At 40.9% G+C, this 447,927-nt stretch overlaps 20 protein-coding genes across 44 annotated transcripts; 7 read left to right on the top strand and 13 right to left on the bottom strand.

Moving 5' to 3' along the window:
* Positions 1-3,990: 3,990 nt before the first annotated feature.
* On the top strand, positions 3,991-61,025 carry unc5b (unc-5 netrin receptor B). 2 transcript variants are annotated; one of them, XM_086044805.1, is made up of 17 exons: positions 3,991-4,678; positions 41,760-41,990; positions 42,208-42,351; positions 42,619-42,722; positions 44,080-44,260; positions 45,431-45,598; positions 46,568-46,732; positions 48,955-48,987; positions 52,123-52,317; positions 52,699-53,067; positions 54,541-54,628; positions 54,819-54,993; positions 55,085-55,324; positions 56,095-56,244; positions 56,386-56,550; positions 56,654-56,832; positions 57,103-61,025. In XM_086044805.1, the coding sequence occupies exons 1-17, from the start codon at positions 4,588-4,590 to the stop codon at positions 57,266-57,268; spliced, it is 2,844 nt and encodes a 947-aa protein (XP_085900931.1). In that variant the 5' UTR covers positions 3,991-4,587; the 3' UTR covers positions 57,269-61,025. The 2 variants fall into 2 exon arrangements, with proteins under 2 accessions (XP_085900931.1, XP_085900932.1); XM_086044806.1 differs by lacking the exon at positions 48,955-48,987.
* A 1,203-nt stretch (positions 61,026-62,228) lies between these two features.
* slc29a3 (solute carrier family 29 member 3) lies at positions 62,229-72,056 on the bottom strand. 2 transcript variants are annotated; one of them, XM_086044807.1, is made up of 8 exons: positions 71,910-72,056; positions 70,800-70,876; positions 70,167-70,274; positions 69,566-69,884; positions 68,485-68,567; positions 68,128-68,354; positions 66,403-66,565; positions 62,229-65,156 (listed from the first exon to the last, which is right to left on the bottom strand). In XM_086044807.1, the coding sequence occupies exons 4-8, from the start codon at positions 69,848-69,850 to the stop codon at positions 64,538-64,540; spliced, it is 1,377 nt and encodes a 458-aa protein (XP_085900933.1). In that variant the 5' UTR covers positions 69,851-69,884; positions 70,167-70,274; positions 70,800-70,876; positions 71,910-72,056; the 3' UTR covers positions 62,229-64,537. The 2 variants fall into 2 exon arrangements, with proteins under 2 accessions (XP_085900933.1, XP_085900934.1); XM_086044808.1 differs by lacking the exon at positions 70,167-70,274.
* A 1,739-nt stretch (positions 72,057-73,795) lies between these two features.
* On the bottom strand, positions 73,796-81,885 carry psap (prosaposin). Its single transcript, XM_086045531.1, has 14 exons — positions 81,717-81,885; positions 79,940-80,073; positions 79,708-79,782; positions 79,493-79,618; positions 79,026-79,220; positions 78,808-78,951; positions 77,673-77,729; positions 76,772-76,933; positions 76,547-76,639; positions 76,273-76,456; positions 75,411-75,574; positions 75,251-75,331; positions 75,069-75,176; positions 73,796-74,455 (listed from the first exon to the last, which is right to left on the bottom strand). Exons 1-14 carry the CDS (start codon positions 81,748-81,750, stop codon positions 74,420-74,422), a joined length of 1,593 nt encoding a protein of 530 aa, XP_085901657.1. The 5' UTR covers positions 81,751-81,885; the 3' UTR covers positions 73,796-74,419.
* Positions 81,886-84,178: 2,293 nt separating this feature from the next.
* Positions 84,179-86,682, bottom strand: mrps6 (mitochondrial ribosomal protein S6). Of its 3 annotated transcripts, XM_086044695.1 has the most exons (3): positions 86,211-86,682; positions 85,862-85,892; positions 84,179-84,618 (listed from the first exon to the last, which is right to left on the bottom strand). In XM_086044695.1, the coding sequence occupies exon 1, from the start codon at positions 86,547-86,549 to the stop codon at positions 86,217-86,219; it is 333 nt and encodes a 110-aa protein (XP_085900821.1). In that variant the 5' UTR covers positions 86,550-86,682; the 3' UTR covers positions 84,179-84,618; positions 85,862-85,892; positions 86,211-86,216. The 3 variants fall into 3 exon arrangements, with proteins under 3 accessions (XP_085900821.1, XP_085900822.1, XP_085900820.1); XM_086044696.1 differs by lacking the exon at positions 85,862-85,892; XM_086044694.1 differs by lacking the exon at positions 84,179-84,618 and having other exon boundaries at positions 85,689-85,892.
* Positions 86,314-95,550, top strand: nolc1 (nucleolar and coiled-body phosphoprotein 1). Its single transcript, XM_086044690.1, has 15 exons — positions 86,314-86,739; positions 86,886-87,035; positions 87,286-87,341; positions 87,967-88,127; positions 88,203-88,315; positions 88,390-88,498; positions 88,581-88,693; positions 90,493-90,604; positions 91,184-91,288; positions 91,369-91,458; positions 91,548-91,658; positions 91,766-93,442; positions 93,532-93,653; positions 94,592-94,675; positions 94,753-95,550. The coding sequence occupies exons 2-15, from the start codon at positions 86,925-86,927 to the stop codon at positions 94,909-94,911; spliced, it is 3,123 nt and encodes a 1,040-aa protein (XP_085900816.1). The 5' UTR covers positions 86,314-86,739; positions 86,886-86,924; the 3' UTR covers positions 94,912-95,550.
* A 440-nt stretch (positions 95,551-95,990) lies between these two features.
* micu1 (mitochondrial calcium uptake 1) lies at positions 95,991-119,669 on the bottom strand. Of its 2 annotated transcripts, XM_086044692.1 has the most exons (13): positions 119,475-119,669; positions 114,897-115,061; positions 112,329-112,515; positions 110,928-111,090; positions 108,713-108,756; positions 107,404-107,415; positions 102,243-102,357; positions 101,145-101,227; positions 99,810-100,010; positions 99,125-99,262; positions 97,954-98,062; positions 96,696-96,785; positions 95,991-96,604 (listed from the first exon to the last, which is right to left on the bottom strand). In XM_086044692.1, exons 2-13 carry the CDS (start codon positions 115,058-115,060, stop codon positions 96,444-96,446), a joined length of 1,467 nt encoding a protein of 488 aa, XP_085900818.1. In that variant the 5' UTR covers position 115,061; positions 119,475-119,669; the 3' UTR covers positions 95,991-96,443. The 2 variants fall into 2 exon arrangements, with proteins under 2 accessions (XP_085900818.1, XP_085900819.1); XM_086044693.1 differs by lacking the exon at positions 107,404-107,415.
* Positions 119,670-127,510: 7,841 nt separating this feature from the next.
* Positions 127,511-181,304, top strand: mcu (mitochondrial calcium uniporter). 2 transcript variants are annotated; one of them, XM_086045803.1, is made up of 9 exons: positions 127,511-127,709; positions 151,838-151,951; positions 171,108-171,171; positions 172,691-172,861; positions 173,257-173,361; positions 173,431-173,591; positions 174,462-174,665; positions 176,101-176,217; positions 177,410-181,304. In XM_086045803.1, exons 1-9 carry the CDS (start codon positions 127,593-127,595, stop codon positions 177,488-177,490), a joined length of 1,134 nt encoding a protein of 377 aa, XP_085901929.1. In that variant the 5' UTR covers positions 127,511-127,592; the 3' UTR covers positions 177,491-181,304. The 2 variants fall into 2 exon arrangements, with proteins under 2 accessions (XP_085901929.1, XP_085901930.1); XM_086045804.1 differs by having other exon boundaries at positions 151,841-151,951.
* A 1,989-nt stretch (positions 181,305-183,293) lies between these two features.
* Positions 183,294-193,173, top strand: oit3 (oncoprotein induced transcript 3). Of its 2 annotated transcripts, none has more exons than XM_086045274.1 (9): positions 183,294-183,385; positions 186,071-186,445; positions 186,521-186,631; positions 187,408-187,530; positions 187,645-187,767; positions 188,645-188,805; positions 188,868-189,280; positions 192,056-192,155; positions 192,468-193,173. In XM_086045274.1, exons 1-9 carry the CDS (start codon positions 183,331-183,333, stop codon positions 192,663-192,665), a joined length of 1,659 nt encoding a protein of 552 aa, XP_085901400.1. In that variant the 5' UTR covers positions 183,294-183,330; the 3' UTR covers positions 192,666-193,173. The 2 variants fall into 2 exon arrangements, with proteins under 2 accessions (XP_085901400.1, XP_085901401.1); XM_086045275.1 differs by having other exon boundaries at positions 192,471-193,173.
* A 1,896-nt stretch (positions 193,174-195,069) lies between these two features.
* On the bottom strand, positions 195,070-197,769 carry pla2g12b (phospholipase A2, group XIIB). The gene is made up of 4 exons (XM_086045024.1): positions 197,252-197,769; positions 196,297-196,373; positions 196,011-196,176; positions 195,070-195,660 (listed from the first exon to the last, which is right to left on the bottom strand). The coding sequence occupies exons 1-4, from the start codon at positions 197,703-197,705 to the stop codon at positions 195,542-195,544; spliced, it is 816 nt and encodes a 271-aa protein (XP_085901150.1). The 5' UTR covers positions 197,706-197,769; the 3' UTR covers positions 195,070-195,541.
* A 5,380-nt stretch (positions 197,770-203,149) lies between these two features.
* Positions 203,150-267,482, bottom strand: pde10a (phosphodiesterase 10A). Of its 6 annotated transcripts, XM_086045880.1 has the most exons (23): positions 267,194-267,482; positions 266,439-266,600; positions 231,022-231,153; positions 218,417-218,445; positions 217,478-217,601; positions 216,828-216,877; positions 216,592-216,732; positions 216,357-216,512; positions 214,580-214,630; positions 213,982-214,040; positions 213,777-213,828; positions 213,022-213,164; positions 212,737-212,829; positions 212,439-212,625; positions 211,630-211,772; positions 210,548-210,631; positions 210,330-210,480; positions 210,068-210,223; positions 208,080-208,252; positions 207,287-207,398; positions 207,100-207,180; positions 205,837-205,925; positions 203,150-205,359 (listed from the first exon to the last, which is right to left on the bottom strand). In XM_086045880.1, exons 2-23 carry the CDS (start codon positions 266,509-266,511, stop codon positions 205,260-205,262), a joined length of 2,379 nt encoding a protein of 792 aa, XP_085902006.1. In that variant the 5' UTR covers positions 266,512-266,600; positions 267,194-267,482; the 3' UTR covers positions 203,150-205,259. The 6 variants fall into 6 exon arrangements, with proteins under 6 accessions (XP_085902006.1, XP_085902005.1, XP_085902003.1 ...); XM_086045879.1 differs by lacking the exon at positions 267,194-267,482 and having other exon boundaries at positions 208,080-208,248; positions 210,067-210,223; positions 266,439-266,873; XM_086045877.1 differs by lacking the exon at positions 267,194-267,482 and having other exon boundaries at positions 266,439-266,871.
* Positions 267,483-271,434: 3,952 nt separating this feature from the next.
* Positions 271,435-276,599, bottom strand: tbxtb (T-box transcription factor Tb). Its single transcript, XM_086045180.1, has 9 exons — positions 276,545-276,599; positions 274,741-274,969; positions 274,397-274,661; positions 274,184-274,318; positions 273,943-274,004; positions 273,402-273,463; positions 273,109-273,294; positions 272,681-272,813; positions 271,435-271,788 (listed from the first exon to the last, which is right to left on the bottom strand). The coding sequence occupies exons 2-9, from the start codon at positions 274,947-274,949 to the stop codon at positions 271,509-271,511; spliced, it is 1,332 nt and encodes a 443-aa protein (XP_085901306.1). The 5' UTR covers positions 274,950-274,969; positions 276,545-276,599; the 3' UTR covers positions 271,435-271,508.
* A 13,974-nt stretch (positions 276,600-290,573) lies between these two features.
* Positions 290,574-292,260, bottom strand: prr18 (proline rich 18). Its single transcript, XM_086046147.1, has one exon. It carries the CDS (start codon positions 292,099-292,101, stop codon positions 291,385-291,387), a length of 717 nt encoding a protein of 238 aa, XP_085902273.1. The 5' UTR covers positions 292,102-292,260; the 3' UTR covers positions 290,574-291,384.
* Positions 292,261-293,316: 1,056 nt separating this feature from the next.
* sft2d1 (SFT2 domain containing 1) lies at positions 293,317-307,763 on the bottom strand. The gene is made up of 8 exons (XM_086045545.1): positions 307,508-307,763; positions 305,630-305,716; positions 304,195-304,277; positions 302,530-302,611; positions 302,299-302,334; positions 302,153-302,211; positions 297,510-297,539; positions 293,317-295,510 (listed from the first exon to the last, which is right to left on the bottom strand). The coding sequence occupies exons 1-8, from the start codon at positions 307,571-307,573 to the stop codon at positions 295,471-295,473; spliced, it is 483 nt and encodes a 160-aa protein (XP_085901671.1). The 5' UTR covers positions 307,574-307,763; the 3' UTR covers positions 293,317-295,470.
* Positions 307,764-309,466: 1,703 nt separating this feature from the next.
* mertka (c-mer proto-oncogene tyrosine kinase a) lies at positions 309,467-323,764 on the top strand. The gene is made up of 19 exons (XM_086045957.1): positions 309,467-309,728; positions 310,653-310,968; positions 311,227-311,327; positions 311,399-311,569; positions 315,020-315,106; positions 316,256-316,371; positions 316,447-316,636; positions 317,766-317,911; positions 319,431-319,566; positions 320,113-320,263; positions 320,785-320,873; positions 321,096-321,191; positions 321,274-321,354; positions 321,443-321,535; positions 321,655-321,773; positions 321,861-321,970; positions 322,066-322,225; positions 322,757-322,893; positions 322,985-323,764. The coding sequence occupies exons 1-19, from the start codon at positions 309,641-309,643 to the stop codon at positions 323,424-323,426; spliced, it is 2,829 nt and encodes a 942-aa protein (XP_085902083.1). The 5' UTR covers positions 309,467-309,640; the 3' UTR covers positions 323,427-323,764.
* Positions 323,765-324,568: 804 nt separating this feature from the next.
* tmem87b (transmembrane protein 87B) lies at positions 324,569-333,302 on the top strand. 4 transcript variants are annotated; one of them, XM_086045648.1, is made up of 19 exons: positions 324,569-324,787; positions 326,375-326,435; positions 326,531-326,622; positions 326,701-326,835; positions 326,918-326,971; positions 327,058-327,232; positions 327,791-327,852; positions 327,926-328,109; positions 328,193-328,292; positions 328,391-328,484; positions 328,698-328,769; positions 330,583-330,691; positions 330,771-330,829; positions 330,916-331,019; positions 331,100-331,173; positions 331,257-331,324; positions 331,649-331,701; positions 331,793-331,823; positions 331,905-333,302. In XM_086045648.1, exons 1-19 carry the CDS (start codon positions 324,641-324,643, stop codon positions 331,944-331,946), a joined length of 1,716 nt encoding a protein of 571 aa, XP_085901774.1. In that variant the 5' UTR covers positions 324,569-324,640; the 3' UTR covers positions 331,947-333,302. The 4 variants fall into 4 exon arrangements, with proteins under 4 accessions (XP_085901774.1, XP_085901771.1, XP_085901773.1 ...); XM_086045645.1 differs by lacking the exon at positions 328,698-328,769 and adding an exon at positions 328,942-329,013; XM_086045647.1 differs by lacking the exon at positions 328,698-328,769 and adding an exon at positions 328,942-329,013 and having other exon boundaries at positions 324,573-324,659.
* Positions 333,303-337,402: 4,100 nt separating this feature from the next.
* Positions 337,403-351,082, bottom strand: fbln7 (fibulin 7). Of its 4 annotated transcripts, none has more exons than XM_086045167.1 (9): positions 351,016-351,082; positions 350,211-350,262; positions 349,270-349,432; positions 346,951-347,127; positions 344,382-344,507; positions 344,176-344,313; positions 342,478-342,615; positions 341,981-342,119; positions 337,403-338,478 (listed from the first exon to the last, which is right to left on the bottom strand). In XM_086045167.1, the coding sequence occupies exons 3-9, from the start codon at positions 349,424-349,426 to the stop codon at positions 338,106-338,108; spliced, it is 1,248 nt and encodes a 415-aa protein (XP_085901293.1). In that variant the 5' UTR covers positions 349,427-349,432; positions 350,211-350,262; positions 351,016-351,082; the 3' UTR covers positions 337,403-338,105. The 4 variants fall into 4 exon arrangements, with proteins under 4 accessions (XP_085901293.1, XP_085901292.1, XP_085901290.1 ...); XM_086045166.1 differs by lacking the exon at positions 351,016-351,082 and adding an exon at positions 350,704-351,009; XM_086045164.1 differs by lacking the exon at positions 351,016-351,082 and adding an exon at positions 350,364-351,009.
* Positions 351,083-351,200: 118 nt separating this feature from the next.
* On the top strand, positions 351,201-359,729 carry zc3h6 (zinc finger CCCH-type containing 6). Of its 3 annotated transcripts, XM_086045548.1 has the most exons (13): positions 351,201-351,484; positions 351,582-351,692; positions 353,620-353,845; positions 353,921-354,043; positions 354,119-354,353; positions 354,432-354,580; positions 354,652-354,777; positions 355,693-355,807; positions 355,888-355,997; positions 356,081-356,307; positions 356,384-356,787; positions 356,863-357,051; positions 357,131-359,729. In XM_086045548.1, exons 2-13 carry the CDS (start codon positions 351,607-351,609, stop codon positions 358,567-358,569), a joined length of 3,429 nt encoding a protein of 1,142 aa, XP_085901674.1. In that variant the 5' UTR covers positions 351,201-351,484; positions 351,582-351,606; the 3' UTR covers positions 358,570-359,729. The 3 variants fall into 3 exon arrangements, with proteins under 3 accessions (XP_085901674.1, XP_085901673.1, XP_085901675.1); XM_086045547.1 differs by having other exon boundaries at positions 351,201-351,692; XM_086045549.1 differs by lacking the exon at positions 351,582-351,692.
* On the bottom strand, positions 359,626-366,665 carry LOC147139758 (uncharacterized). Its single transcript, XM_086045546.1, has 7 exons — positions 366,443-366,665; positions 366,075-366,258; positions 361,870-365,100; positions 360,789-360,959; positions 360,529-360,701; positions 360,328-360,445; positions 359,626-360,247 (listed from the first exon to the last, which is right to left on the bottom strand). The coding sequence occupies exons 1-7, from the start codon at positions 366,634-366,636 to the stop codon at positions 359,981-359,983; spliced, it is 4,338 nt and encodes a 1,445-aa protein (XP_085901672.1). The 5' UTR covers positions 366,637-366,665; the 3' UTR covers positions 359,626-359,980.
* A 2,739-nt stretch (positions 366,666-369,404) lies between these two features.
* On the bottom strand, positions 369,405-414,799 carry itga9 (integrin, alpha 9). Its single transcript, XM_086045744.1, has 28 exons — positions 414,405-414,799; positions 414,043-414,170; positions 412,412-412,518; positions 408,443-408,566; positions 406,659-406,726; positions 404,187-404,316; positions 404,015-404,100; positions 403,875-403,937; positions 403,295-403,432; positions 402,909-403,014; positions 401,615-401,709; positions 400,372-400,462; positions 400,017-400,062; positions 399,769-399,920; positions 398,198-398,358; positions 383,692-383,844; positions 382,341-382,417; positions 381,549-381,696; positions 377,102-377,188; positions 376,923-377,002; positions 376,265-376,348; positions 375,760-375,868; positions 375,565-375,672; positions 374,155-374,280; positions 373,964-374,083; positions 373,791-373,886; positions 370,796-370,915; positions 369,405-370,549 (listed from the first exon to the last, which is right to left on the bottom strand). The coding sequence occupies exons 1-28, from the start codon at positions 414,578-414,580 to the stop codon at positions 370,451-370,453; spliced, it is 3,078 nt and encodes a 1,025-aa protein (XP_085901870.1). The 5' UTR covers positions 414,581-414,799; the 3' UTR covers positions 369,405-370,450.
* A 2,545-nt stretch (positions 414,800-417,344) lies between these two features.
* Positions 417,345-442,555, bottom strand: golga4 (golgin A4). 5 transcript variants are annotated; one of them, XM_086045138.1, is made up of 26 exons: positions 442,343-442,555; positions 440,543-440,620; positions 439,824-439,856; positions 438,129-438,230; positions 434,312-434,380; positions 433,887-434,213; positions 433,767-433,814; positions 433,632-433,688; positions 433,408-433,506; positions 432,817-432,961; positions 432,543-432,733; positions 431,566-431,649; positions 431,274-431,421; positions 430,966-431,144; positions 430,718-430,816; positions 430,469-430,624; positions 425,798-429,483; positions 425,587-425,708; positions 425,200-425,330; positions 424,630-424,716; positions 423,061-423,081; positions 422,119-422,187; positions 421,702-421,777; positions 419,619-419,716; positions 418,434-418,520; positions 417,345-417,976 (listed from the first exon to the last, which is right to left on the bottom strand). In XM_086045138.1, the coding sequence occupies exons 1-26, from the start codon at positions 442,418-442,420 to the stop codon at positions 417,959-417,961; spliced, it is 6,288 nt and encodes a 2,095-aa protein (XP_085901264.1). In that variant the 5' UTR covers positions 442,421-442,555; the 3' UTR covers positions 417,345-417,958. The 5 variants fall into 5 exon arrangements, with proteins under 5 accessions (XP_085901264.1, XP_085901265.1, XP_085901266.1 ...); XM_086045139.1 differs by lacking the exon at positions 439,824-439,856; XM_086045140.1 differs by lacking the exon at positions 438,129-438,230.
* Positions 442,556-447,927: the final 5,372 nt, after the last annotated feature.

The following is a 447,927-nucleotide window of genomic DNA, read 5'->3' on the forward strand; positions in this document are numbered from 1 at the left end:
TTATTCAGCATCGGTGACAATCATGATTCTTCTTAGTGGTACAGTGATGTTGTTTGTTAATGACATCTGTGTGAGTCCTAAAGGACACCTCTGTCTCACCGTTGTCATTAGAGTGTAATGAGCGATGAATATTAGACTTCCCGTCTGTCGTGAATAATACCCAGCAATCACCTGCTGCTGTTTGCAGCTCAGGATTTAAATAACTTCTTACGTTGATTTAAAAATGTTTTTGATTTCATTATTGTATGAAAACAAAATGGTAAAACGTGAGTATCACAGTGCACGCCTCCGCTGCTAGGCAGGGAGTCAGCGGAGTTTCTAGGGCAACAATCAGTGTAATTGTCCTAAGTGTGACACATGCAATCTGCTAAAAGCCCTCAAGCAAACAGGACCAGGTGTGTCCAGGGATTATACGGGTGGAGGACAGGTGAAGTCAATGAAAAGTGACAGGGAGAGAGAGACACACACACACGCAGCCCCCCCCCCACACTTCCTAAAAACACACACACAGACAACTTCATACACAAAGCCGCAGCCATGGAGTGAAGATACCAACATTATAGTGTTCAAAACCGATAGCTAATTCCACTATCTACAATCGTCAGTTTTTTAGTGAAATCAAATTGGACGTATTATGTATTTTATACACAATTTTTTCAAAACACCAAGAATTACATCACACTATTTTCGTTTTTAACACCCTGATTGGAATGATTCAGTTTAGAGGGGTGGTCCCTGACGACAAGGGGGTACCTACTTGTCTATAAAAATGAGAGCTACCTGCAATGCGCATGCCCCATAAAGACAGAATGGATTGTATTTTCATTTATGGAGGCAGCACTTCATCACTGAGACTAGATTACGAGATTACCGGTAGTATAGCAGATTTGTGTATGTGGCGCATGCAACAGCCACAAATTCACCTCGCCGGACATGTGCCACTTATCAGAAGCTAATGCTGGCAATGCTGTTACTGTTAGCTAACGCTAATCTGTCAATCCAGCAAAACTCAATACAGCTCTATCTATCTTGTGACATTAGTGTTTCATCACTTGAAAGTGGCGAATATTCACAGAGACTAGCCTCTAAGTCATGTTTCGGAGAAACTTAGTATTGGCGAAGTATTAAAATTATTTTTCGTTCATCGTGGTGAGCTGTCTTACATTTCATAAATGTAAATCCAGTATACTGCACTGTATCTACAACTACAATCACTTCAAAGACAGATTTAGTTGTAAGTAACTTTTTTTGGGGATAGTGTTTTTTGGATAAGAGATCGTACAGGTGTTCTTATGTTGTGGTTAATATCCACTAGCATGCACATAGATTCACCACAACTTTGCAAAGTGTGTAATAAAACTGAAACCAAGAGACTGACCTTAAACTTTCAGCACATCTTATAAAAGGGATACAGGACACCAAATCAGAAAGGCATCTTATTGTCTGCAATAGTATTCAATTTTGAAAAGGTTAAAAACCTTTGTGGTGTGCCCTGCAAGGCGGTGTCTTTATTTTTTGTCTTATTCACTTCAACCACAATCTATTAAACAAGTTCTCCTCTGGGCTGCAAAAAAATAATTAGTCTACTGAATAGGTCAACTTAATCATTCCTGAAAATAATATTCAATTATGGCATCTTCTGGAACACCTCTTCTATTTTTAGAGCCCCTCTGCTTTTCAGAGATATGCAGTTTGCAGTCTTTTATGTCAAGCCTACAATACGATGCACTTGAGGGTCTGTAATACCAAGCAGCCCTCTATAATGGCCCATTATCTTCTTAATAATTGCTGTTTTCCACATAGCCTGTAAGGTTCTCTCCACTTTGGTTACACCCCCACTACCTTTGCTCTCCCATTTTGCTCTAAACACGAGGTGCCCTTGACTATTTTAATTAGAAAAGGTATCACCACCAGCCATGACAGTTACAGTCGTTTTAGGTCTTCAGTAGTGGTCCTCCTCAGCCTTTATTTCAATGTCTACCCCTCCTTGTCCTTTCAAAGAAGCATTTTTGTTCATTTCAAAGGTGTTTAATGGGGTGGAGGTCAAATTTCTCAGGTTATTCCATGCCAAACTCAGCCAAGCACACTTTTATGGACCTTGTTTTTCCCTCTGGGGCACCATGATACTAGAAGAGAAAAGGCAATTTCCCAACGTTTTTCTACAAAATTTAAATTCCCATGTAGACTCTTTCCTAAGTACAGTATTATAATACTGTCTGCATTTTAAAGCCCAACAATCCCCCATTAAGTCGCTACTGAATGACTTACATTTTTGCCCTATGCCCAATTTTTTTGCTTTTTTTTTTTTTAAAAGTCCCATTAAACTTAAAAAAATGGAGATTTATTTTGTGGACAGGGATCACTTAACAGTAGTGTAGTGGTACACACGCCTGAGTTGTGTGCGGGCAGCGTGGGATCGATTCCCGCTCAGTGACAGTGTCTATGTGTGCCCTGCGACTGGCTGGCGACCAGTTCGGGGTGTAGTCTGCCTTCGCCCATTGACGGCTGGGATAGACTCCAGCAACTCCCCGCGACCCTATATAGGATAAGCGGTTTGGAAGATGATGAGATGATCACTTAACAGTCCTTTTCAGCCTTCAGTATTACAGAGGTTACTCTGACAAGTCTATTTTGGTATTGCTTCACAAGAATGAAATAGCAATTGCGCACATCTCACCCAAGGCAGATGGTGTAACCAGCTCTGTGTTTTTTTGGACAACACTGTTTGGATGAAAAGTTAAAGAAAACTTAAAGACTCCAGCACAAAAGTAGCAGGTCAGTTATGAAGAATGTCCTTCCAACATTCCTGTTTGTTATTACTTCCGCCCATGGGGTGTCAGTCTGATGAACAACCACGGCTTCTTGTAATGGCAAATCCCCTGAACTTTTCCCATCAGCTCCAAGCACAACTGTCTAGCACACTTAATGAAGCGTAGTCAGCAATTTGCAGTTTTTGGACTGTGCGGACAACACAATTTTCATTTTCCTGCATCAGTGCCAATGTTGGTGAACATAGAGCAGAGCTTAAGTTTTTTTTCATTAATTATATGGAGCGAGCAAAAACAAATAATTAAATATTTTAATGGTTTTCACTGCGTTTTGTAGAGTGGTGCAACATGAGCTCAGTTATTTCTCTTTTTCTCGTCCAATTTTGGTAACATATTTAAAGACTAATCTTGCAAGGATAAAGAAGTGGGCGGGGGGATCCACTACCCTGAACTTCCTCCAAGTCAGCTTCGACAGTGGCTCATGCCTCATACCTACCAAAGTATAGTGGAATTGCTTAACAACAATTGGCAACTACACAATTTTACCACAGTATTAAAACATAGTCTTAACCTTGCAATCATATTCGTTTAATTTTAATTACAATCACCATTCATAACATACAACGTTATTCCAGTCTGAAATAAATTCTTCTCACAATCACGTGCACTTCATAAATAATTATTCCCGTAGTGTGAATTGAACTGTTTTTCAATTCAATATCCTAGTAGTGTCCACTCATTAATTATGCCACGGACGAACTACCTTGAAGGGCACTGACTGAATAAGCTACAGTATTGTATGTAAACCTCATAGCGGGTAGGCTCATTAATGAAAGGGTGCTCCCTTGTGGCCACTGGGGGTACATTTATGATGGAGAGGAGTGGATTGAAGGAAAATAAGAAAGCGTCTGATGATTTATGTTTGGTGAAGGCTGCAGGACCACAAATGATATACTGTACATATATATAGATAGATAGATAGATAGATAGATAGATAGATAGATAGATAGATAGATAGATAGATAGATAGATAGATAGATAGATAGATAGACAGACAGACAGACAGACAGACAGACAGACAGACAGACAGAGAAACAAGTGAAGGCAAGTGAATCCAGAGTGAATCCGGGTTTTCTCTCTCGCTCCTCTGCAATCTATTACTTCGTCGCTTGCTCTGAACTTCCATTCACTCGTTCAGTCATCAGTGCGATGAAGAGGACGAGAAGGAGGAGGAGGAGGTTGCAACGTGATTGGCCAGGCGGAGGCTGCTAGTCCGGCTTGTGTCGGTCCTTGGGTCTTCTTGTTTACACCTGGCGGACCGGAAACAAGTCCAGAGTGCCTCCAGCAGACTCGGTCGTCCAGTCTGCGTTGAACAGGGCTATCTGACAGCAACTCGATATTGTCGGAGAGAGCATTTTTTAAATTTTAATTTCTTTTTTTATCTTCAACTAATGTTTTTGCCTGTTTGTTTTGTTTTGTCCGGGACACTGGGTGTTTAGCATCAGTTTATCACTCAGTCGCGTCCAAACTTTTTAGTGACTTTCTTCAAGGCGTCTTTCGTGGCTGTCAGTCAAATCGCAGCTGAACATGAAAGCTGCTGGGAATATCTCCGTTTTGCAGTAGTATCGCATTTTTGTCCAGGTTTGATGCTGGAGGAAAAGTACACCGTAGCTGTTTAAGCGGATACGTTTACTGTCACTTCATGGTGGGATTGGACTGTGTTTGATTCATCGACATCACTTTTCTGGACAAGAGACACCCGTGTGGCCAAACCACGCGTGTGCGCACCCCCGGACGCTTCGCAGCAGTGCAGCCGGAAATGATGCTCTCTTTTCGGATGCAGCGTGGACAAGCTTACGGTCCGATTGTGCTTTTGCTCCTGGTCGGGGGATATGTCGTGTGTGATACCGGTAAGTCCCCAAATCACATTAGGTCTACAGTATTCAATGCTCTTTACTTTTAGACTTATCGACACATGGAAATAAATTAAATACTACAGCACAGTATAACCCGCTGTCCAAAATACCTTTCGGAGTACCGTTGCATATGATGGACTTAAAAGCCTTGCACTTTGTATGAACCCGTTGTTTCTTCTACTTAGAGCACAATAATAACAAACTTCCCTTGAGTAAATGGATTAATTGAGTTGCGCTGTAAAAGACAGAGCAACTGTCTTGTTTTGTATTTCATTTTCATTGTTGCCCATCACAAACAAACAAAACAAAAATCTTTTTTGGATGAGTTGGTTAAGTAGCTTTTAATTCACTCAGCTGCTCATACACCATTAGATCTGCATTAGTTGAAGTGAGTGTTGCAGGCTTTTGGATTGTTCCACACAGCAGCCAACTCACATGGAGATGCTTGACTTGGCATAAAGGCCAGGTCACTGTGGGTGAGCTAATGGGACTTGGACAATGAGGTGACAATGGCTGTCAGTCCGGTTCAGAAGCCAGGATGTGCCTCCCTTGTTTCTGTCATCTTGAAACACAAGACAGATATACTGTATGTGGGTTGGATTAAGATCTGTATAATGTAACAAAAAAGAACAATCATGTTTATAGAAGATTTGCTAAATTACTGTTGCGGTGAATAGAGAAGTTTATTTTTGGCATTAAGGACACAAGTAATAGGACACACTGATTGTCTCGCTGGGTCTGTGGTTATTCCCTTGACTGACCCCTCCCTGTAATCCACAATGCACACGTCTGTGTATTATTCCCCAAGCATGCGGAGCAGAAAAGCAGCTTACATTTATTAAAATTATAGACAGCTCAGAAATGTTAGCATGAGAAATGTTGATATTAACTGTGTGGAGTATTGCACTGAGGTCCTGTAAGGGGAGGAGTGCTAGCAGGAGAGGAAAATACCTGAGTTTGTGTATAGGAGAGGGTGCGCCATAGATATATTTAGTGAACTGCACGATGGGACACATTTGTGTATATTACTCCGCTGCCGCTTGTGTCGCTCTCTGGCTGGATGTGCTCACATTACTGCAATAAGCTCTCAGTGTTGACATACTCATGAATTACCTACAACACTTGTCTAGAGTAACTTGTGTGGCATCATTATCGCTGACTTCATTAGATTTAGTGAGCTGGCATGAGGGAGGTGTGTTTGTACAATGGTTGCAAGACATCACAATTAAATGTAGAGATGGCACCTTAGGGTGGGGGTGCGAGGAATGTCAGAAGACTAGTCCAGACTGGGAGGGCACGACAGAAGTAAAGAAAAGCTTAAGTGTATCGAAGAAGCAGTTGAGCATTGAAAGTTAGAGTGTGTAACATGTCAGACACTCCCTTGAAGGTCTGGATGAATACTGCTGTCAAGTGTGATAATCTTCATTCTTTGGTACAATGTGAACAATCTGAACAAAGTGCTTGACATTTTTGAAAATGCTTTAATAATGATGTTTGGATCGTGCTTTGAATTAGGTGATTGACACATATACATAATTACAAATAAAATAAAAACCTTCAGTATTGATAGTGTATATTATTTGTTTAAATGCAGTTATTAATATGCAACAACTGTTGTGTGCTGATAAAGTTGCTCCTGCACTTGAGATTTCTCCAATTTGACCCTGGAGCATTTCAATTTTGCTTCAGCGGAAAACAACACCAATCTTACGTCCAACGATTTTAAAGTGTCTGCGAAACAGTACTGTAATTGAAGAGCTAGTGGCGCTCACTCTAACAGGTGAAACAGGACTTTGGTGACAAAAGTAAGTGAAAGATCTCTTTGGGCCGAGCTTGAACCAGAATGGTTTGTCAGGCTGGTCCTGTCAGCATGCGAGACACGGGCATGTTTTGTCCCGGAGCAATGCATTAGTTTTATGGCCATCAGGCGGCAGTGGATGGGATCGCTGGCCAGCCACTGGCCTCTCTGCTGTATTATTCATATGTGCAAAGTGGTCTTTGTTAATATTTAAAAATGTGCTTATGATGCTCACATTGTGGACAGCAAAGGAGCAAGAAGTGGGAGGGTAACCAGCTGCTTAGCTCTCATCGGCGTAACTGACCTGGGGGGCTACGGGGGTTTGTGAAGGATTTTAGGGTACCGAAAGGCTTTTAAAGACAAGATGAAAGAGTGGCTCTTCTAACAAGTGTGCCAATTGCACCCAGAGGATGTGAGCACGCTACAATAGAACTCCAAGGTGGAAGGCTATCCATTTCAGGATGCTGGTCTACATCCAATATGCTCACATTTGGAAACGATTTATCCCACAGGAAATTATGAAAATAAAAAATCATCCCTGCCAGGGTCTGTTGCCATCATAAAACCTTTATTAACTGTACAACCAAGGTTTTCATTTTAATTATCTGCCACACACGTGGAAAAAGTAAAATCTTAAAACAAAATATCACAATACCTTTGACGACAATTGGCTACATATATAGCAGCCAGCCGCTTGGGTCGAGTTAATCCTTCTGTACCGGCAGAACTGAGCTCTAGTAGTGACTCATCAGCGGTTTCACAATACAGCGTTGCCTTGAGATACGAGTGCCTTTGATTTATACGTTTTTTCGAGCAGTCATTTCATTAATTTTTTTTCTCTTGAGATACGAGTGTGCTTCAGATCCCCATGCTAAATGGCAGCAGCACAGATCACAACAATCAGCCAGCATCAATTCACATCGGTTTCCTTGCAATAGTCGGACAATATCAGTTGTTGGCAGTAATGCGTCCTTAATCTGGTTTGGCAGCTACCGTTACACCCCAGAAGAACAAGGAAGGACAATAGATTAGGTCCAATTATGTTTTGTGCTCGCATTCTCAGTTTGCAGGTTATCTGGAGAGTAAATGTTATTATTATGCGTACATAAAGTACAGTAAAATACCATTGTGCAATTCATTGAAATTCAACTCCAATTAGGATTATTACACTCCATGATTACAAAATTGGCATAATCGTAAAAAAAAAATCCATTATTAATACGCATTTATATCCAACGCACTATGTTTGTTTACACAAGGAAATCGTACTTGAATTTATACATTTGCACATTTTTTATTTTATAATGTCAAATTTTATCAATTTTGTTTGGTCCAAAAGGAACTTCCAGTAGATCATTATAGTGTTTCAAAGATATTGTATTTGTCTTTATATTTTTTACATTTAAACATTTTCTTATAAATGATCGTTTGAAGCATCGTGATTCATATTTTTTTTCATAATCGAGCAGCCCTACCATTGAGTGCAATTTTTCTTTTAAAAAATGTTTTTGGTGGGGGCTGGTGTGCACGATTTTATATAAGAGTGTTTTGAAATACAAACACAGTCACCTAATGAATTTAACTTCAACCACGACGACAATTTAACATAGTGTACAAGGCTTTTTTTTTCGACAACTTCGACACGTTACTCATAAAATCCGTTTTCTAAATTGTATGACCTATAGAGGATTTAAATATGCAGGTTCCACCGAATATAAGCTGAGAGGGCACCCGGCGGAAAGGGCAAAGCCAGAACGACCAGATGGATAAGGGCTACATATATGAGGGACAAAGAACGACAGATTGATATCTCAGGGCTTGGCTTTTAAATATCCTTCATGAGAGAAGAAGAAAATTCCATCGCAGTGCCATTCAAGCATCATTAAACCTCTGGCACAGACTGAAGAATGAGGCAGTGAGGAGGAGGAGAAGGTGAAAAAGAGCAGCATTAGAGCCTACAGAGCAGCAGAAGAACCAGAAGTTTAGACTGAACAATGTCATAATCAGTTGGGGGGTGGGGGGGGGGGCAAGCATGGAGCAGAAAGTGAAAAAGACATATACACAAATCCTCCAGGGAGATGTTTTTATTAAGGCTCTTATCGATGGAGAGAGCTCACAGTATAAGAGTAGACATGTTTAATGCTTTGCCAATATTGTGCATGTTAGGCCGGACCATAAATCTGCCGCAAATAGCAAGGGCTCTGTAGAAGGAGCAAAGGAGCGAGGTAAATGGAGTAGGAAGCTGACAATGAAGAATTGAGAGAAGAGTGAGCGGCAAACGGGTATTTCAGAGAGCTGGACTGGCTGGACATGAAAATCGGTCATTAGTACCTTCCATGAAACGCTATATATAGATCCATTTAGATCCGTAACTCCATTCTAATATTCCTTACTTAATTGAAACAAAAAATGTAGAGGAATTCCTTTTATTTCATACTGGTCTCTTCTACCTGAGTGCTTTCATGTCAAACTTTCATACAATGCTGGGATGTTTCAATTTAATCCGACAACTCAAGTCCATTGTTGTTTCAATTGCAGAAATATTTTTGATGTGACTCATCTTGGGGAATGTAGGAAAAGAGTTGGATGCCATTCTTGGAAAGCCGTTGAGTAGAGGGGAGTTGGGTGGATGAATGGTTAGGGGGAAGTTTTGGTGGCAGATGGGGGCTGAGTCGCTGCTGGGCCGGCATGACAGGATCCCCCACCGCCCCTCTATCCTGCCTGTGGGGGGAGATGGGTGGGGCAGGCGGGGAAATGGGAAGAAAACCTCTGTGGGGTTCCATTGTACTTTGGATGAATAGGAGACTCCGTAGGGCTTTTTATGCCCCTTTGTGTGGGGTGAAGGGGGTGACAGGAACACACACACACTCTGAACTCATTCAGAAGTTCCCCAAGAGCAATGCTAACTTACATGTGTGTGTGAGATTCTTGAGGATGCTTATTGCGTAACCCACTCAAGCATAGGGTCTATCCACACCTGCACGCCTTAGTTAAATTACAATATTCTCCATCCGCTTAAAATGTAAGTTATGACTTTTACACGTGAAAGGAAGACTCTTTGAAGGAGTCAATTTTTAAATGGGAATGTTTGATTCAGCCGGAAAGTCAAACGCTGCTCCACTTCCAGAGTCATTATTTTCTTCCCTTTTGTAATCAATCGCCAGATTTCGTTGCTTACAATGTTGCAAACATACTGCAGAGGTCAAGTAAACAACTTGAGATGTGTGCTGTCGTTTGTGTGTGAATGTATTTCGAGTGGTGTAGGACAGCCGTTGCGACCACTTCCTCTTCGTGACATGCCAGCACAACACACCCGTGTAAATAGAACCCGTTAGACCTTTAGAATGCATCACTTTCAAAAACAGTTGTGACCAATAAACTGGCAAAATGTTAATGCAAGACAATTCTGTTTAATAGAGTTCCACGTCGTCCATAATTTGATAATATGTCACCAGAAAAAAATTACATTACACTCGTTTCTTTCTGTGTCCACCAGGTGCCTCCCACAATTTCTGACTGTAATGCACTGTTGTCTCCCACCGGAACCACTTAAGTACGTTGAACTGGAATTTCAATGGGTTCACTGTTAGATACGATGTTAATATTTCTGAAAAAAAACAACTCTTTTGTTTATTCTATGATAGCCGAGTAAGCTATGTGTCGAGCGGCGTGTGCAGTTTTATTGGTCACGCGTCATCGTCATCAATAAAAATGATTGATGTATTTTTTCACACTAGTTGCGTGCACTATTCCTTCAGTGTATTTTTATGCGTGACTCAGCAGGATTTGAAAGGCACACAGTTGCAGGCATTTCGTATTTTGCGAGGCTAACACAAAATTTGATGGTGTCTACCATGCCTCGAAAGTACCAATGTTTACCATTGACAGATAATTTCCTATATATAATTGCTCATTTGTACCAGTTTATGAAATTAATATTTTTGTATGAAGGTAGTCAAGCTGTTCAAATGTAAAACTAATTAACTAAAAAAAATTTTTATTTAAAAATCCATAAGTGCTCAGTGCTTGTGCTCAGGTACCAAGCGCCCCAATATGAAACAATGGAGTAGACCGCGACATTTGAGAATCTCTTGCGAAAAAAGGGAACGCTCTTGATCTATTCATGGTGCACTGCAGGAAGGTTTGATTTAAAGTATAAATCGTTTCCACATAGTTTTGAACAAGTTCTTTTTTTGGGCTCTCGTGTCAAACTCCTGGCGCATACTTTTGGAGAATCGCCCATATATTAATGTGCGATACCTGCTGGTGCATTGGAGTGACTGTCGGAATTTTCATTTGAGATCTCAGCAGTAGTCAGAGCATCGTGGCCAATAGGATAAGGCCTGACTACAGGGGGCCATGCCTGATCCTGAGCAACCCCCTTCGTAGAGATGGACACACTCACAAACACACGCATACAGCCTCGGTGGGATCCATAGATCAGAGGCACTGTCGGCGCTTGATTGGCCGGCCCCGCCGTCCAGCACTCGGCATGTGTCCCCGCCCGAGAAGTTCTTTCAGGCCATGCAGATTTCTCCTTATCTTCTTAGCAGAAGCTTTTTTGTCTTCAAGAAGCAGTTGGAGCCAAGTTCACTCTGAGCTTAGACCAAAGTCAATCTGTTAATGCTCGTGTTTGTGCCTGTTTGTATGCGCGTGTGTCTGGAGCCTTGGCTTATCCAGAGGAAAACTCCGCTTAAAGCATGTTAATAAGATACTGCAGTAGGATAGCAAATGTGCTGCATTAGAAACGCAAATGGGAGTCACACAAACATGCTGATGTATTTTTGTCTTTTAACTCCCATCTTTTGAATCTTAACACTGAAAGCTACATTTCACTACCTCCACGTTAATAAATTGCCTCCTCTCATCCCCATTTCCTCTTCCTCTTCCTTCCCTCTCTCATCAGGCGTATTTATAGCTTTATAGTCCTACATATAACAATCTCTGTCATCCATATCGGTGTCACACCATAATTTTTTAGCCAGTCAGCTCTCTCTCAGAGTTGGAGAATTGCTCTTTAAAAAGCACCGTGAAGAATCCCATTTCTGTGAGCGTTAACGCTTATTAGGGTCCCAGCTGCCCTCGGGGTGCTGCTGAATGCGTGGGGCGTTGGAGTTGCCATGGGTCGGTAAGACACGGATGTTAGAGGGGAGAGCTTTGTCATGTGTGGAAGTGGATGTGGGTGACAAACCCCCCCCCCGTGAGGTGGGAAGGGGCTCTTTACACTGCGAGCACACACTGAGCAGCTGGTGTGTCCAAAGTAGCGGAATGACACACGGACCTCCCCGGAGTGATGGCCGCACTGAGCATATGAGCGCATATCTTCAGCTGAGAGGACACAAAAGATCCTTCGCCATCCGTGCGTGTGAGAGTGTGCGCGCTGGCGTGTGGCAACAGCCTGACTTTCAAACAACTTGTAGTTCTCTCCAATGCCTCCCCTCCCCTAGTGTTTTTAAATCAAAGCGAATGATACTTAATGTTTGTGAGTGGGTGTCCCTGATTGGCTGCGTGTTAACGGTGCGCTGAGGTGTTATCTCGTGTGGTGATTGAGGTGGAGTTAAAGCACCGTGTTGCTCCATTGCTCAATGTGCTTGTCAGTAATGGAGCATTGATTGGCCACTTACTCAGAGGTCACAAGGATGCACCTACATCTCTGACTTGGTCAAAGGTGGTTTTAAAGCATTATGTCACACATGCGCATCGCGGGCAAGTTGTGCCGTGCCTCAACAGATCCAACAGATGGCGATGGGGTGAAAAAAGATCTGTTTTCTGAAGAAACAGTGATTCAGTTGCTAAATGAATGTTTAATGATTTTCTCATTATATTTATTGTCCGCTGGAGCAATTTTCCTTCTTCAATTAAATTTTTTCCATGTTGAGCATGATGCCAGTATTTATTTTTGCTGTTGATATTGAGTTAGCATGTCAATGGGATTTTATAATGACTTTAGCATTAGCGTTAGCTATGTGTGTTTGTTTTTTTTTTAAATGAAGCATGTCTTGTAGTTAAATATAGAATGCGTGTAATTGTTTTTGTTGTGTGTTTAGTTTTGAAGTAAACTCCAACAATGTGTCACGATAGAATCAAATGGGCATCTTGTTTTCCACGCAAACAACATGGTTCATTTCACAACTTTGGGAGCTTGCAAATGCACTATACCTTTCTGCGTATTAATCGTTTTTCTTCGATTATCAAGTTTTTAAGATCGAGAGAAGCCAAAATCGAAATTATGATTACAATTTGATTAATTGTCCAGTCCTACTTTCCGTCTAGCAGCAAGCAACCATGCAACATGGGATGTTCCGAACAAGGTTTTATGACACCGACACCGATTACCCATGAGTGAGATTGGCCGATTACGATCAGATGGATTAACTGTATATTTTAAAAATATCACCCACAATGCGTCTCCCTGTGGCAATAATGTCACTTATACTGCTCTGTGATAGCACTGTATCAGGAGGCGGTGATGCAACACTGCACCAGGCCGGTCTCTCATGGCTATGGATTGCGAAGCATGAGCTGCGGGTGATCAGAATTTTTGATCGCCAATATTTTTGATCAAATATGAAATGAAAAATGAAAATCAGCCGATAACGATCGGTGACCGATGATTGGAGCATTCCCACATACAAACTGCGAGCTGGAATGAGACCAATTCTTTTTGCCTTTGCTACTTTTTCCGAGCAAAACTATTTGTCTTGTGAAATCACATCTACTTTTTGTTGTCTGTGTGTTTTGGAATTTTGAGAAGCACACCTACAGTAAAGAACATCTGAAAGTTTAACTGCATTGTACTGTCTGCATATCTGTAAGTGTTTGGTGCTTTGCCTGTTTTTTTTCTTTTTCCGTGGCACAAACTCTCAAACTCTTGGGTCGGCCATCCAATGTTTCTTGGAGCAGTACTAGTGAAAGAAAGTAAATAAAAACAAGCTCTGCCCTTCCTTACCCTTTAATTCCTCCTCCATCATCACTTCCAGGACTTAAATCTTTATACTTCACCAAGTTTTTTTTTGACTGTGAGCTTCTAGAAACACTCTCTTCTTTCCTTGGATGTAGGTCTTAATCACAAGCTGACAGGCTCCTCTTGGCTTGATTTTTGTGGGGCGTACGAGTGTTTGCTATGACTGCATGCTGACGGGAAGCCAGCCATATTTTGTAGGAATTACTCCCTTTTTTGCATTAGGTTAGAGTAGGGTCACAATCCCAATCTCAATCAGATACACACACACACGCACATTTTCCTTGCTTTATCAAGCTTTTAGATTACACAGGAGGCCACCTTGTTTATCCACCTGCTTCATCCGCCATGCCAGATGAGCATGGCGCACGCTACTAGCTTGCACCCGATTGATGACTTCGGAATTGTTTTAAAGTGAGCGCCAGGTGTCAAGTAGCAGGACAAGGTCTGGCCTGATGTGGCAAATGTACATGCATGTAATTAAGGTTAGATTTAAGTGTGCATCAAATGTGTCACTTGGTGTGTGTGTGTGTGTGTGTGTGTTTCAAGCCTCTTACCTGCTGCTGACCAGATGGGCTCAGCAGCCGACCTCACGCTCACCTCCCTCCGCCACTCTGCTTAGATTAGCTGGTGAGCTGAGCTAAGGCATCCGGGCATTATGAAAGATAAATCAGCAGGCACCCGCCCCTTCCCTGCAGCACCCAACCCTGTGCACTAAAACACAGTCAACTTTTTTCTTGATGCGAAATCTTAAAAATGTGTCTGAATGTGTGTGTGTGTGGGTGTGTGTGTGTGTTTCATATGGCTGATTGGGTTGCACCCACAACCAGCAGTTAACGGGGATTATGAAAGCAGATGGACAGCCATGCTGACTGGTGAAGGTTCATTAACTTTGTGTGTTTCTGCTCTGATGGCTGCTTCTGTTGAGAGCCATTAAGGTGTGTGTGTGTGTGTGTGCGTGTGGGGGGGTGCGTGTGTGGCAAATAGAGATTGCACATATCACTAATGAATGTAGTACTGATGTTTATAAATCAGGGATGAAAACACAACGTCTTATTTCAGCTTGATTGGTTCCTCCGAGGCCATTCAGCGGCTATTACTTTTTTCCCCCCATTTTAATGGCCTTAAACGGTAGCCACGTGAGTTAAAGTTCAGCTCTTTTCTTGTACTTTTAAAGTGGGGCGTTATGTATGGAAGGCCATGGGAAAAGCATCACCGCAAACTTATGATTGAACATGACGCAATATGTTCGGCAGAGGACCATTTCCAATGCATTTCAGTGCTGTGATGCGGGAGATGAATAGGTATAGTTATAGTGGCTCATTAAACACTGAGCAATGTCTGTCTATGGATTCAACCTTCACGCTGCAGCCAACAGCAGCCCTCCTCTTCCATGACTTAATAAATGCAACATGGATTTGTGCTGGGACAGACATACCTGTGGAGAGCCAGACAGACGGACTGGCAGATTCCTTGGCAGATGGGTCGTTTGTAGCCCGCTCCCAGGAGGCCATTGTACCACAGTTAGACAGGCGAACACAGTGTCCTGCAGGGTTGGCAGGAAAGGGATCTGCAGTAAAACCAGAGGGGAAGAAAGATGAAAAGAAATATAGAGTTTCACCGATAATTTGTTCTCTATCAGTAAATTGTATCGACACATAACTGGCTTCTTTTGTCCCGCAAAAGTTATAGCGTCATCAACGATGATAAGCTATTTCTCCGTCTGGCACAGGAGCCTCCTGGAGTCTATAAAGGTTTCTTGGCAGCATCACAGTGACTGCGAGACTCCAGGATGTTTTTTAAAATTTATTTCCTCTAGACTCAGATGCCACACAGCAACTTAGATGTGCGAAGGCTCCAGGATGCTACCACACCCTGCCAATAAAAAGTCCATCATGCAGTACATAACCTCCATTAACTGCATGTTTCTATTTTATACTTTGTTTGGTCCAAAAACAAAAACATGCTTCAATACAAAATATATCTGAAAAGTTCCAAGACCAGTGTCACAAGCGATGTATTTCAAATCCGTACTTCAAGTCTTCACCTTCAAAGTATTTTCCGGCCTTCTATCTCAAGGATCTTCCACTGCTCTGCCGTCACGGCCATTTTGATGTCATCTACATATTCCAAAATGGGTCCTCTTCATGGCCTGCTTGAGCTTGGGAAAGAGAAAAAAAACTCACACAGAGCCGAATCGGGTTAAGTATGGAGGTTGCTCCAGCATCGCAATCTTCTCGGCCAGGAACTGCCTGATGCTCACGTGTGAGCAGGCATGAGTGGTCCAGCCACAACTGTTGCCTCTTCTCATGCACTGAAATGCCGCAGGATCGCTTTGAACATGTGTTGATTGATTGCCTATCTGGTGTCATGGTCTGTCTTTTGTTGATTTGGTTTTGGTTAGATTTTAGTTTTGGCATGTTTTCCTTGTGTCCCTTTTGTCTTTGTTTGTCCTGTTTGGTTATTGTGCCCACCCACCTGTGCTCGTCAACCTGGTCCCTTGTGTGTTCAGCACCCTCAGCCACTTGTGTCTTGTCTCGTCAATTTCTAATTCAAATTTAAAAAATGGCTGGACTAAGCATGGCCGGAAGTGGATTTTAGTCCAGCCCACTAATCGGCCCTCATGGATATGACGCGCTCGCAAGGCGGCCAAATTTCATCTCAGCCTACTCTGTGAAAGGCTTCTTTTTAGGCTTCTTTCAAAACAAATTGTGTCCGGGAGGAAAATCAAGTATGACGCTGGCACATCATGCACTTCCCTACTTCCGGAAATACGCCGTAGCAAACCTGCTGTGTAGTGATTTGCTGGCATGCTTTTATTTTGAAGGCACGGAAGTGTGAAGGAGGGGAGTGTGGAAAATAGGTAACTTGTTGCTTGCAGACTTGTCGGCTGTTGGACAAATAAATTATACAATACGACAAAACCAACACCATGGCTCGCAATGGAAGTAAGTACACGCAGCTGGGTTGTTGTGTCTTTCACAACTTAATAACTTGGAGAAGTCTCGGAGCTCAGCTTCTTTTTATTGCGTAAACGGCATTCATTCACAGACGAGTTGAATCACTGATAACACTTGAAATTATAGCACTCCGCGCACGTCGCGGTGCACTGAGGAAATCACAGGACGAATAACTACACCTGGAAAAGTAGGTCCATACATTACAGGGGTAAGTACGTGATTAAGTGGCGCGTTTGAAGCGTGTCCGCAATGGGTTTGAATAGTAAGTTAGCCAGCTAATTGTCTTTAAATAAACCTCTGCCGTTAGCATCTCTCCCGCGGAGGCATCGTGCACGTTCTTTCTTGGGGGGGGCGGTTGTCGGAATGGGGCAATGGCCAACAATGTTTACGAATATGGCCGGGGTGTCGCGGGCGGAAGGGTACCCGGGTCCAGTGTGGAAGGTCGCGGCCAGACGGGCAAAAAAGGGTCAAGTGCCCAGCTCTGCTGATTAATATTGCGTTTCTGGAATATGACTGAACCAGCAAAATCCACCCGTTTTTAGCCATCTCAGGGAGCGGCCATTTTGTCACTTCTGTCGACTGAAAATGACATCGCAACTGCTCAGGGCTCAGGTGACGACCAATCATGGCTCAGCTTCAGAAAACAGGTCAGCTGCGATTGGTCGTTACCTAAGCCCTGAGCAGTTGTGATGTCATTTTCAGTCGATAGAAGTGACAAATTGTCCGCCCCCAGAGATGGCTAAAAACGGGTGGATTAACTCTTATTCCACAAACACAATATTTATCAGAATGCCTTGTTTCATCTAGTGGGCTTGTATAGAACATATTCTTGAAAAAAAAAAACATGTTTGGGTTGACTTCCCCTTACGTATTTTTGATCAACCCAAGTACCTCGTTTTCCTTTTTGTTCCTTTTAAATTAAATTAATTATAGTATAGTATTATAATATTTCTTCACAGATCTTTTCTGACACATCTCTTACGTCATTTAAAAAATTGATTTTTAAACTTTTTAGGAGATTATTGAAGAGAACAGTACACGTCTATCTGAACAATGCTGCTCAGAGGGTTTGCCTTTGTGGACATCTTCGGAGTTCAACTTCCTGTGACTGATGCCATGTTGTTGTACTTAACAAGATAGCATGTGAGTGCGCATGTCATTTTCCACTCACACCTCGTGTGGGTGAGTTTGCACATGTGTGGATACCTGCAAATGTGCATACAGCTCAGTGAGCTTTCGTGTTGACATGCTCTCCCTCACGGCGTCTTTCCGAATACTCTTTACAAGCGATGGTCACTCTTGTGGCATGCATAAATATCTGTCCATCTTAAAACTCTCAGCAACGGGCCTTACATTATCACCGCGTTTTACTTATCTTGAGGCAAACAACAGGAAACTGTAAGAAGAATGAAAGACAGCAGACAGAAGTAAACACGAGACAGGTTTATTAAGATCTCACAGCCACTCTCCAACCTTTTGTCCTTCTATTATCTATCTGTACTTCTCTTTCAGAAAAAAGGAGTGATTGCATGCCTGCGTCTCTTGTCTTTCATCTCTCTCTGTGAAGAGGACAGGAATGAATGTCTTCTGTAGCGTGTAATTACACTCAGACATCCTGGATGAAGGCGTCTGTCTCTACAAACAAAATAGCAGCCCCCTCTAACCTTCCTAAATACCTATTGATGGGGTAAGATCTGAAAAAAAAAATACATTTATCCCCACAGGCCTCTTGTCTTTACCTGCCACTTATGGAGGGCTAACAAGTACGATGGCAAGTTTATTTAGTTCATTAGCAGCGCTGACACTAACATATGCGTGACTTGGATCCAGCCCTGTGGGAAAGAAATACAAAGCGCCACCATTAATTTTAAGCATAGACTCATAATTATGTCACATTTAAAGGCCGGTGTTCCAGTCTTGCCCACGAGTCATGTCGTTGAATGATCATGGAAGGGCAGATTTTTATGGGCTTACACTGGTATTGGCTCAACCTCTAATTGCCCCATAGCACATTTGCATTCTGGGAAGGTAATAATGGGGCTCTTTGGAGGCACTTTAAACGAGAACGCCACAGCACTCTGACTTAGTTGTGCTCACAGTAGTGCTGATGCCTCCAGATGGCTTTTTTTTTGTGTAATATGGCCTTTTTGTGTGCATGATCATATACGTACTTACACAACACTTTGGGAATTATGAACTTATTAGCAGTGATCTCTTGTCATCCATTTCTGGACTGCGGTATTTTAATGCATCTAATTTTATCCTTTCAAACTGAGTGGGAAGTGAAATAAATATTAAATAGAGTTAATATGACCTATTTATAGAGTAACAGGCATGTATATGAGATGAGAAGTCTCTTTTGAGACATCTTAAGGCCCCGATAGACCGAACCGACGTCGGAGGTCGTGAAGCGTCGTGGCGTCAGAATGCGCCGTCTGTTTGGGGTAGTGGCCACCGTCGTAATGTCGTAACCCGTCTATAAGCGTCTCGGGGGCGTTTATGTATGGTGAATCGGCGTTGCCAGTCGTGTAATTTGGTTACTCTGATTGGCTGTTAGCTATCAAATCAGCGCGCGGAGCACCAACGGGAAGTGACAAATGCGGAAAAACAGTGAGCACGCCTCCGCTGCCTTAATCTTCTCCACTTGACTCCTTTAATGATAAGTATGGAATACAATGTTCTTATAGAGAAGATAGAAATATATGTTGTGCTATTCCAGCCCCCTTAGCTCAACAAATTAAAAACAAACTTTCATATTCAGACGTGAAGATAACTTTACCAGAAATTCGAATTGCAAAAACAAAATTGGCCAAATGCAAAAACAAAGTCATTCAAACGAGGTTCAAAGAAATCTTCTTTTTTGATCTAGTAAAAGCTACGAACATAAGAACTAGTGAAATAAATTTAAGAATTTCAAGTAAACATGTTAAATTTATGAACTGGTCAATTCATCCAAAAACTAAAGAGCTGCAATTCAAGATTATCCATAATTACTATCCAGCTGCTGAGACTATACGCAAGGGATTTGGGTTTTTTGTGGAGCCAGGTGTTTTTTGTCATACATACAATGACAGTATTGAACATCTTTTTTACTCATGTCCAGTAATCAAACAATTTTGGAAATATTTGTTTGATTGGCTAAAACAAAATATCGTAAATATCACTCCCTTTAATAAAGAACAAATTATTTTCTTCAAAGATGAATGCCCCCCATTGTCAAATTTGATAAACATAATAATTATGCTAGGTAAATACCATATTCACTCCAGCAAATGGAGAAATAAGTGCCCGTCACTAAAATGTTTCGAAAATGAGTTGAACAAATATTTCCAATCTTTAATCCTAATGGTAGAAAGAAGTGAAAAGATAAAAGGTTGGTAGAAACTGCAAAACAATATAATTTGTTTGAATTTGAAGAGTCTCAATGATTGTTACCTTGACATTTCGTTTTTACTTTATTTTATGTTTTTAAACACTTAGAGCAATTTTGGTAAAGGACATTTTTGAAAAGGCCTTGCAAAAAAAAAAAAAAAAAAAAAAAAAGGGTTGACAATATAAGTATTTCACAATACAGTGTCAAGAACGTGATGGTTTACTTCGCGTGGGAGTTCATCGTGAGCGAAGAATAGAGCTGAATGCATTGTTTACGTTTTTAGAATCCACCCCCGGCCAACAGCATTCCGGTTGGAGTTTTCTAACCATGAGAAATGGTGACCACCGCCGCCGATGGTATGGAAGGGTATTACATCTTATGCATGCGCAGAAGGTACTTTAATGGTCAGCGTTGCTGTCTGTCGTTGCGGTGTATTCCTCCAGCGTGACGTGCCGACAGCCGGCCGGACGCCACAGGGGGTAAGCGTCTGTCACTGTTGGCCAGCATCTTTTTGGTCTATCAGGGCCTTTACAAAGATCCTCCAGTGAGGTCACGCAGCTCGTTTTTAGAGAGCCGGAATCGACCTGAATGTGTTGAACGCGTCTTTTTTTTTCTCTCTCGTGTAAATCCGCCCCTATTCTTCGAGACTTATCTGTTTCTCTGAACTCACGGGGAGATGAAGTGAGCTCAGCTCAAACAGACAATGGAGCGGGTTCTTCTATTACACTTAGCTGATGCTGCTGAATAGACTCTGAATAGGCATGAAGTGGTGCGGCCATGCATGCTGGACAATAGCTGACTCATCAGAAAGGCAGTCGGTGACCTCGAGGTCTCCTCAGGCCTTGTCCGTGTTGATCCCTGAACCCTGACCACACAACGTCAGCACCAGCAAAGCCACAACTACTGAATCAATCAAACCATGCAAGTTGCAATTGTGTAACGCGGTTATATAATTTAGCGTGCGGCAGCTTGGTATTATACGCATAGTTGAAAAGTCTTAGTAGTATGTTCGGTCCTGTGCAAACTTGGTATTATACGCATAGTTGAGACGTCTTAGTAGTATGTTCGGTCCTGTGCAAACGTCTTAAGGTCCATTTATACTTTAACGACGCTTTAAAAAAAAAATCCCTTTTACCCATTTATTTTGGTAGTTAGCAGGCAACCTACTAGTTAATGGAACATGAACAGAGGAATGGTGATACAGTGTTGATTCTGCGGTTGGACAGTTACATTGAGGTCAGAGTGAGTATGTGGCCTACTTGCTGTTTTAGTCCAAATTAGATTCCAGGTATCAGGCACACTTTCATTCATGTTAATTTCAAAAACTCTAAGATGGTAACGTATTTATGCTCAGTTTTTACCAAGCCCTATTGTTTGTTGCATTACACATTTTTTTAACGTTGAGATGGGTACTAAGATGTCTTATCCATACTGTACCACGTTTTAACCTCACGTTTTAACCACACACTGCCATGGCACGGTACCTAAAGGGTAGAGCGAGACGCAGCAGTTTCCTTGATTGACCAGTCAATCAATTGATACATTTTTAATCTAATTTGGAAGTTATGGACAACCTGTCTTATATTAAACCAGCCACCCCTGACATACTTATCGAATACATTAGTTATTAGTAATTCCGATCGTTCTTGTTTTTGTTTTGCTTTACACATAGGCTACACATGCCAAAATTAATTTCAATGAAAGGCTATTGTCAACGGTATTAATCTCTACTAGAACACTCAGTGTGGCTTCTTGCCTGGCCAAAACTCCATTATACAATAAGCACCATCATCTCACTAATAATCAAAGTCAAATGCCACAATATAGAGTACGCATACACACATAAGCAGTGTAGCTCTCCTCTGTATTTGGAGTGACAACCCCCCCCATCCCTATTTGTGTTTATTCTGGGGATTATTCTGACCTAATCTCTTTAGAGCATAATTCAGATTAGATTTTGTGTTGTTATTATTATTGCTATGTCCACTCTCTACAGTCCCGCTGGGAAATCCTGGCTGCCTTAGTGCTCCTGTGTTTTGAAAATTGATTAAAACTGCTGACCAATGCCCTAGATAGCGCAGGCTTTGAAGCGTGGATGAAAAAAAAAAAAAAGAGACGCAAACACAAATGCTACTGTACTGTATTTTTCCAAAACATGTACCCACTTATGGCAGATGCTTGGCACAGTAGCAGCCAGTGTGGAAATCCCGCTTGCTCCTCATGCATTTCTTCTGTATTGATTGAACGTCAGAAATGTAGTCACGAATGTTCAACAGTATGCTGAGATAAAAGATAGGCCTCAATCGACCAGCGATCCAGAGACTTATTTCTTATTGAAAAGTTGAAACCCGACACGCCAAATTGATTTTTTTTTTTCACATCTCAAAAGTGCTGACAGAAACTGTTTTGAAAAGAGCAGGAAGGTAGTTAAAAACTTTCATGAGCATTCTACCTGTCATCTTGATTAGAGTCCAACCAGCTCAACAAGGATGAGTAAAGTACATAAGTAAACTACTACATTTCTGTCGGTGGCCACTGGTTCCTATTGAAATCAGCCCTCTGTTTTTTGCTCTTGTTTTATTGAAGAGATTTGATACACTTCTGATGAAACTGTTGCTATGACAGCATCCATTCCACAGGGTGTATTTTCAACAGGATGTTTAAACCTCATCTGTTTTTACTACTGCCTATATGAGCTCAAAAGTACCTCTGTTTTGTGAATATTGGGGGTAAAAAAGAGTAAAATACTGTATGCTGAAAGGTCAATATATCTGGAAGCAGTAAACTCCCATCATTTCCCTTTCCAGAAAGAAAACATACACAAATTCCCTTATTACCAGAGTCATGTGACCTGCACTTTACATCCTTCTAGCGCTCCCCTTTACTTGCTTGTTTTTCTCAATTAAGATGAATTATAGAACTGCTTGGGGGTACAGGGACAAGGAGAGCTTATTGTGATATTACCCTGAGGCCTTCAGTCTTTGAGTTGGTGAGAGAAACAGAGTGCGCTGTGGATATTTTGGTCTCAGTGCTTCACACCCCCTGGATTCTTAATGGACCACATGATATGCAACTTTAGCCAGGGCCCGTGCAAGTGGGAGGGAAGATGGAAAGTGGAAGAGCAGGCAAAGATTGGAATTATTGCTCATATGTGGTCATGGAGGAGATAAAGGGAGTTAGATGGGGGAGATGTGTTTGTGCTAGCTGTTGGGGACTTCATGGTAGAGCATGCTGCAGTGTACTTTTCATTACTTTGTACTCCTCTAGAGGCCCAGGTCTGTGTGTGCGTGTGCACGTTGTGTGTGTGTTTTGCTCTCTTCTTCGTCACACCCTCCATGTACCCGGTACAGCTTCACCTCTTCTCTCTATTTACCAGTCTTCCTGTCCCTTTTTCCTTTCTTTTTATTTGCCCCGCTGATTGTGCTCATTGTCTCCTCTGCCATTAAAGTGATTGGAGACTACAATACGTAATGCATATTAATGTCATAGTCATTTCATTCCACACTGAATAATATTTAATGAGGAAAAATCGCAGGAGCAACTACTCAACGCTCTTTGCTTGACAAATAACCAGAGGTAGTTTTATTATTTTGTTGTTGTTTTATATGGAGAAATGTATTTTTATGGCGCCCCCGTGTGCAAATAAGAGGTTAAAAGTCACAGACGGCTTCGGTCATGTCATAGGCCTCGAGACCTTACGGTCAGTGATTGTCTGTACTTGTTTCATTATTCTGCTGGGAGCTGAACCGTGGACGGCATTATAATTTTGAACAGTGAAACATTGTGTGGTGTTAACACGGCATAGCGACCCCTGACCCACAGATTTGCACTAGGTAATATGCTTTGCAATTATTTTCTGTATTAAGAGAGTGCCGGTGCAAGGCTACTTCAACAAATCGTAACTCATTATAAGTGTGTTTCCTGGATGGAATTAACTTGCTACACTGAGCTATGCCATTTTGCTTTGTAAATATTCCTACAGCTTTTCATTTGGTTGACATACATTGTTCTTCGTTTGCAATGGTGTACATACCCACGCTTGTTTGGACCAGAGACATTTCAAGGTGAACATTCTGATAGAGTGAAGCTCATCATTTTAAAGCAACGAAAGAGACAAATAATGACTTCCCTGAGAATGATTGCCACAATAAGGAAAATAGCAATTTATATCTGGAAACCATTTTCCTCATTAGAAGTCATGGGAATAGAAATACTCTATTCCAGGGTCAAACTGTCAGCATCATAAATCCTATAGATGTGATGTTTCAAGTGTCCCTTTAACGCATTCGTGTAGCATCATGCGTTTTGAACTGAAGTATTGTGCAAGTTGAAAGGCTTGTTTTCACAACTGTTGACTGTATTTTGTCAATAAATAACTCACCATAGCATTATGTACTGTAGTAAGAACTTAGAATAATTGTTTGCGGTGCTTGTTGAAACGATACTGCACTGAAATGGTCAAAGATGCGGCCATGTGATTTATGTTTCTGTTTAGCTTATACTGTACATAAATGTATGTGTCCCCTGCGATTGACTGGCAACCAGTCCAGCTTCTCGCACAAAGTCAGCCGGGATACGCTCCAGTTACCCTACTGAGGACAAGCGGTATAGAAATTGGATAGATGCATGGATCGTGATGGGTTATTTAGCTTCTGTCCATCTACAAACAAATGGCTATGACTCAAGTAACTTTGACTACCTTACTTTGTTGATTGCATATCATAACCAGTGTAGCAGTTTCCTAATTCATATAGTTCAACAAATTGCATTTAATTTCCATGTTTACTGCCACTTGTCCATAAATGAGAAACGTTTGTAGGATTTTAATAGGTTGTAGTTATGATTAATGTTAGAATGGAGCCACTGGAAAGGATGGTAATGTAATATCTCCATAAACGACAAAAGTAGTGTCTCCTAAACCGTTCATATACAATATAATCTTCAGTCTGACTCATGAATGCAACATAGAATAACATTTAATCAGGGCAAATCAGCTCCCATATGCTGCGTGGTAATTCTCTTTGTGGATATATTTAGCCCAGTAGTCCCACTCCCGACCTGTCATACCTTTTATCCATCAGACTTTATTAGTCATCCGAGCACTGGATTAAGCAGCTGCTACCAGCTTCTTGACGTGCTTCCACCTTATTAGATTTAACGAAAGATTGCGCAATTTTGTTTGTTACCCTAGCCCAGTTTTGTGTTTGCAAGCCTACTTTAGTGAGTTCATTTATCTACTCGCTAAGCAGAACCCTTTCTTTTGCTTTTCATCTTTAAGTAATCAATAGTGCTTCTTTGAAAGCAGGTCGTCTTCCCTCCTGTGGCTCCTCTAGCTCATGTTCCCTTTTTGCTCCCTGTCTTTATCAATTTCTGTCTCACTCCCTCATTCTTTTCCACTTGTCGCTTGTACTCTCACTTTATCTCCGTCTCTTCCCTCGCTCTTTACCTGTCTCCTTTCCTTCCCTGTCTCATGCTCTGTCTTCCTCTCTCACGACCCATTTGATGAATGACTTGGCCCATCTGGACCAAGCCCTGCATGGCCGTTATGCTATTAGGCGATATGCTCCAATGATTAAAAATAGATCAGAATATTGAGTGAGAAATTAGTCAAGACGTTCTCCCTCTTGAGTCTCCTTGCGTCCTCCTCCTCATACACTGAACTGTATTGGCTGATATACAATAAGAAGTACAGCGCGGTGCATGGCGAACAAGTACCTCTACCAAAGTCCATTTGTCATGCGGTCATAAATTTAAGATGCTATTTTACGCACAGTGTCCATTTTCCCAAATCAGCTTGTCTTCATTAGGGCCATGAGTAACTGGAGCCTATCCCAGCTGACTTTGGGCGAGAGGCCGTGTACACTCTGGGCTGGTCATGAGCGAGTCGCAGGACACTACAGCAAATATACAGTAAATTGTTTGAATGACGGCCTTTGTTAACAGACTTCTGGAGATTTCCAAAGGGATGGTACTGCAGGTCATACTTTGTACGCCAAATAGGTGGGTCCGCTTGACATTAACATTAAGCCTGTCGCACAGTGAGCAATGCCGCCCAAGCGTGCTAATTTCCTTTTGAAGTAAGACATTGCACCAATGTTTTGTTTTTATTTGTGTGTATGTATGTGTGTGTGTGTGTGTGTGCGTGTGTGTGTGTTAGGGGATCAGCTAGAACCGATTAATGACATTTCCAGTCATTTCAATGTGGAAATGATTAAAGACAGTATTTCTCAAAATGTGGTACTTGGGCTCACTCTAGTGGTACTTGAAAGAAGTACAGCTCAGTTGTATTTAACTTTTTTTTAGCACAATTGTCCTATATTTGGGTGCACTGTTAATGTTCAAACTGTGCATATTGTTACAGTGACTAGTAATAGCATTATGTTCCATCCACACTAAGACCTACGATGCTACTCCATTTTAATGGTGATAACGAATGGTAGTACTTGGAGCGCTCAGTATTTTGTTAGCTGGTACTTGATAAAAGGTCAATGGTTTGAGAATGACGGATTTAAAATATTAAGTGTTTTGAATCGCCAATTGAATAAAACTCCTAACTCAAGACACCACTGTATGTGAAGCCTTAAAACCAGATACAGGGAGGCAGTTTTTCTGTTGCAGCACGTCGGTGGTTTTGCGGTGCTCTTGCTGTGCGGGCGTGAGTCACCAACTGTAATTTTTTTTTCACAATGGTCCACTACCGTCGCATTCCGCTCCATGGAAAAAAATCATTGCGCTCGTTGCTCTCGAAAAACATAATAAGAGTCATTTTGAAGAGGCCATTGAAGTGCATGAACTCAAGCAAGTAGTCTGCTGTGTAGTTAAGCGTTGTCATGCGATGGAGAATGAGACAGCTTCAGCTTGAAAATTAGCATTAAGAAGGTTGATTTTACAGTAGCTTTTAAAAATACTGGATTCACTTAAAGTCAGAGTCTGTTCAACAGTTTGGGACCTATTTTCGTGGCCAGCGCAAGTCTCCCCCCTTTAGAAATGTGCTTTTGCGCCGTTGTGGGAGTGAACACAGGCAACTTGATTCCTGTCCAGTCGAAACGGTTCCTTTTATTCTCTTTAAATTCAGATGAGGTGTGCGTGCTACATGGCTGAAGCATAATGGACTCGCTCGCTGGAGTCCATGCAGGAAGATCAGCCCGCACAAAGTTCGTTTATTAGGAATTGCAAGAAGATCCCCGCTTGCAGATGATGTGAAGTTGAAGGGCACTTGGAGAACAACTTCTACACCCGATCATACGTATGTGTGTGACACCCCCCCGCACATACATGCAAGCACACACACAACAGTTGTGCCGCGATCAGAGCGCTGCTTTAAAAAAATATATACTAAAGATGATGATGATAATAATAATAATGAATTCAGTGAATTGATTTCTGCAATGATTCAGAGGGTCAGATGCATGCTGTTGCCATATTTATGAATGAAATACTATGACATCCACCACATACAGTATAAGTGGAACACAGAATTTGTCTGCCTGTGCTTCAATCAAACCCACCAAAATCACATTATCCCACCTGCGCCACAACTTAGACCCGATTTTTGTTGGTTTAACGTCTAGTCTACTTTCTATCATCAAATTGTTGGGCGCGCCAGGGGCGTCTAAATAGAAAATGCCTTCGGTCCGCCGAAAAGCCCAGCATGAAGTAGCGCAGTCTGCCAAATTCCCAAGCACGATAAACTAGACTTGCTTCTGAAGGAAAATTAAGATGCAGTTTTTTTGCCGTCGAGCGCACGTGCGCCTGTCTATGAAAATAGAGCCCTTCGGGTTTGACCTTCTCGTCTGCAAAGTCAAAGATAAATCTGGATGTGTGTGCATACCTGAATATGTTTTAAACTTACCTACACATGTCTTTTTGTGTTTATAGTTTATCTATTTTATTGCCTTATTATAACCTAACAAAGCAAATATGAACTTTGGTTAATGTACAGTGTGTCTAATACATACCTGTAGAATTGGAATTAACAATAAAGCCTCTTGAATCTTGAAAGTACCTTGGTGACAGTTTTTTCGTAAGGAGACCTTTTACTTGTGAAGATATGTTTGATAAATATTCATGTGACTCATTTTTGTTATGTAATTACCTTTGTAAAAAAGACAACTATTTTTCTCCGGCGTTGTCCCAGTGTGTGCTGAAGTGGAAAGTTAGCAACAGAAAGGTTGCGCTCCTTTGCTGTGTGTGTGTGCGAGTGTCCGTGAGTGCGGATCGCCTGCGGACCTCTTCACTGGGTGCTGTCTCATGTTGAGCGGTGCGTTCGAGAGGCTTGTCGAGGTAAAGCTCCTGTCAGCTCCTGGCCTGCGGGTGTGTACTGATGAAAGGCCTCTTCATCATCCTAATGGGTTCCACAAACCTCTCCGCCAGCATTGAGAATGGGACAAGCAGAGAGGGAGCGAGTCCACACGCACCAATACCCAAAAAACACTATTGAAAAAAATGCGCTGTGTAAACAAAACAAAACGATGCTGTTGGGAGTCTCTGGCCTCCTGACCCTGGGCTGCCTGTTGTTTGTGAGAGGCTTGGTGGATCAGAACCATTCAAATAATTACTTTTTCCAGATTGCTCGAGTCCATCAATGCATGGTGAATGGGAAGTGTGTCGTACGCCGCCCAGTATAGACCTTGCGAGCAGTGATATTCACACGCACACACACCCTTATGAGAATAACGTCTACAAGTGTTTATTGTTTTGGACTGTGTGTATGCAAAAATGGATTCACCAAACATTGGCTTTTTATTTCATGAAACCACGACAGTGATTGGTCTCACAAATAATGATTTCCCAGCCATGTAAAACGCTGACAAGTAAGAAATTCGGCTCGTGGTGACTTTATCACTTATATACAGTATGTTGGATGTGTAAGTTTACTTTGTTTCATAATGTCTTGAGTCCTAACGAGAACATACTGTATGTTTTTTTAAGTTGGTTAGCCACACAGTTTTAATACATGCAGAGAATTTCATTATGTTCAAAATCCTAAATTATCATAAGCGCGGTTTCCATAGCCACCGTCACGATATTTTTGTCACTACATAGAAGCTGGTACAGTGACATAATTGAACTTGCACTGGTGAACCATTTGAGATATATATATATATATATATATATATATATATAATGTGTGTATGTGTATATATATATGTATATGTATGTATTTAATTTAGATATCTGTCTTCATCGGGGTTCTCCGTCAACATGATTTCTTTTCCTTAGCATTCTTGTCTCCAGGTCAAGGGCACGTTCTTTGGCTGCAGGGCAGAGCAGCAAAGAATGTCAGTCAGGAGCCCAAGCCTCATGAATGATTGACACATGAATGCTGACTCAACACACTGGGGGAAAGAACTAATGTCTTTAAATTGGAACATAATACGATTTCAAGTTTGGAAAGAATGCACGGATCATTTTCGAGGATGGTACATGCTCCATTTTTTGCAGCGAATGTTCATTAGCTCTCAATGTTCGTTTACCTTTGACAGTTTCTTACGTGAAAACACGATTAAAAATATTTCCCCTGTAACCCACCAGCTACACACATCTTCACTGAGGCTATGGGTATGTCTTGGGATTTCTCCGATGCAATGGGATGTAATGAAGGAGCAGAGTGACGCAAACGCTACCGTGTTTGTGTGGTTTATTATTGCTCACTTGGTTTGTTCATGTGCTGTCATTCGTTCGCTCAGCCCACATATTGCCTATGCAGAACCTCCGTAGTATTTGTACGCATGTGTGTGTTGTGAGGGTCGTCACACTCACGTTGCACGTCCATCCGCTGTCAATCCGGCTCATCTGCTCATCTGTTCATTAGCATGACAGAGAAGCTCTCCTGCCAAAGCAGTTAGTCACAAGAATCAGGCCCTGTCACAACACATTACAGCAGCGGGCTTCTCCAGTAGAACCAGATACTGTGGCAACCATAGCCAGTGCGCGCACACACACACACACACACACACACACACGCACTCACTCAGAGTTATCAAGAGTTGCACTTGAACTGCACCCAGGGAGTATTTCTGTTTCTCTCTCCATTTCTTTCTCCTTCGCTCTTTCCATCAACATACCTTCCCTCTTTCCTGGCGCAGCTACCCACTTACACCCTTGGCTCCCTCCTCTCAGCTACAAGCTTCCTTGTACTGGCCCCTCCATCGCTCCCATTTTTTGGTCCTTTTGCTCAAGTTCTTCCTCGACTACATTACCCCTATTTCTGTCTTCCTCACTCTTTGCTCACAGCCTTCGCAAAGCTTCCAGAAATGGAGACCTTTCATTTTTAATCCATCTGTCTTCTCCTGCGATGAATCGGCGTCTCTCACCCCGACGTTCCCCTCTCTCTTAATTATCACCTGATCGGAGTGTCTGATTTCATTTGCACGCAGCCAGTCGTCTTCCTGTCTCTTGGGGCACGCTGAGTTGTCGTATCAAATAATGGAAAACACACATGTTGTGACGCATTACGCTTCTTTGCAGTCACGGTTGTTGCATCTTGTTGTAGCACACCTTTGCAAATGATACAACATTTCTCTTAGCTTTTTTTCTAGCCTCTTTGTAGCCTGTAGGTAAAGCTGGGAACGCGCTGATAATATTGCTTCATTCCAAGTCACTTCACATCATATCATTCACACAATTAAATTGCGACCACAGTTACCGAAATTGGAGCCGTTCCACCTGCACTGCACCTGAGAAAAGTGGATGAACAATATGTAGTGTTTATGTTATGAAGAGTGTTATACACCTGTCTCTTTCCTTTAGATTTCTTCATGGGTCAAGGAAGAAAGCGAAACTTATTTGACTGTTTTAATGAGTAAGTCAACCCATAAATGTCTTTACAAGAATCTGTTCTATGTAGGCCCACTAGTCGAAACACAGCATTCTGATTAATATTGTCTTTGTGGAATATAAATTAAGCAGTAAAATCCACCCGTTTTAGTCCATATCAGTAGACGGCCATTTTGCCACTTGCTGTCGACTGAAAACGACATCGCAGTTGCTCAGGGCTAATATAACGACCAATCATGGCTCAGCTACAGAAAACAGGTGTGCCTTGATTGGTCGTTACCTGAGCCCTGAGCAACTGTGATGTCATTTTGACAAAATGGCCGCCCCCTGAAATGGCTAAAAATTGGTGGATTTTGCTGCTTAACTCATATAACACAAACACAATATTAATTAGAATGCCGTGTTTAGACAAGCGAAGGCACATAGAATACATTATTGCAAATAATTTTGGGGGGTTGACTTCCCCTTTAACACAAACAGTAACAGGTGAAAAGTCTTCTTTTTGATTTGTTTGTCAGTCAGGAAATGATTTGAACCACGCATTGTCACACTTTAGAGGTCTGAAGTTGTTGGTTCATATAGTATGAACACTAATCATTGGCTGTCGCAGGCATGGTTAGTGTTCCAATTAGGAACAAGGTTCCAGTTAGGAGAGAACCCCCCGGCCACCCTCCTTATCGGCATATGTTTGTACGAAGCCAATTGACTTACTTAAAACGTATTCTAGTGTCTCAATGACGCATCAAAGGGTGGCCAATTGTGTCTGAGTGTGGAACAAATGCTGTTATCACTCAAGTGTCCAACTACTGTGGAATAAGAGATTGGTTTTATTATTATTTCTATTTTCAAACCAAGTATCTTTAGTGTCTAGGGTTAGTTAAAAAATGCTACTGAGAAGAAAATGTGGAAATACTGTCAGTTGTATGCTTCCACATTTCTGGCAAGATTTTGGAGTGTGTCTGTGGTATTGTTGTCCCTTCCTTCAGAACACACTATAATGGTGTTTAATAAATCCTGTTTCTTTTGTTTTTGGGGGGGTACTATAATTTGAGTAAGTAGATGCAATCCTGAGAAGCACACAAACGGTCTCCTTGTTGTCTCACACAGGCTTGGTGTCAGCGGATAAATGAAAGAGGAGCAGGACCTCTAACCGTTAGTTGGTTGCAACAATTTCGGATGTCAAAGTGAGGAATGTGTAATTTACCAGTCTGCATGTCTCCAGTCTGGCTGGAATCCCCGACTGGGGTGGACTGACTGGTTTCGACAAGGTCTATAAAGTGTGAGGTCATGTGTACAAGTCCGCCTCTGCTTTGTGTGAGCGCCGCTGAGAGACGCCAAAGTGGGGTTGGAAACAGTACAGATTTACCTGGAAGGCAAAAGCTGTCAGCAAGGAGCGGTCACGAGGACCACTTGGCTTTTGTCAAAGCCCAAACACACCAGTGAACAAAGCAAGTCTGATGCGTGCTAGTTGTGCTCATGGGGTTTGACAGATCAATATAAATTGCATAATCTCTTGTTAATATCAAGATGTTTGCGTTAGTGGATAATTAGAAGGTCGGGTGGTGTTTTTTGAGGGGATTTTGTGAGATAAAGTGATGAGGCGGGTGACTTTACTACAAAGTCTGTGATGAGTGCAGAGGCGCATTGGGCGAGTGTTGGTTGGGGTGGGGTCGGGGGGTTGTTGGTGGAGGAGTGGGTGTGGAGTGTGTGTAATTACAGGGGCCCAGAGAGGAGAGGCCTATAATCAGCTTGCCCTCAGGAAGGAATGCAGCTCATCTTCTCATGTAATTACTCCCATTAAAATGGCCCCAACTTCCAGCGTACTGCTCACCTTTTCACGTTTACGTGCACACACTCTTTCACACACACGTATCTACTGTGCAAACACATAATACTCTCTATATATGACAAAGGGACTGATAGTCCCCAACCAACTAATGCAAGGTAAGCAAGCAGAACCAAAAGAAAAAAAAAAGAGAAGCGTGTGGACTATATTTAATGTCTGCATAGACTGCAGGCCTCTTGAGGACTGGGCTCCAAGTGAATACCAACCATGGCAACCAGCCACACTGGGTAGACCTGCGTTGAGCGTTACGCTCATCAAGCAGCTGCACAGCAGTGGGGCAGACAGCAGTGGCGCCTTATACAAAACACTTAGTGTACTGTTATGACTAGACACACACGCGCGCGCGGGCGGGCACATCTAACGTAGTAGTTTGACCTCCAAGTGCGACATTGCTCTGTAATTTCGAGAGGATAATAGGAAAACAACATTGTCTCACCCACGGCGCCTCCTCCTCCTCCTGGCTCTCTCCCTGCCGCTCCCTCTGCAGCCTTTGATAGTGATTGATTGTGCTACTTGTCTTCTCCCGTGTTCCCATGCAGCGGGAGGTCTCTGGGGCACACACACAAACGGCACAGGGCCACTTTTTGATGGGCTATGATTAATGAGCTCCGCGGGAGTGGCGCCCTCTAGCTGCGACGGAATACATTTCCAGCCAAAACGGGGCCCACCCCCTGCTTGTCCAGTCCACTCGACGGCACTGGTGGCACCCCTGGCTTGGCTGCGACCACAAATCCTCTTAGCGCTCCCAATCTAGCAGTCACATTTGCCCACACATTTGAAAACACACTCACACAGTCTCAATTTGAGTAGGCTGTCCCTTGTGTTGCACACAGGATAAATATAAACCAGCCAGTGCAGTATATAAAATCAATTCTCATCACAGTGGCACTTTGAATTGTGGAACCTATTTCTTTGCAATAGCAGTAACCCTACATCAGCTCTGACCATAAGCCAAAATATTTATTTCTTCAATTTGGATTCAATGTCATCAAAATTAGTTAAAGCGTAAGTCAACCCAAACTTTTTTTTTTTTTCAGGAATATGTTCTATGCAAGCCCACTAGTTGAAACAGGGCATTCTGATAAATACTGCGTTTGTGGAATAAGTCTTAATCCACTCGTTTTTAGCCATCTCTGGGGGCGGCCATTTTGCCTTCTGTCGACTGAAAATGTCATCACAGCTGCTCACAACGACCAATCACGGCTGACCTGTTTGCTGAAACTGAGCCGAGATTGGTCGTTGTGAGCAGTTGTGATGTAATTTTCAGTCGACAGAAGGCAAAATGGCCGCCCCCAGAGATGGCTAAAAACGAGTGCATTTGGCTGCTTAAGTTATTTATGTATATATATATATATATATAATTAATCCGAATGCCATGTTTCAACTAGTGGGCCTGCTGTGGGAACATATTCTTGAAAAAAATATGTTTGGGTTGACTTCCGCTTTAATGATTTCATTTGCGATGGTTTGATTATTAGAGCCTGATTTTAAACTGCTGCATGTCCAGTGGGATCCTTGTATTTGTCTTCAATAACACATTTCTAACAGAAATGGTCTTTCGAGTTCTTCTTTACCCATCTCAGGCACATGGGGGCATCACATCAATCGAGAAACTGTTTTTTCCCAAAATAGTGTCTTAAAATCAGATCCCCAATATTTCCCGACAAATTTTGTGGGATACCATGCAGAAATGCAAATTGTGTGTGGCGGTCTACAAATACACAGCCAGGCCCAGTACAATGTGGTGGGATACCATCGGTCTATTGGTATGTTTTTCTTCAGGTTGACTGAAAGGACTGACTTGTTATATGTTAAGACATCTTGAAGCCAACCGATCTTTAAATGGGCACCTGATTTTTTTCTTGTCTGTACCGTGCGTGTGTGTGCGCACACACATGGGTGTCATGTCATCAAGCCTGGTAAGTCCAACTTTTACTAGCCAGGCATGCTGGACGGACGAGCGTTTCTGTCACTTTGCATTTCCATCGTCTGCTCAGCCTTCCTCCACTGCCAATCTGCTTTCAAGCTTCTTGTCACCTCTCTCTCTCACCCTTTCTCTCTCTCGCTCTCTCTCTCTCCTACTAGTATATGCCTATTTATATCGTGTATGCTTGTGCACGACATGAATAATCAATGGTATGCTTCTTGTATGTTGGTCAAACATGGGACAGTGACACACCACAGTGTACATTTATTTGTCCCCGCCACTCAAACGTTGGATGATTCCACTGTTATGAGGACCTTTCAACAAGTTCCCTCTCCTATTTTACTTTAAACTAATTTGGGCGTGTTTTTGATGGTGTACGGTATATTGTTAGTTCTCAGGAATTTGGCAGCCTGCTCTTGCTCTGGGGGTGAATGGAGTGTGAATTCAACATCGATTTTGGTTGTTGAGCCAGGAGAAGAATGGAACCTGTTGCAAAAGGATTAAGGTGTGATTTAGTATCCATCTACCCTCATCATACTAATAAATTAAAGCTCATTCCTCTTAGCATACATGCCAGAAGAGGATTCAGAGTTAAGCACATTTGTTAAAAACCCTCCATTTGGCTTTGACTGAACTATAACAGGAATTATTTTTATAATTTACTTTGTGCCTTTGAGAATAGAATCATGCTTATAATCATTATAATCGCTTGCTTCCATCGGTAACATATGATAGAGGCGTAAAATATAAAAATGTTAATAACACAACAAAAATCAGTCACTGAACATTTACTGAAGGTTGTTTATTATTTGAATTTGTAGCAAAACATTTGTGGGAAAAGTGTGACCTATCAAAGCTTCATGTATATATTTATGTTTATAATTTACCACACACTTAAAGTTTATTTGGTTTAAACTGTCACCCTTTCTTAAACTCTGGCTCACAAAGTTATTACAACTATGAATTTTCATTGAAATGTTTATCTTTGTTAAGTGTTATGGTGGTATATGCGGGAAAAAAAAAGAGTAGGAGCAATGAAAGCATTGTGCGTGGACGCCTGTGTCAGAGATTAAGTCTGTCGGAGTTCTCGTGGAGAGTAAAATGTGTCAGAGCCATGTGGCGGCGGCGCTCATGTTGGGGACAGTATCAAAATATCCAAACAAGAAATTCACAAGGCCATCATGTCAAAGCCACGGGGACTCACAGTGTTAGATCGCCGCACTCTTAGCGGGATGTCAAATTCTGCTGCCTGCCTCCCGCTGTCTGGGGAACCACAATGAATTGTGTGTTTGTTTACAAGTGGATCCCCTATTAAAAGATGACTTGTGTGTCTCTCTCCTTGCCAGGGTTGAAAGAGGCTGCTTGAAGTATAATTGGTTGTGCAAACTATATGTGTGCTTTGGCGAGTTTGTCAGATGGGCAAACTGTATGAATCTTCACACCCGGTCAGCCTTTGTTGATGTGAGAAGCGATGCTGTGCGCAACCTGTACTCAGGTCACCACACACCGACACACGCATTCTGTAATTTTCCATTAACATACTGTGGGAATAATTATTGATATAATAATTACAATCATTTGATAATCATACATTTGCTGCTCATGATGATTTCATAAACTGACCGCAAGGAGGTCAGGTGACGTCACGCTAACGATTGCTAATATGAACGTGATTGCTGAAATTTCCCTCCACATTGTTGATTTCTCCTCTCATATCCTACCACACACGTATTGAGTAATTTTCCACCTACATGCAGACACATAGACAAGTACAAGACGTTTCAACTGCCCTTTTGCTCACCCCATCCTTTAGAGTTGGAACGCCCATGTATGTAGGGATGCGAGAATAAAAAGACGGGAGACGGAGGGATTTTTTTAGAGCGCCTGTAAGAATTGTATTGTACAGTTCTTCTCCGTTCTCCTTGCAAGCATAACATTCAAAGAGAGTGTCTTCATCTCCTTATTTTGTGTGGTTTTCATAAATGTCTATCTGATGAACCTGACACATATCATCCAAAATGTAACACTATTTTAATAGTATGTATTTCTTCTCTCGCCCCCCCCCCCCCCCTCCCCCATTGTAGACATTTGTTTGGACTGATGATGATGAAGTCAGCTGGCCCATAAATCACTCAATGTCATTGTCCTTTAAGGAAGTCAAGGAGAGACTGCCTCAGTTCATCCATCGTTGCTGCTTTCGACCTGCCTTTGGCTCTGGGGGTGTGCGCATGTTCGTGTGTGTGTGTGTGTGTGTGTGTGTGTAAATCTGCATGGGTATGTGTGGCAGTTGTTTCTTTGCAAGTATGATCATTAGTAAGTTTTGATGACTGACATCAGTCGATGTTACATAATGGTTTCTGATGGGTTTTGTATTGGCTTTGTTGTCTGCATAACTGGCAGTGTTGTCACATTTAGTGGTAAAGTTTTGTTCCTCTCGCCACAAATGAAATGGTAAACGCTGGTCTTAAACACCGTTTCTGAAAGTACGACGTGCGCATTTGTATCGATCGCATTGATACGGTACCGCTTGATAGGAACAGGGCTTTTGGATTTCTGTTCACACAACCTTTTGTCCTCAGTGAGCCACTTGTACTTCATAGCTGTGGGCTAATGTACCTATTTGTGTGTTTAGTGACGCTATTTGAATCCAGCTGGCAGAACTGGTGTTGAGGGAGAAACACAAGAAGCATTTTTATGTCAGACACCCAACCGAAGTGGAGGAAGGAGGAATGATTTGCCGTTGTTTGTTGTTTTTTGTCCTGGCAAGACACCTGAAATACAGTGCAGGGGAAACCTGCATAGGCCTACATTGTCTTTATTGTAATGTCTCCCTGTAGTTCAACAATTACAGTTTGCACATTTCAGCGCAGTATGGAATAGTAAAGAAAATTACATTCTTTTGAAACTTCACTGGCGTCCACAAGCTGAGATTGGAAACATATGATTGTGTGTTTTTGAAGCATGTTCAAGCGAGAGCTTGAGAGGCCATTTTACCATCGTGCTGGGATACGCAGATATCATCTCAATTCGAGTTCTTCAGAGCCACATCCTCTCGCCACTCTACTTGTCGCTCAGTGACTCTTGACTTGACTGGCAAAGCCTTCTCATCTTCCAGCATGTCACTTTGGTCCAGAGCCCAAGCCTTGCCTTCTTGTGTGGCCACGCTCCATTCCTGTCACACAGCATCGAGGCTCTCATTGTGCCTCACACTCACAGCCTTAGTTTTACTACACACACCAAGTGGTACACATTTGGTACAGAAAACACTGACTTGATATGATTGTGGCGTGTGATAATAAAAATGGAAAGTAGATAAAAAAATTGTGTTTCTTATGCCTTTTACTACACGTGAACAGTGTTTTGGAGTTAAACAGGAAGTCAACCCAAAATTTCAACAAGAAAATGTTCTATGCACCTTAACTATTCTAAACAAGGCTATTCTATTACTGATTAATATGAACTATTCTGATTATATTGCATTTGTGGATTATGAGTTAAGCAGCAAAATCTACCCGTTTTTTAGCCAATCACGGCTCGCCTGCTTATTTAATTTGAGCCATGATTGGTCATTACCTGAGCCCTGAGCGACTGTGATGTCATCAGTCGACAGAAAGTGGCCAAATGGCCGCCCCCGGAGATGGATAAAACGGGTGGATTTTACTGCTAAACTCATATTCCAGAAACACAATATTAATCAGAATGCTGTGTTCAGACTAGTGAGACTGCAAAGAACATTATTAAAAAGAAAATGTTTGGATTGACTTCCGCTTTAAAAACACTCACATTTCAGTAGCCTAATACTGTTGCATAAATTTCATCCACAAAGGTTGAATCGAGGCAATTGGAATTTTTATTCGTTACTTTGGTTGTGTTTATTATTGACTGCTATTATGCTAGTGAATTGAAAAAGCATCTCATTGTGGACCTAAAAAAACTCGAGTTTTTTATTAAATCCGTTGGGGGTGCTCATTCATGTTGAGCCACGGACATATATTTGTGATTAACGATAATGACGATAAATGGAAATTCAAAACAGTCTCAAACTAAAATGGATTTTACACATTGACATGCTCTTCACAACCAACAAAAGTAGGAGAGTAACTTCATAAACACTGTTTAGCATGTTGTGTATATGCACGTATTTGTTGAAATGACTGCCTGTGCTTTCCAGCCGTTTGTTGTCTGCCATTAGAGCAATACAAGTCTTGTTGTGCCGTACTGCAAGGAGTTGTTGTCTCGAAGGCTCCTCCTATCGGCACAAATTGCCGGCTGCTGTGCTCTGATGGATGTTTGTACACTGGCCCAAAAACACAGATTCCACTTAAAACCTCCCAGCTCCATTATCCAAGAGAAAGAAGCTGTCTGTTGCTCTCTTACCTCCATCATCTAAAAGTGTTTTAATTAAAGTGCGCTGGCCCCAGAACACACCCACCCACACACGCACATGAAGTAAGAGGTTTATCCAAATTTGCAGGGTTCCTCTCACTCTCATTCTTTCTAAGCGAACCACCATGTCTCTCTATCGGGCTGTCTCTGGTGCCATTCTGCCCCCCGCCACCCCCTCTCTTGCTCTACCCTCGCCCGCCCTCCGCGTGCCTGAAGAGTGACAGGCTGTGTTTTTTTTCTTCCAGCTGATGTTTGAACACCGAACAATCAATGCTGGGCAAAGAGAAAGAGCGTGGGTGAAGGGTGGGGAGGAGCAACACAATTGGTTATTGACAGAGAATTCAAAGTCTGAAAGGCTGGAGGCGACATTCAAGCAAGAGGACAGAGGGAGAGAACAAACAGCGAGAGGGCGTGAGAGAAGTACCGTGACAATTGTGGTCCATGTTCAGATGTGTTCACGCTTTGTTCACGCTCGTGTGCACCTGCAAGTGTACCCACTTACAGTTTTGCCTGGAACTTTTAGCAAGGTTACGCACCGCATAACTTGTGGAGTTGCTGTCTTACTGACATCGCAGTGAGATAAAAGTTGTTTTTAACTGATCGGAGGACGCCGCGGTCACGTGATCTGCACTGATGATGGGATGGAATGAAAAACTGTCCTATGTTCAGGTTGTTTTTTGATTTTGCATCAATTCACAAAACAAACCCTGAACAACTTCATTGATAGAATTGAAACTTGAGAGTGAAACCTCATTGAAATAATTGCAGTGTAATGTCTACTGATGTTAGGCTGCTGGTTCAACTCAGATTTGTTCAGACTTGTTTTTAAGATAAGTCAACCCGAACATATTTTTTTCAAGAATATGTGCCATGCAAACCCACTAGTTGAAACAAGGCATTCTGATAAATATTGCATTGGTGAAATAAGGGTTAATCCACCGATTTTTAGCCATCTCAGGGGGCGGCCATTTTGTCACCTCTGTCGACTGAAAATGACATCACAACTGCTCAGGGCTCGGGTAACGACCAATCATGGCTCGAATTAAATTAACAGGTGAGCCGTGATTGGCTAAAAAATGGGTAGATTTTGCTGCTTAACTCATAATCCACAATCGCAATATTAATCAGAATGTTGTGTTTAGACTAGTTAAGTTGCATAGAACATTTTCTTGTTTAAATTTTGGGTTGATTTCCTGTTTAACTCCAAAACACTTTCAACGAGTGGCCCCGCTGGGAATATATTCTTGAAAAAAATGTGTTTGGGTTGATTTCCCCTTTTAACTGCTGAAATTACAAAATGTAGAATCTCAGGAGCATGAGGTAGCAGTACACTAATCACTAAGCTGCATTGACCTCGAGCCATACATCATTTCTTTCTCTCATGCATCACTTGCCCACTCATTGCTTTAGACATTTTTCTCACCTTATGCTTTTCCACAAGGCAAATGGTTATGTGAAAGGTTTAAAACCCAGACATAATTTTTGATGAACATGTTTGGATGCAGGGGAGGATATGACTGGTGTGACTATATGTGCCGTTTATGGTGCCAATTCATTTTTTAGTAAAACGGAGCTGATACAGCATATTGTGGGCTGGTGAACTTGCTTGACATCGGCCGCCCAGTTTTTATGCAAGAAGGCTTTAGTCACCTACTTGAGTATTACCTGTAGTTTTTTGAAAATGTTTTGTCAGTGCAGTCTTTGTGTCGAAATTATTTTTGATAACTTGAGATACGTTGAAGGATGACTGACTAATGGACGCCTTTGGGTTTAGAGAGAGTACTTCAGCTATTCCTCCACCATTCATTAGAATCCAACTGATCTTGGTTTGAGAGCCTTCCAAACTTGCTCTCCCGCTTGCCATCACTTTCTGTGCTTCGCTTTGCTCTGCTCTAATGTCTGAGCAAAGAGTCTGTCAGGGGGAAAAGTGGGCTAGAGGGTGGTTGCCGGTGTTCCTAAAATAGAAGATTGTAACTCTCTAAGTAGATTCTCTTGTTCTAAGGTTGTGGAATAACTGATCATGTTGGGCTTGATACACTTATAACACTATGAAAATGTACCTGCCCAGAGTGTCCTTGTTGAAAGTCTCCAAATATCTGCCTAACATTTTTTATTTTATCAAACGGTGATGCGAAATTGAGGTCGGAGAGCCGTGGCATTGTGGCTTTGCCATGTTTGAATGTGAAAAGCTTGACGGAATGATGAATTGAACAGATTGATGGAATTTGTTTATGCACCACTGGAGCTGTGTAGAAAAAAAAAAAACTGTCATCTGGTAAAATGGAGAAGCATGCACTGTCATTACTGCTCAGCTTCTGTAGCCAGTCAGAAGGTCTCGTATTGGAATACAAAAATGTAACTCAGCCAAGTGCAACATTATTCCTCCCTCCTAGTTTAGCGCCAGGCCATAAATTTCATCATGGTTTGCTGTGGTAGAGATCAGTAAACGCTAATCAAGGTTTTGCATTTCCACAGAAGGAATGGCGATAGCTGCATCAGCTACGTAACGTGTTACATCATACCATCCCAGAGCGACAGTGGGTACTAAATAAAACAAGAAATAAAAGTGACACGCTCACTGCTAAAGAAATGATAAGAACACATGTAATGATATTTCATTTTAAAATTCCTGCATCCACTATTCAAATCCACACCATCAGCGCGATTCTTTTGGACAGTGCTTCTGTTATCGTCATCCAGAACCAACAATAGAAGTTTGCATTGAGTTCATGCCTGAGGACAGAAAAATCATTTGAAAAAAAACAACTAAGAGGATGGAAAATGGTGTCCTTTCTACTAGAAAAACCTCTTTGTGAAATGTCAGCGGGTCTGTGTTGTATTGAGCATGTCACCGGATAATGTCAGGATCAGACCTGCCCGTCCAATGAAGGTCATCCGCTCCATTCTTGTTTAGAAACGTGGACTGTTGTGGTCTCTGTGGACGGCCTTTATTGAGTTGAACCACAAAACATCCATCCATGTAAATGCTGAGGTGTTTCTGAAGGACAACAATCATTTCAATCGTCCCCGTGTCAATGTTTTCAGAAAGCAGCGACTACAGTGACGCCGAGGTTCTCCCGGACTCGTATCCGTCAGCGCCAGCAGAACCTCTCCCGGAATTCCTCCTTGAACCAGAGGATGCTTTTATTGTGAAGAACCGGCCCGTTCAGCTTCGGTGCAGGGCATCGCCAGCCACGCAGATCTACTTCAAGTGCAACGGGGAGTGGGTCAATCAAAATGACCACGTCACAAGAGAGAGCTTGGACCAGGTCACAGGTGAAGATCCAAATTTCCCAGAGAACAAAGCTACAGACACACAACAATGTCACCTTGTGTTTTATAGACCTAAACAGCGTACTCATTTACAAACAGCATTTTCAACTACATGTTCCATTAGCTCCTTCAAGGTTTTATGTGCGCGATAACTGCATTTGACCCGCAGCCAACTCATTGTTGATGTGCATTATCGCTCTCTATCGCCGTCTCCCCACAGGCCTAGTGGTGAGGGAGGTTGACATCTCCGTGTCGAGGACCCAAGTTGAGGAGCTCTTCGGCTTGGAGGACTACTGGTGTCAGTGTGTAGCCTGGAGCTCAGCCGGCACCACCAAGAGCAATCGCGCCTACGTCCGCATCGCATGTCAGTTTTTGGCAACTTTTTTTTTTTTTTTTTTTTTTTTCATGCCATCTGTCAAGTATATGTGCAAACTAACGTGCTGTCATCCAGCATGACGTATGTGAGTTGTCGTGTGATTGATCGTCTTGTTGCGAAGGTACAAAAATGGAGAGGAAAAAAGTGACAGCATGGAACTGTGTATATGCTATGCATGTCAGTGATAAGTTGAATGTCATTCAGCTGTCAAAAAGCAAGGTTCACTAACTGCAGATTTATGTTTCTGCCCTCCAGACTTGAGGAAAAACTTTGAGCAGGAGCCACTGGGGCGAGAAGTGCGCCTTGAGCAGGAAGTCCTGTTGCAGTGTCGCCCACCAGAAGGAATGCCATCCGCTGAGGTACAAATTCCTTACATCATCCCTGTTTCGTATATATTATTGGAAGCCAGTGCTGCTTGATTATGGAAAAAAAAACAACCAAAAAACGATTGTTTTGGTGATAATTGAAATCAATCATTCAAACGATCATTTATTTATTTTTTGGTACAAAGAACATGTTTAAGCGTATTAAATGTAATGACAAATACATTTCTTTGAAACACTATAATTATGTAAGTTCTCTTTGGACCAAACACAATTGGAATTAGTTATTATAAAATCAAAAAAGGTGCAAATGTATAAATTCAAGTATGATTTTCTTGTGTAAACAAACAGTGCATGGATATAAATGCATATTAATAATCGTTTTTTTACGATTATGACAATTTTGAAATCGTGGAGTGTAATAATCGTAATTGTAATTGATTAATTGCACAGCCCTACCAGGGGATACGTACATTTGATTTAAAGTCTTCTGTCCCTTACCACAGATGTGGTTTTGTGTGGCCAAAACATTGGTCACATAGTTGTCTGGAAAACATTCAATTAACAGTCATCATGTTCAGTGAGCTCTCAGTAGTTTACCATTTTGAGCAGGCAGAAATGAATAATTTTCATCCTGAATTAACCTTTTTTTTAATACCCAAATTGAAACAGTTTTACTAGGTTTTTCTGCGAGGCCAGAAATGAATCAATTATAATGTTCACAACTATTTTTTTTTCTCTTTAGGAAGATGAAAACGACTTTCATGTGACATCTTAATCAAGAAATAATAATGTGCTTTGCCATTTTTTAGCAATTATCATTTCGGTTAAAGACTTTCTACTTACCGGCGTGTAAACATTACAGAAACAACCAAACAAATATGTATCTTGTTATTTACCATGTCTGTAAATTTAGGACATCGTTGGTATAAACCTTACACTGGGTGGTGGTTAAATACATTTGTTAAACACTGTATATGCAGTATCATGAACTACTGGCAGTCACTTGATGGCATTTGTTTTCATTTGTTTTGCCACCCCTACATTTTGTTTTACTATAAACCATATTAGCTATTAGTTCATTCATTCATTTACCTACTGTATGTCCTAGACAGAACTCTCACCCATGGTGTCCAAGGGTCTCTTTCCATCAGTTTTCAACAAAACTTCTTCAGTCTGTCCGAGGTTATTGATGAATGATTTGGATGAAGGTCCAAAATTCTATTTCTAGTGAAGGCTTCACAAGGACTAATTATGAATAAATGATGAAGTCTTCAAAAGTTCAGCAGTTTTGGGTGTTTGTAATCATTTAGACAAGCCAGGGGGTTTGCAACAAAACATGTTTTCCCATAAATTTATGAAGTTGGAATCATGAGCTTCTGTCTCCTTTCAGGTGGACTGGCTGAAGAACGAAGATGTCATTGACCCTTCGCAGGACTCCAACTTTCTGATCACCATCGATCACAATCTAATAATCAAACAGGCCCGACTGTCAGACACGGCCAACTATACTTGCTTGGCTCGCAATGTGGTGGCCAAAAGACGCAGCAGCACAGCAACGCTCATTGTTTACGGTAATGCAACGTTTCCCTCGTTTTCGCTCTCTACACGTTTTTGTATAGCACAAAATACCAAAATATTCAAATGTTTCAAAACTTAGCATTATTCTCCATGTCCTGTACATTTTGGGATGCAGCTCTTGTACTGGATTATATAAGTGTATGTTATGATGTGACTTTTACGTGCGCATATATTATGGTTGAAATCAAAATTAAACATTGGGTTCACACTAGGGCTGCTCGATTAAGTGATTTTGAACCCTAACCGAATTTTCTGTTAAAAACGTTCAAATTGGCACGTTCGATTTTGTTATTTTTGGTCTATCAAGGGCCACCGTAGTTTCCTCTGCATTTCCGCTTCCTCCCACGAGCGCGCAGTCCGAAACAACAACAACATCCATGGCTACCGGCGATTCTACTATTTGCTCAGGCAAGTGAGCGTTTAGTTAATAAATCGGGCAAAAATAGATCTGTCGTGTAGTGTGTGCCCCGCATGTACAATACAACCCGTGAGCAAGTAACTCAACGTCTGAAAGTTGTCCCTTTTTTTTCTCCTCTACAACGGACCTCTGGTCCAGTCGGACTATGCATCCGTACTTAAGCTTGACAGTGCATTGTATTATTGATTGCCAGTTTTGCAGTAATCATTGATTTACAGTATGTTTAAGTAAGACCAGGGAGAAAGGTGAAAGGCTAGTCACTAGCTGGTTGGCAAAATGACTTGCCGACAGACTGTTTGGTTTACAGACTTGACGGTCTACCTTCTCTCATGTTGATGATTTCGTTTCAGATGGTATTTGCACTTTCTTCTTCCATTATTGGTTTAATTAAGAACATATCTGAAATCTATTGTGTAAGTAAAATGCTGTTAATCCCAATGGATTGTTCTGTGTGTATCAAGTTGAATTGACTGGCATTTTGAGTTCAAAGAAAGAAAAATTAATTAGAAATAAAAAACATTCAAAATACTTCATTTTTCATTATTTTTTATTTTACAAAGAAATCGTAATCGTAAAATTGGGTTCAAGAGAAAATAATCAGGATTTTCTTATGAGGTAAAATCGAACAGCCCTAGTTCACACTATAATTTGGTCTTTCTTTTCCTGACATTGTTTGACAGTGTTTTCATGTCGTCAAAAGAAAGAATCCTCAGGTCGCCCTTTGTTGTGTGTCTTTTTATGTCAGTGAGCGGCGGATGGTCCTTGTGGACCGAATGGTCGGAGTGTAACACAAAGTGTGGGCGGGGCTGGCAGCGCCGAACACGTAGCTGCACCAACCCTGCGCCCCTCAATGGAGGAGCCTTCTGTGAAGGCCCCACTTTCCAGAGAGTGACTTGCACCACATTGTGTCCAGGTTAGGATGGTCAGCTCATCTGTCTTGTTTCTGGTCCCCTTTAGTCACGCAGCTTCTCAAATTGGGCCGCCACAAATGAGGGTTTTTGCTAGTCAGCTGGTCACTGATAGTAGTCACGATTAGTCAACTAATCGGATTATTTGTAAATCACAGCATTTCACATCCGCAAGTAGCTGGTCTTATATAACTATTATTAGTTGATATATTGAATTCTCTAAGGTATGTGTGCATTCCACTTTGATTAAATCTTATAATATTAAATCATAAACATTGATCTCTTCAATGATTCTTGATGGGTTAATTGACATCATTGACAATTTTTTCAAAATGGTTTGATGGGTAAATTAATGCAGCAGACTTAAATCCGTTGAGATTCCCTCATGATACAGTCAATACTAGCTAGTTAGTCAAAAGTCTTTTTCTAAACTTACTAAAACAGAAATGTTGAAATCTGTGGCCATTTAATAGTTTGCTAACATTTGATTCTTGTTTTTTGTTTTACTTTAGCTTTTTTTTTTTTTTGCCCATGTCAATTAATTTATTTACTTTTAAATATGATTTGCTTACTCCCGCCTTGAGTCTCAGGGTGATCAATAGGAACCCCTGGGTAAAACATGGAATAAATGCAACATTAAAAGTCTGCTTTGGATGCATATCCAATTATCAGCAAGAACGTTGCATCATCATTCATGTCATGTAACCGCTCTCATTGTGTCATTCAGATCAGGTCCACTGTTTTAATTCAAAGTGACACACCATTGTGACACTTGTTGCGTTGCCTGCCTGACCACCATGACTCAGAAATGAAACCATAAAAGGCCTCTGCAAATTGCTAAATGATCCATTTTCACCTCTTACATATAATATTCATTATATAATGTATTAAAGTCATGCTTAATTCATTGCCACTATAATGCAAGATGGTGCGCTGTTCTGATTAATTTTCTTCCATATCTTGTGTCATTCCAGTGGACGGAGGCTGGACAGAATGGGCAAAGTGGTCTGCCTGCGGCACAGAGTGCACCCACTGGAGAAGCCGCGAATGCCAAGCCCCTCCACCCAGGAATGGCGGCAAGCACTGCAGCGGGAGCATGATGGAGAGCAAAAACTGTACTGAGGGTCTCTGTGCACGCAGTAAGCAACCCGAATGCATTGAGTGAATGTTGAACTCATCTTCCAACCTTAAATCTTCCACATACACACTGAATACACACCGAATCTGTGCCAAGGTTTCAATTGCTTCGCATCTGAGAGAATATAGATTTTCTAAAGCCTCCATCAGGACAAATCCCCTTCGATTATAGTTGTTGCCTCAGGTGTTCATTCAAATGATAATAGAACGTCTTTCAGAAAGTGATTTCTTTGCCTGATCATTTTATAGGGCGCAGTGCATGTCCAAGTGATTTTGTACAGAAATGTATTCCTCAAGGTGCGAAAGCTCTTGCAGTAGCTCGGAAGAACATGGATCCTGCAGAGAGCGATGAGACGAAAAATAGCTACAGTACATCCTAGACAGATGTTACAAGAAGGAACATGCTCGTTGGCAAAGTGAGAAAGCAGACGAGCCACATCTGAAAAGCGCAGATGGAGAGTGAGAGACGGCGAGAGGAATAAGCATGACACATCAGAGCCGAAAAATTAGCGCAGTGTAAAGCATGTGAGAATGAGTCAGACTCGCCTTGACACCGAGTGTGCGCCCCGTGATGAGCGGGGAGGGATTCAGCTGACAGCGCATTAGAGTCAAAGACACACATCCACAGAGGCCGCCCGCGTACACTTAAGAGACATACACAAAAAGACACAAAAGCAACACGCCCGAGCATTTGGACAAACCTCCTTAAATGCAACTCGGGGATCGGACGCATCTCAAGAGGAAAGACGGAGCTTCGCTTTCACTCTGGGATACACGTGATTGCTGACACAAAGCGTCACGCGCGGAGCAGCAGATTAGACAAATACACTGTGATCGAACGCGACAAAAGTCTCCGGAGGTCGCCGGGAAAAGATGCACTCAAGTTATTGTGACACAGAGGGAAGATGAGAAGCATTCCACTGTAGACGCTCTGTGAATGTGTCACTTGGCACATGGCAGATCACTGATTGACTTGTTTTTATCGTTTTAAATGTTATTATTTGGCTCTCTCGTGTCTCATTTGTCTTTCCTTTGAGGGTAAACAAATGCGGCTGTCATAAATGTCACTTTTTAGTGGCATCTTCCACTGTCGAATGAATGGGAGTTGGTAGGCAACCACCCAGCAAGGATTTGGACTCTTGGTCACTTAATTGGGTAAACCTGCATGGTTTCAAGTCAGACAATCAGGCTGTGTTTTGACTCCGCCCCCAATAAAACAAAACTGCACCTTTCAGAGTGGCCTTGTATTGTGGGCAGTCTAAGACACACCTGTGCACTAATCATGGTCTCTAATCAGCATCTTGATATGGCGCACCTGTGAGGTGGGATGGATTGAAGTGCTCTCTATCACAGATTTGGACTGGTTTGTGAACAATATTTGAGAAAAATGGTGATATTGTGTTTGTGGAAAAGGTTTTAGACCTTTGAGTTCATATCATAAAAAATGGGAGCAAAAACAAAAGTGTTAGGCTTATACTTTTGTTGTAGGGGTGTGCATCTCTTCTGCACGAAAGACAATACAAAATGGTTTTCGGTGTGTTAGGTGCAAAACAATTCAAGGACGGTTCGATTTGAAAGTGGAACGATTCAGTTCAGTTCGACTCAGTGAGATGACAATTCCATGCGATATAGTATGGCTCGGTATATGTATATATATATATATATATATATATATATATATATATATATATATATATGTATGTATATATATATATATATATATATATGTATGTATGAATGTATTTATGTATACGTGCGTGAGTGTTCTGATGTGTGTGTATATTAGTGTTGTAATATAATATTGAAAGTGCTCCTGCCAGTAGTTAGACGTGTATAAAATGGAATGAAGGCGATACCACATTTTGCAAGGTGAATAGAAAGTTATTAGCAGTCTTGACAGCACAATTTCAATCCTCTCCTTCACGCACCACATACAAAGCCATCTCCTGCCACCATCAATGTTAGTCATTTTTAACTACTTTTGATTGCCATTCTCGATAAACAGAAAAACAATGGCACTGGCCTTGGAATAGGGCTATTCACTCACATTTGAAGCACTGACTATTTTTTGAATGTAGCTCTATTAGTCTTTTATTTATTTTTTTCAGTCGGAAGAGGCACTTTGCTATGCTGTGTATTCTGTTATTGTTTGATTTGCCTAACGACGTGTAGTCCTTTCATTTCATATTTTTTCTGTCTTCTGTTTTTTCTTCTGTTCAAACAGATAAAAAAGTTTCTATTGAACATGCAAGTCATCGTAAGTTCGCCCACCGCCATGACGTCCCTTTTTTTTTTTTTTTTGCTTTCATACTCAATGTGTCGTCTGGCATCCGTATGGTCCTAACATCCGTGTTGTGGACAGTGTTATCTTTATCTCACATTCTCCTAAAAGTGAATGTCTCACCTTCCTTTCTCACCTTCACATCACAGCTTGCTGCAATTGAGAATTAATCGAAAACCCAATCATGAAATCAACGCATAGTCAGCAATGTGAGGTGGAAAGACAGCCCAGTTGGTTTGTTCAGCTAATCTGTGATTTGGTTTAAAGTTAAAGTGACGCTAATTGGTTTCACGCAATGTGACATGGGCTCAGGGCAGCCTTCGTAATGCACCTAATTCCCTATTGTTCCGTTTGTCGTAATAAGTGTGGACGGCTGTCGGGTTTGGTTCCGTCGTGCCACATGAGCATGGAGGCGCTCCTCTTCCACCAAGTCTGCCTGTGGCTTTCCTCCCCTATTTTTCCTTCACACTGCTCATTTCCTGCATCTCCTTCAACTTCTGCTCCGTCGTATTCTTCGTTAGCTTCCTCCTCTGCCCTCTCAACGAATAACAACCCTATCTATCGCCTCTCCATAATTTTTCAATCAAATTGACTCTTTTCTCTCCTCTTTCCTTGTGTTTGTCCGCGATGGTTCCCATTGCAGTAAAGGAACATCATGTGAGAGTTTGACCCCCCTCCCCCAAAAAATAATAACAGGCTTAGAGTCATCTCAATTGCAAGGATAATAATATCGCTGCCATTGTCCTGATCACCATCTGATTATGGTGGACTAGCCAGGACACCTTTCATGTTATTACTTTTTCAGAATTGTGTGCAGTGTTTGTACAAACTTTGATATGTTTTTAAGAACACTTGATTTTATAACAGACAAGTTCTGTGGCATCTGACTACTTTAGTTTCTAAATAGTAAATAGTTACTTAATTGAACCATGTTTGCTACAAAAGTGAACGATAAATTCATCAAACACTAATATGCAGTTTGAAGGCTATTACTTCCTGTGAGGAGTTTCCAGCAAATTGAAACTGACAGATGACAGTGCATCTTTTTCATGAGTTGCTGTTTAGTACAGAAGCAACTTAACACACTCCCTTCCTTGCAAATTAGTTGATTAGCTGCTGGTAGCACGTAGCGTAGAGGTATTGACCCGTCCCTTCCAAAGAGAAATCGTCAAAGTGGGACTTTGCCGTTTCAGAAGTGCACCTCCACGCAGATGTTACACCTTGCGTATTCAGATCATTTAAAGCGTGGCGACATCAGTGCCGCGGTCTGGGCCAGTGACAATTGCTTTCAACACAAAGAGTTCTGGGTGTTGAAATTCACATTCTGGTCATTGCTGGCGGCACTACGCCTGCCTTACGCCTGTCAACAAGTTCATTTTCATCAGTGAGGCTTTGAAATAAGTTACAATTCGCAACTGTAAGGGGAGCCAAGGAGCAAATAAAAAGAGTAATTATTCCCAATTGCTGCTCTTAGCAGTCAGGGTTGAGGAGGCTGCGTTGAGCCGGCTAATCCCAACCAGTAATCAGCCAGCAGGAGAGGAAGGAGATGGAGCCCAGTGGGGAGCAGGTGAACATAAGGCCAACATCTTCGTCCATGTTGTTTTTACGTCTTCGACTGTTTGGCGTTGTTGCTTTACTGCATGATCCTCTTAAACACAAATCCAATGGAATAGTGGAAACATCCGCGCAGGAGTATTGGCAGATCCATGAAATCACATTCTTGTGTGTAGGACAGAAGTGGTACGGGTCGCAGGGATTGCTCCGCCTCTTCCTCCCTAACTCCAGTCTGTGAAGTGATCAGCTCTTCAATGTTTTTCCAAAGCAGATGGAGGAGGAAAATCCTCTGTCCTCATTTCGCATTTCTAAAGTTAAACCAAAGCTATACTTGGCCCCAACCTCAATTACTGATAGTTTCACTTTTAGTGCTCATCCAGGTTCTTAGCAAATGAATCAAACTCTAATCAGGACGTCCCATATTTACTGAGCAGTTCTCTTTCTCTGGTAATTAAAAGACAATTTAAATCGGGATTTAACACTAGCACCTTTATTTAGGCTCTTTTAACACTGTTCCGTTTCCCCCATTGATGAAGTGCCTTTGGTCAAGTGTCATCACAGAATCAAACTCTGGTGTGGACCAAATCAAGCGACCACAAAAGGCGTTCCACGGTTCAGGTGTTCTCGGACAATCAAGTATAACGTGCCTGAAAGCGATACTTGAGTAAAAGTAGAAGTATCTTCACAGAAAATAACATTGGTAAAAGTTAGTCACCTTGTTGAACATTATTTGGGTAAACGTCTTACACAGTAGTAATGCACCCGTATAAAGACTTTTCTGATTACCTGCGTCCCAAATCCATGATGTCCCCTTGCCGGTATTCCTAACGACCGCATGAGAGAAAACAGGACTATTCTTTGTGCTCCATAGTTCGGGCTTTACATCAACAAAAATGTATTTGCATTTTATTCTGCAGTAACAAAGATGCTTAGGGAAATGTATCATAGTAAAAAGTATAGGAAAATCTGTGGCGTAACACTGAAAGTTGAAAGAAATATAAATAATGAAGTAAAGCACAGATAAGTGAAAGTCTTTTTTTTTTTTCCAAGAATATGTTCTATGCAAGCCCACTAGTTGAAACAGGGCATTCTGATAAATATTGCTTTTGTGGAATAAGTGTTAATCCAATCGTTTTTAGCCATTTCTGGGGGCGGCCATTTTGTCTTCTGTCGACTGAAAATGACATCACAACTGCTCATAACGACAAATCACGGCTCAGATTCAGAAAACAGGTCAGCCGTGATTAATCGTTGTGAGCAGTTCTGACGTCATTTTCAGTCGACAGAAGACAAAATGGCCGCCCCCAGGGACGGCTAAAAACAACTGCATTTTACTGCTTAATTTATATTCCACAAACGCAAAATTAATCAGAATGCCGTGTTTCAACTAGTGGGCCTGCTGGGAACATGTTCGTGAAAAAAATATGTTTGTGTTGATTTCCGCTTTAAGTCATCTACATCACTGTTGACTAACACCTGTTAACCTCGTTCCCCTCTAGTTATCTTTACACACGCAACTTTTCGTGCTAAGTTTTTCTGTAACTTTTCTTTTCACAGCACTGGCGCCAGAGATGGGTGTAGCAGTTTATGCTGGTCTGGTAGGGGCGCTGCTGCTGTGCGTGATCCTGGTGCTGTGCGTAGGCGTGCTGGCGTACCGCCGCAGATGCAGCCACCTCCACGGAGACATCACAGACTCTTCTTCTGCCCTCACCGCTGCCTTTCACCCTGGCAACTACAAGCCTCCCAGACAAGGTAAGTTGACACACACAAACATACACACACGGTGTTTTATTTCCTGTTTTATTTTTACTTCTGCTCATAGAAGCATGTCTTCACATTTTATTCCACTTTCAGCACCGCTTTCTATTTTTATCAGGAGTTCTTTTTATACCATTACACCATTATCTCCTCTCACATAGACAGTTCTCCCTTCTTCACCACGTTACATTTTTTAGAGTTCAAAGCATTTGTCATGGTATCTCCTCTCTTGTTCTGGCCATCAAATATTAATTAGCAACATTAATCCATTTCACTTGCATCACTTTTTGCACTCTCAGCTGGGGCCGCTTCATTTCTGCAGATAAGAAAAGAGCCTCTCGCAATCTTGTGTGTGTGTGTGTTATGTGTCCACAGATAACCTCCACCCTCTGCATCCGTCCGCTCCTCCCGACCTCACGGCCACAGCGGGAGCATTCCGCGGCCCGCTCTACTCCCTCCAGCAGGGTGTTCACGAAAGCCACCACAAAATCCCCATGACCACTTCCCCCCTGTTGGACCCCCTGCCCAGTCTCAAAATCAAGGTGTATAACTCCTCCACGCTATCGTCGCTGGAGATCCCCGCTGACATGTGCTCAGGAGACGGCGAGATCCTCAGCCTAAAGTCGGTGGGCACCGGTGGGAGGGAGCGACAGTTCCACAGCCACACGCTGTCCAGAGAGCCTGGGCTGAGCACCAGCGCCACACTGGGGCACCAGGGGGGGCGCCTCACCATCCCTAACACAGGTCATCACTGCAAGCATTAATATTGTTCAAAATGTAATCAACTTAACACATAGCAGCGTCCTGGAGTTGGGAGAGAGTCCTGGGACCACATGGTAACAGGTTTAAAGGCAAAATTGCATGTATACTGCCAAAAAAAACTGTTAATTTAGTGTTGCCCATCTTGTTCCCACTGGACCTCATTTGGGCGAATTCCCGTGTAGGAATTTGACGAATGCTGGAAGGCGCCAAAAATGGCTGCTTCAAAGGAAAATGCCAGACTTACTGTTCAATTTCGGCCAATGGTCCTTGAGGCTTTTTCATGTAACCTTATGATGAGAGACATGTTCAGCAAATTTCATGTTTATCAGTGTCAGGGGATCATTTTTCTAACTTCCTAGGGGGTGCTACTGATGGAGTTTTGACAGGTCATGTTCATAACGCCTAATACATATAATATCGCCAGCATACACGCGCCAGCAAAATAAAAATGTGAGTGTTCAGGAATATCAAGGCACTTATCGATCAATTCGGTCACTGGAAGAATAGTAATGAAAAAAAATAAAAAAACACTGCACCGTCTTAAATTGTAATCCTGCCGTGGCCTCAAAATGTGAAATGGTGTGTAATGCATGTACTGGCGATAGTGTCACTCAGTTGAGCGCAGACCTCTACCGATAGGACTCAACCAATTGCATTTTGGGGCAGGGGGGACGTTTCAGTGAAAGAAAATATCAACCACAGTTTTTTGCGACAACATTTAATGGCTCTTTTTTCACCACGTGTCACTTCCACAAAATTCCGTCAAATTGCTAATGTAGCTTTCGGCTTATACTGCGAAATTTAAAAAAATAACCAAATCAAAACATTTCCAAATACCTAAAAATAATAGTGTACACAAAGTGATGAATCAATATAGATCCAATTCAAGAATTGTATGAAAGAAACTACATCACCGCAAATATTGCTTAACAATTCTGTATATTATTTTTACAGTAGTGTCAAATTGCTTTTTTTGTACACCTCTTTAAAATAGAAGTCAACCCAAACATTTTTTTCAAGAATAAGTATATGCAGGCCCACTTGTTGAAACAAGGCATTCTGATAAATATTGTGTTTGTGGAATAAGAGTTAATCCACCCGTTTTTAGCCATTTCTGGGGTCAGCCATTTTGTCACTTCTGTCGACTGAAAATGACATCGAAGTTGCTTAGGTAACGACCAATCACGGCGGACCTGTTTTCTGAAGCTGAGCCGTGATTGGTCGTTATCTGAGTCCTGAGCATCTGTGATGTCATATTCAGTGGACAGAAGTGACCAACCAATGCCGTATTTCAACTAGTTGGCCTACATTCCCTTTAAGCAGTATATTATGAGACTTTGCAGTTGAGTTTAATATTGTGTCCCGTCAGTGTACCCGCATATAAAATAGTTGAAAAATGTCTTTATGTGAACAAGTCCGTCCCAGATTTCACAGAAAAAACACCTTCTCTTATAGGTGTGAGTCTACTGGTCCCACCTGGCACCATCCCCCAGGGGAAGTTCTATGAGATGTACCTCATTATCAGCAAATGGGACAAAACGACGTAAGTGTCCGCGATCTCGTCTTCGTTTCGCGGCCCACGTCTCACAGCGCTCCTCAATCTCGCTTCGGTCTGAAATGTTATGACTCATGTTATGACTGTGTCAAGTTCAACAAAAGCACACCTGCGCGCTTTGAAGTTGAGTGTGATGTTTTGGCAGCTCTTGATACGACCTGTTGTGTGATGTTCGCAGGTTGCCGTCTGAGGGCAGTCAGACTGTGCTGAGCCCCGCAGTGAGCTGCGGTCCGTCTGCTTTGCTGCTCAATCGCCCTGTTGTCCTCACCCTGCCACACTGTGCCCAGCTGGACACGCCAACACCTGACTGGACGCTCACACTGAAGACGCAGACCCACCAGGGAGCTTGGGAGGTGAGACTGCTTTGTATATGAATGAGACAATTGTCTCTATTGAGAGCCACTTGACTCCTTTGTGCCCCACCCCCACCCCCACCCCACCCAGGAGGTGCTGACAGTGGGAGAGGAAAGTTTGTCCTCTCCGTGCTACCTGCAGTTGGAGGAGGAGTGTTGTCACGTTCTCATGGAGCAGCTGGGCACGTACGGCCTGGTGGGTCAGTCGTGCCCCCCGCAACCGGCCTGCAAGCGCCTTCAGTTGGCTTTGTTCGCACCCCGGGCACCCTGCCTCTCCCTGGACTACAGCCTTCGCATTTACTGCATCCATGACACCCCTCATGCGCTCAAGGTGGGAGAAGGGGCATCTTTTCTGTAATACCTGTCGATTTTCGATTTGCCATTATTTTCCTTTCCTTCCTTCGTTTTTAATTGTGTTGGTTTTTATCTTCCTTTATGGTATCAAGTATCAGTTCATGTATATCGTCAAGTAGGGGCCTCTGCTCGAATGGACACTATGGGCTCTATTTTCGTGCCCAGCACAGTTTTCTTTCTTTTGTTATTTTCACAGAAGCACGCAGTTAGAAAGAAGTGTTTGCGCCGTTGTGGGCGTGCATATCGCCGACTTGCTTCCCGGCCAATGGAAGCGACTCCTTTCATTCCCTTTAGATTCGGCGTAGGAGAGGCGTACTGTCTCCATGGCTCGAGTCCATGCAGGAGATTGATGCGCGCAAAGTACGTTTATACGGAACTGCACGGAGAACTCCATTTGTGGATGATGTAAAGTTGGCCAGGGTGATCACAGATTACCGCTGTGAAGTGGGCACGTGGAGATCACCTTCCACCCCGATAGTCCTGTCCGTCTACACCGCCAAAAATCGGTGGTGCCATCAGGCAGCTGTAATTGCCTTCGCATGGGTTGATGAATAGATGGATGGACCATTGCTACAAAGATGGGCAAAAACTGTCAGTACAAGATTTCTAGATCACTGTTAATTGCAAGCACAACAATAAACATATTTTTGAAAGAATACCTCTCATCAGATGTGCGGGTGTATTCAATTTTCAAATCCACGCCAAATCAATGTTGGAAGTAAGCCCCTAATTCTTGTCCCCATCCAGGAGGTGCTGGATCTGGAGCGGAGCCTCGGCGGGGTCTTACTGGAGGATCCCAAGCCGTTGCTGTTTAAAGACAGCTACCACAACCTGCGTCTGTCCATCCACGACATCCCTCACACTCACTGGAGAAGCAAGCTACTGGCCAAGTACCAGGTGAGCTCCCTTCAGTCTCCCGTGCGAACGCAATGCTGTTAATAGCGTCAAGGCACATTGTGACAGTGATTGTTGTACAAAAGCCTAATCATAGCAAAGACGTCTCTTATTAAGGCTCACTTTTATTATTCTTCCTACCAGGAGATCCCATTCTATCACATTTGGAGTGGCAGTCAGAGACCTCTGCATTGCACCTTCAGCCTGGAGAGAAGCAGCCTGGCCGTGTCACTGCTCTCTTGTAAAATCTGCGTGCGACAAGTGGAAGGGGAGGGACAAATCTTTCAGCTGCACACCGACATCCAGGAGGTAACGTCGGCCATCATTTGCTCACCGCGAGGTGCTCTCCGGGAGATCTTCCCCTGCGAGATTGTTCTCAAGCCTTTTCCGCTTTTTGGTCTTCCCAATGCAGACTCTACCGCCTCACTCGCCGCTCCCCTCAGCAGGCTCCTGTCTGCCCTCTTCTCAAGTAGGACCGTATGCCTTCCGCCTGCCTTGCTCCATCCGCCAGAAGATCTGCGCCAGTTTGGACGCGCCGAGCGCCCGAGGGTGTGACTGGAGACTACTGGCACGCAGTTTAGGCTTTGACAGGTCGGCCCCTGAGATTTAGTCTGTCAAGATCAGCCCTATGCTCAAGTGTAGTGTTTCCCAACCTTTTATTGAGCCGAGGCACATATTTTGAAATAAAAAAATCTCACAGCGCAGCAGTAAAAGTGAAACGTTTGCCCAGCGTGTCCCTCCAAGTCATGTAATTAATCTGAAATACTCTAATCATACTGAATGATCCACAGACAAAGACTCTGAATCGATTATTCCGCGATGGCGTTTCCGCTGACTTGTCGTATAATTGTCCCCCCTCAGGTACTTGAACTACTTTGCAACAAAGCCCAGCCCCACAGGAGTTCTCCTGGACTTATGGGAAGCTTGTCACCAAGGCGACGCAGACCTAGTCTCTCTGGCGACGGCGCTCGAAGAGATGGGCAAGAGTGAGGTGCTTGTCGTCATGACGACAGATGGGGATTGTTGATCGGTGGAGGAACAAGAACATAAATGCGACTAATCATAAACACGCCTCTGAATATGTCCACTGCGACACAGATGGTAAAGCTTTGTAGTTCCTTTTCCATGTACTCTATTACCTCTTCGACACATCTTCATCAACTCATTTCCATGAACACTCCTCCAAAGCGATGTCGAGATTTGAAACCAGTTTTAAGAGGTTTTCCGCTTAAAAAAAAAAACAAAAAAAAACAAAAAAGTCTGAAAATGACCACGTTCATGTACTGTATATAGATAGAGCTGCTTTCAGGGTAGAAAACAAAAAAAGGAATGTGTTCAGCCCCCTGAAGTATGAATAATATGACAAAAGCAGACGTGGGATTACCCGCGTTTGAGTAGCAGCATGGAAGTGCATGATTGAACACCATCACACACCTCGGGCCAGGCGCCTGATTGTTTTTGTCACCAATGCAAATCTCCATTGTCGCGCGTGCGAGCACCTCGGGCTGCAGACGCACTCGGAACATAAAGCGGTCATTAATCGGCTCTCGCTCAAGACCGGCTCGCTTATTGGTTGCGGACGAATCAAACGAGGACGAAAGGAAACGCTCGGGTTTGAGCGTCTGGCTTTGGGCTCTTCTTATCTCGTCGAGTAGAGCGAGTGACTGTTTCTATTGTACTAACAAAATGCCTCAAAGCCTTGGCGTGCGCACTATATCATTGCAACTGGCAGGGGGTGCTTGTGTGTAATCTCTCCTCCCACTTTGCCGCACTCCCATCCACTGAGAATAAATTGCAAGAGTTTTCTGGTCATCCTTTAAAAGTTTCCTTTGGGGAACGCGCTTAAAGTTATCGTCCATATTTGGGATTGTTTATCATTGCTGTTCTCTTTTCCCGTTTTTTTTTTTTTTTTCGCTATGTACTAATTCTACAACAGAATTAGCAGGCCATGAAGTAGATTTAAGCACACTGCAGGCCACTGAACAGCATTTTGTACTTTTTGAATGTGTTTTCATTCCAGTGTGAGACAGCGGAGCCTTCAAAGTCGAACACAATCAGTTGCAAGATGCATTTTAGCCTCCAATTTGATTCGAAAATTGATTTTCCCATTGGAATTAATTAAAAGTGCAATGATCCGTTTCAGAGTCAAAGTGTCGCCATTATAAAACTTTGCATTTTTAACTAGGATACAAGTTTAGTGTTCCACACATACTCAAAGATTTTGTTATAAAACTCACCTGCTTTTCAGCTTCAGGCCAAAACACTGTCTAAAATAAAAGTGGCGTTTTGCCACCACCTTGTGGCAGCTATAGGCCATTTTTAACTTTTTGAGGCGGTATTTTTTTCAATATTCGTGTCAGGGCTCATTCCCTAGCTCATGCATATTGCAGGATCACATTGAATTGAAAAAAAAAAAAAAAAACGAAACTCAATAAAACTAATATAAAGTCTAGATACTCACTCAGAGAGAGAGATCAGGAAGGTGTTTGCACAACGATACTGTCACTTGTGCTGAGACTTACTGAAGTCTTGTACGTCTGTCTGAGTTGCATCAGAACGCATCCTGTCTTTTGTGGTTGTTTTTTATTGATTTATTTGCACAATACAACACAATATATATATCATAACATAACCATAATCAAAGTAAAAGATTGGACAGGTAGCATCAGAAAACCACGTTGGCTTTACGCATTTCAAGATAAATATACAGTACATAGGAATACTGTACAACAATAAAAATGTGCAGTGTGGGTATGTGACAAAAGTAAAGAAATTGAGAAAAATAAAAGGTGCTTGTGTTACAGCATATGTCAGTTTAAGAAAGTGATAGTCAACATTGTTTGTGGGCGAGGGGGGGATACTGGGAACTATTTGTGGGGGACACATTCCAAACTTACCACTACCCAAAATAGGTGAAAAATATACCATACAGGGAGAACATATTTAAAAACATGTTTTATTGTAGGTTAACCCCCCCCCCCCCCCCTGCCCCTGACATGCTTTAAACACATTTAAACTTGTTAAAATGCACAAACTATTCCTTAGTGCCTGTTCTTACTCTTGCTCTGTCAAAAAAATTGGAGATTATCATATCATATCACTTTGAGGAAACCAAAATACGACTCTTGCGCATGCAGCTTTCCAAATAATAGCACAGCGTGCTTGCTTCAAGTTGTTTACTGTAATTGGCCATTCCCGGTTGAAGTCTACCGTAAAACACATTAAACAAAAAGATTATTAAATTACAAATTGTTCGACAAAACCATACATAAAAACAGCTGCCAGTTTAACACACACGGAGCAGCAACACATACAAACAAGAGCATGAAACGATACCGATAGGCATATTTTTTTCTCTGCTCTGCGGCTACAAGGACTGCAATGGAACTTACATAATTGGGGACCTTCTCTGACTCTTTTTCTTCTTAATTATGCTGCATCTCTTTCAGCCCTAGTGAATGTGCCGTTCCTTGGCAAACTTCTCTGGTCACTTTAATGCTATTCATTAGCCTTTATGCCTTTATAGCTACATACTATTTAGGTTAGCATCCGCTTGGTGAATAATCAAGACAAGTCTTTAGATGCTTACTTAGCTGACTCCAATGATTTTTTTTTTTTTTTTTTAACTTGTTTTCCCCCCAAGAGAATACGGGTTGAAATTGTATCACATTTAAGGCGTTCCGCTTTGGAGGTTCCACTGTCACATCAGAAGAGGTGCTTAAAATGTGCCAGCCGTAGGAGTTCACAGATACATTTGTCAGAATCGATTAGTTATGCCTTGAATAAACAAGGCAGGCAGGAGTGTACGACTTTTACCTCAACACTTGATCTACGTTTAAGTCTCTTCAGTGTAGCTCATTACGCCCCCCCGTCCCTCAGTTTCCTAAGATGCCTGTTTTGTGGCCAGGACCCTCAAGCTATTTTCATCGCCAGTGTTTAACTGCTGTCCATGTTTTCAGCAATCGTTAGGTGGGAAACACTGATGATGTCTGTTACATCTGGAATTGTAACAATGTTGGCAAAAAAAAAAAAAAAAAGTGTTTCTATCTTTGAAATCTCAAAACCAAAACACCGGAAGTATCCCTCTTTCTGCAGTGAGTCATGCCACTGCTTGAATGAATTGGTATGTGTGCGTGTGTGTGTGTGTGTGTGTGTGTGTCAGTGTATGCTGTTTTATTTGAGTGCCGCACAAACCTTCGCACCGCAACATTTTTTTAATGTATACATTTATTTGTGCGGGCATTTCAGATGGTCTACCCATTGCTAGAATGCTAGATTGTGTGCGTGTGTGTGTGCAGGGGTTAGGAGGGGTGCACCTTTCTAAGTGCTATGCAAGCGCAAAAGAAAAGAAAAGCATCTTGACTTCTTTTGCCTCCTGAAAGAATAAGTCTATTTTTTCAAATAAGAGCAAAACACAAGACAGGGTTTTTGATTTTTGTATCAAGCAAAAAGCGGCGCAGGAATGCTTAACTTTTTTTTTTCTGAGGTGCAACTTTCTGGATTGGATAACTGGAGCAAGGTCATGGACGCTATTCGTGGCTTTCTTGTTGCAGAGACTGGCTAATGTAGACCAGTATTTATTCTCTCAGATCTTTTTGGATTGTTCAGTGTAGCTCTGATACATGTTGCTGCAAATGGACTAAACTTCTCTTTGTTGCTGTTGAAAAAGACTTTCTTAAAAAAATAAATAAATAAAAAGGAATTTTTACAAAAAAATGTTGAAAGTATTTCCGTGACATTTTATCTCTGTAAAGTACCAATTGTAAATACACATCTAGCCTTCTTACCTGTAACTAAATATAATTTTTATGCAATAAATTATATTTCTTAGTTTAATAGCAGCCTCCGTGTGGTTATTTTTGTGAAACCTCACAGGTGTCAAACCCCTGTCCTCTGATTCTATGACATACTGTATCTGCAGCAATGGGGCATACAAATGTTTACCCATTGACACACGTTAAAGTTTGACATTTGCAGTACCTCCTTGACTTGCAGCCAATTCAAAGTACTGCAGTTAACATCCATCCATCCATCCATGCATTATCCAAACCGCTTATCCTCACAAGCATAGAGCACACATAGACATCAGGTGGTGCTGAAAGCACTTGCCGCTCTGCCCTCTCTTAAAAAAAAGTGCCTTTTGGAAAGTTCGTTTTTTTGTTGTTGTTGTGTTTGTTTTCAAACAGTTGGCACGATCTTTTAGAAAATGTGCACAACCAAAACGCGTGAAAATAATGCCCCGATATGCGCCGCTTCCGCACACATACTCGACCTCTGCCACTCTCGCGTCCTTTGTCACGTGAACGCAGCACAGCAGTGTACTGGTAGCACAGTCGCAGTCAGGCACAGTGGGACACTGGCATCTCCTCCCCTGCTCCACCAGCCAGGTAACTGTGTTACTAACACATAACACATGAATCCAGTGAAATTGTATTTTTTGTCCCATCTGTAATTATTTTGTTGTGAAGTACAGCACAAACAAATGAGCATACAATTAGCCGACTGGCCACCTGATTACTTAGTGTAACTATACCCCAAATCAATAATAACGTGATGACCACCACATACCACTAATAACGGTGAAACGAAGCTCTCCGTGGTCCGTCCATTGCAAAGCATTGGACTTTGCATCGTTGTAATTTGATTTGTCAGGATTATTTGGACTACTAGTCACAGGCAAACGGAATACAATACATCGGTTGTTTGGTTTCACCGAGTAGAGGAAGCATTTGCATTGATTTGCAGTCAGTCACACCTAGGGGTAATTTAGAGCTGAATCAACCTACCATGCATGTTTTTGGAATGTGGGAGAAAACCGGAGCACCCGGAGAAAACCCACGCAGGTACGGGGAGAACATGCTAACTCCGCACAGGAAGGCCGGGCCGCATTCGAACCCACGCCCTCTGCAGTGTGTGAGGCGGACATTTTAATAATTTCTTCACCGTGCAGCCCAAGTAGTTAACAAATAAATTATGATGATCAATCATTACTGATTAAATTGTTTATTAAATGATTGTCTGGAGTTACATAAGTGTGTGTTTTCAAGTACTGTATTTCATGAGAGGAAAGTCTAAATATTTTTAGCGCTTCAGACAAGGGCTCCCAATGTTGCCCTTTGCCACCCTCTGTTGGCCATTGTCGTAAGTGAAAGCCATTTTTCAATAACACTCCAAGTTACAAAAAGAAAAGATTGAAAGCTAACTTTGTATAAAAACAATGACAATAATCAACAATATAAAGATAATTAACAATGTGAAAAAAACCAAAGTGAAAAGAGCATAATAAATACTTGAATTAAAAAGTGAAACATTGTACCGATTCATACAAGTTTTTTGTTGATTGTTTCTTATGTGATATTCTAAATTCTTGAGATAATTTGCTGTTTTCGTTAGCTGTAAGCTATAATCATCAACCATGTAATATTTCACTCCCTGTAGCAAACCTATGTGTTTCACTTTTATAATTAGTAAATGTTTGCCACAATATTTTGATTTCTTGAGCTCCACCTGTACATGTATGCATGTACATCATGCATCATTTGACACAGTGAGTGTGCAGGATGGACACATACTATATTTTTCCTTAAAGTTAATTAAGGACACCTTTAACAACATGATTATTTGAGGTCACGTGCTGTTTCCAACATAACACAACAAAAACGTAATAACCGCAGCTAACAGCGGGGTTTGACATCCAAAACATGATCAAATACTGCGCTGTTCTTTTTCAATTGACACTGGCAGAGAGAAGTAAATTTACTGTCCTCCTCTCAAAATAATTCTACACAAAATTTCTAATGTCTAAACCACTGGTCATCAAAAGTAACTACGCCCTGAGGTGAAATTGTGCAAACTGGACATTCAGCCATTTTCCCTCATTGGTGTGATGCGAAAGATATATTTATTTATTATTTTTGATGCCACACCGAGTGTATGGGACACAGGTGTGTTAATTTGATGTTAACGCTCTCACACAACCTCTGGATATGACGCTGACCATGTGCACTCAACTTCTTTGGTCTACTATGGAGAGGACATTCTCAGTATGGCCTTTTTCCCTCCCAAATCAGAGAGTTCTTTGCCATGAGGTGTCACGTTGAACTTCCACTGACCAGTGGGAGGATAACAAATTTAGCACACATGCTCCCTGTTAGTACCTGAGACCTTGTAACACTGACAAATCAAATCACACGACACCAGAGAAAGAAAAGGGATAATTGGGTCCAATTTGCACATTTTCACATGGGTATGTGTACTCTATTTTGTTGACAGCGGTACAGGCAGTAATGGCTATGTGTTGAGTAATTTTGCACCGACAGTAAATTTAAGTTACACAAGCATTTGCATTGTCATTTCTTCAATGTTGCCCCATGAAAAAAGATATAATAAAGAAATTAACAAAAATATGAAGCGTGTACAGTTATCCCACGCATTTGTGTTGGCACTCACAAAAGTATTGCTTTGCCACCATCTTGTGGCCTGCCATCTTATTACAGCTATAGGCAACTGTAAAGGCCTAGTTGGACCAAACCATCGTCGGAGTTCGTGAAGCGTCGTAGCGTCTGAATGCGCCGTCTGATTGGTGTAGTGACCGCCGTCGTAGTGTCGTAACCCGTCTGTAAGCGTCAGGTGGTCGTTTACGCATGTTGAATCGGCTTTGCCAGTCATGACATTTGGTCACTCCGATTGGCTGTTAGCTAGCAAATCAGCGCTCGCAGCACCGGCGGGAAGTGACAAATGCGGATAAATAGTGAGCACGCCTTCGCTCCCTTAATCTTCTTACAAGTACAAGAGCGAGGGTTGACAATTTAAGTATTTCAAGATACCGTGTCAAGAACGTGACGGTTTACTTTGCATGGGAGTTCATCTTGAGTGAAGAATAGAGCTGAATGCATTGTTTACGTTTTTATAATTAATAGCTTTCCGGTTGGATTTTTCTAACAATGAGAAATAGTGACTACCGCCGCCGATGGTATGGAAGGGTATTATATCTTATGCATGCGCAGAAGGTACTTTAATGGTCAGCGTCGCTGTCTGTCGTTTCGGTGTATTTTTCCAGCGTGACCTGCCGACAGCCGGCCCGACGCCAAAGGGGGTAAGCGTCTGTCGCGGTTGGCCAACGTCGGATTGGTCTATCTAGGCCTTAACTCTTAGTAGGGTGGGCGTCAATTACTCACGCATTGTCATTATTCGCGGCAAGGCCTGGTCCTTATCAAGGGCTTACTGTGCTCACATTTGTGAGATAGTGTATATTGCAACGTTCCTTCAGAGCCGTAACGATGCACACTGCACATAATCAGATAATGTGCACAATAACGAGGGAAAGAGCAGATCCAACAGTAAGTCCCAAAGTAAGGAAGAAGGACATAACCACTCCGGTGGCCTCTGCCAGCTCCCGGGGCACAACCTTGGGCCCGTAGATCATCGGCAGAGTCCCCAGGTAGCCGTTGGAGAAGCCTAAAAGGCAGTTGAAGACGATGGGATACACATCGTGAGTGAAGAGCACAGTGTGGAGGTGGTCCCTGGGCTGGTAGTTACAGAAGATGATGAGAGGCACTAAGACGGAGCGGCACGCAACCAGCGCGGGCAGAAGTCGGCTGGTGGGGCCCGGTACCTGCAGCCAGGCGGTGGACTGCCTGCCGCAAAAGTCTGCAACGTTATACAGGAGGAAGGCGGCGAGGGGAACAAAGTAGGTGTTGGTCCAAGGGCTGCCGCTGTCTTTGTCGACGGACTGGATGCCAGACAACACCGCGGGGAACACCATGATGGTCACGCAGAACACGCAAAAGACACTCAATCCCAGAACCCACGTCTTCTTCAGAATGGGCCTCAACGGAGGTATTTGGGCGAGGGCTGCTCCTCCTCCTGCGCTGCTCTCTCCTGCAATGGTGATCGTGGCAGCCATCATGTAGTATCTATATGAAGGAGAAAAGCAACATATGTTATATATCATAGACATATTTCATTGATCATCACATACTATTTTCTGAATTCATGTTTCTTGTAGTAAACTTAGGCTGTGTATTTGTTCGATTTGTGTTTCTAAATTTATATATTTCTTATGTATATATGTATGTTTACACTGTATACATACATATTATATTGTAATACATGCACTGTATATATATTTTTTTAAAAATGTAATCAATTTATAAGCACATAGGTAGGGAGTAGCCCTTTGGTAAAACTAAATAAAAGTAAGAGATTTGAGAAAAATTTATTGAAAACAAGAAAATAAAAATATTGAAAAAAAAAAAAAAACGCAGTTATAACAATATGCTGTGGAAAATATTTTAAGAACGTTAACACAAAAAACTGTACAAATCGGGGTTGCAACAAGGAATCGAAAATAGAAGAATGGATAATAGAGGTGTCTAATCACGCATAGAAAAAAATCCTCAATCATATGTGGTAAAAACTTTACCAGAAAAAACAAGTCCTAGTATTAGTGGAGTTAAGTAATATTAAGAGGAAATGAAATGTCATTTTGAAGGAATCAAATGGTAATAGCATGAGTTAGCACATAACCCCAAACTAATACAGTACTGTTGTGAAGCGCCTATTGTCTTCATGACATTTGACAACATTCAGTATTTTGGGATAGGAGTCTACATTGTTGCGCATCTTGACAACATTTGCTAACTCTTCCTTCAAAAAGCATCCAAATGTTTCAAATTTTGAAGACATTCACAGACAACACTTTCAATCTTCTTCTATTGACTGTATGATTTAGAAAAGGGGCCTTTTCTTTTTTTTCCAAGCAGTCATCTGAAGGTTTTGAGCCAAAATGAATAGCTGTTAGAACTATTCAGAAGTCAATCCACCTTAACCAAAGCCTTTAGTGTCAGCCAAACAAAAACAAGGCCAAACCTACTGCGTGATATTTTTCTGGTCATGTTTCTGTTCACAAAAACATTTTTGTGCCAAAGTAAAATTAACATTTCAGTCCCTTTAAAATGACTACTATGTCACCATCTTTTGCTGCTGTTGCACTTTAATTCACTCCTCTGTGTGAAAAATGGTGGTTGAAGTTCTCTTCAGCCTACTCAAGAGGATGAGCTCAACCTCATCTATGCTGTTCATTCCTATCCACATTTCTTCTTCACAAAATACGTGTGAGGGGAAATGACAGATAAAGCTCGTGTATGGATCATTGTGCACCTGGAGAAGGCCAGCTTGGGGAGCAACAGGTATGCAAAGATGCAGAGCAGGATGAAGATGTCTGCAGTCAGGAAGTACGCCAGGGCGCTTTCTGCCACGTCCTCAGCCAGTGCAAGGTCTGCTATTGATGCAACAGCACTTAGTGTGCCTCCCATTGCCTGACCTATGTGACACAATAGATTACCCGGTCAGTCACTGAAACCTCTTTGCAAATTAAACAGACAAAGCCTTAAAGGGAAGTCAACCCAAAAATGTTTTTATTCAAGAATATGTTCGATGAAACACGGCATTCTGATTAATGTTGCGTTTGTGGATTGTAAATTAAGCAGAAAAATCCACCTGTTTTTAGCCATCTCACGGGGCGGCCATTTTGTCACTTCTGTCGACAGAACATGACATCACACTTGCTCGGGGGCTCAGGTAATGATCAATCATGGCTCAGCTTCAGAAAACAGGTGAACTGTGATCGGTCGTTATCTGAGCCCCGAGCAACTGTGATGTCATTTTCCGTCGACAGACGTGACAAAATGGCCGCCCCCAGTGATGGCTAAAACCGGGTAGATTAATTCTTATTCCACAAAACGCAGTATTTATCAGAATGCCTTGTTTCATGTGGGCCTGCATAGAACATATTCTTGAAGAAAATGTTTGGGTTGACTTCCCCTTTAAGACGATAAGAAAATTATACAGTATGCAGATGGAATGACATTAAATTACTGACTGACAATGACTTTAATATTTCCCTTTGAGAACTGCAGCACAATGGTCCAGTGGTTAGAATGAAGTTCTGAGTTTCGAGGCTTGAATTCTCCTTCTTTTCTGTAGGAAGTTTGCATGTTCTCCCCATGCTTATGTAAGGTTTCTCCAGATACTCTGGCTTCCTCTCACATTCCAAAAATGTTTCATTAATTTACTGCTCAATAATTTTGGGGGAGCCAGCACAAAAAAGCTCTTTTTTTCCTGATTTTACTTTGATTTTAAAATTGCGTTGAAAATTTGAGACAGCACACTTTCGGGCGTGGTATTTAAGATGCAAAATCAGACATCCAAATTTGTCACAGGCGGGCGTCGCCAACATGGTGCCCATGGGCAAGAGGTGGCCCCTAAAGACCGTGAGTAACCCGTGGATCTGTTTTAAAATTAGTTCATCAGTGATGGGACATTGTGATTTCCAAGGAAGATTGTTGAAGTGATCGTTTGAAAATGTAACCGCTGGCCAAAACTCACAGAAATAAATTGTTGCATATTGATATTTATCCGTTTCCTACTTCGATCAATCATTGTTGATAATTGTGAAAAATATAATGTCTTTAAATCAATATAAGACATTATCAATGACATGTACTCAAGGTAATTTGAGCAAATGTACTAATTCAGAAGTGTGTATCAAAATGGTAGTAGCCTTTCACATTAATCGGTACCAAAGAAGAAGCTCTCAGTTTCTATAAGTTTCGATAAATCATACCCTATGCGCTAAATTTATCTACACGCATATAGAGTACTCCTCCAAGAACACGCAAAATGAACCGTGTGGCAGTATTGCTCATTTGACAGGCACAATCCCGGACGCACCCGCTTAGTAGATCAGCTTCCACATCTCTGCGTGAGCACGTTTCCACCTGTTTTTGCATGCATACGACTTAAGTTTATAAACTTAAGTTTCCAATGTCCCATTGGGAACAATAAAGTTGATCTTATCTTATAAATCAGGCCCCAAGTCTTTACCTGATATGAGGGCTTGAGAGATCCTTATAGGGAAGTGTCCGCTAATGCCAAACATACTTCCGCAGAAGATGTTCGACGCTCCGCTGATGACAGCCACGCTGGCCAGTGTGCCCGCAAAGAATTCCACCTTGTAGTGGGACACATCCACCTTGACCATTACGGTGGTCCCGACAAACACCAGCAGGATGACAAAGAGAGACGACAGGATGCGCACATTTGGAGACAGCCTGGAAAGCGCAAGGCAGCACAGCGCAGCATATTTATGTACAGGACATTTAAGCAGATGTATGACAGCACTCGACAACTTTTTAAAGGATTTTGGATGTTAGTTCATGTAATGATGTTGATGCAAGTGACCTGTTCACGAGAATGTAGTTGAGAATCAAGCACAGCACGGAAGGCACCGTGGAAGCAAATGTCAGGTAACTTTCAAAGTAGTCCTGTGAATAGGAGAAGAACAACACACTTGCTCAAGGAGTTGTTGTGACAGTATGCACACACAAATAAAAGGTGGAACATGAGGGAATTTACCCCCCCCCCCCAAAAGAATATTGAAGAACAAGGGAGAAATCATCCAGTTTGTGTTCTCTATAATAAAAGCCTGCTATTTAATGTCTGACATGCCCACATATGACGCCGTGCTAATATTAACTCAAAATAAAAGAAAAGGAGAACTTTCCAAAGAAAGGTTACGAATCTCATTCAAAGTTCATTGCGAAGATGATGGATTTGGTTCACGTTTCAACATGCCCATCTTATCCACCCATGCCCATATGGGCCTTGTTGCCATCACTGGGTCAGTCATGTTAGAACAGGTTGTGGTACGATGAGTACATGGTTTCTAAAAGCTGCCATTTTCTCCGTGGACACAAAATGGAAGGACAAAGTCGAGCCATCAGTCTTACACCTTCGCGGGTGGTATTAACAGCGGCAACAGATGAGGGGGTGGCATCTGTGCATAATAATGCAATTCTGCAATACCGTGACATGGGTGATGTAATGAAATTATTTTATTTGTCGCACTTGACGCTGATGTCCTCACACATGATGTCTAATACCTGTAAGCTGACTGGGCAATGCCGTATCACTGTGTGAATGAAAGCACAGAATTGTAGCAATATTCCGCTTTGCTCTGTTCTGTGTAAATAGTGGACGAAGGCAGGGTCTTTTGTTACTCCTCTGATTTTATGAGGGCTGTGTGGAAAAAGAGGCAAATTCGTGAACCGATGAATGACCAATTTTTTAGTCCAATCAGTGTTGATTTGATCAAGCGTTAGTGGATCCTAGCTTTTGGCAATCTTTTTCTTAAACTCCTCTAACTTTGACAAATTTCTGAGGCGCTTCTAATTTTGTTAATGTGTTGCCAGCCACAAAGTCACATGCATCACATCCCTGTAACACACACACACAACAGCTCTTTCTTATATATCATACTCACGCTGAGGCCAGACCGCTGCTCCTCTGTGCTGTTACTCATTTTGTAAAGCCAGTAGCTTTTGGCCGTGATGAAAAAGTTCCAAGGCAGCAGAGAGCCGATGCCCATGAGAAAGAAGATGATGTAGACCAAAGAGTAGCGGTCATCGGGAGTGTAGCGTACGGCCAGGGACACAGATGAAGGAGTCTGATCATCGCTCTCCTCATCCTCGGATGAAATGGAGTTGTCGAGGGCAACGGGGATATAGGAGGAATTGAGGCTGGGGTGCGCAGCTGCTTTTCCGTCCATTTGCAAGTTGCAGTGTACAGTGTCGCATAGAAATCTGAGAAATGGATGAAATGCATGTTGAAGAGGAAACGATCTTTGTAAGTAGCAAACTTACGAGGGCATGAAATCATTATTTACCCCCCACACGGTAGGCCTATAAAAATCAACTTTGCTTTGAAATTGCCACTTCTAAAACATTGGTAGTGGCAATAAAGTTAATTATAGAGCCTGTGCAAAGTCTGCTCGCATTTTCATGTCTTCCACTTCATCACTTGGGTGCTACTTCTTGAAAATGATTCAACGGTTAAGTTGCATTGCCTTGTTTTTGATGACATACCTTGCACAACGGCTTCCTCCAAGTTGCTCTGGAGGTACCGCAGGATCTTGTCAAAATGGCTTCATCTTTGGAAGTTTATGCCAAATCATGGCTGCTCATCAGCTGCACCTTCAGACATTATAACCATTACTTTCTGTTTACTGCTTCTTTCATTTATTGGTGGATTCTGTTTATTTCAACTTGCAAATCAAAGTTAGAAGGAAATCTGATGAACGCTGAAAAGCTCTACGTCTGATGGAGTAAATATGCTCGCAGCCGGTTACGTTATATCATGATCCTCAACCATCCCTACTTATATTGCCCTTCGGAAGGTAATCAACGGGGTTAGGGGTCTTGGGGGGATACTTAATCTAAACAAAACATTACTAGGTGTGCAAACATTTTCCTATTGGCTCTCCTTTACCTGTTTGGGCGGCCTCTTTACAAAGGGAGTAGTTTTATTTAACTACTTCTGTTAATTTTTCTTTACATTTGCTAATTAAATGAATGAATAATTTTCTAACGGCGAAAGTTTGAGCCTCAAACAAATTTATTTACGTTCCACTGATTCCAAAGTGAAAAATGATTTCGAAAACCAACCAGTCACGCATCGTGTTCAACTTTGGAGGTTCCAACATATGTGAAGAAGCTTACTGTTTTCAGCTTGTCCAGAAGACCAAATATAAGTTGTGGGAGCATTAGCTTGGACAGATTTCTTCAACGTGTACCACCTGTAAAGAAATGTCCAAACATTTGAGGGAAATGTGTCTCATTATCATATTGCTGGCATGAGGCCAGAACCTTCTATGTTACAATTTGGTAAATTTCACACTGTTGTTGTACACAGCCCAGGAGGGATGTTGGTCCATTCCTTTTACAGCTCCTCTCAAAATCCTTTGTTTTAAAGCTGTCGCTGATCAAGTCTCCCGACATTTTTATCTATGAAAGGTCTAGAGAAGGCTCCACCAACGTGGTGCCCGCAGACTTCAGGTAGCCCCTATGGACAGCATGAGTAGCCCACAGGCCTGTTTCAAAAATAGCTCACCAGTGATGGGGCATTGTGATTTTCTATTAATGTTGTATAAGTGATCAGTTGAAAATGTAAACAATGGAAGAGATTAATAAAAAAAAAAAAAAGCATTTCATATTTGTATTTATGTTTCCTAATTATTGTGAGAAATCATTAACATGATCAGTGTCATCACATAAATTAATATCATTCATCATACCACATTGTTAAAGGTAATTTGAGCTTATTCCAGCGTGTGTCAAACTTCGCCCTCATCAGTAACCAAGAAGTAGCTCTCAGTACTACCTGGTAGGAGCACACACCTGCACGGTCGCAGAAGACTTTACAGATAAATTCTTACTAATGCTTTACAGAAATAGTCAACGGAAAGTGGCAAGTCAGGACAAATGAAAGCTCATGTAGTATGCTGTATATGGAAAGCAATGAGGAAGCAATTTGTTCACATGACACTAGCCTGGAAAATGCAGTGACACGCTCAACTCGAGACTGCAGACTAGGCACATTCAAGTTAGGTAACATAAAGGCTTTTCACTCAATGAACACAACCGCGTCTACGTTTCAGACATACATTTGCCATGCCATTTTAATTATGATGACAGTATGTTAGTGCTGGTTAACGAGGACAAAATTAAACAGCCATACAGCTGCTTACTTGGGGTATTCCACAAAAGGTTCTGTGGCAGGTCGCTTAACAAAACGACTGTCATGGCGATTAGACAAATGTCAAAACTTACCTCACTGTTGCTAGGTCACAGACTGTTTCTTATGTCGTCTCCTCTTGCAGTGAAACAGCAACACATATTTCTCCTCGCGTCTTTTCTGGTCTGGAGTGCCGATAAACAACAGCATACAAACACGCACCCATTCCGTGTACTTGCGACAACCACAGTATTTCCGGTCTTAGTTTTTCAGACTAAGGGATCACCAAAAGTACAAGTTATACTTCACTTTCTAAAACCCGAGAATTGCGCACTCGGTAATATTGACAAATTTCTATCCAATCAAAAAAAATCATTTGATGGCATGAAATTATTTCGAAAAAAATAACCCATACTGTAATTCTGAAAACACACCGGATGCCACATTTGAGGATGAGATCCGGGTTGTGATGTTCCAAAAATAAAGTTACCTTTAAAACTGCATTAAAAAAGCAGACAGCGACTAAATGATGAACCACAATTTGGTTTCAGTGCCATGGTCGAAGCGCCAGACATATTCAGTTTTGAGGTTAAGAACGGCGCGCTGCAGCGTCATCACGCGACACGCTCAGACGTGTGTGTGTGTATGTATGTATGTATGTATGTATGTGTGTGTGTACGTATGTATGTATGTATGCATTCATTCATTCAGCTGTTTTTCGTTTGATTTTCATTATGTTTATCGTTGGAAGTGGTATGATCGGTTCACAACACATTTGGATTATTGGAAGGGTTGATTTTTGCTTTCATCCGGTGGCTGCTGGCTAGTTATTACCGTCTAAACTACTAATGTTTACGTGTGCAGGCGGTGCAAATTCTGCTCAGTTTCATCATTTCCACTTCATTTGGGTGCTACTTGCTATACATTGTTTTTGATGACATACCTTGCACCAGGGGCGGAGCCAGAACGTGGCTAATGGTTGGAAAAATGAGGGTGGGCCTGAATATTTCTCTCACTGAGCACAATCCATCCTGTCCCGAGACGTCATATATTTAAATAAAATGACAAACTGAATAATATGAAGTTCAGATCTCTCTTAGACAAGCACAATTATGCCATTCTTCATATTAACCCTAACCGCAACAAAAGCGATGGGAAGGAACTGCTCTCGTCTTCAGAAGATTACACCTAGTCATGGCTGCCCAACACCTGCGCCTTTCACTGCAAGTTTGGTCATTGTTACTTTTACTTTCTGTTCACTGCTTCTTTCATTTATTGGCTGATACTGTTCAACGTCAACTTGCAAACCAAAGTTAGAAGGAAAAACTATAGACACTTGATTGGCTGCAGTCATACATTTCCGCCGAGTCTGATGGCGTGAATATGCTCACAACTCACAGGTGGTCACTAGTTATATTAGTTAGTATTCAGATCAATTGTACATTTATTTAAATTTGAAGTCAATATTGATAAATCCATCATCCTTGTGAAAATGGCAGAAAAAAAACACAAAAAGCTCCGCCCCTGCACTCAAGAGCTGCTACTGGCCACAGCTCACAACCCTGTCACTCACTCACTTATATGGCCATCCTGTCCTTTCAATTGCAAAGTCCCTTTGTAGTCATCACAAAGACAACACAGGCACACTCGCAACAAAGCAATCAAACTTTAAACTATTAACACCATCGCTAGAATATTTATGCCTACGTACATAAAAGGTTATTTGGCATTTTAGTGTGCAAATTTTGCAATGTAATAAATTCATGTAATTCTCAAAATGTAGCTTTGTCAAACTTTCACTGGTTTGGACTATTTTTTTTTACCACTAAATTACTTTACTTGAAAAATACATCTCATTTGCAATCAATTGTTCACATTTGTGGGAGCATTTTGTAGGACAGTATGCCATCAAACAAGCTGAAATAATCAAGAGTTCCTAAAAGTTGTATGCACTTATCGAATGTTTAAATGACACATTCAGTTCCACTGATTTGGATCATTTTAATAGTTAAAATTATCAGATCAACTTACAGCTGGCTCAGGATATGAAGCAGAAGAGAAGATGCTCGGTGTAAAAACTACCAGTTACAAACAACTGTGAAAGTGCAAACAATAGAAGGAACACTCCAGGCCACATTATGTCCTAAAAAAAAACATCGCAATAAAACATTATGGCTGACAAAAATAAACATTTTCTTGAGAATCCGACATGCTGCTAAAGGTTCAATCTGACAAAAACATTTTTTTTTATACATAATCTGTGTGCTCTTGCAAGGAGAAAAAGCCATAACAATGACGCGTTGCTCTTGACACACTAACATGTGAAACTGAACTTTTGTTACTACATATGGAGCAATTCAACTCCAATATGCCAAACTGAGAAATCTTACAGTGTTAAATTGGCCTGTTTTTGGAAAACAGGTCTGTGTACATGTAATTGACACCCACCCCTGCCCCAGAGGGGGGAAAATAAAGACCAGTCCCTTTCCACGAATCCTATCAAATTAAACAGTCACTTAGTCTAGTAGAGAAACGAATAAACCATTGAAATAGGAAGCAGCGATGCAGTTAATTCCCTAAAAAGTGTCTGGACGCTGGTCCTCTTCTATGCCCACATGTGGCGCTTGCAGTGAGCCACAGCCTGAAAGACAAATGAGACAGCTTCAAAGTTGGGATCACTTCAATTTGTTACTCAAAATGCATCCATATAATACTAGTGCTAATAAATCCAATCACAAAAAGTTACGGATATTCAGCTTCTGGGAAAATTTTCTAAATGAACCTTAAGTGCAATATTAACTTTTACATGTGAACTTGACCATCCCAAAACATGTGCAAATGCGCCATGCTACAATAACTTTTTTTTGCACAACTTTCTGGTCTCGAGCCAGCTTCATGGCAAAAATTTCCAACAGGTGCTTGATCCATGAATTGACCAAAACATTTTCAAGGATGTCCACTTCTGTGCCTTTCTGTGAAGTGACTAAACTAGTTGCCGCTTTCCTCAGGGAAGCTCCTCTTTGAAGCCTCACAATTGCAAGACATGGTTGATCAGTTGTTGGATGCCGTCTTGGTCTCATGATGTCATCAGGTGAAACGCCGAATCCAATTGAACTAGGAAACTTATCGTTCGACTCATGGATCAAACACTTGATAGAAATTAGCCATTCGGCTCCTTATTAGAGAACAGCAAGTTGTGCAAAAGCACTGACACATTTAAGAGAAGTTCTAAAATAGACGTGCAGGTGACATACATCGCACTGGGTTGCTGTCTGCATGTTCCTACACCAGAATGACGGTCCCAAGATGCACTGCTCTCTTCCCATCAGTCTGCGCAGAGCCTCAGGACAGGCGCCCAGTTGCTATTAACACACACACAACAGGTTCACACCAAACTTTCCTGACCTACACACGGTGAAGCCAATAATATACCCACCAGGCACACAAAGTCCGGGTCGAGCGCCTGAAGCAGCAGTTGCACAAGCATGGGCTCGTACTCTACAATCAGTTGGTCACACTGTCGACAAACACAAGCGTGAATATGACAGTCAGAAGAATAACAGATGGTTCACATAGTTGTATGTGAATCTTTTCACCTCTTGCTGGAAGGAGGCGGGCAGGAAACTGCAAACTTTCCTCACTGCCTCTTTAATCTCGGCCTCAGTGGCATTCGCTTCAAGGATTCCATCGATGTAGGAGACAGCCATCTTGCACACCTTGCAGTAGGCGTCACTTTTGAGGTCAGTCTTATCAAGGGCAGCTGGAATAAGTCTTGGATTTAGATCAACAGTCACATACAACTAGATGCATTCTTTTTTTTTTTTTTTTTTTAAATCAAAGAGTAAGATAAAGTTAATAAAATATCCACGCAAAAATAGCCAATTTGGGGGTGCGGGTATTCATTACTTTTACGTTTTGTCCACATGAGCAAGGGTTAAGACTTCCGAAAGCTTTTTGGGCGTGTTTGTGAAACCAAAACGTTTTTGAGCTGGTCTTTCACTACATGTAGATGTATTCTTTAAATCAATAAGTAAAATGGTTATTTCCACCTTTCCTTTGCTTGTGGACAGATTTTTTTTTCCTCCTCCGAAGTAAGAAGAAAACTCTTACCACAATAGTAAATCAAATAAGTGTCGTGGTATGTTGTGAATAAATACTGTACAACACATCCCCACCAGACATTATCCCGGCTGTTGGAACAATGGAATCTCTTAAAGAGTATGTTTCAATTGTTTAAAGCATATTAAAAAGACTAGTTAGCTCCTACTTATGAATAATCCTAAAACATTACTGGTAAATATTTTTTAATGGTTTTATGACAGTGACTGGAAGATAATTCATCACAACTGTAAATGTGAATTGAAAGCTGACCCAACTTGAGCTCAAACAGCATCATGGAGAAGTTTGTGGAGTTGGGTGGGACTTTTTTAACCTCCATCATATAGAATGAGAACTTACAAACATATGCACGTGAGGCATCATTACAGAGTGCCAAAATGGTGCAAACAGTCTTTGGATTGGCCTGCTGCACCAGCAGCTCAATGATGGCCTGGCCGTAGGTATCGATCAGGTCCTTGCACTGAGCAGTCAAGGTGGTGGGCAAATATGTGCAAACCTTCTCCACAGCTGTAATCACCTCCTCCTGGGACAAATGTAGAAGGTGGAATCATGTATAACAGCAACTACATAAATATAATATGGTTTCAGTTTGTTTTATCTACACATGCCCTACCTGAGTTGTCTGATCATCCAACATGCGTTCCAACTCCTTCATCACAAACTCACAGATTACACATGAAGGGGGTTCCTGAACTCGCACCATAGGCTGGAACACAGAGCATAGCGCTTGTGGAATTGTCTCATACATCTAAAATTCGGATCAAGCAATTCAAAAAAAAAAAAAAATAAAAAAAAAAATAAAATAAAAAATACGAAGCATCTAAGCTTGACTGGTTACTTTAGTCAATTTGGCAGATTCCATCTTGGTGGCAGGAACAAGATTGAGAGCAGGCACGGCCTTGGCAGCAGGTAAAATTTCAGCAGCCTGCAGCTTCAACATGGGAGTGGACTTTTGGCCTGCACTACAGAAGCCAGCCATGGAACAGCAATCCTTGGGATCCTGTGGGCGGAAAAAGACAAGGTTCAAATTGCCACGGGTCAAATTTATGCTCCAATGTGTGAAACCTGCACACCATTCCACAGTGTTTAATCCCCAAGCACAACTTTACTAAAGAGCAAATGTAAATTGCTGGAACCTTACATTAACGCATATCCTCTTAGCTAGTGTATATTTGTGCAGCGGTGAGTGAGGTATTAGATCGAATCTGCCGCAGATCAGCACAAAGCATGTACAGTAAGTTCGAGGCAGTGCTTCCAGTGCAAGTCACAGCAGACTAATTTGCTCAAACGGATCACAAGACTCAAGAACACAGCACACGCAAATATTCCGTACACTCATTTGATGTGGAAAACCAAGCAATTCTTATGCAGGTCATTAAAAGAAGGAAAATGTTATGGTATGCTAAAGCAGTGAAACTACTGTAGATGTCCGACATTAGTCACAACAGTGTTGGGTAAGTAACACTAGCACAGGCACAGGTCAATATGAGTAGGGTTCAAAAGCTCTAGTGTGAACATATAAGACCTACCTGATCCTGGGAAGCAGCATAGCGCCAAAAAGGGAAGAAGAAAAGATTTGAATGAAGGGGGCAATTGAGTATGGGTGGGATGCAAAACACATCAGCAGGCCAGACTGGACTAGCATCACCAATTGGAACACAATGTTGTCCTTTTAGTTTTTATGAGTAGATATGTTCTAGAACACACTTTTAGGTATATCTTGACATGTGGGGACTCACCATGGAAAAGATCATCTGAAGAACAAGGCCACCGTACATGCTGATATACTGCTTGCACTATAAAGGGGAGAGTGACAAGTCAGTCAGTGAGAAATGTGCTTCCATCATTTTTTTTTCTTTTAAAGTTGCAAACTGGGGACAAACTGAGACATCAGCATATCGCATAAGGCTTTAGTATAACAATGTTTTAAAATCCAGAGGTCTTTTTTTTTTTTTTAAATGAACACTGAATGGCTAAGAATCAAGGGCAAGTTAAAAGGTTCTATGATACCTTTACCCGAAAACTGAAAATTACTATTCCAATACAGTGAAATGTAAATTTCAAACACCATAAAACTTGCATGATGTGCATTTCGGAAAAATAATGCTTCACGTGTAATATGAGTTAAGCTGCACCTCACTAGACATAACTAAATGATTAACTTTTGTGTTTTTGCAACTTTTTTTTTTTTTTTATTAAGGAAAAGAAAAGAAGACTAGACAGTGTACGGTGGGGTTAAACAAGTGGACTCATTCAAAGAACAGCATTATAAAACATTTCAGTAACCATTCCGAAAGAATGATACAATTTGTGGTTTGGGGCGTGCCTCCAACTTGGAGCTTAAATAGTTGGGTTTTCCACACCAACGCAAGCTGGTGCAGTCCTAACCAAGATTCGTTACACAAACTGATGAAGAATTCTCAGGTGAGAGGCAAAATATCTTCTAAGACAACCAGAACAGTCCAGTTGCGAGCGATTCACTGAGTGGCGTAGACTGTATGTTAGCTTTCTAGGCTAGCTGACTAGTGGCTTGCGGCCATCTGCTAGTCACTTGTGATTAAAGGTAAAGGGTTTTGTGTTTTATGTTTTAACATTAGTGGTTGAAATAAATCCATTTTAAAGGCTGAAAGGTCTTATGGATATTGCATTTATACTCTAAAAGGGAATCTTAACAAATCAGAGGTTGACCAGCGTCACAAAATGAACACAGATCAAGCTTAGAGGTTTCATTGTGTATCCTGTTGGGACAGGGAAAACTAAAATAAAATGGCAATTCACCCTATAACCCCACTGTGGTTGTGTTAGATCCAAGGTCAAATATTTATTGAACGTAGGTAAAATACAGAAATCTATGAAACGCTGTGTGGTGCTCACCATGTCAGACAAACCAGGTCCCAACTTCTCACAACTCTCTTCATATTTCACAAGGAGAGCACTTGCGAATGATTCATTGACCTTTTGCTCTGCTTGTGCATCAGTTATGAACTTGATACAGTCCTGGCATACATCACTACTTCCCTAAGGAGAGAAAGGAGGCAATGTTAAATGACCGGTGCAGAGCGTACTTCTCGATAGCAGTGTGGAGAGTGTACTTTGACTGGCGTTTCTGGTTTGGGGGTTTCCTGTGGGTGCAAGAGCCCGGGCACATTGAGGAGAAAAGGTGAAGCTGACTTAGAGAGGTCAACCTGTGGTATCTCATTGGACATCAGCTGGTCCTGAAACTTAGCCAGGGCCATCTGCTGGGAGCGACACAAGCCAATGGCTCCACAAGCCACACCAGGATCTTCCTAAAAATAAAAATAAAAAAACACTTAGATACTATACGACAGATCATAGAATCAGTTGAGGCAACAATACTGCCAGCCGCAAGGTTCCGTTATGCGTAACGGCTTCTCTATTTCAACTTGAAATCACTCCCCTATAAATAGCCCTGGATCAGCGCTGTACACTTCACTGACAAGATGCTTTTTCTTTGTCACCCATAGAGGCAGAGGCATAATTTATCTCAGCGGTCAAACATAGAGCAGTATGCCCTCACAAGCGTGCAGAGACCACTCACCAGTTCTCCAATGATGATTGCCATAACGATAGGGTAGTAGCTGTCAACAATCTCATTGCACTCTGCACTCAAACCTTGGTCAGGAATGAGCTGGCAGGCTTTCTCCAGGTACCCAATAACCTCAGTCTGCAATCAGACAGTCACTTAACATTTTGGGGGGAAATATGAATACAAGCCAAGAAAATCGTTAAATTATAAAAATTATGCTTTAATACCTGTGTGGCATTGTTCTTCAAAATCTGCAAGACTACCATGATCATTTCTTTGCACAAGTCACATGGCACGGTTTTCTGGAGCAAGATTACAAAAAAACAGTGTCATTTGAAGAAGACAACTCTAACAGTAGTACAGAGGTCTCATCTTCATCTGAAAATTTTAAAACAAAATCAATGTTTCATACAAAAAGGAAGATGAAAGTAATTCATCAGAAAACAGGAAGAATCTCACCATTTGGGGTTTGTTCCAGACGTTCTGCTGGCAGTGAGTCACAGCCCCACACAGAGATGCAGTCTTCACGTTCTGACACCAGTAAGGGGGTCCACGAGCACACTGCTCCGTGCCCAGCAGAGGGGTGGCCACAGCTGCAAGAGTAGAAGAACCATCATTTAGAGACTACCGCTTCAATAGAAACAGAAGAACATTCATGTTACAACCTGTTTTGACTTTTTTTCTGCTACACGCAACATTTTTAAATCAAGCAGTCATCTGGCATTCCACATTTAAGTCAAATAAATAGTTGAAAGTAAAATTAAACATGTCTGCTGTATTTGTGTTAGTATTAATTGATTGATAAATAGATCAATTACATAACTGATTGATTGTTCATTTTAAATTGATAAAAAGATTCATTAATTTGTGTTATTTACTGTTTTTGTAATGTACAATTGATTTTTACTCCATGTACAGCATTTTGTATGCAGCAATGGTTGAGTCGAGTTAAAAAGAAAAAAAAGAGGTTGTTCAGTCATGGAAGAAATTGTGTTTGACCACTGTGTTTTCAATGGGAAACAGAAGCCTGTGTATACATGATTATAAAAATATCAGCAAGCAAAAGTGAGAGAGTGGCTACACAGATAAAGGCAAAACAGATGAAAGTCCTCGCCCTCTCCATTTCAGTCATGTGGACCAAACAGCCGAAATAACAGGCTGTATTCCAGGCAGAACTTTACTAAATAATCCTAAAACGATAAAAAAGACTGCTGTCTAAAAACAAAAACAACTTCTCCCATTTAGATGGCTTAAGATTAAGCAAATAATCAGTATTTCCCACAAGGATTGACATTAGTGGGCTCAGGCTTCTGAACTAAGCCATTTGCGAATATCTTTACAGAAGAATGTGAGAATGTTAACGTTCTAAGTGCACAGAACAAATAGGTGCTTATTCAGTCTCACTATACTAGAGAGAAAAGATAAGCACGTTACACAGGGAAACCAAATATCTTTCTTCACACTTGGTTAAGCAATAAAAACGCTTTTTGAAAGTCCGGTTCCTCAAAGGGCAACTGTATATCAAAGTCAGAGTCAGATCAGTTCTTTGAGTACTGTACTGTAAAAAATGTAGACCAAACGATGCAGAACAAAACGGGAACGAACAGAGCAGAACACAGGAGCTATTCGGCTCTTTTTAAAATGCTGAAATGAAAGTTGCTGGCAGCTGACCTTTAGCGATCTTCCCTTTTCAGCATAACGTGATATGCGACTCAACAGCAGTTACACAAAATAAGGTTGAGTCACATGTGGCCCAAAAAATATTTTACCTGAGAAAAAAATGAGCGTGGGAGCAATAGAAATCAACAAACACAAAGTCTAAATGATTAGCACACTTATTCATGCCTTATTTCCGTGGTGGAAAAAAGAAAACAAAAACATGGTTTCACTGGTGCATGGCTCGTCTCCTCGCCAGCAGCTAGCTTTGATGCAAACAACGCTAGCTTAACAGGAGGCGCGGATTGTTCTTAAACCACGACAAATTCTAGTCATACAATTCCTTCCGACATTTGGGGAACTGTACCATAACTAGGGTATTATACGAACAAGTTCGTGGTAGCACCTGCAATCGGTCGGATTTGTGGTCCTGTACTGGTGTTTACTGTTTACCACGGCTACTTTGTGTGGCTTCCGCCTTTCAATAACTAGCTAAACTACCAAAAGGTCTTCACGGTGACTTATGCAAACTATAAGCTTTATATCAATGTTCATTTTGCCTTGTGGGTTTGGGCATTACCTGAAGACACGAAAAGGAGAGTTAGAAGAAGCATGACTCCGCTGTTTTCTGGCTCGTCAGACACGACGAAAGTGGTCGAAGCTCCAAATGCAATTGCGAACTGCGCTTGTGCGCAAGCCTTTATGGCTGCCAGTCAGCTGACTGCTCAGCATAAACATGTGACTCATCAGTGTCACTTGACTCGTGACCTCCGCCAAGCAAGCTCAGTGCTGAGAGTGCTCTGTATGTCTGTTAGCGAGATTGCTTCAAGTACAAAGTACAGTATTCGATTCCTTCATTTTAGGATTGGCGTGCTGCATGCACCTTCAACCTTTAGTTTTAAAGATGTATTCTAAATATTACTTTATTACTTTAGCTAGGATTACACATGGGCCGAGAATGCATAATATAGTGTTTTTCACATTTGTTAGCATTGCGTTTTTAATCCATCCATCCATCCATTATCGATACCACTTATCCTCACAAGGGTCGCGGGGCATGCTGGAGCCTATCCCAGCTGTCTTCAGGCAGTAGGCGGGGACACCCCGAATTGGTTGCCAGCCAATCGCAGGGCACACAGAGACAAACATCCGCACTCACAATCACACTTAGGGGCAATTTAGAGAGTCCAATCAACTTACCATGCATGTTTTTGGAATGTGGGAGGAAACCGGAGTACCCGGAGAAAACCCACGCAGGCACAGGGAGAACATGCAAACACCACACAGGGAGCCGGGACCGAACCCACGACCTCTGAACTGTGAGGTGGACGTGCTAACCAGTCCACCACCATGCCGCCATGCGTTTTTAATATTTTCCTTAATTGTTCGTTGAAAAAGTGTATGTTAGTAATGTATAAATTCAGCTGCCGGATAAATGACTGCCAGAATTCAGTTCATTGAAGACCCTAAATAGGCTAAGGCGTGGCCAGTTAAGTTTGCAAGCGGCAGCATGAGAAACTGTCATGCTTGCTGAGGGCCAAGTCAACATGTTAACCTCAACTTTGTCAATATTATCAGTGTAAGCATATTGTCTGTAGCCCTTTGCAATTCCACCTGGCAGTTTTACCTGAACGAAAGGTGCACCAAAGTAAATTTGATGCTGTACTTGAACCATTTGGAGTATCGGCATAGTTTTGGTCTCTTTTTGAAGATAACAATTTGAATTTTTCTCCTCAACTGTCAGAATCTTTGTAAGTGCTACTGGCCCTGTATTATGGAAGTTTGGATACATAAAAGAAAGCTGATCCGCAGACGACCCACGGCCTTCTATGTATTCAAACTTCCACAATTCAGTGCCAGTAGCACTTAAAAAGATTCTGAGAGTTGAGGAGAAAAATGGCGATACTCCAAATGGTCCAAGTACAGCATCAAATTTACTTTGGTGCACCTTTCGTTCAGGTGAAACTGCCAGGTGGAATTGCAAAGGGTTTTAAATCAATGTGCATTCATATTCACTATCATATTCAATATTCTCATATTGTTAGATCTCACTGCAGCGTTAAGACACAGTGGATCACAGTATTTTTGCTTTCGCACCTAGAGCACTGGGTCGGCATTAAAAGTTCAGCTCTGGAGTATTTTAAGTCTTGTGAAAGATTCGTTTTTGTGTAAGCCTAGGTGCTGCTTGTCCTCTACAGTGAATCTCCTTTGCGGAGTGCCTCAGGGCTCAATCCTTGGGCCATACTTGCTCCCTCTTGGTTCCATTTTTCGAAAACAAGGCATCTTATTCCACTTTTATGCAGACGATAAACACAAAAAAATACATGCCTGTATCTTGATTAACATTAGTTTTGCATACCTCGAAGATGTTAAAGCATGGCTGGCTCTAAACTTTTTAAATTTTAATAATAGTAAAACAGGGGTCATGGTGTTTCTCCCTGCTGATCTGGAACACCAAATGTGACTAATCTAGGGTTGAAAATTGACTGTGATCTAAAGATGGACAAATAAATGATGTGGTGGGCAAGAGCTTTTCCAGCTCAGAAAGCTAGGGTCAAACCTTTCTTAACGCATTCTGTTTTTGATACTGTTTTACATGTTTTTATTGTATTAGGCCTCGACTACTGTAACTTTGTATATGTCAGGGTGAGTCAGGCCTTAATCTCCTGCTTGCAGTTTGTCCAAAACGCTGCTGCTCGGCTGCTAACAACTACACAGAAGCTAGAGGACATCGCCCTTGTACTGACCTCCCTCCATTGGCTACCTGTACATTTTAGGATGGATTTTAAAATTGTTTGCTTTAGGGTGCCTAAATGCACCCACCTTCCTCTCTGACCTGCTGCAACCACAACAGGTATGTGTCCCAAGGTCCCTATAGGTCTTCCAATGAACTTCTCCTGGCTGTTCCCAAATGCAGGATGAAGCTCAGGGGAGACCAGGCTGTTGCAGTAGCAGCTCCAAAGCTGAACAGACTGCCTCTGAGGCCGACCCCCACTCTGCAGGTTTATAAATCACACATTAAGGCACATTTTTACTCTTTGACATTTCAAACTCAGGCGTGACTGCCCTCTTGTCAAGTCAAGTTTATTTATATAGCCCTTAATCACAAGTCGCAAAGAGCTTCACATGCCCAGAGTTGACAAATATTAACAACATCCCCTGATCTTAACCCCGAGGTCAAGGAAAAACTCAAAAACCCCATCTGGGGAAAAATGAGAAAGCTTGAGAAGGGACCGCAGATGGGGGAATCCACCTTTCAGGATGATCAGGCTGCTACAGATGGCGAGTGGACAACATTTAACACATATTATGATGCTATACAGTGTTAGTTGAACTAAGTCCAATCAAGTGAAGCACTGTGGGAAGACGTCTTCGGTGAAGTGGTTGTTCAATGCAGAAATCTCCATAGCAGCGCCTCCGAGGATGTGGTCAACCTCTGAGTAGCAGTAAGAGCAGTATTGATGAGGTGTCGGAGTCCATAGCTAGAAGATCATAAGTCACTTTAGCAAGGGCTGTTTCTTCCCATTTGACACAATGTATGCTTCAAGTTTTGTTTTTTAAATGCTGTGCTTTTTTGTTTTTGTTTTTGTGACCTGTACAGCACTTTGGTGTCAACTTTGTTGTCTTTTAAATGTGCTATATAAATAAAGATGTATATTATGGTATATTTCAATACCATTTCTCCTCATTAGGGTCACAGGTGAGCTGGAGCCTAAACCAACTGACTTTGGGCGAGGTCCACCCTGAACTGGTAGCCAGCCAATCGCAAAGCACAAATAGATGAATTACCACTCCCCCTTACAGTAAGTGGCATTTTAGAGTCTACTATGAACCTAACTTCGATGTTTTTAGAAGATATGGTAGGAAGCTGGAGTACATAGAGAACATGCAAACTCCAGAAAGGAACAATATGCATTTGCATACAGTATATATGCTCACAATTGTGATGATGATAAAATAAATATATCCATCCATCCAAACATCAAATAAATATTAATAATGATAAAGTTGAAATGAATGAGAACTAACACAGTACGTGGAAATGTAATTGCTTTCCAACAGCTAACCTGCTGAGCTCATGTGTGTAGAACAGAATAACAATTAAGCAGATTGACCTTTTTCTTTGACCTTCTGATGTTTGTCAATGTGACTTGCAAACTTGCTGCTGTATTTGATTTTTAGATGCACATCAAATAGTGTTTGATGATAAACTGAACTGGGACAAAACCCACACAAACATGTGGAGAACATCTGTGAGGCACACATGCAAACCACTCTAATACTGTGTTGCCTCTTTTACAGTATGTTAACTTGAAATTCTAACCAGAGAAACAAAAGTTCCTAAATAAATGGAGTCACAAGAATAGCTCTGTAAGTTAAATGTGACTCTTTTCACATGCAACATTAATGCCAGTCAATGGTTACACTTATAAATACCGGTACAGGTGACTTCAGATCTTAAGCAATGTGCACCATGGTGCTATAATACAAGTGTAGCTTTTTGAATAAATGTTTTTTTAATGCCTAATAATAAAAGCTTCATACACTACTATAACAAAAAGAGATGTTTATTTTTTAATAAATGTTTTTAAATGCCTGATAGTAAAAGCTTCAAACACTTGCACCATAACAAAAAGGGTTACTGTTTACTGTTGTTATTATCATCATCATCACAAAACAGTTAAATTAAATTCAAACGCCATGGAAGAAGTCAAAGCAGCATACAGCACATCTTCTGGATATGATCTGCAAATACCTGTTAAAAAAACATGACAACATGATCCCTATAAGCAGAATGGACAATGACCTCAAATGATAATTGTACTACAAGATCAATACATGGAAATGTTACATTGTCTATTTTGTGTTAAACTTATATTACATTATTTCATGTAAGTGCTATACTTCTCGGCGAAAACATAATGACCAGATCCAATTAAAACTGCCAATTAAAATGCTCAAATTTTCCCCATCATACACATCTTTCGGTGTATATGGTCTATTGGTCCTGTAAGTACAATAAAGTAGCATCATTATAATTATAATTATAATATTTGTATAATATCATACGTACGTTCCATCACTCCTGAGAACCACAGCATGTTTGTGGGGAATTCTGCGTGTCCTTCTTCAGCACAGTGGGCCTCACCACGTCGACGTCACGATGCAAGTGATCGACAAGGCCCGTGAGGATGCTGGGAGCCGCGTAGAAGTCAATCAGAAAGTATGATCCTCGGCGGTGTCTCTGGTTGTGTTTGGTCATCACATAAGGCAGGAGTCTCTCTCCAAGATTCTCCATGTCTCTCACCACAGCGCCTCGCTCTATTAAAGTCTCCACTGTCCGCCGGATTGCCGCTGCCGTCTCCGGTCGCTGCATCGCTTTCAGGATAAGAGCCAGTTCGTAGCGTGGCATGTTTTCATTGGGTCAGGATGTGAAATTTTAACGCGAATAGTCAAATGGTAGCTGTCATTTCCAGAATCCTTGCAAAGTCAACCATGTTATGACACGAGGAAGAAAGGTCTTCTGCAGTGACGTATAAAACCTGCGCCTGCATGTTTAGTTTGAGTCAAAATTTTAAGAAGACAACAACCTCCCGGAAAAGGTGGTGTATAAACATTTCTGCTATATTTTATTTTTAGAAGCACAATTCTGGTTTGAAAACAAAATTCTTTATTTTATCCGAAAATTGTGCGCTACCAAGGATTGTATATTCTTTGTTGTCTTCACAATGCGCATGCGCTTCTGAAGCGTTTTAGGTCACTTCCCTCCATTTCCAGCGTGGTGAAGATGGCGGAGCACAAGTCGGTTCCCAGCGATTTGTACAAATGTGTGTACTCTTTTCTGCTGGAAAACAAGTTCACCAAGGCGGCTCGGCAGTTTGTCAAGCAGATTAAAGTGGTAAGTTTGTCACGGTGTCAGGCAGGTGGGTGGTAGCGTGCCATGAGAAACTCTAGGCAATGTACCTATGAGGGAGTTAACACGTGGATTACCGATCCAAACCGGCTCGTTGTAGGTCTCTGGTGTAGTCTGAATTATTAATCCCCTAACCCTAACCCATTTTCTGCAAAAGTAGGTTTATGCACCGTTCTCAGTTCAGGGAATTCACCCGCTTGTATTTGTATTTGTATGTGTGTGTTTGTATTACTAGAGTCCACAGGATCCAAATGAAGAACGTCTTCTGAACATCTACGACTTCTGGGTTAAGTGAGTTGTTTATATTTTAAATCCTGCCGTTTTAGAAGCGATGTGATGTATACTTGAGTTAAATTTATTTATTGAGCCAAGGCACATCTTTTACATTCGAAAAAAAATCACAACTAACACCACAGAACAAACACGTCACAGAGTATACACAGGCCACGTGAATAACTGTACCTCCACCTCTAATGGAAGAGCATTTAGTAGTTCTGCCTGTCACTAAACGTCTCTGACATAGATAATGAAATGTCCTTATAATTGTAGTAAATAATAGATTTTTGGACCACTTGAGTAAAATTATATAGTTTTCCATGGTATAGTAATGTGCCACAACAGGAATTGTGAATCGTTTTTTTTCGATATATAGTGTTGACATGATCGTGAGAAGCCCAAATTGAAATCACAGTTAAATTTTGATTAATTGCCCATTTGCTCAGCCTTAGTCTGTATGGGGTTCCTAATTGGCTTGTTGCACATAACGCCAAAATGTCATATCGAATGCGGATAAGATGGTATACCCTTTTCTGGTTTTGCACACCATGACAGCTATGATTAAATTAAAACAAAAGGTTCACAAAGCGTTCACTGTAAACAACTACAATTTGAAAATCGTTCTCTTGCATGCAATTAGATCCCCTCAAGCTCGGAAACGCAAAGTGATTACTGACAAGACTGAAGCCACTGGCTCAGTAGCCAAGAAGGCAAAAGCCAGTAAAGAGAGTTCCAGCAGTGAAGAGTCCAGCAGTGAGGATGATGATGCCAGTGCCAAAGTAAAGAAGGCTACTCCTGCTGGTAATATCCTAGTTCCATTTCAATTGTTGAATTATATCTTTTGAAACCATTATAAGTCTATTTCCCTTTCAACAGCCAAGGCAGTACCTGTTAAGGCAGCGGCTACTAAACCTCCGCCTACAAAAGCTGCATCTAGCAGCAGTGAAGAATCGAGTGACTCTGAAGAAGAGAAGAAGGCTCCTGCTAAGGTAGGAGTCACTTATTCCGTAAACTAACAGGTGTTTTGTGTTTTCATCATTGAAAGTCTTTTTTCCTCACCTAGGCTCCCGTAAAGCCTACAGCAACTGCAAGCGGAACAAGAAAGAAAGACAGCAGTTCTAGCAGTGAGGAATCAGACTCTGAAGAGGAGCAAGCCACCAAAGCTAAATCAAGTGAGTGCCGTTGTCACTTCTTCTTGTAATATTGCATGTTCTTATGAATGCATAACATGGCATATCTTATTCTGAATGACAGAGCCAGTGGCCACTGCCAAGCCCAAAGCTCCTATTCCTGCTCCTGGAGCGGCTAAGAAAAAACAAGAGAGCAGCAGTGAAGAAAGTTCCTCAGAGGATGAGGAACCAACCAAGGTGAGCAAACCGGCACCTGTCACCAGCATTCATGCCCAGATCCAAGTAGTGTTGCACGGGGATACTGGTACCAGTATGGTACCATGCTTTTTTTTTGGCGTCAAAAACAGCCCGACAATTTTTTTAACACCTGTATTTAAAAAAAAAAAAAAAAAAAAGAAAGAAAATAAAGAACACAGAGCTCACCAACTCTGTCTTAAAGGCAAGTATACATACGCTAAAAGGCGCCTGTCTACCGACACGTGAGGAAGGCCTTTAAGGATCTTTTTGGCTTACATGGCCGACAGCCATGGCAAGCTGACCCACATGACAAAGCCTGTCTGTAAGGCTTGTTTTAAAACTACGGTGGGTCGAGGTGGGAATACGTCCAATCTGGTCAAGCACCTTGCTGATCGGCATCCAGACCACCAGTTTTAAGAGCTACAGGTTGTAATGCGTTTCCAACACTTCACTCAAAAATAAATAAAGTGTGAAGTATTTTGTTCACAATTTGTATAATTTGACGAGACATTCAACCACCAGGGAGCGGACTAGAGAAGAGTAGACGCATGCATGCGCACACACTCACACTCAGAGCGCCATGACGTTGAGTCATTACCATTACATTACATTATGATTTGGGATTTTTGTCGAGGTACCGATAAAGGTATTTTATGCAGGCATAGTATTGAAGTCAACATTTTGGTATCGTATCGACACTAGATCCAAGTGATGTAAAGTTTCCAATTAATTACCTACAATATATGTTTTTTTTTAATTTACGGATTTCCTTAAACAACCTGCATGCACACACAACTCAAGTGTTGGTAAATGACACCCGGAGGACGTGCCAAGAACATGACTGAACACGAACTCGACTGCGCAAAAATTAGCTGGTGACTTAAGTATTATCATAAGACCAAATGTCTTTTTGGCCATCAGCTGGTTGGGTCTCCTATACTTGGGAGTTAGAACCTGGAAATGTAGGTTGTAGTTTTTTGGTGCATTTTGAGTGGCTGCTTCATCTGCAACGTCGTTGCGATACTGTTCACTAGTGATTCAAATTTTGAATGGTAACAAAACAAGTGGCCGATGAGCAGCCACTTGTAAGAACTAGTTGCTGAACCCCGCCCACTGTGGTACAATAGGGCTGGTGATTATGAGAAAATAATAATCACAGTTACTTTGATTAATTGATAGAAATTACGATTATTCATTGATTTCAAAACTTAATATTGTTCAACTACCAAAACTCAACTACTAAAAACTACCATCATAGCCTCATGCCCATTCATCCCTGCATGTTGCCGAACACTTTATTCTTGAACACTGTTATTTTTGTCAAGTACAAAATGACCTTGTGAAATTCAAGATTCTTGCATTTTCATTCTACTGTAGCCACATCTTTGCACACATTGAAAATGTGAACAAACAAATCCCTTATCACTATCTTATTTATTATGCCTTATTTTGTTGTTCTATTTTTATTCTCACAAGTCTTGGTACTGACTGGGCTAAGCTGGAAACCTTGGATATGATATTTCATTTCATTTCATATTTACTTTTAAACTTTTGAACTCCAACTAGGGTGTGACCAACAGCTGAAAGCACGGTCAGGGAGGGCAGAATCACATACACGCACATGCTTGCCGCACAAATAACATGGTACATTCAGGGTACCTTTACGCCATCTGATTTTTTTTTTTTTTTTTTTTTTTTTTTTTTTCTTCTACCTGAACCCTTTAGTCCAAATCCAGCCTTTATGTTGTTACGGATCAAGAAGTTTAGTTGCATATTTTGTGATTTATTTTCCACGCTAGGCTCAGGTCAAACCTGCCCAAGCGAAAACTGTTGCTGCAGCAGCTGCAGATTCGAGCAGTGAGGACTCGTCCTCGGAAGATGAGGCTCCGCCCAGCAAGAAGCCCAAATCAGGTTTGTTTTCATTTTAAAAAATTGTCACGTTCACCGCTTGACTTGACAGTGCGGTGTTTTTGACTAAGACCCATCTACCCTTAGCAGTAGTAACAGACCGGGTGCATTTAAACCATTACTAATGCCATGTCAAAATTAACTTAAATTGTTGTTTAGATTATGGCCACTAGAGGGCAGCACTATTCGTTTTTTCACAGAGCTTTACTAGTAGTACATTTGATTTAAGTAAAGGATGAAAGAGCTACTTATTCTTACACGTACACTATAAACATCGAGTGCTAAACTATAGAGTAGAGAAGACTTCTTTGTTTATTGTAGACCAAAGATATACTGTTTGATGGACACGGTAATTGTTGTTTACTAAGCATTGTATTATGACTGAGCAACATAGACAAAATGTCATATCTTGATTAGAACATAACAGATGTCTCTATCGTTATGATACGCTAGGACTGCATTCAGTGGAAACATTGCACGCTCAACAACACTTTTTTACTCCTCTTCTTACTTGGATTTCGCCAATGTCTGTCGTGCGACTGCGTTTTGTTGGTTTAACCCTTTTGACTTTAATGTCAACAGGAACGTACAGTGCAGTCCCACCCCCTGCTTCGATTCAGAAAGCGGCAGCTCCAGCAGCAGCAGCAGCAGCCACTAAGGATGACGACGAAGGGAAAAAAGTGGCCGGTAAGACGAATCCAATTTAGGATGAACTGGGCATCTGGATTTTTGTTGTCTTGTGTCCAACAACGTTGTGTCCCGTGCAGCTAAACCTGCCCCCAAAAAGAAGACTGCACCAACAAAACCCGGTTTGAAGAAAACTGCTGCTAAGAAAGAATCCAGTTCTGACAGCTCAGGTAGCAAACATTGTGCTTGGTCTGTCTCTCATAGGCTCGACAAAGCCAGTTTCTTGTGTTGTTGTAAAACAGTGTGCCTCCCTCCTTAGATTCAAGTTCAGATGAAGAGGAGCCCAAAAAGCCTACACCCAAGGTCACACCAGCAAAAGCGGCCCCAGTCAAACGGACTCCTGCAAAAAAAGATGATTCCTCAAGCTCAGGCAAGCGGCAACAGATTTTCTTTGTTAAACAAAACCCCTTTGACCCGCTCGTGGACTTGGTGTGTCAGAATGACTATTTGTAACATTATTTGTCATCGTACATTCAGACAGCAGCTCAGACGATGAAGCTCCAGCCAAGCCTGCCACCAAACCTGCCGCACCATCAACACCATCTGCTGCTTCCAAAGCGGCAGCTGAGAGCAGCTCCGACTCGGAATCCTCATCTGACGACGAACCGGTGAAAGCGAAGCCCGCACCGGCTAAACCCGCCACCCCGGCTTCTAAGCCTGCAACTCCCGCCAAAAAGCCTGTTGCTGCAGCGGCGGCAGCTGAAAGCAGCTCCGACTCGGACTCTTCATCCGACGACGAACCGGTGAAAGCTAAGCCCGCTCCGGCTAAACCCGCCACCCCGGCTTCTAAACCTGCAACTCCAGCCAAAAAGCCTGCCGCAGCAGCTGAAAGCAGCTCAGACTCTGACTCCTCATCTGAAGAGGAAGCAGCAGCCAAAGCCAAGCCAGTTGCAGCCAAAGCCAAGCCAGTTGCAGCAAAGGCGGCCGCGGCGGTGCCGGCTTTGGCGGCAGAAAGCAGCTCCGACTCGGACTCGTCATCTGACGACGAACCGGTGAAAGCTAAGCCCGCTCCAGCTAAACCCGCCACCCCGGCTTCTAAACCTGCAACTCCAGCCAAAAAGCCCGCCGCTGCTGCAGCGGCGGCAGCTGAAAGCAGCTCCGACTCGGACTCGTCATCTGACGACGAACCGGTGAAAGCTAAGCCCGCTCCAGCTAAACCCGCCACCCCGGCTTCTAAACCTGCAACTCCAGCCAAAAAGCCTGCGGCGGCAGCTGAGAGCAGTTCAGACTCCGATTCCTCATCTGAAGATGAAGAACCAGTCAAATCAAAATCAACACCTGCCAAAGTTGGCACCCCAGCTTCAAAGCCCGCTACCCCGGTAGCAAAAGCTGCTGCTTCAGCAAAGGCGTCGGCAAAAAGCAGCTCGGAATCTGACTCTTCATCTGAGGAGGAAGAACCCCCCGCTAAAGCTAAGCCAGCTCCGAGTAAGCCTGCCGCACCCGCTGCCAAGACTTCCACTCCTGCTTCAAAGGCCGCCACCCCTGCAGCAGAAAGCAGCTCAGAGTCTGACTCTTCGTCCGAGGAGGAAGAACCCGCTAAAACGAAGCCAGCTTCGAGTAAGCCCGCCACTCCCGCTGCCAAGACCTCCACTCCTGCTTCGAAGGCCGCCACCCCTGCAGCAGAAAGCAGCTCGGAATCTGACTCTTCATCTGAGGAGGAAGAACCCCCCGCTAAAGCTAAGCCAGCTACGAGTAAGCCCGCCACCCCCGCTGCCAAGACCTCCACTCCTGCTTCGAAGGCCGCCACCCCTGCAGCAGAAAGCAGCTCGGAGTCTGACTCTTCGTCCGAGGAAGAGGACGAACCTCCTAAAGCCGCCGCTCCTCCAGCAAAGGCAGAGAGCAGTTCAGACGACGACTCTTCTGAAGAGGAAGCCCAAGCAAAGGCTAAACCCGCGGCCAAGAAGGCAGCAGCGGTGGCAAAACCCGCTGCTGCGAAGAAGAAGGCAGACGAGAGTAGCTCCGACTCGTCCGGAAGCTCAGACTCTGAGACGCCGGCCAAGAACACCCCTGCCAAGGGTGCCGTCACCAACGGCAATACTCCCAAAGCTACGTTGGCTAAACCCGCAGAGTCATCATCCAGTGATAGCAGTTCAGAGGAGGAGGAGGAGGAGGAGGCCACCAGGAAAAGTAAAACTTCTACGCCCGCGGCCAATGGTAAGTGAAGACTGAGCTCAAACTGCGGGCAAAGTAGTGAGTGACAAGTGAAATAACACATGAAGTGGTTTCCTTTTGAATTGCCGCAGGCACCAACGGCAAGCAAGAAGGTGAAAAGTCATCGGAAAGTGAAACGGAAGAGACACAAACTAAGACTCCCAAAAACAAAAAAGCCACCGCTACACCACAAACGTTTCCCAAAGCCAACAAGGTAGAGTAAAACACACACACAGATAAATGTTTCAATTATTTTAATGACCATAATTTCTGGACTACAAAACACACTTGATTAAAAGCCGCAGCTATCCATGTTAATAACATTGGGCTATTTGCAAAGAAAGAAGGTTTTTTTCCCCCCCTAAACAATACCGAGTGCAGCACTATATGTTTTAATGTAATTGATTTTTGTGAATATTTAATATTTTTAAAAAAATATTTAACGTTTACTTGCTTTGACAATGGTACAGTGTATTTGTTTGTGCACTTTGGCGAAGGTTTTCTGAGCGTGTATGTTTATTTAGCTTTTCTTTAGCGTGCTTGTAGACTCAGTTTTTCTTGTAATCCATACGGTGCGTGGTAGAACAGATTTTGGAGGGGAATTTCTCTCCAGGGCGACCCTTTTGGCATCTAACATTGTTATTCTGACCGACGTCAGTCTTGTCAACCCCGAATCATTTCCTGGCTAAGGACGTGGACTTGCTATTAAATTACATTGATCATTGATCATGTTAGTGATTTCTCACAACAACTAGGTAGCAAAGCGCAATATGAAACTTTTTATTTCTATAAATCTCTGCCAGTGTTCACATTTTCAAACGATCACTTCTACAACATTCCTAGAGAATTACTAGTGAGCTATTTTTAGAACAGGCCCACAGGCTACTCATCTGGTTCTTGGGGGTCACTTGTTGACGCCCGCTATTCAGAAAACAAATAAAATATTACGTTACACAACTGTTGCTAAATTTGCCATATTCGTAGTTATTACAATTATCAAGTTACTCATATTGAACTGCTGTTTTTTCTTTAACACAACTCTCACTTCATTGCCTCGACATGGACTGCCCAATAAGAGACCACACCAGTTATGCCATTTTTGCTTTACACAAAACAGTAATAAAGTCCTAAAAAATTGCGATCTATTTGCAGTCTTCTAATGTCCCTTTCCGAAGAATAAGGGAAGAAGATGTCGCCGTGGACCCCCGCCTTGCAGACAACTCTTTTGACGCCAAGGTAAGCTATAGAACTACTGAATTATGACCTGCTCCTTCGGTGGTTGCCGGTAATATGGACGTAATTCTCGTTTTCAGAAGGGTTCCAATGGCGATTGGGGCCAGAAAGCGAACGATGTTCTCCGCTTTACGAAAGGCAAATCGTTTCGCCACGAAAAGACAAAGAAGAAGCGGGGAAGCTACCGAGGCGGCACCATCAACACCTCGGTCCACTCGATCAAGTTTGACAGTGACTGAGGAGCTTTCCCTCACTTGATGTCATCTGAACTCTATATCACCTGTGTGAGCGCGGACCCCCTTAAATTGTTGCTACTTTGACATAACTTTTAGTGTGAAAGTAACCCCCTTGAGGGGATTCATGATGAAAGACCCAAGGATGCCTAATGACCGCTTATAGCCACAAGGTGGCTTAAGGCCATCAGTCCATACTACAAAGGAAACCACGTCACCAAATGTAACCTGTTCGTTACTTCTTAATTTGTTCATGTATGCGTAACAGCCACCCAATCGTTATTTGTTTTATAATTCATTGCAGATTCATTGTATACTTTCGTCAGTCTATAATGTGAACATTGGAGAGGGTTTGTACTTTTTTTTTTAGTTTTTCCTTAAACATGTCGCTGAAGACAAGTGTTTTATGGTGTGTATTTATTGTTTTAGTCCATTTCAATAATTGGGACCCCATGTATTTTCATTGTTCCTTACAAGCCATTTTGTGTTGAAACAGTTAAAATTCAACCTTTAAATTCTCCTGTTGTTTGGTAGGAATGTTAGTTTCCTAACAGTCTTTTTTTTTGTTGGGATATACTGTACACAATACTTTTTTTTTTTTGTCATCAACCCTAACGTTAATTAAAACATGAACAATATTGGCAAGTCGGTACTGTAGTGGTGTATTCAGTTGCCACCAGATGGCGCAGCAACACCATCTTCTGAACAGTTCATCATCCTCACTAGTGTCGAGCATGCAGGAGTCTATCCCAGGAGTTGATATAAATATTGCAAACATGAGTTTCACTTTAATTTCTCTGAAAAGTAAAGTGGAGTAAATTGACAATACAAATGGTCATTCCCTTTTGAAGAATACATTATATTGCATATTAGTATGCTCTATTATGCCAATATCCGAATCAGACTTCAGCAAAATGTTGAATTTACTCCAAATTGCCACATTAAGGCAGGAGTCTCCAACAATTTTTGTGGTGGGCCACAACATAGTTATGGTTTCCTTAGGAACAATGTCAAATTTTGGTAATTTAGCAAGAAACATGAAGTCGATACAAATTTGCTTCTAAAGATCTATATTCAGCAAAAAATCAAATTTCTCAAATACAAATCTTTAATTTGCATAACATTCATCATATAAAGTGTTTCAGTGAGCAATATATTATTCGAAAGAATACACACAAAGAATACATTTTAGCGTGGCATCATTCAAGAACCCCAAAATAAAAGATTTAAATGGTAAAAACAAATATTGGAACCAACTACAGAGACTTAACAGACTTAATTTTGCAGATCAGTCAAATAAGACTCAACATTTTCACCAAAAGGTCACATGCTCTCTAATGTTACACTGAATATGCCAACAATAAATATATACTTGTATATTTCCCATTATACAAATGTGTGTGATGCATTGATGGCAACCCTTATAGGCACACTGCATGCTTGATGACGCCCCTCATGGCTGCAGTCCTTGAAACTGTGATACAAAAATGTCTCAAATGCCGTTGTTACTCCCACTCGCGCGTCACCTTTGGTCTCCATTATGTCTTTGGCATGGCAAAGTCCCAGGCGGTGTCCTGAGCACACTTCCACATGGCACGCACCAACCGAGTGAAGCCCATGTCTTTGGGTTTTTCCAGCCCACGCATGAGCCGCTGCTTCATAATGGCGATGAACTCCTTATTACTGAGCTCGCCGTTCCCTGAGGAGGAGTGTGGGGGGGGGGGGGGGGGGAGGCACTTAAGAGGGAAAAGAAAAATAACAAGATGACTGCTTACACAAGAGTCACTTACCGTCGCAGTCGAACAGGGCGAAGACCACATCGCACACGTGATCTGACAATTCCACCTTGGCTACGGTGCGGGCCACCTGTTTCATGGTAACTGGAAGAAGGACCAAGAAACTCATTAGTGGAGAAGGGTAACAGTGTGCGGTGGGCACGTAATTGGCAAGACACTGCGAGCCTTTGCCTTTGGACCAGTAGCACTGGAGTGCCACTCACAGTTAAAACAGTCCGATAGATATGGAAATGAGAAAGGCTGGCAGCATCAGCGTGTACAACTGAGAACCACTCTGACTGGGAGGATGAAGGGGGGGGGGGGATATGAGACAGAAACCAAGGAGGTGGGGGGGAAAAAAAGCCCCAGGCAGACGATAAAATGTTGAAAATCTACTTCATCTCATCGACGATATTGATGGGCACACCTCAAAAGTGCATAAAATGGAAGAGCGGGGGACGATGGAGGGGTCAGAATGGGAAGGAAAGGTTTACCAGAAAATGTATCAAAACAATTCTATTCAAAGCCTTTTATTCAAGGCCCACCTCCAAGAGAGACAATGGCTGTGTTAGGAATCACCCCCTATCCACTATACGGTGCTACTGTGCTCCAAATAGCAAGTTCCCCTTTTTGTAGGACTGTTCCAATGTGTATTGAGTATAGGTTATTCCCTATGACAGTGCACTCAATATATCCCATAATGAATCTTGAAAAGTAGTGCATAACTGATGGTGACTAGAAAAGCAATATAACACATGATGCATTACGTCGATAGAGAAAAAATGATTTTCTGTTTCTTCAACATGCATAAGTACATCAACACAGATGGCTTTGGTGGCATTCATTATTTAAAATGCGCCCACCTTATAATCATTTAAATAGTAATGTATTATCATTTCTATGTTTTTTTCCCATCCATCCAAAATTGCTACTAGTTTTCTATTAGTAACTTTTGTTAAAGTGAATCACAGCCAATAAATAGAACTGCTACCATGTTGGTGTGATCATTTCTCCCAAATCACAGTTTACATGTAAACAAACCGCCAAAAGGCTGCCAACCCCCCCCAGCGCATTTTCAGTTAAATGTCCCAATAACCACTCTTCAAAGACTTACGATTGTGTTTTAGCTGCATACAGAGCATTATTGTTTTTGTAAAAGCAGATTTTATAAACAAATGACGTTGTTCTGGATGATTTATAAGCTCTCCAAGACAAAGGAAATGAAAGCAGCTCAAGTTACTAGCGGCCGAGGTCAGAGGGAAAGCGGCTTTACCTTTATCAATGGATGCTCCGGCCATGTGATAGAAACTCAGCGCCGTGTCCACGTCGTTGACATTCTTCAGGAAGGTGAAGAAATTCTCCACCTCCTCAAATGTGATGCCCTGGGAGAAAAACACGGCGGAAATCAACGTAAAGTCATGGCAAACCGATACAACATGTAAGCAGCCATGACCGGGTCACGGCAAAATAACGCAAAGGTCGTCCAAATATTGCCGAAAGCTGCGAGCATGATGCAGTTGAGCGGTGTGACACAAATGGGCAGAGGCGTTTGGGCATGCATGGATGAACAGTGTGCTGTGGCGCGTCCCCGGAACAGGCCCACATGCATAATACAACATGACTGTCACACTTCTGAACTGCTCATTTGCAAAGCAAAATAAACCCTTTAAAACAATTGTTTTGTTTTTTTTTAAAGACGTAGATTAGGTCAAGCTCCTCGTTGCATTTACCGATCACACTTTCATTACCCGGCTCAGCTTATTATGCGAGGCGCAGTAGCGTGGAAACTATTCACGTGATGTACGCTATCTTGAGGGAGGAGGTGACGGTGAGGTGATTTTATTGCAACACCAGAGAGGATATCAAATCCTTAAGCGCCGCCCTCCATATCCTGACTTACACGGCTCATTGCAGTGAAGTGCAACCAGCGTGAAACCACAGCACGTGGAACGTGCTGCTAAATGGGGAGTGAATGTGAACATGCCGTTTGCCTTAAACATTTAGAACATTCTATATCGTGTGCCTCTTCTCTCAGCCAAGCCCATTCATGCACTTTAAACTTCCAAGATCCACGTCGGCGTGAGAATGGCTCGCAGAGGTCAAGTTAAAAGTCTCTCAAGTCATTCTGATAGTCAGTGGTGGAATAGAATAAAGAAAAGTAAGACAATTGGAGGGGAGGCAGGAAAAAACAGAAGGCAAAAAGGTGTCAAAAGAGTTGTGCCTGCGCTAAGCACTGATGTTCTGGTCATAAGACGATGAAGATGAAGAAGCAGATGGCTGATGATATTAGCTCCCCAATGTGATCTCCTATACACACTCAAAAATCCGCCCCCAGGCCCACAGGCTGTCACACATGCTTGTCAAGGGCAATTAGGGAAAAGCCCAGCAAGGGCCAATCACTTAAAATTTCAACGGACGTATCACGTACACACACACAGCCCTACCTGTGCATCCTTAAACATCTTCTTCAATCCCTTCTGCATCTGTTTGAGTTTCCGAGACTGAACGCCGCTGTAGGCCAGCAGCATACCGCCAAACTGTCTCTCCGAGATCCGTCCGTCCGTCGGATCATTGCGCTCAAACTGGAGGGGGAAGCGCAAGAGAAGGGAGACTGATGACAACCGAGTGTGATGCGCGAGAACAAACAAACGAACAGGCCGGCGCGTAATGATGGCAAACGGTCAATTCTGCTGTCAGACTTCAAGTTGAACCGGGCAACGGTTCGAAACGCCGCTGTGCGTTTTGCAGGAGCGGACCTTGGCTGTGTCAGGTCAATCCTGGCGATTTATATCTGCGGCAGCTTGAAAGCCACACGGCAGCCTTCCTTCTTTGCCTCCGATTGTGCCGACCTCTCAAAATGCTAATTCGGAACACAAGGGGCAGCTTGTTACTATGCGAACGATACGCCGGACAGCAACACCAGAGGGGCTGATCGTCCACACCAAGACTAAACAGAGTCACCATAGGAATTGGATGTCCGATTACGCGACATAAACACCTTATCTGTCGCGTTGCACCAAATGCAACTTGGTATGATCAAGTCTGCTTTTGGCTGTATGGCTAACAATCTTTGAATCGTCTTGCCGTGTTTTTCCCCCATGAACGGCCGCGGCGGCGTCATGGTGTTACCTCTAGTTTCAGCACATCATGCTGCAGCTTCCTCTGAAACTCCAGGAAGCTGCCGATGGTGAGTTTTCCCTTCAGGTCTTCTCCGAAGAAATAGGTGGTGAGCGCCGAGCTGCAGCCGGCGGTCTTTAGAGTGTTGCCCGTGGTGGAGCGATCGCGGTGCCTCATGCCCATGCTCGTTTGAGAGCGAATAATGCTCTGGACCTAGATGGGAGTCGTGAATGGGTAATGACAAATGGAAACTGTAACATTGACACTGCTTTCAGTCCAACATATACAGAGGTGGGCATTTTATTGAATTTTGCTGGTCCGTCATTTGCCGGCGGCCAGGGTACCCGCATTCGTCAGTCCGTCATTTTTCGCGACGAACTGAATTATAATCGTCAGTCCGTCAGTTTAGGACATGGTTGCGCTGACGGATGAAAACCCACTTGTGTCATTCGTCAGTTTGTCGCTTTTAAAAAGGTGGCCATCAATCGTCAGCAAAACGGGCGTCAGCGACGGACCACCTTTGTACATATATATGATAGTGTTATGTAAATTTAACAATATGTAGGTATTTTTTCAAGGTTCATTAAAAAACTTTCTTTGAAACGTCAGTAAGTTTCACCAAAGTCTGCTTCAAATTGCTGCAATTTTTTTGATAAGGTTTTCTTTAAAGCGAAATCAACCCAAACATCTTTTTTTCAAGAATATGTTCCCAGCAGCCCACTAGTTGAAACACGGCATTCTAATTAATATCGCGTTTGTGGAATAGGAGTTAAGCAGCGAAATCCACCCATTTTTAGCCATCTCGGGGAGCGGCCATTTTGTCACTTCTGTCGACTGAAAGTGACATCACAACTGCTCGGGGCTCAGGTAACGACCAATCACGGCTCAGCTTCAGAAAAAAGGTCAGCCGTGATTGGTGGCTAAAAACGGGTGGATTAACTCTTATTCCATAAACGCAATATTTATCAGAATGCCTTGTTTCAACTTGTAGGCTTGCATAGAACATATTCTTGAAAAAAATATGTTTGGGCTGACTTCCCCTTCAATAAGGAAAATGCAAATGAACACATTCAAATTTGACATTGCTGCCAAATTCATCAGAACAGGTTGCCATTTTTTAAATATTAATTTAGAATTCCATAATATTTTGTTGACTGGAATTTAGTAAAACTTCTGAATGAAACCTTATTTCCTTCTAGCTATTAATAGCTTAAATTACCTCAAGACTTTTTACCGAAGACAAACGTGTAAGCCTGCGAGGGGATCTGTGCCCTCAGAGTTCTCTTGTCTTTTGTGTGTTAGCGTGTGACAAGCTTTTACAATTAATGTTACAGATCCCAGACAAACCTGCTCAAACTCCTCCAGGTCTACCTCTCCATCACCGTTGAGATCAAACATCTTAAAAGCGATCTCAAAGTTCCTCTGGGGGGCTGGAGACACACACACACACACACACACACACACACAAAAGGAAATGCATTCTGAAATCAATAAAGTAATATGGAAATGACATCACACTTGAGTGACCCAGAAGATGGCTAAAACGTTCAATACTGACTCAGATCGCATTAACCATCAACTGCTGCATCTTCAATCAGCCACAGTGATTCTTTATCAGACGGACTCTCGTCTCTTGAGCCGACCATCATCCAGGTGTAATCATTTAAAAAAATTAATGAATACTGTCAACTGCATGCCTTGGGCCTGCATTACAGTATATGAGCGATAGGTTTCACATTGTATCTTTTGTTATCACAGACACACATTATTAGTCAGTACAGTAAACACGCATATCCCAAATCAAATTCCTCATTAAAGAGAATAAAAGTACTATTAATCTGTTCCGGACACCTTAAAAAAATTGAATGTGTTTTTAAGAAGGAAAATACATAAAAATATTGGATTAAAAAAATAATCACATAATGAAATGGAATATAAAGAATCAATTAGTTAATGTATCATGATTTTAATGCTTCGATTTAATTAACTGTGCTGCTCCTTCTAGTGTGCCCACCTTGGGTAGCAACATTCGACCCTAGAGACACAAACGAAGAAGCAAAGACGACTCACTACTCTCACTGGCTGAGTGAAGTGCAATAACATTGGTTGTTTTCGTAGAAGATGAAGAATACATGCCTGTGACTATTGTTGTATCGTCTGTCTATATAGGTTGCTCCACCGTTTGTTATACCACCACCACCATCATTGCTAATTGTTAGCTTGCCAATGGCTTTTTCCATTAGGTGGTAGAATTAAGCTAGCAGGGGCATTTCCATGCCAGTTGTTTGGTTGTTTTAAATCCACAACGTCTAATTCAAACCCATATACAAGAAGAAAATTGCATAAAATAAAATTCAGATGAGTCTAATATAAAACAAAATTGAAATTGAAAAGTGTGCGTAGTGTTTGAGTAATGTTGGGTCAAAAGAACAAATCCGCACTTACTGGACAGGACAGTGGTGAGGAAGATGTAGTCAGAGAAGGAGATGAGGCCACATTCTCCCAAAGCATAAAATATGCTGTCTTCATCTGCAAACTTTTCTCTCTCTTGGGCGATCTTCTGCTCACGTCACCCCAGGTAAACAAAGAGAAACATATTCATTAAAAGAGTGTATTCTATTAGAATAGGCCCTACTAGCGTGTTTACTAGATTTACACCCGTAGCAGGCTACCCTCAAAGACTAAAAAAAAACCAAAAACGTACAAAATACAAGAGAACCAGTGTGCATTGCATATAAGTCATGCAAGTGCTGCATACACACGAGGCTATACAGGCAGGTGAGGTGAGGTTGGTTGGTTGGTGGTGACAAATAGTTAGTGGGTGTACAAACATCATAGACCAGAGGCCGTACTCACAGTGTGAAACTGACACAACAAGAGAGGAAACATCACAAGACCGCAGCACAAACATACGCATTATTGATAAAACATCTGGAACACAAACCAAAAGGTATTATTACAAACAAAGGGATTTCAGTTCCGCAACCCACATTAACGCGCGTGGACACACACACACGCGCGCACGCACGCACGCAGAGAGGTAATTAATGTTTTTCCCGTTAGCATGTGTATAATTACAGCCTTGCATGAGAGTGTGAACTAATCACATGCACACTTGCACACTCTGCGAAGAAAAAGGCTAAATAGACGCTTTCCCATTAGTGGAGCTCTCCAGCAAATAAGAGTGGACATATAGACGGCGCATGCCTTTGGGAGGGGGAGGTCAGGGGTTTTGCACACTAAGCCCTGCTGTAGTTACCTCCGTCTGTAAGAGGTCCATTTCAGAGGAAGAGGAAGGATGAGAAAGAACTGTTAGAGAACAGCATGGCCTCTGCTGTCTTAAGCAGGGTCTTGAACGATAAAAGACATACATGTAGATTTATACCGTTTTATACACAAATGCACACACACACTCACACAAACAAAACATTTCGTGTAAAAAAAAAAAAAACAGTGATAAAAGAGATCCTTGTCCAATATTATCAAATTAAAAAGAAATCCCAATTTACTAGAAACGAGTCTGTATTTAGCTGTAATTGTAGCGTTATCTCAAATGACTGTAATCCTCATTACTAGTACTCAAGTTAATTAACGCTTCATTTGACAGCGCCTGCCCACTGATTGGCGTCAACATCACAGCTGTCAAAGCAAATCCGAGCACGCTTCCTCATTAAATATCTGCGCTAAGCCAGCTCGTGTTTATACCAATCTCGATGCATCAAGCTAAACGTATGGCTGCAGGAAAAGCATGAGAGCAACTGACGAGTCAAGGCACAAATACACTTGCGACAGAGCTGCTGACGATGCTGTCAAATGAATCACTGTTAAATATAACCATACAACTCCCAGAGGAGGTCGAGACTTTGGTCAAGGCTAATAATAATTGCATGAGGCTACACAAATGCTTTCTAAGCACACTCATGCACAACCAAATTATATGAACGTATCGTCGCTGTCCTGTGAAAATCACGCACCAATTTGGTCATTTCTTAAAACATTTCCACGTTAATGGGATGTCCGCAAGGCGGAAACCCCATTAAAGGGATGGTTGGGCAGGGATGGCCATGCCTTCACTAACAAGTTCAATTTATATATTTTTTGATCAGGAAAATGAAAAGAGTTGTCATTTTCTATTTTATCAATACATTTGGGAGAAATTATGAAATAAGTGACTCCATGAATAACGTCTCTTGTTAATGAGGAGAAAGGCCGCGCCCCCTACCGTTCTATCCTTGTTCGGTCGGAGTCACTGGAGGGACCGATTACAAATTCTCCATTGGAAATCATTGTACTTTCATTTCTTATAACGTCCAAAAACGGTGATCAATTGGCACCAAAATGTATGTGAACATCCTTACTAATGACCACTTCAACATATCAAAAGGGTTAACCTCTCCGTGGCTGATTTATATGAGAATGAGGAAAGGTGGAAGTGAGCAGAGCTACGTAGATTTATGCTGGGTTGAGCGCACACTGCTTCTTTGCTAAAAATAAATAAATAAATAAATAAATATATAAAAAAAAAAACCACTGCTTCTTTGCTGATCACAGTTAGGACGGGTGAGGCATTAAAAAAAAAAAATTCTATTGTTTTTTTTTTTTGTTTTTTTTAAATGGACATACGTGCTTTTCACAGGACAGCGACGATATGGTTGTTCAGTGTGTGTGTTCTAAAGTCGGCTTAAACATTTGAATACATAAGCTTACAAAATAGACTGATGACAGTGAAAGGATAGATGAGTATTTCTGCCATTTGTGTTTGTTTTTTAATTATGCAGAGAAGAAAATCCCATAAGCAATGGTTAAATATATTGAAATGCTAAACATATTAAAGGTGTCAGATCATCAAAACATATCAATACAGCCAAACTTGCAAAGTTGAATGCCCCAAAAGTGGTAGAATCTAGAAAGTCAATATTCGTGATTCTTTGGGGGGGGGGGTTGTTCCCCTTTGGCTGTGTTTTCTTTACGATGCCAATGCAAAAGGGTGCCAGTAATGTGTAACGCTAAACAACAAAAAAGAAAGGGCCCTTACTGCACATGCAGGGAAGCGTCTAGCTGCTCACTCGTCTAATATACATGAACTAGTTTTAATAAGTAGAACGCAAAGTAAACAATATGTAGAAAAAGGCTTACTGTATTGGCTACTGACTAACACAAATAGGACCAATACTGTGCTGAAAACACATATTCATCTTCTATGGATGAGTAGTTTGACTGTGTTTTATTAAGATTTATTAAACAGTGGTTCAACTTTTCTTTGTACTTGCATGAACAGTCAAAGGTTTGCTGATGGCGACAGGATTTACTATTTACAGCACCAAAAGGCGCAAGAACCTACCATGCAGGATTCTACCGTTGGCCACAATGCGACGCAGGTTTCAAGTTAAGGTAAACCATTTTAAACTAAAAAGAAAACGTTTCTGTAGTTAGAAGCGGAAGTTTCTTCCAATCCAAACTCATTTGCTGCAGTCAACACGGGGTGCGTTTCGAAATTCAATCGGATGCCCTAAGACTACTAATTGACTGGGGACACGGTGCATCCAGCGGTTCAGGCAGTCCAGATGGAAACAGTTGAAGCATGAGCTGCTTTGTTTACAACATTGGCCGTGTTCCGAAATTAACGGGAGGTGAGAGCGCTCACACACCCAGTATTTTAAATTAAAATGACATTTTTCTTTTTCCTTAGGACTTACATGTAGTTACTTTTAGTACTTACTACTTTTGCAAAAACCTCCATCCAAGCGCTCAAGAAACCACTAAAATCACATGATTAAATAGCTAACACATGGATGGCTTCAAACACGTACAAATAGAATGTCTGTCTGACCTTCACACTTATCCCAGACAAATGCTTGTCTGCAATGATATTTGAAACAAAATTAACACAGATAGCATGTGAGTGGATGCCTGGGTATAGAGAACATACTGTATTACGATACTGTCTGTGCCTGGTCCTCAGAGAACTGACAGAACAGATGTGCTGTTAATAGCTCATGATTATTCTGTGAACACAGCTGAAGATTTGATTCTGATGCAGAATGCTCAACCAACACATTTTGGTTGCTGAGACATGGCATCCGCCTCACAAAAGGAAGGCAAGACCTCAGATGACCATGTGACCCAAAACCTCTTGTAGATCAGGAGAGCATTTGGCAATGAAGAGAAAATTAGTATGCAACTGTTTTTATGTGATATTGATCGACAGACAGGCAGATGAAAACAGTGAAAAGTCCAAATAAGTCCAACCGGAGACCTGCTGGAACTTCCTGTGAAATCAGAGCGATGAACAAGATAACAGATTGGGTGATAAGAAGAAACTGAAATCAAACACAGTCACACGCACGCATACACACGCTCACACAATCGCAGTAACAGTTGTCAACTGACAGACAATGTGGCTTCATTCGGAAGGCCACAGCATATAGGGAACAGTTTGAACCGTTTTTTAAACATATAATTCCTGCCTTCAGTGACTTTAAACCATGCTCTTCAGGCATCATGCAGTAGTGACATCTGAACAATCCAAAAGATGAATTGGTGAAGGCTACCAAGCACATCAACACAGCCGCCGTGCTAGCTAACCGAGCCATTTCCTGGGTCCTCAAGCCCCTGTGCTGCCACCATGCGCAGAAAGAGGGCGCCACCACCAGCTACTTTCTGAGGAAGACACTGGTAACAGGGCATGCTGAGGAAATGGGCATGGATGCCAAACCAAAGCACGGAGAAAGCTTGTGCTCATAACTCTTTGAAAAAAAAAGAAATGAAAGGAGATGAGGGAGGAAATTATTTACAAAGAACAAGAGAGGGAGATTGAGTGCAGGGGAACAGCAATGTTATGAGTTCTTAAATGGGTGTCAAATTTTTAATATTTTCAGTTGATTAGAGCGTCTATCTTTAAAGTAATCTACATGGTTTCTTGTGAGGGTCACCTCTGATTGCTCCTCCATTCTGCTGCAGAAGTGTTTAGTAATTCGAAGAGAAATAAAGTGGAAAGTTTAAGTTTGAATAATTTAGTACGGTTGGTATAGCAGACAGCTGCAAGCACCAGGTTTACGCAAAGAGCACTGGGGAGATCTTTTATATATTGGCCACCTCAAAGAGTTTCAGTTAGTATAATGCTGAAATAACGACAGCAGCAATGGCTTGTGTGTCACCGTCAGTGACTGACAGCCTCCTCATTATTAAAAGAGGCGTTAACTTGACTGAACTGCTCCAGGCCAAATAGAGTTTATACAGATCATTTACCTACATTTGGTAATATAGTACATGAAGGTTAATGCACAAAAGGGATATCAGCAAATTACCTTTTTAGAATGAGTATACACCGTCTTGTCCTGTACAGAAATTAGGTTTGTGGATTCACCCTTGCTGAAGCTGAGATATGGAAATATTAAATAAAAATAATTACGGTGGCTGTTCCCCTGCACAAACAACACTGAGTATATAGGCTGTTCACATAAGTTGGAAAGAGTGAATAATAAAAAGAGTATAAACAAAAAGGAGACACACACGTGGACTAAAAGAACCAAGAGGGTTAAGTATTGACTACAATGTGCAGCGATTCATTCAGGTGCACACATGCCGCTGAGCACACGCCCCATACCTGCCAGAAGTCCTGAAGAGGGGGAGGGGCAGAAGCAGGGTTGGGGCAAGGGCGATAGAAGAAGCAAGGAAGAAGGGGCGGGGAGGTTTTCAGTGGAGTAAGGGGGGCAGCGGATGGAATTATTGAGGGATGGGGGGGTCAAGACAGACAAGGTGGAGATTTTGAAAGAAGGGGTTTTAAGGAAGATAGTTATTCACAAGGAGGGGAGGAGAGAAAATGGAGGGATTACTTGTTATGAGAGTGAGACAGTAGACAACGGCATGATAGAATCAACAATAGATAAAAAATGGCAACGGCGGGTTACACAACGTTAAATTGTGGTGGCGAAACGTCCACCCACATCAACACGGTGGGTGGAGAAAACACAATGATGGACACAATGACAGAGTGTGTTAAGCAAAGAAATGAAATCCTGTTAATACTTTTAGAAATACCTCTCTTCTTAGGGCAGGAAAATAAAACACACGGTGAGTCAGCATACACATTAGTTGTTCAGTCACAGTCACACTGGGTGTGTTGTGTTTGCCTTAAATGTAGGCTGAACCTGGGGCAAAGAAGCAATAATAACCAGAGAGGGACGTATTGCGGTGCACATAATTTGAACGTCTTCCACTGAAGGGTGGCAAAATAGTGCCTCAGTTGCAAACCTTGTCGTTGTTTCTTATTTTATTTTATATCAAATGGTAAATGAGATAGAGCTACTATTTTTAGCTCAACATTTTACTCCTCTGCCAATGACTGAAGAATTTATCAAAGTTTCCAAATCCCAGCTGAAAATTTCCCTTCACCCTCGAGCTACAACGCTTAAGGACACACACAAGGACAAGGCTGTTTCATCTACGCTTAATGTGGCTTGGGCAGGAAAAAAAGGGGAGGCAGGCAGAGACTCGGTTGGGAGCTCTGGACACACTGGAGGGGAACTCTCAGAGACAACAAAAGCTAAATGCATAATCAGACAAATCCATGTGGACAGAAATTTGGCTCGCAAATAAATGCAACACATGGCCTGCAAAATGGGACAAAAGAGGCTGAACAATGAGAATAATACATATGCTGAGTGTTGCACAAACTACAGAACTTTCTTTTTCAGTAAAGAATAGTGCAATGCATTTCAGGCATTTCTGTGAAGAAAAACTTAGGTTGACTTAAAAAGATGAAAAAAAACAAGCGTGGACTTGAATGTTGTTGAATTTTTCATTTTCATTTTTCACTGACTGGTAATGACAGCCTTTGTGAATATGAGATATCTTGAAATAAGGCCCTTATCGGCCCATCCCTACGCTTTATCACAAAGACATCCAAATCTTACCTTTCCGTCGTAGCGTTTCACAACAAACTGATCGAGCCCAAGATCTGAAAAACAAAAACAAATACAGTGTCATGTGAGAAAAGACACCCTAGTTACAAAACTTGATGCTCTACAGCATGACATACAGCAAACTGCAATCACATTATTTTAACTCTGGAGATCACTGACATGTGCAAGTGAAAAATAATGCTCATCAACAAGCCATTTCCACTTTGCACATTATTTAAAAGAATAATCAGCAGTCAGATTAAAGACGTGATCATTCGTCATCAACACTCATCTCTGAATACGGTTCTAAATACATATCAGTACAATGTCAAACCACGTTTTCCACCAAGGAGACCATTACCATTTGCTTGCCATCATATCGTTTGGATTGGTAAATAATGACCAGGCTTATGGTTCCACCACAGGGAAACGTAACGTTAGCTTTAAAAGATAAACATGAAATTTGAATACAAGTGATGTAAATAACATGCTATACATTCCTCTCGGATGTTACCCACAAATGTTCTGTAATCTTTCCGTTCCACTTTAATAGAGCTCAAAATAAATGAGTAAATGCGCTTTTAAATAGAAGGATTTTATTGATTTCTCAGTGAACCTAAGATCACATTTCAGATATTTGAAGATTAGACTTGTGTTTTTTTCTTGGGAATCAGAATTGTATTGTATTCGATTTTTATTGATGTGGAATAAATTCTGCCACTTTGAATTCATTTGTCACAAAAGATGCTTTCTTGTGTGTATTTATAGTAAATCTCATTTGCAATCAATGGCCCACATGTGTGGGAGTAATTTGTAGCATACAATGTTTGGAGGTTATGATTGGCGGGAAATTAACTACTTTGGCAGCGATATAAGAATATTGTCAGGTGTGCGATGTCTTCCCCCTTCCCCTGAGTGCAGATATGTGACACAGGCCTCTGAGTAGCCAGCAAGCAGCTCTACCTCATCCAACCAATTGGAAGCACTCTGTTCTTAAGAAAGTCTTGGACTCCATCACGCTGGCAGATCATCAACATTAAGGAAGTCATCAGATTTCATTCATAAATAGGACACCAGCGTGGGACAATTCCTCTGAGTCATCGTAGAAATCAATTCATTGAACGGACTATAATCCCCCGTCAGTATTGTGCGGCGTCACACACAGACGCACAATCAGCGGTGCAAGGTGGTCTCCGATTGCCTACGTCACGTGCGCGTCCGACTACATCATCCGCAAGGGAAGATCTTACAGTTTACCTGCCAGTGACATGCACGGACCCGGCAAGTCTATTTCTGTTTCCACAATGTCAAGCAAGGTGTCGGGCGTACTGAGCTCGGAGCTCGATTTCGATGCATCTGATGGATGCCGCAAGGATTGGCCGAAATGACTACTGGCAACCGAAAACAGCGCACAAAAGTGCAAATGCCCCGTCACGCCCAATTCTACCTGTGCAGAAAGAAAACTCCACCCGTGTGCACAGTCAGATTTGTGCTACCCTTGTGCTCGGCACGAAAATTGGACATACAGAGGTCATTGCATCCAACCACATTCTAGTTTGAGTTCTGACAGCCTAATCTGCCCTTTCTGCATTTTTGTTACCAGCCTGCCTCCTGCCCTCAATTCCTTGCAGTCTTGTTTTGGATCCTATTGCCCGCCTGCCTGGACACTGCAGCTGTATCTCTCCTACCCTACCCTACCTTACCCAACCAGGAGCCTTTCCCTCCAGTCATAGCTGTCTGCCCCAAATTAATAAATTATTCAGAACCATAACCCGCTGTGAGGCTATGTTCAGGCTGCAGTTAAATGCGACCCAAATTGTAGTTTTTTGACAATCTGAACGGCTCAATTCTGATTTTTTTCAAATCCGGCATGAGTCACTTTTATATGTGGTCCTAGATCGGTAAAATGCAATGCGACCATTTTTGACCCCAAATTGTGTTATTTTTAACCCAACTGTTTTTATAGTGTGCCCTCCATTATTTGGCAATAATGGCCAAGCACGTGTTGGGTGTTTTTGAGGAGCAGGACAAGATGAACTCAGCTGCTTACAAGAACTGTGCCCATTAAACCAAATACATGCATGCATGCATACTGTCTATCTACAGAGCTAAACCCAGGGAGAGTAGAAATGAGCGCGAGCAACAGAAAATGATGCATAATAGGTCATAAAAAGGGCTAATTTCTATGATAAAATTCAGCTGTGAGGATGGCAGAAATGTTACTCACTCTCTGGCTGCTTCTCATTTGGTGTGATGGAGCGTATGAAGTCCTGGGGCGTCATGTAGACCTCAGTATCTCCATGCTCACCGATAATCTTCAAGGTGGCAAAGTAGCGGAAAATCTTGTCTGGGGTCGAGTAGGCCCGTATTCTATTCTCATACTCCATCACCTGCCAAACATAGTAAATGATTCTCATTGGATAGAACAAACAATGTGATGAAAATCATTTTGGATTTGGTAACCAGGTTTTTAAAAAAACGTCAATTTGATGATTATGACTGAAAAGATCTCACTAATTACCCTTTAAGCACAATAAATGCAACCATGCTGCAAAAATACACAAACAGATCTCAACTATAACACAACGCAATAATTTAGCGTGTAACAGTCATTAGCCCTATTAATGTTTGTTTTGAAATAACAAAATGCTTCAAATTGGAGCAGCACTTTTGACAATGCAGCAGCTGTTCAAGGACACAGGCAGTTTATTTATTCTGTGTGACACTGAATGACTGACTTTCTCAGGTTGTACTACACACTGATTTAATAAGAGACATGCACAAATACAGTTGTAAAAACAATGAATACATGATTCAGTGTTGGTTCACACTATTTACCAGACATTACATTGGGGAGATCCAAGGAAGGAGGAAGAAAGATGCAAGGACCAACCGGTCTGAGTGAGGCGTTCAAGGACAGAGATGACAGAAAGGGCTTGGTAGGAATGTAATCGCCCTCATCCTCGTGCTCTGGGCTACGGCTTGCTCACCCCCACTGGTTGAAGTGAGATATGTTCATCCAGAGGACTCATTCTTTTTTGCTTTGCAAGCCAATATGTCGCATGTGGGGTCAAATCCAAGTCAACTCTGTTATTTACAGAATGATTTGCACGTTTGAAAATGGCAAACCAGAAGGTAATATGCTGTGAAAATTTGATACGATAAACTGATCTTTCATAGTTGTTTTATTTGACAACATGTGCAAGGTGTCAAAGCAATTTCACGTAATAATCGCTGTGGTGGGACAAGACCATATTTTTATTGCAATCTGCTTATTAATAAAATGGTGTCGTGACTCAAAAACAGTTTGATCCCCAACCATTTCAGAGGAATCGAAGACATTTAATAATTTTACCTATAAATCCCCATTCTGTTCCGTGATGCTCCAACAAGCTATAAACAGAAGACCACTTAATCTTCTTCTGTGTTGTCACACGCTCCCTAATTAACAGCCCTGTTGTTTATGATGACAGAAATGCAAGCTGATTACCTCTGTAAAATATTCTGTCAAAACACCCTGATATAGCATATTGAATATTGATTGCTGCAGAGCCTTTTGATGAACTGTTCTTTCTGGGAATCAAAAAGGAGAATGGCTGATTGGTGGGATTGGCTGGTTATTGATTACCTTGCGGTCGCGGAATCCGGTGCGTTGCTTCTTTTTCTTCCCTTCGCCACTTTCATTCTTGGCCTCGTCATCACCACTGCTGGCCTCCACTGATTTCTCTGACTCAGAGTCTGAAGCCCTCACAAAGTCATCTCCTCCAGTTTGTGGCTGGGAATGTCGGACTGATGGCCCTGCATCAGCATACGCTCTAGTTTTGAACAACAGAAAGATTGGAAGCAGATGAAAACTTGCGGGAAATCAATGCATCATCTGGTGGTTAAATACAGTATCTACGTGCATGGCGCAAATACATTTGCACTTGTCAGGTATATGATGGTTTATGTAGATGAGAATCCATTGGTGTTAAATATAGAGGTCAAATAAAATGCTTTACTGTGTCTTTGAAACGCTAAGCTGTTTAACACAGCCAACCCCCCCGGACTATTTTTCTTTTACAATTGACAAATCGGAATAATAATGGTGAACTGAGGCAGTCTGGGGTGGGCTGAATAACAATTTGGTTTAATGCGATACAAACAGAACAGTGGCTCGGGTGAGAGCCTGGAAACAGTCTGAAACACCTCATGGTATAATCCATCATGCATTGCTGGCGCTTGCCAACACAGTTGTTGTATCAGCATTGGGATCTCGTGTTAGCAGTTGAATACCCTCTTCACCACTTTGTCTTAAACAAATACCAGCTTTCTTAGCAATGGAGAGCAATCATAACGCCGTGACACCTCCGACATGGGACTAATCAGTAGCGCAAGGTGCCGCATGAGGCGGCCACAAGTATCATGAACGTGGCTAGTAAAATCAGCAGTCTACTGTGGTGTTGCGTTATTCACCTATGAGCACAATCTTACTAGCGCGCACCATTTGTAATGTGTTGTTCACACAGTGAAATTATTTTATGCATTCATCTGTACAAAAAGATAACTATTCAACTTGAAATGGTATTGCCCATCCCTACAGTTCATATGTGGGACAAACACAAATGAGTTATTCTTAAATAATATTGACAAAATCAGTTTGATCAGGGAGTACAGAAAATAATTAACAGTCTAAATGATTATCGTCCAGTGAAATTGGTAACAATCATTACGAAATGCTTAGAAAAACTGGTCGGGTCACACGTTACTTCCATATTACCCCCTCCCGCTTAGACTCTCTTCAGTTTTCCTTCAGGGCCAATATGTCCACAGAGGATGCCATAACCACAGCCTTCCGCGCTGCCCTATCCCATCTGGAACAGCGGGGGAGCTCTGCACGGCTACTGTTTGTGGACTTTAGTTCGGCGCTTAACACCATTCTGCCTGAAAGACTGGTGGTCAAATTGAGTGAGCTGGGAGTATTTGATTCCATTTGCCACTGAATCAGAGACTTCTTAACAGATCGTCTGCAGAGGGTGAGAGTGGGACCCCATATCTCTTCGGTTATCCATCTCAGCACTGGCACTTCTCAGGGCTGTGTGCTAAGCCCCTTGCTTTTCAACCTCTTCACATCCCAACATTATGACTATAAAGTCTGCCAATGACACGACGGTGGTGGGGCTCATTCCAGGAGGGGATGAGTCCCGTTACCGGAGAGAAGTGGAACGGCTGTCTGTGTGGTGTGCGGAAAATAGACTCCTCCTCAACACCATTAAAACAAAGTTGACAAACTTCAGGAGGATGAAATCAGACCTGCAGCCTTTAAGCATCGGTGGGGAATATGTGGAGAGGCTTTCCAGCTTTCGGTTTCTGGGTGTGCAGATTGAAGACAATCTGACCTGGAGCGCTAAGACCTGAGCCATTCTCAAGAAGGCTCATCTATTTCCTGAAGTTGCTCAGGAAAAATCTTGTTGCACAGATACTGCTGGTGTCCCACCTTCTACCAGTGCTCGGTTCAGAGCATCCTCATATATCGAATTGGTGTGTGGTTCTCTAGTAGTACAAGAGCAGACAGGAAAGCACTTCAAAGGATTGTCACCAATAGCCCAGAACATCATCAGCTGGTCCCTTCCTTCCCTGGATGATCTCTATCACCAGCACTGTCTAAAGAGGGCCAAACAAATCCTTAGGGATTCCTCCCACCCAGCGTATGCACTTTTTGAGCGTCTACCCTCAGGCAGACGCTTTAGGACACTCAAAGCAAGAACATGCAGACTCAGGAATAGCTTTTATGCGAATGCCATTAAGGCACTAAATAATGATGTGGGGTGTTCTGTATAAAAGCTGCAACAAATACATGGTGCATTTCAATATTGTGTGTAAGTCCTGAGTTCAACGTACTATATTTATCTCTTATGTTTTTGGGAGTTTTATTCTTTTCAATTGTCTGATTTATTGGTTTTATACTTTGAATTGCTGGCACCTTGCGGACTGCATTCCTCAATTTCATTGTACTTCTACTAATACAATCATAATAATGTCATTCTATTCTATTCAAGTACTGCATCTTCATCTCTGAATGAACCAATAAATTACAGTAATCCCCTATCATGATGAATGACAATGAGACAATTTATCTATTTGCCTACCATTTTTTTTAAATCTAGTCTGATAAGTCTTGATGTTAATTAGCATCATTTGGTCAACTCAGTCTCACCTTTTCCAGAGCAGTCCAGCACTAGCAGAGACACCAGTTACCCCGACCAGAGCTGCCAACATCACCCTCCTTCGACCAGACCCTCTCACTGCACCACTGTGGTAGCGCCGGGACAAGTGTGACACGCCAACCCACACAACGGACAGTGCCCGCAAGCGGAACATTCTGCATAGAAAAAGAGTGTGAAGGTAAAACACACAAAATTTCATCACCCCTTTGCTTTGTTGGGAAATACCTGTATACCGGTAATCCTAAAAATCAACTGGTGACGTTATCAGTTTCTGTGATAGACTACTGTACTACTACCATAAAGATAAGCAATGTCTGCCTACTGCGCTTTAGGAATAAGCTTGACATTGCCAAAAAACAAATGCATGAATTAAAGAAGGGGAAAAAAAAAAAAAAAAAATCAACGCTAACCTCAAGAAGAACATTTTACTTGAAAAAAAGTATTGGACCTTTAAGATATAATGTTACCTTTGACAGCTACATTTGCAGTGGGCTGTCAAATAATTAATCACTGTCAGAAGATGAGTGACAATTAAGCAATTGAAGATCCCTTGTGTAGATATTTCTATATATGACACACAGGAGAGCACCGAAATGAAGCATCATGCCAAATGTCAATATCCTGCTGGCAATGACTGTCACACTGAAGATTTGAATTATAAAGTGCACTGAAAAAATATGCAGAAACATCATTTGGAAGGAACTGATCCTGAAAAACTTTAGACATTACATTAGAGCCGAACCACGTAAACAAAGATTGCTGACCTGAAAGGAATTCTTAATGCATGAGCGAAAAATAGTTGCAGCTTCTGTGCCCAGCTTTAGAACGTTTTTTCATCCCAGGACTGAAAAATGCCAACCATGACACAAATAAGCAGACAGATCACGGATAAATATTAAACTAGAGTTAGAGGCCCCAAAGAAAATGATTGTGATCTTTCAACTGAACAGCCAACTTTGACGTGTCTACCAAACTGGAAAGTAATTCACTCCGAAAAGCCATACAAGCTGTGAAATGCCTTGTCAGTATAGTTGTTATAGTTTGTTTTTTTTAAAAAACAGAGACAAAAATAGTTGAGGACATTGCCAAAACAACACCAAGTTAGGAATCAGTCACACCTTGTTTAGGCTTGACCCACTCAAGCATGAACACGTTTCAGACTTGTCTTCTAGCACTGCTAAATACAGTAATTTGGTTTCCTAAAAATATTTTCCAACACGTTTTATCGTATCAAAGTAAAGGCTCAAGGCCTCAAATGTCCTGCAATTCCCACACACAGACCAATTAACACAAAAGTATTTTTGAAGGGCATTCCAAAGGCTAATAACAATAAATTTTGCTTTTGGTGTTCTGAACATCAAAGGTTGAATATATTCTGTATGGTCAAGCGCCAATATGTTTGGGGAATTAAACTGTCCAATGCAAAAAAAAAAATATCTATACTATAAAAAGCACTATCTTTACAACACAAACCATGTTTGTCAACTTAACTTCCAGCAAGCACTAACTTCAGTAGACGACTCTACGGCCTGGACTTCAGTGTCCCTTCAATGCCACAATCTTCACTCACTGGCGCCTTCTGCAGCAGAAGGAGAAGCAGCTGCTTACTCATCCCCGTGGCTACCGACGGTCAACTCCTGACTCAACGTCGTATCATTTCCAGCTGGCACGGCACTGAATTACTCTGTCTCCTAGATACTCAAATTTAACAACAATTTCACTCCCTCATCCATTGCTGCCAAAAAAGTGTTGGATGGCTGCACTGCCAAGAAACTTCCTGTCACAAGTATTGTACTCCCAAGGCTAGTCGATTCACCCTGTCGCTCTGGTTAAACATATGTTGTGTGTAATCCTATCATACAAAACTGCTGAAATGGAGGGTTTTGGTGAACTTGCAAGTGAACTCTGAATGAAAGGAAGCACGGCTGACCAGTTTTCTGAAGCTGAGCAGTGATTGGTCGTTACCTGCACCCTGAGCAGTTGTGAAGTCATTTTCAGTCGACAAAAGGGACAAAATGGCCGCCCCCTGAGATGGCTAAAAAGGGGTGGATTTTGTTGATTAACCTATATTCCACAAATGCAATATTAATCAGAATGCCATGTTTCAACTAGTGGGCCTGCTGGGAACATATTCTTGAAAAAAAATGTGTTTGGGTTGATTTCCCTAGGCGAGAAACGATACCTCGCATCTTGCCAAAGTCAGCTGGGATATACACACGCTATAGTAGTAGAGCTGCTACGACGTGCGATAAATTAATACCGCAAGGTGTCCATAAGGTCCATTGTAGTGCCTTCGCGTCTTCCGCTTTTATTACTGGCGATGAAAGGGCTTTGTCCATGTCGTAAAATGCAATTTTTTGCTCATTACCAAACTGTTCTTTTAGTAGTGCTTTGGCTTTTGAATATCCATAGTCTGGGTCCATGTATTGACAACTTCTCACAAGTTCTTTGGCGTGTCCTTTAGTATGTTGTTCCAAATAGTAAAGACGGTCTGAGTTGTTTGTCGTGTTTCTCTACTCCATTCTCGAATGCATTCATGAACGTGCGGTACTTGAATGGCTCACCATCAAATACAGGAATCTCTCGCTTTGGTAGGGCTGTAATGCATTGCTGTTGTATAAGCAAAGTTGTTATTTCATTTTGCTTCCTCATAATTTCAAGAATGTCATTATTTTCCACCCGAGGTGTACGTATTTGTATTTGAATTTGGGATAAGTTGTTGAATATGCTGTGTATTGGTGGGCTTCATTCTAACCAGAGCATTCAGTAACTTTGTTGGATGAGGATGTCATCTTTTTCATCATAGTGTGCTGACCTGTTTTTTGTTTTGTATCTTCTGCTGGATGGAATTCATCTGCATCCATGTTGAGTTGCTGTTGAGATTTTTCCTTTTTCAGGTATGAGTTCATTCCATCCAAGGTTTTGATGTCCTTCCTCCACTTGATGTGCTTCGTGTTTTGAGTATGTTTAATTGTGCCATTTTCTCAGCAATTTCAGTATTCAGTTGTAATTTTTCTTTTCTTTTCCTCCTCTTCTTCCAGCGCATGTTTCTCGTCCAATAATCTTTGTTTTGTAGCTAAAGCAGCCAGTTCAGCTTCAGCTTTTAAACATGCAGATGAAGTTGTTGAATGCATGCTTTGAGGTGTCTCAGATGATCCAAAATTGGAAATACTGTCATTTGGTTTTATGTCACCTTCATTTGCATCACAAACATTTGATAAAGGTTGATTCATTTCCGTTTGCTCCACAAAAAAATTGGTCTCATTTATTTCAGTTGGTAGTTCAATATCATTTTTATCCAGCGTCTTGTTTCCTTTTGAAATGCTTCATTATATTTCATTACACTTGACATCCATTCAATTTGTTTGTCCACCTCATCTTGTGGCAGTAATGGCAACAATTCATTATGAACAATATTAGCGCTTTCACATAATGTATTCAACTTTTCCAGGCTTTCTTTCATTTGAATCAAGTTTTCCTTTTGTCTCATAAGCTCTTTCATTTTTGGTATCATTCCTTTAATTTTATTCACAAACTCTTTGCGCTTATTTTGCAGTGATTCCAATTTAAACGCCAACGCTTTTTCAGTCAGTTTGCGTTCTCATTTATCCATTTGGAAACTTCCCTGGAAGACACTCCAGCATTAAATGCACTATTTAAATTTCCCGGCATTCACCACTTACGACATGTGACCCAAGCATCAGCCCATTACCACAGCAACCAAAACACCAAGTGACATAATTCAATTATGGCGCCTACAGTCACATTAAGCTATTTCTTCACAGTTTAAGACAAATTAAGGGACTGATTTTTACTTTACTCCTCAGTTCTTTAATGTGCTCTGAAACTGAAATGTAATTTGCACATCTAGTTATACTACAGATCTTTTAGTTTAAAGAGGTAACATATTTCTTTCAAAGGTAATTTTGATTTTTTTTTTTTTTTGGTTTGAATTTCTGGGTCATGACTGACCACTGGAAAATGCAGGTCTAGTAAACATCAGGTCAGAGTAAAATAATAAAATTACAAAAAATGATGCCATTGAGACCCAAAAAAAAAAAAAAAAAGCAATGCTCAAAGGGAATTAAGGTGCGATGATTTACTCCACTGCACAACAAGTGTAAAGCAATGCAATAGTCTGTTACTGCAGTATCTCGCAATCAATATTTTATGACTTAGTATTTTATTTTGAGACTTGGAACAAGACAAGTAGGAATCACAGACAACTGCCAAGCCAAAAGAATGGAAATGGACTCGATCTTATGCATCATACCAAAGTGTAACTTGTGAGTATCATACACAAAACAAAGTTGTTACCATGATGAAAATGGAACACAGCCCGGTCTAACAATCAGATCACTACCTGCTGACAATGAAGGCATTTTCAAGTACTTCGAGAATTGCGAAGTTACATTTGAGCGTGGTTACTGTGCCTCGACTCTATCATAACATTACGTAGAACTCGGACAGCTAACGCTGGCTAGCTACAGTGCGGTAGCGAGATAAATCGAGGTGTCTCTGCCCGGTTAGAGAGAGACCTTGTGCTAGGAAGACACGAGGCTACTTACATGAATGGCAACACAAACACCAGTCTGGCAGGAATAAAAATGCCCTTGGCGTTTCAGAGTGCGTCTTAAAACTGGATCGTCTGCAGAGAAAAGAGATGCAGTGCAGAGCATCGAGCGCACTTCCGTATTCCCAGCGAGCCGTCACAGAGGGGGAGGGCTTCATCCACGTCTCATACGTCAATAGAGGGGATGCAATTTCATCCACCCGTCCATCCTTTCACTTAAAATTGTGTAGTCTTGTCATAATTTTCCACATGTGGCAAATGCACTAACACGCTTCACCCATTACAAAGGTACGAGGTACAGATGCCGAGAAAGAAAGAAAGAAAGAAAGAAAGAAAGAAAGAAAGAAAGAAAGAAAGAAAGAAAGAAAGAAAGAAAGAAAGAAGGAAAGAAAGAAAGAAAGAAAGAAAGAAAGAAAGAAAGAAAGAAAGAAAGAAAGAAAGAAAGAAAGAAAGAAGAAAGAAAGAAAGAAAGAGAGAAAGAAAGAAGGAAAGGAAGAAAGAAAGAAAGAAAGAAAGAAAGAAAGAAAGGAAGAAAGAAGGAAAGAAAGAAAGAAAGAAAGAAAGAAAGAAAGAAAGAATGAATGAAAGAAAGAAAGAAAGAAAGGAAGGAAGGAAGAAAGAAAGAAAGAAAGAAAGAAAGAAAGAAAGAAAGTTGTGCTTACACTGGGTTTTATACTGCCCAATACTGCATGAGTTGGCCTAATATTTTTTTTGCTATTATATGCACTCCAAACATAGAATCTCAATAATAGTACAATTTTGAGCGAGTTGATTTTTGTGGAAATATCCACAAAATGACTTCTTGCACTTAATGTTGATTTTCTGTTCATCAGATTTATGTTGTCCTTGAATGGTAATTTTTATGCAAGAGAAGTGAACCCTTTGCAATGGAAAAAAAAAATCACAGTATGTGAATATCTTATTGTTTAATTCAAACCCTTTGTTGTTGGGTTAAGAGAATGGATCCTTTATACATGCACTGAGAAATGTATTCTGAAAAATGAAATATATTAAGAGGCTTAAGAGTATAGAGTATTTTGCACATATAAACATATTTTGTCTATATTTATAATTACACATGATTCGGAAGTGTGTGGTCCTATTTGATCCCCCAGTAGCAATGATTGAGGGTCCCTCTCCAGCATTTAAGTTGGCCATTCCTGCCCTACTGCAATGGTCACAGCATGTTGCTTAAACCTGCTATGTTTGTTATGTTGCGTCACCACAAATGTTTATGGGTACCACTGGATGTTTAATCACCGCAAAAAAAAAATAACAAAGAAAAAAAAATGAACACACCACAATGCCATTATTTTTTGATTGGCGACCAGTTCAAGGTACAACCCGCTTCCCGCCCAAAGTCCGCTGGGATAAGCGCTAGCTCACCTGTGACCCTGCTCAGAACAAGCGCTATAGGAAATGAATGTAATAAAAAGAATAGAAGAATAAAAATGAAGCTATGAGAAGAATATTTTTTTAGATTTAGCACAAACTTTAAAATGGGTCAGTTTAACCCGCAACATAAAAGGAGGGTTATCACATTCTTTTTCATTTCATCCACCACAGAACGAGCTGAGCTTCCCTTTTACAAGAAAAATGTGAGGAGCAAGAAGCCTGCCTCTATTGTGTAGAATCAGATCATCATATTTTGTCCTAGTTCCTTTTTGTGCTATATTGAGGTGTATCGATAAGACATACATTACAGCAGTGAAAATTGATGGAAAATGGAGACTCCTCTCCGCTGCACGTTCGTGATTTATATAACAAGATTCAATGCATTTTTAAATTTAACACTGCACTGACCAAAGGTGCCAGTGCTTGAGATTTGAGAATAAATCACGTCGTCAATAGAACTATTACAAGTGGATATTGATTCAAATTGCATTTTTCCCCAGAAAAGTGTAGGCCTATCTAATATGACTGTTTTTTAACATCCCATTACCAATATTAACATTTAACTCATTCCCTACCAGCCATCTGTTTCATTGTACAACCTAGACAACTCTAAATATTTGTCAGTCAAAATTTGTGTACAAATGTTAGATGTTAGAAAAAAAAACAGTACAAGAGTTTTGCATCATGCCACTTTACAGCTTTGTACAACTCGTTTGTGCAGAAACATTCTTTTTTTTTTTTTACAGGTGATCTGCTTAGAAGCACCGTGAACCAAGTCAGCCTCACAGTTCTGAGGTTTTGGCCTCGAATCTTGGCTCAGAGTCTCCATCCTTCCTGTGTGGAGTTAGTATGCTCTTCCTGCGTTTGTGTGGGTTTTCTCCTGGAACTACAGCTTCCTCCATTGTAAAAACATGCATGTCAGGTTAAATAAAGACTCTAAATTGTCCATAGGTGTGAATGTGTGACTGGTTGCTTGTCCGAAAGGGTCAAGCGGGACAGAAAATGGATGGATGGATGGATGGAGATCTTGCACTGGCTTTTGTGGTTATAGTGGCACCTAAAGACACTGAAAAATATCACGGAATGCTCCTAGACTGTGCCAACGTTGGACAAATAAGAAGGTCGTCGTGTAATTATCGGATATTGAGTGTGATAAGAGTGGATTTAATAGATTCTGATCTCCATGGCACAGGCCATTGTTTGAAATGTATTAAATCGATTACGTTGTTCCTAACATTATGTGCATGTTATGTATGCGTATACTTACTTGACTAAATAAAGTTTGATTAAACTAGTGGTGGGCTGTGCATTTTGGCATCTGGGGCATCAGTGGGGATTTACCTAACTTAATTCACCTCTTTAGACCACCGCTATCATGTTGCAATTACAGAAACCATCACTCAAGCTGTCCCTGGAATGCGAAGCTCAAATCTGAGGGGTCAAAGAAACAGTCCCATTGCGGTATAGTTAGTTACATCGGCCAGCACTATATTCTAAGGGTCCTAGGCGGATAAGATTTAAATGGCAGAACAAAGAGGCTGGTATCTGATTGGACAAAAATAAATAAGTACAACATACACATAATGGAAACAGTGCAGCCAAGAAAAATGCAATGAAATGCAGAGAATTGTGAATATATCAATAAAATTTCATGGTGGAAAAAAATTTAGGTTGTAAATGTAGATCAGTGCTGCCCTGGCATCCCACCACTAGAGATACGCTACCCCTTGAAGATGGTCTTCACACTCACAAATAGTAAAACACAATTATTTGTAGGGAAACTTTAATTGAGGTATCATGGGTACAGTTGAAAACGTTTATAATTGTTATTTCATTTTTCATGGATTAAGAAAATTATTAAAGAGTATTATCTTTGGACTATTTCAATTCAATGTGACTAGAAAATAGCAATTTTGCCTTTTTGATGAATGAAATTGATGTGGATTTAATCAGTCATCTTGTCACAGATGTTCAACCACTTTTTGAACAGTATGTTTTTTGTCCATCCATATTCTTTAAATCGCAAACTGATGCTAATGTAGGAAAAATTGTTTTTGTTTTTGGGCCAAACACTCCAAACACGCCCCACCCGCCTCCCAATTTTTCTTATTATTTTATGCCTTTCCATATTGTACACAATTGACCTCATTAGGGTTATGAATAAGTGGAGTCTATTCCAACTGACTTCGGGTAAGAGGTGGGGCACACCCTGGATTAGCCAACTGCAGAGCAGGAAGTATGCTCATGATGAGAGAGGAATGTGGTTACCAATCAAATAGTCTGTAAGTATGAAATCAACTTAGGACAAAACAGTCACATTAAACCATCTACATGTATCTAAAAAGTCAGGTCAACAGTTTTGTTATTGCCATTGTTGTGACTAAAAAGTGCAGTAGTTTAACATGGTTTTTATCTTGAGTGCTGCAGGCGCAATCTTTTTGGGAGTGTTCGCTTTTGGCAGTAGTAGCTTATCTATAAGGACTTTAGAACCAAAACGTCACTGTTTGGGGGGGGGGGGGGGCAACTACCAGTCATTTTTGGAAAGAGATGTCAGTCTGCTTTCCAACATCCATTGAATTACTCTAAGTAAGGAACACCCCTTCCACCCCACTTTAAAAGGCACAGTATTGTTTGCACGCACATTTCTCTCTGACATCTGTCCTTGGATGCCAGCATGTGTGTGATCTGGTTATCTGAGTGGTGTGCAACAGAAAATATACAGTAGAGTATAAAGGTGAATATCCCCCTGAAGGATTATAATCAGTATTTGAAATCGAATTAAATTTAGCAACAGCTATGTGTAGCTGCGACACGTCTTAGCCGGGCTGCCGTAAATACTACAATGAAACTTGATCCGTGCAATGTTGTTGTGCACTGATGAACGATGGCTTATCTATAAGTACGCATGCTGAAAAGCGGGCTCCAGTTTCAATGGACACGTTGCCATGTGGTGTGCACGAGTCTGTGTGCACAAGTAGACAAAAAGCAAACACTGCTTTTATGTAGTTTGCCTTGTTCATTAAAAATGACATGTATGAAATGTGTGACTCATGTCTGAAATTACTTTTGAACCTTCATTGTCTCGTATCACTAATTTCCTTTACGATTAGTGATCTTTGGAACACAATAGAGGGTGTAATTACTACTCGATTCAAAAAAATTAAAAATAGTGCATCACTGACACTTTTTTTTTACATATTCGATTAAAACAGTAAAGCCACATGTCTAAGCTCTCAAATTCTTTTGGAATTATGTTTCCATCTGCTACAGGGGCTGAGATATTAATTATTTTGTAGGTGTTGAATTTCCGGGAAAATTTAAGGTAATCGAGGGTGATTCCAAAGATGACCTTAGGTTTTAGAGAGAAGTTTAGCCCGGTGCTTTAGGCCTCAATGGGTTAATAGAGAACATCTGTTATTGAGGCAACGTGAATGCTGAAACGTACATACAGCTTTTGGAGCACATACACTATGTTGCCATCCAAGCAATGTATTTTCTGGGGATGTCCCTGCTTATTTCGGCAAGACAAACGGCGGCCAAATTCTGCATGTTTTACAACAGCGTGGCTTGGTAGTAAAAGAATGTGTGCACTAGACTAGCATGACAGCAGTCCAGACCTGTCTATTAAAAATTTGTGGCGCGTTACACATTATGCCGGTGTTATGGGAAAATATGTGACCCATCAGAATATGTGACCATAGTGTGCATTTAAATACATTTCAAATACTTATGTTAACACAGTGGAGTGGGTTTCCCTATCAAGAGTTGTACCCACTGTATTCCCTGTAATATTTGTCAGTACTTGCCCTTCTAACATCCCATCGCCTTCATCTGGAGACAGATTTTCACAAATAGGATCCCCCAGAGTTCGGAATACAGTGGTCAAAGTTTAAAATAGAGAAACTACGCTATGAACAGAAGCAATTTTTCTCTTTTGCTGTTCAACTCTCAAATACCGGTACTCAAACACACACAGATCACTTATTATTATGTTTTTAAAAATAATTACAGCATTGGATAATTTTCATTCAAAGTTGTCTAGACTTTATTATTATTGTATTACAGGGGCTCTAGTTAACCCCAATCGCCAGAACGGCCACTTGTAGCCTAATGGTGCAGTGTACTGAATGAAGTTTAAAAGGGAGTGGCAAGAGCGCAGAGCCAGTGACAAAATATATACAGTAGCTAGTACAAGAGGGTGAAAGTCAGAATACCTTTCTTCCCGTATATTAATAAGTCAAGAGAGACTGCAAATTATCAGTTTTTTCCTTTGACCGATACAGGTGTGGCAGATGAAATCTCTTGGCCAAAGATCAAGTTACATTGCACCAAGGAGAGTCTGTTAGACACTTATTAACCAAATGGGGCCATTACCTTGTCTAATACTTGGATTTACATGGCTAGTGTGATTATAGAGACAACAAACCCCTCAGATGACGGCTTATCCATTCTCCATTTACGCACATTCACAACTAAGGACAATATAGTCTTCAATGAACCGAACAATGCATATTTTTGGAATGTAGGAGGAAGCCAGAGTACCCAGAGAAAACCCACACAGGGCGAACATGCTAACCACACGCCAGAGCCAAGATTCAAACCCTGAAACACAAAACTGTGAGGCAGGCAAACTAACCACTTGTCCAACTTCCTTCACTTTTCTCCATTTATTTTGTTTTGACTGTAATGTCACAATCAGCAATCAGTACATTTATAGTGACATACTGTACTGTATCTAAGTTGTTATATATCCAAGCAACGCTATGCTTTACTTTGAAAATCAACAGTTCTTGCTTTGATGGAAACTTGCCGAACAAAACCTTTGACTAAAATATGTTTCAGAAATATGTTTAGCAGAGCCCTCAAACAAGATCTGTGACCCTTGCCCTTAGGACAGAGGTCTTGAAGATCAGATATATTGAAAAAGCTGATTGATTTTACACATGTTATTGATTTGCCATAGAACTATCATCCTGAGTGTTTAACCTTAGCCCTTGAAATGATAGAGAAATATTCATGCATACCTTTGTTTCCTGATGCCTTTCTTAAAGCAAATGATCTCTTCACCTGTCTCAACAAAACTTCATAAGAAGTTCGGTCAGTTCAGAATGCTGTTGCTCGGCTTTTTTCAAGACCCCACGGGTTTAGGCGCATTACTCCTGGTCTTTTGTCCTTGCAGTAGCTTTGTGTTCATTTTGAGATTCAGTTCCTTTTTTTTTTTTAAACTGTCACACCACTCAATGGTCAGGAAACTCCACACTTGGTGGTTTGATGCGGTTTGCCTTTTACTTATGGTCCCTTACACGAGATTAAAAGGTAAAAGTGAAAGAATAGGGGTCACCATGCAACCTTTTTAAAACTCGGAGCTACTTCTTGGATACTGATTAATGTGAAGGGCTACTAGCTTGATACACATTTCTGAAATCACAAATTTGTTCAAATTACATTAAATGATGAATTATTAATAATTAATGGTATTCAACAAAGTGAACACACCGATTATGGTAATTATCAACAATGATATAAGAAGGTAGGAAACAGATAAATAGCAATATGCAATGCTATTTCTACAGCTCTTTGCAAGTGTTTACATTTTCAAATGATCACAATTAAAACGTTGTTGTGGCACGCACTTCCTTTTGAGCGAAGAGCTGCCTCTTCAGTGGACATTTAAAAATGATTATTAATTAATGAATTAATTGATCAATTTATTACTTAATTAGTATAGGCAGACATTTCAGTAAGACAATATGATTTAGATTTTTATTTTGATTTGTGTTTTTTTCTTGCATTAACTGTAAATCTAAACTGTTGTGATTCTGTATTTTACATATCGTCACTGTCATGTGAAAAACACGTATGTCCATTTTTTCCCCCATTTTTTTTAATTTTTACGTTAATGGGGGTTCCATATTACAGACATTATAAAAATAATATAAAAAAACAGACAAAATTGGACATGGGCATTTTTCAGAGCAAAGCAACGATATGTAAGACTGGATTTTAATTATGTAAAACTCATAGTCAAACTAAAGGGCTGGGAGCCAGATCTGGTCCGCGGCATCATTTTATGTGGCCTGTACAGGTAAATCATGTGCGTCAACTTCATGTTTCTTGCAAATTCTTCATTTTTAATGCTGAGATATGAGATATTGCAAAGATTCTTGTGTTACAATCCTTCCTTTAAATTAAATTGAAAGCAAGTTGAACAAACAATTATTTACCGTCTTCTGATTTCAAAACTAGTTATCCATTTGTTATGTTGTGTATGTAATGTGGAGATCATACATTTATATAGGTTCACAGTCATAACGGCGCTCCGAGAGACACCATAACTACGATGTGGCCCTCGACAAAAATGAGTTTAAAAACACTTTGAGTCCTTTCTGTGAAAAGTATAATTGGAAATGTACGTACTTACTTAAAAATGAACTTTACATATTAACATTAGATTAGCATCACGCATTATTGTTACTTTTTCTTTTCTTTTTTCAAAGTGTTAATTAGACTAGAGATTACAACCGAGTTTTCTGCTTTCACGGTTCATGCAAATCAATTTGCCGTGTCGTAGACCGGCCCCGCAAACCCGCCCACCACCAGCACCCCTTCCTCCTCCTCCAACCTCCCTCCCGCCCTCCCTCCTTCCCTCCCTCTTCCCCTCGGTGCGTCTCGGTCCGCCCGCAGCAGTCTCCTTCCCCGGCGAGCTTTCACTTCAGAGATGGCTGCGAAAGTGTGCAGATCTGTCTTGCTGTTGTCCCGAAGCGGAGGAGCGGCGGCCGGCAGCCTCCCCGCACTCGTCGTCCCTTCTCCCCGACACCAGCAGCACATACGACCGGTAAGTCCCAGAATGTGTCCGAGGGAAAGCCAGAGAGAGAGAGAGAGGAGGGAGGGAGTGGGTGAGAGGGACGCGGAGGAACTGGCTGCCCGGAGCGAGGCGCACGGTGTCGGCCGGTTGGGCTTGCTACGGAAGTAAAAGCTAACTAGCCTCAAGGTTTCCCGTACTGCTCTTGTCTTGAGATTGCGTAAACGTTGGAGCTCATTGTGAGTCAGGAAATGCGTCTCGATCTGGTGTCGCGTGCGAGTTACTGTATTTCCACGCAGAGTGGGACGTGGAGCTTTGACAAGGAGGCAATGCAGTTGTTTGAAGCGCCTGCCGATGAAGACCATCATCTGGCGCTGCCCCGGCCGATCACTACTAAACTAGCCCTTGTATCTCCTTTTAACTGCTGTCATACCCTTCAACTTTGTAGATTTAATTTGCTCGCGTGGAAGTGTATGTGTACACGTGTCATTTCTTTGTGCGTGTTTGGGAGTCTGCTGTCAATGTTGAGCTTGTGTTTTAACGCCTACCTCCTGTATGTCTGATGTTCAGTGGGGCAACCTCGTTCTCTTTCCTATATTCTGTGAAACTGCGGCGTGTGAGTGGGATGAGTGTAGTTTCTGCTGCAGTACCATCAATGCCTGCACACATCCTCAAAACGCCTCAGATATACTTGCATGCCTTGAATGGACATAAACAAAAACAGACATTAAACATGATACTTCACAGTAACATCCTGGCGTGGATGATGTCAGACAGCCTGCCTGCCTGCCTGCCTGCTTGCCTGCTGGCTCTCCCCTCCCTGCGGGTGTTTCCCCATTCATCTGGGAGATTCATGTGTTTTCCTGCAGGCGGGTGCAGATTTTTATTTAAGCTGTTGGGCTACAATGCAGTAGTTGCTGGTCTTGTTCCTACCTCCTGTGCTGAAGCTCCTCTCCGACCTTTCACAACCGCAGTGACCCAATGAGGGAGCAGATGTGCCACCTGGACTGAAGAATGAGGAAGCGCATGTAGTCTTTACTCTCTGCTTCTGTTTGCTTTAGATCTGTCGTTACACACACTGTATAATCAGTGCTGACTCCTGCCTCATGCTAAAATGGTACAGCTGGACCTTAACTCAATACATGACCAAGGTTGTAACTCAATTCACTTGCATATCAATTCAGTTTTCCCCATTGAAATTTACTGCCTTGCATTTAATCCACTCCAGTACCCCCCCTCCCCAACACATATATACAAAAAGCACCGAATTCGAAATAAAATACACCGAAACTTAATAAAAGTGCATGTAAAGGAATTATATGGTTTGACAAAGTGTAATTAAGCTGAAAGTAGCACATACAGACTGGAGCTACGTTTGTGCGTTGATGCGCGCAACCTAGCGAGTGATGTCATTCAGTTTGGCCGGTGTTGGTGTCCCCTCCATACTCCTTGCGAGTGCTTTCATTTGTGTTTAACTCTGTCCCATTTAATAAATGGCTAAAAGTGCATCAGAGACTGATTGTTCTATTTAGACTGAGACCAATTTGGGCGCACAGGCAACCTAATTTCTCAGCGGGCTTACATTGGTGTGATCAGCTTTTCGAGGGTTGGGGGAGGACGCTATTAGTGAATCTCTATATCGTGCCTTTGTCCCAACATATTTGCTTAATTGCATTTTTTTTTTTTGTGAACAGAACCTGAGTCTGTTATACTTAGATATTTGACATATTGTGTTTATGTATTTATTTTGTATTAAGATATATTATTTATTGTTCTACATTTTCATGCCAACTTTCAATATTTTTGAGAATAAAACATTTGCACATAAAAAAGGATACACACAGTATATCGGCAACATAAAAAAAAACAACATCAACAATTTTATCATTTAATCATGATAGTTTTTGGGAAAATACAGTATATTGTTTTAAAAAGTGTTATTTTGACAGGCCTTGGCGAGCGACCTACGTCTATCAAGTATAGTGGAAAGAGCTGCAGACGATCAGATTGTAAGAACGATGGACAACTTCTTGAAATTGCGATTCAAACAAACAAACTTTATGATGACCACATTTTAGTTACGGTAACCATTTACCTAAAAGACAGATGGCGGTTTTGTTTAGAAGTGAACCTATAAAACTGCGGTGTTGAATGCGATGCAGTGGAAAATTTCCGTGCACCTAACTTTAGTGCTGGTACACCCAAAAAAAAAAAAAAAAAGGTGCACTAGTACAAAACATTAGTCACTAGTGCCCTTCTTAAATCGTGCGGCCGCATATCTGAAGTGTGCTCGTAATGATTTTTGTCTCTCAACGCATAGCGCAAAATGTAACTCAAAAAACTCATAACTTGGCACACTCGTAAGTCAAGTTATCAGCAATGTTTGTGTACACTTACTGCTGGATCTGCGATTAATGTGAACAAGCTGAATTTTCTAGACACATTATACATAGTAATGCGTTGTTACCCACTGTCAGCTAATCATATTTATGAATAAGTAGCATTCGCAAAAATGATCAAAGCCAAACCTGTATGAGTGACTTAAAATATGTCTTCATATGCTCAGATTGACTTGCTTGTCATAGTGTAAGCATCCCCGCTGTTCGTTCAGTGGCCTTTTATGGGTCCCTCGTTGCAGCACTATAACTCAGTTTGAAGATTCTGTCGAAAAAGCCGCATTGGGTCGCTAAAAGTTGCCTTTATGCATGGCCTCATAGATTCAAATCAGCCCCTGGACATAAAGGTTGATGTTTAACCTCCACCGGATTCCTATTGAGTCCACTGTCATATAAAAATGCAGCTCAACTCAAGAGTGTCCCGGGACTTGAATCATCGCGTGTAAACCGTCCTTGTAAAAATACATCGAATAAATCACTAGTGGAATGTCAATAATATAAACCTATATGGAGTCAACATACTGCACCTATAAGAAATGGATTGAAGGTAAAATATGTTGTTTTTTTTTGCTCATCATCAGATAGCTCATATTCTGTTTTGTTTTGTTCATTAAAGGTCAGCAGCTCGTGCTTGGGGCCATCAGGTCAAGCACCTCCTGCCGCATAATCCAATATACGTAGGCGTAAACTCATTTATCCAGGCTGCCTTCACTGATTTAGTGCTGAAGTTATCCAGATGAGTGTGATAAGAGAGCGCGTGTCGTCTGGGAGGAGGTGATGCGCCTAAATGACTGACAGAGTTGTCTTCAGGTGCTGTCGCTTTACTGTGAGCTTGTCCTTGATGGCCAGTTTGGCGTCTGGGTACGATTTTAGTTCTCAGTCGACCGATGAGTACCTTGTGTTTTTCGAGATAAAACGTGTGCCGTTTTGGGACACATTTAAGGTCAGTTGTCTAAGTCTGGACTGAGGTTGTGAGAGGCATGTTTGTGTTTTCTTACAAAGAATTTCATGGGCTGGATTGTTTGATTTTCTTGAATTACCGTGAGTAAATCCTCCCCTATTAGTTGTTAGTGGTTATCTTGGAAGGGCATAGTCCTTCATATCTATTGTCATGTGACCTATGTGGGATCATTTTTCACTTGCGTTGACATTTTTTGGGGAGGGGTGAGCTCAACACACTACAGAAGGGTACCCATGACTGCTAAGAAGGAAAGTGTACGGTGAGCACAGTATTTGAAATAGAATTGACGACTCATGCTCAGTGTTATATGGCTAATCTGCTTGGCTAACGTCGGGACATTGAACTGTAAATGCCTGAATGTGCAGGACATTACCTTGCTTATATGTGATCATCTGTTGTGATTTATTTTAGAGGGGAAGTCAAGCCAGACATATTTTTCTCTAGAATATTTGGCCCACTAGTTGAAACACGGTACTCTGATTAGTATCGCTTTGGTGGCATAAGAGTTAATCCTCCCGTTTTTGGCTATGTCAGGGGGCGGCCATTTTGTCTCTTCTGTCAACTGAAAATGACATCGCAGTTGCTCAGGGCTCAGATAACGAGCAATCATGGCTAAGCTTCAGAAAACAGGTGAGCTGTGATTGGTCCGAGCAACTGCGATGTCATTTTCAGTCGACAGAAGTGTCAAAATGGCCGCCCCCTGACATAGCCAAAAACGGGTGGATTACCTCTTATTCCACAAACGCAACATTAATCTGAATGTATTGTTTCAACCAGTGGGCCTGCATAGAACATATTCTTGAAAAAAAAAATGTTTTGGGTTGACTTCCCTTTAAATAATAATAATAATAATAATTTAAAGTAAACAGGTATGTATGCTGTTTACAGACAATCCAATTAATGACGTTATGATAGTCCTAGTCTTATATTGTAGAATTAATCTTATTTCTGGATGTTTATTATTTATTGTTGTTAATCGCAAAGGTTTATGCAGAGTTGAATACACTCTTGAGTAATGTGATGTGGTTATCCATATGGCAGACATATTTCATATTCATATTACATATTTCCACCTTGCTGCTGGCACATCTGCAGAATCTTGACCAACGTTTGGCCAAGATAAACGATAGATGAAGGGTTGGTGTTTCACAAAAGGTTTTAGCAAAATGAGGACTGATATCTGATATCTTCAAGTTGGATCCTCAAATGTTGCTGATTTAAGGACGGCCTTCGGATCGAGGTTTTCACAGTGGGCTGCTAAGTGGGAAAGAGGAAGTCGAGAGGAGGCACAGCTATTGTGTCTCCAGCCGGTCATGTCTGTTCACTCCGCAGCTGTTTGCCTTGTTTCTCAGCACAAAAGCGTTTCACTTTAATTGACAGATTTCTTGAGGATAGCGTCGAGCAATAAAATGTGGCGTTTGACAAGCGCAATGAGCCCATCGTGTTTGTATTGTTCATCATGGGAGCAGCCTCCCATAAAGTAGGCCTTGTTGCATCCTTTTATTTTGCAATAGCACTTACTGTATACTGTACTGCGTCATGCTAATGTTGACGCTTAAAGGCCTGATCGAATAGTGGGCGCAATAGACAACATGTTTCATCATTATTTTTCAAATGTAATTACGATTCCTCTCATTAACAGAGCACATTTTTCACAAAGCAAGCAAGGTGACCGACCTTGCTATATCACGAAGAAAAGTGAAATGAACGATGAACGACATGATTGGACCTTCGTGACGCAGAGTGACTCAGGGATTGACTCATTCGAGAGACCTGTTAATCCCCGCTTTTTCTGACATGTATGATGTCATATATTTTGTTGCACCTTGAACAAAATGGCAAATGTTTCTTGACATTTTTGAGATGATGGCCTCATTAGCTCTGCCTCTGACAGACTTCCTTCCTGTCCGCTGAGGTGAAAAAGCCCAGCAAGCGTGGCCTGCTATCATTTATGTGGTGTGCAGGGGTACTGGCAAGCTTTCTGCTCTCCAATTAAGAGTGTTGCATTTGTTCAACAAATCTGCCTCTTTTGACGTCAATATTCTCCTTATTTGTGAAAATGAATATCGGTTCCAAATATCGGCCTCCTTGACTACTATATATATAGTAGTAGTATATACTATATATATATAGTAGTAGTCAAGGAGGCTATATATAGTAGTAGTCAAGGAGGCCGATAACCGATATTTGGAACCCATATTCATTTTCACAAAAAAAGGGGATTATTGACGTCAAAATTAAAAATATAAAACTCTGAACTTTGTTTAATAATTAATAAATTAGCGTATGTTTATTGAACAATTTTTCAGATTTGCATAACGTTGATTTAAAAAAATCAAAAAATATTATTATAAATGATTGTCCATGTGGCCATCTTTGTTGTAAAATTCAAACAAAAATAGATTACTTTTAGTATTTACTCCAAACAGAAACAAAAGGTGTTTTGGTCAGTAGAAGCTCTTAATAAGGTTCCTTGAAAATTGAAAGAAATACTTCCTTGAAGTTAACACTGTTTTAAATTGATTTAGCGGCCATCATATGCGGATACCGATATATGTCAAAATACTGAATATCGGTGGCGATAATCGGCCCGGCCGATAATCGGTCCGTCGCTAATATATATATATATATATATATATATATATATATATATATTTTTTTTATTTTATTTTATTTTATTTTTTGTTTTTTGTTTTGATTTCAAACAAAAACAACAAGTGCAGCGTGTTCCCAGGGTCAGTAGAAATCTGTTATAAAGTTAACAGAAAATTTTAATCAATAGTTGAAGTTCACACAGTTTTAAAATGGTTTATTATCAGCCATAAGAGTTTTGAAAAAAGGCCGATGCCGATATTTGTCAAAACATTGAATATCGGTGCCGATAATCGGCCCGGCCGATAATCGGTCCATCCCTAACATGAAGCATTGGACTTCCGTCCTTAACTTCTCTCAGTTGTTCCCCAGTGAGTTCCATACATCCAATATGTTGCATATGTAGCTTTTCTCACACTCACCAGCTGTTTTCCTGTGTCCTAACAAGTCCTGGCTTGGATGTGTTCATTGATAGGCACTTAAAGAAATGAAGAAAGTGCTCCCGCTCTTCCTGCTGCCTCATCAGTATGCACAGTGCAATGTTATTCATTCTCTAACTCCTTGTCTGGCGGATCCTGCAGTGACTGCATGGCCTCCTGCCACTAAAAACTACTCTTCATAGGGCGGAGCGTGGAGCAGTAATGGATGAGACTATTGTGATTGGCCGGGGTCCTCATTAGCATACTGGAAGGAATGAAACCCTCGAGGTGGTAAATGACTGGTGAACCTCGGCTCTTGGCATAGACTAATTAGCTGCCCCATGTTTCTGGGTGGCCCAGTGTGGCTCTACTCAAGTCTGCAATGGACAATAAATGAGGCCAGTGTGTGTAATGTGATGATGGATGCAAGCAGCGCTCGGTTACCCCACATCTGGTGGACAGTGGGCTGGTTCCGTGTCCGCTGCCGGGAGGAAAAGTGAGGGGTGCCCTTTGGAGATGGCCATCACCTTCGCTCACTTTCAAGTTGTCAAATATGAGAAGAAGCTAGGGGTGTAACGGTTCACCCGAGCCCTGATTCGATTGGTTTTCCGATTTTCAGTTCCTGATTTTCGATTCAGTTTTTTTTTAAGAAAACATGCTTGTCTCTGTGCGCTAGTGTGATCCGCAAACGCAAAATGCAATTATGTTTGGCACAAGAGCATAATTTGATCTACACATTCAAAATGTGGTATGCATCTGGAATGGGGGGAAAAAAATCTATCTAATCGATTTTTGAATTGATTTGAATCCATTTTTTTCATCGATTTTCGATTCATCGTCACATCCCTAGAAGCAGCTCATTACTGTGACGGCAGTACACATTTTCAGAATGTCATGCTCGGTTGTCAGTTCATTTGTTTACATCCTTGAAATTGCCGCGTAGCTAAAATCGCTGGTGATCGGAATCCTTTTTATTTGTTAGAGGTTTTCATTTTACTCGAAGGCGTTTCAGTCTGCCAGTAAGTGCAAGTGCGAGACACAGCGAGCAAACAAATGTCATTTCTTGTCAATTGCAGCTGTTGAACCACAGCGTTTGTGCTTTCTTGTCGCCAGATCCATCCACCCTGTTTGCTTCCCGCGTGGGTCAAATTGACAGAGCTCTGCCCTCCAAAAACAGATTGTCTAATTTATGCAGCTGATTATGGATAGGGAAGGGTAGGCTTGACCTCTCCTTCACCAAGTATTGATTGTTTGTACCCTTGTTTATGCAAGTTCATCGCCACAAATGAATGCAGCCAGCAGAGTAGAAGTGACGGTGGGGAAATCGGGAAGTGAAAATCAAAAATCGAATCGAATCGAGGGTTTGAGTGAATCGTGACACCCCTAATCACGATACACTGCTTAAACCCATACTGTGAACCTTCTTCCGCTCAGTTATCGCCCTTCTTTACATTCCACTGATTTACTGAATTGAAAACAATATGGTGTGCGTTGAAAGAGGCGGAGAAAATAATTACAACTGTGCCCGAAAGAGCGACAATCATATCAGTGCAGGGCAGAAAGAGATGAAACATCAGCGATTGATCGGCAGCAGCAGAAAATCATCATCTTGCCAACAGCGAGGCACTCCTTAATTGCTTGCTGCTATGTATGAAAGAGTCCTGTTAATGACAGAGGATTCCCTCGCCCTCAAGCTCACCTCTTTTTCGCTCGAGAGAAAATAGGCTTGCAACCATAGCAACGTGAATGCGGCATACAACCCGGAGAATCACTTTCACATAGAGTAGCTGGCCACCGCGTGCAACTTTAATGTTCACGCTTTTTTCGGCTTTCAGACATACTACAACAAACCACTAAATTGATTGAAGGTTTCTCTGATATGCTAAAAAAAAGGAAAAACTCTCTGGTGGCTGGTGTGTGCGGCAGTCAATGAAAATGTGATCAAAGTCCCATAGAAATCTGGCGGTGTAATGACTCCATTGTTATAGTTTATGAAAATATAACACAACGCATTCGAGACAAAAACCTGAAAGGTATTTAAGGTTTAAGGTATAAATGACTTGGCTGACGACAAATCTGCTTTTAGCAATGAAAAAACATCAATAGTGAGTAGGGATGTAAGGATGAATCGAAAAAAATCAATTCAAATTGATTAATCGGGACTAGGGATGTAACGATTCACGAAAGCCCCGATTCGATCCGATTTTTTGATTTTCAGTTCCGGATTTAAAAAAAATTGCTACCATGCCTGTCTCTGCACTAGTGTGGTTCTGCAGCCACACACAAACGCAATACGCAATGACGCTTGGCGCAAAAGCATGATTTGATCTGCACATTCAAAATGTGCTACGCATCTGGAATAAAAAAAACATTTCAAGACATCATTTTCTAGATGAAGTTATTAATCAACTCGATTTTTCGATTAATCGAATCGATTAATCGTGGCGAATCGATTTTAAATCGGTTTTCGATTCATCGTTACATCCCTAATCGAGACGAATCGAACGCGGGCATCTCGACACTCACAGCAACACCTAACAAAAGACATACCTAAGTCATTAGAATATACTAATGTAGAGTGCTAAAAAAAAGATGCCTTTAAATGTTTTTCCAAATGTTTTTCCTCAAATTATGCGCTTCCGCCAAACATCATTGCCTATTTTGTTTGCGGATGGCTGCAGCACCTCATTAGCGCACAGAGACAAGCATGGTAGCGATTTGAAAAAAGAAAAAAAAAACTGAATCGAAAATCAGGAACTGAAAATTGGAAATCGAATCGAATCAGGGCTCAAGTGAATCATTCCATCCCTAGTAGTAAGTACAAACACATCAAGCTAAGCAGGTAAAAGTGGTCATAACTTTTTCTGCCTCCTGCTTGCCTTTTTCTTGCTGTGTTGCAAACAGCAGCCAACGTTGTTGTCTGACTGATTTGATCGTAAGATCAGGTGTCTCCTGTGCTTCACAGACTTTACAGAGCTTACGGACGTTCCCTGCTGGCCGAAACCTGGTTGTGTTCTGTTGCCATGTCAATGAGGTCTTTGCTGGCCTCTGTTCAACTGGATGAATGTGACATCACTCTTGTGTTGAGGGCGTCCCGGTTAATGGGAGGGAGTGCATGTTTGTTTCCACTTGAGAAGATTCTTTCTCCACAGTGGCTTTGAAATGTCCGTTGCGAAGCGGGCTGCTGTTTGTTGGTTGCTGCTTTTCCTTTTTTTTTTTTTTTGTCTGGCCCCCTATTCACTCGTGAGTAGTAGTTGGCACGTTAGTTGCCGCCGTCACTTGGGAGCTTTATTACTACGGCGATACTTGTGCCTGGAGCCATTAAATGAGCGTGAAGATTAAACACGTCTATTAAAATGGAACTTAAGCAGATGAATAGTAGTCATCAATCCCTGATCAATGCAAATTAAGCAGCTGGAGATATAGACTACAGAGAGAATAGCGTTGCAATGTTTTACAGTGTTGCCTCACCAACTTTGAGAAATTTGATGGAAAGGGACTTGTGGGCCTTTCTGTCTATTGAAAAATGTTGAAAAAGATTCTTGAGTGTCAATACGCAATGATGTTTGGCGCAAGCGCATAATTTGATCTACACGTTCCAAATGTGGTATGCATGTGGAATGGAAAGAACATTTAAAGACATCATTTTTTAGCACTCTAAATTTGTATCTTCTAATAGCCTAGGTATTAGAGATAGACCGATATGCTTTTTTTTCCGGGGCCTGTACCGATTATTAGTAGTCGAGGCGGTCGATAACCGATATTTGGAGCCGATATTAATTTTCAGTGAAAGGGAAATATTGAAAATCTAAAGAAAATGTACTCTTAATTTTGTTGTCATGTCTTTAAGCATGTTTATTGAACAATGTTTCAGGTTTGCTTAATGGTGATTTTTTTTTCAAAATCATTATTACGAAATTAAGAAAAAAATTACGAAATTTTTGACAGTATACATCTCTGTTATAAAATTCTAACAAAAAGTTCAGGGAGCACCCAGGATTGGCAGCATGTCTTAAAAAGCATAAAGGAAAACGTAAACAATAGCTCCAAGTAGTTTCCCACAGTAAATGAAAATGTCAAAATGACAGAAATGTTAAACTTTCACATATCTTTGTTGTGATTTCCACAGTATTAAATTGATTTATTATCGGCCAGCAGAGTTTTAAAAAAGGCCCGTGCCAATAATCGGCCCGGCCGATAATCGGCCTATCCCTACTAGGTATGTTCTGTTTTTTCTTAGGTGTTGCTGTGTAGGGCTTGTGAGTGCGTCGATTAATCGGTTTGAATCGATTTTTAATCGATTTTCGATTAATTGTTACCTCCCGGCTAGAAAGTGAATTAATTATTGCATTAAATTAGTAAAAAATAGCAAACAGCAATATACACATTTGAGGGAATAAAGAGTATATGTCATGGACCCACCAGTAATTCCCAAACTGTTGTGGCTTTTCTCTCTGTCTCAGCCCTTGTTTAAAATGATCCGTTTGCATTTGCTGCGAGACGTTGTGAGCAACCTCATTAGAGAGGCAGAAGTCAAGTACTGAGCCTGAACTGCGACCAATCAGTCTCTGAGCACATTCAGTGACTTCATGGGGCCCAGGAAACTCGAATTGCATCGGCTGCCTTGTTTACACTGTAATTACACATGCTGGAGTATTGCCATGGAAGGCAGACACGGGAGATTCACTTTGCATGTGGAGAATAATGACGCTCGCCTCTTTTCAACAGACCTCTGCACTATTTGCACTGTCTTACTGCCTGACTCTAATGGTAATTGATCATTCTCCATCTCTACCAAACTGTCTTTTAATGAATCTGTGGATAGAGCTCCCTTTTAAATGACTCTTATATCAGCAATGGATCAATAACTGCAGTAGGGCGCCAATGAAAGATTATTTTAATCATCGATTAATCTGTCGATTATTTAGTCGATTAATCGAGGAATTTGATTGGAAAAAACACCTTTTCATTTCCATCCCAGGATATGATTTCAAATTGTCAGTGCACAAAATGCACAAATAAAATGATTGTTAATTCGGTGACTGGCTTGGTTCAGGAACAAGTCAGAATTGGCAAAAATGTTGACCATTGTTTTCCAAAGTAAAAGCAAAAGTTTTCTTTTGATTCAACACAAAGATGATCAGTCCGCTCTCATGGAGGATTACAGGAATCGGAAACTGTTTACTGTTTAAACTGAAATTCCGAGCACTTGGACAATTTTAAGTTAAAAAACAGGTATCTGAATGATTCATTGATTATCAAATCAAAAACCGATGAATCGTTGCACCTCTAATCTGGGGCAATATAGAGCATGCCTGTTAAAGCGATTAAACGTTTTCCGATTAATCGTTACATCCCTAATTTAAACTGCTTACATTATGCATCGATGCAAAAACATTTAATCGATTAATCGAATAATCAGTTAGACCGAGTGTTACCTTTATGAACTCGGTATAAAAAAAAAATATCTCTATAAATTTTTTCTATTCCAGATTCATACCACATTTTGAATGTGTAGATCAAATTATGCGCTTCCGCCACACATCATTGCGTGTTGCGTTTGTGGATGGCTGCAGCACCACACTCGCGCACAGAGACAAGGATGGTAGCGATTTAAAAAAAATAAATGTTTTTTTAAAGTGGGATCAAATTGAAAATCGAAAATCGAATCGTTTTTAAATCGATTTTCCATTAATCGTTACACCCCTACTCACAACGCATGGTGCAGGAATAACACAACCTGCATGTCTGTCCTCCATATCATGATGACATGATCGGATGTTAACCAAGTTAAATGAAAGGCAAGTTTCTTCTAAATTTGATGTTGAACTACACGACCGCTAAATCAGCACTTTGGAAGCTAATCCTGAAAAAATATGATCTGATGTGGGGTTTGGCCTTAATAACTAAATGAAAAAGATTTCTGAATGACTTCCGTGACCTAACCTTGGCATCCAGTTCCATACCCCTATTTGGACTAAAATGTTTTCTCCTGTCACATGAAAGTCAGTTGTGTCTAACGGGATGATATGACGGAGGCAATCCTGTCTCGACTCAAAGGCACCTCAAGGATTGTGGCCACTAACAAGATTGCTTATGTAAGATGCTTCAAAATTTGGCTATTCTCTTGCTCCTTGATTTTGACTAAATTGACAGCACACTGCACCGTGAGTACCCAACAAGAGCAGCAAATGTTCACCGTGGATTTAAACTCTTCAATGGCTACCGTTTGGGTCCGCACTCAGACCGCCACACTGGATGCTAGCAACAACCTTTTTTTTGTTCTCCAAAAGGCTGTCATTTTCAAGTTGTTACATTAGCATGCTGTCGCGTTTATTTCTATGGCAGTATGAATACATAATTGTTGCCGCTGTTGGGCGGAAAGCTCCTGTGTACAAATTTGGCCAGTTTCATTATTTACGGTATGTACTGTAGGCATTAGCAGTCAAAAGTTTGGAAACACCTTCAAATTCACATGGTCTCAAACACATTGAGGTCAAGAAATTCAAGCGATTACCGTATTTTCCAGACTATACGCTGCCCCTCTTTGTTCTCGGTTTTGAACCATGCGTCTTATATAAAGGTGCGGCTATTCTGTGGATTTTTCTTCCTCTAACCGGAATTACAATACAAAACAATGCAATTGCCTTTAATAGGATGCGACTGCAGGTGGAGGAGTTCAACAGGCGAGGGCGCTATGCGCTAGGTTGTGAATTAGGTGGTGTGCGGAAGTAGAGCTGACAAACTGGAGTGGTAGTGGAGAGTGAAATGAAGTACTTTATTTTCTCTTGGATCTGTTCCGTTTTAATCAGCAACGTTGCTGCCGTGTTCAAAGGCACTTTTAGGAAAGAATCTTTTCAGGTACATGCATGTACATTTACAGTTTGAAATTGTTCCGTAAATGCAGTAAATATCTAATTTTGCAACATAGATAAATATGGTTTATTTGAAGGTGTGGCTTGTATATGTTTTTTTAATGTATGTTTATATATGCTAATCGCCCTGCCTCTCGTTCCAAGGCAGCAATTTTTGTCAACAATTTTTTTCTCGTCGACCTAGTTGAATTAGCCACTTCCTGCCCCGACCACATAATAACGAATAGGGCTGTGCAATTAATCGAAATTCAATTACGGTTAGGATTTCCACGATTGCAAAATTGGCATAATCGTAAAAAATGATTATTAATATGATTTATACCCAATGTTTGCTTACGCGAGGAAATCATACTTGAACTTACACATTTGCAGCTTTTTAATTTTATAATTAATTTTATGCATTTTGTTTGGTCCAAAAGGAACTTACTTACCGGTACATTTATTTGTCTTTATATTTTTTTGCGTTTAAACATTTTCCTCTTTTGTACCAAAAAAATAAATGATCGTCGACCAAAATAAAACGTGATGAATATTTTTTTTTCATACTCGAGCAGCCCCAGTAACGGCGAATAATCAGAATATGCGATTAAACGTAACTTGAGCAAATCGGTTATTTCAGCAGTGTGTATCAAACCGGTGGCCCAAAATCAGTAGCTCTCTGCTTCCAAAAAGTTGGCGGCCCCCTCATTTACAGTCGGCAAGTCGGGAAACGTTTGAAATTGTTTGTGTTTCCAAACTTTCTGTACATGGGCCCCGTCACGCTTTTGACACGCTGCACTTTGTGCAAACTCCAGCGCGAGCGATTTTTTTTTTTTTTCAGCTTGTTTTCTTGTTACAAAGCAGAGATGTGAGGACAAAGACAAACAGCTCGCAGGGTTGCAGACATGTTTCGCTCCAGCGTTCCTCATCCTTTGCCAGCTAACCAGTCATCCACTCGTCTATAAATAGGATAGAGGAGATGTTGGAGGACACTTCTGCCAGAGAATTGCCATGGAGACGGCGTTTGGTTTTCACTTCAATAGTGCATTTAGGGCAGGATTCTGGGTGCCTTTTGCTTGATAAAAACAAAAAAACAAATCAAACGAATCCAAATAGGAGCTCCTAAAATGCCGAGAGGCAATTTGAAAGGCTTGCGGTCTTGTGCTTGCTGAAGTCGCCCCAGTTCTTGGGGTCTAGAGTAAATACCGCTGTCATTTGGGGAAACTGCAAAAAATACACTAATAAAACCCTGAAGGTCATGTGTTCATGTGATCTTGATACCACACACAATAAAATTGATTTGGGCCCGTTCCCTCCCTTTGGCTATTCAGCACATCTCCGAATCATTTCAACATACAATGAGTAGGTAGCCTACATTTCTGCATCCTCCTTGTTTTTGTTCTTTTTTGTTGTTGTTTTGTTTGCCCGTAACCACTATTGCTTCTGGAACGATGCAAATTTCCTTATTGTGGGACTAATAAAGGTTATTTGATGTAACCTAATCAACGTACTAGGGATGTAACGATGAATCGAAAATCCATTCAAACCGATGAATCGAATAATCGATTCGAGTCGAGACGCATCGACCTCAGACATCTCGGCGCTCACGAGCTCTATACAGCGGCACCTAACAAAAGACATGACATACCTAGGTCATTAGAAGATACTAATTTAGAGTGCTAAAAAATGATGTCTTTCATTTTTTTTTTTTTTTCCATTCCAGAGGCAAACCACGTTTTGAATGCGTATCTTAAATTATGCGCTTGCGCCGAACATCATTGCGTATTGCGTTCGCAGCACTAGCGCACAAGCATGGTAGCGATTTTTTTTTTAAATCGAATAAAAAAATCGGTAATGAAAATCGAATCGATTCGGGGCTTGAGTGACTCGTTACATGGCTACACCGTATTTATTCAATTCCACTCTTTACTGGGGTAATACAGACAGACTTGACACACTGTTCTGTCTACAATCATCAGCTCCACGTGAGAGTTTTTTTTTTTTTTTTTCTGGGCACATGCCATAGCAATTTAAAATAGCATTGTGTTCCACTGGTGGTGTGGGGGTTCTATTTCTGGATATGGAAAAAACTCTGCCGATGTTATTTGCGGATTATGTGGGCCATTTATACTTTGAGAGAATCCAACCTCTCTTTATAGTCATGAAGTCTTTTCAGTTTTCTCCATATATGAAGGTTCAATGTTGAGCATTTAGCGACAGGAGTTATGTTAGTAAAATGCGGTTGGTTAGCAGAGGACTAGTGCAAATCAGCAAAGTGAAGCTGCAGCTTTAACTTGCACTGCTTGAACCTTGTACTGGCTTTGGCCTTCAGGGAGTAACCCAACCTGGGCATGAACTTGACGAACAAGGCCAAGGCGACGGAAGGGTTAAATGGGAGTGGGAGAATTCCAACACCATTTCGTTGCTTTTGAATCGTCAGCCCGGGGCCATATTTGTAATGTAGCGTGCCAAGATTTTCATGACTAGTTGCTACTGCGCCTTTCTGCTTGACGAATATAAAGGTTCATTTTGAAGCAAGATTTGTGAATGTGAGCTTTTCAATTGGCTGGGCTGCTGTTGCCGCGGTAACTGTATAAACACTACTATAGCTATATGGAGGTTGTCTAATCCATTATCTCCTTTCTTAACACTCTCCACAACATCTTTTTCAATAGACATGTCCGCTGTGGCTAGGGATGTAACAATAAATTAATCAAGTGATCGAATCGAATCGAAACGCATCGAACTGTGCAGCAACACCTAACAAAAGACAAGATACTTAGGCCATTAGAATATACCAATTTAGAGTGCAAAAAAAATGACGTCTCAATAATCTCGGATTATCCACCGATTGTTGCGTTTATGAACTCGGCATCAAAAAAATGATGCCTTTAAATTTTTTTCCATTTAAAATTTCCGGATGCATACCACATTTTGAATGTCCAGCTCAAATTATGCGCTTGCGCCAAACATCATTGCGTATTGCGTTTGTGGATGGCTGCAGCACGACACTAGCGCACAGAGACTAGCATGGTAGCGATTTTTTTTCAAAATCGGAAACTGAAAATCGAAAACCCAATCGAATCGGGGCTTGAGTGAATCGTTACATCCCTACCAATGACATGCCAAAGTCAAATGATTATGGCCACCGTAATGCGCGTCTTTTCCCTTCAACCACTTAGATCTCGGTCGTAATTGTTCGACCATTATCTGTTCTCTCAATTAAAAAAAAAAAGTGTGCAAGTCTGGTCAACGTTTTGTAATGCAGCGTGCGTGATGGATTGATTGCCATCATACGGTGGTTGTGACGATACGTTCAGTGAATGTGAACGTGAGTAAATGTGTCTTGTGAATCGAATCTTGTCCTGAGGCGAGCCGTCCAACATAATATGTCAGCTCAGCAGAGAAAAAAGCCATAAAAATGAGATTGATGTGGTGAACTTCAGTTAGAACGCAGACTCATCGTGTCATACTTGCGGCTACTCCTCAAACCCTCGGAGCACATGGCTCATACATCCAACCACGAAGACGTTAACGCTTCATTTATATTTGAAGTTGGGGACAACTGTTGCGCAATGAATAACCTTTAAAAAACAAAAAACAAAACTATTTGCAACAAGCAGCTTGTTGGCTGACTGGTTAGCACATCGGCCTCAAAATTCATACTAGGGTCGCACAGTAAATCGAAAAAAATATCGAGTACATTTCTTTTGGACTTCTGTGCTTTTGTCTGAATTTGACTTAAAACTTAATTGAGCATCGCCATCCAATAATTGACTATTTATCCAGGGGATTTCCAAATATTTAGCTAACAGTACATTTAGCTTGCTTATTTTACTGCATGTAAAATGTTTACTTCTTTTATTGAATTATAAAAATGTCATTACTTTAGGTGCCTGTTAGATATCGCAATAGTATCGATATCGCTGTATTCAACACCCATATCGCAAGTTTTTCAAATATCGTGCGGTTCATACTTTGGTGATGGTTTTGTATCCGGACCGGTCTTCCTGTGCGGGTCTCATCCTGTACTAGCATCGGTCCCAAAACATGCACGTTACGTTAATTTAATACTCTAAATTATGACCGCAACTAACAATTATTTTAATGATAAATCAACCCGTTCATTATTTTGCGGATTAATCAATGAATTGGATAAAAAAAAAAAAAACACGTTTGAATATTCATCCTTTCAAAACAAGACATTATTTCCAATTGACTGTGCAAAAACATAAATAATATAATAATGGTCCAGTTACTGGGTTGGTCCGTAACATGTTTTCAAATTAAAAAAGGAATCCAAACGATTTATCGATTATTCATACTCGATTATCATACTCGATTAAATGTGGCTTAATCGTTGCATCTGTACCCTAAATTGTCCTTAGGTGTGAACGTAAATGGTTGTTTGTAGGGGTGTAACCTATCACTCAAGACCTGATTCGATTTTCAATTTTCAGTTCCCGATTCAAAGCGACACTTCTGCTGATGGTCAGCTTTATCGCAGTGGCCCGAGGGTTGCGTTTGTGCCTTTTTGTGTGAAATTAAATAAACGACACATTCCAAGCAATGTTTTTAGATGTCCCCCAGGTCTTTCCGAAATTGCTGCTGTCATTCCCTCCTTCTTCATATTTGATCCTTACTTACAAGGCCTAAGGAGCCACATTTTAAAATCAACAGCTAGAATTCAATCGTGTAATAAAATATGGAGGACTTTGTTCTGAGATTTTTGGCTAAATCGACCTTTCCGACTTTTGAATGATTTTTGGTTTTGGGTCCGTCGCGTCCCTTTTGTTGTCCACCAACCTGGGATAAAGCCCGCGAAGTTGCTGTTTTCCATTAGGAATGAAAGCCTGGCCATTCATTAGCGGCGCAGCGGTGGACGATGCTAAGATGACAGCCTCCTCCCTGCGCACTCGCCTCCATGACCCTCATACTCGTACGCGCGTATGCACGAAAGTTGTGATTGCATCACACATGTGCGTGGGTGAGTCTTTCCATGTTTGTTAGCCGATAACTCGCGAAGCCGGATACTGATGATGCACCCATCTCCCCTTCTGTCTGGTTTATATTGTTCTCACACATTTGTGCCGCTTCTTCCCCTTGTCCAACTTTACAAGCAGTATACGGTTTGCATAATTGTCACTGACAAGTCTTTGAAAAATACTTTTTTTTGTATTTCCTTTAGAGATGGACCAATATGCTTTTTTTTTTGTTAGCGGTCAAGGAGGCCGATAATCGATGCTCGGAGGCGATATTCATTTTCAGTAAAAAGGAAAATATTGGCATAAAATCTAAAAAAAAAATAAAAAAAATAACCTCTTGACTTTGTTGAAAAGACTTTAAGCATAAGATTATTGAACCTTTTTTCAGATTTGTCTGTTTTTAATCATTTTTTTTTAAATTTTATTATTACTTTCCATTTTTGGACTGCTCAGCTCGGCTCATTTATGACTGGCACTCACTACATTTGAGCAAAGAAACACTCCCGAGGACCAATGAGGAAATTCGGTATATCGTGTTTGCTGCAAGAGTGAAGAATTACATTGGAAAGGTTTCCCTGTCTCATTTAAAGTTAATGCACTTAATTAGAGGGCCAACATGACGGATCAGCTGTTTGTCTTCTAAAAGAGCAAATGGCCTTTTTGCTGTCCAGGCTTTAAAAACTTTGCGCAAGAGAAAATAAATTCGGGTCGCAAACAGTGCCGCGTAAGTGAGGTTTGTCAGCTAAGTTTCTCTGCAGATGCACATGTGAATTTGCTTTTGTGAAAGGTTGATTAACCCTTTCATGCATTCATTATGATGTAATGTTATTATTTAAAATAGAAATGTTTTTTTTTAAGTTTAATTAATATAGGCGAAAGCAACTTTTAAATAGCCGTCCACTGTCGTGACCACTTTGCATGAAAGGGTTAAAGCGGAAGTCAACCCAAACATGTTTTTTTTTCCAGAATATGTTCTATGCCGGGACACTAAACGCGGCATTCTGATTAATATTGCGTGTGTGGAATATGAGAAATCCACCGTTTTTTAGCTAGCTCAGGGGGCGGCCATTTTGTCACTTCTGTCGACTGAGGATGACATCACAGATGCTCATGGCTCAGCTTCAGAAAACAGGTGAGCTGTGATTGGTCGTTATCAGAGAACCTGAGCAACTTGGATGTCATCTTCATCATTTTCAGTCGGCAGAAGTGACAAAATGGCCGCCCCCTGAGATAGCTTAAAGTGGGTGCATTTTGCTGCTTAACTCATGTTCCACAAACACAATATTAACCAGTATGCCATATTTCAACCAGTGGGCCTGCATAGAACCTATTCTGAAAAAAAATATGTTTGGGGTTGATTTCCCCTTTGATTACATTTCATTTGCCTTTGCCATGAATGCGTTTGAGTTTCAAACCGCTTTGGTTTTATATCCCTGAGCTCCAGCTTGTCATCAGTGGATTTCCAGGGAAGCCCCTCTGACTGAATCAAATCTGCTCCAAATGTCTCCAATGGCTTGCGGTCACTCAGCAGTTGCCCACCGTCTTTAGTCTGCATGGCTAGCCACTAGTTTTACTATTTGTGCTTAATGTGTTGGAAATGCCATTTTTCTCTTCCTTTCCAAACTCCCGTCTTCTTGTCTTTATTCTCCTCCCTGTGGCCAGCGGTTGCCTTTTCGCCTGCCCGCTTTTGCCCCCGCCATCTTTCCCGTTCTCCAGCGGGCCAACTGCTTTTCCCCTCGCAAGGGTTGAGATGGTGAATGAGAAACTGAAAGATAAGAGAATGAGAGCTGGTCGGATAATAAAATAAAGCACATCATCTATCGCGCAGTAATATTTCTTTTTTTTTTTTTTTTTTGTTCATTGTCACCAAGAGCCTCTGCAGTAATGCTGAAACATAACGTTGCAGGCTAATGTCCATCGATTCTCAGTATGTGGTATTAAGTAATTCTGTGCATTCAACCCAAATGGGGAGAAGGAAACATGAAATGAGTAAAAATGGCGCTCTTGCACTCCTTTCTCGAGAGGCTTCCTTTTGCAAGTTTCTATGCTTGGTTGATCTTTGTGATCGCTTAACTCGGAAATGATAACATCCCTGTTAATTTGTCTGCAGTTACCCTCAGCAGCATTTACCTCTACTGGCCTGATATGATCTACTTTTGTCCACCACAAATAGATGTCAGGCTTTGGCGGCCGTTTGACTCTGATGGAGTGTACTTTGGAGCCCCTTTTCGATGGCTCAGTTCAACTCACCGCTGTTAGGAATGGCGAACCTTCATCTGGTTTCCATCCCAGCATTCCTTGTACCTTCACTTTGGTATGTTGCAAGAAAGCAAGCTTTGGTTCAGGCATAATTTGTGTGTGCGCGCGTGTCTTATTTACATTCCATTCCTGTTTATTCTCCAGAGTGATAACTCTCTATAATATACATAGTGGGTAGGCAGTAGTTGCCGTACAGGGAGTCACTTCAAAACATTTGACCTTCCTGTAAAATTAAAACTTTGTACCCTGCCGAGCTGACCTAAATATTTAAAGAGAAGTCAACCCAAACATATTTTTTTTCAAGAATATGTTCTATGCAGGCCCACTAGTTGAAACAAGGCATTCTGCTAAATAATAATGCGTTTGTGGAATAAGAGTTAATCCACCCGTTTTTAGCCATCTCTGGGGGCGGCCATTTTGTCATTTCTGTCGACTGAAGATGACATCGAAGTTTCTCAGGGCTCATGTAACGATCAATCACGACTCACCTGTTTTCTGAAGCTGAGCCATGATTGCTCGTAATCTGAGCCCTGAGCATCTGTCAGAAAACCGAAGTGACAAAATGGCTGGTCCCTGAGATGGCCAAAAACGGGTGGATTTTGCTGCCAAAAGGGGAAGTCAACCAATATGTTCGATACAGGCACACTAGTTGAAATACGGCATTCTGACTAATATTGTGTTTGTGGAATATAAATTAAGCAGCAAAATGCACCCACTTTTAGCCATCTCAGGGGGCGGCCATTTTGTCACTCCCGTTGACTGTAGATGACATCGACAATGCTCAGATAACGACCAATCACAGCTCACTTGTTGTCTGAAGCTGAGCCATGATCGGTCGTTATCTGAGCTCTGAGCAACTTCGATATCATCTTCAGTCGACAGAAGTGACAAAATGGCCACCCCCTGAGCTAGCTGGTGGATGAACTCTTATTCCACAAACACAACATTTATCAGAATATTTAGTTGTTTCAACTAGTGGGCTTGCATAGAAGATATTCTGGAAAAAAAATATGTTTGGGCTGACTTCCTCTTTAAAACTTCCATTTGTCACTCCAGGAAGAAACGCTGTATTCCAAACTCGTTTGTTTTTGTATCCACGAAAGGAGAAATGTGTTGTTATTGTATTTTAATCTGCTGGTTCTCTCGTATCAGGCGACTGAGACGCGTGTTTTGCGTGCGTATGAATTGCTGTATGATTCCACTTGGGTTGTTGTAGAGCAGGTATCTGGAGAGAACAGCTGCTGTCTTCTCTGACAATCAAATCTCTCGAAATAGATTGGTGCCTCCCCTCCATGGCCCACAGGCCTGATGGTGCCGATAGGTCACAGTTAATGCTCTCAACACACTTCATGTGTTATATACTGCATCTGTGAAGAAAGCAGTCACTCTGGTTTTATTGCGCTGCTTGAATCGCGGTGGCATTCTTGTTAATCCGGTGTTCCTTCGTAGGAATACACTGGTCTTGTGTCTTGTCTGTAGACACGGTTTGAAGTCTGTCTATAATTTGGATTGTCGGTTAACTTTAAGACATTCTCAAGTTAAGTTCACTATGATTTTATTGCACTGCTTGAATCGCAGTGACGTTCTTGTGTTAAGTTGTTCCTTCATAGGAACAGACTGGAAGAGAGTCTTGCGAATTGTTCATAGACACTGTTTGTCGTCACTAGAGGTTCGAAGGGTTGATGCAGTACGCCTGACCTAAAATAGATAAGCAAGAGGCAATAATTCCGCAGCAGCACTCGATCATAGTAGTAAGGTTCACTGCTTATCTTAATGGTGAGCTCTTGTGCGGTGTCCTCTTTGGAACTGGTAGAGTGGTCAAGCATTGGATTGCCTAGCCCGGGCCAAGCAAAGTTGCTGTAATTTATCTTGCAAATCCTGCTAACACATTTGTGATTAATAATAGAAAATCTTTCATTAACCGGCTACCTCATAGTCCTTGCTTGCAGATACTGGCAAGGCAAACAGTCATCGATTGTGACCAGTGTTCCTGCTTTACTGGTACTGAACCGTTGAAAGTGTGAAGGATTTTCAAACATGAAAGTCACATTTGAGTTTGAACTGCGGCTAGCTGCTCTTTAGTTTTGAATATGAACACTGCCATATTCTTACCTCAATTTTTCTGTAACAATACCTTGTTTTATAGCCTTTTGAAAGGATTTTTTTTAATTGTTTATCAAGGCTGAAAGGACACCGCAGGTATGACATAATCTGTGCCAGTCTGATTACGTTAATGAATTCAGATGAAGTTGGAAGGCTCATCCTTCCATCTCTTGTGAACCATCAGTCCAACAATGAGCAGACCGTTAAAGTGGAAGTCAACTCAAACATTTGTTTCCAGAATATGGTCCATGCAGGCCCACCAGTCCAAACACAGCATTCTGATTAATATTGCGTTTGTGAAATATGAGAAATCCACCCTTTTTTAGCTAGCTCAGGGGGTGGCCATTTTGTTACTGAAGATGACATCCAAGTTGCTCAGGGCTCAGATAACGATCAATCACGTCTCAACTTCAGAAAACAGGTGAGACGTTATTGGTCGTTTTCTGAGCAACTTTGATGTCATCTTCAGTCGAGAGAAGGGACAAAATGGCCGCCTCCTGAGCTAGATAAAAACGGGTCAATTTCTCATATTCCACAAAGGCAATATTAATCAGAATGCAGTATTTGAATCAGTCGGCCTGCATAGAACATATTCTGGAAAAAAAATATGTTTGGGTTGACTTCCCATTCAAACCAATAAACACTCATTAAAATATCTTTAAAACCATTTTAACGGTATGTTTACATAATACGGAAATGTGTCATTGCCATGGTAACTCTAGAAAACCCGCTTTAAATGGCCTATAATACTGGTAGACCAACCTGTATTATGTTACAGCGGCATCTTTGTTACTTTGTACGTAAATTTGCTGCAGTGCCACAAGAACCGAAGTGGCTGCAGACCTTTCATTTTATTCAACATTAACCAAATGCTCAAATAGTTAGTTCACAATCCCAATTTATTTGGGATAATATCTTAACCTCTCATGTACTGTTCACCCTTTGTGTTACTTTACTGACTTGATATAACATGCCCTTAAAATGTACCAGTAAAGTTTTTAAAACTGATTGCTGCTGCTTATCATCCTAAGGTCAAACACATTCCGTTCCGGATGCTGGTCGACCCCATCCCATAGCAAATAGTGGAAATAGAAATCATCGGTTCCTCAGGCAACAGACTTTAGAGGTTGCATTGTATACACATTGCACCGAGTTGATTTGTCATCAGACCTCTGGAGGATGAAAAGACAAACCACAGAGCAGGGGTACATATAATAATAATAGTTATTGGGAGGTCTTTTCATTCCGTTTGGTATAAGAGTATCCCATACGATCGCTAACTTATCTTTACTCTGAGTTTGAATAATGGGAATACACACACATGGGTTGGTTGATAACATCTTGCACAGACTTTTGCAAGCACATGGTGTGTTTAAATTGCAACATAAAGTAAATCACTGTAGTCTGTGATAAGAAGAGGAAGGCCAACAGCATCCACTTTCGCGCCTCATTATTTATTATATATTTTAATCCTCTTTCTAGGAAGCTACTGTCAACTCTGCTGGTGTTTAACTGTGCTACATCACAGTCACGTTATTTCCAATTTGAGCTGACGATCTTCTCCTATCGTCCTCTTCACGTCTTCTCTTTAGCAGGAGGTACTGTCTGCGCCATTCACGCACCAGACTGTCAGGAGAGCACATGGCCTACGGTCAGCAGCCCACTCCACACTCTTCACTCAGCCTCCCACTGCCCTGTCACCGCAGGTTAGTATTTATTTTATTTTTATTTTGCCTATGGGTTTTAATACGAAAATTGGAAATATTAAAATTCACAGAGCATTGACATTACCAGGCCCTATAGAGCCATATACTGTAAGTCTGGTACAACAGTTCTTACAGTTGAATCAACATTTTCAATACTTGAACTGCATTTCAGGTTTTTTATAAAGCAGTGATTCTGCCTGCTACACCAGAATCCTTTTCAAAATGTGTCTGTTTTGACAAGTAATTCATCGTTGTTTTGATAATCTTCAGTTTACAACTCATTAGTATGCAAATCCGATTTAGCATCACAAGAAAAATCAATTTAAATGTATTCACTGTGTGCAAAAGCAAAGCGCTCCACCGGGGTGTCATTGTGCTGGGCTACTGTTGAGGATCTGAAGCAGTCTGTACAATCATGTGACGCCATGAAAAAAAAAAAAGTATAATTTAGGTGTTGGACATAATAAGATTGTTCTGCGACCAATTTCATAATTGTTTAAGATGTGGTGAATATCCCGGTGAACTTTTTCTCAATTTTGCATTGAAGGAATGCTGCACAGTCTTGGGTGAGTGTGTATGAGCATATTCCAAGATGCTAAATGACTGCTCTTTGGGCATGAATGGAATGGCTCAACCCGAAAACAGAACAAAAATAAAACATTAAATATAACATCTTGATCAGTTTCTATACATTCTGTAAAAAAAATATATATATATATTTCAACAAGATTTGTCAAAAATGTTTGGCCTGAAATGATGTCATTTTTTTGGAATATCCTCTATTTGTGATAGCTTTGTTTTCTTTTATAGATTGTGAACATTGCGAAACATTGTGACAAATTTGAAGCAACTACTGAGTAAACTCGAGGATTTTTTTCACAAACTTTGTCATTTGTGCACAAATGAGAATAATTCCACACCATCTGTCCAAAAAACAACAACATATCACTGTACAATTACTGCAGGTAATAGTTATTGAACACTACTGGACTTGTAATTAGTGGTCATAGTGTTGTATTTCAACTTGGTGGTCTATATCAAGTAGCTATGGGCGAGTACCGATACCAGGTATCAGTATCGGGCCAATCCCGGCCTTATTTCAGGGTGTCGAGTCCTCGCAAAGGCTGCTGATACCAGCCTCTGCGCGCCCTCTGATGGCTGTTCTACTTTTAGGAAGTGCAATGCATGGCTGACAGAACATTTGTAAAGCTCGTATCCCACCGAGCGGCAAATGTTTGCGAGTGCTTGTGAACGTAGTGAATGTTGATTTTTGGTCAGGGTTTGTTCAAGGTTGCATACAGCCGCAAAGACGTTTGTGGGACCAGAAAGACTGTTTGCGATAATAAAAACGGTTGGAGAACATCTGGCATATGTCTTTACGACCGTTTGCGAACATGAACAAATCCTGACGAAAAATCAACATTCACTACGTTCGCAAACACTCTCAACCTTTCGCCTCTGAGTGGGATACAGGCTGAAGTAAACTGCATCAATGTCAATCCACTCAAACAGTCCACTACGGTATTTCATGCATTTACTTACTGTACACATTTACCTGATTTTAACGATGGAGTAAAATAGAATGTTATTATTCAGTGCATTAATAAGGTCTATTTCTCCTGTTGATTGCATCACAGGCAAGATAGGCATTTTACTTAATCGTGTGTATTATACAGAGTGAATCACCTGGTCCATCCGCTGTCAGTTGAGTAATGACCATTTAAACAGCAGCCTTACCCGATCTTACCGATCCCAAATTGCGATTATATTGAAAATGCAATTAATCGTTCCGTCCTAGTATCTTTTACTTGGTATCGATGAGTACTCAAGAGTTGACTCCTCGTTCTGGTGTTACCTGCTTACGGTGATTAGATCAGACAAGAATGAGGGAAATTTAGATACGACAATGATGGCTCTTTCTTGTTCCGTAAAGAGCTTGGAACAATCTTGACTTCCATGCTGGCTCTGAATTGCTTTATTTCCCATTTGTTTTTATCAACATTACTGTAATGCTGTCAAGAGACTTTTCCCTATCTCTGTTCCAGCTTTCTACACTGCCATTTTGTCCTTTGTCTCGACTTGGCTGTTAAGATCACAACTATTTACTTTTGGTCTCCATAGCTCATATCCAGTGATGCAGGCGAATGATATTCTAAAAATCAACTCAAGGTCAAGAGAGCATATTTTTTCACCGAAATAAGCCCTTAGTCCACACACCAGTTTGCAGTGGATAAAAATTTCATCAGAACAGGATATTTGTTCCTTTATTGCTTACAGTTTTGTTCTGTATAGTGCATTAGCCCAGTAACTTTTACTCAATGAGTGTACTGTATGTTTGCTTTCGGGGAGTGAGCAAATGTGTTATGTGCTCTATTTGTGTTGGTGAACATGTGTATTTTGTGTCATTGGCCTATGAATTACAGAAGGTGGGTAGGGTGGGGGTGGTTGTACAATGAAAAATGAGCGCATGCTTTCCTCGGCCTGTGTTTACATTTGACTGCGGTGGGCATTAGGTGTTATTGGATAATGACAATAGAGGAAGTGTTTTCTTCTGCTGCGTAGTAGAAAAGAATAATCTTATTACCCTAGCTATGCCTGAGGGGCCCCTTAAAGAATAGAACATGGGTGAAAACAATTGTTGTTTTAGCCATTTGTTTACACGTCAATGGTGCCATTTTGGAAAAGGGACATTGTTATTATTTTGTTTGTGTGCTGCTCGGAATGCGTGGCCATGAAGTATAGCCTAGTGAATTTAGGCCCTAGTTGACATCACTTCTTTATGCCACAAACTACTTGAGATTGAAAAGACAATGCTTTTGCTAGTTGCAGCCAAGCAGTTCACTTGCAATTCTAGCATATAACAGGGCATGCATAAAGCCTCATGTTTGTTGATGGTTTTATTTCCCTTGCCAAAAAAATGGTTATTAAAAGTAGACAACCTACGTGACGTATACCTGGAGTGCTTTATACTGCATATGAGATTTTGTTTAGATTTTTAGGGACAAAGGTTAATTTTGTTTGGGAGCAGCAACTTTTGTTCAACATTTAAAGTGTTTTATCAGTCTCATAACTCCTTCACTGCCAGACATTTTCAGACCCTCTTTTACCCTAAAGTTTGAAAAAAATAAATAAATAAATGAATAAATTTCTGGGACTGAATGGCTGGACTGTGAAAAGACCAATAAATTCATCAATGGCAGTGAATGAGTTAAACGCAAAGGAAACCCATGTTTTATTTTTTTTTGTTTTAGTTTTAGCCATCTCAGGGGGAGGCCATTTTGTCACTTGCTGTTGACTGAAAATGACATCACAATTACTCAGGGCTCAGGTAAGAACAAATCACGGCTCACCTGTTTTATGAAGCTGATACCTGGTACCTGAGCCCTGAGCAACTGTGATGTCATTTCCAGTTGACAGCAAGTAACAGAATGGCCACCCCCTTAGATGGACCAAAACGAGTGGATTTTACTACATAACTCGTATTCCACAAACACAGAGTTCTGTGTTTCGACTAGTGGGGCTGCACAGAACATATTGTAAAGATTTTTTGGGGGATGTACTTCCTGTTTAAGGGTTGTGTTTAAAGGGCCACATTTTCCGAGTTTAGAATAATGTCATTATCATTTGATTGTTCTTTTTATGGGGCGTGGGGGGTCTGGGGGTTGTAGGAAACAAAACAAAAAACAAAAGTCTAGATTTTAATTTAAACCAGACTTGCGCAGCCTTAGTCTGTATATAAGATGTAATTGTTTTGTTTTGTTTTTTACTTGATTGCCCTGTCATTCTACCCTGAATCTTTGAGAGGGAATCAGTCAACACCCACGTATTCCTCTCCCATGACACCTAGTCTCCGGAGTGATAGCTGTTTGTTCAGGGGTGAGAGACAGCAGGTTCAGTTGGGAGTGTTTGCCTTGCCAGGGCTTGTTGTGGAAGGTGGACCAATCAGAAAAGCTGAAATATCATATATCAACCTGAATGCAGGTCATTTCACCTTGCCATTGTCAGTTCTAGCTAGGCCCGGTACACCAGCTGTACTGTATTGTTTTCGCTTTTTTTTTGTGTTATTTCTCCCTTTCAATTCCATCCTCATCCTTCTCCATCACTCTATTACTGCAGCATCGGCACTTATCTTCCCCTTGGCAAAGGCAGAGCCTCCCAATCCATCCATGTGTCGCTGCTTGGCATGCATCAATTTCACTGCAACTTCCCATGAGACTTTCTGGTTGATGGCTACACATGCGCACAGGCACACGTACACATGCACAAAGAAAAAGAACTATTCACCAATCCGTGACTCAGTTTTTGTGTGGATGGAGGGAAAGCTAAATGAGGAAGTATTTGGTCCACGGAAGCCACTTGTCTTTTTGCGTCATCGTTACGACTACAGATGATATCGAAGAGAGAAATGCAACCGATAGTAGTCATAAAAGGTGTTGCGTGGATCAGGCGAGGGTGGGGCTGCACACACAAAGCTCTTGGGCAAGGCAACTCATGTTTCCACGAGCTCTGACAGTTGTGTCTTCCTGGTCGTAAGGAAGATGAGTATTAGTGTTTTTAGAAAATATACACAAATGTTTCACAACCTCTGTCAGATTGCATCATTGTGTGGAGGAGTAAGGGAGTTAGTTGTTGAGGACAATGACTCTTGTTTCCCTCTACAAAGCCTGTGGATTATGAAGATAGTCATAAAAGAAGTTTGTTGCCGTTAGTTTATCCCCGCCCTTCTTGTATTGTCTTCTTGTTCATTTGTTTTGACTGGCCATTAATACACATCTATTCATATTTCTCATTTGAGATCCTCAATAGCTATTTCATTTAGCTATTGAGTAATAGCACTGTGCCCTTCGCTATGGGTAGACAATTTTTCCTTTGTTTCTCATGCTTTGTCGCAACTGAATGGTTTCTTGTTTGATCACCAGTTAGTCAGTTTCGTGGAACCTCTGAGGTCAAAACTAATTGTTCCAGGTTGCTGTTCGACCTTCAATTTGTTTGAATTTAGAACACAATTTCCCAGAGAAAATATTGGTAAATATATTACCCGCTACAGGCTCAAATTGTCTCCATCATAAAACAATTGCCCTGAGCCTAGCAGTATGTAGGGCTGACTCTCTTGCGTGAGAGCTTAATTTCAGCTAGACAAATAATAGGGTGCGTGAAGTGTATTATGCTTCTTTATCCTTGGTGTATTTTGATGAAAGCGCGCCCAAACATGTTATTAAGACATCAATGAACTGTTTTGAAATGTGAAAGTAAAATGCAGAATGTGTGTCCTTGATGGTTAGAATGGTGCTGTACAAACATAACCTATTTGTTTGTTGTGCAGCCTTGGTGCTGATATTATACCAATTTACTGGATATGGCATGATGTGTGCAGCTCAAACGGCAGTTGACAGTGAAGTCCTGAAAAAGATTGATGGGACTTTCTTGCTGACTCTGAAGGTTCATTTTTATAAATCTGCACAGTGCTCTCTCGGGGGAGGAATGAGCCCAAATTTAATTTTCTTTATTTGTCAATTTTGGCAGCGAAATTTAAATAGAAATACGTGCCATTAAAGATATTTGTCATATTACTGTCAATCTGTGTTATACTTCTAATGGATAAAGCGGCTCAGATAATGGACGGATAGATGGATGAATGAATGAAGGTGTGATTTCACAACTCAACTGTAAAGCTTGTTCAGCTTTAATTACCTCATATTTTACTTAAAAAATGATGACTTAATAGGTGTTCTTCTATTGTTGTAAACAGAAGAGTCAAAAAGACATTTAATTGGCATTTGTCAACTAAGTCTTGTATTGCCAAACTGCTCCTTGACCATGTTGCTATACTAGGCATGTATCATTGAGTTTTAAATGAAATTGATTATTCCATCATGTCACATGGATCACTAACGCTTGACGGGTTGGACAAGCCTATGGTGGCCTGTAACGCTGAGATGACATTATGATGGCTAATGACGTTATTGATTGACTGTTTCTTTTGTGCGTATGTGTGTGTGTTTCTTTCTGTCTGTGTTAGTAATTTTGTTCATATTTCCTGCGTTCTGTTTACATTTTCCGGCAGTGCTTTGCAAACTGAACAGACATTTGGGGATGAATACTGTATAAGTCTTGAATGTAGTTTTAAAACATGTTTATTCCCACCACTAAGCAGTCCAGCTGTTTATATTTATAGGGAGAGTAAACCAGCTCCACAGAGTTTGAGTGCATCTTAGTCACAGAAATATTTAGCCAATGTTAGTTTGTACCCATAAAATGATCACAAATACCATGTACGAGGATTTTATTGTTTTTTTTTGTTTTTTTTTAACAAGTATCCAAATTATTTTCTCGAAATCCTTTCTTTGACTAGTCTTCCTCAAACTTCTTGTCGACATTTAATAAGGATTTCCAGTGTAAATTCTCACACTGGTGCGTATAATGTGTTTTGCATAAATGCTGAGCTATTTTTCCTTTAGCAATTGCAACATTCATTAAAAAAAGCACAAATGACGTAAAATAACACAAATATTTTCCCTGAGTGTTAAGACAACTATTTCTGCCTTTGATGTCTTTCTATTTTTCCCTCCCTAGATTTTGCAAATTGACCGTGTTGGTAAGTTCAGTTATTTTAGAACTTAACTTGTTTGCATCTTTAGAATCTTTAGTTTAACCCATTTTCAGTTTTCTTCTAATTAATCCCTGTTTTATATACTACTGTATAGTAATCACATGTACTATTTTGAAAATGTCATTGATTTTAACGTATTTAGTCCATATAATATGAATGCAACACCTTCTTGGCACACTGGAAGCAAATTATTTTACTCTTTAGGGAAATTACTGCTGTAATCACGTTTTAGTTCTGTGTTTTTGTCTACAACATCTGAACGCAAGACGTAGGCTTCCAGGCTTTCCCTTCAGCTATGAAAGTTAATTGCTAATGCTATTGTGAGGCTAAAAAAATTTTCATCTGTATTCTTCTCATTTTACTCTCATTTAATAGCGTAACAATGCCTCAACAGACTTTGACAAAGAAAAATTGTGGCACTTGTTCTTCATTCTGAAAAGTTTGAATTTTTCTCTTATGTAAGAAAATGAAGGCTGAGATAATGGACAAAAAATTCCCATCAAGTGACAAAGGTGTGAGGGCATTGTTTCTAAGTATTTTGTTAGCTTCATGGAAACGTCCGAGTACTCAGGTCATAGCATTGCTATTTTGGAAAAGCTTCTTGGCTCCTCTTTTATTTCCGTAGGGTTGATTTTGTTGTGGTCAATTCTGAAACAAAAAGCATTTCAGTATATCATAGGCAGTACAGGTCCACCCCGCTGACTCACATAGATTCAAGGAAAAGTGGGCCAGCGTCTCTAAATCTATAATTCCCGCCACCTGCAGGGCTTAGAGAATGGATGCAGCAGTCAAATAAGAAGATAGTCCAATTTTCAGACCGCAAAAGGGTCCCAGGCAGTATCTCATTGCCTCCGTGTGTGTGTGTGTCTGTGAGTATGACGTGTTGTTTCCAGCTCTGCCAGCTGTCGGAGTGATGACAAACACAGCACACAGACCACACAAGGGGAGGCAAGGAGGATTGATAATACTGAAAAAATGGCTAATAGAGTCAGCTGAGATTAGTGCTGGGTCTAACTCCACAGCTCAACTAAGGCTATTATTAAATGGGTCCCTTTCTTCTAATCTCAGTTCAGTGTCTCCTCCATTGTTGCCCTTTCATGTGCCCTAAATGACACAGAGACCTCAAATTTAGCAAGTAAGTCTCTATAATCCTCATTGTCTTGATATCTCACTGCACAAGTGAGAACACTGAACATTCCCATTGACTGTATTCGAATGCAGCACAAGTTGTCACATTTCTTCTCAGTTCAAGCATCCGATCAAGCCTCGTATGCCATTTTTCTGGTCCTTATTGGCTTCCATTGAACTTGGATGCTGAGGAGTGAATTCTGCTTTGGGCACCAATGTTTCGTTATTGCTTTGGCTCTGCTAATTTCCTTAGATGATTTGGGCATCTTGAAGAAATCTGCTTCCTTACTGTAACTGTTGTTGGTATTAGTGTATATTGAGTTCATCTCCAAGGGCTTCTACTATTAGGACAAATTAGAGGTTGAACAGCCGATTTCAGTCTCTACAGTGTCTAAGCTACCATGTTGCCATACACAGCCTTGGCTTCACCTGTGTGACAATAGCAATATAAGAAAAGGAAATAATTAACTGCCACAATAATCCACATTTAAAGCATATTCCATCTTCTATGATCTGAAAACAGTAGTGTTTCATTCCTGTAGATTCCACACCGCTTTTGAAATAAAAACAAGAGAATCTCAATCACTGTCATGTTGACTACTTATCATCTACTTACCGGTAAGTGATGGACCAGAAAAATTGCACGTGAATACTGACGTACAACAAACAACAATATAGCTTAATACAGTGTATCACAGGAAATCAATCTGTTTTGTCTTAAAACTTGAAAATGTTTTATTGCATAATAGAAGCCATGTAGAGAAAGTTGGGGTATATGAACATACATGTCACTCAATATAAAAACTCAGTTAATGACCAGAGTGTTTTATGAGGCTTATTGCTAAATATTTTTTCATGTTACAGAGCATTTTGAAAAACGTAGTTCACTTCCTAGCGCAAACGCCGCAGTTCAGCTGTTGGCAGGTAACGCTGGAAGTAACGCCAGGCACCCTTCTTCCACATTATGTCCTGTCACTGTTTTCAGGTCAAGGGAGCAGCTGGTGACTGTGTGGGAAGCAAGCCCTTGACGGCAACCAAAGGGCTGGGAAATGTAGATGATTGCCCCAAAAAAAACTGTCACTTTGCATGTATAAAGGATGGAGAATATGATATGATACTACTACGCACCTTTGTCGGGACACTCGAAGTTCTCTGATGATGGCCGGACGGGGCCAGTACAAATTGCATATATAAACATGATAAAATCAACACATGCTTGCTTTTTTAATATTTAATATTCAATATTTTGTGTTTTTTCTACTTAACTGGATCAATCATCATTGAAATTTTGCCGCGGTGCACACATTGTTTTGCGTGTCAGGTTAAAAAGTACTCACCTGCAATGTTGATGAAATGACTCTTGCATGAAAATGTTATTCAAATACTACAGTTTTTTCATGCCCCACCCACTAGCAAGCAGCTTGGATTCTGACCCATCTTTTTTGGAGTGAATTTTGTTTCTTTGGGATTTGATTTCTCCACAACTCAACTGTAATATATTGTTGTCAGTGTATCATAATGTATATCACATTGGCCTGAGTGATCAGATCGCCACCATGTATACTTCCTGGGCAAAAAGTGCCAAATGAAACATGCACAGTGTCTAGTCCAGTCCATGTCGGTTAATTAGGACGCTTCTTGCTGCATGCTATGGCATGTCCATGTGGAGTGGAGCGAAGTAAAACTCGGACCGAGCTGCTGACACAGCCAAGCGGGCAGAGAACAGCAATTCCATGGAGTCCGATTTTGAGGCGTCTCTTGCTCCCTCTCTATCACTCTCTTTCTCACTTTCTCTCTCTGTGGAGCCCAAAGTGATGTAATCAGACATCTACTGAAGCTGATTGATTGCTAAAGTCTTGAGTTTTCTTATCTTGTGTGCAAGATCAGTGCAGTAACAGAAAGGCCTTCTATAGTTAGTCGTTGCCAAGGCATTCTGTGTCATAAGAACAAGGCTGTCATGAGGAGGAATGCAGTCAATGTTTCCTCAAAAGGAACATTCCCATGCTCCGCTTCATAAATAGCAGCTGCGTCCTCAGGAGAAATTCATTGCCTTAACTGGGATGCTGTGTGTCTGCCTTGTCACCCTTACGCACAGACAACACGCGGAGGCATGCGGCGACACATGCAGTTACACTATAGGAGTTCAAATGATGAAAGATACATTACAAAAAAAAAAGTGTTGCAATTTACACCACTTAAGATAATGTAATATTAATTTTTTTTTTCCCTGAATGAACATGGAAGAAATATAGGTGATACATCTCATTACATAATATTGTTGAAAGTCGGCTCTTTTTTTGGTGGGGGTCGGTTCTGTATCATGCAGTTCGCCCTTATTGTATTCCACATACAATTGGACCAATGGCTAGCCCGACTTTAGTTAGATTGACACGATCTTGCTGGCATGTTCCTGCTGTCGTTTGGTGGTCCCGTCTTGTGCCTCGCTTGGCGGTGAGTGTTCGCGGTGCCCAGCTGCTAGCTTCTACTAGTGGAAGCAGCACTCAGAAACAAGCAAGTGCATTGGATAATTACATGTTTTGGTGCACATGGACACATCGAGCCCCCATTCTGAGTCGGGGACGTTTATAAAGAATAGTGTGACATGGTAAAAACAGGTAGATACCACCTTTTACGGGCTGTGTGAAAGGAGCTTCCAATACTAATGAACAGCCTGTTTTAGAGCTGATTTATTACTCTAGTGTCAATGTTTTGTAAACAATGTTGGGTCGGGTTTTGAAAGTGAGACTGGAGATGAAGAAGCAGTGAGGAAAAAGTAGGCCATATTACACCCTTTAGCAGTGCAGATAAGAACAACTGGTGATAACCTAATGCTAATGTGGGTTTTAATAACCGCCATCATGGACTTCCCCTGAAAAATGCCCATATGAATGTTATGCGCAGTTGTATTTTTTGATGCCCATTTTCTCACACCCAGAGGGGGACCAGATTTGGAAGACTATCCTAAAGCTTAACATTTTTGTAAACCTCTGTAGAAAGTCTTTATGTGTTGCCTCAAGCTGCTCCAGCTGAATAAATCGGTGTTCACAGAGGCATTCTGCTCAAAGCCAGGAGCGGTCGGACAGGAGTTGTTTGAACAGCGCTCAACATTTTACTGTATTCAAAGTCGGTCGCAATCTAAGTCAGGACGTATAGATTACATATTTGTACAAGGAACCAAATTGTAGTCCTAAATAAGTCTAGTGGACAGAAAAGGTAGATTCATACTCCTAATGGTGGGAAGATAGAAGGTATTAAGGATGCATAACAGGATTTAAAAGGTGCTTATTCAGCTGCATTGATTGTGATGCAAGGTGCTTGCTGTGTATGAGCTGCAAGCTACATAGGATCACCTAAAAATCAGGAATAGCGAGTGTGTGCAATGTGCAGGAAAGGATTTGCGTGTGTCTTTGAAAGTCAGCCAGGTGTGAGGGAAAGTGAAGGAAGGAAAAAAGGGGAACACGCTGCTTTGTCCACACTTTATAATAGCTCGGAAAAGGGCTGAGTGTTGCGTGACTCGCAATGCAATTATCACGGACACAAGCAGCAAGTGCCATCTGCTGCATGAGCCATCAAAAAGGGTCATAACGTGCCTATAAAATAAACACCTGCTGCCACACACTTCTATATGCAGTGGGTATACTATATTGTATGTGCTGTGTCAACACGTTATTCAGGCAAGCACGGTTTTACATTTCTAGTGTGCTCTGCTCTGGTCAGAGGAAAAGGCTGCTTCTCAGTTGGTACAAATTCTTTAAAGAGGATCCCACAATGGACTGCCGGTATCAGTGTTGAGGCGTGGAAGCCTGCTTTGCTGTTTAATAATGCAGCAGATTCTCACGTTGTCGATCCCAGGGAAGGTTTGGAGAAGTCATGTGAGGTGGCCGTATGGTGATTGGCCAAACGGTATCAAACGGTATAATGTACGGATTTTAGCCTGTGGATTATGCAAGGCGCGAGCAAGCATTAATTAATCAACACATTCTCAGGGTCGGAAAGCCAATTTATCAAAATGGGAGATTAAGATGGAATTATATAACTGTATATTTATTGCATGCAGTAACCGCTGTGCATTTTGATATTTGAACAAGCCAAATCGCAGTAAACTCTGCATTGCAGTGGGGAAATCAAGATTGACTATTTTATGTCTGGCATGCTGTGCTTTGTAAGAGTTTGTGCAGCTTGTGAGCAGAGATTGTGTAATATGGCAGTGTTGAAGAACGGGACCGGAGATTTCATTATCTGTCGATGGCTTTCAGCCTTTTTTCTCTATTGCATAAGTTTGACCGTGATAACTGTCACACACACAATTCCGCCTCTTTGTCTCCGGCAAGTTCAGAGTGGATGCCTTATCTTTAGGTGGAGTTCTCTAGCAAATTGATTTAGATTCCAGTATCCTATGTTTGAACCCTACAGCGGGTTGATCTAGCCTGCAAGCTCCCTGGAGGGGAAGTAAGGGATCCGTATCGTTGTACTCATTAGAACTGTAACAATGGAACTGAAAAACATTGGCTTCCAAACTGAATGAAACGTTGGTGTTGAAATTCCTGCAGTACAGTTTCTTGTTTTAGTTTGGACTTGAGACTTTTTTAACTAATTTGCCATGCCTGTGCTTTGTGTTTTTAAATTGGAAATAATAATCTGCCATGATACATCCATAATATACATTTCTTATTCCATGACTACCACTCGCTTAAACCACCTACACAAGACATGATAAATTCATGGTGTCATAATGTTTACCTTAAATTCTTGGGCAATCGTCTTAATGTGCCAGAAGTTGAGAAGCAGCACTTTTGTAATCAACTGATGGAATACAAATACATATAGCCACAACTTGGGTTAATTATACTATTGCAAACAGTGCTGTATTTATTTCTTGCATTCATTTAGTTGACGTTGGGTTATTTCTAGGGAATAGTGAATTATGTACACTAATTCAAGCGAGGGGAAAATAGATTTTAAAGTGTGAGACTCAGCAGTCCCTTAATGTGATATGGAAGAGCAATCAATCTGGAAACAACCATGGGGGGAAAAAAAGCACACTCTGCGTTGCCTCACTGGGTTAATGAATGGGAGTCTCGTATTCTTTCATTCCTTCTCACGAGTGATGACATTGTAGATAGACTGCCTTTCCAATTTAATAGCTACTAAACTTGTCTTTTTTACTTATAATCCACATGAAAGTTGTTCTCAAAATGTGTCAAGCGTGTGTTTTGATTGTTTTTTGGCGATATACTGTGTTATCGAACTATAAAAGCTCCTCATTTATATGACATCATTAAATGAGCATTTGCAGCTTGGTTAATGGAAGAGGTGGAAGTGACTTTGGGATAAATGTGTTTGATGTTTTCTGTTCCGAGAGGCTAAATTGTCCTCATATTGAACTGCTCCAGTGTGACCTCTTGCTGACTCCACCTTGACTACGGTTCTAGCATTTTCTGTCATGCCAACGTGATGGAGCACCCATTGACTTGATTGCCGGGAAATTGACCCCATTTCCATTTGATTGTAAATCCGTCCTTGTCTTATGACTCCAACCAACAAAGTGTTGTATCGAATAAATAGGATTCATATCAAAGCAATTTCCATTTCCAGTGATGCCAATCATAAGTGCTGAGTTCTTCACTAACATGCTGTCAATAGTAAATAACACGGGCTGTTGTTTATACTGTATGAAATATTTCATGAATGACTTTGGGAAATCAGCCACGTTATCTGGGAAGTAGCCGCCCGGAAAAGCGTATTAGCACATAGATGGATGCAGCCATTGTGCAGATAAATGACAGAGTGCTGCACATCCCCGGAAGGGCATCGTCAAATGGGAATTATGTCAGCGGCATTGTTCTTCCACACTGCTGTATCACGTTTGCACAATTCACCTAATGCTTAAGTTTTTGTTCCCTGAGGTGTTCTGAGGGAGAAAAGATGTTAAACTGCTTTGTCATTTTGTGTTCAGTTCAGCCAAAATAAAGCCAAACCTGTCAGTCACAGTACACGGAATGTTTTCAGTTCCATCGTGACGGTTGGAATACAAATAAGTTGGGTTTTTTTGCACTTGTACTTGTGTCAGAAAAACAACTTGGACTTTTTGTGTTATTCACTCTGAAAACAGGTCCCCCAAAAAATGATATTGTGAGGTAAATGCATGATGCATACATTCAATGGACACAACATAATGTGAGCCTGCGATTTAATGAGGTCTAATACCCGAGCTGTTCAGAATTCTGCCTTTACAAAGATCAATTCACATGTTTGTTGGTCAGATAGATTATGTATTCAAATGGGATGTCTTTAAATGTTGATAAAGATAAAAACAGAGCAATTTAGTTTTCCCAATCCTGTTCTACATAATTCTCCATTAACTGGAACATAATCTCATGACTGACATAGAAGCAAAGAAAAATATGACAGTCCCCATTTATTTCCCTTGCTTGTTCTGCAAAAAAGCTCAAAAACTGCTTTTAAATCAAGATTAAAAACCTTTCTTTTCATTGTTGCCTGTTAGTTACCGGTAATCAAAATCAAGCACACGCTGCACTGTAAATTCTCCTGTCTAATCATTTTAATTAAATGTAAATTATGTCTAATCTCCCTCTATAATCTTAGTTTTAATGTTTGTCTGAATTTGGATATGTGTTGTTTTGTTTGAATCGCCTTTTTAATTTTTTTTATTTTTTATTTTGTATTGATGCCTTGTTTGTAGTACCGTGAAATGTCTTATCTGAAATGCTACACAAAAAAAGCATAGCCTCGTCTTGTGTTGCTTAGCCTATCCTAGCCTTTTCTCTGTGTGAAGATGGACTTTAAAACTGAGATTTGGTGTCTTAATACTGGGTAGTTTTTAACCTATTAACTCGAGTTTACCCGTAATGTTAAACGTTATGCTCATTAAAGCATTAAGGCAATCGACCCGTTCAACTAGAAGAGTTTGAGTTTGGAACTCGGATGCTCCAAAATGTAAATAACAGTCCTAGAATGTATTCATCGTGGACAATGACAATGAAATTTTACACCATTCACAACCGTCCGGAAGTACAGTGAAATGCAGTGTGAGGTAAAGCGCAGTGCAGATGAGCAGGGAGAGATGGTGAGACCAAGTTTCAATGAGAGCGAGTCGGCGAGAGGAGGGGGACGACGAGGGGCAACCCCCTGATTCAAGACGAGGAATTCCTTTACTGCAGTGAGCAGCAACCTCCGTCTTCCCTCTCCCCCCCCTCCCTGCCCGTCTGCTGCTGCTGCTTCCCCTCACCCTACTCCAACCTACCATCTCCACGCACACGCGCAGAAAAGGGGAGTCACGTTTGAGACGCGGTTGGGCTGTGCGTGTACGCGTATCTGCTGCAGGGCGCAATGTATGCAGCAGCACATGGCTTGAAACGCAAGCACACTCGTGACTCTCCCCGTTTTACTCTAGCCATCGTCTATCTCGATCACTCCCCCGCTACTGCTCCATTTATCCTTCCGTTCTCTCATGCCCCATCCCTCCCTTTCAGATCATCTGTCCGTCCTCCCGTTTGTGCTCAGTGGCTCTTTGTCCCGCTCTTTTATTCGCATGACATTGATTCCAAGGTTGTTGTGCTATTGACTGCAGCTGCGCTCTTAAATATTTCACGCAGCATCTCGGTGACTGCGTGCCGAGGGAGTGTGAGGGGCAATGGGAGGAGGGTGTGTGTGGGGAGAGGTAAGGCGGTGGCGCTGGTGGGTTTGCTTTGCTCAGACGTTCTGCAACTGCTGCTGTCAAACAGGCTTGCGAACAGACGGGTGGACAAACGCGCCACCTGCAAATAGACGTAGATGTCTCAGCGCAGATGGGCACGCACACACACGCAATTACATTTGCGTATGTTCGTGATGACAGGCCGCTGCAATCTTTCGTTGGAGCTTAAAGTCGGTAAATGAGCGCTTGCTACAGTGCGTGCTACAATTCAAGACGTGCTTGAATGCCTCATTCGGCCTGTCATCTGATCAGCAGCCTAATCGCTGTTTGGGCTCCCATGATACCATGGGACAGCAATCAGTGCAGGACACACATTTCCTTTGTGTGAATGCGCTTGCTTGTGTTTGGCATTTTAGTTATTTAAAAAAAGTCACTTTGTCTTGTCTCCTTTTGATTTTCAATATGAGATGCTCAACAAATATTAGTAGTTAAAACTGTGCAGACCCACCCTTATATACTTTTTTAATCGTAGTGGGATTGTAAACACCCAATGAGGCTTAAATCTGGACTTTTAGACTGAATTCACTGTGTAGTTCTTAAAGGGGGAAATCAACCCAAACATATTTTTCTCAAGAATATGTTTCCAGCAGGCCCACTAGTTGAAACACGGCATTCTGATTCATATTGCGTTTGTGGAATATGAGTTAAGCAGCAAAATCCACCCCTTTTTAGCCATCTCAGGGGGCGGCCATTTTGTCACTTCTGTCGGCGGAAAATGACATCACAAATGCTCAGGTAATGACCAATCACGGCTCAGCTTCAGAAAACAGGTCAGCTATGATTGGTCGTTACCGGAGCCCTGAGCAGTTGTGATGTCATTTTCTGTCAACAGAAGTCGACAAAATGGCCGCCACCAGAGATGTCTAAAAATGGGTGGATTAACTCTTATTCCACAAATGCAATATTTATCAGAATACCTTGTTTCAACTAGTGGGTTTGCATAGAACATATTCCTGAAAAAATATGTTTGGGGTGACTTCCGCTTTAATGCCACATTTCTATTTCATGCCTTTTTGGAAGTATAATCATAAACACAGAAGTGACAGTGCCTGTTACCGACAACACAAAGATAGAAAATATGCAGAAGAGAGTGAGCTTGCCATCATCAGGGTGTGTCGTTTGGGTAGAAGTTGGTGCGTATGTCATTGGCTGGTTGGTTACCAATTTGATGAAGTTTGACTCCCAATGATAGACTGCATCTCATCTGTCTACTTACACCGCAGTCACATTGGCAGATGACGTCTGATTCCATGTGGTTTTTTTTCCTAATTCCATGTGGGTATTTTTTCCTCATCCGAACCGGGGCACATGGAAGGAAACATGGAATTTGATGGTCACTCAAACCATATACTGAGTGTGAATGGCTGTTTGTATGTGCCGTGTGGTTGATTAGCAACCAGTTCGGGCTGCACCCCGTCTCCCGCCCAACGTCAGCCGGAATGGGCTCCAGTTCCCCCGTGACCCTGAATGAGTGATAGAACATGGATGGGTGTTTAGCTGTGACTTACCCACCTTTGTTCATCTGATTAACTCAGCACTGTCAGTGCCTTTACTGTTTGCAGTTTGATTTGTGTCAACTATCTGACGAAAAGCTCGGTCTCTCTGGATTAAACAACCACGGTGAGGACGTGATTGGCAATCGGACATGCTGTTAGACAGCCGAGACATTTAATCAGTAACATCTCTCTGCCTTGCTTTAATGGGAGACAGCAAGTAGTCGCATCTCTGGGCATCTGTAATTCTGACAAGAGAAACAACCAGCAAATTCATAGTTTTTGTACTGCCTTGAATAGGTTCACAACATCCATTTGAATCTACACTATGATGCCTTGTGAGAAGTCGGCATCCCAGAACTGTCAGTGGAGGGTCACAAATGGAATCTTGCATCATGGTTGTTTTGAAGTACATTTCATATCACTACCCTTAGATTTGCCGGCCGGGTATACTGTGCACAATAGTCATAGCTGATTCGAGTAAAAAGACTGTCAAGGCATAGTGGGTGTGGCATTGTGTGAACATTGTACAGACTGTTCCTGTATACATTGCATGTTCAACTGTGTGAGAAATTGCTCAAATCTGTCTACTCACAGTGGCTTCAGGAGTGCAACTACGCTGTTGTGGCGCAACGATTGTGGCATATTTTACCCATGCGCAGGATCTGAAACGTCAGAAAAATGTAGCGCATTTGCCGTTGTTTGCTGTATTTTCACTGCCTCATTACCACCCCGCTCCACTGTACATGGCCGTGTAAGGGGATGTGACTGCTGGTTTAATGCCTTAAAAGGCTTGATTGCTGCTCTGTAGAAAAGAGCTTGAGCTGTGTGATTGGAAACGTGCTGCGCAAATGGACGCTCCTACTTTTGCATCATAGAAAAAGGGGTTCCCCAAGCTGTGCTCAACTGCACTCCCCTCCTCCCTTCAGGTTCGAACACAACTGAGGCACATATTGACGCTGCCTTCTTTGTCACCCACTGCAGCGTTTTTCTGTCAGTGGTGCTCTAGACACCGATTAATTTAAGAATGTGAGGCAAAAAAAAAAAATCAAAGAAATCAACAATGTAATTCATTGGGTGTGCCTAGGGTGGTACAATTATGGAAATTCATGGAAATTAACAAGAATATATGTGAATTCTGAGGAATCAACCAGAATTAATTGTTGGAACTAGTCTCTAACAAGGAACGTAAATGCAGTTTAAAACAATCACGACGCATCCTATACCTGCACACACGACAACAAACAACTTTCTGCAAGGTTTTTGAAGCCACACATCCTGCATGTATGTTTTCCAATGAACATTTGTAAAATATTTCCAAATTGTTGCGTTTGCATTTTTTTTAAATGTTCAACAGAAGAACTTAAGTACTGTCTACAATTAAATCAACCACAAATCCATTCATGCAATCTATGTACAACTTGCCCTCATTAGGGTCATGGACAAATTAGAGCAATTCTCAGCTGACACTGGGCAAGAGTTGGGGTACACCCTCGCCAATCAATCGCAGGGTACATTCAGAAATTGTAGTAGCACTATATAGCATGTATTTCTGTTTTTTATATAACACATGTTCATATGTGTTAATTAATACCAACCCAAATTAACAGTAAGTTACTATAGTAACCTGCCATCTGTTCTCATTAGAACCCGAGTGCGCACCATACAAGCAGACCGAGATTGCCCACTGAAGTGGGTCTGTTGATTTGGTTTATTTCCGTCTCGTAGCAGCATGTCTCTGTCTGTGTGTGCAGTGGAGGAACTCCTTTGACTTTTTTCCCCCTCCTTTATACATTTTTGAAATTATTTGGGGCATCTCAGCCGTGAAAAAATGGAACACCATAACACCAGAAAGTCCTCCAAATGTCTGTGACCCAGCCAGCCTACGACATGTTTTGTTGGTATTATCAGGGATGTACTGGGGCCAAAATTGTAGGTTATGGACGGTGGCCGCCATGTGTTGAAACATAATCATCTTGTAGCCGGCGGGGGGCACGGGGTCCAACACAAACATTGTCCAGATAGGTTTTTCTTTGCTTTTTTTCTGAGCAACATTTTATCAAATGCTGAAGATGCCAATGTGAGTCAAGCCCAGGACCAAATGTTTGATACAAAATGCCCCTCTTCTGCTTCAGCTTTAGATCAGACAACTAAAGGATTATCCTTAGTGTGAAGTTGCAGCTGACGCTTTTCTCTCCTTGCATGCAGATTTGGAGAGGCTCCCCTTCATGGCATGGCCAGAGACTGTTGTGTACCCCGGCTTCCTCAGAGGGTAAGTCCCCCGCCCCCTCCCTTTCAGTCTCAGATGCTGTTTATACCTGAACATAACGTATGAGGATAAACCCCGAGGTGCAGCAAAAGCTTCCTTTTTACTGGAAAAAAAACCCCTTACTTCATCTCTGATCCTGTCTGTAACAAAATTGTGCATTGATTCCCACAGTAGAGCCTCACATGGCAACAAGATGTCATTGTGGAATCTCTCAGGATAGCTTCTGCTCCTCTGTGTTAAAGGCGAGAATGATTCTCAGGAGGAATGAAAAGTTAAGAGGGTGAGAATTTGCAGATTGTTTTCTTAAAGTCAGCTGTAATAGCTGTGGGATTGTGAGATGGGAGATACCCTCAGCGATGATGGCTGCAGAGGGGAAGATAAAGGCAGCTGGCGGAGATGGAGAGAAGCGCAGTGGTGGGTGGGGAAATTAATGCGTGCACCTCTGTGTATTTGGTGACGATCCAGACTAGCTGGGCCCGGCCGGTGCCGCGTGTGCCAGCTGATGATGTGCTGATTCACTGCAGTGGTCTCGAGGAGGAGGGAGAGGCAGCAAACACTGCAGCTCGGATTAGCTCCATTGTGGAATTACTTTGGATTCATTGCCCTCTGTCATTAAGACCCACTCATGAGTTAAGTGGATCATGCAGGTTCCAGTAGTCGGTAGTCACACATATATGTTGTCACTACCCTCACTTGAGATAAGTGTGCTAAGTGATCGTTGCAAGGTTCTCATTTTTACTTTTCCTCGTGAAAATTTGTTTGAAATAAATTGTGTGTCCTTTAGGTTGCGCAATTGTCAGTCCAATCACGCAGGCAGAATTTAGAGGTCCTTAAGGCTGTCCATGGGAACACAAAATATCAATATTTGGCATCAGTAAATTGACATAACTGCTCCGAGAGGGAAAGGTCAGCGATATTACAATGTATTGATCTTCCAGGCCTGGCAGTGTAAAGAGGGCTTAGTTTGACAAAACTGTCCTTTTGCGTGAACTACATGATGCTTTTTTTAAAAAAAAATTTATTTATTTTTTTAAGTTTCCTGCCACACTTCTTTCAGGGGTTGCCACCACAAGTCAAGTTTTATGTCAATCATAATTTGTATACCCTTTCTGATAAAGCCCTTCCGTTTATCCGAGCTTGGGAACTGGACATCTCCAGCCCCCCATTAAACAAACCTGTGCGTAGTTGCTTGTGTGGTGGCATTTTATCCATAAAATAAATAAATAAATATGGCTTTCTGTACGTTTAAGCAAGGTCAAGTCAGTAGTGAGGTGCCCCAGCATGGCAATGTTCTTCTCGGCCAGGAACCGTCGGATGCTCGGGGTGTTGTTAGCAGGCATGTTGTCATGGTGACGCAGCCAGACTTATCCCGCCACAACTCTCACCTCCTCTCACGCACTGAATCAAACAAACAGCTCGGGATCGCTTTGTAGATGTGGTGCTTGATCGTCTTGTGTTGTGAATGGCTTGATTACGAATCCTATTAATATTTGCTTGTCTTTGTCCCCCGACCTCCACCCAGAGGTGACGGTGGTGTACCAGAATGGGCTGCCAGTCATCTCGGTCAGTTTGCCGTCCAGGCGAGAACGCTGTCAGTTCACCCTCAAGCCTCTGAGTGATTGCGTCGGAGTTTTCCTGCAACAACTCCAAGCAGAGGACAGAGGCATCGATCGGGTAGCCATCTACTCCACGGGTACTCTCGCTCACTCTTTTACAAACTCACATGCACGCACACACACTGTATCCACCTCCTCTAGTAGATTACGCTTGTACTTGCCCTTTCATGCTTTCAAGTGTATTTTGATGCCGTTAAGTGTTCCTGCTGCTGCGGCTTCACAACAGAATTTAATCCTTTCATATGTGTCATGAAGTGAATTTGCACCGCTTCGATGCTTCATTATACAAGAACAATTGGTGCTCGGGTTCTTCTCTTAGCATGGAAGTGCTTCTGCGCTCCCTCTCGTGATAATCGGAGCGAAACGAGCCCGACGGTCAAGAGCTGGAGGGGGTGTGGAGTGGTTAACCAGCAACTCTCTCATTGCTCCACTTTTTCCACCATGTTTCTATTTTTTTTTTTTTCTTCCCCAGATGGAGCTAGGGTCGCCTCATCTACAGGCATCGACATCCTGTTACTGGAGGATTTCAAACTCGTCATCAACGACACCATCCACCTTGTGCGGCCGCCCAGGAGAGGTGCGGACATTGATGTCATGATTATTTCTTATAAGGCAAAGAAGAAACTATCGATCGTCTTCCCATCAGAGTTGCTGCCCCAAGAGGAGACAGAAAGGCTGAATGACGTCAAGTTCTTGGTGCAGCAGCTCTACACTACCCTGCGCATTGAGGAGCACCAACTCAGCAAAGAGCGTGAGCTAATTGGACGACTTGAGGACCTCAACTCTCAGCTCCGCCCCCTTGAGAAGGTCTGACCCTCTTTGCATGTTAATGAACAATTGTCATTTTCACTCCATTCTCCGCATAAATGTGAGCTTTTCACATTTTACATAGGTGTTTTAAATTTCTTAAATTCAAACTTTAGATTTATTCTTCTCAGACCCTTTTTCCAATTTTTATGTATTTTTTTTCAAGAGGCATATTGGGCATTTTTTCCACAATTGATTAAGTTCCCAGGTGTCTAAATAACGTGTCTTAATAACATGTTTGTGACATGCTTTCTTGAAAATACCCAGCTAATAATGAATTATAGAACACCCAATCCATCCTATATTTTTATATTGCATACTAAATTAGCCTGTTTTGAGGAGGCAGCTCTGTCTCATGCAAATGAGCCACTGATCCACATACTGCTGGGCCATTGGTCAGTCACTCATCTGTGTATGTGGCACATGCAGTGGACATGTCACCAAAACACAAACACCCCAATACCCATCTTTCGGCCCCTCAGCCAGAAACAGGAACTCTCACGTTTACGTTAAATGCATATATTTTAATGCAGAGAGAGCACAGTTGCTCATGTTCTTTTGGCTTTACGTTGTTTAAAACCCTTGTTTCCCCGGGGATGCGTATCTTAGCACTGCATGCATGCACTGAGTGCTTGATTAATGAAGAACCATGTTTGGTCATTGTTATGCGAATCAGGCTCTGTGGTGAAGGTGAATAGTCACGGAATATCTGCTAAATTTAGATTCAACTAATAGCTGTTTTCGTCATTCAAATTTAGATGAATTTTTACCGGGGTTAAATACTGACCAAATGAGATTCTCTCTAAATGTCGACCTGTTTGGCACATTGTGCATGAGTTCCTCCTCCCGCTTGTTTCTCATGTACTGCAGGTGAAGGAGGAGCTGAGTAGGAAAGCGGAGCGACGCACTACCTGGGTGCTGTGGGGCGGCATGGCCTACATGGCCACCCAGTTCGGCATCCTGGCCAGACTGACCTGGTGGGAGTACTCCTGGGATATCATGGAGCCCGTCACCTATTTCATCACATACGGCACGGCCATGGCCATGTATGCATATTTTGTGCTCACACGCCAGGTAAGAAAAGTGACGCTGTTGCCAATTCACACAGACGGGGTTCAAATTAAAGCGAACATCCCGGTTTTGAAATAGAAAGATGATTGTGTCTATTTCAGAGGACAAGAGGGGTCATGAATGCTTTGATGAGCATGAAAATGATGTGAATCCCATTCCTGACCCCAATTGCATATCTATTTTGGAGTGTCTCTCAGCATTATCGAATGAGGGAATATCATTTGGAGGAATGACTTGAATTCCTGTAGTACAGTTCTCAGTCTCCCCTGGAGAGCTCTTAGCTCTTTTTACACAACCGTTACGGGCCACTGCTGCATCACCTTGCTGCACCATTAGCTTGCTTAGTAACAGTTGCGCTAATGTCTAAATAACAGAGAATGCTCGAGAAAGAACAGTAATAAACACAGATGTTCCTGGCAGCACCATTATAGAATGACAGATTGCTTTACACTTGAAGGCACAGGGCTTGTTGCTAAGTATATCAAAACAAAAACAGTATTTTGACTGGCATTGAGTTGATGCTGTGGATTTTATGTCACATCAAATTTCATACATACAGCAGCCTCCATAATTATTGGCTGAAATGATTTCTACAACTTCTAATAAATTAAAAACAATTCTGAATAATATAGTACCAAAATTACAAAACAAAAAGAGAATCCAACCTTTGGTTCAAGTGTGTATTCAGTGGAAAAACAATCGAACATTAAGAAATAATTATTTTACATCAAATCACGTGTGCCACAATTATTAGCATCCCTGACGTTTATACTTTAACAACCCCCTTTTGCCAACAATACAGGACCTAATCTTCTTATTCTAATTTCATTTCCTTTCGGCTCGTCACGATAATTGTTTGGACATAATGAAATAGAAATAGTCTGTGCCAGGGTCACACTGTCACCGTCACAATACCTTAATTAACTGTACAAACACTTGGAAACGTTTAAGCATTGTTAACTGTCAGACCGATGTAAAAATAAACACTTCATAAAACTGGTAAAACAGTCCAAACTTTGCCAACCGATCATTAAGGCCTAATGCTTTGCAGGATCAACGCTCTTGGTCACAGAGGAAAAAATGTTCGCTTCGCTGATGAAATGAAATTTGACATTATTTTTGTGAGAACACTTAGAATTCCTCCAAAATGTGAACCCATTGATTCCTTCAGGTTAAGTAGAGGACACGTTAAAAAGACAGCATTTGCAGTATTGCTGCAAACTCGCCAGAGCGTCTTCGTAACGTTCTGGCCAAATTATACAAGTTTTGCCCAATTGAAAAGCTGACATGCTGACAGTGTTGCCCTTTACTCAGTATTCATAATTCACCTCTACCCAAGCTATTTCAATAACCCTAATCTGATCTGTCAGGCGGAGCATCACAAAGAACGTCTGATAAATTGGTGCTTACAAAATGTGCGTCTCTTTGTCACCTGCAGGAGTACGTGTACCCCGACGCCAGAGACCGACAGTATCTGCTCTTCCTCCACAAGGGGGTGAAAAGGACACGCTTTGACATTGAGAAGTATAACAAGCTCAAAGAGGACATCTCTGAGGTACAATTGGTTGTCAAAACGTTTTTATGCTTGTATTTGCAATACAGAGCAGTGGATGTAAAAAGTCTACACGCCCCTGTTCAAGATAAATAGACCAAGATATGTGATTTCAAAACTTTTTCAGGTATTATTGTAACCTAAATCATAGTAATTCCTGTGTTGCAATGCGTGCTACGCTGCATTAACTTTTTATGCCACTGGCCAGCCCTGAGTCAACCTACTGCAGCGTATTCAACAAAAATAAGACGACTTGTACTATGGGAGCGTGGGTTGGGCTTCAAGTTTTAAGAATCGATTGGATCCGATCGAAAGTGGTATGACCATTTTCCTCACGAATAACCTTTTTTTGTAGTTCAGACAGTACCTGCTTTCTGTTTCATATCTATGCACCATTTAGGTTAGCCCATCAGTGCGAGCAACATGTATACACTCCTTTACAATCATGTGTTAAAGCGGAAGTCAACCCAAAAATATATTTTTCAAGAATATGTTCCCAGCAGGCCCACCAGATGAAACACGGCATTCTGATTAATTTTGCGTTTGCGGAATATAAGTTAAGTAGCAGAATGCACTCGTGCTGCACATCTCTGGGGGCGTCCATTTTGTCTTCTGTCGACTGAAAATGACATCACAACTGCTCACAACAACCAATCACGGCTCAGATTCAGAAAACAGGTCAGTCGCGATTGGTCGTTGTAAGCAGTTGTGATGTCATTTTCAGTCGACAGAAGACAAAATGGACGCCCCCAGAGATGGCTAAAAACGAGTGCATTTTGCTGCTTAAACTCATATTCCACAAACGCAAAATTAATCAGAATGGCGTGTTTCAACTAGTGGGCCTGCTGGGAGCATGCTCTTGAAAAAAATATGTTTGCGTTGACTTCCACTTTAATGTATTTTCTGAGGTTTTCAAAAGTAAAGCTTTCTTGAGAAACTAAGTTATAATCAAGTGAAAAGAAAATTAATAACATAAGAAATTGAAGTTCATTGGCTTGATAATACCAGGTTAAAAATAAGCCTGAGAAAAATGTATTGTAAAACTTTAATAGAATTTTACTTTGTTGACAATTGGGGGGGAGGGGTTCACATCTTTTTATATCGCAAAGACTTGGCATTTGAACAGGGGTGTGGAGACGTTTTTATCCACTGTACAAGCACTTTGCTTTTGTCTCACTTCTTACCTGTCCTCCAGGTGGAGTTGGATCTGAAACGACTTAGGGATCCGCTACAGCTTCAGCTCCCAGTTCAACAGCTCAATGCTGGTAAAGATTGATGGGAAGAGTAACGCCTCCCTCTTCTCCCGGCATTCTCTTTTCTATCCCTAGCCACCCGCCAACACCAACCACCCAACAACCCCCCTCCCCCCCCCCCCCCCCCCCGCCTTATATGAAACCTGCCCTCCTCGACATCTCTCCTGCATCCCCCCCCCTCTTCAAGTTGGGAGTTTCGACCCCTTTTTTCCGCTTTTTGATTCCCTGACTGAACCAACTGTGTGGAATTGCAACTGAAAATCACAAGAGGGAATGAGCTGAAAATAACTCACAGTGATGGTGGAGTTAAACTTGCTACTTGGCTACTTGGTTTAGCCTCTGAAAGGACAGCCTGCGGTGAACCTGAGGGGGCAAACAGGAAATACTACAACCTGACCCTCCAGCACAGGGGAAGTTATTTCGGTGTACTATTTGTGTGTGTGTGTGTGTATGTGTGTGTCACATGCAGGCAGAACCAACATTTGCCATTTAGTGAGTTGACTGCACACACACACGCACACGCACACACTGGCCTGAGGAGGTTCTGAGGAGCGTCTCTATCCCACACATTAAATACGTTTACAAGCAAGGCTCAAAGAGACGCCGTCTTCCTGTGGCTGAACTCTGCTGCCTCTTCACACTCTGGCCACGCCTCCTCCAGGTTGACGGACCGCCATCCTTCCTCAACGTGACCTTTGATAGGAGTCCGTTTAGAAACCCGTTTCCTCTTCCCGGCCAGCCCAGCCTGCGCAAGTATGAGAATACTACCGACAACAACATCACTGTGTGTTCTTTTATTCCAAAAAAAAAAAATATTTTGGCACTTTTTATTTTGAAAGCCATAGTATATTTGTTATGAAATGAATATAAAAATAAATCTATATGTATACAATCAAATAAACTAAATGACCAGATGCTAGTTTGCCAGTGGGGAGAGGAGCTCATGTTAAAATGTTACTGCGTCTGCCACGCCATATCGGATCATCATGTTGTCATATGTTGTCAAAAAGCATTAAATATATTATTTCTTTAACTCCAATGTTCCACTAGAACAAGTCCGAATTGGCTGTCAGACTCCTGTAAGCACTCCAAATGGGGAATTCTCTCTGAAATGTCTTTTTGAAGCGTCATCACATCCCCCAATTTGGGTTGAACACGTGAATTTCCACTCATGAGGCGAAATGAAATAAAAGCCTGATTGTGAGCTTTCTCTCCCCACTGTTGCGATTCCCCCTCCCTGCTCCCTCCATGACAAGGCAGGGTAAACTGCATGCTGTGGTACGCCCTCAGTAGAAGTTTGTGAATGTGTAGGCACGCCATAGTCATTTTCTACTCTAATGGAAACTGTTCTTTGTCTCATATAGCTTGTGGTGTATAAGGCACTCTGTCATCCCCTGATCGGTCAAGTCTATGATTATAGAAGCCATACTGTACGTTTAAGGCAAACCCACCTTTTCCATATGGTTGTCTTTGAGTGAGGATTGGTGGCCCTCCCTCTGACCAGTTTGTCAATGTCTCCAAAAATACAAGGGAGTATTAGGACCATGCAGAAAAGAAAAGAAATCTCTCTCTCTCGCGCGCGCTCTCGCTCTCGCTCTCGCTCTCGCTCGCTCTGTCTCTCTCACCACATGTATATATATGTGTATATGTATATATATGTATATGTGTATATATATATGTATATATATGTGTGTATGTATATATATATATATATATATATATGTGTGTGTGTGTGTGTGTATGTATATATATATATATATATATATGTGTGTATGTATATATATATGTGTATATATGTATACACATATACATGTATATATGTGTATATATATGTATATGTGTATGTATGTGTGTATATATATATATATGTGTGTATATATATGTGTGTATGTATATATATATGTGTATATATGTATACACATATACATGTATATATGTGTATATATATGTATATGTGTATGTATGTGTGTATATATATATATATGTGTGTATATATATGTGTGTGTGTATATATGTATATATATATGTATATATATGTGTGTATATATATATATATATGTGTGTATATATATATGTATATATATATATGTGTGTGTGTATATATATATACACATCATGTTTATGAGAAAAAGGTTGTGATTTTGCAAAAAAACCCTAAATTTTATTAGACTAAAGTTGTAAAAATACATTTGATGATTTATTTCATGAAAGGTCTCAAGACTGTTGGTCTCAGACATTTCCATTTATGTGGAAATGTTGACATTTCCCCAACTGTAAAATTGCATTACAACTTTTGTTTTACAACATTTTTCTCATGTTCCTTTTTTACTTTTCTCTCAATGGCCGCAATACTCCTTTGTACAGAAAGGTCTAAACTCATTCTTTTTTTTTCTCTTAACCCCCCTCTTTGAACAAACATCGTTCATTCCCGCTGAGTGGGAGCGCAGTGTCGATATTGTCATGCCATCACATCCTGTGTCTGTGCGCGCGTATGAAAATGTGTGTGAACCCACCGTTGACTTAATCCTATGAGCAGATCCTGCTGTTTAACTCAAAATTTCCCATTAAAATGCTTGTGTTTAGATCCAATTAAGGTGTTACCCGTACAAATTTGGTCTAATCTGTTTATCGTGTGTGTGCGTGCGTGAACACATGTGTTCGCTCTAGGGGATAAGGTGCCTTTTGGGATGATTAAGGATTTTAACAGTGTTGACAAGGAAGCAATTGGGTAAAACTTAATTGATGGCCTTTTCCTAGACATATCCGTTACCTTGGAATGCTTTAAGTGAAAAAACATTCGTTGAATGGATGTGTTGATGGTTGAGTGAACCATCAGATTAGCGCTGATGTGAATCCTTTGCCACCATTGCAGCTTGTCAATAGTGATAAATCCCTTCCACCCTCATCCCATTCATATCCGTCACTGGTTTACAATGATTTTCCTGTTGCACACACAGTGAAGTTGTTTCCTTGTTGGAGGTGATCTTTGTCCTCACTTTACTCATTTGCTCTTTTTTCGGGGGTTCAATCACACCGTCCCTCATTTACTTATCCCGGACCCCCCATGTGTTTTAAAAATCGGAATAAATTAAATATAGAGACCTTTATATAAAGAGGGTGTTGCATGAATGTATGTTTACATGGGAAATTCTGTAAAAACAAACAAAAAAGATGTATACAAAAGATTAAAAAAAAAAAAAAGGTAAAGATAATTTAAGAACGTTGTTAGTAGAGATTCTAGCATTGGACCGGCCGGCGTGTTTAGAATTAGTTCTGCTGAACGTGATCCTCGCCGATCAGCTGCTCTCCATCACACCTCAACCACATCCATTTTCTTTACTGAATTGCATTTGTCCTCCCAGAATGGAAAAAAAAAAAAAGTCCATCCTTGGTGCGCCGGTAAAGAGGCTCTTTGACTGCTGACCTCACTTCCTAGCGTCCTGCTTCTGATTCTTAAGGAAAATGTCAGGTGCCACGTGGTAGCTTTTGGAGGGAAACGCCTCCGAATACATCCCACTCCTGTCGTCCTCACCCCCACTTTTGTTGTCCAAATTACTCTTCTGTCTTGAATGTGTGTTTTTGAAATTCTGGTGTGCACTTACAATATGTTTAAAAGAGTGAAGCATATTCGAGTGAAATGACCTTGTACTCCATTCTGACCTCTGATTTTTTTTATTTGTATTATTTTCTTTCTGGACTTTATGTTTCTGTTAACATGATGCTGTAATATTGGCAACAACGAAAAAAAGAATGTGTAAAATCATGTATCATTTATGAAATATGTATAAAAGAGAAATGTAATTCAATTATCAATAAAATCCATATCCAGGTTTTGGAGCTTGTGGTCCGCTGTCTCTTTTGTCCGTTTTATTTTTGTCTGCTACCTTAGATTGATGAACCATGTCTCCAATGTTTACAAGACCTTGACTGACTCGGGCTCTTCCTTTGCACATCCTGTGAGATAGATGTGACAAAAACTGTGTTCTTACGCACTGGGAATGTGTTTTAAAAATACATAGTAAAAGCAACAAATCTTATGTTGTCTAAAACTGAATCGGGTACTAGAGTCTATCAGCCATCTAGCTGCCCAAAGATATATAAAACAAAAACAAACAAAAAAATATGTGTATACGCCTTGTAAAATTCAACTGAAAACAAACGTACTCTGTTCTGCACACATATACAAACATATTGTAACAGTTTATTTTTTTTCTTTAAGGTGAATTGTTTACACAGCTTTGTGCTGGCTGTCAATAAATTGCATAGTTGCACCAGTTGTTGCTTGAGTCGAATATTAGGCTGCAATGCATTCTCTGTGTCCATAGTGAAGTGTACAAAGCTGATTAAACTTGCCTGAGCCAAGAAGGAAATCAATGTCTTATTTCCAGGAGTAGTCCCAACAGAAAAGCATGGCATTTTCCACCTCATTAGTGTTAAAGAGCAACTTGAATTAATGTCTTCATTGATTTAATTACATATAAGAAACTGAAAACGCAAACCTTAACTAACCTCTCTGCTTGTTGCTAAAGGAATGTTTGCGAAGCATCTGGTTTCTTCTCGTCTTGTCAGAGATCTGTATGGCAAAGTATGACAACTAAAACGCTGTCATCCACGCTACTGAAACTCAGACACTCACACGCACAGATTTTCCTTCACTCTCATACACTACTAAAACTCTTTCATATACAGAAAAGCTCCTATACACGACTGAAACAAACACTATTGACACACTCATACACTGTAGGGAAACACTCACACACAATACTGAAATGCACATTTCAGCATACTACACCATTTCTCTAGCGTGTGTGTGGGTCTCCACCAAGGTTATAATTGACAAAACTGAACAAAACAAACTAAAATTGAAAAGGAATATTTTTGTTAATGAATTGAATTAAAATTGGTGTGCTTTTGAAAAGCGATAACAGTAATTACAGCAAAAATATTCTATGTTTTTTTTATTTCGTTTTTGTCGCTTCCTTTCAAAATTGCTTTTGGGGTTGATTATAAGTGTATTTATTCTGTTACTCTGTTATTCTGAGAAAGGAAGGTCGAACACTTCTAATTGTAATTGACTTTATTTACTGTACTTAGGTCTATACTTTGTAACGTTCTGCCTAAATGATACAAGTCTGACTTTTTTTTTAAATCTTGCATTGCCACAAATACGTCTTATATAAAAAAACGAAATTAATACTTTTGAATTAATAAACTAAAACTAATACTAAATCTAATAAAAAGTAAACTAAAAGAAAGCATTCTCAAAAGTAAAAACTGACAAACCTGTTCTAAAAACGAATTAAAACTAACTGAATTTAAAAAAACAAAAGTCAAAACAAAATAAAAACAAACTAATGAAAAATCCATGAGTGTAAGTGTGCATGTGTGTGTGTGTTGAATGGTGTGTGTGTGTGAGTGTTTCAGTAGTGCGAGTGTGAAGTGTTTCAGTTGCATCTGAAAGGTAATCCTGAATTACAGTATGTCTCCGATTGCCCCTCCTAAAAACGATTATTATCTTGAATTGGAAGCTCCTGCACAGGTCTCAATGGTAACTGTTCAAGCCTTCGAGCTCCTTTAACGCAACACTGACTGGTTGGGTAAGTCTAATGCTGCTACACCATTGTACAAATTACCTTTATTTACAGCTAAAGGAAATTGAGGTTGTGAATGGTTGGGAGGGACATATCGTGTGAAACAATGGGAAGGTGTTATTTGTGATTGGGCAAATAGGAGGTCAAGGTGAGCCATGACAGTCACGCACGAACAGATAAGAGGCGCCTGTTAAAAGCAGACTTCGCCAATGGATGAACAATAAGTGCTACTCCATACTGACCTGTTGGTGCAATTTCATTTTCCCAACATAATGATTTTTTGGGTTACTGTTCTGCTACAAGAAGCTTTCCAAGTCGCAGCTGCCAGTGAGTATAAAAATGTCTGCATTGTTATGTGATTGGATTTAGCAATCGTACATTCAGGAAAATCTGCGTGGGGGTTGGGGTCTAGTCTTTATTTATTGATATAAACTGATTGTGATGCTTTTGTCCACATAGCGTTTACTAAGTGACATTCAGCGTCTTCAAATTTGCAGCATCATTACTGGTGTTGTTTGCGGTGTTGTAGAAGAGCATTGACACGAAATGAGATCAGCAAAGTATTAGAAACAGCTCTTTGTATGATGCAGTGTAGTACTGTAACAATAACAAGTTAATAACTTTCTGACCTTGTCAAGACAGCAGAGCATGATCATCTTGGTGAAGGCAGATTTTTTGTTTGTTCAGCTGTTGTAATGAATTCTGTAAGATCGTACCTGATGTTTGGTGTTTTTATCATTTGAAATCCCAGTCTCATAAGTATTGTATTTTTTTTCCAGGAACTGTGGCAAATTCTGTGGACTTTAGCGCAGTTTGTTGTTAATGTTACCATAAACTTTTATGTATCAATTTAACTAAATGGAAAGCCAGCAGCAATAATAAAATGCCGTCACGTCCCTCTGGTTTTGCCCCTTTTGCATCTTAATTACACAAGAAGAGAACGACCGTCAATTGCTCATTCTGTTGATTGTCCTCAAATGGCTTTTGTTCCTCCCACATTTTATCTCTAAACATCCACTAAGCATATTTATCTCATCTCGTTAACTTTCCGGAGCTGATTCAACAACAGGTTTTTCACTGTTAATACCATCAGAAGTATTATCAGTTTCATATATATTGCTATTATTTGCAGCTATTGTTATGTGCGATAATATCCTTACTACCTCTCTTATCCTGTGTCTCTAGCTCAGCCCAACTGTTTGTGGCAGATGGTGGCCCCCCCATGGAGTCATGGTTCTGTTCTGTTAGGAAGCAGGCAGTTTCGCCTTGAGATAACTTCTGCTGTGATTTGGCACCGCATAAATAAGGATTCAAGCACACCTTAAATCAACTACAATGGTGAACCGTTAAAAAAAAAAAAAAAAAAAAACCGGATTTTATGATTTTGATTTAGATTTTTAGTCAAATGTGACCGATTACCAATAGAATGTGCTTGAGTCTGGAAAAATATGACTGTGGAACAAACTGATTGCATGCATGTGCAATCTCTATATTACTTTACAGAAGCACCTTTTGCTTTAATGACAACCTTCATTCAGGAGTCTATCACGGCACATGTGCTCGAGATTCAGACGACTTTTTCGATCAGGGTGCGGACTATCCATTTCCAGATCCCAGGCCCACGTGCACATTCAACCTCAACAGACAAACACATAATAAATAACATTGTAAAGGACATGGCAAATACTTTACAGGACCACTTTTGAGAAGTGCATAGATAAGAACAATGAAATAAGAACAAAACAATGCAATAAAACCAAAGTAATTCATTCAAAAAAAGAGTGGTTCTAGTGTTGAGCAGCCTAATGGGATAAGGAATGAAAGACTGTGAGTATCTGTTAGTCCTCATCGGGGCGCACAGTAACGCTGGCTGGAAGGCATCTGTGTAAATTCTGTGGCAACAACATATTAGTATTCTCTGTTCTGTTACTCCCAATGGGAGCTGACGTCTCTCCACTTGAACCCCAATTATATGGGAGCATACTTCAACAATGCCATTTAGGCTCTGTCCAGTGTCCACGATCAAAACACATCTGAAGTAGTATTATAAAAACACCACTGAGTTGGTCGGCATGGTGTATCAGAGTGCGCCAGATGGCATCAGTAACGGCTGATTTCCCAATGTGGACCTTTTTGAGCAATGAATTGATGCAAGATTGTGATATCAGATTGTCCTGGGGTAAAATTGAGTTTTTGAGGTCAATTACATCAAAAAAATACAACAAAAAAACATCCCTTTCAAATTGAGAGAAAAATGAATAAAAATGTGGCAAATCAAGGTTGTCTACTCTCGTCATCTTAGTTTGTCTTCCACTGCATATATTCATTTGATATGTGGGTGCCATGATTAATGTAGCTTTCCTTATTTAACTTATTACTACTCTCGACATAGCTTTTTCATGAGGGTCTCCTACAACGAAAGTGTGTTTCTCTTTGAGTACTCCTTTCAGTTCTCAGGTAATGACCAATTGCTCACCCGTTTTCTGTGTTTGGTCGTGATGTTCGCAAGCTAAGCCCTTAGGCACTGTGATGTCATTGTCAGCCAACAGGAAGTGGCAATACAAGACAAAATGGCCGCCGACTGAGATGGACAAAAACGAGTAGACTTTGCTGCGTAATTCATATCCCACAAACACAATATTAATCAGAATACCTTGTTTAGAATGGGAACGCACAGAACACATTATTGTAAAGACCATTTTTGATGTGACTTCCACTTTAAATGCTGTTTGATATGTTTATACCTAAGCTTTGAAAGTTAACACAATTACGTTGTCCTGTGGAAATCTGTCCCTATTGGTCACACCCCATTCTTTGGGAAGAATTTTCCAAGACATTAGAGTGCCTCAACTTCAAACTACAATCCAAATCCAATATTCTTATAAAGTCATCATCTTAATCACTCAGACATAATATTATAGTGTCCTTGGCTTGCAGAAAAGGTGGCTCATAAATCCAAGTTATTATTGTTTTACAATTATCTTTTTTATCATCTATTATGTTTGCCCTCAGCCCTGGATCCGTGTTCTGCCTACATCAGTCTGAATGAACCATGGAGGAACACGGAGTATCACATCAACCGGTCCTCCGGGAGTCCTCTCTGTGATAGCCACATGTCCGGGGAGTGGTATCGCTTCACGGGAATGGCAGGGGACGCCATGCCCACCTTCTGCATCTCGGAGAACCACTGCGGCACCCACGCTCCAGTCTGGCTTAAGGGCAGCCACCCTCAGCTAGAGGACGGCATCGTCACTCTGCCAGCGTGCGCCAGCTTTGGAGACGACTGCTGCCAATGGAATGCCAGCGTGGACGTGAAAGCCTGCACTGGGGGTTACTTTGTCTACCGCCTTCCCAGACCTTCGGTTTGCTTCCATGTCTACTGCGGTCGTGAGTCGAACCTCCGATGCATCCCCTCGCTGACCTTTTCCGTTACGAGTGAATTGTCATGTTCATGTGCCACAGATTTCTATGACATCTGTGATGACGTTCCATGTGCTGGTCAGAGGTGTCCGGAGTCGGAATGTCGCTGTGCTGCTGGAACCGTTCTGGGACCAGACAGACAAACATGCATGGGTGAGATTAACCGACAGGAAGGAAGAGTGCAGGAGACAAGATTTGCTACAGGAAATCATGAGACAAGAATAACAACAGAACTAACACTTAGGATATATTCATCCCAGTTTGTATATTAGCTGATATATTAAAAATATACTGCAATGTGTTTTTGAACGCCGGTTTATACCTGGAGTAGTAATCGATCACTAATCACTCAGGATACACTTTACAGTGGTGTAAGATAGTACTGCACTTATACTGTGAGCTATTTCAAACATTGCAGCTTATTAAAAAAAAAAACCTTTGTATTTCTGTACTGTTTCTTTGCACAGGACAAGTGTACCTAATGTTTTGACTGGTAAACGATTGAAGGGTAAATGGGCTGTCACTTACATAGCACTTTTCTACCCTGGGTACTCAAAGCGTTTTACACTGTACCTCATCTACCTACTGATGACACAGCATCAGGAGCAACTGGAGGTCCAGAATCTTGCTCGAGGATACTTCGACATGGTCACAATGGCCGGGGATCGATCCCACAACCTCCGGGTTGGGAAACGACCACTCTACCACTGAGCCATGCCGGGTAGATGATCGTGACCTCATTCTCCCCTAATAAATGCCTTCTTTCATCCATCTTTATTGTTACTTGTCCCTTCACTATTATAAAGTCCGCCTTGAAAGGAATTTGTCATCCTCATCCCTGTAGGTGATTCATCTGGTGCCGCCAGCACTCAAGTCAATTAAAAGCCATGTGCTGTGTTGACCCAGGTGTACGTGTGTGTTATTGTCAGATGTGAATGAGTGTGAGAAGGCCAACGGTGGCTGTGCAGAGGTCTGCGTCAACACCAAAGGATCCAGACGGTGTGAGTGCAGTCCGGGCCGAGTGCTGGATGAGGCCGGGCTCAACTGTCGAGGTACTGGACTGGACTCTGGATTCTCTGCATTGGCCATTTTGAAATTTTGTGACATTTGGACGAGCTTTCTTTTCTTCTTTCTGCTTTTTCTGCTGTCATGTGTGTGTCTTGTAGAGATGGCAGGCTGCCATGTCAACAATGGAGGCTGCAGCCATGGCTGCTCATCGCTGCACGACTCCTACCGGTGTCACTGTCCTAGAGGGCTGCAGCTGAGCCATGATACACACACATGTCTGGGTATGGGTGTGTAATAATAATAATAATAATAATAATAATAATGATAGAAATCATGATTACTGTTATTGTTGTAACAACAATGATGATGACATCAGCACAGGGCACAATCACAGTCACACCTATGGAGAATTTAATCTTCAATTAATCGAAGAAAAATGTTTTCGGATTGTGGGAGGAAGTCAGAGTACCCAGAGAAAACCCACGCAAGAACAATGAGAACATGTCAACTCCACACAGGGAGGCTGCAGCCAAGATTTGAACTCTGAACCTCAGAACTGTGAGGCAGATATTACAACCACTAGATGGCGATGCAACTCACATAAAACTAAATTCTTCTTATTTAAAACTAAGTTAAGCTCTGATTTTGGGATCTAAGGAACTAAACCCAAGATGTCAAAACTTTGAGCAATATTCTAAGTAGTACTGTATATGTTCTTTATCAAATATGTTTATAGCAGTTTGTTTTGCTACAAAGTATTTATTCTGAAATTTAAAAAAAATCTTATTTAGCTTTACACCATTTATGTCTTTTCGCACTCACGAGAGTGAGAATTCAGAAGAATGTGATGTGTATCAGCCATTCCTGCCCGCTTTGTTTTCTAAAAAGAACAACCATTAAATTTAGAATAGATTTAGTAAATATTCAGTAAAATATTCAGTAACGACAAGTTATAAGTTGCTATCATCATTGAAGTTGGTATGTCACCTTATGTTCGCATTTAATTTATTTAAATTATTCTGTTTAATTCTTATTCCCCGAGCGAAATATTAATCAGAGCACCATGTTTTGACTAGCGCTGCCACATACAACTTATAAATGCAAAAAAAAACATTTGGGAGTTTAGATCCCCCGCTAATGTGAATACGTGCATTGCAGTTCCAGTGGAGTGCAACCCCAGTTGCATTACAGTATCAGTACCAAAGGACATTGTTGGAGGATTGGACCTCTTTCTTTCCAACTCGTCATGCCGCGGTATCTCCAATGGCACGCACATCAACCTCAACTTCAGCCTCAAAACGTGTGGCACTGCTGTAGAGGTCAGTCACACTTTGTAGTTTCATCTGTGTGCTTCATACTAATGTCGACACCTCCCTCGCAGGTGACGGATGACAAGATAGTGGCAACCAACCTGGTGACAGGCCTTCCCCGGGCCAGTCCAGGAAGCAGCAGGGACGTGATAGTACGCACCAGTAAGTTAGTGGTGCCAATCACCTGTGAGTTCCCCAGGGATTACCAAGTGTCCGATGGATACCAGGCAAGTCAGCGCGGCTCAGCCTTGGAGCTGGCCGGCCACAGCGAGGGAGTCTTCCCCTTCTCGCTGGAGCTCTTCAAGAACGCAGGGTTCTCTGAGATATACCATGCGTCGCCTCATCTGCATCTTCATGACTCGCTCTTCTTCGGGGTAGAGCCCAAAGAGAGAGTGGAAGGCCTCTCTGCCCTGGTAGAGAGCTGCTATGCAACGCCAGGGCCCAAAGCTGACCAGGCCCTCAAGTATTACCTCATAAAAGACGGGTGAGTTGTCTCAGAGTCGAATAACTTTAAAAGTCAGGTGCTGCACAAATTTGAAAACAGCACAGATCAAAATCTGCAGATTTTAAAGAAATAAGGAAAATCAATACTTTTTCACCATCAAAAGTCATCCATCCATCCATTATCGATACCGCTTATCCTCACAAGGGTCGCGAGGCGTGCTGGAGCCTATCCCAGCTGTCTTCGGGCAGTAGGCGGGGGACACCCTGAATTGGTTGCCAGCCAATCGCAGGGCACACAGAGACAAACATCCGCACTCACAATCACACCTAGGGGAAATTTATACAGTCCAATCAACTTACAATGCATGTTTTTGGAATGTGGGAGGAAACCGGAGGACCCGGAGAAAACAATTTAAGTAACAATTTTGTGGGGGTGGGAGACATTTACAACCTAAATTGTAATATTTCTTTCAGGAAATTGAATTATTTTTTTTCCCCAACAGCCTTTTCCCTTTATTTCATAGTGTTTCATTTGGCTGCATTGCTTCAAGTGGTATACGTGTGCATGGATGTTAGATTTTTTCTGATCTTTTTTACAATTAGATTTCACCCCAGGACGTTGAGAATCAGTAGTGCTGGCCGATGTTACATACTAAACTATGACAAAAATGAGCCGTTCTGCTTTCTGTTTGCCGCCTTATTTCAAATTCAAGAAATGAATTGGAATGTGTGTATTGGAATTTAGTGGTCATTCTCAATTAAATTCTGAATTTCGTACAGCCCAGTATTGCATTTTTGTATCGTATCATTGGTCTCTTTAATTACTGTTTATTTGATAGCGGTGCTATTAAGAGGTGGTTTAAGTCAAACAAATTACCTCTAAAAAATGTCTGGAACAAGTTGAGCAAATAAATGCGCACTGACAAATAACAACTTTAATTGTATTTTTATACAAGGACTTGTTGCCAGTAAAACATGGGGAAAAAAAACAAATTTAGCAAACCTTTAAGTGCCTAAGCTTGTTAATAACAGTGCTGTCATATAACATACTAGCTCTGCCTTTTGTGTCCAGAATGTGAGAAAAGAAGGGAGTTAAAAAAAGAACAGTTGAACACTCTCTCCCACTCTTTGTGATGTCGCACCTTTCTTGCTGGTGCACAAGTTTTGAAATAAACAGGGAGAATATAAAATACAATAAAGTACATCACGCACGCCCACATCACCCTACACAAAAGCAACAATGGGACAATAATTGTTGTTTGCAACTGTGTCAGCCCACTAATTGACTCGATGCTCTAGCTCAGATAAGACAAATAAATCATGATTAGAAAAAGTGGTAATCTTTCTTTTAGCTAACAATCTGTGCCCCTGGAGAAAAACAAAGCATTCCATCTGGCTATCCATCAGGCCGAGTACACATGGAATGGAATGGAAACCCATCATAGTGTCTGCAAAACATTTTTTTTTAATATATGCAAAGATTACAGTACATGAACTCACATAACCTTTAAAGAAGCGTGACTGCTACATTCATTCTACTCTTTAATACAATTTTATTTGTGAAAGAAATTCATTTGGTCCCGCAGCATCGTGGCTTGCCAGATCAGGTGCGTCTGCTGCCGTGGGAATCAAATGATTGACAGTTATAGGACAGTGAACCTCATGCGTCTCATCAAATGTCAGACACGACTGACTCTGGCTGCTGATGATCTTTTGAGAAGACACAAGAAGACTGCCAGGTCAACTTTTTAAGGCAAGGCAAGTTTCAAGGCACTTTTATTTATATAGAGCACAATTTGCACATGAGGCTATTCAAAGTGCTTTACAACGACATAAAATGACAAGAAGGCAAATAAAAACCATTCCATAAACATACACATAATCAATACTTCATTAAATTAAAAGTGAGGAATGCCGATAAAATAGTTTTACTAATACAATGGTGGAAAAGGGTGGCGTGCCCTCTCCGGGTCGGGAGTGGGATTCTGCCTCAAGTGGAGGAGTTCAAGTATCTTGGGGTCTTGTTCGCGAGTGAGGGTAGGATGGAACGGGAGATCGACAGGCGGATCGGTGCAGCGTCTGCTGTGATGCGGACCCTGTATCGGTCTGTCGTGGTGAAGAAGGAGCTCAGCCGAAAGGCGAAGCTCTCAATTTACCGGTCGGTCTACGTTCCTACTCTCACCTATGGTCATGGGCTGTGGGTCATGACCAAAAAAACAAGATCTCGGATACAAGCGGCCAAAATGGGTTTTCAAACGCAGGGTGTCCGGGCTCTCCCTTAGAGAGAGGGTGAGAAGTTCGGCCATCCGGGAGAGACTCAGAGTCGAGCCGCTGCTCCTCCACGTTGAGAGGAGCCAATTGAGGTGGCTCGGGCATCTGATTAGGATGCCTCCTGGACGCCTCCCTGGTGAGGTGTTCCGGGCATGTCCCACCGGCAGGAGACCCCGAGGACGACCCAGAACACGCTGGAGAGACTATGTCTCCCGGCTCGCCTGGGAACACCTTGGGATCCCTCCGGAAGAGCTGGATGACATTGCTGGGGAGAGGGAAGTCTGGGCTTCCCTGCTGAAGCTGCTGCCTCCGCAACCCGGCCTCGGATAAGCGGAAGATAATGGATGGATGGATGGATGGATGGATGAATGGATGGATGGATGGATGGATGGATAATACAATGGTGCTTTCAAAGGCAGCTGGGATATGCTACCGCACACCCGCAAGTCTAATGTGGATAAGTGCGGGAAAGAATGGATGGTTGTACTGTATATGTGACACAGTGGTCATCCCTGCAGACTTTACCTCAGTGTCTTGTGAGCAGGTGTATCTCGGATGAAACGGTTACTCAGTACTCATCCAAGGACCAGCTCTCCAGGCACTACCAGGTCCCTGTCTTCAAGTTCATTGGCAAGGAGAATCGGGTGAGTAAAGCAGGCTGCTGGGAGCCAGCTGGCTATAGAGAGATTGTGTGGGCTTAGGTTTGCGTGACAGTATGTTGTTTGGATAGTTGACAGTGACTATTAGACATCTTTATGTTAATTACTCGTTGTTTCGGATCATTTTATAATTGTAATTCATTTTATGTATTTTCTTTTTACATTTCTTTTCTGTAGATCAACGAATGTGCAATACAAAGAGCATTTATTATATCTGATAATGATGATGTTGATGATGATGATGATGATGATGATGATGATCCCTGATGACAGCATTTGTATCTTGTGTGCTTGCAGCAGGTCTTTCTCCACTGTCATGTGTTGGTGTGCAGCCTGGGAGATTCTCGCTGCACTCAGCCCTGTCGGGGGCGTGTCCGTCGTGCTGCCTCATCTGAGCGTCAGCACACGTTGAGTGGGGGTCCCATCTTCATACTGCCCGAACCCAGCAGCCAGTCGGATTCAATTTCCACAGATGTTCCAATCACAGACATTTGATTGACCAGCCAGATGTGTAAGAAAAGTGTTTGTTTGAAGGTTGTCTTTGTGTTCTACATCGTGTAATATAAAAACTGTGCGGTTGAACAACCAATGAAAACATGTTTCACAGTAAAATGTATTTGATGAAGAGCTTTGTTTGCAGCAATGTATTTCCACTTCAGACCACAGCTCTCAAATTCACATTATCATGAAGACAAGCAACTTAACTTAGAAAACTCAAGAGCTAATCGCTATAGCCTTCTTTTAATGAGCCAAGTTTTGACAATCTTGGTTGATGAATGAAGCTGATTGTCAAGGGGTAGGTTATGTACTGCCACTGGACCAAATGTGTTTGATGCTTGCAGGTTAATATTACGCAGCTAAATTATTGAATTTGACTCTGAACTGTGCTGAAGAAAATATTATTGCATAACGATGTCACGAAATCCAAATGTCACGATACGATAATATCACGATATGAACCTCACGATACGATAACAATCACGGTATTGTGGGAAAGTTGGCAATGTATAAAAAGCTCGCAATAAAAACAGCATTCACAAAGAAATAGGCTTGGCCAGTCATGGGCTCCTCCTGGTGATTTGCGTGGGTCTTAAAAATAGGTGGCATCAAATTAAACTGCATTAATAAACTAGCCACCAGAGGTTGCTGGAACTGCAGAAATGGAAAACAACTTGGGCTTTTAAACATATTTTCTGCGATTAATATCATGACATGACGACGACGATATAGCGTGTCAATTTTAATATCGTGATATCACGATATTGACGATATTATGTGATCCCTATTATTGCATCATTGTGAGCTTTGTGGAAGCCTTTTCCTGTCCGCGGCCACCACTGGCCACCACGTAGCTCCGCCCCTGCTTGTCATCAAGTAGCTTGACTTGCCCCATCAGAAAAACAACAGGGGCGGTGCAGCAACAATTTTGGAGTGTGTAGATTTATCACAGAAAAAAACAAACAAAAATTATCCCCCCCTCAACCCTAGCTTCTGAGGGTCCAGTCTTCCATCTCACACACTGATTCAAAGGTTTCCCTCTGTTGTATTCAAATTAGGTGATGCTCCAAGGTAAATTTAAACTAATTCATACTAATAAGTTTCAATTGTTTCAGTGAAAGTTATACTTCTGTTTATTAGATCAAAAGTAAATTGCTATCATTCTGTTGTTAATCAATCCATTTTTCATGTTACTTAACAACCAATTTACACTTAATTCACGTGATTGATTGTTACCTGAGCCCTGAGTAGTTGTGATCTCATTTTCAGGCGACAGAAGTGACAAAATGGCCGCCCCCTGAGATGTCTAAAAACAAGTGGATTAACTCTTATTCCACAAACACAATATTTATCAGAATGCCTTGTTTCAACGAGTGAGCTTGCATAGAACATATTCTTGAAAAAGTATGTATGGGTTGACTTCCCATTAAGCTCCTCCACACACTTCAACACCGTTCTTTGGTGCTAAAATCCTACAAGGTGCCACAAAAGCATTAGACATGGCTTTGACCTGAGCACAAAACCAGAAAATATGTGCGTTTTTCCTGTCAATAACAGAGGATAGTTTAAAAGAAAAATCTGAGAATATGTGGATGAACAGTATAATAGCTGACAATGTCTTACATTCGTACATCTTTCTCAGTGCAGTGAAGGAATAACCAACCATAGCACTTTTGCGCAAACACCAACTGCAGTGGTGCAGCACCAAGGCTTGTCGTTGTAGAAAATATAGCTGCTGACATCAGCATTACACACTGTGCAGTTAGGTTCCTCTTCCTTGCTCAATTCATTGGTGGGTATAAGGTCAAACATTTAAATAGATGACACAGTCATTGCCATCCTTCTTACGCTTCTTGTAATGGAAATACAAAGCATCGTTGATGGTTTCCATGTTACACTGTGAGCTGAACCGAAGACTGCTTGGTGGAAAGTGAATTAAACTCAGTCCATCTGTGCCTCTTTGCTGACAGCACAATTTGCGGACATTATAGTAAGTGACATTTACTGTATATGAAGTCCTCACTGTGGTCACAGTGCCTCATCTAAAGCAGCTGCAACATGAAGACATGAGTTTATTTGGAACAAGTATAGTACAATGTCAAATATGCTTTTTCTCATGTTCAAGAATGAGTGAGCGGCTTTTGTCAAAGCAGTTTTATTCTGCGCCGTCACTGAATATACAGTGCAAAGAAACAACTGCTGCATTACTGTACATTCACCAGTAACAAACAACATTAGGTACACATAATGACATACAGAGAATGTGATATATTTCTACAGCTGTATCGAAAATGTCTTTTTCTATGCACGCTAAGATTGATTGACACAAAGAGGTGTTCCTTTAACAATGGTTATTGTTGTAGGTATAGATTAAATTAGGTGATTATTATTACTTTTAGTATTATTGTAAAATGAAATTTGATATTAGATGAGACTAATGTATATCGCATCACACCTAATACTGTGTCTGGTGAGTGTATATGAGAGGAGCAGTTCCTCTTACATTCATAAATAGCAAATAACTTACACTGACTCACATCCTGAGCGCAATTAGCCTGTTAAGTGTTTTATGTCCACAACACACTTCCTTTGTTTGGAGTCTTGAAGAAATACATGTTAATGGAGTTATACAGGCCTAAGAATTGGCCTGAAAATGAAAGCAATACGAAGAGCAGAAACACGTTTCATCATAAATTATTTGTTGCGATCCCTAAATAGTGAATGTCATTGAATTGCGTTATTTGGGCCTTTAATGGGGCAATTTGGCTTCTGTTATACAGTGTCTCTCTTCCATGCTCTGAAATATCACATGTGCAAAAATGTCTTTTTTTTTCTCTCTCTCTCCATGAAAAACGTGTGCAGGGCGTTCAGTGTCACAGTTCATCCCTCTCTTCTCCATCACATACACATGCTGCCCTCTGGCTGTTCATGTAGGGCCGGCATCCAAGTGTCCACACTGTGTTGTACAAGGCATCCGCCATTGACTCGCAGGCTACGAGACGGGAGAGCCACAAGCAACGTATTTTTAATAAAGTAATTATGGATAGTTGTATTTATCGTATTGTATATACTGTATATTGATAGTTGTGTATATATATATATATATATATATATATATATATATATATATATATATATATATATATTGTGTAGTGTTGACTCTTAAGATGACTGAATCCTTTCATCATCCATGTTCTTTGTTAAAGTGTGGTCTTTATGTATTTAAATATAACTATAGGTTGTGCGTCAAAACTGAATTATTCTCTTTGTAATGGCAAAATATGTGATGCATGTATTGGATGTGATTAGATGAATGTGAGGAGGGTCTTGTCTTTGTCTCACCTTGTACTTTGGACACAAAGCCCAGACTCCTCTTGAGGTCAGAGCAAATGTCATGAAGACAAGAGCGGAACTTGGTGTCACAGTCGTACTTGTTGATGCCACAGTTGTCGTAGCACAAATCAAGCTGGTTACAGCACTCAGTCATGGCTGGGATGCCCAGATCAATCTGGCACAGGAGAAACACTTGTGTTTATGCCGGTCCATTTTGTGGTGGGTACAAGAGCAACTCTAACTGCGCGTTTCGGCTGTTTGGTGCCATGAACAGGCCACCGGGAGCAACATCCACCTGGAATCCCACCATGGAAGAGCTGCAGCCATTGGGCTCTTGGTGCTTGTAACCAGGACGAGGCTGAGGACGTTCTCCTGAAGAGAGATGGAAGGTAACGTTAGCTACACGTACGCAATTGAACAGCTTTTATGCTGCATACAAATAGAATGCCAACAGAAGTGAAGTCAGCCCCAAGTGTGTGTTTTCACTTGTTGTTGTTGTACAGTTATGTTTTAAGTCTAGATTCAAAACTATTATTTTTTTCTCATGCGTGCACTGTACGTCCTTTTATTAACTTTAGTAAGCTTTCTTTTATTTTTGTACTTTAAACAAATGTCATTAATTTGTTTTTAATTGCTTTTAAACGTCGAACATTTAATCAGATAAAATATATTATACAGCGATCATACAATTCAGCTAGAATGAATATAAATGGTTCACAATGTTTTCAATAAGGGCAAAATTAATGATGTTGATTAAAAAAAAAGGTGAAAGAAGTATCAAATGGAAGTGAAGAATAGTGGTGAGATCCATCCTTCTTCGATACCTCATCCTCACTATTCGAGTGTCACTGGTGCGCTGAAGTCCATCCCATATGAATTTGGCCAGACAAGATTAAAGGTTTAGGGTTATAAAATAAGTGGTATTAAAAATGAAATGTAGTAGTGACAGGTGTTTCTTTGTTACATTGCAGAGATACTTGTAAATCTCAATTTGGACAGAGTAATGTCACAAGCCCTCCATGTGCATGTCAAAGTTGTTCTTTTAAGAGATAAGATGTACCACTGAGAGAAAACCTGTCTCTGTTACGTAACCTTCTACATCCATCCATCATCCCAAGTTTGCTGGATTGTGCTGTATCAGGAAATCCGCACGAGGGGTGTACCAACCATCGTTTTAGTGAGTGTTAAGAAAGGAAGACATTCATTTCATTGACCAAACATTAGGCGTGTGTGTATGACAAGATACTCACCATATCTGCAGCGGTACTGACACACGCCATTGTGGCCCCCCGCCAGCTCCACCAGGGAGTCAAAGTAGCTGTGCATCGTTTGGAAACTGTTTCTAATTGACATGAGGCTCCAGCTACTGCTGTTTTGGTCAAGTGGTGTGGAAATATTCATCTGGACTGGCTCGATCTCGTTGCTTTCCCCCATCTCTTCTTCAGCCTTAACTTGAGGCTGGGTTTCCCCATCTTGGCTGCTTTCTCCCGGCCCTTCAGCTGCTTCAGAAGTTTTGTTTGGTAATACTTCAGAGAGGTCTTGGTTCTGGTCTTTGAGCAGCTTGACGTCTTTTGCAGCAGTGTTTTGTGGATCCACAGCAGGAGCCTCCTCCTCCTGTGCTGAAGATTGGTAGTGACCCAGAGTGGCACACACACCAGCGGACACACAGAGGAGCAGCAGAAGAGTAACAGTCCGGAGCAGCATGGTTGTAAGAATGTCAGACGTGTTGTCAACAGGGTGAGAGGAACTTTGCGAGTGAGCGAGTACAACAACACTCGGCTCTTACTGGAAGCAGACTTTGACCTGTGATTAGGCTCCAGCAGACAGCACGGCACTTGCTCCTGCAAGAGGGCAAAAGTCACCTCCCATCAATCTATATGCTTCCCTAATCTTTTTCTTCTTGGCTTATTCTGGTGATTAGTGCATCAAAAAGCTGATGCCATCACAAATGTATCTCTAAGGCTAATGGACTTTCCATGACATGGTAATGGTGAACCATTTCCAGTACCCACTGAAAAACAGAACTTTGTGTATCAAAACAGTAAAACAGTCATTGAAGTTGGAACAACTTTAAAATATAAATTATTGACTTGAATTATTTATGGCAATAATGTTAGCACAACAAAGCAAGCACGTTGTTTGCTGTGTTGTTTTTACTTATAACTTTAAGTTAGGGGACAATACAAGGGACTATTATTTATTTTATTTTATTTTTTTAGCGCTCATAAATAAAGTTGTGTATTGTATAAAACAAATATAGACATAAGTGAGTAAAATAAATGAATATATAAATAAATAAAAATCAACAATTAGCCACCGTTGAAACAATTGCACTTTGGAAAAGTGGTGGAGGGAATACTAATGTAACAAACTATTGCATTGCCCGAGACCCTCGTGAGGATAAAGCGGTTCAGACAATGGATGGATAAATGAGACTAACAGGCTGAGAAGTGTGAGTTAAATGAATACTTACTGTGAATTGAAATACTTTTCATATTCAAGTCATTGCTGCTCTCTAGTGTTGAAAGAAAAAGGTGTTTCACTCTCACGGTTTTAGTTGTAAGTCTTTAGTCTTTTTATTTTTATGTATTTATGTATTATTTGTTTATTTGTTTATTTACGCATATATTAGTCTGTATAAATTATTTAGAAACGATTAGGGGAATAGTGCATGACAATATCTTAACCATTCCTGGACCGGTCACCACGCAGTCAATCGCAGGGCACAACAACCAATCACACTCAAATTCACGCCTATGGACAATTCGGGGATTAAAAATAAAATAAATAAATACAATAACATGCATGTTTTGTGAATGTGAGAAGCAGTAGCACAGGAGAACAAGCAAACACTAGATGGCGTGTGATTCAAATTATAACGTCGCGCCAACAATACATTATATTCATTCTAAATGTTTAATGTTACAGAGTATTTTATTTAAAGTTATTTTTTTGACGGAAAAAAAATCCTCTTAACTGCTAGACATTTTTAAGCCCTCTTTTACCTTAACGTTTGAAAAATTTTGAAAAAAATTTTGAAAAAAATAAATATGAATATAAATACATTCCTGGGATTGAATGGCTGTACTGTGAAAAGACAAATAGATATGAGTTAAAGAAGGTAATCTTTAATTAGTGCCTTAAATAAGGAGACCGAAGAGCGATATGAGATGATACACGCGAGACCATAATAACTTCAGTAAACACTGCCCCGCGTGATTTATTTTTTTGCTGCGCGTCACTCGGCGTGTTTTGTGCGCATGCGTGTCACATCACGGCCAATTCCCCCAAAAGAGCTGGTTGAAGTGGCTGGGGAGCCTGGGCTAAAGTTGCCGCCCGCGTGACCCGAACCCTGGATAAGCGGAAGAAAAAATAGATGAACGGGTATAGGCTCATTTAAACCAAGATATTTCATTGAACATGAAGAAAAATAACATTTATGCTATTCCTATTAATTTGATAAAATCCCCATTACATTACTGTTAACTGAAAATGTTCAGATTTCCTGAATTCAAGTAAACCGCTTACGTTTTTTAAATTCTTTCCAATTAATCTCTCAAGAGAACAAGTTGTTAAATTTTACATTGGACTCTTTTCATGTCTGCTGCGATAACAAAGTGATTATTTGTTCACAGAAAAGACAGTATTCACAGACATATGATTTGACATTAGCATGTGCAATAGCCCCAATGGATAATGTGCTGACTGACTTAAATGTGGTTTTAACATGCAGAATAGACCAGTGCAGTCAGTGTTTCAACAACGCTTAAAGTTTTGCTCCTCTGGGCCTGTTATGAACAGAACATTCTGTTATTGTGTGTGTGTGTGAGTGTGTGTGTGTGTGTGGGGGGTGGGGGGGCAGGGGTCTTTTTTGTCACTGTCATTTATTATTTCCTGAAGCACTTTATTGACCAAAGAGTCACATTTGGCAACGGACACTTTAGTCAAAATAGCCATTGGCCACCACACCTCATCATGAGGTAGTCAAACCATTTGATTTCTCCGAGCCAACTAGTAAAAAAAAAAGTCTTGTAAAGTATTACAACCGGTTAACATTTAAAAATATTTTTGCAAAGGTTTAACTATGTTCTATATTGAGACACATACATTTGAAAATAAGAATCCTGTTATTTTTATATATAGCATGTACTACTCTTGAATATCACTATCAATGAAAGCACAGTGGAATGATAACAAAATGCAAAAAAGTATTCAGTACCATTCATATCTGAATAAGATTCTACATCTTTTAGATACATTTCAAAAACATTACATACATTTAAGTATAAAAAAAAAGTGTTTGCTTTTCTGAGAAAGTTTTTCTCTGCTCGAGTTAAGTGAAAAAAAGGTGATGTAATGCCTTGACTTGTGAGCAAAGAGAGCCACAGTTGTCGATGCACTTTCAGCCGTTTATTGAACGCGATAAACAGTCTAATAAAACAAATACAAAATGAGAACACTTGAAAGGAGCCAGCCACAACTCATGCCCAGACACTCACACGTAGACTAACTGGCCAAACCACCTCCACTTTCTTCTGTCACTGACTGGGACATGCCCCTGAAATGCACACATCCAACACCCAAATAACATAACAAAAAAGAGTGTGTACTAATTGAACTTTATAAAAGCACTTTACATTATTTTTTAATTGCTGTAACATTTTAATTTTTTATGTTATGTGTAGTGGCACGGTGGTCGACTGGTCAGCATGTCCGCCTCACAGTGCAGAGGTCATGGGTTTGTATCCGGCCCCGGCCTTCCATGTTCTCCCCGTGTCTACGTGGGTTTTCTCCGGGTATTCCGGTTTCCTACCACATTCCAAAATCATGCATCGTAGGTTAACTGAACACTCAACATTGTCCCTAGGTGTGAGTGTGAATGTTTGTTTGTTTGTCTCTGTGTGCACTACGATTGGCTGGCAACCAGTTTATAATATAATACAATACAATACAATATAATATAATACAATATAAATACAATACAATACAATACAATAAAATACAATAATATAATATAATATAATATAATATAATATAATATAATATAATATAATATAATATAATATAATATAATATAATATAATATAATATAGCGGCGGCACGGTGGTCGACTGGTTAGCACGTCCGCCTCACGGTTCAGAGGTCGTGGGTTTGATCCCGGCTCCGGCCTCCCTGTGTGGAGTTTGCATGTTCTCCCCGTGCCTGCGTGGGTTTTCTCCGGGTACTCCGGTTTCCTCCCACATTCCAAAAACATGCATTGTAAGTTGATTGGACTCTCTAAATTGCCCCTAGGTGTGATCGTGAGTGCGGATGTTTGTCTCTGTGTGCCCTGCGATTGGCTGGCAACCAATTCAGGGTGTCCGCCGCCTACTGCCCGAAGACAGCTGGGATAGGCTCCAGCACGCCCGCGACCCTTGTGAGGATAAGCGGTATAGATAATGGATGGATGGATAATATAATATAATATAATATAATATAATATAATATAATATAATATAATATAATATAATATAATATAATATAATATAATATAATATAATATAATATAATATAATATAATATAATATAATATAACTGGTTAGCACGTCCGCCTCACAGTTCAGAGGTCGTGGGTTCGATCCCGGCTCCGGCCTCCCTGTGTGGAGTTTGCATGTTCTCCCCGTGCCTGCGTGGGTTTTCTCCGGGCACTCCGGTTTCCTCCCACATTCCAAAAACATGCACGAGAAGTTGATTGGATACTCTAAATTGCCCCTAGGTGTGATTGTGAGTGCGGTTGTTTGTCTCTGTGTGCCCTGCGATTGGCTGGCAACCAGTTCAGGGTGTCCCCCGCCTACTGCCCAAAGACAGCTGGGATAGGCTCCAGCACGCCCCGCGACCCTTGTGAGGAGAAGCGGTACAGATAATGGATGGATGGATGGATAATATAATATAATATAATATAATATAATATAATATAATATAATATAATATAATATAATATAATATAATATAATATAATATAATATAATATAATATAATATAATATAATATAATATAATATAATATAAATACTAAAACGTTCCATGTGTGTCACGTCGCCTTTGAATAAGCAACGATGGAGTCATTGACCCCGCCGCCTGACACACCGGGATTGCTGTTTGTGCCACTTTTGCCTGCTCAACACGTCAGGAACTCGCCGTCCCATCAGGCACGTGTGACGACACATGCTCAAAAAAAAAAAAAAAATTCAGCCGATGGGTAGAGTGGAAATGGAACAAGCTTAATTTCCCTGAGGATGCATCCAAATACAGATGAGCCTTCACACACATCATCGAAGATGTCAGTGAACACCGCCAGGCGATCTTCTGTTGGATCAGCTCGACTCTTGACACTTTCTTCACATCCTGACGATGACACACATGCACAATATTTAATGAGCAATACAAAGGTGTGAATGTGGTTACGCTTGTAGTCCAAGGTGCACTGAAGATGTTTTTTTTTTAATAAAATGAATTTCATGACGTATAAGAAATTAAAAAACATATGTTTACATAAAAACGCAAAATTATATATTCATATATTAGTGCTGTCAAACTATTGCAAATTTTTAATTAATTAATCGCAAGATTTTCATAACTAATTGCGATTAATCATATTTTTCAACTACAATTTCTTTACAAAGCTTGGAACTGATATTTACTTGAGTAAAATCTTGGAATTAGTATGGAAAAAAAAATGTCTTTGTGACAGTGACTCTCCTCTAAGTTTGGCTGCAAAGTGAGCAGAGGGAAGCTGCCACAGGAAGTAAATAAAACTGAGTTAACTGAGTTAACTTTGACAGCCCTAATACGTGTGTGTGTGTGTGTCTATATATGTATATATACAGTATATGTATAACAGGTGGAGTTCTTTTTTTGCATTTAAGATCTTGCAACAATAATTGTACTGTTGGCCTTTGAGTGCTAAAATTAGCACCTGTTGGTACATACGATGACTACATTATTGAATGGGAAATGAAAATGTTAATTTATGCTACAGCTAACAAAGATGCAAGTGAAAAGAATGAGTGAAACTCATTTTACACAACATGTCCATAAATGTCAACCTTAAGTGATATTTGGAGTGACATTTCTGAAAAATACAAACACACAAAAAATGATCCAACACAGTTGTATTTTTCAGGTATTTAATAAAAGTCATTTTGGCTACTGCTCTTATGCTTACATTTGAAACATTCCTCAATTATTCTGGGTAACAGTAACATGTATGGACCATTTCGTTTGTCTCAAACAAAAAAAGGCCAACATTATTTTTCTTTGTATAAAAAATATAAGATAATTTAAATTTAATTCTAATTAAGAAAATAATAGGTATAATAGCAATAATAGTAATAATCATCATCATCCCCAAGAATAATGATAAAGATATGCTAAACGTAGTGCAGATAGTGATATAACTGGTGCTGTAAAGTAGAAGGAACAGTGCAGTGTTGTGGACTTCACCGTGTTCTCAACCATGTGGGGTGAATGTAAATAGTAAATAGACTCTCATACACTCTTGCAGACACACATACGCACGCACACACAAATATTCAGAAAGTGCATGACTGCCATTCAGTTGAGCACCATTAGAGCAAATATCTATATTGCACACAGTACACACCTATTACTGTACTTTCTATGCAAATTATATATCATTTCAGTCTAAATTCATGCTAATTGTTGCTCTTGGTTGGAACTTACTGGAAGCAATTTTGAACAGTTTGACAGAACACACCAATGCACATGCCACATTCCGGGGATGAAAACATCAGAAAACACATCGGATACAAAAGCCTACACATCCCGGTTCAAATGCCAGGGTGTGCACACTTGTGCAACCATATTATCTCAGTTGTTTATTTTTAATTCCCCACTACAAAGGTTTTTTTTCTCCCATTGGAATTGTACAGTTTGTAGGTCACGTTAATGGTGGAAAGTCTTGAAATGGCATCTCTTAAACCTGGCATTTGAAGGGTGGTGTGCAGAATTTTTTTAATATATGCACTGTAAATAAACAAAGTGTACATTCACACTGTTGGGGCCACCTTAGCATTTGTGAATCAAATTATTAGAGGGACTACGTCCACTGGAATGACCATTCAGAACAGACCAAGAAAATGTATTTGAGGAAGATCTTGGAAAATCATTTGCAGGAGAACGAGCGGACGGTGAAGTGTTAAACACACCTGCAAAAAGTCAAGCAACAATCTTGCAGAACAATCCCAGAGTTACATGCAGCTTATCAGATTTGACACTGATGAAACAGAGTAGTGCTCGAGTCTCATTTCCACCAATCATATCGTCTGCTTCTATGTGTGGAAATCCCATGTAAAATGTTTACAAGCTGTCATAAACATAAGTGACTGCTTGCAGAAGGTTCCAAGTGCTAGCGATGGCCTAGGGGCAGTGCTGTGATGGGGGTCAACTTCAAGGCCACACACTGTGACTCTCTTGTGACAGTGCTGACATACAGTAATCCCCGTCCTCTCGTCGTCGCAGTTCATCTATTTTTGTCGTAAAATATATAGTGCGGGATTTCTGCCATCTGCGTGATCGAACAGGTTGTGTGTCTATATTCAAGTACTGCAAAGGATTTTTGCTCAAAAGTAAGAAAGAAAAACATTCTGACGTCCCCCTCATCTCTAAGGTGGCATTATTAGACCATGCACGTTCAATGTACTACACATTCCTTCTGTCTCTGAATACCTTGCTGAAGTAGTAGTGACTCATTTACCACAGAAGGCAAACAGTACCATTTGAAAAGAATATGAACCCACACAAGGTTTCACATCACCTTCCTGTGAAAGGTTCAGTGTAAGGCCTCTCAAATACAAGACCGCAAAGAATCAACTCAAATAATAATTATCATAACAATAATAATAGTAACATACTAACAATAATAATAAAAACAGAATAACAAATAACATAAACAAAGCCAAATAAACAACCAAAATGGCACAAATCCATTTTAACAAATAAATTCCCAAACGGAGTGGATGTAGGGTGATGGGTTTTAGTTTCTCCCGTTAGCTGTCAGTCAGTCTCTGGGATCGGTAAAACCATCAGCATTGACACCTCCGTCACCCAGTGAGGTAACTTGTGTTTTTTGTTAAGTCAAGGCGCCTATTTGCTGATCCAGCTCCTGCTCCTCTTCAAAAAAACAAACAAAAAAAAAGCTTTGTAACTGTGGCAATGTTCAGGCTGAACTCGTTATGGCAAGCAGTCAACCCTTTGGTAGTCAGTTGTCCACTTTGACAGGTCCTGAATCAGAAGGCCGGCTAGGAACGACATCCTCCACCTCACCGTGCGCGATCTTCTCCCATTGGCTCAAGTTCTCCCTGCACACACACCACACCTGTTTTAGAACCACACTCAACCATCCCTTATTGAAATTAAATCCACCCACCCATTTGCTATACCATTACTCCCTCATTCAGATCACAAGCTGACTTTGGGCAAGAGGCGGGATACACCCCAAACTGATCAGCAGCCAATCACACGGTACACATAGACAAACAACCATTCACCAGTCACATCTACGGGCAATTTGGAGCAATTGTAGGATCTTGAGACTTGATTCTCAAACCTCAGAACTCAGACAGCTAACCACTTGTCCACCGCAAAAATCAAAACTGAGCATTTTTTTTTTTTTTTTTTTTTCATAATATCAGTTTATTTTCTTCTGTTTTGGGACTTGATAACAATAAAACCAATTGAATGGGTTCTGTATAATCTGATTTGATAATAAATGGAAAGCAAAACCAACATAAGAAATCCCTTTAGATGCTGTGAGACGTGTATGATAGGATCCTTACTTGCACGCTTTTAGAAGTGGACTGGATGGAGGGAAAAGACCCGCTAGTGTCGTATAACATGGAACTGCTACAGCATTGTAGAATCCCACCTAAAAATGGAGAATAATTAGAAAGTACTATAGAGAAGCAAAGTATAGAAACAGTGTGGTAGCTGCGATAAACATGTTGCCTATATGTCACTTTCAAGGTTAAAGGTTAAAACAACTTATTCTGTGTTTATCAACAAATTAAAGCCATAATGTAACCATAATACAGGATTATCTCATCTGTCTAACACAGTGACTAGTCATTACTTCAATTGGTGCTTTCTTTACTTCAACACATTTTCAAATGATGATACAGTAATTAGAAATGCAAATGCAATATATCACATGGAACATCTTGTAGATTTCTAATGCATTCCAATACAAAAGTGGACACAAGTGCTAAATAGTTTAGTGTTATGAAAATGACTTAAAAAAAAATAGCCCAATAGACTCAATAATCATGGGGAAAAAAAATCTAATTCATCACAATTGTAGGAGATTTTTTTGTGGCAAATGTTAAAGTGAAAGTCAAACCAACCATATATTTTTTTCCAAGTATATGTTCTATGCAATACCACTAGTTGAAACAAGGCACTCTGATAAATATTGCGTTTGTGGAATAAGAGTTAATCCACTCGTTTTTAGCCATCTCTGGGGGCGGCCATTTTGTCACTTCTGTAGACTGAAAATGACATCACAACTGCTCAGGGCTCAGTCACGGCTGACCTGTTTTCTAAATCTGAGCCTTGATTGGTCGTTACCTGAGCCTTTAGCAGTTGTGATGTCATTTTCAGTCGACAGATATGACAAAATGGCCGCTCACTGAGATGGCTAAAAAGGGGTGGATTTTGCTGCTTAACTCATATTCCACAAACGCAATATTAACCAGAATGCTGTGTTTCAACTAATAGGCCTGCTGGAAACATATTCTTGAAGAAAAAATGTTTGGGTTGATTTACACTTTAACATTTGCCACAAAAAATCTTCTACAATTGTGATTAATTTGAGTGCTGTTATAAACATACTAAATGTCAATGTACAGTATTTGAAATAAACGTGCGATGCGTGTTCTGTGAATTAATGATATATAAAACTGTATATCCAATGTTTGTTGGTGGGATAAAATTACCCCTTTGAATGCAACTGAATTTTAAATTTCCAATCGAAAGAGATAAATTATAAGGCACTGGCTATAAATCGATCAAATCTGTAAAGTGAGCAAAACTTGTGGTCTTACTTGGCCTTGTGGGACTTCATCCTTCTTGTCTCGATCCATCATTGAGATGGGCTGCATCCCAATCTTCTTCATCTCATCTCCCTGTGGGAAAGCAAAAAATAAGTACAGAGAGCATAAAGTAACAATTCAAATTTATTGAAACCCTTGCAACTGTTGCACATCATTCTAAACTTGTATGATGTTGTACCTCGGCCCAGAATTCAGCATAAATGTCGTTGGCTGTGAGTCGTGTGATCTGCCATTGCTTAGTTACGGAACACAGGTCACATGCTGTCATCATCAGACCAATCACACGGTCCCTGGAGGAGAGCAAAGTTATGTTATCGCCTTGAGTGCTGATATACCGTTCACTAGTGTTCAGGGACAGCGCCAGGAATTTTTTCTCTTTCGGGGCTAGAGGGGGGCTTGACTGATACATGCGGGGCTGAGAAAAGAATGTCCATCCATCCATTATCGATACCGCTTCTCCTCACAAGGGTCGCGGGGCGTGCTGGAGCCTGTCCCAGCTGTCTTTGGGCAGTAGGCGGGGGACACCCCCAAGTGGTTGCCAGCCAATCGCAGGGCATACAGAGACAAACATCCGCACTCACAATCACACCTAGGGGCAATTTAGAGAGTCCAATCAACTTACCATGCATGTTTTTGGAATGTGGGAGGAAATCTGAGAACCCGGAAAAAACCCACGCAGGCACGGAGAGAACATGTAAACTACACACAGGGAGGCCGGGATCGAACCCACGACCTCTGAACTGTGAGGTGGACGTGCTAACCAGTCGTCCACCGTGCCGCCCGAGAAAAGAATGTATAATATATATTTTAGAATATCAAATAAAATGCAGGAGGGGCTTATCTGGGCCTACACAGATTTCTGATGGGTCAATAGCCCCATGCTAGCTCCGGTGTAGCGACATCCCTGCTAGTGTTTTTGTGCGTGAAACTCCGCCCAACTCATCTGTATTGTACTGTGACTGTGATCTCACCTGTGTGAGTGGTTGTTGAAGTCAAGATCACCTGAAGTGAGCAGCTCTGACAGTTGCTGGTGGTTATTGAAGTAAAGGGCCAGGTCGGTGGCGATGATGGCCTTCCGGATGATCTCTAGCACCTGCTCATACTCGCTGGAATTCAGGTTGGAGAAAATATTGTGCCCTTCCAGCTATGAGAAACAAAGAGATCAATAAAAAAGCAAAGGCTCCACTTATGAGGCGTTCAGTTCAGCTAGACTACATGTGATTAACATGATTTTAAACCATCACAGATCTGTTGACCATAGGGGTGGGCGATATGACGATATTAGATCGTTAAGCGGTTTAACATGTTCATGATCTCATAATGCCGAAAGATCGTTTGATCGTCCACATGGCACATTCTAAACAGTTTAGCTCTATGGCGGTGCAAAGCTGCTGATGCGTATGCCCGACCAACCAATCACAGCACGCACAATGCACCGTACGTGACACACCCCGCCTCCCTGTTTGTTTGTATGGCGGAAAGCTATAGCGGAAAGTCACCACGAAGCAGAGTTGGTCCCGAAAAGAAATTCCACATCCACAGTTTCGATTTGGTTTGGGTTTTCCTCAGAGGAGAAAGCACAAACCAGTTGTTTGCAAAGTTTGCAGAGACTCGGTTCGGACGTCAGCGCCGACAGCCAAAGCGAACGGAGACCAGACCATTGGTAGCCGGAGGCAGTCGCTAGGTCCAAGCTAACGGAATCCACGGTATCACAGCCATTTAACAAGAGCACTACGTATGAAAAAACAAGCAAGCAGTGTAAAGAAGTAACTGAGGCAGTGACTTTTTACCTTGCTGAAGACATGATTCCCATTAAAACAGTGGGAAACAAGGGCTTTAAAAGACTCTTCAAAGTACTAGACCTGCGTTACAAGCTGTGTTTTTATGTTTACATTACGTTACCTTTTATGTTTACATTCACTGCACATTTTGCTAAAAATTGTCACTATTCAAATTAAAACTTGTTCAGAAAGCTTAGCTGACTTAAAATGTCATTTATTTTCTTTTAGAGTTTTATACACATTTTAGATATGTTTTATATGTTTAACATGAGGAAAATGGTCAGAAATTAGTCTTAAAAAAACGATGTAAAAAATTAATCATGACAAAATCGTGATTGTGATTTTATTTTTAAAAAATCGTGATGTGATATTTTTGTCAGATCGCCCACCCCTAGTTGACCATTTGTTGAAGTATTTGGTGGGGGGGGGGGGGGGGGGGACGGGGTTGGGGGGGGCGTTGGGGACTGTTCTTGAATCTGTTTTACACCTGTGTTTGCTACGTAAAGCTGCACGGTCGCTCGCCATTGTTTACGTTGCCAGCATTTCCATAAATGTTATGTTTTATTCAACTTGTTTATAAGATTCATACACCATATTCTGACCTTTGAAGTATTTTAACATTCTCTAGCACCATACAACTGCATTAAAATACATGTGCAGTACTTATATGGATAACCAACGCAATCCATTTACAGTGAAAGGAGTTTGCTTTTTCTTTTTTTTTTTTTTGCCAGACACAGTGAATGCTTCTTATCCTAAAAGAAACTTCAGGGCAGGCCCTCCGAATTTAGTCTTTTACTAAGTAACAAAAGGGCCCACCTAAAAACTGGTACATTATAATAAAAAATATGGGATGATTCATACACAATTAGCTCAAGACCCTTAAATAGAACCTCTCACTAATATTACCAAAACAGTAATGTTCTAATGTGTACCTAAAATGATGATTCTTAGGTCAAAGGTATTAAATAAGTTTGGAAGAGCATCTTCCATTACTATTACTTTATATTTTGCATTTTAAAAAATCTAATCTATTCAAATTGAATAATATTATTGCAGCCGTACTGCAGTGTATGCTTGACAGCACCACTATATGGTCTGATCCCAGAGCTGTGCCACCGGAAATGTAGAAATTCCGACTGCAGACATAAAGTTGACGTTGCACAGTGGAGCTCTACCTGCAAAATGGAGACCGTCTGAGAGAAATGATGCTGCTCCATCGTGGAGGTGGAGTAAAGAGCAGCCAGCGGGTGGTCAAACTTCTGCAGATAAGTGTTGCTGTACCCTCGATGGTCCAGATCATGACACAGGCAGGCTATCAAGAGTCCCTTCTTCTGTAAAAGCAAAAAAATCATTCCTGCAGCCACACACTCCAGACTCATATCATGTTATTTCATTCAGTTTTATCTCGATTAAAACATGCACCAATGAGTAGCAGACCTCTAGCTCTGTGAAGGTCCCAGGGGTCTTCTGGAGGATGGCATACATACAGTGGGCCACGGTCACGGCGTGCTTCCAGTTGTGGTAGGGCACACGCCGGTAGTTTTTGCGTACAGACATGGTGAATCGACACAGCTTCTCCAGCTCAAAGCTACAGCAAGCGAGAAAAGGGGTGTTAAAACAGATACTGGCACCTTAACAGCTCCGTAGTGCCTTACCTGGTCTTTCCACAGGAGCTGTGAACCATGAAGATGAAAACTGCAGGCCAGATCTCTTCAAAAGGACTGATGTCAAAGTGAAACCTGGAGGAGAAAGAGGAGTGACTTTTGCTGGAGGAGCCTGTTAAACTGTCTGCAAGTCATGCCAATTCTCTCCTGTCAAGAGAGCCCTCCCTACTGCAGAGTTTGACACCAACCTGGCTGGACCATATGAAAGACAACAGAAATACAATACAGTACATTCAAAACCTATTCAGATCCCCCTCCAAATTTTTGTACTTAAGATATGGCAGCTTACACGTACACACGTAGCTTCAACCTTCTACCTTTACACCCAGCACAACTACTAAAATGGAGATGTTTTCTGTATAGTCAGCAACATTGTCTAAACTATCTCTGTTCACACAGACCAGTAAAAACGACTGAAATATATTCATACACCCCCCCACACACACACATATACATTTTACTCAAGTAAATATCGGTTCCAAGCTTCGTAAAAAATTGTAGTGGAAAAATACGAGTTATCGTGATCATTTGTAGAACATTTTCAGATTAATTACAGTAGTTAAAACATGTTAATCGTTTGACAACACTAAATAACCTTCCATAACACATATATATAAAGTAACCTCCCATAACATATATATACATATATATATATATATATATATATATATATATATATTGAGATTAATTACAGTAGTTAAAAATTTTTAATCGTTTGACAGCACTAATATATATATATATATATATATATATATATATTAGTGTGTATATATATATATATTAGTGCTGTCAAACGATTAACATTTCTTAACTACTGTAATATATATATATATATATATATATATATATATATATATATATATATATATATATATATATGGAAGGTTATGGAAGGTTATTTTTGTGTGTTAACTATTGAAAAAAACAACTTTAGCATAAGGTGACAGTATGACAACAAAGTAGCACACATAGATGAAATGAGGACTGATATCCATTCCGCACGGTACACCACACAAGTAATACATTTCTGCAGGCCTCATGAGATGAAGTCCATAAAGCATTACAAGACTCACATTTCGATCTCTTTATAAATGAGAGTGGGAAGGTTGAGCTGAGTGAGTGTTTTCCATTCTTCTGAGGTGCAGATGCTGTGGTAAGACAGTTTTTCCATTGTCACTCTGTAAATGCACTCAGAGTGGCGAATTCGATGGTACATCTACACACAAGACACAGAAGAGGAAAGTCACCGAAAAGATTTTAAGAAAGAGAAAACTCAACACTAGCGACAGCAACCATCAGAGTATAACCAATGCTGAAAATTCAGTCATCTAAAAAAAAAGGCTATTGTCACAAGCTTCCTGACAAATCCAACTTACAGTATATGGACAAAAGTATTGAGACACACCTCCATCGATCAGTGTTTGAGCGTGACTCCTTTCTTCCTCCATAATCTTAGCAACACATATTGTACCTCCAAAATCATAATTTATTCAAGCATTAACATTGCGTCGTCAGTTTATCTTTGTGGGAACAGTTTCACTGTTCCAGCACGGTACCTAAAGGCTTAGTTGGATGACTTTGATAGAGTTTGAGACCATGTGGCTGAATGAGCAAAACGTTGCACACACTTCAAAAGTCTTCCCGGAAAAGTCTTCCAGCTGACTCCATTTTATCCTCCCGCTGGTGTAATGAACAGGTGTAGCAACGCTTTTGTCCATATAATCGAGATCAAAGAGCATTTTAACTCAAAGCAACAATCGTTCCAATTACAGTACAATACAAATAAACACTGCCATATGGGAATAATATCTCCCCATAATGAATATTTTTCCTGTCGATATGTACGGTCGCTCTAAATGAGCGTATTTGTTCACTGACTCACATTTGCACAGTGTAAGGCCAGGGCACAGAAGACAGCAAACATCTTGAAGTTGTTCTCATCTGTTTTAGTGAAGGCACTACCGCTTAACTTATTCACCATCTGCACCACTCCAATAACAGTCCCCCTGCTCACGATGGGCATGCACAGGATGTTGCGCGTGGTATAACCTGTTTTGAGGTCCACCTCTCTGTCAAATAAGACCCAATCATCAAAAAGTCACTTTAGTACATTGGTTGTTGAAAGCGAAGAAGAAGTTGCTCATGAAAATGAAGTCATGCTAAAAGCTTTGGGTGCTTACCGGTTAAACCGCGGGTCTGCATAGGCATCTGGGATATTTAAGACTTCCCCTGTCCGAGCCACCTGACCAGCTATTCCTTTCTCTATAGAAAACCTGCAGGGAGATATGAGAGAGTGGAGCAGTCAATGAACATGGCAATTCATTATCAGATTGATAATAATAACAACAGTCAAAAATTCATGAATATGTACTAGCTCAATTGCACTGTTCACAAATTCCCTGTAAAGATGTAACAGACAACTTCGACTTTGTAGCTGAAGGTAGCAGAAAGTTGACGTTACACACCTAATTTCTTTGGTTTTCCTAAAGACTGGCTTGCCTTCTCTCTCCTCACCAATATCGAACAGGTCAGAATACAGTTCTTTGTTGTTTTGATCTACCTGAAAGAGTGCACACCTGTCGGCATTCACCAGGTTTTTTGCATATATCTGTAAAGAAAGCAAAGATAGCCATTAGAACAACTCGACATGACATGATGATGTATATTCCTGGTGTCAGGCAGAATATTTGCACCTCCAAAATCATCATTTGTTCAATCATTATCATTGCATCAGCAAAGAGAGCAAGCCATTTTCAACACTTCCGACTGGCTAATAGTTCATAGAAATAACACCCATATGTGTGGACAGACCAATAGTAAAGGTTTGTGAAAAATATTAAATTGACCAAATGATCACATATGAGGCTTCGGCCCGCTGCCAGTGATGTAATTTGTCAGACATTTTATGATGGGAATAGTTTGATTCCTGGAGACATATATGGTTTTTATTTCCTATGAAAAATTGCTCCAAACAACCTGGAAATTGACCATGTCAGTAAATGCAAATAATTACAAAACTACCAATTATCCTATTTTTAGAAGTTCGAATTTGTTGACAAAGATCTTTCCTATGCTTCATATTATTAATGAATGTGACATGTTTGTATAGATAAATGTATCTATCTATCTATCTATCTATATATCTATCTATCTATCTATCTATCTATCTATGTGATGAAATATCTTTGATGAAGGTAAAGAAAACAAAAAGCCCACTTACCATAATGTGTTCAAGTAGAGAATCTATTGCCACAATATTATCAAAGTATGTTCTGTGAGAAGAGAAGAAATGATATATTTCACAAAACATTCAAGACATAAAAGTGAACTTTTTTTCCCCCAGTGAGAAAGCACTTTTAGCTTGATAATGCTAATGCTGAGGCTAAATGACTGTATAGTGCTCTCAAGGCAGGAGCGACTCTTACTTTGACACATCTAGTAGGAAGTCATTGAGCTCAGTCTGTTTGGCGAGGCCTCGGCACACCTAGAAGAAGGAGAAGAAGAACTAGGTCAGGTCAAACGTGAGCTCGCGCATTTGCCCGAGCACACTTGCAGTATCCTGCTTGTACTCCAAACACACCAACATGTCTGTCTAGCGACCGTGTTTTCCAGCAAGCAGCCAGCCCAAGAGTGCCGTGTGCTGCAGTCCTACAGTATGCAGCTGACAGAGGCTCAGAGGCCCACTGTGGCCAGTCCTGCCGTGGGACGCTGCTTCTCTTAGGTGTTATGCTATGGCTTCACATAAAAACAGTGCCGGGGCGTAATGACGTCCTCGGAGACCTGTTTGTTGAATCTACGGCTTAGCTGATTGGACAGAGCCCGGTCGCAACACCGTTCCAAGTACACAGTGGATTTCTCCATTAAAAACAGCAGCGCAGAACCAGAACAAACAATGCCGCTAAGATCATTATAAGTGGGCATGTCAGCATTCACCTTATTCCCAAACATGAATTGACTCAAGTACATTGTAGTGTACAGCATTTGTAACAGTGTTGTAACAGGACCCTGTGGACATTTGCTCACCTGGACTTGATGAATGGCAACTGACGCCCAGGCTAAGTTTGCTGTTGCAACCTGAAAAAAAAAAGTCAGACTTCACTCTCACTTTCGGTGGTGTTTAATGCAAAATGAATTGAAGAAAACTTTTGAAAACAATGTTGCTTCGTTTTCACATTTCAACAATAATGAAGCAAAGTCAACTTGCACAATGGTCCTTCTGTATGCAATGTATCCTTTTCACAAAACTCTAGTAGGATTTTTTTGTAGGATTTTGTAAAGGAAAAAATGTTTAAATGAATTAACAATGCACAATATAAAGTTACAGTCTTTAAAAAAATACTAAAATACTTTTCCCATTTTGAATTTGAATGCATAACTTCTGAATTTGACCGCATCGTATTTTCTTCTATACTTTTAATTATATACATTTATACTACTACTACTAATTATTATTATTACTATTATTTACTTTTACATTTTATATTAATTATTTTATTTTTTATATGTATATGGGGATCAATATGGGTTATGCTTTTTAGTTACAAGGCAGTTTGTTATTCTGTAAAGGGCAGTTGTCTAATGCAAATTTCCCTCAGTGGATATAAAACTTGAATTTTTACTAATCTCACAGCCCACAAGGGAAATGTCAATTTAATTTTTTTCTATGTATCTTTACAAACTATTCTCTGAGTATGCTAAGTTAGTAACATTTTTGTGTGAATTAGTTAAGTGGAAGAGTCATGCAAATGTGGTTTCATTCACTCCCCCTCAAAAGTATTGGAACAGTGAGGCCAATTACTTTATAGCAATGACAGAAATTTCCTATTAAGGCAGCTTTCAAAACACAAAATGACACTGTACAATCACACAGTAAAATCAAGGTAAAAGTGAATAAAACATACTAGAAACTTCATTGTATGAATTCAACTAGACTAGATGAGGAGGAGTATGAAATGCTGAACAGGTATGTTTTGATTTGAAAGAAGTTTGACTTCTAAAGTGAAATATGAGATGAGATTAACAGTTCAGATTTCATTTCCAGTTATTACATCTGGATTAGATACACAAATTAGAAGACTCGTATTATGTGGAACGAACCACCGCATTTTTAGGTGAGTAAAAGTATTTGAAAAGATAGACTGAAATAACACTTGTCAACACAATTTAATACATTTTGAAATCAGAGATGTAAGTAATTTTCAAAATGAATTTTTTGCACAGATTTTGAATCTGCCCTTGTTTTTTCTCTAGCACTTCAGGTTTTCATAATACATTAATAGTAATGATAACAATAATAGAATATGATGCAATATAATAATATATCGAGTAATGTTTATGAATTAAGCAACAAGTGTAATTTTTCTGAAACACCATTGCTATAAATTACAATGCCTGGTCAAATCTGTATCGCAAGCTTTTATAGGTCAAATTTAAAAACAAAAAATGAAAATATCTCAAAAACCTGATATGCTAGGAAAAAAGTAAAATACATTAAGGAACACATAAAGCCATCTAGGATTCAAATTTGCTGTTGACCAGTGTAATCAATACATTTAGGGAGACTTAATAGTCCTTGTAAAAACTGCACTAAGAAGCTCACGTTTTTTTATCAACGCTTGGCAATGTATGTAATGTATTTGTTCCACAGAAAGTCCCGTAAGGTAAAAATAAATAAATGAATAAATAAATAAAAATAAATAAATCTGAACCTCACTCTTCTGAGTTGAGTTTCAGATTAGGCTGAACACCAGCCTAGGTGCCATCTTTCCAATCCGACATATTTTTTCTAGGTGGGACTGACCTCTTGGTGGCTGAGGTTGAACGGCTCCTTCCCCCAGTGCCGACGCAGCTCCAGTATGGCGATGAGGTCCCCGATGGCAGTGAGGATGGGGAGGCACAAGACAGAATGAACACGGATCCCTGAGTCCTGCCCTGTGCCGTCTGGGAAGCGCTCGTCCTGGAACACGCAGGACAATGAAGGTCATTTCTGAACGAGTTTTTAGCTCAATATGGATCATGGCAGAAAACAACCTTACCCCCATGATGTCTTCTACTAAAAGTGTTTTGCGAGTCTTGGCAACATGAGCTGCAATGGTTGTCCCGAATGCGATGGGGCCAGAGGGGACAAGGCTTGGGGGACCATCCTTGGTCCTCGTTGGGGTGAACAAACATAACGTCTGTTTGGAAGCAGCGGAAAGAAAAGACAAGAACATCTCAAACACAAAACTAAACTTGCTAAGAAATTGCATCGGATTACTTCCTTAGAACTTACATTGTTGCATTCTCCCAAAAAGTAAAGTGCAAATCCATCAGCTTTTGTTGCTGCAGGAACAAGAAAGACACAAAGGATGAGTTTAAAGAGTGGAAATACAACAGGGACGGTCAAGTCGATCGCTTTGCGTAAATAGATCCTTATATTGTAGCGATCACTCATCCATCCATCCATCCATTCCTATAACACTTAATTTGGGTCGCTGGTGAGCTGGAGCTTGTCACATCTGACTTAATGCGACAGGCAGGGTACACAGTCGCAGGTAATGCTATTTCCGAAACCGGAGTTTAGCACTGTTTGTCAATACTGGAACGGAAAAGACATCTCCTCGTACATGATATCAGCTTGAGTGCTGCAAAGTGAACTCGTTTACTACACTTCAATAAATTTGAAAACTTGTGTCTGCGCTGCTGTTTAGGTAGGCAACAGAATTCAAACGGGCTCGGTAGTTAACATTGTCATGTGTCTGTGAACAATAGCTACGCTATTTAAAGTTACCACTACCCTTTTTTCTTGATGAGAAAGTATCCAAAGGAGATGTTTATTTCTCTTAAGTGGATGACTCAGCGTCTATTAGAGGGATGGACACTAATAAAAAAAGTTGATGTTTTTAATGCGAGCAGATAAAGAACCTTACCACCATCTCGTACCTGTTTTAATGATGTTGCAGAGTTCGTAGAGCAACAGCTTGTTGTCTCCTCCAGTGTCCAGGCGCTGCTCCATGTAGCTGTTGAGTTCATACACCACACCCTGCATGTTCGCATCCTGGTACTGCTGGACACAAATACACCAAAAATGTACAATAATGAAATATATAGAAACCAACTGCAAGGTCCCTTTTCATGATTGTCTTTTCTTGAATGAAGTAGGATCTTCCCACCATTCACAAAAGGAGAACCTTTTATCACAATTATCCGCATCCTCACCCTTAACCTGCTCCCTCATCGCTGCATTCTAGCTGAGGGATCACCAACCCCGTATCCCGAGAGGAAGCCATCGAAGCCTCACAGCTCTGATTAAAGAGCCGTGGAGCTTTGATGCTCGCAGTCATCTTAAAAGTGTGCTTATGTAACACGCAGACCTCCTGCTAGCACAGGGCCAAAGACCTGTCATGTCTGCGCCTGCAGGGAGGTTGAGGACGGGGGCGCGGCAGGGAGAGCGGCGCACTAGAAAGCCTCCCTCTAGGGATCCATTCGACCCTCCCACATCCTGTTTGCACAGACGTATGGATGACGCACAGAAAAGGTTGAGTGACCCTCATTTTTTCTGTGTATATGGTTTGTAAGTTCCTTTCATTGAGGTCGCGCTCCCCACTAAGCGGACTGAGATACTGATTCCAATGGGCAGAGGCGTCGGAATAAGGTGCGAGCTAGGTGTGGCTGCAAAAGGGACATTTTTTTCCAACTGTCCAGTCTACGCGGGCGAAATCTATGTGTGTACCAACAAACATATGGCTTTTAACAGGATAAACCTTTTCAGACAGAGAATCCAGAAAGCACACACAACCGGCCAAGGTTAGCTTATCGTGCTTATGTCACACACTATGCAGTCAACGTGAAAATATATGTTGACAGTGAGGCAAAACATACCCTGCTGATCTCTTTAGATGATGTGTCATCTGTGAAGAGAAAATAAACACATTAGAAAAAAAAACAAAAAAACGACAATCCATACATGAAGGATAATTAAGTTAGCATGTAGTATAAGATTAGCAGGCGTTCAATGCAGTCAGTTTTTCATTGTCTAAGTCTGAATGTTTCACTGCATCTTGCGTTGCTCTTTAAGTCTCACCTTTCCGCACAGTCTGACTTTCGATAGGCTTTAATATCCATGGTTGCGTTTTTCTGTCATTGCTCAAGTAATCATTCGCTTGGCTACAAGTCATTTCATCTTAAATATTGAACATATTTCACAATTGGTGGCCACGACCACTTTCGGGGAGAAGACACAACCCATTCCACAGAACAATTGATCAAGATAATCTTTCGCTGACAAAGGAAGGGGCCAAGCTGAAAATTGGCCGGACTATCTTTCCACGTGTACAGAACAGAACTGAGAAAAAGAAGTGTGTAACAATAGGTGTTACCAATAACAACAATTCGATGGCAATAAGCAATAATGAAGGAGATCCAGTTTTACAATCAATGTCACAGTCAAGTGGCACTTCAGACCAAGTTTGATTTTTGGTTAGCAACTGCTTCGTTATGCAAGCCAATCACTGGTCAGACACATTTTAGCAGCAAATGACTCATATGCGACCACCATGTAGTTGCCGCTCCCTCCAGAGAGTTAGATCTGGGGACTAAAGTACATTTTGAATACTAGGTCAAGTCTTCATGCACGAAGAAATCTTACTTGCCTTTAATTTGAAATTCGTATGCTAGTATCATTGGTAAATCTGGTGCACTGTCATTGCCACTGTTACGTGTGTGAGCAATTGGTTGGCAAATGAATGTCCGGAAACATTTGATGTGAGTAACACGGCGAACAGTCACTCTCAAACGACGTGTAGCTTCACTGATGGACTCATACAGTTATAGTATTCCACTGACCACGCCCAATGGTGACACAACCTGCAGCAAGGCGAAAAAGGCAAACCACTTGTAGTCTAAATATAAAACACTTTTCTCAGATGTGAGTCTATACATTGCACACGTGTGTACATCCAGTTTCTGCAGCAATAATGCAAACAACAGGAGGCTCAACAGGAAATGGCCATTTGAAGGCTGCATGAAATACTTCATTCTGGTTGTAAGACTACAAGTGGATGAATAAATTAAAAGAAGGGCTACGTACATTGTGGATTTATATTTCCTCTTCTTTTAGTCGGGGGGACATTTATTTCAATTATGATGCTATTAAAAGCAAAATCCAGAGAGAAATCATTTTACATGACAAGTACAACATTCCGAGGCCTCTCGAGCAAATTTCTGGAGGGATTTGAGGCTATTGGGAAGACAGTAAACACATGAAAATTGACTTTGGACATTGACGATATTTGATGATAGCCAATGTTAACATTTATTGGATTTATACACTGGGAGTGCAACTTGGGATGAAAATAAAATCATTCACACAGTTTGAGCAGTCTTCAGTGCACATGAGTCAACAGAGCACAAGAGCAGAAACTGCTCCGATCTCTTTGATAACATTTCATGTGATCCAACCATGCAAAGCCTCGGGTGCATTGGAGAAAAGAGATCTTGCTGACTCAAGCTGGCGCAAGCTTTGAAACAACCCTCTGTGCATGTGAAAAAAGAATTACAGCCGGCCACATTGTTTGCTGTTTTAAACATGCCTCCCTTAGTTTCCTAACTTAGCCGTGAGAGCTATTTTAGAGTTAACCCCTGGCCATGTGTGACGTCAAACAGAGGACAAGGGGCTGCGCTTAAAGAATGCAAAGACTTTGAGAAAAAAAATAAGACAAACCCTCCTTTATCAGGTCGTTTTTTTTTTGTTTTTTTCCATAATGACTTTTTAATGCCAGGGACCAACCTGAAGCGATTATAAACCCACCTCCTGTTGCAAAATAGCTTACAGCTCTAATATGTGACCATAAGGCAGCATAACACCACCCAATATAACACGCGACCGATCTTAGTTACTGAGGAATCCAACGTGGGCCATATGGACAGTATGGATGTCATTTGAATAATAATGGAATGAAACACAATGCTATGTGAATTAGAGGAATTCGTAACAGTTTGGATGCAGTATGATGTCATATTGTATCCAATGCCACATGTAGTCTTTGCATTATGTATTAGGTTACATGGGATGGTACGGTTCTGTTTGGTTCCATCATGCTAGTGTTGAGGGATTCAATTCTGAAGCCAAGATTATGGGCGATATTTTCGTGACTGGTGCAAGGCCGGCGCCGTGTTATGTCCTCAGTCTTTGCGGAGGCGGATCAAACCGGGTGTCGGTAATTTCCCAGGTGCCTGTAAGTTGGCGCATATAAAAAGGCTGATTTGCGCTGTTGTGGGCGTGACCACAGCCGACTTCATTCGCCGCCAATCAAAGAAGCTCCTCGCATTCTCTTTTAAAGTGGCGCACTCACATCTTCCATGGAGAGGACGCGGAGATCCGGAGCATTGTTACTGCGCTTGACTGGTGTGGCGTCAGATCACGTGAGCCTCGTTAAAAGCAGAAGGAGCTGATGATTACCGCTGGTGACTTAAATATGCCAGTGGAACTCAAGTCTCGATCCCCACCGCAGGTCACCCTGATCGAATTCACCAAAACTGCGTTAGACCAGCGGTCTACCTAGTGCGCCAAACTTAGATGTGGTTCCAGCAACCGAATAGTTTAGTTTAGACAACTTTCTGCCACCAAATTGCCAGTGCATGTTAAAGGACACACCCTCGCAATGCCGGAACACCCATCTTGGCGCGGCAAGGTCATCTTAATTCTCAATTTGGCACAGCAAAACCCGCTCCTTCACGAAAATCAGGATACGCCTGCATTTCCGCATGTGCTGTCTACAAAAATAGAGCCCTGAGTGTCCACATGTTCCCAACACTGTGACAAGAACTAGTCCGTTCTAATAGCAACCCCTATTTTCAGGGACTGGCTATGCTTTCAGTAAACAGCAAAGGAGAGCAGATGTATTCTTGGAAAATATTAGGCCAAATCCAACCAGCCAAAGTTGTAGACGTCATCTACAGTCTTGGCTTAATTACTTTAAAATTGAATAAGGGATTTAATAATGTCACTGATGATAAAGTGGTACATTCGCCAGACTTCGGTGCAGGCAGCATGGGTTCAGTTGCCACTCAATGACGGTGTGAATGTGAGTGTGAATCGGTTTCTGTCTCTATATTAGGGATGGGTGATACCAGTGATTTGGGACTTGATTCATTAACAAGTAATGCTGGACCAAATATCGTGATACCGATCCGATATCGATACCGGAAGTGACGTTTTGATTTTGTCTGTCACACAATGCTGTGAACAAAACCACGTGCGTTAACACCAGTGAGAACGCACACATCATCAGTTGAACTAAAGTACTCCTAACTATATTGTTCCCGCTCACATGTCATCTTATCAACAGTGGCGTGCGCTCCATGCAGTGCCTACGACACGTGGGCCTTCACCCTGATCGTTCTTCATCCAATCAAATGCATTTACAAAATTCTGGTGGGCGGGACCATAGCCAGCAGTCAGTTTCTGCCAAGTCAGACAGCTCTTGTCGCTGAACAGGATAATCGGTATAGAAAAAGGATGGCCACATAGATTTAATCATTTAAATGCAACGTCAGTACATTTCTCTGACTTTATCGAACTGAAAAGAGAACCTACAGTCAGTATAGTAAAGCTTGCTGGTGAACTGTTGATGTTGAATGAGAAGGCGTGTGGACACTACTCCAGACTGAGACCTTTCACCTATGCACAATCCCTCAGTCGGATGCGTCTAACTTGCAGGATCACTGACGGGAGCTTTATTGATCGGCTGCCACGGTTACATAAAATCTCCCACAGGACGCTGAGCCGCCAGACTGACTCAGCGTTCGATATGTGTCAGCCAAGTGGTGGTCTTCAATTGACCTCGTTGATGGAGGACGTACTAGCTATAGAAAATGTATTCTGCTGCATTTCAGGAATCTGTCAAGTTGGAAATTACAGACCTCCGCCTTTGAAAAATGCAAAAGAATGCCACCCAGAGTTGGAGTTCTACTTGCAAAGGTGGAGCAAATCCATCTCCCCTGACTTCACAAACTGTTGCTGTCTTATGTCGCACAACACCTGTTAATCATCAACTAAAAAACAATATAAACCACATTTATCTGAATGCATTTGCTATACAGTGGAACTCATCATTTGATTTCACCGGCCTTCCAATCCGTATGTTTGCTCGCTTTCACAAGGGATCAGTGACGATAAACCCATGATTGACTGTGGTGATGATAATCTAAAATCACAGAAAATGGCATCCATCAACCTTAATGCATGAAAGTTAACATTTCTTAGTAAGTATTAGCATTAGCAATGGTAACTTGTGTAGTTCTTTTTACGGTGACATACGTTTGCTCCAAAACTGTACAGTATTTAAAGGTTTTTGTGGTTGTGAAAGTCCGACCTATTGAAGGGATTAAGATAAAATAAGATAAGAGTATAGGAGCAGAGCAGATTAGATTGGTGCTTATAATAACATATGAATAAATATTAAAATAATAGTAAGTGCCCTAAAAACCTTTTCAAATGATCTCAACAATTAAAACAAATGATGATTCCTCAGATATGTTTTATTTATTTAGACTGTTGAAGTTACTCAAAAAAGGGGTCGGGCTTATTCTCAAATTGCAATAAATAAAAATATATTATGCTTTCTATTTTTTTTTCCTTACAAAATGCAGTATCTTTTTTTGTAGCTTTCCTCACCTTTGTGCCTCACTTAGCTATTTTTCTATTTGCGTATTACTTTAGACAGGCTTCATTTCAAACAGAGACATTGGTAAGGTTTTTTAGCATGACAAGTCATTTCTTAGCTGTAGTTCAGACAACACAAATCGAGCATTTGAAGCTGAACCAAAAGAGTGTTGTGTTATGTTGTGTTGTGTTGTGTTGTGTTGTGTTGTGTTGTGTTGGCATGCGCACCCGCATCCCCTCCCTCTCCCTGGTGGCAAGCCCTGCAGGTAAGACGGAGCTCTTATCCCACCAGTGGGGGGTATGTGGAATTGGGGCATGCCACACAAACACATCTTTGTCCCTGTGTCACTGCCATCCACACGCTGAACTAAAATGGGGAATCAGCTGCTTAACACGCTTGCCCTTTAGGCTCAGCTGAAACAGTCTAATATGAAACAGAATACACATTCTTCAAGCATCTTTTAAGCAACATTCGGGATGGAAACCTTCCTGATTTGGAGTACCAAAGTTAAATAGAACTACAGTGGACCCCTGCTATCCACTGCAGATTGGGACCAAGCACGGCCACAAATAGTGAATATCTATATATTATAATAATAATTGACCAAAAGTGATTATAAGTGCCTTTTGGCGGTGTAGCAAAAAACGATTTGAATCAGAAAATTGGTTTTGATTTAAAGGATGTGAGTGCATCGAATCGAACCAAATTGAAGCGTTCCACTTTAAAATATAATGAGATCCGTATCAAATCGTTTTTTGTTGGAGAGTTATGCTCCCCTAATATATAATGTACAGTATATGGAACGTGCTTTGTGCACTGGTGCAGTCATGTTGGAAGGGGAAGGGGCCACCTCCAAACTGTTCCCTCAAATTTGGGAGCATTGGAAATATCGAAAATATCTAAGATGAGTGCTTCAGCGTGTGGATGAAATTGACCGGCTTGCACAGAGTCCTGACCTCCACATTGATAGAGCACCTATAGAATGAATTAGAGCAGAGGCTGAAAGCTAGACCTTCTGGTCCAATATTCGTGTGTGACTTCACAAATGTGCTTTTAGAAGAATGGTCAAAAATTCTTATAAAAACTCATTGTGGACAGCCTACACAGAGGAGTTGAAGCTATTATAGCTGCAAAGGGTGGACCTACGGTATGTCATATTGAAGCCTATGGACTTGCAATGGGATGACACTTAAATTCATGTGAGTCAAGGCAGGTGAGCGAATGCAGTACTTTTGGCAAGAAATATCCAGTTTACCTTGATCTTGATATTTTCTTGCACAGGTATTTAATATGTGCTTTCCATTTCATCTTTTCATCAATATAAAAACCCCAAGAATTTGCTCTTGGACACTGTGTCAATCTTGCCGGTACTGATTGTAACTTAATTTCCTCCTGGATTTGTCGATTACCAAATAAGATGTAGTTTGTTTTACTTACATTCAACTCAGTTTATTTTTGTTGAACCAGTTTTTGAATTTCCTGGTAGACTATTTCTACAAGCTCCTTTAAACTATATCCAGTACATAAGATGTTTGCGTCATCCGCAAAAACAATGAACTTTAGTGTGTCCGATATTTTACATAGTTCATTTACGTATAAAATGAAAAGCTTAGGGCTCAGCACTGACCCATGTGGGACACCACAAGGCATGCTACACTAGCCTGACCTGTGTTGCCCCATCTGCACACTGCTGTCTATTGTCAAAGTAGTCTAGAAGTAGTCTCAAAGGGCTCCACAGTTGATAAATATTAACGACGTCCCCTGATCTTAGCCCCAGGAGGGCAAAGAAAAAAATAACATCTGGGGAAAAATGTGAAACCTTGAGAAGGGATCGCAGATGGGAGAGTCACCCATCCAGAATGATCAGGCTATAATGGATGAGGAGTGGGCAACACTTAGCACATATTAACATATATTATAATGCGATATGTTATTTTTAAGATATAGGATTTGAGCTATTGCAATGACTGATCAACTCAGGCCAAAAAATCCCACCAGAAACTTCTCTGCAAATCACACTTTACACCGGTCTGATCGGCTGAATCGAAGTCAGTCTATACTTTGCATTTTATGCAAAATCGCTGATTGACGGTCATGTAGTAATTTGCGCAATCTATCAGTGACGTCATTGATCGGATCTGTGAAATAAGACATTACAGCCATAGTGTATATGTGAGCCTTAAAGGGAATCTATTTTTAGCCTTGTCTCATGTCGTGTGAGCGGAAAGCCTTTGCACTTGCAGGCGGATGTTCTGCCTCCGTATGTTCTGCCTCTGCCATGTGATGAAGTAGACTTCGTCACATACATGGCACATACATGCCAGGTAAAAAGTGGACATACAAAGTGGGACAAAATAATCATTTTCCCAGGTACCCAGGTCAAGGGTGGAGGGTTGCGGCCGGACAGGCAAAAAAGGGTCAAGTGCCCAGCTCTGGTTACTACAAAACAGAATCTGCATTACATCTATAAAAAAAGTTATTCTCTCTCTCACACACACACACGCACACACACGCACACACACACGCGCAAAAGACACTTGCGGGTAAGTCTGATGTAATCCAATGTTGTCCATCACATGATAAGAAAGAACGGGACACGCTGCGGGGATTGCTTCCAGGAAGCTGTTAATTCAGCGTTGATCACATGATGACAGGGTCTGCTGAGCTTAGAAACGATACAAAAACTCATCAGTTCCTAAAAGTGTTGCTAAAATATGACTAATAGAGGAATGCACATCTCAATGGAAAAGGCTGCTTTTACTATGGCAAATGTGTAAAGAAAACAAAAGAAGAAAAGATCTCTATTGACAATCTGTACATTTACAAAGTCTATTTTCAGAAACATTAGAACACTCATTAAACCAAACCAGACTCCAGCTCTGGATCTGAAAGCTCCAAAAGGAAAAACCTAACAGTTAAGATGCAAATACAAATACATTGCTGAAGATCCCTCTCCTGGCTCAGAATAAAGTGCTGGAGTTGTAAATGCAGTTTCCATTAAAACATAAACACTGTCCAATGGATTTCTGTTGCCAAGATGTGTTAGTTTCAACTCTATTTGTAGTGTTCTAAATGGATGGGGTTGCATAATTAAACCTTTACCTATTGTTTCGAACATGAGGGACGAGAACAGGATACTCCAGGGTTACGCTGAATAACTGGGGCCGGACCAGACCGACCATCTGTAAATGTGCTGCACACCATGGAACATCACCCTATCCGTGCTCTACAACCCAACCTCTGAAATACTTTGTAAAATTCAGCATAAACGCAAAGACCTATCTCAACAAGTGGGAGGCAGTCACCTAACATCGCTTTGAAGAAACAAAAAGTTGGTATGCTAACATTTAATACGCTTGAAGCTTGTCCAAACAAAGAATTATGCACCAATCAATGTTGACGAAAAACCACTAGAACAAAAAAAAGGTTGCTAACTTTAAAAAAAAAACTTTGCTAACTCAGAGGCTACACCCCTTATACATTTATGGACACACGTTGTCAAGAAAACATCACCACCACCAAGTGGCTTACCAGAAAAGAAACTTCAGAATAATCATACTTCCCATCCGAATATTAGATTCAACTTCATTGAAGCCTGCATTGCTTGCAGAAACTTTATTCCCGGGAACAAAATAGGTATAGGGGCCTATGGAGCAAACAAAAGGAGGTTCATTATACTGGACTTTTAATCTCGGTAGAAGCCATCAAACATGGTTTGGCGCGGAGCCAGACCCTGACAATGCATCGACTTCTGCTAACACTGGCGTCCGTCTATTGGAAGCTTAATCCTGACTGACCCCTGTGTTCCGGTGCCCTGTGTTGGTATCTGTTCATAAATAAGGTTGCTGGTCCAAATTAGTTACTACTTCTACAACACAAATAATCAGAGGTGGCCATTCCGTCAAACTGGTCCATCAGTCCGTCAATGATGTACCATTAGTCCTTCACTAACGTTTTTTCTGATGTTTTTTGGGAGGACGGCTGACAGACCAACGAGCTTAACTGACTGACTGACTGACTGACGGACCGACGATTATGATTCAGTTCGCCATGAAAAATGACGGACTTTCAAAGCCCAGGAGCGGTCCCAGAACGTGGCTAGTGGGTGGGCCTGGAAAAATCCGGGTGGGCCTGAATATTTCTCTCATTGAGCACAATACTCCTGTACCGACACATCGTAAATTCAAATAAAATGACAAACTGAATAATATGAAGTTCAGATCTTCCTTAGACAACCACCACTATGCCATTCTTAATATTCAATAAAATAAAAAATTTAAAAAACACAATGAAACACAAATTCAAAAAAAATGTAAGAAATAATTTACGAAAAATTGAAAAGTATATATTTGTTCATTAATCTGACTGGGTGGGCAGTCTGTCAATCAGGGTGTGCCTCTGCACACCCAGGCCCACCCATGGCGCCGCCCCTGCCCTGGCCGCTGACGGCTGTTGAATAATGGAACAGCAAACTGTAGTAAAATTCCCTCCGCTGCTTTATAGTGCAACAATCTGGGATGTACATTTGGAGAAGCTCTTCATGGAAACACAATAAAATGCAAACTGTACTGAACTGAACACATTTGCAATGCTTGGTGGTAACAAGGCCTTAGTGAACAGTTCGAGTGCCAAAAAGTGTAAAGGGTGTTTGGTACTTGTACTAAGCAGGCTAAACTCCTCCGTAAAATGATCTCACATCATCTCCCTCACTGCTCTGTGATAAAGTTCTGCTCTGATTCCTCTGCATTGACCCAAACTGAATGACTCCAGTGAGTTATTCCTACTTGGCGCCAGAGAGTTTGATTACCACCAGGGTCTTGAGAAACGGACACCCTCTTATTTGTATGAAGAGAGCTGCTCCAAAAAGTGACAAGTCGATCCTATCCCAGTTTCCTCCACACCCAAAGCCAGCGCCCTCACTACCAACGGCGACAACCCAAACCCCTAGCCCTCCCCCTCCCCTCCCCTGGGCCCCCTTCAGCCAAGCTGCATGTCTCCGGAGGACGCCTCTGACGTCAGCAGCTCGACTGGGCTGTGCGCCAGCACTGTTGGCCCTTGATGGATGCCGTTGGTCTGGGAAACAGCTCACTGAGTGTGGAGCGGTACACACTCAACATGGCCCGCTCGAGCACATCCAGCAACCAGTAAACAACTGACAGGTCCGTTCCCTCTCTTTCGTCTGTCTATCGCACTCTTTGCCATCTAAAGGAGAATATGTGAATATGAGGGATTTGTATAGGGATTGTATTGTACCGCAAACGAGCAAAATAACAAATTAACGCCAAAAACAGTGCACTCGGAAAAATATTTTGGTACAGTGGCATTTTTATATGACAAGAAAACTGGTGGGGCACCAAGCACTTAAATACCAAGAAGACTACAGTAGTCTCTGTCACAGTGTTCCACAGAATTTATTCGTTGAGCCAAGGTACCCATTTTACAAAATCTCACATCGCAACACCAGACAAAAAGAATGAATACTGCACTCAACTCAATTTAATTATAAATTGACTTAGTCAGTTTGAAATCCGGGCCAATTTAATTGAACACTAAGCTGATATACTCACAGGGAGGCATAACTGACAAGCGTTAGATTCACAGGTTTCTTGTACCTTTTGCCAGCTAATGAAAGAGCATTTAATTATTCTGCCTGTTACAATACGTCGCCGGCATAGTGAGAAGATATATTGGTCGTTAATAAGTAATGATTGTCATACAATTGACGTAAAATTGGATCACTGCTCAAGAACACTACAGACACAGGCATACACATTAAACTACATTCACTTGATGGTTTGTGGGGGGGGAAATGACCTTCATATTTTAAAAAAATCTTATTTTGAATGGGATTCAATGAAAGGTGGCATGGTGGAGGGCGGTCCTCATAGTTCACAGACATGTGCAGTGAGAAATGGGTGTCTGCGCCGCCTAAGTCGACTTGCTTCCTAGCCACTGGAGTCAATGCAGGACATTGACGCGTGCAAAGTACGTTTATGTACGTTTACGGTGTTCCAAACATGTTAAACTATGCTTTCACCGGCACAAACGACAAGATGCGCCACTTTTTGCACCGAAAATTGTGCGCTCGGTTTCAAATCGAGGCTCTGGCCTTCTTATGTGCGGTTTGCTTGCATGAGGCATATATGGGTACTGCGGATTTTTGCCCAAAGTTAGCTGTAATAGGCTACAGTTCACCAATGACCCGAATGTGGATAAGCAGTACAGAAAATGGATGGACGGACGGGATTGCATGAATCCAGTGATTCCACGAATCCTGATTTCACGACAGTGTCATTTTGAGAAGAATGACTGGAAGAGTCGTACCATAGCAGAGGTCCATATATTGTTGAAGAAATGACTTAACTCAAATGAAAATTCAGCTATCCAGAAATAGCCAACGTTGCAGCCCGAAGCCCAATGTAAAAAAAAAAAAAGAAAAGAAATATTCTAGCCACGCCCACTAGGCAGTTTGTGTGGAAAACAGGAACAGGAAAACAAAAAAAACACACACTTGGGAAAATACTCTGAAAAAGGACTATGATCATGAGACATGTTTACTATACACATCACTGCTCTGTATATTTTTAATGTTTTTTTTTCAGTATACAGGCAAGTCTGAATTTAGTTGTGAGCCTCAGTGTAGTGCTGCAACATGCCGTGGAGCACTGAGGTCTACCGGAAGAGATAAAGCGTAAATCACAGCGAGATGTAGAGGCCGTCCCTTCAGTGTAATGCAATACCATGTTTTGACATTTCAATATTTGTTCTTCCCACAGAGCAGAGAGAGTATACTACCCGGGAGCATTTCTGTATGCTCTATCTGTATGTGTTGCTGCTCTGCATTTCAGTGGTTTGAAGGTTTATAATTAAGGTAAGGTATCCATTTTCTGATGCTTATTCGGGGTTGGGCCGTGGCGGCATTAGCGTTAGCAGGGAATCCCAGACTTCCCTCTCCCCAACCACTTCATCCAGCTCTTTAGGGGTGACTTGATGTGTTCCCAGTCTAGCCGGGTGACATAGCCTCCCCAGCCTGTACTGGAAGTTTCCCTGGGGCCTCCCCCTAGTGGGACATGCCCGGACCACCTCACCAGGGAGACGCCCGGGAGGGCAGTCTTGGCTTGTACAGCAGCAGGTTCAGGGATTGCCACCAAAACAGGCATTGATCACCTTATGCCCAAAGTCGCCTCAAAGATGGATGTGCAGAGAGAGGCGAGGAGATGCAGTGTTTTGAAAGCATCATCAGATAACGAAGACTTGCACATTTACAATACAACAGGAAGTTTTAACATCTTGTGCTGAATTCCCCTTAAATTCCTTCTTGTTTGTGTCAGTTTTACTGAAAACGTTAAGCGGCAATGACAAATAAACATCTTAACGCAAGTATGCTTTGCCTCCTATTTGGAGAACTGTGCGAGCCAGAGTCTTCTCTGTTCTCTCAAAGTGATGTTACACGATAGTCGTCCATTTCTTGATGGCGAGAGAGAGAACAAGCATGGAGGAATACTTTAGCAAGTGTGTTTTAAGTAGGGAGGGTTCAAATAAACAAAACTTTTATGTGGTTACTCTATCGGGGATTTTGTGGGTTGGTAAATCGGTCATGTATCCACTGTGACGGTTCACTGCTAAAGCAAAAGATGGACAAGAACTCACAAATTCAAGGCAGACCCTATTTGCGGTTGACTTATTCGGGATTATGTGGGCTCAATCATACAAACATGTAACACGTCAATCAATAAGCAATAAGCAGATGCAATCATGATGTCGGAGCGATGCCGAAAAGTACGTGTACGTTTGAATGAGTGTGTGTGTTAGCGGTTGTACCTGCAGGCCTGCTGCTGGTCTTCCTCTTCAGCCATCTGTCCAACGTCTCGGCGCTCACGCTCTCCAGCACAAAGTCATCCAGCATCTGCGGGTGCAGAGAGAGGTAGGCCTTCACTTTCTCATCTGTCAAGCCTGAGAAGCACAGAAGCAAAAGACTGTTTTAACTCACTTACTGCACAGCCTTGTTCATGAAAAACCTATGCAAAGAGATTCGGAAAATACATATTCGTGAAGTTCGGAGGAAAAGAACACATAGGAGGGTGAGATAAATGGTTTTACTTTGTGTGACAACCTGTGACATGCTGTTAGAATTAGGTAAGCATGGGAGCACCTTAGTAGTCATAGACCATGCTTATCTATGTTTACAGTCAAGCTGTGTCTCGAGGGATGGGAGCCCCCAACAGAGGCGACAGAATAAAGGAGGACTTGATTGTGCTTAATAGGCAATTAGGTTCTTGAGAGGTCGCTAAGTGCTGCTGTTTACTGTTTTTGTCTTTGGGAAAAAGCCTTTTGCCAGATTATTGTTGAGGGGAATTTGTTTTGAATGCACCACTGACGTTTGCTCATAGACGCCAGTGGTGCATTCAAAACCAACATGTTTATGTAAGTCATCCACTGTCTTCAGGGGCTGGACTCCTGGTTCCCGACAGAACATCATCACGTCAAAAAGAAAGGTCAGCTGTCAGCAACAACAAAAGTTATTTGACACAGCTGGACTAATGTTTTACTTTTCATTTTTCAAAATAAAAGCGATATCCATACAGGCTCCAAAAGACCGAAGTCGTGCTATGATGTCGTCGTGTGTCGTTAAATAAATGCATGCCACGCCTCGGATAGATGGTGCTGCTAATAGATGCCCAACTAAACACCTGCTCCTATAGCTACTATATAAAAAAAAAGCAGTATATAAAGAATGTTCTGCCAAAATTTGTAATAGATAAGATAACGTACAGAATAAGTCCTAAGATAATTATTTTTTGTTTCATCCATAAAGCAAAAAGGGGTTCAACAAAGTAAGACAGCAACTAGTGGGACGTAGCAAACTCTATATACTAATAATGTGGTGACATCCATCAGAGTTCTATTTGATTTAGAGTGGCAGGCTCTTGCAACTACCTAAGTAGGCGATAAGTGGAGGTCACACCAGTACACACAGTACCAATACTGCATTATTTCATCCATAAGACTTAGTTAGAAGAAAAATATTTTAAATTTGACAGTTGCCAAATCCAAGTTCTTAGACCAGCTGAAATGACTGAGAAATAATTACATTATATTGGGCAATATATTATTATAGCATTATTAAAAATCTGCTCTATGTCATGAAAGTATTATGTAATCAAACAGAGGAAAAACAGCATATATCATTCATCTCATTTTAAAACACAGAAAGAAAAGCGCATCTTGCTAATTTGATTAATGTGACGGATTCATGTCAGGTTTTGTAATACTATTTGGGGAAAAAGGTTCGACTGCACCCCGGACTGGTCGCCAGTCAGTCGCAGGGCGCATAGAGACAAACAATCACACGCACATTCACACTATCATTAAGTGGGACCATACCAACAAAGTCACGCGACTGTACCACTGTACATCAGTGACTGTCTTTTAATATGAATTAAATATTACTTCAAACACAGACGTGCGTGACAAGGTCATACAGGGCTTGCATTTGCAGGCAAATAAGGAAATGGAAGGAAGAGGTAAGGAGGCTTTGGAGGGCGCAGGATGCTGCTCTGCAGTCTGACACTGTCCAGACACGAGACATCGGGCTTCAGAAGTGCAAGGCCTCATGGAACTCCTGGCCAGCTCTGACGCAAATCGGCGGGATATGGCTTAATAAATCAAAGCAACTTAAGGGGGGTGGGGAGCTGCCGAAGAAAGCTGCTGTGGACTGAAACGGGAGCACAGCATTACTGAAACTTTGGTGCAATTTGGAATACAAAGAAGGTACTGTCATAAGCAGCGCATAAACACACATACATATACACACACACACACATATAATGTGTATATATATATATATATATATATATATATATATATATATATATATATATATATATATATATATATATATATATATATATATATATATATATATATATATATATATATATACATATATATATATAAATATAGATAGATTGATTGATGATGATGATGATGATGATGGTGATGATGATGATGACGATGAAGCTGTGCAAGTTATCCAGCAATTATACCTGTGCACATGAACATTTTATTTAGTATTAGTAACAGACATGTTATTGGGGAACCTACGCTTTAAAATGAGCTGACGAGTACATGCTTTCATTTCCCTAAAAAAAAACAAAAAACAGCTAAGCTCTGTCGTTTTTAGCAAATGTTAACAGGATGAGAAGGGGATGTTTCTTTTGGAGGACGTTCAGCTGTGGAACTGGTCCTCTAGAGAGTGTTTACTTCAATGTGACGGTGTATTTTCGGGGGAAGTGTTCAGGTCAAGCAGTTTGATGGTAAACGAAGGCAAATTGATGTGCTTTAATTGTTTTGCCATAAACAAAACGTCAAATCTGACTTTGAATAAATGCTTGTTGGCATAACTTTGTAAATAATGAAAACATTCATTGATACCGTTAAGATCACTGATGATGGAAACACAGTGTTTAATATTTGCTTCCTGTACTTTCTGCTCACCTTAAATATGTTGTCTTCCAATACACATACAGTAGATACATTCAATTCACCATACTGGTTTTATTAGAGGAACCCAAAAAAAGGTAATATACCGAGGACTTTCATGCAGCCAAGCAAGTTGATCAGGTTGTTAATTGTGGCCTTTGGAATGTTGGCCCAGTCCCCTTCACATGACTGTGCGAAGTTCCATGCTTGCCTGATTGCTTGCCCACTGCCAGTCGCCGTCTGCCTCCCGAGAGTTGACACGAGTTTAGCGTCGCTAAATGTCCGAAATATAACCAGTCGGGGTTCGTGTGCGCATTCGTGCTCTTGTCCGCTTCAGCCTGTGTAAGTGGAGAAGCTATCGCCACGGTATTTCTTACTTTGTGGAGGTGACCATGATGAGATCACGTTTTATGTCAGTAAATCCAAACTATTGTGCAGAACACTTTTATACTTTCACAGGTTGATGTGGACAAGAGTAGTAATGTGCATTTGCATTTTGGTGGCGATCGGTCGCAGTTTTAGACAACAGAACTGACAAAGCGAGCAATATTACCACGCTTGTTTCCCTCCGGTGACGTAGACAGTTGAGACCGAAAACATAACATAAGCCACGCCCCAACAAGGTCGTAAACCTAATCACAAAAAAATCCCTTCAATCACTACAAAGTGAGGTGGGCATTTTTGTACTGATCTCATTTTTATCTATTATAAACCTATTATATTAATGCCAATGTTAAGATCATCCAAGTGTCCCTTTAAGATAGAGAAATGAACATTCACGGGCAACAACTTTGGTGGATATTCCTGCAGTCAACAATTGCACACTGCAATACAGATTTTGTGTGCAGTACATAGAAAAAGTCTTGAAGGGCCTAGATAGAACAATCCGACGTTGGCCAACAGTGACAGACGCTTGCCTCCTGTGGCGTCCGGCCGGCTGTCGGCACGTCACGCTGGAGGAATACACCGCAATGGCAGACAGCGACGCTGACCATTAAAGTACCTTCTGCACATGCATGAGATGTAATACCCTTCCATACCATCGGCGGCGGTAGTCACTATTTCTCATGATTAGAAAAATCCAACCGGAAAGCTATTGGCCGGGGGCGGATTATAAAAACGTAAATTCAGCTTTATTCTTCGCTCGCGATGAACTCCCACGTGAAGTAAACCCTCACAAAAAAGACAAGGGGCACTTTGGGGACCAGAAGCAGAAGGGGGAGCAGTAATTCATTCATTCATTATCCATACCGCTTATCCTCACAAGGGTCGCGGGCGTGCTGGAGCCTATCCCAGCTGTCTTTGGGCAGTAGGCGGGGGACACCCTGAATTGGTTGCCAGCCAATCGCAGGGCACACAGAGACAAACATCCGCACTCACAATCACACCTAGGGGCAATTTAGAGAGTCCAATCAATTTACCATGCATGTTTTTGGAATGTGGGAGGAAACCGGAGTACCCGGAGGAAACCCACGCAGGCACGGGGAGAACATGCAAACTCCACACAGGGTGGCCGGAGCCGGGATCGAACCCACGACCTCTGAACTGTGAGGCGGACGTGCTAACCAGTCGACCACCGTGCCGCCGGGGAGCAGTAATAGTTTATTTATTTATTTATGTTTTTATTTATTTATTTATATGAAGCGGTCCAAACTGTTTCTAAATAAATGTTGTGCTTTGTAAACATTTTTTGACCGACGGTCCTAAAATAGTGGTGATAAGAGTATGAAAGTAAGACAAAGTCATTTAGTGATGAAGGAAGCGTGTTAAAAATAACGATCACAGTGACGGACTGCCGAACTGGGCCGGTCTGAAATAATAACGAGTGACGATGACCGACTACCTAGCACAAACACAACAGCCCTGCAGACCGTCATTTTGTTTTGTTTGACAAATACTCAACCATGCCTACACTGACCTTCTGAGCTGAACTTTCAGAGTGCTCAGGAGAGAAGTACTAAAATGGGAAAAGAAAGGAAAGACACAGCAAACGTGTGGCTTTTTATCAATAAAAAATGGTGACAACCAGGTCACATTATTGTAAAGGCATTTTTCCACAAGATCAAACTGCTCGCTAGTTTTGCTATGTTTTGCTTTGAATGTTTTAAAGCACTTTGAGTTGCATTTTTATGTATGAAAAGTGCTATATAAATAAAATGTGATTGAAATGTGATTGATAGTACACCATGAACAGCAGATCCTTCCCTGATAACACGCACCAAAAGCAATACTTGAGTTACTACGTTTATTGACTGAATAGCAGTATCTTTAGAGTCATGTATTGGCGGTCAGCAGCTTGTTGAGCTGCATGTTCACGGGTGAGTCGAGCCCATTTGGCAGAGATGTGGTGCCTGACTCAGACTTGTGTTTCCTGTGTAAAAGCTGAAGCCTGAGTTCATGCAGTGAGGTATTGTTACGTAATACTTATCTGGACGACAAACACACCACACCCTGACACTGGGAAAAGGAAGGCCAAACGAGTCACAGTCTGTCTGGATTGCTGCTCTGGTCATTTCAAAATTAAGCACGAAAAGTCTCGCAATCAATCAACAATATTTGGCTACACTATGTAGTGTGTGCAGAATTTTAGCAAAACAGTGGATTCTTGTCAGATACAATCTCAGTCTAAAGGCTTTTTATTCAATTAGGTATGGGCTGACTATGTGGAAGTAAATTACTTGCACGGGGAAGTGTTTTCAATAAGTATTTTGCAGGCTTTTTCTTCTGTCGTGATTTTAAAGCATTGAAACGGGCTGAGATCAAGCCACCTAACAGCAATGTCATTTATTAATAAATCCAACATGATTTATTCCCCCCTCTTCCCCCCCCCCCTTTTTCTCAATCAGTACTGGAAAATGCCGAACTGCTTGATGACATCTGACCTGTTACACTTTCACACAAGAAGAAAAAGCCCCAGGGTCTATTTGACGCCACATTTCTTTTATATGAGGCTCCTTTAGAGAATTGCTGGAAAAAAGAAAGTGCTATGAAGCAAGGCCTTATTTCTCTAGCCACAGCCTTTGTGTAGAACAATGATTGGGATTGCATGGGAATGTTCTCTACTCTTGAGTAACATATTTGACTTTCTATGTTTTTATTACTGTTGCAAGGCTGCTAGATTGATTAGAATAAAGAGTGAAATCTCAATCACAAACCAAGCTGGCCAAGCTTCAAACTGATACATGACTCAGAAAATGACCATCTTCTGAAGTGAGAAAGAGAGCTGTTATGGAATATATATAGCGTGTGGAATTTTAACAGCAGTTTATCAGTTATTTCGTTTCCTGTACATTGGTAATCACACATACTACATCCACATAGGGGTGGGTTTTTATTGTATATTTCTTGGTGAGATACAGGATGAGACAAAGATTGCCTGTAGGAAAAACTCTTATTGTGTTTAAAAGAAAGTTGGCGTTAGTCATGAAAGATTACTTTGCACGCAGGAACAGTATAAACCATATTAAAGATCAAAATACTCACAAGACAAATCATCTAATAATCTGAGTGACACACCGACACAACAGTTCCTGCTCAGCCGTCTAAACAAACTTCCTCTGACTCCTAGTTACTACTTCAGTGTGCCAGTGAGGTGAACAATGCTGATACGGTAGATTTCAGTGCAGGAAGCTTGTGAGTGCAGCTCGGGCTTGCAATGACGTAGAAGAAAGGAGAAAATATACAAGAAAGAAAGAAATAAGTGAAAGAATCCATAATGGTGAGAGGATCACGTACCAACCAATGGAAAGTTGCAGAATGTAATATATACTAAGGAAGCAGATGCTGCAGTAGAGGATCATGGGAAATGGCATATGGACAATTTTTCTCGATCTCTGTCCATATGTCAGTAGCATGCCAAAGCAACATGCGGGGCTATAACCATTAGAAACTTTAATTTCCTTTTTAACTGCACAGTACCTGCTCAATTTGACACAATGCTGCACAGTGGCTATGTTTACATGGACAACATTTCTTTAATCCGATCAGAGTTTAGATTCAAATTATGTTTGGATGCACTTCATGGACACTAAAAATATTGATCCGATTAGGATTTGTGTGTTCATGCATCACACTTTCGATCGGAACAAATTATTTTGACGTGCAGATTGACCCATATATACCGCAAGTAGTAGTAGTAGAAGAAGAAGCAGTAGCGAGTTCCATGTCAACGAAACATCGCTCCATACATTTGTACTTTAAACGTTAGCGTTATTTCAAGTATTTTCACGGTTACGCTGTTACGTTGAGTAAACACTTCCTAATGGAGCTGCAAACGTACCATTTCAGTCTTGCGCCTGCTATGTCTTTCACTCCCTCTGCTTCTACTAGCTGCGGCAATGACCGAAACATTAAGACTGACGTCACAGGCACGCGCGTTAAACGCGGTTTGTTCCGAAATTTCGGAATAAATGTCTTCATGCGCTCCGTGCCGAACGGATTAACAATCGAGATAAACCACCTCTCTCGTTCTGAATCTAATTTTGATCGGAATGGGCTTGATCGGGTCAGAATGGGGTGTGGACATGAAGCATTTTTATTCCGATCAGGCATTTAATCCAAATAAATGTGTCCATGTAAACAAAGCCGCTGTTAATATGTTTTCATTGACAAGAGCAGCTACTATCAGGTATTATTTAAGATGAGAGTTGCAAGCAAATACCACATAGGCAACAACAAAAACTGCTGGTCACCCATGGGTAGAGGAGATTCATCACTGTAACATGTCAGGATCCACGGCTGGAAATGATCATGATAAACGCACATCCTAATGTAAACCCAAATTGCCAAATTGCCATCGAATCACCTGTTGAGGATTACATGACATGGATCATTACAATTTTACAGAGGAACAAAAGGGAACTCTGTGGTGTGAACAGCAACAACTTGTTTTTGTGGCTTGGTTTCTGCAGTTGCTCGTTCTGATACGCAAATCTGACCGCATCACCCGCACCCCCCAAAAAGTTGAGTAAAGGATGACGTTAGACCGTACAAGTTCAGATGTGAGAATAGCTACAGTAAAAAGGAAAAGAGCTGTCCTTCTGTTCATTTGTCTGTATGTCTGTCGGTGATCATTAGCACGCTCATTTATGGCATATAGCGAATGACGTATTTAACTCATTCACTGCCAGACATTTTCAGACCGTCTTTTACCCTAACGTTTAAAAAACAAATATGAAAGAACTATAAATAAGTTCCTGGGATTGAATGGCTGGACTGTGAAAAGACAAATAAATTCGTCAATGGCAGTGAATGAGTTAAATGTGTCGTTCACCCATTTACAAATGTTCAGGGAAATCGCTTATGTAGTTTTTGCCTAATTCTGCCGTTTGACAAAACGACATTCAAAGCAAATTGGGTTTCTTTTATTGACCATAATACTCAAGTGCCCCAACCTACGTCACAAGTAAATGTTTTTAGTGGAGGTGACATGCACATGACCTTAGTGAGCTGTGCAGGAGCATGTTAAGTGATCTTGTGCCTTTAGTGCTCCGGTCAGATGATGTCAAGTGGTAATGTCATAAGTCTAGCTGATCTTTAGTGGGCAGCATGTTTCTCCTCTGCTACACACTCATGAAAAATGAGTGAAAAGGGGAAAGGAGCACTTCTATTGAAGCTTACACTGCCTGGCACAGAGTCAAGGGCAAGCTGCCAGGATACTACTTTTCACTTTTCATGACAAGAGTCTGAGGCAGGAAGGGAGAGGATGTGTGAGGGGTGGGGAGCGGCGGGCTGGATGCAGGGTGCGTGCGTCAGCAGCTCCGCCTGGGACTCCCTTGCCAGGAGGTTTGAAGAGCATATGTGGTTCTTATCTTATCTACTGTGGGAGAGGGGCGCAGCACAGCGGCCAACACCGACATTCAGTGGGCACCAAGAGTAACGATGAATAGGCTTGGATTCCACTCTCCCACTTTTCACCTCATTTATTCATCGAGCCGGGAAGAGAGTGTGTACATGTGTGAGCAAATGCAGGTGAGTGCACACACATACTTCTTGTACTCCTCTGCAGAGTGTGTTCTGACCTACACTGCTAAATCAATATGAGGCAGTTCAAAGTTGTCAGATTAAGCAGATAAATATCACGCTTCTTGATTAGGGGTGGGACAAAACGTCGCTGTACAACAATTTGAGTTATCTCTTGTAATGAATTTTAGATCCAACAAAATCAAAATCTTGCTGCATTTTCAAGCACTCCAAAATAATTTCACAACATCTTTGGTGCTTGACATATATATATATATATATATATATATATATATATATATATATATATATATATATATATATATATATATATATATATATATATATACATATATACATATATATTATTTGGCTGCAATCTGCAGAGGTACTGTTAATCTAGTCTCAACTATTTTCATATCCAAAGAAGAAAATATGACATAGTAGACTCAATCCTCTGCAATGACAACTAGTGACTGACTAGTTTGCTCAATGTGACACTGCCATGGAAACATTCAGGCACCTTGAGACTACTAAAAAATATATATATTTTTAAAAAGAAGAATAAATACTGATGAATCAATTAGTTCAACACTAATTTAGTTGATAAAGGATTTTTTTTCTTAACATCATCTATAAATCCTAATCATGACAATGTATTATATTATATATTATTATATTGTGATCCCCATTCAAGACACACATGTGGTGGAAGAGAGAGAGAAAGAGAGAGAGAGAGAGAGAGAGAGAGAGAGAGAGAGAGAGAGAGAGAGAGAGAAAGAGAGAGAGAGAGAGGATCTCCATGGAAATGTAATTTGCATTATTTCCACTTCTTTGGCCCAGGTATACACATAAAGGGAGGGGGCTATAAATGGCAAGCTGAGATGTAGATAAGACATCTTGGTGTGTGCTCGCAGGCAAGCAGTGACACACACGACAGACACATTCAGTGGAACATCACCTAACTCTATGATTGAACTGCAGTTCATCCATATTCTATACTGCTCATCCCCGGTTACAGGAAAAGTGGAGTTAAACCCAGCTGACAGCAGCCTCCATCCTGAACTGATCGCCTGTCAACCACGGGCGATTACGAACGTGCCATTGGACTAGAATTGAGCCTGCGCCAGCTGCATGAAAGTGAGTGTGACTGTGAACCATTATAATTTCACATCAGCTTGCTTCATTTGGTGAAAATTCTGAGGATGGCACCAATCATTATGCCTCAAAGTCAGCATTCTATCCAAACCAGCGGTTTGACGTAAATGCTGCAGCACCACATCCCCCCTCCCACCACCTCCACCGCTTCCCAGAGCCCCATCGACGATGGGGTCGCGTTCGTCACCGCACATCTGGACTGATGTTGAACTGATGGGAAGCTGCTAATGAGAACCACAGAACTCAGATCCTGTGTCTTCTCCTGTATCACGTTTTTCGATGAGCTCCAACATGAGGACAATTTGGAAGGGAATCCATCCGTCTGTGGCCTTTTCCCATCCCCTCAGATACCAAGACTTTGACCAGCTGACAGAGGGGTCAATGGATGGAGGATGCCTTGAAGAGAATGTCATCTGTTTTGTCACTAATATCATGCACTGTGCCCTGGCGCTGAACCAGCGCTCCACAGATTTTGACATAAGAGCTTTCAAACTGCACCACAGGCTTATTTTCTTTGGCTTCAACATTATCTATTCAAAGCATTAGAAAAGGTCTTGCTCCAAGGCTCCCCCTATAGGTGTTAAATGTAAGCAAATGAATTTAAGTAAGTACAAATACTTTTACGTCAGAGTAAACCATTCATTTCGTGACTGTCAAATGTAAAGTATGTATATTTTTACTGGCCTACTCAACAAAAATAACTTTCTTTGCGTTAACAATAAAAACACTGACATATGGAAATACATGTACAAAAAAATTTTTAACAACAAAAATATGTTGGATAAAGATCAATTAATGGGCATGCTGACAAACTTATATTATAATGTTATGTTTTAAAATGGTATGCTCTGCAACGTCAGTGCACTTCTTAAGATTTCAAAAACAAATGTTGGCCCCGATGCTAGTGCTAACGTAACATGAGAAGTGAACTGGTTGGTCCAACAATACCGTATTAAAAAACAACACACCACAATGTAGTTGATCCAGAGTCACGGTGGGGATGAGAAAGATGCTGTTCTCCTTTTTATAAGCCAGTGTACCATGGCAAACATTTTAAAGTTTGAATATACCATAAGTACATACCCTTTGTCGCTTTAGAGGGAAAATACTACGGGAAACGTACAAATAATTGATTTCCTGAAGTTCCTATGCGGCCACCGGGCTTGAAATTAGACAACCAAGCACTGTAAATGTTTCATCTGCCAAGTTCTAAGAATATGTCAGTGAGTGAGCCATTCTGAATTTTACAAACGTTTTCATCTCGATTCAGCTAAATTACATAATAACCGCTCCGGCACAGAGTTTCTCTGCCCATGACTTGGAAGCTAGTGCACAAATGATACAATGGTCAACTATTTATTTAATTTACAGTGAAATGTTAAATCTGTATAAATTGTAATACACCACACTAGGCTGGTCAAAAATCCCCTACTTGATTCTGAAACACTTTCATGTCAAAGCCAAAGGTAAGCGGAGCTGCACAGAGTTTTGTTGAATGACACACAGACAAGCGGCACATACTCAATTTCAGGGATGTAGCTGTTATTTCAGAAGACTGGGCACAAATTGGTCAGGAGTAAGCCAACATTTACAAGCAAATGACGATCCTCTTGTGTTTAACTGCTCCTCTTCGGAGAGGCTAAAGAACTAAACAGCCAAACTGTCCAAATCTGGTTCAGGTAAAACACGATGGCAATAAAGTGTTACTGGCAGGATAATTCCAGATAATGAAATGTCCAATGGTTACACGTAACACAAAAATTCAGTAAAACATGGCTCTTGTCACCTAACGTATTGCACACAAAAGTGAAAGGAATTGAAAAGCTTTGCAACCATTTTTTAAACACACCAAAAATCCAAATCCACTGATTTCAGCATCTCACGTGTAAATAAGTTCTGTTTTCGTTTGTCCTCCATGAAAGAAAACAAATTGTCTTTGTGTTATAAGCAAAACAGGACATTTATGGACATCAGTGTGTACTGATCATTTTTGCTCATGCAGTTTTTGATATGCTATGATAGCCACTAACCACAAGCCACTGCAATCTGAAAACTTCGGAAGCCCATCAAAACCTCAACACATGACACTCGGTTCAATAAAATCCCAAATTCCCAATTGTAAGTATATGTGAACAAATAGATATAAAAATGCAAATTAATAATCAGTCTCATCCCTTATTCTGAACTTGAATGCAAATGGGTGCCATTATCCATCATTTGATGAGACTGAATTCCACAGAGATCCATTTGGAAAAAATAAATCACACTTTAAACGTGAAATTAACTTGAGTAGTGTATCCGGAATTTAAATTGATCTTCGCCAGTGACATGCGCACGGCTCATCCATAGGCTACTGTGAGGGAGCGCGTGTTTTTGCATTAATTTTTCAATAAATCCAATAAAAGCAACTGAACCAGAATAGCGTGCTCATAACCGAACGCTTACGGGACGGTGCAGATTACGAGTTGAACAGCAACGGAATGCACAAATGGGGCATCAAATAGACACACAAAAATAAATCTTTAACTCACGTCCGATGACTGGAGTTCTTTGCGATCGGCGCTTCAACTCCAAGCCCCATCAACAAGTGGAAATGCTCCTCACAGGTGAAGAAAGTCCGCTGGCACTGATTATTTTGTTCACCAATTATAAATTAATATGATATTATGTTGATGTTCGGCCATCATTGCAATGTGGTAGCGATCATACAGCCGTTGGGCAGTCGGTGAGCGTATCTGGGACAAGTGTCTGACTCTTTTGACATTTCACTGAAGCTTTTGTTTTCATTCCATAAAACCAAGCCGAGTATATGTTTACACCTTCACTAAGTGTCAGGAAAAAAGTTGGTGAAAGCGAGAAGTTATGTGGTCGGGCCAGAAATGTCCAGAGTGAGCACTTCCTGCCTGAGAATGTTCACCCTTCTTCATCCAGTTAAGCAATTTGTTGAAAAACCAATTGGGTTGAACAAAAAAAAATGCCGGAGAGATCACATTAGGGTTGACCTTAAATGAACACGGCTGGCCGACAATGCAGCCATGCAAGCCACTACAAACAGCTGGAACGATTGTAATTGTGCGTTGGGGTTGTGAGGTTTCAAGAGCAAGCGGTGACGTCAACAGAGCTGGGCATCACCGCGTTCCCGTCTGCATATTCAAACGACCCACGTGCTCCCACTCGGTCCGAGTCAGCCAATCGGCGTCGAGAACGGACTTAACCTGTACCGCGTCAGACGCGGGCGGCGCAATCCAGACACGTGGCACGGAAAGGAAAAAATAAAAAATAAAACAGCGTTGTGTACCTTGCGGTCCCACAAACGCAATGACATGTGCGCCATATTGTTTTTATCTCACCGATCACCACGCTGTGCGTGTGTGTGCTGTCGCCGAGGAGGGACGGATTGGGACCACGTGGGTCGTTTAAATATGAAGACGGGAACTCTGTGGCGGTTAGACGACGCCCGTCTCTGGACGTCAACATATTTGAATCTGCATTAGCTGGCCACTCTTGCATCAAGTCTCATTTCAGAGGGGCCAAACAATGGTAAACATACCATTAGTTGCTGCCAAACAAACCACAGATAGTGCAACCCACCTGTGCATACTGGCCTGTCACATGAGGTATCCAATGCCATGGCTTTGTGTACAGTAACTACTGTGCAAGACTCGTGTCACAATTTGAATTGTTGTTTTAACAATGCTATGGTTATGTGATATATAGGTACTTCTCAAAGAAAACACTAAAAACAAACACAATAGGCTACTTTACAGTATATCTTTAACCTAAAAGTAATGGGACATCATTTAATGTCATGGTGAATATTTTTACCTTTGGTGTTTTACTATTTCTAAATTACACATTTTTAATGGTGATATACAGTACGAACAAAGGAAGTGGTGGCCAAAGACTTTTACATATCGTCACATTATTAACACAACCATTTTTTTTTTTGCCAAAACCAGATTTTTGCAGGAAAATGACTCTCCATACTATATTTTTCAAAGCAGGTGTTGTAAATATCTGTCTTTGTCTTTAAGACAAAAGACAAGTTAGGCGGCAGTTATGTTATTTGCGAGACGATGTCCATGCAAACTAATACTGACTGCATTTATTCCCGCATCCCACATCATATTGTCATAGAAGTCATGTAAATTCATGTTAATGACAATTTGGAAGTGTTTAATCCATTCAAAATCTCGGTAACACAAGTTGCAATGCATTATAACTTTGTGGAACACAGATGATTTCAATATTTTGGAGCTATAAAAAAAAACTGCCTTGAGATATTAAAATAATCTGATTCCAATCAATTCCATCAGAACATATTACTCTTGTCTCTGTAACATGGGTTTCTAACTCGGTTCCGCCCTGCAATGTCTGAATATCTGTCATTAGTTGACTTTTTAGTCACCATTGATGCCTCATCCTCTCTTAAGGTTCTATCTCACTAAGCAGTGAAAGCTTGCAAGTGTTTGCAAATGCACACAGTTTTTGCTGTTGGCATCAAATTTGCAACAAAAAAAAACAGTTTACCAATGTTAAAACTGTTCACGAACGTCTGACACGTTTGCAACCTTTTGCAACTTTTAAGGAACACTGACGATAAAGAAATTTCACTACTTGCACAAACACTTGCAAGCATTTGCTGCCCAGTGATGTATGAGCATTAGGCCGGGTACACACTTCCAGACCAAAGATGTCAAATGCCAGACTATCGAATGTCTAAGATTGTCCAATAAAGTTATTCTTATGTCTGAGGGTTGTTAAGAGTGGATTTCTCGCAATATTAGGGTCCAAAACAAGTCAGGGTTGACAATCCTAAATATTAAACGTGTTCAATTTTTACGAGCCAAAATCTTCATGCGTGTGAGAAGTCGACTACTCTCGACTACTCCATGAACTGTGATGTCAACGGAATGTAGCCAATCAAAGAAGCTCCCTGACTGGCCAATGAGTAGGTGGTGGTAAATTAAATAAAATGCGTTTTTTTCATTGTTTGCCCTAGGTGACACAGGGAAGAATTGCGCAGGGAGACGTGCACTACTCTTCACTATTCTTTTTAATTAGACTTTTAGTTTTGTAATTTTCTCTTTCTCTTTGGCAGAGCCTTGTGTTAACGGGTTTGTTATTTTGTGTTTTGTGTGAACTTACCAAACCTACTCGTCTGCAGAAAATTTGAACTTTATAGAAATACTTCCTCTACGCTCTGTCTGCTTTGACCAGTCACAAATTGTTACAAGGCATGTACTTTTTAGTCATTATAGTAGAACCAATGATTGGTTTTTATGTCACACTTTCTCCCAAAAATAAAAAAACAGTTTTAACAAAGTGGAAAGTGGTGTATTTTCCTAATTCGCTGTCTTGTTCAAGGCCATTGTTCTCTTAATGTCATACTATATTTTAGAATAAAGCAGTTGTTTTGGCAAAAGTAATGCAGGGGCAGTCTGACTCATTATAAGATAGTAATTTTACAATACATCTGAATACTTTCAAATGACAATATTAAACTAGTAACATACATTAAGTATTGAGAGTAACTTATCAACTCTTCACAGACGATATATTATTCCTGCAAAACATTGGGAAACAAAAGATATACAGTATAGCCCGAACAAAAAGAGCTTCGACACTTATTATAGTGCAACGATCGGACACCCAATAACATGATAAAATAAAATGAAGTATTATATACTTGAAATGAATACCCAAACAGCATGTTTTTGTATGTGTGCTTTGCCATCACTCACATTCCAAGAAATGCACCTTCCCTAAAGGTCACCGGACTCACTGAATATCTCATGTGGCGTGATAGAATGCGCGCAAGCTAATCGGAAATACTATCGAAGACAATGTTATCCTCGCAGTAGACTGTACTGCGGAGCGACACATAGTAGGAGATCAAACACAGAGCATTTCATTCCGAGAAGCTCTCTGAGGAGATGCGAGCGTATCTGCGGGGGAAAACTGGTGACTTTTAAGAGACGTTAAAGAGTTACACAAGATAATAACCATGTGGTGCTAATTTTACAAGGAAACTGTTTTCATGGCACATTCTGGGGTAGTTAAATAACATATTCATAGTTACTTGATTTTGTGATTACATATAAAAGGTTAAATGACTTTATACAGGACAAACGAAACACCTGTTTATAGGGCCCTGTGACCACTCAAGAACAATCAACAGTCAAAGGAGCTTTGGGTATTGAGGAAGTGACGAAAAAAGTTAAATGTTTGGATTAACGCATAATTTATTTGATTTGTTTTATTTTTATTTACTAAAGCTTTTGCATATTTTAGTTTTAAGACATAATATTTCAGCATTTTACTTTCAGCACTTTTTTTTACAGCACTCTTTTCAGTGACACCATTATTTAGGTGTTTGATTGACATTTTATTTTTTATTTTAAGGTATTTTTTTATAAATCTAAGTAGTTTTACTTTTTGCCACCCTTTCTTGTTGTTCTTGCATTACACATTATTGTTGCGTGTTGTGGTTTTTGTAAACCAAAAACTATCAACCAGATGACACATTTACACTAAATACAGAATACTGCACTGGTATAGTTTTTGTTACTTTTAGCTGATACATATTCACTATCCCTCTCGGTGCTTTAACACTATCAATGGTGTGTAAATTAATGCCAGTCCGCCCTTGTAGTGTAACAATTCTGCAATAGCTAGTATATGTATGAATGTTCAATAATAGTAATTATTGACAACCACAATTTTATTTTTTCTCAGGGTCCTTTGGGAGTCATGGGCCGGTACCTGCTCTGAATTTATTTGCTAAATGTCTTTCAATACTATACATGGAATCTGGTATTCAACTCTTATCAAAAAAACGGATGTTACTAATATTTAAATGGAAATAAAGCGTTATTTGGCATTTCTTGGTAGTTTGGTTGGTTGGTTGCTCATGGTCCTCAGCGTGACTCACAACCAACACGCTGCATGTTTTATTAAACCGGACCGCACACGCTATACAAGCAGCGAATCAGTTTGCTTCCAGGTCCCCACCCGTGGAGGAGCCATCAATGTGTCATTCATAAACTTAAGTGGGCTCACATGAGGAGACAAGACGTCAAAATGTCGAGGCGTTCGCACGGAACTGTTGCTGCGCGCTATGAGCTCCAAGACTTGGGCATCATCTTTATAATTTACTATCTCTTAAAAAATAAAAGTGTACCTACTTGCACCCAGGAAGCAGTCCGTTAACCTTCTGAAACAGCTTGTCGAAGACGGACCATCTTCCATGTCGGATAGTGAGCGCAAACTGAGAGAGGAGCCGCGGAGAAAAGTGCGCTAAACCAACCACAACAAAATATTATAATTAAAAAAGAAAACTAGGGAAAAACTACTCCAGGACAAGATGGGTCCTCAATTTTGGGAAGGGCGAAGAGGGTCGTGTGCTGCCCCCCACCACCTCCGCCACCGCACCTCCACCCAGCACCGCTGGCCGAGGTGTAGCTCCAGTCCGTCCGCCTCCTCGGCGTCTAGCTCCGCCGTGGATGTGCAGCAGAAGACTGGGCGAGCAGGGGCGGCGGCGGAGGAAGCGAGCGCAATCAAATACGTGCACACGCACGCATACACTCTCACGCACACTCGCGCACGCGGAGAGGGGAAGAGAGAAAGAGCGTGCTGTCAAGTCGGGCAAAAGCAAACGTTTTCCGATTATTTGGTTTCACAATAAAATGACACATGCGCCCTTTTTTGGCTCCTTATTAGCTCAGTGTCACTACATTGTTGACGATTAGGAAAAACGGTAATGAAACTGGATGGTGCAATGTTGGTGGTTGAGAGGATTCATACTGTAACTCAGGGACAGCTCCAGGATTTTTTTTCTAATCTCCAGTTTCTAAAGGGGGGCTTGACTGATACATATGGGGGCTACAATCATTTGTAAAGATATTTTAGAATATCAAATAAAATGCTGGATAGGCTTATCTGGGGCTACACAGATTTCTGACGGGGCTATAACACCCCCTCGCCCTGGTGTAGCGCCCAGTGCTGTAACTACAAATGGTCACCAAATTATTGGACATATGCAGCACGATCACCTATATAGCGGTCAGCACATCTGCCCCACAGCCGAGAAGTCATGTCATGTCATCTTCCAAACCGCTTATCCTATATAGGGTCGCGGGTAGTTGCTGGAGCCTATCCCAGCCGTCAATGGGCGAAGGCAGACTACACCCCGAACTGGTCGCCAGCCAGTCGCAGGGCACACATAGACACTGTCACTGAGCGGGAATCGATCCCACGCTGCCCGCACACAACTCAGGCGTGGGTACCACTACACTATCGGCGGACTCAGCCGAGAAGTATCTTGACTATAGGGCCACAGTGTGTGACGTTTTCATGTTCTTACTGTTCTTCAGTTTATTTCAGTTTACTGCTACTATCCCTTCACCTCGTTACTAAATGGGTCAAAACAGTCGAAACCAGTGGCGGAGCCAGAACATGACTAATGGGACCGGAAAAATCAAGGTGGGCCTCAATATTTCTCTCACTGAGCACAATCCTCATGTCCCGAAATATCCTATATTCAAATAAAATGACAAACTAAATAATAAGAAGTTCAGATCCTCCTCAGATAACGACAATGATGTCATTCTTAATATTCAATAAAATAAAATAACAACAAAACAACATGGGCTCATTGCGTGGGCAGTCTGTCAATCTGGGTGGGCCTGTACACATGCACCCAGGCCCACCCATGGCTCCGCTCCTGGTCGAAACAAACAGTTTGGATAATTTTCAAATACCATCCCACCCCTAGTTATAGCTGCATGTTCACAATCACACAGATTTTATTGGTCCCAAAACAGTCTTCGTAATGCTAGCTAAACTATGACGTTATCTTATCGCTCTTTGTGGGTTTTTTAGTATGTATCGGGGGGGGGGGGGGGGCGTTTTCACATCAATCAAAGACTAGTGCATATGTGCAACCAAAGTGCATGATTCGAACCAAATTTTCTTGATTAAATCACCAAAAAATCAAGTGCGATAGCCTGTTTGGCTCAGCTCAAATGTTTATTCTGGGAGGGTAACGGGAAAAAATGAACAGATCTGATATACCGTGTCAATGCAAGCCTGACGATATTGAAATACATTCATCAGTGAGGTTTATCCAAACAACACGAATATTCACATTAAACATGCAAACATGCAACTGCTGCAAATGTAAACTACAGTGAAAGACTAGACCATTGGTCTAAACACAATACATAAGCGATGCATAAAACATTAACTAAGGAAAATAATGGCAACTGGCAAGGTATTGGAGAGGTTACACGCATCTAAACCAAGTGAGTCCAAGCCAACTGAAGAGTATGGTACTAAATTGGAATTGCGCACAACCTGCAGTGCAAATCCAGCTTTTGGCTGTATGAGACATTCAGTGGATGGCATGAGAGTGTGTGGCGCATTAGTCAAAATATTCCATATACCAAGGTCTTATTTGTCTCTTATCTACCAAGAGATTCCGTAAAGTTCTCTTGTGTGACGTGAATTACATTTGTTTGTGCGTTACAGCTTCACTAAAGGGCTTGTGCAACTCCCAAAGCTGTTGCACTTTCATATAAATGACAGTATTGTATTGGCACAAGGACATTCCTACAGACCTGACTGCACAATTCAGTTTAATAAAATTACAGCCATCAATCGTAGTATCTCATCATTCAAATGATTTAACGAGGTAGGACACTGATGCAGCGATGGTTGATTTTAAAGTACTCTATAAATAAAGTTGAGTTAAGATACAGTAAATATTAATACGCAACTCTATTTCTATACATTTCTGCAAGTGTTTACATTTTGATATGATCACTTCTGCAACATTACCAGGAAATCACAATTTCCCATCATTGGTGAGCTACCTCTAGAACAGTCCTGCTAGTCATGTGGTCCTTGGGGGCTACCTGTTGCCCGCGGGCGCCATGTTGGTGACCGCTTGCTTACGCAATCAAATATTAAATCGTGCAGTGCCGGTACTTTTATTGCATGATTTAATATTATTGCGGTATTCTGCCAACTACAATGATGATGTCACAAAAGGTTTCTGCAGTAATCGATATTTACTCTCGGTAGAAAATCAGCTATATCAGAATGTGAAATAGATGTTGTGGAACTTAAAGCAGTGTAAGCATAAAAAACCACTCCAAGGACGTGTACATCTACTACACTATTAATGTCGCATTACTTACCAAAAGAAGTATTGGTTAGTGAACCACATATCATAATCGAGGGTATTCAAAAGACGCGTTGGTAAGTAAAAGAAAATTATTATTATTATTATTATTATTATTATTATTATTATTATTATTATTATTATTATTATTATTATTATTATTATTATTATCATCATCATTATTACTATTATTATTATTATTATTATTATTATTTACTATGTTGTTGTCATGAACCAGACGTGAGACTTTTGCTCTGGATTATTTTCAACTCAAAACTGCCTTGGACCTTCTTCTGGCCCCGCCATGCTTGAGTTTCATCCATTTTAATATTGAATTAGGTATGTGTGTGACATCAGACACATGGAACTTCCAAAGGTACCCATATGTCACCTACAAACAGTCAGGTGGTATAGAATGACCAATCCCCTCTTTCCAGTCCCTATTTTTTACATATTAGGACAAAATACTATTGCCAACTAAGCCTAAATGTGTGTGAAGTTAAAGTGTGAATCTCTCTCTAAATGTGGACGTTGAAGCTACTGTTTGTGTGCCTGCACCGTTGTGTTGACACAATGCCAAGGAGGGAAGACCTTCATAATATCTTAGAGTGGCAGGTGCTATGAACCAGAGTAGGAATGGACATAATAATCTATTACTTTTCATATATATTACAAAGTGATGGTAGTATTTGTGGAATTAATTATTGATAATCTTGAAGCAACTTAGGTAAAATGGCATGGCTGCAAACAGGAAAGGAGTTTTTTATTACGTTTAACATTTTTCGCTCTCCGAAGAATATTAACACGACTTGGTTTGATATTTTTATTTAACGTTTCATTATTAAAATAATTCATTTAAAGAATATTGTATTTTTAAGATAGAAGTAATTGGGGGAAAACAAACGAAAAAAATACAAACTTAATATTTGGAAAATAACAATAGATTACTTGATCTCTATTTCAAAACATTTGAAGGTTAATACAAAACTAAAAATTAATTACTTGATCTCTACACTATATGATTGTTTTCTGATGGCCTCATGAGTAAAACATCAGAACTGAAAGAGGGTTTAATCATTTTGTTGCATGCATATCAACTGGTGCCAACAACTTTATTTGTCTTTACTACTTCTAATAAATATTAAAGAACAATTTTAAAGGTACTATAGTAAAGACCGAGTTGAGGTGAAATATACAGTAGCCCGTCTCTGTTTCCATTGTAATAATCAGTGAAGAAGTCCAGGTGTCCAAAATGAAGAGAGCTCCCTATCTACCCCGGCATTCAAAGATGTGCACTTGACTTATTAGCACTGAGTGCACCTCAGCAGCTCACCAGAGTGGTCAGGCAACATGATCCAGCATAAACCCTCTGTGCCGCAGCGCTACATTCTGATCATATCGAGAGTCGGAGAGGAAGGTGTGGGAGCGGCGGCGGGTTACGTCAGCATGTGCGCTATCAATCACTGGCATTCCTACACTCTCCAGCAGCTGGTCCATTCAGAGGTCACGTACTGTAGAACATAATGAATTCTTTCTGACACATTCTGTCGCTTTTCACTTCTACTGGGGGAAGCAGTGCAAAAAGGTACAAACATCTTGCTTTGACTCTTTCCCTCTTTTTATTAATGCTGACGTTTGGCAAACTTAACTTAAATTTGCCACATTCCACCATAGGTTTGGCAAAAAAAGCCATGCACACGAAATATTAATAGCGTGTGTTCAGTACATTGAAAATGTGAAATAAAATAAGATCCAATATGAGGACTAATAGAAAAAAATGTCTTTACAAGCAAAAGCGAGTGGCAAGTTTAATTCGTTAAGTGACCACATTCTTAACACAAAACAATTGTGTCTCAGATCTTCTTTTCTCATACAAATTTAATGGAAATGCAATTATCTGTTCCAGACCTTGTGCTCCTTCTGGTGTGCGCCACTTGGCCAGGCACACAGACACAAACTAAGAAGAGTTTCACAACTAAGTGACCCAGTAAGCTGCAGCAATATTACCGTAGTCATGTTTTGCAGAGGATAAAAGCTATATGCCTGTGAGCATTGTTATATTGTCTGTACACATGTGTTGTTGCATAATTTGTGTTCAAATATCAGTACAACTTCTCAAGTAATATTTAAAGAATTATAACAGCGGCGGATTGATGCAACTCTTTAGCTTGTCTGTGACATTTTGTATTTAGTTTGTTAGCATTAAGCTAGTGGACACAACTGATGTGATTGTTTTAAATACACAATGTAATTATTTTTGTTTCGTGTTTAGTTTGACAGCAAACTAAAACTGGGAGGCAATTGATACATCACGAATAAAACAAATTACTTCATGCTGAGGAGAATACTTGAATTTTTGAGCATGCCTACTATGTTACTATCATAGCCTAAGACAGCTGTAATGTGTGCACTCTGCTGTGGTTGACGCAAAGAACCTGGAAGAAGCTAAGAGGAGTGCGCAAATGCACGAGAGGCGAAAAGCAATGCCCATCACACTCATAATCAAGCAGGAGCATTAGACGCCATAAATTTGCATTGTGCTAGGGCCACTATCATCTGTGTGCTGCTGAAGGATGGAATAAGGCCTTCAGTTTAATGAGCATGACAACATTTGCCAGGTACTACGGTCTATAGTTGAAGGTACTGACGGAGAAGATAACAAGTATCAAATCGGGGAGCGTATTATTTATGAGTTCATAGAAAAAAAAGCCTTTGAAGGGAGATTTTGAGGGCCGTAAAATACAGAGGTACATGTTATTCTCGAGAAAGTACGGTAATCAGACTTGCATGTGGTCAGTGAAAATAAACTCAGCTTCCCCAAAAATGTGATTAGCCACAGTCAATACGTGATTTAACATGTGGGGAAAATACTTTTTTGTTTCTTAATGAATGGAATCAACAATTAAACAGAGATGGGCATTCCGTCCGAACGTCCCGGGCAGACGCCCATTTTCGAGACAGAGGATGGAGGACGAGAAGTTTTTTAAAAAGGACGAACTAAGCAAAGGCAGAAGTGGATTTTTGTCCTTCCGTGTAACCGTCCCTAACTGTGTCAAGTACCGACTGACGTGTTGAGTACTTTTAAAAAGAAAGACCTCTCTTCTGCGTTACCACGGAGCTGCCTTTACTGCTGCCTACAACACTGTAGAGTCCTTTTTTTGATGGGTACTTTACCCTATTTTGCTGGTCCGACATCCGCCCTCCATCTGCGACCTGGGCACCCTTCCGTCATCTTCCCCCTGTCCTTACGCATAAAAATAATCGTCCTATGACCATGTCCATCTTGGTCCTTTTAAAACATTTCTGGCAGTACGACCGATTGCATTATAACGCAATACTATTGCATATTATTGCAAAATTTTAGTGTTATAATGCAATACGTTTTCAGATTTGATGGTGTTATTTTGCAATGAAAATATTTTTTGCAAAAAAAAAACACGATGTTATTTTAGGAGGTTAAAATCAAAATTCCGATTTCTGAGTCATTCGGAATAACCCGTTTACATGGCTGGAGCGGACAGAGTTTCCCCACATTTAAATAACCCGATTGAAATGGCGACGCACGGACGTCATGACACAATTACACGTCACCGCCGCTTGTTACTTGCTTCCATTAATAAAACACATTACATTCATGTCACTCACCGCACGAATGAAGCAGACGGTTTCCTCCTCGCTTTAAAAGTGTGGCATCGTACTTACGTTAGCTTTCGCTATGTTTTGTTTATCACTAAACGTGTATTTACGGTGGGTTGCGTGCCAAACAGCGCACATACAAGCACTTCCTGGAAAACAAAGACCAAGATTCCTTGCGGTTGAGCAGTTGAGTGTCCCATGTATTCGAGATATTCCGATATACATGCATGCATATTCAGGTTGGAAAGGGTGTAACCCAAGCTTGATATCCGGAATTAAAAAAAACCCAAATAAGGGCATACTTGGGTTATTGCGCACATTTACATGGCTTTTAAAAACCTGAATACTGCCAATATCCGGGTTTTAAAAGGTTTATTAGCTGCATGTAAACATAGTCATAGTCATTCACAGGGTACATTGACACACACCCGTTCACAATTACGTTCACACTGACACGGAATGGCAATTAAACTTTACGTTGTCTACGTTGAAGTCAGATGAGAAAACCACAGTCACTCAAAGCAGGATATCGATTTCAAAAATGTGGATGAAGAGCTCTTTCAGGCTTTCAAGTAGCTTAGTCATTGGATTAAAATAGAAAACAAATGCCTTAAAATGTTCCCTGCTATATTTGTGACTGGGCGTTTATAAGCTTATGCGAAACGGTTCTGGATGAATAACCTAAAGGGAAATGTGGGAGATCACAAGGGATGCCACAACTCTCGGTCTGACCCCGAAGTGAAGCCGTTCTTATCCGCAGCGCTCCAAACAGGGCCAAAGCAAGTCCGTACATTAATGCGGTGTTATACAGTATTATAATGTGTTACATCATCATCTAGCCACAGTATGTCTGTTTGTCTGTCTGACATATGTACAGAGTAGCTCCTATGGCCGTCGATGCGCTCGTGTCCCCAGTGCGATCACCATCTGACTCAAAGTGCTCGGCGGCCATGATGAAACATTCTGTCCTCTTGGCTGTTTTTGAACAAACATCCTCCTGATGACTGCAACCGCTGTCTCCCGGCATCCGCAGACATGAGCGCTTGTTCACACACTCACATTTGCCCCCTAACCCCTTATTACGGACCTTATCCACTTAAGCACATTTCCAATTCAAGGAAAATCTTGGCGCTTTTTTGTGCACTATATATACTTGCGCACACGGGCCTGAGATGTTAGTGAAACATTTACAGATCACATGCAAGCATAGAAACATGAACACACACGCACACACAGAGGTGCATGGTCACATTTACAGAGGCACACAGGCACACGCTCACACATCACATGCAGAACACACATGCACACACACCACAGTGACTTGCAGTCCCCTCCCCCCAACTGAATAGTCTGTTCTGACAATCCACAGGACAGCCGGCGCATTGACGTCAGAGGCAGGCCCATGAAAATACAGGGTCCCTGGGGGGGCTGAGGGAGCTATGCACATCTTCACAGCTTGGCTCGTAACTAGCTCGACATTCAAGCGGCAGATCACTCTTGCGCTTGGCCCTTTATTTGTCTGAAAATGCAGTCATTAAAGAAGAAGAAGAAGCGCCACATTTACACAAAGCCCGGCGCGGACACATTTGCATGCGACTGCATTGCGGATCATCTCACTGTGACGTCAATAGACGTCACCGTGCACCGTGATCCATTAGGACAAATGTGAGATAAGTACATAATTTGGGTTAATGGAAATACAAATCAGAGCACATCATTAAAGTAGCTGCCTTGTAAGAGTGACTGTCAGACTAGAGTAAATGAACACACCCAAAGGAGACGCACAGGCCCCGGAGAAAAGATGACATCGTTGTTTATAACTCGCCGTTCTCAACATCTTTGTTTGGATTTTACTGCAAAGTCGCCATTAGGACATGAGAGGCATTCATCTTACACTTCTCTCGCCTGTCATCTACAGTATATCTGACATTATGTAACAGTGGTTGTTTGCCTGCATGGCTCTACTGCTCTATTTGGATTTTTTTTTTTACTTTACAAAATAGGACACAAAATGCACATGTATCATAATTTTGCCAATGATGTTGCAATAATTTACGAGAACACCTTTAGTGAGAGTTAGTGAGAAGGACAATAATGCAGAGGGTTTGGTTTATGCTGTGAACCCAAACATTTGCTGCTCATTTCATTATCAAGAATCTTACAAAAGAAGGCAGCAACAGTGGCTGTAGCACGTCCGTCTCACAGTTCTGAGATTCGGTGTTCAAAGGTCGGCTGCGGCCTTTCTGGGTGGAGTTTACGTCTCCGTTACGTTTACGTTTATGTCCTCCGTGCTTGCTTGGGCGAGCTTCGTTAACTACAAATTCAAGATAAAACAAGTAGGTTCTAATTTACAAAAATCTATTTCAAAATGTTACTTTCCTAATTACTGTTGGTTAATTTCAAAAGACACATTGTAATGGACTCGAACTTACTTTTTACCAAAAGTGTTTCATGATTTGGGAGGGTAGTGGCGAAAACACTGCACGCTTGACATTGTAATTGTGAGTATTGCATCGAACTGACTTGCAGCAGGGGTGCAGGCGGCGCGGGCTCGTCAAGAGGAAACAGGCTGATCAAGTGAAGGGTTGCCTTTTATGGCAAGCCGAGGAGGATAACGGTGGCTAACTTTGGTGTGGGGTGATACATCCTCTCTCAAACCCTGTTCTTTGCATCACGAGGCATTATGGGATACATTCGATTCTGCATCCGGCATGAAATGAGTGCTTTTGTGCTGCATTCAATCGGCCCCCAATTTCACTGAATGAACTCTTTTGCTTTGAGTACATAAGTGTCTATCGGGGTCTTGTTCCGTAAACCGAACTAAACGTACGCTGCCACAATGTGACATAATCAGATTAGATAGGAGCGGCTTCCTTAAATTTCTGTAGATCTCAAATATATTTTGTGAAGTATTACGCATCTTTTATTTTTTTTTTTTAACTCACAAAGATAGCTCGTCCACCAGCCTACCAACACAATTCGAAATGAGAGAGAATGTGGTTGCAATCTGAAAGCATGAGTCAATGCTTGTGTAGACGGAATACATCACACAGGTATGTGGAGCACTGCGGTGAATAGAAAAAGAAAAAAAGACGTTTAACTGAGTGAGAAAAATTCATGATGAGAGATGGATGCTGGGGGTGGGGGAGGCTGGGGTGTGCATGCGTGTGTGTGAGTGTAAATTGGGAGGAGGGGCGCGGGGTGGGGGGGGGGGGGGTCTATCTGCGTCAGAGCGAGCGGAAATGAAGTCAGAGACGGAGGCAGGCGGGCTGGAGCAGGAGATGCTGTCGCGGCAGCCATTTGGGCCTCACGTCGTCTACGTCACAGAGCTGGCACTAATTATGCCCGTCTCACTGCGTCGCACACATGCACGCAAAATGTAGAACGGAATTTGTGCGCATTTCCCACACCACTCTACACCTTTTAATGACCTTTGAATTACCTCGGCCTCATGTGTTTTATTCCACTGGGAGTAAAGTGTAGCATTTAGTCCGTCTAAATGAACTCATGTCAGGAAAAGAGGATTTTGCGAATATGTATTTTCATATATATATTAGATATATATATATTAAGTGAGACACTCTATATAATATATATTAAGTGAGACGCTCTAAATTGCCCCTAAGTGTGATTGATGTTTGTTTGTGTCTGTGTGCCCTGCGATTGTCTGGCAACCAATTCAGGGTGTCCTCCGCCTACTGCCCGTTGACAGCTGGGATAGGCTCCAGCACGCCCGCGACCCTTGTGAGGATAAGCGGTATGGATAACGGATGGATGGAATATATTAAGTGTAACACAGTGGTCCAAAGTTGAAATCCCCTTGTCTTACAATTTAGTAAAAAAAAAAAAAATGGGGAAACTAGGCCATAAAAGTGTGTGTCACGTCACACAAGGCTTCAGTAGGTTTCGTGAGACTTCAAAGAGCATCAATTAACTCCACAGATGTGTGTGGCTTTTTTGTTTGTTTTGTAGAGCTCCCGCAAAAGGATACCAGTGGTTTCAAAAAAGAGTCATTGAGTAAATTCAACAAAAGGTTTTTTCATTGTAATTGCTTCAACGGGATGAATTAATGCTCGTAAAATCTGCAGGTCTGAGTAAACAATTTTCTTTGAATTATCGACATGGATTCATGGCGTTTCTGTAAGAAGCACTTCACTTGACATGATAGAAAACAAAATTGTTGATTGCTCTCATTTAGTGAATTGAATTCATGTAACCCAAATAATACAGCTGGTGAAAAACAAGCTGCTGTCCTTAAATGCAGATGTCATATACTCTCCATGATGCTGATGCATTATGATCTATTGAGACTATTAGACGAGAGAGAAGCAATTTTACTCGGAAACTTTATATATAATCCATATGTATCATGCGCCTGTAACCACTTACAGTAAACTAATAATGAAAGCATGACAAATCCTTTCCTACGTCAGTACGTCAGTATTTGTACTATTTAAATATGCTAATTGGGTTATTGCTAAATAATGGTTCCATTATTTGTTAATACAGTAATTGGATTAGTTGTGTGGAAATGATTGTTGAAATGCTTCGACCAGCAGAAGTCCCGTTGATTTAGTCTAAACAGGTTTGCAGTCTCAGACGATGAACAGCGAGACATGAGCTATTGAAATTTGATCTTGAGCCACGTTATGGCATCCTCTAGACGGCATTAAAATACTCCATACAACACTTGTATGGAAACAAGAGTTTAGAGCATTCAGACGGACATCCCCCATTAAAATAGTGATGAAATATTGAAAGCAATGACTAGATCATCATAGCCGTCAAGGAAATAGAGTCAAACACCCATCGCTAATGCTGATTGTATACCACGGCATCAAATGAATTTCATACACACACTCATGCGTTTCCCGCTAATACAAACCCTTGCCGCTCAATTGTGACCTAGATTTTTGCATGTGTAATTGGAGAGGACGACGACGGTGATGACGAGCATGTGGTTCACAAGTGTTCATTTGCTTCGCTGACGTCACTAGGCCACAGCAAACGCTGCACTGTCCAATCTTGTAAAATTGCAATATGAAGTGTGTGTGTGCGAGTGTGTCTTCAACAAGAGCACACACGAGTGGGCACAAGTGCATTTACATAAGTGTAGATTTGTGCTGCTAACATAATATAACTTCAAGTGGCCTGTGGGATGAACTACCTTTTTGATTTCTTCTGCTTTTTTTTTTCAATGTGATGACGCAAATAGGGGATGTGTGGCAGCCCCCTTCAAACCACTAACCACACACACACACACACACACGCACACATGCTGTCTAATGAGGTTGATAGGAGCTCGTCCCATCATTTTTATTGTGCGAGCCGGCCAAATTTAGAGAAATGACCCAACAATAGAGATGTGATGTCAAGGGTTTGGTTGCACAAAGATATCTTGCATGTATGTCAAGTGATTGTGTAAGGTGACTGTACTTTTAATCCTATTAAATGTAGACTATAATGCACCCCTGGCATAGGAATACAAAATAAGATGCACTGAGACTATGGCTTTCTTCCCTCAACTGTTGTTATTATTTCGATAATTATTTTGATGATCATAAGCTGCTTTATATTTTTTTATTCTGTTCTACCTGTTCATTCTAATTTGACTGAAATCGCTATTAAGAATATATATATATATATATATATATATATATATATATATATATATATATATAATTTTGAACAGCTATTTTGTAATTTATTAATATTTTACAGTCACCTTAGGCAAGGATGAATTTTTGTAGAATTTTCACATGGGTCTAGCTAAAACTGCGGCTCTGGGAAAATGTTATTGCTAATTCATGTTAAATATTAGTAGCCTGTATAAAAGTGTTATAATAGTGCATTTTTATTTTTTTTTGCATCTCAGTGAATCATTCTTAAAGCATAAAATTACATTGCCGCATTCAAGATTAGTATCATTGAAAATTTGGTGCTGATCCAAATGTCCACTGCCTTGCCGGTGGGCAAAAGTGTACTTTGTGACTAATTTATAGCTGCAAGCAAATGATGACTTTCAAAGATTGAGTCAGTTATGTGAAAGAAATCCAAGCATGAACAGATATCTGAAAAGACATTGTCGGCTACTAAATATTGGTGTTGTCCTGTGTGGAGAAAGCCTAGAGAGTGACATCAAGAATTTAAAAGAAAGAAGCTGCAAAAGAGCACTAATCTCAACATGTTGATAAAAGTTCATCACGGGCCTTGAAGAGAAAAGATAGGGAGACCTTCAGGATGTCAAGTGCCAAGAACTGAGGGAGTGGTTGAGAAGACGAGTCGAAGTCAACTGCCTGCAGCAGCCCTCATCACGAGCCAAATAAAGTGAGTATGAATCATAGGTGAGAAATATGGGCGCTGACGTCCACGCTTGTCAGTGTGTCTGCCAAATAAGATGAGGAGCCAGACGTCAGCTCTGCTTGTTTACCGATAAAACATGGATACATGCTCGCCATGCACCTCACTCATGCTGTACCAATTGTCCAATGAAAGGCACGTCTTCTTTATCTCCAAACAATACATGTGTGTGTATTATATATCTATATATATATATATATATATATATATATATATATATATATATATATATATATATATATATATATATATATATATATATATATATATATATATATATATATATATATATATATATATATAATTATATATATATATATATATATATATATATATATATAATTATATATATTATATACTATTATATATCTACACATATATATATAATTATATATATTATATACTATTATATATCTACACATATATATATAATTATATATATTATATACTATTATATATCTACACATATATATATATATATAATTATATATATTATTATATATACATATATTATATATACGTATATACATACGTACATGCATATATATATATATATGTATATATATATATATATACATATATGTACTTATTTTCTTGTATTTTTTCAATTTTTCTCTTTACATTATAAATGAACTCGTTTTGTGGTGTCTTTCAGGAGTGGGACTGACTCCTTAAATAAACCCCTCATAAAATATCACTCAGTGAACAACCGCATCAAGCTTGGATTTCCTTCCTGTATGCTCATTTTTTTAATACTGTGGCGCCGCCTAGTGTCTGTTGTTGATCTCGTTTAGACATCGTGATGAGGGCATTTTATGAGATTAAAGTGGTTAAGAAAGGTCAGCAGTTTCATTAAATGCATCAGGTATGATAAAATGAAGACAATTGAACAATCTCTCTGGATTCCAAGAGCTCAACAGTGACCTGCAAGTTACACAAAAGCCACTTGTAGGCAGTCTCAAACTGAACATGCAACAGGTATAATTCATGTGTCCACACCTACACAGATGAGCACTGGTGACATACAACGTTAATATGTTACTCCAAACCAGTCAAAATTAAAAGTAGCTAAAGTAATTCCTCTATTTACAACTGGAGGATAACACTTAAAAAAACACCAAGATCAGGGGATGTCGCTAATATTTGTCAACTGTTGGTATGTGGAGCCCTTTGAGACGTTCTTGTGATTAAGGGATACATACTGTAAATACATTTGACTTGACTTGCCTTGACTTGAAAACCAGATATGTTTAACTTTTCCTGCAGTTCTAAAAAAAATCTGAATTTGATTTGAGGGTTTCATGTCAAAACACTCAAATTACTCACCAATAATCAATACATATTTAGAAACAAACTCTTATTGAACTGATAGAAGAAACCACAAATACAATAGATTAAAAAAACATTGCCTGTTGGAGTATGCGATGAACTAAATAAAGCATTTGATACAATATTACTAATATTACTACCACCACTACTACTACTACTACTACTACTACTACTACTACTACTACTACTACTACGACTACTACTACCAATAATAATAATAATAATAATAATAACAACAACAACTATTATTACGAATAAAAATAAAAACTTTTATTATCATTATTATTATTATCATTATTATTATTATTATTATTATTATTATCATTGTCATTGTTATTAATGTTATTATATTATCCATCATCATCATGATTATCCAATTCAAAACTGATTTGACAAAAATAAGCATTAAATTCGTCATTGAATTTGAATAAGACAAAAATTATGTTTTTTGGTAGAAAAAAAAAGCACAGCTTCAGATAAAGGTGGTTGTTTTAAAATTGTACACAAAATCAGTTTCCTTGGGGCGGTAATGACAAAATATGCTGTTGTACTGTATTATGTCAATTGTACTATGTCAAGAAATCACTGAAAATGAAATAGTACAAAATTAAACAGCAAAATATCTTACATACTCAAGTTTATAGCAGCTCAACTTTGGGATAAAATATACAGAATAGTCTTAGATACAGTAGGTAGATCTGTATATTAAATTGTCGAAATGGCTCTTTGAGTGTTAAAGGTTGACGACCCCTGGCCTAAAGGATTGATTCTTTTTAGGCGTTTTAGTTTGTTATCACCACAGAAGGTTAGCATTGACTATGTCTCCATGAAGTAAATCACCCGAATATTGTCATAACACCCAAATGTACTCATATTCATGTTTTTAAAATCCTGAGTAAAACTTGCGCTACCCCTTTTCGAAACCGAATATTTGGTCATATGAACACGATGGAACACCCCCATTGAAAGGGACATTTGTTTGACACATTTGTCTTTTGAGTACAGGAAGTACTTGTATGCGCGGTAATGCCGTTTACTCATCGTAGCGAGACAAGACATCAACTAGTCGGACATTATCGTCTGACACTTGCGACTCTCTTCTCTTCTGATTTCTCATTGTTTGATTCTGTTGCACAATTCCGAGCATTATCTGTTGAGTGGCGGTGAACAGCAACAATACAATTATTCTATCATGGCTGCGGATAAGAGTCTCAGTAAATCCCATTCCAGATGCTTGAGGTACTAAAGTTAAAGAAGAAATCAATCCAAACGCATTTTTTTCAACAATATGTTCCCAGCAGGCCCATTAGTTGAAACACGGCATTCTGATTAATATTGCGTTTGTGGAATATGAGTTAAGCAGCAAAATCCACCTCTTTTTAGCCATCTCAGGTGGCAGCCATTTTGTCACCTCTGTCAACTGAAAATTACATCACAACTACTCAGGGCTCAGGTAACCACCAATCAAGGCTCAGCTTCAGAAAACAGGTCAGACGTGGTTGGTGGTTACCTGAGCGCTGAGCAGTTGTGATGTCATTTTCAGTCGACAGAAGTGACAAAATCGCTGCCCCCGGAGATGGCTAAAAACGGGTGGATTAACTCTTATTCCACAAACGCAATATTTATCAGAACGCCTTGTTTCAACTAGTGGGCTTGAATAGAACATATTCTGGAAAAAAATATGTTTGGGTTGACTTCCACTTTAAGGGAGTCGCAGTTCATGATAATAGGCTACATGTGTTCTTAGCAAAGTTTACTTGCCTCGCTGATAATCGGTAAGCAGCCATATGGGCCACAGGGGTCGATGTGGAGTGATGATGGTGATAAATGACTTGACATGGTCTTCTGTGTCTTTAGCCATCAGTCAAAATACAAGATGCATTAAACCAGACAACAAAATACATATTTCATCCCCGTGAAACGCAAGATAGTAACATCTTGAGTAGGCGTGCACCCCCTGAGTGGTCACAGATGTCAGGCACAGTCATGGCAAGGAAGTGCCCGTATTCTCCTTCTGTGTTAGCCAGAGGAAACTCTCGCTTGGGTGTGGGCCCAGAAAGATCCAAAGCCTGTGACGCAAATGTCACAGAACAGAGCAGGTTGAATCCTGAAATGTGCTGTACAATTACCGGCCGCAACTTTAGGTACATACTGTATGCACAATCTGCCACGATGTATGCATTAGAAATGGTTTGCATTATGGCGCAGTACGGATATGCACAACCATGATGGCGATGATGGAGCTGCGGAGGATCTCCGAAGAATCCTTCCAGAAGGCTGGGAAAGAGCAGCAGATGCCAGGAGAATTACTTCGACTGGAAAAACTTGTAATTTGCGATCTGGATTTGAAATATATCTTTTGTGACAACAGTCCCGGAACTTTTCTGACACACTATTGCGAGGCGAGTATAGCACAGTGGCATCAAGCAGAAAACAAGCTCTATAGCACCCATTGGTGGAGCGATGACTGAGGAATAATTAATGACGTTTTGAGAAGGATCCGGATTAAGTTGCGGATTTAGTTTTGCGGGTTGAGTCACAAACTAATCGTGGAAACTTCCAGGTTGTCCAGGATAAAAAATGGCACCACCTGCAAGTTCATAATGTCTTGTGTCGTCCTCCATGAACCAGGAAGAAGAATGCCAGCAATAGATGACAAATACAAGGCAAAACAGGATTTGTTTTCAACTGAGTGACATCTTGGTTATGGTTGTAATGTTGATCTAATTGATTGATACAGAACTTCTAGTGAGTGTACAATAATAATACTGAAATACTATGTCAACATCCTCCAGTTGGTTGTTTTACATTGTGCAGTTTGACACCATCAGATGAATTTCACATGCACTGATGTAAATTTCTGTCTGGCCGGTACAGACATGATTTCTGACATAAAGTGTTTGGGAGCCAATTTGAGGCCCCCTCCCCATTCAGCATAGTGTGCTTGTATTGTGAGGAAGTGACATGCCTCCAGGGCACAAACATGGAGAATGGATGTTATTGTCAAGCAGGGAATTTCTTGCACCCTCAGTCAAACTCGTGAATTCGGGAAAGATTTGTCGAGAATTAAAGATTTGAAAGTGACGAAATATTACGATCAATATTACAATATACAATCAGAAACACATGTTTCCACACTATGTGTGTGGGTATAAGTTTAGCAAATTTTGAGAGTCAAAACAGATTTTACTGGATCTCTGAAAACACCTTTTCTCATCAATAGGCTTTTTGCCAAAGGGGCGGGGCTATTTGGTTTCATGCGTGTTGTATTCAAGTCCGCTGTATTCTTTATTACTTGTTTATACAGTGCCCCAAAAGTCACACGTTTGATATTCAACCAAATATTTATGTAAAAATCATTCTCAAAAGTCAAATAAAACCTGAAGATTAGCCATCAACACGTGTGACATTATACTTGATCACTTGAGCAAATATGTCAATGCCCTCGGCACAGTGAGCAGTTTAAGGGTTGCAAGTTTGCTTTGCCTCTGTCACCATTTAATGACCAAGAGGAAAAGGTCATTTCGAACCAGAGACTTGAAAAGTGAAAACGTATTGTGGCATGTAGGAAATCAAACACCCCCTGTAGACTTTAACTACCTGTCCACAGCCACCCGTAATTAATCTGCGACCCACTTTTGGGTCCCAACCCACCAGTTGAGAATCACTGATTACACTATCTGTACACTTGTCTGTACACTCAACAAAGGTTTTATGATGGTGACAGTTTTACAAATTCACTTCATTATTTCTCGTGAAAATTATACAACTGAACAATTTAAAAGTCAGGCAGAAATTGCAGGCGGTTCCAAAAATAAATACATACTCAAGTAAAGTATACTGGAAAATCTACTCATGTACAACAACAAACGTACTTACTTCTTACCACTGCTCCACATGTGTGTACAGAATGTTTGTCTTTATGCATCCACACAACACCTACTGTTCAAGTCTGCAATACTCGGAACACAAAGACGCATCAACTGTCACTTGACAGATACCAGACTATAGAAAATAATCCACAGCAGCACACAAGATTGAGATTAAAAATAGCGAGAGGGATGATTAAATGGGCGATTCACTCTTCTACATGTGAACAATGCCTGGAGAAATTGTTTTTGCCTACCTTGATCACGGCATCCTTCCAGGGGAGACTCCTCGAATCCCAAATCGTCAAGACTTTTCCGTTTCTTCGACATTTGCGGGACGTGACAGAATCCCCCGCCGATGTGTTGGACAACTTGGGGCGCCTTTGTCAGCCGGCGGGATACACAACACGTGGAACAGTCTGCGTGGGGTGACAAGAGGGGTGACGAGCACCATGAGAGGGGCTCATTCATACGCGTGTGCGTGCGTGCATCGCCCTTCCAAGAGCCAGCCTGCCCTGTTCACTTTGTCGCGATCTGGTTCAGTGTGCGGCCGCGTGGGTCCACGCGAATGAAAAATATGAAGCGATTTGTCACTCACGTGTGCGGCGGATTACAATGTGGGACTTGATCAAATGTGAATTTACGCACGAGCTTGGTGACTTGTTCCGCCACGTACGTGAGCCGCTAAAAGTGGGTTTCTTCACTGGTGCCCGCTCTCGCTTTGAAACTATCGTTTCCCAAGTGAAAACGTTAAGATGCTTTATTTATTTTTGAGCGAATGGCTCACGGCGACGTCAGACGACCTATCTAATCAGGCGGGGATGACGCACAGCGGACATCGCGGGAACTCTTGGATATCCCGATGAAGGAGTGTTCGCTCAATGTAAAAGGACCGACCCTTGACATAAATGAAACACGCACTTCGCGTCAATTCTACTTGTCACGTGTGTATAGGTGGACACGTGTGCGTAAAATTGGTGAACTAATTGTGGAGTGCGGGCGGGTACTCTACCTTCTCTTTTATGGATCCATAAATACTGCGAAGCTTTGTGGTCGACGAAGAACCCACTAATCCACGCGTAAGAATGACATAAATAGACCCAACGCGCATTGTGAAATGAGGACCATCGAGGAATAGCCTTTTATTTTACTTGCCGGCTACACAGCAACTACACAAAACTAATACAGTCATGAATATGTAAAACTGCATCCCTCGTGATAGGGCGTGAAATCAAAATCACCTGGATAATAATAATAATAATAATAATAATAATAATAATAATAACATCCAAGGAAGGTTTCCGTCCATGTGGCTGATCCAATTGGTTAAAACACAAGCAGCGATAACCAAATATTACACATTGTCTCTCCTTTCCCAAAAAAAAGTCACAGATGGGTGCCACCAGTTGAGCACACACACGCGCACGCGCACGGACACACGCACTCAAACCCCCCCCCCCCCCCCCCCACACACACACTTCCTCTCTCTCCTCTCTTTCTTTCCCCCTCTCTCTCATTTCTCCCACATCCTGATTTATTCATGAACACACCATGAGGGTCACTAGATCATATTCCTTTCCTCACATCTGGTTTACATTCACAGTGTAACGCCCAAAGCTGCACGTTTGTGCTCAGAAGGACTTGTGTTTTATTTCTAATAACAAATGCAATTGTTGCTGCTTCTTTGCACATTTCTCTTTAATTTGAAGGCTTGCATTCGCTGACGCTGGTGTTTGGTGGTATTTTCTACATGCAAACACCTCTCTCTCTCTCTCGCTCTCTCTCTCGCTTTTCCTCCCTCCCTCCCCCTTCCACTGCAGCTGCTGACGTCAACACATGCTTGCGTCAATGCTGCCTGCTTTGGCAGAGAGGCTTTTTTCATTGTGATCATAATGGGATTATTAGATTTAGAGAAATACCCTGCCTTCATGTTTTTTACATGGCTTTTTCAAAAACATGATCAATGACCCATGTTTTTCCTTCCTCCTTGCACTAAATGCGATTATGATCAAAGGGGACTCATGATCTCGTTGTATCTTTTGGAATTAATCATTTTATAGATTAAAGTAAAATCAAAAGAACTTGAACAAATATCAAAACAAGGAAGTTGCAGTATCTGCATAATATGCAAGAATGCATATAATAAACATATCAGGCACTGTAGGGATGCTCACAAAAAAATCGACTGTCTATTTATGTCAGTGTATGTGTGAGACGCAGGAGGATGTTATGATGTCCTTAAGCGCTGACCTTCTCAATGAATGGACTCTACCTCTTGTCGGGCGGCCTTGATTTACCCCCCATAGGTTTCCTAGAGTCTCTCACTTCGACTTACAAGCACACTTTGAGTCATTGGCTGCCTGTTCAAATATGTGTGTATTAAATTCTCCACTTGAGCACTAATTTGATTTTTCTCAACAATGTTTGCAAAACATGCCACAGCATAGATGGTTGGGTAATATAAACCAAAAGCAATGAAATATTCAAAGCCAAATTTAATATTTGAATGGAGTATTCAGTACATCAACATGCAGTGGCGGTCCTATCTTGAATGGCACCCTGTGCAAGTCCCCTTTTGATGATTATTGATGCTGCTGCCACAAGGAGGCGCATACACTCTAAAAAAAGTTGGGTTAAAAATAACACAATTTTGGGTCAAAAATAGACCAATCCACTACTTTGTCAATTTGACGCCACCTTCTGGGTTTTTATTGCAGAAAACAACCCAAAATTGGTAGTTTTGTACAAAACAACGCAAGAAAGAGGGTCAATTGACCCAATTAGTGGATTGGTCCATTTTTGAGACAAAATTGTGTTATTTTTAACCCAACTTTTTTTAGAGTGCATGCGCCTCCTTGTGGCAGCAGCATCAATAATCATCAAAAGGGGACTTGCACAGGGTGTGCAACTGTTTTTAGAATGTACTACACTAACAAATGCCAATGATTTACATGTCATGCATTACGCAATATAAATGGGCCATTTTGTTAGGTACAGTACTCCTGCACAAAAGCAGTGTCAACAATTCAAGCCTGCAAAAATAACAATTTTCCATTTTGATTGACACTGTCAGAAGGGGTTAATTATTGTTGTGGTGTAGAATTGCACTGCATTATACAAAAAGGTGTTTTTAATACTTTCACCCTCTTGTGTCAAATATGAGAGATTGTGTCAGTATGATGCAGTTCAGTTTAACACCACTGTGTTACTGAAAGTGTGCAGAGCTAATGAAGTGTCCAAAATGATTTTTTTGACCATTGAACTTTAAGTCCAAATGAACATCACATCTCACTACAAGGCAGTAGAACCATAAGAAGAGGAACCAATCAGTAATGGTATTTGAAAAGATGGAAACATTTCAATGTAAACATTGTGAAAGAAAATCATATCACACTGACGTTAACATTATAAATATTACAATAAAAACTCACACTGTCACTCAGCATGAATAATATTGATCTCTGCCAAAGCACGATCCGTGCATGATTTTGACAGCTTCATCCTTATTCCAACTTTTGTAACAAAGTTAGTTATTTTTTTGCGAATCAGCGTTTGCTGATGACACACACTTGCCCGACACATGTTGACAGTTTTATCCCGAGTGTTAATTTTTCTGACACAATTACAATCTGAAAACTTAAAAATACACAAGGGTTAGATGTTGACATAGCAGGTAGTGTATAAGAATTGGTACAGAGTAAAGAAACTTACATTCTTCATATAGTGGAGTTGGGTGTCCCAAGGAGATGGTTTGAGTCGTAATGGTAAATATTGTCTAGGACAAATCAGGGCAAAATATATCACATGTCATCACCACCACACTGCAAAAACAAACTATAGAATAAATGTAGTGTCACAATTTGAAGCCACTTTAATTGTGTAAATTTTAATCATATAGTTTGGGTAAAGAGTACCTTCATTTAAAATCTATGAAATTCTTACATAAATTAAATGAAGTTTACCTCACCTTTGCTACATTTGACAACTAAATTACTCATTAAAATTAAGGTAAACAAGCCCATGATTTGTTTAAAATAATACTATTCTCAATTAAGAATGATTACTAACAATTAATTAATAAGAGTAAAATGGTGAAAGTGTTTTTACTCACAGTGCTTTTCAACCTTTGCGGTATTAAAAGCTTCTTCTCAGTCACCTAAATGACACAGTATCAGGAGAAACTGGGGGATCCGTGTCTTGCTCAAGGACTACGCGACATGGTCACAAGGGCTGAGGATTGAACTCACAACCTTTGAGTTGGGCGTCAACGTTACCACCTGATGATGGGGCACTGATGGGCTGACGCATTGCATGATTATATTCCACTGGAAAAAAATGGTGTGTTGCATAATTTTATTTCATGATATTTTTAAGTAGACTATCTACTTATAATGTATCTGGATCCAGATGATTTTATTTCATGCAATCATATGATGAAATAAAATTGAGCAATTTTAAAAAAATAATCAAAATAAAGCTAACCAGAAATGTGAGGTAAAATGTACTCAATTTATGTAAGTATTTTATAGCTTTTGAATTAAGGTACCCTTTACGCAAAATATATGTTTTATACATTAACCCAATTAAAATGGCTGCAGATTGTTACCCAACATGTATTGAATAGATTCTGTAGTTATTTTTTTAGGTTTAGGTATATTTTACTCAATTTTTCTAGGTAACGCTTGTTACTGATAGAATAGGTAGTGTAGGTATAAGTTACCCTTTATTTTCTAATTCCTTTACTGCCTAAAATAATCCAATAATTTTTATATGATGTTCATGGGTTATATTTAACATTCTTCATTTTTTACACTGCAGTTAATGACATTGGATGCAGTTTTCCTTGAATTTTGACATTTGAAGAATTTCCATGTTATTTTTTTGTTGTTGCTTGTAGAAGCCTATTTTACATCATACGCTGCATGAGGTATGGTACAGTCGCTTTCTCATTTGCACTAAAAACAATTTTTGAAACGTTTTGTTTTTTTTTTTTTTAAATGTAGCAATCATCACTTCATCATGGACTTGCACTTAATATAAGCGCGTTGAAAACTGAAATTGTACTTCCAACAATAGGATAAACATTCCGTTATTCTAAGTGATGGATCTAAAGATCATAAATACAGTATATAAATTGCAGAAAACAAGAGATCTTCCTTTCGGTTTGAAAGCACAGAACCTCACCTGCTGCATCCTCTTAGTAACATAAGCAAAATATCAGATGTTAGCATTGAAAAATCTCAAAATCATTTCTTCGAGCCTGAAAAATGTCATTTCAAAAGAGTCTTGTAAGAAAAGGGAGCATTGAACTGCAGTCCACTGCTCCATCACATGGAGGGGAGCGTGACAGGTGTCCAGGCTGGAGAATGTCGCTGCAGAGAGGAATCATACTGAGCTGAATCGTGCCCCTCTGTGCTGCTGCTATCATACATGGGTGAGCCAGAGGAGGGCGCAGGGACCGAGTGAGCCAGATTGGGATAATGACTGCCGGAGCCTCTCAGGAACTGGGAGCTCAGGTTGTTGTTGTTCATCCCCCCCGAATGGTGGGACACTGGGGTGACCGGGGTCAGCGGTGTATTGCTCATAGACCACAGGCTGGTGTACTGACTTTATGAAGACATGGACGCACAAGACAGGTTGCTTACACTTCATCACCAAACAATGCAATGTGTGACCAAGCAAGTAAGTGACATCAATACTAATCAACCATAGCATAAAAACACTCAAACAACCCAATGCAAATACAAGTTCTGATTGATAAGGATGTTTTTCTTCATTGCCACTGTAATGTGCAGTATATTTGTGAGCATTGGTTTATTATTGTGCTTAAGAGATTTTTTTCAAATATTTTCTCTATAACCACTTTAGCAACACTTCTTCAAAACAAACTAAAATGGAGGGCCAAAAAATAGATGAAGGATTTTGAAGAAAGAATTAGAAATGTGAAATTTGCATACAATATTGAATGTTTTGTTTTGTCATATATATGAAGAATACATTGCAGACAAAAAACATACATTTTTGACTGACTTGCATGTGAATTCTACTTTAGGCAGTATCATTCAATGACAAATAACATGAAATAACAAATAGCAAATAGACAAAAAACAAAATGCAGGGAAGAAGTTTAAATTTGTTGACTTTAACTGAGATATTAAACTACTTTTAAATTACAAGGATGCACTAAATAGCCATTTATTGTTATTTCTTTAAATTCACATCAAATCCTTTTACTTCTTGTGGAACGTTTGCAACTTTTGTATTTTATTAAAGCTAGCTTCAGAGGCAAACTATAATCTTACAAAAAAAACAACATACACTAACTACAACCACGATCATAAATTGTGTTCACAGAATGGGAGCTGATCCTTTTATAAAGATTGATTTAATTGGTACAGCTAATAAAATTGCACAAATTGTAATTCTCATGTCTCCATAAATGTGGCCACAAATACGTGTTGTTTTTATTTTTAAAAAGAAATCATATCAAACAACTGACCTGGAGTTGGTAGCAGAGGTTGGATTGTGGGTCATGGACATCATGCTGGAGTGTGTTGGCATCTGGAGACCGCACCAATTGTCTTGACTTGACAGCATTGGCAGACACGCTGAGGAGTTCTCTGTGTAGCCTGCTGCAACATAAACAGAAGCAGTAAGGTTTTACAGTGGTTTAATGCAACTATTATTGCCGCAAAGCAGTCAGCTACTTCAGTTGGCTTCTGTGTCATGACCCACCCGGCCTTTACCCCTTCAAATGAAGGTGTAAACATTCCTCGTCTGAGTTTACAACTTTGGGGCTCCGCTCGGACAAAAGCAAGGGGAATGCAGACCATGGCTCAACCAGTAACATTTGTTTCACTTTCTTGTTAAGAGTCAGCGAGGATGTGTTTTGTTTGAAGGGAAGGGCTGAATTAGAAGGGCACTCACTGGGCGAGTTAGTTCGATGGCTGTAAGAAGAGGTGCTGTAGGGCGCCGAGCGGTGGGTCCTGAGCGTGGAGTAGCGCTCGCAGCCGTGGGATGGCGAAAGGGAGATGGGGCTTCCAAACTGACTGTGAGGACTTGCAGCTGCAGGAGGGCAGAGGGAGCCTGATGCAGGTAGAAACCAACCACCTACTGGCTCCAAAGAAGGAAGACACAGGTTGGGAGTGACGCATAAAACATCCATCAGCCTTGTCTAGACATTTTAATTTGAATACATTTCAAAGCATTAAGACACTTACACGGTGAATATGCTGACTGCTGGTGTTCAATTGTTTCATCTTTGATTTCTTTGTCATCAGATCTGCAGGGGAAAAAAAGAAGTTTTAACTTGAATGTCTATTAGACAAAAGGCAAAGAACCATATTTGGCAACTTAAACTGAAGTCAGGCTGCACAAATTTCACTAACCCAATTATCATGGCTAAAGAAGTTAATAACAATAATAATTAAATGTATCAAAAGAAAATGTAACTATAACAAAAATATAATAAAACGAATGTATATTATCCTGATATGTCACTGTTATAAATGCAATGAGTATAATCAAGTACACTGAAATAAATATTTGTTGAGTTTACTCAATTTTCAAGTGGTTGCGAAATCATCTGGATCCAGATGCATTTTTAAGTACATCCACTTAAAACAATGTATTCAACACACAATTTTTTTCAGTGCATTTTGAAAACCCCAAGTAAAAATAAAGAGTACAAAAATCATCTATAGGGTACGGGATTAGCAAGTATCTGTGTCCTGTAAAGGTTTAACACCTAAACGTCCTTACCTTTCCTTTGCATCCAGGAAGGCCTTGGCAAAGGGGTTGTGTTTTATTTTCAAAGCAGTTATCTAAAATATAACAATGAAAAGACAACAATGAAAAATAAATAATAAATAATAAATGTAAATAAAAACGTAACACAGAAGAAACAGACTGTGCGTAAATGCCACGCGTAATTACGCACGACAACACACGCACGTACAATCTATTATGTATTATCTTTCATGTAAAATGATATTACGCCAACCTCTTCATTTTGGTAGGCTGTCACTGCAATAAATTGTGTCTCTGGGAAAGAATGACTGGTGACCATCCTGCGTGGGCCTCCAACACGCACGATGTGGATGCGTGGCTCATACTTGTGCAAGGAGTTTAACATGATCTATCGAAACAATGTACAGTGAAATTGTTTGAAAGCAAAGAGCAAGAGAAAATAGAGAATGAAACGTTCTGTTCTTACCTGACCTCCCCCGTTTAGCTTATTGGTAAGTTTGACTTTGCTAAAAGAGACAGGAGCCTTCATCCAGTGTGCGCCGAAGTTTGGTGAATCCGGGTGGATGTAGACGCAGCTGGGGGTCTGAGGTTCGGGTTTCCCCCCGGGCACCCACTCCCCGCTCACGTACTTCCACCTGTGGTTGTCCGCAGATACAAAGTCCAGCAAGAAAGAATACATGGCGTTCGGGTCCAGTCCGGACACGTTGACTTTCATCACGGGGAACATGCGCCTTCAAGACAACAACCGGGAGATTACTTTACTTTACTTTCAATGTCTAAATTACACGCGCTACAAAGCAATAGGCTCACCTGCCGTTTTTTGTCACTATCATTTCGTTAGTGAGATTCTTAAATTTGCCCCAAAGTTCGCTGTCATCCAAAGATAGTTTCAGCTCCCTCTCCGTGGGGTCGCCCTTCTCGCTGCCGGCCTGCAGCTCACTTTGCACGGCGCTCAGGAGGTGATCCACCCGGTACTGGCCAGCCTTCCCCGGACACTCGCTCACCCCCGCTATGGACATCCTTTCCAACAGCTGCGGGGCTGAGTAAGGTGTAGCCTGATTACTACAACACAATTTATGAATGAATCTAAAAGACAAACTTTTTTTTTTATTTACGCACTCCGGAGGCGCTCTCAGAGAGAAGGTCAAATATATAGACAGAGGAGAAGGTACGTGTCAGGATGACTGCTTTGAACAAAGCTGGTTGGCTCTTCTTTACTTTGATCTTTGGCGGCTTGGCACCGATTGGCTGAAAGGAGTCCATTGAATCCACAGGAACCCACGGTCGTGAATGAAGCAGCTTGGCCCACTTGATTACAAGAACTAGTAAATATTGACACTTACATCAAAGCTCACCTACACAAGCCCAACTGCCTGATGGCCTACATGCATTTACATTTTATTAAATTGTTTTCCCTCTAAATTTACAAGGAGGAATTATTACCAGTCAAATTGCACTAAAAATATACGACTTTACTTCACACAATTTTATTTTGTAAGGGTCATGAGAAATAGGGTTTAACTAATTTATTTAAAACAGGTATGATGTACAAAATTAATAAAGCTTAAAACAAGAAGATATTCTTTGTACTAAATTTAGTTGAGATCAATTTCTTAAATTAACTTGACTTGATATTTGTAGTGGTGAAGACAGGCTTTATTCTTTTTTTTTTTTACCATCCCACATCATCCTTCCTGGTCGCAGTCTTGCCTCCAATTCCTTACGACAGTTGTAGTTCATGTCTGGATAAAGCTTGCTTGCAATGATGACTACAGTTTAATTTAGAAGTTATAACATGGAATGTGAAATCTTACACATTCATTTCAAATACACAGAAAAAGATGATGATTTAATTTACTCAATTTATTTTGTCAAGTGGTTGCACAAAATAAAATTATCTGTATCCAGATACATTTTTAAAGTAGATGTATAGTCTGCTTAAAAAATCTACCTGGATTTAGATGATTTTATTTTGTGCAACCACTTGACGAATAAAATTGAGTAAATGATGCACAACATTTTTTTCAGTGTAGTTTCAATTCACAAATTTGTATAAAATTACTTGAGGTTTTACTGTAGCTGTAAAATGGGATCATAAAAACAATGCAGTCGATATCACTGTAAAAATGTTGGACTTGCATTCCTAAAATAATAATAATTTAAAAATGACTAATGTCTTCATGCTTCCAGGATATAAACTAAAATAGTTTGTGATCTGTGCATCTGTAGGTTTATTTAGCTTTATCTGCTGCTTAGAATCCAAAAACACAATATAGAGTGCAATTCAAGGAATACATTTTGGGACTCCACTTGAGTGTGTTGACACTATTCTTAAATGCATAATATAACCGGTGTTTTGCCGTTTTACACTGCATTTCACATGTTAATGATCCTCTGTACCTCACATGTACCTATTGTGGCTCTTTACCTTGAAGTACTGCAGAGCATTTAAATAGTAGAGGACAGTGACTACTGCTAATTCCATTTTGGATAACCCGTTTCCACAGTTACGCAACAAAACAAAAATAAACATTAAAGGCTGAAGTGTGTAACAGCTACATGCAAGCTTCCGTAGCTCTGTGGTGTTGTGTTGTGGCTGGTTTGTGTTACTAACCAAATCTTGGACGCCTCGTTGCTGCTGCAGCCAGCGATGAGAGTCTGTCTCCATGTCCAGAAGTCTGGACCTGAGTTCACAGCAAGCAGAGAAAAACAAACCAAGTCAGTTTAAGGGGCAGTTAAAAGACTTCTTCAGTGTGTCCTCAGTTGTTCTAAATGTTACACAAGATTCTATTTAAATGGGTCAAATGATCCATCTTGGAGTATTTCATGCAGGTCGCTCACCTTTGGGAAAAGGCCGTGACGCTTATACAAACATAGTACATTTTCTTCAACCCTCCCAGGTACAGTAAATTGGGCTTCCTGGCTTTTCTGTGCGGCCTGGGGAATAATGTGGTTCAGGCCAAAGTATTAAACGTCCATCACTAACAAAATGACCCGTGAAATATCTTCTCTTGTTTTGAAAGTTCCACACAAAGTTGAGCAGAACATTTGCAAATGTGGGCACTTTCATCTGTGGGTGGCACATTACATTTATTTATCATTTCCTACTTAATGAATATTGTGTGATTGAAAAAAAGCACCCCCACTTTTTTTTTCTACAAGACCTTCGGTAAGTGAGATGTAAAAGTCAGAGGTGTAATAGCCAGTGTCATTTCCCACAGTCCCAGTGTTCCATTTGGCGCCTCGCTCTCCTCCTCCAACACCCCGGACAGCGCTAAGTGTCACACTAGGCCACTTCCTGTGTGGGGCTGCAGCACTGTGAATTAACGTTATTGGTCTGTATGGTGCTATATGGCCCCACACAGGACAATGCAGGTGCAACTAAAAAAAAAAAAAAAAAAAATTACCTTTCAAGTCTGCAGTCAGTCATCCTCCCTTGAGTTTACATCTTAAAACGCCAGTAAAGTTTTCAGGTAGAAATAGCCAGTTAGAAATACCCAGTTTTGGGAATTTCTCTTGGCACACTATAGGGTGCCATGAGAAATTATCCAGTTTCACTTTGTCATGAAATTATTATTTATCAATTGAAAATATATTCTTGCTCATCTATCTGTGCCAGCAATGTGTAATGACTGGCAGAACTATTAAATATTCATGGAAGAAGGTACAATAAACTTATAACTTACAACAAAATAAGTCATGGCATCCTGCAAGTATGTCAGCTTTGTGTTCAATGAAACTTGCCCAGATTACACACTGAGCAAGTTAAAATGTGATTTCATGGAGACAAGGTCAAAATTATTTTAATGTTCATACTTTTTGTGATAATTTTATTTGGTGGTATGCAGTGAGATTTTTATGTTAAATGGGTACCTTGGATCAATAACGGTTAAGAACCCCTGTAATACTGCTATTTCCCATGTGAATGAATAAAGTATTCATCTATCTAGAGTATCTCTTTATAAAAATAGAGAGTGTAAAATGATTAAACACAAATCGTTTCATTCTGTTCGTATGTGCTCGTGCAGATTTTGAACTTTCGAAATAAAAATTAAGTTTGTTTCACGTCTGTGGTATTTTAACAAAAAATGTTTCAAATTCGAGAAGCCAGAACTTTTGATAGAGGTTAGAAGACAAGACCAAGAAAACAATGTGAGGGGTGAGGTGTTTTTATTCCTTTAATTAGAAATGTGTGCTTTTTGTTCTTAAGATTACTTTTATGGAGATGTGCGAGTGAGAGAAAAGTTTTGTAAGGTGCAATAACTGGTAAACACCAATCTCAATTTTTAAAACAAAAATAAATGACTAAATCAAAATGTAAAGCTTAATTTCAAGGTCTAAATCAAAATAATGTGGTGTAACATGACAAACATGAGTATATAAACAAAAAAAGGTGGTTGAAGCACTGATTCAGCGTTTTGTAAAGTGTAGATGGTTTTACAGAATATAATTGTTTTAAGACCTTCCAACTGAGTGCAAATGCTTTATTTGTGTGAATGATATCCAAAACTAAGGTCAAAATTCATAGATGCGTGACATCCTTCTGTGGCCATGGTGGATTTGCCTTGTCACCGAAGAGCCGAGCTGAGTGGCTGCTCTTGGTTAAGTCTCATCTGACCAATATTTGTGCTCCCTCCTTCTAGACAGGCTCATCCTCTCCTGGCCCATTTTGGCACGGAGGTGAGAGAAAGATGAGTCCTGCATGCCTGTGTGAGTGTGCGTGTGGGTGAGTGTGTGTGCTTGTCTCAGAACCATAGCTTCACCTCACCTCCAGTGTTTGCACTTTCCTCACTCTACCCAAGCTCCTGACATTATATGAAAATGTCAAACAGAGTTACCTGAGTCAATGTTTCGCTTTACTATTACACAGCAGAATGCATATGTCAGCTCTGATTGACTATCAGGGATCGACGGCTTGCTTTAGAGTACGTTTACACAATGATGATCCACTAAACCTTTTTTCCTGTGTATTTTGAAAACATTTTTTTACTGGTTTTGTACAGATGACAGGGTTGTAAAAATGTTCTCCGTTCACACAGACCAGTAAAATGACAGAAATTGCTGTAAAATGTACTTATTTTGCGAAAAAAAAAAAAAAAAAAACCCACAATGGGTCTTGTTTTCATTCCCAGCGCAAGTCTAGCGCAAGACACAGCTAACTGTGTACAAGGGTGGAGCTTTGTCTGTTTTGGTATTTTCGTAGACTTTGCAAAGGTAGAATTGGGCGTAAAATTGGGCACATTGCAAAAGCAGAAATTGACTCGTTGGGATGCGCACACCAAGGCAGTTTTTATAGGTAAACAGCAAGATCTGCCCTTGCAGATGATGTAGTCAGAGGCGCATGTGGGCAAATGGAGACCACCTTGCCCCGATTGTGCGTGCGTCCATGTGTGGAAGGCTGTTATTATAAATCCTCAAGTCTGCCAACATCATTTCTTGACCAGAGTTCTTACCCTTGTAACAATACCGTACAATATTGTTTCTGACTGCCTTTCGTGGGGAGGATCATAACTTCGAGCTTGTGGCCTATTGTGCTATATCAACAAAACCTCTCCTTTTCAGTGGTGCATTGTATTGAAATCGTGCTATCTTTGTGGCATGTTTTTATTTTGAAGGCCGTCTACAGCTTGTGTTACGCTGACATTTCCTGAGTGTTGCCGAGCGTTAAAAATTTGCACTGTGAAATGTGCCTGAACCCTTTATACAAAATATGACTGATCTGACTAGAAAGTTGAGCCAGGCGCATTAGTCCTGCCTTTTTTGCAATTGCTGTATTACAAGTTTAATAACAGCAAATTTTAATCAGGTTTTTTTAGCTATTTTCTGTTTTTTTAAAGGTTTGACCTGTAAAAGCTGGCAGAATACAAATTGCACCATGTTGTAATTTATAACTATGACGTTTTAGAAAAATGTGCAACTGTTTCTGAAACTAACCCTTAGTTTGTAAATATTACTAAATATATTACTGTATTACATATTATATTATTGTTACTGTATTCTGAAAAGCTGATAAATGATGTCAGATTTGGTATCACTGCAAAAATGAATCTAAAATAGTTTATTTGCATCTCTGAGTAAAAATTTTTGTGAAAATTTGTTGACCAGTGTAATTGCCTTGGGAAATAATTGCTCAATTTCACCCTATTCTTGGTTGTTACCAAAGATCTGCAGTGCTGAACTCTCACGTGAAGATGCTTCGAACTGACTGCAAACACAGACACCTGTGAGTTAATCCACATTGCCAATGGATAATGACAGAGAAAAGCAATAAAACATTTCAAAACATGTAAAAACATCCTCATCACCTGGTTGACTATCACTTGCTGCTGTGATGTGTGAGCTGTACGCAAAATGTCAACTTGTTAATATATTCCTAATGGTGTGCGACTTCTCAAGAGAAGCCTTCGTGTGGCGCAACTCACACCCGATAACACTGCACACTCGGGTGACAGCACACTTTGTCTGATGGGTGCAAACTGGCTCCTAAGTAGACTCCTGAGCAAGGCAGCGTTTACACACAGGACTGTGAAGCAGCTCACAGATTCATACAAACCCCATCTGCCACTGGACCTGAACCTCAAACAATCCTGCGGCCATTTCATTAGGTACACATGCACAATCTGGTTAGATCCAACACAACAATATAAAAAATAAAAATAAAACGGTCTTAATGCTTTCATTGTTCAAATGCCAACAGTACCAGTTGCAACTCCATGCCCTTATCTCATTTGAAGATAAAGAAAAAATATTTAAACCAAATTTGAGGAAAATGTGTTATAAGGCAAGTGCAAGTCTTCAACAGGGGTCACTCATAGTGTGATGGCTCATAGCTGACCTTGATGGGGTTGGGATCAATTATCACCCAGTGCTCCATTCACAAGCACTGTAAAAATGGATTGATGGACTTTCTCTCACCCAAGTAATGTCATCTTGTACCCCTGGTTGGGAATCACAGCGACAGTGCATTTTAGGAGATTATTTGAACGATTAATACAATTACTACCACACTTAATGGCAGCATCACCAGACAAAAGAACTCAATAGGGTCATGATTAAAACCTTAAAGTGTATATTGTGCAAGCATTTGCACATTCTTTGCATGACTAACTTGATAAAGGTCTTATTTCTCATTATATCGTGTGTGAGATTTAGCTGATGCTGCTTGTGAGTACACAAACTATATTGGTGTATTATTACAAAAGTTACTGTATGCTGACTGAATGCAGGTTTGGTGGTTACAAAAAACATATCTACAAACCAAACCCACTTGTTAAGTATACATAATGCACTCCTAGTGGCAATATTAGTGATATCCAGTACACGTGTGTACTGTCTATGTTCTGGTCGATCTAATTTTGCAGGTCAGTGACGCACACTTGTGAAATTCAACATGCTGAAGAGACGATGACGAGATGGCCACAAACACAGAAAATGACTGCATCTAGATTAGAATAAATCATTTGCTGCAAATAATAATGTTTATAAATAGGCCTTAAGACAGATTGATTGGATGAATCGAATTAAAAAACATATCCAAGATGCCAGTTGTTGACGTGTTTTGGCTTGTGCTCTAATTGCTTTTATTTTGGGTATTTCTCGAGCCTGTGCGGAATGTACTTTTATGGGAGGGTTGAGGTGGAGCACCGGGAGCTGCTGTCTCGCCATGTTTATCTGTGCAGTGGTGGGATTTCACACCGCTGGAAGACTTGTCAGCATCAAGACCTCACTCGCCTTCTGAGCAAGCTCCTGATGTCTCGGAGCCAATGTGGCGGCCACAGCGGGGGCCTCCATCCTGACGTCATGCCGTGTACACTGTGCGTTTACTAAACTTTGTCACAATCAACAACCTAGATACCTTCCCATCTATCAAGTAGATCGAAACGTATGTATCTTCTTGGTCGGCACTCAGATTTGAACCCATGACCTCTGAACTGTGGGGCATTGTGCTAACCTCTTGTTTAATGTGCCGCTTCATTCTCACCCTTCTTGTACATTATGTTCCTCTGCATTGGTAGAAAGAAATGATCGCTATTTGCTATGAGTAAGTAAAATAAAGTTAAATTTAACAGTAGTAAGTTTATTTTAAAGAGGGAAATCAACCCAAACAGATTTTTTTCAAGAATATGTTTTATGAAAGGGCGGCACAGTGGCCGACTGGTTAGCACATCTGCCTCACAGTTCAGAGGTCGTGGGTTCGATCCCGGCCCCGGCATCCCTGTGTGGAGTTTGCATGTTCTCCCCGTGCCTGCGTGGGTTTTCTCCGGGTACTCCGGTTTCCTCCCACATTCCAAAAACATGCATGGTAAGTTGATTGGACACTCTAAATTGCCCCTAGGTGTGAGTGTGAATGTTTGTTTGTCTCTGTGTGCCCTGCGATTGGCTGGCAACCAATTCAGGGTGTCCCCCGCCTACTGCCCGAAGACTGCTGGGATAGGCTTCAGCACTTCCCGCGACCCTTGTAAGGATAAGCGGTATATAGATAATGGATGGATGTTCTATGCAAGCCCACCAGTTGAAACTAGGCATTCTGATAAATATTGCATTTGTGGAATATGAGTTAATCCACTCGTTTTTAGCCATCTCTCGGGGCAGCCATTTTGTCACTTCTGCCAACTGAAAATGACATCACAACTACCCAGTGCTCAGGTAACGACCATTCACGTCTCATCGTTAGAAAACAGGTGAGCTGCGATTGTCATTTTCAGTCGACAGAAATGACAAAATGGCGCCCCCTGAGATGGCTAAAAACGGGTGGATTTTGCTGCTTAACTCATATTGCACAAACGCACTATTAATCAGAATGCCATATTTCAACTAGTGGGCCTGTTGGGAACATTTTCTTGGAAAAAAAATGTTTGGGTTGATTTCCACCTTAAATGTTGATACGTTTCTCTCTCTTTCAAATCTGTTAGTTTGTTGTGGTAATGTAGGTTCGAAGTACTTCAGCATCCTTTAGCGAATCAGAACTCGATTGTAGTCATTAGATTAGTCATTAGTCACTAGAAATTTTTCTTAATCTACTGGATTTTTTTCAGCCACAACAGCATAAAATTGGGATTACTTCAATGACTACCCCAATACCGCTCAAACAGATTAGATTGACCTCTTTATTTGGAAGTTTGTAACACCTGCAAATAGGATAAACAGTACATCAGATTACAGGACTGGGATGACGTGAATCCACCAGCCCAATCGCCTTGGTAATTTTGTACCGAATAAAATCGCAACACTTTCATCCCAGTATGAGGTTTGTAAAGGTTTCCGAAGAGGTGCATTTCCAGAAAAGGACGGGGGGTCAAGATGGTGTTTGGCCATCTCACTTCTATGTGAGTAATCAGATCTCTCCTTCAGGAGGGTCCACGCCAAACAAGCATCCACTGGAGACTGTGTTTGCTCTTAAAGTCAGTGCAAACACAGACCCAGAGGGGCTGGTTGTTATGGCCTGTTGGTTACATGCCTTCTATAGTCACGCTGTATGCTCATCGCTAACCCAGGCTGTATCTTCTGAACATCAAACTCCGTACTTACTGTAAAGCTTCACTAAAAGGCAAAACAAATCTTGACTTCACTTCATCGCAGCATTTTACTGTTATATAGTGTCTTTACAAGTTCAACTATACCTTCAAGCATGCGTAAGGAATAGATTTGCTTAGGGCACATCCAGTGAAGTGTAATTTAGGACTACATTGAAACATATCTTTTCTCCTGATCTTTGACTGCACCAACATGTGGACAATGCCAGCCGACTCCTCCACAGTACAACAATTTTCTCCTCAGTTTTTCCCTGATATTTTGCTGGTTTATCAGTAATGTGGATGGTTATATTTGATGCATCTATGAACGTGCGCTATCTACAAGACGATGCATTTCCAGATGTCCTCACTGAGAGAAAACATGGCAGAAACATAAGCATAAGAAAGGTGATTTTAACGCTAAAGGGGAGCATCACAATTTGATGTAATGTGAGAACGAGCCTCACGTAGAACCCGGTATGAAGGTTAAATAACAAAATAAATGATGCGAGCCATTGGATGCAAACATATTGTTTGTATCCAAAGATGGCAGACAGACAGTCAGAGGACGGACAGAAAACAGACAGTCAGACGGTGGTGGGAAACTGAGATTTAAAATGAGTCTCCCTTGTGTCAGTGGCTGGGAAACAGAGCACACAGAACAAATGACAAGTAAACACGCAGCCACAGGAAGCCATTAATGGCAGCGAGGACCAATTAGGCCTCGGCAGGTGTCCTTGCCTTCGTCTTGTTTGGTCCTGCTACATTCAGTGTCCGTCTGTGTGACGGAGCCTCTCCATCTGAGGGTGAGGAAACAACGGCCAGTTTCATTTGCTGAGCAGTTTAAGGCAAAGGTTTTCATACTGAAAGGCCTCTAAAGTTCTTTATGGCGTTCTCTTTGTCTCCTCCCCTCAAGTGCAAGTCATTAGAGAGGACAATTACATCCTCTGTATAGAAGTCTTGCTTTTACAGGAGGGCTAGATAAGACAGGATCTCTCTCATGTTTGACCCCCCCCCCCCCCTCCCTCCCAAAGTGGACGCTCTCTGAAGCTTATTGCTCTCTTCACACCTTGTCAGAGCTGCAACAAGAGAGTCAAAATCAAAGTCAATCCCAGCAGAGTTCTTTACGAGCAAGCTCAAATATCACTCAAAAAACTATGTTTGGCCCAAGTAAAGTTAAAGCAGGTTCATGGAATCATTTCCTTCTCTTTTCTGAGTGACACAAAGTTGCAGATGCTGTGATGGTGTTCATGAATATTCATGCAACTTGAGGACTTAAAGGGGTAAGTGTCAGCATCACAGTCAAAACAGATGCGCTTTGATTTGGAGTTTTGTGTATTTGAGCCCAGTGAAAGTGTCATTGGGAGAGAGGCAATAAGTCTGGCTCCCCAGTCAGGAAGTTTAGTGACCTAAATACCCATAATGCACTGTGTGTGAGTGTGCATGAGTGTGCTGTTTTATCTGGTCGTTTGGCTCATCTGACTTTTTCCTGAATTCTGCTATTTAAAGACACTACAAGCATGTTTTATAATTTATTAGAATGATCTACTTTGAGTGACAATGACTGTGATTGGATGGCGACCATTTCAGGGTGTAACTCGCCTTTTGCCCAAAGTCAGCTAGGATAGACTCCAGAACATCCATGGCCCTAGTAAGGCTAAGCGGTGCAGAGAATACATGAACGGATGGATGGATGGATGAATAACAAAGTATGGATGGACAATGTGACGAAAAAAACAATTTCCATGAATTAACCAGAGTATGTGAATGGGAATATAGTAGACAGTAGTGAGCATTAACCATTAACATTCGCCACATATATTTTGCCACTTGGGGTATCAGAAAAATGTGATTAACATAACATTACCTTCTTGTGACATTTGAAGATGATATTTAACCACCATCTTAACTTATGTTGCCTCCCAATCAATTTCTTCTGAAAGAACAGTAAACGATAGTAAACATAGTCATTAAAAAAAAGAGCACATTCCATTTAGTTTTTAGGGCGACAGGGTCTGACAACTTAGATGTGAGTATTTTTCAATTAAAGCTAACAAACAAAAGCCTATCCTTTACAGTTACACCCCCCCCAAAAAAAGAAATGGAATTTTATCATTGAACTATAATCCAATGATCATCATATTCTCTCATTACAGACTTATCGTACATGTAACGTACATGTAATGTTGTATCACCATTTTTATCTAATTTGTTTTATTATCATTCTTATCATTATTATTATTATTATTATTATTATTATCATTATTATTATTATTATTATTATCATTATTATTATCATTATTATCATATTATTGTAAATAGTTACAAAGATTATGTATGTTTTTCTGTGGTTCCTGATTACATTCTTTAAGCAAGACAGTTAAATGGCCATTTATGGTCATCCTTGCAAGTTTGTTTAAATATAATAAATGATTGTCTTGACTACTGTGCTGTATCTACGGCTAAAGTCATTTACAGTTCAACTATAATCTGGATAAAGTGTAACAATGTTTTTTTCCCATTTGGAGTCATTGTGTGGTTTAGCTCGGCTTGTCTGCGGCGACTATTTGCCAATGGACCTTTTGTTCGATCAGAGCAGCATATTGGTGAGGGGACAACATCTCTGAGGCAATGCATGCACCAGTAAGCCACACGGTAGCGCTGCAGGACAAATTATGATAGTACAAGGACGTTCAATACCATGCACTTCACTATCACTGAAGAGACGTAGCTACATAGAGGCCACAAAGTTCTGAGGTTTATGGTTCTGCCTGTGCTTGCGTGGTGGGCTTCCTCCCACATTCCGAAAATGTACATGTTAGGTTATTTAAAGATTCTAAATAGATGTGAATGTGACTATAAATGGTTGTTTGTCAGTATTTGCCCTGCGATTGCCTGCCAACCATTCCAGAGTGTGCCCTGCCTGGCTGCCTCTCAGTCAGTTGAGGTAGGGTGTAGAAAGTGGATAGATGATTTTAAAAAATGAAAGAAAGAAAAACATCAAGAAAAGAATAAGAAGCGAATGTCTTCCACTGCCTTCACTTCACAAATCCTTATCTGCCTCCAGCGAAAAAATAAATAAAATAAAGAAAAACAACTCTACGAAATTATGTTTAGGGAACAATCTAATCTTCCTTTACCAACAGTGCCACTGCAGTAGCTTGCACCAACCATATGTTCTTGCCATGCCCATCATTGTTATACTGAAAATCACAATGAGATGCAATGTTCACAATAATAGAAGTCAAATGAGAAATGCATTTGCTTTTTGAGGGCGTTTTATTTGATCATTCAGCTATCTGAACTTGTGGTGTACCTGAATGAGCTGATTCAGTTTTAAGGCCTGTGCTTGGGCCAGAGGTGTCTTGCTTTGATTTTTTTTTTTCTTTTATCCACAAAAGCCGTTTGAGGCACAGTATTTATCAAACTGGTTGCCAGAGTAATAGTGGTACACACTGTCTGCTGGGTGTCAATGAGGAGCCAGAGGCAGCAACTATCTACACTCCAATGCCACCATCCATCAATTGAGGAATAATGGTGTAATGTGTCATGCTGACAGATCATGACAACACATTAATATGGCCATTAAAAATATATATTAAAAGAAATCCAATACGCCAAATGTGTGCAGGAAAAAGAAATGTGAGATTGTAAGGGGTTGGGGTGAATGTTTTATTTTCCGATACTACACTGAGTAAGTCATTCAGGTTTTTATCAATGATACTGATCCAATACCGATACTTTCAGCAAATACAACTAATGTGTTTGGTAAATTTAAAACAAAAGTAGTTTATTTCAAATTATAATTTTATAAAGAATACAAGACACTAGAGTAATGTATTTATTATACATATTTATATAGGATTTACTGTATTACGTATATATATACTGTATATCTATATATTTTTTTCATGAAAACCTACTGGGTAGGCAGTCTTTCAATCTGGCCCACCCATGGCTCCGCCATTGAAATGGAGTAAGTTGCCGACAGAAGCGAAGTCAGCCAAAGTACTTATAAATACCGGTATGAATGCTATGCTTTTTTTTCCATACACCTTTGATTATGGTCTTTTAAGCATTTTTTCCAAATCAATTTTACTCTGTGGCCTTTTAGATTATTTCTTTCTGTGTATGTTATTTTAGTAAACATAATACGCTACTTTTGCTCTTCCCTTTGCTTTGTGAACGTCTTCGGATTTGCTGTTTATCAGTGCTTCTAGGTGTTGTGCCTTTGGTAGTGTGAAGCACAGTGAAGTGCCTTGTGTATGCAATGTGCGATATAAATAAAGTTGCCTTGCCTGGCCTTATGTTGTTGTTTTCACCTCCAGCACAGGCGAATGAATAGCACAACATCTAACCCCCAACAGACAGCATTGAACACTAGTGTTGTGAGAAAAGGGAGACTGTGAGGCCTATAAACAAGGCCAATTGAAGCAGAACAATACTAAAGGATTACACAACTTTGGGTCACCAAGTCAGATGACAATATCATCAGCAGCAGGGCATCATGAGGCTAGGGGGCAGTTAAGCCTTGGTACGAGCGCTCAGCCATGATCTCAGCCTACTGCAGGTTACAATGCATGCATTCTGTGTGTTTGTACACAGTGACAACCTCTACAGTAGCTGGGACATTCATCCAGCAGCCTGTTTGATCACAGACCTGCTAATCCACAGCACTGGCAGTTGTTCTTGACATGTTAGAAAACACTGGCCCACCAGTTTGCTGTTGTTTTTATGTAAAATAAATAGTGAGTGGACTAGAGTTTAGCACATATGCCTCACACCTCTGAGGTTAGAGGCTTCAAATCAAGGCTCCGGCCTTCCTGTGTGGAGCTTGCATGTTCTCCCTGTGCTTGAGTGTGTTTACGCTCAGTACTCGGGCTCACATCCCAAAAGATGCTTCTTAAGCTATTCGAAAATTCTTAACTCGTCCTGTCTGACAAATGTAATAATAAATTAAAATGTAATGAAAGTTAACCATTGAAAATCTCACATTGCTTTTGACTTGTGGTTAAACTGGATTTTTTTTTTTTTTAAATAAGGAAACAAAACTCATAAAACATGCCAGAACAAAAATGATGGTACCCCTAGGAAAGAATTAAAATAATTTTACCATAGGGAAATGTTCAACCAAGGTGTATCCTCAAATTAGTTTCACAGGTGTCTTCAAACTTGTAAGAGTCAGCCTTTTTAAAAGGTGGCAAGTAGTCACTGTGCTGCTTGGTGACATTGTGTAGACCACACTAAACATGGACCAGAGGAAGCGAAGAAGTGAGTTGTCTCAGGAGATTAGAAAAGAAATGACAGACTAGCGCGGGGAATTTTCTTTAACATAACATGTTGCATGTTCCCCTACTAGTCTAAACACAATATTCTGATTAATATTACGTTTGTGGAATATGAGTTAAGCAGAAAAATCCACCCTTTTTATCCAACTCAGAGGACAGACATTTTGCCACTTGCTGTCAACTGAAAATTACATCATCGTTGCAGGGCTCAAGTAACGACCAGTCACAGCTCAGCTTCAGAAAGCAGGTGACTTACTGACTTTTCTAAACTGCGTGTTGAGAAACCACAAAGCTTCTGGGAAAATGCCCAATAGACAGAGTAGACAAAACTGGAACTTTCGGCAAGGCACATTAGCCGAATGTCCACAGACTAAAAAATGAAGCATACCAAGAAAGGAACAGTGCCTCTTCTGTGAAAAATGGAGGAGGCTGTGTTATGTTATGTTATTTTTCCGGGACTGCTTTGCTACAATTGGCACAAGGTGTCTTGAATTTGTGCAGGGTACAATGAAATCTCAAGACTATCAAGGTATTCTAAGACAGAAATATGCTGCCTAATATTAGAAAGCTTTGTCTCAGTCGCTAGTTATGGGTCTTGCAAAGGGATAATAATCCAACATACTAACAAAAAAAAAACGCCCGGGAATGGCTAAAAGAGTAGACCATTCTGAAGTGGCCTTCTATAAGCCATCTGGAGAAAGCACCCTCCAAACCACAGACAACAAGTGGAGCAGTTTTGAAGCGTGGGCCAAAATCCCTACGGAGAGGTGCAGAAGCCTCTCTAAAAATAATTTAATTGCAGTGATTGCCTCAAATGGTTGTGCAACAAAATATTAAGTTAAGGGTACCATCATTTTTTCCAGACCAGTTTCATGAGTTTGTTTTGTAAAACAATTCTGTTGAACCACAATTTAAATGCAATGTCATTTTTTTTTGTAAATGTTCATTACATTTTATTGGCTATTACTTTTGTTTGAAGTTATTTCTGTGACCACTGTGTGTGTGTTTCTTTCCATAATAGAGGATTACCAACGTGTCCACGTGTGCACACTAAGACAAAGACTGTATGAGCCCTGTGATTGCCTAGCAACAACTCCAGGGTATACCCCACAGGAAGAAATAGTATAGAACAGATACTCTTAATAGTATAAGCAATTTCCACAAACGTTTGTAGAGATGTTGAAGAAGAACTGATTAAAATCTGGAAAAGGCTGAGTTAGAGGAATTTATTTGCACCACTGGGCTATGGCATCAATAAAACTACATTCTCCAGCCAGAGTAAGAATGGCACTGCCCTTCATACATGAACCAGAACGTAACACACAAACAACAGACAAATGACTTACATTTTCTTAACATTTTGGCCTTTAAATCTACACTCTGATTCCCACTAGGTGACATGCTTATGGTATGTCATTATACAATTTAGCAAGCAGGCCTATATCAATGGTTCCCTCATCCTCATGAATAGGGTATTGTGACATCTTATATAATTACCAACAATTTTCCCACTATACAAGTGTAGTAATCATTAGTCCAGGGCTCCAAACTTTTTTTTTATTACTATAGTACAGTGTCCCCAAACTTGAATTTTTAGGCATGCACAGTGAACGTTGACTTGCCAAGTAAATATTCCACTCATTTTCACTATATTACTAATAAATGGGCCTAAGTGTGTGTGTGTGTGTGTGTGGTTACAAAGTGACGGAGAACAATAGAAAGTCATATTTTCTGATGTATAATTTGTATTTGCAATGACATTATTTGTTTTTGTTGCAGCTGTGAATAAAGAGATGGCTTACAGCTCAACTGCATTCTGCTTCAAATATCCATTGATGCTAAACACCGTCCTCTCTATTTAATGGACACATGGGAATCATACACAAACACTTTAATGTAGAGGGAAATAAAAGTCTCAAGACGCCGTCTCGTGGTGAGGTGTATTGTTTACTCGGGTAATACAAAAATTAGAGGCAATTTCCTGATAGAGCTCCAGTACCTGGCCCCTACAGTACACTGGTCAACCCTGCTTAGCAGGAATTCTAAGAGGCTTAGTACACTAATGCCCAAATGGCGCAGGTAGCTACAATGGCAACAAAGAGCCTGTGATATCCAACAAAGTTATAGTGAATACGAAACAGGCACAATTAAGTTCATATTTAGAAGCTGTGTGGCTAGTACAAAACCCATTCCTTTAAAATGGCACCAACTATCAATTTTCAGGTACAAATGTTAATAAATACTGTACATCAGAATATAGAAGCCTCTTACTTAATGGGAAATAAAAGACAGTTGTGTTTGGTTTTAGCGGCAGGGCGTAAAACCTCAATTATTGTGGACAGCGTTTTGTTCTCTCACACAAAGGGCTTCTTCAGCGAAAATCCCTGCTTTAAACCACAGGAGGCGCCTCACTGGAAACAAAAACCGCATGTGCAAAGTCACTGAATTTAAAGTTCCAACAATTATTCAAAAGGCATAATAAGCTTGAAATGCAGCTCTTTCAAGTCAGTCTGGGAAGTATTCCATAGCAAGCAGACATTCCTCAGGTTCACATTTCATTCCACGTGGACAATATAACAACCTGAAGACTTTAGTTGTCATTGCATCATTGAACATTAATTAAGAGGAGTCATTTCATGGCTTGAGTCCAACTATCAGCAGCTTTTAAGATGGTGGAGTGCAGGAAGTTTGTCAACCTTTCCCAAAGCTGCGGCACTTTCGACCCCTTTGAGCCACTCTTTACACTTCCTCATCACAGTCTCGTCCACGTCTCCGTCCTCCTCCTCATACTCCACATCGTCATACTTGTGCTGGTCGTTCAATAGCGATATTTTAACGATGGCCGTGATGTCCTGCTCCTCATCCTCCGCTTTGGTCACCTGCGCGGTCTTCGAGCTCCCGTGCGCCGTTTTTTTGGAAGGGAAGACGCGCCTGTGCCGGAAGTCCGCCGAAGCGCAGCATTTCTGCTGCTTCGCCAGCATCTGCTTCTCCAGATTTCTCTTCTGAATAACAAGGATGGCCTCCGGCGTGAGGCTGAGCGTGAACTGGATCTCTTTCTTGGTTGCGTCCTCCTTGCTTGCGAGCGGTCGGCCGGAGTCCGCGGAGGAGGAGCGCCTCACTCCTGCAGTTGAGTCCTGAGGTTTAGTCGAGGTCAGCCACGAGTACTTCCCCTGCACCTCTTTCTGCGACGGGTTTTTACCCTTCTCATGTTGTGGCTTGCGTCCAAAATTCCTTAAATTCGCTGCTGTCCAAGATGAGGTCTGCTTCTCCTTCCCAGCGTCCCTCTTCTCACCACTGGCTTTCTTTTTGCCGAATAGATCCCTTGCAGGAGAGGGAATCTTCTGCTGGAGACTAATAGGTGGGAAAGGCATTTTCAGGACGTAAAATGCGTTACAAAAATGTGCAAAAAGTGCTTCAAAGTGCAAAGCGACGACCGGCACTCCAAGGGCATCATCCAGAATGACTGCACCTGTTGTCCACACAAGTGAGCGTGGAATTCCGCTGTGAACACCCACGGCCCACGGCTTTATGGTGGCAAAAGCGAGGGGGCGTGGTCAGGAGAAACGCCAAACAAAGGCACGGAGAGGAGGCACTGATGTCATAAAGCTATTAACTTCCATGAGAGACACATCACACGCAACAAAATATGAATCATACATGCCAAAGTGCGAGAGTGAGTGGGGTCTGCTAAGCTTCAGTTCTGGTGCTGTCACTAGTCATCATATTACACGAAAGGACTTGTACTAACCGCCAAACGTTTAGCTACAACGATGACGATGATGGTTATGAAAACTATTGATCCTATAGTCTCACCATGCGCTGATTAAACTTATGATTAAATATTTTTGGTGGACTTCAGCGGAATGTGAGATTTCATATCGCCATTAATGTGTGAATAACCGGCTATATTGTGTTTGATTCAAAACATGGAAACACACACAAACTGGCATATTGGTGTTGATGAGTTTTCCATGCAGGCCAGCTTTGTGCTTGAATATCATTTTGCTTAAAACAAATATATTTTCTCTGCTTTCATAGCCCATTTGAGAGGCTACAATCAAATCAAAATCTGTTTTCATTCCAAAAATGATGTTTTACTGGATATTTGTGTTCAGTGTTTCCATAGGGCATTTAATTACATGCCTGCTTATGCTTTAAATAGTTTTTGGTCATTCAGTTCTTTTGCCACTACGTAAAAGAGCAGTTGAATGCAAGAAGGATGATAATTTACTCATAAAAGTTGGTTTACCCTTCAACAACTTGTCCCCACCGATTTTGAAACGATGGCTACACTCCTGTGATCAAATACATTTCTGCCTTTACAAACACAATGTTGTTTGAGTGACACTGTCAGACAGGCATTACTTTTGAAAATGCGCGAATTGTTTTAGGTTTAGTTCACAAGGGTGTGTAGGTATGTGTTTCTCATATTTTGTTACCAAAAGCTCTCAGTGAAATTAAAAAAAAATTTAATTTATGAAGGCAGACTTTTCGATACAGCTCTTACATTGCATCTCTTGGCAGTCCTAAAATGGATTCAAAGTTTAAGTAATTCTGTGTGTGTGTGACAGGAAACATTCCAACTCTAAGTATGTACATCATTTATTAGAAACTGCTTGATCACCTTTTGTTTTTACAATTTGCAATACATTTTGCACTCAATATCATAGAATGATAACCTCAGATGGCATTTACAATGTTTCAGTGTACAGATGATCACATTACAAACAGGAATGAGTAAGGAAAGGCTCCCATAAATTCTCCATGATTTTAGCATCCAAAAACCATCTTATCGTCGCTGTCCTGTGAAAAACACTTATGTCCAATTTGGGGATTTTTTTTTTAATTTTCACATTAATGCGAAGTCTGTAATGCGGAAACACCATGCGTCCATCCATTATCAATACCGCTTGTCCTCACAAGGGTCGCCGGCGTGCTGGAGCCTATCCCAGCTGTCATCGGGCAGTAGGCAGGAGACACCCCGAACTGGTTACCAGCCAATCGCAGGGCACACAGAGACAAACAAACATACACACTCACAATCACAATCACACCTAGGGGCAATTTAGAGTGTCCAATCAACCACCATGCATGTTTTTGGAATGTGGGAGGAAACCGGAGTACCCGGAGAAAACCCACGCAGGCATGGGGAGAACATGCAAATTCCACACAGGAAGGCCGGGATCGAACCCACGACCTCTGAACTGTGAGGCGGACGTGCTAACCAGTCGTCCACCGTGCCGTCCTCGCGGAAACACCATTCGCGTAAAAATAATAAAATTGAAAAAAAATGACATGTTTTTCACAGGACAGCGACGTTATATTGTTTTATACTGTATTCCTCTTTATAACCTTTTTAGAGGCGAGCACTGTTCAGGAGGCCACCTTTTTCTGACCTCTGGATTAAACGCAATTCTGCAGGAAATAGTTGGGGGCACTCTGGCAGACCGCACATCTGCCTCCTCAAACTTTTAATCCAAACATGGCTGGTAAAGAAAACTGATCCAAAAAACAAAAACAAATGGGCGTTCCTTCATTCTACAACATAATTTGATCCTTCAGATTACATGACGAGGGTATGGTGCAGAGGGATTTGCTTGTTACTTAACAAGTTACTTGAACAAATTGTACTGAAGGGAGACTGTCCATAATCCTTCTTTGCAGAAGCCTAATGAAATGAAGAGGGGGCTTTGCACAACAGGAATTGCAATGCAGTTGTTTGGTTCAAAGAAAGAACACGACATGGGGTGTGATGCTCCTTCAAATAAAACCCAAAGCAGCTTTAAAATCATGAGTTCAGTGTAAGACAAATGCATGGCCATGTTTTATACAAAAGAAAACGCCTTTCCGTCATCATAATACGAACATCTGCACCTAAAATGGGGGTAGATAAGGTAATGAATCTTACGGCACGTTGTCATGACAACTCCATTCTCAAAGGCTATGATGCCATCATGCTGGAGCATACAGGGATCTTGTTGGAAGCTATATTGGGTTATTAGGTCACGCCAAAACCACATTGCTCAGAAAAGCGTAATTAACTGGGTCATTGTTGCGTCTGGCAGAAAATCTCATTTAAAAATACTCAATTTTAATGCAATTTACTGGGTGGGGGAGGGGGCTAATATACACAAAGGCTACCAACATATGCTGCTATTTTTACACTGTTTAACTGGAAAAGATCAAGAGCTGTGGATATCAAACATGCCAGTGTAAAATCACTGAAGCAGTGCCTCAAAAGCCCAAGGGTAAATAATGTAATTTCTACTAAAACATAGCAGGCAGCTGCTCATATAAAGACAAAAGGGAAAATGTGTTTTGGCAGCAGTGCCCATGTCCTAATTTGAATAGGGCTTAAGAAAACATACGTCATGCAAGACTGTTTAAGACATAAATAGTATAGTAGTATTTAAGTATGTATTTTGCACTGCACTTGTGTTGTAAATTACAATGCACATCAAATTTAAATCATTTGATCACTCAAAAAACCTTAACCAATCTGAAATATCTATTAAATCTTTAAATATATTAAGCAATGAAGGCACTCACAGCATAAAGTACAAAAGTGAAATCTGATGAAATTAAAATACCGGTTAAATCAAAAAGGCCTATGTTAAGGAGCTGCAGTAAAAAAAAAAAAAAAAAGAGGAAATAAACCACTATATATATTGTACAAAGTTCTTGTTCTTGCAGTTGCATATAAGGACCAGTCTTTACATGAAAGTGTGGACTCCAGAATCCTAGCTCAAACAGGTAGTGAAGCATTTCATCACAGCATCTCTGTAGGGGGAGCGAAATGGTCTAATTAGATCAAATAGACAAATAAAATTGATAATGAATACAATATATTGAGACAGCCATGTGCTATGATGGATTATGGGACATACATACAACTCAAAAAGTATCCGGGCATAAATGGGCTGACATCCCAGAGGACAGAATGCTGTCATGCATATGAAATGAAAAGCGACAAAAAAGCACTTCCAGCCTTTCTTACAATAATTTGGGTGGGGCATCTCATAAATAAGTGAGTGTGTTTTGGCGGGGAAGCTCCATCACGTTCATCGTGATGGTGGGGCACCCCGTTTGCCAGGTGCTCTGTGTAGAGCAATGATGCAAGAGGAGTCATTGCCATGGCAACCGCAAACCATTGCCATCCCCATTCGCCTAACTACATTCTGTTCTTGCCACGAGAGTGTTGCTATGCAGACTTCGCCTGCAGCCTCGGTTACATTTCAGTGGAGGAGGTGTGAAGCCCGTCAAGGTTAAAAGGAGAAGGGGGGGGGGGGGGTGAATCATAGCCTGGCTTGGGGGGAGGGGAGGTCAGTGTGAAGAAAGGACACTTGCTTCTTCTCAAGCTTTGGCTGTGTACACCAGCATCCTTTTGTATCAGCCTCAGGTTTGTTTTTAGTTCCCCTTGATGCTATTTTTTGCATCACCTCACAACTCCATGAATAAATAATACACCTCTGAGAGCTCCCCCATTTCTTATGAACATGTAGAGCAATGTTAGCCTCAAAGCACTGTGGGAACTGCACAGACGGCGTGATTCTGTACTTCACCTACTTTAAATGAGGGAGCTTATAAAGAGGCAGCCAGGTAAAATACATTAAAGGATCAAGTCCTCTTGCCATGTGGTGTCATAGCTGGCTCTAATTCAGTTTGAGCGTTTAGTAAAAAGTATGTCGAGAACCTCCAAAACATCTGCTGGAAAATGGTTTTAGAAGCTCGCCAATGTGCTGACAACATATGTAAATATTAAGAAAAGGAGTCAAATTAAGGAGCAAATGAACGAGCATTAGAATGTCAAACTTTTGTTCTCAGGAATTTGGTTCGTGGAAGGGCAGCATGCAAGACTGTCTTTGTTTTGTTGTCAGCGTTTGGGTTGGGGGAGGGGGACTATGGGGAGGTTATAGCAGGTTTCTCAGCTGTTGGGATGGATTAGAGGGTCACTAAAACACACACAGCACCCAGGCTTTGTCGGGTGGAGGGATCCACTCTCCAAATTAGACATAATCCTGCCTGCATCTGGATTGGCAAAACAACATCACACCTCGTGCTTGTGCTTGGATGACGGCAATATGCAGGAATGGGACAGGTAAACTAAGCAGTAATGTCTGTCTTAACAGTCAGTACGGGGGGGAATACCAAAAATGCTTCCAGTGTCAGTATGTGTTCAAGGCATTTAGACTCGCCATTGTTCATATCGAAAACGGGGGCAACGGGCTCATGTGATTATGAGATTGGGAATTAATATTAATTTTGAGTATTCATATTCAGATCCAATGAAAACGTTCCTTGGAGCGTCCTCCCTTCGAGGATAAATTAATCACAGTGATGTCAGACCAACACTGGGCTGGGAAGTGGCTGGGCGTTGACGTAAATCTGGCTCAAACAGCATTATTGTACAGTATTGCAAATAAAATGTTTTGATAGTAAGACAAAAGAAAACGTTGCAATGCAACAAAGTGCATGTGAAACAACAAGCAGCCATTTGGTTGACTTTAAGTGGGGTGAATGAGTGGCGGAGGGAGGGAGGAGGATTACCGCCAAATGGGAAAAGCAAACAGTGGGACCTTTCGAAGTAAATAAAAACATGTTGTTTTTCAGTGGTCTCAATGAGAAGTCTCTCTTGCGTCATTAGTTCAGAGATTAAAGATGAAACCCATCACGTGATGACAGCAATGGACAGACTTTCTCAGTGAAAAGGGAACATTTTGCAGCACACTTTCAGAGCTGACATTTGAATCCATTACACTTAACATCATGATTGTCTTACCTGGCAAAAGGAATGTAGGAGATGCTGTACCTGATCGACAAAACAAAACACAACAGAATGTTAACATAAATTTAAACCATTTTTTAAAAAGCGAGACCATGCAAGTGACCATCGCAAATTTGCTACTACACGGGGGAGTAGGCTACAATTTCTATCAAAATGCCCTTTACACACATTACCTCTCAGCAGAATTACATTTGACTGTTTACATGATTTCAATAGGTATCTGGTGCGTTTGTAAAGGTTACACAGGACACAAAAGAAAACAACATAGTTGTTGTAACTGAATTCAAGAGTGTGATGTAATCAGGAATTAACATCATCATCATTATGAGTTAACAGGAGACAGATCTTTGTGCCAGTGGAGAGATTTCAAAACAAAGACATTAGGCCAAAGAGCGTGAGGTTAATAGCTATTTTATAAAGTCCTCTGATTAAACATTGTGCTATATCTCAAATATGAGAGGAATCTGCAGCAGTTGAATGATTAACAATAGCTGGAGCAAGATCACCATTACATTGAAGAGACAGCTTTTAGGTGTTAATTATTACAACCAGTGTGTTATTGCGCACATAGCCACGGTAAATTAATCGAATAAAATCAAGTAACAAACTTTGGTTAAGTATACCTTTCAGACAAGTTTGTCTTATTTGTCCTCCAACAAAGACTACCTAGTATACAGACACACTCTGTTTAGGGTCATGTGATCCTGTCTTAGGTTTACAGCATGAAGCCTGAAGTCTGAACTTTGCCCAGTGCAGTGTGTGGGTCAGTGGCCATGTTGCACCAAGACGGTTAGGCACCCGCGTGGGCGTGTACTCTAACACAGTTTCTGTTCAGAATGTGCCTGGGATGTGTGACTTGTGGTTTCCATGGTGACGCCTTGGGGAACGCAAGCAAGAGCGGAAGTGACTGTTCCATATGTAGGTGAAATAGACGGCTGTTGAGACGCGGACAGTCATGCTGACGAAACGCTCTTTTTCCACCCACAGATTTGTCCAGGGGCTTTCACTGACATCCTTTGTCCACATTGTGCATACATGCTCATTAATGCTCAAGCAAGCAGTCATGCTCACATTCACATCACTCACAGGATTTTACATGTACTGCCAAGATAGACCTTCACCTCACTGACCCTTACATGGAAAATCAAGTCAATAATGTGTCCTCACTAGCATAAACCAGAGGTGGGTAGTAACGCACTTTATTTAGTCAGATATATTTACTCAGGTAACTTTTGGGATAACTTGTACTTGCCAGAGTAGTTTTGATGCAACATATTTTTACTTTTACTAGAGTGCACGTTATGTTATATGAAGTCGCTAGACTTCCTGCTTGGGTTCACTTCAACAATCAAACGTACGGTAATCACTAGTGACGTTTAGACTCCATTTCACCAATTAAACACAACAAGGCGTGACAACACGCATTCTTTGCGGGTTTGTCAAAGTGACTCATTTCCATGAAAAATGGAAGAAGTAGTAGAAGCTACACCAGCATGCAATTCAGGGCGCGTTCGGAAATACACTCCGAAGTGCGCAATGGTTCACTCTAACCGTTCGGAAATGTGCCGTTCGGTTATTCAGAGTGCACCAAAAATGAGTGCCGGAGGGCACTCCAAATGGGGACACATGGGTGCATTCAAATGTGTCAGGCAGTACAGAGGGTTAAAGCACCAGCTGCTGATTGGTTTATAACATAGGCTGCGTTCGGAAATTAATGGGATTATCACATTAGGCCACTGTTCCATTTAAGTGTAGGAAAACTGTTTCATAATGGGCTGTCATGGGAATTTCAGCCTACAAAACATTTTCTCGATGTCTAACTTGAGGAAGCACATTGACATTTTGTCTTTTACTGCCACTTGCTTCTCGACTGAAAATGACATCCATCCATTTTCTTCCACTTATGCGGGTCAGGTTGCGGGGGCAGCAGCCAGCAGGGAAACCTGAACTTCCCTCTCCCCAGCCACTTTATCCAGCTCTTCCGGGGGAATCCCAAAGCGTTTCCAGTCCAGCCGGGAGACATAGTCTCTCCAGAGGCCAAAAGCAGGTACCTTGACAGTCTGATCTCCTGCTACAAAAGCTGGCTCAAGGATACTTTCAATCCAATATGCTATTTTAATGTCAAATGTTACAAATCTATACATAATAATGTGGTGGTTTTTACATAATTCTCCCTCAGAACTAAGGACAGATTAGTATGTTCCACTTGTTTTTGGCATGCCGGACTTTTAAGACACATTTTATATTGAGATATTACAATTACAACAGATTGATAAAATGTTTTAGAGGTCAATAGCTTTGACAATGTCTACAATGGTAAAATTGAGTCTTCAACCAATGGATTTAACTACTATACTGTACTGTACTTTAAATTCACTGAGTCATCAGTGTGTACTTTTATGCCATTTAGTTCTATTGAACAGTGATTAACATCAACTTGACAGTTAAGATGTTAAAAACTCTGATGTATGAAATAGATCAGCCATTCAGTGTAAAAAAGTAAATGGAAACATTGGAGTGACAAAAACAAGGTAAACTGTATTAAAAGTGATGATGGCAGAAGTACAGAGGCTGGCAAAGACTTTGTCCTGTGTATAAACAGCACAGTTAGATCAAAGCCTGTTTATCTTTCACTAGCCAGGACCACATACTGTCTGAGTGAGACTAAAGGAGGTCCATGTTGAGTCAAGCACCACCTGGCCAAAATCATTCTGACCTACCTGGCAAATAATCAGACAAGACTTAAACTAAGCCAATTCTGTTCCACCTACAAGAATCAGTTTCACTGCAGCGTTTAAAGATTGCTCTCTTATCTGGGTAAGATAACCTACCAGCTACTTGTTAACTATATTGACAATTGGCTGGCACCTTACAGAGTAACTACTTATTGATACTTCCATTAGATCAATGTAAAGCACAATACCAGCATTAAGATTGAATCAGCAAACATATTATTCAGCAAGCACCGCGACTCCAGAGCAGTTAGTGGCTGTATTGGCAGAGCTAAAGAGGTCATCTTAATATTGCTCATTTTTTTCATCTTATTATCATGTGCTTTTTTTCCCGCCCGGAATGCGGCCCACGCCATTTGACCACCCACGAATGAGATATTAGAAGATACGTCTCGGCCACGCTTGTATGTGCATTTCCTCTTTTAAATTCGGGGTAACCATTGCAACACGATTGTCCCAAAAAATACAAATAGACTCCCATTGAAAGGAATGAAGGCCGATGAAATTAGTTCCTTTTTCCTCAGGTATGCTGCTCTAGAATAAGGTAACCGACGGAGGTTTTTCTTACCTTTACTCTTGCTGCCTGCCATTTAGTAAGTAGGTAACCCTCTGTTTCTTTTCTTTCTCTCTCAAAAAAGACTCCAAACACTTTAGTGTTTCGTACACGTTAGTTTTCACACAAACAAGATTAGTGTCACATAAAGGTTACTTTGCACCTTTTATTTCACTTTAAGCGAGAGAATGTTGATGACCTCCTCCATTGATCGCCATTTTAATAATGTGTTCATTTCGTGGCAAGAATGAATACTTAACACTTTGCTGAACCTGTTCCAATTCAGTCAGTTTTTATCAAATATAAAGAATGAGCATATGCAGTACATGCCTCGGCAAGCGTTATGCCAAAGTAATGTCACAATCGGTGTGGTCGTGAGAGCAAGTTGTTCATATTGAACATTTGCGGTGAATTACACAGATCATCCAGTCGTTCAGATCGTCCAGTCATTCTGTCACTCTGTGCCACACAGATGCGGCCAATCAAAATCAGCCACCGGTCACATGACAGTTCAGCCTCACTGGGCTTTCCAATGTAGTCACACCTTAGTAGATATCAGTAAATACCTTATGGCTTTGCCATAGCGGTTTAAGTATTCTAACAGATATACATGGTATATGTTAACATACCAACTGTTATCATGTTAATATTTGGGCTATTCTCTATAAAATAATACAAACCACGACCCAGAATGAAAATTCTCATCAACGTGCAATTTGCATTTTCTCCACTCGGTTTGCTATAAAGCTATTTGCATAACAATAGTTAAAATGTTGTCATTTGAGCTAATCTTTAAAATGCTAACTGACCACAGGGGACAATGTAAAAATGTTTGCTCTGCCTCAGCAATTTCTGTACTCAAGTTTCTGTCTAGCTAAATGCTAACATAACCACTGTTAACATTGTATCAATTCACATTTGAAATAGTATGCAAGCATGTCGAAAAATGTAAAATCCTTATTTATGTATCACAGTGCTTTCTCCGCTCAGGTTGCTATCTTTTTAAATGTTTGCATGAAAACTTTTAGCATGTTAGCATCTGAGCTATTCACTTTCACAATAACACTTGACCACAGGGCACAAAGTCAAATCTTTATCAATCTGCCTGTGTTTTCTGTACCCGAGATGCTATCTTGCTACTTGTTAGCATACTGACTGCTAGCATTTTAGCACCAGTCATTCAGACGTGGACCATTGTAAAACTGTCCTTTTTGTTGCAGCCAAAGTTTTAAATCGTTTTACATAGCAATTCCAATGTTAATTTTTTTTCTTAGTTATTCTATAAACTTTTCAACATTAACGAATACTACACTGTTGGCATTTACACATTTACACTGGTTATTCACACTTACCACGTCATTGCTAGAAACTGGAGAATACAAAAAATGATGGCCAGTCCCTTTTTGTGCCACTGTAACAACAAACATAAATGTGTACTTTAGGCATTGTAAAGACTCCAACAAAATATTCAAGACTGTTTTGTCTGTTGTCAACTTACCCAAAACACTGCGCATAGAGTTAAGACGAGGCAGAGCTGTTGTGGAAATTAAAAAGATGGTATCAGTCTATCCGTAACATTATCATTAACTTCCTAAGGTCTACTCCTTAAAAAATGTTTTGACATGGGTTTATTAAGTGTGCATGCCTAACGAGGGTAGACATGGCTTTTTCAATGAATTAAGACCTACTTAAAACATTATGCTAGAAGTGCCAGCAATAACGTTCTTACCAGCATAACAATGGTCGCTATAAGTCGTGTTGGCTCAAACATGCGCTTTAACTGCTTTAGTGGTCCCATAAGGAAGCAGGTGCTATTGAGGACAAAACAGGTTGGTTACACAGTATCTTATAGAATCAATAATAATGTTAATGGTGAATTTCATTCAAGTTTTGCAACCAGGGAAACAAAATGTAAAAAAAAATCCAATTGAAGAAAGCAGCATTCATGTACTTCTAGACAAACGATTACAAATGTGGCCACTGGCCAACATAACATATAAAACCAATTTAAAATCCAATGGCTGGCAAACACATTCAAAGCTTCCTGATACTTTGATGACGTCAGTGAATGTAACCTGACAGAAGCTTCCCCCACTGACCAAGCAAAGCTCTGTGCTCAGCTGAGCTGTGAGTGGGAGGATGGTGCCTTTGGAGCGTCATGTCTGTTAAGGCCCAGACAGACCAAACCGACGTCGGAGGTCGTGAAGCGTCGTGGCGTCTGAATGCGCCGTCTGTTTGGTGTAGTGGCCACCGTCGTAGTGTCGTAACCCGTCTGTAAGCGTCTTGGGGGCGTTTACGTATGTTGAATCGGCATCGCCAGTCGTGACATTTGGTCACTATGACTGGCTAGCAAATCAGCGCTCGGCGCACCAACGGGAAGTGAAAAATGCGGAAAAACAGTGAGCACGCCTCCGCTGCCTTCATCTTCTTACAAATACAAGAGCGAGGGTTGACAATGTAAGTATTTCACAATACCGTGTCAAGAACATGATGGTTTTGTTCGCGTGGGAGTTCATCGTGAGCGAAGAATATAGCTGAATGCATTGTTTACGTTTTTATAATCCTCCCCCGGCCAATGGTATGGTATGGTATTACATCTTATGCATGCGCCGAAGGTACTTTAATGGTCATGTATTCCTGCAGCGTGATGCCGGACGCCACAGGGTGTAAGCGTCTGTCACTGTTGGTCTTTTTGGTCTATCTAGGTCTTAAGATGAGACTCTGTCGAAGCTGCGTTGAGGCTCAGAAGGCTGATCATGATACAGCTCAGGAAAATCATACACTTGTTACTTGTTGGTAAAACCCAAATCTGAATGAACTATCTGGTAATATTGTGATAGAGACAATGTACGATATACTACAGTGATGGAAGCCATAATGTTTCTAACATCCCTCATTAAGGATGTCACCACTATGATTAAATCTTCGATCCATTAGTTACATGACAAAATGGGTCTCCTTAAGACATTAACAGTCATGTACAATAATAAGAATGTTAACATTTCTTTCTATGGTCCTGTCTTGCTTGGCATTAGGAACCTGGGCAATGATCTATTTTCGTAAGAGAAAACCCTATTGACAGATAACACGGAAAACAATGACATATGGCATGCTGTCAATACCAAGATGACACATGTTAGGCTTTGAACCTGAATTACCTTGTTTAACAATTAATATCATTATCTCATCTAGCAATAGATTTACGTGACATGAATGAAACTTTCAAACACCAGAGTATAGTGGATTGGAGCTACCTTTAAGAAAAAGGAGTCGAGAAGTGGACTATGACCGCTTCAATAGGGATGACTGGAAATAAATTAAACTATCGATTCCCTGCTTTCCAAAGTTGGAAGTTATACCCCTCGCTATATGTCTCGCTATGATTTAGTCTCACCTGGCAAGAGCTGCAACATTGCCCAGTGTGTAGAAAACCGCAAAGAGTTTGATTCCATTTGGCAGGAACAGTAGAGCGGATCCCTGAAATGTAAACAAATCATTTCTGTTAGCTACAGAAATAATGTAAATCATAACTTAGAGGTGATCAGTGACGTAAGCGTTCATCAATCAACACAAAAGACTCTATTAATACTATGCTTCATTGGTTATACATTAAAGGGTTATTTTATTATTATTTATATTATATAAGTGTATATGTGACAAAAAAATCTGTCAAAATGTTAAATCTGCTTGGAATAGCCAAGGACAATACACCAAGAATTTTGAAATCGGATGATGGGTTCTGGAGAAACTGAGTGTTTTGTGTTAGGTATGGCCTTTTTGGGGAACATTTTCATCGCAAATTTGATCAAGCCAAATTAAAGTAAAGCAGTACAACTTTATTTCCTAACATATCTCCTTGAAACCTTTATTTCGATCGCTACTCGGGGAACCCTTTCTCCGTTTAATTGACATGTTTCAATTAAAACTATCACCAATAAGTATGGACCGCAAATTCCGAGGGGTTCTCCAAGTTGGCACAGCAAAATTACCATGACTCTTTGAAAGGGCGTCACATATACTAAAAACTCGACTTAAATAGCCTCAATAGAACATTATTCATGAGAAGACCAATGTGGGCAGTAGTGTTTTATAGTTCTTCAGTTCTAGTTCCAAAGAGGAATGATATGTAGATGCTACATACGTGATCATATATCGTCAAATAGCGGCCTGCACTCTAAAGAGTAGATAAGCTGTGCCAATTGGTTGTCACTTAAATCAGCGCTTTTCCCCAAATACAACTTTTGCCACAGTTCCACATTACTGTATAGCAAAGCTACTGTAACTAAACAAGAGTGACATCAGCAGCACTTGAAACTTAACAAAGAAGAATGAAATACAAACATAATATTGTCAAAAGTTACATTTTTATTTGCTACAGGGTGGTAACAGTTTCTAGGAAGAAGTCCAAGAACAACTGTCCACTTACTATTCAAATAAGCAAAGGTAATACAAACCATTGAAAATTTCTTACGGTTTCTCAGTTAAACTCCCCTGGGACCAACAAAACCATCACATGTTGCCATTCAACTGTACAAATAAAGTAAAGATAAATAACAAAATCTGAATTCATTGAAAATATCAAAAGCAGGCTCTTGGTGAACAAATTGTGTGTAAATTGATTATAAAATGACCATGAACATTTAATGGACAGTCGACAACATAAATAATAAACCCACGAACACATTTTGGGTCTCGACCCCAAAATCTAGGACATAATAACTCGACACTCTCTCTATACCATTGATTTACTTTTGTGCTGCATCCCCAGGGTTTTTCGAAATACATACCAGACAGCTAATGAAATATGAAAGAAAGGCAGTATCACTCACAAGTATTGAGCACAAGATGCCTGAGGCGAAGCATATGACGAACCATTTCACCCTGGTGCTGTAGCTGAGCGAAGTAGCATCGAGGACCTTGTGAGAACAATGGAAGGAAGTCATAAGAAAAGCTCATGTCACCCACATTGAGGCCTGCACACTCCCTGATGCTGTTTTATACATGTTGAACTTGCCGTTATTATAAAAGACACCATGCTGAGCTGACTTCAAGTCACAGGATTGTTATATAACACAATTAAACAGATTCGGCAAACCCTTGAGGTGTTGAGATGTTGTGATGGTGTTGAAGTGTACAAGTCCCAATTTAGGCAAGTTGCCATTTATAGGCTTTACTGTATTCGAATGGTTGAGTCATCTCAACCATATAACTGTCTTAATCAACTGTTTGTCACATGATGAACTACAGTTCAACATTTCCTGCTTGGTTGACAAGAGGGGGACTTTCGCTTTCCTCGGTCATTGCCGAAGACTTTTGAACTTAAGGAGACACTTGGGTGAGCTTAACATTGGCACTTATATAATAGGTTTGCATGTAAAAATTACATTAGTACTAAAATGCCCACCTCAAAAGACTCTGTAGTGATTTAAGGTCTCTTTTTGTGATTAGTTTCCACGCCCTTATGTCATGTTTTCGGTCTCAGCGGTCTACGTCATGTGAGGAAGGCATGCGTGGTAATATTGCTTGCTTTGTCAGTTGTGTTGTCTAAAACGGTGACCGATCACCACCAAAATGCAGATGCACATTACTACTCTTGTCCACTTCAACCTGTGAAAGTATAAAAGTGTTCTGCATAATAGTTTGCGTTGTAAGTCGAAAAACTGGGACCATTCCTCATCCAAATAAATGTGCACGTCTACTCATTCCCACTTCAGTCTCTATAAATATCCTGTAAATATCCTGGCTGGTGTTTAATGCCTCGCCCGTCCTAACCGTGATCAGCAAAGAGGCCGTTTATCTATTTATTTCTTTAAAGCAAAGAAGCAGTGTGCGCTTGTCCCAGCCTAAATCTACGTAGCTCTGCTGACTTCCACATTTCCTCATTCTCATATAAATCAGCCACGGAGAGGTTAATCCTTTTGATATTTTGAAGTGGTCATTAGTAGAGATGTCCACATACATTTTGGTGCCAATTGATCACTGTTTTTGGACGTTACTAGCAATAAAAGTACAATGATTTCCAACGGAGGGTTTGGAATCGGTTCCTCACGTGATTCCGGCCGAACAAGGATAGAATGGTAGGGGGCGCGGCCATTGTGCTCGTTATCAAGGGGTGTTATTCATGGAGTCACTTATTTCCTAATTTCTCCAAAATGAATGGATAAAATAAAAAATGGCAACTCTTTTCATTTTCCTGATCAAAACATAAAATGAACATCCCGGCCCCACCGTCCCTTTAACATCATCAACATCTGAACTGGGACGCATCAACCCAATCCAACTCAGTTTTACTACAAGCATCAACAAGAAAATGTCGTGTAAAGAGTGCAATGTAAAATTCTTACCTTAATTTATCATCCTTTGAAAAGCATGTAATAAGCATCAAGACATGAATATTTGTATCACATGAAAATATGAAGAGCGTCAAACAGTATAGAAAAGTACAAAACAGATTAGTATAAGGACGCCATTGATTGACTGAACTACAGTTACATGCCAAACGTTTGACTTCACAGCTTCGACAACCAACAGTTGACAAAATGACAACATTTTATACCATAAATATAATATAATGACTAATTATCATCAATTATTGGTAGACCACCACGGTATTTAGTAGAGTAAAGGCAAAGCCTGTTTTGACATTTGAAACTGTTGCCAGTTAGCATTAGCACTGTAAGCTGCCGTTTACTGCAATTATGCTCTACCTGAGCCGTGAGACCGAGTTCTTCGTTCTCCTCTCGGCCGTTTAGCACACGACGAAGCTTGTCCATGGTTTCAGAAAGATGATAAATTAATTAAAAGTAATACAATCCCGACTTCTATAATTACTTCTGTGCATTTGGAGAATAGTGTCCGAATTTAGAGCACTAGGGACTTCCTGGCTCCCCCGAATCGCACAATTCTTCAAAACTGACTTGAGGTCAGTAATGCAGAAAGTTACGTTAGTTATGAGTGTCTCACGGTCCGACAAACCGATTTCAGATCAGTCAGTTAAGAACGGAGGCGACTTCCTCTTCGGCACCCTTCCACTTCCTGTGAAACTTCCGCACGAAATTTTTGAAAATGCAATGTCGTATTTTGGGTGAGGTTTTGTCAATGCCAATTTTTATTTGATATTCTTTTTTTGGTAACTAATTTTAATATGTATTGTTAAATAAAATGATTAGATTACGGCTCGTTATACGGCACGTTTTGTTTGTTGTTCCTTGTTTTGTCGCCGTCTAGTGTACACAGGCGGTGGCGCAAGTTAAAATACACTTGTATTCATGACCATTCTCCGTTGATTGTCTTAAGTTTTTTTTAACTAATTATAATTTAAATTCAACCCTTTTGCCATTTCACACTTAATGCATAGTTACATAAATATTTGATAAATTACATTTCCGACAAAGCCAGACATATGCAGGGAGGCATGCATTTGATTCATGTACTGCATCTACATTAGCTATAAACAGCTATTATCAGCTTTTCCAAAAACTTCTCAATACAAATCTTTATTGTGATAACTCTTGTGTATGACATGCATACATACTATACATACCATACATACATACATACGTACATACGTACATACGTACATACATACATACGTACATACATACATACATACATACATACATACATACATACATACATACATACATACATACATACATACAATACAATACATTCTATCTAAGGAGCCATGCATTATCAGGCATATCAACAAATTATTGACTAGATTCAGAGTTGAAGCTGGGACTGTAATAGATTATGCAACAAGACAATGACCCAAAACATTCCAGCACAAAACTACAAAGGAATGGCATCAGGGAAAGATGGTTCTCTGGATTGGCAGTCAGTCAAGTTGTGGAGAAACACTGAAATAGAATAATTACAGGTACAGTACATACCAGATGCCACTGCAACCTCTCACAACAAGCAGAATTATGAAAGAAGGAGTGGGCAAAAAGAAGATATTTTATTGAAGTTATGGCTTCAAAAGAAGGAGCCACAAGGTGCTGTTAAAAGGGTTCACATACCTTTGCACGTGTAAAATGTTCAGTTTTTGTGAAATAAACCTTTGTTGAATTAAATAATGAAACGATATCTCTTTGTGTGTGTACGTATGCATGTAAGTGTGTGTGGGCGTGAGTGTGCGTGCGTGTGTGTGGATATATGTGTCTGCGTGGGTGTGGGGGGTTGTAATATGTTTTTGTAGAATGGAAGTCTAGTACTGTACTATATTTTTTTGCTGTCATACAATTAAATTTTTAGATAATAATGCAGTACCCAACATTGACCACACGGAGACAGAGTTGCGCATTACTACCTTTTGTTTTTCCCCTCTAAATGTGTTCATATATTTTTTAAATAGTTTTTTTGTTTGTTTTTTGGGGGGGCATGTGACGATTTAGAGACAAAGAATAAATATGAACTTGATTATCAATTTCAGGGTCATAAGGGTTTAGAATAACTTGCAAGTCTAAATATGTATCGAAAAGAACAAAATGGAAGAAATAACACAATTTTAAAGTTTTTTTTAAATGCATATCATGGTTTTAAATGGCAATGAGCTTCGATACATTTAAGATGTCAATATTGTATTTTTTTTTCCCAGTATTTAGATTCTTTCTTCCTTTCTGTCCCGCCTCCATGGTATTCCGCCTGTGACGTTGCCATAAGTAAACTTTTTTTCTATCCAGAGTCCAACGTGATTTGGTATCAACAAGTCTCCACACAAACTGCGTCAAAGCGCGACTGGTGTGATGTAGGTCAGTCCTGCAGTCCAGCTACGTTGGCATAATTATTAAGTGGGTAGTTTTCCGCCTGCTTGGACTTAGAAGTGTAGAGAGAAAATGGCAAAGACGCTCACTTCAGATGGCTGGTTTGGATTTATACTCTCCACCGCAACCATGGCACTGACTGTGTGGAATTCCAGCAGCGGTAATGTGTACTTTTGCTTTTATTCATTTCACGCCTCCACACAAGCAGGTTTTATTCGATCCAAGGTATTGGACGTAACTGCAACTGGGACACATTTAAATGTCTTTCGAAGTGCCAACCTGTGGAGCATTACTTGAAGACCTGAAGAGCAAAACCTTCTTCTTTAATTGGTTTAAATTATCTGTGCGTCTTCATCTCACTAATGTCAACAAATCTCGATTGTTTTTTGCGAAACATAATCGAAAAATGGTTTACATTTTGGCTGACTCGTCAGGATGAACGTAAACATTGACCAGATGCTTATCACAGACTACCAACCCTCCCACTTACTTTATGCATATGTGGCATTTATTGTTTAGTCGTCAATGGCAGTGAACGGCAAATAGAAATATTGTCCGTTTTTTATTTCTTATTTCATACATATCATTCGAACATTATTTCCCAAATGTCATACTTTGTCTTGTTCCAGAAATATTGTAGTTCACTTTCACTAGGCTATTTCTTCTGAAATTACATTTACATTTACGTAGTATAATGATTAATGGACTTAATTACTGCAGAGATAAACAAATGAAAATAAGCCTTGGTCACATTTTTGAACTGCTGTGTTGGATATTGGACTATGTGTCAAGAGAACCTCTGACTTTACAATGTTTGAACCAATCAATAGTGTAAATCAACAGCCTTGTTTTATATAAATATTGGCTTTTTAAAGAAACAGTTTTTCCCCCAACATGGTCTAAAGAAAGTGCAAGGTTGTATTATACAACAAAATAATGAGATAGTACTGATCCTACTGTCACAGCATAACCCCTCGCCACACACGTGGTATATATATATATATATATATATACACAAAGAGTATATATTCCTTTTTCCCCCCAAAACCAATTTAATTAAAACCTAATGTGATTGTGTAAACAGCCCAAGAATCCAGCAGGCATCTCCAGCGGCCTGTCAGGGCCTCTGAGCCCCTGGTTGTGCCGGGCCACGTTTCAAAGATGTACCTCAGCCCTGATGAGCTAAGACGGCTCCATTTTAAGACCACCACGGACTCCATCCAGTTGTCAGAAGGACACGAGGCAAAGTTCAGCTGCTCCATTGATATTCCTGATACCCAGCTGGAACCCACCATCTTGTGGATGAAGAACAGCCAGGACCTGGCTACTAACACGCAGGTACTGATCAATGAACTGCAGACCAATACAGACACGGCAACGACGCTCCTTTCCACTGTCAGGTATGTGGCCCTGGAGTTCTTTTTAGCCTTCTTCCACTTTAATGGTGTACTCTCATGAAAAGCGACAAAAAAAAGACAGCTAATTTGGGATGGGAAGTAAAAAAAAATCCACACTAGGAGGTGAGGGAAGAGCTTGCTTGGGATCTGCATTTCTTTCTGGATTTTTGTATGGCTTTTAGACTGCATTTTACAGATTTTTTTTTTAGGTTGAATTGAACTGTTTGAGTTTCCAGGGTGACATTTTAAAATGTGTCACAGCATTACCCAGGTGCAGAGGGCAGACGCTGGCGAGTATCGCTGTAGGCTCAGTATCGGCAATATGATGGTGGAATCTCAACCTATCACCATCAGGGTTGAAGGTAAGTCCCAAGTGGTATTGAGGTCTTGTTTAGCGCTGCGTATTTATCACAATTGTGAATTTTCTTTGTAGGTCTTCCAACCTTTATTCAGCAACCTGAGGATAGAAACATAACAAAGGACACTCCTTTTACTTTGTCATGTGAAGCGGTGGGACCTCCAGACCCCGTTAAGATTCGCTGGCTGCGTGATGGAATACCCGATGGTGACTACCATAGCTCGCCCAGCACTTACAATGTGGAAGGTGAGAATTAAAAAAAATAAATTAATTGTTACCATTGAGAGATTATGATGCAAAAATATCAATACAATGCAATGTATTTTTTTAAACATCAAAACCAAACATTGTTGTTTACATTTCTGCATATAACCAAACTTTACACTATATGTTAAGTAAAGTGTTAGTGAAGAATTAGTTTCTCCAGGTGCTAGTACTTTTTTTTGTAAACTTACTTTTAGACAAAACTTAAAATCATTGCATTTTTTTTCATTTTATTTATGAGTATTATACAATAATTTAATTGGTTTGTGGCTCCGAGCTTAAGTATGTGTTGCTGCATCCTTGAGGCTCAGACACATTCGCTTGAGATGTTTTGTGAGGTTTAACAGTAAAATAAAGACTCAAAAGAGGCTGTCTGTGCGTAGGCGAAATGAGAGATACAATAAATGCCGTCTGAGTACATATAACTAAGAATCGTGGACCAGTGCAACGTTGTTAAAGTAGCTCAATTGAGAAAATCTAAGAGTATTCGTGTCAAACCAATAAATAATGTCATCATCAGCAGAACTGTTCTTCCTATAATAGAGCCAATTTGAACTAGTGTGTTGTTAGGTTGGATTGGTTGGTTGGTGGTTTCTATTCTGCTTTGATCTTCGCTACCTCAGCATCTCTTTGTGCTTATACAAAAAAAACACACTTGTGTCATTAAGGCTATCATTAGTGTCAAAGAATTTTTAACAGTAACCTTTCGTGCAGGGTAAATTATTTTCCAAACCCAACATATTAGAGGGCTGTTATTTTGGCCCTCATTTTACTTTATTATTATTTTTAAGATCTTTGACTTGAGAAAATGAAAAACTAAACCCCCAAAATTCTGAGATTAACATTACATGACATGATATAACCCAAATAGATTTGGATACCTTTAGTTAAAGCAGCAGCTACTGGTGAATATAAATGTGAACATAATTTGACTTTGTAATATATATATATATATATATATATATATATATATATATATATATATATATATATATATATATATATATATATATATATTATACAAAGTTTAAGATGTTTCCTTTTTTTAAGTGTTCAATATTATTATTATTCATTTGATTTTTATTTGACTGAAAATCCTGAAGAATTTCATATTTTGTATTAAATGGTGCCTCTTTGCTGAAAAGCATTTGTTATGAGAAGGATAACGTTTTGGCTCAGTGTGTCCTTCGGGCTAAAGGCTCCTCCTGTGCGGTAAAACAGCCAGTTGCGGAATGGGTTAAAGGTTCAGAGCTGTGCTTTGGTCCAGTGTGTGCGAAGGCTGGGGCAGGAAGGAGCTGGAGTGGGGGTTATACAGGCATTCTGTCCGGGGGTTGGCTCCTGAGACAAAGACCTCATTCACAGGACAGCCCACTACCCAAGCGGGGAGGGGCTGCAGGCTACCAGACGAGAGCTCAATGCTTTCACTGCACACATTGCACTTGTCTTATGCAACAAGTGCCGCTATTTCCTCTGAAGGCGTTCGACTGTAAGAGTTCATATTAAGTGTCATTAATATACCTTAAAGAGCACAACACAATCTGTTTTGGGATGCTGGTTGACCTCCAAGTTAATCACTGCAATATTAAAATAAACATATTATTGACAAAATAGGAAGGTGCAATACAAGTCATAGCTTCACCTCACATCTTTGAGTATATCTTAACACTAAAGGTTGTATCATTGTAAAAATGATTAAAAAAAAAAAAATAAATAGAAAACCACCCTGCTCTTGATAAGAAGTGATGACATATTGCAGCTTGCCAGTCAGTGGCTAGCTAGTGAGCGTCTATCACGAGCTCGTGTGGCTTTATTGGTCTGTTAGTGGTTTCTATTCTGCTTCATCTCCGCTGCCTAAGCATCTCCACTGTGCTGATTCAAAGAGATTTGTACCAAGGCTGGTGTCATTGAGGCCATTGATAATTGCACAAGTTCTACTGCTTTGAGTGTGTATCAGTGCACATAATAGTATAAATTATTCTTCTCTTCTCATCATCGTATATTGTATTTCATCATTTCAAATGGACTAAAATCGATTTTCAAATTTGCAATATGAATCAGTACGAGAGTCTGAGTCATGGCAACAATGCATCGTAAAATGATTCAGTAGGTTACTTTGCATAAAGCAAGATCCAGTTGGGTTCACCGACATGTGGTGGTACACAGCAGGAAAATGAAGTCTCTCTATTTGCCAGCTCTTTACTTTATAAATGGAAACGTATTGTTTCAGGCAGTTTTACAAAAACCTCCAAATTATAGGTTGCTAGACCGATGCTGCAAGATATCCCTCCACTGTAAACCACTTGTTACTCTGAACTGGTTGTTTCCATCTGATTTATAAGCTTACTTGTGCTCCTTTTGTTAATTTACCGTAAAACCAGAATACGAATGAATGATCTTTATATAAAAATAAAATATATATTTTGATCACGTTTTGACACACACAAACCTATGTTAGGTAATTCAAGAATAGCAACTGGTTTCCTGTAATTATATGTCAAGTGGAGCATAAGTTCATGAATACACTCCTGGAGCAGAATACACTTCTAATTTATTAAATCATGGACTTTAAACAACTATTTGCATGTTGCAAATATTTTGTAAGAAGCTTAATTTTAGGAAAATTATGTATTATCTAAAGCACAGATCTTGGTGTCAGACACTCTTCACCGAAAAGGAGTCATGATTGAAGTTTCTCTTTTTGTTTTTCCACATTTAACAATAATGATTTGTTCCATTTGTGACTTGAGTCAGACCTGCTCACGTTCCAATTTGCTTCCAACATCTGTTTGCTGTGCACTTTAAGAGTGAGGCATGTGGGTCATGACGCTTTTACAACTTGCCTAGAAATTTGCTCAGGTATTTGCACATTACTCCCAAAAGCTTCACTGAATTGTGCAACTCCTCAGTTAATTGCACATCCGCCTTTGACAGTCACTGTCATTTAAAGTTAAAAGCAGAAACATGTGGTGTAGTTAGTGTTTGTGTAAAAAGTGTGGCACTGTTGACACTAGTGCTCCAGAGAAGGTCGAGATACTCTCAAAAGTAAACAAAACATCCACTGCTTTCTCTCCGGCTGTACTGTGATTAGCTTGGCTTCCGAAATGGGGCACAAAAGGGACATTTGTTCCAGTACTTTTCTAACGGAGCAAAGCTAGAGGCTTTTGACAGACAGAAAACCAGGATAATATGCAGAGGTTTTTTTTTAACCTTTGATCATAGTGAAGAAGGAAGTCACTCATAATGTGTCATTTTATAGGTTGACCACATTCTTACCAGAAGAGATGAGACGGACATGTTCTGTCTTTTGTGTGTAACAGACAGAATAGTTCTAGTCAAGATTAGCGTTATTTGGCATTTAGAGTTTCCTCCAAATAATCATGACATACTAAGCTTGACACTGACCATAACTCAACCTTTTTGTTTCTACTGCAGGTGTCAACAAGTACACTCAGTTCAACTGCGAAGCTTACAACCAGAAGGGGGTCAGTACATCCAGAGAGGCAAACATCAACATTAAAGGTATGAGGTATAATGTGCAAGTGCTGTTGAAAAACATTTTGACCATAAAAAATAGCTTCTCATTTGGGAGGTGTGAGCTATTCAATGCCAAAATATTGTACTCACATATGGAGGACCAAAACTGTCAAAATTAAAGATAAATAAAAACGAATATTTACTCACAAACATCATAGCACTTCCAGTATGAATTGTCCACTCACATTGGTCATATGCCCTCCCCGTATCCTCGTATGCATGATATCCACATGGGATGCAGTGGTTTCATATATTATACAGTGTACAACCTCCTGCAAGTTCAACCACTGTTTTCTGGATCTGTTTTTGGAACACCAAAAACTTTTTTTTAATCTTTTCCTTGAGTACTTGTATGCTGCTGTGTTGTAGAAAAATGTGTTGAAATATTACTATTACTTAAAGTGGAAGTCAACCCAAACATATTTTTTTCAATAATATGTTCTATGCAATCCAACTAGTTCAAACAAGCCATTTTGATTAATATTGAGTTTGTGGAATAGGAGTTAAGCCGCAAAATCTAGCCATCTGAGGGGGCGGCCATTTTGTCACTTCTGTCGACTGAAAATGACATCACAGCTGCTCAGGGCTCAGATAACGACCAGTCATGGCTAAGCTTCATAAAACAGGTGAGCTGTGATTAGTCGTTAGTTGAGCCCTGAGCAACTATGATGTCATTTTCAGTTGACAGAAGTGACAAAATGGACGTGCCCGGGATAATAATGGGTGGATTAACACTTATTCCACAAACGCAGTATTTATCAGAATGCCTTGTTTCAACTATTGGGCCTACATAGAACATATTCTTGAAAAAAATATATTTGGGTTGACTTCCACTTTAAGTTTTAACGGGGACTATACTACTGAAAGCCGTACAATGTAATTGCATTACTGGTTTAAAGCAAAAAAGAATACAGTATGTTATACAGTAATTGTGTTACTTTTATAGCATGTTACTTTCAGCGCTTCTGAGGATAAATATGATTTTATGTACAATGTCGTGTGCAACCAATGTCGCAGTCTCATTTCTTATTTTTCCCCATTAAAACACACCTCTAGATTCTATTTAATTTTGCTTTCCTTGAGCTATAATGTGTGTTTGCCAATGTTAAAAACATTTTTTATTGTGTTTTTTAGTGCTTCCCAGGACTGTGTCTGATGTGACTGTGATCGCAAGGGAGTCCAATAAATTGATGCTAAAATGGGTGCCCGGTCATGACGGCTTCTCTCCACTGGCCAAGTGCCACATCAGGGTGGGCGTCACATCTGCTTGTTGAGGTTTGAATGCCCCTCAGATATATCATGGCATGTTCTGTGTGCTATCAAAGTTGAAAGAGGTGAGTCGTAGGATAGGGGAGGTGACGATAACCAGGATCATCAACGTCACGGCGCCGCCATTCCAGTGTGAAATCCCAGGGCTGCAAGCCATGACGTCTTACAACATGAGTGTTTCCTGCAGCAATGAGGTGGGGGCTTCTCCGGTCTCACCTTGGATCCAGAGCAACACTACAGAAGGAGGTGTGTGACTGCTTCAGGAACAATCCATCTGTTTAAAAGCAAATATAATTTCAGTTTAGGGTGAATGTCAACTGGGTCCTCAGACATTTCTTTAATGACGAAGTCAACCCAAACATTTTTTTTCCAAGAATATATTCTATGCAGGCCCACTATTTGAAACAAGTCATTCTGATAAATATTGCGTTTGTGCAATATGAGTTAAGCAGCAAAATCTACACGTTTTTTAGCCGTCTCAGGGGGTGGCCATTTTGTCACTTCTGTCGACTAAAAATGACATGACAGGTGCTCAGGTAACGACCAATCACAGCTCACCTGTTTTCTGAAGCTGAGCCACGATTGGTCGTTATCTGAGCCCTGAACAACTGTGATGTCATTTTCAGTCGACAATAGTGACAAAATGGTTGCCCGCTGAGATGGCTAAATAGCGGGTGGATTTTGCTGCTCAACTCATATTCCACAAACGCAATATTAATCTGAATGCCGTGTTTCAACTTGTGGGGCTGCATGGACCATATTTAAAAAAAAAAAAATTAAAAAAAATTGGGGTTGACTTCCGCTTTAGGGAACCTGACATCAATATAATTAGAGTACAATAGTTGGTCATTTTATTTTTATGGCTTCGATACATAACAAAAGATACCTGTAGACACTATTCAGAGGAAGCAAGTTTTGAATTTGGCCTACACTGTTGCAATAGATTGTGTCAGCAGCAAAAACAGGGATTCGATCAAAACAATAACGAGGACTAATAGTGTTATGACGTTCAGTATTATTACTCCTGAGATACGTTGACTTTCATCAGTTTTAAATACCCTGCAGACGGAGAATGTGGATATTGGAATGTACTACCTAGCCTACCTCTGACAAGTTCCTCCAGTTTTTCTAAAGATACATACATGTAGGAAATAGGAGCGGTCTCACTGAAAGAGTTCCTACAGGGTGGAGTTTCCCTTCAAGGGCCACTGTGGGGGGCTATTTTAGCCAGGAAAGGCCAACATACCAAAATGTTATCAAAATTTAAACAGGACATTCTTTGTGTAATTGGCTTTTGCCCCATAAAAGGTATTATTATGCTGCCAGGTTATAATACTCTAAGAGTGTAAACGTGTTTGTTTTCCAATATTCCCAGTGCCATCAGTTTATCCTCGAAACGTCACCATGCAGCTGAATGAAACATGGCTTGTGATCAGATGGAAGCCTCCACCGGATGATAAGATAAACGGTATCCTGCAAGGCTATGACGTTATTGTCCGACATGGGACGCATGTGAACAAGGTGAGCAAGTGATTCTGTTTTAGTTTTAAAAACATCATCTATGGGAAGTTGAGGTACATCCACACAGATGTTTGCAGCATTATTCTGTCCAGTATAAGCATACTTGCATGGAAAGAGGAATTCAAAACATCTTTCCCTAATCCCATTAAAGTCACATTTACTGGAATTTACATAACGTCTAGTTAAACAACTAACTAACTAACTAACTCATTGATTTAATTGACCATTAGCTTTCCTCATAATTGAATAAGATCAGTTAGATGCCCATGCCTACAAGTTGCACACACCACATAATGTATGTCTTCATGTACACAAGAGGTGTGCATCAGTACAACAGGTTCTGGGTGTGCCCACCAATCAAATAAGACCCCATTGTTTATTTTCACTAAATATCCCAGCCTTACATAACTGTTAAGGTAAGTTTCTCTTACTAACAAAATGACAAAAAATGACTAATATGAAGACAATGTGTCTGAGCCAGAGGTCAGCTAATTTATCTGTCAACATGCGAAGGAAGATGGGAAAGAAAGAATGCAAGCAATGTTATGTGCTCTCTAGCACAGTTATTAACTGTTTATAGTGGTCTTTTTTTTTCCACTGCGGGTTTATCTGTCATAGCACTGCAGTAATGCTTTCTAAGACAATGGTACAGTATATTTCCTGGTCTTCCTGTCTGTGTGGAAGTTAAGGAAGCGGGTGTGAAAAAAAAATGTCACTGTTTTTCTTCATTTGGTATGTGGCCGTGAGTCACCTTGGAGTCAAAGGAATATGAATACAACAGGATGTGTATAGTAGGCTTAAATCAACTTTGTGTTGTCCATTGTTGCTTACGTCACAACAGTGCATACGATGCAAAAGCTTTCCGATATCAGCACTGACTGGAAATGCGTGTGTATGTATACCACATTTTGTTGGCATCGTAAGCACAGGCTCAGCTTGGTGCCACAGACGTGACAAATGGTGTGAATCATGCGTTCTGCGTAGCCTGTCGGACAGTCAGCATATTGGGAACACAGAGGAACCGCACATGCTACCATGCACTGTTGTGAAATACAACACTATGTCTGTCACATGGTCACTCCCATTGCAGCAGGTCAAAAAGTTTCCCTTTTTCAAGGCGTTATTACTGGTAGCCAGCGCACGCTCTTTTTCGGGAAAAATTTGGGGGAGAGGAGGTTTCTTCCTATCAATGTGGCTGTTCCTCAAGGGAGATGTTATGTTGCAGTTTTTGGTTATTAAAGAACAGCATATTCTATATGTAGTGAAAGTGGAAGGGACTCCAACAAAAGCAAGGTTGTTGTTTAAGTTGACTTTGAGTTGTCTCACGAAATGTTCCTGGGCATGCTGATGTTTCACTTGTATAGTATTCGTGACTTGCCTTCTTGAACCATTAAACTTGTGACCTTATTTTTTCCCGATTCTTATTTCTCCACATATAATGATTAACCTCTAAAAGATAACTACTAATCAAATTGTAATGTGATTATGGCACTATTATTCACGTCATTATGTTGCTCAGATCCACAGTTACACCAACATGGCCTTTGTAGCCGTGCACGATTTCAACACTACGCACAGTGTGGAGGTGGCTGCATGCACACGTGCTGGGAGCGGGATGGTCAGCCCACGAGTCTGGTTGTTTGTGCCAGAAAACAGTAAGCTACTCTCGTGATTTATTTCCTCTTACTCGATGAACTGCCCCAAAATTGTTTTGGACATAAATAAGAAGGAAAAAAACAACAACAGTGGAACCTTAAAATACAATATACAAGTTGAAATATGTCTGGAAAAATATGAACACAAAAATAGTAAGATACTTATTGTACCTTTTGCCAATTAGCAGAAGAGCATTTACCCTGTACTTGTTCTGCCTATACATCACTATATGTCACTGGCATAACAAGGTGAACGGAGATATATTATTTGTTGTAATGGTACTTATTGCCTGTAAAGTTAATAACGGTTTTATGATGGTGACAATTTGACCATGGTACTCATTAATTAAAATGCCACTATTTCCTTTGAAAAACTGGGAGGTCGACCACTGAATTAATTCCGTTTAGCCTCAGAGGTTCCACTGTATGTTCATGCTGTGCTTCTAACAGTTACCCCCAAGATACGACTGCTGTATGATCGATGTACTTTATGGCTTTAAATTGGATTTGAAATTAAAATGCATTTTTGAAATTTCTCTATTTTAGAATCAGGTCCTTCACCGTCCTCAAGCCCCGGCACCAAGATTCCAGATTCTGTCAGTGTTGTTCTGGGTGTGGTGTGTGGAATCTGTCTTTTGATGCTGGTCCTCTGGGTGGCTATCTGTGTACACAACAGGACATCTGACTCTTGGCTTGGGTATGCTGAAGACTCAAAGTCGATCTAATCAAGAACCTTTCTCTAAATTTGACGATCCTATCTTTGAAATAGCTTTTCTTTACCTTCCGTCTTGTAAAGTGATGCTGTCCAGTAGTTCACAAGGCGAGCTGACTCATCATGAGCTTCTGGAGACCTGAAAAAAACTATGACACTTCCTGATCATGAAGTGTCTTTGCTTCCTCTTAATCACTACCCTTTGCACCTGCACTCAGTGTAACTGTGCAGCTGCTGGTTTGCAGAGGTTCACAACAAGTAGCTGAACATTCTCAAAGTCAGTGACTCAGTCTTGCCTCTCAGGATGCAGATAGGATTTTGTCACCACACATATTCAGGAAAACAGCAGCTGACCCCCAGAAACAGCTCAGAGAGAGTCCAAGCTTTGTTTGTCTATTGTACTGAATCTCAGCTTGTGTCCATAGAGCTACAACAGCATAATGACCTAAGTGTGCGCAATGATTTCTTTCTCACGGGCTTTTCTTTTTCACTGTCTCCCCCTGCAGGCGGTTGTTGGGAAGTGGAGAAAAGCAACAGCCAATGGTCCAGTACAAACCTCAGAGGTCCTACAATCGGTCTGCTGTTGGAATTACACGTATGTTTACAAATACATTAAAAAAAAGATAATAATCTTTGTAGACTGCAATATCATCAATGCAACAGTCATGACAGATAAATAAAAGTCTTTAAATGAATGGGAAAATGAACATTAAATTTCATTTAAGTGATTTAATTGATTTCATTGACTTTTGATATTTGAATTTGGCGCAAACAAATCTAAAATGATCCATTTAAACATATGTAACTTTGTCTGCAGTTGTAAACTTCGGCGTCAGCGAGGAACTCCATGCCAAACTGCAGGATGTGATGGTCATGAGGAACTTGCTATCCATAGGAAAGGTTCTTGGAGAAGGTGAATGGTGGTGCGCAACCACTATAAAAACTATATATTTTTTAATGTATTGAATTTAAAATGATTTTTTCTCTCCTGTCAGGTGAATTTGGCTCAGTGATGGAGGGTCATTTAAGACAACCAGATGGGACGTCAGAAAAAGTTGCTGTGAAGACAATGAAATGCAAGTCTTTTTTCTTTTTTTTTTTTTTGCAGTAATTTTGCAATGATTTAAATGACGTAGTAATTATTTTTTCACGCTTTTGAAACAGTGGATTGCTTTTCCCAGAGAGAAATAGAGGAGTTCTTGAATGAGGCAGCCTGCATGAAAGATTTCCACCATCCTAACGTTATCAGGCTGCTTGGTTAGGACATACACATTATATCTTTTGATTATTGTAAAAAAAAAAAAAAAAAAAAAAAAAACATGTTTACCATTTTTTGATTAATATTGTGTTCTTGTGTGTGAAATTATCGCCTTTAGGTGTGTGCCTGGAAATGGGCGGCGGACACTTCCCCAAGCCTATGGTTATCCTGCCCTTTATGAAATATGGAGATCTACACACCTTCCTGCTGCGCTCACGCCTGGGAGAGAATCCATTAGTAAGGAATCTGACTAACAATTGAATCGTGGATAATATGAGCACTTCTCACCACATTAAATCTGCCATCTTGCTTGTTATCCCTCAGTTCTTACCAACACAGACACTTCTAAAGTTCATGGTGGACATTGCCTCTGGTATGGAGTACCTCAGCGGTCGGAACTTTCTTCATCGCGACCTGGCCGCCCGCAACTGCATGTGAGTTATTGGTGTGGCTGTTGTACTTGTAATATGTGTAATATTTCCTTATCGTTGTATATGTTGGTCTTTTGTTGGGGGGTTTTCCCCCTCAGGCTGCGAGACGACATGACGGTATGTGTCGCCGACTTCGGTTTGTCCAAGAAGATCTACAGTGGAGATTATTACAGGCAGGGCAGAATCGCCAAAATGCCTGTCAAGTGGATCGCAGTTGAGAGTCTGGCGGACAGAGTATTTACTGTCAAAAGTGATGTGGTAAGCACGCCAGTTAGTCTGCTGTACAAATCAACTCTTCGGCTGTCACTTCAGCCTTCATTTGAGCTGGCACTGCTTCCTTGTGACGTCACATGGAAGCAGTGAAAGCTCATTCTCTGAGAAAAAGAAACCTATTTTAGCTAATAAGAAGACAAGATGAGCGGCATAGCATTTGACTAAGACAGCTTCGTCACCACTGAATCTTAATTCTTCATCTTAAGACAATGTTATCGTTCAAACTTTGTGGGAATAGTATTTGGAAGACCCAAGTGTACACAGGCAAGGTCCATAAAGGCCTCCTTGGATAAGTTTGTTCTTAAAGAAGTAGACCTCAATCCCATCGAACACCTTTGGGGTGATTTAAAACAAAGACTGAGCTAAAATGGACAGAAATGAGCTGCAAAGTGAGGACCAATTCCATGCTTTTTTCCTTTTCCTGAAGGTGTGATGGCCTTGTGTCCCACACACTTTCCATTGGTACTGTTCGAAGATAGATCAAATCTGAATTGTACCTTCCGTTTCATCCCTCAGTGGGCATTCGGTGTAACCATGTGGGAGATCGCTACACGAGGGATGACACCATATCCCGGCATACAGAACCATGAGATTTATGACTACCTCCTTGAAGGACACAGGCTGAAGCAGCCAACTGACTGTTTGGACGACCTGTGAGGCTTTTCTGCTCAATTCACTAAATTGGACTTGAACTCAGCCGTGCTGTTGCTGTTTTGTCTAAAAGCTATCTGTTATTGTGACTAGGTATGAGATCATGTATAGCTGTTGGAGGGCCGATCCTCTGGACCGACCCCTTTTTTCCCAACTGCGAGAAATGCTGGAAAAAATCACCGAAAGGTTTCCAGAGTCTTTCAGCAAAGAGGATATCATCTACATCAACACCAGCTTCCAGGATGAGAACCCTGATGGAGAGGCCACAGAACATCCTGTGCTCAGCTCCTCACCGTCCTGCAGCCACCAGGGAGCAGAAAACTCAATAGTTACTGCAGACATTCACGGGAGCATGGAGGATGAGGATGACGATGGCCGTTATGTGGTGGTTATCTCCACAGATACTTCTCCGAGATCTCCAACACTGGACACTCCTCTTTTGTCGAGTGGTTCGTCAAGTCGCTCAAATGGCAACATGGTTCCTGATGGTACACGGACAGATCACAACTCCAGTGATATTTCCCGCCTGCTGTAAAGTTTCCTATCAATAGGTTTTAAGGTATTGTATTATACTGTACTAAATTGTATTGTATTAAAATTTCTCTACAGTGGTTGAGTACTAAACATTTTGCTATGTTGCACTGAAAGCACCCGTAGTGTTATTTAGTTTCATAAGCAAATGGTGGTTTTGTCAGCTTACTTTATGTCAATGTTGATGTCCACCTAAAAACGTGTTTGCACATAAACTTAGAATTCACTAGACTGTGAAATGGTTTACTGTAGTGTTTTGTTGCTGTTGATGTATATATTGTAATGTAAATAACCTACATAAATGCATATTGTATGCTGTAAGAATAAATAATTTATAGAGTATTTGAGGATTATTTTTTCTATGATCATTTTAACACTTTTAAGGTGTTCCTTATGGTCCTCATAGTGGGTTTTTTTGTGTGCAAATATTCTCAGATTTTTTATTCGTGGACATGGGCAACAAGACTGAGAAAGTTGAAGAGTGCTAAAAAAATATATGTTTGAAACATTCCACAGGTGAACAGGTTAACTGGAAACAGTGTCAAAATTAGTCAACAACTATTTTAACAATCAAGTAATCGATTAACAACAATCGTTATCTGAGCCCTGAGTAGTTCTGATGTCATTTTCAGTCGACGGAAGCGACAAAATGGCCGTCCCCGGCGATGGCTAAAAAACGAGTGGATTGACTCTTATTCCACAAATGCAGTATTTATCAGAATGCCTTGTTTCAATTAGTGGGCTGGAATAGAACATATTTTTGAAAAAAATATGTTTGGGTTGACTTCCACTTTAAAAAGCTGCTTGGTGGGCCCTTGGCTTTCAATAATTACTTTAAATGAATCGTTTTTATGTCTTTCCTACGAGGTGAATTTGTTTCTGTGTTTAGCAAGATTTCCAATGATAAAACCTATTTAACAATTGGATAAAGATAAAGAAAGTAATAGAAGATTTGTCTGACAACGTAGTCACATGTAAATCAATTCATCTTTGAAAATGTTCATACAATATCGACATTGTACACTATTAAAAGCCCAAATGTAATGACGTTGTCATGGAGCATCACGTTTCCGTATACTCTCTATGTCGATTACCCTGGATAAATAATAGCGTTTTAGAAGAGTAGTGCTACGATGCAGGTGGAAAGTGACCTATCGGAGTTTTCTGCTGTGGTGCGTTCAGGACGCCTCGTGAAGGACTACGTTCACGCGTTACGACATGGCAGCTGTTCTAATGAGTACGTGGAGCTGTTTGACCAAGAAGAGTTTCTATGCATGGACACTTCTGTATGTACTCTCACTCGTTACTATAGAAACAGCTGCTGCTGCTCCAGAGACAGGATTATGGAAAATTACCGCTTTAAGTGTAAGTAAAGAATCACAAGTTACCGGTTGATACGGCTAGGTGTGTTAGCCGTGTGATGCTAGCTGGCTGTCATGTAAGACTCGTGTCCTATGGTTAACCTTTCTCGCCTATCTACTGATACACGTCATAACAAAAATAGTTTCAACTCTTGGGCTTCAATTTAGTGTGTATATGTCGTGGGACATATAACTAGCTGTTGTCGTGAAAGAGAAATGCTGATGTTTTCGTGACTGGCTAGCTATGCTAGCTCCAAATAGGTATGTCAGTGTACTTTCTTTGGTTTCTTGAACCCCTTGTTTTCATGATTACTTTAACCACTCCCCCGGACGATTTAACACAATATAAATATAGGACAGAAGCCAATCATTTATGGTATTTAGTTTACAGACCAGTCCTTTCCATTGAAGCTAGATAATCAATCATTAAAATGCAGAGATGTATTTGTTACCCGCAGTCTGTAGTTGCAGTATGACTGTATTATTAACTGCAGGAAGATATCGTTAAAAACTCGTAACAGGGCTGACTCTGTGCTATGCATCATCTTGAAACCTGACTGGAAACCCTTTGTGACATAATGTTCATCCAAGAAATATATTAAATTGTGAGTGCACAATTATTTTCCAGAGTTTTAGAAATAAAATGCAGCTTGGAAATGGGTCTAAAATTTGACAGCACACCCTGATCAAGGCCAGGTTTCTTAAGCAGGGGTTGCACTACAGCATGTTACAAATGTTGGGGGACTACACCAGAAGACAGGCTGCTGTTGATAACGGCAAAAACCAATTTACTAATACTCGGGAGAACCTCCTCAGAGAAGTGAGGAGGAACAGAGTCATCAGGGGAGCCGGATGGATTAATTTGGCAAACCACATCTTCCAAAAATGTCAAGGAAACCATCCCCACGGAATCCAACACTGCGAAACAAGTAACATGGACAGAGGGGTCAAATGTGGAGTTCAAAACGAGAACCGTAGCTGTAGCAACCTTGTCAGTGAAAAACTGTAAAAATCTATCGCACATTTCAGGGGACGAGTGTTCAAATCGGCTGACAGGGCTAAAGTGGAGAAGCAATCGTTTTAAATGGAGTACCGGTATGTGGATTTTGACGACTTGCCTGAATAAGACTTGACAAGTGTTCCCTTTTGGACTCTTTCACCTTTTGGTAACAACGTCAGCAGTCTTTAGGATTTGATAAGAGACCTGCAGCCTGTCTCTTTTCCACCTGCATTCAGCTTTGCGGCCTTCTTGTTGAGCTGCATGAGTTCTCTAATTAAACCGTGGCTCCGGTCTTACTTTTGGCCGCATAATTTTGAATGGATCAACAGAATACAGTACAATATATTATGACAAGCTGAGTGGAACCAAGAGCTGAGTTCCTCTGTGTTTGACGCGGGAACACAAGGCTGATCAAAGGCATCAGAGAACTGACTAGCAGTGAGAGGTGGTTAAAAATCCGACAGCTGCACTCCCTAGCAGTAGTTTGAACAGCAGCACAGGAAAACATTACATCAAATACCACAGTCATATGATCAGAAATCACATTGTCTGACATCTAAAGTGTGTCCTTGTTTGTGGGCTCTTCAACAGACCTCCAGACCGTTGCTGTTAAGAAAGTCCATGTTCAAAGACACTAACATTGAATTGAAAGGTAAGACATGGGGAAAAAAGTCAGTGTGACGATTTCACAATTAACAAACTCCCATTTTGTGTTTACCCTGGCTTGTTTGTTCAACTTGGATGCAGTTGTGTCATTTGGATGCCCTGAGGAGGTAACGTTCACCATTCAGTGGTATTTGAAATACTACCCCTGCCACAATGATTTCAATAACATTGATGTAAGTAGGACTTTATTTAAATACTTAGCGAGGTTGACCTTGCTTAATGACAATTTAAATTGTTCTTGTCCTATATAGGAAATGTACGAGCGAACGCCGCTGAGTCGTGGGCAGAGCCTTGATCCAAATCCCCTCATAAAAGGAGAGTACATTGAGCACAAACACAAACCCGTCATTTGTAACAGTGATCTGCGCTCCTTTCCAATGTTTAAAGTAGGTTTTGAGTGCATTAGTCAGTCAGTCACATGCAGTAGTTGCGATTGTGTTATGATCTCACCTCCTCCACTTCCTCCAGAAAACCAAGGCGGAGCCACGAACTGTCAGTCCACCTGTCGAGGGAAAAGAGTTGGTCAGTAGAATTGGGAAGTCTTCCATACATATTTGCTAAAGGTTTCATGCTGTTGTCATCTGTCTATTCTTTTTGCAACGCTGCAGGATGAAAGTGACATCAGATGGATTACTGAAGAGTATGACAGTGGCAAGGTGGCTAACAGCAATACAATGGTCAAAGAAAAAGACAATGTCATAGCCTCCACATGGAAGGATGGGCCCTACCTACTCGTGGTGAAGATTGTGCCCAGTAAACAAGATGTGAACTGGAATTTAACAAGTGAGGAATTTTTTTTTTTTATAATAGTCATGCGCCTTATTACATGTATCAGTAATGAAAACAATGTAGCAGCTGTAAAAGTGATGCCTCTAATGAGATAAAAACGATGATTCATCAAATTGAAAAGAAATGGAAACTTTTGGAAACAAACCATTCTTTGAGTTGAAATGCACCACTGTCTGAGAATCTGGCATCAAGTAATTTTTTTCCTCACATAATGCCGATGTCATCCATCCATCCATTATCGATACCGCTTATCCTCACAAGGGTCGCGGGTGTGCTGGAGCCTATCCCAGCTGTCTTCGGGCAGTAGGCAGGGGACACCCTGAATTGGTTACCAGCCAATCGCAGGGCACACAGAGACAAACACCAGCACTCACAATCACACCTAGGGGCAATTTAGAGAGTCCAATCAACTTGCCATGCATGTTTTTGGAATGTGGGAGGAAACCGGAGTACCCGGAGAAAACCCACGCAGGCACGGGGAGAACATGCAAACTCCATGCTGATGTCATTGTCATTAAAATAAAAACAAACAAAAAAAAAATCTCTTTTCAGTCAGTGTGATGATGAAAGGCAGCCATGGCTACATTTCCATCACCGAATACCCTCTCATGATTGTAAGTAGACAACATTTTGAAATTATGATCTGTTTGTTGCTTTCAAAACATATCCGCGACAATTTCTTGACAGTTCTACATGGTCATGTGCGTGGTGTACATCCTGTTTGCACTGTTGTGGTTCATCTGGGCTGCCTGCTACTGGAAAGATATACTGAGGATCCAGTTTTGGATCGCAGGAGTCATATTCCTGGGGATGGTGGAGAAGGCTGTCTTCTGCGCTGAATACGAAAACACCAACATGGTCGGCTCTGCTTGTGAGTGTCCGCCGACATTCTTAATTGAAAGATAAACATTTCCCACCGTTGTCGGTAATGGTCCCGCTGTTTGGCTTCTTCAGCTCCGGGCCTGCTGATTTTTGCCGAGCTGGTCTCGGCCCTCAAGAGAACGATAGCCCGATTGCTCGTCATCATCGTCAGCCTGGGCTATGGCATTGTTAAGTATGTCAACATATCTGTACACACTGCTGCTGATTTCAAATGAACAGGTGATTGTTTGTTTTGAATACTTTACTGTGGGTCTATCTATGTCTTCCCAGGCCTCGATTGGGGACAGTCATGCACCGAGTGGTTGGTCTCGGCGTTCTTTACTTTTTCTTTGCTTCCATTGAAGGTGTACTGAGGATAACTGGGGTGAGATTTCGCCCCCCCCCCCGTGATGTAATATTTTATCTTTTAATCGATACACATGGCAACAATCACCTCTGGTAACGTCTAGTGTTCTGACTTGATACTGTGCAAGCAACATGGCCTAGTAAGGAACAGAGCAGCGCAGTGGTAGTTCCCTTATGTTCATTGTTAAAATAACAATCCAAATGTGTGTTTTCGTGCCTGTATGTATTTAAGGGTCGAGACAATGGTCCAGCTCTCATTACAGCAATTGTTCTGGCTGTTCTAGACTCGTTCATCATCTGGTTCATATCCTTTCAGTGTTTTACTCTCCAAAGTCAACTCATCTCTGCTAAACTGTCATTGCTATGGCCTAATGGGTCCGGTTACCGTTTTCCCTTCATGCACTTTTGTGAACGGGTCTGTTTCCTCCTCTTCCTTGTGTCCACATGTGATTGTCCCTTTCTGTCTTCCTTTCCAGGCAAAAGACTCTGACTTGGCCCTGTTGGCCAACATTCCCTTGGCTCTGCTTGACTCCTCTCTATGCTGGTGGATATCCTTCCTTGCACATATTCCTTTCCCTCTGTCTCCCTTGCTTTAGAAGCACTTAGACCAAGAGTAGCATATGCGCAATTGAATAAGGCATCACAACAAATATTACAAACCAGCGCGCTCTCTCAAATCACAATTAAATCATGAACTTATTCTGACTTGTTGCCACTAATGACATCTCTTGGTCTTAGATGCTTTGCATGCATTCTTCTCCAGTTTTCAAAATGCTTCTGCATGCCACTACACTCACTGACCACAGCACAATCAAATGCTTAAAAACTAAACCTGTGTCACTAATTCTGCATTTACAAAGGTAATAATACTCAGATTTAATTGGCACTGTCAAAGAAGTATTCATTTACAGTGTGTTCATTATTGTGGTTGTACAACTGCACTGCATTCCGAGGGGAAAAATACAAAGAAAAAAAAAACATAGTTATTCAAATGTTTATTTCAAACTTAAGGTGAATAAAAGCAGAATAGTTAACATAGAATAAAAATAAATACAATCTGGTTATACAGTGTAAAATAACTCAACATCTTGACAACTTAGCTCATTCACTGCCAGACATCTTTTACCCTAACGTTTGAAAAAAATATAATTGAGTTCCTGGGATTGAATGGCTGGACTGTGAAAAGACAAATAAATTTGTCCTTGGCAGTGAATGAGTTAATGACAGTCTAAACCGCATTCCAATTTATGAAAATTGTTTTACTGTAGGGCGGCACGGTGTTCGACTGCTTAACACGTCCGCCTCACAGTTCAGAGGTCGTGGGTTCGATCCCGGCTCCGGCCTCCCTGTGTGGAGTTTGCATGTTCTCCCCGTGCCTGCGTGGGTTTTCTCCGGGTACTCCGGTTTCCTCCCACATTCCAAAAACATGCATGGTAAGTTGATTGGACTCTCTAAATTGCGCCTAGGTGTGACTGTGAGTGGATGGTTGTTCGTCTCTGTGTGCCCTGCGATTGGCTGGCAACCAATTCAGGGTGTCCCCCGCCTACTGCCCGAAGACAGCTGGGATAGGCTCCAGCACGCCCCGCGACCCTTGTAAGGATAAGCGGTATCGCTAATGGATGGATCGATGTCTTACTGTAGGTTTTATCGTCTTTGCAAATAGCACTCCTCATAATTTTAAAGTCATCTCCTGTTAAAGAATAATAGGGATGTTTTCAAACAACCCCCCACAATGATAACATTTAACAATATAAATACATAAAACTATAGTTTTTGTTAAAATGCCCTGTTCCAAAATGTTTTCCACAGCAGGGTTTCCCAACATTTTTTAGTTTGTAAAGAAGTGCAAAAAGGCGAATGACGGACAACGGAAGGATACCCACGCTGCAGACGGATGACGAATAAAATTAGTAAATTAGTAAAATGCCCAGCTCTGAATTTTGGTGTATTTAAACCTCATTCCAAAGACTTTTAAAGCGTAAACCACCAGAGTACGCACTATTTCCGCGTCATTGTCAACATTTGATATTGTCCACTTAATGTTTGCATGTTCATTTCAAACAAAGCATAGAGGTTCATTTTAGTTGAGTTGTGCGTTTGCCTTGACTGCCGGTTACATATTTGTCAGCCTGGCTCAAACCATCAAGACACTGAAGCTGAGAAAAAACCCGGTCAAGTTGTCCCTCTACAGGCACTTCACCAACACACTCATATTTGCAGTCATTGGTGAGTCGAATACACGACGCTTGTTTACACGTGTGCTTGTGTTGTGATTACTTATTTGCATACATGGTCTGTCCATCAGCTTCTATCATTTTCATGGGTTGGACAGCAAAGAAATTCCGTCTAGCTGATTGCCAGTCGGTGAGTAGGCTTGGCATATCTGTATTGACTGTGTTTGTTGTTATGACACCTACATTTTTTTTAACAAGGATTTATATTGTGCTCAGGATTGGATCGAGCTGTGGGTGGAAGATGCTTTCTGGAGGTTTTTGTTCTCCCTCATTCTACTTGTCATAATGTTCCTATGGAGACCGTCTGCCAACAACCAAAGGCAAGTTCTTACACAGGACGGATCAATACCCTGTTCCACCCCCCCCTTTTTTTTTCCTAATTAAATGTCAATACCCACAGGTATGCCTTCACACCTCTCATTGATGATTCAGATGATGAGGAAATTGAGGAATTTATTGCCTCTGCAAACATTGGTGCGGTAACATAACCAAGCTTGGCTTAATCGCGCAATGCATCGTCTGATCTCTTCTGTTAACGTCTCGCTTTCCCTCCACAGCTGGTATTAAACTGAGAGCCACAAAAAATGAGACAAATGGTGCAGTGAAATCACCAGAAACAAACATGGTCAGTAATGCATTGTTTTAATTGTTAAAATTAATAATGGGTTTTGCAAGAATAAAATGCTATTGATCATGAATCAGGCACATAATTAAATTAAACGGCTTTACTGTTTTAGTAATTGGATCATTAGGTAAGGAACATGGTGTATTATATTATGGCCATAAATGGTATATTTTAGTAAGTATGGTTGCTGGCAAGGAAGACAATTTCTGATTTGGGTCTTGATCTGAAAACATTTGGGAAAGCCGGCAATTGAGCCACCAGGGGTCTGCAGTCATAAGCGTTTTACTACAGGCGGCAGTATTTACTCTTTTTGTCTCAATCCAGGAAGAAGACTTGAAGTGGGTTGAGGAAAACATTCCGAGCTCTCTCACTGATGTGTAAGTCATTCAGCCTTGATAATTACTCATTTTAGCAACATGCTTTGAATTAATGAGTGAGAGTCAAACTGTCCTTTTTTTTTCTTTTCAGAGCCCTTCCGGTCTTGCTTGACTCTGATGAGGTATTACTTTTTAAGTCTGTAATTACAGAGTTGAAATATAAACGTTGCACTACTGTTTACACTACTGTTATGACCATGTAGGAAATCATGACGACCAAGTATGAGATGTCCAAGCTGGAGTGAAAAAGCTCTGAACGGAGGATCAGGAGGGCAAGCAAGCGGCCAGTCGCAACTCTGCCACTGTCTCTTTTGCAGAATGACACCTTATTGCTGGTGGCAGGCCATTGTGGAGCTTTACTAATGCCCTTCCACCATCCAACCTTTTTTTTCCGCTCAACAACTGGTTGACCTGTACCCGACGTGATCAGTGTGAGCCTTTCCTTCCAAAGAGATGAAATATTTAGTCTTAAGAGCTGTATTTATTTGCATTATGTCTAAGAGTTTTTACAAGTCAAAACAGAGGGCCTCATGCATGAACATACTCACAGATGCACACTGTGCTGTGGGGGTTTCAAGTGAGGTGCTTATTTATAAAGGTGGGAATAATTTGATCATCAATTGGGATTAACTGAACTATTGTCTCATTGATTTAAAGTGGGATTTAGGAAACTTGCATGTATCATGTAATGGTGAGACACGATGTTGAGGTGTCAACATTGGAAGAGAACATTATGTTTCTATGCACTTCTATCATCAAAACGGTGCTTACATGTTGTTCTTATATGAGGCCTGATGTGATATTCCAATAGTCTCAGTGTTGTGTGTCATTCAGTGTGTGTGAGTGGGAAGATTGAAGACTGTCATTTGTACAATTAAACCACAAGTGTGTTCAGTAGTTTAGTACTTGGAGGGTCCTCCTTTGTGTGTGCGTGTCTTTGGAGCAATATACTGTATTATCAGAAAGACATTTTATAGAGTCATTCTTATTTATTTGCTATGAAAGTGTACTTACAAGTATTTTGTTTGCCAAGTTTACTCCTATTTTGTTTACACTGTCTTCGTCAGAGCTGGACCAATCTCAGTGTGCTGGGCAAATGGCAATTTGTTTCTTTTTCCATGACCAAGTTTACTTTTTGTGCTCATTTTCTCTTTTTTTTTTAAGTTATTGTCAGTAAATGTCAGCTGGATGGCGTTATCCATGTCTGAAGTATGAGCACTGTTGTCATGCAGTGTGGGATGCTTTCAGTGGTTAAAGCAAAAGCACAAGCTTCAGGGCGATTAATGTTAATGATCGTTCCATTTCAAGGGTTGTTGGAAACACAATATGTGTTTGTGATGGCAACATCAGTCGTCGGGTTGTATAAATTACAGACACCTGCACCTTGAATATTATTACAGATGCCTGATTTAATGCCATAATTCTGCCTGAGTGATGAGGGTTACACATGAGGGTTTCTTGATTTTGTTTTTATTTTTTCATGCATTTTTTTTTTTACCTTTTCCATGTTGCTAAGTGTTTAAGATTATAAACAGGAGTATGTTGGTTTCCTGGACTATAATTTTCTCTGGCATTACTGCAATAAAATGAATTATTTTGCATTGGTTGGAAGGTTACATAATCCCATAATGTGTTTCTTTCTAAAGTGGCTTCAAAAAGAAATTGATTCAAGCGCCGCAGTATTATGACAAATGCTAATGAAACACAGAAGAAGAGTTTGAAAGAAGATCACATAGTGAAAATTGAAACTTCACAAAAGCAGTTTGATCTTCAAGGCTGCACTTCCAATGTATCTGGCATATCAGTACTAATTCTGACATATAATACTTTTGTCTACCCAAAATAAACTATCGATATTGGAACACTTACAAGTGACTTTGAAATTTAGGCTCTTACTTGAAAAGCATAATATTGACTTGGTCTTGATAATGTTATTGAGAGTTGAACATGTGCTTCCTGCTTTCTTCCTCTTTTTTGTAAGATGCATTTGTACTACAGTGTATCAAACACTAATAATACTCAGGCAAAGACATTAGGCAACCTGTACCTACAGACACGTGCATTTGAAAGACACAGTGTATTTTTAAATAGCTACACAAGAGGGTCAAAATGTCAAAAAAAACAACATGGTTTTCATCTAAACATTATCTTTGTAAAAGCAAAAAACACGAACTACAACTATGGTCACATTACAGCGTTGAGGTGTACTTTGTATTATGATGCCAAATTAGGGACGAGAAAATGTTTTGAATATATTTCATGGTTGGTTCACATCATTTATGCAGCATCAGAGTTGGCACGGCACGGGTGGCATCTTCTCTTTGCTGCATCACATCCAGTAGTAAAATGTGAAAACCTCATGTTTGAGTTCCTCAACTTGGTAAGGGTGAGCTGCTTCCTCAGTTGTATCTCATGATTTGAACTGCTTTACAAGATGAGTGTATGACATTTGAGCCTTTTAATTTATAAATCATTGAGAATGGGCAAATCATCCTAGGCCACGGTGACCAGAAAGTGACTGAATACTAACATCAGCATGTTGATGGATGTGTTCACATCTTTTATCGAGTTTCTGATTTACGAACTGAAATAAAGAAATTGCCAAGATCCCATCTGTTAACTCTGTCAACAAAAATAAGAATTGGTCATGAGCAGAATCAAATAATATGCATATTTAATTGGGCAAATCAAATATTTAAAGATCAGAAAAAGGTCAGTGAGTACTGTGAGTTGCTACTACTCCAAATATGTTAATTGCATCAACTTGGCATTTTATGTTTGATTGGCCTGCTGCAAGCACTCAAGTCACCACAGGTTTGAGACACACAGGCCAAAATGCACTGGAACCTGGCTCTGCCTCAAGGCCTTACTTGTGAATTTTCATCATCTCTCTGTCTCTGTCTCTGTATGTCTCTCTCCCTCTATCACTCTCTATCTCTTTCTCTCTCTGTGAGTGTGTCTCTCTCCAGCAAATGGCTTGTGTTAGCAAGTCAGACATTCTCCAATTGTCTCTGGCAGCATCCTTCCTCTTGGTCGGAATGGATACAACATGTGGCTGAGGACAAGCCTTGAAAACTAAGTACAGAGTACAACCTTCGAGGGTTGAACTCAATGCGTTATGGGATGCTACACGACTTCCGATTTTGAGGAGATGAACATAGCTGACATTATCATGTATCCTTTAGTAATGGTACAGGCAGTATGTAAGAAAGATTTTACCATTCTTAGTGGTCATACAAGTGTAAAAAATGAGTAACCCATCCATCATCAGTCACATTCAAACACATTAAATGTGAGTTAACACATGCATAGCACTATTTAAAGCATGTCTAGCGCCAAATAAATTTCAGCTGTTTTTTTTTAAAGGTTTTGTTCAAACACTGACTTGCTTCATAATTTCCTACATGCTGACTAAGGCCCCAGTTCCAGCCGAGAAAAAAAAACTAAACAAAAATCCCAATGCATGATGCTGCCCCCACCATGTGTCACTGTAGGTATGATCTTCTCTGGTGATGAGCAGTGTTGTGTTTGTACCAAATATACCTTTTGGAATAATAGCCCCCAAAAATCCACCTTGGGTTCATCAGACCATAACACATCTGCCCTCAGTCATTTGGGAGATTCCTGGTGTGCATTTGCAGGGCCTGGATGCTTTTCTTTGAAGATAAGCCTTACATCTTGACACCCTACCCCATATCCTAGACATAAGAAAAAAAATAAGTTTTAGTAATAGTTTAGTAGTACTTCTGAGCTCATATAATATGGATGTGTATTAATTAGGGGATGAGCGATTAGTTGTTGCAAATCTGCAACATCTGCCTGCGGAGGGTTAAAATGTTGCTGTTGGCCTTTTTGCAGCCTCCCGGACAGCTTACTTCTCATCTATTCATCAATTTCGGAGGAACATCCAGTTCTTGGTAATGTCACTGTTGTGCCATGTTCTCTCCTCTAGATGATGATGATTGCATTCACTATGTTCCATAGTATATTTCATGATTTGGAAATTGTTTTGGACCCTTCTCCTGATTGACATCTTTGAACGAGATCCACCTGATGCTGTGGAAGCTCTCTGTGGATCATGACTTGCTCTATAAATTGTGATTACAAAATGAGCAGCTAACGTAATTTGGGGTTACTCAGAGACATTTCAAATGGTGGCAGGTTTGTACTGACTCCCATTTGGCATGAGTTGAATGTGATTGGTTGATTCTGAACAAAGGCAGATCCCAAGTTGTCAGGGTGTTCACACTTGTGCAACCACACAATCTCAGTGTTTATCTTTATTTATGTAATTTTTATTCCAAATTGAGACTAATCTAATTTGGGTTTTTTTTGCATAGCAGTCCAGGGGTGTGTAGGCTCTTTGTATGCACTGTATACGAGTAATGGCAAATTTAAGCTTCCAATTTGCTTCATGAACCAGTTGTATTTTTTTTACTCCTCTGGAAATAAAGGCAAGTCAGTGTATTTTCAGCCCAATGTTAAACAGAGAAGGCTATCTAGAGGAGTTAAAAAATACAACTAGTTCATGAAGCAAATTGGAAGCTTCATTTGTCATCACTACTTGCCAACGTTTCGTATGACATCATGCAAGATGGCAGCCCATCTTTTGGAATAAGTGGGCTAAATAACCGAATAAAGAAGCATGCACCCCTTGCCCCCCTCTAGAAATATACAATTTCATTTGAGTGCAAATGTAAAGCCCTGGATGGAGATGTGAGAGGACAGGGGAAGGAAAACAACACGTGTTGAATATTAGTGTCTTATTTAAAAAAAAAAAAAAGAAAAAAAAAAAGACGCAGTGAGATGTGTTTTTACATATTTGACAGCTCCTGCATCTCGGATGAGATCCAAATTGCTTTGAATGTGTGCTGAAACCTCTCGTCATCCATTCAGAGAACATATGATCGCTATCCAGGATTTATTCATGCCCTGCACTTTGGTTTCACTGCCTAACTCTAACTTGAAACCAAGCGCTGGCATACTGTTGAGTGAGACAACTAACAAAAGAAGAGATCTTACACTGAGTTTATTTCATTCATGTAAAGACAATCTTTAAACTTGTCCAGTTTATCTGCAAACGCATATATGTATGAAGTGTGGTATATGAAATGTCCTGCTACTGTAGATCATCCACTCTTTAAAAGAATAAAATACTCTTAACAGGAATTAATAGTGTGCTTATATACAGTATATAATGGAAGATAACGCAAAGAAACAGCAATAATATATCCAAAATATACAGTAATACTATAGGTGCCCGTTAGTGTCGTAGAAAATCATTGTGGGGCAGTACACTGTGGCATGTTGTGCAGTAGCAAAACAGTTATTCTCAACGGTCATGCTCTCTGACTAGGGAATTGGATATTTCCCATGGAAGTAAATGTGGATTAATAGCAATACAGTCAAAATTGGGAATAGAGGGAACGTAAATGTGGCTGAAATACTATTAAAGTATTTTTTTTCTGCTTATTATACAACAGGGTTAGGCTTTTATACACACATATATATATATATATATATATATATATATATATATATATATATACATATACACATATACACATACATATACATATATATATATATATATATATATATATATACATATACACATATACACATACATATACATATATATATATATATATATATATATATATATATATATATATATATATATATATAATGTTTAATGTATATAAAAGATGAAGTGACCATTTGACATGTACATACATAAGGTGCAGTAGGGTAAATTGGAAATTGTTATTTTTACAATTTTTTGACCAATCTGAAGTGTTGAAAATAGCTTGCGTTCTTTGACGTTGTAATGTTAATGGCTGAACAAACATGCTGTTTTGGGAAAAGTGATGATTTCCAGGTACAAGGATTCAGCTCGATGCCAACGAATACATTCCTGTATGTGTTAGCGTTTGAAAAAATAAGTACCCCAATTTTCCAGTTGATACCCAATTTGCATTTAGTGCCATGGAAAGTGTCCTGCTCTTCCAAATGAATATTTTCAAAAATCTATTTTCCCATGGAAAATGTCCAGAAACCAACTCTATCATATTTCATACATTCAAATTCAGGGCATGTTTCTTCAATTTTCTGTCCGTCTAGGAGAGCAGTCCATGCAAGACAATGAGTATCTTTGAGGGTGTACAATTTCATGTTGACTCAATTTAGGGTTATTTGGCCCTGTTGGAGGTCTGTGCTCTGTCACTGAGTGACATTGTAGTGCTGCCATATTTTTACTTTAATTTATAATATTAATAGTATATCTTCACAACACATTCGCTTACTTTCACAAGAAAATCTTAAAGTGAAGCACGCTCTGGCGTGCCACCGGCCGCAATGGAATAAAGGTGGTCAGTACAATCAGTTGCTCCTCCTCAAAATCCTCAGAAGTTGTAGGGTGACACCAGAACGTGGACTCTGGCCACATGCTTTGCTTGAAAGGTGCGGTCGGCATATTCCGACATGTCCACGTCCACGTTGATCTCCTGCGGCCCGCGTAGCTGCTGGACCAGGATCAGTTCACCAGTTTGTCTGTCTGAGCGCTGCATGACAAAGATACCCCGCATGTTCCCTCCCACGATGCCAAAGCGCAGGCTGTCGGGCCCTGCGCGCCCGGGCGCCCCAGCGGTGGCCATACGGAAAAGGGTGGCGGGCGTCTGTACGTTGGAGGGGAGGGAGAGGTAGTGGAACGAGACGGTCTTCGGAGCGAGGTGGCAGGAGCGGCTTTCCATGGGGCAGGGATTCCTCTCACACTGACTACACAAGACAGAAACACATCACGTTAGAGCAGTGCTTCACAATTATTTTCGGTTACGCCCCTTCAATGAAGAAGAAAATATTTCACACCCCCTCCAACTTTCCGCCTCGACTGTTAATAGTATCATTTGTCTATAGAAATTATTCGGAGTAGACTTCGTCGTAACGTTGTATACATATATATAACATTAAAGCAAAACAAGAAAATATATATAAATCTGCGGAATAACTGTATTAACATTGTTTATGCTCCCTGTGCATGTGCTGACAATAACAGTGCCACTGCCACCTACTGTAGTGGATGTGCAATTACATTTTATTCTAGTACAGAAGAAAAAAAAGCTGGTGTCACACACGCAACCCCCCCCCCCCCCCCTTGAAACACACTGCCCCCTATTGGCTCCCTATTTGAGAAGGACTGCGTTAGAGAGGCCGAGGAAGGACAAACACACAAGGACAAGCTTCAACTGTTTACTTTCCTCGTACTGCCTGACGCACTGGGCTCCAGTAGTCAACGTTTTGGGGCACTGTGAATAACCGAACCGCCGTATAACCGTTTGAAAAATGTTCTGAGGTTCGGGACAGTCTGAGTGAAGCAGTGCGCTCGAAGCGTATTTCCCAACACACCCGCTATGAAGGAACGGGGATCTTGGGAGAGATGAGTTCAAATGTTCTTGATTTTTGTAAAACTAATTTATCCTAAAAAAATTTTTTAAAAATCAACACTCTTGACTGTCCGACTTAGAAGGAAGAAAAATAACAAGAAAATCTGTGAAATAGCAAGGTAAACCTGCAATAGATAAAGTGACAGAATGAACCAACAATATGAACCGTGAAGTAGCGAGGGAACACTGTATAGACTATTACAGGTTTCCTGGTGTATGTTGCATATACTATTATTTTTTCATGAAAATGCAACTGGTCAGGGTATAAAAGCAGTAACTAAAAGGGAATCACTTCAGTGACAAGCCACTGTGTCCTTTACGGTGCAACGATGTACTTGATGAGTGTTAAATGAATAATATAGACATGTAGGAGAGTACAGCCAGTGTGTTCACAACTACATTATAAGTCTTAAGGAGAGGCGACACATACTGTACATACAAGTACTTACTTAGAAGATCATGAAATCCCGAGATTCCCATAAGCTGTGAAAAGTTTCTTTGTGTAAGTTTTCCCCACATTTTTAAAGTAATTGTGTACTCATGTGTGTACAGACCTTTCTTTCAGTGTTCCAATTGATTTCCATCGCATCACTATCAAATAAAATGATTTTTTGGGGTTGTTTTTGCTGTTGTGTTTTTTACTGAAAGAACACAACTCACGTTTCCTTGTGTTTGCCTGTGTGTGTGCGTTTTTCGGAAAGTTAAAATTATATTGTGGCTACAAATATTTACAGCAATACATTCTGGCAAATTATGGGAAACGGCATTTTCAATTTTCTTTTAAGATGATTGTTTCCTTCAGTTGGTATCACTTGGAATGTGAGGAAAATGGGCATGCGGTTATGAAGTATCAACAATGACATCCAACATACAGTAAATGATCAGTGAGTGGACACATCATTAGGTACAGCTGCATCTGATGAGCTTTTGGAATGCGAGGAAAATGAACATGCGGTTGTTAAGAATCAACAATGACATCCAACATACTGTAAATGATCAGTCACCGGACACTTCATTAGATACAGCTGCATCTGTGGAGCTGTCTCAAAAACCTGCATCACACCGAGAGACATTATATGTAGTGCAGTTGTCCACCACTGCAAACTACAATTACATTTAATAACATACATATCGTTGAATTAATATCTCTCTAATCGTGTCACTCGGAACTTTGCAGTATTTCTTTAGAACGGTAGAATTTGTGAGTCTGGTGAGGGGCTTTATGTTTTGGAATGTAGTGTCTGATTGGGCTAAGCTACAGTGCTAAGCAATTCTTTGCTTTGTCCATGTTAGCGTTTGCCAAAAGCTTCAGTCATCTCCTCTGCTGGCATCGGAGTTCGACCACACTGCCGGTTCAGTAAGAGCACACAGTGCTATGTTTCAGTCCTTTAGACCAGGCCGCTTGGCTTGACAGAGATGTTGTAATGTTTCTCAGCAATTGGACGGCATTAAAGAGAAAATGTTTGGCAACGCGGTTCTGCTGAGTACGTATGCTCTTGTCACATATGGTTTGCTTCACTATTATGCAGCTTTGACCACAAATCTTATTTTTGTAGTTTTGGGCTTCTCATGTGGCTTCTGTGTGTGTGCGTACAATCATCTCATCTTTCTCCTTTGAGCTGCACTGCAAGGTTAATAATGATGAAATATACTCACCAGTCACAACATTCTGCACACTTGCACAAGGGAATGATATCCCATTCAAGAAGTTCGAAAATTCTGCCTCTACCATTCAAATTTTATTTTATCTTTTAAATGTTTGTAATTGTTGTTGTAGTTTGCAGTGGTGACAAAGTATGCACTGCAATAGTGTTTCTAAAATTCTGATTATCTTATTTACAGGGGAAGTCAACATAAACATGTTTTTTTCCAGAATATTTTCTATGCAGGCCCACTAACGATGAACGTTGAAACGTTCTGATTAATATTGCATTTGTGATATAATAGTTAAGGGGCATAATGCACCTGCTTTTAGCCATCTCGGGGAGGGGGGCATTTTGTCTCTTCTGTCGACTGAAAATGACATCACATTTGCTCAGGGCTCAGGTAACAATCAATCACAACTCACCTGTTTTCTGAAGCTGAGCCATGATTGGTTCATGATTGGTCGTTATATGATCCCTAAGCAGCTGTGATGTCATTTTCAGTCGACAGAAGAGACAAAATGGCCGCCCCCTGAGATGGCTAAAAACGGGTGGATTTCTCATATTCCACAAACGCATTATCAACCAGACTGCCTTGTTTCAACTAGTAAGCCTGCATAGAACATACTCTGGAAAAAATATGTTTGGATTGACTTCCCTTTAACCTTTGTCCCTAACTTGATGAGAGGGGGAAAAAAATAGCAATTTTCTTGGTTGATTTGAGGCTGTTTGCATATCCATGTAATGCTTAGTTTTAAGACGATGAAAACTATCATGTTGTGAATAGAAACGTTGCACATGCAACAACACATAGAGCATCTCAGCAGTCTATTATTACTTTCATTTTGCTGTACTACACTCCACTATGGCACGTAGGTTTTGTTATTTCTAGTAAACGTTGCATTGACCAAAAGTAACAGTCAACATGAATAAAGTCTATCTTTGACGTAAGGAAGTATTACCTTCTTCTCGGGCTAATCTCCACCTTCAGACGTGATTTACAGAGGGAATTTGGACATGATTTGAGGGTTATAAATAAATCTTTCACTCATTTGACTCTTTTTCCTGCGATGAGTCAAAATGTCCCCCAGGAGCCTATTTTCCCATTCTCATTTAACACTACATGAAGGGTCCATTAAGTGCTGCTGGAACGTGAAAGATAAAACAGCGAAAAGGTTTAACAGGTATACGTACAGGGGAGATGTTTTGACGTAGGTGATGTTGCCATGCGAACGGGGGCAGTCTGGGTTGACGCACTGAAAGCCTCCTCCAGTGTTGATACATGTTGTTCCTCGGCTACAGTTGTGCTGCTGGTTTAAACATTCATCCACATCTGGAAGACAAAACAGCAGAGGCATGTAAGTAGAGTGAGGGGCCGGCAGCCAGACCGTCCGCAGTCTGAGCGCCGGGTGCTGAGCACCAGTTGTTTATTTGGTTTTTCGGGTCAGTCTCGCATAAATGCATCATGTCCTAAAGATCCTTTCTGCTGGGAAATGATGAGGTCATTCATTCCACCGCCAAACTTTAAGCTCAAAAAATTGGTCATGAGGAGAACAGGAGTTTGGAAGCATTGCACCGTGGTAAATCACAGGTAACCCCCTTTGGTCCTACACAGTACACACCCACTTAGATTTGCAGCTGTTAAGGCCTTGTGAATGAGCCTTTGTCCCCTGTGCCCTCCTGTCACTCACCCTCACAGCTCCGCCCATCTGGGAGCAACTTGTAGCCACTGGGACAAGAGCAGTGGTATGAGCCCGGGACGTTGACACATTCATGGACGCATAAGGTCCCTCCCTGGTCCAGACGGTAGACTTCACACTCATTGACATCTGTTAAAAACAGGAAAAGGCAGGCATCTCAGCACCATGCAGGGCTGCTGTACACAAGACGACAGGAATGTTTGGGGATGGAGGAAATTTGCCATATTAAAATCACATTCTGGGACTAACATATGGGAAGACTGTTTCTGTCTACAGGATTGCCTAGGTATACACATTATAAAGTTACAAATTAAGCTTTTGCTTTTTTCAAAATGTTCCTCAACCAAAACAACAACAAAAAATAGCTGCCTCAGAGAGCTCACGATTTCGGTAAAACGTAAAAACTGTAAAGACTGTAGCACGAGGATTTGAGAGACAAAAATTTGAAGAAGCACCGGCTTCATTCAAATCTCCAGCATAGATGAATTTAGGCTTCACCATTGCTTAAAACGTGTGAAAACTGACAAAATAAATTGACAGTCTGCAGCGTTGCTTGATACATGTTGGATTTGTGTATGTTTAAATTTGTAATACATATTTTGTACTACTGTACAGTCACATATTATAATCAGGCAAAGAATAAGAGGCAGTTTACCATTCAAAATATATAATTCGTTAAAATAACTGTTAACTTGAAGTTACAGTATATTATTCAGTAGATTACAAAATGCAGTGTTTGATGACAATTGGAAGAGATTATTTTGGGAGAGAAAAAAGTTGTTTTTCTTTATGCACAAAACACATACCAAAAATGTACCGAACCGTGACGAAAAAACTGAGGTATGGACCGTATTGTAGGTTACCAATATCAACCCACCACAATACATATTGTAAAAATATTAATGTATACAACCAATGTTTACTATGTGTTTCAACTGTTCAAACACTATAAAATGACTCTCAATTTCTCTTACTACCCTATCTATCAATTTTCTGAAGCAATTGTCCTCTTTAGGGACATGTGTAAGCTAGAGCGTGTATATGGACAATTTAGTCTTTTAGTGTAACCTACTGTTAGGAATTCGGGAGGGAGCTGACTGTGAGGCAAACGTGTTAACCTTTACTCCACTATAAGGCCCTCGTTCAGAATCATAGGAACTAACATAGCTACGAAATTAATTAAGGACACTCTAATGCCTGAGAATACACTACATAATATCATAGCAAACCCCGGAAATTGTGCAAATATGCCCCTACAAAGAGTATGAGCTCTACGGTAGAGAGATTACTTTAGAGCAATGGACTAGAAGTTCACTGAGTGCTACAGCTTATGATGATACTAACAATGCATTGTTAAATACTTTGGCATTGTTTACAATTGATGTCAATGCTATGCTACTGTCATTGCTTGTCTCTTACCATTCACACAATTACTTTACATCCTAAAAGCACCTGAACTGTGACCTAAATGGATGCTAATCAGCTTGTGACCTCTCGATAGGATTATTTTGTTTATTACAGACTGGCCTCCACTCATTAGTGGTCGAAGATTCAGCTATTTAGTGGATGTTTTCTTGCGCCGTTTACAGATCAGCAATTGAAATTGCTATACAGTTGTTATACGCTGATGATTTGTGTCAGCACAATCTTGACAGTAATGAAGTACCATTACAATCAACAGTAGCTCACCTTGGCAGATGCTGTTATCAGAGGTGCCACTCATGTGGAAACCTGCATCACAGCTGCAGTGTTGGGCCCGGTTCACTTGGGCACAGCGAGGTTTTCGGCTGAATGCTGGGTCATTCATTACGCTCCACTCAGGAGGAGCTGCAATCAAGAAAAACAATCTAATTCGGCCAAAGAAAGAGCAGTGTGCTTTATTTAGTGACACCTACCGGTCTGAGTGTGGTGCTGGCAGTGAGAGCCACTCCAGCTCTGTGAGCAGGTGCATTTGTACTGATTGACACCTTCCACGCAGGTACCTCCGTTTTGGCAGGGGTTACTTGCACATTCACTGATGTCTGAAGTCACAGGAGACCGAGAGTAACGCAAATATAAAGTATTTTTCAACCCCGATCGGTAATGTAATAATGAACAATGTCGCAGCAGATAAAATTCCAGTGAGTTATGTTGCAACTTGCAATAATGATATGTCAAAGCAACATTTTTCTTTACAATAATATGTTCTATGGGTCTCCACTAGTCTAAACACGCTATTCTGATTAATATTGTGTTTGTGGAATATGAATTATGAATAAAAATCCATTCATCTCAGGGGGCTGCCAGTATGCCCAACGCTGCCACTTACGACTGAAAATGACATCACGGTGCCTTAAGGCTGTGCTTGCAAATGTCACATGACCAAACTCAGAAAACATGTGAGCCCCGGCGGTCGTTACCTGAGGCCCGAGCGACTGTGATGTCATTTTCAGTGAACAGCAAGTGGAAAAATGGCCGCCCCCTGAGATGGATAAAAATGGGTGGATTTTCCCACTTAATTCATATTCTAACTCAATATGTGAGGGCGCATCGAAAATACTACTGTAAAGAATTGTTATGACTTGAAAAAAAAAATATAGCATTCTATATGGAATATGGGCATTTGAACAAAAAAGCAACATATGATGTGATGCATTTTAAGTCATTTGGAAAAAGAATGTAAAAACCCTCAAAACACCATTTGGTTGGACAGCTATGGTCGACCGAGCAACAATAGGTTACAGAACATGAAAGTCCTTAATTTCTATCACTTGTAGCACTCACTCCAATATTTAAAATTCAATCTTTAAAACAGCAAACTTGAAAGTTTGATTTGATTGACTATGTTGTGACACTGTTACTTTAAGAGTTCTCTGGGCAGTGACATTTAATTTTGACATTAGGCGAGAGGCGGGATACACAGTAAGATGGGTTGTGGGCAGTCTGGTTCTATGCAGATGTCTGTGGGCTTAAGTGTATCCCTTTATGTCGCCTCATCGTAAATTAGTTTTCATATTTTCTATTATGTACTTCATTATCTGTTGATCTTTGCAGTACTGCAGAGGACTCTACACAATGAAAAAAAAATTCAAGCAGTGAAATATCATGTATGAGTGCTGCCAATCTAGCATTATTTTCACACTTAATCCTCACTTAATTTATTTGGACAGTGTCATAATTGTAAATACAATCACATTTTGTAACACATGGTTGAAAATCCTCTTGCCTTAAGTTTAGTGTGCAAATGGCAAATCAAGATACTTCATTTATCACTGTCACCAGTTCTGCAAATTCTGAGAATGTTCAAAACTGAGCAATGAAGCGACAGTAGATTGACAACCAACTCATTTAATATTTTGTTTGGCTTGTTTGGGGCCGGCCCACTTCACTCCGCTTGATATTTTTAAACTCATTTAAACTCAAGATTTTTTTCCACACCGTTTCAATATTGTTTGTTAAGTGGGACTAAAATTAGAATGCTGATGCCAGGTATTTAAAAAAAACATGAACAGAGATAATACTGTTGCAGGGTAATGCCTTCTCATGTTGCTGTACGCGTAAATGTCAATAAACACATGAAAAATGTGGGCTTTTCGGGGAGGAAAAGTGCTGCCACTGCAGGCTGATGGGGCTATGAACAGCATGCTTAGCATAGTTCAGCGTTATCAGACCATAGTTGGGATATCATTTCAGGTCCAAATCTCGTCTAGCAGGAACATGAGCCAGATAGTGAAAGGAGGAGAAAACGAGAAAGAGGGGGTTACAGTCACCCAACATACTGCTATTCAGGAGACGCGCAAAGCTGGCTGGGGAATCCATCCCATAGTGGAATGAAATAAAGGTGGTTTATTGTCCTCTCAGACATTGGATGCCAAATTTAAGTAGGCTTTCTATCAGAATGTAAAAGAGGTCCAAGCATTGTGAAGGCTACCTTTCTCTTCATTCTGGATTTTTTTGGGGGTTGATGGATGTTTATTTACAGCTGTGCTATGCTTTTAGTCACCCCAGTGGACAAATAAAAACATTTGACATTTAATCTGAAATGGAATTGGTAATGGAATAAAATAGAAATTGGGTTTGAATTTGGAATTTGAATCTGTATTGAAATGGAATAGCATGTTGAATTTGAAATGGATTTGTGGAATTGTGTTCGAATCTGTATTGAGTAAAATTGAATCTCAAATATAAAGAAAGTGAACGAAAAATTAAATGAAATTAAATGAAACGACGGTCCCCAATAGTGGAGCGACTCACTTAAATGACTTCCATACAGGCTACGTGGGTTCAGTTCCAACATGGAGAAAATGGATGGATAAAGAAGGAAAGTGAATTGAATTTGGAATTGAATTTAACTATACTTGGAACTGATTGAGTTCGAAATTGGAATTGAATGTCACTTTCAATGGGCACAGCATTTCAGTCTCCTAATTGACTTAAACGCCTGTAGTTCGTAGCAGTAGCAGGTTAAGTGCAGGTTGGGCCCACCTTTACAGATGGCGTCTACTCCACTCCAGGTGCCATTATCTTGGCACACACGTGTAGCTGAGCCCACGAGGTGGTAGCCCTGCGAGCAAGTAAAATGCACCTCATGACCAGCCAGGTGTTTGGATCCAAACTTTGTCCCGTGCTCCAGTTCTGTCAGGGGCTGACACGTAGCGGGGGCTGCAAAAAATAAGAAGAAGCAGAAGAAGAACACGAAGGAGAAGAACAGGAAGGAAAAAAAGAAGAAGAAGAGGAAGGAGAAGGCTGAACGCACGTGGCGAACAACAAGCCTCCCAACATCCTCTGGCATTCTCTGCCTGAAGATATACACGTGTCACAGCACAGTCTAAAACGCATCATTAGCAGCAGACGGGAAAGTTGAATGCCTGCATAATATACAGTATTAACATTACATAACATTATAAATGGACTCAAATTTGGACTTTTATGGCACATTTATGCTTCCTCCACCGATGGAGATTGCAAGAAAGTGTTTAATAACAACTCAGACTTTTGTTCTTTTGTGCCTTGAGACCAATTTTGCAGTCCGATGTTTTCCAGATGAACAGGATAAGCTTCATGACGGAATCACGCCACATGAGAAAAATGTGTGCACAGAAGAAAGGGAGGGAAGGCGTAAAGCTTTTGTTTTTGTTTTTCAAATTGTGAATGGCTGAATGCAAATAACACCTTGTTTCACCAAGTTGACTTTTTATATTTTGGCATCCGGTTAAAAGCTAAGCAGAGATTTTGTTTCACTAACAAACCAGCCAAGTAACACAGCCATCCCACAATTCTACTTCCTCTTTTGAATGTCAACCGTAGTGACAGATGACCTTGAATTTCTTTAATGAATAATCCCTCAGTAGTAGGCATCTTCTGTCATAGCTGAAAGAATGCTGAATGAATCATACATATAAAATATGTATTCTGTAGTGCTGTCAAGCGATTACATTTTTTAAACTAAATTAACCACAAAATTGTCCATAATTAATTGCTATTAATCGTATTTTCCAACTACAATTTTTTACGAAGCTTGGAACCAATATTCTTTTGAGCAAAATAATGTGGACACAATTAAAAGTATATTTTGATCCAAAGACTGTTCTAATAGCTTTTTTAAAAATCTTTTAATATGATGCTTTTCCTGTAATATACAAGTGATGAGCAATACACCAAAGACGTACAACTATGGCATTTGATTGTGGCTTTGCAAAATGTGCAAATTATTTTGGATTTCTCCAATGAGCCGTCAAGCAACTTTTTAAAGTAAAACTACGCAAATGTCCGTCTTCACGACAGTGACTTTCCTCTAAGTTTGACTGCAAAGTGAGCAGAGGTCAGCTGCCACAGGAAGTAAATAAAACTGAGTTAACTGAGTTAATTTTTTTAATTCGTTATAAAAGTCAAATTAATCTCTATAGTTAACACTTTAACTCTGACAGCCTTAGTATTCTGTATTATTGGGCACCTTTACATATACAGTAGTGGGATGTCTTTTCACCTTAGAACAACACAGCATTTCTATGACACTATTTGCACATCTGATGACTCTAACTGAATGGCCACTTTTGTAACAAGGGTTCCCGGATAAAGTATTTATAAATTGTTGATAAACTGGTTAATAATCACATTTGCATTGATTTGCAAGCTATAAACACTAATAATGGTTCCTAAACTGGGGTCCCTGGGCCCCTGTGGGTCCACGAACCATACTAAGCCAATTTCTCCTCTCTGCTTTGAATGTGGGCCAAATTTTGATATGATTGTGCCTTCCAATGGTCTTTACAGAAAACAATGTGAAAATTACTGTGCTCATGTTGTCTGTTTCATAACTGGGATTAAAATCACCACACACTTGTGAAAAGAAAATAGTCAGTAGAGCGGTCGGAATAATAACTAAATATAGCGGTAAGTGAGTTGGCAATACTGACTGCTTTTATAAAGTACTTACCCTCTGTTCGCAGTCATGTTAGTGGAAACAATGCTCATCGGCTTGCGACGATGGATAAATATTGCAATGAATTCATTTGAATTTGATTAAGGTTGAGGTTGAAACATTCAAAAAATAAATATTTACCATGGCATTTAGGCATGCACATCATAGTTATGTCTAACTGGCGTTATGCTTATGAGGCCCTGTTATAAACCCTGCACAAACATTGAACAGGAGTACCCTTATGGGGTACAGCTATATTTCTAAAATGTTGCCCTTTTCATGTAGGTAACCAAAATATTAGTATTCTACAGTACAGTTCTACACCTTTGTAAATTAGTCAACTACACGTAGATGATTTGATGATGTGAGATCTTATTACTCACCAGCTGACTGGTCCGCTTGAGGCAACTTGGAGACAGAATTCTGTAGAGTTGCCAGTTTTGACTTCATGATCCGGAAACCTTCTGTGAATCGAAGCTCTTGGCCTTTCAGAAATTTCTCCATCTGTCGTAGCACCCCAACCACTTGATGTTTATCCATGCAGGTCTGAGGATCAAGCAATTATATTGTAAAAAACAACAACTCAATCTTATTGGAGGAAATGTGCATTATGTTTGTCAATTGACACTAAAATGTCCCGTATCCAAAATAATTTGCTATTTTCAATCAGGTCGAAGATATACAACCTCAATCTATTCTTTTTCTAACTGCAAGTTGCAACTCAAACACAGCAAGACAAAATCTGTCTGGCAGATGTCTGTAGGACGAGAGTCCAAACGCTGCTCTTTTGTATATTTTGCATGGCAGCAGGACAGTAAGCTTATTGGGTGATCCTGACTCCTGAATGAGAAAAATCAAAGTTGCACAGATGCCATAATCAGTTACTTGAGAAAAAGTAGATGCCAAGTCAGTACAGAATTGCATTTAATCCTTCCTGCAAGGTTTATTAATCACATGCTCATTGAAGCAATTTCTCAGGGGAGGCATACCTTGAATTCCTGTACTCCTATTTGTAAGGAGGGGGGCATACTACAACAGCAACTAGCTCACAGACATTAAAGGGTATAATGGACAAAGTTTTAACCTGTGCAGCTCCTAGTGCTTTGCTCTACATGCCCAAGACTAATGGGAAATGACTCCAGCTGACAAGGAACGAGGACTCCCAATCTTTCACCCAGATGCTGCAGCAAAATTCATTTTGCCTGTCACTGTCACTTGTATGATTTCGTGAATATGATGTCGCACAATCAAAGTGAGAAAAGATGCTCTAAACCGATACTTCCAATTACAAACATCATGTCAGATAACTGATAAACATTCTTACCTGAACTGAAGCACGGCCATGAACAGCTGTCAAACACAGCAAAAGTAAACACCTGCAACAAAAAGACAGCTCCATATCTCCACGTCAAGTAACAAATTTGTTCCTCTTCAGGAAGACCCTTTGGCACCTAACAGTCAAGTTAATAATAATTACAATAACCGTCCTTCAGTTGTACTCGGAATGTTTTGGTGGGATGCTCATCAAGGTGTCTAAGATGGATCGGTGCTACTGGAAAGTTTGGTCTCTTGAGTTCTACACGTCGCCTGCTGCTGCAAGAATCCCTCCCACCGTTGTAGGCTACAATCTCCACTTTCTAGCGTTCTTACAGCATGGAAGTAGCTTCATATGATCGGTTAATTTCACAAGTGTTCCGTAAATGACATCATAAATGTTTTGGGAATTGTAACGTTAAAGTTGTTTTGTGTGCGTGTAATGTAACTCTTGAAATAAGTATCTCTAGAGCCTAAACCAATTACTTGGTATCCTTTCTTACCCCTGCAGGCCCAATTGTTATAATTATTATTTAAAGTTATTGAAATAACAAAATGTTCATTAGTTTGTATTTAATTGTTAGATTTGCATCTGGTTTGTGGCGATTTATTTCATATCGTTTAGAAGCTTACAGCGACACTTAGTGGTCGAAGTGGGTACTTGAAGGCGAGCTTATCTACAGCAAATATAGGGCGCGTCACATTGTCATACACTTTCGAAAACGTGGATTTCAAAAATGGAAAATATTAAAAGCAAACGTCGGCTGTAGAATTAACTGACGAAAATCCACATTTTCCCCATGAGCGAATCTCACTATTTTAAGTGACGTTTAGCGTCGCATACACATGGACATGTGAGTGGTGTGGGGGTTGGGGTAGGAGTTGACTGACAGCAATTTGAACCAACGGCAAACGCCGCTGTAATGACGCCAACAAAATATGACCAATCACAGACGGTGATTTGCAGGCTCCAGTTAGTTAGATCCGCAATGGGCTTGAAACGTGCGGAAGAACACACCATTTGGGATTGTGTGCGACTGGGCAGAGTAGCCATTTTGAGATGATATCGCTGTTGAGAAATCCCGTGAAGATGCTGAAATCAACGAACATGGTTACAACACAGATTGTTTCTCCCTCCGTTTCCTCTCTTCTTTCACCATGGCAGCTGTCAACCGACGGGACATTAGCAAAGCGGGGTATCGAGCTGTGCTCACAGAGTTAAAACGTCATTGGTATGAAAGAGGAGAGTGTCTGTACACTGTCTCAGTCGAGACATGAAACACCGTGAGTTTTTTTTCCTGCAGTCTGAACATCTTCCAGCATCTGTCACAACACAACGTTTCATTGACTGCTTGAGTTAATTCACTCTTGTACTGGACAGAGAAGTGAAGCAGATTTGATTTCCAATGGCCTCTGTGAGCCTTGTCTCCAGTCCCCCAGCCCCCGTTTTTGACAAAAACATGAGAGACTCTGAGCTGGCAGGGGACGAAAGGTCGAGTAACAATCTTAATGCAATTCTTAAAGCAATCATCTGTGCGTTTCAGTGCTGTGCATCGACATGCTTGTTTTCTGTTTTTTTTTCCCTCATCTTACATTTGGCAGTTTATACTTATTATTGGTTCCCCCAATTACTATCCTTGCATGCCTTTTAGTGCATTGAAATGTCGCCTATAGCTTTCCTGCCTTCCTGTCTGTCGAAACGACTCATTCACGATCATTTCCATGCGATGGCAGACATCATCATAATTATGTGTAGTGTTGGGATGAATCCATTGCTGCGTTGCCAATCTGCAGAGGTAGATGACGTAATGACACGCCCATTTTAGAAACTTTCTCCTGCTGGCCGTTAGGCGGTACTGCAAAGGAGCCATGTTAACTAAGCGTTGGGATGATGATGATGATGATGATGATGATGATGATGACCATACCTATGGGAAGACGAACACTTAATATCCTTTGTATCCATCTTAAAGTCCATGTACATGATTATAACAATTCTACTAGATCATATAACGCTACAATAGTGCTACTAGTTTTGTCAGTTTTGTCTCACAACTACCATGTAGTTGTACTACTACAATGCCAAGGATTTTGTCCCAGGGGCCAGAAATGTCACAGTCGATGCTAGTGTGCTGAATTGTCTTACTAGTGAGGACAATAAAAGTATACTAGTACGTGGACCTTAATGTGGAAATAAAGGATATCGGATAAATGCTCAAATGGCTTTCGGTACAATGCATACCATGTGTTGAGACTAGGATGATATCATGCGTCTCCTAATAGGGTTAATGATCCATCAGGCTTTCTCCTTTGTGCATATTGAACTTAGGAGTTATGTTGAACCAAAAGTATTTTATTAGAACAACTAATTGGAAATGTATTTGTTTGATTGGTAAAAACAAATGTTCAGTTTTATTCTGGACATTAAAAGAAAAAGAATGAATTCTTTAAAATCTGATTTAGCTTGTTATGGTGGTTCTCTACATAAACGACAGTGGACCCGAGCAATTTGTGGGGCATAGGGACCTGGCCGGCATAGCAAAAAATCTACCTACAATTGACACCCATTGGCATGCATTGTGGAAGAAATTGAAACCCCAAAACTTCATAAAAAATGCTAATAAACATTCAACATACATTTACCCCCCAAAAAATAAGGAACATGCAAATCTGCAGTTGCCAAACTGTGAGTATGCAGGGTCCACTGTCCACCAAATATGCAAACAATGTTGGCATTAAAGCAGCAATATTTATCTTAGACTTCACATTTATTTGATTGTACAGTAATTTATGAGGTGAGACCAACCACCCCCTCCTTGTAACCATTACGCCTGTAATAATCATCCATGGTACATGAATTTGTATGTGTTTTGCACCGGCAGCATGATGTGCGAATCTTAGTTCTGGCTTTCCTGTGTAAGGTTTGTATGTTCTACCTGTGCTTGCATGGCTTTTATCCCTCCCACATTCCAAAAACCTGTTAGCTTAATTGAAGGCTCAAAAGGTATAGTATAAGCGGAGATAGAAAATGGATGGAAGTTGATTTTGCACATAAATGAATTGCCTTAGCTTTTCTGGCCTTTGTAGAAAAAATAACGCTGTCCAGCAAAAAGCATACTATCCAAATTTTGTCATTTTTTACAAATGTACATCTCTCTATTTGTAGTTCTTTAAAGGCATGAATGATACACATCAACTGTAGGAAAAGTAAAAAGATAAATAATCTCATTGTTGATTTGAACTGCTTTAAGGGAGATTAAAATGATCAATTGAATCAAATAATTTACTGATTGAAATATGGAGAGGACTTGATGGAACTGAAATGAAGTAGCTGAACCGCCGCAAAGGTTTACAACAATGGGTTTTGATTGATAGACATTAGTTGCCATAATACTCACCTTTTAAATGACTTATTTCAGAGAGGATGGAGAGTTGGAAGATGGAGAAATAGACGATGAGGGAATTGGGATAGAGGAGGAAAACAAAGAGGCGCCAGAGGGGACTGAAGACAAAGAAAAACCAAAGGAGAAGGAACGGGACAAAGCAAAAGAAAAAGAAGACAAATCTCACAGGCACTCAAGGAAACGCTACAAAAAGACCAGAGAGAAGAGAAGGTCGAAAAGGAGGAGACGGGACAGACAGAAAGTAAGCTACTTCACTTTACAGTTTAAGTTGGACTGGTTCCATTATTGAATTTGCTGTTTCGGTCCCTCTCTTTAGCATCACTCATCTTCAAGCAGCTCCAGCTCGGACAGCTACGACTCCGACTACGACCGTCCAGAGAGACCCAAAAACAGGCCGAGTCATGGATCTGGACGTGATTGTGACATGCAGAATACTCCGGTGAGTGTATATAGACCCGACGTTATATTTGTGCACACGGTTAATGATCGTCACTTGTCACTGTTGATTTTCCAGCATGGAAGAGACCAGAAAGTGGCGCGCGGCAGCATGCACAAGTCACCGCCTCACAAAAGCAGCAATTTTGACAAATACAGTGACTACAGCGATGACTACGAAGATGAGGAGGATCATTATGACGATGAGTCAGAGTACCACCAGTCTAAAGATTCAACATCCGGCCCGGGAAGGGGCCGCTATGGAAAGGAGCAGATGGGAAAGAGGGGCAACATGAGAGGCATGAAACAACAATGTGAGAAAGCACTTATGAAATAGTCTTTCATCTCAAACTTGTTAATTAGCAATAAAAAACACAGATTTCTCTCTGCAGTTGGACAGAGAGGAAGAGGCAGAGGGAGTGGTCCAGGAAGAGGACGAGGGATGCTCAATAAGAACAAGAAGATGAGGGGAGGGAAACCCTGGATGGGACGCGGAGGACGAGGCAGAGGCGCTGACCAGGATATGGAAGACGCGACTCCTGTATGCCCATAAAATCATCAATTTGCAACAAATGATTATGGGGCGCTAACGTGTTCAAATTTTTTTGGCAGGATGGGAAAAATTCTGGGTTCCAGAAGAAGCGACTAATAATGAGCAAAGAATTCATCAGTCAACACACAGTCGAGCACAATGGAAGATACATTTGCAAGTACTTTCTGGAGGGTCGATGCATCAAGGTACGCTACCTCTAATAAGCATGTTTGAATGAACTTCAAGGTGCTGTATGTTTAAATCACATAAATAAACAGTTATAAAAGCAATAATTATTTATTTTAAAAATCTTTTCCAGCTCCCTTTACTTGAGCATTTGTCATACGGCAGGTTCAGTTTTATTCCTTCTCGTTTCACAGTCTTAACGCGTGAGTAACGACGAGAAAGAAAATGGATGGATTGCTAAATCATCCTCAACATGTCCTTTGTTCCACTCAAGCGCTCTGTGCTGTATCTGCTGAATAAACCTGGGTTCTACCTCACTTGGCCCCAATGCAAGTAGATTGTAATGGTGCCAAATGAAAATTGTTTGCCTAACTTTTAATCAAATCTCCGCTAAAGTGTAACAGTTTCCTGCTCGCCACATGCTTCCACAAAGTGTCATGCGTGTCATGGAAATTGGTTATGTAATTGTTGCGTCATTTTTCTATCTAGCGAAAGTGGCGATCAAAAACATCAGTTTGTGCATTTAAGCTTAGCAGAGGTAATGCATGAATCTCAATGACAAAATTCAGGCTGGTGTCTCGATGGCTGTTCGCCGCCTTAGCGTCTTCTCTGCCGAGTGTCACTTTGTGTACGTCCAATGTGTACGCGGAAACCCGGTTGTTTGCGGCGACATCGGATTGGCAAAAATCTCCAAGTAATTGCAGGGCCCCGTGAAAAGGTTTTAATTGTCTATAGATTCCACAAAATGGTGGAAAAAAACTACCATAATGTCTGAGTGCAGCTCCTCACTTCAACATACTTCCTTTACACCAATCACAAATAGAGTGAATAGTGGAGGTTCCCCCCAAAAAATCTACAAATGTCACAGCGTGAATATTTGGCGTTCACTGTATACTGTTTGGTTTAAAGATGTAAGTGCTCATCTCTTCCTGTAGGGGGAGCAGTGTAAGTTTGAGCACGAGCTGGTCATCCCAGATAAGAAGAAGGAACTTTGTAAATTCTACCTCCAGGGATACTGCAGCAAAGGAGACCATTGCATTTACATGCACAATATCCTTCAGTGTCAATCATACGTGCCTTTGTAAAAGCAACCTGTCGATTCAGTGAAGCTCCTTAATTTCTGGCTCAACGTGAATATCCTTGCAAGTTCTTCCACACCGGAGCCAAATGCTACCAAGGGGACAACTGCAAATTTTCCCATGATGCTCTGACTGATGTGACGAAAGAGTTGCTCGATAAGGTGAGGCACTTTTAAAATGCATCAGAAGCACAACTCATGAGAATTCAAAACTAAAACGTTCCTCCTCTTGTACACATGACAAGATTATTAACACCGAGGAGGAGAACGCACGTGAGGATGAGTTGGAGCTAGAGGACCTGAGAAAACAGGGCATCGCCCCACTTCCCAAGCCGCCTCCAGGTGTGGGTTTGCTCCCGACGCCGGGTCAGAGCAGCCCAACAGATGAGTCTTCTCAGGCAGGGAAGATCCCCTCCCTCTTCGAAATAAAAGTTCAACCTACAGTCGACCTGGCACAGAAAATTGCCTTAAAGTAAGTCAAATCTAAAGCAGGGAACGTGTTTTACCAGTCAGCTTCAAATTAATTGTGCGTTTTATCGCTTTACCAGTGAGACCAGCTACCAGGATCCCAGTGAAGGCACTGACCAGATTAGTGGCGGATCGGAGGAAACACAGAGTGGAGCTTTGGTGTCTTCAGGATCTGATGCTACCACAGTGCCATCCTTAGGGTCACCAAGTTCTGTGGGTTACCCAACAGGACCACCCATGAGCGCCCAGAGCCCTCCTGGACAGCAGCTGCCACATGGCTACCCACTGCAGCAGCCAATTCCACCTGGTCAGCCGCCAGTGTTTCATGGAAATATAAACCATCAGATGAATATACAGAGGCCTCCATTCCCTGCTGTACCAGAACTACAGATGCTGCAGAGCATTTTCCCATTTCCATCGTTGGGCAAGAACCCACTAGAGCTCCTCAGCAACTTGCTCCAAAACCAGCCAGTGGGCCATCACGGTTTGTATCAGGTTAACACCAGTATACGTTTTGAGTTACTTAAGGTACCATGGATCTTTGTTTTTGTTCTGTTAGGGGAACCCGGAATGAACCAGGTCCAGAACCTACAGCAGCAGATAGGCTCAGATGTCCAGTTGCAGTCTTTACCTCCAGCGGTGCAGAAAGCCATCATTCTACACTTGACTCAGCACCAACCAGAGTCAAAGCCACATGAGAGCGATCCACAAAGAGCAGAGAGTCAAGATGATAAGAATACGAGCAGAGGCGAGTGTCCCTTTCAATCTTAAAGCTGTTCCATTAAAAGCACGGAGCTCAGTCCAACTTGTTTTATCTTCTCCTCCAGATGAGACAACAAACTGGTATTCCAGTGACGAAGAGGGCGGGAGTAGTGTCACGTCCATCCTAAAATGTCTGAAGAGGCAGGGTGAACTGCACCAGTCCAAGATCCCAACACCGGCCGCTGCAGCACCTCTGGGCGACCCTCGACTTGTCAAGGACAGAACTCAACCAAGTGACCCACGTGTGAAGGCAGATCCTCGGCAGAGGCCTCCTGACATGAAAAAGGAGTCTGACGCAGGTTTGGATCCAAGACTGTCCAGGGACCCCAGGAAACCGAGACCTATGGAGCCGAGCACCTACCGCCAGCAAAACCAGCCGACTGGTCCAAAAAAGCCCGCTGGAGATGAGGATGATGAAGGGGAGAGGGAACTCCGAGACAGAGCGGCCCTCATCCCATTGGAGGCCAGTCCAGGTGTGGTGCTGCGGGACCCCCGCTGCCAGCTGAAGCAGTTCAGTCATATTCGAGTGGACATTCTGCTTCAACGTCCGGCCTTCGCCCAAACGGTAGTTTGGGCCCCTGAAGACCTGATCCCATGTCTAATTCCCAAACAGGAGCATTCTATCAATCTACCCCTGCCACCTCTAATCGCTGATGCTCAGATGAACAGAACAAGTGTGACGGACCACCCCCCTGCCTCCAGCCCGCCGCCGACTGACCCCAGACTGGCGGCTGCTCGTTTAAAGGAGCGTCTCGCTCGTCTCCCGTCTGGATCCTCAACGGAGAGACCTGTTGATCCACGTCAGCAAAAGAATTTAGACCCCAGAATCAGGCGTACAGGAAGTCTGGACTCCAAGCTTCTGGGTCAGAAGGAAGCCACGGGAGGAGTTGTGGAACCCAGGTTACAAAAGACCAGCGCTAGCTCCTCCCTCTCTGAGAGGCTGCCGCCGTACGCGCCACGGTTGGCTTCATCTGGGGGGGTCTTGGAAAGCCCCACGGCAATCCTGGGAGGGATCAGTCTGTACGACCCTCGTAATCAGACTGAGCCGGTTCCGAAGGATCAGGTAGACCTTCCGAAAAAAGTGGGCATTCTTAAACATCCAGTGAAGAAAGACATTCCTCCAACACAACCTGACTCCCCAGGTCAAGGCCGTGTCCCTTTAGAGGAGATGAAAACAACAGACACTGCCTCTGACCACGATCAGACCACACTTGACAGTCCACAACCACCTCCACAGGACTCGATCATCACGCCCCACGCAGTGCATAATCTGCCCGTCCAGGCTCTGGCAGGCTTGATTCGACCCCAGTACGCTGACGCCAGGCAGGCCAAACCGGCAGGACCAGGTTCTGCTGGGGCACAAGAGGGTGCAGCGGACGAGAAGGAGCAGACAGAAGTTGCCGTGGAGGAACCCAAGCAGACGAATGAGGAGGAGCTCGAAGACAGGACTCTCAAAGAAGTCTTCAAGACCTTTGACCCCACAGCTTCTCCTTTCTCTCAATAAACTGCATTGAATTGTTATATTGGTGACATATGCCAATCATTATTTAGCTATAAATGTATTTATTTATGTACATTCACTTTATACATAGTCATAAGTTGGTGTTATGGGATTGAGCATGTTAATGTCTGTGGTTTTTGGGTTTAGTTAGTTAGTTCGTTAATTGGCCAGAAAGATAATATGGGCTGATGGAAACCAAATTTAAAAAAAATTGTATCCCTTTTGTTTTTCCCCATTCCCCTACCTACCCTTACAGTATATTTCCACTTGTAATGTGATGTGGACATTTGACTGTGACATTTAGTGTCTCAATTTAAATGTGTATTAAAAAATTCTGTTTATATGGTCTACATGCATTGAGGTTAAAAAGTCAAACATTTCATAAAATATTTTCTAGTGACAAGCTTGTAAATAGCTCTAAACATATGGCAATCTCAATGAATTAAAATATCCTTCTATAGTTCAATTCCCCAAATTTTATCATTATGATGGTTATAGCTTACAGCTAATGAAAACCAATAATGTTAAATGAATTTTCAAGAAATTGGAATACTGTGCATATGATCCACATTTTTTACTTTAGAAATTAGATCGGAATTGGCCCTCGTTGAGATGTTTTCCTGTGTTTATGAATTTACGAGTTTCCCTTACAGAACTGAGTTACTACATTTATTGAGATGCACTTGTAAATAACAGTTTATAGTCACTGATAGTGTAGTAGTGCACGCCACCCGAGTTTTGTGTGGGCAGCGTGGGTTCAATTCCCGCTCAGTGATGGTGTCTGAGCGTGTGCCCTGCTAATAGGGTTGCGTCAGGAAGGGCATCCGGCGTAAAATGCTTTGCCAAATCAATTATGCTGATCGAGCGTGCACTTGATTCGCTGTGGCGACCCCTGAGGGGAAAAGCCGAAAGGACAACAACTTGTAAATAACAGTTTAACACTTGTTTTCAATGTTTTGATATCAAACTTGCCTCAAAATGAGCTTGTGTGACTATTTGAAGCCATATTGAAGCTTTTTTTTTGTATTGTTTTCACAACCTTTTAAATGTCACGTTCATTGTATGTGTATTTGTGGATGACCTGTTCTCTGTGCACATTTCATCAGCTTTTAAATACTGTGCACTGTACATATCTTGATGTGAATTAAATGTTTACACCACAACTTGACATGAAAGAGTGGGCATTTGTTTTACTGCAGCTACGTGACGGTCGCTAATGTAAAGCAGCACACCCATTACTGTACGTATGTGTATGTGCAAATCTCTTTCAATCAACATGGGTTTATCATTTTGTGTTGGTTATATAGCTACACAAGAGGGGCAGTGTATAATAGCCCATATTGAAGTGATGCAGCTCTACACGACATGAAAACTACAAGCACAATAAAAAACATGAATTCCCCCTTGGACAGAGTCAATGTGAGGGATGATTTCCTAAAAGCAAATATTGTGATACACCTCTATTGTGACCTTTCCATTGAAGCGTCAAGTTGGAGCCGCCTTGTACTGGAGACGCTAGACTCGGAACGACGGAGTGCGACGAAACCTTCCTCAAACCCAGCTCATCCGTTTTGGGGATGGAGGTCTGCCGGGCTCGGTGGATCTCCAGGTTCTTCTTCCACTGGAAACACAAGGCGGTCGCTTCTGCCCCATCCGAGTTTGGCTCCGGCTGCTTTAAACCCTCAAACAAGAGAAACGATGCACCTTTAAAGGATCTTTAATGTCATTCCAAACACATACATGCATGTCTGTCCTGTTTACTGTGATGCAGGCGGTCTCTGCTGCATGAACCCCCTTCAGGACTGTGTGGAGTAGATTCTGAGTGTTCTTCACCAGGATCTCATCAGATGATTTACAGCCCGGTGTCACAGAATTGACACTGCAATACAAAAGATGATCTCATTACACTTTTTTTCCCACTCCTTTTCGATTTTTTTCCAGCCTATCTTTGCTTAATCTGACCTGGAAAGGATGCTGAGCTGGTTGGTGATGGTGAGAATCTGCTCCACTATGAGGAACAGTTCCCGTGCGCACTGTGCATCCAGGCAGTGGTTGGCTATGACTTGAATAAAGTTGGTCACCGACTGGCCATTTGACATCACATCTTTGGCTGCGCACACAAACGCTTCTTTGTTCTAAGGGAGGGAACAAAGCTCAAAGATTATTAATCACACCGATGGTTAAAAGCAAAAGGGAAAAAGGTACACTCTAGTGGACCTTACCAGTATTGGGCCTCTATTCCTCAGGTACTGGGTCATGTGGTACAGTGTGTCTGCCATCTTGCTGGTCTCTTGGACTATCTTGTTGTCTTTGGGATCCCAAGTGGCACTTTCTTGCTTCAGCAAAAAGGAGGAGGAGGTCAGTGAGGACGTTTCTTTGAAGCCAGAAGCAACCTGCAGAGAAATGATGAGGACATCAATCTTGAGCAAAGGCATCAGCCATGGCTGGGGCGGGGGTAAGTGAAATAATGGCCACAATATAAATTGAATGTGTCCTCAATTTGTTTTCCCAACAGACCAGCACTGAGCCACAGCTACTTCATGGGCGCAATTGAGTATTTTGCGCACATTTGACCTTCCGTATGGCCATAGATTAATATTTTGTGGTCCCAAATTTGCATTTTTTGATCAATTTCTACCTATATTGTGGTCACGTTGTTTTCCCTCATGTCGTGTCTTGTGGATTTCTAAATGAGTGCTATTATGTTTAAATATAATAAATGTAAACTCTACGAGATAGTGGCACAATTTTTCCAACAGTCAAACTCAATCCAAGAACACTATACAGGTCTGCTATTGTAGAAAAAGTCTACACATCCCTGTTGAAATTGAAGGTTTTTGTGATTAAAAAAAAAAAAGGGGACCAAGATAAATCATTTCAAAACCTTTTTCACCATTAATGGTATAATGGTATATAACTATAACCTCTGAAACTAATTTGAAAAAGAAAAGCGTTTTAGAGAGGCGAAATAAAAATAACAGAAATAATGTAGTTGCAAAAGTGTGCGCACCCACATGACAGGATGTGGCTATGCTCAGAATTAAGCAATCACTTTCAAGCTAATGTTAAATGGGAGTCAGCACACACCGGCCACCATTTAAAGTGCCTCGGTGCTTCAATAATTTTGGAGTGTGGAAAGAAGCCGCAGTACCCAGAGAAAACCCACAAAAGTAAAGAGTGACCATGCAAAAGCGGAGATTCGAATCCCGAACCTCAGAACTGTAAGGCAGGCTGCACTAATACAAATTTTTCTGAGGTCATTTGAAGTTCAGATCAAATCCAACCTGGAAACTAAATACTTACATCCTTTGCTGTACTTGTGAATCCATCTTTAATCCAAGCTGACATTTTTGATTCTGCCGCATCGTCACACGCCTGCCAAGAAGCTTTATTTGTCTTTTCATTGCATGTCATGAAGCCGTTCCGGATACATCCACCTGTTGTGGTGCCCTGAAGACCTCCTTTGATGTTGTCTTTTACCTCCTGCTGGACTCCATCTTGCTTACTGATCTCCTCCACCACATAGTGAGCTTTGGCTGACCAGCACTGAATCTTCACCTCCAGGTTGAATGTGTCCCAAATCGAGCAGGTCTGCGCCATGAGACGCACCGTGCCGATGATCTCGGACATCAGAAATGACAGATGTGTGTTGATGGAGCGCAGGTTGGCACGTTGACGGGAATCCCGCATGTAGTTGAAGCTCTCTTTGGCTTTTTTGGTAGCGTCTTCCACATTTTCAAGAAGTAAACTAGCGAAGTGTTCAAGCCTTTGCTGCGCTTCCTCCGATTTGGTTTCCGTTTGCTTTGCCACCAAATGAGCCATACTGACCAGATTGTGGAGTTGAGTGGCATAACATTCATTTGCTTTACTCAAAAGCCCTGAGAGCTCTTTCATCTTAATGATAAGATGTCTCTGAAGGAGCTCTGGCTTTGCGAGCTGCATGACACTAGGCGTTACGCCGAGGTCGTCCGCAGCTTGAAGGTAGCGCTCGGTCAGCGTCTTCACCTCGCTCTGGAAAACCGTCAACTCTTTTGATTTAAAAGCATTTTTACAAGTTAGACTGCTGAGCCTTCCGGCCTCCTGGAGTCTCAGCGAGCCCTCCGATAAGATGGACAGTTGCTTCCGAGGAGTGTGTTGGCTCATAGCGCCGGACGTTCCCAAAATCCTGTCCAGAGAAGTGAACAAAATGCGAACGGAGAGACCCCAGAGGATGCACAGCCCCTCGAGCTGATCTAGCTGACCGTCAGATGAGGCCCTAAACTCCATCAGATGTCTTGTGTTGTTCTGGGCTTTGTTCAGTTTGTTGTGCAAAAGACTCAGCGTCTCCTGGTTTTCACTTTGAGGGCTTACGTGCGATGGTGTGAGCAGCTGCACGGTGTCAGCGCACCAGTTCATCACTGAGCCGAGCTGCTGTTTCACATCCGTCTGAGTGAATCGAGCTCGCCTCAGCTCGGTGTAAACGACGTGAAACCAAGGTTGGCTTCCTGGCAGCAGAACCTTGCGAATGTTGTTGATGAGGTCGGAAAACTGCGTACAGAGTCTGCAGACGTTCCCCGCGCCCGGCGACGAGCTCATTGCCGTCTCTTGAGCTGTCTGGACCAGCAGAGGCGTCAGTGACACCAGTTCAGCCCGAAAGCGTTCCAAATTCTTACAGTCGACACGATCGTTGATGGCTAAAGCTTCTCTCGTTGCTTGGGAGTAGCAGTTTGACAGCTCGAGAACACCGGTGCACACCCGGCTGAGGACTGCAACGTCTCTTACTTTGGTCACAGTCATGACTTCTTGTAGGAGGGGTAAAAGTTCCAATTCGAAAGGGATCATTTTGGGCTCCTTTAGATCTGTGTCTAAATCGTCATCACATTTAGGAAACAGCTCCAGTTCCACGCAATCTCCATCTGATTTCTCCTCCTCCTCCTCCTCCTCCTCACGTTCCGATTCTGTCTCAATCACATCCAGAATGGAGGAATCCAAACTTCTCAGCCCGCGATCCTCATTCAGATCACAGGACTCATCTTCCGACAGATCAGGCTGACGGGCACAGACCCGCAGAGGGCTGAGTAGATTCGGGTGCTGGTGGCCATCCAGTCCCTCCCTGAGGACTTTAAAATGGCGAATAGCAGCAGAAGCATTGTCAGAAAAGGTGGAATAGTGCTCCACATTCAGACTGCAACCTAAAAGCATGTCACTGACCGATTGGTTCATTTTGCTTTGACAAATCTGAGCTTGTTTCAGCAGGACCAAGAGGCCGTTCCTGTAAATGGGGTCCTCGCTGCCATCCAAATGCGTCCTGACTGAGTGTGTCACCAGCCGCATGCGACTCGTTAGGTTGGTCGCGTGTTCGCGAAAGAGTTCGTAGCTTTGCTCTCTGTATGCGGCGTCACAACCACTGCGGTCATTCTCTATCCCTCTAATGGCTAGACTAGTAAACTCCTTGGTATCCATCACGTCGCTGAGAGCATCCTGGAGCTGTGTAATGACTTCTTCCCATACGGGAAACATTTCATGAAGCTTCCCAAGCGTTTCTATGGAGTTGTCAGACAGTTCCAGAGACAGATGCGCAATCTGGGCTTGGAGTCTGGCAAGACACACTCGGGAGTTCTCCACATTCTCGAGGCTCTTTGAATCATTGGCTGAAGCGGAGACAAAGCTGGACACTTGGATCAATCTATCCAAGTAGGATATGAACTCTTCCACCGGTGATTGAAGAAAGCTCAGATCGGTCTCAGCGGAGGAATCTGCAACCGGAGTTTGCCTCACCACTCGAGACAGTTCCTCAAACGTAGATGCTGCGACCACAAACGTGTCTAATAGTTGATGAAGAATGGCGGCCATCATTGTTCCGTCGAGATCTTCTAGAAGCTCCCCTAACGAAGCGCAGATGTTCTGAAGATGCCCCTCGTGATTCTCGGGGGATTTTAAGATCAGTTTGACGTCAGACCAAAAGTGAAGAACGTGTCGACTGTGGAGCACTAGTCTTTGCTGGAACTCTCTTTGAGAACAGTTGGCCACGGTCATGCAGTGAAAGACGAGATCTCGAACCAGGGTGTCCAAATCACGACCTGGCAGCGCCGAGCAGTTGGAGCAACCTTCCAGTAGCTGTGACAAACGTTTCCTCTTCTCGGTATAAAACCCACAAGCTCCCAGAGGTCCTCTTGGATATTCACTTTTCAGGGTGCTAACAATGTCATCCAACGTGCTCGTCACCTTGTCAAGTATGTAGCTCTTTGCAGCTTGGGCCTCCTTGCTCGTCGGGTGCTTGATGGTGGTGTAGGTTGCGGTGTGCATCATGGGCATGCACCTCCTTAGGGTCTCCAAGGAGTCTCCAAGTTTTTGGGCCTGCCGAGGGTCCTTTAAGGAGCCGGCTCGCGCCGCGGTCAGGCGGCTGAGGAGGCGCAAGGCGTCAGAGAAAACTTGAAAGACTTTGACCAGGGACTGGATGTCTGAGCAGGAGGCGAGCTCAGAGAGATGCTCGGACACTTGAGCGGCAGCTGCAAGGACTTCTCTCACCACAGAGTCGTCATGCACTAGCAAAACCTGAGGGAGGGAAACGAAAATAAGATCATTTAGATCAGTGTTTTTCAAACTTTTTTGAGTCAAGGCACATTTATTTCATTGAAAAAATCCCACGGCACACCTCCGGCTAAAATTGTGAAAAAGAAAAAGCTTATTTTAAGAATATAAGTGTTATATTGTTTAAATAAGCATTTTTTTAACATTGAAGAATGACGTTATATTATAACGTCTTGAATAGGAATTAAATAAACACAAAGAAAAAAGTATTTTATAAGTATAAGTATTTCATATTGATACTCAATGTGAAACATGGGCCTGTTTGGATGAACATGCATCACTAATTCGCTTGTCTCTAAACAAAGACAATTAGCTACCTGCTGCTGCTGCTGCCACCTGCTGGTATGGAAAAGTACTACAATCTAGTAAAGACATGATTACACTGCCAGGCGCAAAAAATTAGATAATTTCCCTCGGCACACCTGACAATATCTCGCGGCACACAGAGTTTGAAAAACACTGATTTAGATGATAGATTCACAATAGAGTCTCTGTGGCATAGCAGCATATTCACAATGAATGGGTTGGTTGATGGACAGGAAATGGATGGAGGGACTGTTTGAATTGACGTCATTTCATACTTAATTCACATGAAGTGTGACATGTTACTGTCTAGACCTGGACTGCGATTAATTAATCAGTGCATTTTTCCCGTTGTTTTAAGTTATATGTGCATTTATCAAACTGTGCGAATAGGTTTTAATAGTACAATCTTTAATCTATTTTTGACTCACTCACCCCAACATTATGTATGCCTTGACTTATGAGCGTAATTTGTTACATGACCACGCTCTCGTCCCACCCCCCCCAGCCCCCACCAAAAAAAGCCTTCCAGAAATCAGATAATTACTGTTGAGAGGCCGAAATCAGAGGATTTAGACAATAAAGTCAAACAATGGCGTTAAATGATTACTCGATTAGACACCACCAAACCTTACTTTGACTACTCCAAGGAAAACAGTTTGTGCAGCAGCAATGAGTTCCTCTTTGTGCGCTGTCAAACTGGGCTGGATGCTGAGCTTCTGAGCCACCAGCAGCACATGTTGGCCTGACAGTGTGATGGGCTCCAGTAGGGACACCATCTCCATACGCAGCACATCATCATCAGTGTCACTGACTTGTCTGGAAATGGACAAATAGGTGTTCATTTGGTGGTGATAGGACATAACTATATACACCAGTGGTTCCCAATGCACTCGTGTTGTGGTACATGCTGCTCCTTTTCATGCAGCAAATATCCATACCATGCGTTGTGTTGAATAAGAGAGTCCAGCATTGAAATGATCCAATTTCACTTCATACACACCCGGAGGCCGCTGCAGCCATGTTGCTAGTAGCTTTAGCCACAGTCCGAGCTGCTTCCTCTAAGTGGCTGAAGTGTTCGTGCTCCTCGAGGCTGTCACACAACAGCACAAGGTGACACAGGTGGCATGCAAACGGAGCCACCACCTGGTCCGCCACTGCTGTCCTTATCAGGCCGTGGTCCAGTAATGAAGACATACTTGTCTACAGAAGAGCTTCTGGCTGGTCCAACCAAATAGGTTCTGTGCACTTTGTTAATAATTAAGGGCAGCCTGCAGCATGTGCTAGATGACAAGTGTTTCCAAGCAACAGGTGTCACGTGACCAAACGGACACACCAAAGATTTTTTTTTTCCAATTGAAAAGTGAACATTTTAAGCAAAGGGGAGACTTTTTGATATAGCTCTTTTCGGAGATGTACCAAAAATGTATAAAATTGTGTATTAAAAGAGTATAAGTTCATTTGCATTTCTGGAAAAGTTTTAGATTTTACATTAGTTTTTTTATTTTAAGTCGATACCAATTTTTTAAGTCACTTTGCAAAACATGTAGACAGTTCCCCAGCAATTTACATAATTTAGTAGTCTAATGGGCAATTTTTACTCTAATTGTTTATTTCCTTATTTTAATTCTAACACTACTACTTATATTACTGCTTTAAATATTGTACATGCTAAATATAATGTTTATATTGTATAGTGTTATATTTTTCATCAATTGAAATGAAATAGGCCTACTGTTTTGATTCAAACAAAAAGTAAAACAAAGACCCTATAAAACAATTTGTTTGCAAGTACCTCTTAAAATGAGCCTCTCAACACTGATTTTTGAGAAAGTTTGAAATCAAATGTTCCAGCGGTGCTGTTTGCAAGAGTGATCATCATGTTTTGTGAATTCGTTTGGAGCTCAATAACCAGTAGAGGGCGCCAGAAACCAACCAGCTTAATGAAAAAAAACAACATTCGTTTTTTTCCACTCTAAAATGATTTATCATTTGATAAATATACAACTCCAACACCATTTTAAAAACATCCAACACTCTATAATGGAAATGATAATCCGTGACAGTAGTATAATGAGAACAACCCCCCCAGAAGTGTGACTAACGGTGCAAACCACCAAAACTATTTCCATCACAGTTCAAATTGACGCCCAATGAAACGTCAAGTGTCGCTTGGATCTGCACTCAGTTTTGAAAGCGCAATGAAACTGACTGACGATATAACGGTGTACACAGTATATGCTAGTATCATGCCAGTGGAATCCATTGGTAATATAAAAAAGTGGCCAGTCCAATCAATACAACACAACAGGAAATTAAACCAAAAAATCTTAGTGAGCCTCTCAACACTGCAGTTTTGGAGAAAGTCTGAATTACATCTAAATACTGTATATACATTGATCTTTGTCATTGCACGTTTGATTTCCCTAAATCATTTCATCCAAACACACAAAGGTGAGTAATAAACATGTGAAAACTAGCATAACAACTTTGTGGGAAGACAACAGTAACACATTTAGGTTTGCACTGGAGGTCCTCGAATGTTTAAAACACTTAAACTTGTTACATTTTGGGGGACATTTTATACACATTTCCTTTCACTGTATTCTGCTTTAAGTCACAATGACGTGGCTGCAGGGGAAGTTAAACACTTTATTGGAAGCCTATTTTCAGTCCGGTAACGTTTCGTTAGCTTCATAGAATACTTGCCGAAGTCGTTTTGTAAACTTTGTGTCACAATATCAATAACAAATAATGTAGTTGCTAAAAGATGTTTCTTTACATCTGTTTTGATTCTCAGTCATCCAGATCACAAAGCTGCAAATTATGGAATTGGACCTGGGCAACTATGTTATTCTTACAATAAGCCCTAAAAAGCTAATTTATGTGAAACGATTCAGTGTATCTTATTGCCGCCTATTTTTAGGACATGATGACTCACACTACAGAACCATGAGGGGGTCCAATCCCACACACACATTTGGCTGTGGAGGGCCATGCAGCTCAGGTTTCTTACCCCAGACTCCATCCGATACTATAACTACAATATAAAGTCGTATATTTTAACATCATAGACAAACGTAATACTCACAGCTGTCGTCAATTCGGGATCAGCTCGCACACAAATCATAACGTCATCTTATCTCATGATAAGTCAAACGTTTCATTGAGAATTTAAAACATGATTCATTAGGATGTACTGGACACAACATTAGGTACATCAGCGCAATCCAATCAATCTAAGATAATGCTGCCTTTACAAAATGAACTGTGTTTGTTATCGTGCTTGAAGGTTGTACTATATCACACTGACAGCTGTTTGTAGATATTCGGCTCCAGATCCAATTAATATAATCCAATCATCATAGTAGAAAAAAGATCTCAGTTTAACACTGTAATTCAAAACAGGGTTGTTCTAGTACAGCGGAACATCCAAAGTTGAACGTTCGCACAATTGTCTCCTGACACTTCAAATTAGTGACAATTTAAAGAATTTGGAAGGTATTTTGCTTTTTAATTAGCTTTTTTTTGTGTCACCATCGAGGGTACCGTTGAAAGTGTAAGTGTTAGTTAAAAGTGTAATGATAACCATAGCACCAGAAACAGAGCGATAGGGTTTGGCTATTAATTACAGCATGTGCGATTCAATTCCACAAATACCATAACTGTACATACATCAGAAAATTATATACCGGTCAGACAATGCACTGATTATCTTATCTTATTAATTCCAGCAATGCTTATAAAATGCCACAAGGCGGCAGTATTGCTCAATGAACATCTTCCTGTCCTGTCAAGCGTCTCCAAAAAGTGCGTAGTTTACCTATTTTATTTGTATTTAGTTTTATTATACACTGGTTAACTTCTTGTTAGGCTCGTATGACAATTAAGAATATAAAAAGTGTTTGTTAAATCATGCCTGTACAGTTTACAAAGGTTTTATGCAGATACCAATTAAAGAATGGTGCAAATTAATTAATTTATTTTGGATTTTGTTTGGAAATTACAACAACCAGTATCACAGTACAGACTGTGTTCCACTGCAGCAGCTGAAATGAGAACATACAGGTGCACCTAATGTTGTGGCCAGTGAGTTTATTTTGGGGTCGGTCATCTTCATACTGCGTATTGATTTGGGGAATAATTAACACATTGCACTTGAAACAAAAATCCTTCATATGAAACATCCCGTAAAATCAAGGTGAGCCACTTGGTTATCAATGCTGATGCCATTCGAGATGAATGTAAAAAAAAATGTGCCATGGCTCAATAAATGTTGGAAAACACTGTCGTAGAAGATGAAAAAGCATGACCCTTAAAGTGTTAGTATTTCTTATGACCTCAGCCAGCACATTCACTGCACTTGTGGGCCAACTCTGCAGACAGCAGCAGAGGCTACAGTGTTTTAAACCGTGTGCGCGCGTGTTTTTGTGTCTCAAAGACAACAATAGCCTTCAAAGATGATCGACGTGAGGACACAATCGTCCACTCTCAATAAAAGTAACGTCCAATCTGTTCTGGGCAGGATATACTCTGTAGCTGAGGCATTCAGGCGTATCAGACATCAGTGCTTTTAGGAAAACATAACTACAGACACAATGGCCCCAACTCCTCTCCAAGACCACTTCTTGCACAATATGGCTTAAAGTGTACAAAAATAAAGTTGCTATGTAACGCAGCCCTGAGGTTTTTGTTGTCCACCAGTATCCACAGTCCGACTTTCAACCGGCTGCTCCACGCCACCGGCTGCAAGTTATCGTAATTCTTCGTCCTCTGGCAGGCCACGCTGTCACCTCGCAAGCTCCTGAACCCCAACCCTCGAAAACATATCAAGTCTCCAGAAAATATGGAGAATATTCTTCTTCTTCCACATATGGAAGGCTTGATGGGCCTGGTGCCACCAGGGCGGCAGGGCTGAAAAGGAGTCCCGTGCCGTTGGATTCATCCTGACCCGGTCCCGGAATCTCTTTGGCGCCACGGGGACCCCCCACCGCCGTCGCCAGCACGAGTCTCAGTGGTTCTTTTCCATCCAGTCCCAGCTATCGTCGCTGTCCTTCCTGTTCCGCTCGGCCTCGATGATCTCGCGATACCGCCGACGGAAGAAGCCCATCTGTCAAAAACAACAAATGTTCATCTTGGAAGACCTTTTGATGGTTTATCTTAAGTGGATCTAAAAGCAGTCGGTAAGATCCAGGAGACATTTCAGTGGTTTTAGTGGGACCCGACTGTTCCCCAGTCACCTGCTACACAAAGTTGAGACCTCACTCACCTGGCCTCCCAACTTCAGTGGCAAAACACACGCACACACACACACACGAAGCCTTTGACAAAAAGTACAATCATGAGTAGTTTTTACCTTCCATAGCAGCACAGCTAGGAGCAAAAAGATGAGGATCCCCACCAGCAGACTGATGGCGATGATCCAGCCCACCACGTAGCCTCTGGGCTCCTGACTGTGCAGCGCCTCGAAGATCAGCTGTAACACACGAGATACACTTAGGTTCATGTGTCTTAACTCTTTCAATGCCAGCCATTAAAAAAAGAGAGAACCTATTGATTGCCAGCCAATTTGGAGCATTTTGACTGATCTTTCAAGGCTCACAAAATATGTAAAAACAGAAACTACCAAATCAAAGATTAGACCCTTTAATTCCATCACAAAAAAAATGTGTTTAGACCTTTTTATCATTTTTAGTAATCAGCAGTACAATATGGGTTGCTTTCACCCAAATCACCTATTTTGGAGCTTTTTTTTGTGAACAAATATATTTCATGCACAACAGTGACTTTGATGCAAATATTTTTTTCTTCAGTGACACCTCAAATATCTGATCAGTGCTTTTATTCTATAAAATACCAACAGCAACGATGAAAATGAGCCTTTGATGGCAAAATAACGTATTTGCAAGCTTTTCAGTAGTAGTAGTATTTAGTAGTGTGTGTGCATGTGTCTTGCCATGCATATGTGTGTGCTTATGTGCATACATTACATCATCGCTTTTAATTCAAAATCAAATAATCTCCATCGTCTTTTCTCTTTTGTGACACTCTTTGTAGCAGATTTAACGTGACAAACATTTTGATCAATCACAAGCTGTTTGTCATGGTCGAATTTCCAGAGGTCTGCTATGTTCACAAGCGTTCACATTGGTTTGATATGTGGTCATATCATCCAAAAGAGACCCAATGCTTCCATCTGCTGGCCATATTTATTTATTTTTAACTTTCACAGCTAAATGATCAAACCAAAGTTGGCCAAGAATTTTCTCCAACCATTCCCATAAAAAATGTTGATGCCAATTACGTCGACGGCGCTCTTTGTTAGGATTCCCGCTGATGGCATTCAAAGAGTTTAGATAGCACTAGGTACACAAAACACAATTAATCGTAAACTCTGTTGTTGGAGTTACAACCAGAATACTAAACGTGAAGCAGAAGACAAAAAAAGTGTTCTAGTCAATGTACACAATATCAGTATTACATCAGTACATGAGGTATTTTCAGTCCTTTGGGTCCTGGGGAGGAACAATATTTCTAACCCAGGTCTTGAGCTGGAAAGTGCTTTATAAATGCTGCACACACTACTGTATTTAAACATTGATAAATGAAGGTGTTTTTTTGGTGACCGGCTTCTAAAATGGAACATCATATTGTCAATGTTTCATTGAAATGATCACACATGTTAAGGCCAGCGCACACTCATCCTATTAGGTCAGAGTATCTCTAAATCATCCACTCCCTTTTTAAATTTAGAGTCTCCACATATCATAAGTAATTTTTCTTTACAGCTCAGCTCAGGTTGAGGCGGCGTCCCAGTAAGTACATTCACCTCCTGGATCATCCATCACTGTCAGCAAGTCCAGTTTTCTTAACTGACTTCAAACTGCAAGACTTTGCCACAAACGCTTGGATTAGCATGCATTTATCACCACTTAAGGGTGCTTTGATTTTTGTTTAATTTTCTCACAATTACTTCTGTTTCCGCCGCAGTTAGATTTGCATTTTTGCTTTGGGAAGAAAGTAGTTTGATATTTGTGTGCTCAAATCATTTCCAACATGATTACTTTGATTGCTTTCATGTATTTCCACTGTATTAGCTTGGGTGAAAAATAGCATTCTCCTGAAATGACTGTTTATTCTGGCATGCAGGCATCAAATGGAGGATCGTGAGATGCATTTATTCATTTATGCAAAAACGACCTCGAACAAATGTTAATTTTGTCCATTTGGCCGGGCCCACAGAAGCGCTCCACAATTACACAAGAGGAACGACGTCATCGTAAACGCAGCTGCCGGGCTCTGAAATGCCGCCTGGCCTTTGAAGAGGCAAATGCGGCGTGAGATGGCGAGAGAACACAAAATGAAGAGAATCTCGGTTTAATAGTTTCTCACATGAACACCTTCGCCCAACCTCATAGTGCTACAATTCAGTGCATGGCCAGCTGAAACGCTCTTCTGGTCATCGCTGTTGTTGCAACGTGCAATCTGCTCATTGTGGAAACGTGAGGTGCAATGTAAAGTTCCTACATCATGGATTTATGTCGGTGTGTGAACATAAAATGAGTGATGAGAAACCCAGCTTGCTGGTCATCTGCAAGTAATGCAACCTGGGAGCACAAATCAGTGTGTGTGTTTACTACTTGATGGTGGTGGATGGTGAGTGGGGGCTGAGCATGTCTGGAGCTACGGGTCAGAAAGCCTGTTGTTTGGTCACGAGCGTAATCATTTGAGAGATGCTACCTAGAGCATCCCGCGTGCTCCGTTTAATCACCGCGACTGGTCTTCGGAGCCATTCGATCAGTCAGCAACCCACTGCGGGGGGAGCGCCTGTCCTTTTATGCAGCCGAGGGCCCCAGTAGAAGTGCCAGCACATAGCTAAGGACCCCAGCTGTTCCACGCAGGGCTCAACACATCACCGTCCGACTGCAGATGGGAATGTGACGGATTTTCATGTGGATTTGGACTATTTTACCGGCAACTTCACTCTCGAGTACAGTATTTACTAGAAAAGTACAAAAAATGAGGGTTATCGATTCAAAAGGTCGATCAATCCATCCATTTTCTACAGCGCTCATCATCATTAGGGTCCCAGCTGGGTACACACTGGACTGGTTGCAACTCAATAGGACAGTTAGCTCAAAACATTTCCCATAACATGAACTAATGTTTATTTTTAGTGAGGTTTTAAGGTATGCATCTCCCGAGAGTTCCGAAGCCACAAACCTCACTGTGAACATTTCTTATTGGAGTTTAAACAAACACATTTTCACATCAGCCTCTTCTGCAGGCTTTTGCAGAACACATCCCAAGAAATGAAAAAATATGCACGTGTACGATATTTTTGTACTCACAGAGATGTCTTCTGGCAGGCCTTTGGGTACCTCCACCGTCCTGTCATTTACTTGCACATGGCCTCGCGTCACAAACTGAATCACGGAGGACGTATCCTGCAGAAAATACAGGATGGCATTAAGGTCACGGCAACTAGCAAGCGACCGACTGGAGGTGGTCAAACATCTCTTACCGTCTTTAGAATTTCAGTATTGAGTAAAAGCTTGATATCAATATTCAAAGCTTCTTCTTTCAGCTGCGGCCCCAGACTGCACGAGATGGTCATGCATGCTCTTCCCGGTCGGTCACAGTCCTGATAACAGAAACATGTTGAACGGACAACAAGATGACTGTCAGGCAAACATGAGCCTGGCGCATACTTACCAAGACTTTGCGGCCCGATTTGGTGAAAAAGGCAAATATAGTGTGAAAGATGCTCTCTCTGTCCTGGGGGATGGTGCAAGGTGTCGGGTTCCTATGTGGGGTGCAGTTTCCTCGGCTGTCCGCCACCTGGAAAGAAGACATTAGCGGGGGGAATCAGAACATCAAATTGATGCCATTTTAGAAGGAAACGAGTCAGGATGAATGATAGAGTTGCAAAAATTGTCCAACAAAGGTTTCTGTGACCTACAGCAATCCAACCCCACTAATGTTTCAAGTTTCCATGCGGGTAAGGTAGGACGTTTCCTCAAACAAGATGTTGCACCCCTCCTAAATGTAAGATTTCTCATATGGAGTGATTTAGAGCTAGCTGGTTTACAGCACAGCCCCCCTCAAGGGAACCCTTCCTTTCCCCCCCACCTCGCTTCAGTCCGACTTAAAGCTCTGTAGGTGAACCTCTCCCTTTTCCAGGTTCATACATCTGAAATCCAACCACTTATCAAGAAAATGCAAGGTGACTTAATAATAAATGTGGCAAACTCTCAAGACTTTACACAATCCAAAAACCCTCCCACAATCAAAGTACCGTATGTTGGAGGCGTCTATAGAAAAATCAAGCAGCCATTTTTTTTTCAAACTCCCTGTGTGCTCCGCTGCCACCCAGCACGCCAGACCGCACACTTTACTACAGCGCTTTCTCATGTGCTGCCTTCATCCTGCCATCGCTGCAGTGATGATTCATCGGCCCTAAACCTGCTGGATTCTTCCACGGGAAAAACGTATTTACATGTCGAATAAGCACGATTGAGGGATTTGCATGGTAAAAACTCAAAACATATGGGGCAGGAGCCAAGAAAGTCATAATCAAAACAAACGAATGGATGTATAAAAAGTAAATATAGATGGCGGTAAAATACAAGTGTGCAACCGTCTGGTGTCCTTCACTATTTCAAGATATGTGCTCCCAGGCTAGGAGGGTATAACAGTGCAGTAGCTTGCTCCACAGGTGTCCCATTCCCATACCGTGCAAGCTGTCTGATCCCTTCAAAGTGATTCCAGATGGGCTCAAGGAGGGTGGGATATAGTCAACCCCGTCCACCCATTCATAGTAAATACAATTAACAGCTTGAGCTCCCCCATGATCTACCTCAATGAAAGGGTCAATGTAAGGGTTAAGAAAATATCCAAACCAACTGGGAATATTGTGTTCCTTTATCTAAATGCAAAATGTGTGAGCCAAATTGATTGGCTAGCTTCAGTAGCAACGTCAACAGTTTGACTTTTTCGCCTCGCACCAAAAGCTGTCAGACGGACGATGAGCTGGATATATGAGTGGAAGACGTGGCTCCCTGCAGGTGAATAAACACACAGTCATCGGTTTGGTCTGGAAATTCAATCACTGTCGCCATCCACCTGTGTCTCAACAATGTGGAACATATCAGCTCCATTGCCAGCCAGCCGATTGGGTATCCTGATGTCCACAGTGGAGCCTGGCAGCCGGCTGGGCCCGTTATTTATCACCTGGAACATATCGAGAAGAAAAGACGTCAACGCACACGGGACGGGAGGCTAAATAAATACAGGCGACAGTGTGTGTGGACTGTTAACCTGGAAGGTGACATTGAGAGGCTGGAAGCTGCACTCCATGTCTTCAAGTTGGACGAAGCGCGAGGCACCGATGGAGTTTCCATACACAAAGGAGCTCGGTGTCACCACACTGCACAACACAGGAGAAGTCATGTTTACATTTTTTTTTTGGTCTTACAAGTGTGTGATTTATAGCAGTATTAGCTCTCCGTGAGCATCCTTGTATACTGTAGTAGTTGAGATAAGAGCCAGATGTGCTCTGACGCCTCCCCCGTCGCGTTACGGACAACAGAGACAGCAGCCTTATCAGATGTCAAAGTTCTGGTGGACCGAGGCTGTTTTACATCTCCCTCCCTTTCGCCCGCTCATAAAACATTCCGAGATAAGGCCTTTCATGTTGATGTGCTCCTCCAGTGTGACAACAGCACTCCCTTATTTCCTGAGAGCCAGCAAGCAGGCACTCAAGCCACATGGCCATTCCGCGCATGTTTAAGGTATTAGAAAGTGTGTTTTTTATGGTTCTTACCCTGTAATTGTCGTGTCAGTCTCATGAATCAGCGGGATTGACAGATCCAGAATGTTGTCAGCGAGTTTGTGCTCCGGATTGGCACTAAAACAAAGGAAGAAGCTATTCAGGTGAATTATTTTAAACACATTCTAACATGCATACAAGCTATATACAGTGTAACAATTAGTAGCTTGAGCGCAGTCTTATCTATTTCATACTAAGAAGTATTTGTATTAATTGGACTCCCTCAAGTAACTAAATAAGGTACAGTACTAGTGCTTTTCAGTGTGATGAAGTGTAACAATAAAAAAAATATTAAATTAAAATGACATCACCGCGGCTCACAACGACCAATCACGGCTGACCTGTTTTCTGAATCTGAGCCGTGGTTGGTCGTTGTGAGCACTTGTGATGTCATTTTCAGTCGACAGAAGACAAAATGGCCGCCCCGAGACATGGCTAAAAACGAGTGCATTTTGCTGCTTAGCTTATATTCCACAAGCGCAAAATTAATCAGAATGCCAGTGTTTCAACTAGTGGGCCTGCTGGGAGCATATTCTTGAAAAAAAAATGTTTGCGTTGACTTCCACTTTAAAACTGATCATTACGGTTTTGACACAGCTATTAGTATGACTGTCTGTAGACATACTGATTGAAATGACCGGTAAGAACATACCTCTTTGCTTGCACCAAGAACCGCAAAGTGTCATTTTCCCCAGAGATCTGACTGGTGTCAAAAAGGACTGCAAAATGATACTAAGGACGAGCAAAGAAAATACAGTAGGAGACCTTATTGAAATGTTTTCAAATATCTGGAATATTCGGACTCTGTCAACGTCATCACAACGTGCTTACCTTCGTCTGTGCTCTCATGAAGGGAAATCCCACGCTGCACCGGAGGAAGTCCAACTCGACAAGTTCACAGGAAATGCCCTTCTCTTCCTGCAAAAAGAGAGATAGACGTAGTAGTCGGGGAGCCAGACGGACTGGAGACGGAGTAGGTGACATGGGAATTGTAAAAAGGAAGCTATTTCAAAGACAAGACTCTAATCATGGCAGAGCAATCACTTCTGATAATAGGTAAATGGTAAATGGACTGTCACTTGTGAAGTATGTCAGTGGCAGCGTGTGCACACTAAAGACAATAGTGTTGGGACACCTGCTCAATACCCTTCCGGGAAGTGCTTATGAAAGTAACGGGTAAGACTTTCTACACATTTTGCGAGTGTGTCAGTGGTCATTTTCGCCCATTCATTTGGAACAACGTTTGAAAGATCAGACCTGCTCAAAATGTCTTGTTTTGGTTCATCTCAACGGTGTTTGATGGGCTTGAGGTCAAGTTAGTCCGCACCATACTCAGCCTAGCGTGCCTTTATGGACCTTGCCTTTATGGACCTTGCTTTGTGCACTGGGGACGGAAAATAGCCTTTCATTCTCATTCCCACAAAGTTGGAAGACCAGAGTTGTGCCAAATGTATCGAATTAATGTATCCGAGCACCTCAAGAAAACCCCCTGTAAGAATAGGGAGATCGTGGAAACTCCTCACAGGAGGGCCTGAGCTGAGATTCAAACCCCTCCCCAAAACTGCGCGGCGGACATAATAACCACTAGTTCCTCATACTGCCCACTGTATGTATGTAGCCACAACAGAATCACCTCTTGCATAGCATAGTGACATCTCATACACAAGCTGTGCCAAATAGTCTGAGAGATTGGAGAGGTAAAACAAGTGCTAATAATGTTGTGGCTGGTATATATTCTTGAGGATTATTTAATTTAATACAAGTCCAACATTGTATAAAGAGTGTACAAAGCAGAGATGGCGCGCACACGCACACACATATACTAATCTTGGCGGGTGGGTAAATTGGCCAAGCTCCAGGCTGTGTGTTTGGAAGCTTGTCTAAACAATATGGAGCTCCACCGGCTGCACTGTATAAACATTCAGGCCCTGACCCTGCGAGCAGTAAGGATTCCTATAGTCAAAGGTTCACTGGGAGACTTTTGGCCGAGCGTGTGTTTTGGGAGCACGGACGAGGGCAGAGAGACACAAGTGAAAAAGGCAGACTGGCCCTCCCGGAACATTGTGCAGGGGGTCAGCCTTGGAGGATGTGTGAATGCACGTGTTACTGCCAAGTTTTATGAATCCTGTTGAACACACTTCCAAAAATGATAAGGAAATGAGCTAAAAAGGTAGACGCTGGTGACATATTTGTATGATCGTTACTTCGGTTCTGCTGATTCAGCAGGGTGTGGCAGGGTACCTCATCATCATTAACTCAACTTAAACAAGCAGTGCTTCTCTTAAGGGGAGGTGTGGGGGGGGGGGACCAAGCAAAACTGGCAAAGGTGGAATTTCCTCTACTTCCTGTATTCCTCTGTGCAAACACCACCCATCCCGTGGGGCTGCACATGCAGTGCACTAGGGAAGACGGCCTGTTTACTCATCACCCAGCTGGCAGTCCTTGAGCAAGAGCAGAGCACAGACATGGCGGGAGGTGCCTCCATGAGGAGAACAACGACAAGCCTCAGTTTGTGCAGTACTTCTTCACTTTCTGTCGCTTGCTTACTTTCTCCGGTCTCACATGAAAACATACTCACGCGCTCACGCACACACAGGGATTCCCACAAATGTTATTGGGACTGTTTAGTGTTCTTTAGTGTCATCACAACTTGTAATGACGGAAGCACATCAGGATGACAATTCACAGGTGGTGCTGTTTTTTTTGGCATCACTTCAGCCTCGGTATGTGTATACATTTGGATTTACATTTCCTAACAAGTGTCATGTTCTCAGCATGAAATCAAATTGTTTTTTGTTAGCCATTTTGGTGCTTTGCCATGCTTGTTTTATTTATTTATTTATTTATTTATTTATTAAGTCCATGTCAGGTTCAGGAGATGCAACTCTGCATCTGTGATTAAAACTGAAAGTGCACATGGCTGCTATTAATGAGCATAAATTGCTGTACAACAAAAACATGCATCTTGAAATTTAGTCAGTATTGTTTCTTCACTTGTGTCACCATAATCTCTACGCACAATTTCAATCCGGTTTCCGCCCCGCCATAACATAGAGACAGTCCTTGTAAGAATCACCTATGACCTTCTCATGACAGCTCATTCTGGACTCTTAACAAATGTCATTCTCCTAGATTGAAGTGCAGCTTTCGACGCAATCTCACAAAGCACCCTCCTTGACAGACTAACCGCCACTGGATTTTTTCCACACACCCCATGACTTTTTCAAATCCTATCTTTCTAACTGCACTCAGTTCATCCAGGTCAAATCTTTCAAATCGCCAGTCACTTTTGGTGTTCTACAGGGTTCTGTTCTTGGCCCACTTGTGTTCGTCAATGATCTTCTTCCCCTTGGCAAAATATCAGTAAACATAACATCAACGTCTACATCTCCACTGACTCCCTGACCACATTGATTATAAAATTCTGCTCCTCACTTTTAAGGCCATCCATAGCCTCACTCTGTGCACTCCTACAGATCTCCACGTCCTCCTCCTCCTCCTCTTCCTCCATTCACCTCACTGTGCCACTTGCCCACATGACCACTATGGGGTTTCAAGACTTCAGCCGCTCTGCCCCCGCCGCTGCAATGACCTCCCCCCAGACATCTGCACAACGGACTATCTACCCACCTTCAAGTCTTACCTTAAAACACATCTGTTTAAGCGGGCTCACATGATCTAAACCCGTTCATTTGATTCTACACACTTTTCACACTCACTTTGTACATTGTATTTTTAGCTCAATGTTTTTTATGTGTTCTGTTGTTGCTTCGTTGTTTTTTGTCTATTGTGTAAGGCGACCTTGGGTGTTTATAAAAGCTCCTATAAATAAAATGTGGTAGCATCAGTTGACCCTGCATTCTGTTCACTAATGAATTACTAAGCACGATTTAATTTTCATTTAAATTGGTAGATAGAAAGCCAGGTCACACTTTAGGCAATTCCTCAATGAAGCCAAGATGCTTGTTGGTATCCTCAAATCCAAACCCACAAAGTTAGAATTGTGATACAGATGTACAAAACCATCCCAGACCATGCTACTGTAAGTTAATTACAATTTATCACAGAGTAATTATATATTTTGCTCCTTCCCAAGAAATTCAGAGGTGTCTAAGAGTGTCCTAAATATTGCCTAGTTTTGGACAGTAGCAACATCACTAGCTGATCGTGAAGAAGAGTGTAAGAGGGACTGAAAATGCATCTAGTTGTTATGTTCTTATTGCATAAAATGAAAAAAAAACTACAGCTGACAATGCAAATATGTACAAAAATTAATTTAAAAAAAAGGAAGCACTGAAGCTGCTGCAGCCCTACAGGAGTCTCAGCTGCGTTGTCCAAGCAATTGGCTTCCAAAGCTTTCTGACAGCTTACATTGCAAGAACAACAGCCAGCTAAGACCCCTCACTCTTAAATCTGGGGAGAAGACAAGTTCATGCTGGGTTTACTGGAGAAAATTGCCTCTGGGGAGGACTGAGAGTTGGCCTCAGCTTTGCATAAATAGAGCACATATCATCACTTTTGCTCTTCTCCGGTAGTAATTAGAAATGTCTCTCAGAGCATTAAATCTGGTCAATGGATTGTTTGTCAACTCTTCATAAAGCTGTCTCCTCTGTGCAGCAGGTCACCCGAACTATCAGGTTCCTGCACAAAATGAGGCTCTGTGAATCCTGGCAACCTGATAAATGACGTCAGCAGGGGACATTAAATTAACTAGGGCACTCCAAATCTGCTTTTCTAATAACAGTCGCCTATTCCTCAGGTTATCCTGAAATTTAATTGCACCTTTATTGTTATTCTATATGATTGAATGTGAGCTTTCGTCAATCACATGGGTTTGATCCTGTGTAGCCTCTAAAAATCAAACTGATGGGGCGTTTCTTGGAGCTGGCGTCGACTTGGTTGCTTCCTCTTCCAACTGACGTGAGCGGAGGCACAGGTTGCCACTGTGAAATCCATTTGCTTTGAAGAAAATCTCTCCTCCAGGTATCGCCGGAGATGGCAGTAGGTTGAATTTTATTGCAAAGGTGACATCACGGTGAATTTCCATGAAGAAAAGTAGCTTTAACCAATATTAATTTATACAATGATATTGCTAAGATGTCTGAAGCACCGTGGGAATATGATCATATGCTGAATGTGGGATCTTCTGCATACTGTATATGAAGCCAATCGCTAGAGCTCTGTACTTTAGCTCCTATTATTTAGCGTACCTTTATTGTATTCCTTTTAACCGTAGAGGTACTGATATGGACAACTGCCAGCCAAGCGAGGAACTGACCTTCTGCCAGAAGTTGATATAGAAAACCTCTCGGGAGAAGTTGAGATAGACGTTGGTGTCGTAGGCGTCGTCTCCAGCATTTGAGATGGTCAAGTTCAACGAGACGTTCCTTACACCTCCCAGTGCCAAATGGGGCTTGCTGTGTGCCCTGATTGAAACATAAATGAAAGAATCTCAGCCAATAAACTGTTTTCAAAATAACCCTGAGCAATGTCACAGGATAGGATTTGTGAAAAGTTATTCGCTCCTCAAAAGCCACAGCATTACGTGAACCTGCACAATACCGATAGCCAAAGTCATGCAAAAATCAATTGGAGTCGCCAACGTTTTGGAAGGCAGCAGTTTGTGGGTGCGTCTAATCTTCTTTCATGCCAACAGGTGGTTTCCACTTAAGTAAAAGAGGGGGACTGAAAGTAAGAAAACATCTGTGAGCATCGGAATAAATTTCCACAGCTCCATAAATAATATAAATGACAAAAAAAGAACATCTGAAGAGAAGGTAGCAAGAGCTCTCAGACAGACTAAACCTTCAACAAGAGTATGCTAATGATGCAGGTCTGCTTCATTAAACTGTAGTGGAGTTTAAAAAAAATATCAACCAAAAAGAAAGTCAGTGAGTGTTCATAGAGAAATACTCCATAAAAAGAGAGGGAACTCCCTGTCCACGGAAAAACATGGACATCCTCCAAGCATGCGTCATGGACCCACACCCACAGGGCTGAAGACTCCTCTTTGCAAAAAAAGTCCAAAACAGACAGAATCCGAACAATGACGTGGTAGCTTTGTTTTTACCCAGAAAGCAACAGCTTCCCATGGAGACGCAGGTCCGCAGCACAGTCGTCTGACAGGCAGTTCTTCTCAAACCAAGTCTGAGGAGCAAACACAAAAGTTCACAATGACTTCCTTCTCTGTCTAGGGGGCAGTGTTGTGTTGATGTTGGTCTGTCACCAATAGGAAGGTCAGGGTATTTACTCTTGGACTTTGTCAACAGTCTTCCTATGGTCAGGCTAATCCATACTGAGAAACGACTAGCAGATCAGAAGTTATGTTGAACGTTACAGTATTGCTTTTCACATACATGGAATTTGTGGGTGGCGAAAGACGTAAATCCGTAATTTTTTCAAGAAGTGCGGCCCATCTTGGAAACATGTGAGCCAGGTTAGAGGTGGTGACAGTGAAAATAAATGAATCTGTCTCTCGGATTTCACTCGAGAAAACCTAACACGGACAAAAACAAACTGGTAACTGGTGACTTTTGGCTTTTCCCCGTTAGGGGTTGCCACAGCGAGTCACTCGAATGATTTGTTTGGCACAGTTCTTACATCAGATGCCCTTTCCTCAGGAAACCCACCTATTTTTATCCTGGGTCGGGACTGGCAGTGGTGCGCTGACCGCATCTTAAACCCACGGCATCTGCGTGAAAGGCAGCAGCAGGCCGCAGTATCCTCAAGGTATACTATCCTACCAGTGCAAGATGGTAACCACCACATTGGATCTTAATTTCTGCTCCTTAATCCCCTCTGTGATTTACCGTCGGTAGGGTGGAATTCAATTTGAGCATGGCAGACTCGATGTATTTATGCTACACTCATATGTATAACTGGTGCAGGGGTTTCCTTAAACAGTTTTCTAGATTGGCAAAGTGGGAAATTAAATCCATGTATTATTACTGTTATTATTATTATTATTATTATTATTATTATTATTACCGTATTTATTATTATTTTTTAATACTATTTTGATGGGACCGAAGAACATCTGTCTGAATGTTCTGCAGACTTGTTCCGATGGTGTAGTGAGCAGATTAATGCTGCCTGCAGAAGTTGAAATAGTGGCGGTCTAAGATGGCATCATGTTGTTCTTTTTCTTTAGCGGCTGAAGCAACAGTGCCTCTGCTGGTTGCAGTCAAGTAGTGCACTCGGCTTTGCTCACTTTTGATGAGCTGCCTGCTGACAAGTCATCAAATTGGATGCCATTACTTTAGGTTTGATGTTGGAACTGTTTGTAATCTGGTTGAAACCATAATAATTTGCTTTGGCCACAAAAAAAGAAATAAATAAATCACTTGCATCACTGTAAATCGGATGGGAGAAGCCACAACAAGACTTGGCTCAGAATGGCCATGTTCTGCAGTGTCTTATACCTCATTCCTCACTGCAATCTTGTTTCCTTTCCTCCACCGAAGCACAGGGGTAAGAGCAGGCAAGTCTTGCTCCTGGTGTCCACTTAATACATGCTTCCCGAGGCTGTATGCCACCTCAAACGTGATGGCTGTGAACACGTCCTTCACATCCTTCTGTTCAAAAAAACAACAACAAAATCATGAATGGCAGTTACTAAGAATTCTGTCCTAGCGAGTTTGCCTAATCATGCTCAAGCAAAGTAAGGAATAATTGTTTGTTTATTGTTAAAGGAATCCCACTACAGTTCAGAATTTTTAATAGTATACTCTAAGTAGTACATAAAATACTGTATACAATGACAACACAATATTAATCCAACACCCAAGGAAATGTAATAAAATGCAATTCGGTTTTCAAGCCACATCAATGCCTGCAGTGAATTCTTGCAAAACAAGATCATCTCAATGGCATTTATTGTCTGATTTACACAACTCATCAAGTCACTTAATTACCGAAAGTAACGCAAGCGGAGCCACTGATGATGACGTTCGGAGTAATCATTCTGAACACACGCAACATTTTTTTTTAACCTGATTGTGCCTGTGAGAACTATCCTTGAGTATCCATGCCTTAATCAGAGAATAGTTGGATTTGGCATCGGCGTTGGAAACATGTTAAGAGAAAGAAAATAGAGCTACATTTGATCAAGTCTCATATCTTCATTAGATGACAGAATAATATGGAAAAAACTCTTTTCATCTCATTTGTCCGTGATATATAAAGAGTGGGTCAGGTCACACTGTCTCAAAGTCAACAGTATAACCACGCAGAGGCTTCATCAGTAATCTAACGACAGTGAGCCAAAATCCACAATGAAAACACCCTTTATTTCCGGGCATCGCACACTCACCGTTGACTACTTTCACAACATTTTCCATTGACCACCCACCCATCCCCTTTACTCAGACAGGCACACAGCCAGTCTGGGCTTTGAACACACTGAGCATCACGAGTGGTGAACCCACCCAGTTCATCACCAGTGAGAGAGTAATAGCAGGAAACAGCGCTCATTAAAGCAGGACATGAACAGACAGAAACAGAAGATTCGGGTCTGCTTTGGGAAGCGGTGTAGCACGTAGATAAAGAGCTGGCCTTGGAGATGATATCACTTTATTATTTGGTTGCCGACAACACTGAGTTGCTGGTACAAAAAAGGGCTTTGTGTAATGATTGATCCTTGACTATATTGTGATAGTGTACATACAGTGGAAACCTTTGCCAAAACTTCAAAAGTAACACGTAAAAATTGAGATTCAGCCATCCACAGACATTAGCTTATCTCACGAGTAAGTTTGAAAAATTATCATGTGGGTTTTGTGTGAGTGTTTAAGTTTACCACCAGTGAAGAGTACAAATGATGGCAAGGACGAAAATATTTATAATAACGGGAAAAAACACATTTTAGTAAGAAACTTCGCTAGTCTGTGCAATACTGAAGAGTTAACTCATTCACTGCCATTGACAAATTTACTTGTCTTTTCATAGTCCAGCCATTCAAATTCAGGAACTTATTTATATTTTTTTCAATTTTTTTCAAGTGTTAGGGTAAAAGAGGGTCTGAAAATGTCTGGCAGTGAATGAGTTAAAAGGACAATAAGTTGACACCATTAAAAAATGTAAAAGGGTATGTACACTACAAATATGAAGGGACTCACCTCCCAGGAACATGCAGTAAGCTTAATTTGTGTCCGCAACAAGTTAAAGGTGAGTACAAATTTGCTATTTATGATGTTTAATACGCATTTACACTTACAAAAGCAAAAAAAAAACAGTGTTGCTGTCACTGATGTCTAAGAGCAAGAATCTTATGTACTTCAATGCTGGATCTGAACTTTCTTAGCAGGTTTTGCAGTCTCCTCCCAGTTTGTGCATGGATTCCCTTTGACTACTTGATTGGACACCAAAAGGCCAAAAGCCGATTCATTTTATATCACTTACCCAGTGCACACTCTCACAGTGCTACTGATCAATAGCAATAACGCAGCTGGCCAGAGACTCTAACCCATCAGTGAACTGAGATTCATGCTGCATTGGACAGAGATTGTGTTGTTAGCGCTTTTTTACTGTTCAGTTGGAGGCTGGTAACATGACCAGTGTTGGAGTCAGCACATGAGAAATGGCGGCAGACTTGCCAGCTAAAGACTCCACCCCAGTAGCAATTAAACCAGCATGCTTCTAATGGCCCCTGTCCACTGGCCCCTGTGTGAACTGAACCCCCCGGGAGTTCTTTGCTCGGGCCTGGAGCCCCTAAAGTCCCGCTGCTTATCTCACATTTTCACAAGCCACATGAGAACTAAGGGTTTAGTGGGGAATGGGCCATCATGACTTGAAATGTTGTGTTATTGCACAACTGAACGCTGAAGGAGTGACTTTTCGGACCAGTAAATAGGCATCATCATTCTATTAAACAACTGCGCTGTGAAGGCATTTCCATGTGTCTTTTTTACAGAACAACCATTATTTCTCAGATAGAGACATTTTGACATAAGAAACACAAGCTGGCCAACTTAACTCCCAGTGCTTACAGCAAGCTCGCATCAACCATGCTTGGAGACTGTTCACTAATACTCTGCGAGTTTTCTGTATTTCACTTATCCCTTGATCAGTGCTCCCAATTGACACCACACCCCTGGTACAAACACGTCCTGCGCCGACATCACACACAAGAATTCCAAAGCACCAACTGAAAAGGCAACTCGGATAGTGTTAACTGCAGGCTAGGTTTATGGAAACACACTCAACAACCGTTTGACACTAAACAGTTGACAACAAAAAGCTTGTGAGAGGCCGTTCTTACATCAAAGGACGCCCTAAGGGTCCTAAGCATTTCTGGATATCTGCTTGGATGGATGGAACAAAACAAGTCACGTTTAAGAAAGATGTTAGACTGAAAGGCTACAACTCTTCTTGGTCTGACATGACCTTGATTATTATTCATCTTTCATTTATAGGTTACCATGCTGATCATAATGCCTCAAGGGGAAATTCAATTTCCATATTTTTTTTAACACTTAATAGAGAATTAGATTACCGGTATGCATATGGAGGCATGTAAGGAGAGATATAACCGCGTAAGGTCCTGAGCTAGCAGGAGGGTGTGATAGCATGCTTAAGAGCACCTCAAAAGTAGTCAAGAAGCAGACTAGTATTCCTTCAAAAAACAGATGCCATTTTTCATTTTTTGGGGGTCGAACCATGACCCTCTTTACAGACGAACTACTGCTGCCCATTAGCTTCAGTAGTGACACTATGGTATGTGACATATTCTCAAACATCTTAGCACAGGAAGTGCAGTGTGTCGGAATTTTTAGGGGGTATTTTGTTGCCGGATCATCTGACAACTCCTGTGACATGGTGCTTGACCTCAGTCAATAGGATGACCGTTTAATCCCAGGCTAACACAGCAGCACGCAAACATGACAGAGACGAAGTGAGACACGTCCATTTTGCTTAAGGAAGAATTGCTTGTTGAGCAGAAGCAGCGATACTGTTGACTTTTTCACATTTCCTCAAGGGAGTACCAAAACAAAATAAAAAGGACCTAAAAAGGACATAAATCGCTTCAAATGTGGAGCAATTTGAATAACCTTTACACCCAAACAAGATGACTATAAAAGGTTAATGTAACCTAGATTGTTTAATAACAAAAAGTTCAAATTGGTCTATCCTTATGCGTACTTATTTTCACAATTAGGTCAATCGGAAGCAGAAGTTTCCAATATGTACTGCTTGTTTCTTGACCCATTAATAATCTTAGTCGTAAGTTTTTTTTTATACAGCTTCTATCTTGACACCATGACATAAATGTGATTGTTATCCAGCCTGATTCACTATTGTAGTACAATAAAAACGGTTGTACATTCCACATTTCTTTCTTCACCTAGAATCAGTCTCTGTGTGGATATTATCACCAGAGGGTTCTAAAAAAAATCACTTGGTTTTACAGGCCAACAGCAATAGCAAGAGCGATTTAATATATTACTGCATGGTAACTGTAATCGCCTATCGCCTGTCACCACCTCACCAATGACTTCTTAATGCTTCCAGTCACTGTAACCCAGCAGGAAGTATTTTCTTTCCAACTATCCTTTGCCAACTGTAAATTCTCAAATATAATACATACATGTTAGCAAACTTGTGTTTTTCTTTTATACTCTTCCTTTCCATATACTGTATGTATGTGTGTAGTGAAATCACAGGAGGCTCGCCATTCGTTGTGTTGTGAAAGAAAACAGCTGTGGCACAAACCCTTATCGACAACACCACCTCACCCTGAAAAAAGTTTGAGCCAACGCTCGGTGTTTATGTTCACACTCAGAGTCAACGTATTTGGTATGTGCTCACTCTGCATCCACACAAAAACATCATGTATGTTTGCACTCAAAAGAGTTCAATCAATGATGCTTATTAGCTCACTGCAAAACTCCACCTTCGTATTTCTCTAGAAGCTCTGATACATGCTAATTTGATCAACATAATGGTAACAAACCAAGCGTCCCCCTCTCTCATAACCCCGCCAGCACCCCTTTGGTTAGGAGTGTAGCTCCACCGCAGTGGTTCTATGGGAGGAGTGACGTCAGGCTGCAAGAGGCTCTGATCTTTAAACGCCTCATGCTTGCCTGAAATGCACAAGAGCTCCTCTCTCAGCCAAACCCTCAAAAGCATATGGTTGGATTCTGCTCATGGGAAGTTTTATTAACTTGCAAGGGAAACACACACACACAACACTACTCCTTATTAGGACAATAGACGTTTGGTTGACTTGCAGCTTGAGGCCCTTTCATTGGAGGGCTGAACGCCAAGGGAATCTTAGCCCAAATGGAAAAACCTTTTGAGTTAAGGGATGAATGAATCCAGCCTGTCCAACGATGTGTGTATGATGAGCCATGCATTACTTGCAATAATGCTTGCAGCAGATACTAGACTATGGCACAAAGTCCAGAAATGGGAAGAGAAGTGGTGTGCTCCACAAGAACCACAATCCTGCTTGAAGACGTGAGAAGTCTGGACTGGACTAAAGTAGTAACGGGAAGCAGTGTCTTGGGAAAAGGATTCTCAGCTTATGACGGTCTGTAGGTGTGGATCTAACAGGCCAGGTTGTTCTCATGAGAATTCAGTAGCAAATAGTCAAGTACTAAAGGATGGTTACGCTTCACCATTTTACAATGTCTTCCTGCAATGATATACTTCTAAAAATGGCGAGTTCTGTCACCAAAACACTCCATAAACATGTCAGCTATCATCCATCTATCTCCACCATTTATCCTGTTCAGGGTCACAGCCTGAGCTGGAGCCCAACGCAGTTGACTTGGTCACCAGTCAATCACATTCAATTCTGAGGAGAATTGCCAACATGGCAACATGCAGCCCATTACTTGCTTATTCCACATGCACTTCATTGGCCACTCAAATTTAGCTGTTGGCGGCTAAGTGAAGTGAATTCATAAGTTCTTGCTATCTGTTTCATTTTGTGCCACTAGATACTACAGTCGGTATGAATTGACATACACGTCAAAGCAAATAGCAGCCAGCTGCATGCAACAGTTGGCCTGTTCTGTCAGACTCAAGGACAGAGAGACTGGGGTGTGTATGTTTAATTTAAGCTGTTTATTATCTTATTCCGCTTATTGTTTGCCACTTAACGACATATTGCCAGATTCTGCGCATACATACGCTTGAGTTTATGACCACATGAGTTTCCTACATACTTTGTGTGAAAATGTTGTGTCTGGACGGTTTATTTCCCTTTTAAAAGCGCTTTTCGAGTTCCACATGACATTTTCATTTTGATTTTTCACATGATGTAACCTTTGCAAAGATCAAGAGAAAAGAATCATGTCTGCAAAATCACACAAATTTGTTAGTAATTCCAAGGCTGATTACAAAAAAAAGCTTACAAGCCAGCAAAACATGCGCTTGGACTTTGGATGCTTGAGAGGCATTGGAAAGTACAGCTCACACCAGATGTATGCTCTGAAAAACTTCAACAAACATCCAACACGCGATCAAACATTCGGCCTGTCTGATGTTAGTGGCCGAGGTTGGCAGAAATGTTTGTCCAGCTTCAGGCATTAACCTGATAACCTCCACAACCTGCTGTCCATCACAACAGAGTGAACCTGACACAATCCAAACAAACAGAGCACCGATGATGTTATTGCACATTGTCCACTTTGCAAAAGTCAATTTGTTAGCTTATGCAATGTATTATTAAATCAACTAATCAAGACAAATTATACTTGCGAGAACAGGTTTTATAACTTGGGTTATTTCTGAATTTGAACAGGCAATACAACCCAAAATGGCAGGTTTTGTTTGTTGGCAAGGTCATGTTAAAACGACCAAGAACACGTTATCATAGTAACTTCTGGTTCCTTGAATACGACGGTCATGTCTTCTCTTTATTTGTTTAGCATTTGTCAATTTGCAAATGATCACCTCCTAAAGAGCTGAAGTGGAGCAATATGAAGCACGGATAACGGCTGTTTATAATCTGCTCCAAAGTTATTGTTGTGACAAATGTCAGAATGCTTTTGTTTGAATGATTTAATAAATCCTAATTGATCTAAATCATATTCTCACCCAAATAAGGTCTGATCTATGACACAGTCCTGATTCCTTTGCACTCATTACAAAACAGAAAAAATAACTTCAACCTTTTGTCCGTTTTAGACGGAACAAAATATATTTTCGTACTTTATTTGGCCGCCATTAGCCATGAAAACGCAAAGCAAATCTTAACCACTTGCGTAATAGACACTGAAATACATCCCATGAGCAAACACATATTTCCTCCTGGAAACATAGACCATTTGCACTGTCATGCAAGAAGCTGTTTCACAATGAAATATTAGTCATGCACATTAGTTTACAAAAGTACTTCCAATTTGCCATTTAAAGTCAATTTTTCAGTTTTCAAGCCACAACTGAAATACAACTTTTTACATGCTGTGTGCAGATAAAGTGATATGACTCCATTTACACTTTGGCAAATGCATTTACATGTACATCTTCTTCAAACAGCACTCAGGTAAATGCAAATTACATTCAACTTTTATAGCCTCGTATGAATCATGAAGAAGGCATTCAACGTTTGACCCTTGCGTAGTGAAAACCACAGCTGGGTTTCATAAAAGAGAAGAGAAATAGGTGCATGGAGTTGCTGCTTGAAATAGGCAGATGGAATAGGCTTACTGGTCAAACATACCAAAATCATCTGCGTTGTTATTTTTACTACGTTCTATCAACAGCGACTTGATTCAATGCCAGTTACCACAGTTGTGTTCCGTACTATCTGAATGTGAAAGCTTGCCAATCGCCTATAAATAAACAGATGTGTTTTCTCACAGCTTTCTCATTCAACCCTCGCACATTGTTTTATTTTCGATCAGGCATTTGCTTCTGTTCTATTTTCAGGATCACAGGATTTAATTCTGGAAATGACCCCGAAGCCGCACAGTAGCAGAACCAAGAGGTGGGCTGGTCAAAAGGTTTACGCTTACAGCTTCTACATTCCACAAATTCTTTACCCGTCATCATCATCATCATCATCATCATCATCGGTCTACTACCTTTAACCTTTCATTCATCTCTACAGTACCATGGCTGATGAGTGTACTGTGGAGTCACGTGCAAGAAACTAAACAAAACCTCTTCAAAAAAAAAGAGCAGAGTCCAGATGAGATCCTTTTAAGGAAGCACGTTGGGTTCTTAACAACGGGTAATCAAACAGAGTCAGGTCACCGCTGCAGCAAGTATCTCAAAGAGCTCGTAAAAAAGGAAACTAAATAATTGTGTCCAAATAAACATTTTCATTTGCATACAAGCAGGCAGTTTCATTGTAAAATAATTCACCGAGCGAGCCATAATTCTGTTGTTGTTTAGAAAAGGAGCCCTCTAAAGACTTCCTCACTTTGAGAATTTAACTTCCTCCAACATGGTGATTAACTTTCATCCATAAACAGGAAGTTTATTATCTCCACACTCGCGCAACCAGTTAAAGCTATCCGGTTGCGGATGGTTGCGTAATACTGTTAAAATGACACTGCTGTTATAGTTGAATTATTTTTTTTTGTCAGTGGCCTTAAAGTGCTAATCTAACCGCTAACAGCTCTCAAATGCACGAGAAAGCAACAGGGAGGGACGGCTTGAAAAGTGCAGTGTTTGTATTTGAGACTCCTCCATCCTGGTGATGGAAGACTGCTCCAGATGCTTCCTGCAGCTGATTTCGTCATTCGGCGTAAATGCCTTTGGCCGCTTCTGCTTAGCTGTTGTCATTGGAAACATTATTTATGGGCCCAACCCAGATAAAGCTGCAACACACAAAAGCCAATTATACTAAATTCATCCTTCAAGAGCTCTCTCTGCTGGATATAAACAGATATCTAGTGTTTTTTTTTTTTTATGTTCACTTTGCTGCAGACGTTGGCTATGAATGCAGGAAGCGGAGGATGATGTTGACATCTAAAATAACAACCGTTAAACAAAGAGAAGTGGGACATGACACGACGGTCATGGCCATGTCTCAGGGAAGTGCCCCAGAGACGCCAAGTGATGAAGTAATGGCAGCCTGTTGTCTTCCTCCTCCATAGCATAACTCGCTTGTGTTTCCTCTGCAGTGGAAGTTGGTGAAACATGGCTAGAGAATCCCCTTCATTGTGGTCAGACTTGGCCACCTATAATGTTGTGGTGGCATCGTGCGGTAAGGACACAGCCAGAATCCTGCAGAACCATTTTGCTCAGTGTGCTGAGCTGCCAAAGTCAACAATTCATCCGATCGGCGCAACTTTTGGTCAGTCAGATATGGCGATGGATTTACGATGGCAAGGACAGACTCGGTATAATAGAAACAACACCTTGCTAATGACTCGATTGCACGTTTATGAGAACAACTTCAGATGTTTTACTGTAAGTCTGCCAATTGTGCACTCCCAAAACAAGGCTGAAAAAGAACTGTCTCACGTTCCCTCTGGCACGACCATGTAGGGAAATCCTGACGAAAATATTAGTCTATGCTAAATTTAACTGGAATATTTCATCTTTACTACCTTGTGATATAAACAGCCAGAATTTCAGGACAAAGCAGCAAGTATTAGCCATTGACGTTTTCCACTCTAGATATTGTTACAGCACATTTTAATTATATTCTTTAGACACGATGCTTGACATGCAGCCTTGTGTGACAGACGACAGCTGGATATGATTACCTTCCCGCTATGTACTTTCACTGTATCAGCTCTCTTGGTAAATGAAACCAAGGGGGCGGCATCAAGGGAAGTGCACGTTTCGGGCGAGTCTGTATTTTGTCTGTAAAGCGGCAAACAAAGCAGGCAGTGTGACAGCAGGACTGGCTATGGGCTTCCACGTGCCACACAATGCCGTCTCTGGGATTTGATCCACACGGGGGACTCTTTGGGAGGTTGTTGCAGGAACTCCTGGTTTGCTTTTCTCTCGCCGGGGTTTCCTGTTTGTCTGTCAAAACTGCCAGGTGCCAATGACATGGAACATTTGAACACTCGCTTAAAGGAGTAGATTATAGGATTTCAAAGCATCAATATATTTGATGAATAGAAAAAAAAAAACGTCTGCTATAAAAGGGCCAGTGTAGAATATATGCTACACTTGACTGACCACATAACCACATACAATGAGGTAACTGGTAAATCTATACAGTAGGTCACTGATTCAACTTTTACTTTGCATTTCACAATTTTGCCTTCTGAATGGTGCTTTTGTTGAAAAAAAAAAAAATTGTCCTAAAAGCACCTACAGCGGAAGCAGCCCCCTAAGGTCAAACAGATCAGAATAGAGGAGTCAAAGTGTAAAGCGCTAGAGATTGCAGTACAACTTTTTGTGAGAGAGTTTTTTTTAAAAACTTTTTCACAACAGCTGTAAAAAGTCAAATATACAAAAAAAATATGTGAACTAAGGACCTACTACTATAATGTAACCATACATACATTACCTTAAGCTTTACTATTAACCATAGTTAACTAGTTTCTACAATCATGTGATTATTAATAAAATAATAAAATGCCTGCACTGGAATAAAGGTCATGACGGCAACAGTTTGACCTGGTCATAAATTAATTAGATTTTCCTTTTGGGAAAATGATTTAGAAATCTGACCAAATTGGAGGTAGAATTGTGTTCAACCCGAGAGATCATTTGTTGATGAAGGCCTGTCTTTTCTTGTGATATCGCAGTGTTAATCACAAAGCAACAATAAGCCAAAACTTTGACAATACGCAGTGCATGGTTATGTCTGTATTAACGGAGTTTATCATATGTCTGTTCCCAAAGGCCCTCATTCATCAGCGGTGGGGAAAATGGAATGATACGAGAGTCCCAATGCGGCACATACCATAGATGCCGGCATGATGGGGAAGTAAAGCAGACCCGTCACCCTACAGAGAAAACTAATTTATCAGCACTGTCATGTGACTTTTGGAATATAATCTACTTGTGAATTGGGGTAAAAGAAAAAAAAAAAGTAGACACCCCAGATCATTACAAACAGTAACTGCCTCGTGCCACATAATATGATGCTGCCTTTTGGTTTGGAGTATGAAATGAGAATCATTTCTTTGTTTAGATCAGCTGCAAAAGGAATCAAAGCTGCATTTACCTTTTGGACGGTAGGACGCGATTGAGCAAAATGTTTTTAGAAGTTACTTAATGTTAAGAAACATAACGAGTCTTGTGGTCCTACCAAAACCAATTCCCATTTAGCTCTATTTTGCCCAAACTAGAAACTAGAAACTGAATGTAGCCCTTTAGCTGCTACAAGTGTCTTTACATTTTTGGTTAAATTGTTTATAAAAGATGTGTCTGGCTATAGTATGCTGAGTGGAGCTGATCAAAAAGTCTTTCAGCGCTTCGCCCTGAAAACGGCTGTTCACGAGCTGATCGTGAATCAAAACAATGAGAAGTGGTGCGATATCCTCCCTGAGACTCGAAGCAAAAAAAGACACGTTTCGTGAACTACGGTGTTGGTGCCAGGCAAAAGTTAGTGGGGCACTGGAACGAATGTAGGCCAGAGCAAACTGCACGTGTTTGGGGTGTAGCAAGCAGGACACTTACAAGCTAAATTAAACGGACAACTGTTACAGGCAGGGCTTTAACAGACTATTTTAGCTCCTCCTTGGAGACAGAAATGCATCTACACAAGTCAATGTCACACTTGTGATTTCAAGGCATACATGCATGAGCCTATTATGGACCTGCTGGAATAAAAACACATGTATGACGATGGACACTTTGTAGTAGATGTAAACAAGCCATAAGAATGACATGTGACCAGAGACAGAGTTCCGGAGAAGTGCAGAGCACCTAATAAGGGATTAGTGAAAAGGGTTTGTTTACTTGGACGAGCTATGAATCAAATGAATCAAAGCAATGCAAGACATGTAGACTATGTATCGACATAGTGAATAATAACTATGGTATAGTGAGACAGACTGTTTATCCCGGCGTAATGTTAACACTGCACCTGTCGCTCCACTAAACATTCTGCAACTGAAGAGCGCACTGAGAGAGAGTGCAATTCATCCAACTTGCAGAAAAATACCACTGATCAGCTAAGACATAAAAATAATAATAATAATAATAATGATGATGATAATAATAACAATGACAATAATAACAATAACAATGTCAATAATAATTATAATAATAATAATAAAAATAATAATATAAATCATCCCCTACATCGTCTGTACTCAACCTTTCCATGGGGTTTTTCTACTAAATGTTCAGAACATGCTGGGCTTAAGTATGTTGTCACCTAAAAAATCAGGTATATTTCGTAAAAAAAAAAAAAAATATATATATATATATATATATATATATATATATATATATATATATATATATTCATTCTCAGTTCCTTGTTCACATCTGCCAAACCTTCAACAAGTGTTTATTCTGGCACAATACATTGAAACCTCACCACACCAGAAAAGGATGTCAATTATTCCAAATCATTTAGGGCAACAAATCACATTGACGATTTGGCTTACCTGACAGCCTGACTCAGTGACACAGAGCACCTCTAGTCATTTTAATCCTAATTACTCATAACTGTGCAAAATCATTTTTCTCCAACAGGGGCAAAAGCAAGTGAGTGGTTTATTTAGCCGAAAATAACCAAACATGGACCATCTGGACGGCCGGCATGCCGCAAGTCCATGCCAAGGAAAACATGTTGAAAATGGTCAACATGAAAGACTTGCATAATTTCAGGAGGTAAAACTGACTATGTGCTGAAGTATGAGCCTCCGCATGTGGCATACCTGCTGTTATGTTCTATGTTTTCTCAAAGTGTGATTTACTGAGCCGCTGGTCTAGACTTTCACTTGAACTCAGCTGGTAGAAATTTAGCATGTGTGTTGCAGTCTTTTGCATTTTGCTGAACAAATTCAACTTTAACAGTGCATTATTATGCTTCATTTAAACCGCCTTTAAAAACAATCAATTCGATCAACAAATAAGGCTGACAGACCGTGTTTATAGCTGCAAAAATATTTTTTTCATTTGATCTGTAAGTTAACAACCAGCAACTCTCACACTTCCAGAAATCAGCTCTGGCATGCCGCCGACCAAAATTAACAACACAAGTCTTAACACCCTCCTGAGGCACTCACCCCTGTTTTGTGCTTCTACTGTATACAATGACGCCCCGGTGAGACGTACAACCCACCCATAAGGATGCAACTGGGAAACCAGATGCTTTCCATTAGCATGCCTCTTCTGGGGAATGGGAGTACTGGCTGGTTGATGTGGGAAAACACATGAGAAAGACAAATGACGCCGGTTAGGAAGACTCCTTGAAAGGGCAACCACACCACCTCTGGTAATGTGGAATCTTTAAAGTTTAAGACAAACACATGCTGGAAAAGAATAAAGAGTCACAGCAGGTCATAATGTGCGTACCCCTTCAGCCTTCGCTAAAATATTCAGCTTGTGCGAATGCTGTGATTTATTTTCAAAATAACCAACAAACACTGGATTGGACACCAACCTAAGTGGCATTGTTCCTGCAGGACGACCTAGCTAAGACTGTCCCATTTCAAATTCTACACTTCACTACAATATATTTTACCCAACTACCTCTTCTATCCTTTAATGATGTGACAAACCAATATGTTTTCTGAGATATTCTCATTTTCACACTAAGTACATTATGTGTCCCTGACAATTGGAGAAGGTTTGGATTGTCAAATGTCAGCTGGGAGAGGCATGACTTGGCACAGGATATGCAAAGGCAACTATGACACTTTTAACTCATTCATTGCCAGACATTTTCATACCCTCTTTTACCCAAACGTTTGAAAAAAAAAAAAACGTTCCTGGGATCGAATCGCTAGATTGTGAAAAGACAAGTAAATTCGTCAATGGCAGTGAATGAATTAATAGTGGACACATCGTAATCATAATAAAACAACACCTTTCTATGACCATTGTCAGCACCTTATCGAGAATTTGCACAGTTGGTGATAATCCCATCAAACATCCACATCCCTGTAGACGTTTCAGGTGTTGATATTCCATAAATATTCCCCCACCCCCCGTCCCAAAAAAAGTATAGCAGTGGAACAAAATGTCAATATTGTGACCGAGGTATGGAATGGACGGTATGGATACACAAGCATCCAAAATCATTATTTTGGGTTTAGCCATCCTATGTCCAACTTAGGTAAATTTTACCCTTTAATAAGCTATTTAGGAACACAAAAGAGATGTGGTCGATAACATAAATCCAAACCGCTTAAAGGTTGATAAATGAGCTCATTGCTCCATCTATGCTGCGTCACGCTCATAATTGTGTCCGTGGGTCACTGAGAAGAAGCGTGACTCTTGCCTCCACTCCAGTAGGTACCCAAACCTCCCACAGACAAAGTACCAGGCGTGCTCTGTACAAGATGGTCATGAAATTTACAAGCATGCACTACGAGCTTCCGTGTATAATGAAGGGAAGCATGGCCGGTGCCCTCAGGACGTGGACCCTCCCTGTGGCTGCATAGTCTAATCACAGCGGAACACAATAGAGGGACTGTGATGACAAAGGAGGCTTTGTGTGTGTCTTTTTGTGGGACATGTCCACTTGAGGCTCGTAATACACAGCCCTAAAACAGCATGATTTCATCAAGCGCATGACTGTTACATTAACCTCTGCAACTAGTGGAAGGGAGGGTGCCAATATTCTCATCGCCGCCTCCACATTCTGTGATGTTGCTTCCTTGATTGTGAATTTTGCTGTCAGCGTAAACATTTGAACTGGAAAAGTGTGCACTTGGCCTCTCGAATAAACACATGAAGATAAAAACAAACTTCTGAGGGGAATAGTTCGAATGTCACATTGCATGATGAGTATTTCCGTCGTGGGAAGCAAACTTTAGAGACTATTTACGGGAGTTAATGGCAAAGAAAACAAGCCAACATGAAGACCAGACAGTCCAAACTTACTTTGACATAGGCAGTGTAGCGCTGGCACTCGTCCTTGTTGACGTCCAAGTTGAGCTGCTGGCTCTGTTGGCTGATCTGAGAGCCACTCTGAATGAAGTAGACTCGTGAAGGCAGGCTCTTTTGTCTCTTTTCCACATCAGCCGTCAGATTGTACAGCAACTCTACACCGGATCACACGCATATACACACAGGATGGTGAAGTTTAAATTTACTTCTGAATGCCATTTGGGCAACTTAATGGCACTCTGTAGAGTGCAGAAAAGACAGAGCGCATTCAAAGGCGAATGGGCATTGAGACCTGCACTGAGTCTACTGCAATAATTCTCCGTTATTCGCTGAGAAATTAAGGACAATTCTCCAACTTCTATTGCGAGATAACATTCATCCAAAACATTCAGCAAAATTTAAGGGACTCTTCCTTGGTCCATTGCCCAGAAAGGTTTGTGGAAATGAGGTAAGTAGGGTCAGTGACAAACAAGAGCAATATGAACAAACCCTCCTTGGTGGAGGAGTGCTGATTTTATTTCAAGATTGTCATCTCCATAGACTGCATCTAAATCCTACGTGGCTCATAAAAGGAGTTATTTTGATTCTGAGATGAATGAAGCAGAACTTTGTGTAATAACGGAGATTAGGGTGAGAAGATGATGAAAAACATTGTAAAAAGGAAACCAATCCTCCAGATGGTCAAGCAGAGTGTGTTTTTATTGCACCCCTGCTGGTTCCACCCCTGGCTTTAGTGATGGAGAAAATGAACAACTACTGTATTTTGAAGAGGAATCAAAAGCGTCAGGTCAAGTCTTACTGGTGATTCTGAGAAATCTATAACACAGGCCTCTTGTCATTCAAACACCACTACCGCGAATGAATCAGCCTCAGTCAGTCGTAATTGCTTCACAGGGTGTTACACTGGCAAAACACAGGGAGGGGCGACAAACACACCCAGGTAGGACCGAACCCCTCTGTCCAGTCGAGGCAGTGCCATGAGCTCACTCTCAAGGAGGCAACGGAAGGTTTCATTGTGGACGACGTCACCAAACACATGGCGCTGCACTTTCCACGCGCTTTGCCAGACGCCCAAACAGAGGGGCTTTATTCCGGCAAGCTTGTACGCAGTCATTATGCAACACGGCTCTTACTCCCAGGGGGGTGGGAGCTAGGAGGGACCGCACCCAAACACTGGAACAGGACAGCACCTCAGCCCTCTACGCCACCATCAGCAAAGGCTAAGCACACAGTCTCGCTTTCTGTCCAGGCAGAATTGCTCAACATGATCCTTCCTTAAAAGGTTCCCTCTGTTTAAATGACCAGCAAAAGGGCAGAAAGCAAGAATTTTACTTGAGCAATAGCACCAGTAAACGCCAAATGGGATTCGGGGCTTTCAACATTATTTTCGCATTTTGTGCTAAATTGAGAGCAGGCAGGGTGCAAAAATGTTGATCTCAAGCTACAACAACGCTGCAGCGTTTCAAGTAGCTGACGTTAGTTTTCTGTAAGTGTTAACACACTTGTGGAAATATGATGAAGACAGACTGCGTGTGTGAAAGCTACTGCTGTTCTTTCATCCTCACCTATTTGCCCAGGAAGTTGTCTTCCATGGAAGCGCATGCAGACCGTGATGTTGAAGCAGTTTATGTTCTGGCCTTCATGGCACTGAGGTACAGAAATGTTGATGGACGCAGGCAAGAAGATGGAGACGTCCACCGTAATGACAGGCCGGGACCTTGCACCGCATTGGACAGGGATTAAGAGTGAGTGTAAGTCGAAAAAAGACATAGCTGCCTTAACTATATCGTACTGAAGTGTAACAATTCCTCACCTCAGTAGCACCACACTATCCGTCATGAAAGCTCCGATTGTGACATCTGCAATAAGAACATAACAGAAAGATTGATCAAGCAAAATATTGTATATGACATCACTCGATACACCTGCAACTAATTACCAAAGAACCATTGAGAGTTAGTCATTCTGGTTAGGAGTGAATATCGTTCGAGGAATGTTGTCAAAAAAGCCGTTGTCACGACTTTTTGGTGAGGATATTCACAGGAGAATGAGACTTTGAAAATCGAATATTTAATGTTCTTTTTCTGTGTTTGTGAGGTTTTCATTTCATCTTTATGATGTGGTTGGAGAAATCTAGCAAACCTCAATCACATCTGATTTGACCCTACCTGTGTATCCATTACCGTCCATGTCCACACTTCCAGATATTGCCTGTCCAAACATCTGGAGACCAGGATTGACACTACGCCCAGTTATTTTCTGAAACACAAGATAGCACCCATTAAAAAACACAGTTCAAGCTAACATGAACACTGTGAGAGTTCCACTTTGCCTTGTGTTTGTTTTTCCACAGTGACAGATTTAAAACCACTTGGAGTCAAGTCAAAGACCAGTCATTAATAAAAAGTAATTATCAAAACATGTCTTTTGGAGTGGAATGTCCCTAAAGTTGCCTTTCATATCTCTTCACAAAGTGGCAGATCAAATTCTGTAATACTATACCCATATAATACTAAATTCTATATGTTAATAAAATAACCCAACTATTTTTAAATTCCTTACTGTAATCACAACATCTAGTTTAATATTTTAGCAAGGCACATGCTAAAGATTGTGAAACTGTAATACTAACTAACACTCTCACATCACATCACAAGCATACAGTATGCTAATAACCTCCTCCACTCTGCTGCTGTGTAAAAAATATCTTTATTTGCCAAATAAATACGTACTGTTTTACTACATGACTGTTGTTATAATTTGAGCTTGTATTCACGGTCTGTCCTCTTAGCATGGGAACATATTCAACCCTTTGTGCCAGTTAGCCTATGCTGCATCCTGGCAACCCCACAGCCTATCAATCTAGTGTGTTTATTGTCCAAACAAAATACAATATGTGCTCATGAGCAGACCTTCAGTACAATACTGATACTTACAAAAACAAGCCTACACACATTGTTACTTGTAGTATTAACCCTAGACTAAACTAGTCGTGATTATGATGCTAGCACCAAGAGGAAATCATTATCGCTCCTAAAATGAAAAATGTCAAGCTAATCAACTAATTAAATATTACTGTAATACAGTACACAATTTTCATCTGTGTGTGAAGATATTGTTGGACCTATTCAGCAGTCTTATGATTAAAGTTTTATGGTCTAAAATGGCTTGTGGGGTTACACACGTGATTTTCGGCATGGAAATGCATTGTGGGTCATTATGGTCATAGCTCACTTAAAAGCTTTGGAACGCTAACATTAATTCCCTGAACCACATTCTACTTACAATTCTCTCTGACCTCAAGAGTTGTTATTCGGCACTCATACATGGTGACCATATGTTTTCTATTTAAAATCCAACACGCAGCCTATATGTTACATGCATTTGTGCACATTAATAGCGATGTCATACCATGGAATATTTGCTGATGATTCCTTTGGCATCCCCGTGATAGATATAAACAGCTCCTCCATAGTCATCCTCTTTTGGAGCTCCTATGGCTACATCTGCAGGGGAATATATGACAATGAGATGCAACGATGGTAGTGTGTTTGTGAAGCATGGAGGCTTTAAGCCTGTGTTTGCTTTCGGCTGGACAGTACATCCTTGGGCCACAAACAGCTAGCCATAGACTCCTAATAGTCAATTAAGTGTTGTTAGTGGCTATACAAAGTTGTATGACCTACTGAGAGAGTGGAAACAAGACTATAAAGTACTGGCAAGAGCAGTTAAATAACATTACCATCTGCCCTTTCCGCAGAAAGACACATATATCAGCTTTGATGCAGTTTAAGCATACTAAAGCAGAAATTGCACATTTGAGTATCCAACACGCAATAATTAATTAATTATGACTCAACAAGGCATTTATCTTAAAAAATCTTATTCCTACATATGTTCCTTGAAATTAAATGGTAACGCTGTCAGTCAGTCGGTCTGGCTCTTTTTGCCATCAAGAGAGTTATTAATGATAATGGGTTATAACATGATTTAGAGTATAACTGCTAGCGACCATTTTCCCCCCACAAACAAAAACTGTGCTGGGATGCACGTTGAAAAACTGTTGAAACTGGGAAACGCAGCTTGAGATGGGTGCCAGGTCAAACCCACAGAGTCAAGCCAGATAAAAGCCAGGAAAAAAGACAGTGCATATTAATAAACTGTCAGAATGACAGTTTGAGCAACATTTATGGTAAGCCATTGCCTTTAAGTGAACAAAATCAGAAAATGTAACCAACTTTGAGAGTGAAACAAACACCACTTCGTTCTGAACGATCACCGGTTGCTCCTCTATTAGAAACTCAACATAGTATCAAACAACAGTAGTTATTGAAAGTTAGTGAAATACGTCATTGATTGCACAATCGAGGACACACAAGATCACTTAATAATTTACTTGTGACTCAAGAAAAAAAAAAAAAAAAGCCAGTCACTGTGAAGTGGTTGTACAACAATAACATTCATTGGGCTGTGTACTTTCCATCTGCCCAATTTGTGAATGCAATCATTGTTTACAAGATAGCAAAGATCTCTTGAGCATGCCTTGTTCATCATTCAGTGAGCATACTGAACTACACTGTCAGAAAAGTGGCATGCACCAAGTAGCAATTACTTGATGGCCACTACACCACCTGAGCCGCGCTGCCCTATGCTGGCCCTAAAGTCACTGAGTAAGTGAACCATGATGCTATTACTTTACGCTGACCTTGGTAGCCATCGTCATCGATGTCCCCAATCGAGGAAATGTACTCTCCAAAGTGGGCGTTGTAAGCATTGTCCCCGGTCAAAAAAGCCTGCTCCTCCATCACACCCTGAAAAAAAAAGAAATGCAGACAGGCGGTGAGGACAAGAGACACATAGAACTCATGATGTTAAACGGGAACTCATGACGGAATCCTGCGGAGCTCAGAAACAAAATAACTTGTGTGTGGTGGTAGCAAAAATACTGCCCACATAACACTACAACGACAAATTAATTCCTACAGAAATTGCATGTGAATACTGAGAAAGAGTATCAATTTCAGCTTTCTTCGCAATGTAAAATATCTCTGCATCTCAGTGTATATGGCATAATTGTGCCAACCCACTTACATTGCCCTTGCTGAGGTACACAGATACGCGGCCCTCATCCCGTAGCTGGCTGTGCATGGGTGCCCCCACCAGCAGGTCTGACAGGCCGTCCTTGTTCAGATCAACTGCACACAATGAGGAGCCAAAGTAAGAGCCCATCTGGAACCAAGCCGAGCCACAGAGCATTGGGTCAGATCACAGACATTTGTTTTTCCTTTTCATCATTGACATGCAGACAGCTTGACTGATCGTATGTTCCCTTGTAAAGGTGCATCGATAGCAAAGGAATTTTTACTTGATGAATGTTATACATAATACTAAGACTGTAAGATGTTGTGTTAAAAATACTGACATTTTTAAAAAAAAATCTGGGGTATGAATGAGTTTCAAAATAAAAAAAACAACCTATAAAATCGGCAATTTTTTTTACTGATAGCGTCATTTCCAGCTAAAACATTCAACAAAATTAATTCATTAACTTAAATGAATAGTCTAATTTCACATAAATTCATGACATGGTCCCTGGCAGATGGAAGCTCCTGTATAGTAATTTAAAACAGGAATGTCAGTGTGTGCATTTAAACCACATTTGCGGCCATACCATTTTCCCTGAGGCTTGAAAACTCTTCACCAAAGACACTCCATCAATTTTGAAAATGTAAACCTGAAGGGAGCAAAAAAAAAGATCAACGTTGCGATCGGCACCAGCTAGAAAATAAAGCAGAAAGATGAGGTCACTACCTTCCCGCTGCCATTGTGCTGAGGCGCCCCTGCAGCAATGTCAATCACATTAGGTGAGGAGAAGTGTCCCGCAGTCACAGCATAGCCTTCACACACAGGTAGGGTCAGCTGTCTTTAGTTTTTAGTTGGACTATTTTCTATTCTACACTAATTCCTATTAACAGCCTCTCACCAAGGTAGCTGTATCTGTGGGAGTCAACATCATCTTTGTTTGGACTGTAGAAGGTGTCAGACGTCAGGTTGTAAACCTTAATTGTCCCGGTCCAGTAGTATGACCCAGGGGCCCCCATCACCACCAGCTCCTGAAAATAAACCCCCACCACGCTCATTCAGATAGTTCTCTCTTTGTGGCCGTGAATTACCTTTCATCTGCGCAGCTCAAGTTGAAAAACACAAGTGCCGCAGGGTGACATTTTGGTTAACCGAAGGCCACAGCCGGTTGTGCGCTATCTGCCGCTAAACCACCCAGTCGGACACCAAGAAGTGTGACGAGGAATGCAGAGCCCGTGAAAAATCGACAGCTGTAGGATGACTTGTTTAGTCACGGTTTGCACTGTGACAGTTTGACGCAATTGTAGCAGTGACCAGGGAATGGCTATTAAGACTGACCGCACATAGAGTGTTTACTTCTAATGTTTCTCGCTCTTTTTTTAAGTGTATTAGGCTCCATGCAAATTTTCAACATAGGAAAAAAAACAACATCCTGCTTGATTGTGTCACCTATGACAGAAAGTTCTGGTAGATCACTCTCACACACACACACACGGTGATAGCAATCACTATGTTTAAAAACTCCTTTATTCCAAATGCAATCAGGAGCTTGAATAATAACATGTCTCGTTAGATCTGCCTGTTAATGTACTGTATATGTCACTGTTGTCCTAAATTTGCATGCCAATGTTTGTCCTGTTGTTGTTGATCTGTTTTAATTTCTGTATTTGAGACAAAAGACAAATTTCCGCTTTGTGGACAATAAATGAAACTAACTAACTAACTAACATCAGTCACAGATGCCAAACATCTGGCGACCGGTGAGCCTATGGATCTCGGTGCAGACGAGGCTAAGATTTACCCAGTCGGACATCTTTTGAAGGAATTCCATACATTCTTTCAGGAGTGAGGGCTTGTTGGTCCCCCACCAACAATGACATCCCACCCCCCGTGGGATGTCATTCAAATGCCAAAACACCTCTCAACAGTGATCCACTTTTCTCCTTTAAAACCACACTCTCTATATTCATTTGAAATTAAAAAAAAATTGTAAAGGAAAGCGTTTGAGCATTCGGTTGATATCCTTAATATACACCTTAAGGTCCATATAGTAGACATTTCAGCGCACTGGCAGAATGAGTAGGTTTCAGAAATCAAACATACAAGTAACATTTTTTTCATTATGAGAGCCACTTTTGGCTTACTAGTAGAGAATTCAACTTTACTCTTTATCATTATTAACTATACTATTACTCATTACTATTAAACAATCTAAAATACATGTGTCGATTTCTATTTATATTGACATCTGTGAAATATTACACAGTAAAAAGTTTGATATATATATTCTGCATATACACAGATTAATCTGTATTGTTTTCTGAACTGACTCAGCCATTCCCAAATTTATTGTTGGATCGGGTCAGTTTTTACTGGGAAAAATGCTTCGTCAGCTAGCAACGTTATGGCCGAGTGTTGTATTGGTGATTTTATTTTACCACGGTTAACATGTTTTACATGTGTTTGAAAATTCAACTTTAAAAATGGCACAAATGATACACTGCAACTCAACCAAGCATGACGTTTTTGTCATACCGTTTTAAAATGAACTGGTTAACTTATTTTTACACTTGTATGACTGTTAAGAATTATGAATTCACACAGTGAAGCAGATTGATGTAATGTAGTAATGTATAAAAAGTAAGATTACTTCAAACATCACATTTTATTCCCCATGGGAGGAGCATTCATTTCAAACTAAGACAGGTCTGTGATCGCCTCTGCCTAAATTGACTTTGACTGCACTTTGAGACTTGCTGCTTCTGAGCACCATCAGGTAGCAATTATATTGCAAATGTATAGAAAACCTAATGTGTCCGTTGGTCACATTTTAACGTATACCTTATATGCACACGTTTTCTACACGCTACAGTGCATTTCACAGAAAGACGCTATTGGACCTCATCTGTTCTGCTCACTTGGGCTTCACTCAGGCTGTTTAAGGATGAAGTGCTGTACAGAACACTATTGTGCGACAGTGGATGATGTCATCGGTCAGTAGTGCATCCCCCGCTATATGCAGAAAAGGCAAACGTGTGTTTTCTTAATCGTTTTATTTCGGGGAAGCACCCCAAGGGGGGAAGCGAGGCCACTGCAGCCAACGGAAACATAAGATTGCTGTTATCGGGCAACATTAATGTCGTAATATCTTACAACTTTGATTTTCTACATCACTGCACATCTTAAAAGACATTGACGACAAACAAATGTTCCCACAAAGTGTAAAAATAGCAGCGTTGAAATAAAACACTTGGAGCAGAGCAGTTTGGTAAGGAGTCATATTAAGTATACACAATGAAAACATTAAAAACACATCATTTGTCCACTGTATGTGTTAAGGAGATTAAGAAGATGAGCAAGCACTGTTACTGACCTCTCTAAAAACTCCCGCTATCCCAGCTTGGCAGGAGCCGTGCTCTTCCCCATACTTCTGCTTATAATCTGGACACAAAAAACAAACCACAAATTATTTCACTGTGCGCTTGATCCAACATTTACTGGAGTTTTCTCTCTCTCTGCATTCCATATGGAGCTAGTCAAGGAGCTGGTCACATCCAAGAGGAATCTGGGGGAGCAGAGCGTAGGCAGAAAGGAGCCGTGCAACATCCAACGAGACCACTCACTTTGAGGGGGGACGCTCTCGGGTTACAAAAAAAGCTCAACTTGGATCAGTGTAAAATGCACAGTAAGTTGAATACAACACAAATCGCAAGTCCACTGCTGCAGACTGGAAGTTATGGAGGGAAGTGACACCCCAAAAAACATCATTGGCAGCACAAATTCTGTAATTTTTATTCACAATAGAGGGTATGGCCGATAAAATCTCCTTTGAGAACCGACCAAACCAAAATATACTTTCAACTTTGTAAGTGTACTTTTGTTGGACTCGCGGAAGGGAGATCACACTTCACGCTACCTGTTTTCAGAGGCTCAAAAGCAGATGTGCGGCTATGTGACGGCTCCATGCACGCACATCACATGACTCAAATGGAATTGCATACTCACAAGTAGTAAACAAACTGGTCCCAAGATGACTGAGGGTTTAAAAAAATTATATATATATATATCCATCCATTATCTGTACCGCTTCTCCTCACAAGGGTCGCGGGGCGTGCTGGAGCCTATCCCAGCTGTCTTTGGGCAGTAGGCGGGGGACACCCTGAATTGGTTGCCAGCCAATCGCAGGGCACACAGAGACAAACATCCGCACTCACAATCACACCTAGGGGCAATTTAGAGTATCCAATCAACTTACCATGCATGTTTTTGGAATGTGGGAGGAAACCGGAGTACCCGGAGAAAACCCACGCAGGCACGGGGAGAACATGCAAACTCCACACAGGGAGGCCGGAGCCGGGATCGAACCCACGACCTCTGAACTGTGAGGCGGACGTGCTAACCAGTCGACCACCGTGCCGCCTCACAGTTCAGAGGTCGTGGGTTCGATCCCGGCCCCGGCATCCCTGTGTGGAGTTTGCATGTTCTCCCCGTGCCTGTGTGGGTTTTCCTCGGGTACTCCGGTTTCCCCCCACATTACAAAAACATGCTTGGTAGGTTAATTGGACACTCTAAATTGCCCCTAGGTGTGATTGTGAGTGCGGATGTTTGTTTGTCTCTGTGTGCCATGCGATTGGGTGGCAACCAATTCAGGGTGTCCCCCGCCTACTGCCCGAAGACTGCTGCGATCCGAAACTGAGCCACGATTGTGGAATATGAGTTAAGCAGCAAAATCCACCCCTTTTTAGCCATCTCTGGGGGCGGCTATTTTGTCACCTATGTCAACTGAAAATAACATTGAAGTTGCTCATGGCTCAGGTAAGGATCAATCACAGCGCACCTGTTTTTTGAAGCTGAGTCATGAATGGTCGTTATCTGTGCCCTGAGCAACTGTGATGTCGTTTTCAGTCGACAGAAGTGACAAAATGGCCGCCCCGTGATGGCTAAAAACGAGTGGATTTGCTGCCCTACTCATATTCCACAAACACAATATTAATCAGAATGCCATGTTTCGACTAGTGGGCCTGCATTGACCATACTCATGTAAAGTCATTTTTGGGGTTGATTCCCTTCTTTGAAAAATGAGTATTGTGGGGACTGCAACTGCCACACAACAGAGACAAAATTGGAAATGATGCCATATTAAGGGGACCACTGTACCTTCATAACATGGGATGAGGGGCTGCGTCCTGCCCTGGAGATTTGGCGGGATGATGGAGCAGTATCCATGTGGGAGAATATGCTCCGAGTCGTAGTAGACGTTTTTCCAGCGGTGGGCACAGGCCTGCAGGAAATAAAATACAACTTTTACTCTTCTAAACTGTGTACAGAAATCAGATTGACCTCGGCCGCATTGTATTTGTTCAAGACGCTCTGGCGCTGGGCTGGAGTCAGTGCGTCTCAGAGGAGGTGGAACCTTCTGCAATAGAAGCAGCAGTTCCACTCTGCGGGGTGCATAACTATTCAACATGCAGTGTGGAGGAAATGTAACTAATACAAGGAATACAAAAGCCTAAAGCAACACAAATTTGACCTTAAAATAACATCCAAATCATTTGTATGGTACACTGGATTGTAAAATGGAGAATAGTGTCTGGTTCACTGCTGTGATGACCGTGGATCACTAACTTAAAGAGGAAGTCAACCCAAACATATTTTTTTTTTAGAATATGTTCTATACAGGCCCACTAGTTGAAACAGGGCGTTCTGATTATTATTGAGTTTGTGGAATATGAGTTAAGCAGCAAAATCCACCCCTTTTTAGCCATCTCTGGGGGCGGCTATTTTGTCACTTCTGTCAACTGAAAATAACATTGAAGTTGCTCATGGCTCAGGTAACGACCAATCACAACGCACCTGTTTTCTGAAGCTGAGCCATGACATTATCTGTGCCCTGAGCAACTGTGATGTCATTTTCAGTTGACAGAAGTGACAAAATGGCCGCCGCCTGAGATGGCTAGATTTTGCTATTTAACTCATATTCCACGAACGCAATATTAATCAGAATGCCTTGTTTCAACTAGTGGGCCTGCAGAGAACATATTCGTGAAAAAAATATGTTTGATTTGACTTCCTCCTTTAAGCGGTCTATAATACTGGGGTACCAGCCAAGACACCAGTTATGTTAATGCTAGTGGCAGGCGCACAGGGCCAGCAAGGTCTTCTCTGCTAGCATCGACGCTATCACAAAAAATGACTACATTTACAACCTAAATTCTAATATTTGCTCCATGAAAATGTATTGATGTATTCTATTCTCTTCATTTTGTAGAGTTTCTCTTGGCGCTGCACTGCTTCCAGTTTGTCTATTGTATGTGGATGTAGATGTATTTATACTTTGTTCAACTCGATTCTAGTCTCTTTGTTGGTAAATCAATCTAATCTGCTGACTGTTCAGAGTTGTGTTCAGTAAAAAGTCACTGCTAATCAATTGATCCCATATACACAGCATAAAGGGTTTAGGGTAGTAAAATGACTGTGACAATATTTTAGGTGTATTTTTCTGTCCAACTTACAACTACTCCATTTTCTAAACGATTCGTCCGTCATTTGGGTCACAGGCGATCTGAAGTGGCAATAGAATAACCTGGGAGAGTACAAAGTAAATAGCGCCACAGCGTATTGTCGTGTTCTTGTTCAGTGAGCGCCTTGGAAGAAACATCTGCCAAGCAGCCGGTTCCCCCCTGATGTGTTGCAACATGAGCTCATTCAGATGACGAGAACGAAAAAATGTTAAAAAGGGCTTTAGAGCAGTTTAGCAACACGTGGTCTATGAGAAGTCAGCACCTTTTTTTTTTATCATATACCTATCGAGACAGCCGCCACACGTTGCAGCCAAAGGTTGCGTAACTTCTCACTCGCATTCCTGAAACAGGAGCCAGGTTGATGTAAAGTCATTCCAAAAGATTCCACCGGTGTGTATAAAACATTCATACAGGTTGACCAGGCCCGAGAAGGAACCCAGAAATCCTAAGAGAAAGAAACATTTCTGCAATATTTCCTCCCTGAGGAGGAAGTAAGCCGAAGGGTCATGTGTCATGTGTCATCTTCCAAACCGCTTATCTTGTACAGGGTCGCGGGAAGGTGCTGGAGCCTATCCCAGCTGACAATGGGCGAAAGGCAGACTACACCCCGAACTGGTCGCCAGCCAGTCGCAGGGCACACACACACACAGACACCCTCACTGAGCGGGAACCGATCCCACGCTGCCCGCACACAACTCGGGCGTGTGTACCACTACACCATCAGTGACCCGAAGCCAAAGGGTGTTCCAGTCAATGAGTATTTACAGTAAATCTGAGTGACTCACGATCATTTTGGAACCTGCTTTCACCCTGTCCTGCTTGACTGGCTTTGGTGGGGGGCTTTGAGGTTCATAAAGGACCACCACAGTTGTATGCGAACATACCTGTAGTAGATGCTAAATTATTTTATTTTGGCAGTCCTCACTGATCCACTCAGTTCCACTGATTTGAATGTTAAAATCACACCATCTTTTTGTCATTGCAGAACTCGTAAGACATCGCTCTCCATTTTGAAGACCGGCACAAATTCTGCATGTGGTGTGTCTATGTATGTAGGCGGGTTAGACTTGATGTTTGTAATTTTTTTTTTTTAACAGACAAGCGCAGGCCGGCGGATCTGCGAGAGGGTAAGCTGCACCGCTGCTCACAGCTGACTTCAATAATGGCCAATCAAAGTGGCTCCTTTCATTTCCTTTAAAAGCGGCAAACTAGTTGCGCACTGGAACCTCGACATGGAAGCACATCTGCGCTGTGAGGTGGACTCTGGGAGCCGCCGCACAGTATTGTTCGTGTTGCGATTGTTCGTGTGTATAACTGTCGTCCAGTGGGATGATTTAACAAATTCAATATAGTGATTCAAAAGGTTTGATGCCCTCTGTTCACATATTTATGAATTGAATTGAAATGAATGAATGAATGACTGAATGAATTTAGATCAACTTTCTGCCACTAAATTTTCACTCTGCAAGGTACATCTGCAAGACACCCGATCTGCCAAATTGGCAAACATGCAGTGGGCCTGCACTGATATGGAAAGCAGGATCCATCGGGCACTGTCGACAAAAATAAAGCTCATACAGACATCCCAGAAAGTGAGGTTTAGACCTAGATCAAAGACTCCGAAAGTATTTGGCGATGCTTGTAATAAACTAAAATCTGAGGAAAACCACTATTTCTGTAAAAACAAGTATCCAGAAGAAGTAAGCCTGTCATATAAATCGCCAAGGCATAAATCTCCCAGATTTATTATTCAGATCTCCCACATAAGTGGAAGCTCAGAGGGGAAATCAGCTTTTTCTGTTGTTGGTCCAAACTATGGGATGACCTTCCTGTGCACATTAGACAAGCCCCTTCACACTGTCCAATTTTAAAAATCCAAATCTTATTCCTTGCCGTTCTACACAACATTAGACTTTGCCCAAGTGTACTTTTTATTTTTATTTGTTTTGAATTCTGTTTAATTTGGCTTTATGCTTTTTCTTTGACATTTTCTAGGTTTTTTTTAAACACTTATTTGAAAAGGACAATCTGAATGCGAAAAGAATAAACACCAAAGGTTACGTGAAATAATGCTCAAAAGAAAATACTCCACTTTGAACCTAATACAAATGCAAATGAACAATCTTAATCTCAAAGGTTAACGCTCCAAAACAGTCCCGATTTCCACATTCTTTATCTGTAGTGTTTTTTCTGAACTTTCTGCCATCATCTGTTATAAAATCAAGTCCTCGCTGACTAGAATATTGAAGCCTCGCCACTAAGAACAACCCAAAATTCTCATCACCCCGCCCAACACCACCTTTGTCAAAGAGTTTGTTTTTGTCTTTTTACCGAATTGGCAACACAGTCCTACATCTATGCAATATTATAAAAACAAATGCTTTGGAATAACTTTGTTTATGAATTGGTACTACTGTACATACATAAAACTGAAATGAACTAAAACCGCCCCAGGCAAGTAATAAGCAACTTAAAGAAGGCAACTGCTGTCTTAGTGAAAGAAATAACCAAGAAGTGATGTAATACCACATGCTGGGACTTTTTTTTTTTTTTTGGAAACAATGATGTTGCTGTAATCAGGCCCAGTTGTCATTAATCAACTCACCAATATTCTGCCGTCGTCTCTGTTCTGACGCGCCAGGCTTACTCCCATCCACTCGTCGTCTCTGTCCCCTTGGCACGTCTTCCCACACGACTCTCGGGGCCTGTTTCCTGATGGACAATGAGAGCAGTTTTGCAGACGTCACGACGTCAAGACAAAGGATGCTTTGCAGAAAAAAAAAAAAGTTGTCTGGTATTGTCAGACTTTTGGGTCTTGTCCTGTCAGCTTGGCAAACAATATCCTGAAGTTGTTTGTTTAAATGTGGTCGCTAGGTAGCAGCACAACTGCTAGCCAAGAGAATGCATGTACAGTGGAAGCTCAAATTTTATGCTCCAAAAGTAGGACGATTTGGAGTTCGACAAATAGGCCTCGTTAATCAAATAAAAATAAAACCATCATTGTGTCTAAAATCACACTAGATGTCAGCAAATCTTCAAAACCATTAAAAAAAACCTCCGCAAAAGTGTTTGTCTTTTTCTTTGTCTTTTTTTGGGATGCCACAGAAGGCTGAACAAAAATCGGCAAAGATAAGCACAGAATACGAAATGGAACTTATGATGATAAATGAATGCCTGGCTGGTCAGTACAAAATGAGCAATACAACTGACCAAATATATATTGCCATCTCCACAAGCTAATTTTACCAAACAGATGTTAAGATAAATAGCATCAAGATTAGCATAACGGCTCATGGCCACATGACCAGATTAACCTGGACACAAATGATACTTTTTTTTTTTTTCTCACCGCGTCTTTCAGGCATCATCTACTTTACATTTGTAAAAGATAGAAAAACTTACTTAAAACAGCTCCTGACACATTTATGGTTTGTGATAGTGGCAGTTTCAGCATGGAGCCAATTAATTAAATTCACTCATTTCTGACGGGTTAAACAGCTTTGAAATTTGAACGACTTGAAAGTAACCAGCATCACAGAATGCCTTGTTATCGACTTTGGAGGTTTGATTGTATTGTGATATGATGAATGCATGATTGGATGTTTTTTCAAGTGTTATGGCATGTATGTTCATAGAAGGTTTGGTTTAATAAACCTTAGCATGCAGAGGCTTTTCAAAATCAGAAATGAATGACTGGTTCCCATGTCTGTCAAACACTGTATCCCTTAAATATGAGGAAATTGGTTCTGAATAATCTAAGAGTGTTGGTTAGTCATATTCAAACACTTTGATGTCTGAAATGACCAAAATGATACTTCCTGTAAATCAGCATGTGTTTTTGGTGACACTGATTATATCAAAGCCATGCATGCGCCCCGGTGTTCTCCACCACAAGAACAGAAAATAAGGGTGGACGGTGGGTGGTGGAAGCTCCGCTTTTTTGGCTCATACACATAGGAAAAATTAGCTGGGGAATAAATCATATTTATCCAGGCAAGTAGTAAAAAAAGCCTCTGCACACAGAAGCCTCTTGTCTCATGAATGTTACAGGTTATGGTCTGAAAAGAAAAGCCTTCCAAATGGCTGTTATTATTTTGATAAAACAGAACAGATGTTTGTGTGAGTTTATGTAGATTTTGGAAGGTGAACGTGTGTGTATAGGAGTTTTCTTGCGTGGGAGCATGTTGTCTCAACTTAACACATGGCTGTGGTGTGGATGCTGCAAGCTCGACTGACCTCTTCCCAAGTCCATCTCTGTGCAGCGGCGCTCCGGGTTGCTGTGGATTCTGCACTTGAACACAGCACCAGGAGCGTGTACGGTACTACTGTAAGTAGAGTTGGCCCTCGGAGCCCCTACTATGACCCTGAACACACCAGGAGAGGGGTGACGACGAGGAGTGGTCATTACTCAGCCATGAAAAGTTAAGATCAATGAGCATCTCTCAAGTGTCGTTACATTCACTGTGTCTTGAGTTTAACATTTCTTAATAGAGCAACAAAACTTCGTGTGATTTTTTTTTGTTACTTTCATCTGAAGTTGAGCTAATAAAATGTTATAAATGGACAAATCATCAATATTAGCGTCAAATTGGACTCACCAACGTGTGTTGTCATTGTAATGCTCCAGCACAGAGTAGCCAAAAAAACTAGAATTAGGTCCACGGAACACCAAGGGATGTTCCAAGTCTATGTTGTATGAGAAAACCACAGAAATAGAGAGGCACACATGCAAAATTGTTTGTACTCCGTTTTTTTGTCTTCGACGTGGAGCCATTCCTTTTTGCGTGTGGTGCGTAATTACGCAGTAAAAGTGTCCAAATGGAGGGGAAAACAATAAGGATAAGTCGGTTATACGCGGCTCAAAAAGTTTCCAAAATAATGTGTAGCGATGTTCCCTCTCTATCGTAGTACGTAGGTTGTAATGGCATGAGGAAAAGCTTCGCGAAGGAAAGTTAACGGTCCACAGAATAACAGTGCGTCAGCTCCTCTCCATTCTGAGTCCATCTGATAAAATTTGTTGCACTCTGGCAGTCTGAAGGGGAGATAAACGCGGTGATCCAACATCAAACTCACGTGAAGTAGCAGAGACGGGACAGGAAGTAGAGAACGTTTTTAACAAAGTAAAAGCATGAGTGTTTGGTGAAATTGACCACAGTAGCTCGCGTCCAGTTTTACTTTGGAAGGGCAGAATGAGGAATGTGTACCGTTGAAAAGCAAACTCATTCAGTTTCACACGTGAGCTTTGGAGGCGCGTCGCATTTCTTTGGCACTGCGTTGAGGGCGCAATGCCGCCCTCTAACGGTTATACACTGACGGTGAGTGCAACCCCCGCGAATAATCAGATGCTCACTCACCCACTCACTTTTCTCCCGCCTTGCCTCTGAAAAACGCCAACAAGTCTAGAACCACGGTGCACGAGGCTCAAAAACACCCTCCACAGCTATAAAATGCATCCAACACCCCAAACCACCCCTTCAATAAGAATTAATGACCACACACCCCTTTAAACTTAAGTGCAATACAATGAACAAAAATATGTGCACTATTGCCTCATCAAACATTTGTGCAATAACAGATGTCAAATACCATGTCACAATATAGACATTCTCCCAAATCCTCTTATTTATTGTCTATTAATGATTTTGCTTTTTGCTCACAAGATATTCACAAAATCCTTTTTGCAGATGACACACATTTATTTGTGTCTCATACACATGTTAACCATCTTGAAACACTTTTGCATGAGCAGTAAACAAAGATAACTACATGGTTTAAATGTAACAAATTATCCTTGAATATTAAGTAAACCAATTATATTGTTTTCAGCACTAACAAACATATACAGTAATCGTGACATACAAATAACTATAGATGGTACACCTATTAATAAAGTTGAGTTTACAAAATTATTAGGAATCTACATTGACCAATCCATAAATTTCAAAATACACATAGTTGGTTAAAAAATGATCGAAACTTGTGGGATTATTCTATATACTAAGACAATTGCTCCCACTAGAGGCATTGCTATCTTTGTATCGATCTCTGTTTGAGCCTCGTAGAAACTATTGTAATATTTGGAACAATACTTACCACCATACCACCAAATTAGTTGTATTGCAAAAACAAAAAAGCCACAAGAGCAATATCCTCGTCTAAATACAATTCTCCTACAAACGCTCTCCTCCATGGATATGCATCTCCTAAAGCGTCCTGAATGTAATGTCTTTCACAATTTATGCACAATGTACAATGTGGTTAATAGGCTAAATACTCTTTGGTGTGAACTTATTCCACTGGACTCCTCCACTCACCCACAAAATACTAGGAATAGGTTGGACCTGAAACGTAAATATAGGAAATTGAAAGGTACTCGTTTCAGTATATGTTATAAGGGTCCGCAAATATGGAATGAGCTAGAAAATGATATAAAACAATTGCCCACATTCCCCATATTTAAAAGAAATCAGAAGCGCAAGCTACTGGAGAGGTATATATTCGTTGGTTTTGCAGCCTAATCCTTACAGGGTTAACTCTTCTCATGCACATGGATCACTGAGGTTACAAAGGTTATCACAATGTATAGAGTACATGAACATGGTGTGCTCCAGTTGTCTTAGAACCACACCAGACATTATAATTTGTATGTCCTTTTCCATATAAACTGTTAAGCGCTTGCCTTGCACTGCAAACTTTTGTTACGTAATCATATGTAAATGAACTTGAATATGGCAGAGCTGTAATACATTGATAGGTGGTGGTGTGTTGGACGCCTGTTTAAAAGCTTTAAGCTTCAGAGGGAGTCCATATTTCGCCATGTAAAATATTGTGTTTCTGATTTAACGTTGTGGAAATAAACTTAAAATAAAATGTGAATTGGCTTTTTTATATATACACATATATATATATATATATACACACACATATATATATATATATATACACACATATATATATATATATATATATATATATATATATATATATATACACACACATATATATATACATACACATATACATATATATACACATACATATATATATACATACATATACATATATATGCCACAATTATAACTTGAAATCCTGAACGAAGAAATTCTGAACACTGTGAATTCATACAGTATGTCAGTATATAGTACATGTCTCCCCCCACAAAAAAACACGTTGGAAAACATGCATTCCTGTTTCACTGAAGTGAAATTAGGTCTGAATAATATACAGGTGTTTGGAGTCTAATTCTTTTCAGTGCATACTTGCTGTAAAAGCTTTATGGGTTTATTTATATCCTGCTGTAAATGTACTCCCTGTTGTGAGTGCCTATATTGCCTATATTAAAGACATCTGAGAACCAGCGCCATTTTCTCTCAATGATGACAGGCCTGAGCTAAAGAAAGTTGTTTCTCAGGTCTGTTTGCAAGAAAAACAATGATCAACGACCTTTTTGACTGCACATCCACATGGCGCTCATGTGGGTTTCTTGTGACTTTTTCAAAAAGTGACGAACAATAGGAATGAGCTAAGCAGAGAAGATATTCTGTAAATAAGATTTAATTTGTTATACAGAAAACGTATAGCAAGTCATATAGAGCCCTATAGTACATATTCCATTTTAATACAAATTACAGTGTCGTTTGGGGTTGGGGTCAGGGAAGGACAACAAAGCTTGTGGAAGAAATACGTGGTCAACGGTCAGCTAACTTAAATATGTAGTGAGGGCAGAGGTGAAGGGTCATTTACAGGTTTGCAGAGGAAGTGAACCAGACAACCGCACAGCACAAGAAAACCTATAAAATCACCTGACTATCCTCTCGATATGTGATAACACAACAGTACCATTTATTGCACACGCCAATCTTTAGAAACACATTTAATAATAAAAAGCAAACCTTTTAAAACAAGTTAATCTCAAATAAAATGCAGATTTATGGAAGATTTGCGTTTGAATTCCCTCATACTTGGAGCGTTACTCACACATTCCAAATTAAACAAAGCACACTAAAATCTCAGTGTGTAGCCATTCATACACGCATACATACACAAATACATAAGTACTGTAATGCAGAGAGAAGGGTTTGATGAAATCCTTGGCAGTCTTCCCCTTCAGCAGCAGAAGCAGCAGCAGCAGTATGGTTTTCATCTCAAAGCATCAGACGCTCAACCAATGCTGCAGAGAGACAAAAAAATGAATTGTCTGTACAATATTTGTAATTGTATTCTGTAACAAAACACTTGCTGTCTTTTCTGCTGTATGTCTACAGGCATGTACAAGCCACTATCAGGCTGGCATGAGCTAACACATTCACATTCCTGTAGCTGACATCAAACAATTCTCTCAATTAATCCTGGTTCTGCTTCTCCGAACCTGTTTACGTCAATGTCGTGAATGCTCCCTGGTTCAAGTAACCCCATGTCCACTCCTTTTTTTCCCATCTAACAGGACCCCAAGATCTCAATCAATCAATACCTCAACCACAGCTTCCTTTACACCTCTCTATTCATGTCTTTCAAAGTCAAGTCGTCATCAGCGGAGGTCGAAAAAAAAAGCCTATTTTAATAAAGTAAGGTAAATGAAGTAGATATCTGTTTTAAATATTGCAGAAATAAGAATATAACATTCCTACCATTGCTTTGGACTCCTCTTTGTCCAAAACTTTTTGAGCCTGGTCTGGAGGAAACTTCAGCATGGATGTTATCACTTTGGCCATGGTCTGTAAGTGATATCGAAATAAAAGATGAAAGTTTTATATCATGCATAGAAACACATCTTAAGCACAAACGTGACATTTCAGAGATGATTAAGTAAGAGAAAAAAAAATCCTTAAGTGCATAATCAACACCAGGCCAACCTGCCAGTGTGCATGCACCAAGCCATAAACACGGGGATAATCAGGAACAGGGCTGCTGCACAGAGAAACCCAACCGCTTCGCGAACAATAAACAAGGCCAGCGTGTCTTTAAATGTGTGCGTCATGCAACACATATGTGCTCGCAGTCTGCCTGCAGGACATCCTGGACACAAGGAACGCTGCCATGCTGCTATTAACATGGACTCTCTGGAAGCTGCTGGGAAAATCCCGCTGACTTTAGGACCATGTCAACGGCATTGTTAATTAGGGAGATCAATGTCAATTACATGCTGCCACATATTGTGTGATGCAGACGGCCATCATCGGGCACTCTTGTGTCATTAGGTAATGTTCCCATAAAGTCTAAACTAGCTAAAGTGGACAAATTTGTTTACATAAAATGAAACTTGCAGTCACTGCCCAGTACGTTTGGTACAGCTACTGTAGCTTTGCAAAGATTGGAAATGTTCAGTTTTGGTATTAATTACATATTATTTCAATTTGTAGTTGTTTAAAGCTTTTTGTAGGCAGACTGACAGGTCTTCTAATGTTTTGTCTGTAATTAATGTGACACAATAGACACAATTTCTAAAAACAAGTTAGTTTTACCAGTTTTCACCGTGATGTGAATTTTCCTCCCCACAATAAAACACAAAAACAAATACTGGAACTAGAAGAGGGGATTTGCATTCATTCTTGTGTTTTTCGTTGTCGTTTTTTTATACCTCCACATTTTATAGCTTCCACAGTTGTGAACGGTTTGGTTTATTTCAATTATTTTTAAAGATCCATAAAATATAACGAACCACACTAAAGCGATGAGAAAACAAGGAAATAACTAAACTACGTTTCCGTGCCAACAGCTCGGTCCAGCGACAATTTGCGGAAAGAGACGGAAAAAGATCCATTCAAAATGTTTGTGCGCAATTACATCAGAAAAAAATACAAATAAAATCATACTTTAGTTTCTCGTCCCATCATGTACTCAAACAGCACCTTCTTCAGGTACTCCATCTCAGTGGCTTCTGAGAGGGGCTCAGGTTTGTTGAGTGCAGAATCTGTAAAGAGAAAGTCAAGTGAACACAGTACGTGACTGAGACCAATGACATGCCCCAAGCTGTTACAAATTTAGCATGTTAGATCCCCCCCGTACTACCAAACTAATGGGGCCACTTGCACAATGGCACAGCTGCAAATTAAACACTAAATAAAAGTGCAGGCTAGTTAGTCCAAGCCCAGCGTGAAGAGGCTGAATGAGCATTTTAATTCTTGGCCTAAAGCTATATAACATTAAACCATCAAAATCAATGAATGTGCATTGTTGCTGAGGGCTGTTAACACTTTTACCACTGGCATACAAAGATTTTACTACAATTTTAACCAAGTGGAGTTCAAGTGCCACTGCTTGCTCTGTGCCTGTCTGGAATATTAACTGAAACGGCAACATTCGGGGTCTATTACACGAGCAATTGATGTTGGTCAGAATTATTCTATAAACAGTGGTTATCAAGGTTTTTATTTACATTGCATTTGTGTGTTACAGGTACTTTCAATAAACCTCTCAAAGGGCTATTCCACAAAGAAAATAACATGCAAGAAGAAAACTGGATATGCAGACTCAGCGAAACTACAAGTTTAAGTATGGAGGATATCCACCGGTACTTGAAATTTTTGAAGAGTGGGGCAGAGTTGGATAAAGGGATGTGTGCTTTGTGCAGCGACCGGTGCCAGTAGAGGAGCCAATATCATCATAATGTGCCTTTGAGACTTTCCCATTTCACCCCAAAAATCAAGCACCCACACTTGTTTTTATTTTTTATCAATCCACCAGAAGCAGACAATGTACGTGCAAACAGTAGAATATATGAGCTAAGAAGGTGGACAGTTCTGGCTAATGCTATCATTTAACTAAAGAAAGAAAATGCTGCTAATAACATCACTGAAGGGGCAGTTACCCCATAATCACTAAGTGGACAGCATTTTTTGTGAGTAAAAAAATGAATGTTTTTAATTACCATTCAACCACTTATTAAACACACTGTAGTGAGCAGAGCAGCGTGTGGGGCATGCCAAAATCATGTACAGTATGGGGGAAACCTTATAGTTATATTGACCCAATGGTGTCCATTAAATGAGGGACTAAATAAAAAAAAAACTGAAGTAATATAATAATAAATAAATAAGAACATTGTATGTGCCTGCAGAGAAACGGATGGTGCGCGGAGAACGGTCAGGACCTTTGTCTTCCCGACCAAGCGATGGCCAAGAGACACACTCATCCTACCGCGGTGGTGGAAGGACTATAAATAAAATATTAAACATGATGTCATTATATTGTGATTATACCTTAAAAATCTGCTTGCAAGAGAAAAATAATCAGATCTACAAAGTAACACAGCCCAGAATTAAAGCTCTGATAAAATATGTCTCGAGGAAATGGCGCTTGTGTCAACTAAGTCAGAGTGCTGCGTACAATAACTTAACATCCCAACCTGCGAAAGTCATTACTTCCGAGTATAGCTGCTTCACAGACACCCCCTCCACCTTTCACTTTCTGACAGCAGCTTCACTTTATTACAGCAGCAGCAGGAAAAGTTTGAAAGGGGAGAGTAATTCACTTGATCCCATGATAGGTTTATAATACTGTATACATGAAGACATGGCACTGAATTACAATCCCAAGGGGCTTCAGCCACAGATCTTGTATGTCCAACCCTAATACTTTATGCTAACCTTGACCAAAGCCCAGTTCAAACCGCAGAGCTCATCTGAGACCTCAATCATACGTGGCCATATTGTTCTCTAAAGCATAGCTAAAGCAGAACACCCGGCCACATGCCACAACACCCCCACATAATACCTCCGCACATCCTGTGTCCCCTCTGACGTGTGAGGAGACATGGCCGGTAGCAGATAATCTTACATGTATATGCTCCAGTCAAGGTGCTGCAGCTCATTTTGAAAGCTTTGTATTACTGAGCAAAAAAAAACAAACAAGATGGAATGGACTCCAGAAGCAGAACTAAGCGATTCACAGTGTTACCTTTGTATGTGCTCCCCAGATGAGTTACGACTGCGTTCCGGTGGAAACATTTAATCTTGTCCTCAAGCGAGTGAATCTAAAAACAAGCACGGAAATGATCATAAAAGAAGCCATTTGACCCCGGCAGGTTAATTCTCTCCATTATCTTAATTGATATGTGGGGATAAATGAGAAGCACTTTGTTGAGCATCCCTGGGGGTTTGTGAGAAAGATGATGTATGGGAGAGAAACTGTAGGAGGCGTTACTCTGATTGTTTATATGGCCAGCAACAAATGTAAACAGATGTGCAGTGATTAAGTTGATGCAGCGGGAGAGCAGCAGCGCTGGCTGGAGGCCACGAAAGCATGGGAACACACTGCACGAGATTTGCCGTTCACTCGTCCCAAAAAGAAGGACACGCTGGACCAAATAGTCACCTTCTCAACAAAGCCCTGCTCCTTCAGTCGAGCTTCACTCAGCAAAGTCGTCTTCTCGGCAAGCTGTGCCTGCAGAGTAGAAGGATGAGAGGGCGGAGAACTCTTGAGGGTTACATTGGAACAGGAAGCAAGGCCGTGTGTGTTCTTACAATCAGGCTTATTCATCAATGGAAAACACTGCCAGGCCAAAAGTCAGCAGTTTCTCATTGTCTTAAAGGGAAGTCAGACCAAAAATTGTCTTTACAATAATATGCTGTAAGTCTAAACGCGGCATTCTGGTTAGAATTGTGTTTGTGGGATAGGAGTTAAAAAGCAAAATCCACCTGTTTTTATCCATCTCAGGGGGAAGCCATTTTGTCAGGTGAGCCGTGATTGATTGTTACCTGTGGCCCTGAGCAACTGTGATATCAATTTCAGTCGACAGCAAGTGACAAAATGGCCGCCCCATGAGATGGACAAAAACAGGTGGATTTTGGCTGCCTAATTCGTATTTGACAATATTAATAAGTAAACACAATACAGTGTTCAAAAAGTTTTTAAAAAGTTAATAAGTAAACGCAAAATTAATCAGAATATCAAGTTTAGACTAGTGGGGCTGCATAGAACATATGATTGTAAAGAAAATTTGGGGGTTGATTTGCCCTTAAACAAACATGTCCAGACAAAAATCCTGTCAACTAATGGCATTGCTAAAATAACTTTAATTGGGTTAAGAATGCTCCAATATATTTTCAAAACCTGAAAGAAAATTCACTAGCATCACATTGAATGATTTTTGTAAATTAGGAGAAAAAAAAAAAAAAAAAAAAATCAACAACAAATAGAGCTACCACATCCTTGACAATGTGTGTCCAATGATTGACATATGATATTCATTATTTTTATTATTTTGGGAAGATAAAAATTTATTGGAGGTCTAAAAAGATACTAAAATACACATACCTGTAGTTCCTCGGAGCTCATCTGTGTCAAACACAAAAGAAAAACATTTAGCTCAGTGGAATGGAACGGATGATAGAAAATGTGTACCGGTACGTATGAAACAAGACTAAATTCAATTTTAAGATATATTTAGTATCTTAACCAATTAGAGATTTTGAGAGCTCAGGTAAATCTGGGTGTTTCTTTGTTTTTTAGGAGCATTTGCGGACTACAAAACACTTTGGCTCACCGTCACAAACGTTTTCAAACTATAACAGTAAACATTCCGATCTCAAATTAATGTTAATTTCACAATCCAATCATGATCTTCCTCTCAATGGATTACATTATGTCGCTTTCAGTTGATGCACCACAATACACAAAAATAATAATTTCATTTGGATGATGGGTTTTAATATTATAAAATGTAATATTTTATCAAGACAAATCATATTTAAATTTAATATAATAATCTAATCAGCATTTTATTTCTCCAAGCTTTAAGAATAGTGATAGTGGACTGTTTAATTTTCTTGACATCTTTAACAGTTGTCCTCAACTTCAACTCTTGCAGACGAGACATGAAATCATTCCCAAATGCAGCATTCTGCAGCTGTAAATCCTCAATTAAGTGCCACAGTTGCAGACAGCTCCACACACAAACACAATATCCCGCCTTCGAATATGTGCTAATTTTTTTTAGGAACCAGCTGCTTTTATTTTAACAACCCAAGCATACTGTCGTGATCCATTTTCAAAAAGCTCATCTTCAGTGGAAATCAGTGGGTTTGAGGGCTGCTGAGTAGATTTTTTTCCCCTGTTAAACTCTCATCTGTGACTAAACTACTCCAGATGCTCAGCAACTTTATTTATTTGCAAATTCTACTTAAAGGAATGTTCAAAAGGCATGTTTTGGAACTAACTGAGCCTTGAATACTGCAGTGCTGGTGCGCCGTCTCTGCGGAAAGACACACTGACCCACTCTTTCGATGACAAATGGTTTTTGAGGCCCTCTGAGAGGAAAGGCCTCCCTGAGCATAAAGCCATACAATCCATCCGTAAAGCTATTACCTCACTGGGGGGATATGCCATAGAAAGAAGCATTCTTGTGTATCTGAGCATGTGTGGTAAAGATAGAGGATTCGGCACTTGGCTCTCACACTGTAACATCACCTGGGTCAACCATCCCCCCGAGGTGTTTTTGTCCTACCTGGCTGCTTTCCAGTGCGCATTTTCTTGCATGATAGTGTTGCTGAATGAGGCCCGGGCCTTGAGTCACCTCAAAGAATAATAATTAAGAGCAGGGACAGAGTCTGGCCTCAGCCTCGCAATCTCTTGTTTTCCAAAAAGAACATTCCTGAGCAATTCAAATGAACTCCACAGCTTCCGGTACACTTTGGAGAGTCGCCACTTGACTGAGGCCAAAGAGACGGATCGGACTGTATGAGAGCAAACTGTCCCTGAACTTGAAAGGAAACTTACAGCAACGTTTAACATACAGTAAATGCATTCGCGAGTTTTGAAGAGAGATGGATAGCACCATTTTTCCCAGCCGTGAAAGAGATGTAGTGGGTCACAAACATTAAGTACCTGAGAGGTATCGTGGCTCCTAGCTTGTAGCACCTCCAGTTCTTTCTGGACCTGCCACACTCGAGACCCCATCTCCTCCTCTCGACTCTGAAGGAAACGACAACGGCTGAGTCATTTCCTATGTATCAATAGAGCATCATAAATCAAGTATGTTGGTCACGTCACTGCCATACTTACAAACTTCACTACCTCTAAAACATCCTGATCAAGAATATTGCCTGGTATAAAACCAGTTCAAATAAAGACATAAAGTGGAAGTCAACCCAAACATATTTTTTTTCAAGAATTTTCTATGCAAGCCCACTAGTTGAAACAACTAAATATTCTGATAAATTTTGCGTTTGTGGAATAAGAGTTAATCCACCCATTTTCAGCCATCTCTGGGGCGGCCATTTTGTCACTTCTGTCGACTGAAAATGACATCACAACTGCTCGGGGTTTGGGTAGATTTCCCCTTTAAGAAATGTGTTTGGGGTGTAGCAAGAGTTTATGCAATTTCATCACAAGCACTTTCTTTGACAGCTTTTGATCAATGGGTGTGGAGACTGACTGAATAATTTTGTGTAGTACCTGTATGACCTGCTCATATTTCTCAACAGTTCTGCTCAATTCATCCTCCTTCCGGGCAATTGCTTTCTGGAGCTGCATGGTTTCCTCTCGATGGCTACTGAGAAGCTCTCTCTCCACGATCTGGGCCTTACCTGCAATGGGTAACAGATTCTGACTCTAAAACCCTTTCATGAAACACTAACAATGGAGGGGACATTTTCACCAACAATAACCTGCTAATTTAGTTTAGACAAGGGTGAGAAGGGAAGTAGGGAAGGGAATAAACGCTTAATTCACATTTGAGTGCACGTTTGAGCTGCTTCCGAAAGAGTTGTCCATACAAATTAAGTTCATCCATTGGTTCAGTGGTAATAACGTGGAGAAAAAAAAAAGTAAAATTGATCCTACCAATGGTTTCTTTCACTGCTGTGTCTATCTCCTTCTCTTTTACGGCCATTTGTGTGTTGAACTCTCTCATTAGCTGCTTGATTGCTGAGTTGTGCTTCATTTCAATGTCTTCCAATTCCAATCTGTTGGATCAAAAAGGAGCATGAAAATTACTACATATTAAAGGGTCCACTTATTTCATGGCACACATGTATCTAAATCCAAAACTTACTTTAGCTTCTGTTCACTCTCCTCCAACAACTGTTTCTTCGAATATTCAAGTTCCTGATCATGCTCCTTCCTCATTAATCTGACGTCTTTCTGTAACCTGGTGAAATCTTTGTGAATTTTCTCCTTCTCGTTCTTCATGTGATTTAGTTTGCTCTTGAGAGACTCGAGAGAATCCTCATCCGGTTTGGCTAAGTGGTTTTCCATCTCATTTTCCAGCATGCTCTTTGTTTGTTGAAGACTACTTGGCTCTATCTTCCTGTCAGGTTCAACTGCCGTTTGGGCCTGCATCACGGCAGTTTGATGTTGATCACCCCGAACAACATTTTGTCTAATTTCTTCTTTCAGAGCACAAACTTCTTCAAGGAGCTCTTCTTTCTGCTTCTCTGCTTCACGAAGCCTCGCTTCCATTTCAAGAGCTGCCGCTTGTTTGAGCTCTGTTTGATGTTGTGAATCTCGCTGAAGTGCAGACAGCTTCTCTTCATACGTGCTCCTCAGCTCCTCTATAGAATTCTCCATTGTCCGCCTCTTGTCGGCCTGAGTCTGTTCCAGTTGGCTTGCTTGCTCTCCTTTGAGCTTGACAAGAACCTCTTCGAGTTTTCTTTTTTCCGCCTCTAATGTGACGATGCATTCTTTACTGGAGGTTTCGTTTTTCTTGAACTCCTGGTGGCTCGCCTCCAGACTCTTGATAAAGTCATCTTTTTCATCAAGCTGTGAAGTTAGCTGCTTCTTAATTTGTCCGATTTTCTGTTCCGCTTTCTTTTTTAGCTCCGAAACTTTACGAGTGCTCTCCGTTGTCAACCTCTCCTCGGTTTCTTTCACGCACGCCTCTTTGCTTTTCATCATCTCATCTTTCAGCCTTTCAAATTCATCTTCCTGAGTCTTGAGTTGGCTTTTGCACTTTTGGTAGTCCTCCTCGAGGTGCTGCAGTTTTTCCACCAGCTCTTGCTCCAGGTGTCCGTTCTGCTGCAGCTTTTCAACCAATTCTCTCCTCTCGTTCTCCCTGATGCCGTGCTGCTGTTTGAGGTCACGTGCGAGTTGTTCGCACTCTTTTACCTTTAAGTCCAACTGCTCCTGGAGCTCACAGAGCCGACGGTTGGAGCTCTCGAGTTCTGCAGTCAGCCCGCTCACCCTCTGCTCCTTCTCGCTCAAAACTTGGTCCATCTCAGACTTGCTGATGGACTGATTGTCAAAACTCGCCGTGAGCCTTTGCAAAGCTTCATTCTTCTCGGAGACAACGCGCTCCAGCTCTTCGAGTCTGGTCTTCAGATTTGCTACGGTGCTGTCACTCTCAGCCAGACTGGCACTAAGAGCATTTGCCTGCTCAGAAGTGGACTCTCGCTCTTGTTTTAACCTCTGAATGGTCTCTTCCATTTCAACGAACGCCTTTTGTCTCTCCGCTTCATGCTGCTGCTTCAGCTCTAGTATGGCTTTCTCCTTACCTTCGAGTTGATGTTTCAAGTCACCGATGGCGCTTTCCAAGTTAGTCACTTGCAACTCATTTTCTTTCAGACTCATTGATATGACTCTGTTCAATTCATCCAGCTCCTCCGTCTTCAGAGCTTTTTCACTGACCGAAAGAGAATTTTTCTCATTCTCAATCATTAAGGCTTTGATTTGCTCCATGTGAGCATTTACCTGAGCAGTTGCCTGTTCTAATGAAATGCATAGTTTGTTATTCTCCTCACTCTTCTGGCGGAGATTCTCCTCTAAAGTGCGAACTCTATCTACTTTGCTAACGACAACATTTTTAAGGTGCACAATATTTTCCTGGCTACAAAGAAGTCTTTCTTTTAAATCGGAGACTTTAAATTCAACTTTCTGACAAAGTTCAGAGGTGCCGTCCGCCATTTTGCACTGGACGTCCTCACAGTAACGCTGCATTTGGTTGCTGATCATAATGAACTGCTGTTGGAACTGGGCTTCCAACGCCTTTCTCTGAATGGCATCTTCTGCAGATTTATTCTGCAAGTCCTCACACTCCTTCCGCCTGGAGCTTTCAAAGGCTTGAAGCTGCTTGTCCATGTCCACCAAATTATCTGACAAAGTCTTTAATTTCTCTCTGTTCTCTTCCTCGGTTCTGTTGAGCTTGCCCTGCAGGGAGTCTCTCTCATTCAAAGCTTGGCCGAGGTTCCTCTCTACTGACTCCAGTTGCTCTCGCAGCAAAGTGTCACTTGTTGACAAACCTTCAAGCTTAACCCCTACGTCATGAAGTTCTTCTTTAAGCTTTTGCACAGTTGTTTCTTGAATCGCAAGCGCCTCCTTTTGGTTCTTCGTTACCGTTTGTAGTTGCTCATTATCTTCTTTGCTCCTGTTAAGTTTTAAAGAAAATTCTTGCAATTCTTGTATCTTTTCCTGAAGTAAGTTTGACTGTTTTTCCGTTAATTCCTCCTCCTGCTGTCCTAACTTCTCCTGCCAATGGCGCTCCAGCTCCAAGATTTCGTCTTTATGGACATGGCGTAGTTTCTCCACTTCCCCCAAATGGTTAGCTTGCAGCTCCGACATTGCATTGCTTAAGCCTTGGGAATTATTTTGGGCCATCTCTAAAATTTTCTCTTGAACTTGCTGCTCTTTTTGTTGAAGCTCTGAATCTTTCTTTGCAAGTGCCGCCTTCATGGATTCTTCTTTCTGATGGATCTTTTTCTTAAAGTGATCTTGCATTTCTTTGGCCTTCTGTTTGAATTTCTCCATCTTTGTTTCCTGTGTTGTCAGTTTATCTTGCATTTCGGCTATAGTGTCGTTTAACTTCTTCTCATGAGCGTCTTTTTCAACTTCCAACTGTTTCAGAAGGCTTGCTTGCTCTTCCTTTTTAGTGTTAAGATCTTCACTGTGCAACTTCTCCTGCTCAGCGAGTTCCTTATTGCTCTGCTGTAATTCTTGAAGTAATAACTCTTTGTGTTGACAGTCAGTTTTTGCTAATTCAAGCTGATGTTGCAAATCTGTCAAGGCGTTCTTAGACTGAATAAGTTCATTCGAGAGTTTGTTTGATTCTTCTTTAGCTTCTTTCAAGTTTGAATTTTCCAGCTGGAGATGTGATAAGGATTGCTGCAAATCCTCCAGTTGCTTTGCTCTGACGCCTAGCTCTTCTAGACTGCAATGTGATTTTTCTTTGAGTACTTTCTCTCCTTGAATGAACTCTATAATTTCCTTTTCCTTTTCCCCTAGAATAATTTTCAAAGCATTAACTTCCTCCTTCAGTGTTTTCTCCATTCCTCCAAGTGATTGTTCATGCTTCTGCTTAATATTTTCCATCTCTGCACTGTGCTTTACCACCTGATCCTGCAAAGCTAAACAATGCGCATCTTGTATTTCAACCAACCGCAGTTCCAAAAGTTGTTTACCCTTCAAAATTTCAGAAAGTTCAATTGAAAGTGCTTCATGCTCTGCTTGCTTTGCATCCAATTTCTGATTCATCTCCTCTGTGTGCAGACGAATCTGCAGGTCTTTCTCTTTCAGAAGTGTCTCCAACTCAAGCCTCTGTTTTTCCTTGAGCTCTTCCAGAGCAGCATTGTGCTGCTCGGATAGAGTGTCCTTGTGCTTTTCCAGCTGTGCCTGGTGCTCTTCCTCTAATGCAGACATTTGTTCTTTGTGGTTATCCTTCATCTTGTCGAGTAGATTGGATTGTTCATGGGACAGCACTGATCCATCTTGGGACATCTTCTCCAGGGAGCTCTCCAACTCCATTATTCTCTGCAGGCATAGGGTGATTCAATAAATGCGAAAAATTATAAATAATTGGTGTGAGAATGTCATTTGTTGTACTTGTACTGTTGTAAAAAAAAAACGATCTGCTGCTATGTCCACTGTATGGACACATATATTGGGGATTCTAACCATTATACTACGCAATCCACTTTTCTGAGAAGACATTCTGCTTTATTTTGTATTGTCTGTGGAATTGTTTGACAGTAGGGATGGGACGGGATTAGAACGCTACAAGATTTCTCGTCCCTGCACGGCACGAGATCTATTTTCTTTTGATGGAAAAAAAAAAAAAAAAAATCTTTTGATGGTGTTTTGGAGCCCGGGTGATTATAGCAGATGTCCATCACCGAATGGGAACTTCCGAGGCCAAATCACGGAGTCGCTGGTGTGACCGACAACGCTCGCAACATGGATGTGGCGATACGTGAGGCTGGCTTTGAGCCACACGTTAAGTGCTTATCGTGCAGGCAATGAACGCAACGCTAGTGCGGCTGGTCCAAAGTCATGTTTGTTTGGACGTGTCAAGCGTATAGTTTCTTTTTTTTCCACCGATGCTCAACAGCAGCAGAACTTTTGACGTCTAAACAAAGACAGCTCGAACTGCCCGCAAACTAATTATGGACGTAATCACGCGCTACAACAACTTTTTGGACATGATGGTGATCTAGAGCAGCAGGGTGCCGTATCTGCAGCTCTGAGGGGCCAGTCAATTTTGGCCAACGCCGCCAGTACTGAAATGGACCTCACACTTGAACACAGTCATGCTGAAGCAGAAAAGGGCATCTATTGTTCCTGTAAAGTTGGAAGCATAGACAACCAAAATGTCTTGATTTTGAAACTAGGACGACGGAATCGAGGCTTGCGCCTCGGTGCTTTAATCTACATAGAATACTTGAGCCTTGCCTGCATAAAAGGCTCATGTTAACATGACGCAATCTTTAAAGTTGGCTATCGAAACAACAGAACTCACAGTTCTTGCGACTTCCAGCTCTTGTTGAATTTCTGTAACTCTATTCTCGCCCTCTGCAATAAGAGCCGTCTTCTGTAACTCTGCATCCTCCAGAGCAAGAGAGGCCTGCTGCTCTTTTTCCTTGGCTAGCTGAGCAAACTCCTCTTTACACTGCTCCTGAAAATCCATGCAGCAATCTCATGACATGTTGCCATTCTATGGCAAATCATTGGAATTTATGGTGAGAAAATGATAAACTTTAACACCTACCAGAGCTTTGCTTATTCTGCCACTTATCTCCTCTTCTTTGGCAGCCAGAGCTTCACTATGGGATTTTTGGATGTCGGCCACCCTTTCTTCAGATGATTTCTAATTGTTAAGAAAAATAGATTTGATACTCCGTGACTCAATAAGTCAGTAACTCAATTGCTTTAACAAAATGTGGAAGGAGGTGCAATCAGGTGTAATTGGAAGGGTGGATGGAACTATTGGAACATGTGTAGATATTGTGCTCTGACCTTCATGATTGTGACAACCTCCTGTTTGACCCGTGTAAGCTCCTGCTGGAGACTCTTCCTCTCTTCTTCATTGACTCTTTCCGCTTCACTCATTTGCTCCTCCATCTGAACCTGCAGCTGCTTTCGTGCTTCCTCAGCCCTATGCGCTGAACCCAATGCCCTTTCAAGCTCTTCAAACGCTACAATGAATGCACAAATAATAAACACCTGAAGAGATGATTAGTACAAGATTTTCCAAAGTATGAGCTTAAGGAAGTTTTTTTTTCTTTTCTTTTTTATTTTTTTTTACAGGAACTAATTTCTCTCACCTGATTTCTCAGCCTTTTCCTTCTGGTCCTGCAGCTCTTCAGTCTTGGCATTTGCCATCTGGAGCCTGGACCGGAGCTGTGCAACCTCCTCTTCTTTCATTTCCAGCGTCTCGTGCATCTGCCGCTTTGTCTCAGCAATCACCATACCCTAAAGGCCGTTTACATTAGAACTGCTTTGAAGAGAGTTCTCTCGAATTTAGAGCTAACGATGAGTGGAAAACTTGATGAAAAACACAACAAGAATTCAAACAATTGGACTTTGGAGGTTTAACTTAAAAAGCTTCACACTTACCTTGTCCTGCTCCAGCTGTTCATTTTGGTTCTTGACATCACGCAACTGATTGATCAACTTACTCTTCTCAGTCGTGTGCAGTTCCTACAAACAAATTATGAACAAAAACAAATATCAGTGCAATTGTCAAAGCCACCGATATTGTTCATAGTCACTTTGGACTATAAATTGTTCTGATAAGTTTCACTTGCTCCACCACACACAGCGACTCACCCACAAGTCAAACCGCCGTACAAAACCAGATAAACCCAAAAGGTTGACCTAAATTACAGCCCGGTTTAGTGGTAGTGGCTTGTAGAAGGAATGTATTTTTACCACTGCTGTGCAACCAGTGGCTACTACACACAAGCAGACAGGACTGACTCCCAGCTTTGAGCTTTCGAAAATTAAGACCTACACTGATAGCATAGAGTACAATTAGAGTCCTGTTTTACGATGCAGTCAAAGTGCCTTTTGTCACAATTTTTGCAAGATCATCTGTGATAGACCAGGAAAACATTCGAGGAATGACAAGCAATCCTGCCATTCCACTGAGACTAAATGTTGTGAAATTTCGGGAAAAAACAATGATGCAGGCATGCATGTCACGGTGACATGCTGTTAGCAAACATCCTGGAGTTGAACCCAGGGGTGATCAAACTGAGCGACAAAGCAACACCCCCCCCCCCCCCCCACACACACACACACACTGTGTCAACAAGATAATGGCACCCACAAAAGACAGCAGGTACTATTGACAGCCTTGTTCGAGAATCTATTAATCACTTGCACTGATTGGCTTTATCTCAACCAGACATACATATTATTAATAATTAATTAACACTTTTCACAAACAATCTCATAACTGTGACATGAGGTATGAGATGTTTGGAGGGACCCATTCTTTGAAAGAGTTTGCGAAGGCAGAGAGGATAGCGAGGTGCTTGACTTTATACACTTAAGTTAATGAGAATACATATATTTATTTAGTACACCACCTTCATCCTTTCCAGTTCTTGTAGTCTCTCCTGCAGCTGCTCTTGTAGAGTTTCGTTCTCACTACTAACGTGGGCGCTGCGCTCCTTGTGCATACGTATCATTTCTTTGCACTTATGCAGTAGGTTCTCTTGCCTCTTCACTCGCTTCTGCAGGGCTTCCAAAAGTTTAGCTGGATCACTAACGCCCTCTTCTGTTACAAAATAGAATGCACCATTTCAAAGGTTTATGTTAGAACTTTGCATGTATTTTATAAAGACAAAAATGTATGCACACCCTCAGGTATTTCAGGTTCTACTTCCTGGTCCTTTGAAGGGCTGGTGGGTTTGGATTCTGCAGCATCTGTAGAAATGGGCAGCTCACCCTCAGCGGCCAAAGCACCGTCAAACACTCCTTTAACTCGTTTCTTCAGCAGAGTAACCTGTGTCAGAGAACAGACCTGTGAGGCACACGTGCTAAGCACTTAACCACTGTGCTGCCTGTCATGCTAACTCCAATGTGCAATTTGAGTTTAAAGAGGAATTAAAACAAACATTTTCCCCCTACCAGTCTAAAAATTGTACTACTCTGATTAATAATACATTCGTGGACTGATAATTAAGAAGATTAATCAATCCATTTTCATCATCTCATATTCCTGCAAAGATTTTTTTTTTGCATTTAGTTCTGCTTTATGGTGCATCTCCAAATACTGAACAAACACATCATGTCTGTAATGAACACTTGCAAACAACGCATTTAATGCAAGTAACAAAATCCAAAACGAGCAAATGTAGACCTACTTTGCCTAAGAACATTTAACAAAAAATGATGCCTACCTTTTGAATAGACAAACCAACCATCTACTGTATATGGTGAGGTAGTTACCTGAGTTTGCAGGACAGTAATCATCTGATCTTTCTCCTCCAGTGCAGCATCAAACTCATCCTGAAGGTGTTTCTTTGCCTGCTGGTCCATTTGTAACTCCTAAAAAGCATTCAAGGGTTTAACTTCACTAAACCAGACAAAACTCTTTAACAAAAAAGAACAACAACAAATTGGAAAAACTAAAAGCTATTGCTCTGAAAGATCATTTTTCAATATGGCCTAACCTCTCGTAGTTCTCCTATTCTGCGGAGAGCTTTGTCTTGACACTGGCTGAGGATGGCCTTTGCAAGGAAAGAAGACATGTACATAAAATGCATTGTTAAATGAAAAACATGACAACAGATTTTGCAAGAAGTTACCTGCGTTTTTTCTTTATCTCGTTGCACAGTACGATATGCAGTAACCAGCTGCAGGGCAAAGAATTTAATAAAATACATCAGTCAACTGGTTGACAATGGAATTAACTGAGGGTGACTCACCTCCGAGTACTTCCCGCGATACTTCCCCAGACTCGTCTCCACTCTGACCAAACGGTGCAGCAGCTGCTCTTTGGAGAGAGACTCTGTGTTCCCTGGCGCCTCCTCAGCCTCACTCTCTATGTCTGAAGGTGGGTCATATGTAGGTGCACCAGAGGCTTCGTTTTCTCCCAAATGTGTCAAGGACTCGCGTGATGAGCTCCGAACCAGGCTTTCTTTAGAGGGAGAGCGGAAGAGGTGTTCAGCCCGACTGGCGCCGCTTCGAATTATGGACTCCATTGATGGTACTTTCAGCTGTAGTTTTTGGGCAAAGGACTGTGCTTCTTCTCTCTGTCAGAAAGTTGGTCCAAATGGCAAATAATCTTCAAGATAGGAACATGTAAGAAACCGCATTCAAAGGAAATATATTCATGAGTGTGTTAACGCACATGAGGAGACACACTTCCATCCCCATTGATACTTCCTCTGGGAGACCTGGTCGGCTCTTTCGAGGCACTCTGCAGAGATAACATTTATTAGAAAGAGAGTGCCAACTCCTATGTCCGGTGAACTGGTGTCCTGGGTCAGTTAGTTATCCACACCCCACATGACTCCCTGATTACTCTGAAGGGAGCAATATTAGTATTGCTGGGAGCAATGCAGGGGCATTGGGCACCCTCATGCAACTCGGGGGGGTGGCGGGGGGGGGGGAGAAACTGAGGAGTTAAAGACATAAAACGAAGGCATCTCGACAAAACAAAGGGTTAAAACTCGATTGAACAGCCATGAGGTAAGAACAGACAGACAGTTACATTCAAGTTGGAGAGTGAGCCTTGCGAGAGCACAAGAGTCATAACTGGGCCAAGTTGAACATTCAGCAGCTTAGCTGGTTTAGTCAACTGGTTAGAAGCAGATTTAGCAAAGCAAATTAATCTCTCCTCAATTGTCCAGCTCCAAGCTTCCCTGGCCTCGGGATACACAACATTTTAGATTCTTCTGCCACATAATTGGTGCAGTAGATATTTTGTACAATTTTCCGACAATATGCAAATGTTTTTAAAATGATTTCATTATTTGCTCACAGGAAGTTTTGGAAATTCAATTTATAACAATATTTCTTACAAAAGTTTGTATTTTAAAGAATAAACTGAAAAAGAAGATTACGTTGGGCACACTGCATGTGTTCCAATGTACATGTAATGTCAACATCTAGAGTAGGACTGGGAAAAGAAGTCAAGCAAGTCGATTACAAAAATAGGTTGTCGCATAATTTTGGCCCCAAGACATATCCAAACAGACATTTGCTGGTGCCGTAACCGTCTTTTGTACTCTATCCGATTACCAATTACCCTTTTGTTCGATGGAAGGGGCCGTTACGAAATTTGATTCTGAAATGATTCTTTAGTGACACTCATTATTTAGAGTGTAAACTCCATCTGAGCGGCTTCGTGGCCTTCTCTATGGTTTAGAATGCAATCATATTGAAACAGAACATTTTCATGAGGCAATAACCCCCCAAAAAATCCAAACACAGTTGCAGAGTTTGAGTGGCCCTTGTGAGAACATTTTGACAAGATGGACATGGAACATGAAAGATATTGTGGATGGATGGAGGTGCTAATCACAGCCGAGCCATGAGCACCGCAGCCTTCAGCCCGCCTGTAAAAGTTGGCACTTCTGCCTTTCTCCATCTCTAACACTGAAAGAGCAGTTGTGACAATACCCCACATCAGTGTCCTGTATAAAGGACACTGGTGGATTTAATGTTTTCAATTTTGCAGGATCTCTGATTGAAACAGGCTTATCATTAGCTCCCACACACTGTTAGCACAGCCTATCTAACTAGATTCACTATATTTCCCCACAATACAAGAAAACTTATAGTATCAACTATATATATATATATATATATATATATATATATATATATATATATATATATATATATATATATATATATATATATATATGAATATACATTTCAGCATATTTTATTGATTACGCTGCTGTTTGCAGCATTAACCATAGTTAAGCCTCCAAATAATCAAACCCGACAATGCATATTTGCTTATGCTTAATAATCTCAAAATAATAATTGAAGAATTTGAATCTGAAAATAGTTTGTATTGTAAAGTGCTTGTGAATGAAATAGCGCAGTATGTGAACAAAAATATAGGATAAGAATATAGAATGACCCTCTACAGAAAAAAATACTTTGTAATTTTAAATAAAAACATTATTTTGGTTATCCTGTTTAGCTACACGAAAAGGGTAAACCATTACAAACACCTCCAGCAAACTACAACTACAATCATGAACGCAATTTAGGAGGCTCTGCTCTATACTGTATATTTACTCTGAAAAAGAATTTACTCTAAAATTTGTACACTTTAAAAAGCCAGCGACAGGGTTGGGCAACTTAAATGATGAAGGGGGCCACAGTTTTTCAATCAGTGCTCCTCGGGGCCACATAGGACTACACATTTACTAACCACCTGTATGACAAAAATGACATTTTTAATATTGAAAAAATATGCCCTTAATATATTTAATTTTTCACAATATATTTCTCAATACATATATAAAAGATGCATGGATCAAAAACAAAGTGTTTGAAGTAGGGATGTCACGATATCCAAATGTCACAATACGATAATATCATGATATGAACCTCGCGATACAATAATTATCACGATATTGTGGACAGGTTGGCGATATATGAAAAGCTCGTGATACTGTATAAAAGCCCATGATATTGTAGAAAAAAAGGGCTCATATAAAAAAAATATTTTAAAAACAAAACAAAAAAAAACATCACAATATTCTGTTTTTATACATAATAACAGCATTCACAAAGAAACAGGCTTGACCAGTCATGCGCTCCTATTGGTTCAGCTCAGCAACGCAAAGTATCATGGTCCATGTTGTTCACCATGCTGTGTTCGGCTGAAGTGGACCAACGGAGATGTTGAAAAATATTTGCTGGTATGACTGACTTATGGAATCTTTTATTGGTTAGAAGATCATTTTGTTCATGTGAGCAATCTGTTTAATTTTTGTTTAATTTGGTTGTGTGGGTAAGTGTATGCTTTCTGTAGAACACGAAATACAAAAATAAACGAGCAGTTGCATGTAAATGTCTCTACACAAAACAGGCATGAAAATCAAACTGCACTAATAAACTAACCGCCAGAGGACGCTGGAACTGCACAAATGGAAAACAACTTGGGCGTTTTTAACAGATTTGCTGCGATTAATATGGTGACATGACGACAACGATATCGTGGCAAATTTAATATCGCGATACCACGATATTACCGATATTGTGACATCCCTAGTTTGAAGTAAATGGCAAAATAACCACAAACTGTGATTTTTTTTGTTCCCCAGTGCAAAGGGCACTTTGCATAAAAATTTGCCCTGAAGGACAGCAAGAAACTGCTGAACAGCAAACCAACATTAAGTGTAAGAACTCATTTTGTGCATTTTCTTCACAAAAATCAGTGTCACTCAAAATGTGTATATTATTGAGCCATATCAGCCCAAATCTGCAAAAAAAAAAAAAAAAATGATTAGGGCTACTCACCTTGTAGTATAGGGCAGTATAAGACCCAGTACAAAGACAACTAAGGCATGTCTGCCATCTAGTGGTGCATGGTGATATTACAACTTAAAACTACACAATAGAACCGTGCTATTTGCGGGGTTAAGGACTGAGCCGGTCCGCGAATAGAGAACATCGGCCTATAGTTCACGCTCATTGAAATGCATTGGAAAAAAACTTTTTTTTTTCTTTGTGCAACCCCCCAAAATTCTACATAACACAATCGTAACGAGAAGGGGCTATGTCTTTCACGCAACCAAAGAGGATGCTGTAGGTGGGGGTCTAAAGAAGGCAGGCAACTGAGGGCAAAAGACAAGGGGCACATTTTGTGACAGGTGGTAACAACAGAAGGTCGTAAAACATACAGCAAAAAGCAGACAGGCTTCTATACCACAATATAACCCATAACTCTCATCAGATGCGGAGTTAGCCCTGACAGGAGATGCCTTCTTGTTGCTAAATCCAAAAGGAAATGGGCGACAGAAGAGCAGGGAACAAGCCGACCCTAAATGGGCCGCAGCCCGCTACCGGTTTTCCCGAGGGGGACAGAGTCAGGAGGGAGGACCAGAGCAGGAGGAGGAGGAGGAGGAGGAGGAGGAGGAGGAGGAGGAGGAGCAGGGCGATGCGGAGGAAGAAGAGGCAGGACGTGAGGACAAACTCACCACACTGGCTACCTGGGCCGTTTTGGGTTGTTTTGAATGGTCCAGAGCAAAGATAGTATACTCAGAGAGAAAAGCGGGCTCTGCTATCATCCCGGCCAGCACCTGACCCCCGTCAGTGCAGTTACGGGCCGAAAGGTGGGGGGGAGGAGAGGAACACAGAGAGCAATGAGAAAAAACAACACCATGAGAGTGGAACGGCGCTGTGGGGAGTGAGAGAAAGAAAGAGACAGAAAGAGGGAATTTGGTTACGGCTACAGCGAAACCTCTACAGTCGAATGCCCCTGAAGTTGTGCTATTCATAATTTGACCATTTTTTTTAATGCACAGAAGAGACACATAGCTAATTTGGAAATAATTATGAATAATTAAAATAAATGAACTAATGTTTAAAAAACAAACAAACACATTGTTAAATTGTTGTGGATTTTTTTTCTTATTTCATTTTACTTATTATATAATACGATGAATAATAATAATAAAAAAAAAATCATAAATATAATTTTCCCCAACCCAAAAAATCTAATACAAATAAAAAAAATTTAAAAATACAAATATTATAAGACACTTGATTAGGTAAATGCTTAACTATGTGGGCAAGATAAAAGAAAGGAGGAGTGGTCGCATAGTTTGCCCATTACCACTTGTGGTAAAAATCCATTATGTGAGATGCCAGCATATTGGGCGCATCAGTGTACTCATGATATCTCAGTTCAGCAAACATCAAACGTGTATGTTTTACTTCTAATTTGGCTTTTTATTTTTCTAATGTCAAATGGTCTAGCCTGAGAAAGATGTTTTTGATATTGATTTTACAGTAGCTAATTTTGTTTTACACTAGTTCTCTTACAAAGGCACATCTGCAAGGCATTGCACAACCATCACTAAAATTAAGACCAGTTTATTATTTTTAAGTCTTATTAACAGTGTTTTGCTTTGTACACATTGTTATTCAGAAGTTGCCCATGCTGTATAGTTAATGTTACACTTATAATGATGCTGACAGTTTGACAACAGATCAGATTTTTTCTCTTTGTACAAAGCGTTTTGAAAGCCAAACAAATTGGAACTCGTCCAGGTTTACATAAAGGATGGTATTCAACCTTAGAGGCTCCACCGTATAAGAAAGAATGAAAGAGCATGAAAAAAAAGGGAAGCTGGAACATGAAATAGTAAATGTTAATGTCACGTGTAACAGTTTAACATCCAAGTGTGTGGTCTTCAAGACGGATAATCATCAGTTACTTAAAATCATTATTTAAACTGTTCAGAGAGGAAAACAATTGAAGGATCTTGGAGGAAAAACAATACTGATCACTGGTGGACTTGGGTTGCAAATGTGCAATTATTCTCGGAAGAGGAAAAAAAAAAAAAAAAAAAAAAAATCAACAAATTCTTCCTTCTGTGATAAAGTTGAAAGCACACTCTCAAAGATGTCAAAGTGTATTTGAGATTTGTGAGGTGAAAATGACGCTGCCATCATGAGATGCCACAAAATGAAGGGCTGGGAGACCTAAATTACAATTGATTTTCCCTGGATGAATGAAAATAGAGGAGGGCCACAACTATTACGGGTACCATCACTAATCTAATGTTTGGTGTAGATAACCTATGATGGAAATAGCACTAATGCAAATGTACTTCTAAACATCTAAAGGTCCTTTTAGCAGGACGATGCCCCATGCCATTATCATCTACCTCAGTCTTGTCCATATCCTCAAACTGAGACTGCTATGGAGAAAAGAAAATACAACAACTCACTAGGGAAAGAAATCACTTGAGGTTGCATTAATTATGAATGAAAACATATACGGTACACTAAAAGGTAGTCTGTTCTGCCACCTTCAATCATCCTTTGCAATGCTGCCAATTCAGAAGCCTTCTGGGTAACCATCCAGAAGTTACAATAATGGAAAAACAACTTGCTCATCCACTGCTATTAGCAAGCTTTGTTAAATTATAGTTTGTTATGATTAGCCTCATTTTGTAAAGTCAAACATCATTACAGTCTTTATTAAGCGTCGGGCTTTTCATTACAATAATTTCCGCACTGCAGCAGCAGGAAGTCATTATGATGCTTGTCAACAGGGTTAAAGTAATGAAGGGGCTGCGTTACAGACAATAATGACAGACATTAATTGAGCAAACCATGTGGAACATACAGTGGAGATATTTTAATTACACGTGATTCAGTGATTGAGGATAAGTAGTATAATGATTCAATGGCTACATCTTGAAAAAGGTTTCAGCACTGCAGGGGTAGCTGGGTTACATTTATTAGCTGAGGGGTTGTTATTAAGGGCGATTGGAGCATAACACAGACTGGCCTCTCACAAAAATATTGATTATCGCATAGAAAATGGGGGAGATATTATACATAGCTGTCGCTATCCATCAGATCTTATAATCATGCTCACCTCTCTGTCACTGGCAGAGGGAACACCATCATGGTGAAATGGGTGGGTTTGGCTGCTCCGGCGGTCTGCAGAGCCCATCTGGTGAAAAAAACAAAAAGGGAAGTTCCGTCTATTCAGCTTCGCACCTAATCACACTGATTTTTATCAATTATTTGATTTGTTCTTTTTCCAAACCAATTCTAAGTGGTTAATTTAACCCAAAAAACATACATTTTTAAGCAAGAATGTGGCATTGTTAGATACTTGGGAGTGCTAGTGAATGGGACAGAAACAAAAGCGCCATTTGTATTTCTTGTTTATTGTCCAATGTCCACTGTGAAACATGGATTGTAAATGTTTTTCATCTTTTGTGTATACACACACACACTTGTAGCTACAATGTCCTGTTATCCACAGAATAATTATAAGAGTCCGATGTGGAAATACTATCCAGATCAGAGTGGCTCGCGTTAAGGTAATAACAGGAAACAGGTGGAACACCGTCTGCCTCATAGTCAAGAGGTTTAGTGGGCAGATCTCAGCTCCAGCCCTTGGTATCGCTGTGAACTGGAGAGTTGAGTACTCTAGGTCTGAAAAAAGGAGGTATCGAACATCCCTTCTAAAACGCAACTGAAATAGCGCAAATAGATCAATATTTGTGAGAAGACCAGCGTGGGCAGTAGAACAGGTCACGTACTTCCGCCATAAATATTTTTTCTTGAATTTATTCCTTATGAAGGAATTTAGAGGCGTCTAAAGTGCTAATTCCATGTTTTTTTGATTGCACAAAAATGTGACCACGTCACATTCACCTTGGTAGTAGGAGCTCTCAAAGCAACGTAAAACAATTTTGTCTAAGAACAAATTGGCCCTTCCTTACTTTTAACTGCTATTATATTCAATGATCAGCAAACCACTGGGTGTTGCTTCCATTCCACTGCACGTATCTGTTATAACAAATGAAAATAAGTGTCACACAATAGAAATACTCTCTCTTATTAACCATCTGGCGGCAAAAGGGGTTAATTTAACTCATTCAGTACCAGACTTTTTCAGACCCTTTGTGAAATGAATAAATATGTCACGGGGATAGAATGAGTTATGGGCGTGTGCAGATTTAAGAGGCAAAAAAATGTCTTTCGATTAGAATCAATTCAAAACAATTATGGTAAAAACAACCAAGTACATGTGAAAATAAAGAACATACGAGTCCAACCACGCGACAGACATCAGACACACCACCTACCGACAAACCGAAGCTTTGTGGCCGTGTTTGCATTTTATATTATATAATCATCCGCCAACACCCTTGTTGATACTGTCAATATTATGCACTGTAGTATTTGCGCTCGTCTTCTTACATACTTATAAGCAGACATCAGTCGTGCACCGACGGGATTTGAATGTGCCAAATAAAGCAGCCATCTAAATGTACTTGCAACCCACTGACAGCAACACAGTCACGCCCATAAACATATTTGAGACCCGGTCCCGTATCCCCTCGTGAGAGTCAAGGTACTTCAAACTTCAAGACTGAAAAGTTACGCGTTTTTCTTGGTGTGTGCCAAATTAGATAATAACTTGCTTATAAGTCAGCTCAATAGTTGTTAGCATGCTGCTAACGTCTGCAAGCACCATGGTATCTAAAAATACAGCTGGGGGAAGCGTTTGCATCTAAGTACAGCTTAGTAAGAGAGGTAACAAAACAATAATCCCTATTCCACGAACACTTCGCTCTTCGATAGCTCGCCGAGGCCACAAGTCCACACAGTAAACAGATGTTAGCCTAGCTACTTAGCTCCCAGGGGCACAACAACTAACCTGGGCCTGCTGAGGAGTCTGCGCATTCCTCTGCGGTGATTGTTCCTCGTTTATCTTCTGCTTGAGTTTTTTGAACATCTTGTCCCGTCGACGTTGCTTATAAAAATGACGAGCAGACGACAACTATCGGTCGGGGAAGTCTTTTGATTTCACATCCAGTGATCCTTCTTTGACTTCCTTGTTCGTGCAGGTGACCGGGCCTTCTGCGCATGTGCGGCCAACGTGGAGGAAAACTGATACGTCAGAGATTTATTAAAGGACTAGTCCGGACTGTCATGACAGCCGCACCTCCATACATACGCACGCACACGCGCGCGCACGCACACACGCATACACGCACGAACAAAGAAGAAAAGAAAAGAAAGGAAAAGAAAAGAAAAGAAAAGAAAAGAAAAGAAAAGAAAAGAAAAAAAGAAAACACCCTGGGCGGAGATCAACGTGTGTGCTTTTCTTCTTCATATGCGTCGTAATGTCCTTGGGTGTGAATAAACTGGGGTAAGAAGCTTGTGGAAAAGAAAGTATCAAATTAATTATACTGCCACATATAGTGGCAGTCATTATTAATTTCCTTTTCACTTTTGGCAATCTGCAAACTAGTGAGTCTTCTTTGTCGTGGGGGAAATGGTACACATAAGTCATTTCTGGGCCCTAAGGCATCACATTAAGTCTTTAATTTTTCATATCATTTCTATACATGAGACTTTGACGTATGGAGTTTGGAACAGTGGGTTTGAACAATGGGTGGTTAATGGCTCTCCTGCACCATGCTGCAGTTAATGTACCATGCTGAAGTATATCAAATGCATATATGTCTGATTTATGAATTTTGTTTTCAACTTTACCCAATCATAAGCAAGTGTCATGTTTTTTTCACAATATAATCTTGATTACTGTATATACTATTCATATAAATATCCATCCCTCCAATCTTCTATACCGCTTGTCCTCATTAGGGTCGCAGTGCCGTGTAGCCTATCACAGCAGACTTTTGGTTATACCAGTCAGACGCAGATCACATATAGACAAACAAGCATTCACACCTTTGGACAAATCAGAATTTTCAATCAGGCACATCTTTGGAACATGGGAGCATGCAAGCACTGAGAAAACATGCAAATTCCACACTGGAAAGCCTAAGCCAAAATTTATATAAATATATAATTTCCAAACAGTTGTATACTCAAAACACAATTGCGCAGTTAAAGCACAAACAACTGTTTATTTCCAAATGTTATTGGATGCTTTTCTTTCTGATTGGAACAAATTGCAGCCATCTGTTGCTCAAGTTTACACACCAACTGTTTTGGAAATTATTTTTGTAATTAAGGGCTGATACACTGACCAACTCTTTAGCATCTCATATGGCGTCATCATCGGTTAGTGCCAGTGCCTTCTGTCACTGCGATTCAGGCCAATGCTTCATTTCATCAATTGTTTATTCCTCCCTGTTTTTTATCAAACATGGAAAAAAAACATCCAATACAAGATCGAAAATTCTGCCTTAAAAATATAATAATACTCACTTTTGCTCTGACAAAAATATCATTTTAAAAGTTGGATACTAGCATGAATGCAGTTTTAAAAATATAGTAAATTAAGGGAAAGAGCAAGTTATCCTTTCCAAATATTAAAAAATCAACTTCTCAAAAAGGATTGAAAGTCACTGAGATGAAGCAGAGAAGACCAGAGATGCCAGATGATGTGACTTTTATTATTGATTCCTTGTTTGTTATGTGGACCTAACATGCACTATTACCAGCCTTTTATTTGTGATCATTGACCAATTTTAGGACTGGTTTCCAATTTTACAGTATTGTATACCCACAGTATATATTAATATTATATATTATGGACTAGTGGCAGACGCAATGTGGCATTTAAAGGCAACTTGGTTGTTGAGGAAGAGGGGGAGTAGATGTCCAGTAGATGGCGGTATCATGCTGTGCTTCATAACATTGCATAGTGACTTTTTTTTGTTGTTGTTGTTTTTTTGTTTGTTTGTTTTTTTTCTTAATACAAAGGAAATTTATGGTACGCATTGCGTTGAGTGAGATGGCATTTAAGACGCATAATAAAAACAGAGTCATTGAGTGTTCTTTTGCGCAGCATTGGGCTTCAACAATATTTAGCACCTTGGCATTCACTGGCATGAATGACCGCATGTGAATTATGACCTAGTGGTTATCACATCTGCCTCACCGTTTTAAGGATGGGGTTGAATCATGGCTCCTGCCTTGCTGTGTGGAGTTTCCATCTTTTCCCCGTGCTTGCATGGTTTTTATCTGATTACTTTGGCGTCTTCTCAAATTCCAAAAACATACACATTAGGGTCACACAAAACTCTCAAATGTCCACAGGTGTGAATATGAGTGTGAATGTTTTCTATGTGTGCCCTGCTATTGGTTGGACAACAGTGCAGGGTGTATACCTGCCTCTTGCCCAAGTCACTTGTGACCCTATTGAGGCTAATAGAAAGAATTACAGAAAATTGAAAGAAGAATGACCTGATGTCAATAATGACGTTAGGAAAAGCCAGCTTCAATGTGGCACATCTGGTGGATAAGAAAATAGTTAACGTATTGTATGTAAAGTACATAGAAAATCATATTATGACAATTGAACGCTGTTATTCTTCGATTTGTGTAGGAACAAGGGATCTTAATTCCTCATTGTCAAGGAAGTGGGGAAAAAATGGTGGACAGACACTAATTATGTTAATTTAGATAAATGTTCACGTGATCTTTGCCAAATGGAAATCACTGATAGAGGCCAAATGTTAGCAGGCTGATGCCAAACATTTCCGCTGTATGGATCATTTAGCCAAACAATAGAACTAATATTTCTAGCTTTCATTATAAGCAACACATTATTTTGTATTTGTTATTTAAACTACAAAGTACTCTATACTACAGCTTATGTCCAGAGGTGATAAATTTTTTTTTAAAAAATCAACATTTTGACAGCTTGGATAATTTAATGAGATCCAATACAATAGCCAAATCAAATATTCTACCCTTACAAACGTAATTAAGCTCAGGTGCGATTATTATAGTTGTATTAAATGATCTTTGAAGCGTTTTTCATGTGTGGTTGCAATTTTTGAGCTACAGTGAGCTGCAACGTCAGTTAACTGTCTGAGGATCACAGCTGTATTATGCCACTGCAAACCATGATCACAATAAAGAAACTTGACATTATAGTCATTGTAAAAGCAGAAAGTGAGAAACAATTGTATTGGCTTCTACTCATTTGTGCCAATATATATTGTTGCCAGTCAGGGGAGGTAAAATAAACACAAACACATTGTCATCCTGCAACAACAAAAGTTCAATTCCACTGCGTCTGCAACCATTTTTAATTTGTCATTTTGGGACATCACAGATGTTAACAACAACAATGCTCCTTTCCAACGCCATGAAGCCATGAAGTTTTGAAGAGAAGCAGATTGCACATTTTGCACTAATCACAGTAGAAAAGGAAAAGATTATTAGACAGGGTTTGAAAATATAGCACAACTGCTAAATGGCATCTGTTCTAGAAGACCATGTAAAATATGTTTCCTTACAATGTCATGCACACTGAAAAAGAGGTGTAGAGAGGAGGAGAAAAAATAGAATAATAATCAAAAGTGCAATGAAACATGAACATTCCTAAAGTGAAACCAGAACACCAGAAGGTCAGACTATGCAGTTGTACTGACACTAAAAGATCTTTTCTAACACGGATGCAGTGTTAAAAGTATGAGGGTCAACGATTCTGCTCTGAGACTCACTTATTAAATTTCTATTCACGTGTTTTTCACTGTGACATTTTACAATAACACAACGATACTATTTTAAATTGCATAATGACTTCTACTGTTTGAGCTTCAGGGTGCAGTCCTGTTGCGCAAGCTGGCTTACTGTCATGCTTCATGTCCCACCGGGACACTTTAATGTCCCTTTCACACCTTTGTATGACAACTCAAATGAATGTTCACAGGCAAATTCCCCTCTGGGGAGGAAGTAAGTATGGGAAGGAACAACATTCACTATGAGCTAATACCTCACATGGTTGCTGATCTTTATAACTTTCCAGTCTCAAGTGCTCATGAAAAATAATCAGGAGCTTATGATGGTGAACTGATAAATCACAGTTTTTACCAGGAACGGAAGAGCGAATTTTCTGCAATGGGGATTTGCACAATATTCAGTTTCGCCTCCCCTTAGGAAATAATTACCTTTTAAGATTCTACCGTTTGTGTCATCAATCAGGAGAATAACGTTCTTTATAATTCCAAGGGGAAGCAAGAAAGGATGACTCTTACCCATAGGCGGTGCTGACTTAGCTGCTGCAATTTGCTGTCTTGGTGCATTGCATTGGAGCTGGGCAAAAAAAAAAAATGACTGTAGAGAGAGATGGAAAAAATATGAGGATGCAGTTTTTCTCGTAATTGTTTGGGCTTCTGAGTGATGGAGTGCACACACATTGCAAAGCTACAACATTCAGCTTCTTAGTAAGAAATGAGTAAATGAAGATGTTTTATGAAGCAGGGATCAATTTCTCACAAGGCTGCACTCGTCACAGTAATACACTCATTTCTAGCAGTTGGATTGCCATCCTCCTCAGTGGACAGAGCCAGTGGCATTTCCAGATGGCATGAACACCATGGTGGATAAAAGCTGCATATTCTTCCCCGACTCTCAGCCACCAAACTCATTAGCATAATACATATACATTTAGCAGCCACAGAGCAATGCTTAAAACATTAGGATGAATAAGCGGGACCAAATAGTAGACATGACTCTCGTATGATGCAATGCAACTGTCACTAATACCTCTCTGAATGTGAATTACCCATTTAGCTATACCTCTTGTTCTTACTTGGGTCATGGGTGAGCTGGAGAATTTCCCAACTGATTTCGAGGTGGGTGGGGATACAACGTGGACTGGTTACCAGTCATTCACAGGACACATGTGGCCAAATAACCATTTACGCTAATTGACAATTTAAGTCTCCAATGAACCAAACGTACATATTTTTTAGGCCAGAATGCAGAGGCATACAGTATGTTCCAATCACTAGTGTGTTTCAACTTGGGTCTATATTGCACCAACATGTTTGTGTATTTCACTCCATTGCTAAAAATCAAATGTCAAAGTTTTTTTTTTATCAGCTATTCATAGGAGATAAAAGGCCAAGCCTGACCGTGAATTGCAGAAAAAAAAAAAAGAAAAACACGACCCCCCGACAAAAATATGTTTTGAATTGCCTCATCAATCAGCTTCAACTGTTTGAAGTTGGTAGTCGGAAATACGAACGGAAGCCCGTTTAAAATCATGGGCAGACCGGCCTACAGGCGATTACTATTTTTTTCCAGCTGGACAAAAAGGCGGAAAGACGGATGGTGGAAGGGTACTCCGGCTGTAGGCGGTAGGCAGAAACGGACCGCAAATTTTTAGTAAAATGCCCAGCAGAGCTGAGCCCATAGGTAAGGTGGAAGGAATTACCAGGTATGAACTGTCTGAAATAGCAGTCAATGTCAGCACAAAACCGTCAGGCCTCTGACAGAAAGCAAACAAGTGCCTGAAAAAGCATACGCAAC

The sequence above is a fragment of the Filicampus tigris genome, chromosome 11 (genome assembly GCF_054856515.1).
Source record: "Filicampus tigris isolate MCC_2025a chromosome 11, RoL_Ftig_1.0, whole genome shotgun sequence".
Taxonomy (NCBI): Eukaryota; Metazoa; Chordata; class Actinopteri; order Syngnathiformes; family Syngnathidae; genus Filicampus; species Filicampus tigris.

What these genes read in the sequence shown, in the direction of transcription:
- unc5b (XM_086044805.1), top strand. Translation starts at nt 4,588, where the DNA reads ATGATGCTCTCTTTTCGGATGCAGCGTGGACAAGCTTACGGTCCGATT. An exon ending in TGAGGGTCTCTGTGCACGCA is followed by an intron (nt 46,733 to 48,954) that starts GTAAGCAACCCG and finishes CTGTTCAAACAG; the next exon opens with ATAAAAAAGTTTCTATTGAA. An exon ending in CGCAGTTTAGGCTTTGACAG is followed by an intron (nt 56,833 to 57,102) that starts GTCGGCCCCTGA and finishes GTCCCCCCTCAG; the next exon opens with GTACTTGAACTACTTTGCAA.
- slc29a3 (XM_086044808.1), bottom strand. Translation starts at nt 69,850, where the DNA reads ATGGACGGAAAAGCAGCTGCGCACCCCAGCCTCAATTCCTCCTATATC. An exon ending in AGCAGCGGTCTGGCCTCAGC is followed by an intron (nt 68,568 to 69,565) that starts GTGAGTATGATA and finishes TCCTATTCACAG; the next exon opens with GACTACTTTGAAAGTTACCT. An exon ending in AACTACATTCTCGTGAACAG is followed by an intron (nt 68,355 to 68,484) that starts GTCACTTGCATC and finishes TGCGCTTTCCAG; the next exon opens with GCTGTCTCCAAATGTGCGCA.
- psap (XM_086045531.1), bottom strand. Translation starts at nt 81,750, where the DNA reads ATGCTTCTTCTAACTCTCCTTTTCGTGTCTTCAG. An exon ending in TCTCCTTTTCGTGTCTTCAG is followed by an intron (nt 80,074 to 81,716) that starts GTAATGCCCAAA and finishes CTACTCTTGCAG; the next exon opens with CTGTGGCCACCCCTCTGCTG. An exon ending in TGCCTCACGTGCATATGTTT is followed by an intron (nt 75,575 to 76,272) that starts GTAAGTTCTCAT and finishes GACTTATTCCAG; the next exon opens with CTGCCCTTGATAAGACTGAC.
- mrps6 (XM_086044696.1), bottom strand. Translation starts at nt 86,549, where the DNA reads ATGCCACGCTACGAACTGGCTCTTATCCTGAAAGCGATGCAGCGACCG.
- nolc1 (XM_086044690.1), top strand. Translation starts at nt 86,925, where the DNA reads ATGGCGGAGCACAAGTCGGTTCCCAGCGATTTGTACAAATGTGTGTAC. An exon ending in CGAAGGGAAAAAAGTGGCCG is followed by an intron (nt 91,289 to 91,368) that starts GTAAGACGAATC and finishes TGTCCCGTGCAG; the next exon opens with CTAAACCTGCCCCCAAAAAG. An exon ending in TTCTACGCCCGCGGCCAATG is followed by an intron (nt 93,443 to 93,531) that starts GTAAGTGAAGAC and finishes GAATTGCCGCAG; the next exon opens with GCACCAACGGCAAGCAAGAA.
- micu1 (XM_086044692.1), bottom strand. Translation starts at nt 115,060, where the DNA reads ATGTTCCGCTTGCGGGCACTGTCCGTTGTGTGGGTTGGCGTGTCACAC. An exon ending in ACCTGGAGGAGTTTGAGCAG is followed by an intron (nt 100,011 to 101,144) that starts GTTTGTCTGGGA and finishes ACTCCCATCTAG; the next exon opens with GTCCAGAGCATTATTCGCTC. An exon ending in CGGAGCATCCATTGATAAAG is followed by an intron (nt 96,786 to 97,953) that starts GTAAAGCCGCTT and finishes TCCTTCTTCCAG; the next exon opens with TTACCATGAAACAGGTGGCC.
- mcu (XM_086045803.1), top strand. Translation starts at nt 127,593, where the DNA reads ATGGCTGCGAAAGTGTGCAGATCTGTCTTGCTGTTGTCCCGAAGCGGA. An exon ending in CCACTGCCCTGTCACCGCAG is followed by an intron (nt 151,952 to 171,107) that starts GTTAGTATTTAT and finishes CCTTGCATGCAG; the next exon opens with ATTTGGAGAGGCTCCCCTTC. An exon ending in TACCCCGGCTTCCTCAGAGG is followed by an intron (nt 171,172 to 172,690) that starts GTAAGTCCCCCG and finishes ACCTCCACCCAG; the next exon opens with AGGTGACGGTGGTGTACCAG.
- oit3 (XM_086045274.1), top strand. Translation starts at nt 183,331, where the DNA reads ATGATTTTTTGGGTTACTGTTCTGCTACAAGAAGCTTTCCAAGTCGCA. An exon ending in AGACAGACAAACATGCATGG is followed by an intron (nt 186,632 to 187,407) that starts GTGAGATTAACC and finishes TGTTATTGTCAG; the next exon opens with ATGTGAATGAGTGTGAGAAG. An exon ending in TATTACCTCATAAAAGACGG is followed by an intron (nt 189,281 to 192,055) that starts GTGAGTTGTCTC and finishes TCTTGTGAGCAG; the next exon opens with GTGTATCTCGGATGAAACGG.
- pla2g12b (XM_086045024.1), bottom strand. Translation starts at nt 197,705, where the DNA reads ATGCTGCTCCGGACTGTTACTCTTCTGCTGCTCCTCTGTGTGTCCGCT. An exon ending in TCAGTACCGCTGCAGATATG is followed by an intron (nt 196,374 to 197,251) that starts GTGAGTATCTTG and finishes ATCTCTCTTCAG; the next exon opens with GAGAACGTCCTCAGCCTCGT. An exon ending in CTTTGTGTCCAAAGTACAAG is followed by an intron (nt 195,661 to 196,010) that starts GTGAGACAAAGA and finishes CCCGTCTCGTAG; the next exon opens with CCTGCGAGTCAATGGCGGAT.
- pde10a (XM_086045877.1), bottom strand. Translation starts at nt 266,652, where the DNA reads ATGAATGAGCCCCTCTCATGGTGCTCGTCACCCCTCTTGTCACCCCAC. An exon ending in CTCTACTTGAACACATTATG is followed by an intron (nt 213,165 to 213,776) that starts GTAAGTGGGCTT and finishes CTTTCTTTACAG; the next exon opens with ATATATGCAAAAAACCTGGT. An exon ending in GCAGACCCGCGGTTTAACCG is followed by an intron (nt 212,626 to 212,736) that starts GTAAGCACCCAA and finishes CTTATTTGACAG; the next exon opens with AGAGGTGGACCTCAAAACAG.
- tbxtb (XM_086045180.1), bottom strand. Translation starts at nt 274,949, where the DNA reads ATGTCCATAGCGGGGGTGAGCGAGTGTCCGGGGAAGGCTGGCCAGTAC. An exon ending in AGCTAAACGGGGGAGGTCAG is followed by an intron (nt 274,319 to 274,396) that starts GTAAGAACAGAA and finishes TTGTTTCGATAG; the next exon opens with ATCATGTTAAACTCCTTGCA. An exon ending in TTCCTGGATGCAAAGGAAAG is followed by an intron (nt 273,464 to 273,942) that starts GTAAGGACGTTT and finishes TTTCCCCTGCAG; the next exon opens with ATCTGATGACAAAGAAATCA.
- prr18 (XM_086046147.1), bottom strand. Translation starts at nt 292,101, where the DNA reads ATGCCTTTCCCACCTATTAGTCTCCAGCAGAAGATTCCCTCTCCTGCA.
- sft2d1 (XM_086045545.1), bottom strand. Translation starts at nt 307,573, where the DNA reads ATGGACAAGCTTCGTCGTGTGCTAAACGGCCGAGAGGAGAACGAAGAA. An exon ending in TAGCGACCATTGTTATGCTG is followed by an intron (nt 302,335 to 302,529) that starts GTAAGAACGTTA and finishes TTTCCACAACAG; the next exon opens with CTCTGCCTCGTCTTAACTCT. An exon ending in CTCTATGCGCAGTGTTTTGG is followed by an intron (nt 302,212 to 302,298) that starts GTAAGTTGACAA and finishes TTGTTGTTACAG; the next exon opens with TGGCACAAAAAGGGACTGGC.
- mertka (XM_086045957.1), top strand. Translation starts at nt 309,641, where the DNA reads ATGGCAAAGACGCTCACTTCAGATGGCTGGTTTGGATTTATACTCTCC. An exon ending in TGTGTGGAATTCCAGCAGCG is followed by an intron (nt 309,729 to 310,652) that starts GTAATGTGTACT and finishes TTGTGTAAACAG; the next exon opens with CCCAAGAATCCAGCAGGCAT. An exon ending in TGCTGTGAAGACAATGAAAT is followed by an intron (nt 321,355 to 321,442) that starts GCAAGTCTTTTT and finishes CTTTTGAAACAG; the next exon opens with TGGATTGCTTTTCCCAGAGA.
- tmem87b (XM_086045648.1), top strand. Translation starts at nt 324,641, where the DNA reads ATGGCAGCTGTTCTAATGAGTACGTGGAGCTGTTTGACCAAGAAGAGT. An exon ending in CTGTCGAGGGAAAAGAGTTG is followed by an intron (nt 326,972 to 327,057) that starts GTCAGTAGAATT and finishes GCAACGCTGCAG; the next exon opens with GATGAAAGTGACATCAGATG. An exon ending in CTGGGCTATGGCATTGTTAA is followed by an intron (nt 328,293 to 328,390) that starts GTATGTCAACAT and finishes ATGTCTTCCCAG; the next exon opens with GCCTCGATTGGGGACAGTCA.
- fbln7 (XM_086045163.1), bottom strand. Translation starts at nt 350,285, where the DNA reads ATGGAGCTGTCTTTTTGTTGCAGGTGTTTACTTTTGCTGTGTTTGACA. An exon ending in TCAAGCGGACCAGTCAGCTG is followed by an intron (nt 347,128 to 349,269) that starts GTGAGTAATAAG and finishes TATTTTTTGCAG; the next exon opens with CCCCCGCTACGTGTCAGCCC. An exon ending in TGATAACAGCATCTGCCAAG is followed by an intron (nt 342,616 to 344,175) that starts GTGAGCTACTGT and finishes TGTTTTTAACAG; the next exon opens with ATGTCAATGAGTGTGAAGTC.
- zc3h6 (XM_086045547.1), top strand. Translation starts at nt 351,607, where the DNA reads ATGGCCTCTGTGAGCCTTGTCTCCAGTCCCCCAGCCCCCGTTTTTGAC. An exon ending in GAGCTGGCAGGGGACGAAAG is followed by an intron (nt 351,693 to 353,619) that starts GTCGAGTAACAA and finishes GACTTATTTCAG; the next exon opens with AGAGGATGGAGAGTTGGAAG. An exon ending in TGGAGGGTCGATGCATCAAG is followed by an intron (nt 354,778 to 355,692) that starts GTACGCTACCTC and finishes CTCTTCCTGTAG; the next exon opens with GGGGAGCAGTGTAAGTTTGA.
- LOC147139758 (XM_086045546.1), bottom strand. Translation starts at nt 366,636, where the DNA reads ATGTCTTCATTACTGGACCACGGCCTGATAAGGACAGCAGTGGCGGAC. An exon ending in ATGGCTGCAGCGGCCTCCGG is followed by an intron (nt 366,259 to 366,442) that starts GTGTGTATGAAG and finishes GTCCATTTCCAG; the next exon opens with ACAAGTCAGTGACACTGATG. An exon ending in GGAATAGAGGCCCAATACTG is followed by an intron (nt 360,702 to 360,788) that starts GTAAGGTCCACT and finishes TCCCTCCCTTAG; the next exon opens with AACAAAGAAGCGTTTGTGTG.
- itga9 (XM_086045744.1), bottom strand. Translation starts at nt 414,580, where the DNA reads ATGGCTCCACGTCGAAGACAAAAAAACGGAGTACAAACAATTTTGCAT. An exon ending in AGAGATGGACTTGGGAAGAG is followed by an intron (nt 412,519 to 414,042) that starts GTCAGTCGAGCT and finishes ATTGTCCATCAG; the next exon opens with GAAACAGGCCCCGAGAGTCG. An exon ending in GCCTGCCAGAAGACATCTCT is followed by an intron (nt 370,916 to 373,790) that starts GTGAGTACAAAA and finishes CGTGTGTTACAG; the next exon opens with CTGATCTTCGAGGCGCTGCA.
- golga4 (XM_086045138.1), bottom strand. Translation starts at nt 442,420, where the DNA reads ATGTTCAAAAAACTCAAGCAGAAGATAAACGAGGAACAATCACCGCAG. An exon ending in CGGCCCAGGTAGCCAGTGTG is followed by an intron (nt 434,381 to 438,128) that starts GTGAGTTTGTCC and finishes TTATCTCTGCAG; the next exon opens with AGTGCCTCGAAAGAGCCGAC. An exon ending in GCAGAATAAGCAAAGCTCTG is followed by an intron (nt 430,625 to 430,717) that starts GTAGGTGTTAAA and finishes ATGGATTTTCAG; the next exon opens with GAGCAGTGTAAAGAGGAGTT.